The sequence below is a fragment of the Ambystoma mexicanum genome, chromosome 5q (assembly GCF_040938575.1).
Source record: "Ambystoma mexicanum isolate Mex_15411 chromosome 5q, UKY_AmexF1_1, whole genome shotgun sequence".
Taxonomy (NCBI): Eukaryota; Metazoa; Chordata; class Amphibia; order Caudata; family Ambystomatidae; genus Ambystoma; species Ambystoma mexicanum.
The window spans coordinates 671,668,432-672,156,018 of NC_090933.1; the positions used below are offsets into that span (position 1 = coordinate 671,668,432).

General features: G+C 45.0%; 1 protein-coding gene across 1 annotated transcript; it reads left to right on the plus strand.

Annotated features, from left to right (window-relative positions):
* The first annotated feature begins 82,327 nt into the window (after positions 1-82,327).
* Positions 82,328-486,131, plus strand: DNAJC5B (DnaJ heat shock protein family (Hsp40) member C5 beta). The gene is made up of 5 exons (XM_069621124.1): positions 82,328-82,390; positions 259,198-259,328; positions 466,706-466,919; positions 469,108-469,282; positions 484,569-486,131. Exons 2-5 carry the CDS (start codon positions 259,222-259,224, stop codon positions 484,661-484,663), a joined length of 591 nt encoding a protein of 196 aa, XP_069477225.1. The 5' UTR covers positions 82,328-82,390; positions 259,198-259,221; the 3' UTR covers positions 484,664-486,131.
* The last annotated feature ends 1,456 nt before the right edge of the window (positions 486,132-487,587 follow it).

Genomic DNA, 487,587 nt, shown 5'->3' on the forward strand with positions numbered 1-487,587 from the left:
GACAGAGTGCAGGCCCTTCTGAACGACAACCATCACAACTGTCTTTTCCATCTTGCCTTTGCCTTGCCTCGCAGGCCCACTTCATATTCATTGTTAATCAGCTGATCCGCAAGCCTACATTAAACATGGTTTCATAGGGTTTCTGTTTTGGTGAAGCGCATTATTACTAATAAATAAGAGCACGGTATATGCCGATTGAAACGTTTAATTTTTGCAATGAGTATATTGATACAAATATTTTAAAAAATCAAAGTATTAAGTTGCAGAGAAATGGCATCCGGAACATGCACACCCACATCATACTGAATTGCAATTAAAAAAAAAACAATACTCTGTACATTTCTAGCATCAATACTGCTACTTTTAACTTTTCTTTTTCGGAGGGAATTACTTCAACTTTTATCACGGCTTTCTCAATTCATAATGCAGGTAGCTGTACCGAAGGGAAAGCTGCTAATATAACGTTGAACACCAGAGAGTGCTATCCTCACACAGATAAGATCAGTAATCAAAAGGGAACCTTGCTACAGTTCATGTTTCATAAAATCATGAAAGACAGTCAATGTCAAGAGAAAGAACTGACAAAGCCAGTGGGTGAGGCATTTGTGAAGCACATGCACTCACCACATAGGCTTGTACTCACATCGAAAGTACAGAAATGCACCCCATTAAAATGACATATAGTCATCCCACTGCCAAGTAATGCCATCAGTATTGGAATCAAATGCTCAGATAATCATTTCATTTCCTGGTATTGCAATTAAAATTCTATGTTCAGTCACTCCATTGCCATGTTTTGACATCAAATGCTATGGTGCTCACCCCTTTGCCTTGTATTGCCATCAAATGCCAGGCTACTCTAACCATCATTGCCAGGTCTTGTCATCTAAAGTGCTGGTGCCCACCTCGCTGCCAGGTATCCCCCCATGTCCAGGTATTGCCAACAACATTTCAGGTACTCACCCTGTTGCCCGAAATGAAAATGCCAGGCACTCATATCATTGCCATGACATTGGCATAACATGTTCTGGTTGGTAAAACGTATGAAGTGTTTTCATCAACAGTCCAGGTGATAACCCATTGCCAGGTATGGACATCAAAAGCCCAGGTATTCAGCACATTGCTAGGCATTGCCATAAAAGCCACGATGGACCAAGTTGTCAGGGATTGCCATCAAAAGCCCAGGTACTTATCTCATTGTAAGAGATTGACAACATAAAGCCAGATGCTCACCACATTCTCAGATACCTTCATCAAAAGTCAAGGTACTGTACCATAGTCCAGTATCGCCAGAAAAAAGCTGGGACCACAGGCGATGCCAGGCAGTTAGGATCAGGCATTAGCCCCATTAACAGATGTTACCCTCAAGCTCCTGCTGGACATTAGCTGAAGTGTTGTTCTCCTATCCCACACGCAGACACTGCAGAAGTCATTTATTGAACACGTCTTCCCTTCCTGGCCTTCCTCTAGCTTGCCAGACTCCACAGCTTCTCTTCCTTTGCTATTGAGCTGAAATGAGAGAAGGGGAGAACAGGTACCCGACCACCTGTCTTAAGACTGCCCATCTGCGCCACAGACCTGCTAGAAAAGCCAGTGAAATGGTTGGACAGTTCGGACTCTCAATCATGCTTGTCTCCTCCAATCCCACCTGCCTCTCTCCACCTGTTGGCAATGCCAGGCGGCCCATGCAAGTGGCTGGGGCCGGAAGAGAACAAAGCAGTGACCTCGCTCCCTTGTCCCAACACTGCTGTCAAAGGCCGCGAGGCAGAGGAAGTGAGAAAGGTCCCTGGGAACCCTGGGAAGCAGGAGAGGGAGTGGGGGGAAGGGTGTGCTGTTCCTGGCATTTCCCCACACACGGTGTGTTTGCACACATGAGACCTACAGGTGAGTGGCGCATTATAAAAATAAACATAAACAAATAATGAAATAAGCGCAAAACTAAAGAGTGCAAGAGTACAAGTGCAAAAAAGAGGGAAGAGGGAACAGACATGGAGAGGCACCTCTGATTATTGAGTTCCTAAACAGCCGGAATCTGCTAGGGTCTCTGTTTTCATACAAGCAGAGAGAGGGCAGTGACTCAACAGCTAAGCCATTAGAAATGGTCCTCCCATCTCACAGGAGCCGCTTTGCCATTAGTCTGCAGGGTAGACCTGTTCGAAGAGAATGGCTTTTAACAGCTTGCTGAATTTTAGGCGGTTATGGACAGTTTGGATGCCAAAAGGAAGTTTGTTCCAAAGATAAATTCGAGTGAACAAATCTTCATTCGTAAGGTGGTAGAGGAGTCTACTTGGCATAGTGGATTTCAGTCCATAGGGAGAGGAGGCGGTATTCATTGATGCATGGTCTGATATAAAAGGGACTCTGTCTTAGAGATACTTGTGAATTATACAAAGAGCTTTAAGTCAACCTTTCTCTTTCAGGGGCAGCCAGTGTTTCTCCTTCATGGCTGGGGAGATGGGATCCTGCAGTTGTACCTCTAGGATAAGCCATCCTGCCTTATTCTGGATTAGTTGCCAGCTGTGTACAAGGCATTCAGGGGTCCTCAGGTACAGGCACCTGCAGTAACCCAGTTTAGCCGTGCACAGTGCTGTACTTACTCCCAGTGCTTGATGTGAAAAGGGAAGGTGTGCTTAAGTATGTGAAGGTAGAAGTCGCAGGAGTGTGATACCCCTCTGGCCTGTCTGCTGAAGGAGATGTTCTTATCAAGGAAGAAGCCACGGTTCCTGGGGGTGCGGTGGGGATTGTGGTCAGCCAGCTGAAACGAGTATCGTAGGCCTATTAAACCCCACAAACATGACCTTGGAGCCTGGGAAGATTAGACACTGACAAGTTTTTTACTTACCTGCCTCTAAAACACGGATAAGATGCATTGCATTAAAATAAGACAATGAAGGACACAACCTTTTCAATATGGAGTGGTATCAAGCACCACAGAATTAAGCTGTATCGCTCAGTTTCAAATGCCTGACAGTCTCTGAATCCTAAAGGACGCATCAATGAGTTCAGTCATTCAATGGAAATGAGTAGGGCCATAGATGAGAATGAATCGAGATGTCCGCTGCTCTATTTCTCTTTACAGGTAAGATAGATGCAGACTGACCACCACTTAAACATGTACAGATGATAAGAGTGAGTAGAGCAAGCACATAGATAGTGACTCACCTTGGTTGCATGCATATTAGTCACAGGTATGACTTTTCAACATTATTTGCTGTATCATTTATGGTCGCGATTTCAGATTAACTGTGTGCCTCACACATTTTGAATGCTGAAGTCTTCTTAAGGTATAGCTCAGTCCGCAGATGAGTAAATGTGGTTCTTTCAGGAGCATGCTTTATACTGTCCTGATGAAAGCTGTAAAATGTGAGTACAGCTGAAACCTTTCAACATAAAAAGGGTAGACAAACGTCAGTAGAGGTTTTGTGATATAGAGAACAACACTAATTTGAAGTCATGAAATGCTGTCACAAAAAAGCGGACATGAGGTAAATAAAAATATTCGTTCTTTTTTATGCAGAGTTTTTTACTGCCTGTTTCCATTGGTTATTACTGACAAAATTAATCACTAGACCATGCTCCTTTGTTTTAAAATTTGAAAACATTCTTAATTGTTTATCTCCACAGAAGGAGTAGCCTATGAACTGGGGCCATACCATTTGGCAAGTGGATGGAACGGATGAAGTGGATTGAACGGATGGAATGGATGGAACGGAAGAAGTGGATGGAACGGATGAAATGGATGGAACGGATGAAGTGGATGGAACAGATAAATAGAACAGATTGGAGTGTATGGAGTGGATGGAAAAGATAGAGTGGATAAATGACAGAGTGGATAGAGTGGATAGACTGGATGGAAAAGAGGAAATAAGAAGGGAAAAGACGGAAAGGATGGAAACGATGGAATGGTTAGAAAGGATGAATCGGATGCAACAGACGATGGAATGGATAGAACAGATGGAAAGAATGGAGTGGATGGAAAAAAATGTCCTGTCCTGCTCTCGTGCTTGGTTGCAGGCGCTTGACTGATAATCACCATATCACACTACTACGCTTACTATCTCCTATAAACCATCATTCAACTAGAACACAGCTATACTATGACACATTCAGTATATCTTTTCTCATACTAACATGACTCCGTAAACCCATCATCCTAATAAAACACAGCTAGCTGAGCACATTCCGGCTAGCTTTAGGTGTCTCCTGAGGCCTAACGCAGCCAGAACTTAGTCTGGGTGTCCACCCTTCTGACTGAACACATCCAACTGATTTCCTCAGCACCACACCTACCGCTAAGAAGCAGCTATCATGCAACGACCACACCAGCTGCACACATATCCGGTGCGCCCACGCACTATACAACTCTCTCTATACTGACTTGAAATGCGGTTCTTGAGGGCATTCCACCTACCAGCACTTTGAGGTCATACCAATGATACATAAGGCGCTATATAAATGCCAAGTAACATAACAACGTAACATAATATTGGACAAGAAACCTGCGAGGACCAGAAGAAGTGACATATTCATGATACTCTGTTTAAATGTTATTGTTAAAGGATATTTGTACCGTGCACTATCACCACCGCAGTGGTCCCCTGGGACTCTGGCAGCTCTGAAAGGGAAGGTGGGGGGGTGAGTTAGTGGGAATATGCTGGAAAATTGCAAGAGAGCATTGATGTGCTGTTGGCAGCCCTCAACCTGGTTAGCAACGTTCGCTGGGCTTGGGGTGTTTTCCAGTCGGTAGCCGTCATGTGCTGTTGTGTGAGTCTATGTGTGGTTTGTTTTGTTGTTGTGGTGTAGTGAAGTTTGTGTGGTTTGTTGTGCTATATGAATTGTAGGTATAACACTCACCATGAAATGCACACTCACCTAAGTCTTCATATCCTACATTTGAAGCCTATAGCTTTCTCCAAAGTACCAGAAGCCTTAGGCATTATTGACGGGTCGATTTCATGTCGGTTTCATACATAGTGGTTAAGTGGATAGACTTGAGTCATTGACCTTGGTCCCCGTGTGTTTTGTATACATAGGTTAGGTAATAGCTGAACTACAGGAATCCATGCCTGAGTTCCAGCCACAATGCGGCATAAACCATAAATGGTGGGATCCAACAACCACATTATAATTAATACAAAGAGGAAAAACTGGACCGAATGTTTGTCAACTGGGACAAAAAAAAGACTACCTAGCAGAAATTGGAAAGGAATTAAAAGATCTGAACGAATACACTCTTCTAGAAAGAGATCTCATTCTAGATATGAAATCCTTGACTGAGAAGGTATTTCAGACGGAGTGGATCATTTGTGGATTTGGGAGAACATGAGGAGCCTCCTCACAGTGCTTGATCCTTGATTCAGTACCACACAGGTTTTACTCTTTTACGGTTTACCAAAACACTGTAGGGAAATAAACCACAGCTTCCACAAAGCATTGACCAAATGCTTCGGACTACTCAACTCAGCCCGTCATGGGGAATCCAACAGGGAGGGCTGGAGGGAGTTCAAATGAACATCATCTTACGAACGGCAGGCACCGTGGCCCCTTCAAACCCTGCTCCCCTGCTATGAATACAGTATGCGCACTATGGGCCTGATTCACAGACGCCTTTTATAATGGCCCAATCCTATTGAAAAATGCTCTGTGAATCCTGTGTGTTAATGTGAGTAGGAATGTGCATACCAGAAGAAGAAACAGAATTGCATCTGTGTGAGTCTCTATGTCATAGAAATGTGAAATAATAAGCACACTAATTACATAACAGACTGCACCCAGAAACATGTTGGGGGTCAGTCAGTTGACAAGGTTCGCAGTAGCTTTGAATACAGATACCCAAGTTATGTCAATTGCACTAGATAGGCTGTCTACCCTGTGGCCACTGCTGCTACAGAGAGAGACAGGAGCCTGTACGCCCCTTAGCTTGAAAGGATGCCTGTTCCACGCTCGCCTATCCCTCACAGCATCCTGTTGAATAGCGAGGTGCCACCTACTGGCAGAATGAATAACAACATCTCCAAGGGCTGTGTACGGCAGGCATCGAAGATACAGTGGTGCCCAATGTTTGTTGAGATGTGTGGGTGATGTGTGTTTACAAACGTCACTGACAGATATGGATTAATGTCAGTGGTATTGCTAAACACATACCTTTCATTTGAAAACAATAATTATTATTATCGTCAAATATCTGGAAACAATGGGCATTTGATTCAGAGCAGGGTATGCCAGAATTTTCATTAGCAAATCTGTAAGTGAGAGAATATTGCCAAACGAACATCAGATAAGTTGATGATATTTTCATAATTTCGAACAGTGCTCCTTAATCATTTAAAAGCCTTTTTGAATTGATCAAAGACATACATCAAACTATTCAATTCACAAACAAAGGAATGTGCAATGAAGTGCATTTTTCTGACACAGCGGTCTGTGTATCAGACGAGCAATCCAACTTAATAGTGTTACAACTTAATAGTGTACTGTAAACCAGTAGATTCTGAATTCTCCTGCCTGCACCCTGGCACATCTTCTGCGCTGCTTTCCTCAGTCACATCCTCCGTCCATCACTCCACCCGACCCTTTTACACTTTTGTCCCTTCTCATTAGCCTCTTGCCTTGGCTTTTAACTTCTCTTAAAACCAAGCTTAATAAGATGCCAGGCACTAGAAGAAACCTTAGTCCTCCCTTGATCTCTTGGCTCTTTCCGCACTTTATCCTCTCATCACTTATCTCTTGCTCAGGACAAGAAATCGTACTATTAGAACCTTACAATCTGTCCCTCTTGTCACCCCTGCCAGTCATTCACTTTGCTCCGCAATCTTCTGATGCCACATGCCCCCTACCCTACTTCGCACGGTCCTCTGTCTGCCACAGATTTGGCTTCTTTGCTCACTGTAGAAATGGACAGTTCCATGACTTCCTCTCTTGCACCCTCCTTTGTTTCCCTTCATGCCACACTACTTTAATACCTTTTCAACCTTTTCCCCCTTCCTGAGGACAAACCTGAGCTCCTCCTTCAATGTGCTTTGCTTACAGCGGCCCTTATTGATGCTCTTCAGTTTTTGCGCATGCCTTCTATACATCCATCTCTTCGGTCCTATTCCATTACTCTTTTCAATATGTTTTTATGCTCCTGTATCGTCCTGTAGTGCTTTAGCCATGCCACTCTTCTTTCAGTCCTGCAATCACTTCTGCTCCCTTAGCAGAGACTGACATCCTTCCTGGATGGAACTCTTTGACTACTGCTTCTAACACTTAACGTTCCTCTCTTCCTATACTTCTGTCTCTTTCTACTGCTTTTGACATGGATGAACTTTCTATCCTCTTCTCTTTGTATTTCGGGGATTGCCCTGCTCTGATTCATTTGCTATCTTTATACAAGCATCTAATCTGTCTCTTGGGTTGGATCTTTCTTGTTACCTCTCCCAATATGTGTAAGAGTTCCCCAAGGCCCAGTCTATGGTCCTCTTGCCCTGGTATTTCAATGTCTATATGGCCCCCTTGGCCCACCTGGTCTCTACCATTTCCTATAACTTTCAGTGTTTTGCAGATGACACGCAGCTCTCTTTTAGGCTCCTCTGAGCCTCCTCCTCCTCCTCGCTCATCCCTGACTGTCTTTCTGCTATTCAGGAGTGGTGCGCCTCTAATGATCTCTGCCTTAATGCCAGTAAGACAGAGATCCTTCTCATTGGGACCCCTGCTCCCGCTTTTCCCCTTTCACTCTGGCCGACCTCCCTTGGCCCTGTGCCCTCACCCTCTTGTGAGGCAAAAAACCTCACTGTCATCTTTGACTCCACTCTCTCCTCTCCACACATCACGGACATCGCCAAAAAGTCCCATTTCCAACTGCACCTCCTACGAGGTATTCTACCTTTTCTCACCTTCCCCAGATCCTCACTGTCTCCAGAGCCCTGGTTCTTTCTAGGCTTGTCTATTGCAACATCCTCCTTCTCAATCTACCTAACTCTACCCTCCGCCCTCTACAACTCATCCAAAACAGGATCGCAAGACTTACCCTTGGCCTCAAGCCCAGGGACTGTATCTCTCAGTCTCTGAAATCACTCCACTGGCTCCTGGTGTCTGCAAGGATCAAGTTCAAAACCCTCTGCATCATCCACAAGGCTTTCTGGGGCTGAGGCCAATACTGTCTCCAACGCTCTCTTCCTAAGTACCGAGTTCCAGAGCCCTCTGCTCATCTACTTCCAATTCTCTGTGGGTGAGTCGCTTCGCCAAGCAGAGACTGGCTGGTAGATCTCCTTACTCTGCAGGTGCCTCCCGGTGGAATGGCATCCGTGCCACTTTCCGACTTGAGCCAGACTTCTTTAAGTTTTGGAAGCTCCTCAAAACCTTCCTTTTCTCCTATTCCTTCTCGTTGACTCTCCCCTGCTAACCTTTCCCCTCCTCCTTTTCTCGCTTTCTTCCCTCTGCTATCCTTCCCTTCCTCCTGCTCAGTTACGTTGACTGGACGCCTGGTGCTCCTCTGAGTCATATAGGACACCTGCCCCCCCCCCCACCCTGTCCAGTCCTTAACACTTGCCTTTAGCCCCTCCTGCACTGCCACCAAGCATTCCTTGAACTTCCAGGGTTTGTTCCCCTTGGAGGCCCTGCCTTCCTGACTGTACACGTGCACAATCTAAATGATACTAGGCCTAGTAAGATCATTTGTCTTCTTCCCTGCTTTTCCCTCCCTGCCTGGTTGCATCTTGAAACACTTGTGCATAGGCACATTATAAATAACCTATCAACTAATCAAAAAATCAATCAATCAATCTGTTGTTTTCATTCTACACTACAACTTTCTCCTGTTATTTTCTTTCACAGTTTTAATTTCAAAGTTTCCTTTTTGTTCTCATCTAGCTCTGTCTTTCCACCATTGAACGCTGGATTGCCTCACATTCTCACGACCTGAACGAATCCAAATCTGAATTGCATTTCTTTTCAGTTCCTTCACCCTGGCTGTGTCAGCTTTACTACCATTTTCTTCCCTCACCATCTGGGAGATATTTTTGATCCTCTACTGTCTTTTTCTTCTCATATAGTATTTCCTCTGTTGCCCACACTTTCCTTTTCTAACCCTACAATATATGCAGAAAACACCCCGTTCTCACCTTCCAGAATGCTAAAACTCTTTGGTGTTCTCTTGACTTGACCTTTGCCTACCTCTCTTGGTCTTCCAGGGTCTACACTATTTGTCCAGAAACAAATCTTCAACTCTTCCATTTGTCTTTTTCTCAACTTCTTCCCTGTTCTCACATCTCCCCTGTTCTTGTCTACCTTTACTGGCTTGCTTTCCTGCTCATTCTTTATTTTCACTATCACTGTGTCTCCTACAAAAGTGTTCATGGTCGGCCTACCGCGTTTCTATCATCATGTCTTATTTTCTTTTCTCCCACTACACCCTCATTCTTCTTCCCAAATTCTTCTCTATTTGCTGTCCCTCCTGAGCTCACTCACACTTCTGATGCCCTAAATTATGGAATGCTCCTCCTCCTCATTATCCTCTGTTTCCGCCCTTTCACTCTCCACTCTCATCCAAAATTCCGACTGTGACGAATCAACGTCTGGGACACCTCTGGTCCAGGAAGGAATATCAGTTTCTAAACCATCAATCAGCTCCACACCTCTAGTACATCAGAAGGGATCCGAACAGATTGGAAACACAAGTCAATTATAAACCTCCTTGTCCAATTTTAGTAATGTGGACAGAACAGTAAGCTTATATCTGCAAGGTTGTGGATCATTGGTTAGTTGCAACACTGCGAACATACAATTATTACCCAATGATAAAAGACACTGTCCAGTCGAGTGGTACGAAATATCTACTTTATTGTTATCAAAACAGACAGTTCTAGCACACTATGAAATACAACTCACCCTGTAAAGGAATGCAGGAGACAGACACTTTCAAAGAAGGAAAAGTGATGCACTCTGGATACTGACAGTAGGGCAGTCGGTATAGTAATTCATCACAATAGTTCAAGTATACTTGGTTTCAGTGCAAAGGGATCAGTGGGTCGTAAAATGTCACAAGGGGCCTTTGGAGAGGGACCAGGGTGACAGGACCACTATGTACCTTGTGCTTGTAGAGGTTCTTGGTGCTCTACAGTGTAGAGTTGGTTTCCGAGCACTTTGTCGCTTCTGTTGAATAGCGAGGTGCCACCTACTGGCAGAATGAATAACAGCATCTCCAAGGGCTGTGTACGGCAGGCATCGAAGATACAGTGGTGCCAAATGTTTGTTGAGATGTGTGGGTGATGTGTGTTTACAAACGTCACTGACAGATATGGATTAATGTCAATGGTATTGCTAAACACATACCTTTCATTTGAAAACAATTATTATTATTATCGTCAAATATCTGGAAACAATGGGCATTTGATTCAGAGCAGGGTATGCCAGAATTTTCATTAGCAAATCTGTAAGTGAGAGAATATTGCCAAACGAACATCAGATAAGTTGATGATATTTTCATAATTTCGAACAGTGCTCCTTAATCATTTAAAAGCCTTTTTGAATTGATCAAAGACATACATCAAACTATTCAATTCACAAACAAAGGAATGTGCAATGAAGTGCATTTTTCTGACACAGCTGTCTGTGTATCAGACGAGCAATCCAACTTAATAGTGTTACAACTTAATAGTGTACTGTAAACCAGTAGATTCTGAATTTTCCTGCCTGCACCCTGCGACAGAGCTCAGGATGGGAGACAGTTGCGGGTATCAAGCGGGAGGCAGTTTGGCGATTGGGGCTGGAGGGACAGCTGCAGGCTGGCATACATGGCAGCACAGGGTCATGAATCGTTGTCTCAGTGCTGGTCAACAGTTCTGAAGCACTTGGACGGCTTAAGGTGCTGCAGCGTAACAACAGTCAGTGGTACAGTCGGTTGTAGCTCATGGGTCACGACTGGCTTAAAAATGTCCTTTAAGGTGGACGTCGGTGGATGCTTGTCGATTAACTCCTCCTAACTTCTTCACTGGGCTTGTCTCTTCCTTTAAGGTGGATGTCCCAAAGCTGAGGGGAGTGTTGCAGGCAAATGCCTTGTCCTTGGTTTGGTTTAGAGACTCTCTGGCAGTTCCCACCTAGGAAGCTTTTTGCAGAGCCTAGCAGGGCATGCTGTGTGCTGGGTGGGTACCGGTTCTGGAGCTGCTGGAGGGTCTTCTGGATTCAGTATCTCCCTCTGTTCCATTGGAGATGTTTAGGGGCGGGATCTTGCTTCCCTCTTGGATATCCTGGCCTTCCTTCACTGGTAGAAGATGTAAGGCTGACTGTATCTTCAACCAGGGTCCAATGCTGAGTTCTTCTTGTTACTCCTTGCAAAGTCTTCAGATGATCTGCTTAAAAGAGGGGCTCTACCCTTTTTTTTAAACCAAATGGACCCCAGGGATTGGTGTAGGCATGCTTACCTTAGTGGACCAATCTTGGGTCCCCACCAACAGATTCCTGTATGCATGAAGTCACAACCAGGGTGCTTTGCAACAGAAAAGGTAAAGGGGAGAAAACATGTAGTACTAAGTCCCACCTATCTTCTTGTCTGTTGTGGACCAAAGGGTCTCTCCGGTTAAAGGAGCTCTCTGTGCTTCCTGATTAAAGCTGCAGGACTCCCTTGAAGCTGTGGCACGACCAGACTTTCTGGTGCCATCAATCCACATACTCGTACCTTCTGAATGGGGTCTCATTGCGGGATGACTTTTGTAATAAACACAGTCCAGACATGACATTTCACTGGCAAAGCAGTACTGAGGGTGGGAACTGGCTTCAGGTTGACACAGTGCATCTGAAAGGTTATTGGGGTTTCCTGTCTCCTTTGTTAGCCTCTGCAGCTTGGCCCCACGTGAGCCTGTTTGAAGTATACTCTATTAGTGTGTTAATTATGTTACTCATTGCCACCATCAACAGAGCTAAAAGGACGGGATGGATCCATGGAGCCTTTTTTTTTTTTAGATAATTAGACTGCACATGGCAGGAGGAAGGTTTTGCTCTCCCCCTTCTGAGATGACATGGTTTACTCTTGGCTGTCATATCCCAACTAAATATGAGAGGAGGTACTGCACCTGTAGCCTGTGTCCACCCAGTGTACATAGATCTATGAGTATGTCATGCAGTGAGCATAGGGAAATGTGTGCAGATTGGTCCCACATATTTTCCAGAGGTTGATCTACCATCATTCAATTTCATTTAAATTTCTAAAAAGCCCATGAAAGCTCCCACCCACTGTGCAGATGGTCGAATTCCTCACACCAACTTTTTTTTCTCTTTGAAATTGCCTAAGGTAGTTCCCAAGCCAGCCTCATTTCATTGTGAAAGCCTTTTGTTTAACTTTACTTCTTTGGCTTTGCTCGGAACTACAAAGAGAAAAAAAACATCATGGCCTCAATTATTAGCACGCTGGAAGAGGATGCTGGCCAATCATGATGCTTGGAACACACCCTGTGTTGTATGGTACAAGTCCGTGTTCCGAGCAGCCTCAGTGCTTCAAGCAAGCTCTCCGTTCCCTTCCCTGTTCCCTCTCCCCCCTCACATTTTAGCACCTGTGTAGTTTCCTACGCGGAGTCTCAGTGCTTCTAGCAAGCACCCCTTTCCCTTCCCCTCTTCCCCCTCACCTCTTAGCACCTGTGTATTTTCCTATGTTGGTGCTAAGAGTGAGTGTGTTTAAAAAAAAAAAGAAATTTAACTTTGCTGTTCAGTGCCTGGCTGTGCAGTGCTGTCCCCGAAGTCCGTTTTCAATGTTGATGACATCACAGTCATCAACATTGAAAACAGACTTCAGGGACAGCATAACATGATGCTGGATCATGCAGCAAAGGTAAGTTACTTTTTTATTCATTAAAAAGACACCACTAGCACAGTTTCTAATGGTGATATGCTCCTTGCTGGCTTCGCTTGGGCCCTTAAATTGGGCGGCAGGCCACAACCGACAGGGTCGGGCTGCTGCCTCGGGGCATTTCGCCCAATTATGCCCTGACATTGAACAAGCATCAAATATAGCTGTATTCACATTACAGTATGACCCTACAGCTTTACAAATCTAGAAAGTAATTATAAGATGCTTAACTAGCCTATACACAGTGAATTGAAAACAGCTTTTCCCTAAATCTACTTCTGTGACAATGAACAGAATGAAAAATATAAGGGACGTGTGTCATGAACATGTCTTCAAAATGGATATCCTGAAGATTCAAGAGCAGCAACACATTCTACGGATTCAGAGAATTGTTTGCAGTCCACCTACTGCAATAATTATATTAAGGATACGACTATATTATATTCTTCAATGTGACAAACAAATTGCCCATAAGGAATTCACTTCCTGTATGACGGATCATGCCTACAGACCAAAGTGCCATTGGTAATGGTATTGGTATTTGTAATGTTTATTTATATAGCGCCTATACACAGGCAAGTGTTTCAAAGCGCTCAAGGAGGGAAGGAACACAGGGAAAAACAACAGTCACTCAGAGCCCCTGAATTTCTGAGACGATAACGGTCTGCACAGGCAGATTAAGTGAATATGATATATTTAACAGTTTAGATACAGCAAATGGGCCTTCCAGCGATTCTACGTTTTTTTTTAAAGTGCACATTAAGGGGTGGAAGCAAGGGAGAACAGACAGAATGATCATCAGACAGGGTTGTATACAGATCGTGCAAGTACGGGAGGGAAAGGGAGTGGCAGCGGACCAAGTGCGCCCAGTCAGTAGAGACTGGTGAAGTGTGGAGAGAGAAGCTCTCAGGGTTTTCTTACAAGTGCATTGGGGTGTAGGGCCTGGCAGCAAGTGCAGAAGGACTGGCAGGGGTGCCTGCGTCCTGTGAGACTCTGAGGTACACCAGGTGGCCAGTCAATAAGCTGTGTGGAAGGACAGAAAGAAGGAAGAGCAGAGTGCTGGGTTAGCAGGGTAGGGTGAGAGAGAAGGATGAGGAGAAGAGGAAGGTCATGAGGAGTTTGTTGAACTTGAGAATTTCAGGCTCAAGATGGAAGGTGGCAGGGAGGCTGTTCCAGAGGGAGGCACCTGCTGAGCAAAGGGATCTCCCTCCAAATCACTGCTTGGTGAACCGGCTCACTCGTAGAAGGTTGGAGGTAGATAAGCAGAGGGCTCGAGAGGGACAGTATTTAGGAAGGCAACGTTAAAGGTAAGTAGTTCCCCTGAAAGCCTTGTGGACAATGCAGAGGGTCTTGAATTTGATCCTTGTAGCCACAGGGAGCCAGTTAAGATATTTCCGAACCAGAGAGATGCAGTCCCAGGGCTTGAGGCCAAGGATAAGTCTTGCGGTTCTGATCTGGATGAGCTGCAGATGGCACAGGGCGGAAGCAGGGAGGTTGAGGAAGAGGCTGTTGCAGTAGTCCAGCCTGGAGAGAACTAGGGCTCTGGAGACAGTGAGCCACTGAGGGAAAGTGAGAAAATGTAGAGTACCTCTAAGGAGGTGTAATTGATAGACTTTTTTGAAATGTCAGAAATGTGAGAGGAGAAGGAGAGAGTGGAGTCGAAGATGACCCCAAGGTTTTTGGCCTCGCAGGTGGGGGTAGGCGCAGGGCCAAGGGAGGCCGGCCAGAGTGAGAGGGGGAAAGCGGGAGCAGGTGTCCAAATGCGAACAATCTCAGTTTCACTGCCATTTAGGCAAAGGTCATTTGCAGCACACCATGACTGAATAGCGGACATGCAGTCAGGTATGAGTGAGGGGGTGGAGGCAGCTGAGGGTAGCCTGAAGGATTGTTGTGTGTCAGCCGCATAACACTGGAAATTAGAGGTGAAAGGGGCGATCACACGTGCCAGGGCAGCCATGTAGACGTTGATGAACCAGGGGGATAGGTTAGAATCCTGGTGAACACCACAGGTTGAGAGAGTGATAGTCGAGAGAAAGGAACCAAGTTCAACCTGGGATGGGCGATCGGAGAGAAAAGAGTTTAACCACATCAGAGCCTTACATGTGATTCCCAAGGTGTCAAAAAGCCGTGAGATCAGGATGCTGTGGTTAACCATGTCAAAGGCAGAAGAGAGATCAAGGAGAATGAGGACAGAGGGAGTGTTAGTGTCAAGATTTGAGAGCAGGTCTTCACAGGGGTTCAGAAGAGCATTCAGAGACACATGCTGGAGAGACTTCTCGACTCGTGAAAGAAAGAATTGCTGAACAAAAGCCTCATATCAGACTAGGGCATGTAAAGTCGCCTGGCACTGTCATTTAGAGAACCACGCATGTTTTCACAAATGAAAATTAAAAAAAGAATTGAACAAGTTTTTAAACATCCAGACGGAGTAAACGAAAATAAATTATCTCTACACAGCAATTTTCTCTCTCATTATGAACATTTATCGGAAAAGATCTCGGAAATAAATCTTAATTCATTAGTTAATTTTAAATGTTGATGTATTTGCATGAACGTATGATGTTTATGTTCCTTGTGATGGAAACAGGAGTGGGTTCCTGTCTGGTTGCATCATGGAAATGAAGCATAGGACATGTTGACGAATGCAGATTGTGCCCTACAAGGTGCATTCAATCTTGTATAGGCTAAACCAATAGTTCAATAAATATTTTTTAAAATTGAGTACTATTAGGTATGCGAAGTACTAAGGATTTTGTTTCAGTTTTGAGTGTAAACACTGCATAAAGAAGGAAGAAACTCTGAAACGTTGTGTATGTTAAAACAGAAATATGATTGGATGTAGAAAGTATAAGAAAAGGATCTTTCAATAAAAACAGCACAAAATACACATGGTAGTTAATTGCTTGGATTTAGAACGGATGCATGTGTATTTTAAACACACACATTTACTGTGCCTGATTGTCTCACTTTTTATATGATGGCAACAGACACACGTGCATAAGTACATAAGAAACATGATAACCATGCAGAGGACTCAGAACTATGCTGGCTACCTCATCTTTGGCCTTGAGAGAAGTGATCATGTCACTCATGCTATGAGACGCATTCATTAATTTCCAATCAAAGAAGTTCAATGCATGACCACAAAGTGCTCCATCGATAGAATTTTCTCTGTGTTGCAGAAGTGATACCTCTTGACCAGCCAAACTCCTAAGGCCATCTTTTCTAAGCCTACGTTCTTATCTCCAGTGAAATTACATCCCTTTTATGATAGATCTTGCGGCCATCAAATCTCACCTTTCTGGAACAGTCTCCTGCTATTTCTCTCTATCAAAAATGACGGCTTCTAGTGCAGAAAGGTACTTAGAAATTAATGTTGTTATTTCACGAGATATTAAATTAATTTACCATTGCTTGGAAGTCAAATCTTGGATGAGAAGCTGCTGTTTTGACCAGTTTCGTTTAGCGTTCCTCAACACTGCTCTAAAAAAATGTGCATCAGCAACTAACGAGTATTACAAAAATCAATGTAACACTTGATCGGGTCTAATTTCATTTATTAAGTAATTCAACAGTGGAACAGGGGGAAGTGTCGCTTGTGTCCCAAAGCCAGCCTAACAATTTATATGAAAAATGGGTCAACAAAGTGGGCCGTTCTCGGGCTAGAGCTGCGCCGCCAAACAATAGTGAAACATCAGTGCTGCGGGGATGGGGACTGTGAGGCACCTTGGCCCAAAGTCATCAAACAACAACTAACAGCAAAGTGCAGTTGCCTGTTGCTTGCGCTCACTCCGATTTGTACTCAATTAACTTTTTGTTCTGTGTATCCCATGTCATAGATGTCATAGATCTCAATAATCAATAATGTCTCTCCAAATAATACAATATGTATTTTTTCAATGGAATTCCAACAACAGCCTACACGTGTTTCGACCAATGGAGGTCTTCTTCAGGGTGATTAACATATATGATCGCTTGCAGGGGTACATGTTTCTTCATATAGACCTCTATGACAGGTTTGTTAAGCCCTGTTGCCTCAACAGGCTCAATCGACGTTCCGCAACAATTGATATGCCGGGGGAAGCATGACAGAAGAGTTTTCAGCAGCGAATATTTTTGGACCATGTTAGTAGAATGACTCCGTTTTCTGTTTCGTTAATGCTCCCCTCTACCTCACCTCTCCTTCCCTACTATTCATCATGGACTTGATGATTCTAAACTTGTATTGTTTTTAAAATAGAAGCAAGAAAATCCTTGCCCCTGTCATATGGCACATTTTTCCTTATCACCACTGGATCTTTTACTTCATTTTCCTTGTACTTTTCTTTATCTTGTTCGACTACCCAATTAGCTAGTACCTGTGTATCCTTTGTTTCTTTAGCTACCCTATTATTTTTTAACCCTTTATTTGTTTTGGTTGAAAGTCAACCTTTTGAAATACAAACATTTCACACATTATTTCATGATTTACATGACAAAAATTTGTATTTCTTAAAAAAGCTTTTTTTTCTTTTTTTCATGTTGAAATACACCATTCACATTTAGAATGTATCAGTCATCTCCGAGTTCCTTTATCACTGCGCTACTTTGTATTCTTAACAGTGTCGTAAATGCTATGGAATTAGAATACAATACTGCCATAAGGACAATAACATACATTGTGCCTCATTACACGGTAGGTGGTAACCACGGCGCTATTAACGCCATGGTTGCCGCCGGTATTTTACCGTGTCCGCCTTGGTGGATGGCAGAATTACCGCCCTACTCCAAGGTGAGCGGGGGCGGTAATTCCCCATTCACCGAGGCACTTCCCCATTCCCATTTTTGCCCCCATAGGGCATAATGGGAATGGGGAAGGAGCTAATTACGGTACCACAAATTGCGGTACCGTAATTAGCACCAAGGTCCCTTTGCGGCACCCTACTTTAACGGCTGGTAAAACCAGCCATTAAGGTCGGGTCCCGCAAAGGGAACTCGTAGTAAGGCGGTAAGGTTTTACCGGTACCGGTACCCTTACCGGTACCGGTAAACCCTTACCGCCTACCGTGTAATGAGGCCCATTGTCTTATATTCTTAACAGTGTGTTTGATAAAAAATGGTTAAAACAAAATTAATAAGATGAGTCTAAAATCTCATGAAGATCATAAACACAATTAGATCCCACATCGTTTGCTTTCCAATGTTCCCCTTGCATTTGTTAGGATAGAAACACTAGATGTGATTTTCTGTGATGCTAATATGGATTATTACAGCCACACGTTCATGATTTATCGCAGCAAATTTAGGTTCAATGTGGATAAGTCTGGACTCCTATGAAGGTTCATCGGGAAGGTTTAATTTTAGCAGAAATGCTATCGTCGCTATATTCAATGAGATGTGATTTCCATTGAAAATTTGCGACTGCATTTCTTTTGAGCATAATATTCTGAATTCATGGAAGGATTTGTGGAAGAATTCATTTCTCATTATAGCTAGACTCGGGCACTCCACCAAGAGGCGTTCTAGAGTTTCAATTGCTGCAGGAGGGTAACAGTATATACATAATTTAGAGCTAGTCGTTTGTTTGGATCATGCATGTAATACTGCTTTCATTGGCCATAAATCAAATCGCAAGCACATCAGATTGCATCAATAATTTTGGTCTGGAAATTTCAGCAGATATTTCGTCCTTTGCTGTAAAGGTTTAGGCATGAAATTACTGATTTAAAAAATGTTATACTTTTGGCATGTATCCCATAGGAGAGACCACTCCACTTGGTACAATTTTGTTTTCGCATGCTCAGGATTGGAAATGAGTAGATTGGTGTCAATAAAAAGCTGTTTCCATAGTTGCTAAGCAATGGGCTTTCCAAGTTATAAGGGATTTGTCTTTGTTATTTTTTAGTAAAAACCCCAATGGCCGGTAGTAAGGTTAATGTGTGAGTTTGATGCATCAGGCATTTTCTGTAGAGGGCTGGGGTTTGCCAATCTACTATTGTTTGTAGGGAGACTAAGCCTAGTGCAAAGCGTATCATTTCAATAGGCCTACTTTTAGGCAGTCTTTTCCAATACATTGGCCCTCATTACAACACTGGCGCTAAACCATGGCGCTATTAGCACCATGGTTGGTGCCGGTGTTGTAACGGGTCTGCCATGGTTCAATGGGGAATTACCACCCCATTCCAAGGTTGGCGGGGCGGTAATTCTCATTTGAACTCTGGCTCTTCCCCATTCCCATTTTCGCCCCATAGGGCTCTATGGGAATAGGGAAGGCGCTAAGTACGGTACCGATGGTGTAGACCAGCCGTTAAGGTCGAGTCCCGCAAAGGGATCTCGTAGTAAGGCGCTAAGTGTTTAACGGTGCCGCAGCCATTTACGGCGCCGTTAAACACTTAGCGCCAGGGTCGTAATGAGGCCCATTCTCTCGATGTAGTTCCAGTTAGGTTGATTTTCTCAGAGTTTCGTTTGTGCTCCATGAGTAACTACTGGAACTACTATTTGTTTGTAGTAGGTTATTATTGCAGTACAGGTAAAATTCCCACATCTATGATGGATTAATTTTGCAGGGGAGGTTAGATTAATCTTCTTAGATTTAATCTTATTTTTGTATGGCGTGTCTCGCAGTGTATCATTGATATTCTGACCTAAGTAGCAAAACTCATGTATCAATGTTAGTTGTTGTTTACCTATGTACCATTTGTAATTGGGCTGCCATCTTCCCTTGGTAGCTGATATCATTAGGATATTACACGTATTTATATTGATTGTCAATGCATTTTCCGTGGCATGAGATTGTAATGCTGTCAACTTCCTATGTAGACCAATTAGAGTCTGGTCAATGATGACTAGGTAATTGGCGTAAAGAAGCCAGGAGATTCTAGTTTCAGCAATTTTTGGTGGAAACGATCGGGTTGCATCAAGAGCAATGTTTAAATCCTTGATAATCGAGGTCTTTCAAGAGGATGGAATTACATTGGTCTGTATGACTTTACAAAATATCAAATTTAGAATATGATACCACAAATGCGGGTTTGCTTTCAGTGTGGTATTCGCAAGTCTATCTTGAGCACGGGAAGAGCTATATTTTTTAATGGATGTCTTGTTAGTCAATCAATCCACGTTGGGACTTTGAATTGCGCTCAACTTTCCATCATCATCAGGGTTTGCAAATATTTCTGCAAAGTGCTTCGCCCGTGCTTGTGCACTGATGGCATTAAGCAAGCATGATGAGGAAGCATCATTTCTGTCAGATTTCAACATGGTCCATATCTCGGCGCTTGTTGTGCAATCACTGTCAACATACTTTCACTTGCTCTCTGGGATTGCAAGGCTTTATATTGTTTGAGCCTGTTTTCATATTTTGTGCAAATATTCACTCTTTTATCATGCATGTTTATAGGGTTAGCCTGTCTCAATTGAGATATCGCTCTCCTCATGTCAGCTTTCATGGTTTGTACTTCCGGGTCGTAAAGATGTTTATGTTAAAAAGGTTGTTTCACTGCTTGGTGTGCCAGAGAAGAAGTGTAGAGTTTGAGTATATGGTGTCACCTTGTTGCTCTGGGGGGCATCAAGTTCTGTCTGCAATAACTCTCTTAGTATGTTAAGTATTTGTGTATTCCATTTGATTCTGTGTATACCTTCTTTTAATTGTTTGGATGTCTATAGTAAATATGAGGTTTCTGCCAGACTTGCTTCCATGTGACGTCTAAGATATTGTGACCATTCTTCAAGTTCGGGACAACCTTAAAGTATTTTATGCTATCAATGGAATGAGTTGAGATAAAAACGTAATCCAAAATGGCAGTACAGGCATCTCTAGTCCATGTTGGATTTGCGGGAATATCTCCCTCAATAGCACCATTCAACATGGTGAATCCTCTGTCTCTCATGAGGTTCATTCAAGATTGAGCATGTGTGGTTTGTTTCTTGCTCGTCTCACTAACACAAATTCTGTTTAGATCACCTACAATTAGGATGGATTCAATTGTTGCATCTGTAGTTATTAGGTCCAGCATATTAGTCACAAATTCAAGACACACATTATCCTGGATGATTGCCATATTCCAATATAGATTAAGGATTGCTGTGGTGACAAGAGGCCTTAATTCACCTGACGAGGGTAGTTCGGTGAGATGAATACAGAGACGAGGGAATGCCCACGGGTTAAACTGGATTTTAGGGACAATGTTGCCACTGTTAATAGACCTGCATAAGGTCTGCCGTTGGGATGGGGAATAGCAGGAATCCAGCAGACCTCATAGTCCGGCCATGTAGGTTCAAGGAATATCCATGTTTCCTGCAGGGCTACGCTGTCATAATTCGAAAGAGGATTTTTGACAGTCTTACTAATCAGGTGTTTAAAGCCCCTTGCGTTCCACATTGGTTTTGCTAACTAGAAACAATCAGATTCTTTAATATACCTTTGTGGGGTTCTGAATGAAACCTCTCGATGTAAGTGGCCCTGCTGACCTTGACCATTGATATGGAGCAGATTATGTGGATGACGCTCTGGCTTATCAGAACGAGTTCCCACACTAGTTGGTTTATTAGGTTAATATACTAGTTCACTGTTCCTTGCATCCAGGTTGAATCCACTTTGTTTTGATTTGTCCTTTGCATTGCAGATTAGCTCTTTGATGATCTGAGAGTGAATTGTCCGGACCACTGTATCCATCTTCTTGCTGTTAATGAAATTGATGTATTGGATGTCATGGGATCCAATTGCTTTTAGATTATATATAGATCTGAATGCAGCAATGATTGGATAGGGATCATTATCATGCCTATTGGTCATTGACAGGTTAGACATCTTAGTACAGGTTTCCTGTTCTCTGTTAGACACTCTCAGGTCTGTGTCACCCTTGGAGAGGTTTCTTGAGCTTGTCTCTGTCTATAAGATGCTCGTTTATCATCTCCTGTGGATGTGGTGGGATGTAGCTTGAGAACTGTTCTACTTGCACGCTTCAGTTTCTGTTCCAGAGTCAAGAATTCAGTATTGTCATGATTGTCCTTATCTACGATGATAATGGAAGTGTCCTGGATCCTCACCGGGATCGGACAGTCCTCTACGTCCACCTGGGTCTGGCTTGGTCCTGTTGGGGGTAGCAATGACACTGCGTACGTTGAAAGATTCATGAGGTCTTGCTTCTCTGTTGTGAGTAGAGATGTTGACTCTTCGGGCAGATCAATATGGGCATGAATTGCATAGGGGCTGATTAAGGTCGCTGTGGGAGCCTTAGAAAGAATTACGTCAACAAATTGTTTATGAACTTTTTTGATTTACTTGTTAGATGTGCAACATTGTTTTGAAGTTTCTTGTTTTTGTCTTTTTTTTTGGTTAATCATCAGTTTAATTTCTTCTCTTTCTTTTGTAAATGAAACACCTCATATACTGGATCCTCTGGGTCGGCAGGCTCCACCGCCGGCTCTACATAGTCCTGTAAGCCTGCCAGAGGTTCCAAATCGACCCCTTGGGGTTCTGGGGGGAGTATAGTCGTGGGAGCTGGGAATGAACTATGCACGGCTTCTTGGGTTTTCACCTTCCTTCATGTCCAGAGTTTGGGATCCCACTTGAGTGGTGGTGGTGCATTGGAACCTTTCCGCCTGCCTTCCTGTTGATGGTGGTGTTGGCACTATAGTTTGCCGAATATTCTTGTATTCAAAGGCTATCCAATCCGCCTTTGCCAAGGCCAATGATAACACATTATTTTGTGCATTGATCTTCCTATCTAGGGACTCAAACATTTTTGTTAGGTCATAAAGGTCATTATTATTCATCGCATTTAAGGTACTTTCATATAGAGTAATTGGAGGATGTTTTAACAGAAAATGAAGGGCGTGGCGTTGGTTTTGCAAATGACGTTGGTGATGATGTTGAACTATTACAAGTCGAATTAGATGGTTCCGGGTAGAATATCGTCGAGTTGGATAAATTCAAAGGTGTATTAGTAGGTATGTCTTCACATTGTGTTTCACAGATGGTAATATTTGTTTTGAAGTAGGAAAGCGATGTTAAAACTCTTTTGAGAGAGGCACATGGTTCACTTTCAGACAAGTGTGGTGCACTTTGGTGGAACGCTGTATCTTTGGTGACTACTTGGGAGCATAATAGTGGGCGTTGAGCAGTGTCCACAGTATGAACTGTGACTTCCATTACTTTGAGTGCAGTTAAAGAAAGTATGATCGCTTAGTTGGTTGGATTTTTTTTCTGTTCCTACCTGATCTTGGTTTGGCCTCGGATGGTTAGCAGCGGGACATGCAAGAGTTTGCCCGTTATTAATTAGAGGTTGCCTTGTGATGGATAATAACTCAGCATCTGTGACGGGCAATGATTGGGTTGGAAATGTTTGACTAGTTTCACTTACTTCAGCTTCTTTGCCTGACTGTAATCGAACATACATGGTTAATGGAATTGGCTGCATAGTGAAGGCTGGCGTGTTTTGATTAAGTGACGCCCATAGGTGCCTGATATCCAAAGAATGCGATTTAGCTCTTTGTTTTTTGTTTTTTTTAGTACTTTTGTTTTTGTTGGCTTTGTTGGCTTTGTTGGATTCAAGCAGTTGTGTCGTGTCAGACACTGTGATTGTGTCATTAGATCGGAACAAATTAGTAGCATGAGCTGGCATTGTGGTTTTTAAATTATAAATCGACATTGTCAGGAAAGATTAAAGAATGATAATATATAACTACGGAGGAAGGGGGGGAGAGTGGGCTTGTGCATAGTGCTAGCTGCACAGCTAAATAGCTTAACAGCACTCGCCTCAGACTCCCACAATGGCAATTTCAGGCTTCCGGGTTTGAGGGGCATGGCCACGTCTCACTGAAAATACAGAGATTAAGGTATGTAATGATTGCTATATTATGAGAATGAAGGTAAATTGTGTGAGCTGATTGTTATGAGAGCATACCATAGGGCTCAGCTGTAGTCCACACAAAGTTCCACGGATAACAGTTAAGCGCAGGAGCTCTGGCAAGAGGTACAGCCTAACAGCACTCGCCTCACACTCCCACGATGCACACTATGTTATCTGTGTTTTCCCCAGGGGAGGGGTGTCTGCTGAGTGACTGCTAGGATTGCTAGGTATCCTCTACCCCTTATTTACACTCCAAAACCTCCCCTACACCCCTTTATAATTTCTGTGCGTAGCATTCCTTTTTTACCCTGGCATGGTGGGAGGGGAGAAGTCAGGTTTGCAATTTGCTGATCTGACAGAAAGATTTTAGGCTGCACGGAGTTAAATGGTAGAATACATGCAGAATTATATGGCAGAACTGAGGTCAGTAGGTCCCATATTATTTGATATACTTTCTCGGATATACTACATTAAACAGCAGCAGCAATATTGGCTGTCCTGGCATGGATCCCTGCTTATCTATAGCATCATGTGCTCTGCTTAACCTTCCCTTCCTGTCCTGACCCAAAACCTCTGTCAACTCCACAACCTTTCAGCAATCCCCTTCCTTCCTTTCTCACAGCGAAAGTTGCAGCAACCTTTACTGCATTTGCTGTCTATGATCTGCCGTTGCCTCAAGTCATTGGCCCACTTCCCTCGGCTGCATCATTTGAATGTGAATAAGAAGGGGGCAATGGTTGTGGAAATCGCTGGCGTTGTGCCTGTCAGTGTCATTGGTGGAGCCCCTGGGAGGGTCCCTCACAGCCACATCATGGCCAACATTCATACGAAGCTGCCTCAAATGATCTCCTCAAGTAATCCAGGAGGCAGCATGCACTCTGCATCTTCCCCTGCCCCTGCCTCTCCGGTACCACCCTGCCTTATGGGAAAAGGCCATGGATGACAGAAATGCTGTTAGCATAGGAAAACCAATGCAGAGTTGGCATAAAGAATTTCTGGAGAAACTACACTTCCTGACATGTTCGAGTGACAGTCATCTTCGATGGGAGTGACTATGAGAACCAAATGCCCCCATTCACTGTTTGTAGCCGGGAGATCCTGAGGGACAGACAAAGCATTCCAATGGCTCACCTGACACTGACGACATCCCCTGGAAGCACGCTGGACATCCTAGAAATCCACTGCACTCAGTGGAATCATCCGGCGGGCCATGAAAGCACCTTACTACGGCCCTGCCAACGGGCCCGTCCAAATAACCTGTGTATATGGAGCTCACCTACTCACACAGTAGACCTTTAGATAGTGCTACGGGGCAGTTACAGCCACACAAAAACCTTGCTATGTAAATGGAATTGTCTGTGATAGGTAGGAGTGCGCCTGGGAGTATGTATGCATTGGCTTGATATATATCGATCCAACACTTGTCTGCAACAATAGCACTGAGTGCGGCAAAAGCCTGACAACTGGGAACCTACTGCGAAGTGAGTACCACAGAGTTGCAAACCAACCCACATCGCTCCACCCGCGTAGTAAAGAGGGCCTAATAGATCTCCTGCAAGCCTTGCTAGATTCATGTACAGTACTGGCTACATCAATAGCCGATCACATTGTTCTGCAGGGTCACATGCAGTAGATGCCACACGACTCACTCAGTGGCGCGTGTGGAAGACTGTAGCGAAAACTAGTGCACGGATTTCAACCATGCACTCATTTCAGCGAGGCCACTGACTTGAATAGGGGTAATGTGCATCATGCACAAATGATGCTTATGTTGCTGCGCGTGTTGGGTGTGTTACTTAGTTATGATGTGAGACATTGAGGATTAACTAAAGAAGGGGTGATCTGGGATTGAGCTAACAATTAACATGATTAAACACTAACACTACTAATGATTAACCTTAACAAGAGGTTTCTACTAGCAATTATTAGTAATTAGACTGGGGTTACTTAGACCACAATCCACACTGCAGGCCGTGGCTGCTGGGGCAATCACACCACGAATGTGGCTTGGAAATAAAATGCAAACATTGAAAGCGGGACTGTAGTGTGCTTTTGTGGATGTGAGGTTCAGAGTGCAATGAGACAGCAGCATGTATTTTTCCAAAGACAGCTTCTTTGTTCGAGCAGAAAAAAACACAAAGGATGTCAGGGTGCTATGTAGCACATTTCATTCAGGCTGGAGAAGGGTGCTGTACAAGGGTCCCATGTTAAAAAGGTCTAATTGTGAACTAGTTCCGCATACTTTAGCTAGCGAAAATCAGGGAAGTGCCTATTCCTGCACATGATGAGAGTGCTAAAGGAATATTCCCCTGCAAGACTCCTCAGCATGTAGAGCATCACCTGCCTGGTGCCTCCAGTGGAAGTTCATGTGTCTCACAAAACAATCATTCATTTACACACTACTTTATTGATCCAGTGCCAACTCCATATCCTGACCCACCATAAGGCTATCAGGTTGTCTTTGTAGTCTATCCTATGTTTGATTCGGCAGCATGGACATCATCCAAAAGGATGATCAGCTGCCATAAGCATGGGCAGAGTTAAAAGATCATTTTAGTTAGATTTTCAACATGCATACAACCTCATTGGCTATTGATAATGAACGTTCAAACCTAAATCACGTAGTCAGGATCTCAAGTCACCCACATCACTTAGTTCAATAGACTAGTTATTGAGTAAAGGTGCTGGGGAACCGGGAACACAGCAAACCAAATCTTGTAGGGGTTGATAATGTAAGGGCAAGTCTGCACCCAACATAAGCAGAACCTATGACAAGTAGAACTGTTGGAGGGCCTCTTACATCGGAAGAGAAGGGAATGAGGAGAAGACAGAAGTTGTGTCTGTATTGTGTGAAGGTGGCTTATAAAAGAAAAAGTACCTTTGATAAATGACCACACTTGACAGACAAATTACGAAACCCATCAAATATTTTCATTGAGATGGCCTCCGTTTTGTACCATTCGAACTGCAAGGAATAAAGATGGGTGGTCCGTCAGCATTTCAACCATGATCAACTGAGGGGCTACGAGCAACTTTCTGTTGCCTGGAAATGGGCAATCCCGTCTTACCTAAGACGATGCCAGGAATAGGCAAATCAATTGATGGACCCCTCTTGACCTCAGGATATGTTACTTTCCAAAACTTGAGAAGCACACACTGAAATCCTGGTGATAGATTTTATTGGCACTTTCCAGTTGAGGCTGATTGCAGGAACGCCAAAGTACAAAACTCACAACTATGTTAACTGGACGTTACATTTAGAAGCCTTTGATTCAGAGTTTTAGTAGCATATCATGCTGCCGCGTGAGCATCGTTGCCATTTGCTCTGATACCCCCAACCTTGAAGCATGTTGGGCTGATATAATGTACCATATTGCATGGGCTACATTTATGTGTAGACGGTTATCAACCACAGCCCGGAGAGTATAGGGATGTCTGTAGTAAGACGACCACTGAAACCTCAGTGATACATAGAGCTCTGAACTATCACTTAAACTTTGCTGATGGAACTCACCTGCCTTGTACAGTGCTTGGATCAACATTTGTAATATCAGCCAAAACACAACATAGCCTTTGCTTGTCCTGGTCATGGGTGCTAAACGATGTAACAGTCAATCCTTTGGCCTTAAAGTGAGAACATTCAAAGGTGTGTTACCTTTTGAAGAAACCTCATTGGACTTGCACCTGCAAGAAAGAAGGCAACAGCAGTGTCTCAGACAAATGATGGAAGCTTCAGTTTAGCAGATCTCCGGGAACACAATCAATAGGTGCAGTGTTGCGCCTTTACAGAGCAAGATCAGGTGCCATCGCATCATACAGGGCTGAGCTGTGGGAAGGAGAGGATTCAAACTGCTTGCAGGGGGTTGATCGGTCTGACAGTTGTATTTTCGCTTGGGTTGTGGTAGTTAGAGGGGGTGCATCTACTTGAGACTTTGTTACCAACTGAAATTGTTCTCAAAACAATATTGAATCCTTCATCCTCAGCTCTGCCCTTCGCAATTCAGAGTGAACTAAATCAGGTCTTTGGTGTGGATGAACGTCGGACAAGGTCACTCGTACAATCTTAATGGACATGTGTGCTAGGGACTTTGCTATGAATTGGTTGCTTCACCAAGCTCCATCACCACAAAGGCGAAAAAGGAACTAGGAGCGCTCACTCATTTTGGGAGAGAGAGTATGTTGAACTTCAGAAGTAGTCCAATGGAGCTCTTTTTGCATTAACATCTGCATGGAAGATCAAAAGATATTTGTTGTGGACCATGAAACCGCATGCAAGAAAATGGTGGACTCATTTAAGATTTAACATTTGACTAATAGGTTGAATATTAGCACTGTGGTTGCACGCTGATGAAATCATTAATTTGTCTGCAATGCAAGGGATCCATCATCCACTTTTTATTATTGCGCCTAAGCTCTCAAAAAGTCTGGATTGACCCACTGTAGATCGGCCCTTCTGCAGGGTCACCTTATTGCTGATATTGCTACAGTGTGGGCATTGCAATCTTACGTTCAAAGTGGATTCATAACATGCATATAGTACTGTTGTTTCAAATGAAAGCATTCATCTTTGCTGGTGGTCTTTTTTATCTGTGTGCTTTATCCATTTGTGCACATTATTTATGTAATTTTGCTATTGCTCTTTTTTTAATAACTGAAATAAACTTGTATCATGATGGTGGTGAGAGCCTGAAGATTTCTGTGTTGAACTATGATAAAGTCTTTGACAGAGTGGACTGGGCATTTCTGCGCCTCTCCCTTGAAACCTTCCACTTTGGCCCAACTTTCCAAAAGCTGTTGCTAGCTAACTATCAGTCCCCCAAGACTCTTCTGAGAGTCAACGGCCTCCTATCCTTTGACCTGTGGAACCAGGCAGGGATGCCCCCTATCTCCTCTGCGTTTTGCCCTAGCCAAGGAGCCCCTTGCCCAACGTATCCGCCTAAACTCACAAATTAAAGGCCTCCAAGTAGGCCCCTCCCAACACAAGATTGCACTCTATGCCGATGACGTGCTATCGTCTATTACTGACACCTCTGCGTCACTGAAGCCAGCCCTTGCCGAGATTCACAGGTTTGGGAGGGTAGCAGGCTTTACCATTAACTTCGGAAAATCGGTGGCCCTGGGGATTGGGCTGGGACCGGGGGAACGGGAATCCCTAGAAAAGCATTACCCAATACAATGGAGTGATAAGGCCATTCCCTATCTTGGGGTCCAGATTCCTGCCTCGGGAGACATCTATCAGGCAAACTTCCCCCCACTTTTCGAAGAACTGGAGAAAGATCTTAACCGCTGGCTCTCGCAGGAGATTTCACTTCTAGGCCGCATCACTGCTTGCAAAATGAACTTCCTTCCATGGCTCCTTGATGCCTGCTCATCCTTGCCCACCACGATCCCTCTCCCACCGCTGCAGCGCCTGCAAAGGAAAATGTTCAGGTTTATCTGGAGGGGCAAGAAATCGCGAATCCCCCAGAGGACCATGATGGGCAGCTCCAGACTAGGTGGACTCGGGGTCCCCGACCTTCAGAAGTATCAGATAGCAGCACAGCTAGCCCACATTCATACTTGGGTTACTACCTCGGGGCCCCCAAAATGGGTGGAGATGGAACAGTTTTTCCTGCCCCTGACCCTGCGCTTTCTCCCATATGCCCACCACCCCGTGCCAGACCTGGCCGGGAACGCTGTCTTCCACCAAACATACTGTGAAGGCCTGGGATTGGGCCCTGAAACATAAGGGCATCCCATGGGGGCTGGGGCCCTCCTCCCCAATTTTTCATAATCCAGCCTTTTCACCGGGATCCTGCCCTTTGAACTTTCGGAACTGGGTTGCGGGAGGCCTTGAATCCCTAAGAAGGCCACCCGCGCTCCTTTGAACAATGCAAAGCAGTTTTCCGATTAGCATAAACAGACAGGCTCATCTACTCGCAACTCCGACACTGGTGCTCCCCCCATCTACTGACCTGATCAGCAGTGCTACGAGCCCACTGTCCCCTTGAACTCACTGCGAAAGACTTGCCAGAATGAGGGAAAATCTCCTCCCTCTACAAGTTACTGCAAGAAAACCCCCTCCCTGCTAAAACCTCTTATATGTCACAATGGGAGGCAGACATGGGGCACTCTATAGAGGACCAGACCTGGGTAGACATCTGGTCGAGGATGCACTCGTCCTCTTTTTGCATCACCAACCTGGATTATGGCAGTGCCCGGGAAATGCGTATATTATCCATACCCAAAAACCAAATGTGCTGTATGTGCCAATGCCACACATGCCAACCCTCCCGATTTAGGCGGGAGACTCCCGATTTTTCAGCGAAAAATCGGGCTATTTTTCACTGTCTCCCGTCTGAAATAGCTGTAGCCCCAATGCATTCCTATGGGGAAATGTTGGCCTCCCTATTTCCCTTTGGAAATCTCCCTCCCAGCTGTGTCTGAATGTTGGCATGCATGCAATGCGTGTGCCAGTGCTTGTTTTATTGAATTTAGGCATTGCCAAGTACACCCCTTGGCATAAGCATATGTTAAGGTCTTAGTGGGACGCTATTTAAACTCAATTTGCAAGGAAAAGAAAACGGAAAACGAGTAGAAATTGATATGGGTTGAAGGAATAATCTTGTATTCAAAAGAAATGGTACCTGCCTTGCTGAAATTCCCCTCATGTGTCTTGCTCAGTGTAAGCTACTCAATTTTTGAAAAAACAGCTGTATGCTGAAAAAAATACCTTGTCAGCCTGTCATGTTTAGCAAGGGTGAAGTGCAGAGCGCGTGCCTCGGTGCAGGGAGCTTGACGTGATGTAGCAGTTAGGTAGACAGTGAGCGAGTAATGGCTGGGCTACGTCGTGCCAGGACGCAAATGCTGCACCAGAGTCTTCAGTGATGGAGTGGGGAAATAAGGCATGCAATGGACAGGGCCGGCCTGTGATTATCCCGTTAAGTGTCAGGCCCTCGTCTTGGGAGTAGTCAGCACTGCACTTCAAACCCTTCTTTATCAATTCTGTTTCTGTTCTGTAGAGGATAGCCTCTCTGGAGACTGGCACAGGTAACTACGGCGCCCACTTCAGCAATATACTGTAGGGCCAGAGTGAGAGAGAAGCAGGGTTCGACTGGGCCATACAATTGTCTCGGACACCAATGAAAAAGTGGCCCACAGTTGCAAATGGCTATTGATTCCTTTTGTGACACTGTTTCAATAGTAACCAAGGGGGAGCTTTTTGATCAAGCGTTATGCAAAGAGTTCATTTTAAAGAATATTTATTCAGCAACACTGGTCAAAACTACTAGCCGCAGAGTGAATTAACTCATCAAAATGGCCGAAATTGGCCACAAAAAGTGGGCCACTTTGACCAGAAACACTGGCCCACGCCAGCATTTTGTGTTTTTGGTTTGGCCATGGCTCTATTGCCCTATAGACCAGTCCGAGCCTGGAGACAAGTGGTGCTGCCAGGTAGAGCTACATGCATGGAATGTATCTACACCAGCAGGATCTCTCCTGCTGCCACGTGCCGTGGAGTACAATTTACCATGAAAGACAATTCAGGGCTTTACATAACAAAATGCAAGTCCAGCAAATAGAGGAGACCAGTACATTGGTGTTCCTATTTGTATAAGCCATTGACTTATTTCTGTCCACGATTTAGTCTCATTCAAATATAATATAAATGGCATAAAGTACCCCCAACCATACGCCATAGGGATATTGCAAGTCACAGAGGAGTTTCGTGACCAAATAGAGGACTTGGTATGTATGAAGGGGGTATTTTATTCCTCGTAATACATGGCCGCCGCACACTGTCATTCCCTGTAATACCTTGTCTTTTGCATAATGTAAGAGAGGTCATGCTTTTTCCGTCACCTGTTAACACAAATTTGATAACACATTGAATATTTGTATCAATACCTCAATAATACACAGTGATGGTGGTTTGCTATAAAGCGCTGATATGACCATATGTAGATACACTTTGCCCCTTCCCTTATCTTTCCTATTGTATCCTGCTTTATATGTCTCCCCTGTACGCCCTACTTTCACTTTGCAAAATGTAACCTCCATCCTTACGTTCTACATATGTAAACCTGTTCAATCACTATTAATTGTTTAATGCATTATAAAATGTCATGAGATTTTTCTTGTCATATTTGTATTGCACTTTTAACATGTTTAATAAAAATTATTCAACAAACTAAATGGAAGCCACATGACTAGTGGGTTTTGTGTGCAATAATGTTCTTCCTCACAGGTTTGGCAGTAATCCAGTGGGGAATCCGCAGGATTACTGCTAATCCTGCATACCATTACTGCCACTCAATGCCATGGCATAGCAAGTGGTGGCAAAGTGGCGTAAGTCAAGATCCACATTCCTGGAGTCCATAGGACGTCATATTTTGTTTGTGTGGATGTACCGCAAGCGGTAATACTGCACAGAAACTCCGCTGAGTTTTGGTGGTAAGGTGGACGATTTACCTCCAGCTTCTTGTCAAACGTCCACCTTACTGCTAAACCCATAGTATGCTGATGTGGTGATTAGTGTCCGGACATTTCGTCGAAAGTCATTTAGTCGAAAGACATTTGGTCGACGTAATTTGGTCGAAAACCAAATGGTTGAATTTTTTTATTTTATTTATATATATATTTTTTAGGTTGTAGTTTAGGGAAAAAAAGAGTTTTTTTGAAAAAAAAGGGTTGGGGGGTGGGGACCCCCCCGCCCCCCCCCAAAAAAAATAGTGAAAATAAAAATAAAACAAAAATTAGACCATTTGGTTTTCGACCAAATGGTTTCGACCAAATGTCCTGTCGACAAATTTTTTTTCGACGAAATGTCTGGCAACCGTGGTGATTCAGTGATAAAGGGGGTCATTACAAGTTTGCCGGTCCAGGAACTACGGTATCGGTAAGCTTTCTGCTACCGTAAGTCCCAGACCAGCAAACTGCGAGTTCTGTCCGTGGGTGCCATTATGGCCACCAGGTCTGTCCTGGCAGCCGTACCGGCACCCGCAAGCAGAGCATTTTGGATGCACCGGCACCAATATCAATGGTGCCGGTGCATCCGACCTCCCCATTCCCATTGAGCCCTATGGGGCTCAATCGGAATGGGGAGTAATGCATTCTGGGCCGTAATGACCCGGTAATTGCCCATTCGCGGGCGCCTGAAAAAATTGCAAGTTTGGCAGCAGCCTGCCGTTTTTACCGGCAAGGCTACCGCCATACTTGTATTGAGGCCCAAAGTATCAGTAATAGAATTAACACCACTACATGACCATTTAACCATACTGGCACACTTGTAATAAGGTCCAATGTACACACAATTGCACATTATAAGTACCTTTAAGGTCACTGAGGAACACTGCGCTAAATAAAGCACGAGGCAGCAGGCTTTGTGTTTTTTTAAAGGAAAAGAGTCAGAGGTGACTTTTAATGATTTAAATCTACTTGATGGGAGCACATTTTTCTATACAATAGAACAAAAGTACTCTGTTTTGCTTTTTTTTCAATAAATGAGCCATCTAGCATGCTGGGACAGAATGTCATCCAGTGAGAGCAGGATACCCCACGTTTTTCTGATTTTTATATATATAGGATGAGGCAAATAATTCTGTTTCTGAAAGGAATGCCTGCTTATCAGATCCCCCTATTATAATGCTCCATGCTAAAATTAAAGTGCAGCCATGTGCCTTTGCTGAGGCAGTCTCCTGACACACCAGCACCATTTCTGCAGTGGCAGCAAGGCAGGTTCAAAGGCCACATGTGCATTCCTCAAAGCTGCTGTTATGCAACGTTCCAACAGGCAGAGGTTGCGTTTTAATCCTGTGTGCCTCTGATTAAAACTATAATAATTGTGTTTCCTAGACTGGTGAATTGTCAATTATAAGGCCATAACCTTTGATACCATATTGGTGTCACTTGGTGAACAGGGCTGATGTGTATTATCTGTCTGGCCTGGGTGTCTTCACAACAGCAATGCTGGACAATGACAGAAAGCTGCTTTGTTTACCCCGTGAGGAAGGACAACAGCTTCCCCTCAGGGCACAGAAACCCTCCCCGAGATGGCCCTTGGGAACTGGTACTTCAGGGGCATTACTGACATAACAAAGCCACTCTCACACCAACATGCTTATCACTGGAGTCTATTTGAATTCAACAGACATGGGAAGGGGTGCAGTTAGAGTGGCCCCAAGAGGAGTGTATGCCAGAAGACGGGTTCCACCATCTAGGTCTCTTCAAGGGCTCTCTACAACCCCCTCTGCCCATAATTGCCTGCAGACAAAGCACTCTGGTTATGATGTCAGAAGCAGAAGGCAAAGAGCACTTGCTACAGAAGCCTGGATTAGACCCCTGACAACAAGTCTACTTTTGACCAATCCCCTGTATCATTTTGCCTTTATAATGAAAGGAAACTCTTATTTAATTTGATTCACATTTGGGCTCTCAAAAGAAGAAAAAAGATTCACTTGACATCTAAATCTCCCACAGAGAGGAAGACAGAAAGTGTCACAACCTTAAACCCTGGCCACGGAACTCGGGGCCTCTGGCCCTCGCCACAGTATTTCTACAAAGCCCCAAGGGCCCAATCGTGCCCCTCTCGGGTACCCTGGAGCCAGTCCTGGCGCCGTTGGCACCAGGCTCATAGGGCAGGTGAAGTTTCCATTGGGCAATGGATCAACATGGCTGCCTCCACAAGGATCAATGTGGAACTGCAGCATGCAGTCTAGCATCCAGGGCATGGGCCGCCCCTAAGGCACCTGGGATACCTGCTGGCTATTTAAACCACGCCCGAGTTGAGGCACGCGCTTCATGTTATTCTGCTCTTGCAGCGTGATGTTCACCGGGTCCTGCTCAGCATCTTTGGCCTGCATGGCCGAGAGAAGAAGAAGAACCACGTTATTCATCCTTACCTGCTCTGCATCCTGCTCCTCTGTCAATCTGGAATGTTCCCTGGAATTTGTTATCTTCCTCCAGCAACATTCCAGAGAGGAGAGACTAGAAAAGGACAATTAGTAAGAGATCATCCATTGTTAGGCAGAATCCTGTGCAGTTCCCTTAGGGAACACTGCAAAAAGATTAAGACTACAGGAGTAAGCAGTAAACCCAATTGGTAGCAGTCTGCACCACCCAGATTTATTTGGTAGCTGTGGCTGGGCAGTCAGACTTCTCTCAAGAAGAGTAAGGCAGTATGTAGAGTATACACAATAGGGCTAAAAACACAGTAGAGCAAACACACACTGACCAGAGCTTTGTATCAAAAGTAAAGAGTTATTTATTTAAAACACACTTTAGGCAATACACTAGCACTCTAAATCAAAAGCAAGTTAAAACACATTCAGATAAAGTATACCCACCTCCCTTAATAACTATTAGACAAGTCAGGGTTAAAACACCACTATTTGTTAAGACAGATGTGAGCGCTTAACTATGATGGCACTCCAGTAGTTTGGTTAGAGGGAGAGTAAAAGGCAGAGCATAAGAATAATACAGACCCAACACTTTTCAAGAGTCAGAGCAAGGGAATAAAGGCAGAATATACTGTAGAGCCAAAGTTCATAGGCCAGGTCCACTCTAAATGGAGCAAAGCGAAATGTGCCCGGGATCACACAGTTTAAGTTGCACTAACAGTCTTTGCAGAGTGTTCAAAAGAGGTTGGTTCAGTTCAAGAAACAAAGTTAGAAGGTCTGGAGCCAACCCAGTATAGAAAGCCAAGGATTTAAGGGTCACCTTCAGCAATCTGTAGAAAGGGAGGCCAGGTAGGACACAGTACCTTAAGAGAGAGGAAGCTCCAGCGGTGGCAGTTGTTCCTGGCAGTGGTTGCAGTTCATTGTTCCGACCAGGGGAAGAGAGGATCTCGTCGAGGAGGAAACTTGGAGTCGTTGCACTGCCCAGGGATGAAACCAGCCGCGGAATTCCCGATTAAAAGGATTCAAAGTGGTGAAGCTTGGCTATCCGGCTGCCGGGGTGCTTGGCACGGGCGATTCGACCAAGAGACGTCTCTGGAAGGCGAAAGAGGCGAACTGGTTGGTCCCACCAGCTCAGGGGGAGAAGACTCGTCCAGCAGAAGATCTTCTCTTGTCGTTGGGAAAGTGGTGAGTTTGTTGCAGCAGGGCTTCACCGGTGGTGTCGTCGTTGCAGATGGCTCAGCGTCTTCCCTCTTCGGATTCTTAGGTCCTGTGGCGACTTCTGAAGTTCCAGTCCCAAAGGCCCTGCTTTTATGCAGAAAAACCCCCATTCATCAGCCTAGCTGTCAATCACACATGCTAAGTGGTGAGCCGGGCGGCTCACCACTGGGCCAATCAGAGAAGAGTGCGACGGCAACTCAGTCCAGGGTGCCATATCCCCCCTCCACCCCTCCTATGGAACCCAGAGTGGCACCATTTGGAGGGCTTCTGTGGAGAAGCCCGTCAAAATAGTGGAACAAAGGGCTCGACCTTGGTCAGAGTTACAGAGATGGACACAAATGCCATTTTGGAACCGAGTTCTGGCAAAAAGACCCAACCGTGGATTTAATATTAAATAAATAAAGTGGCGGTATCTTTAACATTGCACCAAAAAGTGGTGAATTTAAAATCAATGGGAAAATCCCATAGAGAATATTCCGAAGGAATATTTTGCGTGGTAACCACTGCCACCAGCCAGAAAATCGACAAGGGGGGACTGCACATTGCCCCCTTGGAAACAGACCCAGGGGCAATCGAATTACCCCTACCAGTACTTCCACAATATGATGGTGTGTACTGGTTCTGTTCACAATTTAGGACTAGTAAAGTCAATGGTGACTTTACATGCTCTGGGAGACAGTAGTCAGTCCCAGGCTATGGAGTCTATGTTGGGGAGTCACTATGATACCCCTGTGTTACTGCACTGAGGGTGCTGTGTAACACACATACAAAAACAGATGATGCCCTATGGAGTAGAAAGTGGTTACCCCATAGCCCATGAACACATACTAAGTCAAAAAGCATCTCAAATCATGTCTAAGAGTGGGGGGAAAAGAGTCTCACTCTTAGCAGGAGGAAAAACAAACCTCAAAAATCCAGCAAAGCTGCTGAGGGACTCACGAGGTTTGGGAAATTAGCCTTATAAGAGAATTCTCCTTAACACTCGCCCCCCCAGACTAAGGGACAGGAGGATTGAATCCACTCCTGGATGAATCTTATACCTCTAGTCGGTTACAAACATCCTAGAGAGACCATCAGCATTTTGGTGGTGACACCCTGACCTGTGCTCAATGGTGAAATCAAACCCCTGGAGGCAGATTGACCATCTCAATAGTTTTTGATTTTCCTCTTTCATTTGCATTAACCATCTCAAAGGCTGGTGGTCAGTCAGAATAACAAAAGTAGGACCATACAAGTATGGCCTAAATTTCTCCAGAGCCCACACAATGGCAAAACACTCTCTTTCAATTGTTGCCCATCTTGTTTCAGGATCCTTCAGTTTTCTACTGTTGAATCAAATGGGGTGTTCCCTACCCTTTCCATCCAGTTGATTAAGGACTGCACCTATACCTGCATTAGAAGCATCTGTCTGTACAATGAAAGTTTGGTGGTAGTCAGGAGCTCTTAGCACTGGAGCTTGACAAAGGGCTTTCTTCAGGTTTTCAAAGGCCTGATTGCACTTCTCATTCCATCTGACCTTTTTAGGGAACTTAGGAGAGGAGATCCCATTCAGTGGAGAAGCTATGGTCCCATAGTTCTCTATGAAATTCCTGTAGTACCCAGTGAGGCATAGGAAAGCTCTCACCTAGGTCTGAGTAGTAGGTGTTGTCCAACTTTGCACAGCTTCAATTTTACTGGGCAAAGGCCTTATTTCACCACCTCCTACCTCATGCCCAAGGTAGACCACTTTCCTCTGTCCAATTTGGCATTTACTTGCCTTTATGGTCAGATTGGCCTGCTTTAGAGCCTGCAAAACATGTCCTATGTGGTCAACATGCTCTTCCCAGGAGTGGCTGAACACTGCAATGTCATCCAAGTATGTCATGAAGAAGTCCTCCATCCCAGTCAGACCCTGATTTACCATCCTTTGGAATGTAGCAGGTGCATTCTTCATTCCAAAAGGCATAACCTTAAATTGGTATAGGCCAACTGGGGTAGAAAATGCAGTTTTCTCCTTGGCATGGTCTGTCAGGGATATTTGCCAATAGCCTGACGTTAGGTCAAATGTGCTGCAGAACTTGGCTGCACCAAATCTATCCACTAGCTATTCAGTCCTTGGCAAAGGATGGGCATCAGTCTCGGGGACTGCATTAAGAGCTCTATAGTCCACACAGAATCTCAACTCCTTGGTTCCTGCCTTCGGTACTAACACAACTGGGCTAGACCATGGACTAGTAGAGGGCTCTATTACCCTGTGGTCCAGCATCTTGCTGACCTCTCCTTTGATGTGGGCTCTTACATTTTCTGACATTCTGTACCCTCTGCTTTTGACAGGCAGACAGTCACCAGTGAGGATATCATGCTGGCCCCAAGGGGTCAAGCCTGGTGAAAGTGAGAACAGATAGGCAAACTGATTTAACATAGATTTGCACTCTTCTTGTTGCTCAGGTGTCAGATTTGAAGAGAGATTAACTCCTTCAATATTTTCATCCAAAGGTAGGCCTCTGAGGAGATCAGGGAGAGGTTCACTCTCTTCTTCCTCTTCTGCTGAAGCTAGGAGCAAGGCTCCTACATCAGGTCTGGAGACATAAGTCTTTAGTCTGTTGGTGTGGAAGACTCTGGGAGCCTCCTTGGGATTGCCCAAGTCCACCAGATAGTTCACCTCTCCAAGTTTTCTCACAACCTTGAAGGGTCCCATCCATTTGTCTTGCAAGGCCCTCTGCCTTGTTGGGATCATAACGAGAACTAGCTGGTCTTGAGTGAACTCAACCATGTTAGCCTTTTCAATGCTTGACCAAAGCTTGACCAGCTTTCAGGTTATCACTAGCTTCTGCCATCATGTGTGACATTCTCCTCCGGAGACCTATCACATAGTCAGTCACTCTGACTGGCATGGGGGAAGGAGCACTCTCCAACCCCTACTTAATCAGGGCCAATGAACCTCTGACTGGATGGCCATAAAAAAGTTCAAAGGGACTATAACCTACTCCCTCCTGAGGGACTTCTCTATAAGCAAAGGGAAGGCATGTCAGTAGAAGATCCCACTTTTTCTTAAGGGGTTCTTCTAAAGCACCTATCATGCTCTTCATTGTCCTATAAACCTTTTGACCAACCCATTTGTTTGTGGGTGGTAGGCGGTAGAGAACTTGTAGGTAACTCCACAGTTTTTCCACATGGCTTGCATGTAGTGGGACATAACATTTGACCCCCTGTCAGAGATTACCTCCTTAGGAAACCCAACTCTGGTAAAAATACCAAGGAGGGCCTTAGCCACAGCCTGAGCTGTAACAGTTCTCATAGGAATTGCCTCAGGGTACCTAGTAGCATGGTCTACTACAACAAGGATAAACCTGTTGCCTGAGGAGGTTGGAGGATCAAGGTGACCAACAATGTCAATCCATACTCTCTCAAATGTGACTCCCACTACTGGGAGGGGCACTAAAGGTGCCACATTCTTGGAACCACTTTTACCAGATGTTTGGCAGGTGTGGCAGCTCTTGCAAAACTTATCTACCTCAGCCCCCATCTTTGGCTAATAAAAGTAGAGTGAGAGCCTTTCCTTGGTCTTCTTGAAACTCAAGTGACCAGCCAAAGGAATCTCATGGGCTAGTTGCAAGAACTGGAGTCTGTTCTCTTGAGGGACTACAAGTCGTTTGTAGTCTCCAGGTGTAGACTCAGTTGGTTCACTGTAGAAGAGGCCATCTTCCCAATGCAACCTATACTTCCCAGGCTCTTGCCCATCGGCCTGAGAAGCTGCCTGGTGGCGGAGACCTTCCAGAGTTGGACATTCTCTTTGTCCCTTACGAAAAGCTGATCTGCTGGGACCACCTTCTGTCAGTAAAGAATATAGCTCAGGATGGTCAGCAGGCTCCAGATCTCCAATAAGTTCTTGGCCTCCTACTAGCTCAACCGGGGCAACTACAATTACGGACATTCTTAACCAGACTAGAGACTTACCTCTAGAGTGAAGTTGCAGCCGGTCTGGACTCCCGGGCCATGCCAGTGAAGTAACTAAGCAGATCGGTGCCCAGCTACAACGCGCCCCTGCTCAGCATGGCAGGATGGAGAGCGCACCTTATCGAAACAAAAGATGAGAAACGCTCCACGGGCGATCGCAAGGGGAGCACAGGGAAGGTGGGCTCCGAGAGAAGGTGTTGTAGCTAAAACCAAACTCCTGTCTTCCAGAACAAGCTCTCGGCAGTGCGAGTCCCCGTGGAAGGTGCAGCGGTCTCAGAAGCCTCCCAGACCAGTCGGTTGGCGTCCCTGTGGATACAAGGTGAGCGTTACAGAACGAAAAGCCCAAAGAACATAATAATCCACCTGGGCGCCTAGTATGGAAACCTCAGGGACCGACCAGTTGGCCCAGTTGTTGGGGCAGTTACGGGCGGAGGTACATTCAGCCCGACAAGAAACCAATGCTTTGTGGAGAGAATTAATAGTGGCCAAAGAGCGAACTGATGATCTTGGCAGACAACACCTTCAAACGCAGGCCGGCCAAGCCCTGTTGCCCGGAGCTAACCCATCGATGCAAACGCCCACGAGTAATCCAGTTCAGATTAACCTACCGGGGACAGTGCCACTAGCCCCACCGGATCGTTTCTCGGTGGCCCCCGAAAATATGCGACTTTCATGAATCAGTGTCGCCTCCACTTTTTGTGTCGACCTGGGGCGTTTCCCAATGAACAATCGTGAGTGGCCTTTGTTTTATCCTACCTGAGTGGTAGTGCAGCTGACTGGCTGGTGCCGTTTATCAGCCGGGATGATCTGTTGTTACACGATTTTGGGAGCTTCCAGCAGGAGCTGGAGAAAACTTTTGCCCATTGCTCTCATGGCCAGGCTTTGGACAATGAACTTTTATCCCTCCGACAAGGGAATCAGGATCTGCTGGAATACATAGCCACCTTTAACAGGCTGGTGGTTGAAGCTGAATGGCCAGAGGACAAACGAACCACTTTGTTCCACCGGGGCTTACGAGGGGAGTTAAAAGATGTACTGGCCCAAGTAGTGGATCCACCCAGGGACTGTGCCGAGTTCATCAACCTGGTGGTGCAACTGGACCTGCGGTTGCAGGATCGGAGAATAGACTGAAGCAAACCGGAGTCACATCCCATGTTTGCGCATCCCAAAGACCAAGCCCAGCGGGGATCAGAAAACACCATTAAACCCATACAACTTGAGGGGGTTAGGCCTCCTGTGACCAAAGCCGAATGAGACAAGAGGAGAGAACAGCAGCTATGCCTGTACTGTGGAAAGGCTGGCTACTTCCTTAAGGAATGCCCTGTCAAGCCAACAAGAAGAACCGTTGGAGCTACATACAAGGAGACACCTAGTGAGGAGTCGGAAAACTACCAAGCCCGGCAATTGTAGGGGTCCAATTGTCGAGCAAAGAAATCCAACTACAGACCTCCCATTTTGCTCTACCCGTGATCCTAATTACCCATCAACAGCCATCAAATATGCATTTGTTGGAAGCTTACATTGATAGCGGAACAGTGGGGAATTATATCGACCAGTATCTAGCAGCAAAGATGGGGCTGCCACTCTGTTGTAAGCCTACCACAGAGACTGTAACTACTGTAGATGGCACCGAGATCGCCTCTGGTCCCATGCCCGAATGCACCACAGAACTCACTCTCCTATGTGAAGATGGTCACTGAGAAATCATCACCTTTGACCTTATCAAAGCACCACAGTTCCGACTAATCCTAGGGATGCCGTGGCTGGTTGCGCACAACCCACGGATCAACTGGCGCGCCCGCAAGTTGGTCTTCGCCCAAGACTGCATGAACACCTGCTACCCAAAAGGAAGGAAGGGGAAGCATGTCAGTTCACCCGTTCAAGAAGGTACTATAAGTGTCTTTGGTGTGGTTGCTACCCTACCAACACAATACCAGGACTTTCAAGACGTATTCCAAAAGGAGCAAGCGAACACCTTGCCACCCCACAGGCCCTACGATTGCCAGATCGACCTGATACCTGGAGCCCGAATTCCATGTGGGAGAATTTACACGCTCACTGAACCTGAAAATCAACATCTGAAGATGTACCTGAAGCAATACCTGGCCAGTGGTTTCATCCGTCCTTCAAAGTCATCGGCAGCGGCTCCCTTATTCTTCATACCGAAGAAGGAAGGAGAATTGAGGACTTGCATCGAACCAGGTCACCGTCAAGAACCGCTACCCCCTGCCCCTGATCCCGGAGTTATTACATCAGGTCAAGGAAGCCCAAATCTACACTAGACTGGACCTTAGAGGTGCCTACCATCTGGTGTGCATTAAGGAAAGAGACAAGTGGAAAATGCTGTTCCGTACCAAATACGGCTTATACGAGTATCAAGTGATGCCATTCGGCCTGTGCTATGTCCCAGCTGCATTCCAATACTTCATGAATTACGTTCTAAGAGAGCTGATTGATGTCTGCGCCTTAGTTTACATCGATGACATCCTGGTGTATTCGGTGTCAGAACAAGAACATGTTAGGCATGTGCGGGCTGTTCTTACCAAACTCTGTCAACATCATCTCTACGCCAACCTCGAGAAATGTTCGTTCCACATTACGGAAGTAGAGTTCCTGGGTTTTATCCTTACCCCTAAAGGAATACGGATGGATGTACATAAGGTCGATGCTGTCCTTAATTGGCCAGCTCCGAATTCAATCACGGGAGTCCAGAGCATGCTAGGTTTTGTGAACTTTTACCGCCATTTCATCCCCGGGTTCTCGCAAATAGTACACCCGATCACTTCGCTGTTGAGGAAGTGCAACAAGACGTTTCGTTGGACAGAGGAGGCCGAAAAAGCCTTTCAGGAACTCAAGGCGAAATTTACCACTGCACCAATCTTGCGACATCCACGCCCAGACCTCTCCTATGGGGTGGAGACGGATGCTTCCGGTATGGCAATGGGTGCTGTATTATCGCAAAGGGACCCTCAAACTGGCCAGCTACATCCGGTGGCTTTCTGGTCATGAAAATTCTTGCCACCGCAGCTCAACTATGCCATCATGGATAAGGAACTATTGTCCATTAAGGCCGCTTTCAAGACTTGGCAACACTATCTGTTCGGAGCCAGACACACTATCACCGTGATAAGGGACCACCAAAATCTCCAGTATTTGAAAAATGCAAAGGCTCAATCTTTGCTGCAACTACGCTGGGCCCTTTTTTTTGCGGAGTACGATTATGTGATCACGTACCGGCCTGGTGTTAAAAATGGCAAGGCCGATGCCCTCTCATGCAAGGGCACCGATGAGGTGGTGCATACACCTCCTGACCCCGTGGCCATCATTCCGGGGGACAGACTCTTGGGCACTACAACTACGATGACTCAGGACGAGTTGCTGTATGAAGTTCGGCAAGTGTTAACTCGGGAGCAACTACGAGAGTGGGGTTCAAGAGGAGAACACTATAGTGTTAGGGACCAACTGCCTTACTACAGAAATCGGCTATTTGTGACTGTAAAGAACTTCAAGAACAGGTCATTTCGGAGTATCACAACTCCCTCATGGAAGGCCATCCGGGAATTGCCAAAAACTTGGCTAAGGTGAAACGAGGTTACTGGTGGCCAACGTGGAGTAAAGATGAATATTGAATTCATCACTTCCCCAGGTATCTGTGCCCAGAACAAATTCTCAAAGCAAAGACCTGCAGGACTCCTACAACCTTTGTACATTCCACCGGCTCCGTGGCACATGCTATCACTCGATTTCATTACCGATCTACCCTCCTGTCAAGGTTACAACACCATCCTGGTGATCGTGGACTTGTTTTCCAAGATGGCCAACTTCTTCTCATTCAAAGGCCTACCTAATGCATCTGGTCTCACCAGAACCTTCCTTGAACAGGTGGTACGATTGCACGGGTTCCCATCAGTCTTAATTTCGGATCAAGGTACCCAATTTGTGTATAACTTCTGGAGAAAGTGTTGCTCGTTGGCCCAAATAGACATTCGTTTATCCACTAGCCATCACCCCCAAACAGATGATCAATCTGAGAGGACGAACCAAACACTCGAACAATATTTGCGCTGAATGCTTCACCAAGTGGAAGGGGATTGGAAGGATCTCTTATGGATCGCTGAGTTTGCCTATAACAACTCACTACACAGCAGCACTGGGCAAACTCTGTTCTTTATGGTATTTGGGAGACACCCATGCACCTCTGAATTGGACGTCCCTACAACTCTGGAAATGCTGGCCGTCACGAACCTCCACACGACCATTTTGCAGGCCTTCACGAGAGCCAAAGAACACTTGCATCAGGCCGAGGCTCACCAAAAGAAGTATGCGGACCAGCATCGCACCAAAGCCCCTGACTACCAAATAGGATATATGGTGTGGCTAGCCTCAAAACATGTACCCCTAAAGGGAACTCGGACATTTCGCCCACGGTTTTTAGGGCCATACCCCATCGAGTCCATCATCAATCCAGCCGCGGTAAAGCTGACACTGCCAACCCACATGCGGATACATCCAGTGTTTCATGTATCCCTTCTGAAGCCAGTTCAGCCTGGAACGCGAGTAACTACCCCACCAGGGCCCATAATAATTCATGGGGAACCAGAATTTGAAGTAAAAGACATCCTGGACTCCAAGTATGTGAGAACGAAACTCTACTATCTAGTGGACTGGAAGGGATATGGGCCGCAGGATAGGACATGGGAGCCCAGTGATAACATTCATGCTCCGCGTCTGATTCGGCGTTTCCATCAAGAATACCCCACCAAGCAAGGACCGGACAGAAGAGCCACCTTGAGAGGGGCCTTAGGGGGGAGTGCTGTCATGACCTTAAACCCTGGCCAGGGAACTCGTGGCCTCTGGCCCTCGCCATGGTATTTCTACAAAGCCCCAAGGGCCCAATCGTGCCCCTCTCGGTTACCCTGGAGCCAGTCCTGGCGCCGTTGGTGCCAGGCTCATAGGACAGGTGAAGTTTCCATTGGGCAATGGATCAACATGGCTGCCTCCACAAGGATCAACATGGAACTGCAGCATGCAGTCTAGCATCCAGGGCGTGGCCTGCACCTAAGGCACCTAGGATACCTGCTGGCTATTTAAACCACGCCCGAGTTGAGGCACGCGCTTCGCGTTATTCTGCTCTTGCAGCGTGACGTTCACCGGCTCCTGCTCAGCATCTTTGGCCTTCATGGGCGAGAGAAGAAGAAGAACCACGTTATTCATCCTTACCTGCTCTGCATCCTGCTCCTCTGTCAATCTGGAATCTTCCCTGGAATTCGTTATCTTCCTCCAGCAACATCCTAGAGAGGAGTGACGAGAAAAGGACAATTAGTAAGCGGTCATCAATCTGCTCCATCACCTCCGGACTCCGCTTACTTACCAAGCTCTCTTGGAAGTCTACCACCGTACTGGCCTCTTCCATCCGACACCCTTTCCATCAGACCATATTCTACCAGGAATCTTTCGGCGACCTGCAAGGAAAGACAGCACAGGTTAGCCTTATTCAAGGACGCTCATAGCGCCGCACCCTGCGCTTTCTCATACCTTCTCGAGCTCAGCCCTCGATATCAACTCGATGTCTCCATCACCCCTTCTGCATCAACAAGAGAGAAGGTGAAGGTCAACCGGGGCAACTACAATTACCGACATTCTTAACCAGACTAGAGACTTACCTCAAGAGTGGAGTCGCAGCCGGTCTGGACACCCGGGCCACGCCAGTGAAGTAACTCAGCGGATCGGTGCCCAGGTACGACGCGCCCCTGCTCACCATGGCAGGACGGAGAGCGCACCTTATCGAAACAAAAGGTGAGAAAGGCGCCACGGGGGTTCACAATGGGAGCACAGGGAAGGTGGGCTCCGAGAGAAGGTGTTGTAGCTAAACCAACACTCCTGTCTTCCAGAACAAGCCCTCAGCAGCGCAAGTCCCTGGGGAAGGTGCAGCATTCTCAGAAGCATCCCAGACCAGTCGGGTGGCGTCCCTGTGGATACAAGGTGAGCATTACAGAAAGCTCCAATGCAGAGACAAGCTACCTTGGTGCTCTCCCTCTTGGAGCCCATGCCCACGGAACATTGGGTTGACACTGCTATGGACCAAGGCCTCGCTTTTGCCAGTGCACTGGAACCAGGATCCTTCTCACTGGAGGTGAAGGAACCCTGGCAAGACAAACTTCCTGGAGTCAACAGCCCAGGCAGGTTGGAACCCTGTTTATGCCTTGAGACATCTTCAAGCTCCTACAGGAACTGCACTGCTGTTTTTGGTACTCAAAGCTCTCCAAACCACTTACATGCTTTTTGAGCCATCCAGACACCAGATTGACTAATTGAAGTGGGTCGCTTTCGGTTACCTAATCGCCAGCTCGACTCCGTAGAAGCAACCGACTTAAACACCAACTCAACCTGCTGGAAGCTTCTGACTTAATGCCTCGAATGCTGACTTGACTCAGAAGGAGCATTTTCACCAACAACTCGACCGCTGCCTTGAACCTTTGGAAGCCATCGACTAGACTGTCTCAAACTCTGAATTGACCCAAAGGGAACCCCTGACCCAAACCAACTCAACCCAGACTCACCATTGGGAATCCATGACTCGACGGTCTCCATACCTACACAACTGCAGCAAAGTGCCTAGAAGCCTGGCTGAATTCTGTTGAGCCTGAAAAACAAGAGACAAAAGGTATTTGAAGAGGCCATGTCCAACTGGTCCCCCTTGAAGGACCATAGTGACTTTTAATCCTGATCAACCCAGAGTCACCCTTTATTCTCAAAACCTGCAATCTCTGTGTTTCCTTTACAGGGGTGGGTCTTTGAACGTTTTAATTAGTTGTCTGCATTGCTAATTCTATTTTCATAGAACCTTGATTGAGCATTCTTTGATTTTGGTACCACCATTCTACTGTTCTTTGTGCTTCAACTGTATCACCTCACACCACGTTATGAAAAGAGGGGCTGTGGGGCTGTGGCTTTTTCATCTTTATGATTGGGGTTACTGCTGGTCTAATAGTAGTGTGGTGCTGAGCAGGTATTTTAGATACTATTCATTCCTGTACCCCTCCAGAGCAGTAGTAACTTCTTCAGACATGCACTGCTATTTAATGATTGGCTTTGAAGAAGATGGACTGGTGATAGTGCGGCAGACAATTGTTGGGAAGACCACATTGCAGTTTGATGGAAACTGAAGATAGTTACTGTGGAGATCTGTTAAAGAAAGCCTGCCTTATCTCCTTACTTTATAAATTGTTTTAGAAAAAGGGCTAGACATCAACCTCAACCCCACTTTCTCATGAGAGTATTGCAGGTGTTCAAGGGTTGTTGGCAGCAGTGCATGAGCCAAGGACGGCTGGGACTGGCCTGTGCCAAGTAGATGGCTCGCTTCTAGTTTCATACCACTGGCTGCAGCAAACACAAGCCAATCCCTGCAATCTTGCCCATGAAAATAAATGTTGCCTGCCCTCGGACGATCAACATCTGCCTGATGGTTTGTCCACTCCACTGCACACAGCCTCACTCCTGGGGGCCTACAAAATGTTTGCAGCACTTCAAGTCACCGTGATAATGAATGCAATGCAAATATACCAATTATGCTGATGACACCCAGCTGGTCCTTGAGCTCTTGGGTGATTTTGACATGGATTATACTCTCATTAGTGGCACATACACTGTGATTATGTCAGCAATATCATTGACACTGAACAAGGAAAAAATGGAAGTGATGATTGTTGGCTCTAGTCATAGAATATAAATGTTAGACCCATGGTATAGCCACTACACTACATCTGACGGTGTCATCTCAGTAAGTCCCTTTGATAAAACACTGGGTGTCATTTTAGACTCAGTGCTGACAATGAAGCAACATGTTCGCCATATCAAGACGCCTTGTGCCTATGTTAATAGGCTGCTTAGACCAATCAAACTATACTTATCCTCTGATCACCTTTCTTCTTTGGCTACCACGCTAGTTAACACTCAGCTCGACTATTGTAATCTCCTTGCAGGCACATCTAAACCTAATTTGAAAAGCCTCCAAACAGCCTAGAATGGGGCATTAAGAGCTGTTTGCAATCTGGGTCCACAGGACTATGTCTCAGACTCAATGACAGCAGTGCATTGACTCCCAGTTAGCCAACAATTCTCTCATAAAATACTTACTATTAGGTATAAATGCATGGCGGACAAGGCTGCTCGGTACCTCAAGAACTGGCTTTCTAAGGCAACTACGGGGTGTACTCTTTGCTCCAGTAGGGCCAACAATCGTTTTGTACCCGGATACAACCTGAACAATTTTGGTGGCACTTGTGTATGCCCCAATTCTATGGAACTTCCATCCTCCTCAAATTGGGAACCTCTTTGGCGGCTCGAGCTTTAAGAGAGCATTAAAAACACACCTCTTTAATTCCAATGATTAGTTTCCTCTCTCTGTCTGCTTGTTCCCTGGCTTGATCTCCCTTCTTCTTTTTCACCAGGCTTTGTCTTTCTGTGCACTAAAACCTTAGGGCGTATTACGTAATATAAAGATTAACTAATAATGCAGTCAGGCAAAGCCGGGGCCTTCCAGAACCTTGTGAATAACCTTTTGACACATTTTATTGTGATCAGCTGCCCGTTAAAAAAGAAACTGGTTGATAATGGCAAGCAAGAACAGACAAGTATTAACAGTGGTTAAAACAACTGGATAGGTCATTTGTATCTGAAAGCCATGGTCCTCATTCCCTGAACTCCAGCTAACTCAGTTTCCTCTTCCAGGATCCTTTCGATCTTCTGGTTTGGCAAACACTCAAAAACAGGGTTGGCTGGTTTGTGGAATTTCACATTTTCTTACCATTGTGCAAAATAACATGTTGCATGCACCTGTCCAGCAATCACTACATGCAGGCGACCATGTCCCAAAATTTTGTTTTTATGTTTCTTGTTGTGGGCCTTCAAGTCTTGAAAATACAGTTGCTAAGCCTAAGAATTAAAGAGGTGTGTTTTTAATGCTCTCTGAGCAGGCATATGGCCCAGTGTCCACACTGTAGACTGCGCTCAAATTCTACCTTAATCTCCTAAGTGTGGTCCTGCGTAAATCATTTTACACCATTGTATCATTTCGCCTAGAATTGGGAGAACGGATATTGGTTTCAGGTTTTAGGAGTGGGAGGAGGGAGGAGGGATTCCAGGTATTGGTTTTTATGTTATGGAGGTTGGAAGACAGAATGCCAACTTTGAGCTTTGGGTTGCAGAGTCTAGACATGGAGACATCATGTATGGGCCTTGTGTTGTGGAAATGTGGGATTGCAAGCATACAGTTTGCATTTTAGAGAGGGGGGTCAGACACCATGTATGGGTCTTGTGATGTGGGTGATGAGTGACAGTGCATGTGCTACGGGTCTTGTGTCCTTTGGGGAAGGTCGACAAGGCATCATGTATGCTTGGGTTTGGTTCTGAGAGTGAAGCCAGACCCCTTTGCTAATCTCTGGCTCAGTATTACCCATGATTCTTGGGCTCCTCAACCTACAGTGTTTGGACTGTCCCACCTCTCATCTTTACTTGGAAGGACGCGCATTAGGTCTGTCAAGTGAGTGCTTTAGCTTTCTGCAAGAGTTCTTGGAGGAGTTTACAGAGTGTATAGATTAGCAGTCAGTGATGGAGAAATAGTGCATCCTGACACTGGGGGTCATTCCAAGGTGGGCGGTAAGGGATACCGCGCACCGGTAAGGAGACCGGTGCTGGTAATCCCTTACCGCCCTACTACTAAGTTCCTTAGCGGGTCCCACCAGGAACGGCTGCTCTGACCAGCCGTTCTGGACGGGACCCGTTCAGGTACCAGGGCACTAATAACGGGCTCGCAAGTCACGAGCCTGTTATAAGCGCCCTCCCCATTCCCATTGAGCCCTGTGGGGGCCTAAATGGGAATGGGGAATGGTTTGTTCAATGGGGACTTACCGGTCCCTCCAGGGTCGGAATGGACCGGTAAGTCCCCATTGAACGACGCCAGAGGCGGTACCGGTATGGGAGGCATACCACCATACTCGGAATGAGGGCCACTGTTTTGGTGCCTGGTATTGTGTTGAAGACAATGGATTTGTGTACATTGTCAAATGAGCAGTTCCGTGCTGCGTTTAGAGCATTCTATGGCTCCATGTCACTTGATCGATTTTTCAGTTGTGCACTGCATTATGCTGTGGTGAAAGAACACAAAGACAAACACAATAACGAGGCGCAGAATCCAAAAAACAAGCGGGTGCTCTGCAATGCAACTCATGCCTTTCACTTGGCCATTATGAACAGCATGGAATGATGGAATATGTCTGACAATGTTTTTGCTTACTTCCTTGTCAAGGTTTCTATTCAACTTGGATGTTCCTTATTTCTGACACTTTATAACTGTTGCATGTCATGGGATATTTTACAGAATTAATCACTGCATTGCATACTTGGGGAACATTGTCCCTGCATGCCAGTATTAGGCTATGCCTGGAAGGACGGAGTGAGCTGCCAAGGCGCTCCAGGTTCCCTTGTGGGTCTTGAACTCGTAGAGCAAGAGCTGGCCGCATTGTCTGTGCAGAATGAGATGTTAAGCCAACTTGCATCAGCGTTAGATATGGGTTCCAGAGGAGATAAAAGCAGCAAGCAGAGCTGATTGATTTTACAGAGGAGATGCACAAATATTCCATCTGACCAACAGAGAGAAAAACCTGAACGCAATACGGGTGGACCTCTTTATATGGACCCTTACACCCGCCCACTTGGCTTCAACATGCCCTGGCTCCAGCCTCTCGACAGATGTGTTTCCCCATGCTCCCACCTACTCTGTCCCCCACTGGGGTCACAGTTCCACTGCTTGCTTTGGTACACTTCCACCAGTGAAATCGAGGCGCTTAAAGTAAAGCTTAAAAAGCAGTGCACCCCAGAAAGTTCTGTTTAAAATATGTTTTGTCCATGCATGATATTATTAAAGCAGGGATGGAGTGCCAGAGAACAGGAAGGTCATTTAGATCACCGAAAAAAGGTTAAAACTCAAGAAATAAGTCATGTTCTAGAGAACTGCTGATTTGGAAAGACCTGGTTCCTATCCACAGAGGTGCACTCACCTGGAAGCAAAATGCACATAAGTGCCAAAAGCAATATTATTTACAAACATGGAATCCTAGTCTTCAAATGCGTGATCACGAAAGTCCCAAAACAAGACCTCCTAGGTCTACACACCCTAGAACAACAAGCATACAACAAATTGGGACAACCCATCATACTCAAAACCAACCCAGAACCCTTGCAAAAGCTGAGCAAAAACCTCCTAAGCGTTTACAGCAAAACGATAGATTCCATAACACAATCAATACCTGCATCTATGTTCAGCATCTTCAAGAAAGTCTAAAACACTATCCTACCACCTTTCACCCCTTCCTGTCACCCTCAGAGGATTTCATCATCAACACCATTGGTTGGATGACAGCCTCATCAGCAAACCCATCTGTGTCAAGCAAGCTTCTCATGAAAGCAGATACATAACCTGAGCTCGACTAGTACAAGAAGTGAGAAGAGCAATAAGCACGCTGATTCTTAAGACCTTTAGATCTCAACAAATCTTTGCCCATTTGCCAAATTGCTTTTTGATCACAAGATCTTTGAACAAGCAGTACCACTTCAGATCCAGAAATGCACTGAAGGTCATCTCCTTTCATTTTCTGTCAACAGGCTTTTGACCATCCATGACTACAGACTCTACCCTACATTTTATGAGTAAGAATACGCTCCAAATCTTGGATGTCTGCCAGCCTGACACTCCCATCGTATTCCACCTTCCGGCAGCATGTGACACCGTTGACCACTGTATATGCCTCAATCATCTCTTCCATGAGTTGGGAATAGGCTACAGCCCATCCCATGGTTCAAATCCTTCCCCAAAGAAAGAACATACCAATTTAAAGTCAGTTACTTTCTGCCAGACATTTCACAAACTATTGGTGGGGTTCCCCGGGGTTCAGCTATCTCTCCCAGATCATCAAAACGTATATTAAGCCTTTGGCCTCCATCGTAGAATTGTTACCATTGCCATTCCAATGCTACACAGTTAACATCCAGACTACGATCCAAAGCAGTAACTCAATAACAGCTAGAATCACAATAATTCAGGAATGGCGAGCAGAGAGCAGTTTGTGCCTAAACAGAGATAAAATAGAGGTTGATTTAATTTGAGCATTGCCGTCTGATACCTTTGCTTTTGTACACCTCTCAATACTTCGCTCACCCTCTTCATCACACAACCAGGCCAGAAAACCTGCAGCCATGTTAGACTTGACACTTTCCTTATGCCAAGTCACTTGAATGTCTAAAAAGGTCAACTTTCAAGTGCACAGAGTAAGGAACATTCTGCCTTTCTCCAGATTCCAACAAAAGATAGACCGTGTGAGAACCCTGGTCATCTCATATCATGATGGGTGCTTGGATTACTCAGAAAAGCCATTAATCAGCTACACCTCATCAAGAACCTAGCATAAAAAGATGAGAACATGTCTCACTCGTAATGCCCCTATGTTGGAATCTCTGCATTGGTTCCCTATTGAATTCACATTCCCCTTCAAGGTCCTGTGAATTGTGTACATAGTGGTCTGGTACCATGGCCCCATTTTATTTTTCAACCTGGGCAACATATACATTCCAACAAGAAATCTCATATCGGCAAAGAAGCAACAGATTTTAGCAGCAAATAAAAAAAGAAATGCATCACAAAAAGACTATTTACTATAAACAATGTTGATGCGAATAATTGTTTTGGTTATTAGAAGATTATAGCTACACCTCAATTGACTTGTCGCATTTAAGCATACTTCTGATCCGGTAATCATAACATGAGTCGAAAATGTGTTACAGCATTTTTTAATTGTTATACATGTTAGAGTCCTAAGGAAGCATTATTATGAGTGTAAAACATGCATAGACTTGGAGTTTCAGCATTTAAAATAATTAAAATAAATTGTAGGACAGAGTTAGTACCACTGGTGGTTTTTATTTTGTCAGACTATTCCTGTGCGACTTGATCCTTGTAGTTTCAATTCTGCTAGTTGCTTTCCCCGAGTAAAAACGGATAGAACCCGCTCCGTTATTTTAAAGTTAGTTGTGTGTACTCTTTACTTACCAAAAAAGAGGGTACCATAGCCTTTTTGCTTTTTGCCTCTTAAGGATGCACCAAACAAATTATACATTTAATCCATTCTAAGATTCATTTTGTGTTTCAGCCCTTCTAGGTTGAAACGTGTTTCGGCTTCTGAGCCTTTCTCATATACCAATGATTCGCATAGTTCATATGCAGCAAGTGATAACATTGTGACAAACCAACATTAATATAAAATGTGCAATATGTTAAAGATACAAGACAGAAAATAAGGGTTGGTAATGGGGAGGATTGGTTAGGGTAGGGACAAAAAGGGGAAAAATTGAGAAACAAATAATGCCTTATTAATTGCATTGCGTTATACTTTACATTCATATTCTTTGCCCATTGCTTATTCTCATCTTGTCTGCAGTTTGTCCTCTAACCTACAATTATTAGGAAGGTTCCCTCAGTGTCTTGGCCTCTCTAGGCGAGCTGCTGCCCTTCTCATGATTAGATAGCATTTGCATTGCGCTTACCTCCCATGCGTTGTAGAGTTGGGTCCCCTCTTTCTTGTTTCAGTGTCCCTTGGTGGTCCTGGCATAATCCCTACATGCAACAACACAGTCACATATTATGCACTGGTAACTTTAGCAACGCTGTGCTCATTCTTGTTATGTTTCCCTCTCACAGCACTCGTAATTGTTAGTAACGCACACCTCCCTCGTTTTCCCATGTCGCTTTCAAATGTCATATCATTTCTAAGCCAATATATCTAATGTCTTTCTTATTTTCCAACTGATGGAAAGCCTGCCAGTGGTATGCCAGAGGAAATTTAAGATCCTGACTTCCAATAGTCGCAAAGGTGCTCCCTTATTCTAGTTCTTAATTCCTTTATCGTGCTCTCCATCAGTATCCGATCGCAGATACATATTATTGTGTATACTACACATTTTGATTTACAGTTTATACTGTTTTCAATCTGCATTCTCATACCTTTCCCATCTGTGCATGTTTTAGAGTTCACGTGTGCATATCTGCACATGGTACATACTCCACATTTCTAATAATCTTTTTTGCTTGGTTGTAACCATGTTCGTACTGGCTTAGACAGTACATCTGGTAGCAGCAACGGATTTAAGCTGTTCTTCAGAGTTTTAGCTTTTTTGAAAATCAATCTCGGTTTCTCCTCTAAATGCTCTTGCAGGTGGAGGTCCAACCTGAGTAAATACCAATGTTTCTTCAGAATCTTTCGTAGTTGATAATGGTTGCTATAATATTTTGTCACAAAATTAATTTTGTAGTTGTCCTCCTTCGTGTCTTTCTCCCTTTGTTTCAGTGTTTCACTTCTTGGCAAATCCCTTGCCCTTTCCTGTGCTGCCTTGATGCTCTTCAGTGAGTACCCTCTTTGCCGAAATCGCTCTGTTAGTAGATCACATTCGTTATAAAAGTCTATTAGTTCTTCACAGTTTCAACAAGCTCTTATGTATTCCCCAATGGGGATATTGCTAATTGTTGGTTCATAGTAACAGCTGGTTGCGGAAATAGTTGAATTCACCTCCGTTTCTTTTCTATATGTACGGGTTTAGAGATTCTTCCCTGCTACATATATCGTCAGATCGAGAAAGTTTATTTCAGTTTTGCTGTTCTTTCCAGTAAATAGGATTCCAAATTCGTTCTGGTTTATTCTGTTAATAAATTCATCCAATTCTTTTCTCATCCACTTCCATATTTGCAGGACATCGTCTATATATTGTGACCATGTCACTATTTTTTCCAAAAATGCTTGTTCTGTATAAACGACTGAATATTTGAAAAGTCCCATGAATAGGTGTGCAAGTGCCTGAGCATATTTGGTGCGCATTGCAACCCCTTTCATTTGCTGATAAAATGCGTCATTGAAGATGAATTTGTTGTGCTCCAGAGTAGCTTTTAGCATTTCCTTCAGCATCTCCACGTGTTGATAATGGGAGGCTGAGCTACCTTTGAATTGTAGGATGTTTTGAAATCTTGTTATGATTACTGATTTACAGGTCTGCTTAAAATGTGACACCCGGCTTGATGTGTGGATATACCCTTTTTACGTGAATAATGTTCGGTAAAGAACTGCAGACTCTGCAGCTCAGAAAGTTCCTCCCTGAGGGCCAGAAACCATACAGGCCCCAAACATACTCATGCCTCCCCCTCACCCTAGGATACTGTCACAATCTGTCCTCACTATTGTAAACCTTGTATTTACTTTTGTATAGGACTCCAATTATCTAACTAGACCTGTGGTCTATTAAACCATACGTACATTCTATCCTAATATTATTTCGTGACATTACTGAGTGGAGAAAAGCTGCTCCTCTCTGGCATTGCAAATTCTAATGACAAAGGCAGTGTACGGAGAGTCATGGCTGCTCCATCCACTGTGACCTGTAATTTACTTTTGGTTTTAAGCCATAACTCAAAATTCTGTTAGTCATCGTCACATGGCTAGCTGGTCTAGTTTCCCTACAAAGATTACTGTTCAGTAGCTGTAAGATTATCCGGGCTCTGCGACGACTCATCTGACATTTTCCTTTTTAATCATACAACACTTAGAATGAAAAATGCAGCTGAACTGGAGGTTAGATTAGGGCGTCAACACTCCAGAATAAAAATATTACTGCTGTGACGAAGTCTCCTACCTGACCATAGGTGGTGGATGGTGGGGTAGCTAAGAGGGCCCAGTGTGTGATGGTGAGCTCAAGATCAGTGTGGTGAGGAGCCCCTGACTACCCCAACTATGCCGCAGTCAGGAGGAAGACGATCACCACATTAGGTCAATATGGGATACGGTCCATTTAAGAGACACGGTTGGGGAAACATCATCCCAAAGCCCGCAGGTACCTATAACAGAACTCAGTGATACAAGAAAAGATTCCACTGAGGTGTCATTGTCCGGCTGCTGCCATGCTCCCGGGAAGACTTAGCAGGCTGGCACGGGGGGGGGGGCTTAGATAAACAGACAAATATTGTTTAGAAAGGAGAAGCTGTAGCTGCAGAGCCACATACTTTGATTAACTTCAGCTAGGCTGCCTGAGAATCAGAGATGAGAGGGAGATGTCAGTGCAGCATGGTTTCATGATGCTGGCCTTTCACAGAGCATGTGCGCCACTGAAAGACCAATTAGCAGACCACTGAGAGAGGGGGCAGGGCCAATGAACTAGCAGGAACACCAAGGCAAAATAGCTCATCCCAAAGTGTACCTGATAATCCTGCACACCTGTGGAACATTGAGGATGGAAAGGTCCAGGCAACAATAAGAAGGACCAGGTTGCAGATAAGGTTGTCAGTTGGAGATGGAGCAGGAGCGGTGCGATTGGCAGAAGAGAGCTTGAGGAATTGATGAATCAGTAGGAAGGTGGATGGAAGAAGGTGGTATGGAGGGCAAGAGCGAGGGAAAGAGATAAGCAGAGACATATTTATGGGAGCACAAAAGGGGCACATGCCCTGGGCCCCTATCCTAATGGGGTCCCCACATGACTGCCTGATTGAAAGCAGGCAGTGTCCGTTTGTTTTACAAAACGTTAGTTATATGTGTTATGTCTAAAATACCACATACCAGTATGTTTTATGATGCATTGCTGAGGAGCCAAACCTGTTGTCCAGCTGTTGCTGAAAAGAGCATTCTGCTCAGATCAATTAATGCGATGTTTTTTGTGTTCACTATAGTACACAGTTTGCCCAATCACAATAGCACAACTCCTACAGTATTTTCATCCTTCTGTGGGAAATATAAAGTTGAAATGCATATTGATAAATCTGAGTGCCATGATTGCTCAGAAGACAGTTTATTTTGTTAACCACTCATAGGAGAGATGTGTGTTTATATGCCAGAGCACAGTACCAATTTGCAACAAGGCAGACTCAGCCTTTCCTATGTTTGAGGTGGATAAACTTGCCTGTATGTATATTTTTGTGATAGCTCTAGCTTTAAAAAGTAACACAGCATCAGTCTGGTTCAGGTCTAGAGAATTGTTCCTTCAAATAAGGGTTGTTAACATTGGCATCCAGTCCCCAGTGAGGAGCATACATTGTTAGTAGGGAGAGGTGATTAGGTAGTCATAGATGAGATACTGCAACTAAATTGTTGAGGCTCATTTACTGGCTTTGCCTGCAGATTATACAGTGATCCTGGGCAAATCATCATATGTCACTGTATAGTACTGTGCTGTCTTCCGAGAAAAGGTTTGTTTTCTCACTTTCTGGTGGTGCTGTTTAGCCTATTGCCTGATCGTTCTTTTCATGTAGACCATTTGAGTCGAAGGGGTTCCAGACAGAGGAGATTTGACCATATTTCACCGGTCGCTGTTGACCATATTTTCAGGTCTGCTCATATGGCATAAAACAGTCTGTTTTCTTATAGAATTTCGAAGGTACATCTTCAAGTCATATATAAGAGTCCTCCGTTCTGTGTGTTGGGAGTATATAAAGCTTTACAATACAATCACAAATCCCAGATTAAATCTTTTAAGCTCACATTAATTAATATTGTGTCGATGTATACATGCCTTTATGATAGTGAAAACAAAGCTAGAACCATTGTCCTTTTGCATAAAATGCTTCTCTAAAGGTTTGTTTTGAAATTTTGTCATGTTGGCTTATTATGTGATTTGTGTATTTTCCAAGTCGGTTCTAAAACTATAAGGTAGTATTTTAGTTCATGCAAGTGAAACATTGACAAATAATTGCACCTTGCTTTGTGATAAGAACTGGGAAACAATCTGGTCAAGTGAAGAAATTGCAGATTGGGCTCAAATGTCAGCATCACCTCTTAACCAACAGGTGTAATCCTGGGCAACTCATTTAATCGCGTTTTGACTAACCTGCCAAAAAAACATTGATATATTGCACACCACAGTCATTTGTTTCTTTGCTGACTAATAGCAAACTCACTGGAAAACCATAGCTTCTAATTTATATCCAGAATCTATTCAATTTGTGTATATTTTTGAACACTTTTACATCTACTGAGACTACTTATCTGAGGCTTCTCTCTATCTTGGGACATGTGTGCCTTTTTCATAAGGCTACTTATCTGTGCCCTGCATCTGAACTACATCATTCTCGTGACTGCTATTGTTAAAAAAGTGCCCTGTACCTATGCTTGAACACAAGTACTCTTGTCAGGGATTGATAATGTTGCCCTTCATGCATTTTCGCATTGCTGCAGGACAGAATATCAAGCTGTAGGTTGTGATCTCGAGGATGGACAGGGTCGGGGAAGGCGTCCAGAGATTCTGGATTCTGTAATTTCTTTGGTTCAGAGGGCCCCAAAGGAGTCTGTGTCCCGGGTCCCAAATTTCATTAAGCTGGCCCTGGAGATAAGGAGGAGGTGAGAAGTGATAAGGAGAAAGTGAAGACTGAGGGGAAGGTGGAAGAGAGTGGAGCATAAAAGGAGATGCGTCGAAGAAACTGAAAAGGAGGTAGAGAGAAGAAGTAGGAAGCAGTAGCAGAGATGAAACACTAGGGAACGAAAGTGGAATAACTGCAGAAGTAAGGTGGAGACTGAACATGAAAGCAAAGTTGGCACCTCAGACAGGAGGTGGGAAAACAGGAAAAGTTGAAGTTATTGATACAGATTCATGAAGAAGGAGGAAAGGACAGGTCACAGAATGTGATAGGGAAGGGTGCAAGCCCTTCACTTTAGGGGTGCAAGTGGAAGGGTAGAGGTACAAGCATGTGGTGAAGTGTCAAGGAGGGGGAGAGATTGAGCGTAGAAGTTGAGGTCCCTTTAGATAAAACAAAGGAGGTGATGCCTTGAAGGCTTAGAATTAATCTTAGCCACTACTATCGCTCTGTGCAGCCCCAAAGACCATAGTTTTGGGGGGTTGGTCACATCTCTTCTGCACAGGAACATAATCAACCCAGGAATGTCTCTGCCTCATTGGGCATCATCAGTGAGGAGTAGCTTGAGTCTCTAAGACCAGCAGACACTGGGCCCAAGATGTGGGACTCAAGCCTTATTTGCATATCATCTTTCCCCTTTCTGTAATGGCTTGGCAGGTGAAGAACGATGGTCCGGAGGGGTGCCTAGAGAAATGCCAAAGGTTCAAAACCTTCCAGCCATCACCTCTTTAATTTTGCTTTAGAGCTCCCTTTTAGGTGTCAGACCATCACGAGTCATTGGGGAGGTAGAGAAGCTTAGGTTTGGGGGTATACAAATGAGTGTCCCTATGGTGAGGGACATGGTCAGGCCACCAAGCCTTCCTTCATTTGGACCCAAGTCACCTGAGAGAATCAGGAAAGCACTACTTGAACTTTCTCAAGACTGCCCTTTAGTGGTCTGGTAATAAGCTGAGAAATTGCTGCAAGGGAACACGGTCAGAGGAAATGGCTTCTAAAAGACTGATGGAGCGACATGTTACAGGGTTTCGAGTTAGCCGTTTTCTTCCTATTTTGGAATACCAGGAAGGGTGATCTCAGGATTATTGCTAGTTTTAATCTTTATTTTTCTCCATTTTGTAATAGAATCCAGACATTAACATGGCCATATTGTGTCAAACTGTCCGCAATGAACCAACCTGTTCATTTCAAAGGGTCTTGTGGTTGTGTGTTGAACCTACTCACCTTTGTGACACTGCGGAAGTTAAATCAGCTTGCACAGATGGACAGGTAGACACAAATCAATTATGTTGCTGTTTGAATGCATCCTGGTTGTCCATAAGTCCTCCTATCTGGAACCTATCCATTAGTCAACTTCTCTTGAACTTCTTAGAATAGATTCCATGTGGTCTCTGCTTTTGAGGCACCTCTTGTTTTCTTCGTGATCTGCGATGAAGCGCTTTAAACAGCACGTCGTCACATAACGCCCAAGGGCTCTATTTCAAAGAATGTAGCCACACCCCTGCTCCTTGAATTCCTTCCAAATGTTAGCAATCAGCTTGCATGGTCTCTCCGTCTAAGTCAATATCTAATCAAATGTCTGCAGAATTATAGAACCTACAGAACTACTTAACTACAAAACTGAAGCAGATGGTCTACTGACCATCCTGATAAAACCCATAAAACTACAGCAGAACGTCGACTTACTATCATGATTGAAGCCCACTGAAACACAAGTAAAACTAGCCTTATAGTATGAAACCATGGTTACGGGTATGACAAGGGATCTTCCTGCCATGTGCTGTTGATACGAGCCCCTCCTTTTGTGATCAAAGCTTCTTACTAGAGAAGGATTGCTGTAATTTTTCATTGGCAAGGCAGATTGTCCCATTACTTTCTGTGTGTGTGCCTTAGGAATACATATGTTATACATTCCCTTTCATTCAATGCACCCACCTTAACTATTCCATGTGTACAGATTTGGATGCTGGAGAGACACTAAAGACTCCCCAAAAAATATGCTAAACTATTAATTCGAATTCATGAAAATGTAATTTGGTTGCTTTTATTCATGTGATAAAACTGACAATTCGTTTCTCATCATTTCCAGCCACGTAATCATCCTAAGAGCACAGTTGTGCGCATTTAAACTAGTTACAGAATCGTCCATTAATTTTAATTCACTGGGATGTGTTCGCTTTTATTTCCTAAATGCCTGCTAGCACCCGGTGTTCCTGATTTTAAAATGGAGACGATGCAGCAGACGATTTCCTTAGACATGTATATTTCATATAATCATACAATCAATTTCCTTTTTAAATTGTATTGTTCTTTCGGTTCTATGTTCTTAGATGCCAGGGTTTTTCGCCTTGTTTTTTGCTGAATATTTTTGACCGAAACAACTCATCACATTTTTTCAATTTTGTTTATTTGGGGTCTCCCCAAGTCCCCTTCCCTATTATATAGTCCCTATTGCCCACACTCCCTACCTCTTATATTCCCTTAGGCACCCCCCATATTTCTCGATTCAGATTTGTCGGCCGAAAACTTTCAGAAAAAAAGTCGGGCGATGTAACAACGTCGTACCGTTCTTTCAGCGTGTTGAGTCCCTAAGAACGTGAGGAGGCAAATTGACTGCAGCAAATTGAATCCATATAAATATAGGAGACCCATTTTAAGTGGAACGGTAAGTCTGGCGCCACCTAGAGTGTCCATTAACAGTTGCAATGGATTTTTATGTTTTCTCAGATGGGACCTTAAAAAGTCAGGCGCATATACCAGGGTGTAAAGGACAAAAACAAGGGCACACATATACAAAAACACATCGCCTTCGTAATGCATGGCTGACGAGCATGAGTTATCAACACACAGTTTGCGCCTCATTCGTCTATTATGGGGGCACTGTCCCTCCAAGATTAATATTCAAATGTCACCCCATTCACAGCTCACAGCCATGGCGATTGAATCATATTATTAATCGACAATGTGTGAATTCCACCACTAGCAGCAATAATGTTCACACAATCCACACAAATCAATTTAGCATGAACATAGCAATAAGCATTTGAATCCGCAGAAACAATAACTACAAAATGCAAAGTGTAATCATGCAGTCCATTTGAAAAGTGCCAAATAGTGCAAATAAATTACAATGTACATAATAATGTGCATGACTAGTGGGGAAGTGCAATCTCTAGGATGGCACACCCACCTAGTCAAGGGCCAAAACCAGTTGTATACAGGCCACAAAAAGAAATGCAGGGAAATCCAAGCCGTTCCTGTGCATTTTAATGCTCAATCTAGGGAATGATTGGTAATGATGGCCGCCATGCACGTGCAGTTGTAAAAAGCAGGTGGAAAACCATAGGATGTCTGTACTGTCCACTCACTTCAAAATTTGATACAGTGTCAATCTCCCCTCACAGAGTGGGGAAACACAAAGACCGTATATCCGGCCTCATGCCTTGCTCCTTTCGGGCGTATCCTTTTCAAAATGTCACGGGTCAGGGGAAATTAAACACAGAGAGCTTGCTTTTGTGTGTTTTTTCTCTGGTCCGTTAGATTTTCTACAGTAATTTTGTCTTTGCTTTCCTCATTGAATTGATGCTCATTTGGAAAAGTTTTCAAAATTAGTTTGAGAATCAGAGGAAATTCAGTCCGATTAGGCACCCTTTTAAATCCTGGTTCACAAAGGTTCAAATATATATTGGAACATTTGGACGTGTGTAATTTCTTGTTATGTGCAATCCACATGTTTGTTGAAACATAAAATATTTCCATCGGGCAGTCAAACTTTTCTAAGGTACACTCTAGAGTATCAGTGAGGTCAGGGGCTAATGTGGCATTCCCAGAGGTCCCAGGTCTTGACACAGCCTCTAAGTGGCCTAGTAATTGTTCCAGCTGTTAACGATGTAGCGGCTAGAAATCTCCTTTTGGATGAGAGGAGACTAGCACCGGAGAATCAAAAAGAATGGGACCAGGTCACCATAGAGCTGCGCAAGCTGGCACTCGAAGAGAAGAAGGAGACCCACAGATCCACCTCTAGTGAAGGCAGCAGTAGTGTCTCAAACCAGGGTGCCCGGATAAGCCCCGGTGCCACATCCCCAAAGATTTATTGCAGGCTTATGAAGTGGGGAAGGACATTTTAACTGGTTTTGAGCTTGCTTTTCAGCTACAGGAGGTGGAGGAGGAACTGTGGCTTGCAGCCCTGATGAGTCGCTTACCGACTCAGGGGACTGATGCAATCCTTCGGTTAACTCCTAAGGAAAGGCCTGTTTATGAGAGCATGAAGGTGGCCGTTCTCAGAAAGTTCTGTAAGACCCCAGAACAGTATCTCAAGAGCTTCAGAGAGCTCGGAAAGAAAAGTGGGCAGACATTTGAAGCGTTCACACACTTGTCGTTGACATATCTGAGCAGGTGGGTGTCTGGTAAGAAAGTTGACACATTTAATTCAATGCACAATTTGATCGCATTTGAGCATGTACTGAAGAATTGGGAGGTTGGCTTACACCAGCAACGTGTGGACAAAACTATTACAGACCGTAGGGAGCTTTCAGAGGCTGCTGACAGTTTGTAAATACTCAAGTCCAGAAAAAGGCTCAGGCGAAGTAGTTGGGCCATAGGAAAGGGGATCCTGGTTACAAGAGCTTACCCAAGCAAGCCATAGTGAATGTTGGCCTCATGATTGTAGCATTAGTGGGTTTGACTGAAAACATAGGAGTCCCTTGGCGAGAGTAGAGTTCACCTGGCGAGGTGAAACAACCCAGCTCTGTGTAGCGGTAAAAGACTCCATCCCTGTCCCATGTCTATTGGGTAAAGATCTTCCTGACCCCTGAGTTAGCCGCAGCGGCTACAAGATTGAGGGCCATGGCGACCACCAGATTGAAGGCTCTCAGCACCTTAGGGCCGGACTGCTTCCAAAGAGCTTGTTGGAGGGACCGGCATGACTGGTAGCCCCTGGTCCAGTTCCACAGACTACTCATTTGCCTACTCCTGCGGGGGAGGGGCCAGTAGCCACTGAGGACCCTACTTTGGTAACAGGGGATTCAGTGACTTCAGAGTTGCCTGGCTCAGCACAGGAACCTGAGGTGAAAGACCATGTGAGTTGAGATCTGAAGGGCCGGCCCAAGCTAGAGGAGTTTATATCAGCTGGGGGCCCAGATCAGACTGACTGAGTGTCCCACTATGGCGGGCCAGTGGAAGCAGGTGGAGGTGCAGGCTAAGGTCGAGGACCCTGGACTTTTTAAAGTGTACTGGGATGATGGGCTCCTGTACAGTGAGCCTTAAGACTCTGAGGGTGAGGGCACCAGAAGGTTGGTGATTCCACAGTGCCACTGAAAGTTCCTTTTGGATTTGGCTCACCAAATTACTTTAGTGAGTCACTTGGGCGTGACTAAGATATCAGACAAGTTGTCTGCGCACGTTTACTGTCCCCAGTTTGGCATAAACGTCAAGGAATCTGTCTGGTCCTGCCTGACTTATCAGGCTTCTGGAAAGTCAGGTGGTGCCACAAAGGCCCCCTTAATTCCACTACCCATGGTTGGGTTGCCTTTCCAGAGAATAGGCATGGACATTGTGGGTTCTTTGGATCCCCAAACCAGTGCAGGGAACAGATACATCTTTGTGGTGGTAGACCACACCACCAGGTACCCTGAGGCTGCCCCTCTGAGGAGCATCAAAGCCCCCGTGGTTGGTTGCAAAAGCTCTGATTGGGTTATTCTCCTGTGTTGGTTTCCCCAAGGAATTAGTTTCTGACAGGGTAACAAACTTCATATCAGCGTATATGAAGGCTATGTGGGAAGAGTGTGGAGTCACCTTCCGGTTCTCTACATCCTTCATCCACAAACAAACTGGCTTGTTCAGCAAGACCCTAAAAGGCATGATGGGTGAGTTGGAAGAGCACATGAGGAGAAAATGGGATGTTCTCCCCTTCATGCCTTCTGTTAGCGTACAGAGAGATGCCACAGAACGGAGTAGGATTTAGCCCCTTAGAGCTACTTTTTGGACACCCTGTAAGTTACCAAAATTGGACAAGGAGGTTTATAATTTGCTTGTTATTGCAATCTGTTCAGATACATTCAGGTGTACTAGAGGTGTGGGGCTGATTGATGGATTAGAAACCGATGTTCACCCCTGGACGACTGGTACCCCAGAAGTTGATTTCCTCACATCCAGTAAGAAATACCCTGATTTCCCCTTGGGTCCCCGAGCGCCTCACATACACACATAATCACATTGATTGTTTGCGTCTGTGAGGCACTGTGGGCCGCAGGGGACAGGGATGGTATGTATTTTGTTATTGGACATCTATGATAGATGTTTAGTAAAAGAAATACCATGCCTGCCCTCCTATGGCTCCCCAGCGCCTTGTATACCCTCAATCACATTGATTGTGTGCGTATGTTAGGCGCTGTGGGGCCCAGTGGACAGGGATCTAATTTTTTTACTGGACATTTGTGATAGATGTCTAGTCAAGAATACCATGCCTGCCCCCTGGACCTGCTAATGCCTCGCATACACACACAATCATGTTGATTGTGTGTGTGTGTGTTAGTCTCTGTGGGGCACAAGGGATAGGGATGATATTTCTTTACTGGACATCTATGATAGATATCTAATAAAAAGTATCATGCCTGCCCCATTGACCCCCAGTACCTCACATACACACATAATCACGCTGATTGTCTGCAAGTGTTTGGCGCTCTGGGGCCCAGGGAACAAGGATGGTACTTTTTACTGGACAACATGCCTGCCCTTGGACCAGAGCACCTTGCATACACACATACCCACATTGTTTGTGTGCGTGTGTGAGGAGCTGGGGCTAGGGAGCTGAGATAGCATTTATTTTTTACTGGATATACCCAGTAAAGAATGCCAGCCCAGTCTGCTGGGATTCCTAGCGCCTCACATGCACTGTCATGCCTGACCCCTATGCCCTCCAGCGCCTCACATACACACATAATTGATTGTCTGTGCATGTGAGGTGCTGGAGGGCTCAAGAGGAAGGCATGCAATTTATTAATGGGCCTCTATGATAGATTTCCAACAACAAATGCCATGCCTGGACCCCCAGCACCTCACACGCACACAATTGATTATGTGCTTGCAAGGAGCTTGGGCCCCAGGGGGCAGACATGGTAGTTTTTACTGGGCATCTATGTCCAGTAAAAATTGCCATGGCTGTAACCTGGGACCCCAGTGCCTGACGCATTCCACCCCTGAACCTCTAGTGCCTCACACTCACACATGATCACATTCATAATTAATGTGATTATGTCTGAGTGCGAGATACTGGCGCACTAGGGGGCAGGCATGGCGTTTTTTCCTGGCCATGGTTGATAAAGCAAGCATGATAAGTGGTATAATGTCACTAAACTGGCATTTTAATGCAGACAGTCTAGCCATTTCTTATTGTGGTATGCCATTTTATATTGGGCAGCTTTGATAAAGCGAGCATGATAAGTGTTATTACGAAGCTAGACTGTCATTTTTATGCAACCAGTCAAGCTGTCTTTTACTGTGGCATGACATTTTTTATTGGGCATCTTTAAAAAAGCAAGCATGATAAATGTTATGTAGCTAGAATGGCATTTCAGCGCTGCCAGCCTAGCCATTTCCTATTGTGGTATGACATTTCGTATTGGGTTTATTTGGTAAAGCAAGCATGATGATGGTTATTACGAAGAAAGGCTGTCATTGTTATGCAACCAGTCTAGCAATTTCTTACTGTGCAATGATAGTTTGTATTCTTTGATAAAGCAAGCACGATCAGTGATATTATTCTTACTGTGGCATGACATTTTGTAATGGGCATCTTTAATAAAATAAGAAGGATAAGTGTTTTAATGTAGCCAGACTTCCATACAGTCAGGCTAACCATTTCTTATTGTGGTATGACATTTTGATTTTGGAATTTTTGGTAAAGCAAGCAGGATAAGTGTTATAATGAAGCAAGACTTGCATTTTTATGCAACCAGTCGAGCCATTTCTTTCTGTGGCATGACATTTTGTATTGGGCATCTATGATAAAGCAAGCATGAACAGTGCAGTTATTCTTACTGTGGCATGGCATTTTGCATTGGGCATTTTTGATCAAACGATCATATGATTTATTATGTAGCTTTATTGGCATTTCAATGCAGCCAATCTGGCCATTTATTACTGCTGCATGACATTTTGTATTGGGCATCATCTTTGATGAAGCAAACATTATAGTTTTTATCATGTAGCTAGACTGGCATTTTGGTGCAGTCTGTTTGGACATGTTTTCGTACTGTGGCATGTATTTGTAATGGTAAAGCCAACCGGAGTATGTTCTTAGGTGGGGATACTGACATATATCATCAAAACTAACATGGACATGTTTTCTTATACTACAATTACTGGCATTATGCGCAAAGTAAACATGAGTATGCTTTTATATGCGAATACTAGGGTATAATGGTCCAGTCAGCATGGAAATGCATGGGCAGAACCAGTGTGAACATGTTTTATATAGGCACATATTATGGGCAAAGGTATCATGAAAATGTGTTGTAGAAATGCTCCTGTGCACTGTTGATGACTTGCATCTATTGGATTTTTTCATTAGTTACTCTACAAAACCAATTGCAAACTGTGTGGCTTTTTACCCATTTTATTTTTAAAAGGGTCCTCTAAAATGCACCATTTTAACCCATTATTAAACAATATATCTCAGGGAGTACACCAACCCTATTTCACAGTATTTGTATTTGTATTTATTATGTTTCTATAGCGCTTTACACCAAAGCGCTTTACATTATAACAACAGAATACATAGAAGATGATAACAGTAGAAGCAAATTACAACACAGTACCACACCAATCTTTGGACACAACGTTTTAGAAAGCATACCAATATTGCCACTACATAACTGCTTGAGATGCGGGAAGCATTGAATATTATTTTAATAGGTTTCATTGGATTTTTGTATTTGTACAGCTGGGCGCTGCCAACCTTATCACGGTAGGAGACAAAGTGAGAGGATCGAGTTCAACCAAACAAGGTAATTACAAACAATGCTAATTGCATGCGTGGGACCACTAACGTTAGCACTCGCATACTTTTGGCTCCCCACATGCAATTTATAGCATTTCCAAGGTAGAGTTCAAAGGTGAAGAGCAAAACTGCCTTTACTATTCACTTTTCCTCCCAGGCTTAAACATTTCCTCACAATTATGCTTTGCAAACAGCTTTTACTGATGGATTCCTATGGAGCTGATATCAGGAACCAGAGAGGTTTTACTGGTGGAGCGGGAAGTAGGATGCGGAAACAGAATACCCCTCCCGTCTACCACTCTGCCTAAATTGCCTGAGCCGATGTATAGTTTTTCCAGGTCAAACACATATATTTCTTATCTGATGTGGTTTCAAATGTTTGTACTTTTTTAAGTGATTTCTTGGCACATATTTTGTTTTCCATGATCCTTTCATACCATTTTTGTGTAACCTCTCCAAGTGGTTCACTTGATAAAAAATGACATCTTGATGGGATAAAATAAATGATCAAGTGAAAGAATATTATTGGCTTACAGAACCAACTAAACAAATTAGACGATCAATTCAAATCATTTAACATTGACAACATTAATATCAATGTCTCTAAAGAAGTCAAAACGTTAGGCACCTATCCTGATTCGGCCCTCAGACAAACAAGACAAGTAAATGTGACTGCCTCTGCGACGGCCTACACTTCAAAACTTATCAATGCCTGCAGACCCTTCCTCTCATCAGACAGCTGCATTACCCTGGTGTGATGCTGGAAATGCATCGGAGGGACAGGGCCTCCATATCCTTGTCCTTTACTGTTTTTATCGTGTGTTCTGTCGTGTTTTCTGCACAGGAGTTAATGTGGGACTCCTGGCGATGCAGCTCTCTCTTTTGGTTTGGTGTACAGACCCATGGGATACCCTTATGGCACCCATTGGTAGGGGTACAATCCTGTGGCCCTAGTGCATTTTTTGGCCACCTGTGTGTGGCCCACAGAGCAGGGTATGGGCAGGTGGCAACTCCATGCTGAATTTGACAGGTGCTCTGAGTATCCTCCATTTTGGGATACCCAGGCCTTGCCATTGGAATCAGTTGTTTCCTGTTAGGAAACAAGATCGCCTCTGTGGCCTCTGGCTTTCTATTACCTGTTACCTTGTTTTCCCAAAGTCCTGGGAAACGCTGACTCTGTCCCTTCCCACTGACTGGCTGTTGGGTGGAAGTTCCAAATATGGTGTTGTTGTGAAGTCCAGGCCAGACTGGCTGGAGCCTTCCCAGTGACTGTATGTTGTGGGTACACCCTGTGGGTGGGACCTGTGTGAATGGAGTGTGTGACCAATATGCACTTCTTGTTGTGGATGTCTAGTTTCTGGCGTTTGACACAATGACTTAGACAGCCCTTCCCGAAACTGGTATGAATGCAGCGTGGAGTGTTGAATGGCTGGGTACTTGTCCCAATACACATACCTTGTTGTGAGTGTCTGGAGAGAAGTGAATGGCCTGAATGCACAATGCACCTGATTGGCTACCTGCCTGCATGAATGCCCTTCTGACCGATTGGTTGCCTGAGTTTGACCCAGCAGAATGAATGGGAGATCAACTAGTATATCTGGGGGCCTCTCACTGCTAGAATTCGTGTTCAGAAGCTGAAGTCCACTACGAAGAGTAACTGGAGTAAAACTGAAGCTTAACCTTGAAGCCCTGCTGGAAGAGAAGTCTTGCTGCTTCTCTACCTCGTCGATCTGAAAGCTGCTGTGTCTCCAAGGACTGACCCAGATAGGACCTGGTTAGGCACCCTCTTCCCAAGCTACGAGGGACCATTGTGCACTGCTAATCTTTGCCAGCGATCCCTGGTAGACAGATCTACGAAAGGCTGCCGACTGGAGACGGGGACTGCCACGGAATCACAAGGAGAAGTGCCCGGACACTGTTGTCCATCACCGTCGATGACCGCTGTCGCTGACCGGAGCCGCCGTGCTCCCTTTGCCTAAGTAACATTTGATCCAAGGATTCTCTCGCCTGCACTGTCGACCGCTTTGTCCCGCCGGATGAAGTCGAGGCTGCTGCTGCGGCGAGGAGCATCCGCCGGTGGGTTTCCCGCCAGCTGAAGACTGCAGAGTGGCCAACGACCCGACGCCCTTGCTGGGCCAACGTTGTTCAACTCTTTGCGGTCCTGAACTATCGTCACCGAGGTGCCCCGCATGCCTCCTCCTTGCAGGACGTCTATGCTCCATCATCGACGAGCACCACTAGGAATGAAGCTGCCACCTCACCATCGTCGTTCACCCTTTTTCTCGTGGGATCTCAACGATCCGTGGCTCCTGCCTTAAAGGGAGCCAATCAAGAAGGATCCGTCGACGACCTGACGTTGAACTCTGCTATTCCAGGTACATTGGGGTTGTAGAACTATTATAGAAGGAAATAAAACTCTTGTGAACAATATATGGACTGGGCTTGTGATATATCTTTACTTTACATGTTGCCCAGGTGTGGGGATCTCCACACAGAATTGTGCCTAGTTGGTAGGGGCCAGAATTCTGCCAATTGTTCTAACCAACTGCTTTCCTTCTATTTCTATTGTTGGTTTCCTTTATTGAGTGATGTGTTTGACATTTGAACAGAGTATAGTTGATGCACTTTAATGAGATCTGATAATAATTGTGGTACCACTTAGAACTGTATCTATTTGCCAATATAGATTAACTAAGCACAAAGTGAGTTATTGTGATTGTATATAACCCTGAACTTAATTATATAAAGACTGTGTTTTAACTAATACAGTGTGTGGACATTCCTTTGTGGGGTTTGGGGACTACAATGTACTTAAGAACCAGCCTGCATCACCTCCTGAGAAGCTAAGCCTTGATTGCTCGACCACGATACCAATAATACAGAATCTTGGCTGGGGTCCTCTGTGCCTCTCCTCTACCAAATAGAGAGCAGAAGGACAGACCCTCCCCTCCAGTCTTTACACCTAGCCAGGGCCCTCATACTCTCTAGACTTGACTATTGCAATGCCCTGTATGTGGGAACTAACATTCACAACTTTAAAAAACCCCAGGTATTACAAATAAATGAATTGAGACTGGCTCTTAACATCCCGAAGTCTAACTACATAACAACTGTAAGGCACAATGCTCCCGGTGCAGGATAGGATTGTCATCAAAACATTATCACCAACACACAAGTGCTTCTCGAACGCAGCTCCAAAATATCTAACCAACAAATTCACAAAACATCTAACTCACAGACCTATCCGGTCCACACAGGCACACCTCCTAAACATACCCAGATTCAAACAACAAAAAGCAGGAGGTAACAGTTTCCCGCTATGGCAGCTGTACTCCATGTAATACCTATCATACTATATTTCTATGTTCCACCCCATTGTACTGTAATGTCTCACCCATCTGTATCAAATTTTGGACTCAAGAATGTAATGTCTCTCCTTACTGCAACCAACTGTTTCCTAAGAATGCGCCCAGATACCTTTGGGTTAGGTGCGCTCTACAAATCAATAAATAAATATATGGGTGAGAAATAAAACCTAAAGGGGTGGCAGTGCTTTAAGTGGCATGTGAATTTGAGAGGGCTGTCACAGGGGGCGTGGCCTAAAGGGATCGTGACTTAACAGGCAGCATAGGTAAGTGCCGCCTGTGTCTCTTCTTTTGCTTCTTAATTGTGGCACTGACCTCCCTCCAGGCATCACTTTACAAGTCACCTGTTGTTCAATGGTGTCTGTCCCCAGGCCCCACCTGGCCAACTTGGGGGCGAGGGTGAAGATCCCTGCATCTCTTAGTTAAAAGAATGCCTGGCGGGGTTGTCACCACAATTAGGGAAGAAAAGGAGAGTCAGGTACAAGCCAAGGCTATTTTTCTAAAACCTGTAGTTTGCTTATGCGTAATCAGGCTTCAGAATAAAGGCCTTGGATTCTAGGAGTCTGTTCAGCTGGGGCTAACGGGTGACTTTCGGGAGCCCTGTCAGCACCCCGTCTAAGAAGTACTCTTTGGAGACGCCGGGACTCTGCCCCAGCTAGTCCCGCCCCACGTAAAACCTGATGGGTGGTATGTTAAAAAAGGCTATAGAAATCAGGAAAAGAAAGATTCTTGAAAATTAAACGTATAGAGGTGCTAAATCGGTTATAAAAAGCAGCATGTAGATCATGTATGACATTTTCAGAAATATAAAATAGATATGGGAGAGATGGCAGAAGCAGAAAACAGAATAAAACAGTTTCTATGATCACACAAAGGTCTCTATATACACATTCCTGTTAGAAAAAAATAACACTAAAATGTTATTGTTAGTTCCACGAATCATGGTACATATGTTAGAAATAGTATGTTGCAGATAATACCAATTGTATAATCAGAGAAAGAAGGACATAGAGGGCGGACTTTTATTTGCCGGACGTATTACAGTGCAGAATGAGACTGACATTGTCTGTAGTTGAAATAAAAGAGAGAGGGGGGACGTGAAAAGCTTTACAGAGAAAAGAAAACTGCAGTTGTTTCTGCGGTCAGAATCCAAATGCGTATTAGGTACAGTTCGACTTCAACCTAATTTAGCGAGGTCAGGCAGCACTGGCCTTATGTTTAATCCATCTTGATAAAGGGGCCGAATAATATTTCAGAAGACTGTCATCTAGATTTGAAACGCTCTGTGGTGCAAGAGAGGTGGTGAGGTTCTCAGGTGATAGCATATTTTAGTTGATGCGTTTTAGGCTGCTCTCTGCATCACATGCAATGGTTCAGTATGAATATCGACTGGCCTGTAATGCACTCTTTGACAGGATATGAGACGTTTCTCTAGAGTAGCAGCCTGCAGGAAACGCCTACAGAGAAGGTAGGAGCCCCTCTCTTCTCTCCCTATGTTGTGGCGCTGTACTGCCCATGCGCAAGGTTTCCGCTGGCTAAACCAGGGCTGGCGCAAGCATTAGGCCGGGTAGGTGGCTGCCTTGGGAGCATCACTGGATAGGGTGGATCGCAGGCTTGCAGAAAGAAAGAACTTGTAAATTGATGTATACTGCTTTTGTGTCTCTACGGTGATGCTGTTACATTGCTACACCACTACCAGAAGCCCGTGTTTTAAAACCATATTCTTTGAAAAACTGAACAACTGAACCCAAACTATGCCAAAGAAGAGAATTCTATCAAAATGCCATATAGAGTGCCACACAGTGATTTCATTGTTGAAAAAGACTTGATTTAAAGATATGTTGCTTATTGTGAGTTTAAAAATGTATTTTTTTTTACAAGGAACAATGGATTCTTTCAGCTGAATAGAATATGCTGATTTGGGTGTGCCTGGTCAACAACTGCTCTAGCAGGAAGGCAGGCCATGTGACCATCTGACTCACCCAGCGCCAGGGGGCGGACCAGACTGAGATGTGAATTGGATGGAAAGCAAATATATGTTTTATAAAATTGCGTATAGCAAATTTTACCAAGCTGACTAAAATATGAAACTTTGGGATTCTTAAAATGACAAATTCACTCACAATTTAAGACTGAGCTGGACGCCGGGTGATGTTCTGAGACCAAACCCTGGAATGTATTAATATTGTAGGTACGGTGTTTATGCTATGAACATAAGAACTTACAGTAATATGCCCAGATAGGATCTGCATGCATGTGTACAATTTAGTGCAGAACCAATATTGGAAAACCCACCAAAATTGCGAATAAGTTGTCATTTCTGAACCAAAGCTCCTAGGAAGATCAGAGTTGGACAAGAATGTACCTTAAGTAATCTGTGATGTGTATATGTATAATGAACAGGTTTTGCACCCTGGAAATGTGTTTGTTATGAAAAAGAGATTTTCTCTGTAAAAGCAAAAGGGAGGGATTTCTTTGGGACTATAAACACAGCATCATGATGACACCTCAGGTCACGCTGGTCCTTTCTCCAGTCAGAAGACAGAGAATCCTCTAACCTATCAAATCCTTAGGGGGTTGGCCATAGAGAATCAGCCTAGCCACCCACTTTGGAAACATATAAATAGGAACTGCTGAGACCCAGATAGGACACTCTTTTTTCCACTACTCACCGATTCCTGCGAAGCACTCTGCCGGACCAGATCCAGACAATATCCCGATAGAGACTCCAGATCTAGATCCAGAGACCAGAACTTAAAATCCAGACTCTAGAACCAAGCTCTAGAACCCTGAAGCAAAGGCCTAAACCACAAGCTGAATCCTTCTCAGCAGGCCATCAGAATCTTTTTCAACCTGATTCTAACCCCTAAACTTCCACGGGGCCTAACCAAACCATTCAACAGTGGGGCTGTGTTGTTTGCTTCTAGCTAAGAACCCTGTGCTAGAACCCAGATCCAGACTCAGAGAGAGCAGTGCTGTATCCCGTCCCGTCAGATCCAGTTCAAGAGACCCAGACCGCCATGCAGTGCTGAGAGCAGAACCCAGAGGGCATGAGACCTGTCCGGTGGCGAGAGTGAAGGCAAACCCTTGATTAGATCTTTGACGAGGCCCATTCCATTCCAAAGCCTAGGAGTGAGTATCTAGTCTAGAACTGTCCATAACCAATCTCTTAGGTTAAAGTAATCCTCTTCCATCCATTTCAACTTGTTCATAACTGCATTATAGAATCTTGTGTCCATCCTGTTGATTTTGAATCTGTAAAGCGCAGTCTGTCAATTGAAATCTTGACTTTATTTCTGCAAAATCTACCTTCACAAAAACATCCATAACTTTTGAACCGCACGTCCTTAACTGTCATTTTAAAGCTAAGATCCTAAGCTTTCCAACAAACCCAAAACGACATTCCAATCCATTATAGTTGTTCCGTAATCGCGATTTACGCACGCAAAAAAATTGCCGCGAATTGCAATTTAGCTCCATTTCTCCACTTGTAAAAATAGCTTTCTTGTTTGCAACTGCTGAATTTCGTTTCCAATTTGATAACCATTCATGATTCATTGCTAGTGTTGACCTGAACCAATCTCAAGTAACTGTCACACATCCTGAATCTCTTTTAGTGAATTAAAATCAATTAAGCATAGTTTCACTTTCACTGCAATCCCATTTAAAAGTATTTTTGCCTGTTTTAAAATCATAACTGTTTTCTCTAAGCTTGCTGGGCGGAACTGGGATTGAACTGCATTCTTGATTGTATTCCCCTGTGTGCCCTCATTTCCATCTCTTCATATTGCATAAGGGGTGAGTGAGTAGTCACAGGGGAAAAGTGTCCATATTATCTTTTGATTGAAATCATATCAAGTCTATTTCTGTGTTGCATTCTTTCCCATTATTGCATTTCCTTGAATCACATAAAATATTCTCTGCTACGGTATACTTCATATCCATACTCCATAAGTGATTAAAGAGAGTGTCAATTTTGTAATATTACCCATTGTTGATTACCGTCCATATTCATAAGTGTGCTCTTCAAATATTATTTTATTCATAAAAGTGGGATATATATATATATTGTTTAATTCCTCAAATAAACCTTTTACTTTGCAAAACAAACCTACTTCTTGGCTCAGTGAGGTCAGCGTGATTCAAAGAGAGGGGCGTTATATAAGGGTTCATCATCCAGATTTAAAGAACTTTGACATCAAAATATATCAATAAGGGCTTCCATTGGGCATCCCATACTAAGCATTGACTTAGTTGGATTGCTGGATTGAAGTCACTTACAATTAAGAGGAACACATGCTTGACCACGTTCATTGTGAAGGCTTTGCGACTGCAGCCAGGTTGGTGGCCAAGTCAAACCACCCGCCCTAGTCCTGGGATGCATAACACATCTATTAATCATTGTCAGCAGGTGTGAGTGAGATACAGTGGCGCCAGTTTAGACCAGTGCAGGCACAAACATTTAAGCCGTTTTTCTGCCACCCTTGCAACTAGCTGCTACCCGCTCACTTGGGCAGACCCCTGTAGATCGCATGGAGGCGTGTGCTGGCAGAGTAGTGCATGGCTGGATTCCACAGCCTTGAAGTGCAGCAACAGGTGCAGTTGTGGATGGACTAAAACCGGTGAGTTGCCCTGGAAATATTTTTCAAAGTAGCCCCATGTTCCCATTTCTGGAAAATCCAACCCTTTTCATGTGAGAATATCTGAAAATCAAATAGGTAAACACACAAAAGAGGCCAAAGGTGCAGAGGCCTAACGGGAAATCTCCAGAGTTCCCTATTGGTCAGTCCACCCCTGTGCTTCAGCCCTAGCTGATTGCTGCCTCCTCTGAGTGCTGGGGTGGGAGGGGAGTATGGTAGTGGTACAGTTCTGGTGGGTAGAGATCTGCAGTCTGCTGCAGCTTGTGCTCACTGTAGGAGGTTTTGTCTTATTGGTGTAAATTCAGGATTTGGCTGTATTTTCTTACTGTGATATTTTGGTGGTAAACTGGTGGTAAACTGGCCTTACATTTAGCGATAGTTTAGTACTACTCTATTTTGGTGATAATATGATATTAGCTCGTTTTGGTGGTAATTTTAGTGGTATCTTACTTTGTGGTATTTTCAGAATTACCTTATTTTTGTAGTGGTGAGCATGGTTTTTTATACTACAACCCCATCATAAAACAAACCTTTCCTCTCTATTAGAATGTCTTTCGGTCACTTATAGAGAACCCCCAAACCTACCACACTTCAGAGAACCCAATGAGTGTATTCAGAATGCCTCCAATGGTTTGTGGCTGGTATTACTGGCTTATGTACATCCAGTAATCTATGTGTCTCATCTGACACTGCCTTCTTTTCAGCATGCATAGAAGGAATCACTCACAACACTTACACACACCTTCCTACCTTGCAGGTATTTATTCACTTTTCCTTGCTTGCTATTTTAGCTACAGTGATAAATTGGCAAATTCTTTACCACTCTGGTATAAACATCAAACCCCTGTGATTCCCCTGTATAGAAATGATTCACAGACGCATTAATGACACCAAAATCCCAGCCTTTGTTTTTTTTTTACACTCTGTATTATTATAACAATTATTAACAGAAATACATATTACCCCATCATATCACAGTATCACCTACAAAATATAAAATAGAACAGAAAACAAACAAGCACATTGCAAAAAAATGAATTTGGTGTTTGGCACTTTAAACATAGAGAAATATGAACATGCCGTATTCTTTTTTTTTCTTAACTCCCTGCACTGCCAATAAATTATGTCATCCCATTCATTCCTTTTCCTCACTTGGCACCAACTCACCCAGGCCAGTGAAGTCCAAAACTCTCGTTATCAGGATTTTCTCTGTACAACCTTGCCGCTTTGCAGACCCAGTGCCAAGAACTCCTTCGCATGTGTGGGGAGCTGCCAGCTGTTTAAATTCGTAGTTAGTGCTCAAACCCACATGGTGTCCAGCAGCCTTTATTATGTAGCACCGTCTGTCTCTCTGTCCCAGCACGATCTGAACTCTTCCCCGTAGTTAATCCTCAAGAAAGCTCCTCCTGCCTACCACCCCTAGGTCAGCCCTCTATTGACATGGCCCATCCACCCTCAATTTTTACCAATCAGAATAAAAGAATGTGTCCTGTACCAGTTCTCGTTTTTCAAGACAATGAAGATTTCAGCTCTGCAAAGCAACTGTTTCTGTTTTGCTTCCTTCCTTCCAGTGGCATATTTCTGCTCTCCATGGAAAAAGAAAACGCTCACATGGACTGAGTGTGCATCTCTTCATGGAAAATAAAGTGAATTTTAAACCGTGCATGTAAAAACATAGCATGTATTTCATTGTGCACAAAAACTGCATTAATAATGTTAGAAGGGTTGAAATCAATATATTAGTGATGCAGGTTTATGTTTGTTTATGTTTATTATTTGTAGTGTGTGCCTAACCCAATGGCAGCAGGGCGCAGAAGAAACAAGAGGATTGCAAAGCTTAGGTTACAGGAGCGCAATAGATGGAGTCCAGCTGAGGTTACATTGCTGGACAGCATCAAAAACAGTGAGAGCTAATATGTCAAATTATAATTACAGGAAATATACAATATTTACAGGTTGAATGATATGTCTAAGCATAGACGATCAGTAGATGTACAAGGACATACACAATTTTGCAGTCAGTTAGTATGGCGCGGCGAGGGAAGGCATTAGGTGTCATGTTCCTTGAGCCAGAGGATAGTATTGGATCTGAATTGAGGGTAAGGAAGGTCTTCCCTGATGGATGGTGGTGGGGAGTTCCAGAATTGTGCTGCTTTAACAGGAAAGTTATTCCCTCCAGACATAATGCGTTTGAATCTTGGCACCAGAAGGAGGTTAGCCTTGACCTTTCTAGTAGGGCGGCAGGATGCTGGTCTGGTGAATCTTGTTATCAAGTATTGAGGGGCAGCTTGGTGGAGGCATTTGTGAGTCAGGGAGATAGATTTAAGGAACATTTTGTCTTTCGTTGAGAGCCAATTGACAGATCTTCTAGTCTCTGAGATGTGGGCTTTTTCGGGAGGCTTAGAGCAGCTCTTAAAGCATTATTTTGTAGAATTTTAATTTTGTTTGTGATATATTTGTTGCTACACATAGCACATTACAATAGTCCAACTTAGACAGGATCAGAGCTCTGGCTAAGGTGATGCAGTTAGTGGGTGAGAGGAAAGGTTTGGCTGCTCTAATAAGTTTGCATGTATAAGATGTGGCGGATGCCATAGCATTAACTTGTTTTTTGAAGGTAAGTGTGGAGTCTAAATAGAAGCCGAGGTTTTTGACCTCCTTGGCTACGGAGATGTTGTTGTTGTCAATTACAAAGGCGGAGTAATTTTGGCCTAGTTTATTAAGATTGGATGTGGAGCCTAAGATGAGGAGTTCTGTTTTGTCATCATTCAGGCATAGACCGTGTGAGGCCACCCATGCCGGGATGATGAGGTACAATCTGTTTACAAAGGCCAAATTCTTGTCATAATCCCCCATCAGCAGAATGAGGATCTGAGTATCATCAGCATAATTTGTGTAGGTGATACCCAGACCATCGAGATCATCAAAAAGGTGCTTTGTAAAAATGTTGTACAAGGTGGGGGAGACACAAGAGCCCTGAGGCACGGCACAGGTGATGGGTGTTGGGTGAGCGGCTGCTAGTGGGGGAAAAACTCGCATAGTACGGTTGTTGAGAAAGGATTGGATCCAGTCGGTTGCCTTTTGGGAAAAGTGGGCTGCCGATTGTAAATGATTACAAAGGATCTCATGGTCGACCAAATCGAATACAGCTGAAAGATCAAGAAGTAGCAGTAATGCTGTCTTACCCTCGTCTCTCAGCTCATCTATCTGTGGCTTAAGATCTATGAGAGCAGTCTCAGTTCAGTGCTGGGGTCTGAAGCCTAACTGTCGGACTCCTAGGAGGTGGTAGTGTTCAAGGTAATGTTGAATTTGTTAGTACGCTATTTTATCGAGGATTTTGAGGAGGAACGGCATTGTGATGATGGGACGGTAATTTGTGGGGATGGAGGGATCTAGGTTAGGTTTTTTAAGGAGTGGGAGGACCCAGGATTGTTCAGGTTATTAGGTATGGTGCCTGATGTGAAGGATGCGTTTATTAGTTTGGTGATGAATGGTGCAAGTTCACGAGCTGCATCTTTTATCAATTGTGCAGGGCATAGGTCCACATGGCAATTCGAGGGTTTGAGCGTAAGAATAGCATTTTCAACCTCTTTGGTGGATACTTTATGGAAGTTGAAGTGGGGAATAGGCGCCGGAGGAGGCGTCAGGTTAGATTGTGTCAGCGAGGATCTAGTGATACTAGGTTTGGAGGTGGAGAGACGGGAGTCTTTTTTATAACAATCTTAGATTGCAAGGAGGTAATTTTATTCGCTAGAGCATTTTGTGTACCTGTGCACCAATTTTTATCCTTGATGCAGGAGTCAGGAGTCTGTACAGGGGATTCTACCTCTTTCAGAATTACAAAAAGCTCTTTTGTGTTAGATTTAGCTTGAGAAATTCGAAGGTTATAGGAAATTTGTTTGGCCAGGATAATTTCTTTTTTGTACTGGGAGGCTAGTTTGCTCAGGTTTTTCTTATTGTTTTCTGAAGGATTAGATCTCCAGATTTTTTCACAGCATCGTTTCTCCTGTCTGATAGCCTTAAGATGGGGGAGAGAACCAAGTATTCATATGTTTGCGAGGTTTACTCTTTCTCATCTTCATAGGTGCTATGTCATCAAGGGAGGATAACATTACTTTGTTATACAAGTCGACCATAGTGGAAGGATCTGTGTGGTCTGGAATGGCATTGAGAGTAGGTAGGATCAAGGGGATAAGGTTTTCAGGAGTAATGTTTCTTTTGTTTCTGGTCAGGACAGCTGGAGCTATACTGTCAGGTTGCGGTGGTGCAGCCTCTAAGGAAAACGAGATCAAATAATGGTCAGTCCAGAGCTGTGGCATTATGGATGAGACCAAAATTGGGCAATTATGCACAGCTAACCAATCAAGAGTTAGTAATACAAGGTTAGTAGTTAGTAGTACAAGGTTAATTAGTTATGTATTTCAAATGCAGTTCGCACACATGAAAACATCCAATGTTTAAAAATGTGCACCTCTTCATTTTAAAATGACAGCACACTGTGCTAAAATGTTTTTTTTTTTTTTACTAAATGCTCTGAAAAAATTGCCTGCTGGCTGTTACTGAAAACTGCTGTGCACCTTTTGTGCATCTATTTTGAAATGGCTGCATTTAGATATTGCATACTGCCCACAGACTAATTTCTTTTAAAAATAATGCCTGCAGTTTGAAAAACTGGGCCTGGCTGCATTTCCATATTGCAGACTGGCAGTAAAATCCCCATATATATCCTTACATCACCCCACAACCCACAGTAACTAACACCTTGCCGTTGTAATGACAAGTTGCCCCAAGACTGTGTGGGGCAAGTACTCTTCCTGCACTTCCTGAAGGCCTTCAATATAGCTTTGCCCCCTGCAGGCTAGACCACACTGTCTGGAATGGACATTAGCACCCCGCATGGGAGAACCAGCCAATAAGGTTACTAGAACGCGGGCTGAAACCTACAATCTCAGTCCGCTTTGCAAGCCGCTCGACGGCTTGTTCGCCCAACCTTCATCTTCCCCCTACCCCGTACCCTTATTTTAATTTTTGTTTCCATTTCCAACCCCGTCCCCAACCCCACTTACCTGTTTATTTCAGCGGCCCAGGCGGCCGCTAATCCAAGCTTCTCTGGCCACTATGGAAAGTGAAGAGGGGCACCGTGTTGATCCCCGCCTTCCCTTTCCATATTGGCCACCTTAGCACAGTATTTTCAGTCATTGAACGGGACGCACAAGGCTTTGTTTGGGCCATTAACTTGGGCTGCCGGGCCGTAACCCCCGTTCCAGCCCTTGGACCGTGGGCTTAATGCCACATTAATAACGGGCCTTAGTAAGCTGTCACACAGAGATGAAATCTTAGAGAAAGTGACTAAACGCGTCATAGGCAGATGTCTCCGAAACACCTTACTCTCATGCACTCTCCCAGTCCCTGAATCTGCTTTAGGTGAAACAGAAATTAGAGAGGCCTTTTAAGTTGTCTTTGCAAAAGACATAAGAGTATTTTTGGTAAAGTAACTCTTCTTTTCGGATGCCTTTAACGTATTTATGTAGAAAGAAAGCTCACTGTCTGCTGCTGAGAAGTGTGTGCAACATGGCGGTCACAGGTCTCTCGCCCACAGTACCACTCGCTCTTCACCCCTTCCCGCCCCAAGTCTCTTAATCTTTTTTTTTTGTTGTCAACATGCACTTGTCATGAATCTTGGCCAACAAGGCTTTCCAGGGATTTTGTTGCTGGTTGTAGTTTGTCCTAGTACTGTGTGAGTGGTGCCTTTTTTTGCCAACCAGGGCCATGGGACGAGGCAGTTGTTTAAGCAGTTTTGTGATGGACACGATGGCCGCTGATTTCAAAGCTTGAAATGTAACTTCAAGCACTCCTTCCTTAAACAACTACTACGTGTTCCACTGGAGTTTCTTGTTCCCCAAAATGGCGTGAACCCAGATGCAGCACAACAGGCCAGTGATTACTCTAAAGATTGGATATTTTTTCAACTGATGATTGTATAATTTAATAAGTGTTGGAAACGTATTCCTGGCAGAATGTTTGTCTTATTTTTGTACCTTCATATGTCTCTGGCACCCCATTACCACCATGAGTATCCCAAGGGTGTGGAATTGTGAAGCGACAGGGTACCCATACATCCTGCGTACCACTGCGGACCGGGCAGGATACACTTTGGTAGCCCAGGTGCACTCTCCTGCACACAGCTGCGAAACAAAACTGCGCCTTTTTTGTCAAGATGTTTTACTCAGATATTTACTGAGTCATAAACGCAGGTCGAGGTGGGCGAGTTACTAAAGAGTGCCTCGTTCCTCTACTTTTTGGGGAACATCTGTGATTGTTCCCTTAATTTTTTCTCCCTTACTTTTTCTGACCCGCAGCACCGTGACTGGAGGGCAGCCAAGGAAGGGGCATTCGAGGTTTTGCTTTCCCATGCAGGCACGTTGTGTGCGCGAGTGGGCGATACTGGAAGCAGGTGGTGGCACGTGCTTGGACAGGAGATTAGAGACAAAGAAAGGCAGAAGGAAGTGGTGCGCGGAGATAAGGAGGAGGGGTGAGAATCGGCAGGAGGTGGGAGAGGAAGAAAAAGAGAGGCTTGGTGAACATCAATCAGGAGGAGGGGGCAGTTCCCAGGGAGAAACATAGTACGTTGCATGTGAAATGACTGTCCTGCACCAAGCCCACTCAGGCAACAGGGGGCGTGCGCAAAGGATTGTGCGACCGGCCTCACGGGCTCGCGCAAGCATCAAAAGTTCATAATAAATGATCTGCGCGGCCCGTGATGCGATTGATTTTTTCAGGTGTCTTGTATAGATGCAGCACCCTTTCCCCCCTGTCCAACGGCAATTTCTGAGGGCCTTGAATGTAAAAAAATAACGAATAAAAAAGTAGAAAACAAAACCGGCTGCATGTGGACCAACACATGGCAATATAGATATAATGAACACACATCCCTTTTATATTAGAAAACATTTAGAGACCGCTTGATGAGGCGGCTGCCTTGGGGAGCTTGCAGGGTCCTGGTTGGGTGTGTGTGCGGTGCGGGGGGGCGGGGGGGGTTGAAACACTGTGACACATGCATGCATTGCACACTTTGCTGTCACTGGCCGCCCCGCCTTGGCAACCCCGATGCTTATGAATGTTTCATGGCTGCGTCTTAGGTTTTCAGGACGGGGAGATGATAGGCTGCCGGTGCAACAACACACACGAAAGGGTAACATGACCCTACAGGCCCACTCAAGCCTGCGCGAGGAGGAGGTCAGCCCGCAGCATCCGTCGGTTCTGGTACCAAGCAACAGGTAAGGGCGTGCTCCCTTCTCTTTCCTTATCATCTAGGCGCTAGTCTGCATTCGCATCCTCGGCGTGTGTTCTCACTGGCCGAACATGTCACCTTGGAGAACAGCCGTGTTATTATAATACGCCATAGCCATGTAGAACCACGCACAGTTGTTCGGCAGAATTGTGGACGCGCCTCTTTTAGACAGTGCGCTACAGTTCCGAATATCATACATTGAGGGCAAAGCTCTGGCAATGAAAAGGTTCATGCTGCTGTTTTCGGTCACCTGTTATATTTGTTGATGGAATTCTTGAATAAGCAACTTTCATTCTACGGGCACTAAGAACAAGTTTGGCTTCTCTTCAGAAGTCTGGCGCTATAGGGATAGTGTAAACGCGCGGCCGAAGTTCACATATAAAGGGCGATTCACAAAGGCGGGCACTTGCGGTTTTATTTACACAGTAGGCAGGTTACACCAATGTGTGCTCTGAAAAGATGGCTGGGCATGGCATAGACACAGCGCCAGGTGCAATACGCGAGCAACTTCTCACAGCTCGAAGTATCAGCATTCTGAAGGAAACCCACCAAAGCCCTCACCATGTGAGCTCGTGTCTAGGCGAGACTCTGTCAGAAAATGATGCCTGCTCTACTTCCATGCGTCTTTGTAACTTGCTTTAGCGATCCTGCTTAATGTGTGCGTGTGCAGGTTATGATTCCTTCCAGGCGTATGCCACGCATACCGCCGTACAAGGCTGTGCGAACCAGTCTCCCAATGGCCAGCCTCACTTGCCAAACGTTGCTGTGGCCACGCCTCGGCCCTTTGCCGACTACGCTTTGTTACTAGGCTAGGGTGACTTAGGAGCGCTCAAGGGGCCTTTTATCACTTTCTTGTGAGATGCAATGTTCTGCTTTTTGTATGAACACGTTATAGATTTCCAGTGGAAGTGGGGGAGTGGGGGATACAGTCGAAGTGGGGGAGGAATACAGTGGAAGTGGGAGAGGAATACAGTCGAAGTGGGGGGAATACCGTATAAGTGGGGGAGGAATGTAGTGGAAATAGAGATGAATACAGTGGAAATGGGGAAGAATGCAGTGGCAGCGGGGGAATAATACAGACCAAGTGGGAGAGGAATACAGTGGCAGTGGGGGAGGAATGCAGTGGCAGAGCGCGAGGAATACAGAACAAGTGGGAGAGGAATACAGTGGAAGTGGGGGAGGATTCCTCTGTAAGTGGGGGAGGAATACAGTGGAAGTGGGGGAGGAATACAGTGGAAGTGGGGGAATACAGTGTAAGTGGGAAAGGAATACAGTGGAAGTGGGGGAGGAATACAATGGAAGTGGGGGAGGAAATACACTCTAAGTGGGAGAGGAACACAATGAAAGTGGTAGAGGAATACATTGTAAGTGGGGGAAGAATGCAGTGGACGTGGGGGGATAATGTGTAAGTGGGAGAGGAATACTGTGAAAGTGGGGGAGGAAGACTGTGGAAGTGGGGGAGGAATACAGTGGAAGTGGGGGAATACAGTGGAAGTGGGGGAGGAATACAATGGAAGTGGGGGAGGAAATACACTCTAAGTGGGAGAGGAACACAATGAAAGTGGTAGAGGAATACATTGTAAGTGGGGGAAGAATGCAGTGGACGTGGGGGATAATGTGTAAGTGGGAGAGGAATACTGTGAAAGTGGGGGAGGAAGACTGTGGAAGTGGGGGAGGAATACAGTGGAAGTGGAAAGCTGGTACAAAGTTAGAGGTTAAGGGCAACGAAAGGAAAGATTGCTATAGCACCATCCCTCTTGTAAGATTTCAAGAAGGGATACAATATGTAAGCCTACCCAATATATTTGGAAAGTATTCTTTTCATTCGAAGTAATATTCTTTTCAATTGACAATACCTTCACTTAATGACCAACAAATGTGATGGTAGGACATTATGATTTATTTGTTAATGATTTGTTATTTATATAGCGCTTACGCCTAAGCGGTGTACATAGAACATATTTACATAAATGTATCATCCCAACCGAAATTGGTACTCATTTATCGAGCTCGGAAGGCTGAGTTGGCCTTGCCGGGATTCGAACCTGCGACCTGCAGATCACTCAAGGGAGACATGGTTGTGTGATGACTCTTTGTTGGTGAAATATTTCCCGGTCTATTGTATAACAATTGGTCTGCCTACTCGGGAGGGGGCCGGTCGGTTATGTAAGGGCCTTGCTACTCTGCTATGATGGGGAGTGGGGCCCACATATATTCCCACACATTCAGATCAAATTATGTTGATATCTATAACGCATGGCAACCAGGTGGACTCTAGGCTCCTTATAGGGAAAATCTACCTCCACACAAAGGGTGATTCATAGAATATTTGATCGCCTAACGGATGGCTGGCGGATTTTCTATTATGTGAATGTGAAGAAAAGTTGGCAGACATTCTGGATAATGCACAGCTCGCAAGAGAACATTTTTTGTCACAGTAGAGGTTCCTGTGGCCAATGTATTAGCAAGCGAGAACTTGGTGACCTTTATCTCCGAAAGGTGCAGGTATTCTGGCAACCCCATGTTATCTGATCGATCATGGACGCAGGTAGGGCCATGTAACGATGCTCCATAGTTTGACGTGGAGTGTCGTAGAGCTAGGTTTTCCCTGTGGTTAGCATCTAGAACAAAAAATAGCACAGTAGGGATCAGGTACATGGCTAAGTGCGATTATAAAAAACGAATGAGGTTAAAAATATAACTGATTTGGCATCTCTCGGATTCCGGAATGATATACAGGTCACTGTTTGTCCTATATCGGACCCCGAATGGACCCAGCACTTTAGGGCCATCATGTTTGAAGATGGTATACTTGCTTGCTTTGAAGATGGTATACTTGATTACTTGAAGTTGTGCTTGCTATCCCTGGGACCAAGACTGGCAAGGCACCAGGTCCTGATAGCATTAGACCAGAAGTATATAAGTGGTTCCCAGAATGGTGGTCACCGGTCCGATTAGCACTTTTTAAGAGAGGCCAAGGCCCAATCCGGAGGTAGGGTGGGCTGAGAGGTGGGCGCGGGAGGGGAGCACAGAAAGAGGTCACTGGGAAGCGGGAGGGGAAGAGAGGACCACGATGCAGAGCCCAGAGATCTAATTTGGCTGCAAAGAAAAAGTTCCCAGAATAACATGAGCACGGACCTCAAAGAGTAAACACCTAATCCGGCCAGCTGGAAGGGAACATTGATGAGCCTTTAATTGTTTGACAGCAGAATATTGTCAATCCCAGCAAAGTAGTGTGAGGTTTTCTGACCTAACCTACAATTTTCACACCTATTGCATTTACAAAATGGAAAGGCTCACAGATCCAAGAAGTGTAGACAGAGTGTAAGGTGTAATCTTGCACCGTATGAAGGCTCAGTGGGCTATAAAAGGTGTTTTGAACTTGATTAGCCAGAGCGAAGCATGTCAAACTTGCGTGAAGTGGTCACTGCAGTTAAGGTGCAGAACCTGGCTCGCTGAGCCGTTCTAAAGATGTTGTGGTCTATTTAAAATATTTAAGCTTTTTGCTTAGTCAATTCTCCACAGAATGAGCTCAACATCTGCTGATGTTTAATATTGACCACCAGGGTTTTAGCATACTCCAGCTCTGTCTATAAATAGTGTCAATGAATTATTATTCAAGTATATTGTGGTATTCTGTTTGCATTATTTGAAGTAATGTACTCCAGAAACTTGGTAGTCTTGCACTTTAATAATCAGTTTCTACTCTAAGGACTGCCAAATCCTGACATTATTCCCCCTTAGGGTTATTGTTTCACTCTAGTTTTATCTTGGCCCAGCTGTTTTTATTATTTTATTACATCACCTATTTATTCTTACTTGGGGATGCATTCGTTCCCAACTATCTTCTACATAATGTCCAAATGAAAGGCCACTTCACATATTTGTACCCCGACAAAATCTAGGAAATCCACTTTTAGATCTGGAAATACATCCATCCATATTGACTATCGTCTAATAAATCTCGCAAACTGGGGATTATCAAAAGAACTAGGCATCATTTAAAGGGATGAAAGTGATCAGGACACTGTTGCAACATTGAACATTAGTATTTAGAATGGCAGCAATTTGGCTCCAAGACCAGACATTCGGTCTACATTTAATCAATGTAAATTGAGATGGTCACCATCAAACGCTGAATTCTTATCTTTTGAGCGTCAGTAGAAGATTATTTGAATGTATCAGTCCAGTTATTACCCACCCCTGTCCGAAGTCAGTATCTAAATAAATGCAACTCAATTCAGGCCAAGCATGACAAGGATTACAGGAATGCTAAGTCAGAACTCCTTGCTGCCTTAAAGCTGAACAGAGAAGCAAACCTAAACCTGGTCAAAGATCTAAGAGCTAAATATCAAATAATGATAGCAAGGAAAAGGAATGGAGCAATTACCCAGGTATTGAACAACCAAAGCCAGGTGGTCAATGACCATAATCACTCAGCATTCTGGAAAATAGTCACACACAGGAACGTTAATGTCTCCCTGCGACCATCATCGTTTCTTCACAAAAATGTCTGGTATGAACATTTCAAAAACTTTTATAGTAGTACTCCACATCTGAATAACCCTGACACCACTGACTTTTCACTAGATCTGTCTCAAACTAACCCTTTGTATTGTTCTCAGAAGAAGTCGACCCTGCTCTAAGCTCGCAATGGACAGGCAATGCGCCAGGCTTGGATCGATTGATGATTGACTAATTCAAACAAGAACACACTATATGGATTCCAAAATGTATGGCCATGTTCAATTCAATTGCACTTAAAATAAACCCACCTGTATCATGGAGAAACACAGAGATTATTCCCACCATCAAAAAGGAAGACCATAATGACCCGGGAAGTTATGGTCACATATCCCTCGCGATTGCTTAGGAAAAACATATGCTGAATTCTTGGATAATAGGCTTAGTCAGTGGATTTCCGAAAATAGAATTTTATCCCATGCCCACAAGGGCATTTGAAAAAGGGATGGGAACGATCGAACACTATGTTAGATTGACTCTGGTTATTCAAAATTAGCACCCGACACGGCAGAGGCACCCAATTAGGAGGCAAGGAACACAGGCTTAATCTCCCAATGTTAGCCTGCATTCCAAGCACCTTGCCCCGCCCACTACCTTCCCTCCACTGTCTCTCCACCGTCTCTTCTCTTTTTTCTTTTTCCACCCGCTCTCCACTTACCTGATTGCGGGGGTGGCAGATGCGGCCGCCACAGCTTCTGCTGCTTCAACCCCTGGTCCATTGTGGCTGCCGTGGAAATGGGAGAGGGGCTCTATATGGAGTCCTGTCTTCCAGAACCATGGCAGCCATCTTACTGAAGTATTTTCATTCAATGAACGGGATTCTGCAAGGTGCCCTGTTCAATACAATGCTCTCAGCACCACTGGTTAAACCGGGTGCTAATAGCGTTTAGACCCTCTCCGGCTTGCCGGATCGGGTATTATCAGCCTGGGGATCCTCGTTAAACACCCTTGCTTTGCTCTGGCTTTTAACTTGGGCCTGGGCCGTAAACTCCCGATCCAGCCCACTGGATTGGGTCTTAACACTTAAGTATGTCATGCAGAAACATGTTTATCTCTACCTACTGTTTGCCGATCTCAGGGCAGTGTTTGACAATGTAATTCTTGACACACTGTGGTCAACCTTAGCAAACCAGGGCATTCCCGTGGAATTGTTACATGCCATAAAGTCCTTATACACAGTGAATGTGACATCTGTGCGATGGGGGCCAGCAGGACATATAAACAATAATTTTCCTGTATCTAAAGGTGTGCCCCAAAGCTGTATTATGGCCCCTTTATTATGTTCTCTTTTTATTCATGATATTGCTGTTACACTGTTAAATTCTCCTGTAGATGCCCAACAATAAATAGTGAAAAGCTAAGCATCCTCCTTTTTGCTGACCATGCTGTCATTCTTTCTACTTCGCCTTTTAGTGTAAGGAAAGCTATCAACATATTCTATGAACTCGGTAGATCCAAAGAATTAATACAAAACAAAAATAAAACTAAGGGTATGACCTGTATTTGGAAAAGGGCCCCAGTTATCAACAATAAACTAAACTATGTTTTGCCAGAACAGGTGCCACATCTTGATTATTTGGGGTTGTGTTTCAACAACAAAGGTTCAGGGAGTAACCAGTAAGTTAAATCTGACCTAATATTAAAGAAAAACAAAGGAGTCACACTTAACTTTTCCCAAAGATTTGGAGGCAAAGTTATTGAACCAGCTCTTTAAGTGATCCGCAGCACTTTACGAAGCAGAACTGTGGGGTAATTCGAGCAAAGAAAGTCTGGTTATAAGCGAGAACACATTTTTAAAGAAACCTTTTTCCCTACCATAGGGAACCCCTAATATTGCTAAGCCCCGTATTGATGGTTTCATAGCATTTACTGTAATGGTCTCTCCACTGCAGCAGTGATAATGGTTTCTAACATATATAAACCCACCATAACCTTCTTGTTGTTATATTTATATATGTATATGTATATGTGTTTATATATATATATATATATATATATTACACAGCCACGGTAGTGGATGTGTAGTTATGGTTAAGTTGCTGTTTCCATAGGAAGAGCACTTTTTGGGCGGCTTATAACTTCGCTCCCCCTGGACGAATCCTCACCAAACTTTGCAAAAAAAGTATATGGGCCACTCTGAATCTGCAAAGTTTGGTGAAGTTTGGTTCAGGGAGGGGCAAAGTTATAGGGGGGTCCCAAAATGTCTTTTTTTCCCATTGATTGAATGGGGAAAAAACATTGCTCACGCCTACAGCCCAAACTGCCGGACGGATTTTCACCAAATTTGCGGCAGGAATAGCGGCATGGTTCCGAAAGCGTGTTTTTGTAAATTTGGTGAAAATCCATCCAGTAGTTTTTTTTCAAAAATGACCAAAAAGTAGGTAAAAAAATAATTAGTGATATCTATGTTCAGTCCGCGGACACACTTCCCTGTTTGCTCTGCGGACAGTGTCCTAATTGGCCAATCGACTTGCCTCATGTCCGCGGACATGCAGCGTGTTCGCCGATTGGATGGTGGAGAGCGTGGCGTGTGTCACATTTTTGGAAACGCCCGCCATCTTGTATCCGCGGACGTCCGCGGACAGCGCAGTGACAAATGGTGGGGAAATACAATTTTGGCAAGTGTGTTGGTCTGTAAGACTGTTTGGGGATGGTGGGGGGGAAGAGATGGTTCAAATATTGTATCTATTTAGGTGGTATGCACCGCTGTTGTGTTAGTTGTGTCCGCGGACAGTCGCGCTGTCCTTGATGTCCGCAATCCACCCATATAGGGATGTCCTAAGGACACTATACCTGTCCGTACTGTTCGTAGGCAAGTTGAACTGTTCTAAGAATACACACAGTGTCTGGGATGTCCACAATGAAACGAAAATGGGGGTGTCCTAGGGACACTATACCTGTCTGTATTGTTCGCAGGCAAGTTGAAACTGTTCTAAGAACACACGCGGTGTCTGGGATGTCCGCAAATAAATGAAAATGGAGGTGTCCAGAGGACACTATACCTGTCCGTATTGTTCGCAGGCAAGTTGAAACTGTTCTAAAAACACACGCGGTGTCCGGGATGTCCGCAAATAAATGAAAATGGAGGGGTCCTGAGGACACTATACCTGTCCGTATTGTTCGCAGACATGTAGAAACTGTTCTAAGAAAACATGCGGTTTCCGGGATGTCCGCAAATAAATGAAAATGGGTGTGTCCTGAGGACACTATACCTGTCTGTATTGTTCGCAGGCAAGTAGAAACTGTTCTAAGAACACCCGCGGTGTCCGGGATGTCCGCAAATAAATGAAAATGGAGGTGTCCTGAGGACACTATACCTGTTCGTATTGTTTGCAGGCAAGTAGAAACTGTTCTAAAGACACCAAAGGTGTCCGCGGACATAAAAAAAATGCCATGAGGCCTAGTTAAAAATGTTTGATTCTATGAGTGTTATCATAGTTAAAAATGTTTGATTCTATGGGTGTGATCTAAGGGTGTGATATGCTGAGGTGGTTGCAGCCAGGGCCTAGAGTCTTGGGTGCAAGGCCGAAGGCCATAGGCCATGCACCCAAGACTCTAGGCCCTGGCCGCTACCACGTGAGTTTGAGGACTATAAAGCAAAGTACACTCCCTGAAAAATGGGGTTTTCCCAAACTAGCCGGCCATTCAGCTTGCGGTCACTGTGCTTGTTGCAGTTCTACCTCTAGAAGTACAGAAGTGAATCTGGGACTCAAAACTCCGTGGCGGCAAACACATTTCAGCAATTGTAATTCCATGATGCTCATCTATGCAATTTGGTGTCCGTGTAACCGATTGTATATTGGAAAAACAGAGCGGAAAATCAAAACAAGAATAGGGGAACATAAGAGCTGCATCAGGAATAGGACCCAAAATGCCCCTTTGGTAGACCATTGGGTAGAGTTTATCCATAAAATAGAGGACTTACGGTGGAGTGTCCTTTGGAAAATCAATCCGTCTGGTGATACCAATCGCGATAAATTAAGATTACTACAAAAGGAACAACGCATGATTTTCCTCACAAATAGTTCCCTTACAGGCCTAAATGATAGACTTGATTGGTTAACCTAGGTTGGCTGATAGCATTACGTCTCAATGCAACGACTCAGTGCATGATGTGTCGACATATGTCCGCTTTAGCCTGCCACAGGATACGTTTAAAGGCCCATGTTTACAACATTGGGTAAAGGGTTCAAACCCGTCATTTCCTTGGGACCACCTTGATGAGTTACCCTGCGCCCCTTTGCCAGTATACTTACATTTTGAATTTTTTTAGTTTAAAAGAACAGTGCAATATCATGAATAATCTTGTGCCTTTTCTTTTGGGGCTGTGTGCCTTGTTCGTGGCCGCGTGCCCGTGGTTTTTTGGTGGTTTAAGTTTTTTTCAGTAGAGCAAAGTGTCTGTGAAGGCAATCATGCGTAGTTGTCAGTAAATATTTATAATTCAAGGTAGGACGGCTTTTGGGTTAATACCTGTTTAAACTAATCACAATCTTCAACATACGATTGATTATGTGAGCATTATTGTTTCCATTCGTTTAAGTTGATACAGGGAAGGTTTGATATTTAACGTAACTTAACCTCTAGCGCTAAATTGGGACCACAAGTCCCATCATCCCTCGGAATGAAGACGTCCTTGGGAGCGATAGCCATTACAGCTGCCCATAATTAAGTGAGACTTATCGACACGCCTATTTAAACGAGAGAGCGGAGCACAGATCCTTCGCCTGCCTGAATTTTATAAACGCGACGAGACTCATAAGAAACTGGGCTGCATTTCACCCGATGACACGCCAGTAATTTATTGGCCGCGCTGAAGAGATGTCGACCTCGCAACGGTAATCACTAGAGCAGCTTGTGCTTTGAACCTGACAACTACATCAGTCCCATGGCCTGTCTGTTGATACGTTAGCCAGCCATAACGGGGGAGGGCTGTAAATTGCATGCCCCCCTTTGCTTAGAGGGTGTTTATGTTAGTTACTTGCTAATTTGCCTAAAAGGCTGCTTATGCCTGTGCGAAAGACCTTGCCGATGGCTATACCTTAAGCTGTTTACCACGAGCACGAGTGCTTATTCTCGGTGCTAAAGGCTGCAGTAACCTAGACTCTGTAGCCGCTACCTTGATTCAGATTTGAGCTCGGTACTGATGGTGCCTCTAAAGACAGGACGTAGGTGTCACGACATGCTATATACTACTGATGCTTAATTAATAAGCATGTTAAGTTTCACTGAATTAGATTCGGTCCACACATATTTATTTATCTATATTTTCTTTACCCATGTAGACATACATGATTAAGTGGTGCAACACGGCAACATTTTCGCTATGTGCAGTATCGTATTAGAGCTACACATAACGCCATCAACTTAAGGTAAGGCAGAGTGATTTTTCGAATCCATTACTTTTTAGAGTAGAAACAGATTTCGAGATTTTGTCAACAGCACCTTTCATTTTTTCTTTTTCTTTTCTCTTCCTCTCCCCCAATACACGGTCTAATAGATGACTGGAAGCGCTTTTCAGTGGAACCTGTGTAGAGATTTGATAGAGGGCACTTGAATCCGTTCAGCCATCCACCATATACCTTCTTTTGTTGGAGTATTGCGCTAACTACCGTATGGTGAGCTTTGTGATGATCCGACTGTACCCAACCTGGGAAGAATTGTTTTTCTGGCTACTTCTCTCTTTTTTGTTTTCTGTACTTCCGCCTTTGCACTATCTAGTGCATTTTCCAACATCAAATAATGATGTGTTGGTTTATGAGTAATTTGGCCCTTTAGAGAGGGTGCCCCTCTTTGTGGTTTTTCAATGTAGTTTTTGATATTTCTTAACATAAGGAGTCCGGTCCCAGTTTGATCAGCCCTATAATTTGACAAGGTTGGAGCACTTGTTAGCTCCTGAGACTGCGTAACTTAACAGCCTCAAGAATGAGGGACTATAGTGATTGGTCTTTTCTCTCCTTGTCTCTTCACAGGTGTCATGTGTCCGTTCCTCGCGAGAGGGCAGTCCGAACTCTACCACAACCACAAGAATCTAACTGTTTTTGTATCGGACGCTATAACAGTTAACTTTTGAAATAATTGCAAATTGTTTGGGTCTAGGTGCCTGTGCTAAAGCCAGTGTTCGCGTGGTTCTTAAACACAGTGGTTGGCAGAATAGCTGTGGAACATTAAAAGTTCACTTTGAACTATTCAGGTTGAGAGGCGGTAACTTTAGTTCCGCCGCGTTAAACGACCTATTGAGACATATCGTGCTTTTAAGTATACCCCCCTGATGAATTTCCCTTGACTGTGTGTGTATGAAATGAGTGAGGAATGAAACATGTCGGGTTAAATGGGAGTGAAGTAGTGTGGAAGTTAGTAGTTATTTGAGTTGTGCTATTTTCCTTTAACCCCATTATTGTGGTTAGACTTAGGAGTAATAAGCTGATTTAATTAAATTTTTGTATGTTTATGTTGTAATCCCTGATTTTGTAGTTCCCTAGGATTATATGTGCACTCTTTTTCTCCCGGTGTACTTAAATTGTCACTGATGCGATTTGGTCGTTTCTGTGTTTTTTTGCTTTCTCTTTATTGTCTTTTTTTTCTTCTTTTTATGTACTAAAGTTTTTAAGGATTGTGTTATGATGAATTATGCCATGTTGGCATTTTTATGATGTATATTTACCATTGAAGGTTAAATAAAATTGATAATTGTATAACTGGTCCAATTCCCACTGTGTAGAGCTTAAAATACCAAAGCACTAATGTTTTAGAGATATGTATACTGTGTTTTCTCTACCCCTATTTCTGCCTTCTAATCAGTGAGGTTGGACACGCGACACCGTGATACAATACTGTGGACCATTCTTTAGTTTATATTTTTTATGGTGTTCCTAAAGATAGGGGGTGTTTTGGTCCACATTCTAATCCCCCCACCTCTTTTGTGTACTTTGCTGAACCAGCTTCACCACTGATGTATAGTAGTACAGGTTTGTAATTTTGGCAGGTACATTCTTTATTTTCATGTTGTACACCATGTGAAATTTCTTTTGTTACTTCTTCAAAAATGTTGCGCTGCTCTTTGTTTAGTTTTGATTGTAGTGCAGTTAAGTTTTCTGTATCTTCTTAATAGTGAGACATGGGGCCTCATTACACGGTAGGCGGTGAGCCATGGTGCTATTAGCGCCATGGCTCATGCCGGTAAAAAACCGGCACCGCCTTGGCGGTAAGGGGATTTACCGCCCCATCCCAAGGTTGGAGGGGCGGTAAATCCCCCTTCCGCCATTGCCCTTCCCCATTCCCATTTCTGCCCCATAGGGCTCAATGGGAATGGGGAAGGCGCTAATTACGGCACCGCAATTTAGCGGTGCCGTAATTAGCTCCGAGGTCCCTTAGCGGGTTGGTATTTAAGCGTTAAAACTCCAACCCGCTAAGGGACCTCGTAGTAAGGCGGCAGGGATTTACCGGTACCGGTATTTTACTGGTACCGGTAAATCCCTACCGCCTACCGTGTAATGAGGCCCATGGTGTTTCTACTTCTGTCATAGCTGATTCTGCCTCATTTGCTATTAGTGGCTGTCCCAGTGGTTTTTGGCCTCCTGTTACAGAAGGTTGATTACTGTCGGGAGTGTCCTTATCTAGTTGGGCCTGGTGTTCTTCATGTTGCTGTTCATTTTGCAACATTGTTTTGTACTGCATAAAGTTCATATCGGTGAGAGTGATTTCATTTGCTTTGAAAGCGTCTTCATAGCAGTCATAGTTATCTAGTAACTCTTCTTCTTTTCTCCATGGTTTAAAAAGTTGTAGCAGGGACATGTAATATAGTTCTTTCTGTTGAGGAGTTTATAATGACAATTTGATATGATTAATAAAGCTTTGTTTGGTAAGTTTCACTAAGCTGCCTTCACAATCTGTCACTCTATATCTACCTTTGTTTTCATCAGGTTTTATATTATTTTTGTATGCAAAGTTTTGGGCTATGTGGTATAGACACATGTTTTCCAAAGTGGTACTCCAGTTCGGGTAGTATGTGTCTAGTGAATTGTTTTTCAAAATGTCTTGGCTGTTGGGATCATTTTTGGCTATTGTTTCTATGTCGTCATATGATTTGAGAACTCTTTTTCTGGATTTAGCAGGACCAAGACTTAGCCATACTATATTTTCAGATTTTCCATACAAAGCAGTATCGGTTAAACGATCTGCAGCTTTGTAGGTGCCACATTCTCTATGAGAGAGCATTTCTATGGCTAAGCTGTACAATTTCTGAGATAGTGTTTTGTCTGATGATAGGTCGTTCCAGACGTCTTGAAGCTGTTTTCTCTGCTTTTGTTAAGTAGGCTGTAACATATCGTGCAACTGCAGGGGAATTATCTGCAATGTACTGCACATCTATGTTTGCATTCCATAAGTGGGCAATGATTCGATTGTAATCATTGATATATTTTGATTTTTCTGTTCTTTTTATGTAATATGTGTTCTTAGGTGATATACCTTTAACACTATGTCTAACTGAAGACATGAAGTTATTTACTTCACCTGTTTCTGTAACTGGTCTAGAGAAACCAAAGCGGCATTTGGTGTAGTATTTCCCTTTCTTTTTGTATTTACGACGACAATATTAGCCACATTTGTGTCTTTGAAATTGTACAATCTGTGCATGAATGTCACTATGTGTCGTTTGTGAAGGGATTTCACAAGTGACATATTTTTTGGATGAACTGCAAAACAGTGGCATCATTGTCCTGACCAAATTTAGGAGCATCTTCAATCCATAAAAGCATGTGGATATGTGGTGCTCCTCTGGCTTGGTATTCTTTTCTCCAAAAGAAGTGTTGCACTTCTCCAAGTGGAGGAACAGTTTTATTACAAATAAAGTGTAGCATAGCAATGAAACGATGGTGAAAATATCTTGAAACATTAACAGGATCTAGAGAGAAAAGTTCTCCAGGAGATAGTATATCTATATTTGTTTTTTTTTGTTAGATATGCGTAGCAAATCATGTAAATCCTCCCATGAATATTCTGCACAACTTAATGTAACAAACCAAGTGGGTGGTCCAAGGTTTTTGATCATACAACATACATCTCTGTGATGTCAGAACCAGTATTCTTTTGTACCACGCATGTTTGCAAACAGATTTGTAATACTTGATTGTAAAACCTCATCTTAATCTTGTACTTTTTGCATTAATTGCGTAGCTGACATATTTTGAAAGTGGGTTCCCGATTTCAATATGTGTGCATAGAGTTGCTAGTTCACTTTCAAAGAGTAGGTGGAATATGTATTCCACATTTTGTCTAAATCTGGGATCTTCAGAGTACATTCGTAATGAGCGGTATTCTGATGCTGTTATTTGAGTGGGTCTATCATCGTATCTTCCTCCTTTGCCAGTAGGAAATAGTAGAGGAAAAGCACATGCTTCTATACTTTTTTCCCATATGCTCATTGGTGATCCTTTGGTTTGTCGCATTTGGTACATTTCTAGTGCATCATCTATGCTGTCTTTAGAGTGCAATGGATACATTGTATAATAGTCTAAATATTGGATACTGCAGCTGGATCCAGAAGTTCAAATTGACCAGTTTCTCGTGACTCTTGAATTATTTCAGTTGTTCCCCTTAAGTTTTCTTCAATATTTATTTCTTTGTAGTACTCATTATTGTCTTTTAGATATTGCAAGGCTTGTCTAACTTTATGTAAGTCGATGAGTTGTTGCCAAATATTTTTGTCTTTTGTTGGACACCATTTACTAGGATAATTAAAGATTGTTCTATTGGACGTTGCACTCCTAGAGTGTGCACATTTTCTGTCAGATCTAATGGTAAATAAACTACTTTACCACAAATTCCTTTCACCAATTTAGAGGGAGGTAATTTTGCTGTTTTTGGTTGAAGGCGTATTATTGCTTGAAATGGGTGCGCTGTTTGAATTATGATGCCCTCATTTAATTTGAATTGTTGTAGGGGTTTTGGTAGTGGGAATAATTCCAAGTTATTTGTGATAGCGGCTGAACGAGTTTGGTTGTTGTCAAGTTTTGTAGTGCAGTAACTGCAAAGTATTAAGGGGTCAGTTATTTCGTATTTGTTTTCTGCTATAAGGTAGAGATCTAATTCAAACCATTTAGAATCTTCATTGTCCTCTATTTTGTATGTTATGTCTGTAGTTTTTGTGTTTGTTTTATAAAAAGTTCTGCAGCAACACACACACATGGTTTGGTATTTCAGTGGATGTACTTTTTAATTTTAGTATTTCTTTTTTGTATGTGTGCAGTAGAAGGATGCCATGTGTACACTTGTTGCTAGCTAGTCTGTTGTAAAGGTATTGCATTTTGTAAGTGGCTTTCACTTCCAAAATATTTTTTCTGGATATGGTCGATTTCTTCAAGTAGTTCTTTGGCTGTACCATGTAGAAGATTGTTATTTAAATTGGCTAGTGCTAATGCAGGACTTTTAGCATAGTGGAGTTTATAGACCAGATTTCTTATAGTTGGATGATGTGTTGATATCATTTTGATATGATGGAAGGTGCTTTTGCAAACAGTTCGTGAAATGCAGGCTAATGAATGTCCTTGTAGTCCTGTGTATTTACGCACTGGACAGGTATCCATATTTTGCAGCAGTTTAATTTTGATTTTGTCTATGCCCTTCACATACTGATTGAGGAATTGGCGTAAAGATTTGAAAGATTTTTTGGGAATGTTACACATTGCCGTGCATGGCCATTTGTATACTGGATGTTTTGGTCGAGTCGAATGGAGAGAGTTTTCTGGGGATCTTTTTGGAAGCAGTATTTCTTGTTCCATTATGGTATTATTAAGTTTTCATAACCTTGTCCACTGCTATGTATAGCAATTGTATTTATTTGCCTTTGTTTGTATGCTTCTTCATTAAAATATGGTTCTGTGTTTATGGTGTGACTCCATTCACCTCCACAGATATTTAAGAAGTTATTTTTGTTGATATTTCATTTATTGAGAAGTCTTTTTTGTAATTTAATAATTCGTTTTGTTAGTGGTGTCATTCTGTTTAACACTAAAATAAATAACTTTCTTTTGAGAAGGATTGCACTGTCTATCAAAGCTTCTAACATACATATTTTACGGTAGGTTTTAGGGGTTGTGTATGATTTCTCTCCTGTTTTTATAAGATTCTGAAGGACTCTGTGGCGGAACATTTTTGCTAAAATACTTTTTTCGGTATGCTTACTTTCCATTATATCAAGATTTATAGGAGCAGTTTTAGCAGTAGTGGTAGCTGAATTCTTGATAATCGTTTTCTGTTTCGTTTTACATTTTGATAGAGGAGGCAAAGTTTCTGTATTTGAAGCATGTTTTGTTTTGCTAAGTGACTGTATTAGCTGTTTTGTTTGAACTTTTTGTAAACATTTTGCTAGAGATGGATGCTTATTTTGGATACTTCTTTTTTCATTTGCTCTACTTCTACATTGTTTTCCATGGACTTGCTTTTTGGTAGGAATTCTTTGGGGTCTGTTGAAAAAAATAAAGAAGGTATGGGTTGGGCTGTTCTGCGATGCATGTGTGCTGTGTGCATGAGTGTCTGAGTATGATGGTAGAGATGTATGTGATGTTGTGTGATTGTGCATTGGGCAGCTACAACTAGTTGGGAAGGCTGTTCTTGTATTTGTGTGTTACTATACTGGGGTTCAGATGACAGTAGAAAGTAAGCTGGTGGTGAGGAGAAGCACAAATACTAAATCTAATGGTATAGAATTAAAACAGTTCTTTGTTCTGCAATACTAACATTCTAGAGGCTGAGTTATGTCATTTGTGCGCCAAAAAACGGGGATTTGTGCGGCATTCTGCCTGCAAATCCCTGTTTAACAAATGGGGATTTGTGGGCAGAATGGGGCACTCATATTTTTTTGGTGCACAAATACCATGAATCAACTGCACCGTGTGTTTGAGTAACAGTAAGAATATTATGGTAGTAGTGTACTTACTTTTTTGTGTGGAATGATTAGGTTTCTTCTGAGTTGTTGTTTGTACTTGGATTCTGCTGTTTTTCAGGAGAGTGGTCTTCACTGTAATTGTAAAAGAAAGAAGTTAGTAATTTTGTGTGTATATAGCATGCAGTTTCCTTTGACTATGTGCAGTCTTTATATTTTATTTTAAATATGTTAGTTCAACATGCTTTGCAAATGAGTAGAATAGGAAGTGTATGAAACTCGCTTGGTTTTTTAAGGCTATGTTATTGGATGTTAGGAGACTGAAGAAATAATGATATACTTATTTTGCAATGTTTATGAGGTAAATGGAAGATACTGTATAGAAAAGCATGGAATGTATGCATTTGTGAAGGTGTGGGTAGTAAATCAGAAGGATGTGATTTACAGGCAGTGGTGTTATTGCAGTTGGGAGTTTTTCAATGATAGTGTCTATCTGTGTGAGTGTATGAAAGTGCATGACCTTATCCTGGCTGTGTGTAATTTTATAATACATTACTTAGTGTTTTTCTACAATTATACTGTTGTGTGTAAAAACATGTTTAGAAAGTAGATAGGTTTGGAAGTGATAGTTGATTATAGTAGATGGAAAAAATGACAATAAATTCATTTTATAGGCTATACAGGTTAAGAGGGATTTATTCTGTTTATATTCTTTTACAAGAGTTGTCATGTACTGTGCAGAAAATATGCATACCTGTAGTTTGTATTCATGCATGCGGATATGCATGCAGCTGCAAGTAGAAATCTTGGAGACTTGTACAGTAGTTTTTATAATAGGTGCTTTCCAATGATATGAGACTTGTACTCAGAGTAATCTACAGTACATTTGAAGTGCTGAACTCTGATGAAGCAGTTAGATGTCGAGGTCTTGGATGTAATTGGTGGATGGTTGTGTGACTGTTTAGCTGTTTCCAATGAGGGAATGACACAGAGATTGAAGTGGAAATGGTAGAAGGGCTTTCTAGGTTATGATATGTCTGCGGACATGGCGGTAGTCCGTGGACACCATGTATTACATACAGAGATTTTGGGATGGAGAGGCATGCAAATGAGAATGAGCAGAGCAATTGATTGGTCAGTAAAGTTTGGTGGGTGTGTTGTGTAAGGAGAGAGTTTGTCAGAAGGTCTTTTTCCTGACAGAAGAACAGTTAGCTATGGCTGTGTGTTTCAGAAAACAGATTGTGTGGATTTTGGGAGACTCATGGATACATTGGTTGGAGGTGCATGCACAACGCTGTGGAGTAGCTGCAGATCTGTTATTCCCTCATGTGGAAGTGCACTGGCATGGAATGCGTGGAATGAAGTGGCTAGACTTGCTACTTCTTTGTGCTAGTTTGAAGACAGAGCTTCATCCAGACATAATTATTATTCATTGTGGAGGGAACAGTTTAGGACATGTGTCAGGAATTTGTTTGCAATTTGCGATGAAAGAAGGACTTGGGAAGGTTATGGAAATGTTTCCACATTCTCAAGTAATATTTTCTCGTATTGCGCAGAGACAAAAGTGGCTGCATTCTTCTTCATTTGGTCTGCAAATGGAGAGCAAGGCGGAATGTTAATAAGGCTGTTTGTGCCTTTCTAGGAGATGTTGGCATGTCCTCTTTTCACAATGAAAATATTATGGTTCGTAGCACATACATTTTCGGAGTCTATCTTACTTATGCTGGTAATCACATTTTTTTGAGAAATGTACAAAATGCATTGCGTCCTTTTGTGGAATTTCAGCTACCCATTTTTCAGTAGGTGTTCACTATTTCAAGTTTTTCAAATACAAAAAAATCACCAAAAGGCTCTTTTCAGAGCCACCTCTTCCTCCGAGATAAAAGTGCAATGATTTTGATAGGGCAGCACCCCAAAATTTTAGATGTTTCGCGAACTGTCCGCGGACTTCTAAAAATAAAAATGCACAGGGCCCTGCACCATTTATTTGTCACTTCTATTTTTAGACTGTGAAAGGCGGCTCTGAAAAGAGCCTTTTTTTGGGGGATTTTTGTTGTTTTATGTTTCTTTGGTTTTTTACACACGACACACTAGGAGAGGAGGGGAAAGGAGGGTAAGGGGGGACACCAACCACAGGGATAAGAAACGGTGGGCGGAGAGAGGAAGATGTAGGGTGGGCCTTACTTAGGTAGTGGTCAGGTCTTCTCATGCTCTGAGACCAAAGTCTCAAAAGCACTTCAAAGTCTCTCCCCGCTGCAGAGTACTGCGTCGCAGTACATACACAAAACTGTGACCCTCGAAAGGTAAGGGTCATCAGCATTGTGAATGGCCTATGAGGCAGCTGGAGGGATGCGTTCTCCCACAGGAGTGTCTCTTGTGGTGAGAGGCGTGGAAACAGAGGATGAAGTAGGGGAACTCAACCTACTACGCTCCTCACAAGATGCAACATTGCGAACGGCCACACCGTGGAACGACCTCAGGTGTCGCTTCATAGTAGTCATACCAAAGCTGTACGAACCAAGCTTCTCGTGACTCAGCACCATTTTGCACTGGTTGCAGGTAACTTTGTTCACACGCGCCTTGGATACGTTACCATGAATGTTAAATAACCGCCACACCCAAGACTCACAGCGACTGCTGGTAGTAGGGACTTCCACTACCTCATGCTCATCATCCTCTTCATCCTTCTCTACATCCTTGTGCCTGTTCCCTTCTTCATGCCCCTGGGGAGGTGGTGGTGGTGGAGGGGGTGGGAGTGGTGCTGAGGCAGATGTAGCACCAGGTGGCAGTAGAGGAGCCATGGATGCCATCAGGTTTAAAAAAAAATCTGGAAAATTGGCAGCAAAATACACCGTGTTCTGTAAGGTAGGCAAAAACACAATGAGAATGAGGTCTGGGGTGTGGCCTTTTATAGGGGTGCTGGTGCGCGGTTCGCGGACACCCGTGCTGTCCGCAGACAGAACAAACACCCCAAAAGGGCTAAATAAATTCTAAAAAGTATGTAGAAAGTCAGGTTTATTGTGTGGGACATGTGCTATGGTGCATTTTTAGTATAAAATACTGTGGAGTGCCCGAAAAGGTACTTTTAAAATGTTCAGGGACTGCAATTCAGGACACACACTCAGCGTGGGTGCGGTAACATGATGGCATCACGAACATGTCCGCGCAGGGAAGGGGTGTTTGCAGGGCATCAAATGCACGGGAACGGTTGTGCGCATGCACGCGGGTGTTCTACGGACAGTGTTCGGGTCCTGAAATTAATTAAAAGTGCGACACAAGCGACGCAAACAGTAACGGACAGGCGCGATGTTCGGAGAACTTAAAGTTGTGGTGCGCATGTGCGTAGATGTTCGTTAGGCAGTACAGACAGGTATAGTGTCCTTAGAACACCTAGATTTTGGTTAGTTGGACATCCTGGACACCGAGTATGTTCTTTGAACAATTTCAACTTGCATGCAAACAATACGGACAGGTATAGTGTCCTTAGGACACCTCCATTTTGGTTAATTGCGGACATCCCAGACACTGAGTGTGTTCTTAGAACAGTTTCAACTTACCTGCGAACAGTATGGACAGGTATAGTGTCCTTAGGACACCTCCATTTTGGTTAATTGCGGCCATCCCAGACATAGAGTGTGTTCTTAGAACAGTTTCAACTTGCCTGCGAACAGTACGGACAGGTATAGTGTCCTTAGGATGCCCCCATTTTCGTTTGATTACGGACATCCCGGACACCCGCGCCGTCCGCGGACTCCTCAACTGCCTTTTTAAAAAGAAGCACAAAAAAGAACTGAATTAGGACACATATAATATTTTGCTTTATTACATATAGATGTAAAATTTATGAAAGGGAAGGGGAAGCAGAAACTGAGACAAACACAGGAGAATTGGGGGTTTCAAGAGGATTGATAGGAGGAGATGAAGGGATGGAAGTCTCATCAAAACGTTTTTCTTCGTGGAGAGGGTTTGGGGATAATTGACTGGGATATGGAGAGGGGGGACAGGTACATGTGGGACAATGGTATCTAATTTTTTCTTTTATGTGGTCCTCCACAAAGTTTTTCAAATTGTTGAAATTTGGCATGAACATGTCCATTTTTTCATCCATGCGCTGGAGAGTCTTATCCAATATATCTTTTGGTGTACTATTTTCAATGTTTGTATGGTCTGTAAAAAAAAAATATATATGTTAAGTGTACATAAAGTAATGCTTATTAATTGGCTTATATAGAGAAGTGTCTACCATTAGGCTCACTATCTTCAGACGTTTCCTCACGTGGGAAATTCTCCTCAAGCCACTCCAAAGTACTGGACATTTCTGTGAGAGAAGAAAAATAGATCACTTTTATTGTATCTAAAACAGAAATTTTTGAAATATTTAAGAAAAATGAAGTACACTTACTAGCTTCTGGTAAGTTGTGTTCTTACTGGTTTGTAGCTCTGCTGTTGCTCCTAGTTGTGCAGTTTCTGTGAGGTAATTATGTTGGAAGCCTATCTTTCTTCTTTTGGTATATCCATTTTAGTACATATGGTATTTAAATCGAAGGTTGATGTGTTACATATATAGGTTACACTTCTTATTTGTTACTACATATAATGTGTTTGTGTGCTGGTTTGTGAACTTGTGCAGTGTTCATATGGCATGACATAACAATTTAAGATACCCCCTCAGTTTTTGGGTAGTGTTGCTGTTGTCCGCATCTGTCCGCAGACATACGCAGAGTCCGCGGACATCAACATCACTAGCTGGGGACTCAGTATGTTCTATGTTACATGTATATAAAGTCAGGAATATTATGGTTAAGTTGTTCTACTAAAAACCTATGAAATTCAGTAAAAAAACATTGTTAAAGGGACGTTATGGTTAAGTTGTGCTACCAAAAACCTATGAAATTCAGTAAAAAAACTTTGTTAAAGGGACGTTATGGTTAAGTTGCTCTACTAAAAACCTATGAAATTCAGTAAAAAAAAGTTGTTAAAGGGACGTTATGGTTCCAGGTAAAACTGAAAAACCCCTGAAATTCGCCAGTTATGGTAAGTTAAGCAACCATAACTCGCTCCACCACTGTGCACTGCTAAAACTAACACCCAGGACATCAAAGATGACATCACAAATGTCACTGATGACATCACTGATGACATCACATGTGCATTTACTTTTCATGAAAAGTCTGTACAAGGGATTCTTATTATAATGTTGACAAAAAAGTGTCAAGGATCATTGGAATAAATATCATGATCTAATTAGTGTGTCAAGCAATGCATGGATACAAATAGCATTCTATTATGAAGTTCTATCAAGTATACTAAGCTACTCATGTAGAAACATAGGCATTGTGTGCAGCATACATGATGGAGGTTCAATATTCATAATTTTGCTATATTGAATACTGAAATGATAACTGCTTTCTTATTAGAGTTTTGCGTACTGTGAAACATATAATAAGTAGCTAATAAAACCAACTTACTGCATAATTGCATTATTACAGAAAAACACAGAGACAACAACACATACAAATATGAGTATATACAGGGAAAGTGAAGTAAGCAAAAAAGCAGCAGTAGTAGCAGAAAGTGTTCATAACCTAACGGTTTATCTTTTAAAAGAGAAATTATTGCACTGTTTCAAAACTGCTACTTACCCTATGCATATGTATCACATGATGTGACTGGACCCTAAGGAAAGTAGTGTGAGTACAATGTATACACATATGAGTATATACAGGGAAAGTAGAGTAATAAAAAAAAAACGAACTATCAGAAAGTGCTGATGACCCTACTGATTATCTTCATGCAAAGAAAGGATTTCTGTCTTTCAAGCCTGTGTATTCCCCTATGTATATGTTTTATATGGTTTGACTGGACCCTAAGGGAATTACTGTAAGAACATACTTGAAGGATAAGTCTACAAATATAGTACCTTTTCAATTTTCAGTTTCTGACTGTTACTGAAGAAAACCATGTGGCCTAGATATGTCAGCAAAGGAAAAAAGGGGGAGCCAGACATGTGATGTCATCAGTGCAACTTAACATAACGTCCCGTTAACAAAGTTTTTTTTACTGAATATATATCCACACATACATCTTGAATCAGGCTTACAGGCTACTGACTCAGTAAAAAAGCCAATTGGCCCAGGAAAAATAAACTGAAAATAAAATCAAGGTGTAATCCTCTATTTCAACCAGGTGGCCATATCGAGGCTTTTCAGTATTTAATGATACATGATTTTAGGAAAATAAGGGCAAACATTTGAAGGGTTAAAGGCAATTTAACCAAAAATGAAAAACAGACCCTGAAAGAACGTCAAAATATGCCTACTTGTACCATTAAGCAAGCAGACAAAGGTACTAATATTGTCATCATGGAAAGAATTGATTATATTTGAGAAGCTCATCAACAGTTGTCAGACAGTGAATGCTATGAGAAATTGGTGGTAGATCCCTTGGCTGATATTAAACGGAAACATATGGACGTTCTCTTAAAGTGGGAATAGCTAGACATTTTGGAAAATTATTAATGGAATTATCTGCATCAGAAACATTCCACCATGCCTTGCATATACTTTCTCCCCAAAATCTACAAAAGTCTGAAAATGCCCCCAGGAAGGCCAATTGTCACATTGGATGGGGCTCTTTTGGAAAATACCTCTAAATGTGTGGATGAGGTCGGTCCTTATGCCATTCGTGTCAACTCTCTCTTTGAGCAATACCAAAGACTTCCTTTGCAAAATCAATGGCATTCCCTGGGAAACTGAGTTTATGCTGGCCACATTAGATGTAGTTTAGCTCTATAAATCCATCAAACATGCACATGCAAAAAGGCTTGCCAGTATTTCTTAAATACAAGGTCTCTGAACTGTTTAAAGCACAATGAAATGATCATTGGAATGATCGATTTATGCTTAATAACGAGCATTGCATACAACTTGATGGCACCGCCATGGAAACCATCTTTACTCATTCTTATGAAAATCTCATGATGGGGTGCTGGGAAAAGTGTGTTGTGTTGACAGGAGACAATACCAGGTACACTGACAAAATACTTTTTTGCTTCGTTTTATAGATGATTAATTTGTCATGTGGCAAGGAAATGGATTTAATTTAAAATTCACTGCAACTCATAGCTGTGACGTAATCATCCCCCCACGTTGAAGTGGAGTATTCCTTATGGGGAATTTGTTCGAATTTGATAAAATTGCTCCAAATTTGAATCTTTTGATTGCGAAAGCAGGATAACAGCTCAAAGTTTCAAGAGTAAACAGTATCCAAAGCAAGTAATTGAACGGGATTGTGCTAAAGCATGTAATTTAAATAGACACTCTTTATTATTGTCCACGTTAACTGAAAATAAAATTGAAGCTAATGATGCAGTTTGATTAATTTTGACTTATGGGACTCCTTCACAATACATCAGATACATTTTGCATCGTCACTGGCATGTATTATGGCTTGATGATAATCTGACACCATTGATTGGCGATAGAGTAAACATCACATTTTGTAAGTCAACATCATTAAAGGATTCCTTGGTGTCTAGTCACATGCACATGGAAAAATCAAGTCATGGTGATAACTGGCTCAGTGACTACTCCCCAGACTTCTATAAGTGTTTAAGATTCAAGGTATTCCAATATGCCATAACTCGGTCAAGTTACAAGCATCCAATTCATGGACATGAAATTTGTTCTGATTCGAGAATTTCGTGTAAGTCTGAATTTGTTCTTTCTGTGCTGACTTGCTTGTGCGTTAAATGGTACAATGGCAGCACAATTGCCAAACTAAAACTTGGTATTCTACAACACGTCAGAGCCATACAAAATGAGGATCCAGCCTATCCTATGGCCAAGCACTTTCAGGACATAAATGGAGGCCAACAGAATGCTTTGGCTTTTCGGCATCCACATGATCAAAAAATCACTGGGGTTGAGATCGCAAATTACATCTGTAACAGTTAGAAACAAGGTGCATTCTGGACTTTGAGACAAAAAAACAAAATGGCCATAATTTAGATGAGGAACTGTATACCGTATATTCCGGCGTATAAGACAACCTTTTAACCCGGGAAAATCTTCTCAAAAGTTGGGGGTCTTCTTATACGCCGGGTGCAAAAACTTCCGAGCCGGACTGGAGAATCTGCGATCCCCGCATATAGTGGGGGGAGCTCAAAAAGAGCCCAGGCCGCATCCCCGCCGTATGCGGCAACCGTATGAAAGCAGCCAGGTGCTGAAACTTTCGACCCGGACTGGAGAATCTGTGGTCGCCGCATATGGTGGGGGGGAGCTCAAAAAGGGCCCAGGCCGCATCCCCGCCGTATGCGGCGACCGTATGGAAGCAGCACGGGCGGCGCTGTACAAGTACGCTGGAGTACTCAACAGGATTCTCTGCCTCTCAGATCTCGCTCCTGACAGTCTTGGAGATAGGGAGGGCTGGGCAGGCAGGGAGAGCTGACCAATCCAAGCAGGATTTGTATACAACACCCAGCCAATCGCCGGTACATCGCTTGCCGTGATTGGCTGGTTGTTGTATACTGGGTACCACATGCAGTACTGCACCAGTATCTGTACCTGTTCATACAGTATAGCACCAGTATCTGTACCTGTTCATACAGTACAGCACCAGTACATACAGTACAGTATACAAATGTCCAACAGTCAAAACCCCATCATGGATCCAACAAGAAGAAAGAAATATGAAGCCAGTTTCAAACTTAAAGTTTTGAACTTTGCCATGGAACATAATAACTGCGCTGCTGCAAGACAATATGGAGTAACAGAAAAGATGGTTCTGGACTGGAAAGCAAATGAAAAAGCATTAAAGAGTATGCCAAGGGTAAGTGTGCATTAAGAAGAGGCACCCCACATTGGCCAGAACTCGAAAAGCATGTAGCAGACATGGTGAATGAGCATTGCCAAAATGGTTATGTAGTGACACGAAATCAAATATGTTTGTTTGCACTTCAGTGGGCCAAATCTAACCTAGATCACAGCAACAGATTTAAGGCCACTGTATCCTGGTGTAGTGGATTAATGGAAAGGCATAATATGGTACTGAGGCAAAAGACGAAAATTGACCAATAATTACCTGCAGATCTTGATAGCAAACCTAATAGTTTCCATCGATACATAATACAACAGCGCACTAAACATGGCTATGCGTTAAGTAGTATTGGAAATATGGATGAAACTCCAATGAATTTTGATATGGTTGGAAATAAAACTGTACATCAAAAAGGTGAAAAAACAATTTTAATTAAAACAACAGGACATGAGAAGTCCAGTTTTACAGTGGTACTAGGATGCACAGCTGATGGTGCCAAACTGAGACCAATGATTATTTTTAAAAGAAAAACAATGCCGAAACTCAAGTTCCCTGTTGGTTGTTTTGTACATGTGAATGAAAAAGGCTGGATGGATGAAGAAGGGGTAAGGCTATGGCTTGATAATGTGTGGAGCAGGCGACCAGGTGGACTTATTAAAAAATGTAGTCTACTGGTGTGGGATATGTTCAGGCCTTATTTAACTCCCAGCACCAAACAAAGGCTTGGAAGACTAAACACAGATGCAGCCGTTATTCCTGGAGGATTGACATTGTTGGTACAGCCTCTGGATGTGTCCCTAAACAAGTCATCTGAAGATCGCATTCGAGAACAGTGGAATGAATGGATGGTTAGCGGCGAAAAGTCATTCACAAAAGGAGGAAACATGCGTGCTCCACAGTTGGATGTTTTGTGCAAGTTTGTCATAAAAGCCTGGAATGATATTGATGCAGAAACAGTAATCAAGTCTTTCAAGAAGTGTGGCATATCAAATTCATTAGATGGTATGGAGGACGACTACCTGTGGCAAGATGAAGAGGAAGCCGAAGCTGAGACCACACCATCTGATACGGAATTCGATCCATACAATGACTGCTTTACAAATGTATCACAAGATCTCATTGATCTACTTATGATATCAGATGACGAACAGGAGGATTTTGAAGTCTTTTAAAGGGCAACTGTCACGCCAGCGAAACCTGTAAAAATACTGTAGCTTGCAGTTATGATGGGTGTTGCTAACTCACAAGGGACTTGCTCTCCCTCTCCATTGTTTTTTTATCTTCCTCCTATCATCATCAGTTCCAGTTTGGTTGACAGCTTAGAAAACAAACAGCATGGCAGCACCCATGGGTTTATTGTTTTATCCTTCCTTTCAGCTTTAGAGTGAATTAGGAAAAGTTGAATCCACTTGCACTGTTATAAGCATTTGAATTAAAATTACCATATTGAAATCAAATCTGATGTTTGTTCTATTTTTACCGTACTTGGTGTGCGTTGGAAGAGGGGGTATTCTTATACGGCGAGTATATCCCAAACACTATATTTTAACTGGAAAAGTTGGGGGACGTCTTATACACCCAGTCGCCTTATACGCCGGAATATACGGTACCTTCTTGGGAATATGACTGTTTATCATATGTACTGCTCCAGATCATAGTAGAGCGGTTTTACATTTAATGATTTTTCTAGAAGATGTTTCCTCTTTCAGCAATGCTTGCTTAGTTTAATTTCATTCTGCACAAGTCCTTTTGTCATTTATTGCTGTGATACTGGTTATTTTACCTATTCTTCTTTGCCACACTTTCTCTGTGGTGCTTACCCTCTCTTTTGTGTTCATTCATTTTAGAAGGTCATTCTGCCTCTCTCTAGGAGTTAACATGTACATCAGATTTTGATAGGAATATCATTTTTACTAAAGGAGAAAGTTGACCATTTCCCTTATTGTATTGACATATTTTGGGTGAAGTGTCTTTGTTCGACATGTACATGTACATATGTATATATATATATATATTTCTTCATATATCTCATGCTTTTGAGTGCTGTATACTACTTTTTTGTTTTAAATAATGGCAGTATTACGTGGCAAAGATGGAGTAGGCCTTTTCTGCCAGGTCCATCATTGCAGTATTTGCACTGATATGCACTAAGCACTTTAATTTTACACATAAGCATCTGATAAAAACATGTATACCTTGCATATGGTGTGCTTTAGTCACAAGTCTTTAAAAATTCCCCATTTACCATTCTGAAATGCATAGGCAATGTATTTCTGTGTAGGAGTATTGTTGGCATGTAGCCTTCTGGCATGTGTATCCTTCTGTTTATTTAACAATTTGACAAGTTTATGACAGTATAGAATATTGTTGTGAGTTCATGTTCTGTATAGCATCAGCTGATCCTATTTAGAGATATCGAGTACTTGCATTAGAGTGTTGGTTTTTTCCAAATTTGAATTAGCAAAGGTACTGATGTACTCGTATTTCGAAAAGAAAAATAGACTATATGGGCATTGTGTCCTTGAGAGTTTGGGTCTTCAACTGATGTTTTTATGTACCTTAAAGGATAGTTCCGGGACTTTTTTTTTATTGTCCCTACGGTTCGGCCATGTGTTTTTAAGCATAACTCGGTAGATCGTAGAAAACTTTCCTATGGACCTTACCCGACTTTTCGTCCATTAACACATTCGAAATCAGCCGCCATTTTCTGATAATCCTATCATTTCCCCCCATCGCCCTGGCTCACCTGCTTTTACGCCTCTTTCCTCAATAAGTATAAACACACCGTTTCACAACACACAGCAGCAGATTTTCGATTCCATTACTCTCTCTGTGTTACTTTGAGTATTCTGTGACTCGTTTCTGTGCTCTGGTCAGCTACCTTCGCCGCTTCTAGGCCTTGTGAACACCTGTACCATCTCTGTAAATTATTTTACTTTCTTTACCACACAATGGCTACAATAATGCCGTATATGTACGAGCCCGAGTACACCGAGGAGGAACTACTGGAAAGGCAAGCACGCGAAAACGATGGGGATTCGGACGGCAGTTGGGAGGACCAGTCAACGGATGAAGAGCCTGGACCATGTCGCATGGACGGCGTCTCCACCTGGTGCACGTGCAATCGGTGCGAGCTAATGCTAATGCGAGCTAATGATCTTGACAGTTCCATCTAACTAGATCAACTATGCGTGAATAATTGTCGTTTGAATGTTCTACACAAAGCGTTCATTCGTGTTTTGCTATTGAGATGTACGTGGGTATTGGTCCCCAAGTACATTTTGTGTTTTCGATATTATTATACATACTAATGAAAGTTCTATGTTTCAGGGAGTCGATGGAGCGTCAGTGCGTGATGGATGTGCTTATCATGAAAATATAGTCGTTGCAGCGCAAGAGGAAGTGGAGACATGCACACACGAGTCGGAGCAACAGCGTCCTGATGTTGAAGTTCGAGGCAAGAAAGTTTCAAAGAAAAGAAAGCAAAAGAAGGTTACTGTCCTGGTCACTATATTATGTTGTTTTTCACTGTTAATAGTTCAATACTGTAAGTTGTGTTTAAACTGAACATCCCTTTTCCAATCTGTCCTCTAGTTGCGAGTGGGTGTACGAACTAGATCTACACAGACAGTGAAGCGAACGAGAGATGTTGCTTGTCAAACCTTTTGGCAGGGACTTGAGACTGGAGATGCATCGTGCCAATGGGAAGAATATGAAGTGATTGACAACAGAGCTATACCACATCCAGCCATTGATAGTGAATGTCCTCCTGGTAGTTCGGATGCAGTCGGAGATCAGTTCACAGAATCCACACCCGCAAAAACTAAGACCGCGAGAAAGTTAAAGAAATTGTCTTATTCATCCATCGCCGGAGAAGGAACAGATGTTGCAATGGAAGAGAATGAAGTGGACGACAATGAAACACCATCAATATCACTGAACATAGCGGAAGACGATATCAGAGATTCTACCTTTCATGTGAGTGAGATGTCCTCAACGTTACAGGCCGAACCAGCTGGGATACAGAGTGACAGTATAAGGAAAGAGGCCAAATTCATTGTATTCGATAGTTGTTTGATTGATATTATTATTCGGATGAAATGTGGGCATTCGGTTGGTGGGGAAGTATGTGGGGAGCCATTGATTAATGTGACTCGTGCAATTTGAGGCACTAACCTTAAAATACATGCCACCTGTACAAAATATCATCCTTTCTCATGGTCTGCACAACCCATGCTGGGGCAACTGCCAGCAGGCAATCTACTTTGTGCAGCGGCTGCACTTTTTAGTGGTTCAAGTTTTAAAAAGTTAGAGTCTTTCTTTCAGTTTGTGGGAATCCATTTCATTGCGAAAACTCAGTTCTACAAATACCAAACCGATTATCTATTTCCAGCCATTAGCGAAGCTTGGAGAATGGAAAAAATGTCTATTGATAGTACATTCGCGGGCAAACGGTTCAGGCTAGCCGGTGATGGACAGTGCGACAGCCCAGGATTTTCAGCCAAGTACTGCACCTACCACTTTCAGGACATGGAAAGTAAGAAAATTGTGAGTTCGGTGGTCGTGCAGGTGTCACAAAGTACATCCTCAGTGGCCATGGAGAAAGTTGGCTTTGTAGCATCATTGCAAGAACTACAATCGCGGGGAATGGTGATCGACCTGATAGCCACGGACAGACACGTTTCAATTGCCAAGACAATGAGAGAAGAGTACAAAAATATAAATCACCAATTTGACGTTTGGCATCTTGCAAAAACAATCAATAAAAAAATGTCGGCTGCAGGTAAAAAAAAAGATATGCAAGGTATTTCACAGTGGTCCAAGTCAATCAGCAACCATCTTTGGTGGAGCTCAAAAACATGTGGAGGGTCGTTGGAAATTCTACTGGAAAAATGGCGGTCAGTAATGCTACACTGTACCAACGTTCACCGTTGGAACACAAACCAACATTTCCACAATTGTGAACATGGCCATTTGTCCACAGAGGAGGCACGGAAGAAGAAGTGGTTGATTCCTTCATCACCCACTCACAAAGCCATTGAAAAGATTGTATTTGATAAAACTATAACAAGAGATTTGAGGGGACTCACGGAATTCTGCCACACAGGAGATTTGGAGGTGTTCCACAATATGTGCCTAAAGTACAGGCCAAAACGATTGCATTTTGGCATGGAGGGCATGATAAATCGGACTCTTCTAGCGGTCTTGGCACATAACCATAATGTTGGCCCTCAACAAAGTAGGACGACCGGAACTTTAGGGACGCTTCGCTACAATAAGGCCTTCACTAAAAGAAGTAAACAATGGGTGATCAAACCAGTGTTTGAGGATATGCAATATGAGTTTATTGAGAGACTTATTGTTGACGTCCTAGATAGGCACATAAATGGAGTTGTGAACGAACCTGTGCAGGGGACAACTGCATTGCCACCCAACATTGCCTCTGTTCCATGTCCACCTAAAGAAGAGCTCATTGAGAAATACACATCACGGTTTAAATGATTGTAATTTGATTGTCTGTTCTCTCGAGTCTCCTCATGTCGCAGGCCCATTGAATATGTGTATCTATGTAATGTGTAAATAAAAGTGATTGCTCAGTGTACATGCAATGTGTCTATCCAACCTTGTTCATTTGCGCATTAAATTAAACCAAACAGTAATATAAATCATTTTTCAAAAAATATAGAATGTCTCCGTATTTATGGTTCTCTGGGGCTGCAAAGCACGCAGACAAAATGCAAAGATGGAGTGTAAATTTCAAGTCCTGTGAGATGGCCTTACACTGAATGTAGCTAACTAGGAATGTGTGCTCGTTCAAAGTGAAGGTCAGCTGCTTTGATTTTTTGCTCGGGTGCCGGAATGGCCCACGACTCAGTATAAGGTTCTATTGTTATTTGACCTTGACAGGCCGGGACCATCCCGAAAGACTTCTTTTTGGGGGTGTGGGGCAATAACGTAAGAAACGATAATGAATATAATTTCAGAAACGAAAGCCATTTCATGTTCGTTCATTAGAAGAAATAACGTCGGCATAGAAGGAGTGGTATTTCGGGGCTGCCCTACGCACAGACACAATGGAAAATGCAAATATAATGTAAGTAACTCTTTCGATGAGTTTATACCGCAATTTAATTACTATACAGTAGCTTTAAAGACGGGTTAAGTTGTACTTGTTCGTTCTATGTGGCATATTGTTTTGTACCGCGCACTATCTTGAGGAGAACCATCTCCTTTTACGGAAGCACCTCAAAACCTTCCTCTTTGCTTCTGCTTTCTCTCTCCCTCTCCCCTGCTACAACTGGTCCACTGTCTGCGACCTCGGTCCTGGGCCCTTCCACTCTCCACCTGCACTGCCTCCCTGTCAACCCCTGCACTGGGGGACTGTCTCAGTATCCTACAGCCCCCCCTTGACGTATAATACCCAGTTGCACTGTCCTAGCTATGAAATAATTTCCCGACCTAATATATAAAATGAATAATTTTAATAAAGATCTGATGGTGAGACTAATTTCATTTTTTATGTTTTTCAAACAGGTACATCATCCATTATTGCATGTGTCACGAGTACCAGACACCGGCGGATGGGTTTTTAACCGCCAGTTGCTTCTCCGCATGAACAACGTTACCACCCTGACCATTTTATGGGACGATCGCCAAGTACAAGTATGCCCTTACGCGGTACTAACGGCTAGATGCAACATACAGACCGTTGTGGTGGCCTAGTGCCTCGTTGTTGGAACAGCCATGCGATTATCAGTGCGACCGAAGAGCTTATTTTATCGTAAACCAACACCCTGTATACTGCACACGAACATCGCTTGCCTCAAGACGAACTATTTTGGATCGAGAGCAAATAAAAATGCAAATCGCTGAATATTCTCAAAACATTTGATGTCAAATAAATGTACTTTGCCAAATGTACAATCTTGCCGTTTGCTTTTAAACCACAGTTTCATATTCCGAATTGTGGCGCTGTATTGTGAGATGATCTAAGACCCTGTGTACAGCAAAGGATCATCGCGTGCCTCAAAACAAACTTTTTGGAACGTGAGCAAATAAAAATGCAAATCACTGAATATTCTCAAAACATTTGATGTCAAATAAATGTACTTTACCACATTTACAATCTTGCGGTTTAATTTAAAAGTACAGTTTCATATTCCCAATTGTGGCGCGCTGTGTTGTGTGAGCTCATCTGTGTTGATTTCCTGGTTCTGTGTGGAGTCGCGTAGAAGACGCCTGGGCGCGTTTGCCTACGCAGCTCAGTCACGTCACGGATAGAGGCGGGGAATATGAATGTTTTGATAAAGTCTGTTTCAGGGGCGGGGGATTTGATTTAGTGCCGCAAAAGCAGGTGAGCCAGGGCGATGGGGGGAAATGATAGGATTATCAGAAAATGGCGGCTAATTTCGAGTGCGTTAATGGACGAAAAGTCGGGTAAGGTCCATAGGAAAGTTTTCTACGATCTACCGAGTTATGCTTAAAAACACATGGCCGAACCGTAGGGACAATAAAAAAAAAGTCCCGGAACTATCCTTTAATGTACCGACACTTTGTTTTTGAACCAACCATGTCTGTTCTGTCAGTTGTCACCAGACAGTATTACGATAATCAACAATATGTAATGGTGTTTTCATATTAAAAAGAATTGTTTGGGTTATAGTACTGTAAAGCATTAGCACTTAAGCCTTGAACTAATATTGTTCTTTTAGAACTAGGTGATATATTTTTAACAGTAGTATGTATTTGCTAATTGGTGTTTAATGGCACTGCAATGCACTTGCACTTTATTACATGATTTAATATCGATGTTCACAAGTACTGCAATGCTTTGGCACTTTATTTTTGGATTCAAATGCCCGTATTTGAAATATCGCTGTGAAAAACTCAGGTGACATTTTATGAATATCAGCACTTGTAGATGAACTGCTGTTCAATAATATTGTGATGCACTCACACTTTATTGCAGAAATAATTCACCCTGTGATCTTCCATATGCGCAATGGTCGTTGTGACTAAGACAGTCTAAAATGGCCGACAGTAAAGTGAAATCAGTATGTATGCAGTCTTGTTTGAAATCTAGTAGAAAGGGAAAATGGTCTTATACATTCATAGTGACCATAGAGATATAGGCTGTTTTATTGAGTGGCTCACTTAAGGAAATATTATATCTGATCAAGCAGCCAGAGGGCTACGAAATGCTCTGTACCGTAGCATCTTTTTAACTTGAGGAATGGAATAATGTTTTTTGTACTTAAATTCCTCTGTGCTAAACATTATTTGCCAGTGGAGCTGTGGATTTGAAAGTGTTTCTCTGGAGTGTAGTCCAAGGTCCTTCTTGCACTTGATGACTTTTTTAAATATATATATATATATATATATACATATATATATATATATATATGTATATATATATATATATATGTATATATATATATATATATATATAGCCAGTAATGTTCGGAGGGTCCTAACAGGCAACTATGCAAAATTTGGTGCAGATAGACGAAATGTTGTGGAATTGTATAAGGAACAAAGATTCACCATAAATCCTGCCACAAACACATTTTCACTTTTATATCTATCTATATATATATATATATATATATATATATGAAAATTGAAATGTTCACTTTTGTTTATTACATGGCCTGCGGTAGCCGCCGTGTAGTAATAGTTATGTTGCTCAACCGATAGGAAGAGCACTTATTGGGTGGCTTATAACTTTGTGCCCCCCCCGGATAAATCTTCAAAACGTTGCAGTATATGGACCCGTCAGATTTATTTTGTGAAGTTTGCTGAGGTTTTGTCCAGGGGGGGCAAAGTTATAGAGGGGGGTCCCAAAATGTGTGTTTTTTCCCATAGACACAACAAACATTTTTTTTGCTCACACCTAGAGTCCAAACCGCTGGACGGATTTTCACAAAGTTTGCAGCAGGCGCGGTGGCTTGATCCCGGAAGCGTGTTTTTGTAAATTTGGTTGAAATCCATCCAGTGGTTTATTTTTTAAATGGGCAAAATGTATGTAGGTAAAAAAGAAATGTGTGATATGGTGGGGAGTCATAATGTCGAAAAAAAAATGTCGACAGACAAAAATGTCGACAAAATAATGTCGAAAAAAAAAATGTCGACTTTCGTTTTTTTTAATTATATATTTATTTTAGGGGTTCGGGAGTAAGAAAAAAGGGAAAAATAAAAAAAAAAAAAAAAAAAAAGGGGGGATGGGGGGGGGGAACCCCCCCATTTCGAAAAAAAATGCATTGAAAAAAAAGTCGACTTTTTTTTTTCGACATTTTTTTTTCGACTTTTTGACTGTCGATATTTTTGTTGTCGACATTATGACTATAAGCCGAGTGATATCCTGGTTCGGTCTGCAAACCCAGTTCCCTTTCTGGTCTGTGGACAGTCCTCGATTGGTCCAGGGGGAGGCGTGATGTCCACGGACATCAGACACACCTGCTGATTGGATGGTGAAAAGCATAAGGTGCATCATATTTTTGGGAAATGCACGCCATGCTGGATTCGTCGACAGGCCCATGGTCTGCTGTAAAAACATATAAAAAAACTACATTGCACTTGTCAAACTAATGAAACAATCTCTGGGGAGGTGAGGGGTGATGAGGGTGGTATAATGCCATAAAAAGCCAAAAAACAGCAGTTTTTTTATTCTCTGATGTCTGCAAACAGTTCGGGGACAGCCCTGTGATGTTTGCAAACATTGCAGAGGTTTGGGTGCAACCATACACATTTTTGCATTACAGGGTTGGTGAAAAGCTGTTTTAGATGGCGTATAACTGTATGAAAATGTGTGATATTATTCTAGACGTGACCTTAAATGGTTCTACAAAGATTGGTGTTGTTTTGTCAAGAGGGAACAAAATTAGAGGAGGTCACAAAATATTTGAAAGGTTTATAAATTTGGGGCCGTTTAACGAATCTGGACAAAAGTTTGCAAAATGATTTAATATCCAGATTTTAATGATTTTACAAACTTTGGTGGTATTATGTGAAGAGGGGGCAAATTTAGAGTCAGGGGTTTAACATTTTTAGATGCGTCATAACTTTGTTGCCGTTTGACGAATGTGCACAAACGATTTTACAAAGATTATAGACCCAATTCTGATTTCTTCTACAAAGTCTGAATGGATTCTGTCAACTGGTAGCTAAGTTATATGACTATTTTATGAATGTCCATTTTTACACATTTCAAAAAAATAAAACATGGATGGGTTTGCAGGAAAGTTGTTGCAAGGACTTGAAAGCATGGTTTTGCAAATGTGTCTGTGTCTTATTTTTGGAAAACTGTCATAATGCAGGTGCAAAAAATAGTGATATACCATTGGTGACTGAGGTATTGCTGGTGGCCATGGGCAGTGGTCAGATTGTCCAAGTCATGGTTTGTGATATGATATGATTGGTTATTTATAGCACACTTAATACCCGGAGGCTTCTAAGCGCAGACCCATGGATCGAACCAGTGTTGCTCTGCGTCGTCTTGCTTCCAAGGTGAGCGCGTTGCCCCTGAGCTATCCTTGCGAGAGGCCAAAGGCCATGACTCGGATAATCTGGCTACTGGCCATGACCACAAAAGACTAGCAATGGGGTTAAAGGGGGCATGGCCACCAGGGTCTGGCTACGTGGTGAGGGTTTTGAAAATCGGGATAGGTTTGAATGGGAAAATACAGTCTGCCCGAGTGCACAGGCAGAAGTGCTGGACAGGATTGCATCAACAGATTGCTTTGACTATTGATGTATAGACTCCGGGACAATGCTAATCACCAGATAATTACCAAGCACGCTGAACCAGGTGCCCATGTTGTCACCAGGCCACCCCTTGAAATCATTACCCACCTTTATATGAAACCCTAGTGGGACAAGATATTGGGATTGGATGCTGGTTCTCATTTCCACAACCTTGCAGCAATGACAGACCCACAATCCATATGCCTTAAGAAAGACTCTAGAGAGTCGAATTACGTTTCGGCTGAGTTCTAACTATAAATATAGCATCAAGAATGATTTTGAAGACTGCTTCATTATGACAACAGTTAATTATTGAATAACCCAGCGCTGAAGTGCTGTACTGAATGACAACAAACCTGTACAAGGAGCATCAGCAAGGTCCTGAAATCATGGTTTTGCAAATCTGTTTTGTGTTGAATTTTTCGAAAGTGTCCAAATGTACAGAAAATAGTGATATAAGTTTGGTGCATGGACAATGGGCCGGACCCTCGGCAAGGATGAATGCCTACTTTGATTTACTTATTGGGGCATGCGGCATGGGCGAAGCTATAGGTTTAAATGGGAGAAAAACATTCAGCTTGCGGCTTCAGCCAAGTGTGCTGGACGGGATTGCAGCAAAGTTGTGCGAGGAGAATCAGAAAGGACCTGTAAGGATGCTTTTGGAAATTGGCCCTGTGTTTGACTTTTGTGAAATTGTCAAAACGTAAGTATAAAACATAGTGATATAAATGTTCTGCCATGGGCAGAGGGCCTGACCTTCGGCAAGGAGAAATGTTTACTCTGATTTGTCTATTGGGGTATTCTCTGCTGATAACGACTCACATAAGTATGAGTTGCAAAAAGTATGTTTGTTAAAGGAGGTTTATAGTTCTTTCATATATGTTAAAAGAGGAATTTATAATAACTTATTTACAGTGATGTAACATTATGAAACATTTCACTTATAAAAACCTATTCAATTGACAGAACATTCCCCACCCTTGGAACTCCTCTGCCCCAGCAGTTAGCTAGTGGCCTCCCATCTTGGGATTCTTTGGTACTTCCCTCCTGGGCACCCATGAGCACTTGCCCATCCGTACCACCCCTTTCATTTATGCACTTCTGTCACTGCACAATGCACTCTCTTCAATTAACCTCCCTCCACAATCCACTCTTACGACTGTATGTAACAAGTGTATGTAGTGATGATATGGCATCATGCAAGTACTGTATCTAATGGCTGTAAGTAACCCCCTCTACTATTTACCTGCTGTAATTTATGCACCATGTATGCTATGAAACAAGTAAGCCTACCCTTCAGCGCCACGATGCCCCCGGGCAGATGTGCGCTATACAAATCCAAATAAATAAAAATGTGCATTTATAGGAGCACTACGTACAATTCTTTGGTATATGTATGGGAAATGTAGAGGCAAAAGATGTGTAGAACGTTGTTAAGTGGCAGTTGGTGGGTGGAAGTTTATGCATATGCAGAGTTTTTTAAGTACTTGGTGGATATATGTGTGAATGGTTTAAAGCAGGTAATGATGGAGTGTTACAAACAACAGTAAAACGAGTAGCAGGGCTGTTTTGTGTGATGGTGTGCATGTGCAATCCAGGTTTTCTAATAAGGCATGGGCTAGACAGGGGAATGCCGAAACTGTGGATAGTTATAAACGGCAATGGATTATTGTGTTTATTGTATACATGAGAGAAGAATTTCAGATAGAAATTTGTTTCTTTGCTTTTTTCTTTTTCTCTAGTAAACAATTGACCATTATTTCCATTAGCATAGTAGAACATGCTCATGGGAATTTTGGAGAATCTTATTGAATCTAACTACTTTACTGAAAAATGTAAAGTAGATGGAGTCTTTAAGCTTATATTTTTTGTTCTATTTTTTAACTGTCTCGGGGGTTCCTAAAGGAACCTTTTTTATGTTTTTTTATTTGTTTTTATTCATTTTTTGCAGGAGAGGCCCGAAAGTAAGGTGGGGAAGTTAATGAGGGAAGGGGCACCAACCAAAAATATGGAGGGGCAGGTGGACAGGGGAAGATATTGGCCGTGTGTTAGATCTAAGGTAGAGGGCAGTGTTTCTCATGCTCCTTGATTACAATTTCAAAAGCACATTGAAATTGTTCCCCCCTGAAGAGTGGTGTGTTGCAGTAAATACAGAGTACTGTTGTTTTCAAAAGATATGGATCAACAGCCTCTTTTATTGCTTGCAAGGTAGCTGGTGGGATTTTGTGTCCCACAGAAGTAGGCTGTGTGGTTACAGCATTGGTTGAGGAACAACCTTTCTGAGAGCATTGCAGTGGTTGGATCTGGTGCGGTGCCGAATGGAGGTGGTTCTGTAGGAGTACTGCCCAGGTTGTCCATGACTGATTACAACGCTGCACTCAGTGCATTTCACTTTGGTAGCTGTAGACTTTGGTACATTTCCAACAGTGGTAAAGAACTGCCACACCTTTGATTCTCTCTGGGTGTTAGAGTTAGGCACTCCTACCTCATTTTCCTGGTCTTGTTGATTTTCTTTTGAAGTATTGCACTTCTTTTGTTGTGCAGGTCCTCCAGCTGGTGGTGGTGTTGCCTCTTGGGGAAGAGCGATGGCACTAGCTGATGCAATTTTTAAGATAAATAGCTTTTTTCCTAATATTCTTCCAAGTATGTGCTGCGTGCTAGATTGTTGATGGATAATGAGTAAGAATAGGTGTAGTAGCTGTGCAAAGGTACATTTTGAGTTTCTAAGTTCCTAGATGAGCTGGGAAATGCAGTTCTGAACTGTTGTTCGTGAAGCACAGACCTGTTTGCGAAGTGCAGATGCGTTTGCAAACACGTCATCATGCCACGCACGCACATGATCATGTGACACTGTGCGGAAAGTCTGCGATGACGTCAGATGTTCGTGAACATTGGCGAACACAAAAACAGTGGAAAAAGTTACAAAAAGTGTATAGAAGTGTTACAAATGATTCTACAAGGTGGGGAATGGCAGAGTTCTAAGGTGAAACTTTCTAAATTGGAGGAAAATGTTGCTATATTAGGTTAAGTATGATATTAGTAAATTGTAGCAAATTAGGGTGCACTATTAAGAACCCATGAAATGCACTGAAAAAAACATTGTTAAAGGGATGTCATGGTTAAGTTGCACTAATAAAAAGCTATGAAATTGAATGAAAAAAGTTTTTAAAGGAATGTTATGGTTACAGGAAAAACTGACAATCCCCAGAAATTCACCAGTTATGGTAAGCTAAGCAACCATAACTCACAACCACCGCGCACTGCGAAGACAAACACTCAGTACATGAAAGATGAAATCACAATACCAGAATGCAATTCAGCAAAAGGCAAAAAATTGGCTCTGAATGCAAAACCTTCAAGGTCTGACAGAATCACGGTTTGAAAAAAGTCAATAATTCATATGTGCATTTGGTCACCCATCCATGCAGTAACTGGGACTGACCCTGCTTAGCTTCAAAGCAAGAAAAGGGCTGGCCCTTTCCTCTAAGTGGTATTGTAAGTTTAGCTCATCTATCAGGCAACAAGGCCTGAGAAGGTTGGCCCTTTCCTTGCTTTGAAGCTAAGCAGAGTCTGTCCTAGTTACTGCATGAATGGGGGACCTGGCAGGCAATTGAGTAGTGATTTCTCACCCCCGCTCTCAATATACTTTTAAAAATATCTTTCACATTTAAAAAAATAAATGTAACCGCGGATACAGAACTACACATACCCACGGTTATCTGTAGTCCTTGAATATATGGGCAAAACAGCTGGAACAAAAATAAATGCTTTTTCCTCCCCCCAGGCCATCACCAAGTGCCCCTGTCCTCTGTGCCAGCTCCCCCCTGTCCCCAGACCGACTCCTAACCTCCCCTGCCCACTCCCTTTCCCCCCAGAGCACACACTGCTTCCGTGACGCGGTTTGCTTTCAGATGTCGGCTATAGCCGAGGCTACAGAAAGCTTTGGGCTGCAAACTCGGTCCCTGGACCCGCTCCCAAATTTCATTCAGTGCATTCTAGCCATCCCCCCACCTCTACCCTGATGGGATTTGTATGTTTCTTGATCTGTAAATAGCTTTTTAATGCATTTCATTTTCCCATAACCTTGGCTATAGCCTCGAATATCTTTCACATCGAGTGAAAAACAAGCTGGCGGTCGTTTCATTTCTGAAAACCATGATCCTGCAATGCACCATGGGAGATATAACTATAATTTGTGGAGAAGGTGGCACCACTTTTTTAAATAACCACAGCACTGAATAACCCCAAACCACGCATGGCGTGCAAGTCAACGCTTCATGCCGAAGTTGTTTTGGACCTGGTCCAAATCCATTCAGCGGTTTGGGCTGTGCGCTTTGGTAAAAAATGTACCTTTTTTGTCTATGGGAAAATTAACGGAAAGTAGGCCGCACATTTGTAAAAAAAAAAACTTTTGGGATGCGTAATAGCTTTTTGATTTAGAAACTTTGCAATCTGTAAGGGCCCGCAGACTTTGAATCACTTTAGAAATTTCATCCAAATCCGTTACTCAAATCAAAAGTTATTAACAATAGAAGTTTGAGGGGTTCCTATATGTCTCTGACTCACCTTAACTATAGGGCAGCTATCGTTAATATATAAATATATTTATATATATATTACACGGCCCACAGTAGCGAGCGTGTAGTTATGATTAAGTTGCTATACTCATAGCGGGAGCACTTTTTCGGTGGCTTATAACTTTGCTTCCCGTGAGCGAATCCTCACCAAACTTTGCACAAAAATGTATAAGGCCGGCTCTGAATGTTTTTGCCAAGTTGCGTGAGGTTTTTTGTGGTGGGGGCAAAGTTATAGGGGGGTCCCACACATTTTATTTTCCATAGACTGAATGGGGGAATAGTTTGCGCATGGCTACAGGCCGAACGGCTGGATGGATTTTCACCAAATTTGTGGCAGGAGCAGGGGCTTGGGTCAGAAAGCATGCTTTTGTGTGTGGAAATCCGACCAGTACTTTTATTGCAAAGAACTGAAATGCACATGCCAAAAAATTGGTGATAACTAGGTCCGCTCCACGGTCCCATTTCCCTGTTCGCTCAGTGGACAGAAGTGTCATTGGCTCGCGGTACGGCGTGCTGTCGGAGAAGTTTGAACACGGCCGGTGGTTGGCTGGAGGGAAGCGTGGTGTGCATCAAAAGTTTTAGGGAAAGCCGCCATGGTGTATCGGAGGACAGTGCAGCGGCGGAAGGCTCTGGATGATGTACTGACCGCAATGTGTTCGTGGCAATAAGGGAGGGAACGAGAAGTGGTTCATCTCACATATGTAGGCGACTACTTTGTTTGGTGATTGGAGGCAGCTGTTGTATAGGCCCCATACCTTCTGCCGCTACCTGTTTGCAGCAACCTCTTTCCGTGGTGAGTGGTGGCAGGTCAAGTGCAGAAGGGGAGTGAATTGCACATGACATAGATTGGGTGGTAGCGCGTGTGGCTGGCGCTGCTAATGGAATACAGTAGTTGGGCACATTGTGGCATCCATGGGTGAATGAAGGTGCGGTAGGTCTGTAGAAGGATTACACTATTGGGTGCATGGCCGAAACCTGTAGGCCGTAGGCCGTAGGGTGTAGGGCATGCACTCAAGAGCATAGGGCTGAAACATACCCACCTCAGGAACCCATGTTTGACTGTGCATTCGGTATAGGGTGGTGCTTGCATAGTGTGGTCTGTGCAGATTGGTTGCAGTAGGGCCAGTGTTGTGAACAGAATGTGGGTAGGTTGCCAGTGACACAGTAGTTTGTGAATGGAAGTGGGTAAGCCCATAATATGTTAATGAAAGTGTACAGGGGTTCTGGAGAGAGTGTCCTGGTTCTGCATTATGGTAACTGTTGGAATTTGTTGCTGCATGGCTGCATGGTGGTGCGCAGGTTGGGTAGGAGTGCTGGTGGCAATGGTGTGTGTGTGGATGGTCGTAGTTGGTGACATGGTGACATGCATGGTGGCATTACGTTGCTGTGGGTGTATTCAAGGCCAGATTTGTGGATTCTGGTAATTGCAACCTGTTTTCGTGAATGGGTGTTTTATGGTGTGGGGGAGTTGGGGAGAAATGCTGCTATGTATGTATGTTACATTAGTGCATAATGTTAGCTGCCCACATGGCCGTTATGTTATCTGTTGTAATTTGTTTTTGCATAGTGCCATAGCGGTGTACCAGTTGGGTAGGAGTGCTGGTGGCAGTGGTGTGTATGTGGATTGTCGTAGTTGCTGACATGGTGAGGTGTATGATTGCATTAGGTTGCTGTGGTTGTGTTCACGGCTTAGACTATTGGGTGCATGGCCGATGGCCATAGGCTGTAGGCCATGCACTGAAGAGCCTAGGCCTTGAGGACACCCACAGCAGTAATGCATTTTTCAATGTGCATCAGTTAGAAGGTGGTGCCATGTAACAATCGGTTGTGGAGCACATTTCAGTCGTTATAGGGTAGTGCTGCAAACAGAATGTGGATAGGTTGGCAGTGGCACAATACTTTGTGAATGGAAGTGGGTAAATCCATAGTATGTGATGGAAAGTGCACAGGGATGCAGCACAGAGTGTTTTGTTTGTACATTATGGTAAGTCTTGGAATTTGTTGCTGCATAGGCCATGCACTCAAGAATCTAGGCCTTGAGGACACCCACGGCAGTAATACATTTTTCAATGTGCATCAGTTAGAGGATGGTGACATGTAACAAACGGTTGTGGAGTACATTTCAGCCGTTATAGGGTAGTGTTGCAAACAGAATGTGGGTAGGTTGTCAGTGGCACAATACTTGGTGAATTGAAGTGGGTACGTCCATAGTATGTTGTTTGTACATTATGGTAAGCGTTGGAATTTATAGCTGCATAGCTCCATGGCAGTGCGCTGTGGTTGGAGATGCTGCAGTGAAAAGGCACGTAGCGTAGTCACTGGGTGCACTGTTTTCATACTGTCAGTATGGTAGAGGGTATGGTGGAAGGGCAGTTTATAGGTGCTTGGATAGTGTGGTGTGTGCACAATGGTTGCACTATGGGCAATGTTGTAAACATTTTGTGGTGATGTTGGCAGTGACACAATAGTTTGTGAGTGGAAGTGGGTAAGACAATAGTATGTGAATGCAAGGGGCTAGGGGTGCCAGAGATACTGGAATGTTTATACCTTTTGGTAACTGTTGCATGTAACTCTGTGCATGTCCATTGCGGTGTGGAGGTTGGTTAGAAGTACTGGTGCCAGTGGTACGTATGTGCATAGTGGTAGTTGGTGCCATGCTGACATGCATGGTTGCATTACGGTGCAGGGAATGTGTGAAAGCAGCACTCCCACTGGAGCAATGCAGGTTTGACAGTGCATGAGGCACAGGGTGTTCATCTTTGGAGAATGGGTGAGGAGCACATTGTGGATGTGCTACAGCACCACATGTAAGTTGCAAAGTGTGTACCGCATTCCATGGTTGTGGGGATAGTAGGAACATGCTACAGCATATCGTGTGTGAAAGGAGATGGTGCAGTGAGACGTTGTGTAGTATGGACACAGGGTGCAGTATGTACGTAATGTGAGTATGGAAGTGGGTATGGATGAAGTGCACCTTATATGTGATTGGTTACTCTGCTGTGTGCAGATTTATTGAAGTAGGCCCAATGTTGTGAAGCTGTTGTGCATAGGTTGCCAGTGACACAATACTTTGTGAATGCCAGTGCATAGGGGTGGTGCAGGCTGTGGTATGTTTGTGGATTCTGCTAAGTGTGACACGTTTTCATAAATCAGTGTTTTATGCTGTGGGGGAGTTGGGTAAAAGTGTTGCTACGAATGTTACGCTTGTGCATAATGTTAGGTGCCCAAATGGTGGCTTGCTTGGATGTATAGTGTTGTGGTGAGTGTGGAAAGGGCTGCAATGTTGTGTGCATGGCCAAAGGTGTGCTGGGTGCGTCCTCGGATCTTTGTGGATACTGCAATCATGCATTCTTTAGCAGAAGTTTCTGGTGGAGGGCCTTTGCAATGAAACAAAATGTTTAATGAGAGTGTTTAATGGTAAATATGCAGTGGTGTATAGAAATGACAGCGTGCAATGCAGAGGTTTTGTATGTGATTGATGCGTGCATGTTTGAAAATTTGACAGCACCCAATGGGGGAGTGCTGCAAAAAATGACCGTCCAAAGGGATGAAGTATTGTCTGCCCTTTACTGGGCCATGGACTTCACTGTAGATGGGAAAGCGCACATGCACAGCCTGCCATTGTGAGCAGGGTGGAAAGGGAAATGGAATTGTGGGAAATAGACAATTAGGAGTTTAGGGCGTGATTCACAGGAAGGGGCGGTACCATTTCATCCCAATAGTGTGTCGTGAGGGAGGTAGACATGGAGAAACGCACAGTGCTTTTTGTGGCTGATACCTTTGCGCGCCATCTGCACAGGTGTTGTGTGCAAAGAGGCGTTGCTGGTAATTTTGGGTTGGAAGGAGTGGACGCTTTCTGGGCCTGTAAGGGTGACTGCAATTTTGGTGGGATGGTTCTCCTGTGCAGATAAGTGGCATCCATCACAAACGTCGACTGTGTCGTAGTGCAGTCTGGAAGTCAATATTTGGGTTACATGTTGTGTGGTCAATTACTCAGTCACTTGAAGAGGTTGCTGACCGCAGTGATGTGTATTTTTCCTACTGCGAAGGTCATTTTCTCATGCATAACACCAAGAGGAGTATGGGTCCATGACAGTGTAATTTGTCCCCAGCCAGAGGTTGGAAGGTGTGCTATAAACAGATTTATGCGTGAGTTTATGCAGACTGCTGGCATGTTCTCCACCCACTATGAGATCATGAGGTCACAAAATATGCGATGGTTCCGCAGAAATGGAATTTATTTGAGCGCCATTGGCAATGCCATTTTCTTTTACACTGTCCAAGAAGCATTGACCAGAATGTGGTAAAAATGGGAGGCGAGGCAAACAGAAATGCGTATAAAGAGAAAATACAAACAAAGTTGCTAACATGCACGTGAAAAAAAAGAAGAAAAAGAAAACACCTTTATACATCTACGATGCAAGACTGGATCCACTAACCAGTTTGATATTATTTACCCCCACTCCCCACCACCCCTCACAACCCCAAAAAAGTAGTGGATTACGCTGTACTTTCAGGAGTACACGTGCCACCTCACGGGTGGCTATGTGGATGTATGCAGATGGAGAAATGGTGCACACTTTCATTGAGTGTGCAGTGGACGTGGTTTGGAATGGCACAACATTTGTACTGTAAATGTGTTACGGTACATTTCAACTGTTGTACAGAAGTGACAGTGTTGGATGATGGCAGACTCAATGAGATTGGTGGATGCGTGTGTGCCTATTTACGCGTAATCCAATTAAGTAGAGATTCAGAGAAGATAGTGCAAAGGGAAGAAAGACTGCTCCACCTTTGCAGGGTTGCGGCCCTTGCGCTACTTTGGGAGGCGCACATGCTAAAATCTGACCTTTACACAACCTTGCCCAATTACCATGACAGTATGGGGATTAGCCAATCAGGTAGTGTGAATGTGGTTAACAGGAAGGGGAGGTGAAACTGTTGTACATTATACTGTGTGTAGTGAGGGTGGCTGACATGGCGACCCGCATTTTGTTCACTGTAGGTGATCCCTTTCTCATACATCTGCACAACTATGCCCTGCAAAGACACTTTGACAGCAATTTTGGTTTGGAAGGAGTGGAAGCATCATGGAACACTGTGTATGAGTGCAATTTCGTGGACATGCATGCACTGTGCAAAGACCTCTCCACTTTTCCAGTAGTAGATGTTATCATCATCCATTACGGCGGCATGCATATGGGTTACCTGGCTTCCTTACATTTGTTTCGTAGTCTGAGGACATTGCTGTGTGTCATGTGGACACTTCTGTCCACCGCCAAGGTGCTTTTCTCATCCATAATACCACGAAGAGTATGGCCCAATGCTCATGGACGTTGCTCTGAGCCAGACGCAGGAAGGTGTCTCATCTACACTTATTTGCCCACTCGTGGAATGTTCTTCAACAACAATGACCTTGTTAGTTGTGCAAATGCAGTTTTTTCCCAAAAATTGCATTTTCTTGTCACCCATTGGCAATGCAGTTTTGTTTGCTCCTCTACAGGATGGGGTGAAGAGTTTACTGTGCTAATGTGAGCATAACAAAACACAAAAGCATGTAAAAATAAAATATAAAAAAGGCTCTTTTAAGAGCCACTGCCTACCAGTAACTCCCCCTACCCTGGTTGCAAGTTATTCCCCCATGCCCGCACGCAGCACACAAAAGCCACATCCACAGATTTTGCGAGTGGCGGCCACGAAAATGGAACTATGGGGATTATCCAATCAGATGCGTAGGGTGTGCGGCAATAGGAAGAGGGACTCCTGCTTCACTGGGGGCCATCCCTTAACGTACTTGGGGACCCGCACATGCCACATTCAGCGCTTCTCACCATGCTGGCTTGTGGAAATGGGATTGTTCCGATTGTCCTATCAGGTCGTGCTCAGTGTGTGCGTCACAGGAAAGCGTGCCAATAGGAAGAAGGATTCCTCCTGCTTTACTGGGGCGTAGCCCTTGTAGTACTTGGAGAAAGACACGTGCCATATTCTGCGATTCTCAGCATGCTGGGCAATCAGGTGCTCAGGGTGAACATCACATGAAAGGGTGTATTCACTTTTCCCATTTGAGTACTGCGGCTGGCAAACATGGCAAGACGCACAGTTTTCATCGTGGGTGATGGCTTCATGGAAGATCTGTGTGTGTATGCCCTCCAACAAGACTTGTCTGGCAATTTCGGTTTGGAAGGAGTGGACGCTTTGTGGTGCAGTGTCGAAGCTTGCTGTTTCGGGGGACTGCTTGTAGAATGTCAATGCGTGGCCTCTTTCGGCAACTGTACATGTTGCGACCGTGCACTTTGGAGCCTTCTTTATGGGTTACATGCCTTGTTCCCGTGTGTTCCGTCAACTGAAGATTATGATGGAAGCGATGCAGTGCATTGTTCCTATTGCCAAGGTGCTTTTCTCATGTAAATCCCCGAGAACAGTGTGGAAGGATTCCTATGTTTGCTGTCGCCAGCCAGAGGTCGGAAGGGGTCTCATCAACAGAAGAATGTGTCACTTCTTGAGTGCTGCTGTGATGTTCTCCTGTGGGAATGAGAACCCTGATTTGCGATACATACACCTTTTCAAGGCGAATGGCATGTCTTTTTCGCACAGTTGCAATGAAATGTTATTTCACAATCTACACACTGCAGTGAATACCCTATTTTAAGAATGTGAGCTGACGTTGAAAGCAGATACTTACGTATGGAAACCTCAACAATAGTGTTTCTAGGAAGTACTTTAAAAAACTAAAATAAAAAAAAACAAAGTTTCTTTTAAGAGCCACCACAACTAACAATGTTCGCTCCTCTGGTTCAAAGTTACTCCCCCACTCCTGCACGCGCCCAGCATGAACATTGCGCAAATATTGTTATAGTTGCAGGGTGGCACTTGTTCCATATGCCCCTTTTGTACATGACGGCCATAGAAATGGGCCTGCAGAGGCTACGGGATTGGCCAATAAAGTTTGTGGGTGTGGTGTGTACGGACAGACTGTGCTACATGGTGTATTTGTCGACAGAAATGCAGAGAGTGTGGTTATGGATTTGTGTTTCACGAGGCAAAGCATGCCGATTTTAGGGGATTCCGACATACATTGACTGAAAGTGAATGAAAAACACTGTGCAGTGCCTACTCATTTTGTAATCTATCATGTGCATGTGTAGCATTATGGAGTAGCTACAATGAAGTGCCTGATTTTGGTTTCTCTGTGTGACACTTTGGTGACATGCAATAATGCCGATATTATTGTTGTTCATTTTGCAGAGAAAATTCCACAGCATGTTACACAAGCTTCAGTGCTGTTTGTGATTAAGGGGCCACTTTACCAGTTAATGCGTTTGTTTCCAATCTCTTGCATAAGTTTCTATCGCATTATGCAGCCACCAATGTGGCGGTGTCATTTTCTATTTGGTTCGTGAATGCAGACAGTGCGGTACATTGCAAAGAAGTGTATTTGTGCCTTTGTTCGACATGTGCCAATGGCATACTTCGCCCATGGGAATATGACGTTTCACACCACAAACACTTTTCCCCAGCTATAACGTTCTCCTTACTATGCCAGCCAGCCTGATTTTTGCACACCCCATCTACATTGGCTTGGTGCCCTTCTTGAAAGTAGTGATATTTTTTAGTACGTAGTGTTGCACTGTGACTCTCTTGAAAACGCTCTGCAACACATAAAAAAACTTCTTTGTACAGCTACCCCTTTTGTAACCAATTGAACTGCAGTGTTTACCACACTGCCATGCCTCCCGCCCTGCATGCGTCCATTGGCAATTCCGTTGTTGATCTGTGAAAGGTGCATTCTTCATTTACATTTTTTCGTTTCCCAGTTTATTTTCATTTATTATGGTGTAATCACACACACCACAGAGGGAACGGCAAGAAAGGTCTGGTACACAAGGGGCAGCACCTGGCTGGATGCTATAGGGGATGTGCTGGGTGACGGAACTATTGGGTGGGTCTCACGTAAATAGGTGCCAGGCATTCTAATGCTCCCATAAGGACCGTCCCCACACACTTCCAGCTACCTTCCCTCTGTACAGTAGCGCATTGCAATACATGCACAATACAATGCCCTTTGCTGGGTAAGGGTCTGTAGTGCAGCATATGGTTTGCAAAGGTTGTTTTACAGCTCCACTCCCCTACAGGAGTGCCCCTCTTGTTGGCCGCAGCAGATGTGGGAAATGCTGTACATGAAAGTACCCTTCATAATTGTTGGAAGGGCGGTAGCTTGCCCACTGGTCCCTTGTGCTTTTCATTTCACTTGTCATCACATGCAGTACAAACACTTTACGCTACGCCATTACTGTACTGTAGCATTCACGGATATACATACATTGTGGAATACACAAATGTTAACAACAATGCGAAACACAGCCTCATTACGTGCAGCAGGAAACCATTTATTCTGTGTGACCCATGCAGCTACAGTGCTTTTCCAACCACCAGTAAGGTTGTTTGCGCTCTGCATATTCTGCTGTTTCCTTACTTGCCTTCACATGCACTAGTATGTGCATGAGGAAGGTGCGCCAGCTTTGCCATTTTGCACACTTACTACAAACTGCCCCACCTGCAGTTACATGTCTTGTTGAACTGTACGACCGGCAGACAACCTCTTCATACTTTCTCTCACACTGCTGAGTGCAGATACAATGAATCTGTTTCACGGGTCATGGAAAGGGAAGCAGCAGATAAATCAAAGTATTGCCAGTGGTCGAAGTGGGTGGGAGTGGTCGGGAGCGGTGCTCCTCTACTTCTTTTAATTAAGTTTTACAGTTCCTATACTTTTATTTTAAAAAGAAACCATTCTGGAATGGTTTCACTTTAAAATAAAAGTTTAGGAAGAAGTTGAAACTTTCACTTTCAGAGCACTGCATAGAGCGTTCCCCTAAACAGCAGGTGCATCTGTTTGGGGGTTCGTATTGTAAGTGGGCGGGTGCATGGCGATGGAGTTTGTGAGGAGCGTGCAGGCCAGTAGGGAACATAGTTCCACTACTTTCTTTCGTACACTTCGACTACTGAGTAATGCAACATTTAACCCACCCATGTGACACTGCAGGTTGCTGTTCCTTGTTTACCAGTGGACGTTATACAGTTAGGAGTACTTAAGCCACACATTAGTAGGTTTGCAGAGCCACTCAAGTCAGCAGCAGTACTTTAAATTACGTTAGCCTACTGCATGAATCCGTAGGGCTGGCGACACGGCCGGTGGTACCAGCATACAGTGGATGACTTATGCATGGGTCTAGTTGTGGAACGGAACACGTGCGCTTCCACAACTACTTAAACGTGCATTCGGACATGCAGCCACTAATGGAGTCACATGGATACTTCCAGTGTGATTGCACATAAGCCAAGCAGTTGCAATGTCGCTAGGAAACATCCATATTGCTCATCTGTAGTCATCTCAGCCATTATTGTGCGGTACAGATTTATCATGCACTGTTAACACAAAAAGAGAGCCTACTGACACACTAAACATTTACTATGTACATCTGTAACTGGTACGATACACCAGCACTATGTGGTAAAATAGGGGGTAGCGCAAATGGATACATACACCAGCCAATTTGCCCTTTCCACGCGTTTCTCATGAGGGCAGCCAAGGACTCAGTAACAAACCGTTCTTAATGGGACGTTATGGTTATGTTGCCGTACCAAATACCTACCCTCTTTACAGAAAATGCTATGCTAAAGCAACGTTCTGCTTACAGTGCCCTCCTAAAAACCTAGGAAATTCACTAACAAAAACATTGTTAAAGGGACTTTATGGTTAAATTGCACTAGGAAAAACCTATGAAATTCTATGGAAAAACGTTGTTACAAGGACGTTATGGTTACAGGTAAAATCGAAAACCCCCTGAAATTCGACAGTTATGGTAAGCTAAGCAACCATAACTCATGCCACCAGTGTGCACTGCAAGAACTAACACCCATGACATCAAAGATGCCATCACAAATCTCATTCATGACATCACTGATAACATCAAATGTGCATGTAGTTTAAATAGGAAGCCTCCACAAGGGATTGTTATTGTAATGGTGGCAGAAAACTGTCAAAGATTATTGGGAGAACTATTATTAATGGAGAAGTAGGTCATGGAGGAATGCATTGCTATACACACCATTGTATTGCACACTTCTTCACTGTACATGAAGGAACTGATTTGCAAACGTAGCCATTGTCTGCAGCATGCCTCATGGAAGTGTAACCTTCAAAATCTTTCCATGTTACATAGTGAAATCATCAATGCATTCGTTTTAGAGTGTCGGGTACTATGAAACATGTAAGAAGTAGCTATCATTGCCTTTATAACTACATAATTGCACTACTGCACAGAACCCATAAAGACACCACAAGAATGCATACTACAGGAAATAAAGTGCATAATGCATAGTGCCCATTGTTAATTCACAAAAACAACCAGGGAACATGGTAATTAATGATCTATCACAGACATTGGCTGTGGATATGAAATCATGAACCCAAATACTGCAGGTCACAGGATGTTATACACAGTGCTAACTCATTGGGTCAATGTTCGAATTGTTTTTTAATTGCAGCAAGCAGAACTGAAATATGTATGCCAATACAAAATAAAGTACAAATCACATTCAAATAACATTATGACAAGGTAATCTAAAATGCAAAGTGCAAGAGGTATAATGCATAATACATTGTATTTGTTATAGATATAAAAGTGAACATTTGTTTGTGGTGGGATTTGTGTCAAAGTTTTGTTCCTTATACAATTCCACACCGTCCCACCTATCTGCACCAAATTGTGCATAGTTACCTGTTAGGACCCTGCAGACCTTACTGGCTATGTTCCCCCGTTCCTCGGATTTTAGCACAAATAAAAATGTGCTTCTGGGTTTGTGGACTGTTTCCCCAGTCTGCACCACATTTTGCATAGTTACCTGTTGGGACCCTCCGGACATTACTGGCAACATGACATTTGGACACCCGACCTGTTCTCCGGATTTCAGCACAAGTCAAAATTAGTTTGTCGGTTTGTGACTTGGTGAAGTGTTGTTCCTTATACAATTCCACACCGTTTCACCAATCTGTACCAAAGTTTGAAAAGTTACCTATTAGGACACTGCGGACATTACTAGCTACATGCCATTTGCAACCCCCACCCATTTCCCTGTATTTCAGCACCTTCACACATGAGACGGTTGCCTGAAATTGGCAAAACATCATGTGGTCGTTGAACGACTGGTCCTGACACGAGGAACAAAACTCGAGGTCCAAGCCCCAGGATAAGATTCAGGATATGCTTCCAGGGCCCAGTTACTGAGTACAACTCAATTGATACGGTGGAAGATGCCTACGAATCCATAAACTATCCAACAGAATTCCCCAACTCACCCATCATGCTACTTCGCAATCTCGAGCCACCTAGGCTGTGTAATGGCACAAGGCTATGCATTTAAAATTTTTGATGCCCAACGTTATTGAAGCACCAGTGTTCACATAGAAGGGAAACAACATTTTTTTCTTATAAAGAAGCCTTACAATGAACATGTACTTTAGTAATATTGAACTTTAGGTTGATAGTTGTTGGCACCGTCGGCATCATGCCCCCCATCATAATGCTCAGAAATCTCCATGCTGTTCTCATGTACAAGTTATACATTTCAGAATGACTTTTTAAGAAGAACAATAAATTGTGTTGCGTAGTCTTTATAAGAAAACATTTTTTAAATGAGAAATAATGAAAAAATTTAGTGACATTTTCTTTTCACCTTTCTTATAGAGCCTTTCCAAAAAGCCTAAAGCTACCTTAAGGTTTTTATAACAAATAGTACCTGTAAGAAAATAAAATCCTGGGCAATGCCAGGTATATTAGCTAATATATATATATATATATATATATATATATATATATATATATATGTTATAGGGTGGTGATAGACACCCTATAGTTAAGGGGAGTCGGACTCCCATAGGAACCCCTCAAAATTCTATCATTAATAACCTTTGATTTGAGTAACGGATTTGACCAAAATGTCAAAAGTGATGAAGTACTGCAAAGTTTCATAAAGATTAGTTAAAAAATAAAAGTTATTAAGAAGACAAAAAATATTTTTTTCACATAAGTGCGGCCTAGTCCCCTTTCATTTTCACACAGACAAAGGTCAATTTTTGCCAAAGCGCACAGCCCAAACCGCTGGACGGATTTGGACCAGGTCTGAAACAACTTGGGCATGAAGCGATGACTCGCAATCCATGCATGATTTGGGGTTATGCAGTAGTTATTTAAATATTAGACAGAGAAGGGAGTGTCCCATTCTCAAAAATATGTTTTTCTCTCGATGCAAGAGATATCCTTGGCTATAGTGGAGGATATGGGAAAATGAAAAGCAGGAATAAAGCTATTTGCAGGTCAATAAAAATACAAATGCCATCAGGCTAGAGGTGGGGGGTGGCTAAAGAGCACCAAGTGAAATTTGGGAGTTGGAGGGGGTCTCAGGACTGAGTTTGAAACACAAAGCTTTCTGTAGCCTCGGCTATACCTCCAAATTGCTGACATCTCAAAGCAAACTGCGTCACAGAAACAGCGTGTGGTGTGGGGGAAGGGAGAGAACAGGGGAGGCGAGGAGACCATCTAGGGAGTGCAGGGAGCTGCCACAGATTATGGGGCTGCTTGGTGAGGGCTTCCTGGCCGTCTTGCCGATATTCGCTGCTATATTCGAGGCTAGAAAACACTACCGATAACCATGGATAAGAGTAGTTCTGTGCCCGCGGCTATACATTTTGGAGTGTCAGTGTTTTGTTTCTTTTTGAAAGATATTAGTATAGGTATAGTGATGTTGGGGGTGAAAAATCACTGGCCATGTCCACGTTAGGTATTTGGGAGTTTTATCTGTTGTGGCTGTGTGTTTTTCATACATTTCGTACATGTGAGACTGTGGAGAAAAACAGAAGATAAAGTTTAAAAGAATTAATATAAAAAGGAACCTCCCTAGTCCAGCTTTAGATGCCCAATACACTGTATTTTACTCTGTGTATTTTCACACATGCTGTTATGTCTTGTGAACATAAGTTGTCCTCAGACAACAACACCTGCGCCACACATTGTGTTTGATTTGAAAATACAATTTATTGATTTCGTATTAATTATCTTTGCCCACAATATACATTAATTACTGGGATAATTAAGATTTAAAAATATAGTGTTTAATAAATTGGCTAATGAAATATGACCAATCTACAATAAATACTTGAATGGTTCACAGGGATCGCTGTCATGTTAATTGTTTTGCAAATGAAAAGTGTAAATTAAAACATTTTGTTTGTTTATTTTTTCATATTTCTACAACCTCCCTTGCCATCACCCTCCCCCTTTACCCCTCCTGTTTTCATCTGGCATTTAATTTGATGCAGCGCTAATCAATTGCATAAATTGTCATGTTCTGAACTGAAATAAATTGGTGTGTATATATTTTTTAAATGAACACTGACTTGCGCATTACACCCGCGGGTGTGTTTCTATGTATGTCCATTATCAAATTGGCACTGATTTGAAAAAGACGCATGCAGTGTCGAAACACGTGTCGTCTCACAGAGCAAAGACAATGAATACGAAATCAATACATTGTATTTTAAAATCAAACACAATTTGTGGCGCAGGTTTTGTTGTGTGAGGACAACGTATGTTCACTGTTTCAATATAAGAGGTTGGGGCTTGACTTCTTTTTCCAGTCCTTACATACCCGCAACACCAGAGAAATCCTAATTATACAGGGAGCAGGGCCCAGTTAAGCTGGCACACCCAACAACCCCAACTTCAATTCAGTATTGTTATGTCTTCTGCCTATTAACTGCCTGATTCATGGAATTATTTGCGCTAAAAATGCAGATTTGCGTGCCTTTCTGCCCGAAAATCCCCATACTTCAAACAGAGATTTTCGGCAGAAGGGGCGCATATCTGCGCTTTCAGCGCAAATAATTTAATGAATCAGGCAGTATATGTTTCCCTACCTAGTTTACTGTCATGTATTATTCTCTGCTTTCTTTATCTTCAGCTACCTTACATAACTACATGAGCAGTGATGTACTGTATTCACCTTTTAAGTTCTATTGTATTATAAAACCTGAAGTGAGCTCCCCCCTTTAACTAACAATTTGTAACCACAGTTATAATAAAAGTCAATGAACTGCAGCCACGGGTATAATAAACAAATGATTTTGTTATTATTTTATTGTATCTGTGTATTAATATGTGATAAGTAGTCCTTAAAGGACTGGTTTGGGGTACACTGAGTGTAGTATTTTAGCACATTTGGAGTACTGTTTTGATGTTATGAAGGAACACTGCACTTCCTTCATCAGTTAAGTGTACTCCATCATGTCTATAGACATTGGCCATGTGGAACTGTATATTGTTGTTTGAAATCCATAATTGATTATGGTCTCTCATGAATGCTGAAAATACTTTATTAACATTTCACCATGATTTCTCAATTTTACCATTAAATCTGGTAGTCTATCTCCATTTTTCCTCCGAGTCAAATTGAAAAAGATAAAGATGGTGTCAGGAAATAGTCCTATTAGTTTTCCCATCACTTATTTCATTATTAAAGTAAGGGACACACCTCGTACATTCCCCAAATCATTGCCTCCACAATTAATTAGTATGACCTCTGGCTGCCCTATACTTCTCAGAAGCAACAATTTTTCTAAAACTTGGAACCAACGCATTCCCCGCAATCCAAACCATTTAATTGTAAAATCGCTCAAACCTACGTCCATGTTAATATTTATTTTCTCACAAAAAGCCAGTAATAAAAATAGCCAACACAGTTTCTAAACCAGCCATGATATCTACAGTCTATCACTGTTTCCATGAAAATTATACCTAGTTAGAATTTCAAGTAGTTTGTATGTGCAGGGTATTTATGATGTTTGTGTTTCCGAGTTTGTATTTGGTTGATGGTACTGTTGTAATTATCTGCAGCTATCCAGCATCCACTCAGTGAGCGGCTTTGCTACCCACGGGTAGATGTGCTACCTTGTGCATCCACAGCTATATTGTGGCAAATGGCACGTCGTGTGTTTGTGGATGTGTGGTAGCCGTGGCTATCCAACATTTTGGGTGGAGTTTCATCATAGATGCATTGAGTGTTTTGGGGGATTGGGAGAGACCAGGGGAGTGGAGGAGGTCCATGGGCAGTGGAGGAGGGCTGGCAGGTATGTTAGGGACACTGTTTGGAGTTTGGGGGAGTGGAAATACATATATTTATTTGTAGCTTTTTTTAGCATAGCCGTGGCTAACAGCAAACAGACAAGCAGGGCTTTTCTATAACCGCATCTATTGAAAAGCATGTGCATTGGCATGTCAATGCTTTTTGTCATTTTATTGGATGTACGTATAGGCAAGTTTATATTTAAAGCCACGTCTATAAACTATAAATTGTCTGTGCAATAATCATAAATAATCATATTTTTATGTGGATGACGCAGTAAAGAATTTTATTTGTGTGTGTCATTTTATCTGCCTAGGTGTTCGCTTATATCATTTGAAGGTTTGAAGGCCGATTTAGTTTGGTTTTGGGCTTGCAGAAAAAACATACGTGTAACCGTGGATACAAAACAAGATCGTATTGGTTTTGTAAAGTATAAAAGGCACAATTTTCTGCAGTTTAATTCTTTTGATTGCAGAAGTTTCACTATGAGTGTGGCTGATGTGAAAGTAAGTGTTAATAAATATGTATAGATTTGAAGGTTTATTTGTATTGTTGTGTGTGTTAGTTATATTAACCACAGCTATCAGGTGGTTGTTATGATTTGTGTCTTCTGCTCTGATTGTGTAGTAAGTATTTAATGTATTTTTTTACTTTTACAGATATGGAAATCAGATTTGTCAATCAATGGGATTTATATGCAGGCATTGTGTTAGTGTATTTATGTTAGTGAGGTTGAAGGTTTGTTTGATTGTATTTATTGTAATTTTAATGAACTTTCAGGATAGAGTACTCTTAGGTCTTTTTAGTGTTTTGTGAGGTGGTTGAATTGACGGGGGTTTGCAAGTTCATTTTCGTAATGTTTTTATTTTTTATTTTATGGTAGGTGTATCATTCTCATCATCCCAGTGGACTTTCACTAAATGTTGTACAGTTAACTCCCGTGAAAGGCCAACCCATATTCAAAACATAGTGGTGCTGCCGGAGATGGGAGCAGCACATCTGTAAAAAGCCTCCTTTGTGACCTTTCTAGCATTTCTGATATTTTTTTTAATGGAGAGCTGCAGTGCTGCAGGTGTTTTAACACTCTGCCTGTTGGTGGCAGCACCTTCGATGTGTGGTTGCTGATTTTGTACAACCAACATTCACAGCTGTAGTAAAGAGATAGATGACATGTAAGTCAAAAAGGCTGCAGTCCAGTATGGGGCAGAACATTTAGACACATTTGAAGGCCCACGTCTTAGTGTCTTTTTGGACAAGGATCATTGGACTTATTCCATTTGTTTTTTGCCACAACATCTGTAAAATGATTTTTTTTTTAAGTACTACTGTTTGATTGTTTTCTATTGTATTTTCTCCAAGTTTAATTATCCCACCCTATTCTTTCTTGTTCTTCAAGTTTACTCAACCTACGCAATCTTTTCTGCTTCTGCATGTTTACTTAAAGTACCCTGCTGTCTCTTGTTTTCAAAGTTTACTTAACCTACCCGCTTCACTCTATGGTAATCCCTTAGCATGATGTCCCTTGTTTGTCCTTACCCAATATATATATATGTATGTTTATTGATTGTAGTAACAGTTTTTATACTTTTATTGTATCTTTGTTGTGTTAGTGAATTAGTGATGGCAACGTACATTATGTTTGCAGAGAGTCATTTCTCAATGGACTAGTGTGGCATGTCTTGGGATAAGCAATTGTGGCATAGGCAACACATTACTGTCATAACTGAAACATTGGGAGTAGTAACATTAGATCAGGTGGAATTGACAATGCTGCAGAAACTGAGTGTTCTTTTCCTATTGGCAGCCTTCTACCGAAACTTAATGCTCCCAAGCTTTGTAATAGAGCAATTGAAGGTCCATGTCTTAGTGTGTTTTTGCACAAGGTGCATAAGATTTTCTATATTTTTTTCAAAAACAGTGTTCTTTTATCTTGAAATATCTCAAACTATCTGCAGTGGTCTTGTTGGAGCTTGTTTTTTGTGGGGTGAAAAAGACTGCTAAAAAATTATAGTACTAGTGTTTCTACTTTTGTGATTTTTTTTATTTCTTGTTCTCCAAGTTTACTTATCCCATCTTATTCTCACTTGTTCTCCAAGTTTACTTAATGTTCCCAATCATCTGTCCTGCAACCTCCCAGTATAAGACCCTTTGTTTATTCTCACACAGTTTATATACCCCTGTTTTTTTTTGTAGTGGTAGTTTTTATACTTTTTATATTATTGAATGGTTTTTTTCATCCAAGTTGGATTTTTTTCCCAATCATCCAATTGTTAGTATGTGTAAATAGAACAACAGTGTTGTATGCACTAATGTTCTATCTTATATAGAGTACGTGATGCACTGCATACAAGATATGAGGATCATAATAACTTGTGTAATAAATTGTGTTTCTTAAAGTGTGTGTGTTCTTTAACTGATTATGTTTTCTATTTTTCAGATAGAAGGATATTATAATTTTTCAAAATATAGATGAATAATCGCAACTATGGTGTAGCCCAATGGGTTGTTGAATATTGGAGGTGCGGCTAACCGCAGCAACAACTGCGGAGGGTCATAGCCACAGGTTCGTTTGACCATACCCATTGCTATAGGCCTCAATGTGCAAAAAGTAAGCTGTTTGTATTAGAAAGAGTCCTCTCTAAGAATAATCTATTATGTGTATATTTATAAAAAAATCTATGTGATTTGGCCCCCAAAGTTTCATATTGTAACCGCGGCTTTCAAAGAAAGTCACTGAACTATGGCCACGGCTATAAGTGCTTAGTTATTATATACTTTACATAACTTTTTATGTACTCTTTTTAGGGTCTCTTTTGTTATTCATATTCTATACTAAGTTTCTTTAAAAAAACACAAACAATCCTATAGCCGCCACCACTATAAATGGGGCACCATTAGTACATTCATGATCGCGTCTTGGAGTATCAAGGACTGGGGGTGTTTGTCCGTGGCGATCCCAAACCCACCCCATGTGCTGGGTTGGTATTCATTGTGTAGCCACAGCTATGGAACATTTTTACAAAAATTACATGTGGACGTATTGAGTGTAGTGTTTGTAAACAGTTATTGTAACAGTTGAAATACTTTTTATTCATTAATAATATATAAAAGTGTACATACTTCTTTAGCCCAATTATTTGGATTTTTACTGTCCGTGATTTGTCTTACATCTTGAATGTCCTTTTTCATTGATTGTGCTTCTTTTTGAATATTAATAATAGTTGTTTTAATTCTGTTAATGAATCCATTATTAGTTTTGTGGGTATTTTTGTGGTGCTTCTTCATGATGATACTTGAATGACTTCTTCATCTGTTTGAAAATATTTGAAATATTTTTAAACAATTGAATATATAATGCACTTTAAAAATATTTGTCTTGGTTGTATAGACATTTGACAGTAGGTAGGTAAAGTATATGTGTTTGATGACTGATATTTGCTCCTTAAAATATTATTATATTATTGTTAGTCTCCTTTTACATAAATTTAAAGAATGGACTTACAAAATCCCGAATTCTGGTTCATTTTCTTCAGCGTCTTCTTTTTTAATGTCTTCCTCTCTAGGATAATTGTCCTCAAGCCATTGCATATAATTTTCCATTTTAGTGTGGTAGAAAGAAATACTACTTGTCACTTCAGATATTAGAATTAGCAATGGAGGAAGAGTGCATGAGGAGAGAAGGTGGAATGTTTGTATGTACTTTCTAATTGGTCATTCATTGTCTGTGTGTTGGGTGGCTGCCAATAGGATGTCAAGTACCTCAGATGCAGTTGCATTGTTGAATCTAACAGAGAATGTTTTTTAGTGATGTTTATATATGCCAATAAAACTGTAGATTATATTGTATTACTGTATTAAGGGTTTTTCTATATAGTACATTTGTATTGCTTGAGAATGAGGCACAGTTTTAGGAGAGTGTGCTTGTGTTGGAGTATATATATTTTTTGATTGAATGTTTCAAACATGCAGCCAATTTCAGAAGCAGAGGATTTTCATTGTTCAGAAAACAGTGGGGAATTTGAGAATTTGAGAATTTTGAGAATGGGGTTATTTTGGTTGTATAATATTATTTTAGATGGAGGGTTTGAAATGAGAGGTTTATGCTGCGATTGTGGAAAAATATTTTTGGCAGGGAACAGATTTCTTTCTCTTTGGGAAACGAAAATTAATTAATTATCTAAAGAAAGAGCACAGATACATGTTGCAAGATATTTTGACTTCTAATAAAAGTGAAAAGTATTTCTCTGATTGAAAATGTATTTTTGGCTATTTATTGATGAAAGAACACAACAGCTATTTTAAGAGCTACCTAGAGAACTTTTTAAGTATATTGGAAAACGTGAAATACCTCTGATGCTTTTTTAAAAAATAGCCGCCGTTACGACAGCAGCCAATGAGACGTTGTGCCCTGTCAGATGGATTATAGCCGTGGGTACCACTAAACCAATGGGATATTGTGTACTTTTGGCAGGTGTAGCGCATCTATGACTATCGCCTTAGCCGCGGGTACAGTGATTCCAATTTCTGTGCATTGATCATGTTGTTTCAATGATTTTACAACACACAATTGACATGTGTTCCTGTTTCAATGCCTCATGTCTACCTTTATGTTGTCTGAATTGTTACACCTTGTCAATATGTATTTTTCAATCTGTAAAAATGTTACGGCTAGCCGCGGCTACTGGTGGCTGACCAGATCCATGGCTATGAATGCTTTAATCATGCGTCGTACTTTGTGGCGGGCTTTGGTAGCCGCAAGCATGAACCTGCTCATTGTCCCCGCAGGTATAGATGTTTGCATTTTGGTACAGTTATCATATTATTTTATGGATGTTTTAGCACAGATGTTTACATGTGTTTCTGTTTGGAGGTTTTTACCTCAAGGCATGTGTGATTTAAATTTCAAACCTTTGCAATATGTGTTTTCTACCACATTTGAAAAATGTACATGTACCCACGTCCAAAGAAGGGTGTTTGTCGTGTAACCGGGGTTATAGCCACAGTTATGTAATTTCTCAAATTAAGAAAATAAAATGTTTGATTGTATTTGTACATGTTCTACAAAGTATTCTTTGGATGGATTGTGTTGGGGTTTATTGACTGTTATATGTTGTAATAAAAGTGTGTTGGGCATTTTACTTGTTTGTTTTCTGCAGTCCTTTTGTTGTGCTATTGATTTATGAAAGCTATGTAAGTGCCCTTTTTGTGAACTTTTGACATTCTGATTGCAGAATCCAGAGTGTGCACATGTTCTGTGTTTTGCTATTGTGAAGATCTAATTATTATTTGGAGCAGCTGAATGTGAGTGATTGTGTGTTTTTCTATATTGTATGTATATTATGTATTGTATTTCTAAGATAAATTAAATATGTTTAAGTGTCTGATTTAGTCAAGTCTATAAGTATTGTCTGGAAAGCAGGTTTAGAACAGTTTAAATCAGTGTTTGTATGAGAATGATGAAGCAGTATAACATGTTATGCTATGGTATATATTTGCAATTAAATGTTGTTTCTCACTGACATTGGAAGATGTGACATGAATGGGGGTGCATAAGAAACCCTAGTGTCAACCAAGCAGCATAACTCTACCCTTGACAAATATTTCAGCTATGTATGTGATTTGTATATTGGTGATTTTCCACTGTGTTAGAATTGTGGAAGTGTTTGAATGTGCCTTTAAATTTGAGAAGTTTTGTGAAGCAGTGCACCTGACGAATGCTAACTTGGTTATGATGTTCGACAATGTTCCTTTGCTTATTGATGGCGATTTGTGGATTCTGCTAGCTTACTGGGCAAGTTAATTTGAACCGGTAAGTTTGGAGTAAACATTTCTTCTCTTGAGAGGTGGATTGGGAATTGAACTGTGAAGCTATGGCAATAGTATACTAGGTATTATTAAAGTGTTTTGGGATTTCAGGCCAAATACACCAGGTAAATGGTTTCTGAGAAATGATGAAGCAAAGTGAAGAAGGAGAATTCATGGTGGCTAAGTGGGTAGGGTTATAGTTTGCGTTTAAGCTTTTATGCAGTAATGTATAACATTTGTTTTACTCTTTCTATATAGGTCTGAGCTTGCAAATGTCATGGTTTATGCATATATTTCTCTTAATATGTGCATGTGTTATCAGGAATTGTTATGTTATGAAAAGTATGGGTACTATGGCATGTAAAATTAGCTAACTTTTCATTTAGGCGTATCATTCAAAAAATGTACTGTGCCAACCACAGATATATCACAACCCCACAAACTTAATGCCCACCTAGTGAACCTCTACTTTTCTCATCTTATTTTCGCTATATGAGTTGCTGAATAGCATCCCACATTAATCAAGCACTTAGAGGAGAGGTCTACATGGGGCATTCTTTTATACTGCAGTATTTCGACTCCCATTTAATTGTTGGTAGTAATTTAGCAATAATAATCAGCAACCATATTTGGCAGTTTCGCAAGTTGCTTGGAAATGATGTGCTATGGAGGGGCAGGAACGTATTTGGGTTTCATGCTACACAATGTACTGACATAGGGATATGTAAAATGAATAGGGGTGCATGGTAATTTACATCAGTAAACAAGCAGCATACCTCTACCCTTGAAAAATATTGCTGCTGTGTTTGTGGTTTGAAGTTGGATAGCAAGCTCTTCACTATGATCCCATATTTGTAACTGCCTTTGTGTTAGATTTATGGACGATTTTGAATGTGGCATTAAATATGACAAGTCTCATTATGGAGTGCAGCTGATAAATGCTAACTTGGTTTTGATGTAGGCAAATGTTATTTTTTACATTTGTGGTAATTCATGGATTCTGCCATGTTACAGGGAAAGTAAATTTCAATTGGTAAGTTTCCAGTGAACATTTCTTCTCTTTAGAAGTGGTTTGGGAATTGTACTCTGAAGTTATGTTTACAGTATGTCAGGTATTACTGAAGAAATGTTCAGTGGGATGGGGAAAGTGTATTATTGATGAGGTTCGCTAGGGTAGCTTTCTGGGGCTGCCCAGGGCACTTGGTCATTCAAAACCTAGTGAGAGTGGGGATGGGCAGTGGAGGGAGGACATACATCCTGATATCTTTTGTTAAGTAGCAGCACTAGTGAATCATTTGTGGGTGAAATGCAGAATAGCGGGTCAGGCCATTGGCCCTATGATGCTTGAATAGGTGCAAACAGGTGAGGTGCTTCACTTTGCATGTTCTTTGATGAGGACACCTAAGGAGGACTGATTAAATGGGTTGTGGGAGGAGCAAGGGTGTGGCAGTTCCCAGTTATGAAACCAGCAGTAGACTGGCTGCTGTCTGCCTGGAGTTGACCTTCAGTTCTTCAGTAGAGGCTTCTACGGTGTGAAAACTGTAGCTGGGTGGAGTAACCAAATGGCAGTGCATTATCTTGCAGCTCTCTTCTCTTATCACCTTCCTCATGAATTGAGGACAGACCAGAGATGCCTGAATGGTAGGTTGGTACATCAAAGCAAAGATGTGTAACAGATTATCTTACAACCCTTTATGAATGTGAATTAAGAAATTATGCTAATGTATGCCATGTTGTTTCCAGTGAACATTTCTTCTCTTCAGAATTGGTTTGGGAATTGTACTCTGAAGTTATGGTTACCATATCACAGGTATTACTGAAGAAATGTTCAGTGGGATCAGGGCCTTGGTATTATTGATGAGCATCAATAGGGTAGCTTTCTGGGGTGCACAGGGTACTTGGCCTTTCATACCCTAGTGGGAGTGGGGATGGGCAGTGGAGGGAGGACATGCATGCTGATATATTTTGTTGAGTAGCAGTAGTAGCGATTAGTTTGTAGGTGAAATGCAGGATAGCAGCTCAGGCCATTGGCCATATGATGCTTGAATAGGTGGAAGCAGGTTAGGTGCTTGACTCTGCATGTTCTTTGATGAGGACGCATAAGGAGGACTGATTAAAAGGGTGGTGGGAGAAGCAAGGGTGTGGCAGAGCCCACTGATGTGACCAACAGTATACTCAATGCTGTGTGCCTGGAGTTGGCCTACAGTTCTTAATTGGAGCTTGTAAGGTGTAATAACTGGAGCTGGGTGGAGACATTAAGTGGCAGTGCATTATCTTGCAGCTGGTTTATCACCTTCCTCGTGAATTTAGGACACACCGGAGAATGTGCTTGATTCTTTGTATATAGGTATGAGATTGCAAAATACATGGGGCCTCATTAGGACCCAGGCGGTAAGGGGTTTACGGCGGCGTAAACAGCGCCGACCCTTACCGCCTGATTCCGAGGTCCCTTAGCGCCATGGAGGTTTTAACACCTGCTTTTAGCAGGTGTTAAAATCCATGGCGCTAAGGGACCTTGTTGTTAATTACGCCACCGTAATTTACGGTGGCGTAATTAACGCCTTCCCCACTCCCATTATGCCCTATGGGGCAAAAATGGGAATGGGGAAGGGTAAATGGGTTAATGGGGACTTACCGCCCCACTCACCTCAGAATGGGGCGGTAAGTCCGCCAACCACCATGGCGTAAACGTAGTTTACGCCATGGTGGTAAAGGTACGACCCAGGCGGTAACTTACCGCCTGGGTCGTAATGAGGCCCATGGTTTATGCATATATTTCTCTTAATATGTGCATGCTTTATCATGAATTGTTAAATTATGAAAGAAATGGGTACTGTGGAATATAGGTTTAGCTCTATTTTCATTTAGGCTTATCATTCAAAAAATGTACTGTGCCAATCACAGATATACCACAACTCGACAAACTTAATTCTAACCTAGTGAAAGTCTACTTTTCCCATCTTGCTTACACTTTATGAGCTGCTCAGTAGCATTCTACATTACTCAAGCACTTAGATGAGAGGTCTACATGGGAATTATTTTATATTGCAGCATTTCCTCTCCCATCTAATTGTTGGTAGTCATTTAGCAATAATAATCAGCAACCATATTTGGTAGCTTTACAATTTGCTTGGAAATGGTGTGCTTTGGAAGGGCAGGAGCCTATTTAGGTGTCATGCTATGTAATCTCATATGTTACACAATGCACTGACATAAGGAGCTGTAAAATGAATAGGGGTGTATAGTAATTTGTATCAAACAGTCAGCATACCTCTACCGTTGAACAATATTGCTGCTGTGTTTGTGCTTTGAAGTTGGATAGCAAGCTCTTCACTATGATCCCATATTTCTAACTACTCTTGTGTTAAATTTGTGGACGATTTTGGATGTGGCCTTAAATATGACAAGTCTTATGATGGAGTGCAGCTGATAAATGCTAACTCGGTATTGATGTTGGCAAATGTTATTTTTTTATTTGTGGTAATTCATGGGTTCTGCATTGTTACAGGGAAAGTTAATTTCAATTGGTAAATTTCCAGTAAATATTGTCAGGGTAATTCATAGAATTTCGCAGAAAAGTGTCGCAAGCGGCTGGAGCAGAGTGTCCGCGTGCGATTGTCTGCGCCAGGCACGTGCGCTAAAACCGATTTCCGCGCACAGCGTGTTCATGGATTTTAGGCTCCCAAACCAGCCGTGGCGCAGAGTATCGCAGCGACCCTGCAGCAGCGCCAGTAACGCCCCCAAGAACGCCCTCGCGCAAGGAAAAGCCATCAAAATCGCTAAATCATCGCAAAGGGCTGCGCTAACCCTGAACCAGTTTACAGGGCTGCCAAACAAGGAACGCAAAGCGGGTAACGTTCATATCAGGGGTACGCGGGAAGTTTTACACGCGATTAGCCAGGGTACGTGTATTACAGGGGTACGCGGGAAGTTTAACACGCGATTGGCCAGGGTACGTGTATTACAGGGGTACGCGTGAAGTTTTACACGCGATTAGCCAGGGCACGTGTATTACAGGGGTACGAGGAATTATCACACGCGATTTGGCTGGGTAGGTGTATTACAGGGGTACACGGGAAGTTTTACACGCGATTTGGCTGGGTACGTGTATTACAGGGGTGCGCTGGAATTATCACACGCGATTTGGCCAGGTACGTGTATTACAGGGGTGCGCGGGAATTATCACATGCGATTTGGCTGGGTACGTGTATTACAGGGGTGCGTGGGAAGTTACACACGCGATTAGGCTGGGTGGGTCCTCACAGGTGTTCCCTGTACACCCTCCACGGCCCCTGCAGGCAGCCCACAAAACAGGGGACTACCCTGCACACCTGCTCATGTCCCCCTGCACCCCCACCCCCCAGCCACCAGGGGCACCCTCCACCAGGCCCCCACCCATGTCTACCACCACCCCCACCCCCCATCCACCAGGGGCAGCCTCCACCAGGCCCCCACCCATGTCTACCACCACCCCCGCCCCCCAGCCACCAGGGGCAGCCTCCACCAGGCCCCCACCCATGTCCCCCTGCACCCCCACCCCCCAGCCACCAGGGGCAGCCTCCACCAGGCCCCCACTCATGTCTACCACCACCCCCACCCCCCAGCCAACAGGGGCAGCCTCCACCAGGCCCCCACTCATGTCTCCCACCACCCCCACCCCCCAGCAGTGCAGGGGCACCCTCCACCAGGCCCCCACTCATGTCCCCTATCACCCCACCCCCCAGCAGTGCAGGGGCACCCTCCACCAGGCCCCCACTCATGTCCCCCTGCATCCCCACCCCCCAGCCACCAGGGGCAGCCTCCACCAGGCCCCCACCAGTGTCTCCCACCACCCCCACCCCCCAGCAGTGCAGGGGCAGCCTCCACCAGGCCCCCACTCATGTCCCCTATCACCCCCAACCCCCAGCCACCAGGGGCAGCCTCCACCAGGCCCCCACTCATGTCTCCCACCACCCCCACCCCCCAGCAGTGCAGGGGCAGCCTCCACCAGGCCCCCACTCATGTCCCCTATCACCCCCACCCCCCAGCAGTGCAGGGGCACCCTCCACCAGGCCCCCACTCATGTCTACCACCACCCCCACCCCCCAGCCACCAGGGGCACCCTCCACCAGGCCCCCACCCATGTCTCCCACCACCCCCACCCCCCAGCAGTGCAGGGGCAGCCTCCACCAGGCCCCCACTCATGTCTCCCACCACCCCCACCCCCAGCCACCAGGCGCAGCCTCCACCAGGCCCCCACTCATGTCTCCCACCACCCCCACCCCCCAGCCACCAGGGGCAGCCTCCACCAGGCCCCCACCCATGTCTACCACCACCCCCACCCCCCAGTCACCAGGGGAAGCCTCCACCAGGCCCCCACCCATGTCTACCACCCCTCCCACCCCCCAGCAGTGCAGGGGCACCCTCCACCAGGCCCCCACTCATGTCTACCACCACCCCCACCCCCCAGCCAACAGGGGCAGCCTCCACCAGGCCCCCACTCATGTCTCCCACCACCCCCACCCCCCAGCAGTGCAGGGGCACCCTCCACCAGGCCCCCACTCATGTCCCCTATCACCCCACCCCCCAGCAGTGCAGGGGCACCCTCCACCAGGCCCCCACTCATGTCCCCTATCACCCCCACCCCCCAGTCACCAGGGGCAGCCCCCACCAGGCCCCCACTCATGTCCCCTATCACCCCCACCCCCCCCAGTCACCAGGGGCAGCCTCCACCAGGCCCCCACTCATGTCTCCCACCACCCCACCCCCCAGCCACCAGGGGCAGCCTCCACCAGGCCCCCACTCATGTCTCCCTGCACCCCCATACCCCAGCCACCAGGGGCAGCCTCCACCAGGCCCCCACTCATGTCTCCCACCACCCCCACCCCCCAGCAGTGCAGGGGCACCCTCCACCAGGCCCCCACTCATGTCCCCTATCACCCCACCCCCCAGCAGTGCAGGGGCACCCTCCACCAGGCCCCCACTCATGTCCCCTATCACCCCCACCCCCCCAGTCACCAGGGGCAGCCCCCACCAGGCCCCCACTCATGTCCCCTATCACCCCCACCCCCCCAGTCACCAGGGGCAGCCTCCACCAGGCCCCCACTCATGTCTCCCTGCACCCCCATCCCCCAGCCACCAGGGGCAGCCTCCACCAGGCCCCCACTCATGTCCCCCTGCATCCCCACCCCCAGCCACCAGGGGCAGCCTCCACCAGGCCCCCACCAGTGTCTCCCACCACCCCCACCCCCCAGCAGTGCAGGGGCAGCCTCCACCAGGCCCCCACTCATGTCCCCTATCACCCCCAACCCCCAGCCACCAGGGGCAGCCTCCACCAGGCCCCCACTCATGTCCCCCTGCATCCCCACCCCCCAGCCACCAGGGGCAGCCTCCACCAGGCCCCCACCAGTGTCTCCCACCACCCCCACCCCCCAGCAGTGCAGGGGCAGCCTCCACCAGGCCCCCACTCATGTCCCCTATCACCCCTAACCCCCAGCCACCAGGGGCAGCCTCCACCAGGCCCCCACTCATGTCTCCCACCACCCCCACCCCCCAGCAGTGCAGGGGCAGCCTCCACCAGGCCCCCACTCATGTCCCCTATCACCCCCACCCCCCAGCAGTGCAGGGGCACCCTCCACCAGGCCCCCACTCATGTCTACCACCACCCCCACCCCCCAGCCACCAGGGGCACCCTCCACCAGGCCCCCACCCATGTCTCCCACCACCCCCACCCCCCAGCAGTGCAGGGGCACCCTCCACCAGGCCCCCACTCATGTCCCCTATCACCCCACCCCCCAGCAGTGCAGGGGCACCCTCCACCAGGCCCCCACTCATGTCCCCTATCACCCCCACCCCCCCAGTCACCAGGGGCAGCCCCCACCAGGCCCCCACTCATGTCCCCTATCACCCCCACCCCCCCAGTCACCAGGGGCAGCCTCCACCAGGCCCCCACTCATGTCTCCCACCACCCCACCCCCCAGCCACCAGGGGCAGCCTCCACCAGGCCCCCACTCATGTCTCCCTGCACCCCCATACCCCAGCCACCAGGGGCAGCCTCCACCAGGCCCCCACTCATGTCTCCCACCACCCCCACCCCCCAGCCACCAGGGGCAGCCTCCACCAGGCCCCCACTCATGTCTCCCACCACCCCCACCCCCCAGCAGTGCAGGGGCAGCAGGCAGTCAGGCAGCAGCAGGTGGGAGCGTGCTCGGGCTCTGGGGGGCAGTAGTTCGGCCTTCCGGGCAGGAGCGTGGTATTCCGTGTGCGTACGCGTGGCCAGCTTGGTACGGAGTGATTTTGCACGTGAAAATCCTGCACGTCAGCGTGAAAACTGAGGAAAGGCCCTCAGCGGGTAAGCGCGTCTGTGACGTGACCCGCACAGGTGTTTCCCACACAGCACGTGATGACAGAGCACACGTGGAAAGACTGCATGTCAGAGTGTAATCGTGTGTGATTGGTGGAAATGGCCCTACACGCAGAAGTGACAAAGCGTGTAATTGGTGGAAATGGCCCTACACGCAGAAGTGACAAAGCATGTAATAGGTGGAAATGGCCCTAGCGCGTACACGCCGCGTAAGTGACGCTGGACGTGTGGGCCTGTATAAAAGGTACGTGTAGAACACGTTTTCCTTGTACGTGCTTTTCGTGGAGAGCGAGTGGGTGAATTCTGTACTTCTTGTCGTTTCACACGCGATTTACTTCACGGCGTTTCAAGTTCGTATTCCCTGTTACCTCTGACAGCTTTTTCTCTTTTTCCTCTTTTACTGGTTTACCTGGGCCTGTTCCCTCAAACATTGTTCCCTTCTACTGTTGTCCTGTCTCCTCAGACAGCGGACAAATCTTCTTTTGGCGGGGGTGTTGCCAACCAAACGTGCTCCTTTTACACGCTCGTTTACCAGGCAGACGGTGAGTCACGCACGTATCTAACATCTGTGCTTGCCCCGTGTGTAGCCTACCCCTGCAGAGGTCATTCTAGGCTGCGTGTGACATGCATACGTTCATTCTTGTGTTTCTGGGTGCCACAGCGTAGTGCAGGTTTTTCTTTCTGCACACGTGGTCTAGGAGGGGTTGCGTGCACGTCATCTCCCTTTTTTGGGCCTCCTGTGCGTTGCGTGACCCGTCATCTTTCCCCAGGGGTTACATTCAGCCTTGCTAGAGCACTAGGGTACAATTACCATCTGGTACCCAACCCCTTTGACCCCCAATTGCCCAGGACAATAGTCTACATCCACTCCCATACGCACATTAACATCAGTGCCATGGCTGGGAGGCGAGGATTCCGTAAGGGTGGCAAAGGTGGAAGAGCCACAAGTGGTGGCCGTGGTGGATCCGGTAGGGGACGTGGTCGTAACTTGCAGGGTGAGCCTGTCCCCCCATGTGTGGAGGACCAGTCACGGGCACCCATAATCCCCCCCCCCTCCCCCCCTCCCATTGAGGCTGATGTGGCTGACACCATCCATGCTCAGCCCTTGTTGGACCAGCCCATTGTGGCACCAGACCTGGCTGACTCCATGGCTGACTTCCAGGTCAGCAGGGCTACGACACGTGCGCTGGTGCACGTTGATGCCATCATGCCACGTGGATCTGGGGCAGCAAGGTCATCTGCTGCACCAAGGAGGCAGGGCGGAGAGGCTGCAGGGGCAGCTGCGGCTCCATCCACCCCAGCCCTCACACACCCAGCCAGGACAGTGTCGGTCCTAGTCCATGCTGCTGACATTCCCCCTGACACCATCACACTAGAGCCAATGCCTGCACCAACTCCCATGCTGAGTGTGCAATCCCACACTCCTGATACAGAGTCCACCAGGGCTCCTGCCCCTAGTGTCCAGAGCGGCGCAGGACACTCAGGATCACCACCACCTTCCAAGCGGAAGAGGAAGAGTGCTCGTCCGGCACAGGCTGATGCCCCAGACACGGCTACACAGTCCGGCCCGTCCAGGAAGCCCAGCTTCACGGATGACGAACTGAATGCACTTGTCGAGTATGTGTCCGGACATGACAACGAGATGGTCATTGTTGCAGGATCCAAGACCACACCTGCACAACGCCAGGCACACTGGCAGACCGTTGCGGACATCGTAAGTGCCCTTGGAATCGTGAGGCGCACAGCCAATGATTGCTATAAGCGCTGGAATGACCTAAAGCGCAGGGCAAAGAGTAAGCTGGCCTCAAGTCATGCCGCAACTCTAGTGACTGGAGGTGGGTCTCCAGTAGTAGACATGGAACTCACTCCACATGAGTCAGTCGCTGGGACCTACGTCACGGAGGAACAGATCCAAGGCGTGGGAGATCTGGCTGATTACGAGGCATTGTCCGGTGAGTGCACATGCATGTGTGTGTCATCCATGTGCATGGTGTGTGTGTGAGGGCTTCTGTTCGGGTGCCAGGTGAGAGTGTGTGCGCCTGAGTCGTATGGGTCAGCCATGTGCTTCATGCAATCCTTCCTGCGCAGCTGCATTTGGCCATAGCAGTATCCCTTCTGCCAACAGTAGACATCTAGCCCAACTGCACGCCAGTTGCCCTTGAAGTGTCACCTTGCCACAACATATTTGCTTCTTTTTCACTGTTCATTCAGTCAGTTTGTTTGCATTCCACCACTTTCACTAGGCATGTCGCTGTCCACTAGTCACATGTCTGACATGGGTGTGGTAAAGTGGAGTGACTTTGTTACCTGGATATCATTTGTACACACATGTCCCTGTGCAATTGGACCATTTCAGACTGGCAGCTCCAGGTGAAAAATCTGACCTGTTAGAATTAGAAAAGCAATTACATGCGGGAACTGGACTGAATGAATAGGTGCTGCCCTCCTCTCCATCTTCACTCAATAGCAATGGTACATGCCATCTGTGTGATGGCATGTGTGTTTCACCTGCCAATCACAGGCCAATGTGTGATGCCACTGCCAGGCAGCATGCAGAAAATGTGTTCATCTTCCATCTTGGTGTCATCAGTGTGTGCCATTTGCCTGCACTTCATACGCAGTGAGGGTGCATGCATGGGAGGGTTTTAGTCATGTGGGACATGTGTCAATCAAGTACTGGTTCTCTTGCTTCTCAGCCCTCAATGTGTGCCATGGTGCTAATGCCTGTTTCCATTTCTTTGTTTTCATGTCTTTGCAGGGGAAGACGCACCTGATACTGCTGGGGTTGTGGAGATGGTGCAGACCCAGGAGGGGTCCGAGGGCCGACCAACCACCAGTGAGGGACGTGGTGTGGTGGTGGGGGTGAACCCACAAGTGCTGCAGGTCGTGCTCTCAAGGGGTGTCTCTGGCTGCACCTCCCCAGAGCTGTACTCAGGTGTTGATTCGGATGAGACCTACGTGCCGTCGCAGGTGAGTGTTCCAGGGAGGGATTCTGTTCTGTCTCACCCACCTGCACCAGGGTCAGAACCCTCCATGGGGATGTCAGTGTTGGCAGCTACGCCTTCGGTGGTTACGGATGCAGGGTCACACTCCGCGACATCTGATCCTGTTCCTGGGCCAGCAGATCAGAGGGGGAATGCAGTCCTGCAGCCTCAGGCAGTGCCGGCACAGCAAGGCGCAGTTCGCCTTGCCCCAGACAGGTGTGGTGCCCGCCGACGTGGTGGCCGTACGCCACCCGGCAATACCGCATGGGAGCAATCCATTTACGGTATGGCAACCCAACAGGCTGCATCATCCGAGATGATGGCTCAGGCCATGGATAGGGTGGCCACTTCCATTGTCCCCCCAGAAAGGCTGATGGAGCGACTAGAGCAGGCAACCGACTCCATCTGCCAGTCACACAGGGAGGACATGTTGGGGTCCAACAGGGACAGGCGGGCGGCACTGGCGACTCTGCAGGAGGCCATCTCCATTGAGTCCCAGGGCCACAGGGAAGCCCTGAGGCAGGAGCTCCTTCACCTCAGGACGACTCTTGTTGAGCTTGAGGCTTCAACACACCAAAGGACAGAACAGCAGCTGGAGCGTCTCACCCGTACGCTCTCAGCTGAGATGCAGGCAACGAGGGCGGAGGTCCGGGCATCCCGTGAGTTGTTGCATGGGGACCTCCGCACACTCATCCTCCAGAACCAGACCTACCACACCCGCATGCTTGCAGCCATGGAGGAGCAGACTAGGGCCTTGCGTGGGCTGCCTCCCATAGTGCAACCACCTCCGGATGCAGCTGCACAGGGTGATAATAGCGACAGCAGTGATACTCCCACAATAGGGTAGCCGTGTGGGCCATGAGCCCATGGAGGTGTTTTATCTTCCCAGGATCCACGCAGGTGGGTTCTGGTGTGCATCCTGTCCTCGGACCTCCTGGGTGGCCTCCCCAACCCCCCCGGGCCCATCAATGGCCATTTTTGATTGTTTCTTATTTTTATTTTTATTTTGATTTCTTTTATTCCCAATTTTTTTGGGACGATCTGTTGGCTTCCGTGGTTCCTGTGGGCATACGCTGCATTGTGGCTGGGCACATGCAGGCTTGTAATGTATTTGGTTCAGATGCTTGGGTTTGAGTCACACACACCCCTCCTGCTTCCCGTTTCCATGGGCTTGCAAAGGGTGTGCCCAAGTGACAGTGAATTACACAGTGACGTTGGACTCCCATGAGCTGTGTGGGCAGTCTGTAGTCAATACTGTGTATACATTCCTAGTGCATATTGCTGTTGTGTTGTACACTGCATGTTGCATTGATGTGTAACTCTTCTTCTGTGTCTACCTCCCAATTTGCAGGTCCCTTCCTCATGTCCACACAAGGACCTCTAGTCTGGAGATGGGGTCCATGTTGGCAGCAGTGCACCTACAACTCTACATGGCGACAACACTGCACAGTTGGTAGTGGTGGGAGTGCAGGCATTTCCAGGTGGTGAGACTACTAATATGTAACATTTGTGATGTCATGTTAATGGTACTACGTGCTCAAGTATGTTGTTGGTCCGGCATTGCTGTGAGCATTTCAGGTGTTGCAGGTTTCTAATAGTGCCACTGTACATAGTGAGACTGATGTCATGTTGTGGGGATTACTTTGTTTACCTGCAATTAGCATGACATGGCACGGTGTGTCGTGTGGCGGTGCTGGGGTTGGGTTGGCTGACATGGCACTGTCCTCTTGTTGCATTTTGCAAGTGGGTATTCATTTTAGCTGCTTCAATGTGTAACTTCACAAAACTGCATTGGTGGTGTCTGTGTGGGTAGGGATGCACACATTGTGACACTTCCAGGTGAACAATCTCAGGCTGACATGGTATTCCCGGTTCATTCTCCAGACATTCAGGATCAGTGTCAGGTTGAGTCATCATTGATTGTTAGATGGAATGTGCCAGGGCAGTGTGCACTCCACAGGGGTGTGATTTCTATGTGAAGTAATTAGCCACTAGCTGTGTACGGGCTGCCTCCCCCCGTGCCCTTTCCCCTCCCATGCGCAGCGGCTGTGCATGTGGTTGGGGATGTGGGGCCACCACCATGTCCACGGCCAGGCCCCGGCGTGTTGCAACGTTGTGCAGGACACATGCTGCCACTATGATCCTGCACACTACTGGAGGAGCGTATAACAGCTGCCCGCCAGAACGGTCAAGGGAGCGAAAGCGTGACTTTAGCACTCCGAATGTGCGCTCCACTATGCCCCTGGTTGTAATGTGGGCTGTGTTATATCTTACCTGGGGTGGCGTGGTGGGGTTCCGAATTGGCGTCATCATGTGGGGGCTGAGAGGGTAGGCACTGTCCCCTGTGGAGGTGGTGATTGGTATCATTGGTGGGGTTGTGACCTTGCTCAGTATCCAACATGCATGCATGTGCAGTGGCATACATACTCACCAAGCAGCCATGTATCGCCATGCCGCCCAGCTTCTAGGTCCCGGCTTAGGGTGGACATTCGGTAAATGAAGCTGTCGTGGGTGGAGCAGGGATAGTTGGCATATACTGAGGTGATGATTCCCTTGGCATTACATGCTACCTGCACGTTGATGGAATGCCAGTGCTTGCGGTTCCTATAGATGTGCTCAGATGCACTGGGGGGACGTAGAGCCACATGGGTGCAGTCGATGGCACCTAGCACTTTGGGGAATCGTGCCACAGCGTAAAAATCCAGGGCGGCAGCATGCCTTTCTGCAGGTGTTCTGGGCAGGTATATGTGCCTGCGGACTGATGGGCGTGCAGTGATGATGTTCAAGACCTGGTGTAGGCAGCGTGACTGGGTGGCCTGTGACACCCCACCCACTATGGCACTTGTCCGCTGAAATGATCCAGTGGCTAAGAAGTGCAGTACATTGAGGACCTTCTCCAGGGGGCTGAGTGCTTGGGAGCACAGGGTGGGTGATGTGAGGTCATCCTCCCACTCACTCACCAGGTCCAGTATAATGTGTGGTGGAAACCTGTACCTCCCATACACCTGGTCATCAGGCATCCCGAAAAGGCTGGTTCTGGGTGTGAATATTCTGGCCCTGACTATCCTCCTCCTCCTCCTTTGGTAGCCCACTGCCACTGCTGCTAGGAACGGTATGTTCATCCTGGCGTCTGAGCTTGTTATTGTTAAAGTCCGCAAATTTATGCTTTGCGCGTGTTCTAGGCGAGCGTGTGACCCGCGCACCCCTGGAATCCAGTTCCCAGTCCAATAGCGTGTGGAAATTCACACGCACCACGGGATACAGCGTGTGACCCGCGCACCCCTGGAATCCAGTTCCCAGTCCAATAGCGTGTGGAAATTCACACGCACCACGGGATACAGCGTGTGACCCGCGCACCCCTGGAATCCAGTTCCCAGTCCAATAGCGTGTGGAAATTCACACGCACCACGGGATACAGGTTCGCTGACGTACTTGCGTGTGTAAGTGCCCGCGCACCCATTAAATACACGTACATAGGCCAATCGCGTGTACGCGCACTTTTGTCCAATTACACGCGATGACACTCTGACGTGCAGTATCTCCACGTGTGCCCCGTCATCACGTGCTGAGTGGGGAACACCCGTGCGGGTCACGTCACAGACGCGCTTACACGCTGAGGGACTCTGGTCCAATAGAATCGCGTATGCGTGCTGACGCGCTTACGCGCTAAGGGCCTTTCCTCGGATTTCACGCTGACGTGCAGGATTTTCACGTGCCAAATCACTCCGTATCAAGCTGGCCACGCGAAAACACACGGAAGACCACGCTCCTGCCCAGAAGGCCGAGTTACTGCCCCCCTGTGCCCCGAGCAGCCTCCCACGTGCCATCTGCTGCTGCCTGCCTGCCTGCCTGCCTGCTGCCACCGTGCCCTGCCATTTGGTGCCTGCACATCAGCCATCTGCAGGGGTCCAGTTGCTGTGTCCACCCCTGCTGGAACTGAAGACTCCCGACTGGGATTACATCGCTCCACAGCCCAGCCCCAGGACCCAGTTGCCCACCCACACCTGCCTCTGGGGTTGCCATGTCGGGCACTTCCACATCTGGCACCAGTGGCAACCCCAGGCCAGAGGGGCAGAGGGGCACCAGCTTCTCTGTCACCGAAGTTGGTGTCCTGGTGGAGCATGTCCTGGGGCAGTATGATGCCCTCTTTGGATCGTCCCGCGCCAGCAAGGAAGGACGGCAGAGGATCTGGGCCGACTGTGTGGTTGCCATCAACGCGGAGGGGGTGGCAACCCGCGACGTCCTGAAGATCAAGAAGCGCTGGGAGGACTTGAGGTCCAGGACCCTTGTGAAGGCCCGGCGCCTCGTGGAGGGGGGCCGGGGCCGCATGAGTTCCATCCAGATGAGGGTCCTGGAACGCGTACGCCCAGCGCTCCACGCCCAGATCCTTGAGAGGGAGGCCCGTCTGGAGTTGAGCGGTAAGTGTCCATGCATTACTGTGTGAGACAGGGCATGTTGCGGTGTGCTGGTTCTATGATACTTGCCTGTATGTGTGCCATAGGCCATGTATGCATGTATGTGTGCAGGGACATCATGGTAATGCATGTGCGACCAGTGATGTGTGATGCACATGGTTGTTGCATGTGTTGAAATGCCGCATGGGGAGCCCTATGCAGATTTTGAACATGAGAGCATGCCAGTCTCTGTACCTGGACATGGGTGGGGGTGAGGGATGGGTGCTGATGCCAGGTACATATATGGTAGCCATGTCTGTGTGCCTGACCTGCGTGTCTGTGACTTGTGCATGCCATGGATGCATGACACATGTGTGTGACAATGCACAGATTCAGTAAAGCAGCCAAATTACCCTTGTATCCGCTGTGTTTGGTGTGTTTGGGGCCAGATGGATGTGACTGAGGTGAAGTGTGTGCATGTGATAGGCATGAGCCATGATGCATGTGAGTTACATATCATTGAATGTTTCAAGAGTCCATTGGACATGCATGGAAATGTCCATGGCATGCACCATGCCTGTTACTGTGTGTGTTTTGCCTGGACTGACCCATGTGTTGTGGAGGGACATGATGGAAGTGTACTTTGACAGTGGTGCTCATCTGCTATTGCTTCCTGTCTAGGGGACCATTGTACAGTGCCCTGATGCTTGTGTTCTTTGTCTCCCTCTACGCAGCGGCTAGTGAAGAAGAGGGCGGAGACGGCGCTGTGGAGCAAGGCGGCGGGGATGCCCCCACGGCTGCAGCAGAAGGGGTGGGTGAGCCCCCACAGGGGCCTGCTACGGTGGGAGACGGTGAGGAGCCATCCAGGTTGGTGGTTTGCACAGAGGAGGAGGAGGCCGCCACTGGGGCACACATGGGGCCTGGTGGGGGCATCCCTGCTGGTGCAAGTGGTGCAGTCCAGGGCCAGGGGCAGGAGGCAGCACAGGTCACCGTGGAGGGGCCTGTGCATGTCGCTGTCCCTGACCCTGTGAGTGCACCACCATGCACCAGCAGGGATGCCCCGTCCCAGGCCTGTCCGCAGGTAGAGGGGATGTCCATGTCACCTGACTCCCCTCCACCTGCGGACGTGGGAACCCCTGGCCGTGCGGAGAAGGTCCTGATTGGGGTCGCGATGCGCACGGCTGTGATTTGTGATGCCGTGCGTGCTTCCCGGGAGGAGCACGCACGTCATCACGAAGTGCACCGTGCCGACGTGGCCCAATTGGGATCGGCCATGTTCGGGGGTTTCCTGCATGTGTTGGCCAATGTGGCGGCCCTCTCCTCCTCTGTGCAGGCTATCCACCAGTCGTTCTCCTTGCCGTCTTCCAGCCCAGATGCCACCAGGGCCCCCTGTGGACCTGCCCCGACCAATGCAGCCAGCTCGGTGGGGATCCCATCCCTGCCACAGTCGGGAGTCAGAGATCCAGCAGGGGTGGACACCACAGCAACTGGACCCCAGCAGATGGAGGATGTGACGGCATCATCGGGCAGGGCACGTGCACGACGGCGTCGGTGGTTTCCATCAGCCTGGATGCTGTCGTGCTGGCACAGGCAGTTGCGTCGGAGGCAGCAGCAGGCTCAAGGTGGGAGGCATCATGGCTCGGGGCCATCAACATCAGGGGTGCAGGCATCGGCCGGAGGGCAGGAGAACCCTGGAATGGGAGTGGCTTCCGTGTGGGAGCGGTTGTGCCAGCGGATAGGTGCGGAGCGGCAGCGGGCAGAGGAGGAACGGCTCACGATGGTCAGGGCGGAGGACTCCATGCGGAGGGCGCTGAGGCGGGCTGAGTGCCTCGAGGGTCTTCGCAGGGAGTTTGAGCTTGACACTGCGTTATCCCTGCGGGACCTCGGGGCCAGGGAACATGCCCGCCTCCAAGCCATTGACCAGGAGTTCGATGATGCCCTGGCCCATGACAACAACCAGTGAGCCGTCCGAATAGCCCGTTGCCTTTGTATATAGTTGTATAGTTAGGGTTAGGTTTCCTTTGTTTTTTTGATTTTTTTTTGGTTGCGATTGGACAATGCACCACTTTTTTGTATATAGTTCAGTTTTAGTTAGTAGTCATAGTTAGGTTTAATTTGGTTGGGCTCATGGACCCAGGATGATCTTCTTCATGGTTCTTCATTGGCTTATTTTAATTTTTCAGATTATTTTCTTGGACATTCATCTTGTTTTGTTTGATTTGCTTTGTGTTTTTTCTTATTTCATTTCCATTCTACTTGCTGTTCAATACATATTTTTTTTTATTCTTCAATGTGTCGTATCATCTCATTGCTTTCAGGCATGTCATGTTGGGTGTTTTGTCATTCACTTGCAGCCATTGTGTGTGACAGACATGTGTTCAATTGCATTATTTAAATTGGGGGTGTAACATGTAATTGCCTTTGATATGTGGGTGGGTGTGATAGTTGGTTGGGCCTTTTGGCAGGGGAGGATGGGCATTACGGACATGATTGGGGAATGTTGGGACCCAGGTGCAGGGGGGCATGGATTGGACATGGGTGGGGGCCTGCTGGCAGGTGCCCCACAGTGCTGGGGGGGTGGGGGTGGTGGGAGACATGGGTGGGGGCCTGGTGGAGGGTGACCCTGCACTGCTGGGGTTTGGGGGTGGTGGGAGACATGAGTGGGGGCCTGGTGGAGGGTGCCCCTGGTGGCTGGGGTGTGGGGGTGGTGGGAGACATGAGTGGGGGCCTGGTGGAGGGTGACCCTGGTGGCTGACGGGTGGGGGTGGTGGGAGACATGAGTGGGGGCCTGGTGGAGGGTGACCCTGCACTGCTGGGGGGTGGGGGTGGTGGGAGATATGAGTGGGGGCCTGGTGGAGGGTGCCCCTGGTGGCTGGGGGGTGGGGGTGGTGGGAGACATGAGTGGGGGCCTGGTGGAGGGTGACCCTGCACTGCTGGGGTTTGGGGGTGGTGGGAGACATGAGTGGGGGCCTGGTGGAGGGTGCCCCTGGTGGCTGGGGGGTGGGGTGGTGGGTGACATGAGTGGGGGCCTGGTGGAGGCTGCCCCTGCACTGCTGGGGTTTGGGGGTGGTGGGAGACATGAGTGGGGGCCTGGTGGAGGGTGCCCCTGGTGGCTGGGGGGTGGGGGTGGTGGGAGACATGAGTGGGGGCCTGGTGGAGGGTGACCCTGCACTGCTGGGGTTTGGGGGTGGTGGGAGACATGAGTGGGGGCCTGGTGGAGGGTGCCCCTGGTGGCTGGGGGGTGGGGGTGGTGGGTGACATGAGTGGGGGCCTGGTGGAGGCTGCTCCTGGTGGCTGGGGGGTGGGGGTGGTGGGTGACATGAGTGGGGGCCTGGTGGAGGGTGCCCCTGGTGGCTGGGGGGTGGGGGTGGTGGGTGACATGAGTGGGGGCCTGGTGGAGGCTGCCCCTGCACTGCTGGGGTGTGGGGGTGGTGGGTGACATGAGTGGGGGCCTGGTGGAGGGTGCCCCTGGTGGCTGGGGTGTGGGGGTGGTGGGAGACATGAGTGGGGGCCTGGTGGAGGGTGCCCCTGGTGGCTGGGGGGTGGGGGTGGTGGGAGACATGAGTGGGGGCCTGGTGGAGGGTGACCCTGCACTGCTGGGGTGTGGGGGTGGTGGGAGACATGAGTGGGGGCCTGGTGGAGGGTGCCCCTGGTGGCTGGGGGGTGGGGGTGGTGGGAGACATGAGTGGGGGCCTGGTGGAGGGTGACCCTGCACTGCTGGAGTTTGGGGGTGGTGGGAGACATGAGTGGGGGCCTGGTGGAGGGTGCCCCTGGTGGCTGGGGGGTGGGGGTGGTGGGTGACATGAGTGGGGGCCTGGTGGAGGCTGCCCCTGCACTGCTGGGGTTTGGGGGTGGTGGGAGACATGAGTGGGGGCCTGGTGGAGGGTGCCCCTGGTGGCTGGGGGGTGGGGGTGGTGGGAGACATGAGTGGGGGCCTGGTGGAGGGTGACCCTGGTGGCTGGGGGGTGGGGGTGGTGGGAGACATGAGTTGGACATGGGTGGGGGCCTGCTGGCAGGTGCCCCACAGTGCTGGGGGGTGGGGGTGGTGGGGGACATGAGTTGGACATGGGTGGGGGCCTGCTGGCAGGTGCCCCACAGTGCTGGGGGGTGGGGGTGCAAGGGGACATGAGTTGGTGTTCATTAGTTCAAGGAGACATGTGCCTTTGCTGGGGGGCATGCCCATGGTGGGTGGGCTGCCTGCGGGACATTACCAGGGATGCAGGGTAGTCCCCTGTGGTGTGGGCTGCCTGCAGGGGCCGTGGAGGGTGTACAGGGTACACCTGGGAGGACCCACACTGTCAAATCACATGTGGAACTTCCCGCGCACCCCTGAAATACACGCGCCCAGGCTATTCGCGTGTGGAACTTCCCGCGCACCCCTGAAATACACGCGCCCAGGCTATTCGCGTGTGGAACTTCCCGCGCACCCCTGAAATACACGCGCCCAGGCTATTCGCGTGTGGAACTTCCCGCGCACCCCTGAAATACACGCGCCCAGGCTATTCGCGTGTGGAACTTCCCGCGCACCCCTGAAATACACGCGCCCCCAGGCTATTCGCGTGTGGAACTTCCCGCGCACCCCTGAAATACACGCGCCCAGGCTATTCGCGTGTGGAACTTCCCGCGCACCCCTGAAATACACGCGCCCAGGCTATTCGCGTGTGGAACTTCCCGCGCACCCCTGAAATACACGCGCCCCCAGGCTATTCGCGTGTGGAACTTCCCGCGCACCCCTGAAATACACGCGCCCAGGCTATTCGCGTGTGGAACTTCCCGCGCACCCCTGAAATACACGCGCCCAGGCTATTCGCGTGTGGAACTTCCCGCGCACCCCTGAAATACACGCGCCCAGGCTATTCGCGTGTGGAACTTCCCGCGCACCCCTGAAATACACGCGCCCAGGCTATTCGCGTGTGGAACTTCACGCGCACCCCTGGAATACACGCGCCCCCAGGCTATTCACGTGTGGAACTTCCCGCGCACCCCTGGAATACACGTAGCCCGCTCCCCCAGGCCCGATCGCGTGAGGAACTTCACGCGAACCCCTGTAATACACGTAGCCCGCTACCCCAGGCCCGATCGCGTGAGGAACTTCACGCGAACCCCTGTAATACACGTAGCCCGCTCCCCCAGGCCCGATCGCGTGTGAAACTTCACGCGAACCCCTGAAATACACGTAGCGCGCTCCGCCAGGCCCGATCACGTGAGGAACTTCACGCGAACCCCTGTAATACACGTAGCCCGCTCCCCCAGACCCGATCGCATGTGAAACTTGACGCGAACCCCTGAAATACACGTAGCCCGCTCCCCCAGGCCCGATCGTGTGAATAACTTCACGCAAACCCCTGTGATGCACGTACCCTGCTGAAATCGCGTGTTAGACTTCCCACGCACCCCGGTATACACGCACACGTATTTTTTGTCAGCGGGTGTCCGTGTTTGTGGGTACCCCTTTGCACGTCATTTTTCCTGGAGGGCCACAGTATGGGACATTCATCATGGCAGTATATAGGTGCTATTTGTTGGCGCACCTTTTGGCGCACATTTGTTACAGCCGCAGAGACGCTACCGCCTGCTTTCTTGTGGCGGTCGTGTTTGTGCCTGTGCGCTGGTTTGAGCGTGCGCTTTTTTCCCCTATTCTATTCCATGAATATGTGTTTTAGGCGAGCGTGTGGGCGTTCCGCGCACTTGTGCCCTGTACTTCCCCCGTGACGCCCACGTTTTGGCAAGTTGTTCCCCATTCCGAGTGTTACGCCCGTGTTCCGCCTACTTTTGTTGCGTGCGCCGCGCTATGCGCGAATTTCGCTCTGGCCTGTGCGATTTTCGCTGTGACCTGGCGCACGCTGTTAGATGGCCTGTGCGCCAACGTGCGCCGCGCACTTTTTTATCGCACATCTGCTGGTTTTCTCGCGCACGGCCTTCCATGAATCGATGTGCGCTGCTTTTCGTGCGATTTTCGCAATTGCACTGCGATTTTCGCTATTCCACTGCGATTCGCACGTTTTTGCCCACTTGCGCCGCGCTAATTATTCCATGAATCAGCCTGTGTATCTCTTGAGAAAGGGTCTGGGAAATATACTCTTAAGTTATGGTTGCAGTATGTCAGGAATTACTGAAGAAATGTTTAGTGGGATGGGGCAAGTTTATAATTGATGAGGTTCGCTGGGGTAGCTTTTTGGGGCTGCCCAGGGCACTTGCCATTCAAACCCTAGTAAGAGTGGGGATGGGTAGTGGAGGGAACACATATATGCTGATATCTTTTGTTGAGTAGCAGTAGTAGTGGTTAGTTTGTATGTAAAATGCAGGATAGAGATTCGGGCCATTGGCCTTTTCAGACTTGTACAGGTACAATCAGGTGAGGCCCTTGTCTTTGCTTGTCCTTTGATGAGGTGGACTGATTAAATAGGTGTTGGAAGGAGTAAGTGAGTGGCAGGCTCCGGTCATGGGACCAGCAGCCTACTCAATGCTGTGTGCCTGCAGTTGACCTACAGTCTTTAAGTAGAGGTTTGTAAGGTGTCAAAACTGGAGCTGGGTGGAGCAACTGAGTGGCATTGAATTACCTTCCATTTCTCCTACCTCATCGCCTTCGTCATGAATTGAGGACACACCATAGATTAATGAATGGCAGGTTGCTACATCAAACCAAAATATGTAGCAGATTATTTTACCACACCTTTATGTATGCAAATTAGCAAGTTATGCTAATTTATACCATGTTTATTATGTACAGGACTAAGATGCACACTTTGAATGATCAATTTTATGCTATGAATGAATGTAAAGGGAGAAGACCATGTGCCCTTCCTTCAAATTTCTGGTGAGAGAATGCCTTTTGCCCTAGAGGCAGATATAGCTTTTAGAGATTAGCCATACAGGAATGGAGAAAGCGTGTGAAGGATTACATGTAGTGTAAATAAGATGCGCCAAGTAGAGTTTGAATGGATGGTAACTGAGTTTCTCAGTTTGTGATGCATTTGTGTGTTGGAACAGTACATTTTCATGATGGTAAAACTGCATGAAAGCTGAGGAAATTATATAGATGATCGTGACCATTTGCTTTACAGCCTCAGAAATCAGGATAACGGATGCTCATATGAAATTAAAGCTATGCAACAACTAAGAGAATTGCCAGGTCATATGTATATAAAAAGAAGGAAGGATATTTGATATGGGAAATGTATTTTTATTCATACAAACCATGTACTACTGCTTGAGCCCTCTTCAGAAAACTAAACTAAATTTAAATATGGAAAACCCTACTTTCCAAGTAATACATATAACGTGTATTAAATTACACTGAATACATTTTATATAAAGAACAATTCATATTATGGCCCTCATTACAACCTTGGCGGTAAGTTTTCAACTTTACCGCCAAGGCGCAAATTACGTTAACGCCATGGTGGATGGCGGAATTACCGCCCCATTCCAAGGTGAGTGGGGCGGTAATTCCCCATTCACCATGGCCCCTTCCCCATTCCCATTTTTGCCCCATAGGGCAAAATGGGAGTGGGGAAGGCGCTAATTACGGCACCGTAAATTACGGTGCCGTAATTAGCACCAAGGCACCTTAGCGCCTTGCATTTTAACGCCTGCTAAACCCTTAACGCCTGAGTTGTAATGAGGGCCTATATATTGAAAATATAAAGAAACACGACTAGCCTTCACCAGCCCAATTTTGTATATAATATTTTTAAAAGTAGTAGTCCTAAATCTGTAGAGATAATACAATACCTGTTATCAATAATACTTTTCAAAACCTGCAATTTCAAATAGTGGATGTGCCAACTGAACAAATTGATGGAACTGAGAATGTTTTTAGTGAAAGTAAGAAATGGTGTAAATGATCAAATCTGTTAGTACCTAGTAAAAAATAAAGATTTTTAAAAGAAAAGATAGCAAATGTGCTATCAATTGAATAGAGGAAATGTACCACTCTTGAGTTTTTACAACTCTTTGGAGAAGTGTGAACCCAAAATCTAGATATGCTGTAAAGTGTTTTATTCAAAAGAAAAAAGTAGAAGAAATTCAAAAAGCTTTAATTTGAAAAGAAAATTGTTCATTTCCATATTGAATGTACTTAATACATTATTTGAGGTGACTAAACCATTCTATACAAATATGGAACGAGTTCATGTACCTACATGTAACAACTTTTGTGACGTGTTTGGTGGAGAGTGGAAACATACTTCTCATATAGAAAGATGTTTTAATGAGGAGAGTTACATTCAAGGAAAGAATGTTCCCCTAGCTATTGATGAGAGTGGACGTAGCTATGAAGTCCGAAATGGTGTGATTTCTAAAATAAGAAGAAATCCTAGGGTATGACAATACAGAAATGGAAAGTTTAGGTCAGTCTAAAAAGCATTGTGAGGTATGGATGTGCAATTGTTTGTGCAATATTGATAAGTATTCTTGTAAAGTCTTAAGGAGATTTTTGCAAGTTTTGCACAAACATAATGTTCAAAGACAGATAAAGAGGCTACAGATAATAGATTACTGATGGTCATGAAAAAACAGGACTTCTGGATCATTCTCTAGCTTGCCTTGATACTTTCTAGTTAAATTGCACGAGTGCAAAACAACAAGTATGTCTCATGCATTTTTAAATCAACCACTTCTGATTGGAACTGTAGAAAGTTTAGTTTCTACAGTGTAAATGATAAATATCATGCATTTAAAAGAGTATGTGTATGCAGATGAAACACTTACAGGAAGTGGAAATGATGATCCTATCAGATTTTTTAACACTATAAACAAAGTATGGCAATGTTTGCGTTGTATTCTACTGAAGGACCAGACATTGTTTGAATATCTTGTCGACACACTTTTTTATAAGTCTCAAGTGCAATTAGTGTACATTGAGTAGAAAATTAAACACATTGTAGAAGATGCTTGGAAATTACTTTATCAGTATTTATTTGTAGAAGAACCATTTGACACAAGTGAGACACTTTATGTTTGTAGACACTGTGTTGTATTTTAAAATCAAAGAAGTATTCCTCCTAGAAGTGTCTTGTATGACATGGTAGTGCCTGATATCCCTGTTGTGCTTCAGAAATTGAACATATTTGAAGTGATTGCATTGCAAACTGTACATCCTTTCCAAGGTATTGTTAGATTGCAAACAAAGATGTCAAATCTGCCTAAAAAATAATTAGTGCAAAGGTGTAGAGGCAAGGTTGTGAAGCGTGACAATGCAGATGCTTTGTTTGTTTTAGTAAATGGCATTGCCACAAACGATAAGAGCATTTGGCAACAGTTTATAGATATTGGAAACGTGAAAAACGCATTGACGTTTCCATTAGAGCACAATGATTTATACAAAGGTAGTCTAAGTGTACCAGATGTGCCTATGCTTGATGGGGAGTCAACAAACAAAAGCAGCGAAGGTCAGTTCAAATGTCTATCTGTTGCAGAAGCGAATAGTTTGTTTCAACATTACACTATTCATCCTCTACACTCACATGAAGTCATGGGTGACAGTTTAGAATTGTACCAAATGAAAGCAGCAACATGTACACCAATCAGTGTCTGAGAAAAGATGTTAGAAGCACATTGTTTCCCTATACTTTCTAGTGCCGGTACAGGAAGCAGATGGGACAATCAGAAGGTTTGAATGTCTTCTTCAGAATACTGTTGTACATACATGTATTCTGAAGATTGCCGATTCTGCACTAATGTTGAATATATTTTTCACTTATTGTATGAAGTGAATTTACAACATTATGTCATGCTGTTGCTCATACACTTCAGACCAGAATTAGATTTCTAAATATTTCTGCATGTGAGATGCTGCAACAGGTGAAACAATAATATAAGGTTTTAGAGGGTAAACCTACCAATATTCTTGCTACAATGAGAGGAACCAAGGAAAATTGGTATAGGAGACACTCAGAGGTTAAATGCATGATCAGAAACTTGGGCCCTCCAACTTGGTTTGTGACTTTAAGTTGCACTGAGTATGGTTGGAATGATCTTTCAGAGTGGATTTGTGAAAGTAATCCACAGCAAGAAGACATAAAACACATGACACCAGGAGAATTGCGTTTTATTAACCCTGTAAGTGTATCACAGTTCTTTCATCACAGACTTTTAGCCATGTTACACTTTATATGTAATAAAGAAAATGGTCTGTAAGACACTGCGGAGCATTTCCTTTGGAGGAAAGAGTACCAGGCATGTGGGGCTCCTGATATACATATGCTGTTGTGGATTAAATATGCTCCTCAGTTTGGTAAAGAAAGTGATGGCTGTGTGATGGAGTCCATAGACAAATATGTTACCTGTTCATTCCTGCTCAGCATGTGATCTACGGAAAGTACTGTTAGAGAAAATAAAGAAGTAAAAACAAGTACTACACTCATTGCAGATTTGGCTTTCCAAGGCCTGTGACATCAGTTGGTCAAGTGAATAGTTTGATGTCATCTGTTCGACACCATGTTACATGTAAGTCAACGTGAAATACATATAATTTAACAAAGGAATGGCAATTAATTCATCATTATAATCCTGTCATTGCTCAATTTTGGAATGAAAATTCTGATGCACAGTATATTGCTGATGATACAAAAGCTGTTGGTTGTTATGTTACAGCATACATGACAAAAGCTGAAAAGAGCAATGCAGCAGAGGTATGGGCAAATTTATCAGCAGATAAAAGTCTTAGTCAAAAACTTCTACATTTTGGTCTGAAGATGCTCTCACTTAGAGAGTGTGGTAGCTATACAGCTACAGATCGGCTAACTAGTTTGCCTCTGTATGGACATAGAATTAATGTACTTAAGTTAAGTCTTGGCCCAGCTAGTACTAGAAATCAGGTACTCAAGCCCTTGAGTGAAATTAACCTAGCATTAATGTACTTTGGTTAATTCTTGGACCAGCTAGTACTAGAAATCAGGTACTCAAGCCCTTCAGTGAAATTCAGCAATTAACTGAAGCAGTACCTGACAGTACAGAGATTCTGAAAACCAACTTGATTGATAGATATTATCCAAATCGGTCTGTAGAACTGGAGCATCTTTGTGTATATGAAGTAGCAGAACACTACCTTTATTGAAAAATATTGAAGCAAACAGTGACAGAGGACGGTTTAAAGTACATGGATATACTGGATATACATGGATATACTGTTTGTCTAGTGATACTTGAGAACGCAAGTCTCATAAACCACATGAAACTGTCTTGCCAAAAAAAAGGAATGATTTTATTTTGGTCTTTTGCAGTTGTTCTTCCCATGACGTGCAGTGATTTGCTTGGAAGTTTAGAACATTTGGAAGAATCAATTTTTGCTAATAAAAATATTAATTACATATCCAAAATGTGAGCAGTACTCAGAGTTACTTGAGAAATAACAACAGCAAGAAGTACTTTTGGCAGCTTAATTGTCAAAAGAGACTCCCGAGGGAAGTCAAGATTCTGCAGCAGGAAGTCAAAATGTGCTTGGTGAGCCAATTATTCAAACTGATATTGATCTTGCCATGGAAGAAGTGCAATGCAACAACTAAAGTTGCAGATGAAAATTGTGATGAAATAGTAAAATTTATGTAGAGCAAAAAGAAGTTTATTATAAAATTAAAGATAGGTTCTTACATGGTTTACAGCATGATAAGCATGAATGTTCTTGTGTGCAATACAACACTGTAATATTGTATGTTAGTGAACAAGCAGGAACAGGTACATCTTTTTTAATTCATGCACAAAGAGCTATGAGCCAAAATCTAATGGATTGCTCTTTGTCATATATTGTAACTGCTCCAACAGGTTTAGCAGCATTTAATGTAGGAGGTGTTACTTTACATCGACTCTTGATGCTACCAGTGGAGCATGACAACAAGTAGGAAAAGTTCATAGAAAATGAAATACCTTGATTGGGGAGATGAAGTAAGTATGGTGTCTAATTTGATGTTAGCTTTCATTTACTTGTGAAGGCAAGATATTTTGAAGACTGACAACAATGTTTGGTTTGGAGGTAAACACGTACTTGTTTTTGGAGACTTGTTACAATTAGCCTTTGTGAAAGTTTTCAAAATGCTGCAATCTAAGGATAGTCAAAAAAGTATAGGAAGTATTGGTCATTTCAACCTTTGGAATTGTTTTGAATTCCAGGAACTTACCATTAATAGGAGGCAATCTGCCGACTTAAACTATGCAAAAATGCTTAATGAGATTCGTATAGGTGTTCTTGAGAATGCGAATGCCGTCTTAAAGGGAAGACTGATTTCTAATATGTTTCATGAAGATTGTAGTCCATCTGATGTCATGTTGACTCGTAAGGACAACACATTTCTTGTGTTGCTTTTATGTGCACACTTGCAGAGTTTAAGACATTTAACTCTACAATGCTACATAGAGATACATCGTGTGATGTTTTAGATGATCATGTTATGCCATCAGAGTTGGATAAGAGAGCACAAGTGCGATTATGTCAAGTAGAACATTCAATTTCTAAAACAGCAGGTCTAGAAGCAGTTTTAAAACTGTGCATCAATGCACAAGTAATGTTAAATAGGAACTTGAATGTAGGAATTGTTCTAGTCAATGGAGTGATGGGAAGAGTGATTGCATTTCACACTTTTCCTCACAGTAGAAAAATTGAACATGTTTAAGTAAAAATTGATCGTGTAGAAGGAACTCATTTGATTTCTCAGACCTCTGCACGTTTAATGCTTTTTAAGGATACCTTTGTGAAAAGAGTGCAGTTTCCATTGTGCTCTGCATATGCAATAAATATTCATAAATCACAAGGGTTGACTTTAGAAGCAGCACATATTGACGTTGGTCATGCAGTGTTGAAAGAAGGAATGTTATATGTAGCTTTGTCACATGTGAAAAATTTAGAAGGTTTATTTTGAATAAACTTTGATTAAAGAACACTGACAACTGAAATTTCTTGCATTGAAGAATATAATAGGTTGCATGTAATGTATGCTCCTCACCTGAACCTTATATCTGTACCTGATAAGCACTTAGCCAGGAAACATAAGGAGTCAGTGAAAGTACATTCAAATAAAATTATTCCTTTTAAGACTAAGAAAAAATTGAATCTACCGGAGTTGGAGAATTGTTCAACTATAACACACTCTGATTGCAGATTTGGTAATGAAATAGGAGTTGAATGCTATTGTAATACAGCTTTGTGTATGTTGTTTCAAATGACTCCATTGATGCATGCAGTAGCTTCCACAGCATAGAAGCAGCTATGTGTGGAACTTTCATTTCTTAAAATATCTGTAGATGAAAAACCACACAGTACACATTTGGCAATATCAATCCAAAATGTAGTAGCTGCAACAAGTGGAAATCAACAATTTTTGAAAAAATACACAGGAAAATAGTCAATCATTTTTAATGACTGTCTTCGATTTATTAGTGCAGGAAAGAGTTAGTGTAGATAGGTATGTAGAAATTAGTTATGAGTGGAATAATATGAGTCCACAATGAAAGAAATATTACAGTACTCAGGATCTTTCTAAAAGATTTGAATATGTTCCTATCCCTGATCATTTTTCTGATCTTCTAACTAAAGCATTCCATGACATGCAATACAGTGACTGTGGTTAAAATGTACAACCAACACTGCAAAATCTGGTTTTTAATAAGTATGTATTGATTATGTTTCAAATATACAGTGTACATGATAGGAAATTGAACACACCAGTAATGAATTTTGTAAATAGTAACATTTCTATTAGTAAGAAAACATTTAAGACGTGTTCAATTTTTTTCATGAGGGGGCATCTATTTACTGTGGACATTTCAAAACATGTGTGCATACAGAAGTAGATTGGCTTGTTTGTCATGACTCTGTAGTCACACACCAAGCTAGATTGCCAAAGGGTTTTAATAATGCATACTTAATTTTGTAAGAACCAAAGTTTTCAAATGTATGCTTTGTATTCTTTGTGAATATAAACATGCAAAATAAAAGTTTTAAATGAAAGGATAGGATAATAAGTGTTTTATGTAAGAGGGATTGAAACTAGGATATATTTTAAAAACAGTATGAAATAAATGTAGAGGTATGATTCTGAAGATTACATAAATTAGAAGAGAAAATAAAATACTGCAATCTTCTATTTCTGTTTATTGTGTAAAACAGTATATATTTTAATATGTACAAGTGTTCCCTATAAGTGCTAGGTTACATAAATCGTTCCATGTCCATTATTTTGACTGTTAGGGAGTGTAGAAGGTCATGACTGTTTACATATGAAACAAGTAAACAGTAGGTTGTAGATACAAACACAACAAAGTACAATGTTTGTAAAATAAATGAGATATAACTACTAATAAGAGTTTTAGGGAAGAATTTAGATATACCGTGTTTACTTGTTATGCGTATAGGTGTTGAAAATAAGGACGCACACAATCTTTTAAAAAGCTTTCCAATTCAATAAAAAAATAAAAACAGCTTACTTGAAGTGTTATTTTTTTCAATGTTTAAATATGTTCTATGTGCATTGTGGAAGTTTTCAGAAAAGTCGTAAAATGTATTGAGTCATTAAACCATGGACATTTCTTCTTATTTTTATAGTAGGAATTAGAAAATTGTCATTAGCTTCTTAGGTAAGTAGGTGACCAAAAAAAGGATGCACACCAAATAATAAAAGAAGTATTATGATGGCAATGTAAATATCATTTTTATATTTTAGAATTCATTTTGATATCCTAAAAAAAGTATTTTACACTGCACACAACTATCTGTGCCAATAGAAGTTAAAATAACAATTCCTAGTTTTCAAAAATGTAAATAAAATGGGTACATTTTGAAATATCATTATGAACTTCTCATGTGTGTAGGTGGCCAAACAAAGGACACACACAGATTGTACAAGAAGTATGGAAATGACATTTGTCAAGTTATTGGTGTAGTTTTTGCTGTTAAGTGTTAATATGTTTACACACACAAACATTTTTATTGTGTACCTGTTATTTGAAATATTGGTATGACTATACTTTAAAAAGATGTATCCTCAAAATAATGTTAAACTGTTGGCATGTCTTCATTTATTTATTTGTTAAAGTGAAGACATAGTTAGGTTATATGTCTTGGTTTGCTGGTTAAATTGTATAAATTAATCTGTGAATTTGTCATAATTTAATATGCAATAATGTTTGCATAGTATTTTAACATATCTTCATTTTAGTGAAATGCCTATATAGGTGCACAAACTATTGATATTGTGGGCAATTCTTTTTAGAAACCAAGTTAGTAGTTTCATAAATGGTTTACATAAGTGGTTAGTATTTTTGAGGTAATCATACTGCATTTTTTCCTATACTACACTATAGCAACCTTTTCTTTTTTAAAGTGTTATTTTTTAAGATTTTTTTATGCATTGATTATTTTATAACATTGTTTCCATTTCTTTCACATGTTATATAGATATACTTGTAGAAAGTGAGATTGTGTATAATGTGTATATATATTTATTGTTAAATATTTTAAAGAACTGAATAGAGTTTTTTTTCGCTCAAACAAGAAGCTTTTTCTCTATTGCATGATTAATGAATACAACCTTTTATTAGTTGTGTACTAGGAATTCATTCATTATTCACTTTGTACCATTATAAAAAAAAGGAATATTTTTGGGAGAATAAATGAGGGGGTGGAAAAGGGGAGGAGAACAGATAAGGATGAAACATATAACAAAGGGAATTAAAATAAAAAGAAACCCTTTTTCTGGTAATTTCTTTTTTTTAATTATTCTTTTTTTTAAATGAGAAAATAAAATTGCCATACCATAGTAAGTCCTCCACCTTGTTATTTTACGAACAGTGTTCTTTCACCTTGAAATATCGCCTACTGTCTGTGACGGTCTTCATTCCAGTTGCTTTCTTCCTGGGTGGCAACGGATTGGGGACCCAATTGACATCGTCATCACTGCTGCTATTACCATGGTTGGACATGTTGGAATGTATAATTTGGGGAGGAATATGTAAAACAATACAAATGATAACACCAAAAAGGCAATGCCTCAAAAAATGAAAAGTTGAAAAAATAGACAATGTGAACAAATCACAAGACAAGGAAAATGAGGATTAGGTGAAAAGTGGGTAAAAAGGAAGCATGATTAAAGGGTTTACATTGATTAAAGAGTTAAAGTGCCAAACCTTCTTGCAGTTACTTGTGTTTATTTATTGTAATTAAGTGGCAGAGTCCTTTTTGTGCTGTGTTTCTTTACAGATTTTATTTTTCCCCCACGGTCCTGCATTTCAATATGACTATGAGCAGCAGTTATGATGAGGTGGTGTGGGTGGCTTCAGCTTTACGGCAGTGGAAGAAGCAATGCACCTTAAACAATTTAACTGAGAGTTGGCAATATTTCTGTGTAAATGACCAACACAGCAAAAAGGAGAATGATGAGGTCTTGTGTAATTTTTGCGGTAAGGTTTTGCAGAGGGGACCTTCACACAAGCCATTGCAAAGCTTGGGTACATCGACTTTAATTCAACAATTTGTTTCGTGTTCATTGGGGTGAAGTGGATGAATCCTATAGGAAGGCTTAAGTAAAACATTAAGTTAAAAACACACAGAGCAAGATCAGCACAGCAGTATTTGTCAACTGTGCCACATTCTTCAAACATGATTACTAACTATTTTCCACCATATAACACCCAGCCTCAGTCCATCCTGCCTGCACCTGATCTTTCTGACTTGATTATGATGTGCCAAACCTGTTACAGCTTGATCAAGGTGTGAGGTGGTACCCTTGATGGTTTGAGTAAGTCTCTTTCTAGAACATACGACCAATTGCCAACGTTAGGTATATTTCTAAGTGTCATTTATTGTAACCCTATTCTTTGTTAGTATTTTTCCTTTCCCAGTTCCTACCACTTTTTCATTATTTCCCAAAACTGTCCTTTTCAGGGCCAACTTTTCAAATAGACAATAAAAACACATACAGTAAATATGGATCAAAGATTTCTAATCTATCCTTTCAATAAAGTGTGTGTTTAAAAAAAACAATATACCCTTATGTATTTCATCATAGCCGGGGTTACTGCATATGTGAGCCGCGGGTAGAGTCCACGAGCCGTTGCTGCATTTAGCCGCGCATGCATTTTACTAGCCACGGCCATAAAACTGATTAAAAAAAAGAAATTATATATATATATATACAAATATATATATATACATATATATATGCAGTAGTCTTGTAAAGATTTATTTTAAGATATAATGAGTGTAGTCTTTCTACACAGTTACGGTAACACTACTAGCTTTCTATTAATCAACATTACATATAAATATAAAAACTTTAAGTACATATGCAAACAAAGTTTTTTATGAACAGGTTTACTTGGGGGAATGTGGTTGCACAATTTCTTTTATTTTTACTTTTAAGACATGATATATAGTTTCATTAGCCCAATTGTCTGTATTATGCATGTTAATTATGTATGGAATAACAAAACCCTTGAAATTCAAGGAAAATCTTAAGTTGCAGGAATGTTAAGGTGAGCAATACATTGTAAACAAACCCTTGAAATTCAAGGAAAAACACTTTAGTAGCAGGGACGTTAAGGTGAGAACTTCATGCAACAAAACCTCTCAAATTCAGCTAATGCCACATTAACTTTGCACCCCCTGTTGCGCAGCCTATAGTCACAATGATGAAATCACAGATCACATCACTGATGACATCACTAATTACATTACAGCAGTAACTGGCATTAATGATGACCTTCAGCCATGGCCAGTGTGCATGGCCAAATATATTTTAACACATTTATGTGTACTAATCATGGCCTTCAGTCATGGACACTGGCCACAGTATTCACGCATGTGCACTGTTACTTTAAAACACTATGGGCCCGATTCATGGAATGCCGTGCAGAAGTAGAGCAAGCAACGCACACCGAGAAGGAGCGTGTGTCACACGTGCGCCATCCGTTTTCATGGATATTCCCAGGCATCAGTAGCCGTGGTGCAATGAACACAAAGCAGCACCAGGAACGCCACCAACATGCCCACGTGCACAGGAAAAAGCCATTGAAAGACTTACAATGGCGCAAGGCTCTACGCTATCCAAGGGACAGCACAGAGCCCACCCATCCTAATTGCATGAAAAATCAGAGTGTACCCTAGTCGCAACAGTCATATCACGTGGAAAGGCCCGTGCATTCCCCTCCCGCACCCCAGCGTAATTCCGTACCCCGGTCCCACCAGCCAAATCACGTGGAAAGGCCCCCATCACCCGTGACCATACCCTGCAGGCAGCCCACACCACATGGCTCCCCATCACCCGTGACCATACCCTGCAGTCAGGCCACACCACATGGGACCCCCACCATCACCTGTGAACATACCCTGCAGGCAGCCCACACCAACCGGCCCCCCCACCACCGTGACCATACCCCGCAGGCAGGCCACACCCCATGAGACTCCCACCATCAGCCGTGACCATACCCCGCAGTTAGCACACACCACATGGGACCCCACCATCACCCATGACCATACCCTGCAGGCAGCCCACACCACATGGCCCCCATCACCTGGTACCATACCCCGCAGGCAGACCCCGCCACATGTCCCCATACCCCACCTGTGAAGGCAACCTGCAGGCAGGCCCCGCCTCATGTCCCCACCCCCACCTGTGACGGCAACCTGCAGGTAGGCCCTGCCTCATATCCCCACCCCCACCCGTGATGGCAACCTGCAGGCGGGCCCTGCCTCATGTCCCCCCACCACCTGTGACGCCAACCTGCAGGCAGGCTCCGCCTCATGTCTCCAACCCCCACCTGTGACGGCAACCTGCAGGCAGGCCCCGCCTCATGTCCCCATGCCCCACCTGTGATGGGATCCTGCAGTCAGGCCCCGCCTCATGAGACACCACAACCCACAACAAACTATGGACTGATAGACATAAATGCAGCAGATGTGAAATGAAATGCCACCACACGCTGCACGCTCCAAATGCACCTTAACACCCATCCATTGTTCATGCGCACCACAAAATGCCACATTCCATTGGAAGTCAAACATGACACATGCATGCATGTGTGCACACACATGAAAAACATAGGCCAGCATCATGGACATAGAACACAGTAAACACGAGTGAAACTTGCACTAAACCATCGAGACCAGACACCACTTTGATTTCAAAAGAAAAAATATATATAAAAACAGTATTTAAGTCATACTCAGATAAAACAAATGAATTAAATCAGCATTAAATGAGCCAATAAATAAAATATTGTCAAAAATAAAACAAATTGTAAGTCAAACAAATTAAGATGAAAGCAAAGATGTGCTCCATGTCCATAAAGTAGTTCAAAATGAAAACACAAATTAAAAAAAAAAAACATTACTCCATGGTGAAACTGAAAATGATCAGTGAAAAAGAGAACTATGTACAAAAAAGAAGGGTCCATTGTCCAAAACCATGTCCAATAATGATGAAGAATAAAAACAACAAAGAACTATATCCAAAAGGTGGAGTAAAGTCCAAAAACTCCAAAGAAAGAAAAAACAAAAGGAAACTTACACCTAAAGAACTATGTACAATGGCAGACGTCTTGTCCTTTGACTCACCATTTCCCCCCAAGAGCTCAGCCAGGGCGTCAATTGAACTATACTATTTCCAATAGGAGTGCCTGTGCTCTCCCTTCAAGGGCTTGCAGGGACTCCAACGTGCTCCTCTCAAACTCCCTGCAAGACTCCTCGAGGAACTCGGCCCGCCTCTCTGCCCAACGCAGGGCATTCTCAGCCCTGGCCATAGTGAGTCGTGTCCCCGTGCCCGCTGCCGCTCTGCTCCGATCTGCTTTGGAAAGCTCCACGTGTGCCTCCTGCCTGATGGCCGATACGTGCCTCTCCTCCATTGAAAGCCCTGGGTCCTGTCGCCTCCTACGCTAAGCCTGGTGCCGCCAAAAAGCCTGGTGCCTGTGCCTCCAGGACAGTCTCTGGGATGATGACAACCCCCGGGGATGTCATGCATGTGCCCTGCAGCTTGGTGCCTGCTCTTCCACCATTGCCACATGTCCTGTCGCCGGATGGATCTCTGTGGTGCCCACCTCGGCTGATCCTCCTCCGACTCCTGATCCTGGCAGGGACGTGGTCTCCATCAGACTGGCTGCCAGGGTTAGGACAGGTACACAGGGGGCCCTGGTGGTATCTGGGCCGGAAGATGTCAGGGAGGACAACTGGCGCACAGCGGACGCAGACGAGGAGTGGTCACATAAGTGGCCAGCCCATGAACCCATTGCGATACCAGGAAATGTGCTAGCCAGCTCAGGAGTACCCGATTGGAAGCATGCACATCATCACAAATGGAGTCTGCCCGCCCCATGATAGCGGCAAGCACAGTATCCACCCTGTACCGAATGGTGACTTCGGCATGCATTGGTCTATCCATCTGGGTGGAAACGACCGCCACCTGCGGACGGGTCCGGCCTGGGGCATGCCCACAGGTGCATACTGCTGCAGTCGCAGTACCAGTGACAGGATTAGGCACAGGCACCTCCATGGAGGCCTGTACTGCCTCCGGCTCCTGACCCTGGACTACAGCAGTCACACCTACGTCATCACCACCGCCGGGCTCCCTGAGGGTTGGGCTGATGTGGCCTCCTCCTCCTCTCCCTCCTGCGCCAACCTGGATGCCTCCCCACTTTCTTCTGCAGTGTCTTGCCCTGTGCGCGCTCACCTCTCCCTCCCGCTGCCGAGTAGTCCTCCACCACCTTCGCCCTCTTGGACGTACCCTCAGCAGCTGCTGCTGTTGACTCCGGCGCAGCACCAGTATCCTTGCTCCCGGAAGATGACATTACCAGGGAGGATGACTGGGCCTTGCGTCTACGCCAGGTGGAGGCACCCTACTGCCATGCTCCACAGCGCCTTCTCCACCCTCTTCTTCCATCGTCGCTGTGGATAGGGAAACATAGAACACAAACATCAGGCTACTGAACATATGTGTGTTTGGCACAATGCAAATGTACATCAGTGGCACTGTCAAAGGTCACAACCATCATCACCGTCCACTACACACAGGGAAGTGCTATTCACACACATGCACAATTATGTCTGACATTCACAACAGACATTCACATCCTTGGACAAGGCTCTGATAGAAAATCAAAATTGTGCATTCAGCTCACACGCATCATGGGACATATACATCTCATTCACAATCACCTGACAGTCATGAGGCAGGCCATGGAGCCATCACGTCAGAGTGCACTCGAGGTCAAATTGGCAGCGTGAGGCATTCACACAATCAAAAGCTCAAGTAACATACATCACGGAGTGTTGGCCAGTCACACACTCACTACTCAGACAAATGCACATGTACACCATGCATGTCCATGATGTTGCCAAAAGCACCCATGTGTCACACCTCTGGCATGCACAAATCCAGACACAGGGATGTAAACATGTGCACGATGTTACATGCTTGCACGCATCACGCATTTCAACACAGACACCATTGATGTGGCACGTGCTTCAATGGACTCACATGCAGCAGTGTCTGGGACATCCACACAGACATCTGTAAAGGAGGCATGTCAGACATAAGACCAAGGTGCACACTCAAACCACACGTCAAAATGCACATGCACTATGGTGGACAAGAACACATGGACACTTACCAGTCTACTCCAGATGGAGCACCAACTCCAAGACCTGGGCGTGCAGTGCTGGGTAGAAGCGCTCCAGGACCCGCATCTAGCAGTGGTCAACCGGCCCCCGGCGCCCCCTTCGGTCATCACCAGCCCTGACGAGGTGCCGGGCCTTGTTGAGGGTCCTGGACTTCAAGTCTTCCCAGCACTTATGGACATGTTGGTAGTCACCGGGGGCCAACCCTCTGCATTGATGGCACCCACGACGTCCGCCCAGATCTTCTTCAGTCCTTCATTGCCGACTTGCGATGGTCCGGGAAAGAGGGCATCATGATGCCCCAGGACTTGCTCCACCAGGATGCCAACTTCCCTGGGTGAGAAGCTGACAGCCCTCTGCCTCTCTGCTGGGGGGTTACCACTTGCCTCAGATGGTGTTGTGTCAGACATGGCAACCCCAGAGGCAGGTGTGGATGGGCAAGGTGGCCCTGGGGCTGGGCTTTGGAGCGGTGGTATGGCAGTCAGGAGTCTTCAGGATCAGCAGAGGAAGTCACAATGACAGGATAACTGCCAATGGCTGATGAGCAGGCACAGAAATGCAGGGCACGTGGGCAGCAGGCACACAGCATGGGCAGGCAGCAGCAGAGGCTCGGAGGAGGCAGCTCTGGGCAGTTGTAGGCAGGTAAATTGGCTGGTAGGCAGGAGCATGGGTCTTCCGTGTACTTCGCATGGCCAGTTGGAAATGGAGTGAATCCGCACGTGCGGAAACAGCACGTTAGCTTGGAATCAGAGGAAAGGACCTAAGCGCGTAAGTTACGCGACACACGCTGAACGTTGGGCATTGCCGTTTAGTATCGGGTTAAAGGTATGCATAGGACCACATTACAATGTACGTGCATTTCGTTGTGAATGGACGCATGGACTTGTGAGGATTTTGGGGTCTCACTCGAATTGTTCACTACTGTGAGAGTGTGTACTTCTTTTGTCGGGGGAGTTGCTTCGGCGCAGACACGGGTGTATTTTTTTGAAGAGGCTAACAGTGAGTTGCGTACGCATATTGCATACTGTGGGTGCCCCTGTGAATCGCGTACCTCCATTGTAGGCATCACTGTACCTTACGTGTAATCCGCATTCGCATTTTTTGTGTTGCGGGGTGCCACTGCATATTGCGTAGCATTTTTGTTTTACACATAGGCTACTGAAGGATCGCGTAAATGTTTTTTTGATTTTTGGAGTGCCTGTGCATTGCGCTGCCCATTTATATTCCCCCAGGGGTTGCATAGAGCCTTGCTGGAGCACACTGGTACATTTCACATCACGTACCCTGCCACCTCACTCAAATTGCCCAGCCCAATTGTTAGCTGCACCCCCCATTGCACTAATACATCAGTGTCGTGCCTGGGAGGGCAAAAAGTGTGAAGCAAGGCAAAGGTGGCCGAGGGGACCGAGGTGGCGGAGCTGGCGAGGGTTGCCGAGGGGGCAGAGGTGCCAGAGGTGCCCAGGTCCATGCAGGAAGAGACATGCACCCCACCCAACAGGGTCAGAGTGATGCAGCTGATGCTGACATCCCCATCACCTGGGGTCCAGGATCAGCAGTATCATCTGCTAGCCAGTCCAGGCAGGGTTGGGTAGCTGCAGGGGCAGCTACAGCACTCTCTCCCCAAGTACAGGGTCCCCCAGCCAGGCCAGCTGTGGTCTTGGCCCAGATAGACCAGGACGCAGGGGCAGATGTCTGTGTCTCCAAGGCCAAGAGACCTGTGGACAAAGGTCCATTCACCAGCACCCAGGGACCACGGTCAGCATTGTCATCTGCTGGCCAGTCCAGCCAGGGTCAGGTAGCTGCAGGGGCAGCTGCAGCACCCCCTCCCCAGGCACAGGGTCCCCCATCCAGGCCTGTTGTGGTCTTGGCCCAGGTGCACCGAGACAAAGGGACAGATGTCCGTGTCTCCAAGGCCAAGAGACGTGTGGACAAAGATCCATCCATCAGCACCCAGGTAGAGATGCCTGCAAGGCTACCTCCAGTCCACCAGTGCTCCAGTCCCTACCGACCCAAGTGGTCCCAGCCACTCAGGGTCTGCACAGCCTTCTAAGAAGGGAAAGCGTGCAGTAGGGCATTAGGCTCAGTCCCGAGGCATTGAGAGGTACACAGCTTCTGAGGCAGTGAAGCGTTGGAATGACCTCTGGCACTGAGCCAAAGATAAGCTTGGTGCCAACCGCGCCTCTACTCTGGTGACTGGAGGTGGGTCAGCAGGAGAGGACATACTACTCAGATGGGGTCTGTCTACACCGTGACAGACCCCATCTGCACACATGCTCACTCATTCCATGTCACTCTATATCTGGCCTCTCTTGGCCCTATTCCAGCTCCAACCACTGATAGCGTATATGTGACCATATGCCACTCCACACTTGCCTTCTCTGTGCACATCTCTGACATCTCTGAGAGATCACCCTGCCAGCTGGACCTCCTCAGGGGTTATATTTATTTCCTCACCTTCCACCATCAGCCCATTGTCTCCAGTGTAGTGGTCATAGCTGTGGTGGGGTGCTGCAACGACCTATGCCAAGATCTCTGTGCTTCTACTCTCTTACCCCTGCAAATCATCCAGACCATGAGTGTCCTTTTGTCTTGGGGGCAAGTATTGTTTCTCCCTGGGACTGTGATGATGGCAGTGGCATACAGTGTGTACGACTGTTCATTTACAATCCCATAATTCTTAGAGACTGCATTAGCAATTTAATTGGATTCACCTGAAGTGAAAGGCAACACAGCCTCCCTGAAGAGTGTTGGGATATGAAAGCGCTAGGAGGAGGAGAACAGCAGCCCAAATGCAGCATAAGGGATCCAGCCCTGTGAATATTTGAAGGAGGAGAACAGCAGTACCAATGCAGCATAAGGGATTTAACCCTGTGAATATTTTTCCAACAATTGGGATCTAACCCTGTGAATATTTTTGCAAAAATTGGGATCTAACCCAGTGAATTGGACACTTTGGGATTTAACCCATTTATTCTTTTTCTTTTTTCAGGTAGTATATTGGCCAGGAATTGGAGTGCACGCCTCACCCCTCTTTTTTTACATGTCATTTGTGGAGATCTGGACTCCAGAGGCTGCAGCACCGGGGACATTTTTCCCTACAGTGGAGAATCATAGTTATGGTTTTCCCCCCTCCCCCTGCTAAGGGTAAGATGTGTGCTCCTGGAGGGGAGTCTTTCCTTGGTCACCTGAAATGAACTAATGATTTCACTATAGCTCCCATAATTCTTAGAGACTGCATCAACAATTTAATTGGATTCACCTGAAGTGAAAGGCAACACAGCCTCCCTGAAGAGTGTTGGGATATGAAAGCGCTAGGAGGAGGAGAACAGCAGCCCAAATGCAGCATAAGGGATCCAGCCCTGTGAATATTTGATGGAGGAGAACAGTAGTAACAATGCTGCATTAGGGATTTAACCCTGTGAATATTTCTGCAACAATTGGGATCTAACCCAGTGAATTGGACACTTTGGGATGTAACCCATTTATTCTATTTCTTTTTTCAGGTAGTATTTTGGCCAGGAAGTGTACATTTGGGAAATTCTCTCTCCCATACATTCGTCAGCTTCAACCTATATTTTGCCCCTGAATCTATCATCATCCATATTGGTAGACCATTGAGGTATACAAAGGGCCTCATTACACGGTAGGTGCTTAGGGATTAACGGCACCGGTAAGGTCCCCGGTGCCGGTAATCCCTTAGCGCCCTACTACAAGGTCCCTCAGCGGGTCCCGTCCTTAACACCTGGTCTGACCAAGTGTTAAGGACGGGACCCGCTAAGGGACTTCAGAGCTAATAACGGTCCCGCAAATTGCGGTACCTTTACTAGCTCCTTCCTCATTCCCATTGAGCCCTATGGGGGCTTGAATGGGAATGGGGAATGGTTTTCAGAATGGGGACTTACCGGGTCCTCCAAGGTTGGAATGACCCGGTAAGGCCCCATACCGCCTACCCATACCCGTTATGCGGTAAGGGAGTAGCCATGACACTAATAGCGGCATGGTTACCTCCAACCGTGCAATTAGGCCCAAAGTCTTTAGGAGCCTCTAAATACTCTTCTTCGTCATCCTCCACAGCCCATGCATCTTCTTCAGATTGATCATACCATTCTTCTATCATGTTGATGGTGTCAGGCCCGCAACATTTAGCGAGATGACACTTGCGTTTACACTTTGTGCACTTTCTCTCTCTGCCTGGAAACAATGGGCCTCATTATGACCCTGGCGCTGACGGAATGAAGGGGGCCGGTACGGGACCGGCCCCCTTCATTCCGTCAGGGCCGATTACAAGTTTCCCTTTGTGGGACACGGATCAGACGTCTGGTAAAACCAGATGTCTTTTTCGGGTCCCGCGAGGAGAAGAGGAAGTTAACAACGGGACACTTGCAATGTGCCCGTTGTTACCTCCCTCCCCATTCCCATTGAGCCCTATGGGGGATCAAATAGGAATGGGGAATGGTTCCTGCAAGGAGGATTTACTGGGTCCTCCTATGTTCGAATGACCCGGTAAGTCCCCTTTGCAGGAACCCGGCAATGGAGCCCGGTTTGGAGGCAGCCATGGAGCTAATAGCTCCATGGCTGCCTCCAAACTCGTAATGAGGCCCAATGTATTATTAGCAAGATGTCCAACTCCATTGCATCTGGAGCAGCGTCTCTGAGGGCGTCCTTTCAACTGTTTGTTTAGATTGGTTATGGTTTTCGGTTTTACTGTAGGTTTGTTGCTTGCCACGGCTGCAACATTTTTGCTGGGCTTAAAGAAGTGAACCTAATAAATACTTATGGTTTCACGATACTGTGCCTCTGCGTTCTGCACTTCAATTTGGCGACGAGCGCCCATTGCTGCCAAAGGCACAGGATTAATAAACAGAATAGAAACACATTAATGGATATTGAACAAAATGTATGACGTTATAAGGACGTCCATAATTTACTAATGGGGTGTCGCCAAGATTAATCAAATGTAAATAAGCGCTCAATCAATATCAAAAGCAACACTTCCAACTGAAATTAATTGATGAAGCACATGACATTCTTGCTGTACTCTCTAACCCACAGGAACATCACCATTAAAGGTGTACAACTGTTTAAAAAGGCTCCAATAAGGTCTAGGCATTTTAAGTGCCCCATATGGCAATGTTATATAATGGAAACATGTGCTCTTAAGTATTATATGGTTATAAAAAACATATAATTAAATAACATTTCGCACTCTAATGTTAGCGGGAATTAATAGAGATAAAACACATTTCCATTCTAAAGTGCCTGGTGTATACCAAGTCGAATAGTGATCAAATATTGTACATCCATCAGGATAGCCAAACTGAATTGGGTGTATCAATGAATCAACAAAATATTACAAAGTATGTTACCAAAGTCTCATGTTCAACAAGATGTGAATGTATTCAACCAAGATCCATGACATCTTTCTCTGTGTACAATTGTGTATATGTAACCTGACACTGACATGTTTGAACGGACAGTGAGTCACATTTCTCCTATGTTACCAGACAATCATAGTATTTAACCAAACATCATCAGAATAAATCACATCAAGTATGTAGGACAATAGCAGAAGAGAACCTTATTTGTCCGATTTGGATACACATATTATCTAAACCTGTTTTTATCCTGTGTACATTTTACTGACCGGCAATGGTATTAGCATGAACAACATGTAACAAAGTTCTGAATCGTGGAATAAAGGTTTCATAAAAAGGGCAACAGGTTGAATTTTTCATTAATCCCTATTGGATCCAAATAGTCTAATGAATGTATCCAGAACAATTCTCTACCTGACATTATCTGGGCAACATTGCCCTCACAATCAGTGTTCTAATGAGTTCCGGTACTATAAAACGTAACTGGGCAAGACAGTGCTTGTGTGCTTGGAAGTGACGGAACACAAATTATTTTGGATTGTTTGTTTGAATATTTTATTTATGTTCAGCAATCCTTTCCTCGATTTTTCTCATAGTCTGGCCGACGTAGAATTTGCCACATGGGCAGATCAGTGCATACATAACATTTTTTAATACACGGGTAGCATAAAGCTTGAATACAATCTTACATCCTGCATTTGGCTGATCACCTTTGCAAACGTTGCTACATTGACTACAACTAAGCCAAGGAATTGTGTCATATTTAGGCCTTTGTAAAAACCAGTGTCTGTTATTAGGTTGTCTTTCTGCTTTCACAACTTGTATCTTAGATTTCAGCCACATTTATAGGTCAGCATAGGTGGTTTAGGGAATAAGCAAGATAGTTGGGGATCCAGCTGAATGAGTTTCCAATTTATATTCAGCAAACGAGAGAAATTTGGAAACTTTGGGAAGGGTATTTCATTTGATAAATGAATGGAAAGTTATCAGTTTTGATTTTTGGGGTCATGAAATCATTTCTTGTGTGCTGTTCTGTTCTTGCTGAGGCTGCCATAAGAATTTGGTCAGGATAACTGCGTGAAGCAAAGCGGTCAGTTAAGGTCAAAGACTCAATTTAGGAGATATCTGAGTATGAGATAATTTGCTTGAGCATCAAGAATTGGTTAGTTTTGAATGTTAGTTTTTTTTAAGTGCTGGGTGTGGAAACTCAAGTAATGGAGAACATTATTGACATCTATTGTTTTTTGGAATATCGTATTTGTTAATTTATGATCCTTTCAACTGACTTTTAGATCCTAGAAGTGCTTAGAAGTAGTACTGAATTCCTAAATTAATTGAATATGTGGATTACAAGAATTCAGGAAATCCACACATTCTACTAATTCAATCTGTGAGCCACACCAAATCCCCACAACATTAACAGTTCGTATTTTACAATATATGAGTTTATGTGACCAACTCTCCTGAGACAGAATGTGTTGTCTTTCAAAATTGAACATAAATAGATTTGAATACACTAGGGCCATAGCAGAATCAATGACTGTACCCAAGAATTGTAAATAAAATGTTTTATCAAATCGAAAAAAGCTATTGTATAAAATCAACTTAGTCAATTCCAGTGTGAAAACTCTGTTGGACAGGAATATGTCCTGCTGCAATAGAATACATTCAAGGGCTTCTAGACTCTAATCATGTAAGATTGATGTATGCACATTTTGTACATCAAGTGGGTGATGCTGGAAATGCCTTTTGTCCTACCACTTCTCTCTGCGTGTTTTCTGTATGTTTTCTGCCACGGAGGTCCTGCCTGGACCTCTAGTAGTGCAGCTCTTCATCTTTCCTTTTTATGAACAACACCCATGAGATACCCATATGGCACCCATGGGAGGGGGTACCTTCTTGTACCCATTATGTGTGTTTTTGGGTATATGTGTGTAACCCACAAAGCAGGGTATGGGCTAGTGGCAGCTACATGCTGACTTGGCAGTGGCTCTGAGTATCCTCCATCTTTGAGACACCCAGGCCCTGCTAAAGGAATCAATGGATTGATGAAGAAAGGCAAAATGGCCACTGTAGCCTCTTTGTTTCTATTGCCTTTACTCGTAGTTTCCCTGGGAAGCCATGACTCTGTCCCTCTCTCCCTGACTCACTATTGGGTGGAAAGACCATATATGGCTGTGGGGCTGCCTACTGTCAGACTGCTGGAGTCTTCCCAGGGGCTGTGTGTTGTGTGTACACCCTTGGGGTGGGTCCTGTATGAATGGAGTCTAACGTAAATGCACATTCTGTGTTGTGGATGTCTGGTTTTGATGTGTGTGAAACAATGCCTAGACCAGCCCTGACCGAAACTGAAGTGATTGTTTCGGTCCACATTCTGTATTATAGGTGTGTGGGTGGGGTGAATGGCCTCAATGCCTGTGAGCCTGATTGGCTGCATGAATGAACTTGTGAATGATTGGTTGCTGAGCCTGGCTCAGCCTGAGTGAATTGGGAATAAATGTGTATAACCAGGGACCTCTCACTCACCATTTTCTTCCAAAGCTGAACCTAAAACTTGAAGCTTGAATCCTGTGTTCAGTCAGAGGAAGGAATCTGCAGATGTAATTCTTCAAGGAATCCGAAGACGGCTGAGCTGACCCAAGGATGGAATCAAGAGAGGAACTGGATAGGAGACCTCTCCCTGAGCTACAAGGACCATCATGCACCTGTTACTCTTCATCAGAAGTACCCTGGAAACCAGTCATGTGTGCCTGCCATCCGGAGAAGGGGTCTTTGTGAGTCCAGAAGAGGAGGCTTCGACATCTTGAGTCAAAGAATTCCAGTTCTGTTGCCCAGGGTCGGAGGAGTGTTTGAGACCACTGGAAGCCAGATTGCTGTCTACCGACCAGAAGAGGGGGTACCCTAGCACAGTGCTGCTTGACACCCAGAGCTGTGAAAGTTGCATATTTCTTGCAAATCCTCCAAGGGGCAATCTTGCCCAGACAGCCGACCACTTTTTCCTACCAACGAAGATCCAGGTTCGCTGTGTGCAGAGGAAGTCTGACGGTGGGTTTGCTGCCACCAAAATGCAAAGAAGGAATCCAGATCGTCCAGTCTTGTCAAGGGTCCATAGTACAGTCGAGAGGTTGAGTCCAGGTCACCAGAAACCACCCAGACATCCATGCTGTGGCTGCACCACCGAAGAACCAAAAGTCAGTGAACTGCAAATTCCCGACACCTACTTCTGCCACTGCACCCGTCGTCACTGAAAGGCATCTAAGGTCCCCAAGGGTTTTATTTGCTTCAGCCAGGCCTTTTTGGGGTCCACAGCAAGTGGCACTGCCCTGCGTCCCCCACGACTGGAGTAAAACCCGTCCAACGGAGACCACTGCGAAGACCGAAACTGATGCCTTTCCGAAAGCATTTGGTTTCTCTTTTTCCCTTGGCCTTGGCATCCCAGCAACTCCTTCTTGCAAAGGGGGTCCATCCTTCAGGGGTCCTGTCGCGTAAAGACTAGAAACTCTGCTGCTTCACTTGCCCAGGCACCAAAGGTACTGTGATGAGGAAGACCTTGTTCCAGCCTTTGGAGTTGTCCAGGGGTCCCAGAGTCTTTGTGGATCGTGTTCTCCTGTGGCATCTCAGGTACATTGGGTTGGTAGAACCTGTAAAAAGAAAGCAGAACATTATTGAAAATGTTTGGATTGGGCTGTAAAAGACAAGATAAGGTACTCCCTAACTTTTCCTTTACAGGTTGCCCAGGTGGGGGATCCTCACACACTATTACTATTTGAGTCTGATGAAAGTATACTGCCTATGCTCTGAAACTAACCTGCCTTTCTTCCTTGATCGATGAAAGTACAGCTTACTTAGGAATTCACATGCCTGTTTAAAACTGTCAGCAGTTGGTACATTTTTACTTTTTAGTTAAGTCTAGCGTGGTACCACATAGAGTGTGTATATAGTTGCCAGGGCTTTAAGTGGGGTAAGAGGGGGGGGGCTCATTTGGGGGCGTGGCTTGTGGGAGGGGCGTGGCCTAAAAAGTACGCAAATCGTAAGGTATGCACACAAATATATATATACATGTTATATATTTGTATGTGTATCTTACTATGGTTTGTGTACGATGCAAGCCATCTTTTCTAAACATAGAAATATGTAACATATTTCTATGTTTAGAAAAGATGGCTTGCAAAGTACACAAACCATAGTAAGGTACGCACACAGATATATAACATGTATATATAAATATTTGTGTGCATACCTTACGGTTTGCCTAGTTTTCAGGCCATCTTTTTAAACATTTCGGGTTTATAAAAGATGGCTTTGAAAGTACACAATTCAAGCCATCTTTTATAAAGCTTTGACTATGGACAAAATTGTCCGTCGGCAAAGCTTTATAAAAGATGGCTTGAATTGTGTACTTTTCAAGCCATCTTTTATAAACCTCGAAAAATGTCGAGGTATCCCCAGGTTCGCCGAGGGTTAAAGCCACCTCGGCGACCTGGGGAAACAAAGGGACAGTAACTGTCTCTGGTGACCTCTCGCGCGAGAGGTCACCAGAGGCAGTTACTATGACTGACGGAAGTGGCAGCCAGCCTCAGCGTTGCTGTGGCTGGCTGCCATTTCTGTCAGCTCGCCTGACTTCATGGCAGGCGCATCTCCCGTCGTGGCTGCGGTGGGATAATGCATCCCGGCAATTTTGCGGTGGGACTGGGGGGGCCCCGGCAGGGCCCCGGCGCAGCCCCACTTTTTGGAGACTGCCGGGGCCTCGCCCCGGCAGGCCCCAGCCCACTTAAAGCACTGATAGTTGCCATTATTTTGAATACAACTGCCTGAGTACAAAGTGTTATTATTTATATGTATATATTTTACTGAACCTCATTTTATATAAGGAATCTGTGTTATCACCTTACATAGTGTGTGGACATTCCTTTGTGGGGGCTCGGGGACTCGCTGTACTTAGAAACCAGCCTGCATCACCTTCTGAGAGCTTATGCGTTGGTTGCTTGTACATTGCTACCATATAGAGAACCTTGGCTGGGCTGATCTGTGCCACTACCCCTACCATATAGAGGGCAGAAGTACAGATACCCCCTCCAGTCTTTACAAAGTGTAAACAGAATGGATCCAGGTGTCAAGTTATTAACCTGTTCTTGTTCAGAAGGGAATTCAGAAGGGAATTGCCATAGCATTTCAGTGCTGGACTGCCCATGTGGGCGGCACAAAGACTGATATGCAAATGGATATTTCCCATCTGTGAAAGGTACAGTGAGCTAAAGTGTGGCTGCGGACTCTAGAGTGGGTACCTTCCCATAGAATAGGCCATTTATGCCATGTTTGTTCTCACAGAGGCGCACCCATGACTATTTTTAGATTTTTTCAAGGGCCTTAGGTTTAGTCACTCACCGTAAGTTTCCCAGGGTCATCCAGACGTGGACCCCTTGCTCACTGTGCTCAGAGAGGCACAGCTCCACCTCACTGATGATGCCAAACAAGGCTGAAACACGTGTATGGGGTTGATGTTGGCACTCTTGTTCAGATGGGAGTTGCCATAGCATTTTGGGGCTGGACAGCCCATGTTGGCGGGTCAAAGACTGAGATGCAAATGGACATTTCCCATCTGTGAAAGGTACAGTGAGCTAAAGTGTGGCTGCAGACTCTAGAGTGGGTACCTTCCCATAGAACAGGCTATTTATGCTGTGTTCGTTCTCATAGAGGGGTGCCCATGACTATTTTTTGAAAATGTAAGATAAGGACTGGCATGTAAAGATCAAAAAGAAGCAGAGCAAATATGCATCCCGGTCTTAATCCCCTGTAATTATTAGGTTGTATACTAATTGACCTTTTCACAATTGACCTTGGGAGAATTGACCTCAGGAGAATTGACCTAATTTAGAAGGTCAATTAGGACATATATGTGAGGGGAAACCCCCTGCAATCCCTCACTGAATCCCCTTATATTATTTATAATCCAAAACCAACCCACTACGTGTATAAAATAACTAAAATAATATAAAGGCCAATTGTGTAGAAGGTCAATTAGGATCACTATACTTAGGTCAATTAGGACAAAAGGTCAATTGTAAAAGGTCAATTTGGGTAATACCAATTATTATTGAGTTAGTCAGGGAACCCTTGAGGTCAAATCGAACCTGGACTGTGGTGTTTTGATGAAGAGTGCAAATAACATTAAGGAGCCCTTAATTTCAGCCAGAGTTTGTCTCGATTAACTGTATCAAATGCAGTGCAAACGTCTTTGTATGGCACATAGATAATTTGATTGTGTAGATGCCAAGCAATCTCTATCATGCTGATCCAGGTCATAATATTATCAAGGTTAAAGAATGTTTTCCTAAAGCCCATTTGATTGAATGACAATATATGATTTAAATGTGCCCATTCATTCCGTTCATCTAAGAGCACTCTGGTGAATATTTTCCCTGGTGCATTGAGCTTTACTAGAATGCGATAGCTCTTTGGATCGGAACTAAGTGTCCAAGAAGCTGGAATTCGTCTCGTGGACTAATGGTGAGAATAAACTGGTAAAGAATTTTAGCCTAGAGTAATGGATTCCTTTTCATCAAGGCATTACATGTCCCATCTGGGCCAGGGGCTCTCTAGTCCTTGGAGTGCGTAAAGAAGGAGATATTGGGCCTCACTATGAGGTTGGAGGCAGTCATACCCTTAAAAGGGCATGGCGGCCTCCAAACCCGGGTCCAGGTTCCCAGAATGGGGAAATACCGGGCCATTCCGACCTTGGATGACCTGGCATTTCCCCATTCAGGGAACCCGGACCTGGAAAATCCCCATTCCCATTTGAGCCCTGATAGGGCTCAATGGGAATCGGGAGCATGCTAACAATGTGCCCATTAATGACGGGCCCGTTGTTAGCATGCTGGCCCACTCGCGGGACCTGCTAAGGTGAAACCAGACGTCCAGAGTGGGTCCCGTGAGCGTGCCTCGTTATAGGGCAGTAAGGGGTTAACGGCTCCATCACCTTTACCGGTGCCGTTAACCCCTTACCGCCCACCTCGCAATGAGGCCCATTGTCCCTTAGTTCATGCTTAAGGATCCTTTTATCACAAGAAGCACGGTTAGTAAAGACGTTAGAAGAAATCTTGCTAGTAATAGCTTTAAAATAAGATTCCCAGGATTACTGGGAGGCCCCTAACACCAAGTTGGAATTATGATTTAGAGCATTTGATTAAATGCTAGAACCTCTGCGAGTCATTAGACTTGCTAGTCTGCACTAAATTGGCCCATCGTTCTAACTTGAGCATATATTTACGCTGACGCAGCCAAGAACAATATTCTGCTTTTATATGTTTGCACGGTAGTGCAAGAGACAGCAGATCTACATGGGATTTAGGGCCTGACATAGATTGGACCTCATCTCTCTCTTTTTGTCTCTAATAATTGGGTCAAAACTATGAACGAGAGTGTTATCAAATTTAAGAAGCCTATGCTGCAGAGGAAGGCCAGGAGGAAAGGAATACCTAATCATGTTGAAAATAAGTTCCTCATATTTTGGTAGAGAATCCTCAACCATGCAAAGTGTAACAGCTAAGTCCCCAGAGTAATCCTGTATAGGGCGACGAGATCTGAGATTTTCAGCCATCAGCTCATGTCCACATCTACTAAAGTATGAAACAGCTCTTTATTAGGTCTCCAAATAATATGATTACTTTTATTATGTAAGGTGACAATACCAGTTAAGTCAAATTCCTTAATCATGAAGAGAGAAATACTATCCAATGGATAATGGTCACTTTCTTCTCTATATACAAGGTTTATGCAAGCTGTGCACTGGGTCCTAGAGGCAGGTCCTAATCATCTGAAATCCGTAAGCCTTATTGAGTGCTGTTCCCTTATGATCAGGTGGAGCCAATATCGGTTGTTGTCATAGATAATGTGTGCTTTCACATGTTTCTAGGGTTAATACGGGCCTGCATGTTTTTATAGCCTGGTGGCAGTATACCTTGAGATTTGATTGAGGAAACACATTGTCTAGGCACTAAATTAATCATTCCTGTATTTTGACTCAGTAAACAAAGGCTGTCTGTGATCCCCATGTCAATTGGTGCTGTATTTTACAATTGCCTTTGTAATGGGCAATGTGATGATAGTGTGACAAGTGAGAGAGTTTTCAGCCAAAGTGGGCATGCCTCTGTGCGGTTTCTGTTCTTGAGATGCAGCTCACACCTGCCCCTTAAGGTGCCCCACTTTACCAGATCCCATTCCTGTGTTCCATGTACCAATCTGCCCTGAGCTTGGAACTTTAATCTTCTATAAGATGTAGAACTTTGACCTTCTAGGATCACCGAAGACCCTTCATGTAAGCTTATGGGTGTATCCATGCTTGAGGAGCATGGTATGCCAAAGCCCCTTCATATTGAGTGTAGGTCTGTGGGCTCAACGAAGATTATGTACTGGCAGGTAAACATGGAAGAACTTCTCCTTCATGATCTGGCAATGAGGCTCATGGATTTATGCGGAAGGCTCTTTTTGACAAAAGCGAATGACCACACAGAAAGATAGATACTAGACCTCCCCTCTTGTCTTCGAATCAACTGATCAGCAATAGGATTAGGAGTGTAGTTGCAGCAGCAGCACAGATGGCGCAGCAACGGCTGCAATACATGCCCCTTGCACTTAATTGACAAAAGGATGAGGCAAGGGGGCCCCAAAAGGCAATGAGTACCTGAAGATTTTATCATGGCACAAGCCAACCTCTTGAGTCTCCAGCTCGCAACCGAGATAGTGGAAGCAAGGACGACATGTGGCTGCCTTTTCAGTGCGATTATCACTTGATATTCTTAAATTAGAAATGTTTTACAATTTGATAAAGCTCTTAAAACGTGGCTCTTCTGTTAAATCTTTCAAACCTTTGATGGTTCGGTGCAGCCATCGGTTTTCTAACCGCGTTTGACGCAGTTTAGTCTGCATGCCGTGCCTAATAAATCCTTCCAATCAAATCAAATGCAGGAGTGGGGGGCAGGGGAAATGGAAAATGTCTTTGACCAAATAAAACCGGCTTATAGTCCGAAGCGCATGTTTGAAGCACACACAATTGGTCCTCAACAAGTTTCTCAACACTTGTCAGACATAGACAGGCAATTTAAGCCACACATCTGAAGGGTGGAAATGGGCACGGGGAAAAGAACCGGGTGTCATATCTACTGATGCAATCATCAAGGGACACAAAATGGGCTCCCAGCAGCAATGTGTGCCAGGCACTATAGTCTCATGCCTGGCACACCAAACAGATGTTCAACAGGTTTAGCAACACTTGTTAGAGGTGGAAGGTCATTCGGCCTCATTATAGGTGTGCCAGTCTAGAAGAAATGCTGGAAAAAATGCCAGTAGTTCTGGCTCTGGCATTCTTTCCGGGCCGGCACACTTCAAGTTTGCCGTGGGGGCCACGGATCTCCCGGCAGGCCTGACCTGCGGAAGTTCAGACCCTACCGGCAAATAAATACCTGAATCACTGGTACCGTTAGTAACGGTGTCAGTGATTGAGACAATCCCATTCCATGGAATCCTAAGGTAATCAATGGGAATGGGAAATGACTGCCTCTCCGCTGTCCGTAATATCCCGGGATATCAGGCGGCGAAGATGGTTCGGCAGGTTTGCCAGTAGCCTGCCAGAATTACCTGCAGGATACCAGCAAACCTACAATGAGGGCCTGTGTCTGCTACACCGCAGACACATACTGGGGGTGGAAGACAATGGGCCATGGGGTTTGGCATGGGGGGCCCCGGAACAGTCCTTGTACAAGGCACATATTCAAGACACGCAAAACAGACGATTTCAGTGTGCTCCTCCAGCTGAATGGCAGGGGTTGAAGAAATGGGAAAGGGAAGCCCATTTACACCCACATGGAGGCCACTCAGGGGGGAAAGGGTGTAGGGACACAAAATGGACATCATAGTTAATCCACATTTATGAAGCATGCACCTTGAATACATGACAGCCACAGAGCCCAATGGTGGGGCTGTATGGAGCATGGGACTTGAATTTGAACCCTTTAAAGACTCTTGTTTTTCAAGGCCCATAAACTTGTTTATCAACGTTGATCAACACGCCTGAGTCCTATTTATTTATTGGACTTATGTCACATTCAAAGGATCCCTTCTGAAGGCATCGGAGCCAGTAGCGGGCAGGGACCAGAGAAAACTACTGGCAGGGGAAAGGAGAACAATGATGGGATTTGTAGCAATGATTCATCATCTTGGGGAATTCTTGGTGACGTTTTCAGCGCTACGTGGAGATCCGGTTCACCAACATGGTCATTCAGTCATGGTGGGCATGCATTTAAGTTATTGGCTGTACAGAGAATACCTACTGGGGTCCCAACCCAATGCTGTGGGGAACAGGCATTGGGAATGGCGATGTGCTATTCTGCACTTAGCTGCTTTGCTGTGGGTCGGCCCAAGTGCACTTCACTGTATCGCACAGTAGGTGGTCTTCAGTTGCACTCTCCATTAGCAAGACCTAAACACTGTTGTTTACTGTAATGCACTATTGCATTTGTGAAGGCTGTAGTTTAATAACGTCACGCCCTCACTAATTCTCTATGAACGATTGAACGTAATCGTGTGCATGAACGTCTAAACAGACACAGTATATCACAAGTTTCCAGACCCAACTTTTCCTGTCATATGGCCTTGAAATCATTACATACAGAGCAATGAAAGGTAAAATGTTATGTGACTGTAAACAGAAGACTAGAGTAGAATGTTAGCAGTGCCATGGTTTCCATTCTACTGTACACTATTGGACAGTGCTTTTGACCAAAGTATAGAATAGTTCTGTACAGTATGCTATGCAATATCAACGTGGTCATTGTTGCACAGCAAGTTATGTTGCCTGTAAAAAAAGTGGTGAAAGGAATGGTGGCGAATGTGAGGTGAGGGGGTGGGCGCAACTCTTTCTGCTTATGGTTCTGGACAGGATATTGGGAGATGTGGTCATCGTGGTTGCAGTGGGGCTGGATGGAGGCAATTGGTCTGATGCCTCTGCTGCTCCTTGAACTTATTCTTTTAGGTGGCAGCTAAAAACATGGAAGCAGTGGGGTTGTGCTATGGTGGAGGTGCTGGTAGCTTGAGGGCCAGTCTGGGCTATTGTCAGGGGATCATGATAGCTCTGCTAGAGGGTTGGATGCCTGATGGCGTGATGGAGAGGCATTATGCAAGGTATATGCGGGTTGCGGTTGAGGAGTTAGAAGCCTGGCAATCGAAAGGATGAGGAAATGAGGTATGGCTGGTTTGAATCAGTAGGGGGGGCTTAGTGGGCTAGAACCCTGGGTCTTTTGGTTTTAGCCCCAGATAGAATCTCAGGGTCTACAACCAAAAGGCTAGCTAGCCCAGAGTCCCGACAATCCTGACATTAGTGTAGCCCAGATATTTTCGAGACCTAGCAACACCCCTAGGGACCAACCATGGATTCCACTTTTCCATATGTAAAACCTCTCACCTTTATCTTACACAATCAACTTCACAAACTATGATATCACTACGCTGACGTTCCAGATTTTTAAACAACACATATGGTATTTTGTCTGATCAGTGTATTGATTTCTTAAAATTCAAATTTCAAAACCCAAAACATGTGCTCATAGAGCATTGGAAGAATTGTGTCTTCCAAGAAGCAACTAACAAAGAGGTTGTACCACATTGGTAATGTGTGCTCCACATGAAGTGCCATAGACCTGATGAGCCATCACGTTCCAAACACACCATATCCTAGTGATTAGGTACTTACAAAGACCATGATACAGGCTACTTCCATAGTCTAGTTTTGACATCACAGTCACAAAGAAAAATAATGTATTTTCCCAGAAGATGGAAAATATAGGAAGATGCCATGAATGATGCTAAGATAAGAAACAGGCAAGAGCTAGAAACTGCATCTTCACGAACAGAGTGAGAATGTCATCTTGGATAAACCAAGGTTTCTCACTTGGATTAACCCCCTTTGGGACCGGCCTAAACTAGATTGGCAGAAATGAGGCGACTAGAGATCCCCAACTAAGAGCTTCATCTGTGAAACATTCACAACTGATGAACCAAGACTAGAGGAAGAGGAATGGGAATGTGGTCCTCAAAATCTTCTGAACATGTATCACAGGATCTGTGGACATTATGCACCAATGGATTCAAAAACTCTGCAGGTTTTCTGTCTTTGGAACTGAGACTACTAAGGAATCAGCTACTAAGAACAGGTTTGAGATATGTTTAAAAGCTTGTGGATGGGTGTCTAAAAAGTGGTATACTGCGGCACAAATTGGCTATTGTTATGTTGTGGGATTCCAAAGATGACCATGACATGATGATGGTGTTGTCAGCTAAATTCATTTAAGTAAGTCCATTCTATGGTGTTTGGAGCGGGCATACGGTGTGGTAAGTGTCCTTTCATCTTCCCCCATCCTCTTCCAACTGCCTATTATGGGTCAACCAAATGCCAACACTCCGATTCCGAACACAAACACTCCATTTCCATGACAGTGAAGCAGGAGGACTGAGCAACAGGGTGATGCCACTTGTGCATGGTGGAGGACACACACGTTTGGTGGAGGAGGTCCCACAACCCCTCCATTTTATTTTATGTTAAATGTTAAATGTTTAATGTTAAAGGTATTTGTACCACGCACCGTCACCAACAGTGCTCTGGCGGTTATGTAAACGAGAAGGCTGGATGGGTTAGTAAGGTGAAGAGGGAGAAGGATAGTGAGGAGCGGTATTCTGTTGGCAGCTTCATCTTGGTATACACCGTTTGCTGATATTTGGTGCGAGTATCGGATCGATGTCAGTCCTCGTGTGCTGTTGGTGCTGCTTATATGTTGTTGCGGTGTGGTGAAGTGCGTGCGGCTTGTTGTGGGGGAGATGGTTGTGTGAGTTTTTGAGTGAGTTAAGTATGCAGAAAGTTTGGGCTTTTGGTTAGTGGGTTATATAAAATTTAACATGCTAATATTCACAACTCCATCCAGGTGTGGCACATGGTAATATTCACAATTCCATCCAAGTGTGGCACCCGCTAACCCGCTAACCTTCAAAATCCTATATAGATGCGACGTGGGCCAATGTTCACAACTCCATCTGAGCACATGCCAAAACTCACAAATCTATTCATGTGTGGCACTGGCTAACCTCCTCAAACCTCGATGCATCTAGATGCGACGCAGGCTAATGTTCACAATTCTTTCTTAGTGTGGCACTTGTTAACTTTTCATAATTCCATCTAAGTGTGGCACATGGTAACATTCACAATTCCTTCCAAGTGTGGCACTTGCTAACCTTCATAATTACATCTAAGTGTGGCACATGCTAATATTCATATTTCCATCCAAGTGTGGCACATGCTAACACTAAAAATTCCATCTAAGTGTGGCACATGCTAACATTCACAAATATATTTATATGCGACGCAAGGCAACATTTATAATCCTGTCATGAATAGACTCAGGCTGATGGTCACAAATCTATCTAAGTATGAGTAATGTAAGTCATGTTCGCCTGGCAGTCTATGTTATGGAAAGGTAAGGTAGAGTGGCAGGGCTTTCTGGAGTAGAGTAATTGCTCCCATGCCACACTTACATTTTGTGTTGGTGTCTGTTGATGGCTGGCTTCACTAGCTTCCCCTGCAGACACTTTCTGGAGCTGCTAATGTAGGAGCCACCCTTTGTCTCAGGGCCTTTAGCTGCAGGGGCTGGCGGGCAGAGGGCTGCCCAGTTCAGGTCCAGGATAAGGAGCAAATTGACCAATAAGGGCCCAGGGGAGGTCACAGAAGTCAGAACCAACAAGGGGAAGCAGCCAAAAGGGTTACGAGGCAGTGAGGGTCATCCAGCCCCAAAATTGTGGTATCCAGGGACAGGGGCGTCAGAAAACACCAGCGCTTACCTGGGCCAGGATGGAAATGGCCCAGGAAGCGAAAATGCCCAGGGTTAGGCCCTCGCCGGTAAGCTGCTGGGTATGGCCAATAAGTGCCCAGGCGAGATCGCGGGAGGTGGGACTATCAAGGGGAAGCAGCTGCAAGGGTTACGAGGCAGCGAGGGTCGTCCAGCCCCAACATGGTGGTATCTAGGGACAGGGGCATCAGAAAACACCAGCGCTTACCTGGGCCTCGATGGAAAATAATTCTGTAAAATGTAATGACAACAAAATGATAATGGGAAAAAAATGTTTAAATGACCGACAATATTAGATTTGTGAAGATGTACCTGTGACCAAGTCCCCTGGGGACCTTCATTGGGTGGTCAAAAGAGACTGTGCTGCCACCCAGAGCTTGTGGATGCTGGACCCAGAGGAGGCATGAGGAGGATTCCAGGATCAGTCCAACGGGGTCCCCGTACCAAGACAGGGAGAAGGAACAGGAGCAGTCACAACCTAACTTCCCCCCACCACACACTTAACCACCAAGGGAAAAAGAGGGTGTCAGAATTCCTTAAAGATACCCATTATCATACGATTAAGAACTTAGAAAGCATTCTCAGCTCGTTTGCTAGACCAAAACATGCAGCGTAGGAAATAAATACTTTCCCTTTAAGGAAACAAAGTTGCAACATTTCAAAGTCACTTGTTAGCAGGAAAGAACATTTCTGTCTTTGGCACCAAATCCAAGGGAAACATTTCTAATTATGAGTCATTCTCATGCAGACTGCATAAGCCCTGCGGTACAAAGTTAGGCCCGAGCATTGACAATTGACTTGCATTGGATGCTTGTGGAAAAAAATAAGCCAATACGATTCTTTCACTTCTGTAGAATTGGATGAGTTACAAAGTGCAAGCAACCTGCAACAACAGAATTACAAGTAAAATGAACAGCTTCACATTCTCAGCAGAGCGTGTTCTGATTCTAGATTTCAACACAGGGAGAGTAGAGGGACCCAGGTTAAAGCAGGCAAAACCAGCAGGTGATCAAGGGGAGAGAAGGGAACATGACACATGTCAAGGGCCTCTTTGAAATCCAAGATTGTGGCCTTTATGTGGCTTCATGTGGCTCTAACCTCAGGCCCAACCCATTCTAACCCACATGATGTTCATCACATGGAACAATCCCAAGACAGTACAACCCACAATACATAAGTGTTAGGGAGAATTCTCAGCAACTTTGCTGGATTTTGAGGACTTGATGTTTTAACCTGGAAAGAGTGTGAGCCTTTTTTTCCCACTCGTTCATGTGTTTTGATGTGTGTTTTCTGATTATGGAGTTTTAGATAACTGCATAGGCATCATATTTTCATGTGTGTTACACAGCACCCTCAGTGCAGTGACACAGGGATGTCCTTTTAGACTTCCCAAAGGTTTAAGTACCTTCTCTTGGATAAACTACTGTTTCCCAGAGAATGTAAAGTGAAATTGACTTTACTAGTCTTTCCAAATTCCTAGACCCAGCACACACTATTTTACAATAGAGTGCTGGAGGGGTTACATAGTATCCCCTGTGTCTAAACACTCATGTAGCAGTCAAATGCTACCCTTTCCTATTGAAAAGGCTGGTGGCAGTGGTTTTACAACAAACTACCATGATTTTTCCCGACCACAAACACTGGTAGCTAAAAATCACAGAGCCATGTTTTTCATGATTGCGCCTTAAGCCCCTTTGTTTAAACGGGTCCTCTAGTGTTTGGCTATGCACGTCAAACCAGGTTTGGTCCCTTTGTTCGCGTGCCTTTGGCGGGCTTCAGGGTTGAAGTCCGCCCTTGGCGTCTGAGTGTCTGGGGTAGTCAGGAAGTGAGGGAGGTGCCCAAAACGCCCTGTGCTTAGTCTCCTAGGAGACCCAAATGCACTTTGACGTGATTGGCTGGCTGACTGTCCGGCAAGGACAGCTACCCTGCTGGGTGAGTGACAACTAGGCTGGAATGAAAGGGAAAAAACTGTTTAAAAGGCGAGTCTCGTGGACTGGAGGGCAGAGTCGACCACTGGAACGAAAGAACCGAAGACGAGCTGGAAGAGGACAGCTGCTGCAACCACTGGACTGCTTGTTTGCCTGGTGAAGCCCTGCTGCAGGTCCGAATTGCCAAACTCCATTCGACAGAGAAGCTCCTTCAAAGATGGCTTCTTCCTTTGAGTTGGTGGGACCAATCAACTCATAAGACACCTGGATACCATTCTCAAGGCTGGTTAGGTTTAACCAGGGAGAGGGACACCAGTTGGTGTTCTTGAATCTGCAGCTACTGCAACTGAAGTGACTCCATTTTGTTTGCTTTCTTCAACGATCCTGTGCAGTGCAGGAGTCCCCCGAAGTCCTCCCTCTTGTCCCCACGACTGAGGCTCAGGAACAGCGAGATCTGCAGGAACTGCCTGGAACCACGACTTCAGCAACATTTGTTTTCTTCATACAAAGGTATTGTGAGAACCCGATTGAGAGAACACCACTCTCGCGGAGAAAGTTCGTGAAACTTTCCCAACTTGCAGGCCTAATCAGCGTGTGACCCCACAAATGATTGTTTTTTGCCTAAACTACTTCTGAGAACTTTTGCAAAGACTTTACCGTTTGATACCAGAACTGCTCTTTCCTATCCAGAACAGTAGCCCATTGACTTTGGCCTGGCCTATTGACTTGAATTAAACAATTCTGGTGAACTGAAACTATTTGCACTGCCTAGAAAGTATATATAATCTATTCTACTTACTTGTGTCCTTTTTGCTCACTGCTAAGTAACTGAACTGCCATTTGGCTCCTTTTTCAAGGGAGCTCAAACTGTCTCAAAAACTTGTTTTGTATTGAAGTGTATAGGTCTATAATATTAAGTTGTCTTCATATAGTGAAATGTTTTATAAATGATTGTGCAAATAAATTAACAAGTGTTTTACCAAGGAACCTTGAGTATAAGTGTCTACTTGAACCACTGTGATTGAAAGTCCTTTGTTTAACTACGTGTACTGCTCACATTCACTATTTAGATATGCCTGGCTGCTCAGCTCGCTACCAACAAACTTTGTGGTACAGACTTATACCAAAGGTTGGTCTTGCTTACACCTGTAGTCCTAATTGTGTGTGGTGGTCCCAGAGGGTACTGCATGCAATTCTGCCGAACAAAAAGTGCAATCCTTGTCCCTAAATACCACCATGGATGAAGTAAGACAAAACTATACAGTTTGGCAGTGTGGGGCATTTGAGAAGTAGCTGGAGGAAGGTGTTTGGAGGAGATTGGTGAGAGACAGGTGTTTTGAGAGGAGTGCTGGAGGAGAGAGTTGGAGGTTGAAGGAGAGAGTATTGAGGAGATTAGAGGAGGTGGGGATCAAATCTGGCGGAGACAGTTGGAGGTTGGAGAGAGAGTATTGCAAAGAATGGGAAAGGGAATGATATTGGATGTTGGGAGAATAATGAAGAGATTGCAGGAGGGAGAGATGCCATCTGGATGCAAGTCTTCAAGGTTGGAGGGTAGAGTATTGAGGAGATTGGTGGAGGTGGTGATCCAAGCTGGAGGAGGGAGTTGGAGGTTGGATTGACAGTATTGCAAAGAATTGTTTGAGGGAAAGATATTGGATGTTGGTGGGAGAGTATTGAGGAGATTGCAGGAGGGAGAGACACCATCTGGAGATGAGTGTTTGAGGTTGGAGGGTAAAGTATTGAGGAGATTGGTGGAGGTGATGATCCAATCTGGAGGAGAGAGTTGGAGTTTGGAGTGAGAGTATTGCAAATAAATGGGGAGGGCCCAATCCCAAGACAGTACAACCCACAATACACAAGCGCAATCCTTGTCCCTAAATATCACCGTAGATGAGGTAAGACAAGAGTATGCATTTTGGCAGCATGGGACATTTGTGAAGCAGCTGGAGGAAGGTGTTTGGAAGTGATTGGTGAGAGACAGGTGTTTTGAGAGGGGAGCTGGAGGAGAGAGTTTGAGGTTGAAGGAGAGAGTATTGAGGAGATTGGCGGAGATGGGGATCAAATCTGGAGGTGAGTTTTGTAGGTTGGACAGAGATTATTGCAAAGAATGGGAGAGGGAATGATATTGGATGTTGGTGGGAGAGTATCGAAGAGATTGTAGGAGGGAGAGACATCATCAGGAGGCAGGTCTTCAAGGTTGGAGGGTAGAGTATTGAGGAGATTGGTGGAGGGGGTGATCCAATCTGGAGGAGGGAGTTGGAGGTTGGATTGACAGTATTGCAAAGAATGGGGTGGGGGAATGATATTGGATGTTGGAGGGAGAGTATTAAGGAGATTGAAGGTAGGAGAGACACCCTCTGGACGTGAGTGTTCGAAGTTGGAGGATAGAGTATTGAGGAGATTGGTGGAGGAGGTGATACCACCTAGAAGAGAGAGTTGGAGGTTGGAAGGAGAGCACCGAGGAGGTTGAGAGGAGACTGGAGGAGAGAGTTGGAGATTTAAGGAGATAATATTGAGGAGATTGGAGGAGGTGGTTATCCAATCTGGAGGATAGAGTTGGAGGTTGGAAGGAGAGCACTGAAGAGTAGGAAGGAGAAGGTTCCCCTTGTGTGAAGAAGGTGTGGAGGTTGGAAGAAAATAGAACCAGTACATTTCTGGGGATGTGGGTGTAAAAAAGCTAACAGGGGTGATAAACCCACTCAACCTCAGAAGGCAGGAGGCTCGGTGACCCCAAGGATATTAAGAGCAGAGCAGGACAGTCCAGGGCAAACTTCAGAGGCAGGAGTATGAGACGGTGCAACCTCACCAAGGAATAGGGAGATTATGGAAGGGATAATCAGGAGGGGAATGAGCAGAGACCCAGACCCTTGAACAGAGTGGTGGTCAGGCACGAACATAGCCCCTGAGCCCCATTCCCCAGACCTTCAGAGAGGGAACATCCATGGAAGAAGATCTGACATTATCTCAGACTTGGCAGCATCCTTTAGCCTTTTCCCTCGTTTGGAAGAGTTGGCCTAGCATGAGCTGTAGCCCTGGCACAGAGAAGAGGGGTTGGCAACCCTCAATATCTGCAAGCCAACGACAAGGGTAATTGACTGGACTGTGGATTAAGGCCGGTAAGAGCCCAATCCAAGAACTTTAGAAGACTTCCCTTTCACTTGTTCACCATACTATTCTGGACCCTTCACCTTTTATTTGGAGCCCTTCAAAGCCTTATCACATCCCGATTGGAGTGCTTTTATCAGTGAGTTACTCTCCTATGCCTATGACCGTAGTAGGGGAGTCCTGGATGATGAATGTTGCTGCTTGCTGAATGCAAGCCTACTTAAGTTGTTCATTTCATTCCCATGGCGCTTACAGGCCCTCTTACCATTCACTTCTATCAGAACCACATGTCACTTTTTGTTTTCATTAATTAAAAAAAAAACATTTTCACCTCATAAAACTTGCTATGTGTTGCATACCCACGAGGCACACTCCGTCACATACCATAAAGTACATCCTTTTGTGTGAGCACCACCACACACTCTTTGTTCCACACCTATCACCTTCCAGTCTCACAGCAATTGTCAACTCCTTATTGACTAACTATTGTCATGTATTGACATTAAATAATGGTGCTGGGTGCACATGTATCCCTGTAAAACACCTCGTGAGAACAGCAGAGATTGCACAGAAGAAGTTACTTGGTCACTGCATAGAGCCTAGAAGAGCAGGGAAAGTGCATAGAAGTTAAGGGTTCACTGGAAGTAACAGAACAGCAGGAACAGTATATCGGCGCCTCCATAACACTTAGAAGTAGGGATAACACATACATATGGTTTTACACTGCATGTCAATGTAGGACAGAATAGCACAAAGAAGGGTAGGAGCAGTATGTTAACACCTGAACACAGCTTATAGCAGGGCATATCACTTTAAAGGGCAGTAACTGAGTGAAACATTTGTACAATAAGAACATGCTACATTATTAGCAGAAACAAGCAGTTGTTTGAGACCACGTGATTATCCACAATCCGTAGCCCAGCGCAAAAGCATGCAGGGCAAAAGCTGTACAAACAATTGAGACATAAGACAAAGCAGAATTCTTGTCAAACTAAGACAAATGATTGCTCATTAAACCAGAAAACAAAATAGGCCACACAAGGTAAACTCCAATGGGCGTGCACTCACTGTTAACTTCTGTACAAGCAATCAGAAAGCCACTTCAATGTTCAAGGATGGACATGACAACTCTATCCATGAACCAAGAATGAGGTAGGATTTATGGAGAAACTTTGGAGATCTCAAAGGCTGCCTGCTGAAACGTCATACACTACAGAGTTCAGAGTTTGTGCAAAGAACCCATTTTAAACACACGCTCTGCGACCTCTGCCCAATGGGGCTTTTTAAACTGAACATAGATGAAGGGTCAAACGTGTCTGTTTCCTAAATCAACCGGGCAGTGTGGTTCATGGCAATCAAAGTGTACATTCAAATGTAAGCAAAGCTGTCTGTTCACAAAGGTTTCGGCATATCCAAGACAGGTGTTATAAAATAAGCAAACCCGAGGAATGTGAGACACATACATGTGTGTGACTGGCAAAAGAATATGGCCTATAAGAGAATTGAGTTGTAGGTACCTGACGCTGCATGGAGGGGAAATTGCTGGCCATCCCTGCGGAAGGGGCCACCGCGTCAGAGATGACAAAGCCCCAGAACTGGTATGTTTTTTTTAAAACAGCAGATTATGAAATGCAGTACATGAGCTGTACGATATATTTTCAATTTTGTTTTTTTTTTACCGAGGCAAGGCGTGTTGATTCTGTTTACCATGAGCCTGTAATAATTTGATTTTAGCACTAAGACGTACAGAAGTCTCTGATAGAACATATAAGCTTTAGAGCCAAGAGCAGGAAAGCTTGCATTTTAACAAAAGAAGTTGCAGCAGAATTTCAACTATAATTTGTCTAAAAGAAATTGAAGAATTTATTTATTAATTAAAAATTCTTATATCATCGTGCCATACACCCGTAGGCCTCAGGGCGCGCACAAGAAAGACGCAGACAGACAACCAGGACAGATAGCATTGGAACGATGCGAGGGGGGAAATCCATGCCCGGACTCTAAATAAGAGAGCAAAAGCACCCGAAGGTAATTATGCCTAGTCGGGTGGAAGATTGAACAAAAGCGTCTTCAGCTCCTTTTTAAACTTAACAGTTGTGTCCACAGCTCTGAGCTCAAGCGGAAGCAGATTCCAGAGGTCAGGACCTTGTACACTGTGTGTGGCCGTGTGGCAGTGAGCCAATATATTTCAGAAGCATTTTGTCAGCGAAAGTAGTACTCCACTTGCAAGCTGATAGTGGGTGATACCTATTGTGCCCAACATGATGAATTGATTGAACCTAGATGCAACTCGCATGACATAAATTGGAAACACTATGTCTGAGACACTATCGTTTCTGAAATGCTGAACGTAGAGCGACATTGTGAAGGGTTTGTAATCATTGTTAGGGACAGTAAATCAAAGCATTGATGAATGATTAAATGAAATAGAGTGGGTAAAGATGCTCCCACATGTAGATGCTTAGAGAAAAAGAAATATATTTTAATTTGAAATATTAACATTTCATAACTTTCTGTGCCAGTGACATACTTAATGGGACCACGATGCCCAAGGACTGCTGCATGCTTTATAAATGTTAATACATAAATAAATAAATAAATGACTTTGCATGAATATTGCACAGATAGTGTTTATGGCCATTATTCAAACATGAACTGATTCATCGCACACACATGCATCTGGTTGTCTACATAAGGTTACTGACATGAGTACACATGGTACGTAAGCTTTTGAGTGAAATAGAAGATGGTCACCCTACCCTTTGGCTTGACCAGTTCAAACTTGATTTCTTCCCTTAAAAATGCTGAAACCTCAAGCCATAGCTTCAAAAGAGTCACAAGGAGTGTAATGCTAAATAGATCCAGGTACATTTCACAAACCACATCTTAGTCCCCGGGCAGGGGCTTACCCCACCCAGTGGGGGTCACTACGTCTGAACATTTTGAGAGATCTTTATCAATATGCCTGGTCAATTTGTTTTTCCTCCAATCATCAAGTTAACACACACCTCCTTGACACTGTTCTTGATGTAAACCCCTTTCTTGGCTCTCTCTCCATCCTGTTAGATTATTTCCCTTGTTGGCCGTTGTTCATGTCCACCAAACAGGCCCTACACAACCACATGGGCAGAGGTTAGACCCCTTGTTCACTCTGCTCAGAGAGGCACAGCTCCACCTCACTGATGAGTCCCAACAAGGCTGAAACACGTGTATGGGGTTGCTGTTTGTACTCTTGTTCCAAAGAGAATTGCCATAGCATTTCGGTGCTGGACTGCCCATGTGGGTGGGACAAAGACTGATATGCAGGGATATTTCCCTTCTGTGAAAGGTACAGTGAGCTAAAGTGTGGCTGCGGACTCCTGAGCGGGTACCTTCCCAAAGAACAAGTCATTTAGCCGTGTTCGCTGTCACAGAATGGGCGCCTATGACTATTTGTTCCTCCTACATTAGAACACTCATCCATAACAGCATATATCCAGTCACCTACTGTGCTCTTGGCATATCTCTGCGCACTCAGGGACAGGAGAAGTGCTCGATGATGAATGATTTGAATGTGTCGTCTAGTTTGGCGAGGCGGTCTGGGGAGCTGATGAGCAGTAGCTCTGTTTTTTTGTCATTGAAGCAGAGGCTATGCAGGACCATCCATGTTAGAATGTTTTTGTAAACGGTGTTCATCTTGATCGTATCTTGAGTGTAGTCGCTGGACAAGGGGATGAAAGTGTGTGTCATCGGTGTAGTTTGTATATGATGTGCCAGGGGAGGCAATAAGGTCAAATAAAAGCTTTGTATAGATATTTTAGAGAAATTGGCGAGATCCAGGAGCCTTAGGTAACATCACAGCTGATAGATGTGGGTGCGGCCACTGCATTGCCTGAAAAGACTCTGAAGGTTTTGTCAGATAGGAAGGAAAATCCATTTGGCGGCATCAGTAGAGAAGTGCGCAGAGGTTGTGTGGTGATGGCACAGTGTCTGGTCATTGACAAGGTCGAAAGCCACCAGCAGGTCCAGGAGGAGAAGCAGGTAGAGCTTTCCAGGATTGATTGCGTCATTTAGTTGTTGTTTTGCATTATTTAGTTGTTGTTTTCTGTCCATAAGGGCCATCTCAGTTCCATGTCTGTGGCAGAAGCCTGATTACCGGGTGCCTAGAATGTGTGTGTGGAATTCTAGGAAGTTTTGAATTTGGAGGTAGGCCACTCTGTCAACAATTTTAAAATTTTAAGGAGGAAGGGGACAGTAGTTATAGGACAGTACTTGGTCAGAAGTGTTGGGTCTATGGGTGTTTTTTTCAGCAGCAAGGAGATCCAAGATTCCTTGAGGGCGGTAGGAATGGTGCAGGAAGCAAAGGACGAGTTGGTCATGGCAGCGATTAGAGGGAGTAGTGGTTCAGCACAGTGTTTAACAAGGGATGCTGGGCAGATGTCACCTTTTCATCGGGATGGTTTAAGACTGAGCATATGGCCCTTTCGGAACGTGCATATGTAATGGGTGGGATCACGCCAGAATAAATCTGAGTCCAAATAACAGAACCAACTCAGAAAGATGGCAAAGTACTGTTTTATTAACAATTATCTAAAACAGGGAGGTTACAATGAATATCAACAGACGGATGCTTAGTCTCTCAATGATCTCTAAACAAAATATGGTTTTCATATGACAAATACGTCAGAGTGACATCATACGATGTGGCAATAGTGTAAAAACCTATCAGGGTGGGGATAGGTTAAGGGAGAGATCTAATTATTCTTTTCCATAGGAGCTAGGATTGTTACTGGTAGTTTATTATCAGGTTGACAACTTATGCCTACCTCTAAAAACACATAATTTCAGAAACATTAGATACACAGTTTGTCATTGGTATTCAAACTATCAGGTCCTTTGTTTGATGGACTAATATAATTGGTTGGCATGCTTGTGCCACGTCTGGAACATTTGGTTCATTTAACAGCATGTAATCCAAGGACCAGGTTCAGGGAGGTAGGACGTGAAGCGACCTCACCACCCAATTAGCCGAACATCTCTCATTGCCCATGCCTTCTTCCATGAAATTGTCTTTGTACTTGGCCTTGAAGAATATCCTTGTCTTAGGGAAAGCACAGGAGTGAGGGCACTCACTATCGTGTCTGGGACTTCAGGTTCAAGCTCTATTTCCATTCCTTGACTCACGTGACAGGCGACCACTATTTGGTACATTTTGCAGCTTTTAAATGCTCTAAATGAATTGAAGTTTGGCATAATTTGTGTTCTATCTTGCACATTAATTTGAGAAGGTTCATCCTCTGCATACTCGTTCTTCTTCAGAACAGATAGCTGACTTAAATCTTGATGCCAGGACAGGCAGTGTTGCCCGCATACAAAGAAGAGGGCCAATATATAGCCGCAGTGGTCTGCCCCAGGGGTGACATACCAGTAGGGGGCCAAAGAAACTTCACAACAAAACATGGGTACTGGTACATCAAAAGTTGGCCCATGTGAAATGTAAATGAATTAGAATCATTCACCCGGTCCAAACCCATATAACCACACGGGTTATAAATGATACATGCAATTATGTATATTAAGACACTCCTTCAAAGAAAACATAAAGGATTGTTGAAATTGAAAATCAAACTTTATATCAAAAAGGTCGTGCATATGGTAAAATCCAACATGTAGGAACATATATAATCAATAACATAATTAACACATACAAAAATTGAATATAGAGTCCTTCAAATAATAAAAATAAAGTGCATGAAAGACGAACTTAAACCAAATCTAAATATTAACAAAAACCAGTTATTTATCACTTTGGTGCTCAATTTAAACCAAAAGCAATGAATAGGGTTGAACTGAAAATCAATTACAATAATAATGACAGTGTTCTTGCTAAAAATTCAAAAGTTAAGCAAGTAATCAATGTTCTTTTGCAATTATGATACATTCCCAAAAATCAAGATTATTGTGTGTTGGGATTGGGTCTGCCAGCGCATCCGGGGGAACAGACAAAAAGGGGTTGGAGGAGCTTCGGGATGAAGTATCCTAGCCCATCGGTGGGCGATGCCACACAAAGAAAGAGGTCCTAACCGGTGAAATGTTCTGTGGAGGATCTTGTGTCCCCTCAGAGTAGTAATGCGTTTCTGCGGAACAAGGTCAGTGTAGAAATGCTCTTCGTTTTAGAGGAAAGTACTCCGCCTTCATGAGGGCAGTAGATAGCAGGACCCTGTGTTTGTGAAAGGGGAGAAGAGGATAAATAAAGAGAAAAAGAGAATGAGTGATCAAAAGAGAGTGGAATCAACAAGGAGTGAAGAATAATCTATACATTCGAATCTGCATGTAAGCAAAATGCAATAGTCTGGGTGCAGAACACTGACCATGGTCATATCTGCAATGTATCTCATGGCCAAGTCTAAATATCCATAAAGGTATGGAGTCCTCTGGTGCACTGCCGATGGGCCTCCCCCTATTGGAAAAAAAGATAATGACATTGGGTCCCCTATGGGAAAGCAGCGCATGGGTCCCCGTGCAAAACCAGACAGTCCAAAAAACAGGGGTCAAGGTGGAGAAACAGGGCAGGCTTGGTGGGTAGGTAATCACTTACCGATAACAAGTAATCAAAAACCAAGCCGTTCGGGGCTTGCTGTTATAAATGTGTATGGAGTATATACACAATCCCAAGTGGAGGAGTAAGGAAAAGCTTGAAAAACTCATGTAATCCAGTTCTCATCATCATAGGACAGACCAGCAGTCTGGGACCTGAAACAGAGATGTGACCGTATGTGTATTGGGATAATGAAAAAACCATGTGGGGTGGGATAAACTACCAGTGGGCTGGGGAGTAGGGTGGCATGGAAATTACCTGAAATATGTCCTCTCGTGGAAATATTTGGAGAAGAAAAGTCAAATCTTGTTACAAAGATGGCTTATGTGTCCCCGTAGTGGGAGTTGTAGGCTGTAAGAACATCGAGTTGTTTGTCTCTTCACAGGCGTCCCGATGCGTGGTGCTAAAAGGGAAGCCGACAGAGAAATCGAAGAAGAAATGAAAGTTGGGCCAAAATGCATGCCCGTATATGAAGCGGGTGGTAAGTCTGTACGGCTGTTTACAGTATCAGCCGCATGAGTAACAGGAACTGAGTGGTGTTATCTGTAAGCAAGGAGAATGAAGCTCCGTGGCCGATGGCTACAAATGAGTGTTGCCCTTCAGCTCCATGAGCCTATTATGCTTGCTGTGTCACAGTTTTCTATTCCAGCTTCTTGGGTTCTGGCCTACTAAATTCATGATACCAATGTCCAGTTTCTATACAATGGTGGCTTCACCTGCATTCTATTCTCTATTCATAGTCAGCTTCAATGATGACTTAATCTATCTTGAGTTTCACCAACTGTACATTTATTGAACGGTTGCTTTTTTGCAGCACTTCATGAACGTGTAATCTTCCTTTTCTATCCTGAGAAACTCACTCGATCCTTTACTTTTCCATTAGTTTCTTCAAAATCCATACATCATCTTTAGCCAGTATCTCGAGACGTCATGCACACTTTGTAATTAATTAATTGATCAGCTTCTTATCACACTCCTTAAGGCTTTTCCTCCTGCAAGTTATCATCACGTTGAGGGTACATTCAGTAGGGTTGTCTCAATGGGTATCTTCTTTCGAACACTCGCTGCAGTATTGGTATTATAGCTGGTGTTAGGTACGGCATTATTTCATGCCTCCAATACACCGGAAGTAGGGGGGGGGCAGGTTCTCCTGCAGAGGCACACAGCTGCTCCTCTACATTCCCCGCCATGGTCGAGTCCTAGAACGCCTCCTCAATTCTCTCGGTGTCCTTGTATTTTCTTTTGAAGAAATGTCTCTTTGATATCCATATCTTCGTCACCCCCCTCAGGGTGAACACTGTTTTGATGTGTTCTCCCACACTCCAGGTCATGTAGTTACATTGTCCATTTGGAGTACAGTAGACCCATCATCCCACGTATTTCTTAGGATACTTTGGACACCAGAACTTTGTTCCCTCAGGTGTTACAATGCTGGCCTTTGTGCAATCTCTTACGGCGTCATCAGTCAGCTCCTTTGCTCCTGGTCCATCTTTGGCATCCATCATGATCTTTATTACTACTGCTTTCTTGGCAGTTTTCTTACATTGTGCAATTATTATCCTTATCAAACAGAATCCAGATTTGATTATCACCAATATTACTCCAAGTAACTTGAACAAGTTTGCCATCCAATAAGGAATCCATGGGAACAGGAAGGCAAACCAACTGACATCTTCAATGGCTGATGTCTCGTCCACCATTTTTATGTGCAAATCTGTGCAAATCTGTCAGCATAGATATGGCCTCTGTCAACGTCCCATTCTCTCCATCATGAGATGGTATAAATGTGCAACATGATGGCCCGATCTTGGTGCAAACACCTCCTTCCATAGCTGTGATCATGTTGAGGATGTACCTATTCTGAAGGGTCATTAGCCTTATGGCCCTCAATTCTTCTTTTATCTCATTAAATCCCTTTATGGCAGCATTGATTGTCTGAAGCAGCTCCTTTCTGGTGATTTTAACCACCTGGCATTTACATCAGTCTGAACCTCAGGCATGCACATGGATCTAAATAACACTGCAGCTTTACTGAACAATTTGTGCTCACTGGGAATATCGTCAAAAGCCTTTTTTGATTTTGCTGAGAAGTAATTACATATCTTTCTTTGCCAGAGTTCTATTGATCTTCTTCTCAGGTGATCATCTACTTTTGGGAAATCTTCAATCTTAGGGTCACTCTGTGGGATCACCAACGCTGCAACATGGAAGTAAACGAGAGAGCGCACTCCACCCCAAATCCTGGGTAACTTTATATATGCTCTATATCCGCAGGCCCAATACCGATCCATTAGGACAGCCTTCCCTTTCCTCATTCCTGGAACGTCCATGGTGTTTTTACACCCCTTACTATGTACGTATTTATTTCCCTTGCCTTCAAAACACATAGTCACATTTATTAATGAGCCTACGGATACTGGCTGTGCTTCATCCTCCACCCATGTCAGCAGCTTAGAGTATTTAGACCATGACTTCAAGCACTCATCGTTCATCTTCTGCAGTCCTTGGACAACACCTCATTCCATCTTCCCATCCTTTACCGGTGTGTACTCGCCCATAGATCAACAGCTGTGACCGTTCGGAGCATCCAGGCATTCCAGTCTTCTCTGTCATGTCACAACAGTTCATTCCCATCATTTCTTCAATAATCACCTAGTCCTGACCTGCAGCAGGGTTCACAAGCATCCTGTCTGTCCACCCAGGTTCCTTTTCCATTTGTGTTGTTTTGATATAATCAACTTGGTATGGAAACAATTGTCTTGATGTCCATCGCAATGTCGGCCAGCTCCCAGACATAACAATTCTCATCACATGCTCTTTCCCCTACCTTTTTCATGTGCTGATACCACATATTAATTCCCAGGTGAGCTGCGTTATCAGGGTAAGTAGTTATCCCCACATTATCTTCTTCTGCATTTCTCTTATGTTGTTTAACATGCTCACAGAGATTAACAAAATTATCATCATTTGTATCTACACTGAGAAGGAGAAGATTCATAGACAATCTCTTTTCAACTTCATAAGTAGGAAAATAGATTTTCAGAAATGTGAGATAACGAAAGATAAAGAGAATATGCATGCATGTGTATATTACGCATAAAAGTCTGGAGAACCATTTGTTGTGCCATAATAGCGCACACTGAGCTATTGCTCTATCTATAACCACATTGCCCTTTTCTGGAATCATTTTTACTATAGGTATTCAATTTTGCATCTGCAATTGTACAATGTGCTCTATAATCACTGTCAACTGTCGCCTTATCACTGGACCATTCTTGGGATCATTTGAAAAGGTGTGAATATCAACATCTCTCCTAAAAAGGCTAGGGTAGGATTGAAGTAATAACACAAAAATAGCAACCACAAGACTGTTTTTATTAGTGCCCAAAGGTATCATGTATCTTATTAATTAAAACAGATATCCTCCATGAAATGAATCTGTATATTGAGCTCTTGTCCAATTTCTAATAAAAAACTGACATTTAAGCATAATATTGATGTATTATTAGTTTCCTCAATGTATTTCTAAAAGTGTATTTCAGCCGCTGGAATTCTTCTGTGAGTCTTTGCACTTCCTGCTAAAATATATAAAGAGTATCCATTGAATTCCAGTCCAATAAAAACACGTGCTAATCACTTGCTTCTTTATCGTCCTACTTCTTGGTCATCAATTGAGTTTGCACACGCGGAAATTCTTATTCTTGTCTTGCTTCGGTGTCAGCAACCTTTGGAGGGGGTTTTTGCCTTTATAAGCCTTCACGTCACTCAAATGTAGCCAAGCTCATCTTCCTGATACCTTAACTGCAGAAAAGGAAACTTCCTCAACTATGAAGGGGCCGTTGAACCTAGGTTCGTGCCACCGTCGAGTAAAGTTATTTATTAAAATTAAATCTCCAACATATAACTTTGGGGGTGGCAATAGTTCAGCTGGATTGGTTACTGGCTAGTCCTCTTCCGTGTTCTTAAACGTCTCCCCTCGATGCTTGACTTGACCTGAAATGAAAGAAATAATGTAGTCATACATGTCAAATAATCGTGCATTTCATCACCTAGAGTCTTCGCTACACTCTGGGCATCACTCCTGATCCTAGATGGAGATATAAAAGGAGTACGGGGTGAGGTGGTGGTCAGAATCTGGCTGATTCCAAAGGGCATGTGAGGCTAGGGGTATGCAATATAGCCATCCCTTCTTTAAAGTAAATTTTATCTTGGCAATCACTTCCTTGAGGAGGCATATCCTATTTGCTTGCAGGTGATAAGCAGAAGAAAATGCCCATTATCATATCTTAGTACTTCACACACACCTCATCTTGGGAAAATCTTTGCGCACTAAAAACTTTGCTGCGCAAGTGCCATCAGGGTGTGCACATGGATTGGCTTCGATCTACCTGGAGAAGGGACACACCACCACTAATTACGTTACATGTCTGCAGCATATCGACATAGTCGATATGTAAATGCTGAAGCAGCCCATTCAGTCAAGGTATTACTCCTCTAATTGTTCTTAGTGTATGATATGTTATGATATGTTATTTATAACGTGCTTAATACCCAGAGGTTTCTAAGCGCGGACAAGGGGATCGAACCTATGGTGCTCTGTGTCGTTGTGCTTCCAAGGCAAGTGTGTTGCCCCTGAGCTATCCTCCCAAGACTATGCCCAGCAGTAAACTTTTGACACACCATGCAGTTCACCATGAACTGTGCAACGTGTTCCAACAAACTGGCAACAAAACAGTCTTCTGCAATTGTTGCAGCAAGACTTTCTCTGGGTATATGCACAGGGTAGTGTAGTTGAAAAGTGTGACTTTCAATAATGCTGTCAGCATTACTGGTTTCTCTGTGCTTTCCTTTCGCCATAATGCTTTCATGGGGGATAAAGAACAACCCCTTAATTTCCACAGCTCTTGCTCTTGCTGGGGGGCTTTTCCTTAGATCTCTATTAGTTGTGTAATTGACGGCATATTAAACCCTAACATGGTTCTAGTCAAATCTTCCTTAACATCTCCAGTATCAAAACTTGAAATATCTGGGAATATGTAACCCTTTTGGCTTCTATGTCTGCGGCTTAGTTTCCGCGAGAGATTAAGTCTGTTCGGTTAGAATGGGCTGCACATTTTACATCTGCTATGGCCACTGGGAGTTGTAATACATTTGACACGTCTGTCCAATAAAGATGTATGTTGTACTGGAGAGTCGTCTGTATGGAGATAGCCCCTCCTTTTCCAATCTGACAGCCCGGCGTGTACTTTTGACATCACATAGGCGGAGTCACTATACACCGTCACTTCCTGTGCTTTATGTTTCTTGAGTGCAACAATAGGTGCTACTAATTATGCTGCTTGTGCTGAGAAGTGAGATGGTAGTCTTGTACTCGCCATTACTTGAAATTCATTATTTAATCTGTGTCTTACTACTGCAGAGCCTGAATGCCTTTGCCCAATAGTCTGATACATTTTTGAAGAGCCGTCAATAAAAAGAATCTCCCCTCCCGCCAAAGCATTTTCCTTCACACAGGGTATATCATCATAGAATTCAACATAATTGGCACAATCATGAACAGATCACCTTCTTCTACAGGTTCAGCCACAAACGTATTTGGTTTCGCTATCTTACATCTTACAATTTTAATCGCTGGATTAGTAATCTTTACTCCATAAGCAGAAGCTCTTTGGGATGTTAACGCACCCTAGGGTTTCTCTAAAATGACAAATAAGGCATGCTTCAAGTAAATAGTCATAGAACAGCCCATGACAATGCGTATGGATTTCTCGATTGCAAATGCAGCAGCTGCAAAAGATTGTTCACAAGGGAAATGTCCTCTCATGACTAGGACTAAGATCCCGCTATAATTTGCCAAAGGTTTGAACTCCAATGTTATCCTTTGTGTAAGCACCGCTGTCATGACGGCCCCATTTGTGGGCAAAACAAATTGACAGAATTCCTCAGCATAATTGTGAATCCCTAAAACTAGAGCTGTACAAATTGCTCTTTTCAACTCCTCAAGTCCTTTCTCCATTTCTTCAGTTCATTCTATCCTTTCCTTACCAAATTGTGCTTTCTTTAATGCTTGCAAAAGTGGCTTGGTTTATGTGCTGTAATCAAACACCCAGGCTATGCAGTGATTGCACTGTGTTTGGTTTCAGTGTTTTCATAATTGCCTCAGCCCTGTCAGGTGTCACCCTTCTCCCTTCATGTGAAATCAACTGGCCTATGTACAACACCTCTTCCTGGCAATACTGTAATTTCTCCTTGTCCACCTTATATCCTTTGCCTGCTAGAATAGTCATTAGTTGAACAGAGTCTTGCCTACACTTATCCTCTGTTGTACTGTAAATCAATATGGCATCTATGTACTGTATCACTGCACTTGGAAAAAGATTGATATTGCATAGACACATCTGTTGGACCCTGTTAAAGATCGATGGGGACTCGCACTACCCTTGGGGCAAATGAGTAGGTTTTAGTCTTTTTTGTCTAAACATAAAGGAAGTCAGGTCTTGTGAGTACTTATGCAGCAGGATTGATTATAATGTGTTCTTCATGCAGACTCTGGCAGAAGGTTCTCGAGTAGCAGAGTCCTGTGCTTGCACCTTTACTTTTTGTGCAATTAAAATGTGTTATTTTTTTTTTTTTTTGTAATATTATAGTTTTTATTATCAAACTTTTTATTACACACACCACAACAAAACCAATCAGATGCAGCACAGCAATAATGTCCTCCTAAATAGACCTCAGGATTGCACCCCAGATTTCTCTGGGACCATTCTTTTCGCCATAACCTTTTCACAACGATTCGATGATCAGTAAAGTTTTTTCCAAAAAATGTATCACCGCACAAGTTAGCTGAACATTATTACTGGTTAACATTCTAAACCACCATTCTTCCGAATTTCCATTGAGAGGCGCATATTTTCCTAACATCATTGAGCGCACATTTACTAGTGCTTCACATTCCGTAATTAAGTGTTTCAAAGTTTCATCAGATATTTTGCAAAATCTACAGATGTTATCTACTGTGTTTATGTCATGTCTTGTCCAAAGCACTTCCTTGGTGTGATAGACATTTAAACGTAGTCTCAAGAATTTATTCCGATGGCATCTAGATGGAAATTGCTTTAGATATTTAGGTAACTTATCCAAGCTATTTTCCGCGGTTCCTAGATCTAATGAGGTCTTCATCTTCCCACGGTCAGCTACATTCTGTATCCAACTCCATTGACGTAGTTTTTTTTGGCTAGTTGTGGTGTCGCCATCACCAAATCCCACTTGATATTTGCAGTGTCAACAATGGTTTTAATTTTATCGACCCAACATTTTAGTAAGCCTACATACTGTTGTTGCGTGGTTGCTGACAAAATTCTGTAAGCAGGTGCTGGTTCCTTCAGATGCATTTTCCTTGCCGATGTAATTGACTTCCATAAAACCATTGTATATAAGGAATCAAGGCCAAGTTCATGTCTGATGGCTTTAATTGAGACATATGTGGGAAGCCTTAGTACACGTCTCCAAAACTTTCCCTCAAGAGTGTCCCAACAAAGCGCATTCAGGTTCCACCCAGCTTCTGACCCAAAAGTAATTGCTGGTACGACTTTCTGTTTAAAAAACGTCAACACTGGAGTTAATGTACATTTTCCATAGTCAGCATGTATGCATGCTCCCTGAACTCCAAAGCCGTCCATACGATTTCTTAGGTCACACCACCACTCGCATTCTCTTATAGAGTTATTAAAGAGAATTCCTAAATATCGTATCGATGAAACTATTTCAATATTCTCCTGGGCAATTGTCCACTTGAATAATCGATCTTTTTTGGTTTGCACCTTGCCGACAATCAGAATCTTTGTTTTTTTTTCGTTTATTGTTAACTCGTTGACATCGCAGTATTCTTCGAATTTAACCAGGAGCCTTTGTAGGCCGATTTGTGTGCGGTCCACTAACACAATGTCGTCAGCATAAATTGCCCAACTTAGATGTTGCCCATTCACCTTTGGCGGAAAACATGACACTTCTTTGAGTCCAGTTGCAATATCTGAGATATATAGTTTGAACAATAGAGCCGCCAAAGGGCAGCCCTGTTTCACGCCTCTGTTTGTGGGTATTTTGTTTGATAGCTCCTCTAGAACATTCATGCATACGCGCATTGTAGTGTTTGAATGCAGGTCTATCACTGGATTTAGTAGTGCTAGAGGACAGTTCCACTTAGCTAGCTTATCCCAAAATTTGACTCGATTTATTGAGTCGAAGGCCTGCCGCATATCAATAAATGCCAGATAGAGCTTTGATTTATTCTTCAACATTTCCAGTTTTAACAGATTTAATATTAACAGATTCACCTCCGTACCCACACCTTTGGTAAAACCTGTTTATCTACAGTCTAAAAGCTTCGCGTCGGTGGCCCATCTGGTTAATTTACGCTGTATACACATAGCGAAAATTTTTCCAATGGTGTCCAAAAGGGCAATCGGGCGGTAATTTGAAGGATCGTCCCGACTGCCCTTCTTGAACACCGGGACTACAACAGCTGTCCTCCACGAATCTGGCACTTCTTTCACAATTGCAATCAGATCGAACAAATAGACAATGAAGCAAGACCAACTTTCTTTTTTTTCCTTCAGCATGATGTTTGTTATGCCGGCGGGTCCAGCGGCTCTTGAGTTTTTTAGATGGCCAATTATAGCAATGATGTCTTCTACCTTCTCGGTGACATCCCAAGCACCACTGCAATCGGCAGCTTGTATCAATGTGTCCGTTGATGTTACTCCAAATACTTTGGCAAATTTTTTTTCCCATTTTGACCTCGATATTCCATTTGACTGCGCATATTCTTGAGATAAAGTGCCATTGTTTAGGATCTTCCAAGTTTCTCTTGAGTTATGAGTCAAGATCAACATTAGCATTTGTTCTCCTCTTTCTTGGTCTCTCAGAGAAGCAAAGGACTTCAACCAATTTCTGTATTTTGATTTCCTTTTTTTAATTTCCAAGGAAACATTCGTTCCGTTTTGTCTCCTAAGCTGTCTAAGATCCCTTCGTAGAGATTTTTTTTCGTTATACACTGTACGGCTAAAGACATGCTTCCGCTCCTTAAATTTTGGTCCAGGTTTGTTTTTAAGACGAAATTCTGATAACAATGGAGCAAAATTTATTTTGCTTCTTGGAGATAAGTTTCCCATCCTAATGCCACAGTGGAATTTGGTTAGTTGTTATCTGTAAAGCAATCTCTTGACCTTTTTTCCCTAGTGGGTTGCATTTATTCTGGCGTGAGCGTAGCAAGGCGCGCCTTCAATAATTACACAGGCTGTGGAGACAGGCGAGTTACGATGAGTGGTGCAAAGCCTGAGATTTGTGTTCTGTGTTCCCGTTGTTGGGGGAGTGAATCCAATTTGGCCAGAGAGCAGGTACTAGCTGTCAAATTGTCAAGAAATTCTGGAAGTGGATGCGGAGCAGAGGTAAAGCTGGCAGTGATGCCGGCAGGCCTGGCTTATTCCGGTGCGCTTAAGGCTGAGTCTGGGCCCAAGGGGGACAGCAAGGTATTGGTTGTGCTATGTGGCAGTCTGATGTTTAGTCTTGATGGCCTGGTAAGGTGAAGTGATTTGCTATCAAGAGTTTGCACAGAACATGGTACAGGTGTGGTAGCCATTACTTGTAGATTGGATTGGGGGCCAGAGGAGGTGGGCTGGAGCATCAGGTGCAACTGTGGGTGAGGCAGAATGGCAGAATGGGCTTGAGTCAAGCTCCTGTCTGCTGAGGTGGTGTTGTGATCCTCAATACTGTGACACACAGTAGGTGTGCAGGCAAGGGGTGCTTCCTGGGCAGTAGGCATGTATAGGGATGGTAGTATGTATGCATTGTGCAGAGCAGGGGGAGGAAGGGTCCTTGGGTTTGGTAAGAGGGTGAATTGAGCACAGATGAAGTGAACAGAACAGCAAAGCAGATCTGACAAGGACCGTGGCAATGTAGGGGCACACACAATGTGCACATATGCAGGCTTACTTTTGCCAATCGGGTGAGGAGCAGGAATGTTGGTATGTAATCAACACATTGGCTAGGCTTTACAAAGTAGGGTGGCGCAATGTTCCTCAGTGTTTGGTGGCGAAGGCTTTGTGCAGGCACAGGGTACCATTTGGGTTAAGAATACACATTGTGAAGATGAGTTTGTAGGTTTTGGGCAGAGCAGGAGGACAGAATGTCTTGTGCTTGTGCCAGAAAAGGGAACTTCCCAGGCATAAGGCACACATGGAGATGGAATGTGCATTGGGCAGAGTGGGGGGAGGAAAGTGCTTGGGATCGGTAAAGGAGTGGGTTGGGTAAAGACAGGGCTAGTGATGCCACAACACATATCTAACAAGGCACATGACAATACTGATGCACAGGCAAGATGCAGATGCTCCTGCTTACCTTTACTGATTGTGAATGGAGCAGAGAGGCATCATGCTTATGTTGGAGTTGGCTTGCAGTTTTCATGGAGGAGACCGTCAGAGACCTCCAACAAAGGCCTCACTCATAGGCCCTGTTTGCAGGTCAGCTACGCCTCCCGGCTCAGGGAGGTGAGCTGGGATGGCCTCATCAATGGCCATTCGGGATGCACCATGCCCAGGGAGGGCTGGGAGCACAACAGAGCATCCCCCACTGTGGTGGCCATCTTTACCTGGATAGTAGGGACTCCGAGGACTGTTAATGTGGTTTTCATGTTCCCCACCCTTATTAAAAAACATTCAAGAAAATGTAACAGATCAAAACAAAAATGTAAAAAGTTTTGAAATGTTTTGTGAAACTTTGTTCAATTTCTTTCTTTTAATATTGCCATAATCGGTTCAAAGAAGGGGTTAGAGTCATGGAGGCTGTTTTTCTCCTACTGTAGCCCAAATTCATGTAGAAGTCTCCACATTTTCCATTGTGTTAGGGTCACAAAAGAAACAGCTGTTTTCTCTCAAACCTGACTGTTCGTCACAAGAATCTCCATCCTTTCTTTGGTGCAAAGACTCCCCTGTATGTAGACTTCCGATGAAACAGATGTTTCCTTTCAAGCTTGACTCACAGTTGGAGTAGAAGAGGAGTTGATCCTCCCCCTCTTCAGTGATAGACAGGTGAAAATGTAATTTGTGGAATGTTCCCCGCCTTCCTGTCTAACATTATAAAAGGCAGAATCATTGTTCATTGAGGCAGCCAGTCTGCTATTATTTTCGGCAAGTACATTACAAAATAGGTGACACTGCACACATTTATTTAGGACAACATAAAAACAAAGGAATGCTTGAATTGCACACAACATACACAATTTAGAACACAGCTCCTTCTGACATAACAAAAATCAACCATTCTCAATAGACATTCGAAAAACATATCAGAATAAGGCCCATAATAATAGCAAAGCAATCATTTCCTTTCAAAATACATACCATGGTATGTATTATAGATAGCTACAGGCCTCAAAGGCCCATGAAGATTCAAAGTGTTAAGCAAATAGAAAATATGGTGCTGTGTGCAACTTAGAAAGGGATGCTTGGGCAGAAGCCAATGAGCAGTGATTCAACCGTTTAAATGGTAGGAATATATAGTTTCTAACGGTGGTGTTCAAAGGTTTTTTATAAATATAATTTGCCAAGTAGGCTTAAGCAGATAAGCAAGGCGGGATGGCCTTGGACACAGTGTGCTAAGAAGTCTGTCACACTCAGAACTGCTATTTAGTTAAAACGTTGCAAAAACATGTCTTGTGATTTAGAAAATGTGGAAAACACCTAGTTGTGCTAATTAGCATAATATGAGGCCATTGAATTATTGTGCAATGCTTTACTTTCTATAATAGTGTGCTCAAACTGGATAAGTCCTTGCTGGGCTAACTGACATCTGTGGCATGAGTAACAACTCCCAGCCGGCTGAAGAATAAAGGTTTTGCTGTCTGCTCAATTCCGTTTCTGAAAGGGCCTTCATTGAGTTACATTGAGAAGACACCTCCTTAACAGAGCCGCAAAAAAACCTTCATCCTTTTGATTGTTTCAAGGCTATGATACAGGAAATGTTCCCTAGAAACAACTGCTGCCTTCTAGCTTGACTCCACAAAAAGGCTGCATTTACAATGAGCATTCAGTACTTCAGACGTACAACCCTGCCAAAACCGCTGTTTCCTTTCAAGCTGGACTGCAGTCCACATGAAAGCACATACTCTTACGGATGTGTGACTGTTTCCAAAACAGCTGTTTCCTTTCAAGCTGGACTGCAGTACACATGAAAGCTCATACTCTTACGGATGTGTGACTGTTTCCAAAACAGCTGTTTCTTTTCAAGCTGGACTGCAGTACACATGAAAGCTCATACACTCACGGATGTGTGACTGTTTGCTCAGAGCTACGGCTCACAGGAGTAAGCTCTTGCTAGTTTCACTCTGAGTCAGCTCTGATTGGAAAGAAGCACATGCTTCTTTTTAGGTTCTACTCCCGAGAATGGTCAAGCCCCCCTCCACAGGAGAGTCACACTCCAGTACAGCCCCTACCATCCTTACCAGGTTAGTGCATAACAACTGCCTAAGGCAAAACACCATTAAATGTCAGCGAACAGAGCTACTCACACCCATCTACAGAGCCCCTTGGCTTCACCGATGCACCTGCCAGAGCAACCTTTTGCAGCCCACTAACCCTTTGCTCCTTACCATTCTATGGGCCATGGGACTATTTCAAGGTGTCAGATCTGGAGTCTAAACCCAAGCTGTATCAAGATAAGAGTTACTAGTGTTGAGTGCTTAATTTGTAAACAAATAAGTGCCAGGGTCCAAATATTTTCTAGCACTTCTTTGACACTGCAGATTGGCAGTTTCCCACCACTGCTGCTGCCACCACCCATATCTGTTCCCCACATTGTCAACATATTTGGGGTTACACTACAGCTCGCACCTGCTAATTGTAGTGGATGGATGCACAGACTATCACCACTTCATAATTAAAGTGAATCTGAGAGAATCCGTTCCAGGGCTCAAAAATAAGTGCCAGAGCTGAGCCCTGACAAACACCCCAACAAATTAAGCACTGCTAGTGTCACTCAGGAAGAGAAAGCTCCAGTGCCCCTTATCCAGTGGATTCTCTAGCATGTTTGTGCCACCAGACACAGTGGTATTCAATGTAGCATCACTAGCCACAGCCACCAGCTCACTGTGTTAGTTGTGCTCGTCATGGTGCTACTTGTGGTTGCAGACTGGCATCCATAATGCATGCCTATGTTCAAATGCAGAAGCTGTGGTGCCGTGTTGTGTATTTAACCAAGCACCTGGTGTACATTCAGTGGATAATCTTCTGCAATTGGCCTGCAGAGTTCCAAGCACCCATTAATCATTGGACACTTATTCCCAAGTTTACAAGGTAATACTTGCATAGCTCAGACCACAAAGTCAGTTATCCCAGTCTGAAGCAACAGACAACATTCTGAAATAGTACTACTGTTAGGGTCTTTGTCCAAGTTCATCATTTTAAATACTGAGTTCAACCAAGCCTCAAATTTCAGACCAGTTGGTTGTGTCTAGTGTGAACAATTCTTTGCCCTTACAAGCAGGACTAAATACAATACTATTTTCTTCTGTCCAAGTTCAAGGTTAGCATGATTTAGCAGGATTTCAAATATTACACACTGTCAAAATGTAACTAATCAAGTAAACATCACTCTAATGTATTTAATGTAATTGACTACCAAACAGAGCACAACATTTTGCTTAGTACAGATGACAAGTCAGTTGACATGACTAGGTCCAACGCATTTCGAGTTCATCAACTCTTCTTCAGGGACTTCTGAGTGTTTCATTTTAGGATTTGAATTTGCTCAACGTTTTATAAATGTAAGGAATTCTTCACAAATATTTTCAATTTATTTGAAATTTAAGGGAAGTGTCCAACACGTGTCTACACCAGTCCTTTGGTGTAGCCCTTTATGCTGTTAGGCTCTGCCCATAATGCCAGAAAACATGCTATGCCACAGCAAGAATACATGCCAATGCTGGCTGCACCAATGTAGGCCAGTTTGTCCATGTAAGAAACCCCATCATGTTGGTTTTGCCCATACTGCTAGTACAATTGATGTGCAACTGCATTAACACATATCCATTCTGGCTTCACTAATGTAGCCCTCATGTAAGAACACTCATCATGTTTGCTTTGTCCATAATGCCAGTAACAATTCTATGGCCACTGTATAAAAGGTACTTCCTGCCCCAGTGTAGGAAAGTATCCCTTTGTAAGACAACTTGTGTTGGCTTTGCCCATAATGCCAGTAAAAAGGCTATGCCCACAACGTAAGGAATCATATCCATGCTGCCTGCACAAATGTGACCCCCTACCCTTTACTTAAGAACTTTGCCTGTATTTCCAAAAAAATGCTTTGCCACAATAAGAAAACATGTCCATGTTGGCTGCACTGGCTGCACCAATATAGACTCCACCCCAAAGCAGAAGCGCACTCCCAAGTCTGTAAGCACAACATTTGCACTTTCAAAAATACAACATACATACTGCTTTCTCATTTACATAGTCACTCATACAACATACAGACTGCACTCTTAGGCACAGGAACACCCCAACAGCACATACACTGATTGCACTCTAATACACACACACACACACAAATTCAAGAGACAGAATGGGGAGGTGTCAATCAAACTGCTCTCCATTCCTGGTTTCTGACATACTGTGTGGATACGGAGCACCACCATCTCCCCAGCCTAGGAAGCCTTAATGCAGAGGGAGGCACAGGAGCGCCCCTATATACATTTGGTTTTACAGTGCCATAGCTGGCCTGCCCAATGATCTGTAGAGGAGGTCCCAGACATGGCCTGCACCCCATCCCCTCAGTTCGAGGTACCAGGAGCGTACTCGCCAAGGTATGTGACGTATGAGGAGCAAATGAATCAACAAAGAGCTGCACTGGGACTCTGCCCAGTATACATCAGAAGATCCATACCTGTTGAAGCGCCCATAACCAGACAACCCTGGGCAGCATGGTACCCTATCAGACAGCCGTGCCAGCCGCTGATATGAAACGAAGAGTACCTACAGACGGTCCATGAAGAGACCCAAAGAGCCCTAATGGAAGGCCAGTGGAAATGACACAAGGGCCTGAACAGACTCGTGAATTAACAAAAGCGGCTATCAAAGATAGCACGCCAGTGCGAGTAACTGCGAAAATAAATGTAATGGACACAGAGAAGAGACGATGTTAAAACATGAGGAAACGTTGCTGCGAGACAAGATGGAAGCAACCGACCAGTTAAATGTGTGTAAATATGCTTGGAATGCAAGAAGCTAAAGAAAACGATACTGCTTGCAACGCTTAGTAGAATATTAGAGCGGCAAGCGCCAACCATGTATCTACCTCAATAAGGCACATTATACTAGTGCGACTCCATTTTGTAAAAGCAGAAATGTACTCAGGCTGCCAGAGGCCTGACAGGCCAAGTTTCGTAACCCAGCCAAAGGCAAGAGAAGGAGCGGAATCGAAACTCAACAAAGAGCGGCTCATGCCTAGGAAATCAAAGTCAACCAGAGAAAGGGAGGAGAGCATCAGCTAACAAGACTCAAACTTCAGAGCATACCAGCCTGCCCCATGGAGGGCAAGATAAGGGGGGTGCATGCAGGTGGCAAGGCTTAAACGGAATTAAATGCACTAAAAGCTGGAAACTGAAGCAGATTCATGGGGAACTAACACGTGACCAGCCAGGCGCGAAGAAGTACCACCGCCTGATGTCATCCAGGACCCGAAGATGCCATAACTTTTCCCGATAAGAGGCTACAGTTTCGAGGCCATACCCAGCCAACTAATTGACACATAGCCCTAAGATACTGATTGATGGAAGGGAGGCAGGGTGAAACTTGGGACACCAGGCACATGGGTGTCCATTCTGCATGCCGCTAATTAAAATGGGGATTTATGTCTAGGGGTGTAACCTGCCCAATCACAATGGACCAAGTTATCTGGAGTCCTATAGATAGTAGAACCAATAAGACGTCATACTTGTAGTGAAGACAATCACGTGTGATGTAGTGGGATGGGCGTAGATGCCCACCCGATGAGAGTTATCCAATCCGTATGTCCTATTATCACATACAGATATAGCACCTATACTTAAGTTACCTTTCCTAACCAATTGTATTGCATGTCGAGTTTTTGTAGAATTAGATCATTGATGACGAGTTTTGCCTGTAACTATTGCTGTTCGACTGAAGTTCGAGGAAGTCGGAGCGAGTCCGGTGGTCGCAACAATGCTGATTCCTAACTGCTTCCCTGTTTGATGTACTTGTCATTAAACAGACTTCCCTTCATCAAATTACTGAGTCCTCATTATTGAGTCGTGTTGGAGTAAGTGAATCCTGCACCCCCAGTCCTCACATGGTGCAGCTATCTTGTTTTAAAGTTACTAGAGGGTGCGCACTGATCCATGGGCCCGTCAGTGTTATCCCGCTCCACGGTACAGGTCCAATCAATGCTGGAGAAGCAAAATGTTCGCCGCCTGGCCTGATGAATTGGACATAGGCGTCTGGGGTACTGTACTGTAAAAGGGAAACCAAGTTTCCCAACAGTAGGAAGCCAGCCAAGGCAAGCAGCTGAGGGAGAAGTCCGTTTTTTCACATCTCTGGCTTGCTTTGCTCCCACATAATGGAAGGTGGTTGGCACTCCATCACACATTATGGACGAGCCACCAATGATGACGTCAGAGGCTGGATTCTGTTATGATTGATGTGATTGGTTATTTGCATTCTATAAGTGAGGCCCAACTGAAATAGAGCAAGTACCGTAGGAAGCGCCTGTGAAAGAAATATCTTGGGGCGAGTGGTGTCCATTTGTGTGTTGCTTGTCCTTGTGAGCTTTATGGCATCTGCTCAACAAAATATTTTAAAATAAGGCTGAAGCTTGTTTTATTGCGAAAGTCCCTGCAGGGATATGCATTGCCTACTGGGTCTTCTATTGTGACTGTTACACTTCCAGGTCCTTTTAGGCCCTCATATTAAATATTTGTATTTGTATTATGGTGGAAGGGTTAAAAACATATGGTGTTTCTATGTATTTATTTATTTGTACATTTCTAGCAACGTGCAAAGCCTTAGTGCTTCTAGGCGCTAGTTTCAGTTGCAGGGTAGAAGCATGTTACATAGAAACCAGACAGTTGCAAGTTACATAGATGCAGGATAGTTAATTGAGGTAAAGACGGGGAGATAGTAGACGTATCTGTGAGACATACCCTGCTATTTGTGTTCATGTAAAGCATGGGAGAAGTGCAGGATTGCAGCAAAATATTTAGGTGAGCATTAAAGAATTGGAGGTACGCGCACTCCGGGAAAGCCACGTCTAGCAGGTTTAGGGGCTACATCAGCTGTGCAGGTATAAGAAGGAACAATCAAAGTTATATTGAAGGCACTCTCTGGGAAAGCCACACCCAGTAGGGCTACGGGCTACCTTGGCTGTGCAGGCAAATGTAGCAGTAGTCAAAGGTAGATTGTGGGCACTCTCTGTAGAAGCCCACCCTCCTCCTGGGGCATACATCAGCAGTGACTAAACTGTAAGAAAATGTATGAGAGATACTGTGAGGGGCGTCCAACACAGACAGGCAATCGAGGGTTTCCGGGGTAGCCAGTTCTGCTTTCCAGTGCAATTCTAGGTGGACATGTTCCCTGCACAGGTGCAGGCGGGGAGGAAGGTGGGAAGGCTTGCTAGTAGGGGCATGGTCTACCCGCTGATATTGGGATGGCAGGAGCTCATGAATGCATATCCGTGGTAAGGTTTTGCAATCGGCAGCATGGTGATAGGGAAAAGGAAGGTTTCTGACTCTGTAGGGGTAGCGGCTCAGCTATGCAAGCTGAGGCACAGTGGCAGGCATAACTTTGCGAGGGTGATGTGTGGTGGGAGTGTCCATGGACAGTCTTGCCTTGTGAAGATGAGGGCTGAAGAGAAACTGCCTGGCCAATGGCCTCATAAGGGCATGCAACTTCTCGTCTTCTCCGGCAGAGACCGGCAGAGAACACTACCCCAAGCCTTAGGAGCTTGCCTTGGGGTCTGCTGGCCCGGCTGCACCATCCAGCTTGGTGTGGCAGGCTGGGTATGGTGGGCAAGTGCCCAATCAGGATGCTCAGTGCTCAGAGAAGGTAATAGGTTGTCTCTCCTTGTGAGGAATTCGCCCATCCGCATGGTGGGTGTGCACTCACCTGAGCTTTTTTGAAATGTTTAATTAAATGCAATGGTGGTAGACAAACCTCAGGATAATGTGTGGGGCTAATCCACACACATTGGGCCTCATTACACGGTATGCGTTAAGGGTTTACCGGTACCGGTAAGGGCACCGGTACCGGTAAACCCTTACCACCTTACTACGAGGTCCCTTTGCCAAAGGGACCTTGGTGCTAATTACGGTACCGCAATTTGCGGTACCGTAATTACCTCCTTCCCCATTCCCATTCAGCCCTATGGGGGCAGAAATGGGAATGGGGAAGTGCCTTGGTGAATGGGGAATTACCGGCCCCGCTCACCTTGGAATAGGCAGGTAATTCCGCCATCCACCAAGGCGGACATGGTAAAAAATACCAGCGGCAACCATGGCGCTAATAGCGCCATGGTTACCGCATACCGTGTAATGAGGCCCATTGTAGTGTGCTCACACCACGAGAAACATAGACCTCTGTAATCTTGGTGGGCACAGTTTACAGGCACAATCAGCCCTTTCATATTTAGGTGGGATATGATACCCCGGAGTACACCATGTCATCTCCAGAGAGGGGGAGGGCCAACCTTTCCCCTGCCATGGCCTGCCTGATTAACTAACAAAGGATTCCATGGATCCGCTTTGCTCTTTTGTTGGGCTCTGCAGCTGGTGGTAGTGATTATCATACTAACAGAGTGTACTTCAAACAGGCCCACATGGGGCCTACCTGGAGAGGCTAATAAAGGAGACAGGAAACCCCAACAACTTTTCATATGTAACTGTGTCAACCTGAAGCCAGCTCCCGCCCTCAGTGTCATTAACAGTGAATTGTCATGTCTGAGACTGCATGTTTACAGTAAGCATCCCCCGGTAGGGGGACCCCATTCATCAAGTAGGTGACTGTGGTTTGCAGGAGCCAGAGAGTCTGGTCTCACTGTAGCTTCAAGGAAGCACCTGCTGCTTTAAACAGGCACTACAGAAACTCTTGATCAACAACAGACATTAAGATGGGTGGAGTATCAAACGTTTTCACCCCTTTAACTTTCCTGTTGCAAAGCACTCTGGTTATGATCTCATGCATACAGGAGATTTTTGGTGGGGAACCCAGGATTGGTTCATTAATGTGGGATAGGCCTACACCAATCACTGTGGCCGACTTGGTTTTAAAAGAGGGCTGAGCCGGTCTTTTGGAAGATCATTTTAAGACGTTGCAAGGAGTAGCAAGAAGAACTCATGAATGGACCCTGGCTGAAGGTACAGTCTGTTTTACATATTCTGCCAGTGAAGGAAGGCCAGGATTTCCAAAGAGGGAATCAATATCCCTCCCCTAAACATCTCCCAGGGAACAGAGGTAGATCCCAAATCCAGAGGACACTCTAGCCGCTCCAGAGCTGGTAACCAGCCAGCACACAGCATGCCCTGCTAGGCTCTGCAGAACACTTCCTAGGTAGAAGGTCTCTGAACCAACAACCAAGGACAAGGCAGCTGCCTGCAACACACTCCTCAGCTTTGGACCATCCACCTCAAAGGACGACAAAGACCCATTGAAGAAGGTGAAAGTAGTGCCTCAACGAGCATCTACCGACGTCCACCTTAAAGAACATTTTTGAGTCTGTCGAATTCCTCGAGCTGCAACCGACAGCAACACTGATCATTGTCAAGCTGCACTCCCTTAAAGACATCCGAGATATCTCGACCAGTGCTTCAGAACTGCCGATCAGTACTGAGACAACGATTACTGACCCCAAAGCTGCTGTGTAGGCCACCCTGCAGCTGTTAATCCAGTTTCTCTAGCTGAACTGTCCTGCCGCCTGATTCCTGCAGCTGACTCCTGTCTTGAACTCTGTCCCAGAAGCCTTGAAAGCACACTAAAGCTGACTCAACCCTGTTGAGCATCAAGGACACCTACAGCACAAGGTGGTTCTGTCCCCCTTGTCCTTCCCAGAAGGCCCCTAGAGACATATTAAGATCCATTGCTCCTGTTATGCTGAAGCCAAGAAACCTTATACTGACTACCCTCCTGTCAGTATCCAGAGTACACCCCGTTTTCCTTCTTTGAAACTGTCTGTCTTCTGCATTCCTTTACAGGGTGGGTTGTATTTTGTAGTGTTGCTAGAACTGTCTGTTGTTATATAAATAACGCTGATATTTTGTATACCACCTTGACTGGACAGTCCCTTTTATCATTGGGTAATAATAGTATTTTTCACTGTGTTGCAACTAATCAACGATCCACAACCTTTCGGAGATAAGCCTGCCATTCCATCCACATTACCGAAATTGGACAAGGAAATTCATAATGTGCTTGTTTTCCAATCTGTTCGAATCCCTTCTGATGTATTAGAGGTGTGGGGCTGATTGATGGTTTAGAAACCGATATTCACCCCTGTACCACTGGTACCCTGGAAGTTGATTTGTCACACTCCTACATGAAGTGGCGGCAGCCATCTCATCCAGTTGTTCTGGGCCTTTTGAATGAATGGGGCCTGCAGGAGATGGTGGGCAGGGGGTCTCCAGCAGAAGCTGTGGATGCAGCTCCTCGGCAGAGACCAATACCCTAAGCCTTAGGAGCTGGCCTTGGGGTCTGCTAGCCGGCTGCACCATCCGGCTTGGTGTGGCCTGCTGGGTATGGCCCAATCAGGATACTCGGTGCTCGGAGCAGGTAGTAGGATGTCTCCCCTACCTGAAGTGGTGGTGGGCTTTTTGAATGAATGGAGTCTGCAGGAGAAGGTGGGCAGAAGGGCTCCAGTGGAGGCAGTGGATTCTGCTCCTCTGTGCAGACCACTACCCTAAGCCTTAGGAGCTGGACATTTTTTGCCATAGGGGATATTAAAGTCCTGTATGGATATATATACATCATTTACCCCATGGAGTACTTTCTATGTACCCTATGCTGTAGTTATCACATGCAGTACTACCTAATAATAAGTTGATATCTAACATACAATATTCATGAGGAGGCTCTTTTAGGGTGGGCTATTAGGTATCGCTTGCAACACTTATGAGCTGAAACTATTGCCTTCGAGTACAGATATGGAGAAGTGGCATGTGAGGAGGGGCACACAGCCTTCTGCTTGTTCTTTGGACCATAGTTGGTTGGTATTTCTGACTTTTGCAGTTCAGGAGGATGAGCCGGCGATTGGTAAATTAAATACGGCCTCACCCTCGGATGCCATCTCTCGAAGAATTCTGAAAGAGATTTCTCCACATATTTCTAGATGGTTGACAGAAGCAGACAACGACTCCTGTCAAACTGGATCTATTTCATCAGAGCTGAAACAAGCTGTTGTCATCCTGCTTCTGAAGAAGCACCTCATTAGATCCCTCTTTGCTGGAGAATTTCTGACCCATTTCCTTGCTTCCCTTTTTTATGAAGGTGATAAAATCTCTAGTCTCCCCTCTGCTCACTTCCTTCTTGGAGCATTCATCCTTTTTGAACTTGTTTCAATCGGGGTTCCGGCCGGGCTGAGGGACAGAAACTGTCCTGGTGTCAGTATATGATGATCTGCGTCTGCTGGGTGATTAGGGGGGAACAGTAGCCCTTATTTTATTGGACTTATCTTTAAGGTTTGATACAGTGACCATCAGGTGCTACTGAATCGTTTGGCAGTAACTGGCCTGTAAGGCCAGGTGCTGGCCTGGTTTGCTTCCTTCTTGGCCGATCACAGCCAGACATTGACACTCGCCTCCTTTTTCTCATGCAAAGCGGTTTTGTTGTGCGGGGTCCCCCAGGGCTCGGCCTTGTCCCCGGCCCTGTTCAACATCTATATTCAGCCTCTTGTTTTGTTCATCCTGCTTTCGGCTTCAGGTTTTACTCCTACACTGATGATACGCATATCATCCTCCAGTTGGATTTTACCCAACCGGGCCTCTCATCTCAGTTTAGGAGTTGCCTGTTGGCCGTGAGTGGGTGGTTGGGCAGCAATTGGCTGAAATTGAACGGGGAGATGACCGATGTCATGGTCGTGTACCCCCAACATGGCTCTCGGGCGGTTGGCCCTGCATCTGCGTCGACCTTGTCCTCAGCCTTCTGGCCTATGGAACTTGGCGCATGTCCCTCCCTGGCTTCGGAGGTAAAGAACTTGGGAGTAATCTTTTCTGCTTCTCTGTCAATGGAAGGCCAAGTTGGGGCCATCTGTAAGGCAGGTTTCCTTCAACTTCCAGTGCTTCGCAAGGTGCTACAGTTTGTTCCTGTCTGTCTGAGGCTGCTAGTTATGGCCTCTCTAGTTTTAAGTCGGCTGGATTACTGTAACTCTCTGCTCTTGGCTCAACCATTGTATCTCCTCCATCCTTTGCAGCTCCTCCAAAACTATGCTGCACAAATTTGTACTGGTACCCCATATGGTGCCCATGTCTCTCCCATTCTTTGATCTCTGCACTGGCTCCCGGTCCTCGAGCGGGTTCACTTCAAATCTCTGGTGATAGTACATCGGGCGTTTTATGACTCAGGTGCTGAATATCTCCAGGAATGATTTCAACCTTATGCACCAGTTCGTGAAATGCAGTCTAAAGGCTCTTATCTTCTCATGATTCCTCGCTACCAGTTTGAGTGAGTGGGGGGCCGCTCCTTTTCGGTGGTGGCTGCCAAGTTGTGGAACTCTCTGCTGATTTCACTGAGAGCGACAAAAAATCTCTTGGTCTTTCGTCGGCTGTTAAAAACGTGCCTGTTCTAACTACTCTCTTTACTGTCAGTCTAGCTCTCAATTCCTCCAATTTTCTTTTCCTCCCAAGATGCTTCGGTGAGCATGCGCTCTATAAAAAACAATTAACATAACATAACAGCTTGTAAGTGTTGTTTGGTTATTTGCCCACCCAGTGACTGCCCATGGCAATGTTAATCCCTATGGCCATTCCAACCCAGTTCCTACCCCTCCCCGCCCAAAACACCTCCTCATTGGAGCACTTTGATCTTGCTTTTTTCAAGCATTGCCATCAAAATGTGCACTCGAAGTGCCTATCAGTGTGTTCTCTAAGCAGTCTTCTGAGACTTAATGACTTAATTCGAGTTGTAAACCTGCTGCTGGTGGAATAAAAATGTCTTACCAGGTTGCCTTCAGCCAGTCGATTTATGAGCACTCTGCGTTTCCTTCACTGAAGTCCTTTTAAAAACAAGCATTGGCAAAGCTAACAGTTTTGGCTTGTATATAAGTATTAGGCATTTGCCAGGCACTGCTATTAGATGGCCAGGTACTTGCACCATTTTGAAACTGCTACCATCAATGGCCAGTTAATACCAATACAGCTGGCAAGTGACTTTCCAATGCCTACCCAGACGCCCAAACTGTTGGCATTGCCAATGCATGTTTGCACTGTTTTACATTTTGATGTTTTTTTTTGTAAATAAGAATGGATGGCAACATGAAGAAGAATTCCGTTTGCCCATTGTCTACCGCTACACCCTATAATGAGCTACTACTGTTCAGTTTTTAGTGAAGAGCGAATGAGGTGAAAAGCAGTAGTTAAAATACAGGGCCCCCCTTGAAAGTGCTGCGCCATCGCTGATTAGCTGCCGTTTTAGTTTCTCGTCCCATGTTGTCCCTATATGTACATAAATATTTGATATCGATTTTAAAAGGGATGAACGGCCTCCCTGCATTATGTAACTGAGAAGGACCGCACTGGATCTCATGAATTATCAAAGGACCTGCTCAAGGGATTGAGTTGCCAGTTCATCACGGGAAACACAGAGAAATGTCACTCTGGCGCTTTCTTCCACACCTGGCACGGGGAGACTTTTGTTCTGGCAGCTTCTGGGTTTCAGAATGGTGACGGGCAATTTTGCAGCATTGCTAAACAACTGACATTTGCTGCAGCAAAGCATGGTCACTCGATGCAGATGCAATTTACTTTCCCGGTGGTGATTGGTGCAAGCGTCGCTCCCCTCAGAGCTGGAATGTGCCCAGCACTGGTGCATTTTCTGATTGTGGCCCCGGGTCCATGGGTCGTTTTACTTTACACGGGAATGAAGCAGGGCAGGCGATATTGATGGAGATTTTAAAAAAGTGCACATTTTGATTAGTCCTTGCTTCAGGCAGTCTGTATGAGGCCTCTGCTTCTAATGCAACTTGCAACACAAATGCAGTCTGGTCTTACATGACAGGATGAGCTGGTTGGATTATTTGATGCCGCCTAGATAGCCCTCTGATTAGCTGCCAAACGTACGCCGCCCAAGTCCGAAACAGCCGCCATCTTGAGCAGAAGAGAGTACAATCAAGGGCAGGTTTTACCCTATGATAATTGCAGTGTGTGCAGTGTGGCAGATGGGTCTCTAGTTATTGTATGTGGTGCTGTGATGGTTACAAGACCCCGACACTCAGATATTTGAAACCATTGTTTAACACACTAGCGGTTGGCGGGGTCAATCAGGCAATGCGGTTGTGTAACTCAACACAAAATGTGAATGTTGCTCATTTTGTAGCGAAGTACCTTCCCTGGGCCTGGCTTAGAAGGACATGGTTGCTGAAAAGGATGGAACATCCTTGAGTTGGTTGAGGGATGCAGCCAATGAATATGGATTTGGTTATTAATTGGAAAAGGTGGTTTTAAAGTTTGTTTGTAATCATGTGGTTTTTATTTGTTTGTATGTATGCTAGTGCACATTGCTGACTGTTGCCTAATGATTGTATATCGACTGAAGGCTCACAAATGAAACAAAATAAACGTTGTGCCACCTTGCACCTTGGAGTCATAGTAAAAACAGTAGACCTTGCCTACCCGCCACCCACGTGCCACCTTCTGCCCTTCTTCGTCCCACGGGTGTCTACGCCTCAGGAAGGCCACGTCACCACAGAACTTTTTGTTTCTCCTGATACAGCCCAATCCGTTGACATTCCATCCAGGCAACACATCTAAGATCACATTTAACCAGGGCATGAGCCGGGGTGCCAGGTGAGGCCTCAACACTTGTGCCCACTCGACCCTGGTGCAACACAGTAGGGAAAGGCAGTGCAACACGTGTGCTTGAGCAAACACATGAATCAAACGATCAAACGAACATACAACGAGCCTTACTTCCTGCACACATAATACCACAATAGCATCACAGTTTGAATTGGAGCAACGGGATCTTGCAGACTAGATGCTTTGACAGTAGTTACAAAAACACTCTCCGACCCTCGGGGGTGTGGGGACGAGTGTTTGGGGGGGTCTAAGAAACTTGGAACAACCACCAGCAGCTAGGACCCTGTGCCAAAGTAGCCACTGTCCACCTCCGCTGGGATCAAAAGTTGAACTAGAAGTAAAATTACAAGCCAGGTGCGTGAACAGCGCCACACCCAACTATTTACATGTTAATAAATAACCAGTAACTATCAAGACATTTAGAGTTGACCCAATGGCGCCCAACCCCTCGTATTGCTGATACAAAATACCTGCTAGCTATGAAACGCACCCCCTCCACACAGGCCATGTATAGAATAAGGGAACTGCAGAGCAGCAGGAAGTGCAGGCCAGGCTAGCGACCTTTAGCCCAGTGGTGAGTCTGTGCAAGTCCGAATCTGTGTGGAAATCACATATAAAGGGGCCTCTCATTCGAGAACGTTTTAGATAATCAGGTCCTTACAAAGGGGCTGATTCCGAAACTATACAAAGTAGATAGAAAACGATCAAGCACGTGGGGGAAGAGAGATCACAGTTTCAAACTGTTGCGTAGATGGCACTGCTCCCCCCAGAAGATATCTATGTTGTTTGTAAGCTCACACCCTCTTTGTGAGAGAGGATGCAGGCAGGTGGGAGCCTATTGGCACATGTGGTAGGACTATAAACCTGCACAGACCTTCTGGAGGGAAGCATTGGCATGGATAAAAGAGCTGGAGGGAATTCATAAGGAGACAAGCCCGATCTTGATCTTCTTGGGGGTGTTGGAGGAGGATGAGTTGATAAGACCACTCCTCCAGATGGTCCAACGTCTGCTATTAGCTGCGCGTTAGTCTGGTCATACATTGGAAAAGTCCCCCATCAGCCCAATCAAAGGAAATGGATCCCAAAAGCCAAACATATATTGGTCATGGAATGTTTCAAAGCCCTGCTGCAGGACGCCCCTAAGCATTTACCAATGGAATGGGCAGACTTCCTAGAGCGCTGCGTTGAGGGGGGCTGCAAGGAGGAGGTCACCCTGCTGGTGGGTAGAAGGCGACTCCAATGGTCCTGTTTCTCGTGAAACATCAAGTACCCAAACCAAAAAATAATGTTCTTTTGTTTTTAAATGCTTGTGGGATGGGGGGCTGAGGGGAGATAGAAGGGGGACTTAAGACACAAGTATGTTGTCATTTTTCTTGATTGTATTGTCTTGGGGTGAGAAGATAGAGGGTGGGGAGTTGAGGGTAGTTGTGTGCTGATTGCCCTAAGAAAATTTCGCATGTCTTGGTTGTTATTTTATTTGTTTATTTTTCTCTGTGATGTACGATTAGAAATTTACAAAAAAAGCATTTGGGTGAAAAGGGGCTCCCTTTTATACCACTGGATACTGTTTTTTAAATGTTAATGTTGTGTCCAGTCAGCAAGCACTAGGTTGAAGGATCAACAAAGCCCCCAAAAGACTGTAGGCAGGATAAGTAGGCAGTGGTAGGAGGGCAGGCTGCTCTATATGTCTATAGCCAATGGTAAATGTATGTCATGGAAAGAAAAGCCCAACCATCCCAGACACATCAAAAGATACATGCTAGCATGATCCACTACAATTCTTAACACAAAAGCAGCAGATGCACCCCCATGGCATTCTGGCCCCAAACAGTGTTCTTTTGCACCATGTCTGCAGGTCGATTTGATTCTCCAATGTCTCTTTTCTGCTTGCGTGTCCAGCCACATATGCCTAGGCATGTTGGCCCAATCAAATGCCTTCCAGCCGCAGGGTCCTGTGCCAGCTCCAGTAGTCATCAGTGAATAAGGGCTTTACCATTATGTTATGGTGGGTTCCATGTCATTTTCGATAAACACAATTACTTTGTTGTAAATTACTTCGTGTACAGTACTTTGAATTTGACTTCTGGTTTTTTTGGGGGTGTCCCTCATTCCCCCTTTCCCCTCTCCAGCCCCCTTTTACTCCTTAACCCACATATACCTACACAAATTCTAAGAAATATACACAAAGTAAATTACAACGGGAGACTGGTATGGTGTAGTATCCCCATCCTTGCCAGAAGCCGACTACAGGCCCCACTATCCACACATCTGCTTATTTTATGTAAGCCAGAGCTTATATACTAAGTCCATTCCTGAATGCCCTGACCCTGAGGGGAAACAACGACCTTTTTACTGTTGCTTTCCACCAATAAGTAGGAAGCAGAAGCTATAGGACTGGATTTGGCATCCCTTGGCATCTTGGGGCTGACATCTTGTTCTTGCTGCACTGCATGCCAACAAAGTAGACACAGTCTCCTGACAACATGGGTATGTAAGCGCAAGGCCGCCAGCTTCTGCAATCACTCGTGATGGGCCAGGCCTGGGGTATGTATTTAAGTAATGACAGATGAGCATGCACTAGAAGCTGGCCAACTGTGTCCATCTCCTGCCATTATCTTTGCCCATTGTGCTCGAAGACTGTGTTGTACAATCAATACATGTTAAACCAAGGGGGGAGGGGAAGGGCAGCAACACAATTCAAGTCAGCAAAAGCACAAAAAAGCAACCAAGCAAATCCAAGGCCTGAACACCTCCACAATGAGCATCCCCCATGGGACAAAGGGTAACTTCTCACATCAGTCTGCAGCCAATTTTGGCTTCTCACCCATATTCTTCAGCCCATTGTAGACTGGGTGTCATCTGGGAAATAGATTGTTAAAGTAGCCACCTTAACTAGGGTGACCTTCACATTCTGCTTGTTGGCAGTGTGTTATCGTCCCCAAAAGGATCTTCTCTTCTCCACCATCTCCTTGGGGTAGTCAGTATAGAGGAATATTTGCCTTCCCCTGCTGGTCACTGTCCTTGGGGTAGTCAGTATAAAGGAATATTTGCCTCCCCCTGCTGGTCACTGTCCTTGGGGTAGTAAGTATAGAGGAATATTTGCCTTCCCCTGCTGGTCACTGTCCTTGGGGTAGTCAATATAGAGGAATATTTGCCTTCCCCTGCTGGTCACTGTCCTTGGGGGAGTCAGTATAGAGAAATATTTGCCTTCCTCTGCTGGTCACTGTCCTTGGGGTAGTCAGTATAGAGGAATATTTGCGGTCTCCTGCTGGTCACTGTCCTTGGGGTAGTCAGTATAGAGGAATATTTGCGGTCCCCTGCTGGTCACTGTCCTTGGGGTAGTCAGTATAGAGAAATATTTCCCTTCCCCTGCTGGTCACTGTCCTTGGGATAGTCAGTATAGAGGAATATTTGAGGTCCCCTGCTGGTCACTGTCCTTGGGGTAGTCAGTATAGAGGAATATTTGCGGTCCCCTGCTGGTCACTGTCCTTGGGTTAGTCAGTATAGAGAAATATTTGCCTTCCCCTGCTGGTCACTGTCCTTGGGGTAGTCAGTATAGAGGAATATTTGAGGTCCCCTGCTGGTCACTGTCCTTGGGGTAGTCAGTATCGAGGAATATTTGCGGTCCCCTGCTGGTCATTGTCCTTGGGGTAGTCAGTATAGAGGAATATTTGCGGTCCCCTGCTGGTCACTGTCCTTGGGGTAGTCAGTATAGAGGAATATTTGCCTTCCTCTGCTGGTCACTGTCCTTGGGGTAGTCAGTATAGAGGAATATTTGCGGTCTCCTGCTGGTCACTGTCCTTGGGGTAGTCAGTATAGAGGAATATTTGCGGTCCCCTGCTGGTCACTGTCCTTGGGGTAGTCAGTATAGAGAAATATTTCCCTTCCCCTGCTGGTCACTGTCCTTGGGATAGTCAGTATAGAGGAATATTTGAGGTCCCCTGCTGGTCACTGTCCTTGGGGTAGTCAGTATAGAGGAATATTTGCGGTCCCCTGCTGGTCACTGTCCTTGGGTTAGTCAGTATAGAGAAATATTTGCCTTCCCCTGCTGGTCACTGTCCTTGGGGTAGTCAGTATAGAGAAATATTTCCCTTCCCCTGCTGGTCACTGTCCTTGGGATAGTCAGTATAGAGGAATATTTGAGGTCCCCTGCTGGTCACTGTCCTTGGGGTAGTCAGTATAGAGGAATATTTGCGGTCCCCTGCTGGTCACTGTCCTTGGGGTAGTCAGTATAGAGAAATATTTGCCTTCCCCTGCTGGTCACTGTCCTTGGGGTAGTCAGTATAGAGGAATATTTGAGGTCCCCTGCTGGTCACTGTCCTTGGGGTAGTCAGTATCGAGGAATATTTGCAGTCCCCTGCTGGTCATTGTCCTTGGAGTAGTCAGTATAGAGGAATATTTGCGGTCCCCTGCTGGTCACTGTCCTTGGGGTAGTCAGTATAGAGGAATATTTGCCTTCCCCTGCTGGTCACTGTGCCCTTTTCCCTGGATTCAAGCATGATGTTTGTTTTGGTGGACAGCTTGGTGAGGGCCCCAATATCATGCCTCTACTGGCCAGAGGAGCAGTATGCAGATATGGAAGGCGACAGCCATATGATTGACATGCTGGTAGTTCTGGTGCCAGTATCATGGCTGCAAAACGCAAAGGACAGGAAACAACGCCGTTTTCAAAGAGAAAGGACAAATGGACAGTCAGACTTGTCACCGAGTCATACAGAAAGTGACTATTCAAACAGAATAAACGTACGTATTCACACGGGACATGGACATTGTAAAAACACGGTCTATGTGTTCCCCTTACGATATTGGAAGATATTTCTCTGGCGCCAAATCATTCCAATATATAATTTGAGTCGTAAATTCCATCAGTGTAACCTGTTCTCCTTTGGCTAGAGAGAGATATTACAGGCAGTATATGAATGTTACACTTATACTCCAAACATGGCAATCTTCTTTGCTAAACCTAATATATGTTTGTTAGCATCCGCTGCTGAGTCTCTTGGTTCTTATGAAGAAGCCTCGCTTCTACTGGCCTTCCTTTGCAACTATGGAGGCAAATGGCTGCCCTCTTGCTACATGCACCCTCTCCATACACCTCTCAAATTCTAACCAAACACAACCACAAACTTACAACTCAGCAATCCGCACAGACTTCACCACACTGCAACAACAAACAAAACACACATAGACCCGCTCAACAGCACACAATGGCCCTCATTAGGACCTTGGCGGAGAACCATGGTGCTATTAGCACCATGGTCCATGGCGCTAAGTTGCCAACTCCGCCATGGTGGTTGGCGGACTTACCGCCCCATTACGACCTTGGCGGGGCGGTAAGTCCCCAATCCCCATTTACCCTTCCCCATTCCCATTTTTGCCCCATAGGGCATAATGGGAGTGGGGAAGGCGTTAATTACGCCACCGTAAATTATGGTGGCGTAATTAACAACAAGGTCCCTTAGCGCCATGGATTTTAACGCCTGCAAAAAGCAGGCGTTAAAATCACCATGGCGCTACGGGAACTCGTACTCAGGCGGTAAGGGTCGGCGAAGTTTACGCCGGCGTAAACCCCTTACCGCCTGGGTCGTAATGAGGGCCAATGTCTTCCAACAGTATACCTCCCTAAACCCAGCCGACAGAATTCCGGGCTGAGGCCGCCAACAGCACTTCACTGCTCTCTTGCACTTCTCCCGCTCATCCCCATTAACCCCCTCAATCCCCTTTCTTTCAGAACCGCCAGAGCACCAGGGGACCACTCCGGTGGTGATAGTGCGCTGTACAAATATCCTTTAACATTAACATTGGTTTATAGTGATATTTTCGAATGCCATAGTTTCGAATGGCAAAGTTTTGAATTAAAATGCATCAAAAAAATTCATTACAAAAAAAAAATTAATGGGGGGTTCCCCCCGAACCTCTGTTTTTTTACCCCTTAAAATCCATTTTAGTACTGCTTATTACGTCTAAACAGGAGACAATGTTGTATATGTCTCCATCTATTGCATTTGCGTGTTGATGTCCATTCATAACTATCTCACGTTAAATACATCATTAAATACATCATTGCTTTTTTTAGTTAAGGGGGTGTCATCTTTTCCAGTTATTATAGGCCACATGTATACATGATCCCTCACCTACTTGCTAAACCTGCAAATGTGATGGAGAGGTTGGCAGGGGTCAAATATGAAAAAATACGCCAAATTGCAGTACCTAGTGTGAACTCTGTTTTTGATGCTGCATGTATCCTGCATTTCTTACTGCGCCCTCTCCGACTCATTTACAAAGCCTTTTTGCATGCCCCCCCCCCAAAAACCCCAAAATGTGAGTGCCTCAAAGTTCCAATAGCCAGGAAACGTATTACAACGATACACCTGTCCATACAGCAATCCAGTGGTCGAAGTGTATGAAAAGAAGTAGTGGAACTATGTTCCCTGCTGGCCTGCCCCACCCCCACAAACCCCATCACCACACTCCCTCCCATGCGCAATCCAAGCCCCCCAAACAAAGGCACCTGCGGTTTAAAGGAACTTTCTTGCACGGAAGTGCAAGTTTCAAATTCTTCCAACTCTTTTATTTTAAAACGCAGTCATTCTGGAATGGTTTCTTTTTAAAATAAAAGTATAGGAACGGTAAAACCTAATTTAAAAAGTAGATGAGCATCACTGCCGACCACTTCGACCACTGCAGCAATCTGATTTACACACAAAGAGGAAAGCGGCTCGTTTGCTAAATTGCCAGTATTGCAACATGGCGTAAGTCAGATCTGGAACATGGGCCAACCTGGTTTCCCTTTTGCGTTAAAAGTAATGTCCATGAATTTGTTCACTTTCATGAATGTTTGTCGCAAATTTCCTGGAAGAATATTCATTTTTCTTTTTTCACTTTTCATTTGCTAGTGTATTGTTTCACTTCTATGGATTTGTGGCAGCAGATTTATGTATTTTTTAAACATCAGAGATGATACCAGTAGGATGGCTTTAAAGATCACATTTGATTAGCCCCAAGGGCCACATGCTATTGAAGATTTAAATTTCTTTATTTTAATCCTAATGTCTTCTGGTGCATAGTGGCCCTCCCAATTAGGGAGTGAATACAAATGGATAACTTAACTGTTTTCTTATCTGAACCTAATAAAGTACCAAAATGTGCAATTTAATGGGGTTCCGAAATAGCATTTACTTAAGAGGAGACACATTTCCCATTAAGAGTGTCCAAACATTTCTCTGAAACCCCCAGTTTTCTTGTTACTAATAAGAGTTATCATAATTGACTATCTTGCAGCATAAGATATTTTCTTTCACATTTCAGTCAATTCCTATAAATTTGATGTATTTTACATTTTAATGTGGTTCATCTTGCCAACGATAGAGAAGGATTTGATCCCAGATTTTGAATAACTGCACATTTTTCTGTTGTTTTTCAGAGCAATTTCCTTATCATATGAATGTGAGTGTTCAGCTGCAGTAGAATCTAATTGCATTTTATGTGGAAAACACTTTTGATAGACTTGTTCTAAGAGGTTGGTATATAATCAGTTGGGCTCAAATACTTGGTATATTGAAAACTACTATCGGGGTAACTCTTTCATTAAATCTGATTACATTTACTAATATTAAATGATGACATCATTAATCGACCGAGAGCTTGGCAATGCCCCCCATCACAATGCAACTTACGTAGACTGCAATAGAGCCAAATGACAAGACAGGAGTGGTCACTCAACTCAGATGGAATTATCCTCGGCTCTATACAGTGGTTACATATTTCTAATGATTCAAATATAATGTCAACAGTATATGAATAGTTACCATATCTCCATGTGACTTGGCCCAGTCTATCACCTTTCATTTCATCATTCAGTTTATAAATATGCCATGCAGCCCAACATTCTACCCAATGGTAATGTCTAGGATTATATTTAATTCTGGAAGTGGTAGTCCGACTATTGCTGGTTCTATTTTTGTGAAAATTCAATGTGTCTATAACTGTCAGGACAATAGCGGTTACGACCCCCTGCTAGTTCAACACAGTCAGAACTGGTTTGGCCAGACCAAAGTGAGAACAAATTATCCAAGGTTTTCATAACTTCCTTTTTATTTGTTTTCTTTGTATGCCAACAGATGTTTTCCAGTAACAAATCTTTCGTTTCACAATCAGGCTCTGAGCTCAAAGTAACAGCTAATATTCTCTCAGAAGACAAATCCCTTTTATGGAATTTAGCACTTGGAGCATTTTTTAAGAGCAGGAAGGAGGCCATCTGATGGGCGACCCATTAAACCTTTAGTCGCTTCTTTCAGAAAATAATCATCTAGACATGGAGCTTCCTGGATTCACACCTCTTGTACACATATTAAATTACAATTACTTTAAACTGGAAACAAATTGTAATTTCTAATGGCCTGTGAATTCCATGAGATCATATTGATCTCTGTATTGTAGATGGTACACGTCCCTCACATTTCCCTTTGATTTGGCAGTGAACCAGGAAGCCAGGACCATTCCTTTTCTGGATTATCAACAGGACCAGACGTATTGTCTATGGTGCATTCTAAACTTTGTATTCTGTCCCCCTCATTGGGTATTATTGGCACAAACTCGTAAGTCCACATTTGCTTTTGGGTACTGCACCAACGTCACATAACTAAAAACAGCAAAGCCTAAAGATAAAGACTTCCAATGCAGCTAAAATCATACTTTATAAACAAAACGATCCATAAACATTTCCATTGCAAATTCTGTTCAATGTCATTACATTCCAACTCCTGCAGAGAAGGAATCCTATGAAATACTAAATAAATAGACCAGAACGATTTAAAATGATATCATCAGAGTACTTAGACAAGATATTACCTTGAAGTCAAGCCAATCGATATTACACAACTTTTGCTATAAAGTACATTTGTTTTAATTTGCCACAGTGACCATGAATGAGGATTTATGAAGTTCGAAGTGTGCTGGTCTGCAATAGAGGGAAATTGATTCGACAAAATAGTAGGCCGTACGCCATTTTCTTTCTCAGTAATCTGATGCTAGGCAGCAGAATTCTCTAAACTTGATTCATCTTCAGGACCCAAAATATCTTTCTCCAAATGACCCAGAGCAGTTGAAATTGGTTGGTTGTCCAATGAGGAATCCTGATCAATAGAAGGATTTCACATCAGATAAGGCATAATTCCATTATTGGTACGCGAGGGTTAAGTCTCTATTGAATTCCACTTAGCACTCTTGGGCTTTTGTACTTTTCCTTTTTTATAATTTTTTTTTTTTTTAGTTTTCCAGGAAGAACCATAATTGAGTTTGACTCCACATTCAAGGAACGTTAACATTTCGTGGTGCTCTTGGATTTTTTCTTGCCTTGCGGCTTTGACATGTTTTAATTCCCTGGAGTATGCAGTTTTACCTTCACCTCGGCCCAATGGCAAAGAAAATACAGAATTATCAGTCTCTCTATAGGAAATAAAAAGTGTATTACCATCAGTATAATCTGTTTTGGATGGCGGATGGATTATCAAGCAAGAGGGATCCTTATCAAGCTCATGTACCCCCATGGATGTCATGGTCTGTCAACATACACAGTGATTTTAGCCTGTTGTGACTATTAGAATCCATCACAGTACCCTTTTGCTCGATTCTGATCACAGAATTGTGAATTCTTTCCAAGAGCCCTAAATGAGATTTCTCTTCCATGGCTGTCATGTACCATAGGCAAAGAGGGAGGCCTACCGGACTGAAAACCCATAGTATAAACTGGCATATCACACTACAATAGTGAAAACTGAACACTCCATGATTGTAAAGTCTACCCTATTGTTTTCAGCTTCCTAGGGCATCTCCATATCTTTTTGAAAAACTCAGCAAAAGCAAAACAAATTCAAAAACCAAATGCATTATTCACACCAGCACAACATTACAAAAATTAGTATAGAAAAACTAAAATAATTTTCAAAAATACATGTAATTTATTTGCATACATTTCGTTATTCTATTTACATGTTACCTACACTTTGAAATAATAAAAGTATCACACATAAACAAGAGAACAAACCAACTCAACCAAAACACATACATGTTTATACATGATCTATCAACTAGTATAGCAATTGTGCACATTTCATCACTCAAAAATGTTTTGGAATAATAATTGACACATATAATGTATTAAGTCCCTCTCTGTTGTTGTCTCAGCTTCTAAGGGAAAGTAGTTATTTACGCAGCTGTTAACATTAATAGAACAGCAAAGCTCCATCGTACGAGATTATTCCAGATGATTTGTTGTGTTATTCCCTGATGAAAATCCAATACATTGAGCGCTGTTAAAAGGACAGAAACATGTGCATGTTTTGGGTTTTGGTGTGATGAAAAGTGCACAATCAACTGAATTGCTATTTTAGATGATCGTTCAAGTATACAAATTATATAGAGTTTTTATATGTGTTTTTCCAAATGTTGTGTTGGTTTGTTCTCTTGTTTGTGTGTGATGCTATGCATTTGATGGTTTATCGAGGGGTGCAAACGGTTATTTTTTTTCCCGGGATATTGGCTGTGCAAGCAACGCCAATCTTCTGAGGAAAAGGGAAAAAAAAGAAAAAAAAGATGGCCATTGCCATAGGGAAAACAGACAGAGGCCCTTTTCAATTTCTATGGCTGCGGCAGGGAGCAGCGCCAGGACCGGAGCATACATTTCCGGTCCAGCAGGTAATTGCGGACGGTGGGAGCAGGTGGGGTAGGGTTTGGGTTTGTTATAGAGGGGTGGGGAAGGAACAGGGAGAAGCTCCCTGTTGCCTCCCCACATTCAGAGAAAAAAAAGATGTCACCACTCGGGGAAGGGCCTCGGGTGGCTGGAACAGCATGCATAAAATGCATATTCTAGCCCATATTTCCAGCCACCCGATTGGCTAATGGCACTTCCCCGATTGCAAATATATTATCATGTAACCTGACTAGAGATTGTGGAACCAGGTTTATTTCTGCCAGAGATGCTGAACCCAGAGGGCCCATGTTATCAAAAGTAAGGGAATTACTCTCTTTTTTGACACATTTTAGGTGTTGTTCATGAGACACTACAAATGAGCTGATCTGGTAATCTAGGCTCTGTTGAAAGAGGGCTGAGGTTAGAGAGAGCTGAAGAGGAGAAAACACTGACAAGTCAAGAGACCGCTGAGGTGCTCATCCCTAGTTGGGCTTCTTTCTCAAGCCTGATGCAGAGGCATAGGAAGGAAAGCTCCACCTCAGGTACTGTAGCAGGCAATGGTAGTATTCGCTGCACAGTGGGCTCAACATTTTGGCCAAATTAATAGAAAATACACTTTGATTTTGGGAATCGTGTGCTGTTTTTTCTTTTCCTATCTTTGGGAAGTGATGAGTTATTTAGCATGCACCCGTAACACCGGCCTCACTGCTCTTTTCGGCATCATTACTTGCCGATGTAGTTAAATTATCAGAATTGGAATGACCGCGGGTTGGATTGTAGTGGAAGCCCTTCATTATGGCTCACCAACATATACAAATTCGAAACTTGTCTTCAGCCAACGGCTTCAGGAGCACAACACACCAAAGCCTATTGCGGTGTCCCCACAGACCTGCACACCTGTGCGAACTGAACAATCTGTAGACTTGGCTGAGCACTTTGTGCAAACTCTAAGTGCTCTTGGGCAGCTTATAAAACAATACCACATGGGAGAGGGAGAAAGAGAGGAAATGCGCCTCTTCTAAGATTAGGCCTATGCCTATAGTAAATGTCCCTCAGTCACTTGCATCTGTCACAACAGACAAGAGACATAGCATAGTAACTGCTAGTGTGGTGGTTGCCTGGGACTCCTGCCAACCATTTACCTTATCATTGGCTAATAAGCCAGGTCGTAACTCAAGTACAGCCACGGGCCACAGTCCCACAGGACCCAACACCTCTCCATAGTTGTACAAGAGAATCAGGCACTGGGAGAGCACTAGCGCCTCACACAAGAACATAAGCCGTGGCTCCTACAAGGGTTTCGAGGAAAGGACCATCTTGTGTTGTGTCGCACCGCCAACATGAGGCCACTTCCGACAGGCTTTCAAATTCCTCATTTGATTGACAATGGGGTAAAAATAATATCTATCAGACTTCGCAAGATAGCATTCACAATAGCCATTACTAAAAAGATTTGAATGTAAGATTTCACTTAAAAAGGTGATACTGAGCCCAAATTTTCCGATACAGTCCGAGGGAACTGGGTGTATTCTTTTCCATATCTTTACTAAACAAAAAAGATAAAAAATAAAAACTCCCTAAGGTTACTCTGATACAACCAATGCTCCCTCCATAGTTTCCATACCTGCAGAAATAAGGATATGCTTTAAAAAATTTTAAAAAACAGGGCCGGTTCCATGACAAAGTAAAACTGGCCCGCTCCATCGAGCGGCACCAGGAGGGGAGCACCTGATTTCCCATGTAAAAACCCATTGCCAAGGTCCAGAAATACTGAAGCTGAATCATAGTAATGCCATGCTCTATCACAAAAGGAAATGCAATGCATCCCTGATGCTTCCGCAGGAATAGACAGGCCACATGCTCAATTATTTACAAGAGTAACTCAAGACTAGCAGGCAGCCTCATTTCAAGCTCTGTCTGCCTCCGCGTGGAACCTCTCTGTTTTTGCTATCAGTACACTATGCTAAGAGGGCTGCTCTGGCATTTTCCTCTTCAACTTTTTCCAAAATTATAACTACTAAATTGTTAAAATGCCCTTTATTGTTAACATGCCCAATCTGTTATGCCAAACTGCTTGGATCCAATTAGCAAACACTTTTAAAATGGAATTACAGGCGTGTTTCTTTCAGATGGAGTCATTTGATCTCATGTGTTGCAGCACCCCTCCACCCCAACCATCACCCAGATATCTCCTCAAAGAACAGTTCTCTAAGTTGCACTTGTGGTCTTTTTTTACATGCTTTATTTAGCATTAGGTTAGGGAGACATGGGGTAGGGTGAGTGCGGGTAGAGAGAATTAGGTAGGGGAAGCGAGAGTGGGGGTAGGGTGTGTGGGTGGTTTTAGAGAGAGTGGAGCTTGGGTGGGTGGGGCTAGAGTGTTGGGATTGGGTGGGTGGGGCTATAGAGAGTGGGGGTAGGGTGGGTGGGGCCAGAGAGAGTGGAGGTAGGGTGGGTGGGAGTAGGATGGGTGGGTGGGGCTAGAGAGAGTGGGATGTAGGGTTTCTGGGGATATGGAGAGGGGGTGTCGGGTAGGGGAGTGGAGGTAGAGAGAGTGGGGGTAGGGTAGGTGAGGCTAGAGAGTTGAGATTGGGTGGGTGGGGCTATAGAGAGCGGACGTAGGGTGGGTGGGGCTAGAGAGAGTGGACGTAGGGTGGGTGGGTCTTAAGAGATTGAAGGTAGGGTGGGTGGCAGTAGGATGGGTGGGGCTAGAGAGAGTAGGATGTAGGGCGGGTGGGGCTAGATAGAGTGGAGGTAGGGTGGGCGTGGCTAGAGAGAGTGGAGGTAAGGTGGTGGGTGGGGCTAAAGCGAGTGGAGATAGGGTGGGTGGGAGTACGATGGGTGGGTGGGGCTAGAGAGAGTGGCATGTAGTGGTGTGGGGGTATGGAGAGGGGTGTGAGGTAGGGAGAGTGTAGGTAGGGAGAGTGGGGGTAGGGTGGGTGAGGTCTGTTATCTTTCCCCAGATAGTCCGCTTTACAAGGACGCCACTTATCCAGCCCTGTGCATTATTCTTGCTAATCTTAAGTAGGTCGTGCTAAAGACAAGTTTGTTAAATTGTCAAAATGTCAACTCAGTGAATGCGTTCCCTTAAGTGGAGGAAATCATACTCTGGCAACATGGTGTCAAGAAGACAGCCATACCAGACGCTGTTGCTCCCTACTCACAACACCTCCTTCACCCATGCAGGAGTAGACTAGAGGAGACTGCCCCATAAATTCTACCAACCCCTACAGACACTCGAATCTTCTGGTCAACACAAATATGTAAAACCTCTTGATGAAAAGTGAAACCTGGGGGCCGGGGGTGTCAAAATGACAAGGTGCACAGCAGTGTCTCTTGCTTGCTCTGTTTTCTGTTCCCCGGGACTCCCTCTCCACTCCTTCATTCAGGTGCAGCAGTGATAGAAAATACATGTGAGGGAGTCGATGGCCTCCCCGGGAGGTAAGGTGTCGCAGGGGTGCTCTACTGAAGCACCGAAAGCATACCCTCCATGGCAGCCGTCGTGCTGGATTGACACTTCAAGGTGGCATTGTGGTGAATTTTCATATACCTGTCGCCTATACTGCTCGGAACAGTTCTTTCACCATGAGCGGTCCTTTGCCCCCTCACCCCACAGTGTAGAACATTGAGCGCGTACATAGCCCATGAAAGCACAAGCAGGGAAAAAGCTGAAGCACTCTGCTGGGCCTACAGAATCACACAGGCTCCAGAAGGTAGAGGCTGAAATGCATGTCAGCACAGAGATTCTGGAGGGGGTTGTAGAGGCGAATTCTTTGGTATATTAGCCACTAGATAAAGACATTGGTTCAGATGGAATTGTACCATAATGCCGCCACGATTGTGTCGACATTAATAAAACTGCACGTGAGCATGGTACATAAAGTCAGGCCATTACTGTGTCCAAGCAGAGCAGGGGTTGTGGGAGTTTTCCCCACTCTCCTTGGGTGCAGTAACGGGGGTTAGGGGTTGTGGGGGTGTCCCCCACTTACCATTACGGTAAGCAGGGGATACGATTAAAAAAAAGAAAGCACAAAAAAGAACCCTTCTGTGTCAGCACTGCCCCATGTAAGTGGGTGAAGCTGACGCCGCAGGGGTACAAGGATGTCGGCGCCACGGTGCACACAGGAGTGAGCCACAGTAAACGTAAGTGTGGAATGAGGTATTCGGGATTGCGGCTGGGGCACGTGGGCAAAAGTGATCTATTAACACCTCCGTACGATTCTGTCCGCCCGCGTCCGCGGACAGAATCGTTCGGAGTGTTAAGGTGTGAGTCACGAGAATGTTGCGTACCTGTATGTTTGGTTGATCTCGACGGAGCAGCCACACTGACAAGAAGAATTGGTGACACGGGGGACCAGCCTCTCCTCCACCCAGAATGGGTACTGGGTAAAAGATGGACCGATTCCCAACGTCACGAGCAGCTCTCTCCTGATTACCGTGACGTCAGGACTGTGCAAGCACAGGCAGGAGAGGCTGAAGGAAGCAAGTTCTTGAAACGATGGAGCTCCAAGGTCCAAGGAGGACCGAGACGTGCTGTGGTGCTCAAGAGTCCAAAAATGGCCAAGGCCTACACCAGGGGAAGGTGCTGGATGCTGTGGTTCTCAAGAGTCTGAGGATGGCCGATGTGTACACCAGGAGAAGACACCGGATGCTGTGGTGCTCAAGAGTCCAAAAATGGCCGAGGCGTACACCAGGGGAGGACACAGGAAGGATGACCACAGTACACAGGCTGGCGTGGAGCAGGAGAAAAGGATAATCAAGGCAGAGCTGACCAGCCAGGCAGGAGTCTGCAAGACCCGGGATAGGAGCGAAGCTGGCGTGGCCCAGGCAAGGAGAGGAGTCCAGAAAAGCAGAAAACCCCTGCAATCCCAGAAGGGAGGAAAAAGGGGAATTTCAGAGGGACCGCGGGACAGGACAGGGAGCTGACAAGAGGAGGACCAAGGAGAAACAGGAGAGGGGAAAACCCCAGGTAAGGCAGGAACCAAGGGAAACTGGCACTGGAAGATTGAAGCGAGCGAGCAAACACGATCAGGAACAGAACGCATTGAGACACGATCTGTTCCCGATCCTCGCTCTCCTTTTATGGGCCGCCGGCGCCCGCGAGGCCTGGAACGCAAGCCGATCGTCGCTGGGCGCCGGCGGACCCAGAGCGAGGCTTGGGAAGAAAGCCCCTCCAATCACGGGCACCCAATCCACGGCGCATGCGGGGAACCGTGATCGCGGTCTCCAGCGCATGTGCCGAGGAGCTGCAGCCTGGGCCCCCGAAGCTCTCCCTCCGGCGCCTCTCCAAGTGCGGAAGCGCGGATAGAGGCGCCAGGAAGGGAAAGCGCGCGCAACGAACCCCGGTCTCCCGGTAAGCGTGACACAGAGGTGTTAATACGGGACTGCAGAGGCTGGGATTGATCCCGTGAATCTTTTTGTTAAGTTGAAAAGCAACGTTCCAAATTAAGCAACTTATAATATTGGCCCTGATTTGAAAAAGACGGCGTGGTCCATTAAGCACGTGTCATCACAAAGGGCACTTACCCTCACCAATACAGAAATGTATTTCTATATTCCAATTGAGTGGAGTTTTCTTTGCCTAAGTTGGCGCATGAAAGAGAGAGTGCAACTACCTTTTTCTTTTTTGATTTATAAAGCGGAGTAGAGGAACCACATTTTCTCCGCTGTTGTGCAACTCATGCAACACAAAATATCTCTGCAATAGATCATAAGGCGCTGAGGTCCATTTTGATAAGTGTCCCTTGGAGAAAGGTTCCTCATCAGGATTTACTTTTTAATCATTGAGGTCACATCAAGCGGCTCACCAATAAGCAATATGCTGAAGATTTGGTGGATTGTTTTAATTCATTTCTCGACATTGCATTTCTAGAGATCCTCCAGCAGCAGCAGCAGCAAAGTGATAGCCCACCTGCAGGCAGGTGGTTAGAACTAGGAATAGACAATGGGTGCTTTTTCAAGCCACTGGAATTCGAGCCAATGAAGGAGAGAGTGGAGGCAAAGCAGGCCTGTATTAAGAAAATCTCTGGTGTCAGAAAATGGGTGCAGGACAGTCCGGTGTGTGTGTGTGTGTGCAGGAGACTGGGCCAAGATCAGGTTATCTGATGCTCGTTGTGCTACAGATCCAAATATGTTTTCAGATCCCAACCAAGTGAGAGAGATAAATGCAAGAACAGTGGTGGTGAGAGCTGGGTGCAGGTGGAATGTGGAAAGGATTGTGTGTTTTAATCGGTGTCTCAAGAGATATTCTTCACGTTCATGAATTTAAACCTAGTCATTTCCCATGCCTGTACAATCCTTTTAGTGTTATTCTCCCATCATAAACACAGCAATATGAGTTCCAGATGCATAGTGATGTGAGACAAAAAGTCAGGAATGAGTGACCATTACACAGGTGACATGAGCAAGACTGATATCTCTGAAAACTGTCCTCTGTGTTCTACGATTGTCATTTCAAGACTTAAAGAAACACAACAAAAGAAACTGTTAGAGGTCACCTGCTTATAGGCATTGATTGACGACGCATCTAGGTTATGGTCTTGCTCGATATGATGACATCAATTCTCATACAAGGATAAGGAGCTTGTGGAGCAGTTCAGCAAAGTATCATACAGGAACGCCGTCCTGACATGACTGACTTTTAGACCGAGAGGGTTTTCCTGAAAACTAAACCTTGGGCATAATGACATATTTCTTAATAGAGTCCCAGTATTCATCCTTAAAATACTTAGGTGGAGGCACTGCAGATTATAATATTATATATGCGGTATGCAAGCAATTGTGGGGGTGGACCTTTAATCACTTTAACCCAAAACAGGCCCTCCACTTCAGAAGTAAGTACACGATTGTACATAAAGTATGTTTATTGTACCCAAACTCTGGGGAGCGGTTAGATGGCGTTGCAGGACCAAACTCACGCAAGTCTCAACAATACAACATCAGTTGGCAGTTTATATACTTTTTGCAACAATTTAAAGATAACTGTATTACACTCCACCCACCAAATATGATTGGACAAAACCTCTTCTAAGAAATCCCATCTTTCCTCAATTCTTCCATTTTCATTGGTCAGGCTTACCTTCATTGTTATCTTCAGATCATATTCAAAACACACCTCTTCTGGGGATTCGTTCCAATAGGTCCTGACATTGGTGCATAGTTTAAAACTTAGTATTAAAAACATAACTCATTGCTAGCAATAACTGGCCTAAAACATGTAACTAAGTATGATTGCACATGGTCTTGCTGATGTATTTTTCCTTGAACCATAGATTACGATCTCCTTTCCATAGACTCCTTTCAACTCTAAAAGACCTTCTAAGCTATGTGTCTACATACAGCCTCTGATGACCTAGAAAAATACTCAACCAAACAAAATGGCTAACCCCCACCAAAGAATGTAATACCAAGGGCAAGATAACAACTGTTTCCTTGCAACTTCCCAATCAACAAGGCTCCCATGTTATCGCACAATTAAAACTCCTAAATAGCTTTAAGCACTTAGCTTATCCCATGTTTTACTACTGAACAGAATAAACAACAAAACTATTTGGGTTATTTCTTCTATCTATGAGACTTATCAGACCATAAACTCAAGGATATTTCTGCAGATGTTGACCGCAAAGGTTGAGTTAATTCATTTACTTGCCTGTTTAGAAGTCAAAGTGTGGTTTGCAAGAGAGCCCTAACCACTATGTTCTGATTCATTGTGAAAAGGGCATTCATTTTGAGATTCTCACATTTCCCACATTTGATAGATTGGATACAAACCTTCTGTGCGCTCGCAAGCTCATAGTGTATCAGTTCTGAACAAAAAGTAAACTGCACTCAGTTCGCCGCACCCCCAGACATCAATATGGCGCTTGCAACATGAATCCCTCGTTATTGATGGGACCCTTCCTGGCCACCCCAAACAATAACGGGCAGTAATGTTTCTCAGGTAGTTGCTTCGCGAGTGAAATAACACATCCTTCTTTCCTGTGGTGACACGAATTGTTGTTGATGATTTTATTCTGTATTTTGTCGATCTTATCAGTGTTTGCATAGCTGAATGAATGTGTTTTACACATGATATGAACTGATTGAATTGAAATGTACTTTCCTTAAATATTCAATGTAGAGGTAAAGGCAAGTGTTATTAAACATAGCACCTAGTTTTACAATAAAAATGGAGTAGGATAAGAAGTGTTTTAGGGTGAAGGAAAGCAATAAATACATGGTGTTCTGAAGACACCACTGGAATGGAAATGGATCAGAAGGGTGTTTGGTGGATATACCATAGGCAAATGACATCCTTGACTTGCCCAAGTTATTATGCACTATTGTATTTATTTTTGTATTTATTAAGCGCTTTATGCCGAATTGCTGTACAAATCATCACAACACAGTACAACCAATATTAAAAATGGTGACAGGGTAACCAAAAGAAAACTAAAGAAGATGAGATTTAATAGCAGTGCAGAAGAGAGCATGAAGAGATAGAATGAAGAGTTAGCACATGTAGATCGTTAGAAGCCTATAAGAATGTTTAGAGTGCAGGCAGTACCTGCTAGTTTTGACTGCGCTCTGAACATTCTTTGACGACAATTTGGCCTTATCAAGGGTTGGGGGGAGCAGTAAAAATGAAGCAGTAATGCTATTAATGTCACATTACCGCTCCGCCCAATCCCGAGTTCGGGGAGGAGTCGGAGCACTCACCCTAGCTGTGTGCTGGGGGTTAATGTGTCGACATTCCGCCCATTTACGGCACAATTACTGCAGTGCAAATTGCACCATGGTAATTGCACTGAAAATGCCTCATAGAGTCTGATGGACTTGAAATAAATGGAGATTTACTGCAGTACCACAACTTGGGATCAGGCACTAATAGCGCCGGACCAAGTTGCGTTAACACTTATTGCGTTGGGCGGTATTAGAGCAGATTTACCGCAGGGGTATTGCCCAACTCGTGATGACGCCCAATGTCCTTTTGCATAGCCTTCCTGTTCTCAAACATAACTTGGCTCAGTGACTATACCGGCTTTCGTTCTCGACAATCACCCATAGTCAAGAAATGGCAATGGTGTTCAAGCATTGATATTGTTCTACCTATTGGCTGCTTTTGATACCATTGACCATCCTTTCTCCTTAAATGCCCATGCATTACTGATATAAAATTGTCTTTTCTCTGAATCTACTTTTTCTGAGATTTTGTTCTTATCCAGTGGCCATCCCAATGTTCGAACTACCAGGAAGTGCCTGTGGCCCTCTACTTATTAATATTTTTGACATCACTACACTAATTTAGTTTCTAAAGGAGTCTTTTGGATTCACTTTGCATGTAATTACACCCGGTCATTACGATGGTTGTTTGGGGTCTCGGACCTTCTCTATGTCTGAGACTGTCTTTTAACTGTTACCTCACGAATGCTCTTTAATAAATAGAATCTAAACCAAGATTGTTTTGCTCCAGTCATTTGCTTTGGCTGCAGTTTATTTGCGCTTGCAGGGACAGGAGCATTACTCTAGTCAAATGGATCAGGTTATCACATTTGAAGTTAAAATGCATTATATTAAGCTCCTGATTTCACAATTTAGCTTCGTCTTTTAGGCCTGCTTCTTCCAGGTGAGGTAACTACTGTACTTGAGAGCGGACATATCACCTTTTTCTCTCACTGGAAATGTTTGTCCTGACAATAAAAAGAGCAGGATAAATTCTTAATTAATATTGAGACCTTGGCCGACATTGTACTGCAAATATGATGAGCCACTCATCAAGGTGGCAGCCATCCAAATGCCGCACCTGGAGCCATCAGAAAAGAATGGTTTGACCGGAGTGATGTAAACCTGACCATCTTTGTCCAGCTCTTCACTAAACATATTGGCCCTCCTTATAGGCTTGCCGGTATCCCGCCGGTAATTCCTGCGCGACACCAGCAAATGGACCTTCTGTTACTGGCACCTGATAGCCTGAATTTTCCTGGTTATTACAGGTGCTGACAACAGTAGGGCACTCCATGGGGAGATTGCCAGTATTACCGGCACTGGCATAATGGTGCCTGTGATACTGGCTGCTTTTTGCCAGCGGGGGCCTGATTTACACCCATCACTTGGCTGGAGGTAAATTAGTCAACCCCCACTGGCAAACCTGCAGTTTGGCAGTGTGGGAAAAGTGACAGTAACAGAATTACTGCCACTTTTTTCCTACACCGCCAAACCTGTAACTAGGGCCATTTTATTGGATCCCTGTGCACAGGTGGGTCATCTTTAAGACTACATGCACAGTGCTCTTTATGCAAAATATGCCTATTGCTTAACTAAGAAATTGCTCCCATATGTTCCTTTCAGCTCTCTTTATACATCCACCCAGTGAAGATTTGTGACGCAATTTCTCTGATCCCCCAAGCTAGGCAGTCCATTTACCTCTAAAAATGCTCTCTGCAGCAGGCACACTGGCATCCCAACTGTGGAACAACCTTATGAAATCCTTGCTTTCTGAAAACAGTCTTCTCCACTATAGGAAGCATTGTATGGATTCAGTCTTCCCGACTGTAATCTGCAGGCTACACCCACATGCTTAATGACAGTGCCACATTTCCCAGCTGGGTTGATAGCTGTGCTGTGTAACACATTGTATACATCAGAGGTTTCAGTGTTCATCTGTAACTGATTGTAAATGGGCTCTAACTCTGTTTTGCAAGGTCTGTAGGACATGCTTTTTCCAACATTTGGGGACATTTGTATAAATATACAGGCTGAGCTTGATTGTCATGTTTTTTAAAAAAAATGTTCTACTGATGTAAATGTCCCTCTTATCCCTAAAATAAATACGCAAGTCCCACCTGTGCACGCCTTCTCTTGCTCTTCTATGTTATCCTACAGAACCCCAATTGTAGGAAAACTGATAAACGGAGCATGTGTTCTTGCCCCTGCCCCATATGTAGCCCCCCCCCCCCCGATTTCTTTTGTTAATTCTCTATGACCTCAGTGCTCTCGACAGAGTGCAGCCTGCAGCAATGTTTTTGTAATGTGTAATGGCGTGTGGCCTCTCGTTATTGGGAAGCAGTATATTTTTTACTTAGTTATTTTTTTTTTACTTAATGTGGACCCTGCTCAATATTCGTTGTCAAATAAATGTTTTGTTTTTGGTGAGAAAGATTTTATGTAAGTATTATCTTGCGGGGAGTCATGTTCACAAAATTATTGGTGTCCAGTAGATGAAGGGGATCCAACCAATCAGGTTGCTCTAATCGTGAGCTGAATCACACAATTCAAGTAAGCGTTCTGAGCATCCTGAAGGCTGGGCCCCGCCCTGCCATCTTACCCCCACCTGCTGGTCCCTGTTTTCTTCCCTACCCCACTTACCTGATTTAATTCGCCATTCAAGCCTCTCCACCCACCATGGAAATGGAAGAGGGGCTATGTTTGGAGCCCCGGGTTCCAGCTCCACGGCAGCCATCTTAGGTACTTATTTTGTTTGACTGAATGGGACGCCTTTAGGCACCCGGGTTGTGTCATCCCTGGTTTAAGGATTCAAAACCTGAGGTGCTAATAGCAATAATACCTGTTGTGCTCAGGCCTATAACATGGGCCCTGGGACGTTACGACCTGATCCGGCCCACCAGTTTGGGCATTATTGCTATATTATTACTCAATTTAGAAGTACTTTGTTTATCGACCTGGAAAGGCTTGAGTGCTTAGTTGGCCTTCTCAGGATTTAAACATGTGCCTTCTAGACTGAACACAAATATATGTGGTGTTCACTGAATTCACTGAGCTATCTAGTCATGGGGTGAAGATATTCAATCCCAAAGGGTCATAGCAAAGGGAGTCAATAGTTACCTTGCCTTTCTCATCTGGTAAATGTGGTCATGTGAGTGACCACCTTGCACTGAATTGGAAACTAGAGCGGGACACGATCCACCAGCTCTTCATGGAACAGGAGAAACTGCATCTCAAAAGGCTGCCTGAAGCACACATGCTGTGAACTGTACCTTAGTTATCATGTTGAATATTTAGAGCTTAATTCTCAAAGACCTTTACATGCAAAACCTGTCGTTTTGAAAATGCGGGGTCAGAAAATGTGGAGTGTGTAAAATGTTTCACTGGATAACATTCATACAAATAAGTTATATATGTACATACAAGTGAGCACCCAAAACAGGGAGAATATTTCATCTCAATGGGATGAACTACTAAAGCTTACTTTTCGAATAGTTTTTTTGTGCTAGTTATACACTTGCTCACCCTTTTTCTTTTAAACTGAAAATAATTCGAATTAAATAACTTTTTTCTAGTTGCTTGAATCATGACACCAATCATTAATGATGTTTTCCTGCTTTCATTTAGAAGTCTTGGTAATGCATTGAGAATATGGCTGATAAAAGGGAACGCTCTCTGTCCACATCGGGAGAAGCACTTTATCAAATTCTGAATCTACAGAAGGGGGCAACGCATGAAGAAATCAAGAAATCCTACAGGTGCAGTGTGTGTGAACTGTGTAGAACTATCCGATATCGCAAGAGTCATGCTATATGATAAAATGACACCAAAAGAAAGATATTAACAATGGGAAGAGACTGCTAGAGCGTCTTCCCATCCTCTACAACAAGGCTATCGAGCTCTAGGACTCGAGGGAGGGTCGGAAACATGTTGGATTTGCATGATGCCCCTCATTAATATTCATGAGATACATTTGAATACAATGTTTCTAGATGTATGCACATTTTTTCTCATGAATACCTGTCAGCATTACGGCCCTCGAGGCCTGGTGATGGACAACTCTGCTCTACACTGTTACGTGTCAACATATACTCCTGAAAAGCTCAAATCCATTCTGAAAGTGAATGTTCAAGGTAGCCTCAGTACAACATCATTAATAATGATGTGCATACACTTCACTTCACTCTGGCGGCATGTCTTCTATGATTGATTAGATCAGCAGACACAGGTTCTTGTTCCATGTTCAGTGGTTGGTTTCTTATACACAACTCATGCACCAGCATTGCTTTATCTTCCGACTTTCAGCATCTAAAGCGCAACTGCTTTACATAATCAGGAGGCCTGTAATTTAGAATTGTCTTATCTCAGCTCATTGGCCTTACCTCTTGAGTGGCAACCCTGTTTCAGAGTGTTTGTTGCTTCCAATTCCATTCAATTGCATGGTCAGCGGATATTGAAAAACACTAGCACATGGAGAGATCTTTGCAGGTGTTGGGATATTACTCATTCAAAAACTATTCACATGTTTATGAGTTCTTAGAGATTATTGGCCAACCTTGTAAGATATCCAGCTTCTTTGTTAGATGTTACATTTTTGGAGCGAATGGTCCAATGGAAAAGATAGATAAAGAATCTTCACTGTTCCTCAAAAAGATGTCCTCAATAACATTATACTAAGAAACTCCTGTTGAGAAATCTGGCAAATGTAGCGTCACGTTTCTAAATAATCATATGGCTGTTGACTGACTGAGTTCCACTAAGATGTTAGCCAGAGAACCCAGTGAGTCAAGTACTCACTGCTCAGACTGGTGCTCACACTCAACACTTGAAGGGCCTGACTTCGTCTTTCATCTTTAAGGGGTAGATGAACTGACTGCCATTAATTTGATTAATAATTGTAACATACTGTGCTGCAAGATGTCAGCAAGTGCATTAGCAAGCCTTACATAAAACAATATCATGATGTTTATGGTTTTGATATATGTGTAAAACATTGAGCTATATTATGTCCAAATAGAACAATCTCCTAATATATACTTTTATACATGACCTTTCAATTTTTCTGTCTTGAATGATTTCCAATCATTGTGAGGTTCATTATTCAAAAATAGATTAGTAGAATATTGAATATCTATGTAGGTCATGCTTCTGCTTGGGTCTCCACCATCAATCGACAATTTTAGGTTTTCATGTTTTGTTTGTTTTTGTAACCCTATCAAAGTATACCTCAGAATCTTCATCACCATTGTAAGTGCTGTATATTCATGAAAATAGGTCCAACATTTTTCTGTTGACAAACAAATGTTTATCAATTTATTTAGAAGCATCTATCTTGAGGCAGAGCGATTTTTTAATTTTACTATTTTATGTTTTAGCTTGTCAAATTTAGTTTTTGTAGTGTTGAGGTGTTTCTCTCCCTATCTTCTTATGAATCAAAGAATATTAACACATGAAAATCGTTATTGACAGCCTCTCAGCCAATCAGAATGTGTAGATTGCAGTCCATAACTAATGGTATTGACTGCATTCTGAACATTTTGTCTTCAGATGCAGACAGGGAATCAACAATGTAATTTCCAGCCAAGATTCTGGTTTAACAAGACACTGCTACAAGCTATTTAACACACGAAAGATGAATATAGAAATAATAGAAAATGCTTTTATTTTCTTATAGATTAAGCATTTACTTTTATATGACACCTAATGCATGTTCATGTTAAACAGTTCAACCAAGTTTCAATTACAATGCTTAAAGTATGAAGACAACCATGTTATTTATTATGCAAGTCTATGCAAAAAGGATGAGCATACTCGTCCTTGGCACTTAAGGGGTTAAACACTTCAAAATAAAACCACATTTAATTTACTTACTCATTGTGTCTATTTACTTTACTGACTCGTAAAGCACCATGTTTTACTTCACCAAAAACACTCCAAATCATGCATTGTTACTACCACGTGCTAATTGCCTTGTAGACCTCGGGAGGGTCATTATTACTTGAGTTAATGACCCTTCGCCACCTTATTTCCCTCGGCTTTGCCTCAGGCCATAACTTGGAGGCGTGTCATTATCCAGAGATAACGACCCTTCCCTCAGTCTATAAGGGTATATTATCAAAACTTTTAACTTATGATCAAACACTTTAACAAGTGATGATTGCAGGGTTAATTGATTGAGTTGAGTGAGTCAGAGCACAATACAAACACCTGCCAGTTCCAGACTCTGCTGGCGCCCAGAGTGGTCTATAAAAAGTGTCCAAGAAAATCAAGCAAATCTCTGTGAGGACCTTTAGCCCTCTTACCAGCAATCTTAGATAGCTTCCTACTCACCATTATTACTTGATATATGGTGTGCACTAAATGTTACTCTCCACAAAAGGAGCCATCGGGGCGCTTTGAAAAATTAAAAATACAGAAACTAAATTTAAATACATTCTAACATTTAAGGTGTGGATGGAATTATATAGAAGGGTGCCTGATAATAACATATTTATCACTTAATATTTAATGGAGGAGATTTGTTAAGGACCACATCTCACAAAGCCAGTTAAAAAGGGTATGCAGAGCCTAAGTGGTGTTGTTGAAAATCCTGAGCTTTGGTGTTCACCACAGAAGCAACACATTCTACGACAAGCACCACTCTTGTGCCTGCTTGTTTGTAAGAAAAACAGCTTGGTGGGCAAGTGGCAGTAGTAGGCTAAGAAACAAGTGCTTCAAATGCAAGCTTCTACCACACACCCGTGTCCTTCCTCAGCAGACCAGGTCTGTGGCTCCATGGTATGAAGAAAAGAAGGCAGAGGAAACAATGGCAACCACACATAGCCACCATGAAAACATGAAGAAAGGTGATCCTTTTCAGTGTTCATGAAGCCATAAGGAACAGAGGAAGCCAGCCGTCCATAGGGAGTGCAGCCCGGACAAGCCAGTCAGGGGCCGGTTTGTGGAACGAGGCAGAGCGAGTACATGCATGGGGGATCCACAGGATCTTAGCTAGAAGCAGTGTGGCAGCGGTGGGGGCATGCAGCTCTCAGGCTGCACCAAACGCAGGTCTTATATCACTGAATACATCTCATCTTCTGATCAGTATGATTGGCTGAATACCCCCACAAGGGTGCACATTGTTGATATAAGCTTGTTATTATGGAAGGTATGCTCCAATCACACCTAAATTAGCATCACTTGAGAATGTTGACAGTTTACCTCATTGCAGAGTGTGACGCGGAATGGTAGGTTCCCTCCCTGAGAGCGTGCACAGAGCAGTATTCCACACCAGCTGACTGAGGATCCGGTCCTTCATCTTGTTGGTGAATCTTACCCTGCGCCTGCTGAAATTGCACAATTAGTGTAAACTGTATTCATACGCTATCAGAAAAGGATATATGTGAAACTTGGGTTTTATTTATTAGAGATAGATTTTACTTTTACACCATATATACTTTTTATTTTCACTTTAGAACAGTTGCAAAACGCACAAGGTTCAGATAGGCCTACTTTATAATTTATTCTTTTTCCAGCGTGTTTAAGAAACAATCCAATCTAACTGAGACTATATAGGGCCTCATTGGGATATGGCCGATTCCGGAAATACGGTGTCAGTAACAACGTATACCAGCAACTTTCCGGACCAGCCAACTCCAAGTCTGCCGGTAGGGGCTCTGATCTATCAGCAGGCCTTACCCGCCAGTAGATCAGGCCCCTAACGGCAGATTAATGCCTGAATCACCGGCACCATTACGAACGGTGGTGGTGATTCGGGGCAAACTCATCCCATGGTGTCCTATTGGACTCCATGGAATGGAGAGTTACTGGCGTCTCTGCCGCACATAATATCCTGGTAATACCGGCATATCGGGCAGCGGAGACGGTACGGTAGTTCCCGGGTATCCCGCCAGAATTACCGGCAGGATACGGGGAAACTCATAATGAGCCCCTATCACTGATAAAACCATGAAATTGGGCAGAAGTGGCAGCACAAGCAATTTGGTAAAATAAATTAAGTGAACTGCACTTCACAAGTAATGTACCTTTGGTACAGAATTCTCAACCCGAGTTAACTCAATAGCTTGCTAGTCAAGGTAGTATGGGCATCTTCTGTGCAAAGTTCAGAGCATTTAAGCTGCCCTCTTGGAAGCCTTCCTTCCACCCATCATGCTGCCTTACTACTTGTGCTCCGCAGAAGTCTAACAGACTATGAGCATGTTATTACATCCCCACATGACCAATTGATTATGCACTTACTCACCTTAATACGGAAACTAAGCACGATGCATGCACAGTTATGCACGGCATTAGCACTAATGCACAAATTACCCCAGTGTGAAAAAAAGTTCATTTTAAAGTCATTTTTTCATAAGACTTGCCCTAATTTGAATACGGAATTGTATTAGCAGTAGGTCAAATTTTACGATGGTCCAAAAAAACATTCAGAAAATATGTATTTGCACCAAGGCAAACTTTCAATGTTCTGTAATTCTGCTTTAGACAAAGTGCGCGGCCTAACTCTGGGGATATTTAGTAGTTGACAAAAGGATCCAGGTATCTCCCTGCGTTAAAGGGCGAGGGGTCTGGAGGAGGAATGTAGAGGATCCCCTTGTCACTCTCACTCCCCTCCCTAAGGAACTGGGTTAGCGATACATTGTATGCAGCATTCTACTCCTACTAGAAGAGGCTCTCGGACAACCAGTCTGTCGCCTTTGGAGACTTAGGGGTAGCCGGCCCATACTGCCAGAAAATTTGACTCAGCGACATCAAAGATAAACTCTGTCTGAGTTTAAGATATACATAAATGCACCACTTCCGTCGACATCGATCTCAATCCATGCACTCTAGAATGCAGCTATGTCTATGACAAATTCAGTCTAGCTGGTCACACACATTTTCGCACTGAAGCCCCAGACTAGCCATTAGCATACCGCGACAACCTATGACAAATGCGGTCTAACCGAGTACACAACCGGAAATACTGGGCCCTCCAAGGTCGGAATGGCCCAGTATTTCCCCATTCAGGGAACCCAGACCCAGAACCGAGTTTGAGGGTAGCCATGCCCTTATTAAGGGCATGGCTACCACCAAACTCGTAATGAGGCCCATAGTCTATTGGCCTCTCTGGAGCCTTCGGGGCTGCCCTTTGCTTATACCTGCTGAGCCTCCACCAGGCTGCTGTCTCAGGGCTATGTCCCCCCTATGGCTCACCTTTATCTTCTGGTTCCGCCCCCTCAGATCCTTCTGGTTGCTCCTCGGGATTTCCACTCGCTGCCGCTTCTCTCTCACCGCAATGACTTGAAGCATGTGGTGGCAGCTCTGCCTCCACCAGGAACTGTCTTCTCCATCAGTCCACATTCACTGGGTAACCATATTGAACCAGGAAGCATTCCTGGCGATCGTCTGTTGTCCTCGTGCCGTTTTCACCAAAGTTCCTTCTGTTCAGGTCACTGTCCAGGGTGCTCAGTCATAACATGTTTCCAGATTGGACTTTGTAGGGTTTCCGGGTTTCGCAATACCAATTTGTGATCCCCGACTTTGTGTCTTGACCTTCTTGCATGTCTCCTGTCGCTCATGTATTCGTTTGCTGCAACTCTCCTTGGTTGGGTGTGGTCACTGTCAAAAGGGTCTACTCCTCTGCTCGGGTGGTGTGGTATGGTTGAGTTTACCAAAGTCCCGTACATGAGGTCTGCCAGGGTTATGTTGGTGGAGCTGTGGGGTGTCACCCGGTAACTCTGTAGGAATATGCATAGATCTACTCTCCATGGGCTGCTTTGAGCCCTGGATATGCGTAACACTTTGTTGATTGTTCGCATGAATCTTTCCACATCACCATTCGCTGGTGGCCACCGGTGCGTGATATGGTCATGTTTCATGTGCAAATCATCCAGGTATTTTCTGAGCTCCGTCCCCTGGAATGGTGGTCCATTGTCACTCCTGACACGTCTTGGCAGGCCATGTGTTGCGAACATCTTCTCGAGTGCAGATTTTACGGTCTCTGCTGCTGTCAAGGATATGATCTCCACATCTGGGTATCGTGAGTGATCGTCAATGGCCAAACAATACAAAACCATACATTGCCACATGGTAGCCCTATTATGCACTCCTCGGGGGACATCTAGTCCTGAATGCAATAAAGTGGTCCATAATGTGGGTAACCCAGGTTGGGAAAGCCCACATCTAGACACAAAAGTTCAACAGTGATCAGCAATTTCGTTAGGATAGTGTATTCATATTTGATAAAAACAAAGGTCTTGAAAAACTATTCAAAGTCCGTAAATCGTCTGACACAACAGACTCATTTGTAAAGAAAAGTAACTCAACAAATGTTGAAGTAGACAAAAGGTCAAAACTTTATCGCATCAAAATTAGAAAGATACCCATATACAACACAATGGGATTACAAAAAGAATGGATAGAACCATAATGTTAATAACACAGTTTTTCAAATGTACATCAAGTCATGTTAAAACAAATTAGATTAAATATAGACCAAAGCGAGTTACAACATGTAACAACTTGTGTTAAACGTTCACACAAATTGTGTGTTTATGCACAATTGATTAACACATAAATCCAAAATACCTCCTTTCAGGTTAGTATGTTGCCAACGCGTTTCGGATTCCTAACATTCCATCTTCAGGGCAAGCGAGCTATATGTTCCTATTGCTCACAGTATTTCACTTATAGACACCTTAGGCATTACAGATAAGGTCATTTAGTATGAACACTGAAATAAGTAGTACAACTGCTAAATTGCATGTATCTAGCTCTATATGAATTTCACTAACCTTCCGGCCCATAAAATGGTCGTGCAGGAAGGGTTACACCTGTTAAATAAGGATAAGTTTCATGTAAATCATACTGGAAATATCTCCATATTGTTGTATCCATATATATAGATCATTAATTTGTGAAAAATTGAACAAAACTGGACTCACCCAGCTGTAAAGGCAAACACTACAGCAGCCGGGAGTGTGTAGCAGGCGGTCTTTGAGGTACTGCATTCAGATATGGAGTAACAGGGGAAACAAATATGTAGAAACCAAAATCAGACAGATATGGGTACTCGTAGCCGAGTGTAACTAGAGGGTTGTATAATGATGTGTGCTTTCTGCATCACAAATATTTAGGAGATGTCAGTAACCACAACCATGTCATAGAAGATCTCTAGCGTGATAGGAGCTGGAGGGCGACATCCATATGCAGCCTAACACTGCGGGCATAGATTAACTTGTGTGTCTGCGGGGAAATGAACTCCTCATGGAACATACCGCCAATCTAGACAAGCCCTGAGTCTGGGAAGCAGAAGTAGTAGAAGTATTTATGTGTCATGTTAACTTGCGTGTGATATTTACTAAATAGAATGTATGCGAATACAGTGCATCCCACGCCAGCAGTGTAACGCACTTACCAACAGGGTACCAAGGAAAAATGCAGCTGACCGGCAAAAAGACGCGCAGCTTAATCCCTATTGTTATGGCATCGTCATGGTACCCGCGTGCATGCACGCTGGTGCTACGCCGACTCCCCACCATCTTGGTGTGGGAACATGTTGTTATTTGTTGCCACGGTGACCAGTAATGCGGTAAACCCTCTGGACAGTCTCTAATATCTCTACACAAAAACAGAAGTGTATTTAGTGTGTAATCCATACCGGTAGTAGAGACTCACTATGGAATAAAACACACTGTACCCAAGCACTCAATGGGTTTAAGCGTTAGAGTAACAGGCCGTGTAAGGGGTGTGTCAGTTCCTTCAGATAACCAAAATGATGAGTAAAGGGGTTAATATCCGACGGAATTGTGGTGATAAGCTTACAATACTCAATTTTAAGGACTAGGAAGGAAAGATCATGTTCTTTCAAGCTAATGAGTGCACCATGTGGTCCGAATAGAGGCCACTGATAGTTTGTGTAAATAACCAGCGGGCACCAGGGGAGAAACACAGATCTAAATCTGATGGGGCCCTTTTACCAGCTGAATTCTAGTCGCCAAGGAATGGGGCCAAGTGTGTGGAAAGGATCCGCAGAATGCCCAACCGCCTTGAGGTGAGATGATATGTAATGTATAGCGGTGTTGGACACAGGACACAAGAGTAATGGACACAAGGGTCATAGTGACAAACAGATAACACAGGTTCAGAACTGGAAGGTCTACCCCTGGAGGTTAGGGCATGTAGTTCTAGCATTGCTCTCTGGACCATTCACGCTCACAGTCTTATTGGACCAATCGTCAAAAAGCACCAGTAGATGTCAGCAGTTAATGATTGGACACCGTACAACATTCTCACATTCATCTAAATTAAAACACATTGAATCTAAAGTATTGTAATGTTTTATCAATGTGGAGATATGAAGATCCTGCCAATCTTTGAGCATAAGATCACCCATGAGGTGTGATCAGTCCATGCCATACCCAAAGAACATTTCAAACAAAACACATCGAGTCGAAATCACAATTCATGCCTCTCGGGTTGAGTGAGTCTGAAAAGTCAACCCATAGGATTTTCCTTTGTAGTAGTTTCCTCTGGATACCCCCCCATTACTTCCAAGCTTGATTTGCTCAAGAATTACACATTTCAGTTGAGCCACAGTATGTCCTGCCTCGGAAAATTGCATGGCTACAGGGCATTTCAGATTTTTGGTATGGATATTGGATTTATGTAGCGTCCATCTTCTCTAGTGCAGGTTTTACGGTCTCTGCTGCTGTCAAGGATATGATCTCCACTTCTGGGTATCGTGAGTGATCGTCAATGACCACCAGCAGATATGTTCCTTCCTGCACTGTGCAGAAGTCGATGCTGATGGCGTCCCACCTTCATGATCCACGCTATGCTGACTGTATTGGCTCAGGGTTTGGAGGTGCTCCTGTGATTTGGCAAGGGTGGCAGGATGTAATGACCTGCTCTACCTTGGTCTCATTGTGAGGAAACCACACCCAGTGTCGTATTCTGGCCTTTGTCCTGACCATTTACTGGTTACCTTTGTGTGCCAGCACCATGATTCTGTCGTGCAAGCTGCTGGGGATCACTATGCGGGTTCCCCTCAGGATCACCCCTTCAATGGTGACAGACAATTCCTGTCCTACTGGGAATATACCAGTAAGGAAGTCTCTGGCCGCTGGCGTGCGGTTATGTACGTGGCAGTGAAATGATTTCCAATCACCGGATATGATAGTGTTCTTCAGTATGTCGCAGAAAGGGTCATTGTGCGTGGCCTCCACGATGTCTTCGATGCCAACCACTTTGGGCATCATTGTGTGTATGATTTGACATATGTGCTCCTCTGTTTCCTATGCTTCACTCACTTGCCCCAGGGTCGCAGCCCTTGGGAGCCTGAATAGGAAATCCGCCGGATTGTTTGTGCCTGCTTGGTAGCCAACTCAAACTCATACTGCTGAAGGTGGAGCAGCCACCTCCCAATTCTAGCCGCAGGGTGCGCTGATGACCCTGTGAAAATTGGGATGAGTGTTCTGTGATCTGTGTAGGCCCTGAATTTCCGTCCATAGAGGTAGATGTGGAAATGGCGGCAGCCCCCGAGCACTGCTATAGCTTCCTTTTGAATGTGCGAGTATTGCTGTTCGGTGGGCGTGAGGGTTTGGGAGGAACATGCAATGGGCTTTGTTTCGCCTATCTGTGTTTGTTGGACCAGGATGGCCCCAAGGCCAAGAAGGGCTAGCATCGACATATAGTTCAGCCATCCACATCGGGTTGTAATAATCCATTGTTGTTTTCGATGACAGAGATGCCTTGATTCACTCAAATGCTTCCTGGCATTCAGAGCTCAGTTCAATTTAGTGTTCGACCTGGTGAGCTCCCTGAGCAGCTCAGACATGGTTGCCAGGTTGGGGATGAACCTAACGCAATAAGTTGCCATCCCCAAGAAACTGCGTACTTCCGTGGGTGTTGTCTGGGGGAGGCCTCCTTTATGTCTGCCACCTTTTGTGGGTCGGCTGATACCCCCCTCACTGTTGAAAACGTACCTGAAGAATATTATCTCTTCTTTCAGGAGCTAGCATTTGTCCCAGTGGATGGTTAGGCCTACGGTCACCATCTCGGGCGGTGCATGTGCTCCTGCCTGTCACTGGCATGGATGAGGATGTTGTCACTGACATTGAGCACTCCTGGGATCCCATGGATTACTTCCTGGATGGCTTGCTGGAACACCTTCCCCGCTGAGGAGATGGCGAAACTCAGTCTCCTGTACCAGCGGAGACCCAGGTGGGTGGATAAAGTCCTGATATACTGTGAGTCACGGTGTAGTTTCAACTGGTGGTATCCAGCATTGAGGTCGATTCTTGAGAAAACTTCCGACCCTGTGAGGTCCGTAATGATCTCATCTAATGTGGGAGTGATGTGTCGCTCCCTTTTGATTGCTGTTCTATAAGGCCAGCCTTTGCGACCAGGCCTCTCATATGAAATGGAGTTCTCCTGTGGCATACCGCCCGGGGCTGTACCGTATGGTCGATTTGATGTTTTATAAGCTTGCCTTTTAACCATCGGTTGCCGTTGAGTGTGCCCGGGTGCTTCTCTCGGAGGTTGGTGATGTCTTCTGAGTCTGTGACATCGCAGATGAACCGGATCAGTCCTAGGTCTTTCGCTGCAGCTCTACTAAGCAGGCATTCGATTTCAGCATTGACGACATATATCTTTGATTTAATGACTGTCTGGCCTCTGCTTAGTTCCGTTCTGAAACGTCCATCCACTGGTAGTGGCATCTTGCTTCCGTAGGCGAACAGGAGTGTTTCAGTTGACTTGAGGTCAGGTCAAGGACGTAGTGTCCGAAACATTGTCGATTGCATGGCAATTACTGATGCTACGGTGTGTATCGTCATGAGTGTCTCTTGGCCCTGTATGTAAACAAGGCATTTGTGTCTTCTCTGTTTCTTCCTCATCACTGTGCTTCTGTGATTAAGTGCTGAGATCAGATGGACCTTGCTCCTCCTCCTCGTTCTCCGAGTCCCCACATCCGTCTCTGAGTCACCATTGTCATCTCCAGACTCGTCTGTCGATGAGTTTTTGTTGGCTGCTGTGTTACATGTATCTGCTTGCTTCTTTTTCTTTGAAAAGGATTTAACTGATTGTGGTTGTGGGTGTTGAAGCTTCCATGAGGATCTGCAGACATGTGCGTAGTGATCCTTCCGGCCAAATGTCCCACAGGTGGTTCCCTGCGCTGGACAGTTACTTCTTCCCTGGCGTACTCCACTACACCATCCGCACTCGATAGGCCCCGGGATTCTCGGTTGCCACCGCAGTGAATTGTTTGCCTCATTTTAGTCTTTCCTTGGTGCTTGGCGGTTGGAAATCTCTGCTATCACCGTTGTCATTGCCGCCAGTTGGAGCTTCTGTATCATGGTGCCCATGTGTGCCGCCCTTGCGTGCGACAGCTCTCTTTGGCATCCAATTTCAAGGATCCTGGCTAGGGTGTCGGCTTTGTCGCCCAAAACCATTCTGCGCAGTTTCTTCGAGTGCATGCCGTTGATGATCTGGCGCCTCATTTCCTTTTCAACTTTGTCGAATTCACAGGAGAGTGCTAGTTTCCTAAGCCTTGTGTGGTAAGCATCCAGTGTTTCATCCTCCATCTGTACTGTGGTGTAGAAATTGAAGGTTTCATAGTCCGGATTCAACTGTGGCATGAAATGTACTGTAAGGGCATCTTTGGTCAGTTGGCATATGTCTGCACCATCATCAATGAGCAGCATATTGAAAATGCGCAGGACGTCATCACCCACGTTGAGCAGAAGGTGTGACCCCATCTTCCTGGGTGTTGTAATGTTCTTACAGTCCATTGCCATCCTGAACTTTTGAATTCACAGCATCGAGTGGGGCCCACTGATAATAGATCGGTGTAGGGGTCGAATGGCCCTAATGCAGCCGTGGCACCTCCATGAGGTTGGGGGAACGGTGCTGGTGACGTCAGTGATGCGGCTATCCTTGCCGGTGTGGAATCCTCCACGGTCTGGGCATGGAAAGGCCAATTGCCATGCTGCCCTGATGCTGTGTTCAGCCCTGTGTATTTGTGGGCAGCGAGGGATTCCCCCTCACCTTTGTTTGCCAGTCTGTTGGTGTGGCACTGAGGACTTGCCAGTTCGTAGGTGTTTCCTTGGGTGGTGCAGAAGCCACCCCTTTGCTGCTCTATAATGATTGAATAGGAAGAAAACAAATGTTTTTTTTTTCACAGTGTCATCCACTGTGTTTCTGGGTTCATTTTGTAGATGCTTGGATTTGAAAGGAAAAAAAAACAATGTATTTTTTTTAAATTTTGGGTGGAGAATGGTACCCCCACTGTGTTTTCCAAAAATGTGCCCGTGCTGTCGGCGTGTGGGCTGATTTATGTCCTGGAATCAGGTGAGCGCGCATTCCGCTCCCTCATCTCATCGCCAGTGTGAAGTTCCCATCTGCCAGCGCAGCCGGCGGAGAGAGGCACGAGCAGTGTCTGCATTGGTGGCCCAGCTGAGGAACGTGGGAGGCGACAAAGGACACGACACGTATGTGCTCTCTCGTGCCCGGAACTGCCTGCCTTTCGGCAGGGCGGGCCCCTTATTTGTAGTGCACCTCACGTCACCGCACATGCGGGACGTGAGTCGGATCCAACAATTTCCATTAAGATTCAGTCTCATTCCGAAACTGCATGAGCTCCAGAATACAAGAAGGGCAGAGTCAATAGAATGAGCGTGAAATCCAAAATAACAGCATCCCCTATATAAGTTTCACTCAGCCTTATAGATCCACCAGTGTGGGTGTTTAGAATCCGCACTTGAGTGGAGCTGGAGTAACCCAGAGTTCTGAGCAGGTTGGAGCAGGAGGAGAACAGATATTTGATCTGGTTGCAGGAGAACAACAGAGACTGGAGGTGATTGGAGGAAAATAGAGATTGGTTGTAGTTGGAGAAGACTAAGATAACAAATCTGTCTTAAACAACTTCCACTGTGGTGACCATAGCAGCACATTTTGACACATCATTTCAAAACATACTATGAAGTGCAACATAATTACTTATATAGGCACTACATGCCTAGTTATTTTTAAAGGCCCAAAAAATGTTCAAGATATTTTTACAAACAAAACCACTCTCATAGAAATAGTAAGAAGACTTCAGTTCTGTCTGGGGGACACAGTCTCTTTTGATATGGCTACTAGCAATGGTATGTGATCAAACATATTGGGGGTCATTGCAACCCTGGTGGTAGGGGGTTAACGGGGCCGGTAGAGCTGCCGGCCCAGCTAGCCCCCTACCGCCACATTACGAGGTCCGCTTGTGGGACCCGCTAAGGACGCTAGTAAAACCAGTCGTCCTTAGCGGGTCCCGCGAGCGGTCCAGCATGCTAACAATGGGCCTGTCATTAACGGGCCCGTTGTTAGCATGCTCCCCATTCCCATTGAGCCCTATGGGGGCTCGAATGGGAATGGCGTTGCACAGGGTCTGGATTCCCTGAATGGGGAAATACCGGGTCCTCGAAGGTCGGAATGGCCAGGTATTTCCCCATTCAGGGAACCCGGAACCGGAACCCGGTATGGGAGTAGCCATTGCGCTAAAACCAGCATGGCTACCTCCATACTCGGAATAACCTCCATTGTGTCACAACAGAAAAACAAACACACAATTCAATGCAGCACCATAGCGGAAAATTATTTAATGAACAAAGCAGCTTGGAAAAAAGCCCTTCAAATCAACATACAGCAAATCTCTCACAACATAAACAGCTCCACTCCCTAATGCAAAATGGCAGCTGCTCTAACAGTACTTTCTCCACGATGCCTGTGATATGCATAATGAAGCAGGTGAGTAGCAGTAGGGGCCACTCTAAAATATATCTTCATGAGTTCTGGCAGTGAGCAAGGTTGGCTCAAGCAACACCTAAAGTAGGAGAGGGGAGTCAGTTACTTTATGTGGCAAGAATGAACTTGGGAGATAATTTAATGTGCCAACAATACACATATTCAAAGGATTCACAATTGACAGCAGCAGTAAAAGCTGGTTGAGAGCAGGATACCAGAAATTAATGATGCCATCTCATGGAAGAGGAAGCAGAAGAGAAGCGAATTGAGGACATTTTGTGGAAAGAAGGGCACAGAAGAATTAATTTAAAAGAGAAATCTGGGACTGCTGCAACGGGAGACGTGCTAGAGGCTTAAAACATGACAGCCTAGCCCTGCACTATTTCCATTGATTCGTAGACAGAAGCAAGTAAAACCTCCTTAAAATACCCTTTTTCCTATGAAAAGTAGAGCAGGCTGAGCTCAAGAGCTTAAACGCTACACATGTGTTACAAATGTCAGTGTCATTAGTTTTCAAAGGAACACAGTCAAGAGCTAAAGAGCTTAATATCTATAGCTAGGGTTGTATAAAATAATATAAATCTTTCAAATAGTTACCAATAACAATCATTAAAAATGAAGGGAAAATTGAGGAAAATAGATTCAACCATTCATCATTAAATCAAGGGGGACACTTGTTATACGATAAATCTATAGGCATATTATCACAATTTGAGTCTATGGAGTCACAGCTATGTCTTTAGAAATTAGGTATTTTTTGAAAAAGCTTCTAATTTCCATTGACTGTTTTGGCTTTACCAGGTCCCCAAGTTACTCTGAACTGGGAGTGAACTAGGACAGTCAGAACTAGGCGTTAGAGTCCAGTTGGAGAAACTACCTTCACTTTTAGTCATCAATCCGCAGGTCAATACAGGCTGTTCAAAATCCATGTCTGAGGTGGGATTCACAGCCTCAGAGAGGCTCAGTAATAGCCGGCGGCCAAAGACACCGTCGGGGCAAGGATGTAGAGTCTGAACCATGATCCACAGGGGCCGGATACATGAGGTGGCTTTAACCAATCATGTCTCCAGTAGATCCAGATCCCAGGATTCCTTTGCAGGCACTGCCGATGGATCCTTCCAGTGTGAGCTCTACACTCCTGCATTAAGCTCAAAACAGCACACAGGAAAGAGATGTGTGTAATGATTCTTGCCAGAACTGGGAAACCCTGGGCAGTTGATGCCTCCTTCACATAGGACAAAACCTGTCATAAGGTAGACTCCCAATTTTTTAAAGGGGGATCAATTTCTCAGAAGGAAGGAATATATAGGTATACTATAGAGGTGAGAAAAGATTACCCCTCTCAATACCGGTCAGGGTAGGGTTGGTGGTGTTTTTACAAAGGCAACATATTAAATCAACAGCATATCAAACCGATATTCAGGAACCAACATACAACTAAGTTAACTATAAAAGGATTTCAATTTATTAATAATTCATTACAACCACAAAATCAAAAAACAAAGAACAAATCGGAGCAAAAAAATCAATGTATCAATTAAACATATATAGTTCATACAGGGGTCAGTATAACTAAATTCACAAAGATTCTTAACAAATAGAGATCTTTTCAGATTGTCAACATGTTTCAGCCATTACAAATGCATTAGAAACTATCTCTAGTGTCACTTCACACATTACTATTTCAGGCCTTCTTCAGGACGAACTGATTTCTTCGACTCTGTACTAATACTGTCTCGTACCCAAGAGCTATTTTGAAGGTTCTAAACACATAATTAAAACAGTAACAGTTACATACAAGTATGATGATTCCTATGTAGTTCTCTAGTTTTTAATTTATATGATATACTTCATCTTTAGTCTAACTCTCAACGTTTAGCACCTCGATGTGCTATTGCTTTATAAGAGAGATCTTTGCCTATCTAATGTCAGAGAAAAGTTTAGATACTTCTGTGACACGTATTAGTTCAAATAAGCACAACCAGCCCTTTACTTACTTCCACAACTGTTGTGAGTGATTTTGCCCATAGAGCTTTAATTATCCAGGGAAAATAAACTTGTGATTTTCAGAAGGTAAGGACGTATTATTCTTTCCTACAACACAAAAGAAAGTCATCTATTTATTAGATGTGCCTACTCATATTTATATTAGAAATTCCTGTATCTAATCTGGAATTTCTTCTCTACAGATTTGTAGCTATTGTCTCTTCGTAACGACACATAATTGTAAAACTATCTGAACAGCTCCTTCATAATAAATAGTACGAGAGGTGAAACATCTACATAGCCACTTACTTATCGAAGAAAGGAAGACGGCTGAGTATGCCTCAATGTTGATTCATATTTGGTATTGTGACAGTGGGATGGCTCTTTTTCAAAGCATACACCAGGAATGGTATCTGAATTATGATGCTCTGCATGGGTGATAACAAGGTTATGCAATTATTCTTGTATCTATAATTCCTTTGCAGCCCCTATGACTGTTAGTGTCTCCCATCTTTATGCCATTTAAGCTAACTCATGCTTACTTCTTCGGTTTCAAAAGCCCATGCTTCTTAGCAATCGGTGCATGACACACCCATCTGTCGCTCACCGGCCACTGATGCAGTATTCTTAGTTACCATTGTGTAGGTCCTCAAGTCCCTATCGTATTGGGATCTGTACAAAATAGAGGATAATCTAATCAGGCGTTAATATTCAGAAAACCGCCATATATTAGAAAGAGGTAGCCAAATGCCACCTAACCTAATAGGAGCAGGGTCATTCTAGCTTACAAACGGGCTCATCACAAAACAAAATTATTGGCGTTAAACAGTGGCCCCCGTGCCTTACTGGGCACGGATGTCTGCATTTAACAAGGCTGCCTAGTTTGCATATTAACCGCAGTGTCAGAGTGCAAAGGCAGAGGAGCGCTTACCTCAATTCTAGTGCACGCAAGTCTCCACACTGCTCCTCCGAATAAGGCGATCGCGAGATTGATGAAGTCTTGTTTCTATTTATGTTGATCCTACGTGAGGCACGTCTGTTTACGGCTGGCTATAACCAATCACATGACTTTAGGTTATTTGTTTCTTGCTTCAATTTAAAGGGGCTGAGGCCTTATGTTTGCAACATAAGTGTCATAGGCCACCATTCTTTCATGTATATATTCCTCAATGTTCAAGTTTCGGAATGGCTTCATGTGAATAATTATGGGCTACACTGAAATGCATGCTGGTATTGCATGTACCAGTCCAGGTGAAATTTTCAATTTTTCTTTTCAAGAAATCCTTTCAAAAAATTAAAGTTCTCTCACTTCTATAGAGTGATATTTCAAGATCTGTTTTGTAAAAAAAGGGAGGGGAGACAGTACAATGAATCTTTGTAGGATTACCGTCTAGAGACCTCATTTAGGTCAAGAAGGTGTTCCATTCAACCAAAGAGTTTAACCCTTCTTTGGTTGTGTTGAGATTGTAAATCCAACGCTGGTCGCATTTGCTTGACATAGTTTCTTTGTTGCCACCTCTTGCTGTGGGGGAGATGATTTGGATCACGAACCAAAAAAATATTGTTGTATTTATGATTTTGCTCTTCATAATGCGATACTAATGGTTTGTTATCTACTTTATTCTTCAGGCATGACCTATGTTCGCAGATGTGCTGTTTCACACACCTTTTGGCCTTCCATATATACAATAAATTGCAAGGGCATTTAATGCCATAAATGACCCATGCGGAAGAGCAATAGGAAAAAGAGCGTAATTCCCAGGTTTTGCCATTAAGGTCAATAGATTTTAAATTTTGTGTCAAGGGACACACTGAACACTGGCCACATTTGAAGTGGCCCATGACAGGTGGCAAATGCCATAGTGTAGTTTGTCCGGTAATTTCTTGTTTTTTGGGATATGTATGGACTAGCATGTCCCTGCAGCTTCTTTGGCGTTTAAAGGCAAAACGAGGTTGGGCTGGATTGAAATCTTCGGTGACTAGTATGTGCCAGTTTTTCTTTACACTTGTTCTTAATTTATTGCTTATAGGACTGAAAGTCGTAACGCAAGTAATGTTCTCTTTTTGATTTTTTGGTTCAGGATGCAAACATCTCTCTCGATTAGCGTGTTGAGCCCTTTTAAAATCTTTTAAAAGGCACAATTTTCCTCGGATAACATCGGGCCTTTAAGGTCTTTTTCTTCCCTGATATAGTCAGTCATGTTGGAACCGTTCCTTCTGATTCACAAAAATTGACAGATCGGTAGATTATCCCTGAGTGCTAAGGGATGAAAGCTGTTATATTTGAGCAATGTATTTTTATCGGTTGGTTATCGATAGAGTTTTGTAAAAAATCAGGCCGGTCTCTGCCTTGCAGATAAGAAGGTCTAAGAAAGGGACTTGTTTGGCATCGTATGTCATGGTGAATTTGATATATTCATTCTGGTTGTTTAACCAGACTAAAAAGCTTTCTAGGGTAGTAATGTCCCCTTTCCATACCAGTGTTCCCTGGCTAGCCTTTGAGGCTGCCCCGCCCGTACTCGCACTAGCTGGCCCCTAGCCCTGGTTCCCCCTGCACTTGCTCTCCTGGGCACCCATTAGCACTTGCCCAGCCTCTTAGGACCCCTCCCTCCTGCGGTTCTCCCTCTCCCTACCCTATCCCTTCGCCCTGATCTACCCCCTCCCCTGCACTTCTTGATGCTGCACTTGCACGATCCGAATTTCACAAGGCCTAGTAGTACCTCTTTTTGTCTTGTGGTGCCTGGAAACACTTTTGCTGTATAGGGCCATACAAATGTTCAATAAATAAAATAAATCTTCCAACCATACACTCGAAGCACATTACTATAATCTGTTGAAACTGCCTCACATAGATGATTGGTTTCAAACTAAACCTAAGTACCTATATATTGGGGCCTATATATTTTACCTTCTCCGTCACTGACACACGGTCCACCTAATTGATCCACATGCATCCATATGATTTCAATGGCTCTCCTTATGGTCTGTCATTCATCACCTACTTTATGATCCTCTTATTTTGCCACGTTCTTCCTTTCACTTCCACGGTGTGGATAACCGCAGAAAGGGCACACATTTCATCATTTTTCTACGTGCTCTGAGACTACTTCGGTGGTGATTTGACACAGTATAAAGCCCCTTAACGTTTAACTTAAGATAACATAACATAACATCTCCCTTTAAATGTATCATATGATTTTAATTAATTAATTTATCACAATTTGATGTTTACAATAAATTATTAGTTCTTATATCATCCATTGAATTACACATAAATTCCTTTGAAATGTCAGAAAGAAGTGTATTTGCTGTCTGATTACTTGTGTGGCTAAGAATTGTTTGAAAGCCCATGTAGGTAAAAAATAACAAGGATTATAATTATATTTTGCCATGATTTTAGAAACTTAAAATTCACAAAATTCCCTTCATTCAGTTTATTAGATGCACTAAGACTACACTCTCTGCATCAATAATTAACATTGAAAACATTAATCAGCGTCTCATTATGATTCTTATTATCAGAGAAACTACTTTTCAACATTAATTACATCATGATCGAGTCTCCTAAGAGCATGTTCCTCGCCACAAGTACTCAATAAGAATTTTCTTCTCATTCAAGCACCTACAAAAACACATTATTTAATGCCCACATTATTTCCAGTCACAGCCATGCTGCCCAGTCAAAGGATACATTTGTTTTGCCCTCTCTTCAATAGAAGCTATTTGTTTCCTTTTTTGTGAAGTAATTCATTATTCAAACACACAATTTCAACTGAGACAAGTGTGACAGCGTTGTGACTAACTCACGTGATAGTATCAGTACGTTTTGAGATCTCATCAAGATAAAGCCTACAACTAAAAGAGCAATAGGGACTGCAAGACTAGGGGTTATCCATATATGCGTACCCTAAACCTTGAAGGGGCTTACATGATACGTTATAAGTAATTTATAACATGCCTGTACACGTATATTTCTAGGACCGACAAGACAAGGGAGGGTGCAGAGGGAGGACAAGACAAACTATCTTTCTAGGCATTGTGTCATTCAGATATTGCAAGTGCAGATCTCCCTAACCCGGGCTACCTACTCCCAAAAGAAATAACACAGTATGGGTTCACTGTAGACAGAGTATGCCTACTGTCTAAGTTGCCCTACACTGTTGAAGTCTAACTGCCATAGCCGTATCTCTCTCTCCCTCTCTCTCCCTCTCTCTCTCTCTTTCTCTCTCTCTTTCTCCCCTGGAGATTTTAGATGACCTAAACTGGGGTAATCTCATCCTCTTGTCGTACCCTTTCTCTCTGCAACAGTCTTTAAGTTCTTATTCTGATTCTTCACACCACTCTGCCTCAGGGTCTCACTCTTTCCCTCCTTGTTGCCACTCTTTGCCTGATCTTAATACTCCTCTCACTTCACTCCCACTGTGTTTACTCTCTACCTCCTTCCTGATCGTACGCCTCTTCTCTCTCTGCATCCCTCTGTTCCTCTCTGCTCTCTCACTTACTCACACACACCAAATATTAATATCACTCATCCCCAACATCTAACATTGACTCTCTCCAACCATACCAGTACTGGTTGAATGTATCAGCACAGCAAGGAAATTCCACTGTGAAATGTTTGTAAAAGTCTGGATGCTGCTAGTACTCATCTTCAACTCCTTCTCCACCTACTGATTTCTCCTCTCTGGTCAGTTGGCCTTCCTGCACCTCCTCTGACCTCACCTGAATATCTCTCCCTGAAGAATGACTCTCCTGGGTTAATAAGTATAGACCTTTCCCTAGTGTCTGTAAAGTTTCCTAAGCTTCCATGGGGCACTTGGGTCAGCTATTTCTCTGGGCGAATCTCTGCCTTCTGTACCCCAAACTCCTACTACTTCCCTTGGTGGGCTGGCATTTTCCTTGGTAGTGTTCGTAAGGGCATTCTACCCCTACCCTCTTTTCAGACACATTTTCTTTCAGCCACCTATGCAGCCACTGGCATTGTTTATCCTCTGCTTCCCTCCTATTTCAAGTACGTCACTGTCTAAAGGGATATTGGGGAGTGTTCCGTGGTCTCCCCTACTGATGTGCAGCTACCAACTCACTCCATTGCTCCCTGATAGAATGTCCTGGGACCTTGTGGCAGGTGTTGGCTAGCTCATTTGGTTACTAGGTGGGCGAGGAAAATCCATTTTCATCTGGGCAACTCTTTCTCTCCTTCTGATCTGGTCCGGGTTTTAGCTTTTATACCCAGGTGTATTGCGGAACTTATAGTCCTTGCTGTTGGTCTCTGGATGGTGTGAGGAGTGTGGTCCATGTTGATAACTGTAGTTTCAGGGTCTTGCATTAATATATGATACAGCTCTGCTCCCCATGGCTGAGGGGTAGTACTGCAAGGTTAGAAATAGTGATGCAGTAATGATTTGAATATATGAACTGAACTAAAAAAAGATAATTAAAAAAGGATGAGATTGTGGAGTAGTGACTCCTTTCCTATGAATGGTATGTTTGAGGATCCTCCAACTTGGAGGCCACTGAACAAGAAATCTTTTTCCATAGGGTTATGACACTCTGAAACCAATAGCAGGAAATTGGTGATACCATTTATTTTAGGTTCAGTCTCCGAATAAAAGACAATATTTTAAACATTCTTCAAAACCCCTGCTCTGGGAAAAGTTACACAAATTCAGATTTTGTCATTTGAAGTTTTATCCAGGTATTTGTTGTCAGGATCGTGGAATTTTTGTCCCAAAATGGATTTACTATCCCTTAGAGAGTAGTATGCAATGGTCTGGTCAAAATATTTAGAAGGCCCCTTCCTCTGTGGAGGTCAAAAGAAGAGTGCGGAAAAAAGAAACTAATGAACTTTGGGTAGTGCAGATGGCGTTCTGCAGAATGAACAAATAACCCAAAAATAACAGTGAAACAGTAGGCAGCCCTAGAAAAGGCTATTCAACACTCACTTGCAATTACAGAAGGTTTCCCCATCTACATCAGAGGAAGAGTCAGAAGTTAACCCGCGTAAGTGGCCTGTATTTATAGATCAATGTTTTGACATAGCTAATAATGAAAGAGCCCCCTTCAGCTGTGAGTACATTTGCAAAGTCCAGAAAGTCACAGAGAGTTATCCTAAAGGACTATGAATGAGGAACATGGGCAGCTACTAGGCCAGGATCTTCATAGGATGGGCATTGGTAATTGCAGGGGTTCGATCCCGCGGTTCTATGTTGTTTGATCGTCAGTTTCTTTTTCTCCCTACCCCTTATATCGCCTTAACCACCCCCCAATATTTCTCAATTCGTTTTTTTGGCCGAAAATGTTCAGCAAAAAACTCTGCGAAAAAAAGCCTGGCGATGTAACAACGTCGTACCAGATCTCGCAAAGGCAAATGATTCAAACAATTTTATATATGTTTACTTTCTGATTTCCTCTAAGTGCTTTATGCAAATATTGGTGTTTCCTCACAGTAGTCGTGGACTAATTCCCGGCCACCTCTTGTGGAGGAGCTGACACCAGAGCTTGCTGCCCAAACATCACAGCAGCAGAGGCTGCTCTGAAGCTAAACAGCTTGGTGTTCTGTGGGCGGACACATCCTGCAGAAGCCCATGTGTGCTCATGCATGCTCATTTCTTGCGAGGCCCTAATAGGCATGCGCAATATGTATCTATTGATGGAAACATTGATATATGGATCCAATGGGTCGTGCATGGCATCACGTGTGCTCCGGACTAACTGGCAGTGCATTGTCAAGACTGTACATGTTCATGCTGTGACAGTCAAGGGAGATAATAGCATGCACCCGATAGAGCGCCCGGAAGGTAGAATCCGGGGAATGAGTGATTAGCAACGTCTTCCCGTGATTTCTGTTTCTTGGCATTCCAATTAATGATCACCAGTCAGGAAAGAGAAGGGATTGTATTACAATGTGGGTCTGTGTGGGTGAATCTGATGACACAAAGGGCTATGTGGTGCAATTCGGAGTAACGTCAACATTGAAAAGGTTTTCTGGTGACCGGAAAGGGGCAATGTTGGGGTACTGTGAAACTGGGAAGGCAATATTTGAGGGAATGTGAACATGGCAGGGGCTAATTTTCTGGGGGGATGTGAAAGCAGCATGGAAACATTTTCGAGTGCTCTGTGAAACTGGCATGGGGTCATTTATTAGAGCACCATGAAAGAGTAGTTCTTTAGGGGCAACTTTAGCCCGCATGCCCAAGTCTATCTGCAATGATGTGGGCTGTATATCTGTTGAACTGTTGCAATGTGAAACTGGCATTGTATTGTCTGAACTGGTCTATCATTTTTCTGGAGGCAATCTGGAAATGACATTGAGACAATATGACACTTCCATTTAAATTTCTTTGGGCCACATGGAGCTAGCATAGTAATTTTCTATCGACAAAGTGAAACTGGAATGTCCATTTTCATGGGGAAATGATGCGGCATGACCGGGTGCTTAAAGTAATAGTTTCAGACCAATGTGAAACTATCAATGTCATTGCATGGGACAAGATGACATGGGCCTCATTACACGGACGGCGGTAAGGGTTAACGGTCACCGTTAATGGCAACGGTGACCGTTAACCCTTACCGCCGTACTACGAGGTCCCTTTGCGGGTTGGAGGAATTAACGCCTGCTTCTTGCAGGCGTTAAGTACCAACCCGCTAAGGGACCTCGGAGCTAATTACGGCACCGCAAAATTGCGGTGCCGTAATTAGCGCCTTCCCCATTCCCATAGAGCCCTATGGGGCAGAAATGGGAATGGGGAAGGGCAATGGCGGAAAGGGGATTTACCGCCCCTCCAACCTTGGAATGGGGCGGTAAATCCCCTTTCCGCCAAGGCGGTGCCGGTAATTTACCGGCATGGTCCAGGGTGCTAATAGCACCCTGGATTACCGCCTTCCGTGTAATGAGGCCCATTGTCATTGCCCCTATAATTCATGCAAGTATACTGAACTCAGGCACTGTGAAATCAGCATTTCATCGTTCAGACTGCCATGCAACATGAACATGGCATGAGGAAATGTTGTGGTGGCAATACAAACCCGAATGTGTATTTTCGTGTAGCCAATATGAAACTGGTGTGTTTATTTTCTGGAATCAGTGACATAGCATGACAATCGCTAAACTGGGACAATGGGAAACTGTCATAACACAGTTGTACCTGGCATCACAAACATGTAAAGCCTATGTAAAAGTACTGCATGGTAATTTGAAGGGGGGAAATGAAACTGACCGTAATTATTTGTGGAAAAAGAAAACAGTCATGCTGATTTATTGTGAGCAATCCTGTGGCATGAACATGTTCTCAACTGGGAGAATGTGGAGTGGTCATGTAACTCTTTTGGCTAGCAGTAAACAATTTGTGGGGCCATTAAAAAACTAACCAGGAACACATTTCTGTGGGTATAGTGAAACTAACATTGTGTTGTTCTGGATGCAATGTGAAAGTAGCATGGTCACTTTACAGGCGGCTGCTAAAGTGCTTAGCTGAGGCAACATGAAATTGGAATGCCAATGTGGAAGCATGCAGGCTTCTATGTTAAGCTAAACCACGGCATATTTGAGGGCTTTGCAGCATATATGGGATGCAACACATGCAGGCCATTACATTGAGCAGTAAATCGTTAGTAGTGAAAGAACAAAGAAATATCAAGGCTGAGTACCACAAAGGAAATACACCAATCACTGGCTAAAAAGATTCACAGATCTTTCATTACTGTACAGCTTACAAAGCAAAACAGATAGCTATCTGGCTCCCAACACCTCGCAATGTGTACCAGCCGACAAGGAGAGGTGAGAGAGTGCTGAACATCTAAACATTCGTGCTTTTATACAATTCGTCTAATATTGTTCAGCCTCTCTTCACGTTAATAATTTGTGGTCTAGAGTTTGTGCCTAGTTCACATACAGATTGTACAATATTATGCAAAGGATTACATAGTTTTGCATATCCATGAAGACACAATAGCGATATATGTTCTCGGATTCCACGGTAAGCCTTATACTAAGGTTCTTCACAATGTAGTTCAGCTAAAGCATACGCTCAAGGTTTGTTCTTCATTGTCCTAATGTTTATACAAGGATGAGACTTGCGAGCGCAGACAACAATTAAATGACAGTTCATATGAAGCACAAGGGCTCTTTGCTCAGTCTAAACAGTCGGCTCTCGGACAACCTAAACATTAACAGAACTCAAAAGTCGGAATGCTTGGCTGGAAATCAAAAACATAGTCCACCATTTTAGAACATAGAACACATGATTAGAAATCAAAATGGCGGATGAATCTTAAAATGGCGGCAAAGTTAACCCAAAAATTGGAACTTTGCGATGCTTTTTTCCATTTAGCGCAAATAGGCTTAGGCCAATATAAATACTAAGGAGGAACTATATAATTACCATTTAGCAAACCCTCCTTTTGGCCAAGCCAAGAGCCTTAGTAAAAATATTTGCTTTACTTGTAACTCCACGTTTCAATGTCCGTACATCCTGAATCACATTAATCAGATATATCGATTGTCATCAAATCTTTGACAGTAATATCCTCCATTATGAAAACATGAGTCATCTTTTCAGGTGTGTGTATTTTCGGTCCTAATGTTCCTACAGTTTGTGCACAACATCCCCCTAACATCGAACATATGACAGGAAGACATTGGCCCTCATTACGACCCTGGCGGAATTCGGAAAACGATGGCGGAAATGCAATACCGCCATTGATTAGCGCTCGGTGCGACTATGACCCGTCACCGCAAAGTACGAAGCCATTAGCGACACCGTAGTGAACGCCAACGCTAACTGCACCAAGCACGCGCGCGCGCGCCATGCCAAACCGTAAACACCACCATGGCGCAAGGGTACGCTAATTCCGACCCTAGCGGACATGTACCTAACGCCATCAAGCATGGCGGACTGTACCATTCCGCCATGGTGAGAAGTACGTCATCGCGAATCAACCGTAAACGGCCCCACTGAGTGCCTGTACACCGCTCCCTGCCCACAAAGTACAACTCCCCGTAGGTGCAATGAAGTCACAATGCAACCATTGAAATGTACAAGTCACCCATGCATGCCAACGAACAAATGAAACACAAGAGGGGCCAATGGGAGCTGCAGGGCACAGATGGCACGAATACAGAAGCCATCCCAATGGACATGACCACAGTCCCCCACCAAGAAACGCATGCAAACACAGGCACCTGTGACCAGCAATATTCCGAAAATCACATCATTCCACCAGTCCACCTGGCTGACCGGCATCTGTTACACAAAACCCAATCCCCCGCCCCTGAGCATGACAACATTCAAACAGTCATATTGGCAGCCCCCATCCCTGACCTCACGGGCTTCGCAGGCAAACGCGCCCAGTACAGTACCACGCAACTAAACTCCGAAGCTGGAACCCAATGCAGATCTCCTCACAATGCATCGCTCCCCAAATAGGAATATGCCACATCACTTGCAAAGAAGAACGCTACACGGGCCAAATCAGAATAGAAATTTAATGCACAACAAAATCACCAAGCCCATACAGCCATCAGGCCATGAACTCCAAAACACATTTCACCATTGTGGGCTGCATCCGCAAGAAATGACCAGCCACTACTTGTGTGACGCCCTGTTCCATCATGGTACACAGAGCCACATTCACGTACGAAAAGGCAACATGGAAGCGCACAGAACCGCAGGGCCGTCCCAATGGGGAGGTACTAGTCCAGCTGAAAGGCCGAAATGTTGCTCCGAGCCACTAGTACTGCGTAAGGGCATGTGGCCCATTGGCGATCGTCCCATAAGATCGTAATGCTGCTCCACTGATTAACACGAAGCAGCAGGTGTCGGGAGTAAAAGCCATCTGCAGGAGTGGCATACAGATGGCAGTGGCAAAAGGGGAGGAGATACCTGTCAACCAAAAGAAAAGAAAAAGAACAGAATGGCCATCAGAACTACATCCGAACAACTCACTTCAATGATCACACTGAATCCACAGCCATATGCATGCTAGCCCACTCCAAAGGATCATCACCACCCCAAAACCACTTGCGACTCATAACCATCTATATCGAGGTGTAAACACCATCACAAACGAGTGTACCTGTGCATGCGTCTGTGAAAACAGAATCCATCTGATGGGATTGTCAACGTGCATGGACACAAGTGTCTGAAGGCGCGTCGAGAAAGGGAGGGCTCAACAAGGCCAGATAGACGATGGTCCCACTATGGCAGCCCTGCATCACATAGTGCAGGGGAGGCGGATAGATTCCAAGAAGCCCTGAACATGGCAAACTCTGTATCAAATCATCTGCCCATGCATCCATTCATCATTCCCTCATCCCGGTATAAAAACGCCTGAACATTTACTCACATAACATTAGAAATATCCATTGAGTCTGTGCGTTATGCAGCCTGCAAAATCCACAGTGCCCCAGCCCGTAATTCCAGTGTTGTGAAGTAACATGTATTTGGGAACGTCCGGCCTCATTGCCCACGTCGCTATTGCGCATCCCAAACTATTCATATCAATCATTGCTCCCTCGCCATGGCCCCTGTCTCAAGGACATTGAACAATAGAACGTTATATTTGCAGTCAGACCTGTGGGCATCTCCCCGCCGCGAGCTGAAAACCGAAAGCGCCGCCCTTCGAATTCCTCATTTGCAACATCACGTCGAAAAGGCATCTGTGGCCGTTTGAAATCACAAATTAATCCATCTAGTGCGGCTGTGTGTGAAAATGGCAACTGCCTTCACCCACAAATGGGACGCCCCGCCCGTCGGTGCAACTCGGTACAGTGATGCATGAGGGCCCACCGTTACTCGAGTACTACGTTCCACTGACCCTTCACAAGTCTGTTCGCGACGGCAAAGATTGTATGTGAAACAATGGGACCATAGCCAAATGTACATATCAACAAATGTTACACGGCCATCGGGTACAAATACATGATTGCAATAGCAAGATGCCATTACCGAATTGCAGCGTTGTGTGCGGGACGTGCTCGGCCAAAGGGGAGAGCAGCTTGCACAGGTGGAATGAATCACCACAGGTGGAGGCCATACAGCCTGAAAACACATAAATTGCACACCCAGTCTCCTCCCACAACCACACCCACTCCGAAATGCTACCGGCAGGACTCGCGATGTTGGCCCTGGGGGACCTGATAGCACTGCAAGTACTCCAACTCCAAGAAGAAGACGAACACCAACTACAACCGGCCGCACGGAGGAGACGCAGGAGGAGGAGGAGGGCAAGGCAGGGCCAGCAAGGGCCGCCAGCACAGCCACTACCACCACGCAGGCAGGCCGCAATCCCACGCCTCCGAGCACATCCGTTCAACCTCACTGATCAGCAGATCCACACCCTCTACCGTTTGGACCGGGACACCATAGCCGCCATTGTGGACATGACACAGGCTGACCTTGTCAGCATGATAGATAGCCCAACCGCCATCCCACCCCTACTGAAGGTGGTGTCTGTACTTCACTTCCTGGCCACAGGCACCTACCAGCACACAGTCGGACAGTTGCATGGCATTTCTCAGCCACTGTTCTCACGGACACTATTGCAAGTGCTCGATGCCCTCCTGCAGCACGCAGACGACTACATCTCCCTACCACGCTCGGAGCAGGAAATTACAAACACGAAAGTGGGATTCCATGCACTTGGCGGCATACCGGGTTGCATTGGTGCCATCGACTGCACCCATGTTGAATTGGTCGTCCCACATGCCATGGAGGCCCAGTACCGCAACCGAAAACAATTTCATTCCCTGAATGTACAAATGGTGTGTGACTCCAACAGGATCATTACACATTGTTGTGCCCGATTCCCTGGATCAACCCATGATTCTATGGTCTTGAGGAACTCTACAATACCACGCTACATGGAGCGACACGCAGGGAACAGATCCTGGCTACTCGGTGAGTCTCATTACATGCATGATAATGTGGGGTATGTGATTCGGCAATGACCTGGCAGGAAGGGGGGGGAGGGGTGGTGTGCGTACGTAGCAATGGCATTCCACATAATCCGTTTATCGTCCACATACAGGTGATGCTGGATATCCACTGAAGAGATGGCTCCTCACACCAGTCCGGAACCCACGGGACCAGCATGAGGAGGACTACAACCATGCCCACTCACGTACCCGTGTAGTCATTGAACAGGCATTCGGCCTACTGAAGACTCGTTTCCGCTGCCTCAGCAGGTCTGGCGGGGCACTCCTGTACCGCCATGAGAAGGTTGCAAAGATGGTGATGGCATGTGTCATGCTCCACAACATGTGCGTTCGTAGAAATGTGCCCATGCCCCCTGACGCAGAACTGCAAGCACCTGATGATGGTCATGATGAGGGTGGGGATGTGGCAGCACCTCAAGGAGTCTGCGAGGCACCGGAGGGCCGTGACATTCGTCAGCATCTCATTGATGCATGCTTCTAGCACTCACGCCTGGTGGCTGATACATGGACACGGTACTCGTGGCACTGTGTGTGTCTGGTACATGCACAATATGGACTGTACGCCTATGATGGCCTAGTACACAATGATCATTGTCCACACATCACATTGGTTGATCGTGCACTGTTTATGGCATATGTGATATCATATTGAACACCCTATCGACCCGCCACCCAAGTGAGCCCAACACACCCCCTCCACCCTCCTACCTCCCCCCCGAACACCAGTGTCCAAAGATGCTCATTGTCAGTGGGCTGTCGCTATTGCAAGCCCCCTCTGCGGGTATCAGGGGCACCCCTGCCTGTGGAGCGCAGGTTCCTCCCAGATCTACGTTGGGGGCTGCCCTGGACGGAACTTGCAACGGATGATGTCTCTGCCTGCTCACGTCCATGCATGTCCCTAAGGGTTTGTGAGAGCTCAGTGAGCACACGGCGCACTGCGGCAAGTTCGGCACATACGTCTGTGGACGTCGCATGCAGTTCCCCCCTCAGGCTCTCAGTGCTTCTCTCCATTTGGACTCTCAGGCTCTCGGTGCCACTCTCCATTTGGACTCTCAGGCTCTCGGTGCTAGTCTCCATTTGTGCCCTTAGTGTCTCTGTACTTGTCACCATTTCTGCCCTAAGTGTCTCAGTTGATGTTTCTATGTCTGCCTTAGTGCCCCCACATTCATCGGCATGGTCCTTGAGGAGCGTGGCCAGTTGCTGCTGTTGCACGATTAACTGGTCGAGGGACTGTTGCCTCTGCTGGGCCATGGCCATTTGCGGGGGTGTCACAGAGGGGCTGTTGACCTCATGTTGCCTTGCCACAGGGCTTGTGGGGGATGGCCAGTCGTCGTCTTGTGGGTGCCCCTGCGTGGTATCCTCATGTTGTACGGGATGGGACAGACAGGGGGATTGGGACAGGTCATGGATGGATCTGACTTCGACATCCCCGTCTTCTGTGTCGGAGCATGCTGCCATCAATGGGGTGTCACCTATGGTGCTGCTGCCACCAGAGGCAGTGCCTTCTGTGGCATCCGTTGGGGGGACCTGTGGTGGTGGTGTTGTGGGCATGCTGGCTGCTGGGGTGCCTGTTGATGTTCCCTCCTCTGTGCTGCCACCTGATTTGTGCTGCTGCCGTGTCTTGATGCGTGCAGCTGAGGTGGAGGGTCTTTGGCCGTTGGTCTTGGCCCTCTTTGCAGGTGTGCTGGTAGGGGTGTCCTGATGCTCGTCGTTTGGATCGGACCCTGTGGTGGAGTAAAGGAGGGCGAGGGTTATTAATGGGTCTGTGGGTATTGGAATGGCATTGTATCACATGCATTGGGGTGGTACCTGAGGGTGATTTGGGTCGGGGCCTTGGAGGTGCTTTCATTTGTGTGTGGAGTGAGGGTGCAGTTGTTTGGCAGCCTGCAGTAAGGGTGTGCCTGCTGCACGTGTAGTGGGTGTTTTAGGGGTTTTTAATTATTCATGTATTTATTGTGAGTTTTAAAGTGCGCTATCAGGCCGATGTGTGTGGACGTTCTCCTGGACATGTGTTTCTGTTGCACTATGTGGACACATGGTACTTCACATGATTGGACATTGTGGATTTAGCATTGTTTTATTTGGCCCACCTACCTGAATCTTCGGATGTCTGCACTCCTTTCTCCATCCCTCCGACTCCCTCTATGCTCTCCATTCCGATGGTGGAGGCACAGATTTCTTCCCAGGGGGTCAACTTGATGGGTGATTCAGGACCTCCCCCGGTGGCTGTGGCAATGTTGCGGTTGGCAGAGAGTATGCTGCGGACGCGTATCCGGAGGTCGTCCCATCGCTTTCGGCATTGCTGTGGGGTGCGGGGTGCGGTCCCCACCGCACTTACCCGCTGTGCCACCAGAGCCCATATGGCCTTCTTGTTTGCAAGTGCCGTCCTGGTCATTTGTGTGCAGAAGACGATGGCAGCATTCTCCTGGAGGGTCTCTGTTAGCACGGTGAGTTCCTCACGGGAGAAGTGGACCTGCCGCTTGCGGTCGCACGCTTTCTTCGCTACTTTTCCCATTATTCTTGGTTTCGCTAGGGTGGATGACGGGTTGGGGTGTGTCTCAGGGTAGTGTTTTTAGTGGTTGTGTGGTTTTAGTGGTTTTATAGGTGTACGGCGGGATGTTTCCCGTTCCGGGCCCATGTTTTTACTTCCGTTTCCGTATATTTCCGGTCACCGTACTTTCCGGTAGGCGCACACTGCGGTGTCCGCTGTGATGGGTGGCGGTATTGCACCTAGGGCGCCGTACGGCGGCGGTGTGGGCCGTTTTGGGGTCATTTCCGCCATCGCGGACTTTGCACTTCCGCCATGCCGTGGTGCTCGTGCCCGATGGGTCGGAATGGGCCGCACTTTGCTCCTTCGTGCAATGGCGGAAACGCTATTTACGCTGTGGCTGTCCGGTCAGTCACTTTCCGCCAGGGTCGTAATGAGGGCCATTGTATGCAACAACAACAGAACAACAAAATACCAAGGACTACCATTAAAACTGAAAAGAGTTTCCATCCCCAAGACCGTAAAAAGCCCCAGAACCAGATCCCAGTTTCCCTCGGGAACATGTACTTCTGTACTTAGGACGTGCAGATTTTGTATTGCCTTGAATATGGTAGGCGAGGTGTCAGGTACGAAAACACAACACGCAGATCCCTCCAATTTACATATTCCACCACTCTCAGCCCGGATGATGTCTTACACCATCCGGTTCTGTAGAGCCACTAATCTAATTACTTTCTGTTCTAATGTCATGTTGTAGAGTATATCGGTGGTCCGGTTGATGGTTCTCTCCAATACTCTTGCTAGTCTCTTAATATCCTCGGAATTCATGATCTGTCCCCAAAATGGCACAAAGGATTTTGCTACACCACCCATGACTTGTGAAGGAGTATCACCATTCTCGTCTCACCTTGGACGAGCCCTAGAAACCTCAGAGGTACTAGCTACATATACCCCTGGTAGCAAGATACACAAATAACAAGTACCCTACCAATCTCTAGGTAGCCAAGGATAAGCTTCATCTCCACAAATGAAATAAACAGGATCGCCTACATACAAGGTTCTGTCCTCACTAGTCAAGTTCACAATATTGGTACAACCCTCAAAAGTACCCATTGACTGAGAAAAATTCCTTTGCATGCAGAAGGAAACAGAGTTGGGGCTGTGAATGATAGTATAGGAAGGAGGCATAGCATCCCAGTTGCCTACGGGAGCCATCTTGAAAGAAATTAGCGATTGGAAAGGTCTAGAAAGTCTATCGGAAGGCCTAATAGAAGCAACATTTGTCACAGTGCTTGCCCCCAGACATCGGGAGCAGACCAGCCTGTCCCAGTTACTGGCACCTATGGGGACCTTAAAGGCCCCAAAGAATTGCCTAAGGGCTTCATGGACTCAGTCCTGGCGCCGTTGGCGCCTGGCTCATACTGCCCTCTCAAGCAAGACAGTTAGCAGGGGAAGAGGAATCACGTGCAGCCCAGTCTGAGGCATGCTGGAGGCACTACTTTACCTGGGACTACTTTGATATGGTGTGGTTGGAGGGACTACTTCACCTTGGGACTACTTCTTGAGGCTATATAAACCACACCCTCAGAACAGAACACGCTTTGCGTTATTCTGCACTCCTGCAGCGTAACGCTCAACGTGTCTGCTAGCTTCAGCCCGGTCTTCAGCCAGGCCCGTTTTGGTCTTCATGAACCGCTGCCTGTAAGGAAGGAAAGGAAGAAAGAGGAGAAAACAGAACAAGGCTCTTACCTGACGCTCCATCTCGATAGCTCTGGAGCCTCTGCATCTGCCGAACAGAAAAGGAAAAACCAGGTTAGCCACGCAGTGCAAAGGACCATGGTAAAGACATTCCAACACTGCGCAGCGCTAATACTCACCAGAAGGTTGCTCACTCTTGCGATCCATCGAAGCACCATCACGCATCGCCGCTCCTGTGCTGCTGCACCTGTCGAACAGAAAAGAAAGGATCATGTTAGCTGCGCAAAGGGAAAAGGCCTCATTAAAGACATTTCAATCTTACACAGCGCTAATACTCACCTGAAGGCTGCACTCTCTTGCGGTCCCTCGAGGCACCATCACACAATCGCCACTCCGGAGGCACCGCACCTGCAGAATAGAAAAAGAACAGCAGGTTAGTTGCTCAGAAGAACAATACCGTATGTTAAGACATTATCACATCGCGCTAGCGTGGAAACTCACCTTGGAATTCTGCTCACCATTTTCAGAGAGGAGTCACTCTTCATAGGGTGCACCAAAGGGGAACCTGCAAAAAAAAAGGCACAGGAGTGAACTTTTGGCAACCTGAACTCTAAAGCAATCCATAACAAGGAGTATTGGCATAAAGACTTACCCACTGAGTCATAGTTGTCTGGAACTCTTCATAATCTGCAGGATCAGTGAAGTAACTAGATACTTGAACTGCTATGCACCCCTGCATACAGTTGCAGGATGGAGAGTCCGCCATTCATAACACTAAGGTGAGACATAGTAGAGCGGTGCTTAAGGAGGTCACGGGAGGTGGGAGTCGGTCCTCCTCCTTACGGCTAGTTAACATCTCATTTCAACATTTTAGGCAAATCTTCTTTCGTGATGGAAGGGCAAAACAGAGAGGGCATGTGGAGCCATTCATCACTCCGCTACGTGTGACGCTGGTGGAGACTGTTACCGTCCAGCTTCGTTCGGTGCCGCTGTGAAGACCAGGTGAGCGTAACACATTAAGCTTGCTCCTATTTGCGAAAAGGGAGCATCCCAGAGGCATCAGGACTCGCCTTTCAAATTCATTCAAATTAGTCCCGTCAAAGTTCCCTGAGATGCTATCATTCCAACGACCAAAGAATAATGCCCTTAGAGAGGCATAGCATGCAGTAGTTAGAGGCAAAGGATGAATATACCAGCCCAAACCTTTTTCCTTACGGCTAGACAACATCTCATTTCAACATTTTAGGCAAATCTTCTTTTGTGATGGAAGGACAAAACAGAGAGGGCACGTGGAGCCATTCATCACTCCGCTACGTGTGACGCTGGTGGAGACAGTTACCATCCAGCTTCGTTCGGCGCCGCTGTGAAGACCAGGTGAGCGTAACACATTAAGCTTGCTCCTATTTGCTTAAAGGGAGCATCCCAGAGGCATCAGGACTCGCCTTTCAAATTAATTCAAATTAGTCCTGTCAAAGTTCCCTGAGATGCTATCATTCCAACGACCAAATAATAATGCCCTTAGAGAGGCATAGCATGCAGTAGTTACACGCAAAGGATGAATATACAAGCCCAACCCTTTTTCCCCGTGTTGTGGTAAATGCGAACAGATCCAGCAATTAGTTCTGTTTAAGATCACATGATTCGCATTCATAATTAACAAGAGCGTATTGTTGTGATAACGCTGTCTGTGTTGGGAATCCCTAGGAGATAGAGTGTGCAGATGCACGAAAGGAGGAGACGTAGTGGGAACACTCTCAGTGGGTATAAATGTTTCAAGTGGACGCACCCCTTCAATGTACCAAAACCCAAGAGCAATTACTACTGTCAGACCAGTTAACATAATTACAAGAAAACAATACGTCCTCAAGGACCATGTATTTTTCTGTCCAATGTCTCTGTTAGCCACACAATCGATCGGTTGCTCTGTACGAGTAGAGATAGCAGCAGGCATTGTTCCTTGAAGCTTTTCCCAAAATGTTTTGGCGATAGACACCATAGTTCGCTTGCTGGTGATCTCCTGACCACATGATCTTGATTGAAGATAGCTTTTGCCGGTCCCAGCCACTTACTTATGTTTCAGCGCAAAGGTGGCAAGGGACGAGCTCAACAGTCATTTCCTGTGGGCACAGACATGCTGTGCTGTAAGTCTAGTGCAGCGGACACAGATCGTAACTTAAGACTCCAGGCACTGCATGATCTGCGAACAGTGTGTCGTTGCTTCCTCATGGAAGTGGTGAAACAGAGACAAGGTTGTTCAAGGGTGCAGAAAGATCCAAAGAAGAATTCAGAGACAAAGCAGCAGTCTCCCCAGGCCCCACGGGCTCAGGAAGAGTCTCCAAAATACCCTTGATGCCGTTCAAGACCGGTTCATCACCAGAAGCAGAGCAAGTAGTTTCCTTCTTCTCTTCTCCGTCGTGGCAAAGGGAAAGCTATCCTCTTGATGTGTGTAGCGTGTATCCAGTGTCGTCGGCCAGCTACTCGTACAGCAGTCTGTGTGGCTAATAGGACCTGAAACGGTCCTCTCCAGCGCAGTGCGAGACTGGATGCTCTCTCAAATGACTTTGTGAGCACCCAGTCACCGGGTCGAATTCTGTGACCTGGCCCCTCGTATTTAACTGGGAGGGCTTCTCGCACCTGTTGATAAATCAAATACAAGTTTTGAGTTAACTGGTCACAGTATTCAGCAAGAAGCAAATGCTCTACATCTTTTAATGCTTTGGGCCTCGGCAGGTTCCAAATGTTAGCTGGCCTCCCCATTATATTCTTATAGGGGGAGAGTCCAGTTCTAGTCTGTGGGGTTGTCCGCATGGACAGTATCACTATAGGTAAGGCGTCTGGCCATTTCAAATTACTACTAGCACAGACCATGGCAATTTTGTTCTTCAAGATACCATTATGGCATTCTACAAGTCCAGCACTTTGAGCGTGTCTAGCCGAATGGAACTGTTTATCGAACTGTAATCCCGCGCATACTTGCAGAATAACAGCAGCGATAAAATGTGGAACATTATCCAACCAGATGACCCTCGGCAAACCAAACCTAGGAAAACCTTCCTTAAGCATTGTTTTTGCCATTGTCATTGCTGTAGCATCTTTCACAGGGAAGGCTTCAACCCATTTTCTGAAGGCAGAAATTACTACCAAGACGTATTTGTAGTTATTACAGCACTCCATCGCGATGAAGTCGAAATGAATCACTTCAAAAGGCACAGAGTGGGGACCAAAACTACCCCTCGGCATACAATTCTGGACAAAACGCTCAGCAGTTTTTGAGCTGTTGACATTCACCCAGACAGATTCTAGCATTTTACAGATTTTCCTAGCACATATGGGAGTGAGACCATGAGCCATTGTGATCATGCCGATGACATATGCATCGGGTAACATCCATCTTCCTTTTGAATTGTCTACCCAACACCCTTCCTCATCAAACCTTGCCACACCCTCAGCCCAGTGTTTATGTTCCTCTGAAGTGGCATCAGCTTAAATATTCTTGATTGAGTCAATACCTTCATCTACTGTACAGGTGTTTGTGGCTTCCTTTGTAAAATACATTTCTGAGTATAAATCAGTAGCAGTCTGTTTAGCTATCCTGTCAGCAAAAGCGTTCCCTTTCCCTACATCATCTACTACTTTCTGATGTGCCGCGCACTTCATGATTGCTAGCTGAGTTGGAAGCGCAAGTGCTGAGACTAGCTGAACTATCAAGGTGCCATGTTGGATTTTCGTCCCATGTGAGGTCAAGAAACCTTGTTCTGCCCATAATCTACCAAAGTTGTGGACCACCCCAAAGGCATACTGGCTATCAGTATATATATTTAATCTAAGCCCTTCGGAAAGTTCACAAGCTTGAGTCAGTGCAATAATCTCTGCGGCCTGCGCGGAGTTATTCGAAATTCTATTGGTTTCCACGATCGTGCTTAATGTAGTGATGGCATAAGTAGCACTGGATGTACCATCCGGAAGTTTGAAGCAGGAGCCATTGCAAAACAGCTCCCCTTGTGGATCATTCAGAAGTGTATCTTTTAAATCAATCCTGCCTTTAGTTTTGTGCTTTGTAGTATAAAGGCAGTCATGTAACTTTTGTCATTGCAAGCAATATCTTGCGGAAGAGGTAACAATTCAGCCGGATTCATTACGCAACACCTTTTAATTTGGATATGCAGTGCAAATAGGATCAGTTCATATCTTGTTAATCGTGCGGAAGTAAGGTGTTGCGTTCTATTTAATAGATTGTCTATAGAGTGAGGTGCCATCACGGTCAAAGTATGGCCTAGGACCATACCCTCACTTTGTTTTACAGAAGCAGCAGCAGCAGCGACAGCTCTCAAACATCTCGGCAAAGCGCATGCAACAGGATCAAGTGTGGAGGAAAAATAACCGCACGGTATATTCTTCCCCCCATGTTCCTGCGTTAACACAGCCAAAGCACATCCATCACATTCATGCACATAGAACTCAAAGGCCTTATCATAATTTGGTGTGCCCAAAACCGGTGCTGAACACAGCGCAGTCTTGAGCAGATCAAAAGCTTTCTGGTGTTCCAAGTTCCACGGTAGTGGCAAAGAAATGCCCTTCTTTGTCAATGCCAACATTGGTTTGATCACTAGTTAGGGATCCACTGTCTACACCAAGAAGCCATTCCTATCAAGGCTCTGACTTCCTTCTGTGTATTTGGGACAGACATGCTAGAAATGCTCTTAATTCGTTCAGGTGTCAATCTTCTTCCCTCCTTTGACAGGAGATAGCCTAAATAGGCGACCTTCTGTCGACAATACTGAAACTTTTTCATTGAAGCTTTATGCCCATGCTTTTCTAGATGAATAAGCAATAACATAGTGCCTTCCTTGCAAGCACTTTCTGAGTCTGCAGCTAAGAGAAGGTCATCAACATACTGTAACAATGTGCATGTAGAAGGCAACTCAAGTGTCAAAGCCCTACTATAAATGCTCGGACTCTGCGTGTACCCTTGTGGTGCACGGGTGAATGTAAACGAGCGTTCCCCCAGGGTGAACGCAAACAAATATCTACTATCCATGTGTATGGGAATGCTAAAGAAGGCATTCTTAAAATCCCCCACACTGAAATGAGTAGCAGAAGCTGGAATCATTGTTAGTATCATCGTTACATCAGGCACAATTGGAAATTGTGGAGCAACAATCTTATTGATAGCGCACAAATCGATAATGAAACGGAGCGGAATTGCATTATCCCCTTTCTTATACACCAGTAGAATCGGACTATTGCACAAGCTTCCTGCAATTTCTTTGATTTCTCCACAATGTACAAAATCGGAAACTATACACTTCAAGGCTTGCTCACCATCAACTGAAATCTTATATTGTGGGATTTGTGGCAACTTAACTCCTAGTTTCAAAACAATTTTAACAGGCTCAATTTGTAAAATACCACCGTCATTATCATCAATCGCCCATAAACACGCTGGAACTTCACTAAATTCTGGCAGCAAAGGTCCAGTCAGAAACTGTGAGGCAGAAGATTGCTGAGGTGAAATCGTCAAACGCACTCCATCCGAAGAACAATGAATTACGGCATTTAATTCCTTCAACAGATTCAACCGCAACAAATTCTCTCCACAGTTCGTCGTCAGAAGAAATGGACAGTGATCCGTGAATGGCCCCAGTGAAATCAGTACCGGCAGAGAAACCGGACTAACCACTGGCATACCAGAAAACCCTACAGAAACGTTATTCTGCCCTGACAGTGGAATGTCTGGAACCCGTGAATGATCAATGGAACACTTCTGTGCCCCTGTGTCTATCAAAAATAGATGCTTCCTATTCCCCACCGTCATCTCAACGTAGGGACCTTTCTGATTAATGGGAATGGGCGTTGGTTGCAGATCTTGCTTCGGGCTGTCCTAACGAAACAATATATCGTCGAAGACAAGATCTTCAGAAAGATAGGCAATTGAAGGATTATCAAAAATATTTTTGCTATCTACACTAGGTTGCTGATTATCTTGCGAAAAAGACTGAGAATTTTGAGCGCACTGGCTTCTACCAGGACCCCTACCCCAGGGCGACCTCTGGATCGTCTACCCATGACACCATATGTGTTATTCGACCTTTGTTGGAGTATCGGGCATTGTGCTTGCCAATGACCCTCTTGTCTGCAATAAGCACATTGGTTCATGTGTACAGGACCCAACAGCGCATTACTTTGTGGAACAAATTGACCTTGAAACTGTGTACTTCCACCTCTAGGCCCTCTGACCACCTGTTGCAATAATACCTTGGTTTTTAAATCCCCCCTTTTCTTTTCAATCCTTTCTTTTTCATTATTGACTCTATTCCCGTAATACTGAGCCATATGCAATACTTTGGACTGTGATTTAGCTTACCAAGCACTCTCAGAAGTCATAATTTGTGACTGGATATCAGGCAACAATCCACACACAAATGTATTCACAAACAATCTTTTCCCTGACTCTGTCTGCTAAAATCTGAGAATACTTGTTCGAACCGATTAAAGAATTCGGTAGCACCTTCCGATTTTCCTTGGGTACAAGCAGTGAGTTTGTCCCAAACAATCCTTCTCTCGGAAATTAAAGTCTTTAACTTTGTTACTATTCTATCTGGCAAAGTCAGTATCACTTGCGGTGGTCTTTCACCAGCTGTCCTTTCTCCATCTAACCTAACCAAGTTTACCCATGAGTCACCTAACCCTGTTGAATCATCTACAGTCCTAATCTGTTTCCATAAATTAGCAGGTAGGAGCACAGGAAACAAAAAATCTATATCACCCAAAGTGAACACTGACGAATGCAAGACAGATTCTATTTCTTTACAAAACCCGGTTGGATTTTTCCTTATGTCCGGAATCGACTGTCTAATAGTATTCACTTCCTGTCTTGAGAACGGGACGTGAACATACTGCGATACATAGTGAGCTTCAATATCAATGGCTGCTGCACCCGTTGCAAAATTAGCCGGAATCTCAACTTTAGGAACAAATGTCGGAGGAACCTCTCTCATAGGTAGCTGAGAAGTAGGCAACTCTGAATGTTTACTAAGCAACAGAGCTAAATCGAGCGCTAAAGTGGTGAGAGCAGTATCAGATGCAAAAGCTCTCTTATAAATATTTAATAATTCTGCGGGACAACAAACCTTTTTCTTCATACATTCATCCTGCAGGTATTCTACCATTCCCTGTAACACTTTCCTCTGCATTTCTGGAGTATACTGACTATACGTATCATATACTTCTACGGGAGATATCAACATATCTGAAATCCATCTAAGTGCATCCCTTGTGCAAATTCACGTTTCTTCACTCATTGACATACAAGGAGGAAGGAACCGTGTCTATATGTAAAAAGCGTCCAAACTATCACCATCTATTTCATCATTCTGTAATCGTTCTAACTCCCTTCTAAACTCAAAAACCCTCTCGACATGCTCATGTACTTTCTCTGCAGTATCCCTTGAATAAGCTAAAACATTCAAATCCCTCAACCCTTGTGGGACATCTATGTCCGTCAATCTATTTCACCTTACAGCCAAATGTATCCCTATCCCCTCAATAAAGACATTCTGATCGGGAATACTTTCTTGATTAAGGAGTGTAACTAAAACCGTAGATTGTTCACCTTTCTCTATACATTGCTCAGCGCATGCATTCAAATTTCTCCTCTTCTCTTTGGAAACTGTGTTCTGCGTTACAATTTTTGATTCAGCACTCCCCCCTTTATCAGCTACGAGCGGAGCAGAACCGCTCAGGAAAGAGAGAGTAGACAAATCCTGTACAACCAGAAGTGGAGATACTACCGCTGGTACCAAAGACGGATCTATTGGAACAGTAGCAGTTGGTAAAGGTGGGGGTACAGGCGGAGGAACAACAACAGGAAGAGTAGCAATAACTGGTGGCGGAGGAGCAACAGGAAGAACAGGAATTGCTACGGCAGGAGGAACAACAGCAGGAAGAGGTTAGACAACGGGAAGAGGTACATAAGGAGGTGGTGCAGTGGCACCAGGCCTACGTTCATTTAAGAGTTTATCAATTAGCTCATCTGAGGCATGAAAATCTTTAGACGGATATATTTTCTGTATACCAAGTTATAAAGCTCTATCCATGTTTCTAACAGACTCTCACTGTTTTTGTTGATCGTACAATAAGCCTTTTCTGATTTTGGCATGTGACGACGTGCATGCTTCTCTTTACTCTTAAGTTGCTGCATAGCTTCCTTTTTCCAATTTTGTATCACATCAAATGTTGCAGGTCTAGCTTTTTTCTTTAACAACATGGATTCTAAATACTCTATTCGAGCAATCTCAAAACTACCATTGACTGGCCACTGAAGTTCGGGAGCCTGTTTAGTTTGTCTGTGCCAAATATCGTTGAACACTATCCTACCAATGCCGTACTTACAGTAGATGGTACATGCCGGCGACCCCTCCTGCGGTGCCGGACGGCCAAATTCCAAAGATTGTCTGTCGCTGTGGAATAACGCCCTGAAACAGGCAGACAATTTCCCAGGCATGTCAGATTACCGGTGTTAGCGGGCGTCGATTGTGCTCGCGAGTACAATACTACAATCAAATATCAGGATACTTAGGAATTGGGGCACGACTCACCTGATTCAAAGGACAGAGGGAGGTCTGATCGATTACAAAGGACAAAGGACCCTCATGGTTGGTGACTTCGGCAAAACTGCCCGCCTCGATATGTGGACCCTCGCCAAGATGCCATCTCGGACCACGTGCTCACCGTACAGGGATCAGATTGTGCAGTACTGTTGAGGTGTCGCATCTCATCCAAAAGGGGCCCCCTTTTTCTCACTGTCCGATCCCGGTCCGATAGCCGTGTCAACTCTTTAATGAGGTGGCATCAATCTTGAGCGTCCCTATTCGGGCGCCATCTGAAAGAACAAGGAAATATCGAGGCTGAGTACCACAAAGGAAATACACCAATCACGGGCTAAAAAGATTCACAGATCTTTTATTACTGTACAGTTTACAAAGCAAAACAGATAGCTCTCTGGCTCCCAACACCTTGCAATGTGTACCAGACGAGAAGGAGAGGTGAGAGACTGCTGAACATCTAAACATGTGTGCTTTTATACAATTTGTATAATATTGTTCAGCCTCTCTTCACGTTAATAATTTGTGGTCTAGAGTTTGTGCCTAGTTCACATACTGACAATACAATATTATGCAAAGGATTACATAGGTTTGCATTTCCATGAAGACACAATAGCGATATATGTTCTCGGATTCCACGGTAAGCCTTATACTAAGTTTCTTCACAATGTAGTTCAGCTAAAGCATACGCTCGAGATTTGTTCTTCATTGTCCAAATGTTTATATAAGGATGAGACTTGTGAGAGCAGACAACACTTAAATGAAAGTTCACATGAAGCACAAGGTCTCTTTGCTCAGTCTAAACAGTCGGCTCTCGGACAACCTAAACATTAACAGAACTCAAAGGTTAGAAGGCCTGGCTGTAAGTTGAAAACATAGACCACCATTTTAGAACTTAGAACACACGAGTAGAAATCAAAATGGCGGATGAATCTTAAAATGGCAGTGAATTTAACCCAAAAATCGGAACTTTGCAACGTGGTTTTCTCTGTAGCGCGAATAGGCTTAGGCCAATATAAATACTAGGGAGGCACTATATAATTACCGTTTAACAGTAGCACAATATAATATGTGAGCAACAATCACACACTTATATTGAAAGTAACCAGGTATGCAATGGCAGAACGCTGGCATATAAAAACAGTCTGTACAAAAGCAAATTGTATTTTATTTTCTCAGCTAATATTTTTCTTGTATTAACCAGCAGAGTAACAATGAGGTGTGTTATCTTGGCTGTATTACCGGTGTAATTATATTTCCCTGCACAACATTAAGAACTGCTGAAATTTCTAACAGCCTACCCATTCTCAGAGGGAGAGTGGCATACTGTACTGGGCATTGCGTCGGGAATCTATCTATTATGCACATCATTTTCTGAGGGACACATATATCTGATTGGCTGCTGTGAGAAATGCTGCTTTGTACTCTGGCATAAAAGGCTTTTTAAGTATCGGAATATCTCATGTGTTCTCCTCCGAAATTGAGTTTGTATCTAATGGCTAGTTATATCATTTCTCTGGGAAATTGGGCTGTGCACTATGCCACTGTGGCCCACAATTTGCAAACATTTCTCTAGGACCATCCAAAGCCCATCTTGTGCTGGTGGCCTTCAATGACTACGCCTACGGTTTTGCATGTTTCTACCCACTTCTTTTTTAAAGTAGGTGTTTTGGTCATGCACTTTTGTTCGACCAGAATTCGACCATTCTTCTTTATTCTGGGTTCTCCCTTTTCCCTTCGCACACCCTCACCTCTCAACCCCCCGTACTTCCCTACTCCTACATAGACATATACCTTTAAAAAAACGGGTCTGATTCTGGTCTAACAAGAAGTCAGTAAAACCCTGCTCATGTAATATATATTTATCTATTTAAAAGTGCATTTGCTGATGCCGCTTGAACATTTGCAGCATGAATGGCTGGAAATGGCTGGTACATAAACGGGTTTGGAGGGTGGTCTGAAGAAGTGACATGTTACGAAGATGGCATTCAGGTTTCTCCATCACTGATACCTACCATAGCCCTAGTGACGCCTTCCCTTTGAAGAGCCTGGGCAACCCTCCTTCTTTTATGATTGATAATTTCAGTAGACAGGTGGTAGTATTATTTTTTTTCTTCTGGTTGAATAATTCAGTGCCATTTCTTACTGACTTCCCAATATCAGTTTATCCAGTTTTAAAATGGATTTACTGTGCTGTGCAAGTAACCTTCATCCGATGTTCATCCGATGTTCTGGACCATTTATCTATTTATAAATTGAATTTTTAACTGGTCATACTTGTCATGCATCCTTCTTCGGTACTATATCTAGACTCCAGTTGATGTCCCAAGGCCTGCTAAACCTCATCACTGAGCCCTATTACAGCACCCTGAGCAGGAACATCTTTTCAGGTTGAGCGCCCTGTGTATATTAGTGAATAAAAATGACTTCAAGCATAGTACGAGGGAACGGGATAGGTAAATTACTGCGCCAGAGAATTCATCCAATTCAATTTCATAGAATTGTTTTCAACACATGTTGCCGCAAATATATGTGGGTGTGGGTTTGGGGTAATAAATAATGTGGGGGCATATAATTGAGGCAAAATGTACCACACAAAAAAAATTAGATGAAATCGAATTCGATTAAATAATTCTTACCAAATCACATAGAACCTGAGAGAGCACGCACTATAGTCGTATAGACCAAAGAAGGGATTTTCCCAGGGCCATACGTTGGCAATGGGCCATTTTACCCAAGTGTTATTGACCCTTTCGAGGTCTACAAGGCATCTAGCGCATAGTGGGAATAGCAATATAGGTTTTAAAGTTGTGGTGGTGAAGTAGAAACGCTACTTTAATAGTGATTGAAGTGAATGGACACAATGCTTTAGTAATGTGGTTTTATTTTGTAGCGATTGAATAGCACGGTTGCCTTTATAATTCATACATTTTAATTGTAAGTTTGTTTCAACAGGAATGGTTTTAGCTTAAAACTACACCGCTTCTCTACGGGTTTAAGTTGGATGTTGTGTGATGTTCAGGTGCAGGGGAAAGAAGTGGAAAACAGATAATCTCAGAGATGAAGTGATCGTGCTTGGAGATAAATAGTAATGCTGTTTCTTAAATGCAGAGAAATGCTTCCTTCTGTTTCCCCGCTAGCTTCTGAGATCACATTGCATTTCGAGCATTGAGAGAGGCTGGGAGGAAGACAGTAGTGACCCTTGGCCCATGTGGCCTATGATGATTGACCCCTCCCCAGACCTACAAGGGTCATTATCACTTGCAATAATGATTTCCATGCCCTAATTGGCTAAGATGTAGGCGTAATGTTCACTGATGGAGCCCGTGTCAGGATATTGGCTCGTGGCTAAATAATGACTATCAATGAAGCCTTGTTCTGTGGTGTTAGCTCTGGTCTCCTTGCTTTACCCATCACCTATCAGCGTGTACTTTCATGTTTTGACCAGCTTCTTGCAAGGGAAGGGGGACTTCTGTTTCTAGCCAATAATACCAGGTCACGCCCCTTGACGTTATGAGCAGCAGAAAGAACCTCACTTGGCCCAGCGGAATTATCACCAGATCGCGGTATGGCTGTGTAGCTTCCCAATATTCTGAGATCATAGGAATCTATGGGGATTTGATTTCGGTTTATTGTTAAGGCCACGTTAAGGCCAACCATGTATTTTTGGCCTTAATATGGAGGACGTAGCTCCAGCATGTTTCAGGAGGTAAACCCTCCACTTCAAGGTGGAACTCAGGATTCGACGGCGGGGTAAAGGTCGTAGGAATTCCATTACCATGAAAAAAAGGGGCAGTGAAGGAAGTATTGCCACTTTTTCACTGCACCGCTAGATTTGTAATGAGGTCCTTTCTGTGCATGTGCCTCTGCTCTGCGGATGCATCTAACACAGACATTACAGCTGGTGCAGAAAGCTATTCCTCAAATGCTGTGCAGGGTTTCGTGCTTCAACGATATTTTCCCTATCTTGCTCATTCTGATCTAGCTTCTGATCGAGCTTCTGGTTGATTTCCCAGCCTTGCAGATTACTGCGACATTTCATGTGTGATCTTGTGTAGGGTGTCAAAGGAACAACCCAAAGCCCGCAACTACCAAGCGTTTGCCCCACTATGCTGGGAGCTTGCGACCTCTTGTGTTTGGCACGAGAGGCACGCAATCCTCTGCCACCAGATGCCAACGCTAGAGGTTCTTGTCACATATCCCTTTTGGGACTCATTTCCTCTGTGAGGCTTTCCCTTATTAATGCCATTTGCCATTGTTCTGTTGTCGCATGAAGTGGGGGCGTTTGTACACCAAGCCAAGTTTCGATTTCCTGAATAATGCTTCACAGCCGATAAGGGCTTTGGGGCCCTCGTTGTGCCCATTTCCTGGCCTACTCTATGCCTATACCCATGCATACAGTGTATCACTGCTCATTATGCCAAGCAGGCTACATGTGATTGGCAGCTTGGTATCACTCATTCCGAGCATGAACTTCTTCGTGATGGTATTTTTGATGGTACTCCTCAGCCGCTACCTGCGGCCTCCAGTCTTGGTTTATGATCTCCAGACCCAGCAGAACTCTTGCACTAACGAGCTGTGCCTTGTGTGCTATGGAGCATTTTCTCCTGGAATGTTATTAGGATCTAATTCATATACAATTGGACTCCCCTTTTATCTTGTGCGTCTTCTCGGGGCTAGGCCATCAATGCCTGCCTTAGCATTGGGGTGCAGCTTCACAGATCTTCTAGCCTTACTAAATCAAGCCTTCCTTACACTCTTCACTCCAGTGTAAACCCAGTCATTAAGCTAACAGTTACCATCGGGTGGCCATCCCTTCCCTACCTGCTCATCTGCAATGCCAATTATGAATGCATTGACAAGCATTGGATCAGGGTTCAATCCTTGTCACAATCGAAGTTTCACTCCCTTTTTCTCAGAATTAACTTAATCAACTAGGCCTTCTCTGCCATCTGTCACGCATCAGCTTCTAAAACACTTTCCACATTCTGTGCCATTCACCTAGCTTTAAAACGTGTATTCAAATCATTTGTGTCCTGGGAGTATAGCTCTGGCAAGTGCTCGCCTTGGAAACAAGACGATACGAAGCAACACAGGTTTGATCCCCAGGTCTGTGCTTAGAAACCTCTGGGTATTAAGCGCGTTATAAATACGCAACTAAAACATATCCCGTAACAGCACCTCGATGCACCTGGGCTGTGTGAGCTCTTTAAAAAAAATGCAAATACAATATCGGATGCTGTACTGTAATCTAAGCAGATCACATTGTTCGAAGTAGCATGCCTTTTCTCTGTTGCTCGTTAGAGCACAATTAGATGCACCTGTTATGGCTTTCTCCATGTGAAACTCTGGTGATGTCCTGGTTACTACAATTGGCTCATCTCTATGTATTTGACTATTTCTAGGACCCAAGCATGTATTTAGAAACATCAACATACTCTGGAAGGTACATACCTTCTTAGAAAAAAAGTCTCCCAAGAACTATAACTCTTGCTGGAATTCTCCCACAAATTCAACAACAGAACCACACAAGTTTAATCAAAGCATTAACCATTTCGCATATAAAATATGACACTGCCTATTTTCCGGCCGGCCTGAAAACCAACTAGAGTTTCCAAACAGTGCATCATGATTGATCTATGTCTAGGATATCATCATTTTATGTCAATACAAAATTGTTTTCAGCTGGTGAAAGTGGATGTAGGTCACGTGACTTTGTCCTCACCCACCTGCTAATTACTGCTAACATTATGGTGTCTTTTTTGGCTCTCTTTTTCTTAGCAATTCCCCTTACTTTCCATAATTAAGCTCCATTCCACCCGATTTTCTTTTGCCGTTGGTCTGCCAGTGCAAGTGGATCAAGGTCATTAGCCCATTGGCTCATTAGCATTTCAATTCTTTTCCTGCTCAGATAAGGAATTGTAAATCCATCTCCACCAGGCCATGTTTGGGTCTGGGCTGCTTTGACCACATGATTACTGCTCCTTCCCCTCCTACCTGATCGTTGGCTTGTTAAGTCTTCAGTTTTTTTCCCACCAAGCTTGGGCATTCAAAAGCCAGATCCACCAGGCCACGATTGAGTCCAAGTTGCTTTGATCTCCTAATCACTGCTCCATTCCTTTCAGCCTGCCTATTGGCTGTCTGTAGCTTCTGTATTTTTCCCACCCATCATGGACATTCTGAAGCCAGCTCAACAAGGCCCTGATTTATTCTGGGCTTCTTTGGTCATGATCAATGCTCCTTAGTCTCCTGCCGATAGGCTTGTTAAGGCTTCAGGGTTTTTCCACCAAGCACAGGCACTGAAAAGGCATCTTCACCAGGCCACAGTTGAGTCAGTGATGCTGCTTTGTTCACTGCTCCAAACCCCACTGCCTGATTACTAGTGTGTTAGGATTTCAATTTGTTCTCATCCAGCTTGGGGGTTGAAAATCCAGCTTCACCAGGACAGGTTAGTCAGGGGTGCTTTGGTCACATGATCATTGCCCCCACCCTTCCCGCCTACTAATTGGCTCACTAGGGATTACGTTTTTTCCTGTCCAATTTAGGCATTAAAAAAGCCAGCTCCACCAGAATTCAGTTAAGTCCGGGGCTGCTCTAGGCATTTGAGGACTGCTTTTCCCCCTCCCGTTCGGAGGTGTAGCCAGGATTGTCTAACAAGTGGGGCCTAAAGCTAATGTAGTTGGGCCCACCACAGTGACATTAACATCTGTAAATGCCCATCCAGCGCTGCTGAGTGGGCATTTACAGATTTTGGGTTGGCCATGCCTGCTCAGGCCCTCCCCTGTGTATGCCTATGCTCCCGTTTGCCCATTCGTTTGTAAGGGCTTCAGCTTGTTCCCACCCAGCTCCGGTGGTCAAAAGCCAACTTTACCAAGTTACGGTTGTTTCTGGGTTGCTTTGGTCACATGATGACTGCTCCCCCTTCCTGCTTCAAGAAACCTGTTTCATCAGCACTACCTAGGTGTTCTCATTGCTGGCATCTCCAGCCAAGGATGGACAAAGAGAAGGATTTCAACTGCTTGTGCCTCGTTCCACAGAAGCCACTAAAACATCACCATGTGTCTCCTAAACCACAAACCATCCCTATGCTCACTAGGGTTTGTTCCCACCGAAAAGCTTGTCAGCATAGAACTTACAACCTCACAAACTTCATCCAAGTTCCTCTAATTACCACCCCTCCAAACACCACACTCTGCCTGTGTACTTTGATACTTATTAATCCTCACTCGACCTTCGCATACACAGCTGATCACTGATCTCATCACCACTCACAAGCCAGAAGCCATTCTCATTTGCTAAACCTAGCTTTCCAACATCACCTGCAATGTCTTTCACATCCTTGTCCCACCCGGATACAGCATCCAACATGCCGTCCAGTCAGAGATAAATGGGGTGGTGTGGTGGTCATCCATTGAATCGAATGACGTTGCACGGTACACAGCTAAACAGCAGTAGACTATATGAAGCTATTTCCATGTCAATTCTTACTATCACATAAGAAGTCAGCCACATTTTACCTCCTATACCGACCACGTCGTAGGTGTGGTACCTTTGTGAACAAAATCACCCACCTTCTCTCGTCTACTTCTGTCACCCGCTCTACCAACATATTCTTCTGGGACTTTAACCTAGCTGGAACCCAGGCAAATAACAGAGCTACTCCCCTTAAACAAGCAGACTCCCGGCTCATGACACATCATGTACAATCTCCAACTGATATTAGGGGAAGCATACTTGCCTTTGTTCTCCCCCCAATGAAATGCTTCAACCCCATCACACCTGACTGGAAAGGCCATGCTGTAACCCCTTTCAGTTTTTCACACAAACTCCCTTCCCATCAAGGACATGGCAAATCTACCAAGGCAGAACATCGCTCCTTCAAAAACATTGATGGGGTATTGTTCTCCTTGCCAGACTCCCCGGAGCACTCCTGGCTCCCCTCAAAGCAATTAATCAGAGAGTGGCCTGCCTTACCACCAGTTCAATGAAATTCAACCACAGCCCCTCCATACTGTGCGGCATTCACTGGTTCCTGGCTGTATCCTTTTCAAAATGACCTGTTTCACTTACAGGTCGCTAATGCCAAGGGCCACATAACCTCCACACATAACCCTACCTGAGACTGGTGGGTTATGTTCCCACTGCCCCCTCCCCTGGCTGCATTTAGAACTTTGCTGCCAGATTTCCCCCCTGCTCCCCTATGTATCTGTTTCCCACACTATGCTTTACCCTGATGAGTTGTAAACTGCTGCGTTGCTTCTTGAATCTAGGGCCACAGTCACTATCCTAATAATAATAATAATTATAATAATGATATAATATCAATATAAAGGCAACAACAGCCTGGTTGCTCCACTACCTTGCAGATAATCTTACCACCTCTGGTAGTGCACACTCTGCTAGGGGCCAGACAATTGCTAGGCTGGAACCTAAACTAGCCCATGGGATAGAAAACCAGGAAACAGTCCTCCTCGTCTGTGAGCTCGCATTCTGGAACACCATGCAGTGGGCAGTCGGAACTGCTCCAACACACCTGCAGTTCTCTAAAAAACAGACAACCCGGTCTTCAGGGAATTCCTGGGCACGACCTTGGTAACTCCCCGAAGTTCTACCACCACTTCGGACCCATTGTAAACCACCCGCCTGTTCCTTGAACTCGCGTAAAGCATACTGTTGCTCTTCAACTAGGTTTGGGCTATATAAAACACAAATAAAAATACAAATGCACACACAGACACACACATCAGCAGTCTTCACTAGAACACAGCGTTTGCCAAGAATGCCACGACAATGGTGTGTCTGCTTTACAAAATTCCACTCCACCCATTCATTGGGATACTGCACCATGAAAAAAGTGAGTGCAACCTGAAAGTCACAGGTCCACATTTGAGAGCAGCCTACTCAGAGGGTCATATTTTCTATGTCAATAAAATGAGTACTATTTATTCGATAATAATATCACAAGTTACTGAAACATACATTTAAATTAGTACTTCAATTTCTTTAATAAAATGCTTTAATCTGATGTGTAACATTTATTTATAAAAAAAAAAAAGTAACTATTCATCTCACTATTTGGTTTCGGCACAATATTCGGCCGAATACTTGCCCAACATTTCGGTATTCAATTGGGCCGAATAATAAATATGCTATTTGGTACACCCCTAATTTCTTCTTCACATATAGTTCTCCTGTCTGAGAACAAAGGAGCTCTCTGCATATGTAACTAAAAACACGTCTGGAAATTTGCTTCAAAATCAGATGGATTTCTTGTGCATTTAGATATGAATAAATACTAGCTGTACCAGGTGCATCATCCACCAATCTCTCTTAATCTTTCTCTCTCTCTCTATGCATGTTTTCTTTCTCTTGCTCTCTCTCTCTCTCTTTCTCTTCCTCACTTTCCCTCAGTCTCACACAATGCCTCTGTCGCTATGTATGTCAAAGTCACGCTGCCAGATGCTCACTTTCTAGAGCCACTGCAACCCTTGCTGACAGCAGAACAACCAGATGGAAAACATAGGTATCTTGAGTGGGCTAGGACAGCTGTGTTTTTTTTCTCTCCATATGCAGCTATAAAAAATGTTAAAATAAATGATTTAATTGTACTAACATGTAAACTGGCTCTTTTTACAATTGTACACTATTAATGTCTACTGTCCACTTCCATTATTTATTTTAGACATCACAAAAACATTACCATTCCCTTACTGATAAGCACACATTATAAAATCCTAGAATAACCATACAAGTTGATTCTGACAGTAGCCTATCATTTCAAGCTGGTAGGTCTGGTGCACTACTATTGTACTCTTTTGAAATACAGCGATGAGAAAGTGGAAGGAGACAAATAGCACTAGCGTGGGTTCCAGCCTGCTTTGCATGAACTCAAAGAGCATTTCAGGAACATGAGAATGACTACTGATCTTTATATTTGACAAATACATCAGTGTTAAAAGGTTTATATAATTGAAAACAGAAAGCACACTAGGCTTGGTGGTCATTTTTTCACAATTACCTTAGCAATAAAACGTTTTTTATCATTGACCAAATATACTGATATGGAATGGCTCAGCGTTGGATATGAGGAAAAAATGGTGGCAACAGTCACTCCACTGGCCTCCAACGGCTATCTGGAGATCATGTTTCCTTTTGTGTGCACAATTTTTGTCATCTCTCTTGGTAAGTATAGATGTGCTCATGCTCAGTTCCCAAGTCACAGACATCCTAAGACAACAACAAATATATAGTCTAATTAGCACCCAGATCGGATGCATGGACCAATCAGTGTGCTCCAAATGCAGGCTGAAACTTCTGATGTAAGCCCACGTTTGGAGCAAGCTAAGTGCTTCTCACACCTGCCCACCTGAAAACACCCCAGTTCTTACTCCATTCCCTGCTCAATCTCCTCCCCCATTTAACCCCTCATTAGCAGACATCCCAGGACTCCCCCTTCCTGCAAACCACTTATTAGCCTATTTTCCTCACTCGCCACTGCTCCTTCCCCTAGAGGAAATGGAGACTGAACAACAGGTAGGCCCCTTCTCCTTTTTTCTCCCGTGGCTATTTCTTTGGTAGTAGTTCTTCTTTTTTACTTGTGTAACAGCTACCATGCAGTTGGAAAAAAAAAGCTATTATCGGCCTGTGGCGCAGGGTGCTCAGTTCCAAGGGTTGTTCTGTATGGTAAAGGCCGAGTATCCTTGTCAAAGTCCTTACTCAATCTTCTCAGATCTATCATTTTGTCCCCTTGGTCAATAACATGTAGTTCCCTTGGAACCATGAATTACTGCTTGATTAGCATATGTGTTCCATTATAGACATCCTCTCAGCCAATCAGAATGCTAGGAATGCAGTCTATAACCTTTGTTATCAACCTCAGTACAGACATTCTGACTTGAGCAGCAGGCTGACAAGCAGAGCAGAAACAATTGTGTTCAGCTGCTTAAAGGTCGAAAGGAGTGTTACGCTCACCTGGTATCCACAGGGACGCCACCCAGCCGGGTTACTGCTGGTATGCTTCTCAGCTTTGCCCTGATGTGGTCTGCGGGGAAGGTTCTGCCTGAAAATACAGGAGGACTGTGTTCAAGACTGACCGACTGGGGTAAGTATACTCCATCCACCCCCGTATGATTTCAGTCCCTCTGACGCCCTCTCCTCACCTTGTGGTAGAATTAGGCGTGCTCTCCGTCCTGTGTTCTTTGCAGGGGCGCGTTGTCTTTCATGGGCGAGTGCGGTCCAGTTACTTCACTGACGCCGGCCCGTTTGATATTGTTCAGGTATGACTTATTGCTTTACTTTAGTTTTGTTGCTATCCTGCATGCCTTTCTTTGTTTAAAATGTCTCTTTTTTCTTCCTTAGGTATGCAGAGCTTCAGCGTGGCGAACTGGCTTGGTTGAACCCCACTGGTAAATGATGGCGCATTAAGAGCGCTATGATGCGGTAAGTAAGCGATATGTGCAGCGCTGCAAAGTCTTGCCTTTGCTAACCTGTTTTTTCCTTCCTTGTAGGTCGCGGTGTTCATCAGCGCGAGTGGAATGTCCGGAGTGGTGCCAGCCGAGAGGCGACCAGCAGTTCCTAATTTGTAAATGTCTCTACTGCTTTCTTTAATGTTGCCTCTATCTTCCTCTTTCAGGTCGTTCTGTCCGGGAGGCGTGCAGATTCGAGGAAGCTGTTCTCAGTAGCTGCAAGTGTTTAAAGATGAAGACTGCAGGTTAGATGTTGCTGCTAATGATGTTCCTTTTGTCTCCTTGCAGGTTCTGCTTCTCCTAGGTTCGAGGGAATAGCTGGACACGGTGAGCGTCACGTTGCAAGCTGCAAAGTAACGCGAAGCGTGTTGTCTTGCTCGGGTGTGGTTTAAATAGCCCCAACAAAATAGTTCAGGTAAAGCAGTCCCTAGGCTACCACACCCAAAACACTATGTTGGCTAACAATACAATAAAGTAGTTCCCAAGCACATTGTTTTTCATGGTGTATGATCCTGGTGCCATAGGCGCCAGGACTGGCCCCATGAGGGCTTTTGAAGAGGATGCCAGGCTCTAGAGGCCCGAGTCCTGACTCCACCTGGCCAATGGGTTTGCCAGAGGGGGTTTTGGGCGAGGGTTGTGACAAGGAGTAAGTGAACTTCGGAACTGGATAGTCCAGCTCCTTTGATGAGCAGCAATTACCCTCGAGATGGATGGGGATGCAGATCTTAATCATACATCAAATAATAGATCCGACTCAGGAAGTTGACAAAAGGAAGACTGTTTTATTATCAATTATCTAAAACAGGGAGCATAACCAACATCAACGCAAACGCTCGATCTTCAAACTCAAAGCATTTAAGAAAAAACAGTACTTATATAAGCAAAATGTGTCATCAATGAAGTTGACCAATGTCACTACTAATGTCATCCTATGTGGAAAACTGCAAAAACGTATAAGCATGGGTGATTGGCCCTGAGTAAGCATCCAAGTATATGATCCATACTAGTCTAAAAAAGTGTAACTATGTGATTGGTTACTTAACATCAGGTGGGGCGACTAAGCCCTCCTCTAAAAATGACCACTATGAACGTCACTAAATACACAACGTCCCATTGGTTTACACACTATAGGACCCTTGAATATGCAGGTTCTCTACAATTGGTTGGCAGTTTATCCATCTTCAGTACTTTTCCACCTATGTTAGTGTTAGGGAGAATTCTCTGTTTAGGCTGAATTTCCTAACCTAGTGAGTCCCCCAGCAGCTTTGCTGGATTTCTGGAGGTTGTTTTTTTCATCCTGCCAAGAGTGAGACTCTTTTTCTCCCACTCTTGGACATGAAGGTGTGTAATTCCTTTGAATGTTAATGTGTTCTATGGGCTATGGGGTCTTTTACTCCATAGGGTCTCATATGTTTTTCTATGTGTGTTACACCGCACCCTACGTGCCGTAACACTGGGGCGTCCTAGCGGACCTCCGTCATAGACTCCATACCCAGGGACTGACTACTGTCTCCCCGGGCATGTAAAGTCACCATTGGCTTTACTAGACCTAAATTTACTAACATAACTAGTACAAACCATCCTATTGTGGACGTACTAGTAGGGGTAATTCGATTACTCCTGGATCTGTTATTCGAGGGGGCACTGTCCCGTCCCCCCTCGTCGAGTTTTGGCTGGTGGCAGTGGAAACTACTTGTTATGTTCGACCCCGAATATATAACCCTATGGGATTCTTCCCATTGTTAGAGATTGATACTGTTTCTCATTAATCTCTAACATACCTCTGGTCTACTTATCTTAAATAAGTCTATCGGATGGTATTTTCTGCCAGAACTCGGCTTTTTAAAATGGCGTTTGTGTTCGTCTCTGTGAGTCCTAAACCAAAGGTCGAGCCCTTTGTTCCACTTTTGACGGGCTTCTGTACAGAGACCCTCCAAAGTGGTGCCATTCTGTCTGGGTTACCACAGGGGTGTGGGAGGGGGTTTAGGCACCCTGGAGCGAGTTGCTGTGCCAACTCCGGTCGCACTCTGGTGTGATTGGCCCAAGTGGTGAGCCTCCCCGCTCACCACTTAGCATGTGTTGATTGACAGCTAGGCTGAATGAATGGGGGTTTTCTGCATAAAAGCAGGGCTTTTGGGACTGGATCTTCAGAAGTCGCCACAGGACCTAAGAATCCAACGAGGGTAAAGCTGAGCCGACCTGCAACGACGACACCTCCGGTGGAGCCCTGCTGAACCGACTCACCACTTTTCGACGACAGAGGAGATCTCCCTGCCGGAGAGTGTCTTCCCCTGACTGGTGGGAACAACCAGTCCCCTTTGCTTTTTCTTCACCTCAGGACGCAGTGGTCGAATTGCCCGTGCAGAGCACCTCGGCAACCGGATAGCCACTACCCCTGTACCGCGACCAAAAGGTGGTGTCTTGTGACGGAGCACTCCGCGGCTGGTCTCTTCCCTGGTGGTGCACCGGACTTCACTTTTTCTTCGACGACGAGATCTTCTCTACTCTTAGCAAAGACCCGACGTGCATCCAACACCAGGAACAACTGCCCCCGCCGGAGCTGTCTCTCCACAATCAAGGTACTGTGTCCGCCTGGCTTCCCTTGTGCCGGATAGAGTGAGGTGTGTTAATCCTCGCCTCTCCATAGGGTCGCCTCCAAGCTTTCTCTAGCGTGTTGTTCTGAACTGGTTCAATCTGCCGATAACAATTTGCTACAAGGACTCGAACACATTTCCACTAAGATACTTTTGGGACATATCGCCCCGCCCCTCTTCGAGTGGGCCTGGCCTCTGAACTTTATGATCTACTGTGGTTCTTGCCTTGCATTTTTCCGTGAAGTATTGAACTGTGTTGATTTCGTAACCTACTAATTTTTCTCTCCCGTCCTAACGAATACTAGAGTGCCATCTAGGTTGAGGCATACACCTCTGTCTGCAAATAAGTGATGCTGGTATAACCTAGACTTGTCGAACTATTGTTAGGGGGATTGAATTGCTTTCTTCGTAGAGTAATTGTAATTGAATTGTTTGCCGTAATAGTGCCAGAGTGTTTTCCATAGATGTGTCGTCATAAATAAATGCCTTTATATCTGTACACTGAAGCCTTGTACGTGTTTGCTTGTCTTACTGTGAAAAATTGCCCTATGTTGTATACTCCACATACTGCCTAACTCTTCTTGAGGGAAGTCTGACTGCTCAGCCATAGCTACCAAGTGAATCTGTGTGGTACAGACTGCTACCAAGTGGGTTTACTGCCAAACACCTGTAGTCCTAAATCTTTTGCAGTGGTCCCAGAGGGAACTGCACAGGTTTCCGCCTAACAGTTAGCAGCCTGCAGGTACGTTAGCAGCCTGCAGGCTGGCCCTCCAGATGCTAGTGAGGTTGCCTTAACTTTAGCTTCCCACCAATTAGCATATCAATCCATCATCACTACTGTCAATTAGGCCTTTGAACTTCGTCCTTGAGAGTGTTCTTAGCTCTGAGAAAATTAGGGAGTGAGAAGCACAGTCTGCCTTCATGCGTGGGTGTGACCATCTCGTTCATCGAACTTCATGCTTACATTTGACTTGACTTGTGTATTTAATATTGTATTCCACTAGACCTCTGATGTCTTCCTTGTTACATTCATTCCTTTTGAATCAGTTTACTCCAGTTTGATAAGACCTTGGCTCCTTGGGGCTCATCCAACCTCGCCTTTCTGGGTTCCACTTCTGTAATTCAATGTCTGCTTTTTCAACTGTGACATACTGAATGGAGGCCTTTTTGCTAATGTCCAACCTGCTTTAATATGTTCAGTGGAAACATCCATAATTCTCTCCTTCCTATGTATGTTTAAGTTGGCGCTTGTCACAATCTATTTACCATACGCTTAGAGCTAGCTTCACGATTACTTTGCTGCTTGCGTTTATTCTGCATCTGTACATGTGTAAAATGATTTAATATCGTCATCTGTTTCTATGGCATAGGTTTCTCCACCTTGAGCCCAAGATGTCACTTATCCTTATTGCTTTCTTGATGCCTTATAGAATATCCGCATTCTCTGGTCACTGCATCCTTTTATGTACTGACAGGCCGATTCATGGAATAATTAGCGTGGCGCAAGTGGGCAAAAACGTGCGAATCGCAGTGGAATAGCGAAAATCGCAGTGCAAGTGCGAAAATCGCACGAAAAGCAGCGCACGTCGATTCATGGAAGTCCGTGCGCGAGAAAACCAGCGGATGTGCGATAAAAAAGTGTGCGGCACACGTTGGCGCACAGGCCATCTAACAGGTCACAGCGAAAATCGCACAGGCCACAGCGAAATTCGCACATAGCGCGGCGCACGCAACAAAAGTAGGCGGAACACGGGCGTAACACTCGGAATGGGGAACAACTTGCCAAAACGTGGGCGTCACGGGGGAAGTACAGGGCACAAGTGCGCGGAACGCCCACACGCTCGCCTACAACACGTATTCATGGAATAGAATAGGGCAAAAAAGCGCACGCTCAAACCAGCGCACAGGCACAAACACGACCGCCACAAGAAAGCAGGCGGTAGCGTCTCTGCGGCTGTAAGAAATGTGCGCCAAAAGGTGCGCCAACAAATAGCACCTATATACTGCCATGATGAATGTCCTATACTGTGGCCCTCCAGGACAAATGACCTGCAAAGGGGTACCCACAAACACGGACACCCGCTGACAAAAAATACGTGTGCGTGTATACCGGGGTGCGCGGGAAGTCTCACACGCGATTTGGCCGGGTATGTGGATTTCAGGGGTGCGTGGGAAGTTCCACACGTGATTCCAGCAGGGTACGTGTATTTCAGGGGTGCGCGGGAAGTTCCACACGCGATTGGCCCAGTGCGAGCAGGGTACGTGTATTTCAGGGGTGCGCGGGAATTTCCACACACGATTTCAGCAGGGTACGTGTATTTCAGGGGTGCGCGGGAAGTTCCACACGCAATTTCAGCAGGGTACGTGTATTTCCGGGGTGCGCGGGAAGTTCCACACGCGATTTCAGCAGGGTACGTGTATTTCAGGGGTGCGCGGGAAGTTCCACACGCGATTGGCCCAGTGCGAGCAGGGTACGTGTATTTCAGGGGTGCGCGGGAATTTCCACACACGATTTCAGCAGGGTACGTGTATTTCAGGGGTGCGCGGGAAGTTCCACACGCGATTTCAGCAGGGTACGTGTATTTCCGGGGTGCGCGGGAAGTTCCACACGCGATTTCAGCAGGGTACGTGTATTTCAGGGGTGCGCGGGAAGTTCCACACGCGATTGGCCCAGTGCGAGCAGGGTACGTGTATTTAAGGGGTGCGCGGGAATTTCCACACGCGATTTCAGCAGGGTACGTGTATTTCAGGGGTACGCGGGAAGTTCCACACGCGATTTCATCAGGGTACGTGTATTTCAGGGGTGCGCGGGAAGTTCCACACGCGATTGGCCCAGTGCGAGCAGGGTACGTGTATTTCAGGGGTGCGCAGGAATTTCCACACGCGATTTCAGCAGGGTACGTGTATATCAGGGGTGTGCGGGAAGTTCCACACACGATTTCAGCAGGTTACGTGTATTTCAGGGGTGCGCGGGAAGTTCCACACGCGATTTCAGCAGGGTACGTGTATTTCAGGGGTGCGCGGGAAGTTCCACATGCGATTTCAGCAGGGTACATGTATTTCAGGGGTTCTGGGGAGTACCACACGTGAATTGGCCGTGTGGGCCATCCCAGGTGTACGCTCCACAACCTCCATGGACCCTGCAGGCAGCCCACACCACGGGGGACTACCCTGCGCCCATGCTCATGTCCCGCAGGCAGCCCATCCACCATGGGCATGCCCCCCAGCCAACCCACATGTCACCTTGCACTACTGATCAACAATGCATGTCTCCCACCACCCCCACCCCCCTGCCACCAGGGGCACCCTCCACCAGGCCCCCACCCATGTCTCCCACCACCCCCACCCCCCAGCCACCAGGGGCACCCTCCACCAGGCCCCCACTCATGTCTCCCACCACCCCCACCCCCCAGCAGTGCAGGGGCAGCCTCCACCAGGCCCCCACTCATGTCTCCCACCACCCCCACCCCCCAGCAGTGCAGGGGCACCCTCCACCAGGCCCCCACTCATGTCCCCTATCACCCCCACCCCCCAGCAGTGCAGGGGCAGCCTCCACCAGGCCCCCACCCATGTCTCCCACCACCCCCACCCCCCAGCAGTGCAGGGGCACCCTCCACCAGGCCCCCACTCATGTCTCCCACCACCCCCACCCCCCAGCCACCAGGGGCACCCTCCACCAGGCCCCCACTCATGTCTCCCACCACCCCCACCCCCCAGCAGTGCAGGGGCAGCCCCCACCAGGCCCCCACTTATGTCTCCCACCACCCCCATCCCCCAGGCACCATGGGCACCCTCCATCAGGCCCCCACTCATGTCTCTCACCACCCCCACCCCCCAGCAGTGCAGGGGCAGCCCCCACCAGGTCCTCACAATCCCCAATTATGTGCGTAATGGACAGCCTCGCCAGCCAAAAATCCCTACCAAGTAACCCATTCACCCACATGGAAATGGAAATCACATGTTACACCCCCAATGTTCATTAAGCTAATGAACCCATGTCCGTCACACACAATGGTTGCAATTGAATGGGAAAACACACAACATGACATGCATGAAACCAATGAGATTATACCACACAGTGAAGTATGGAAACAAAATTGTATTGAAAAAAATAAAGAATGCTAAAGAAAGAAAACAAACTACAATGTGAATGAGAAAAAAAAGCTGCATGTCCGTATAAAAACACAAAACTGAAAATCAGAATCCAAAAAATATTTGCCCAAAGTTAAAAAATCTCCATGCAATAAAGAACTATGTAAAAAACTACCAAGGGTCCATGAGCCCAACTGAACAAAGGAAACCTACTAAAAAACCTACCTAAAAATCAACTATATACAAAAAGTGGAGCAGTGTCCGTCGACTCCAAATCATAATAAGAAAGAAAGGAAACCTAAAACTAAAGAACTATATACAAAGGCGGCGGGCAAGTCCAGCGGCTCACTCCGTGGTGTCCCGGGCCAGGGCATCATCGAACTCCTGTTCGATGTCCCGGAGGCGGTCCAGTTCCATGGCCCCGAGGGTCCGCAGGGACGACGCCGTGTCCTCCTCAAACCCCCTGCGCATTGCCTCGAGGCACTCGGCCCGCCTCAGGGCCCTCCGCATGGAGTTCTCCGCCCTGACCATTGTGAGCCGCGCCTCTTCCGCCCGCCGCCGCACCGCACCTAAGGCGTGGCCCAACCGCTGCCACACGGAAGACACTCTCTGTCCTGGGTCCCCCTGCCCTCCGGCCGATGCCTGCCCCTCCGATGTCGAAAGCCCCGAGCCTTCATGTCTCCCACCATGTTGCTGCTGCTGCTGCTCTGCCTCTGCCCGTGCACTGCCTCCTGCTGCCTGCACATTCTCCGCCGGCTGGGGTGCAGTTGTTGATGTGGCCACCCCTGCTGGACCTCTGACTCCCGACTGGGGCAGGGATGCCTCCTCCACCAGCCTGGCCGCACCGTCAGAGGCAGCTCCACAGGGCACCCAGGTGACTGATGGGTGGGAAGATGGCACAGAGGACGACTGGCGCGTAGGGGGTCCAGTTGAGGAGGGGGTCGGAGCAAGCCCCATCAGATGGAGGAATCCGGCCTGGGTGACCTGTCCCAGCGGGCTGACGTGGTCAACGAGCCATTCGAGATGACGTGCAGTCTCTCCATGAAAAGACTGCAGGTCACCTCGCATGGCCCGTTGATGCAACGCCACACCAGCCAGGACAGGCTCAACCCGGACCTGGATGGCCACGTCCGCAGGCAGAGGAAGGCCAGTTGACGTCAGCTCATCCCCTGCCTGAAAATGGGTCTGGACGTAGGCCTCCCTGCTGGTGCAAGATGATGCAGGGACAGGATCGGGGACAGGATTGCACACAGGCACCTCCGCGGCCGCCTGTGCTGCCTCCTGTCCCTGGTCCTGCACTGCACCACTAGCACCAGTGGGATCCCCACCTCCAGACCCCGTCTCTGGTGCTTGCACGGCCCCCTCCTCCACCAAACCCCCCACCAACCTGGATGACTCCGTGCCATCTTCCCCTGTTGGGCCCTGTGGGGTCCCAGCTGCCCCTTCTGCTGCCGAGGAGTCCAACTGCAACCTCCGCCTCTTGGACCTCCTCCCGGCAGCTGCGGCCTGGGACGCGGCACCGGACTCCTCACTCCCCGACGAGATGACAACACGGGAGGGGAGCCGGGCCTTGCGTCTCCGGCTCGCGGTCGGATCCCCGGCGCTGTGCTCCACAGCACCTTCTCCGCCCTCTTCATCAGTTGACGCTGCAGACAGGGAGAAACAAAACACAGGCATCAGGGCACTGTACAATGGACACATACACGCATGACAGTTGCACATGAGTGGCATTGGCAAACCTCAGACATGTCATCACAATCCCCAACACACATGTCATTGCAACTCACACACATGAGCCATACCACAGCCATATCGCAACTGCCACCACCATCCCTACACATACAACAGCATCAGCAGCCAAAGGGGAGCCAGACATCACATGCAACACAGGAAGTGCACCACACATGTACACACAGCACCACACTTGCATGCATGTCTACACCTCTGCCAAGTGTTGCACTGTTCAGACGGGCATCCATGTCACATCTGCCAATCAGGCTTCCACATACCGCTGTCACATGCATCCATGTTGCATCACTGTTGCACCCTTGACAAATACACACACATGCACATGTACACAGTGCTCATACATGCAGCCGAAAACAACATACATGCCTGACATCACGGACATGTCTACTTACATACACATTCATCCAAACATGTGTGCACGCACAACTGCATTTGCCATGCAAGCTCACACACACAAGCACCATCCATGTCTCACACATTACAGCCCTCGCATGTGTCACGGCCCTGTACACCCCCACCCATACTCGACCCCATACAAACAGATGTGCAACCTGCACAATGCCGAATAATCACCACACGCACTGCTCACAATCAGGATGCATGTACACTCACCGCTCGACTCCAGACGGGTCTGCTTCTCTAGGACCTGGACGTGGAGGGCTGGGGATATGCGTTCCAGGACCCCCATCTGTTCTTCCGACAAGTAGCCCCGGCGCCCCTTGGCATCCGCTGCCTTCAAGAGGCGCCGGGCCTTGTTCAGGGTCCTGGACCTGAAGTCCTCCCAGCGCTTCCTGACATGTTGTAAGTCCCGGACTGCCACCCCCTCCGCGTTGATGGCAGTCACGATGTCAGTCCAGATCCGAGTCCGTCCTTCCTTGTCGCCGCGGGAACTTCCGAAGAGGGCATCATACTGCCCCAGGACTTGCTCCACCAGGACACCAACTTCGGTGGCACTGAAGCTGGTGCCCCTCTGCCTCTCTGGCCGGGGGTTGTCAGTGGTCACAGATGGTGTTTGCCCCGACATGACAACCCCAGAGGCAGGAGTGGGTGGGCAACTGGGTCCTGGGGCTGGGCTGTGGAGCGATGGAATTCCAGTCGGGAGTCTTCGGTTCCAGCAGGGGTGGTCACAGCAACAGCACCCCTGGCTGATGTGCAGGCAGCAAATGGCAGTGCACGTGGGCAGCAGGCAGTCAGGCAGCAGCAGATGGCAGGTGGGAGCGTGCTCGGGGCTCTGGGGGGCAGTAGTCCGGCCTTCTGGGCAGGAGCGTGGTCTTCCGTGTGCTTACGCGTGGCCAGCTTGGTACGGAGTGATTTGGCACGTGAAAATCCTGCACGTCAGCGTGAAAACCGAGGAAAGGCCCTTAGCGCGTAAGTGCGTCAGCACGCATACGCGAATCTATTGGACCAAAGGCCCTCAGCGCGTAAGCGCGTCTGTGACGTGACCCGCACGGGTGTTTCCCACACAGCACATGATGACAGAGCACACGTGGAAAGACTGCACGTCAGAGTGTCATCGCGTGTAATTGGACAGCACGGCAGAGTCTCATTGCGTGTAATTGGACAGCACGTCAGGGTGTCATCGCGTGTAATTGGACAAAAGTGCCCGTACACACGATTGTCCTATGTACGTGTATATCAGGTGTGCGCGGACACTTACACACGCAAGTACGTCAGCGCACCTGTATCCCGGTGTGCGCGGGAATTTCCACACGCTATTGGACTGGGTACTGGATTTCAGGGGTGCGCGGGTCACACGCTCGCCTACTACACGCGCGACGCATTAATTTGCGCGCTAAAAAAATAACAAGCTCAGACCCAGGATGAACATACCGTTCCTAGCAGCAGTGGGCGTGGCCTACCAAAGGAGGAGGAGGAGGAGGATAGTCAGGGCCAGAATATTCACACCCAGAACCAGCCTTTTCGGGATGCCTGATGACCAGGTGCATGGGAGGTACAGGTTTCCACCACACATCATACTGGACCTGGTGAGTGAGTGGGAGGATGACCTCACATCACCCACCCTGTGCTCCCAAGCACTCAGCCGTCTGGAGAAGGTCCTAAATGTACTGCACTTCTTAGCCACTGGATCATTTCAGCGGACAAGTGCCATTGTGGGTGGTGTATCACAGGCCACCCAGTCACGCTGCCCACACCAGGTCTTGAACATCATCACTGCACGCCCATCAGTCCGCAGGCACATATACCTGCCCAGAACCCCTGCAGAAAGGCATGCTGCCGCCCTGGATTTCTATACTGTGGCACGATTCCCCAAAGTGCTAGGTGCCATCGACTGCACCCATGTGGCTCTACGTCCCCCCAGGGCATCTGAGCACATCTATAGGAACCGCAACCACTGGCATTCCATCAACGTGCAGGTAGTATGTAATGCCAAGGGAATCATCACCTCAGTATATGCCAACTATCCCGGGTCCACCCACGACAGCTTCATTTACCGAATGTCCACCTTAAGCCGGGACCTAGAAGCTGGGCGGCATGGCGATACATGGCTGCTTGGTGAGTATGAATGCCACTGCACATGCATGCATGTCAGATACTGAGCAAGGTCACAACCCCACCAATGATACCAATCACCACCTCCACAGGGGACAGTGCCTACCCTCTCAGCCCCCACATGATGACGCCAATTGGGAACCCCACCACGCCACCCCAGGTAAGATATAACGCAGGCCACATTACAACCCGGGGCATAGTGGAGCGCACATTCGGAGTGCTGAAGTCACGCTTTTGCTCCCTTGACCGTTCTGGCGGGCAGCTGTTGTACGCTCCCCCAGTAGTGTGCAGGATCATAGTGGCAGCATGTGTCCTGCACAACGTTGCAACACGCCGGGGCCTGGCCGTGGACATGGTGGTGCCCCCCCATCCCCAACCACATGCACAGCCGCTGCGCATGGGAGGGGAAAGGGCACGGGGGGAGGCAGCCCGTACACAGCTAGTGGCTAATTACTTCACATAGAAATCACACCCCTGTGGAGTGCACACTGCCCTGCCACATTCCATCTGACAATCAATGATGACTCAACCTGACACTGACCCTGAATGTCTGGAGAAAGAACCGTGAAAACCATATCAGCCTGAGATTGTTCACCTGGAAGTGTCACAATGTGTGCATCCCTACCCACACAGACACCACCAATGCAGTTTTGTGAAGTTGCACATTCAAGCAGCTAAAATGAATACCCACTTGAAAAATGCAACAAGAGGACAGTGCCATGTCAGCCAACCCAACCCCAGCACCGCCACACCACACACCGTGCCATGTCATGCTATTTGCAGGTAAACAAAGTAATCCACACAACATGACACTAGTGTCACAATGTACAGTGTCCCTATTAGATACTTGCAACACCTGAAATGCTCACAGTAATGCCGGACCAACAACAAACTTGAGCACGTACTACCATTAACATGACATCACTAATGTTAAATATTAGTAGTCTCACCACCTGGAAATGCCTGCACTTCCACCACTACCAACTGTGCAGTGTTGGCGCCATGTAGAGTTGTAGGTGCACTGCTGCCAACATGGACCACATCTCCAGACTAGAGGTCCTTGTGTAGACATGAGGAAGGGACCTGCAAATTGGGAGGTAGACACAGAAGATGAGTTACACATCAATGCAACATGCAGTGTACAACACAACAGCAATATGCACTAGGAATGTATACACAGTATTGACTACAGACTGCCCACACAGCTCATGGGAGTCCAACGTCACTGTGTAATTCACTGTCACTTGGGCACACCCTTTGCAAGCCCATGGAAACGGGAAGCAGGAGGGGTGTGTGTGACTCAAACCCAAGCATCTGAACCAAATACATTACAAGCCTGCATGTGCCCAGCCACAATGCAGCGTATGCCCACAGGAACCACGGAAGCCAACAAATCGTCCCAAAAAAATAGGGAATAAAATAAATAAAAATAAAAATAAAAAAAAATAAAAAATGGCCATTGAAGGGCCCGGAGGGGTTGGGGAGGCCACCCACGAGGTCCGAGGACAGGATGCACACCAGAACCCACCTGCGTGGATCCTGGGAAAAAAAAAACACCTCCATGGGCTCATGGCCCACACTGCTATCCTATTGTGGGAGTATCACTGCTGTCGCTATTATCACCCTGTGCAGCTGCATCCGGAGGTGGTTGCACTATGGGAGGCAGCCCACGCAAGGCCCTAGTCTGCTCCTCCATGGCTGCAAGCATGCGGGTGTGGTAGGTCTGGTTCTGGAGGATGAGTGTGCGGAGGTCCCCATGCAACAACTCACGGGATGCCCGGACCTCCGCCCTCGTTGCCTGCATCTCAGCTGAGAGCGTACGGGTGAGACGCTCCAGCTGCTGTTCTGTCCTTTGGTGTGTTGAAGCCTCAAGCTCAACAAGAGTCGTCCTGAGGTGAAGGAGCTCCTGCCTCAGGGCTTCCCTGTGGCCCTGGGACTCAATGGAGATGGCCTCCTGCAGAGTCGCCAGTGCCGCCCGCCTGTCCCTGTTGGACCCCAACATGTCCTCCCTGTGTGACTGGCAGATGGAGTCGGTTGCCTGCTCTAGTCGCTCCATCAGCCTTTCAGGGGGGACAATGGAAGTGGCCACCCTATCCATGGCCTGAGCCACCATCTCGGATGATGCTGCCTGTTGGGTTGCCATACCATAAATGGATTGCTCCCATGCGGTATTGCCAGGTGGCGTACGGCCACCACGTCGGCGGGCACCACACCAGTCTGGGCCAAGGCGAACTGCGCCTTGCTGTGCCGGCACTGCCTGAGGCTGCAGGACTGCATTCCCCCTCTGATCTGCTGGCCCAGGAACAGGATCAGATGTCGCGGAGTGTGACCCTACATCCGTAACCACCAAAGGCGTAGCTGCCAACACTGACATCCCCATTGAGGGTTCTGACCCTGGTGCAGGTGGGTGAGACAGAACAGAATCCCTCCCTGGAACACTCACCTGCGACGGCACGTAGGTCTCATCCGAATCAACACCTGAGTACAGCTCGGGGGAGGTGCAGCCAGAGACACCCCTTGAGAGCAGGACCTGCAGCACTTGTGGGTTCTCACCCACCACCACACCACGTCCCTCACTGGTGGTTGGTTGGCCCTCGGACCCCTCCTGGGTCTGCACCATCTCCACAACCTCAGCAGTATCAGGTGCGTCTTCCCCTGCAAAGACATTAAAACAAAGAAATGGAAACAGGCATTAGCACCATGGCACACAATGAGGGCTGAGAAGCAAGAGAACCAGTACTTGTTTGACACATGTCGCACATGACTAAAACCCTCCCATGCATGCACCCTCACTGCGTATAAAGGGCAGACAAATGGCACACACTGATGACACCAAGATGGAAGATGAACACATTTTCTGCATGCTGCCTGGCAGTGGCATCACACATTGGCCTGTGATTGGCAGGTGAAACACACATGCCATCACACAGATGGCATGTACCATTGCTATTGAGTGAAGATGGAGAGGAGGGAAGCACCTATTCATTCAGTCCAGTTCCCGCATGTAATAGCTTTTCTAATTCAAACAGGTCAGATTCTTCACCTGGAGCTGCCAGTCCGAAATGGTGCAATTGCATAGGGACATGTTTGTACAAATGATATCCAGGTAACAAAGTCACTCCACTTTACCATAGCCATGTCAGACATGTGACTAGAGGACTGCGACATGCCTAGTAGTAGTGGTGGAATGCAAACAATCTGACTAAATGAACAGTGAAAAATCAAGCAACAATGTTGTGGCAAGGTGACACTTCAAGGGCAACTGGCGTGCAGTTGGGCTAGATGTCTACTGTTGGTAGAAGGGATACTGCTATGGCCAAATGCAGCTGCGCAGGATGTATTGCATGAAGCACATGGCTGACCCATACGACTCAGGCGCACACACTCTCACCTGTCACACAAACAGAAGCCCTCACACACACCATGCACATGGATGACACACACATGCATGTGCACTCACCGGACAATGCCTCGTAATCAGCCAGATCTCCCACGCCTTGGATCTGTTCCTCCGTGACTTAGGTCCCAGCGACTGACTCATGTGGAGTGAGTTCCATGTCTACTACTGGAGACCCACCTCCAGTCACTAGAGTTGCGGCATGACTTGAGGCCAGCTTACTCTTTGCCCTGCGCTTTAGGTCATTCCAGCGCTTATAGCAATCATTGGCTGTGCGCCTCACGATTCCAAGGGCACTTAGGATGTCCGCAACGGCCTGCCAGTGTGCCTGGCGTTGTGCAGGTGTGGTCTTGGATCCTGCAACAATGACCATCTCGTTGTCATGTGCGGACACATACTCGACAAGTGCATTCAGTTCGTCATCCGTGAAGCTGGGCTTCCTGGATGGGCCGGACTGTGTAGCCGTGTCTGGGGCCACGAGCACTCTTCCTCTTCCGCTTGGAAGGTGGTGGTGATCCTGAGTGTCCTGCGCCGCTCTGGACACTAGGGGCAGGAGCCCTGGTGGACTCTGTATCAGGAGTGTGGGATTGCACACTCAGCATGGGAGTTGGTGCAGGCATTGGCTCTAGTGTGATGGTGTCAGGGGGAATGTCAGCAGCATGGACTAGGACCGACACTGTCTGGGCTGGGTGTGTGAGGGCTGAGGTGGATGGAGCCGCAGCTGCCCCTGCAGCCTCTCCGCCCTGCCTACTTGGTGCAGCAGATGACCTTGCTGCCCCAGATGCACGTGGCATGGTGACATCAACGTGCACCAGCGCACGTGTCATAGGCCTGCTGACCTGGAAGTCAGCCATGGAGTCAGCCAGGTCTGGTGCCACAATGGGCTGGTCCAACAAGGGCTGAGCATGGATGGTGTCAGCCACATCAGCCTCAACAGGAGAGGAGGGGGGGGATTATGGGTGCCCTTGACTGGTCCTCCACACATGGGGGGACAGGCTCACCCTGCAAGTAACGACCACGTCCCCTACCGGATCCACCACGGCCACCACTTGTGGCTCTTCCACCTTTGCCACCCTTACGGAATCCTCGCCTCCCAGCCATGGCACTGATGTTAATGTGCGTATGGGAGTGGCTGTAAAATATTGTCCTGGGCAATTGGGGGTCAAAGGGGTTGGGTACCAGATGGTAATTGTACCCTAGTGCTCTTGCAAGGCTGATTGTAACCCCTGGGGAAAGATGACGAGTCACGCTACGCACAGGAGCCCCAAAAAAGGGAGATGACGTGCATGCAACCCCTCCTAGACCACGTGTGCAGAAAGAAAAACCTGCACTACGCTGTGGCACCCAGTAACACAAGAATGAACGTATTCGTGTCACACGCAGCCTAGAATGACCTCTGAAGGGGTAGGCTACACACGGGGCAAGCACAGATGTTAGATACGTGCGTGACTGACCGTCTGCCAGGTAAAAGAGCGTGAAAAAGGAGCGCGTTTGGTTGGCAACACCCCCGCCAAAAGAAGATTTGTACGCTGTCTGAGGAGACAGGACAACAGTAGAAGGGAACACTGTTTGAGGGAACAGGCCCAGGTAAACCAGTAAAAGAGAAAAAAGAGAAAAAGCTGTCAGAGGTAACAGGGAATACGAACTTGAAATGCCGTGAAGTAAATCGCGTGTGAAACGACAAGAAGTACAGAATTCACCCACTCGCTCTCCACGAAAAGCACGTACAAGGAAATGGTGTTCTATGCGTACCTTTTATACAGGCCCACACGTCCAGCGTCACTTACGCGGCGTGTACGCGCTAGGGCCATTTCCACCAATTACACGCTTTGTCACTTCTGCGTGTAGGGCCATTTCCACCAATCACACGCAATGACACTCTGACGTGCAGTCTTTCCACGTGTGCTCTGTCATCACGTGCTGTGTGGGAAACACCCGTGCGGTTCACGTCACAGACGCGCTTACGCGCTGAGGGCCTTTGGTCCAATAGAATCGCGTATGCGTGCTGACGCGCTTATGCGCTAAGGGCCTTTCCTCGGTTTTCACGCTGACGTGCAGGATTTTCACGTGCCAAATCACTCCGTACCAAGCTGGCCACGCGTAAGCACACGGAATACCACGCTCCTGCCCGGAAGGCCGAACTACTGCCCCCCAGAGCCCCGAGCACGCTCCCACCTGCCATCTGCTGCTGCCTGACTGCCTGCTGCCCCTGCACTGCTGGGGGGTGGGGGTGGTGGTAGACATGAGTGGGGGCCTGGTGGAGGGTGCCCCTGCACTGCTGGGGGGTGGGGGCGGTGGTAGACATGAGTGGGGGCCTGGTGGAGGCTGCCCCTGCACTGCTGGCGGGTGGGGGTGGTGGGAGACATGAGTGGGGGCCTGGTGGAGGGTGCCCCTGGTGGCTGGGGGGTGGGGGTGGTGGTAGACATGAGTGGGGGCCTGGTGGAGGCTGCCCCTGCACTGCTGGGGGGTGGGGGTGGTGGGAGACATGAGTGGGGGCCTGGTGGAGGGTGCCCCTGGTGGCTGGGGGGTGGGGGTGGTGGGAGACATGGGTGGGGGCCTGGTGGAGGCTGCCCCTGCACTGCTGGGGGGTGGGGGTGCAGGGGGACATGAGCAGGTGTGCAGGGTAGTCCCCTGTTTTATGGGCTGCCTGCAGGGGCCGTCGAGGGTGTACAGGGAACACCTGTGAGGACCCACCCAGCCTAATCGCGTGTGGAACTTCCCGCGCACCCCTGAAATACACGCGCCCAGGCTATTCGCGTGTGGAACTTCCCGCGCACCCCTGAAATACACGCGCCCAGGCTATTTGCGTGTGGAACTTCCCGCGCACCCCTGAAATACACGCGCCCCGGCTATTCGCGTGTGGAACTTCCCGTGCACCCCTGAAATACACGCGCCCAGGCTATTCGCGTGTGGAACTTCCCGCGCACCCCTGAAATACACGCGCCCAGGCTATTCGCGTGTGGAACTTCCCGCGCACCCCTGAAATACACGTACCCTGCTGAAATCGCGTGTAAAACTTCCCGCGCACCCCTGAAATACACGCGCCCCGGCTATTCGCGTGTGGAACTTCCCGCGCACCCCTGAAATACACGTACCCTGCTGAAATCGCGTATAAAAATTCCCGCGCACCCCTGAAATACACGCGCCCAGGCTATTTGCGTGTGGAACTTCCCGCGCACCCCTGAAATACACGCGCCCAGGCTATTCGCGTGTGGAACTTCCCGCGCACCCCTGAAATACACGCGCCCCGGCTATTCACGTGTGGAACTTCCCGCGCACCCCTGAAATACACGTACCCTGCTGAAATCGCGTGTAAAACTTCCCGCGCACCCCTGAAATACACGCGCCCAGGCTATTCGCGTGTGGAACTTCCCGCGCACCCCTGAAATACACGCGCCCAGGCTATTCGCGTGTGGAACTTCCCGCACACCCCTGAAATACACGTACCCTGCTGAAATCGCGTGTAAAACTTCCCGCGCACCCCTGAAATACACGCGCCCCGGCTATTCGCGTGTGGAACTTCCCGCACACCCCTGAAATACACGTACCCTGCTGAAATTGCGTGTAAAACTTCCCGCGCACCCCTGAAATACACGCGCCCAGGCTATTCGCGTGTGGAACTTCCCGCGCACCCCTGAAATACACGTAGCACGCTGGGAGACATGAGTGGGGGCCTGGTGGAGGGTGCCCCTGGATGGTGGGGGGTGGGGGTGGTGGGAGACATGGGTGGGGGCCTGGTGGAGGGTGCCCCTGCACTGCTGGGGGGTGGGGGTGGTGGGAGACATGAGTGGGGGCCTGGTGGAGAGTGCCCCTGGATGCTGGGGGGTGGGGGTGGTGGGAGACATGAGTGGGGGCCTGGTGGAGGGTGCCCCTGCACTGCTGGGGGTGGGGGTGGTGGGAGACATGGGTGGGGGCCTGGTGGAGGCTGCCCCTGCACTGCTGGGGGGTGGGGGTGCAGGGGGACATGAGCAGGTGTGCAGGGTAGTCCCCTGTTTTGTGGGCTGCCTGCAGGGGCCGTCGAGGGTGTACAGGGAACACCTGTGAGGACCCACCCAGCCTAATCGCGTGTGGAACTTCCCGTGCACCCCTGAAATACACGTACCCTGCTGAAATCGCGTGTAAAAATTCCAGCGCACCCCTGAAATACACGCGCCCAGGCTATTCGCGTGTGGAACTTCCTGCGCACCCCTGAAATACACGTACCATGCTGAAATCACGTGTAAAACTTCCCGCGCACCCCTGAAATACACGCGCCCAGGCTATTCGCGTGTGGAACTTCCCGCGCACCCCTGAAATACACGTACCCTGGCTAATCGCGTGTATAACTTCACGCGTACCCCTGATATGCACGTTACCCGCTTTGCGTTCCTTGTTTGGCAGCCCTGTAAACTGGTCCAGGGTTAGCGCAGCCCTTTGCGATGATTTAGCGATTTTGATGGCTTTTCCTTGCGCGAGGGCGTTCTTGGGGGCGTTACTGGCGCTGCTGCAGGGTCGCTGCGATACTCTGCGCCACGGCTGGTTTGGGAGCCTAAAATCCATGAATACGCTGTGCGCGGAAATCGGTTTTAGCGCACGTGCCTGGCGCAGACAATCGCACGCGGACACTCTGCGCCAGCCGCTTGCGACACTTTTTTGCGAAATTCTATGAATTACCCTGTTTATGTTCAGCTCCACGTAACATATACTTGACAATGGATAGTAATACTACCATTCATCCTTGCTGTTTATTGGTTTTGCTTCTTCAGGGATTTCATTCAGATGGCCATCATATTTCTTTGTACGCAGATAAGGTTTCCTAAATGGGTACCTTGGCTCCCAGATTCTCTTAGATACTGGCCCTTTCACTGGCACTGGACTAAATCCATATTCTGCTCTTTGTCGATTCAACTGTTCTGTATACGTCACATACTCTGGTTTCCAGCATACAGGTAAAAGGGGCGGTTCGATTGAGGTCGGGGTACTTGGCTCCTTCTCTACACTTCCAATCCTCAAACTAACAAATCGCAATGAAACGCATGTTTTATTGCAAAATGTATTGTTGCTATTTTCAGGCCCATTAAATTAACATTGCAGGTTATATCTATGTGATTCCTTTTCCCCCACAATAAAAACACTTTCCTTTTTAGCTACCAATAGCCTTATAGACCTCAGGAGGAGCACTCGGAACATATAGGTAGAAGAAACAAAGTGCTGGTGGTCTAAATTGTGTAGTATGTGGATGACGGCTTGAAGGTCTACTGTGTCGAGGTCTTCAGAGAGATAGAGGTGTCCTGGAGGCAGAGATGTCTCTTGTGAAGCGTGCAGAGTGCATAGCCTGTCACTTGGCTGATAGCTGTCTTCATGTTGCATCTGGTCTTGAGCCTGATTGAAAGGTTTTAAGAAGCAGTTTCATCCATGTGTGCTAGAAGCTAAGTGTCTATGATCACGGATCTTGCCTAGGAAAAGAAGGTGTGCCATGGGTGTGGTAGTATTTGAGGTCATCAGGGTCTAGTGTTGGCTTGTTGGGCAAGGTGTGTCCCCTTTTCAAGCTGGAAGGGTAGGTGTCCTGAGTGAGGAATGCATTGATAATTGCCAGTATAGAGTAGAGGGCTTGCGTGGAGATTGTGCTGAGGTTGGAGTCTGACAAGATGTCTTCTAACCAGGATGTTGCATTGAGGGATGTTAGGGTTTCTGTCAGGTCTTCTGTGCACAGTGTTTTGCAAGTAGGCCATATTGTTGGTTTGTGTGGTGGGATGGACAGGTTATTGCCTGCATTGGTGTTAGAATTATTATGGTAAACCTTTCTGATTTTGTCAATGAGAAATTTGTTGAAGAGGATGGATTTTTCAATGGAGTGTGCTGAGGGGGGACAGAGGTGAGTTGATGTACTGTTTGACTACGTTGAATAGAACCTTGCTTTCATTGTTAGCATTGGATATGATGATCTAGTATAGGAGGCTTTTGCTATGGTGATGATTTGTCCTCAGGAAGTCTAGAGCTGTTTAAGTAATATCAAGTTAGAGACGGTTTTGGACTTGTGCCAGGTTTTCTCTTTTTCCCTGAGTTTGTGCGTGTATCAGGGAGCAGATTATTTGAAACTGATGCTTCCTTGTATATGGGGCATGCATGTTGATGTTTACCTTAAGGGTGTTGTTGAGTGCTTCTAATAGAGGGCTGAAATCTGTGGTATTGGGACTTGATACAATGGTGGAGAGGTTGATCTGGTCTTCTGTGGATCATTCTAAATGGAAATTAAACTTTGGGATGTCAACTAGATAGGCTGGGATTTGGTCTGGTTGGTCGGGGTGACGTGGTGGATGGTGAACTGCACGGTAAATTGATATGAACAGTCAAGAAGCAGTCATGTATTGAATGATTAGTAAGACAGCAATGAGAAGTCAATGTTGCTACCTTTGTTGTGAGTTGGGTTGGTTTTGAGCTGCACAAGGTTCAGTGTGAAATTGACTTCCCAGACATGCCTGAAAAGTCTTTAATGAAGGATGTGTTAGGCTTAGGTGGTCTGTGGAGGAGGTTGAGATCACTGATTTGAATGCTCTATCCATTGGGTGTGAAGATGTCATGAATTATGAGTGTGGCTAGAGCTGGGTGTCAGTGATGTACATTTAGGTCATAGGTGGTGATGATATCTTTGATGCCCGCTGTGTATAAGATTGCTGAGTGAGCACCGAAAGAGCAGTAATGGGTTCTTGAAATCAATGATGTGTGGGATGATGTGAATGAGGTTGCTTCGGTGTGGTATCCATGTTACTGCCGCTGGTGTGTGATGTAAGCATTGTCTGGTGATGGTGGAAATGGACTGTGGAGAGAGTGGGGTGAGACACATGGAATGCAGTTTACCTGATGTGTGAGTTATAAGGGTCCTGGCCCTTTCCATATCCTAACGGGAACAAGCCAGAATTGTCCTTGTCTTTGACTGGACTTCACTTTGGATGCCTGGGAAAGAGATGGTGTGGGAGCTAAGAGTTAAGAGGTAAAGCGAGGGGGTTGGGCAGGCAAAAAAGTGGGAAAAGACTGACAGTGATCGGCTGGTTGGAGGGGAATAGGTCACTTGACCTTGAAGCACTTGCACCAGCTGACCAATTGGGTTTTACCATGTTGGAGTCACTGCCTTGGTCAAAGTGGCCACTATAAATTGACCACCTCAGTTGGCTGAGCGCAGCATGGCCTGCAGCTATCGCCCCTGGCCACATCATTTTGCTGGTGTGGGGGTGATCAAACACAACACCCATGCAAAGGGTTCTTTGGGATCAGGCCCTGCCCATGGGGTTCATTGGTTGTGTTGTAGGTTCCTGGGACATGGCTGAAGGCAATGTCCCAGGCAAAGTGTCCACTTGACAAGGTTACATGCAATGCCTATTGGGTGCTGTAAGTATAATAGCGAATATAATTTAGCAACCCTAAAAATTGAAATACTTAAAAATACAGTGAACATATTTTGGTTAAAGGGATACTGTGGCTAAGTTTATCTCATAAAATAATAAAATTCACTGGCACTTATGTGCTTTCTGTGCTTATGCATCACTACAGTAAGGTCCCGATTATTTGCGCGAAAAATACCAGATTTGTGTAACAAAATGTATGCAGAATACTGTCCGTCGATTAATGGAATCAAGTGTGTAGGATATTTTGCCGACTTGCGTGGATTACCAGCATGCGCTGCGCATCTCTGCGAGCGACCGAGTGCCTTGCACGAGAGTCCACGCAGGGCGTGGGCGAGGCCTACGCTGAGGGTGGATTTGTGGCCGGAACATGGAAAATGGGGAACAACATGCCAAAAAGTGGGCGTTATGAGGGATGGCACGCAAACAGTCCATGGCACACCCACAAGTGCGTACGACAAAGCGTATTCATGGATGTTACTGTGCAATCTCTCTCCTGCAAAATGCCCATGCAAAGCCCTCGATCTCTATGCCACCCGAAAGCAGGCATACAGACTTGAGCAGAGGATTTGCAACTTTGGAGGTGAGTCCGCATGTTGGATTTAGGGGTGCGTGCATGCAGACGGGGTCCCGATTGTAGTTAGGGCTGCAGGTATGCAGCGTAGTGGGGTACAGAAATGGTTTACAGGGGTTTGCATGCATATTTTCTTGAGTGGAAACTGAGTTACGATAAATCTTACGCATGTTGTCGGTGTGCTGGTGACAATCGCGGGGGACCCTGCAAAGGATCCCTGAGGTACAGGCCTGATTGCAGGGGAACCCACGCACTGTTTACAGGTGCATGTCTGGGGAGCACGCAAATGTAGCTGTTTCTGGCTGTTTTGACTTTACGTGGTGACGTTTCGGGAGCGTTCCGGCTGCGACTTGCAAATACAGTCAATTTGCGTGAGGGATTCCATGAATACGCGGAGTGCGTCGTGTATCTTCTGTATGCCCGCTCGCACAGGGTCATTCTCGGCACGCAGGGATTGCAGGATAAATGTGTGCTTTTCCATATATCCGGCCCTAAGTGTTTTTGTGAAACAGTTTGAATTTTAAATACATTGCACGCTTCACCAGTCGACTTGCACCCACTAGGGTTGCTACGAATGCCATAACCCATTGTTATGATGGGATATGGTGTACCCCAACATTGCAGAAGTGGCACAGACCCTTTGACTAGGTGACTTTTGCACTAACCTAAAATAAATGCAAAGTCTGAATATTACATAATCAAAGGTTGCCCGGATATCGCATCAGTAAAAAGCCATAGCCTCATCAGCTGGACATTGGGCCTCATTACAAGTTTGCCAGTCTGGTAACTACGGTACCGGTAAGCTTGCTGGTACCGTAGTTACCGGACTGGCAAACTACAAGGTCTGCCCATGGGTGCCTGTCAGCCCGGCAGGTCCGACCTGCCGGGCGGAACGGCACCCGCAAGCAGACCTACCCATTAGCGTTATTACCGGTGCCGGCGGTACTGGCCTCCCCATTCCCATTGAGCCCTATGGGCGGGGACGGAATGCCCTAGTAATTGCCCATTGCCGATTGCTGGTAAAAAACGGACTCTGGCGGCAGCAGTGCCAGTATTTACCGGCACGGCTACCGCTAACCCTATAATAAGGCCCAATTAATTGCTCCTACTTCCAGTTAGCTCACAACCCATCAATGTCCCGTTTAGAAACCCCTTCACTAAATTAAACATTACTATCATGAACGCTATTTTGTGGAGAAGGGTGGCCCAATTGGTCTTTCATCGCATACCAGATGAATTTCGAGCCAAATTATAGTATCTAGACACTATGGCTTACTGGCTCTCAGAATGACTTACTAACCGACCAACTTACTGACTGACTGATTGACATCACTGAAAGACAGACTCACGCATTCCCTCACTCGCTCCTTATTCCGAAATCTCTCTTTTGTCTTGAAACCTTTGTCCATAACTGTGTTGTTTATTAGTTGTTTCATGCATTGTATATCTTCTAACATTAGAGCCTTTGAAGTTTGCTAGGAGTGATAGACTAAAAAAACAACTGAGTTTCGTTAGCTGGGTCCCTCCTAATCACGCATGGAATGGGTCAGCATTTATCATGACATTTTCTCTTGAGATATTTTGTCAGGTCAAGTTGCTGCGGCACATTTTTTTTGCTTCGTCACAGTCACCATTTTGTACCAAAATGGAAATAAAATATAAACAGAAGATTTAAATGGCTCTGGCGCATCTACTCAAGTGGGCGGAATTATGTTTCTGGCTCCAGGGAGCAGACACTCACAAGTTCGCTCATCTTTTTTGAAGCAATGTATTCACTCCACGCTCCCCCTCCCCCTCATCTCCAACTCCTAGTGCTGTGTTAATTGTGTTTCTTATTGCAAGAAAGGCTCTCTGCAAATGGCTTGTTTGTGACATGTAGCTGCTGCCATTCTTGTGCGGGCCCTGCAAAATACCCGTCTCCAGCTTCATGCAGACTGCTGACTGAAATGCAGCTGTACCAGAGAATTGTCTCGCCAGTCTCCAGATGTGATGAAGTGAAAGGAACATGGGTGTGATAGACTTATCTGCATCGTGTCCGTTTCATGTTGACTCCCAGACCCCCCAACCTTCTTGTCAGCAAGCCCTCCATCCCATGGCCGCAAGGAGAAGGCCAAAGGAAAAGGCCTCAGCTGTTCTCTGCAGCTCAGCGTTCGTACATCAGAAGAATCAGCTGATTGGGAATCACGGGATCATCACAGCGTTCTATGGCATCCCCTTTGTGTGCATCGTGGAGCGCGGCATACAGCAGCCATAAAATGGCCGCTACGGTTACCAAGACAACCTGCCCAAACATCCTTGCCCCAGAGAACAACACTGCCGCAGGCCCAAGTGTCGATTGGCCTCTCCAGCCTGCCTGCTCCTCCCCTCCTGCCTTAAAGGGAGAGGGAGGAGACAGACAGGCGATGCTGCATGGAACAGGCCAAAGGAAAAGGCCCCAGCTTCTCTCTGCAGCTCTCTGCTGCTTGAGGATGCCGTGTGCCACCACTCACCTCATCACACCATCCCGACAAGGTAAGGGTCATACAGCATTTAATAAAACGTTCCGACCCATAATCGTGCTATTTCTGAGGGCCCTGCCCTTACCCTGCGATATCCCATGACGGCCATAATAGCTGTTAGGAGCACACGCCTCTGTGCGCGTACCTTTCCCCGCGCCACTAATCTTTCTTCAGCCACCTCCTCACATAAGGAATGTGCGGCTAGGGGTGAGATTTACACTCCACCCTGTGAGCCTTCACAAAACGACAATTGCAATCCCGCGCACGCTAAACCCTCCGCACTTGAGACATTGTCGCATGAAACCCTGTCGGGTTCTAATTTTTCACAACCGGATGACTTTTCAGTACTAAACACTTCCCGCTTAACGCACCTGGTCACCCCCATCCTGCCTCAGACTGCTTCATCGAACTGTGCCATTGATGCCACGATAAAGCGATGTATGCTACCATCTACCTTCCAGGCCTCATGGTATGCCTGACTAGCACTACATATTGCCAACTCTTCACTGCCAATGCCAACTACTATTCATTTTGTACTGCCTGTGCCAAATAGTGATGGTACAGTACTACCTGTGCCAAATACTGTTGTTTCAGTACTGCTTGTGCCAAATAATTTTGTTTCAGTACTGCCTGTGCTGAATAGTGTTGACACAAACTGTGCCAAACTGCATTGTTTCAGTACCACCAGTGCCAAACAGTGTTTCAGTAATGCCTGTGCAAAATAGTGCTGATTCAGCACTGCCCTTGCCAAATATGGCCGATACTTGAGCTCTCAATGTATCTGTCCCAACATCCATAGCCAACAACACCCTGAAGGCCCCATCGAATACTTCCCTTGGCTCTGCCCTGATCAGCACCCGCTCTCTCCTAGCCCAAGCCCTGGACGTTCAGGACCTAATCATCAGCTGTAACCTTGATCTCCTGATAATTAGTGAAACTTGGCTTAACGAAGTCTCCGGCCCTGCCCTGGCCCTTGCCATCCCATCAGGTTACACTATCTTTAGGCAAGACCGCTCACTCCAGAAAGGTGGAGGAGTAGCTCTCATAGCAAAAAAGACCATCCCAATCAGGATGGAGGGGGAACTAGGCTATAATAGTGATTATCTACTCCTTAAAGTTAACCCCTCTGCTAACTGTACCATTGCCATCCATGTTGTCTATTCACCACCAGACCCAGTTGCTGACTTCCCTTATTCATACCCTCTCTGATAACCTTAAAAATTCCACCAAATCTATCCTCCTGGGAGATCTCAACCAAGGCCTTAACAACCCTAATGACTCCTAAGCAGCCTCCCTCAATGAAGCCCTATCTATCCTAGGGTTCATACAAGCCATCACAGAGCCTACTCACATTAAAGGACGCAGCCTTGACTGGGTTGACCACCATAACTACTCTCTCAATGTCATGGACATCTCCCTTATCCCTGGTCTGATCCCCACTCCATTCGATTTGACCTCATCACAACTAAGAGGTCCCCCACGCAAGAGACTCCCCTGCCCCTGGCACTCACCAGAAGCTCTTGTCAGCTCACGAAGGAAAAGCTCACATGCTACCTTTTGGTGCCTGCCCTTCAGTCTCCCTTCTTCAGCAACTCAGAAACTCTTGCTAGTGTTTTCAAAGCCATCATCTCCCAAGCGGTTGACGCCATCGCCCTACTCACCCTAAGGAAAGCTAAGTGCACCAAGCACTCAAATGCTTGGTTCTCCCAAGAGCTTCTTGAGCTACGTTCCAGGAAAAGGGCGGCACTCTACTATTGGAAAACTAACCCGAATGACTCCTCAAAGCTAGCTTTTAAGATTATCTCCAAGGAATATAAAACCGCCATAGTCAAAGGTAAATCCACCTTGTTCAACACTAGGATAGCAAATGCAAAATTAGGGACCAAAGAAATGTTTGCTATCTTCAAAGAGTTCGAAACACCCACCCCCCCTCCGCCGGCCCTCCTTAAAGACGAAGACTGGTGTAATAGTATCCAATCTGCTATGTTTGACAAACTCAACAGTCTTCAAAATAAAATCTTTACCCATCAGCAGGTACTCAGCCATCAAATATCTAACCTCCATAGAAGCACTTCAGGTGACTCCCACCCACTTTGTCTTCTAGAAAATGAGCGAACAAGAAGTCATTGCCCTCCTCAAATCCATCAAACCAACCCACTCGAAAGGGGACACCTGCCCTGCTCATCTCATCAAAGATTGTGCCCCCACCCTTGCCCCTTTCCTTACAGCCTTCATCAATGCCTCCTTCACAACAGACCATGTCCCAACTGGCCTCAAGGAAGCATGGGTATGCCCTCTCCTTAAGAAATCTACACTTGACCAAACTGTCCCAGGGATCTACAGACCCATCACCACAGCCCCCTTTCTATTAAAAATCCTCGACAAGGCAGCTTATCTGCAAATCCAAAAATTCCTTGAGGCTATCAACCTTCTCAGACTCTGGCAGTCCGGCTTCTGTCCTGGACATGGGACCGAAACGGCACTTTTAGACCTCAAAAACCAAATGGACGACTTCAGAGATGCCGGAAAACCAGCTCTACTTCTGCTCCTTGACCTGTCCACAGCTTTTGATTTGGTGGACCACAATACCCTCTGCCACCATCTCTCTTCCGCTGCCAATTTCTCCCTTGAGGCCATAGCTTGGATCACCTTGTTTCTTCAGGAAAGAGTCATGAAAGTTTTCTCTGACTCAGCCTGTGCCCACCCAAGCAAGATACAATGCAGATTCCCACAGGTCTCCTGCATCTCACCAACACTTTACAACATATTCACGAGGCCATTGTTCAACATGCTGGATGCGCTGGGCATCATATATACCAATTATGCTGATGACACACAGGTCCTCATCCCCCTCGCTGGCAACTATGAGACCAACATGAAAACCCTCAACTCCATCTACTCCACCATTCAAACCTGGATGGCAGAAAACTGGCTATACCTTAACGGTGTAAAAAACGAACTTCTGGTAATTTGACCACCTGCAGCCATTAAAAAACTGGACAATCAATACAGCTCCTTCAAGATTGATAACATGCCAATCTCTGCATTTCATGCTGTCAAGACCTTGGGTGTCTACCTGGATTCTAACCTCTCATTGAGCAGGGAGGTCAACGCCATTGCATCCACAGCAGCCTACCATTCAAAACTGCTTAATGCAGCTAGATCTTTTTTGTCAGAACAGAACTGCCTCACTATAGCGAGGGCAATAATTGGGTCTCAGCTGGATTTTTGCAATGCCCTCTTTGCAGGGACATCCGCCAACAACATCAGTAAACTACAAACTGTCCAGAATAATGCCCTCAGGACTGCCACAGGCATTTCTGAGAGGGACGATATCTCTGAGACCAGGAAGCAGGTTCACTGGCTCCCCATCATGGAACGGATCATCTTTAAAACTCTCGCCCTTACGCACAAATGCATCCATAAAATGGCCCCCCTTTACCTATCTCAAAGAATAACCAAACCTATCACAACTAGACCCACAAGAACAGCTTACACCAGCCGAATCTACACTACTAAGACCCGGAGGGTTCAGGCAGGAGGTGCCAGCTTCCCTCTCATAGCTGTTACCCACTGGAACACATTACCACCTCACATTAGAAGCATTGAGTCACATTTAGCCTTCCGTAAAGCAATAAAAACAATGTTGTCCATATAAACCTAGCCCTATTGGGCCCAGTGCTTCCACCTAGGCTGCATGCTTCTCCCATCTATGTGATGTAATCTTCATTGCTCTGTATGATTTACTAAACCTGTAGCCACCTATGTATGTAACCTTATAAACTCGCACTGTCATGCTACACGCTCACTGTAACCATGAGCAAAGTATTCTTCATGTAACTAAGACACTCTCTTGCAACAGCGCCGCGATGCCCATGGGCTGTTAGTGTGCTTTACAAATCCAAAAAACTAAAATAAAATAAATATGGCTCTCTTGCTTTACACAACAGAGACTTTTCAGGTTTTTCTCTTTCCAGGGAACCCTTTGGGTTTCCAAGTACAGGCCTAGTTTCAAGAGACCCGAGTCTGCTGAAGGAGACAACATCCTTACCCCTCCCCTGTTACCTCTTTGGTCTGGCCATGACCTTGCAACACTGCCTAAGATTGCAGGTGCCTCAGTGCAGATGATTTGGGCATGCAGTTTACATGGTTAATCTAGATTATGAAATGTCATTACATACACAGAATACACAGAAGTCTTCCTCTTTTGCAGATCCTAGAGCCCACATCCAAGCCTGCATTTCCGCGGCATCTAACAACTCGGCCAAGCTCTTTAAAATCTGCAAGGAGCTGGCCAATCCTGCTGCAGTCTCAACCTCTCTTTTCCCTTCCCAGGCCCTCTGCATGGCCCTGGCTTCTCATTTCATCGCTAAAACTCAGGACATCCTGTCCTCTCCCTCTTCCTCTACCCCTCCTCCCTCTACTCAATGCTCTTCCTCTGGCCCTTCTTCGGCCACCTCTCCTCCCTCCTTCTCTGCCTTTCCCTTGTTCTCCTCAGACGAGGTTTCTAGACAAGTCCGGTCTATGAAAGTATCATCAAAACAGGTACACCCCTGTTCCTCCAAAACCATCAAGGACCACATTGACACCCTGGCTCCTGCTCTGGCTGATATCTGCAACCACTCCTTCACCACTGGAGTCTTCCCCTCTCCCGTGAAGCACTCCCTTGCGCACCCTCTTCTTAAGAAGCCCTCTGCCGACACTTCCTGCCCGGCTAACTATCGTCCAATCTCCATCACTCCTTTCCTGGGCAAACTCCTTGAAAAGCTGACCATCTCCCAGCTTAATCTTCACTCTGAATCTGCTGGTTTTCTCCATGACCATCAGCCTGGCTTCAGAGCTAAAGGAGATCAGATCAACTACCCCTCTCTCAATCCGCTGACTTCCGAAGTTCAGATGTGGTACTTTTATCAATTTCATATAAATCACAAAAACGATATGACAGACATGGCTGTAATAATATAAAATGATACAAATTGTATTCAATCGCAAATCTAAAATGTTAAGAACAACACCGAAAAGCCTATATCAGTATTTGGCATTTCAATTTTATGCCTATATTTTTGCATGCAAGCTACCCTTGATGCCCTCTCTGCAAAATACCCCTTTTGCTATCCGTTATTGATATCCCCTACTACCACAGTCTTCACCTTCCCAATTTGCCATTAACTATCATGAGGATGGTAGTATATTCCAAGATGGCCACCAGACGTCTTGCTTTGGCCTCCCAAGCCTAACTAGGCCTAGCCCACACTGCCTGGGATCCGATTGGCTACAGTGCCAAACATCACCACCGATCGAACGCCGGCAGGCGTAAGCCGGCCCACCTACACCAAGGGCCAGAGAAACAAGGCCAACACCTGTCCTGAGCCTGAGAAGCAGATCTTGCAGCCTCTCGACAGAGCAGGAGCTCCTTCTGACCCTGCAGGAGCAATGGTCAGCCAAGAAGAAGTCGCCCCTGCTCACCCTCAATTGCGGTAAGCACACAGGCAATTGCGCATGAAAAAACGAAATTCACTTTTATGCCCGTTTTTTTGCATGCAAGCTACCCTTGATGCCCGCTCTGCAAAATACCCCTTTTGCCATCCGTTATTGATATCCAGATACACCGTGTCTACTCCAACGATCTTCACCTTCCCAATTCGCCATTAACTACCATGATGATGGCAGAATATTCCAAGATGGCCGCCCAACGTCTTGCTTCGGCCTCCCAAGCCTAACTAGGCCCAGCCCACACTGCCTGGGATCCGATTGGCTACAGTGCCAAACATCACCTATCGAATGCCGGCAGGCGTAAGCCGGCCCATTTACACCAAGGCCCAGGGAAACAAGGCCAACACCTGTCCCGAGCCTGTCATAAGCCGTCTACGCCGTTAGCCAGAACCCCTGGTTAAGTTGGACCAGCATCCGCTACACAAAGCCAAGGTAACCGTTCACAGTCACGCACTTGACTACTGACTCTTGCCTCCACCGGTAACCCGAACTGCCTTAACGCACTAACCTGATTGTGCACCTGTCGATCGTTGTATTACGTACACAAGCCTGTTACTGTGTCATGCCCAATCCGTCTACGTATCCCGACCTGCACTACCTGTGAATCAACTCAAGCTATTATTACTTTACCCAGTACAAATCCCATTTCTAAACTGCTCTCGCCTTATCATGCCACCTGCCCAACCACCAGATGATGTCTCCACCCTACTGCGCCCCACTTTACTGTGATCTGATATGGTGCACTTGCATGTATTTTGACCCATGCACCCATACCATGTGTATTGATGCCAGTTTGCCAATTGTTTAATCTGCTTTAGCAATATGCACACGGCACCGCTTTAACTAACCTGAGTATGTCTAACTTGCCTGATAACGTACCTTATACAATAACTACTGTGATTAGTCTATGACTATGTATCTGCATATCTATTCTAGCTTAATCCTTAGCCAGTTCCCACCTCTATCTCCAGTCTCATCTTTATTGATCATTGCTCCATGATTTACTGAACGTGTGCTTACTGTATTCAGTAAATCAAGCCTTGTGCAACCATCTTAGGCCCACTGCCTGCATGTGCGTGCTGATTTAGCGCCTTTTACATGTACGCATGAGTACCTAACTTATTGCCTAATTTACTGCCCTATTTACGACTTCCTTCTGTGTGTCTTACCTCCACCTCATATTGGCTACATTTACCGCTCTCCGCGCCCTGGAAACTCTTGCCTTGCACTGCCTCCTTCATTACACCCAAAGCCTTAGCTGCGCAAGACGTTAAGCCTAATTATTACATATTGTATAATGGCTGCCACTACACTCCTTGATATTAGTAGTCAGGAATGCTACATTGGGCTCCCCCCACCAGAGACAGAATTAATCCTACCTAATCTGCCAGATACAGTTATAAATAACTTTGGCACCATCCGCCCAAATTACCTTCACGATTTAGGGCTAGAAGCCTATGCCTCCCGGCCATGTACCATGAATGAACTCTAAACCCCATGCTAGACTTACTAAACTGCACAAGCCACCCAGAAGATCTCTTCCACTAACAAACCTGAAAATAAACTGCCAACATAGTACTAACCATACCAACGGCCGTCCTCCCTATTAGCCTCCACCACTAAGACCCTCCAAATTCCAAGACACAAGTCCAATCCTATTGCTATAAACATATACATTCCCAACCAGATCAAAGCTGAAACGGAGGCACATTCCTTTAAAAGAGCACTCCTTAATGCAAGATCGGTAGTTGCCCATGCCCTAGACATAGCCGACCTAATCACTGAAGGTAATTTGGACTTCCTCGCAATAACAGAGACCTGGCTACATAATGCTGCAGGACCGTCGCTTATGTTAGCTATCCCAGACAGCTACACAATATCTAGGCAAGACCGAGATGGCACCTGAGGCCGTGGAATTGCCATTATATCTAAAATGAGCTTATCGCTAAGACTAGCCCCTATTCAAATTTTGCAATGATGTGAAATCTTTACTACCAAACTCCCGATAAACAACTCCCAATCACTTACTATTCATCTAATATACAGACGACATAGTCCTCTTGGGACCTTTGAGGAGGACCTGCACAGTTTATTAACCAACAACGTCAAAACAACCTCACAACTACTGCTACTAGGTGACTTTAACCTAGGCTTTAACGATCCAGCGGATAAGCATGCCTTGGACATAGCCAATACCTTTAACTCGTTAGGATTGTCTCAAACAGTCAACAATCCCACCCATATGAAGTGGAGAATATTAGATTGGGTTGCCGATTATAACTGTACAGCTGACATTTCCTCCATCTCTCCACAACTCTGGGCAGACCATTCATTGGTGTCCTTTAATCTACTAAACACCAGACCATCTCCCACAGCCTCGCTAACGCCGCCACCATGCCTAACTAGAAACAAAAAGAATATGACAGTGGACACAATTATCCCTGTTATCCTCCCAATACTAAATGCACTGCCAGACAACTTAGACCCTAGTGCATTCGTCCATGAGAACAACAAAATCATGCTCGCTCCTATGCACAATATTGCCCCACTTAAACTTAGAAAAAGCAAACCCAAAGCTCATCTAAATAAATGGTTCATGCCTAAACTAAAGGCCTTACGCCTTACAATGAGAAAATGTGAAACCGTCTGGAGACTATGCCCATCCAACGAGAACAAATCAAATTTAACCTCTCTCTCTCTGCATTATAAAAACAAAGTTTGCCTGGCAACACGGAACTCCTACGACGAACACATTGCCAAATCTAACTCTAGCATGAAGGAACTTTTCTCCATACTGAAAGAACTAGAGTCACCCATTGCCACACCGGATACATGTACCAAGGATCAGACCTGGTGCGCAGACATGCAACACGCACTAGCAAATAAAATAAATACACTCCAAAATAAAATACAGCTAAAAAAAGATTCTCTGAACTTACAGCACCTGTCCAATATCCCGCCGGCCAATGATACACCCAGTACCCAGACCAACACATTTTACTTTACTAAAACTTCCACCCTAGAGGTAGAGAAAATTATCCTATCTCTCAAACCTTCCAACTGCAAAGACGATATCTGCCCAGCACAGATTATAAAATACACTGCCAGAGACCTATCATCATTAATTTCTAAATTGATAAATGCTTCTTTCTCTACAGGCAGTATTCCTGCCAATTTAAAACAATCTTGGGTGCTCCCACTCCTTAAGAAGCAGACATTAGATCCTCTCACCCCCACTAATTACCGCCCCATTACTACAGTACCATTTTTACTTAAAATACTGGATAAAGTTGCATATACCCAGATTCAAAAATACCTTGAACTGCATAAACTCCTAGGAGCTAGACATTCTGGCTTCCGTCCACTACATGGGACTGAAACTGCGCTAATTGATTTAAAGACCCACATTGACGAGCTGAGAGATAAAGTGAAGACAGCACTTCTCCTCCTACTTGATCTCTAAGGTCCTCTGCAGACACTTGGATTCAGCAGCTCACTTTTCAACTGAGGTTGTCAGATGGATAGAATCATTTCTGAGCGAGAGTACTATGAGAGTGTTCTCCCCCTCGGCAGTGGCAGACCCCACATCTATCTTGTGCGGTGTCCCACAGGGTTCATTTGTCTCCCCAACTCTATAAAACATTTTCACCAAACCCATGATCTGGACCATCTGGGTATCACCTACACTAACTATGCTAATGATACACAGATTCTCCTCCCACTTTCTGTGGATCATAGCAAGGACCTGGAGTTGGTGAATAGGGTATATCTTATCATCCAGGCCTGGATGGCAACACATGGTCTATGCCCGAATGATGATAAAACAGAGTTGATAATCCTAGGCACGCACTCTAACATTAATAAACTAGGCCAGGAATATTCTTCATTCAATATAGACGGAAATATCATCAAGGTATCTAAGGAAGTAAAAACTCTTGGTTTTTACCTTGATTCCACCATGTCTTTAACTAAACAAGTTAATTCCCTGGCCTCGACCACTGCCTACACTTGTAAGCTGATAAGAGCTGGCTATCCTTTCCTACCTAATGACAGTTGCATGATTCTGACTAGAGCTTTAATACTCTCCAGACTTGATTATGCAATGCCCTTTACATACAAAGCCATTATTCAAAGGCTACAAATCAAATTCTACAAAATAATGACTTAAGAGCTGCGCTCGGCATAAACAAAAGAGTACACATCTCATCCACTAGACGCCAACACAAATGGCTCCCCACCGACAACAAAATACAGTTAAAAATGATCTACTTAACCCTTAAAACTTCAAACAATGCTGCCCCTAGCTACCTTATGGATAAACTAAACAGAAAATCATCTATCAGACAGACTAGAGCTGCCAACACCAACTGCCTTGTAGTACCAAGATTCAGACTATCCAGGATTGGTGGCAAAATCGTTCCTGTAAAGACTGCTAAACTCTGGAACTCCATGCCACATAACTTGAGAGCAGACCAACCCTACCTACACCTTAGAAGGAACGATATTAAATATATCAATTCCAAATACCACTAGTCACCCTGTCGTCCTCCAACTGAGCTGCCTCAGCTCAACAGTCCCTTCTAACTGCATTGTATATAACCTGTATTCTTAGAACCTTAGTTGAACAATGTTAAATGCCTTGCAATGATATTTGTAAATTATTGTTTCTGTACATTATTATGCTATTTGTACAAATCTGTAACTATGTAGTATGCACAAATCTGTAACTATGTAAGCCTTGAATCTTCTTACTGCTGCGCCCTGTTACCTCTGAGTTTGGTGCGCATTAAAAATAAAATAAACAAACAAACAAACAATTTCATTTTATACAAGCAACTAATGCTAAATGTGAGGTTAGTATGTGACAGAAAAAACTGCTCTTAATCAACAGATGTTTTTCTAGTTTATATGTTCATTACAATATAAACTTTTCCAGATGTGTCACGCAAGTATCACACCTGAACTTCGGAAGTAAGCGGAATTGAGAAAGGGGTAGTTGATCTGATCTCATTTAGTATATGTTATATTGTCCCTATATCAGATCAACACCCCGTGAACAAAAAAGAACTTCCCCATATATTGTTACCTGGCCTCAGAGCTGCCAGAAGCACGGAAACCGCTTTCCTGTACATACGTGAAGACCTGCTCTCTAACCTTGACTCCAACACCCCCTGTGTCCTCATCTTACTTGATCTCTCTTCTGCCTTTGATATGGTCAACCATGCCATCCAGCTCAACCATCTCCGTGATAACCTGGGTATCACCAATCAGGCCCTGGCTTGGCTGACCTCCTTCCTCTCCGATCGACCCTCCCAGGTCCAACTTGTGTCCTTCCTCTCCTCTATCTCTATCTCTACCTGTGGTGTTCCCCAGGGGTCTAACCTCTCCCCCTGACTGTTCAAACAATACCTGGCACTTCTTGCCCACTGCATTGCCGCTCTCTGCCCCAACTTTCAGTGCTATGTGGATGACACTCAACTCATTTTCAGGCTCCATTCTGCCACCTCTTCTCCTTCTCTCATCTCTGACTGGCTGTCCGCCATCCAGGAGTGGTGTGTCTTAATTATGTCTGCCTTAATGCCAGTAAGACCGAGATTCTCCTCATCAGGGCACACCTGCTCCCTCCTTTCCTGTCAATCTTTGCCTGGCCTATCTTGGCCCTCTTCCTGCTCCCAGCTGTGAGGCTGAAAACCCTGGGGTCATCTTCGACTCCACACTTTCCTTCTCTCCTCAGATCTCTGATGTCTCTAAGAAGTCACACTACCAGCTGCACCTCCTCAGAGGTATTCTTCCCTTCCTCTACTTCCCCCAGAAGCTCACTGTCTCCAGAGCTCTGGTTCTCTCTAGGTTGGACTACCTACTGCAACAGCCTCTTTCTATAACTGCCTGCCTCTACTCTCCACCCTCTGCAACTAATCCAAAACAGGACTGCAAGAGACTTGTCCTTGGCCTCAAGCCCAGGGATCGTATCTATCCAAGACTGAAATCTCTGCACTGGCTCCCAGTGGCGGTGAGGATTTCGTTCAAAACCCTCTGCATTGTCCACAAGGCCTTCTGGGGCCTGGGACCTCAATACCTTCAACTCTCTCTTCCTAAATATCTTCCTTCTCGAGCTCCTTGCTCATCCGCCTCCAACTCCCTCAGGGTTAGTCGCTTCTCCAAGCAGCGAGTTGCTGGTAGATCTCTTTCTTCTGCTGGGGCCTCCCTCTGGAACAGCCTCCCTGCCTCTCTAAAACTTGGGGAAGACCATCTCCGTTTCCAGAAGCACATCAAGACCTTCCTCTTTGTTTCTGCTTTTTCTCCTCCTCTCCCCTGGTGATCTCCTAGCAGAATCCGACATTGCAATGGTTACCTGGCTAACCTCTGATCTCGGGCCCAGGTCCATCCCCACCAGTTGCACATCTGCACTGCCCCCCTGGCAACCCTTGCACTCAGGATGGCTGTTTCTGTATCCCTACAGCCGCCTACCAGCGACTACCAGCAACTGACACCTGATGTCTGCACTTACACTTGCACTTGCCACCAGCTGGTCGCACTTTTATTTATTTAATGTCTTTATTGATTTTACTGTTATCCTATGTACTGCACTTCCTCCTCCCCTTTCCCCCTGCAGTTGTCCCCTTTCCCCTCCCCTGCACTTTCGCAATCTCAATGTCACCTGACCGAGTAGGATCGTTGTCTCTGTCTTCCATCTGTTTCCCCTCCCTTGCCTCATCGCACCTTGAAACACTTGTGTATAGGCGCGTTATAAATACCATATCAAATCATAGCATATCAATCAGCTGCATTGGGATAATGAGATGCAATATGAATTGAGCACACACGCATTATCCTTACATGCAGCATCATTAGATTGACTGAGTGGGTGATGCTAATTGCGGACTCCTCCCCGATATGATGCTGTGTGCTGCTTGACTGTGCAATGCAGTGACGGTTCAGGCTGCCTCAGTGATTCAAGGCCATACCGGAGATGGTACAACCCTTTACACATGCCATGTGACGTACATCTCTCCTCCTGCACTAGATGGGGCCTCATTCCGGACTCAATCTTAAAACAGTCTCTTTTTGTATTTTTACCATCAGTTTTTAATGCTGTTTGGGTTTATGCATGTGCCTACTGCCCAATCCCCAGTTCTCGTGCTGCCAACCTGGGGTCAGATTACAGAAATTGCGCGCTGGTCCAAGTGCAGAGTTGCACGGTATTATCCCTAGGGCTAAGTTTGCCCTATTTTAAAAAACACATTGCTACATTAGAAAACCATTGCACCATGGCAAATGCAATTGGGCATGGTATAAGCAACAGGGCAAAAATTGCTTTAGTGCATTTTCGATGCAGTGAAAATATGTCTTTTTTGGGCTCCATGTGAAGTTAACGAAAAATGTCACAATGAAAACCTTTTTACTGACACTTAAATACTGAACAGAAATACAGTTTTTTAAATGTTTTTGTAATTTGGGGGGGTCCCACTCCCAAATCCCCCCATTTTGCAATAATTATAACCCCACCCTAACCGGCTCTCCACCCTTTTTAATCCCTTATCCCACCACCCATATATTTATTTAATTAAAACATTCTGTGATTTTTGTTACTCAAGTGTCATTAAAAATGTTATTCGTTATTTTCTTTTTGTTAACATCACTGGATACCCTTTTTTGCACATACCTGCCAATCTGCACTTCAGGGTCAGTCCCAATATTTAACCCTCATGTGATACTAATAATTGATAATGTGATCATTCAATATCGGTGGTATGCTTTATGTGAAAACGTTTTTGACAAAAAGTGCATGCTTGGTGTTGTAGTCTTTGTTGACTTCAATTGATCCATTAGGACTAACACCTGAAGGAGACCCAAGCACAGCGAACAGCAGGGATGTCATTAAGGGGTCGCCAGGGGTTGCAACTGCGACCCCTGAGGTCTCCCTTGCAACCCCTGTGCTCTCCCTTGTCACCCCTAAAATATATATATATGCATATATATATATATATATATATATATATTTTAATGCAAGGTTCTGGGTTGTGGCCAGTGCCATATGACTCTTTGCTTCTGGAGCGGCTGGCTTACTTGTTCAGGCCTCGTAAAAAATAAAATATTTAAAGAATGAACAGGGGTTCCACAAGTCTAACACTTTCAGCAGTGACCCTTATTAAGGAACAATAGGAATATCAAATAATTTGTCTTTCTGGAATTCTATACAATAATTGCTAGACTCATTAAAGGCTTATTTCCAGCACACTTCAGGCGTTCTTAAACAGCTCAACTGAGCCTTTCATCCTTGTGAGGTCGATTAATGACTACCAACACAGGTTGGGTGATAGTGTGTGTATATGTTTTCTATATAAAGCACTTAAGCATATGTGCTATATAATAACACATCATTATCATTTGGCCATGGACGTCTGCTTAAATTCACAGTAATTTGGTAATATGGGCCTATGCACACTGATAACTATGGCGATCCATTCTTGCATGAAATGTATATCACATTATACTGATATTGTAACCATATTTTTGGTAGTGTACGTACGAGCAATGCTATGTGATGCCACTTCCTGTTTTGTCAAGGGGTGAAAAGCCGTGTTCCATCGCTTCCCATGATATTACTTTGGGGTGGGGTCCCAAGGGTCGTGTGATGTCACTTCCGCTACCCCAGGCATTTTGGTGAAATGGCGTCCCTGGGGAACAGTGTTAAGAGCTTTGATATTAGGTCCCTCGCATGAGCGCGAACAACACCTCCACCCTGGCCAGGTCCCACACAGCCCACAAAATCCTCCAATGTGCCCTGCAAGGTCATGGAAAGGGAGCAGCACGCCTCTTGGCAGAACCATCCCGTAAGACAGATAGTAAGGCCCTCCTGCCCCCAATGATCCCCGCATGAGAAATACAGCTCTGCAATGCTTTTATCCGGAGACCCCCGCAGACCACAGTATAATCCAAACCCAGACCACCGACCATACACTTTTACACCCCTCGATTGATCACTAAAATCAGAAGGCAAGGCTATTGCGTCTTCAGAAATGGGTCATGTGATTTGTGCAGAGAGGTGCAGGGTAGCAACTAAATTGTAGCCAAAAACTAAGGTGGAGGACCTTTGAAGTTGCTCGGAATGAGTTAAGCATGTGAGGTAGTGTGACCTTGGCTCTTCTCCTGCCCATTGATATATCTGCCAGGTGTTCGCAACTATGATAAGGTAACATTGCATAACAGAGTAGCCAATTTATTGTTTGATCAACCTCACCGTGGATGACGAGGCCAGCAGCACCCATGTGGACGGAGATGAAAAGATGAAGATGGACCAATGGACTGGCATCCCATATGGAGCAGGCCCCACATGTGTAGTGCCCATCCAATTGGGACGGTAGAATTGTGCTATATATTATGACGTCATGGGTCACGCTGTGTGTGTTTATAAGGTACTGCACGTGCCCCCGGACCTCAGAATGTTTTCGTGCAGCAAAGTCTTTTAATGATACTCTTTCTGTTTTGTGAAAATAAATACTTGTTACCTTTGCAAGCACATCTTGGCCCTTTCTCCCAAGCGGGTTGTATTTTTTCAGGTGTGAGTGTACAGGGGCATGCCTTCAAACCAGATATCATTGATTTGTAAAAATGTAAGAATGAAAGTGGCAGATGTTTAGATTTTTGGTGACCCCATTTGTGCAGTGACAACCCGCCGTATCTTTGACATCCTTCATGTTTCTCCAACTTTCTACCTGTCTCTCTTCCACGCTCTCTTCCAGCCATGGCCAGATGAAGATGTGTTGGGACCTTGGGGGCCCATTTCAATATGATGTTTGTGTGGTACTCTTGCCCACAGCAGGGAAAACCATTCTGATGCATAGGTAGCTTGATGAGAGCTGAAGAACAAAATGTTCACTGACAAGCTATTCAACTATCTTTGTGGGCAAGGTGTTAATGTAGCCAACACTGGAGTAAAAAGGCAACAAGGAGATAAGAATGCTGCTGCATACTTCAAGGCCTGAGGGAGGTGACAGCCTGACGGTGCCAGCAAAGGCAGCCTATTAAATGTGCCCTGCAAAGCAGCCTTTAAATGTACTAAATTAAAGTTCTTTGTTTTGTAACAAGACTTCCAGCATGGCAGCAGCTGCTCAGGGCCCCCATGAGGCTCGAAGCCCATTTCAACTGAAAACGTTGAAAGGCCCATGGTGCTGTCGCTGCTCCAAGCCTCGTTCTCTCTCTCCCTCTCCTTTTCACTCTCCCACTTTGTCTCTTTGTTTCACATGCTATTTCTGTTTTTGTCAGTATGATTTTAATTGTCTTTAGGCAAAACCATACAAAAAACATGAGATAACATCACATGCAAAATGTAATTAGATACGTACCAGATTCCCCAACCTCTTCTTCTATAGTTTTCAAATCTAAGTGTTGTTGATCATCATAGGATTAACAAGGCTACCTCCTTGATCAAATGAACAATCCCCTCAAGGGTTTCTATGTGAAAAGTAGTCAATAGAGTGACTCCACTAACCTTTGTAGCTAGTAGGATGTCATTGTCGAGATAGTACTCTTAAGGAGCGACCACTATCAGAATTTCTTAGGAAGGTTATGATTTGAAACCCTAGCATAGGTTCAATGTCTGTGGTACCAATTAACAAGAAAACCTTCTAATGAAACAATTATAATAAACTCAGAGCAACAAATATTACCAGGTTACATTTCTTTGACTGTAAAAGTACATGTGCCAATATACCCACTACCGAAGTATAATAGGACTGGGGCCTTACCGCCCCGAAGGAAGCCATAATATTTTACATTGAGCGGGTTATCACTGTGGATTGTTTCATGTGACTGCAGCTAACATCTCCCTTATTACCTTTCTCTTGGCTGGGACCATACTATTGAATACGTTGTCCAGCTCTCAGGAGATTTCAGATTGACCCTTGGTTTTCGCCTTGTGATAACATTGGCGCCTGGTTTCGAGGGATAACACTAAACTACTACACCACTAGAGTCCATTGCGGGCGCTCTTTTATAACTTTCATAAGCGTAGCATTAAAATTAAATTCTAAAGACACGCCAGTCTTCTGAAACGTATAACACCACAGTTGGTCTTTAGAGATCAATGCATTGACAACAGTAAAAAAAAGCCTGTGCCCGCTCTACCTAAAGAGGGCCTGCAAGCAGGCTGAAGGGAGCTGGTGTTTGATTATTGGCACCAGGGCACTAACTCAAACAAGCATATAGACATAATACAAAATGGATGCCTGCAAGATTTAAAAACAGCACATTAGGTTGCTTATTCTGATTTCATTAAGTACTTGCAACATTCGGCCTCATTAAAATTAAGGTATGTTTTCCTGTGTTCAAATTACCCCAAGCAGTAGCGTACCAAGCAGGCGGCCAGACTGGGACATTTGTCACTGGGACGCCACTCCTGGTTGGCACCTCAAAGAGGGTGCCCAAAGGGAAAGGTGTCCCACTGGCAGGACAATGTGTGGCAAGCAATTCCTGCTCAGCACGCTTATTTTCCTGGCAGCAGGACATCTTACCCTTTCTGAACGGTAGAGGTGTCCCACTGCCAGGACAATGTCTCAAGGAGCTCCGGGAAGCAGAGGGTCCTCACGTTGCTCTGTTATCAACATAGCATTACACTGTGAGCCATTAGACACTGATGGTCCATGCACCAACAGGGTTTAAACTGTGCCTAGACTTTGCTGGTTCAAAACATATCACCTGTCCCTCCTCCATCATGTCTCCAATGTGTTCCTTTTCCTGTGCATATCATTGTGCAGTAGCACCTGAAGCATTCCAAGTGCCGAATGGGTTTACCAAATAAATTATCTCAGGCCCATATAACCAGAAAGGCTCAAAGAATATGGCAAAATACTACTTTATTATCAGTTCAATAAAGTAGGGAACCTGGCAACCAAAGATTGTAGGTCATACACTCTCAACGCATTACAATTGCGCAAAAGGCTTTATACTTCAATATACATTTGCTATGACATCATCCTACACTGCAAACAGTAGGGCAGAGGGTTTGCTTAAGGGAACATAAATACCTATAGTCATATAAGTGTTAGTATCATCATTGGCTGCCCCTCATCTGGTAGGCATGCCTTAATCAACCTCTAACTACATAAAATACAGATAATAATTTAATAGCAGTGCAGAGGCCTGTGCAACAATGTATGGTCTGCCATTACACAGGCCCTCGTGATTGGTTGGCAGCCTCCTTCAACCATGGACAATTGGCTCATACACAGCACGTAAGACCCAGATGCAAGGGAAAAACGTCAGACAATTGCCCTCCTTAACTAATTAGACTACTATCTCTGATCAGTTAGGCCCTAAACCAAGTCTTCTTCTCTTTAGTTGACCTTGCTGACTGTTCTCTTCCTTTGAACTTTAAAGGGAATGATGGTACATTACTAGATTCATCTCGGGCTTTATGAATAGGCCTCGTCTTCTGGTATTGTACCACGTGTGGGGAGACCATGATTTTGTACATTCTGTCCCTTTATTTAGTACTATTTAATTCAATTATACTAGGTGCTATTACTCTCCTCGGCCTCGGGAGACATTTTTGTTCCGCCTTGCATATGTTTCCTGTATCTTTGATTGTTCAGTACTTGACACTCACAATTATTCGCTCCTTTACTTAATCTAAGAGAAATATGTCTTGCATATCTAGCTTATACTCTTCGACTCCTTTCATGCCTTTGCAGTTGCTACTTGCCGCAGCATCCTTGATTCTGAACCAAGCAAATATCATGTGTTCTTGCAAGAATCTGTATTCCAGCGCCTGTCAGCTCTGCAACCTTGGTCTTTCTCCTCTCAATGCTTCTCACTTACTATTATACAATGCTGACGTCCATTTTATCAACATGTCTGCTTTACTTGCGTTATATTTCCTACTTTAGTTAGCTTCTACATTGCCTTGTCTACCTTGCGTTTCAGTGCATATACATCTACTGCATCTCTTGCTACTTATCTTCTTAATGCATATGATTTTCTTCATATTCGCATATATGTTTACTTTGTCACTTCAGTCACATCTTCATTCCCTAGATATTCATACATCAGGTTTAGTGCGCCCACGTGTCTTCTTTTCTTCATCATGTCACTTAAGACCTGTCAAACTTTACCTATAGTTCTTCTATGGCTAGTGGAGTCTCCAGTTCGAGGGTCCATTGGAAACGGTTGTAATGTCTCTCAAACATTCGATGGTGTCATGCACAATGTTCTCTTGCTGTTCTTCCAGATTGGCAGAGGCCAGGGGGTGGGCTCTATAGATGACATGTTCATCTGCCTCTCTACATCATCCTTCCCAGAATACCATTGTCTTTGCTATCCGCACTGGCCTCTTGTATGATACGGGGACCTCTAGGTGCCACTAGTTATCTACTTTAAGTAACATATGATCCTATTCCCAAGTGGGTATGTTAGTTTACAAAATGGGGAGCACTTTACTTGCTTTGCCATTGCCAAATATCACTGCTCTGCCCTCTTTCTGCCCTAAATCTTGCTCAGGTGAGCCTCCTGTTTCCCAAATATGCAGCTTTTTGTGAGATTTGTTGGACAAGGTAGTATAATTTCACGCAAGGGAGTCTAAGTCTAAGACCACCTCCTGATGTTGGCAGAAATAGATTCTCAAGCTTTAGTCTCGGCTGCAAGCTACCCCAGATAAAATGTTTTATTCCCTTAGAGATCTTCCTGATGAGAGTGGTCGGTACCTTCAGAGGCGGCACACTTACTATGCAATTCAGTCTCATTATCACTAGCATTGTGATAAATTGGGATTGTCCCCAGATTTATATGTTAAGTGAAGCCCACGTATTTCATTGTTGCTGTGTGTTAGTCTACACTATGTATTGTTATATTTTTCAGTATTGACCAGTCTCTGGTTTAAATAAACGTGGAGATATTCTCAGATGTGTGACTTGCTGTGACCCAGCAAAACTGTGCTTCTCCAATACAATGTACGTGGGTATCCTGTTCATGAGTAAGGCCTCACACACACAGTTATCTTTTCACATTTCAAAGATGGATAAGGTTTGAACCACCTTCATTAATTCTCTGACAACGGAGTCACGTTAGGCAAGGGTATATGGTAACATAATGTCCTCAGCATAAAATAGAGCCTTCATATCTCCTATTGGTGCTTTGGCACCACGTATTTTTATGGTTTGTCTGCTGGCAATAGGGAGCAGCTCCAGAGCCAGAGTGAAAAGTAGGGCCGACATGCGCTAACCCTGCCTTGTTCCTCTTTTAATGTAAAAAGAATTGATACAAATCCACCATGTTCGAGCTAGCAGTGGTTGGGTATAAAATGAGCTTCACTTCTCTTAGAAACCCCATCTCTAGGCAACATTCTTTCGAACGCCTTCTCTGCCCTTAGAGGAAGTGAACATTTAGGGTGCTTTACCTCTTTCTTTTGCCACAATACATGCAGAAGCAGTTATACATTGTCTTCTCCTGCCCTCTCCGCCGTAAACCTCACTTATGTTCCATGCACCACATTTGAAATAATTATTTACCTGTGTGGCTAAAGGTTTTTAATGTCTGTGTTAATCAGAATGTCCACTACTTTCGGTGCCCACTGCTTTCTAAAACTCCACCTGCAGGACACCTTCGTATGGTGATTACTTAGTCCCCATCTCGCCAGTTAACAGTTCAAGGTTGCCTGCCAAGCATGGCTGGACAACTGGCAACACGTTTGTAAGTGAAACTTATCATTTGAAAGGCTATTTTATATGCGTGAACACTCTAATGAAAGGCATTTTGTTTTCTCATATCCAAGTAACTTGTATCGCATAATGTAATTGTCTGAACAGCTTCGAATTTTAACATTATATAAAAACTAAGAGGTTTGAAAACAAACTGGTTGTGCTCTTATTATGTGACTGCAATTTTATTAGCACATACACTGAGGTCCAACAGGTGATAGGCATATTTTACCATAGGCGGTAATTCATATTGCCACGTGTGGAAAAATCTGAAATAGATTGTTTTTTAATAAGTGAGTTTTAGGAGTGAAAGACGTGCGTGTGTATACAATTATTTGTTTATGATATAAGCTATATGTGTTACATTTTGACCATCAGGGCATACAGCGGCATTGTTCATAAAATGCTGTGAGTTGTAAGCACTGATCACCCCACTCAGTATACCAAGTCCAGTATCGAGTAACCCTGGTAAAATGGACAGTGTTATGATATATTCTGAATTGAGTCTTACCACTGTAAAAGGGAATTTAGCAACAAATTATCACAAGAGATATTATATCACAATAAAATACCACTCTTTACCAGCATAATGAAATACTACAGAATTAGATGTAACTCCAGACTATATCCAACAATTTCTCTGTTTGACTGTTTAATCTGCCTAGGAAACTCCTTCTGCAGGAATCTTCTTTTCCAGCATCAGCATCTTTGGAGGGGTTTCAAATCTGCCTCTGGCATCCGTCTGTCACCACTTTGGTCTCAAACCTTGCTGTTGCACCCTTTTGCCAGTTCTGCCCACCTGTTGTTGCTGTGTTGCATCCATTGCTTGTACATCTAGATCCTGTAAGAATTCCCACACATCTTCCAGGCCTGTGAATTCTCTTTGTATTTGATTCTTTGTGATCAACATCCTGGCAAATTCAAGCAAGCCATAGTGGATATCCCATTTCTGCAGCATTAGTCTCAATCCCGAAATCTTTGCCTGATGTCCATAGTTCCCTAGAGAAATCAGCTGAGATGTAGATTTTGTGGCCTTCCCATAATATCAGGTTCTCCTGTCAAGCAACTGTGAAGATTTTCTGCACGTGTTGATGCCTGAAAAACATGCAATAAATGGTCATGGGTGTCTTAGAACCTGTATTAGCTTTTTTCTGTACAATATGGGCTCTCTGGATTTCAAGCTGGCATGTAAATTCCATTTTCAATGTGATTCGGATACATTTTTCCAGAAAGGTTGCTGCATCTCCTCCTTTTACTTTTACTTTTTCCAGAAACCCAAAGAAACATATACACCATCTCCTACTTCGATCCTCTAATTAATTTTGTGCTGCTCTCAATTCACCCACCTGTAATGACAGGCCATACACATTTGCACACACATCCATGATAATACCTGGTGCATTACGTTTTGAGAATTGTAACAACCCCAGAGGCTTCATTTAAAGTTGGCACCTCTGTTCCCCAAACTACATCATTTTGATGAATTGCCATCCTGTTGACAGTGCAGTCTTTAGGCATAAGCCATGCCTGAGTTTGTGGTGTTGTGGATAGTATTTCATATAACTGTTAAATCCACATCTGATCTGTATTATACATGTGTCAACACTGTGAGCTCAGGCTGGCCATGGATTGGCTGTGTGTATTCTGGCAAGACTGGCTGACTCTGCTGCACCCAGCAGAACCATAGCTCGAGGGTGCTGCCTCTCTTTGATCTTTTGTGAGCTCAGGTAACACCTCCCTCCAGCAATAGAGCCCTTCAGTAGGGCACACCCTACACTAAAGGACAAAAGGGTGTTACACACCAAGGGGCCTTTGTTGCTAAGGGTCTGGGAAGGGTGACAAGGTTAGGGTAGTCGGGGAGTGCTCAGCACTGTTGAGGAGCATCTTGTTTATCTTGTATCTCTTCATCCTTCCTGCCCCCTAAACTTTCCTTAGCAAAAAAACACTTTGGCTATGATGCAAGAAGGTAAGGACCTCTTGTCACAAGGACAGGGATTGGACCTCTTGAAGCAGTCTTGCTTTTATCCAATCACCTGTGGACCTTTGCCTAAAAAGGGGATTCTCCCCGGCTTCATTAACTCACTTTTGGACCATTCAGGACACAAGAAATAATTAATTTGGACCTCTTTTGGGAGAGTTGCCTTTTCAAAGCCATCACCCATTGTGGGGAAGAACAAGTGTGCCAAGGCAGAGGAAAGTTCTGATCCCTGCCCATTCACAGGGCACATTGGGGGTGACTCTTGGTGAGGGCCCGGACCTGCCCCTCTGCTTGAAAAACCCCTCTAAGGTGGATGAGCGGAACCTAAAAGAACTTCCCCTGTCCTAGATCTCCCTGCAGTGGGCTTTGCCGCATTCTGAGAGCCAGGAGCCCTGTTTTTGCCATCAAACATTTCAATCTACCTGTGAGACATGTTTGATGCCATTGACCCAACATCAACCCAACCTTCAGTGCTGTCTTTGGCACTTGACTTCAAAATCACTTTGCTTGCATGATTGAACCAGCTCAATGTCTTATCTCTCATAACCTGTCTGACTTACGCACCAGCCCACCATTTTGTATTGTATTTGTATTTTATTGAATTTATACAGCCCTTTAATACAAAGTGCTTTACATGAGAACAAGTAACATACAGAAAGCATAAGATGACAATTGAATCACAACTCAAAAACAGTATAAAGAACAATGTACAATATTGCAGAGCGTGCAAGGGAATAGTAGATGTTAGTGGAGGTATGAGCGTGAATAAGAGGGAATGCAAGCATATGTGAGGAAGAAGAGTGGAAAAAGTAAGACTAGATGAGAGCAGGGGGTAGGGAGGAAGGAGGTAGTGTACAGGAGGGTGCGGAGTCCTCTGACGGGCCCATAGGTCAGAGCACACCCTCTAGTACCTGTAAAACAAGATAGCTGCACCTTGAGGAGGTTGGGGTGCAGGATTCACATACTCCAACACAATTTAATAAGGACCACTCAATGGATCAGCACAGAGACTGTTAAGTTCATAAGGGTTTATTTCATGTCATAGCTGACACAGAGCACACCTATCCACGGTAGTCAAGTTCCCTCACTCAACTCCCACCCCAGCATTACACTGAGCTCATTTTATAGCAAAATGTGAGGGAGCAAATCTGCCCCCACCTTTTCCTCCACAGTCTTAGACAACTTCATCCTTAAACATTAGCTCATTGGGCAATTAATTTTAATTGGACTAACCCTTCAGAATGAAATACGCTCTAGCATGCATTCCTGACTCTTCTTCGGTGCACTGTTCAATTATAATTTGTGCAGCTGGATTCTTTAGATACGGGTTTCGACCAGGCCCAATTTAAATGTCTGGTTTCTGCCCATTAGTCAAGTTTCTGACGGCATGGTGTCCTCGAACGTATCAACTTTAAAATGATCTCATCATTACACACTTTGAGCACTACACATTTTCAGTACATACATTTTCATTAAAGGCATTTTTTCCAGAGTGATTTTCTATCTTATTGTCCATTCTGTGCCTCACCACCTTATTACATCAAGGTAATGTCATTTTCAACATTATAAACACAATGCCTTTTGAATACTAATATATTGTAACCTTACAAATATCATTTTCACATAATTGCAACACCACATAAGTCCCTTCGAATTTCTCTGCCTAGGTTTAAGTCGGGGGGGTCCTCCACTTCATTCAGCTGTTGATTTAATATATATTTAATTTGGGTCCTTCATTACACTCCCCCGTCTTGAAAGTTCAGTTGTTTGTAAAACAACAACTTTAAACATATTCGATGTCTATTTCTCCTTAATATGTATCTAAACGCATCTTAACACAATCTTATAATTTAGCACATATAACGTATCGTCATTCTTAGAACAAACATGTGTGTCATCTCCTTCCATGTAAGCCCTACTTCCTGTAATTGTGTGCCTTTAATCTAACTGTATGCCTTGGATGATTCACAGCCATTGTGAGACTCGAGAGGTTTGGTCAAGCTTTGAGGTAACCCATTAGTCCCTTGTCTCTTTGTATGCCACACCTTGTCTGCATCTCCCACCCCAACAAAGTACAATCTCTCCCTGATCATCTTCTCCTGCCCATGCATATTGTTTTCACTTTGTCCGTCCCTCTTTTCCACATTCTTTCTTTTTCTGTATCTTCCGTTTTAGTTGTCATGAGTTGTCATGAGTTTGGCGTTAGTGGACCATCTGTGTCCTGTCGCCTTTTCCTTTCCAGTTTGCAGTTTTCACAGTTGGTCTCCCAGCTTCTTTTTATGCTTAGACCAGAAGTCCATTGTTTTTCTTTTCACATGACGTTCACTTTTTCCAGTGTGTTTCTCTTTCAAAGGGGTTTATTGTTCAATAGGTCTACAAAGGGGGTCGGTTCAGCATGGGGATGCAGGGTTGGGGGAGTCTTCTTTTGCAGACGCAATTCAGCCTCTGGCTTTCACTGGGTTCCTCTACAACCTTCCTCTCTCCTCACGCGGTTCAACGTCAATTTTCCAAGGCATACAGGTCCCTCGGCGTATACCTGTAATATAAAACGGAATGAGTTTCTTTTGTAAAATAAACAAGTCTCTACTTATTTAACACATTTCCTACAACCCATTTCCTTAAAACCTCTTTTCGCATTTGCTCTTTACCGTATTCCCTAGAAATCGAGACATTCCCTCTTATTTGACACCTCTGCCTCCTAGACAAGCTACAAAACATTTCCTTTAAACATTCCGCTTTGTGGGTCATTTTCACACCATAACTAAAATACCCCCCACTCCTAGCTCTGTGTCAGCTGGCTTAGAAAATGATTTTTGTTTTCAATACCACTCAATACATCACGTCCTTCATGGGATACATTTTCCCCTTCCGGGTGCCACATGCAACCCTAAGGAGACAAAACAATTAAAGAAGGATTTCTTCTTCTTTCCTGGTCTTCTAGGCACGTCCACAGTAGATGACAGAAACGTCATTGGGGATCCCCGTCATCTGTAGAAAGTCAAAATAAAGGCAAAAGTCATTCGGGCATTTGCAAGGGGTCAGGTTTTCTTCCCGATTTTAACCCCCTTCCTCCTTTTCCCTCAATAAATACTCTCTGGGTCATTCTCCCTTATTCATTGGTGCACATAAACAACTATTTCCTAACCATCCCGCGGGGATACTTAGTTTCAGCTGGGTTCTTTGCTCAGCTTAGCTGTATTCTTCCAGGTTAGCAGTACATTCTTGCTGGTTAGCTGCACATACTTCTTCAGCTTAGCAGTAAATTCTTGCTGGTTAGCTGCACATACTTCTTCAGTTTAGCAATCATTCTTCCTATTCTTTTTTTTTTCTAATTGGACCATGGTCTATGTTTGTGCTTTGTGTTCATCCTAGGGAGATAAAACAGAGGCGTTTCGCTGCACACCGTCCCTTTCTAACTTGATCTAGCCTACCCCTGTCTTCTAACACTATGGCACCAATTCTTACTACGTGCCTCCACCTTTATTGTTCCCATTAATGTTTGCCTATTCTAATGCTTGTATATCGCGATCATATCAATCCTTTTGACATTATGAACACGAAAAATGATTACTCACCTTCAATTTTACTTCTGTTTTCTGTGGTTTTCTGGAATGGCCATATTGACATCTATCTCTCTACTCTATCCACACCTGATTATACCTATCTTGGGAAAAACAGCTAACTTTTGAAGATCCTCTTACCTTTAGTGTTGATCAATTGCGTGTCCACGCCCTTTTGGCGTGAACTACTACTTACCTTTTCCTTCTTCTCCCTAGTTTAAGGCCATGTAGACACTTTCTTGTGCTTTCACGCAAGAGATCCATAGCTTGTCTGTAAAATAAATCAAAATTGTTACTGGCATTCACAAGTTGATTTGCTTTACTTCACCATATTTACTTAAAATGGCTTGTGCGAGTTTCCTTCGTTTAATTGACCCAATTTTATCAGGCATACTCCTTCTCTTGGTCTTCATGGTCTCCTGATGTTTTTTATTGCCCAACGCTCCTTTTTTTCTGTTAGCCAGGAAACCTCATAAGTGCTGTTTGTTTTCCACTTTATTTTTCTTTTGAGTGTATCCCTTATCCTTTTATTCATTTGCCCAATTGTTCCCATTTCTCAATTTTCCCTTTATTCATTTTTTATTGAAGACAACCACTCATTTTCAGTATTTCCCGATTTATTTATTTATTCATTCCTGTGACCAATCCTTTTGCACTTCCTCGCCTCTTCTCTGACCCTACCTTCTTCTTTTCCCTTTATTCTGTTCATCTTTCGTTTGAACTTTCTCATCCCTTCTTTCTCGTACCTTTTGCTTTCTTCCAACCTCTGCAGTTTTTGTCTATCTCGTTCATAGGCTGTTCTCTGGCTTGCGATCTTGCTGCTTCTCTTGCTCATCGCGATAAAACTGTTCTCGCCTTAGCCTAACTTTCCTTCTTATCCTTCTGTCCCTTAGCTCCTTCTCTTTCTTCTTTCTCTGTGCCTTATCTAACTTTTCTTTAGGCCTCCCATCATCAGTTCCTTTCCCATCGAGTTTCAATGAGATTTGTCCTCCCATCCATTCGTCTTTTGTAAATTCTATCTCATCAGTTCTGTCTTCACTTTCTTTCCTCTTCTTACCCTCTCTCCCCTTATCGAGAGATGCACTTGTCTGGGTCTGATCCCTTCTTTTATTAAAGCATCATTGCGTCTCCCCTTGACCCTTGGCTAGGGATGCGAGATTCTTGTCCTTATCCTCCCCTTGATTTTTGTTACTACTGTAAGAAGGCGACTCATAAGGTTGCTATACCCTGTGGCTGCTTTTAGCTCTTCTTTAATGGGTAGAGTCCCTCAGGCTTACTTCCCTCGGTTCCTGTTTCAGGCGGGGCAGGCGTCGCTGCAGGTGTCTCACCCTCCTCATTGCATGATGTTAGCACCCAATCTGCTGGAGGCTCTTCCTCCTGTCCTTGTTCTTATATTTTTCACAATTTGAGAACAGCATAGTGTTTTCTAACTTTTTTGCTTGTATAAGCGGCATGCAAGTAAGTTGCCATGCGTTTTTAAGATGGCTTTAGATGAAGACTCAATTTGTGGCCGCGGCATAAACATCTTGTGGGCGGTACCTTTAACCCACTCCTCCAATTGGAGCAATGTTTTCCGGGCTTAATTCTGTTTCTAGCGATAAACTTATGTGAGCCCACCACTCCCATTACTATGAGCGGGCACCAAATACTGCAACCTCCAATCCAGTCTCTTACCGCCAATTTATTTATACCACCAATTTACTCAAGAACATCAATCTGTCTGGGATTCCCTCTCAACTATGGGATCGCATAAAACCCTTGCTTGATTTCGACCAACAAGGAGACAAAATTCCTTACGTATGACATACAACAGGACATATATAACAGACGCTTGACAGACTAGACAAACACCAGCTGGACACACATATACCTGCCTTCTAACCAATACCCCGACATGGGGTGTAAACGAATCCCATTTATGCCATCTTTAATTGTCACCGTAGCCTAGTCGTCCCCTATTATGTGGGCTCTGGGTTTACGTTTCTTCTGACCACTCTTTAAAGCGCAGGAACAAGGCGAATCCTTACATTTTTGTCTCAAGTGCCCCCTGGTAATCCCTACGTTTTGTCTCAGGTGCCCACTGGTAATCCTTACGTTTTGTCTCAGGTGCCCCCCTGGTAATCTTTACGTTTTGTCTCAGGTGCCCCCGCTGGTAATCCTTTCTTGAACCACTACTGTCCTTCATGATTCTTATTTCATTCTGCTTGCTCTTTTATTTATTTGCCATATTTCACTATTTTATGGCTGCCTTTATTTTCCTTAAGGCCATCTGTTTCTACCATGTGCCTGCAAATGTTCATAATTCACAGCCTGCGCCTGAATTTCTAAAATCCTTCATCTCTTTGTTATTTCTTTACGAGGTTATACAGCTAGCTGTACCTTACCATGCTGCCATGATAATGAGATCTTTTAGTTTTCACTCAAACATTCTCATGGGCCTTCTATCGTTTTCATGCCTCAAAATCGTGCTTATCCTGAAATGGGGCATGTTCTATATACAGCATGCTTTCCTTGGCAAATTATATGCTATCATCATGCTTTCACGTATTTTCATTCAAACCTTTCTTCATTTATCAAAATCCTATAATACCTGAATTGCAACTTCTCATCTTAAATCACAAAAAGGGTTTTCCCTATTTAATAAAACTGTTCTTCACTCTGGCCGACAAGGCCTCAATATTGTAAATTAACACCCCTGGTATGACTCCATGCAAACTGTCCTACCACTCTCAGTGGAGCTCCTAGAAAAAATAAGCCTTTAGGAGCACCCCAAAAATCCCCCTATCTACTTGTGTGCTATCCCCAAAAATTCCCCAAAAGCAGGTCACAGATGACCCAGTAACCTCCTTCACTTTAAGGGGGCATTCTAAGTCAAAAATGATAGAAAACATGAATGGCAGTGCACCCTTCAGCTACAGGGCAATGCCTGCTCCTGCCTGCACGTTAATCTAAAACCCCATGTAAAATCACTTGCTCCTCATCTCATGACGTTTACCACTACCTCTTTTAATTCTAACACTACTTCTGTAGCTGTAAAATAACCCTTGCTCGTGCCATGCCAGGTTACATGCTACACTCTCTTGCACTTTATCGTTAGAGTGCCATTTCAGGGACGTCATTTGGGGATCGCCAGGGGTCGTGGCTGCACCCCCGGAGCTATCCCTTGTTGCCCCGCGGTCCCCTTTGCTACCCTGAAAATTAAAAAATTCCTACGGATATGTCATCAGAGGTCATGGGTCATGAGATGTCACTTCCGCTACCTCTATCCTTTTGGTGGGACGACGTCCCTGTGTCATTACTTCCCTTTCAATATCATATATGCTAATGCCTCCGGCCCTTTCCTTTCCCCGCCATACTTAAGGAAACCCTGCTCATTCATTTCTTGTGTCCTTATCAGTGTTAAATTGTATTACTGCACTGCCATCCTTGCAGGCATCTCACAAAAATCCTCACAGGCTCTAAAAATGCAGAGTGTCGCAGTATGCAACTCTCAGTATTCTTTGAAAGAATACACATGACTTTGCGCCAGATGAGCTGCTCACTGGCTATCCATGGAGGAAAGGCTACTTTTTTAAAGACACAAATGTAAGTCTTACACAGCGCTGGCATATTTAACTGATGCTGCTGCTAGGGTCAGTTCAGCCCAGCGGGGGCTGGTGACTTTGGAAGTTGGTGAGGCGTACACATCTTGGTGGGAATTTGGGAGCGAGCTAGGCCACCTCACACCAACCAGTGTGCCGGTGGCTTCTCCCTATGCAAGGCATTTTGGAAAATGGCTTCCAAGATGTGCAATTTACTGTCCAAGCCCACAGAAATATGACATCACAAATCCTGGCCTAATTATGAGTCTAAACAGCCTGGAATCCACTGAAATGTCTGGAATGTTTTTGTTTTTTTTCCCAGCTCACGGACATCTGGACTGGACTAATGTGAAGGCATTAACAAAAAATGCATACGAATACAATTTTCTAAAATAAAGCACATATCAACACCCCCAAAGGCAGTTCACAAAAACTGGGAACACTGTGCCTCTGCCATACAACGCACACACACAATAGACTTAACTAAAAGTCTACATATCAGAAATACAAAGCAATATCTGAGCCAAGGTGTCTGCAAACAAAGGGTATGAAAGCCACATGTCCAAACAGCACAACATTGATTGACATGTATGAGGCTGGTGGCATTCACAGAAATGCACAGACACAGACTCTGCCCTTTAAAGGATCTCTGCTAGCCCAGAAAGGGGTTGAGAGCGAGGAGACAGCTAAATTAGACTATAACCTCAATTTTCTAGCTCCTTTAGAGCCATGCATGCTATAGAAAGCAACATTCATACACTGAATACAATATTCCATTTGCCTAAGTTGCTGGCAGTCCTGCATGTATGTGCCCCTGGGACTGCTGGCGCACTGACCCAGCCAATATCTCCTGTGATGCTCAGCCAGGGTCAGGTTGCCTACCTGCACCAGGCTGCTTGCCACCCCACAATATAAAAAGAAATAGAAATGGAGCTAAGACCTGTTTCATTGTCATCACTGGTTCCCTATTGGGTGTGCAGGATGGTCATACACTGCCTTGAATTCCCCTCCCCATGCACGGATTAAAATCCCAGTTTAACAAGTCTATTAGGCGCGCTCACCCTGCAACCTTAGTGTTAAAATTCACCACTACTGCTAGCATTCTGTTTCCAAACAGCACTTAACAATACATAAACACATGCATTAGCGTCGCAGCAGGGCCTACCTAGGTGAGAAGCTTTTCCGACATGCAATGCGAGAGGCAAGCATATCTTGAATCCTAAGCTACCACCCAGTGCTCGTGCCCATGGACTCCTTGTCACCAGCTGCTGTCCCCATTCACCAAAGGAGTAAACGCCGCAGGGCTAAGCTCCCCCATCTTGTCTCCAAATCATGGAATGCTTTTTCTAGTGAACTTGGCACAGAACCATCCCTCCTCATTTCTCGCAAAATTCTCAACCCTGCTTTGGTTACCTGCCTCTGTCAGTTCCCCCTTTTGCTAAATGAACCATTATGCTGTGTTTTACTTAATGTACTCTATCCAGTGTGAGCTTAACATGCAGCTCATTCATATTAACTACAATATATCTATTTGTCCTATAACCACAAGCGATGCATGCTTCATCCCGCAGCCCCTAGTGTATGCCTTTTACTGTAATCTACAAGCCCCTTCCTGTTAATAGCACCACAATGCCTACGGGCTTCTGCATGCTCCATGCTACTCGGAATCGCTTATTCCTTGCCACACGACAGTAGACCTCAGAGCCGTTTTTATTGGAGAGCTCATGGGGTGGCTGCTCAAGACCCCCCACAATGCTGCCTGGTCTAAAGCAAGATTCCAGTTTACATTAAGCTTAAATAGCACATGCCAGGAAAGTTTGATTGCATACTGCTGAGGCTCCAAACCCATTGCCTGTCGATTTTGACAAGTACTTTCTGCCTTGTTCAATTAAAACATGCAATGCCTTTCGTTTTCATTGTGGAATACATAGTTTGGGCAACACGACCTTTGTAGCGTTGCTTCCCCTCTGTGGGAATGTTGCTGATCGTGTGCATTAGCTAAAGTTGAAATCCATATTCATCCACAGAGGTTCAGAAGTTGCCTCAGTGTGTTAAGCACTTATCGTAGGGATATGTGTTCAGTTGAAGGTCAGAAGGGCACATCCCAGTGAGGCTTGCTGAACCGTTTTTAAATCGGAAGTTCACAAATATACCTGCACAATTACTTGGGTTTGCAGCACAAGCGGCGTGATTAGCAGCACTGTTCCTGCACCAGATAGGGGTTAAAATTAGTTTGCTCATCTGGGCATTCTTAAAACCTAAGCAATCCCTTAACATATCTGTCCAAGCGGCAAACAAGTATGCAAATTCGAGACTGCAGCAAAAGTGTTCATGCTTGTATCCTGGCTATGCCAGCAGACGGCACAGTGATCCTGGTCAAATCATATACGATCCCTTGCATTACTGTGCTGTTTTCTGTGAGGTTTTACCTACTTGTACGCGGGAACTTCCCTTGATAATTGAGAACTGATGCTAAAAGTCATTCCTATGTTGTGCAGCCCCCGTCTGTAATATTTTGGGTTTTAGAATTGTCAGGTTTGGAAATACGGGTTGTGTACTTTTGCAAGTCAGTTTTATAACATTAGATTGTTTTAGTTCATGTTGAGAGCTGGAAGAGAAAGTGCTCAACTGCTTGGAATTGCAATATTGGCACAAATCCCAGATTCTACCCTTAAACGCTGTGTGATCATAGGCATTTCATTTAATCTTCTATACATTTTAAATTCTTGTCTTAAATGCTGCACGGCCGCATACTATGTCTCACAGTGAGTAAGGCCTCTAGGCAATACTGAATGTTCCCACACAGATGCCTCTCATAAGCCGGGTGCGATGTGCACAGGCTATCAGAAAACTAATGCATTTCTTTGCCAAAACTCATTGACAGCACGCAAAGATGTCTTTTTGCCCACGCATGTTCATACTTATCAGAATGCATCACTCTTGTTGGCCCTACGAACCATTTTTGTCATTCCCATATATATATGCCTTTAACAATCACAACTGGGCTGATTTACCATGGAACACACTCATTTTGCATGTAAAACACCTTATTTAAAAAGAAAAATACATGCAATGTATAAGACACATTCAAGCATTTCCTAGATCACTGAAATAGCCTAACAATTACATTGGCTGTTAGCCTGTCTCTTTTTCCATACAGCTTTGCAAGGCCCGGTCATTTGCCGGGCAGTGTTTTATCTCAAAACTGTCTTTGCACAGTCCTTTCTTGACAAATCAGTGCTCACTTTCATGGGCCATAAAGCAAGCATGTTTTTATTTCTCTTGTCGCGCTCTTAAAGCACGAGGACAGCACTTCCCTAAATCACTACAGCTCAGCCAATTTAATGCGAAAATCTATCGTTCTTAGCATGATTTATCGGTTATCTTGCCTGCTACAAGGAAATTACAAATTTAACTCCATAGCTGCTGGTTTGAAACAAAATATGTTTGCTTAAAGTGTACCAGCTTTTTGCACTTCCAACAGGCTTGTCTAACTCTTTTTGGGCTGCAATCACCACGAATTTGTGTGCTTAAACTATAATATCTGAACACCTATTTTAATCCAATTCTTTGCAATTTCAAAACCTTGGCTTGACGCTAATTTTTATTCAGCTTAAAATATCATTTTTATACTAGATCCAATGCTTTTACTGTGCATGCAGACTGTTATGCCATGAAGCGAGCCACATGAACAGCCACAACATACAAATTTAGACACATACATAGCGTGACATATAACAAGTCAGACACAAACCCCGACCACCTGCATGCATGTCCCTCATTAATATTTTACTCTTGTTATTGATTTTTAAATGTAATTAATGTTTTTGGTTTGTTTCCAAATCTTGACTGCCATTATTCCTTTTCCCCATTTCCCTGTCTCTATCGGCTAGGGCAGTTTTCACTCACCTTTTGTTCTCCCGACCCTCTCGATCACTGCCTTCTTCAGGTTTTCATCTGGTCCGCCGCCCGTAGAGATGGGAAGGGATATGCCGGGTCCTTCAGGCCCGGACTGCAGTCATTGTCTACGGGGAGCTTCACAGTCTACTCAGCCCAAAATGGCAAAGGACTCATGATATTGCCGAAGACCTAGAGTTACTTTGTGTCAACTGCCATTAGGTGACTTATTTTAATCAATAGTTGATGGTCAAAACCATCCTCTGCTACCAAATGTACAGGAGGGTGCGGGGTCCTCTGATGGGCCCATAGGTCAGAGCACACCCCCTAGTACCTGTAAAACAAGATAGCTGCACCTTGAGGAGGTTGGGGTGCAGGATTCACACACTCCAACACAATTCAATAAGGACCACTCAATGGATCAGCACAGAGACTGTTAAATTCATAAGGGTTTATTTCATGTCACAGCTAACACAGAGCACACCTACCATGGTAGTCAAGTTCCCTCACTCAACTCCCACCCCAGCATTGCACAGGCTCATTTTATAGCAAAATGTGAGGGAGCAAATCTGCCCTCACCTTTTCCTGCACAGTCTTAGACAACTTCATCAATAAACATTAGCTCATTGGGCAATTAATTTTAATTGGACTAACCTTCAGCATTAAATACACTCTAGCATGCATTCCTGACTCTTCTTTGGTGCACTGCTGAATTATAATTTGTGCAGCTGGATTCTTTAGATACGGGGTTTCGACCAGGCCCAATTTAATGTCTGGTTTCTGCCCATTAGTCAAGTTTCTGAAGGCATGGTGTCCTCGAACATCTCAACTTTAAAATGATCTCATCATTACATACTTTGAGCACTACTCAGTTTCTTCTTGTTTTAGCCACATTTTCAGTACATACCGAACATTTTTTTATCTGTTTACAAAACATCTTATTGTCCATTCTGTTCCTCGCCACCTTATTACATCAAGGTAATGACATTTTTGACATTATAAAAACAATGCCTTTTGAATACTAATATATTGTAACCTTATAAATACCATTTTCACATAATTGCAACACCACATGAGTCCCTTCGAATTGGGGGGGGCTCCACTTCATTCAGCTGTTGATTTCATATATATTTAATTTGGGTCCTTCATTACAGTAGCTAGGATGGAGAGGGTAAGGAAGAGCAGGAGAAAGAGGTGAGAAGAGAGGGGTAGGGAGAAGAAGGAGAGGAAACGTAGGGTTTTAGGGAGGTGAGTGAAAGAGATAAGATTTTAGAGACGAGCGAAAGGAAGGGTCGGAGGGAGAAGAGCGGATGTGAAGTGGAGGCGGTTCCAGTGGAAGGGAGCAAGGAGTTGGAAAGAGCGGGATGGGGCGCAGGGTGGTGGAGGAGGAGAGAGTAGGAAAAGATTAGCAGAGCGAAGAGAACGAGAAGGGGTATAGAAAGTAAGAAGGGAGGAGAGGTAGGGGGGACAAGACCATAGAGGGATTTGAAGACAAGACAAAGGAACTGGAATTTGAGCTGGGAGTGAAAAGAGAGCCAACCTAGAGAGGTGAGAGAAGAGGAGATGGAATCAAGAGGGAAGAGAAGGCATAGGGAGCAGATGGCAGAGCGGTAGCTAGACTTGAGATGGGAGAGATGAGAGGAGGGGAGTACAAAGAGAAGGGAGGAACAGTAGAAGAGTCTGGAGAAGATGAGGGAGGTAATTAAAAGTTTAGTAGCGTGAAAGGTAAGGAGGGGCCGATTTTTACGAATGTTGTAGAGGTGAATACACTCGACTTCGAATTGCTGCATGGAACCAGGTGTTGAACCACCAGGACTTTCCATCACAGCTTGACTTGAACCGCCAGATCACCATGCCATTTATCGATCCAGACCAGAAGTGCTCATCATCTCTAAACATGCAAAATCAAAGGACCAGTCCTGGTGATCCATTCAACCTGCTTTGCTCACCATGGTCTTGAAACCCCCTCGAAGCACCCACTCAGACCCAACTCGACACCGACTCATTGCCTTGATCAACATGACTTAATGCCTTCTAACATGATTTGACCCACACACACAACTGCTTGAAGACCGCCTCAACACTGTTGAACCACTTAAACTTGGAATAAGATACTATGAACTGACCCTGTCACCTTGGTCTAACTTTTGGGGCCCAAGAGACTGGCTTTCCCACTAAGAACATATCCTTTTTGATTTCCTTGTTGCATTTTCTGCCTCTTTTGTCCCTTCCTGCTAAGTACCCAGAGTGCAGCATCATGATATTCTGCATTTCTCTGTCTTTCCTTTACAGGGGTTGGGTTTTGATAGTGGGTTTGATAGTTGAGTGTAAAATGTGTTTATGCAATTAATTAAATTATATATGTTTATAAAACCATGATTAGACAATCATTTATTTTGGAACTGTTTGGATTGCTACTGCATCGGATTCAAACCCCATCTGGGAGTATAGCCTTCCCTCGGCCAACGTTACCACAAAAGGCAAAGGGAGTATAGTTCTTAGCTGTGCCAGTTTTACCTTTATGATTGGAATGTTGTAGAATAGTGTGGGTTGAGTAGGTAGATTATCCACTACTTATCCTTATCCTCCTACAGTGCAGAAATCATTTTGTTACAGTCCCACAGTGGGCTACTGTGATTAGTCCCTGAGCTGGTATGTGAAAAGAGCAAGAGTGGCCAGGGGATCGTCCCCAAATAGAAGCCATAAACCCATCATTCACTGGCTCGTGGGGGCACTTGGCCAAGGTACCCGCCACCCTGAGTCTCCCCGTTGGTTGTCCCCATTATCAGGCATGGGCCGTCATCACAGTAAAATGCAGGCATTTTAGAATTTAAACGTGCATTTTATCCATCTATTAAGATCAAGGGCTTTGCATTAACTATAGTGAGAATCAGTTGAGGATTACATTAGAGTTAATGTTCTATCCTTAATAAGCATGTGCAACCGCTTGCATATGTATCAATGACGTGAAATATCACAATGCTTAGGAGTGCCTTGCATGCTATTAATGCCTTTTTTTGTTTTTTTTAAGAGCTTGCCTTGTCCACTGTGTGGTTTAAGGCCTTTTAGTCTCATGGCTCAATTCTAAAGCATGCCATTTAGGTAACTATAAAGAAAGCCATAACAGCCCCATTGTCTTCGGAAAAGTGTAAAACACACCTTTGTTTCATAAACTCACTCCTTCTTTTAATGTCAAAAGTGGTATGTCTGCAGCAAGGCAAAAGTGGCAAAATACATTTGTTTCAGCAGTCTATGCTGTGAAAGCTAATTCACTGAGTCACTTCCTCACTAATTTGATTCCTGATTCTGATTCTTGAAACTACTAGAAATACTCCATGCCACACCAATCAGATTCCCATATTGATTGCCTTCTGGTTCCAGACATGCCAGAGGCACCAAAGGCCATGATCATCAAGCAGGTTGTGATCTCAGGTCTTGTTCGAACCCATAGCGCCCTGAACCAGGAAAATGAAACATTCTCGCTTCTTTCTTTCCCTTTTCAAGTTAAGGGAATCCTCCCACGTGGCTCATTTTACTACTGGGTTATCGGGATGGGTGGAGTGGCGTGTCACTCAATATCCTTGAGTACTCCAGAGCGGTTAGCACCATAGAACATTGGCATGCAAATTCTAGACTGCCTTCTCCAGTTGCCCCTTATGACCCATTCCTTGAGGTAGAATCACTGTACACCTGTGATCCAGTACCTGGATATGAGTACAGTCAATCCCTGTGCCCCCTTTACCTGAGTGGGGTGAAAGTGAGCTACTCACAGAGCGTCGTGGAAAGTTGTTCTAGATGTCTCAATGATACAAGACTTTCCTTCTGTGGATTTGCAGTTCTACTTCTACCATACCCCCACCTCCCCCCCTTACATCTGCACTTAAGCTAGCTGCTGTGCATCACTTAGTTCCCCACTCCCTTTACGCAGTCCCACCTTTCCAGTTTTAGGAAGCAATTCGTGTGTGAGGTAGCCATTGATGCATGAAGTAACTTGCATTATGATATGAACTGTTAGGGTGAACACAGAACATTTTTGTGACATTTTTTATTTTTTGTTTATTCTTTTTATTTTATTTATCAGCCCTGTGCGAACCTAACTCTCCAAGGAGCACCAGAGTGACACACAGCATAATATCAAAAATACCTGAATTGTTCCTTAGCTACAAATCAATAATTCTAAATGTTTTAAATAGCAGAAATAAAAATACAAATCATCATGCATAACCAAGAGCGGCAGTAGAGAAAACATTGCCATCTAGCAATTAATTTCTCTACTTATTCTCTACACTGAAGCCACTTACGCCCCCCAATTACTATGTTGACAACAGTGCCTTCATTTGCCCTTGAAAGTTTAATACGGAGGTTCTTAAACACGGAGAGGGAGCAAGGAATTACACAACTAGTGGTGTTGCTAGGTCTGGAAAAGATCCGAGCCTAGACTAATGACAAGACTGTCGGGACTCGGTTTTGGTTGTAGCCCCTGAGCTTCTATTCGACGCAACAACCAATAGATCTGGGGTGATATCCCCCTCAGCCCCCTTCTAGCATCGCCTCTGTCCACAACACTGGGGAAATTCTAGCAATGATTCCTGAGTGTTCTTTCTCTATTCACCCATGGTGTTTCTAACCCTAAAACCTCATTATCTCAGGCAACCCGTGAACCCCCTGAAAAGTGTAGCTGCTCACTCACGTGTGCAGGTCTTCATTGCCTCAATGACTTAAAAATGAAGCATTCCTTTTAACAGAAAATTGCGCTTGTGGAGGCACCCCAAGCAGGGCTGCCATTTTATGTGTGTGTCGTTACGCCGTGAGGAAATCCCACTGCCCTGTGTCTCGCAAGAAAGACCAGGAAAGTTGGCCATCTCCCCACACTGAAAGAAAACAAAATCTTATCCAACGAATAATGGCTTTCTGTTGTGGGATAACCAAACAGTTGATTTTATAGAAAATGTCCTTACAGGTCCTGTGTTCCATGAAACCAGAAAATATGGAAATGTCAAGGATGGGTAGCTTCATGGCGCAGCTTCTTTATAACAACGGGTTTGAACTGTTTCAAAAAGCGAAAAAGGATTGTCCAGAGGGATACATTGGAGTATAATCTCGATTCAACCATGCCTAAAATTGACATTTACTTTTTTATGACCCATACGATTGATGGCAAAAACCACACTGCCGGCCACTGTTCAAGTGGACGCGTACGGTTGGGAGAAGTGCTCCACTACATTTTTTACTTACGTTTTTACAGTTCCTATAATTTTATTTTTTTAAATTAACCGTTCCAGAATGGTTTCGTTTTAAAATAAAAGTGTAGGAAAAAGTTGAAACGTGCACTAAATTCCCCTTAAACAGCAGGTGCATTTACCTTACTGGGGATTGGGACCTGCTGGATACTAAAACAGCTGGTTTGCTGTTATTATTCCAGTGGTTGCCTTGGGACAAAGCCCATTACAAGCCCCATCATAGCCGGCCTCCCACGTAATCAGGGGTTTCCTTTTGCCTTTAAGCAACTTAACGTGAAAATACTGCAGGCTCAGTTGTACGTGCAGTTAATGGGTAGGTGGGAGGGGTGGCATTCATCTAGTATGCACCATAAGAGGTGAGAATGGTGGGTGATTAGAAAGGGGAGGTTGCATAATGCAGCATGCTGTTGAGGATAACGAATAATGGTAATGGGGGCTGTTTAAAATGTATTTCACATTTTCTTTCACCGGGTTTCTTTCAGCCATTACACAGTTGTGGGGCTGGAAAGAAGGCAAGGTGGGACACAGGTACGGGGTTTGTATTGCTTGTGGCAGGGGTGGGTGGCAATGGGGTTTGGGGGCAGTGAGGACGCGCCAGCAGGGGAAATAGTTCCACTACTTCTTTTTGTGCACTTTGACCACTGCACTGCCCAGTTCTTCCATGACAAGTAAAGGAGTTACAGTGGCTTCCATAGATGACATGACTTTTATAATGCGACAAATAGTACATGATCCAGAATGCACCTAGATAAAACATGTTATTCTAGGAAAAAAGGCGACATGGCAGGCACGGATCAGATACCTTTGTGATGCAGCATACTGTATCCATTCGAAGGTTCAGTCATCGGTCCAGGTTACTCTATATGATGTACAAATACAAGAGTAATGCACATGTTTCTGAAAATGACATGGACTAGGAACAGAGAAGCCTACGTGCCAATTTGACATTCGTGTTCTAAAATGGCTGCTACAAAACACAAAACTGCCTGACACCGACCGATGACTACTCATACTTTCTGGGGAGCATGTTTGAAGTGTGTTGACAGCCCTTGTATACCAACATGTCCACACATCTTCTATCAGTACCACACATGGGTGCACACAATGCTATGATGTCGAACCCAGATCAAGGGTCAATTGCCAGCATGCATATTGTCGGTATGGATAATCGGTATGACACATAGTTCTAGCGCACGTGTAAACACAGAGGCATCTTCAAAAACGTTCTTGTCATGGAAGCGTTGGCCGCGTCGGCCCTGCATTTCCCGGAATTAGACAATGGGCCTCGTTACGACCCAGGCGGAGGACCATGGTGCTATTAGCACCATGGTCCATGCCGGTGTCCGCCATGGTGGAATGGGGAATTACCACCCCATTCCGAGGTTGGCGGGGCGGTAATTCCCCATGCCGCCATGGCCCTTCCCCATTCCCATTTTTGCCCCATAGGGCTCAATGGGAATGAGGAAGGCGCTAATTATGGCACCGTAAATTACGGTGCCGTAATTAGCTCCTAGGTCCCTTTGCAGGTTGGTTTTTTAACGCCTGCTAAAAGCAGGCGTTAAAGTGCCACCCGCAAAGGGACCTCGTAATCAGGCGTTAAGGGTTTAACGGCGCCAACACCTTTTACGGCGCCGTTAACCCCTGAACGCCTGGGTCGTAATGAGGCCCAATATAATTCACTCAATTGAATGATCAGTCATTACAGAGAAATTCAGCCCAGAAAACAAATGTGTAATCGCAAAATATCTCAATATCAGTGCAGCGAAAGAGCAGAAGAGGTTAGCAAGAGTTGTGGGCACATCAACGAGCATTGGAAAAGTCAATCGTGTTGGCTGATGTTTTGGCATTGTATAGGTATTGGCATAATGTCTATGTGCATTTATTGCACCTCTGGGTTGCCATGTCTTACAAACATGATGTACATAGGAGACAATACAGATAATGATGCAGCCTTGTGCAGGCTACCTCTACAATAGGGGTAGATATCTAATTGAGCCTAAGACAAGGTAATGCAGGGGTGATATACATTAACATAGAACGAGGATAAGGACCGAAGAAAAGTCATGAGTAAGATGTAATTTAAGAGCCTAGAGCCTTAACACGTATATATCTTTTGCATTTTATATAATGCTAAATGCAACGTATAATAATAAAGTAATGACCAGCTCGCTTTTTATGTGTAATACCAATGTATACAGTGTCGCTCTTTAAGCGTGGCGGCATAATATTGCACTATTGCTTGAGCAACCCTCTGTTTAGCACCAGATGTATCCGTTAACCACGCGTGGTTACCTCTACATGCAAATTTTCCTTGGTTACATCTCAAATATACATATGTAAATTATAATTAAACAAATGTGCTTTTATTCAGAGGGGTAAACTAGCGTCAGTTAATGGTTAGTAGTGAGAGGGGTGGGAGGCTACTGATGGGATGGCTTTAATTTTAGAGGAGGCCATTCCAGTTGAGAGGGGCAAGTAGCGAGAAGGGGGAGAAGGTTCATAAGCAGGAAAGTCGGTTGATAGAGACACCAAGGCAAATTTGAGTTTCGCTCCTTTAATGATCTCGAGCTATCCGGTCAGTCCACCGATCGCGGGACAGCAGGTTGGTGATGTGAGTGGCCAGAAACACTGGGACACAACCACGGCAACCCGACAACCGCCTATTTGGGAACAATGGGTGGGGCTAAAGAGGTATTTTAAAAGCATGGAACTCAGTGATCCGATCCTGTATTCGTATTTGTATATTGTTTATTTGTAGTGCACACCGTGCCCAGGGGCATCTGGGCGCATGTTTAGATAGGCAGTTACATGTTACAGTAAAAGGTACATATTAAATTATATACATATTTACAACATGAATAAGAACATTGCACGGAAGGGCAAAGCAGCCTTCATATACAGTATATACAATGTGGGTAACAGCTGCATGGGTTACAGTGAGGTGGCCAGGGCATCCTGTTCGTCAAGCCACAGTTTGGTTTTATTTTTGAAGGATTGGATGAATGGAACATTTCCAAGAGCATTGGGTAATGAGTTCCAGAGCTTAGCCGCAAGGACTTGGAAGCTCGAGCCTTTGGCTGTCTGAAGCTTGAAACTGGGAATAGTTAGTGTGTGCGCCTTTGCAGATCTCAGAGGTCTGGATGCTGTACGTTGTGTGAAGCGCGTGGACAAGTAGGTAGGTGCTGCATTGTTCTGGGCCTTGTGAGTTAGAACACGTGCTTTGAGGGATATGCGATGTGTGATGGGTAGCCAGGGTAAAAGGAAGCAAGCATTTGGTCCAAGAGATTATGTGCAGGCAGGAACCAATGGGAAAGGGGTAGAAGCAGACATAAATGAATGTCTGGGTGTTAAATATCTGCACGACCAGGGTTTGATGAAGGTGGTGGACCAAAAGACCAGACGGAGGGCAGAACTTGGAGCAGAGTGCTGAGGACGTTTTGGAGGCTGCGGAATATAGTGCAGTTGAGGTACTGTTTGTGAGAGATAATGGTACCAAATGTGAAAGAGTGGAGTGACTGTTGTGGGAGTGCGTGCTGGAACTGGTGTGAGAGAGAGAGAGAAAGAGAGAGAAAGAGAGAGACAGAGAGAGAGAGAGAGAGAGAGAGAGAGAGAGAGAGAGAGAGAGAGAGAGAGGAAATAGGAGAGAGTCAGTGTAGACTAGAAGGAGAGATTGGACCAGAGAGAGAGAAAGAGGGAATGAAAAGAACAGTGAGTAGAAGCAAGGATGAAAGAGAGAGGAGACAAGTGTGGAGGGGGAGAAGTTGGAGAATAGGAGATAGTAGTAGGATGAGTAGAGGGAGCAGGGAGGAGAGAGAGAACTGAAGAATAGGTGGACTTAGGAAAGAGGGAGAAGGCAAGATGAGAAGGGAGAGAGAGAGAGGGCAGAAGAGTGGTGAGGCTAGGATTAAAGGGGAGGCAGGAGAGAGGAAGAATGGAAGGAAGTATGAGAAGGCAAGAGAGAAAGTGAGAAAGCGAGAGGGAGAATAGAGTAGGAAGGGCGGGAGAGTGAGAGAATGGGGCAGGTGAAGAGAGGAGACTGGAGACAGAGAACATACGTGATTGTGTAGGAGATATGATATGATATGGTATTTATAACTCGCCAATATACAAGTGTTTCAAGGCGCGAGGAGGCAAGGGAGGGGGAACAGAAGGAAGTCAGAGACAACAATCTTACTAGGCCAGGTGACATTTAGATTGCGCAAGTGCAGGGAAGGGGGAGGGGGAAAAGTGAGAGGTGAGAGGAGGAGGGGGCAGTGCAGCACTGGGGATAAACAGTAAAATAAATAAACAAATAAAAACAATAAATGAAAAGTGTGGCCAGCTGGTGGCAAGTGCAAGGGTAAGTGCAGATATCAATTGTCAAGTGCTGGTAGGGGACTGTAGGTGTGCAACTGGCGGGGAGGGGACCTTGGCCCGAGATCAGAGGGTAGCCAGGTGACCAGTGCAGTTTCAGCCAGGAGTTCAGCAGGGGAGAGGAAGAGAGAAAGCAGAAGCAAAGAGGAAGGTTTTGAGGTGCTTGCAGACCCAGAGATGGTTCTCCTCAAGTTACAAAGAGGCAGGGAGGGTGTTCCAGAGGGAGGCCCCAGCCGAGGAAAGAGATCTACCACCAACTCATTGCTTGGAGAAGCGACTGACCCTGAGGCAGTTGGAGGCAGATGAGTGAAGAGCTTGAGAAGGAAGATATTTACGAAGAGAGAGTGGAATGTATTTAGGCACCAGGCTCCAGAAGGCCTTGTGGACAATGCAGAGGGTTTTGAACTTAATCCTCACCGCCACTGGGGGCCAGTAAAGAGACTTTAGTCCTGGAGAGATACGATCTGTGGACTTGAGGCTAAGGACAAGTCTCGCAGTCCTGGTTTGGATGAGTTGCAGATGGCGGAAAGTAGAGGCAGGCAGATTTAGAAAGAGGCTGTTGCAGTAGTCCAGCCTAGAGAGAACCAGAGCTCTGGGGGAAGGAGTGGAAAGGAAGAATACCACTGAGGAGGTGCAGTTGGTAGTGCGACTTCTTAGAGATGTCAGAGATGTGAGGAGAGAAGGAGAGTGTGGAGTCTAAGATGACCCCGATGTTTTTAGCCTCACAGGTGGGAGCAGGAAGAGGGCCAAGAGAGGCTGGTCAGGGGGTGACAGGAAAGGAGGGAGCAGGTGTGCCGATGAGGAGAATCATAGTTTTACTGGCATTAAGGCAAAGATCATTCACGGCCCACCACTCCTCGATAGCAAACAGACAGTCAGAAATGAGAGGAGAAGAGGTGGCAGAAGGGAGCTTGAAAATGAGCTGAGTGTCATCCGCATAGCACTGAAAGTTACAGTAGAGAGCGGCAATGCGGTGGGCAAGAAGTGTCAGGTATTGGTTGAACAGCCAGGGAGAGAGGTTAGACCCCTGGGGACACCACAGTAAGAGATAGAGGAAACGAAGGACCCAAGTTGGACCTGGGAGGGTTGATCGGAGAGGAAAGAGGTCAGCCAAGCCAGGGCCTGATCGGTGATACCGATGATCGGTTATCACAGAGACGTTTGAGCAGGATGGCATGGTTGACTGTGTCAGAGGCAGAAGAGAGATCAAGTAAGATGAGGACACAGGGGGTATTGGAGTTGAGGTTGGAAAGCAGGTCTTCATGGATGTTCAGAAGAGCAGTTTCTGTGCTTCTGGCAGCTCTGAAGCCAGACTGATGGTCATGGAGACAACCAACAGATTCAGTGTGGAGATTAAGCTGGGAGATGGCCAGCATTTCCAGGAGTTTGCCCAGGAAAGGAGTGATAGAGATCGGACGATAGTTAGCTGGGTAGGAGGGTTGACTTAGGGTTTCTTAAGAAGGGGGTGCACAACGGAGTGCTTCAGGGGGGAAGGGAAGACTCCAATGGCGAAGGAGTGGTTGCAGAAGTCAGCCAGCGCAAGAGCCAGGATGTCAATGCCTTGATGGTTTTGGAGGAACAGGGGAGAACCTGTTTTGACGAGACTTTCATAGATCAGACTTGTCTAGAAACCTCATCTGGGTTTTACAGGGGAAAGGCAGAGAAGGAAGGAGGAGAGGTGGCCAGTAAGGGGCCAGAGGAAGAGAGGGGAGTAGAGGGAGGAGGGGGAAGGGAAGAGAAAGAGGACTAGATGTCCTGAGTTTTAGAGATGAAATGAGAAGCCAGGGCCATGCAGAGGGCCTGGGAGGGGACAGGAGAGGTAGAGACTGCAGCAGGATTGGCCAGCTCCTTGCAGATTTTAAAGAGTTCGGCAGAGTTGTTGGATGCCGCAGATATGCGGGTTTGGATGTGGGCTCTCTTCTTGATGCAAACAGAGAGCCGGTATTGCCTTTGGAGCAGGTGGCAGAGGATGGCAGAGGATGTAACAGAAGCACGCCATTTCCTCTCAGCCACCCTGCACTTGCGTTTAAGGGTGACAAGGTCTGAGTCATACTAGGATTTGCACTTGGCTTTGGGCTTCAAGGGATCCTCATGACAGGGGCAAGACCATGAAGAGTGTCAGATATAGCAGAGTGGAGCATGGAAAGGGATGTGTCAGGGTGTGAGTCAGCCAAAGTGTGGTGGGGTGAGAAAGTGGGAATGAAAGCCTCAACTGACACACGCTTCATGGGTTGGATGACCGAGAAGGTGGATGGCAGTGCTGGAGTTGGCTTTGCCTGACGGGTAGAGAGGGTGAGATGGGAGAAAGGAGAAAGTGATCACTCCAGGAGAGAGGAGTGGTGAGAGGGACAGAAAGGGGAAGAGATCGGAACATCCAGAGTGTTCCCTGCAGAGTGAGTTGGGCCAGAGGTGAGGATGGAGAGTGAGAGAGAGTCACAGAGGTCGCAAAAGAGTCCAGAGGAAGGACAGGAAGCATCCAGGTGGATGTTAAAGTTTTCAAGAAGGAGGAATTAAGTAGTTAAGACCAGAGAGGCGGAGGAGAGGTCTGCCCTATCTGGAGAGGAAGGAGGAGATCTGATCCACAAAACTGTGGACATCTGCTGTTCTCAAACAGGTGGCCGATAGATGGTAGCCACAGTAAGGGAATGGCCAGGAGAGAGAGAGCCTGCAGACAAAGCATTCAAAAGAGGAGTAGGCCTACGTAGGAATGACAGAGGCAGGGATCCACTCTGGGAAGTTCAGGGCTACACCCCCCAGAACAGTTGGATCTGGACATGGAGAGGATCTTGTAGCCATCAGGGAGGAGAGTGTCAAAGCTTGTTACAGAGCTGGCCGTGAACCATGTCTGGTGAGACCAAGGACATCGAGGTCAAGTTTTTCCAGGAGGCGGCAGATGTCAGAGGAGTGTTTGACAGCTGAGCGAGAGTTGAGAGTGGCAATATGGAGAAGGTTGCCATCCTTGAAAGACTTCCAGGGAGGGGCACAGATCAGAGGTACGCCCTGCGCAGGTGTGGAAGAAGCCTGAGGGGGTGAAGAAGAGGAAGGAGGAAGGGCAAGGTAGCCAAGGAGGAGACAGCGGGGGGAGGCAAGGAAGCCGTGGAGGGAAGAGAGTGAACAGCAGGAGAAGAAAGCAAATTGATGAGGCGCAGGAAGCGTCTATCAAAGAGGAGAAAGTTGGCATGAGGGCCTTGGACCAAGACGGTACCATTCAGGTAAACATTAATGATGACCTTAGAAGAGTGGAAGGGGACCAGGAGGGCCTCCCACCGGGAGCCACCATTAATGGGATAAGAAGAGAAAGGAGAAAGTACAGAGACCATATTAAGAGTCCATAGGTCTGGCGAGGGAACGACAAAAAGGATGTCGGTGAGGGTTTGCCTGGAGGAGGCACTGGTATAGGTGTCAGCGATAGGGAGCCCTTGTTTGGAGACCAGGATGTCTTTTTTAAGCTTCTTCCTACCAGATTTAGTGAGGAGAGCTGGATAGTCAATAGAGAAGCAGTTAGAAAAGATAGGAGAAACAGAGAGCACTATAGAGTAGGTAGGGAGAGGAGAGAAGAAGAAATGGGGAGGGAGGGTTTTGGGGAGACACTAGGGAAGGACACAAGGAGAGATGCAAGCAGACGAGACAAAGAGGGATGAGACAATAGAAGACAATTGACCAAAACAACAAGAGCTCACACAATGGTAGAACAATGGTAGACAATGGTAGAACAGTTTGCTGGAGGAAGGAAGGAAGTGTGCAACAGAATACATAGCAGTACGAGGCGACTACAAAAACTACAAAAAAAACAAAGGAGAAATCAGCGAAATCAGACCTAGATGAGGGAGGAATATGAGGAGGAAGTCAGGTAGTGAAGCAAAACAAGGCAGTCAGTGAGGATAAAACAACAGCAGAGAAGAATGATGACCAAGTAGGCAAAGATATGGCAGAAAACAGGACAGTAGGACAAACAGTGATCAGTGCAGTTCAGGCAGAACAGGGGGCATGTGGGAGCAGGGGGGGTGAGGAAGGGGGCGTGACGTAGAGCGCGGAACACACGGTTGTGGAACGCGAAGCAGTAGCGACACACGCGGTTGGGGAGTTGCAAGAAAACACTCAGTCAAGGATTGCAAGGGACTATGCGGGCAGTGTGAGGCAATGCGCGGGGCATGTGGTCAGGGAACGCGAGGAAGTTGCGAGTACACACGATAAGGGAACCACGCAGTCAAGGATTGCGAGGGACCACGTGGGCAAGCGCGAGGCAGGGAGACATGAGGAAGATGCAAGGACACGCTATAAGGGAGTTGGGAGGAACCACGCAATGAAGGATTGCGAAGGGACCACATGGGCTAGGGCGCAAGGCAAGTATGGGGCACGCGGTAGAGAACAAAAATAGGGAGAGTATAGTGTAAGAGAGTGAAGGAGAGTGTAGAAAGTAGAGAGAAAAGAAGGCACATCTTGATGATCATTATCTTTGAGGTACACTATAGCAGGTGCCATTAGAAGTTTCCAGAGGGAGTTAGACAGAGAAGGCTGCTGCCTTTAGGCCATCATTAATAGATGAGATTAGTAACTGACTGTAGAGATTACCCTTCTCTAGTCCTACCATACCTCCATCTGGGGAATAGGGAAGAATGGGCTGGAGTGAAATGAACCCACAGAGGGCTGAGGATTAGGATTAGACTAGGAAATCTCCTTAGTTTGGCCCTCCTGCAATCCAGCTTTGAATTTGTTGCTAAAAATTGACAAAACATTCTTGAACTTATCTAAGTGAATTTTGGAATTATTGAGGCCATCTGTGACACTTGGATGACAGTGACTCAATCATGAGAGGGCCTGGTGACTTCAAAGACATCCCTACAATTCCAATTGCCACTTCTCACAAGGGTGCTGATTACTGTGGACCTTTCAATGCAGGCAGACATAGCAATGAGCAGAGTTAGAATAGCCCATGGGAGATCTTAAGTCAAACAACAGGTCTGCCAATATTGGATCTTTCTAGGATAATTGTTACAGAGGCCTGGAATGTACCTTAACCACAGGCTTTTTCTGGACCAATCCGCTGTAGCCTTTTGCCTATATGAGGAGGATGATATGATAGGTTATTTATAACGTGCTTAATAACCAGAGGTTTCTAAGCGTGGACACAGGGATCGAACCTGTGTTGCTCCGTGTCATCTTGCTTCCAACACGAGACCGTTGCCACTGAGCTATCCTCCCGAGGCAAGGATAACCCTTGTCTAACCCTCTACTAAGGCAAGGATAACCCTTGCTTTAGTAGATTCACCTTTAAACAGTGCTTGAACAAGGATTCCTTGGAACCTGATTTGGAGTACAGTCATCTCCAGAGTCTTCCACCAGAGAGATGAAGACCAGGAGCTCCAATGAAGAAATCTCTTCTCTCAACGATTCAAATGGCCTATTTGGGATGACCAGCTGGCTGGACAAGTCTTGTAGGCTTGCACCCAGGACCCTGCTCACTGGTGGAACCCTGCAAGTGCTCTCTGCAGAACCTCCAGGTTGGTAAGGGCAGAGGAAAGGGCTCACCTACCTTGCCCCTGAGACTGTAGACATTGTCTCCCAGTAACCAAAGACCAAAAGAAGTAACCCCTGGCTCTCCCTGCATCTCTGGACCATTTTGATGCTGGTTGGGGCACCTTTAATGATGCTGTCCAAGTTGCTGCAAAAGAACTGTAGAAGTCTTCCTCAACCTTGACACTACTGTGAGATTCAGTTGACACCGACTCTTCACTGTCTTCATATCGGAGTCCTGCAGAGCCTTATAGTCTCCACAACATGACACTGCCTGCCTGGTAACCAGCCACTTGGCGAACAAGGTATTCTGTCGGGCTGTGTCTGTGCCACATGTATGATGGGTTCACTGCTGGCTTAGTAGTAGTGGGGGGCTGAGTGAGTACTTTTGCCACTACTCATGCCTGTAGTCCTGCAGAGCAGTAGTCATTTCATCACAGTTTCAAATCATTGTCTTCATATAATAAATGTGCTTTTTGTAGTGGCTTTTATTGATAGAAAAACTCAAGTACATGCTATGTGGAACCCTTCTGTCACTATCACTGATTCATTTCTGATTATTTCTCAACTGGAAAATCATTCCACTTCCTGGTCTTTCTTCTGAGTAAATCAATCATGTGTGAGATGCATTGGTGTCCATAAGAAGGCAGCTTTGAATCACATAGTGTCTGCTGATAAATATGTTGGCAAACGGTAAAGCCGCCATGTATAATGGGCATCTAATTGAGCATTAATAAAGATTCAAGGAACCTTTGGTGGTCTATTGATCCACAGACATGTGTCTTAAGTGTAAAGGACATAACAAAGACTCCCTGATCAACCAAAGTGATGCTGAACACATAGAAGGTCTTGTGTGTGAAACTCACACATATCAGATAAACTTTATTGTCTTTAAAACAAAAAAAACATTACAAAAGATAATACTTTTGGAATAAATGCAGGCACACTTCCTACGCGTTCACAGAGCTTTAATACCCATGTATGTGCTGTCTCTTGCCTGCAGAGGAGTGCAATGTGTGCATTGGAAAGAGTCTGCATGTTTATTGGATATACATCTCAGGGAAGAAGCAAGGTGAATGAGACACAATTCTAGTGCAAACATTCTCAGTGACAGAGTAAATAGAGGCTTTTCAATGAGAGCCTCAGGATTGGGAGTCAACAAATGAAAGTACTCTCTTTTTTTCAATTTCTATCGTTGGAACAACACCAATATAATGTGTTGTCCTGTCAAGTTTTTGCTAGGATCTGTGTTCACTTCTCTCTGTCACTGAATTGAGTCTCTTTGTTTTCATTCCCTCGAAAGTAGAAAAAAAACATGTCTCTATGAATATAGACACTTTGATATTTTGCCACCTGTGAAAAAATGAGGGTGGCCATTTTGTAAGGGTCAGAGTGGCAAATGGAGTCATGAGAACGAGGTGTAATGCTTTTACACCTCCATTTCCCACTCCAGCCCATTTTCGTCTGCACGCACGGGAGAGAAGGGACATGGAGCAGAGTTCCCATCCCTGCTGCGCTTTGCACCTCCGTCTTGTGAGTACAACTAATTTTACGTTTGCATGAGATTTTCATGCAAGACGAAAACTAATGGATCCTTACAGAATCCGCCTTGATTTAGTACCTGCTTATGGGCAGGTGGATTCCATTGTAATACGTTTGTAAAGGGTCGTTTGAAGTCAGTCAGGGACGTCATTTAGGTGTCGCAGGGGTCACACTTGCGACCCCTGAGGTCTCCCTTGCTACCCCTAAAAAAATGTTTTTTTTCTTTTTGGTTTTTTTTACAAATTGAAGCTCCTCTTTGTTTCTGGAGTGGCGTGTAACACTTTGAGCAGTGACCCTAAATAAGAAAGAATATGAATAATACATAATTTGTCTTTCTGGAATTCTATACAATAATTGCTAAACTCATTAAAGGTTTATTTCAGGCACACTTCCGGGGGGAAATCGCTGATTTAGTCTGTTCTTAAACACATCAAATTCACAATGCAGACACAATCCTCAAAAAAGCATTTAGAGTAGAATAAGCATCCATTTCAGACTATGTATTTTGCTTTTCGCAAGTTGCAGATATAGCATGTTTTTTTCTGCCGATACATATGGTGATCCATTCTTGCATGAAATGTATATCACGTTACAGTAATATTGTAACCATATTTTTCATAGTGTACTTAGAAACAAAGCTATGTGATGTCACTTCCTGTTTTGTCAAGGGGTAAATAAACAGTTGTGTTCCATCGCTTTTCGTGATGTCACTTTGGGGTGGGGTCAAATGACATCACTGCCTGTGATGTCATCAGAGTTCAAGGGTCATGTAATGTCACTTCCGCTACCCCTGGCATTTTGATGAAATGACGTCCCTGAAGTCAGCATTTAAAGACAGATAAACTGAAGCGCAAAGGTGATTTCGCCTGGTTTTACTCTTCACGTTTCCACTCCACCTTTCGAATTGCATGCAGGGAACCATGGATGTCATTTAGGGGTCACCAGGGGTCGCAACAGCGACCCCTGAGGTCTCCCTTGCTACCCCTCTGGTCTCCCTTGCTATCCCTAAAAAAAAATGTTTAAAAAAATAACTTTTTTTTATATTGAAGCACATGGGCTGTGGCCAGCAGCATGCGGCTCTTTGTTTCTGGAGTGGTTGGTTTTATCATAGCTATAACCAGTTAAATAGCTCAGTGGGTTGAGCGCTGGCTGCTGCAATATGTGTGTGATCTGCAGGTTGGAGGTTCGACTCCCAGCAATGTCAAATCAGCCTTTCATCCTGCTGAGGTTGATAAATGAGTACCAAAACAGTCTGGGTGATATTGCATGTATATTTGTTTTATATGAAGCGCTTATAACACATCATTATCATTTGGTCTTGGGCGTCTGCTTGCATTCACAGTCATTTGGCAATATGGGCCTATATGCACTGATATTAACGATGCATATGGTGATACATTCCTGTATGAAATGTATATCACTTCACAGTGGTATCTTAACCATATTTTTCGGAGTGTACTCAGAAACAATGTTATGTGATGCCACTTCTTGTTTTGTCAAAGGGGTGAAAGGTCGTGTTCTATCGCTTCCCGTGATGTCACTTAGGGTGGGGTCAAATGACATCACTTCGTGTGATGTCATCAGAGGTCAAGGTTCATGTGATGTCACGTCCGCTACCCCTGCCATTTTGGTGAAATGATGCCCCTGCAGGGAACACAACAGCTCAAAAGTGCAGAAGTTGGCGATCCCGTGCAGCAGTATGTATTTTCATTTATAAAAATAGCCCTTATGTGTGTCACTCACTCACAGTGAATTCCCTCTCTCTCATGAAGGACATGTGTGTGACATTCACTTTGAATAAGGTCACTGTGATTCTATGTTTCTATAGGGAACACATATGCCAACATGGACCCTACTCCTCTGACTGTCTTTACATCAGCAAATGAGATGTGTGACACAGTCAGTCACTTATGCTATCTGACATCCCACAACCATTTATGTTTAGCATTTGTGTCACCCTTCATCAGCAAAGTTTGACTAACTAAGTATTTGTTTTGTAATTCTAATTATTGTTTTATATTTATTTGGTAGCAGGGTTGGCAATTCTACCAATAGTGTCGTCCGTTCTTTCTATCAACAGCTTTCATAGAGAGTCCCACTTTAAAGGCTTTTTCAAAGTAGCAATTATTGTATGAGTGGTCATAAGCACGGGTTCTGAGGGGGTGGTGGGTGGAGAGGTAGGTAGAGGGTAAAGGTACTAACATAACAGCATACATCAATATTCTGTACATTTAGACATTAGACCAAGGTTTGGTTGTTGCAGCTTAACAAATTTACATTAGGTCATGAGTGGTGAAGAGAAGGTTGGAGGGGAATTTAGGGTGGTTGGTGGAGGGGCAACGCTTACTGGCAACAAGACGGGGCTCCAGCTTGATCTTAGAGAAGTTTGCTGACTGGACTGTTTTGATATCTGCCGGACTAGCATTCCAATGGTGACTGGCCAGGACATGACATGGGTGGAATCAGGAGGCAGCAGAAGAGATACACGGACAGAGACTTAGCGAAGGGCAAGTAAGACGATTTCCCAGACTACGAGGACCGTACATTGGCACTTATGATTACACCTGGGACTCATTTTCCTGGGTGCAGTAGGACAGTAGTACAGGGGAACTACACCTGCTAGCCCAGTTTGATGTCTCTCGATGGATCCTGAAGTAAGGTAAGGCCAGAATAGCTAATGGTGACAAGCAACTAGAGGCAGTCTTCGACTGGCTTGTAGGGCAATAGGTCAATGCCTGAGGGGCGGGTATACCTAGCAAGTGTGGGCCACCGTTCTGGAAAAATGTAGGCCACTTATCTGAGACAATGAGGGCCACTTTGTTGAGCTAATGCACTATGCAGCTTGTAGTACTGACCAATTTTATTGACACAATAGGCAATAAAAGGTACTAGTTGCTATACATGTTACTGAGGAAGATCCTATAGGTACTACACAAATATTTTGTGGCATAGTAATCAAAAGTGATTTCAACTGTGGGACACTTTTTGATTGTTTCCCGGGGCTTTTTTCTGTCCCAGTCTAACCCTGAATAGAGGGCATCATATCAGAAAGCCCCAAGCCCCCGTCCTCGCTTGGTTCGGCTCGCCAGTCGAGGTGGTAAGCTAGTTGAATCGGGAGGGGATTTGTGGGATGCACTGAGAAGACCTGGTAGGGTTTCATGATACTCATGCAGCATGTGGGAGAGCTGAGATTAAAGCTCTATTTTAATTAAAAGAAGATGATCATAAACTGTATAAATCAGAGGCAACAAAGCAAAACAAATGGTCATTGGGCCTGATTTCAGAACTTTTTCCCAGTTGGCGTGCACCATATTTGCACACAAGTGGTTAAATATATGCATTTTGCATTTGGTCCACTTGAATGAAATTCTTGCTCACATACACAATCCCTGTCGAGTGCATACTATATTCAGAGTGAGGTGTAATGCTTGATGAAATGTGTGTAAAGAGTGATAGTGACTGAATGTTCGGTCATTAATGCTTTGATAATTGATCTTTTTATTTGTTACTGGCTCTCACTTTGCTTTGGACTGAGAACTTTGAAATAGTTCAATAACAAATGTTATGGTCCAGACATGCAGCCAATAACTCTGAGTTAAGCCAGCAGGAAAATAATAAATAATACGCTTAATAGTGCAACTGCAGTGATCTATCCACGCAGAAGTGTGCGCTATTGCAGATGACTTAATTGAAACAGAATGGAAGGATATTACTTTTCACATGCCATCCCTCTTGACATCTCTCTCTAAAGTCCTCATTGCCTTTTGCATTCATTGCCTTTTGCATTCGGCTTCATACGTTATTACTGAATAGTAGAAGGACACTCCCAGATTGAGAGCAGGTCACCCCCTCTCATTGATGGATAATAAACCCTCAACTTGTATGACATTTAGTCCTGGTGTCACTGGGACCGTTTCTGCAAATGTTTTCAGCTCTTTGCACCCTTTGTCTTGATTGAAGTACCGAAGGTTGGCAGAATTAGCATAATATGAATATATTTTTGACGCAGCATAATACATTTTGCTTCCTGCCTTCAGCTAGCAGTGCCTTGCATATGAAAACTCACTTTATTGTATTGATTTCCTTTACGCCTCACATGCCTGCAAAATAGCCCTGGGTCCCAGAAGATGCGCGCTGTCACGGACCACATGCAAAAAAAAATCCAAGTTGTCATTTCCAATCCGTGATGACTAAAGAGCATTAACATAGCAGTCCCTGTTAAAACTAGCTGGGATGTTTCACCCATCATTATTACCAATTACAGATGAAAACATACACCACTTATGAATACAAATCGAAATGTCTAAGGGATTCACATTAAACAGATTAGTTGTAAATATTTGCAAGACAAAGTATGATTAATTCTCTTTGATTAATGTTAATTAATCTTTTAGCATATGATCATTTGGATCTACATCTCTAAAAGCCTATGATGAGGGCAATCTCGGGTGCTGTGTGAAATACGATGAGAATGCAGCATCCGTGACTCTGCATGAAGCGTTCACCCAGGAGCATTTTCATTCTTTCATTTACTTCCAAGTTACAAAATGGGGATGACATTATAAGGTTAGACTTGGCTGTTGAAGCTTGGTAACGTTTAATGATGCAAATCTATAAGGAACTCATATTGATCACGTACCTCTATATACCAGGAGAATGAGTCTAGTGCCTGGGGAAGGAAAGCCGGACCGTGTTCTAAGGAAATCTTATTCCCTCCTATAGATCTTGTCGGGAAAGAGGTTTCTCCTTCTTAAGACCCACTGAATTGGTGGCTAAAATCTGTGCAAAAACTCTTGCGGCTAGAGTGGAATTAACTAATTTGACAAAGGCTCTAACACCTGGCCGACGTTGTTGAGAATTGCTTGACAATTGATGTCTTTAAATAGGTGTGGTGATCTTTGTACTATAAAGCATTAAGACAATTGTCTGTGCTATTTGCTCCCTGTATTCAGTGTAATGGTTTAAAAAGATTGGCATAACACCACATAACCGCAAGGGACGTAGCTGTGCTAGTTGACTTCCAGATCATTACCTCTTGGTGGTTGAACTTGAGTCAAAAGGTGAAGCACCCTTTTTGAATATATGGCTTTCAATTTGTAGATGTCTTAATACATTGTATAATGCTCCACAATCTTGTGCATTAGATGCACACCCCTTTAAAGCCCAAACCAATCTACTCAGATAGGTTCGGCCATCCGAAATCAGAACTTCTCCTAGTGGCCCAAATGATGAATCAAAACCATTTCAATTTTCTTGAGGCCACACTGAGCTTGGATTTTCTGACTTTAATCGAATCTCCAGTCAAGTGATTACTAAAATTCCCATGTAAGTTAGAAATGAAAACGAAATCTAGCATACTTAATAGTTTGTTCCCAGTCATGTTCATGCTAGTAATTTGCTGCATGCTGTGTCAAGGCCTGCGATTGAAGAAAAGAAGTAAAAAACACACATGTGTACAATATTGTGGCTCATGTCTGCATTGTGGAACTATTATAGAACGAAGGCAAAGGCTGTCGACCTGGCAAGTATATGAAGGGTTGGCAAGTATATTTGAGGAAGGGGCAGGGGCGTCATTTCACCAAAATGCCAGGAGTAGCGGAAGTGACATCACACTACCCTTGACCACTGAAGACATAACCAGAGGTGATGTCATTTGACTCCGCCCCCAAGTGACATAATTGAGTGTGGTGGCACAAAACCTTTCACCCCATCACACAACAGGAAGTGGCATCACATAGCATTGTTCCACAGTACACTAAGACACATATGGTTATGATATCACTGTAATATGATATACATTTCATACAAGACTGGATCATCATATGTAGCATTACTATCAGTGTATTTAGGCCCATATTACCAAATTGCTGTGAATGTAAGCAGACGTCCAACAAAACAACCTGGACTATCGTAAATCACTCGGGCTAAACTGTAAACAGACAGAGCCCCTCGAAGAGGCCTAAACCCCAAAGTGCAGACATCCATTGCCTGCTAACTGTCTGGCCACAAACTGGAAACAGCAACTGACCAACATACGTCCAACCAGAAGAACAATGGTCTGGATGTGCAAGTGGTTATGAATTATTTGTAACCTTCCATCCATCATCTTTCTGTTATGCTTATTTGGTAAGTAACCCACAGTTTTTTGTTAGATGAGAGAAAGAGGGGAAGTATGTGTTGGAGTTCAGAGTAATTGCAGTGTTTTTATTTTAAAATGTAAGCTGGAGCAGCAGCTCCATGACATCACCCCTAGAAAAGGCCCATTTTATTGTTGTCTTTTGTCCTCTTTATCTTTCTTAACACCAGGCTCCTCAAGCTTCTCTGCACTGGAACAGTAACTGAACCCATGTTGCACTGCATCTTCTTGTTCCCACAGCAAGTGTGTTGCCCCTGAGCTATCCTTCCAAATATATATTGTTTTTGCTTGAGGAAGCAACAGATGGTTTACATCAAAGGAGGAGGGAAACTTCATGTAAATTAATGATCTCACCTTTCATCTATCTACAGTGTGCCTGTGATGCAGGCCTGGCAGATCTGGATCAGGTCACACAGTGCCCAGGCAGTATTGGTGGCAAAATCCACTGGGAAACACCCCTCTCACCACAGGCCAAGTGACTCACTAGATGTGCAAAGCAGACAGCGATAAACACTGAGATTTGCATTCAGGCTGTGTTGTCACTGAGTACTGCAGGCTGCTCTTTCCCATTCCCAGCTAGCCACAGAGAGCTCCCATTCCCCTCCTGTTGCTACAGTACTGGGTATGATCTGTACAGACAGCCCCGCTATTCAGGCATTCTTCTGTAATGGACTGGCAACCTGTGAGTGATGGCAGCATCATGGTTTTTCCTTCATTCCTGTTATTTCTCCAGCTAACGAGATCTAGATTCCAGGTGAAAAAGCAGTGGCACATTTAGCTGCATTTACAACATCCTTTTTCACATGCAACACAGATATCGGCTCTTGGCACTGCCTCTTTGTCCAGTGGCCCTGGGGTCACAAGGACAGGTCTAGGAGTAGCAGGGCGTACCCAGGGATAGCCGATGCTACCCCTGGGAAGGGGAAAGGTGTGTGTGTGTGTGAATACAATGAGCAATTAGTGTGATTTAGGATATCATCTCATATTAGTAAATGTGTGTTTAACCCTGCAACCAGCATTGCAGAATATCTCTGAACGACAAAGACTGTGAACAAGGAAGAAATCCCTTTATTTTCCATTTTGAGTGTGTGTTTTGAGCCTCAGATCATTTTTATGCCAGCCTTATCTTGACCATCCTGCTCAACATGTGTTCCACCACTTCACGTGCCTAGGTGGTTGAGGGGAACAGCATGCCCTCTCCTTCCCTCACCCATACCCCTGCTGAACTCCACTCCATAGATCAGTCACTGCAAGGATACCTGCAAAGACAAAAGTGAAAACAAACTCTGCAATGTAAATTAACACAGTGTGACTATGGAGGCAAGTGCAGCCCATCTCCTTCTTTCATACACTTGTGCCCCCTACTGAGTCCACCACAGGCGGAAGCCTAGTTGACCTAGTGGTAGAACCGGCCCTGAATGCAGCTAAAGAGATGCACAAAGCCTAACCTGATCCAAAAAACTTTGCAGTCCAATTGCAACCATCTTGGTCACCATACATGATTATAAGTCACATCCTTTTGCGATTACCTCCAGGCCCCTCTTCCCTATCCCAGTTCCAACTTTGGAGGTGTTTTGCCCACCCCTTCTCCCTTCTTGGAGGCAAATAATGCCTCATCTATCCCTCAAACCTTAGTCTTTTTATTTCATACCTCCAGACAGAGACCAGCACCGGCAGTTTGCTGCCTGATGCATTTCTCCAGTTCATGGTTTTGGAACCAGCATTGTTCAGAATTGTTCACCACTTCTTTCCTGGCCAAGCCCCTGCAGGGCTCGTTCCTGCTAGTAGAGCAGAGGCCATTCTATGAACTTCCTGGGTGAGCTATGTGAAAAAGGCCTGGCGGATCATCGACAGGCTGCACCACAGAGCTGCAGGCTTGTGGAGGCCTCGTCCCAGCAGTTTAAATGTGACCTTAATTTGTATGTGGAGCCTGCGTGGGGTGCAGTGCAGGAATTGGCTCACTGTGCTCCAACATTTAACCAGCAGCATTCTGGATGGGGCCTGTTAGCAGCTGCGTAGATGACCCACCAGGAAACATGTCATGGGGTGAAGCGTGTATGCTCGGCAAAGTTGCGGGCAGCCAATGAGTAGGTATCAGCCTGGCTACCTGTCAATGACCATGAGAGCAACCTATGCAAGTAACTATGCACAATATGATTGCCATGCTGTCCCTGCTGAGTGACAGCTGGTGGCTATCTTACTTTGGGATACGGTGGGTCTCTAGGTGCATGAATGTCCCAGGCAAGATACACAAGTGTTACTTGTGATAAGGTTTAAGATAGGCTCCACAGTGCAGAAAGCTTCCAAATGGGAGAACATTAGCATACACTCTGATAGTTCTTCCTTCATAGTCAGAATCCTCTTCTTCTCTATGGAAAGCAAGATAAAAGGAGAAAAAGCACAACAAATCTGTACCCTCCTCTGCTGAGCTTAAGACCATTTTTAAACAAACCCTAAGAATAGAGAAAGGGAAGAAAAACAGGAGGCATGTTAACATCTCCTCAACTTCTTCTTCGTCGTGTCTTCTTCATCCTGATTGTTCTCACCCCCCAGCAAGCCTGAGTCTTGTATAGAAGGTGACCAGAAAGGGAAGTACTGGTCTAGAATAGCAGTGGTGTAGGTAGTGGAGGAAGTGGCAGAGCGCATGGATTTCCTCTCATTTAATTCCTCTGACCGGGATCCCGAGATTTTAAACAGTCAAAAGAAAAGGATATTTACCAGTTATCTCAGACATCAAAAGTAATATTCTCAGATAGTAGAAGCAGCCAGATGGATTTCCATGCCACTGTTCTTGTCAAAGCTTTACCCCTTCCTGGGAGATGAGAAGTCCATGGCACAAAATGTGCAGGCTAATGTGATTCTGCCTAACCTCACCGGATGCTCGTCTATGAATGATGAGCCCCCATTTAGGATCAGGTATACGAGAAGGCGATTAATTCCTCATATCCAACCCCTATGTTTTCTATACTTCCAAGTCAGTTCTCAGAGGATTCCAGGACTACCAGGCTATTACTCATTGGACAGATGATGCAATATCTTGGGGGCCATGAAAAATCAGATGGAATTCTTATTGGACCTTTACTTTGATGGTATGAAGGCAGTGGCCATGACCAATAGGCAATGATTTCAGGATGAAATGTGTGACACCGGAGAAAGTCCAGGTAAAGTCCCGCTTTGCCGCTATACGCTGCTCCTGTTCTTGTGGATTCAACTTTATTGCGGCGCTTTTTGAATTCTCTGTGGACAATACTACAGCTACCAGAAGGTGAACCTGTGCACAAGCAACAACGTTTACATACTACGCTTACAACGAGTATGTACGGACTTATTTTAACATTATTTTCCTTTCTTCTGTGAGAAGTGTGGGCGGTACTATAAAACTGTGAACGCGCGCGCACCGGAGAAAGTCCCGGTAAAGTCCCACTTTGGGAGAGCATTTTATTGAGCAATTGTGACTGGGGGCTAGCATTGTTCTCTGCCTTAATTATCAAGAAAGGAATATTTATGCGCTTTTGCCCTTATACTCTAAAAACCAACATGCCCGCTGCTCTGAGCGCTTCGCTCATCACCTCCTTAACAACTTCTAAACAAAAGAAACTATCCCGTATTTCAAAGAAATCAATCACTTTGACTGCGATTCTAAGAACCCCCCTGGCTAACAAAGACATTCGTACCTTCTGCGCTAAACGCAAGGAATGTATGCCAGGTGAATCTTCCAACATGCCACAGATCTCTGACCCAACAATGCCTATTTCTGTCAGTACAGGTTCAGGAAATTCGAGCTGCCTTCCCATTGTATCGGATGTCACTATTTTGGCTAATGCTGAATCTGATTCTGTGTGTCAGGAAGTAAGAATTGTCTTGCCTAATGTACGTTCTCCAGTTACAGTGATTGAAGATTCTGCTCAGGTGTTTGATGTGTCTGATGTTTCTAATATTTCTATGCATGCAAGTGATGGGAACTTAAGTAGATCTCATGAGGATCATCCGTGTGAAGAAGCAATTCAAAGTATCATGGGTTCTACCATCCGCTCCTTTCATGATTCCTTCTTATTACCTACACCTCGGCGTTGTTTGCCGATTGACACCTCTGCAAACCCAAAGGAAAACCTGGCTCTAATTGAAATTACTTTAGCAGCCGTAAATACAACTCTATCCAGCTTATATAAATTATTTGAGTCTCTTGATCAAAAAATATCATTACAAGCTTCCCAAATAAAACAATTGGCTGAAGGGTTTGTGAGGTTGCCTGACACCTTCTTGAGTATACAGAAGTCCATTTGTAAGGTAGACGTTGCGGTGGGCTCTGACCACCCTATTATTGAAATACATGGGGGCAAGGACACGCTCATTTCAAACCCAGCATTATCTGCTTTTTCTAACATTATTCGTCCTGTTATGTCCCCCCTTCTTGATGTCATGACTATCAATGATTCTTGGATTAATCTAGATAGCAGCCCAAAAAAAAGTACTCATGCTGCCAGACAGTCTATTATTACTATTACTGACCAGCAAAGAGCATCAAAAGTTTGGGGTGCAAGAGTGATCAAATCAAAGGCTAAAATTGTGCCCAGAAAGAAGGTTGGTGTAGCACGCCAACCGCAGGTGGCACTGCTAATTCCAGCACCATCGTGCCCCCCTCTCATTCCAACAAGTATGTCTCTATCCTCCTCAGTAAGAATTCCACTCAATCCCCCCACTATTCCTATTGATAGGCCGATCTCATCTAGGAGCTTAGCTCCATCTAGCCATCCAATCGAGTATGCCCCTTTAACGGAGATCATAGATTTAATTGATGGGCCTATGCTTAGGAATCATTCTTTTCCTCAAATTCCTCAGATCACTGCGACTACTGTAACGGATATCAGACATGACAAGTCGCGTTGGGGTGTCCGGTGTCGGGGCCTTCTTCAAACGAACTTGACTTTCAAGAGCGACTTATTTCTATAAAGGCGGCTGTAGATGCCTATTTAACTGAGAGTGCTGCATCTTGCCCTACTGCCAATGTTCTAAGTGGGTCAAATTCTAGCTCTCAGGGAAACACGCCTTCAGTTTTTACTAACATTAACAAAATGGGGCCTAATCATAATTCATCAAATGAGCTGCCTAGTGCTTGGAAGAAAGTCAGTTTTGCCCCTGAATTGAAAAAAGACAACCAATCATCAACAGCTGCAGTTAAAAAGATGGGTGTACGAAATCGCAAACCGACATGTAGCAACTCCTTTGCTAATTGTCACTCTCTGATCCTCAAATGTAGAGATGCCCCCTATGAACAATATGATCTATGTAGGGCAAGTATTTTAAACATTTTTGGGGATGTTAGCAATTTGCAGGATATTGCTTCAAGTGATATCGAACAAGTCGAATTTATGTGTGACCAAAACCTTGCAATTGTTCGTTTGTGGATCAAATCTGGGCTAGTCTTGAACTCGATTTGGAAGGAGAAAATGGAACTATTTAAAATGGGTTTCTTGATTGCCCAGGATCCCGAACATCTAATAGCGGAGGCTAAAGTGTGTGACGTATCTCATCTCTCAAGCCCTGTTCCTCAAGGCCCTGCAGTGTGTATATGTTCTTACTGTGGGCCAGTAATAATTCCCTCCAAGTCCACATCTGGCACTCCCCAAGCATAAACATTAACAGAGTGTCCTCAAGAAACGTATTCTTTGGTTTCTTGGAACACTAGAGGCCACTCTCATCTCCAATGGCCCTCACCCTCAAATATTAACAAGTATGATATTGTAGCCCTGCAGGAAACTTGGTTTGTCTAAACTCCAGTATGGGATGACCATGACATCATCCTGGTCCCGGCTTTAAAAGCCTCTAGAGGGAGACCAACATCTGGACTATTGGTGGCCGTAAGAACCAGTAAAGGACTAAGCATCACTAAATGGGCCTCACCTAACAATTTTATTCAACTAGTCAAAATCACTAGCTCCACTCAATCCCTTGCACTAATAAATCTATATCGGAATCCGTTGGGGTTGACCGATGACACATTTTATAAAGATCTAACTATGATATTAGAACTGATATCTTGTGATCAGTGTATCAATGCCACAATCATGGTTGGTGTCTTAAATCTCAATTGTATTAGACCTAAAACAATCTGCCAAAAGCGTGAGAGTGTGAGATGGCTAAATTTTGTTAAAGATTAAAATTTACACATGACTAATGGGGCAATTGTAGGTGACATCCCCGCGAAGGTGACATGGAAAAGAGGCAATTCCGACTCAATCAATGATTACGTGTTTGTCTCGGATAGCCTCTTTCATAGGGCCATCAAATTGAAAGTCCTGACTCAATCTATCAGTGATCACCACATGCTGGTCTTTGAATGGGAGGGATGTCATGATCACACACTGTTAAAACAACGCTGGTCCAAGCAGGTTCTAAGTCTGAATGCTGCTAGAATGCGTTTTAAATGGACTGATGCCTCTTTACACGCTCTCAATCTCACCACTCAAGGGTTATTCCTTTCGCAGCGTGATTTTTATGCTGACATCCTTCCGTCTTTTGGCTCCTTATATATTGGTAGATCTCTCAATGCACTGACCCATAAGCACCAATATGATCAGACACTGCAACAAGTAAGAAGCACCTACAGGAAAGATATAAGAGCTACACTTAAACTTCCTTTAAGTATACGAGAATGTAGTCGTCGAACAATTAAATGTAAATATCGAAATTGGTGTCGAGCGAGAAAGGCCATTCTCTACCAGCAGGATGATGAAGCCTTTTTAGCTGCTGCAAGCAATACAAATTCTGCTCAGATATGGTCATTACTTAACAGCGTAACGACTCAAGCCCAACTTAACCAGCAATTGTGTGGTGTTACTGAATCACAGTGGCTTGAACATTTTCTGAAGTTATATGCAGATACTAAATATGCTGATTTTGTGTATGCTCCTGTGTCTCTAGACCAGCGGAGCTTTGAATGCTCACCCAGCATAGTTGAAAATCTCATAAAGAAATCTTCTTCTTATCACGCAGCAGGGCCTGATGTTTTAAACAATCTAATGTGCAAACAGAATCCATCTGAATGGGCGATGATATTGAATATTCTATTCCATCAGGTTATTCGATTCAAAGAAATTCCTACCTCATGGCAGTCCTCATTACTTGTTCCAATTTTTAAAAAGGGTGACAGGGAATCCCCTGCAAGCTATCGTCCAATTGCTTTGCTCGACGCGCCAGGGAAGATCTTTGCTCGATTAGTGTTACGAGATTTCTCCTGGTGGACTGAGAGAAATAAACAGCGGGATCCATGCCAAACGGGTTGTGTGGCCGGGTTGGGCACTTCCATCAATGTATTGACCCTTAATGCTTTAAAGGCCCAAGCCCAATCAACTAGACAACCACTTTATTTTGCCTTTGTTGATCTACAAACAGCCTTCGATTCTGTTTCTAGAATCAAATTGATGGAAAAACTACATTTGGAAAATTGTCCTGCAACCCTTTGTGATATTATACATGCCCTGTATTCGTCAACTACTATAATGGTCCGGTTATCTGTTTCAGGTTTATTGTCTGCGGCAATACCCACATTTAGGGGGTTGAAACAAGGCTGTGTGCTGGCATCTGCCATCTTCAACTTTTTCATTCATGATGTAAATCAGACCCTTCTGGATGTAGTCTCAGACTCTCCAAAAATAAATGGTGCCCTCATCAAAGCCCTATGGTATGAGGATGATTTGGTGCTGGTCTCGAAAACACTGATAGGCCTCCAGAACTTACTTTCTGCGCTACATGATTATCTGGAAGTCAATGAGCTAGTAATTAATCTAAGCAAAACACAAGTTGTTATTTATGCTCCCAAGCCTTCGAGAAGATCGCAATTTGACTGGAAAATAGATAACAGGATTGTGGAAGTGGTTCCAACGTATCTTTATTTCGGAATTTTGTTTGATGGCTCACCCACCACTGATTCGCACTCTAGGTCCTTAGACCATAAGATCATGTCTGCCAGTTCTCAGATAAAATTAATTTTGTACAAATTTGGGAAGTTCACCATCAGGCCAGCTATAGCCTATTGGAGACAAAAAGTATTACCATCCATATTATATGGTCTGGAGACCAAAAGAATTGTCTGCCCAAGCATATTGCAAAAGCTAGAAGCGAAATACTGGCGAGGTGTATTACAACTTCCTCAATGTGTCCCCGCCCCCTGGCTAAGACTTGAACTAGGTCTGACATCCTTGAGTGCAGAATATCACTGGAGGCTTTGGGCCTTGTTTCGTAAGTGCCTCATTCATGTAAAGCCTGATAACATTTTGACTATACTATCCTCTTACATACTGACCTCTGATCACTCATTTGTTAAAAATTGGACTTCACAGATTCATAACATTCTAGCGAGAGCTGATCTGTCTCTGGAAGCTCTTATTGTTAATCCGACTAAAGCAAAGGAGAAACTGTTCAGATCAGATTGGATTAATACGAGAATGGTGTGTCTGTCATACAAAGATTTTGGGGCTCTGACCTTTGAACATAAAAGTCTTGGAGGTTGACTCCATACCTAAATCAATCTCCTTCTCCATAAGTAAGAACTACCATCTTACGTCTGCGATTTAAATTGTTTTCAACTCGCGACGTTTTGGTTAGAAGGAAGTTGTTGCCGGCAAACGAGAATCATTGTACCTTTTGCATGGTTTTGGCGGTTAAAGAAACCCTCAAACACATTATCACCGAGTGCCCAGCGCTAACTGAATTGAGAAGGAAACATTTTGAATCCCACATGTCTTATTTCAGTGCACTAACCCCTGAAACCCGGTGGTCGGTGCTACTTTCTACCAACTCAATAAGTATTCGCATTGCCACCAATAACTTTTTGATGGCCATTATGTTGAAATTTAATATTGTGCCTTCCCTGGAATAGAATTATAAGGGTTTATAGGCCTGGTGTAGTGCAAAAATATAGGAACAGTTAAAATCTGGACGGGCCTGACCACGATTCAGGATAAATTATCATCACTAAATAATGATGAGTCTTATATTATGTAATGAGGTTTAAATGGTATCATGAGTCTAATTTCATGCTTTTTAATATTGTATATGAACGACCATATTTTTCTTTTTAGCCAAGTCTCTCACAAGTCTGACCCTTCCTAATGATTTCAACACTTTTAAACATTTTATTCTTGTATGCTTTCTTTTTTCTTTGTTGTTTCAGTTTCATTTTGTTTCATAATGTATTTGAATTTTACTTGACTTTTGTTGTATTTAATATGTAAATGAATTCTGTTTGAATATTGAAAAAGCTGATTTATTCAGCTATATTCAATAAAGAATAAAACAATTATAATAATGGTTCTCCAACTGGAGGGCATCCTGACCTCACCTCAACAACTGGGTGATCAGAGTCCCCTCTCTCTACATATTCCAGATGTCTTGGAATTGTAAGGCTGTGCAATCTCTGGCGTTTGAGATCAACCATCAGAAAACTCACCTCAACTAATCACAAGATCAGCAGTGCATTGGTTCCCATTTCCGAAGAGTTGAAGCAAAGTGTTTCTTTCATGTAACATGGCAGAAAGACTCAGTTTAGTTGTACTTATTATTAAATTTCATATTACCAACTTTCATTTCCATTGCAACATTGGACTCACTATTCAGTCTATCAGCAGCATTTTGAGTTCTATACCATAGCATTCAATTATATGAGGACTAGGCTCCCGATTGGCGGCTCTGGCCTGTATCAAATTACTCTCATCAGTTTGCAGTGCCACCAGCAGAACTTAGACAATAAAGAGGGCAGATCCATGGGGCTTTTGATATTTTAATTAGGCTGGCCATGGCCGGAGGAAGGTGTTGCCTTCCCCCTTCCTGAGATGCTTTGATGTACCCGTGGCTGTCACATTCCAGATAAATGTGACTTGGGAGGACTGTGCCTGCAGGCTGTGTCCCCCAAGGGTACACTTGACTATGTGTTTGTTATGCAGTGAGCAGATGAAAATGTGTGCGGATAAGCCTCACACATTTTCTGAGGTTGATCTCCCATCATTCATTTTCATCACAAAACTTCAGAAAAGCCGAGGCAAGAGCACACTCCCCGTGTGGATGGTCGGACTCCAAACACTACCCTACTGAGGGTCCTGTTCGTCATCAAGGTGAAAGTACCGGCTGAGGCCATCTGCATTTCCATGCTGAGAGCCTGGCTTTTGCTGGATGTCCATATATAATCCCTGTAGGGAAATGGACCAACATAAAAGCTTAGGGTTCTACCCTTGCATGGCCATTAACCATCGCAGAGGCCGGTGGTCTGTATGGATCATAAAGTGAGACCCAAAGATGTAGGGTTTCAGCTTCTTTATGGCCCACATGACCCTGTATGCCTCTTTTTCGACAACAGCCCAGTTCTTTTCCCTTTTTGTCAACTGCCTGATAATGTAGGCGACAAGTTGCTCTACCCATTCAGAGTTCAGCTGCACTAACAGTGCTCCTATCACAAAATCACAGATGTCTGTCTGGATAATGAACTCCTGACAATAGTTTGGCACTTTCAGAACTGGGGCCCTGCACAATCCATCCTTTCAATCTTGAAAGGAGGTTTGACAGGCGGGGGTCCAAGTAACCTTCTTTTGCATCTTCTTGACAGTTATATCATTCGGGGCATGGCAATGGTACTATACCCTCTGATGAATGACCTGTAGTACCCGGTGAGACCTAGAAAGGCTCTCACCTGCGTCTGTGTAGTGGGGATGTCCCAATCCTTCACAAATGCGTACCTTTGCTTCGAGAGGTTGTTTCTTACCTTCATCAGCCAGGTGGCCTAGGTAAGTCACTGTGTCCTGCGCTATACGGCACTTTGTGGCCTTGATAGTCAGACCTACATTCTGCAGTACCTCAAGCACTTGTTTCAGGTGGGATAAGTGATTCCCCAGGTGTGGCTGAAGACAGCAATGTCATCTAAATAGGAGAATCTCAAGTTTTCCAGACCTGACAAATCCTGGTTACCATCCACTGAAAAGTGACAGTGACTTCTCTTTCGCTCCATCTCTCAAGTCGACCTGCCAATACCCCGCTGTGAGGTCAAAGGTTATCATGTACTTGGCAGCACAGAGCTTGTCAATGAGCTCATCTGCCTGAGGAATGGGGTGAGCATCTGCCTTTCTGACAGAATTGAGCCCTCTGTAGTCCACACAAAGTGAACTTCAGTCTTCCCACTACTGGTCTTTTTAGGGACCAGTACCATTGGGCTAGCCCAGGGGCTGTGGGATGGCTCTATCACTCCAAGGGACAGCATCTTGGAAACTTCCTCCTTGATGGCATCCTTGACCTTATCGGACATCCAGTGAATCCTACTCCTCACCAGATTACTGTTTCCAGTGTCCACATCATGGGTGCACCAATCTGCGTGAGCGGGAGTCAGAGAAACAAAACGGCAAACTGTCCCAGTAAATGGCGACAGTCTGTCAGTTGCTGTTCTAAAGGGTCTGTTGCAAGGCTAAAACCTTTAACTGACCCATCTGTGGCTTCAGTGTGCAAGAGGTCTGGGAGGGGATTGGTCTCCTACTCAGTCTCTCTGTCAGTCACTGATGCCATGACCAAGTCATCCTGGCTATAATGGGGTTTTAGCCAGTTGACGTGAAAAACCCTGCACATCTGTTTAGGTCCTTTCACTTCAATGAAATAATTCACCTCAATGATCTTTTCTAGCACACAGTAAGGCCCAGTCCACTTGTCCTGAAGCTCCATAATCAACACCCACTGGCCTGGAGAATAGACTTTTACTGTGGCCTTCTGGTCGTGCCAGTGTTTCATCAGCGCCTGACTGGCCTTTAGGTTCTTTGATGACTGTTCCATGTACTTTACCATTCTAGACCGAAGGCCGAGTGCATAGTCCACGACATTCATTGTTGGAGATGAGGGTTTGCTTTCCAATCCCTCTTTCACTAGACTGAGGGGACCTCATACAGGGTGTCCAAACAGAAGTTCAAAGGGGCTAAACCCTACTCCATTCTGTGGCACCTCCCTGTAGGCGAACAGAAGGCATGGCAGGAGAATATCCCATTTTCTCCTCAGGTGCTCTTCCAACCCACCTATCATGCCTTTCATGGTCTTGTTGAACTGCTCAACAAGTCCATTTGTTGGTGGATGGAAGGATATAGAGAACCTGTAGGTGACTCTACACTCTTCCCACATGGCCTTCATATACGCTGATATGAAGTTTGATCCCCTGTCAGATATGACTTCCTTGAGGAATCCAACACAGGAGAATATCCCAATCAGAGCCTTTGCAACCACGGAGGCTTTGATGCTCCTCATAGGGACAGTCTCGGGTATCTTGTGGCATGGTCTACTACCATCAAAATGTATCTGTTCCCTGAGCTGGTTTTCCTGAGCTGGAAAATTGTAAATAAAATACTGATCGTTGGCCCAGATCAACAAATTACCATGTTTGCCATAAAAGAGCAAACACTCAAGTCAGATTTTGGAACCTAAGATGACTAGTAGGTCACCTTCTCTACCGATCATGCTCTGTGTGCAAATGTACTGAAAAAATGAACTCGTTCACAGTATGCGAATCATCTTGGGAGATCAAGAACATGACTAACTGTAAAACTAGATGCCCCTGTAGGCTTAGGTATGATATGATATGGTATGTATAATGCGCCTGTACACAAGTGTTTCTAAGCGCGACAAGACAAGGAGGGGGAAAGAAAGGGAGGACAAAACAACGATCTTACTAGGCCTTGTGCCATTCAGATCGCACAAGCACAGGGAAGGTGGGAGAGAAGAAGTGCAAAAGGCAGGGGAGAGGGAGGAGTGAAGCTGATGGGTGGCTAAGTGCCGGTAATCAGAAAGGTACATAGGTCAAACTATGAGAGCGGCACAGGTCAGCATCTCAGAACATCGATCGCATATTCGATGTAAAAACATATCAGCACCACTTGTTATCCACTACCAGGAGTTACAGCACACACCAGATTACCTTCTTTGATGGATTGCAGATGTGGCAAAACCTGGCAACAATATGGAATGTCTACTTCTCCAAAACGAGGCCAGATGGATACATAAAATGCACACGCATATTACAGGTCTTAATTACTGTTTTTTTTTACCTGTGATCTAGCACTGTGGAGAATCCTGCAGATCCCCCATTAAAACCATGCCTAAAGTCTCCTCCCAGGTGGCCAGGAGAGGGCAGATGCTTTCTGACCCCAATCCTGGGGGTGGTGTAATGCAGGAGGATCACCTGGGTGGAGAAAAGGCACAGGGATGTGGGGGAATTCCTTAGGAGGAGACACAGTACTTTTCATGGGGGAGGAATTCCTTTATCCCAAACGTAGAGGAGGAATTGACTTATTGCCATTTTAATACATCTCAGCCGTCTACTAGGGTATACAGGTAAAATCTAGAGAGGTACTTCCACCGAGTACTGAACCTAAAGAACCTTTCTTTTGTACCCCTAAAATTCTTGGTCCTGTCCTTACAAACCCTGTTTGGCTGTGGCAGCATTGGAAAAGATTGAAGGAATCAGGCAGTCTTTCCAGGTGCGCCTAAGTGCTGTGACTGTCGAGCTGAAGTCGTGAATCCACCCAAGCCTGTGTGCAGAAGCAAGCCGAGTGAAACTGGAGAGTAGAAGTCTCTCCTTTGATGAGGCCGGATGAGGCCGGATCGGAGACACTCATGCAGTTGGGGGGTGTTGGTCCCAAGAGTGTCTGCAGCAGTAGGAGTTGAAGAAACCAAGCCGTGAAGCAGAAGCAGCCCACACTTCCAGTGAGTGTGGAGATTGGAAAGTGAAGCTGTGCATTCCAAATAAACTAAATTACCTTTCCGGTAACAGTAGTCAGTTTTCTTAACACTAGCCTGCAGATTGAAGTGAGATAAACATCTTCATAGAAGTGGGAAGTCCTATTAGAACCGGAAATTTAACATGCAATGAAATATCAAAGCTGAAACACCCCCGTGTTATCAAAGCCTTTTTTGTTTCCCTTTGTTAAGCACAACTTGATACCGAGTGGTTGTTAACATTGAGAACGCTGCTGGTAAAGCTAAAGAATCTTAATTGAATCTCCTGAAGTGTTACAATCCATTTTTCGCATATTAAGAAGTTGTGTGTGAAACATTGTACCTTGGAGGCTAAGAAGCTGACCAAAAGGTGGAAACACGTACCTTTGAAGTGGCAGTTCAAAGGTAAAACAAAATCGTGCAAGCCTAATTTCATTTTTGTTAGAAAACTGATAACTTGAAGCATCACAAACAATAAAACAGAAGTTATCAAAGCAGTAGAAGCTGAGCAGAGAATAAGTACAGCCAAAGCCAATAGCCCAAACCCTATTACAGCATATCCAACTGATCAAAGAGATAAGCACTATTTTTTAAGAGTTGTTGAAGCTGCCTTACTTCAGAGATTTCCAACACTAGCGGGGACAAAGGTTATGCAAGGTTGGAAAAAGTGGCACTATAGCCTTGGGATAGCCACTGAAGACACAGTGTCCTTGAAGCTGGGGAAGGGAAGGGAGCTTGGTACTTGTTGAACATAATTGAAGTTGGTAACTAAGAGGCGGAAGGAAAGGCAAAGAGGCTGCCCTTTCTTGTGACACAAGAGAGAAGAGTGCCTTGCCAACCTGTAGAAGTCGAAGAAGTCCTGTTGAAGTTTCCTAAATATTTTAAAGTTCAAGTAACAGAGCAGTAGCAGTATAATTGTGGTTGTTAGCTACAAGGCGGAGGAAAGGCAAAGAGGCTGCCCTCTCTTACCACATGAGGTCGAAAATACAATTTTCAGTACTGTAGTTGTTGAATGTAGCAGAAGCCAAACAGTCAACTGTGGGTAAGGAAGCCTGCACTCACAGTTGTATCAAGGGAAATCGTACCATTACTGCGACTACACTATGTCGCCTGGTATGAGCCCTGCGCCTTTGCGCAATAAAAAAATGCTGACCCCCCATTACTGCGACTTAGAGAAGCAGAGGTTGCGGGTCTGTCCCCTGCTCCTCTTGTGGTAAAGGGGGTCGGCGATTGCAGGGTTGCCCCCCGCTTCTGTTAAATGGAGAGCAGGGGACAAGAAAGTTTAGAGATAAAAAAAGAAAGAGAAAAATGGATGCTGGATGCTGCTGCACCAGCACTGACCCATGTTAGTGGGTGGTAACTGATGCTGCAGTGATCGATAGTAGTTGGCGGCACTCGTCCATGCATGCTGCTGTTAAGGTAAGTGGCCATGGGGGGCATGGGGTAGGCGTATGCGGACCAGAGTGAACTAGCTGATCACTGCGCTGCACCGTAATGGTTGTCGACATTTTCGTCGGTAGAATTTCAGGCGGTGCAGTGATCACATAAATTCCATCAAGGGAGTTGCTGAAGAAAGAGATACTTTGAAGCAGAAGCATACTGACACAACTGTATATAGCAGACGACACAGAAGAGTTGCTAATTAGAAGTGGTACATTTGTCTTCTACTTTGTTCATCTTTTCCTGTAGAGATATTATCCAGGAATACCTTTGGTAATGTTGCTTTCTTTTTAGACTTACAGAAGCCCTACAACTCTGCTCTATAAAGGGTGGCTGCCAGTGCCTGGATCCTATTCAGGTGCCCTGGAAAGCTTGTTAAGCATGACTGGTGGATGAAGATAAATGAAGGAACGTGTCCCATGGAAGAAAAGGGCCAACCCCAACTAGAATAAAACAAGAAGAGCACAATAAGGAAAGAAAGAGTAATCGAGTGAAAGAGATGGTTGAAACCTTGATGAACCCAGTATCAGAACTGTGTGATTTAATAAAAGTAGTTAACCAGAACTACCTAAGGATATATAATTGAACTGAATTTGGTGAAGTACCAGCTGACAGGACAAGGGAGTAATTCTCCTGTGCTTTTGTTGTTCCAATAGTGGTTAGGATAGGTTTGTTTGAAAAGTGGACTGATCTTGATTTGGACTCTCACTGATGACTGATGAGCACCTTAGTTTGTTTTGTTGGGTAGGGAACACCCTCATCTTTGGGAAGATAGGAGATGGAAAATCAGAGTTTGTGTTCTACTTCTAACCTGCCACAGCTACCAAGTAGTACACTTCCAAGTCAAGTATACCCAGTCCACTCTTAACCAATGGTTGAAGGAGTGTTTCCCATTTCACCCTAGGCTGAGCTCTGCCCCACACCAATTTCCCTAATTATTGCCAGAGTTTCTTTAAAAAAAAGGTGACAGTAGTTAAACTGGTATATTCATGAATAGATATAGCTATGTATGCAGGGTCACCATTCGAATTATAGACATTGTCCCCAACATTGATAATGACCTAATGGACCTTCTATCTGTCTCTTGTTCAATGTGGTTTGGCAACTTTGTATGATTAAGTTCTATCTAGCGATCCTGTGTTAGTGCCCATATTTTGGGGCGCCACAGCATTAGCTCAGTAATGTCATCAGAATCTGTAAGCGTGAACACCTCAGATTTTGAAGGGTTCACCCTTAAGCCAGATACTCCACTTAAGGGTTCAACCTCTGTAAATATGGGATCCAGATTTTCAACAGGGTTTTTAACATGCAGCATAAGGTCATAGACATATAAGGATGCCAGTAAGCGTACCACATGGAGGTTCAGCCCCCTATACATGATATTTCTATGCAGGCATAAAAAAAAATGGATTCCATTTTACAACGCTGCCTGCAAGGCAAATTAGTAGCTAGTGTTTTGTATTTCTCAAAGCGAAGAGTAAAGGTGATTTTGCCTAATTTTACCCTTTAGTTGTACTCTCCTCTTTGAGAGTGAGGTCCCCTGCATGCAATTTCTGATTTTTACAAAATGACCCCCACTGTCATCTCTCGCTGATACACTGAACATCAAGGTTAAGGACTGGGAAATCCATATGTTTGTTTCTGTCAAGATTAATCAAGGCGACCTGCTTAGTCAATAGTGGAAGTGAAGTAACATCTAGTGCATCTATAGTAATGTGGTGAGGGGCATAACAAAGGAAAGGGTGAGAAAAGGCTGAGATGTTCTCCATTTTTGTTTTGTTTTTGCATGTGATTGGCTAAACCCAAAGCTCTTGTGTGTGCTGCGTATATCTGTGTGCGATCTTTAGGTCACAGGTTTGAATCCAGGCAGGGGTGGCAATGCCTTACTTCTTTAACAAGTACAATTACTTGATGAAATAACAACTATTTGGTTAAGCACTAAAGAAAGCAATAGCTTATTATGTTTATTGTGCTCTACAATTGCCCATTATTTCTTGCCATGCTATGTTGAATGATACTCTCTAAATGCCACACGGGCAAGAGGACTGGAAGAATAAAGAAGCACATTTCTGCAACATATTGGTCTTAAACATGACTGAACTGTTGCTCTTAATATAAATTGAAAAATATACATCCTCTCATGTCCACATTAATCATCCTCTCAGGACCCAAAACTGTTATCCATATTTTGGCACGTAAGCAAAGCTTGTGCTGTACTGCTACAGCCTTGTTCAGCCATCTGAGATCTACAACATTTCAGCCTGGTTTATCTGTATCTATTATAGTCTATTGATGTGTACTGCGCGTACACAGTGCAGACTCAATTGCTTCTATGCGCTGTAATCCCAAAAGTGCAGAAATGGGAGAGACATGCAGATAGTGGAGATGACAAAGTAGGGGATGAGAGTGAGTTTTTCCACCAAGGAGAAATAGGGAAGAAGGAGAGGAATCGAAAGGAAAGGGTAAGGTGGTGGCATGACAGCAAGAATTAGGAAATAGAAAATAAGAAGTTATAGTTGAGCAACACATTAAAGTGAGAGGAAGTGATTCATACGGATCCATCAAGAGATGTTCCCAGAGTTTTCTGCAGAGAACTGAGAATCGTTTGTCCCGCAGAACTTGCATTTTGCAAAAAGGAGGACGAGGAGATTGGAGACTTGAGTTCTGAAACAGCGTGTCAGACAATTTTGCATTGAAGATATTTTGGGGCGGTTCCATTCAGATGCTTAAAACTGATTCAAGGAACTTTGAACTGAATCCTAGAGAGCACCGGGAGCTAGTCCAAGTGTCTGCATTGGGAACCACAGACTGTGTTAAGGTACATTATAAGCTTATATTATGACAAGCTCTAAAGTACAAGCCAGGCCACATAGCCTGCAGCCATAAAATATTCCTACTCACTTTTGCAGGGATGCATTTCACTATGTGAATTCCAACTATTGACTTCAACAGCCCTTTTGAGCACAATTGGAAATATATACAGAACATTACTGAACCTTTCAGAATTAATTATGGGACTGATGTGTTCATTGGAAACCAAAAGGTAATGGTGCATTCCAAAAATTATTTGACTTCTTATTTTTTGGATGACACAAGATAAGAAATGTTGTTGCTCAGAGCGCCTGGAGACCTTTAACATTAACATCTTATAACCTTGCCGTCCCATTTGCAAATTGTTTTCTAAAATAAATAACCAGTCTGCGTTGTTCTAATTAGCGTGCAGCAATGTGCTTGCATAAGGATGAAAACATAGCAGCAGAGAGCCCAACAATTGCAAACAAGCACAGATGTTTTGTTAAACTAGACAATTACTTTGACAATATTTAATTGCAAACTGCAGAACATGGGTTGCAAACACATCGGGTATTTATATAAACAAAAAATACACAAGTATAGGATAATATAGATAAAATGCTTTCCAAATTTGAATGCTTAATTAGAACACTGTGAAGCACAGATGTTTTGTTAAACTAGACCATTACTTTGAAAATATTTAATTGCAAACTGCAGAACATGGGTTGCAAACATATCAGGTATTTATATAAACAAAAAAAGACACAAGTACAGGATAATATAGATAAAATACTTACCAAATTTGAATGCTTAATTAGGACACTGTGAAGGCAACATGAAGCAGGACACAGACAACAGATTCAGAATTAAAATAAAGCACTTTATTAACTTAAAGGTCAGGTTGGAAAAAGGCCTAACTTGTCCTATGATAAGGTGGGCTTTCCCTACCTAAATGAAACTAAGGAAAGTCTGAGTCAAAGAGTTCCACTTAAGAATCTGTCTGTGTCCAAAACCTTTACATGCCATCACAACTAAATCTGTACAATGTGCAGGGATGTCAGCAACCAAAAGATAACAGTGTTCAACACAAGGGCCTGGGCTTCTTCCAGTTTGCAGCTTCTTTTCAACTCCCTTTCCCAAGTGTAAAGCAGTTCCACAAAAAGTCTTAAGGTTACCATAAGATATGTTCTTACCCAGTACTTGGGGTTCCCTTCCCCAAGTTCCAAGCAACACAGTTAAAACAGTTAAAACACAAGGGAACCTTGAGACTGTCCTCACATCAGGAAATGTCTCCCTTCTCAAGGCTTCCCTTCCCCAAGATGCAGTTTTGTTAAACAGCAGAGTTCAAAAGAAAATATCCTTGTCTTCCTCATTTTAATTTTCAAAGATTAGTTATTTCTGCTTTTAAATATCTGCTCCTGCAGTTGATAGCTTTCACACCAATTAGTATCAACATTCCTCTCTGTTGTTTAATTGTAAAGTAAATCAAACGTATCTTTTGCTTCGCTTGTTCGTTAAAGCTACGTTCACTTCAGTATTCAGCGCACAGTGACTTGCTCACTCTTTAGAATTATATTTATTTCAGATCCCAACATATAATGGTTTGCTTGAATCTGAGGTCTCATTCCCTCTTTAGCTTCCTTGAAGTTACATTGATTCCAGAATACAGCATACAGTAGCTTGCTTACTCCTATTCATTTCAGAACACAGCATATAGCGGTTTGCTTGTTATGGATTCAAAATGTCTGTTTGTTCACAAAGGTTTGATTCAATTCAGTATTCAATAATAATGGGTTCCGCTCTTAGCTCATTTTCACTTTATCTGTTACTCAAGGTTCGTTTGTTTTGCTTTAAATGCATTGCCAACTGTTCTGAGACCATCAAAAACGTGTTTCCTGCCACAAGCCACCACTCCAATTAAAAGTATTCCTGACAGTTCGGTGATTGACAATCATAAAGATCGGGGACTTTCAAAAGCATGGTTGTTTGAGACACGCGACCAATCCGATACAAAGCATTCCAGAATAGTAAAGTTCATATGCTCGCACACCGGGTTTCGCATTCACCTGAAACTCATTGGTTGCTTTAACAGTTTTTGCTGCAGCGTGGATCACACAGCCTTCTGCTTTTGTGGACATGGTTCCACCTTCTGCCCCTCAGGCACTCCTCTGTTAGCCTCTCAACACAAGGTAATGAGCCTCTTGAGCATAAAGAAAAGGGGCAGCCTTCCTACACGGCTCCCCTTCACCTCGTTCTATCTGCTTCATGGAGCTCCAGCTCCCACGCCAAGCTTGGACCTCCTCTCTCTGCAGTGCCCAGCGTCTCGGCATTCTGCTCAAATAAATTTCACTGCTGCTTGCAACAGCCTCCTTGTAGCTGCTCATGTCGCTCTCTACCCTGCTGGGTTGGCCTCCTTTTCTGCACCAAACTCACAAAATCACACTCTCTTTGCATTTAGCACATATTTTGTGCTATGGTCCAATTCCACAAGTGAGATCTAGTTCCAATTATTGTTTCAAACTCATTTCTTCATAAATGTATTCATACATAAAAATACATCCTTACTAAAAACATTTCATCTATATTGTACACATAGCCACAATTAATTGATAAAATGTAGATCCAAAAACACAATCAAAACAAACCACTCATTCTCACACCACTTCATTCATACTGTGCTAAATTTAAACATTTTAGGAAGTTCGATAAATTCGACTAAATTGCAGGGAGCTATCAAAGATGTTAATTCACCATTATTTTCTTTATGGCATGTATCTTTCCAATTTTCAGTACCAAAATAAGCCCTTTTCAATTTGAAAAACGGTCACACATTTGAGTCCAATAGCGATTTCAAACTCGTCGACTAAAGTTTCGGCTGGGTAATCTGTCTGCATTACATAAACCAGCCATCTTCAGGGCATTGCAAATTTGGTCTGCAGGTATGTGTCCCAATCTTTGAAACAAAAAACAAACATTTCACCTTAAAATCTGTATGTAACTGTTTTGCTTATAGAGTCAGTCAAAATGTATCCATTTTACATTGCAAGATTAATTCCATGTGGAAGACCAACTTCCAAATTCAGTACCCTCTCGTTTACACATCCAATTTCTCACAAGCTGCACGTTATCATGAGTGCCATATTGCAGCCCACGCCATACATTGGGAGGTCCAGTGGAAATTAATAACTAATATTCCTGTGACTAGAACATAGTCTGAAAAAGGTGCACCAATGTTCATACCTTGTTCATTCTCAAAAGCGGTCAATAAATTCTATATGCAAGATCAGGTGTCACTCAGTATTGGAATGCCGCATTCCCTCTGGGTTATTGCAATTGTAGCCACCCGGTTCTGGACCAATCCTGCAACCAAACACAGCTGAATTACTCAATTGGTCATATCTAGATGAGTCACTGGGAATGTGACTCCCAATAAATGCCTCCTCTAAAGCTTCTTTTCTTGCGCTCGGTAAAGTAATATAATGCCTCACACAAAAAGATCAAAAGGATCTCACTCACCGGCGGTCTGACACCCACTATGCTCTCCCGACGGACTGTGAAGCACTCAGTGAATTGAGCCGCAGTATGAAAGCCCAATTCTTTTACCATTTTAGATTACCTCTCTCCGCTCCAGCGGGACCTGCCATCTAAGTCGAGCCACGTCTGATCCATGTAGCTTCTCCTTGTTTGCTGTTTCCCTTAACTCTATACTGTGTGTTGACCACGCTGCTCACCTAGCGCTAGACTAGACCACATTCTAGTGCCATTATTTTCACGGCTGCAACCCACATGTTGCAGAATTCTACTGTTTACTTTATATACCACTTACCTTGACATGCAGTGGTTTTATTGCCATGTTGGACATTATTTAACCTGTTTCGCAGATATTATAGGCTGGTATATTCTTAATGAAATCTATATTCCTACATGATGTTCTCCCTCATATATAGCAATGGGGCCAACAACCTCTTGCTTATTTATGTAAGGAGGACCGACCATTGTTGTTCCTCATTGAGGCTTGAGACGTGCGTGTGAGGACAATGTATCCATGGTTGTTCTAATTTCAATAGCCTGTTCAACATTGAGCAGTTGCCGACATCTTGCCTCAGTTGATCTATTATAATCCACTGCCTATCATTTTCTATGTGGTTAACTTTCACATAGTGCTGCACCAATGGTGCTGTCAGAGTCTTGGTACAAATCCGTGATCTATGTTCATTAATCCGTGTGAGAGCCTTTCTGGTAGTCATATCAATATAGACCAGGTCACACAGACATTTAATGGCATATATGACATTAGTTGATTGACAATTGGTAAACTGCTGCAGTTGCCAGGTGAAACTTTCATGGACAAACACTTGCATCCTTACTATAAAGTGACAAATGCTGCAATTGCTGCATGCGTAGTGCTCCACCACTTCATGGTTCCAAGCAGCACGTAAAGTATTTTGTGCACAATTTGATGGAGGGATCTGCAGTCTTGAGTGGACCAGACTGTCTCTGATATATTATCCTCATTCAAACGCAAATAGCGGGGGCCCACTGTGCACCCTATGTTAGCGACAAGATTCCAATGTTGTCTAATCACCTTTTTCAATTTTACAGTCTTTTTTGAGACAGTGGTAACACAGACAATACGGTCTGATTCTCTCTTGTTTTCTCATGGACTAAGAAGATATTCCCTATTAGTCAAAAATGCCCTCTTTGCAGATCTTTTGATCAATTTATGTGGATACCCTCTCTCCAAGAATTTTTCTCCAAGAGCTAGTGCATGATGTTCAAAATTGCTACTCTTACGCCTCATTCGTAAGAATTGTCTGTATGATATGATATGATAGGTTATTTATAACGCGCTCAATACCCTAAGGTTTCTAAGCGCAGACCCGGGGATCAAACCTGTGTTGTTCTGTGTCATCTTGCTTCCAAGATGAGCACGTTGCCGCTGAGCTATCCTCCCGAGACCGTAGAGTAAATGATCTCTCTGTGAACAGGGGTGCTGACTGTAATACAAGAATAAAGTATACCGGTCAGTTTCCTTGCGATATAAGGTAGTGTACAGATATTCATTTTGATGGCAGATACACAGATCCCAAAATGACAACGTCCCCTTGTCACAGTGGCAAGTGAAAAACAAATTGTTATTGCATTGATTGAGCCAGATTATGATATCATCCAAAGTTTCTTTACTGCCATGCCAGATGAAAAATATGTCGTCTATATATCTTTTCCAATGACATGCTGCAGGTGTGAATGTCCAATTAGCCCTGCCTGACCACAATCAAAGGGACATGCCTGACCCTTGCAGCTCTTAACAGGCATGTTCCTCGTCCCAGTACCAGAATGGTAAAAGAGCATAGTCTAAATTGCTCTTAGCTGCTTCTTCTTCATCCCATTACTGTCAATTGTCATATGTGGGGAGCCAAGGGGAGCTGATTTACATTAGCAAATAAAGGTTGGGGAAGGGTTGGGTTGGTTGTTAAAAGGAAAAGGGGACTACATGTCTCGCCTAAGGGCACCCCACTCCCAGTCTCCAAGGTCCCTCTACCCAGGTTATCCTCCCTCACTTCTCCGCGCCCAGAGTTGGGATCCAAAAGCAATGGCCTTTCCCTGGCCACTTGCGCAGAGGATCCAAGGGGTTTAGGAGTGAGAATACCCTCAGGTTTCTCACAACACACTGATAGCGGATAACAATAGGATTAGCTACATTTCAAATGTAAACAAACATGTTTTTTCTACTGTTCTACTGATTACGTGAATGCCATAATTATCTGTTAGAAATTGATTGGTTAATAGGGAAATAGGTGTGACTAAGCCCTTATAAACCAGCTGATTCAGAAGCTGGGAAGGAGTTCCTGAAATTTCACTGAAGGCTACAACACTCTGATTCCTAAGTGAACAAGAGGCTGGAGGACACTGCTGACACACATGATCTTGATATGTCTATGTAAGGAAGCCAGCAGAAACTTTGATGACTAGACCAAGACTGTAATTCTAGTTGTTGTGCCTAAAAATGGGCACTTTGTCAATATTTCAAAATCTGATTTTTAATGCTTGCTTAAATCATTAGATGGAATGGTGTTTGGACTGCGCATTGAAGCAATGACTTAAGCTTTTCCTGAGTATTCAAGCTTTCAATTAATTGGATCAAATGCATTACTACACAGCAAGTCTTCACTTTGGGAAACGTACAGTTAATTTCTGCAGCCTAATACTTTTTGCAAGGCCTCCACATAAATTGAGGTTCGTACAGGTTACGCCGCTCACGGCTGGTATATATAGCACTTGCAGGCAAAGGATGCCTTCTTATCTAAGCAGACTTCACTAACACACCTATACAAGAAAACCCACAAGACAATCATTTTTGGGTCCTCCACAATATTTAGAAAAACATTTCTTTCTAAACAGTCAAGGTATCTTGCAGTCATTGGAACACAAAACTGGGGAAGAGGATGACTCCCACTCCCTAGTGGGTGTTAACCTTCAAAAACCCCAGTCCTAGTGGAGCGAGCAGAGTGTGGCAGTGTGTTTTTGTGTTTCTGTGGGTCGTGGGAGTGATCTACGATACACACTTTACTCACACTGGACTCACTTGGGATAAGCCTTCCCTTCAACATCCTGTTCTAAGAAGTAACTTGAATAAGCCAGACTGGACTATTAACTAATACTTTTTAAGTATATGTACAAGTGAATTGGAGACCCCTTCCTAAACATTTTGAGCTTAATGGGGTGTTTTTTTTGCTCTATTTGAGTAATATGGGAGCGGTCTTGCCCCCCAAAAAGGGAAAAAAAAAAAAAAAAAACAATACAGATACTGAGCGTGAGCACGTTGTGCGTAGAACAGCAAGGGTACCTACCTATTTGCGGGGAGCTCTGTCTGTGCTGCTGCGTGGCGGCGCGCGGTGGGTGAGTGGCCTTCTTGGGGATTTCTCTGTCTTGGATTGCTTGTCCTTGGGGGGTCGGGTCCGCGGGCTCGCTGTTTTCTTGTTTTGTCTTGTGGCTGGCTGTCCGTTTGCACTCTTCATGCCCGTTCCCGTTGCCATTCTTGAGCGGCGGTGCAGCGGCCCTGACTGTGGTGCTCAAGCGTTTTTTGGGGTGGCTTGATTCCCTCGTGCCAACTAGTGATATTTCTCTGTGGTTGTTGGTAGGGGTGTGGGCTTTAGTTTTTTTTTTTTTCGCTCAGTGCACAGGCAGTGTTGCAGGGGCTTGTGGGGCTGCCTATTGCACATTCAAGTGCATTGGAGCCGCGGCAGCACTGTGGGAGATCGCCTGAGTTCTGGAAATCGGCTATCGGCTACTTCAGTCTTCTGTCTAGTCGGAACCTGGGGCAGTTTCCGGTTACACAAAACGGCGTCACATTTGGAAGTAGCAGCATTGAGCACGCTCTCGAAGTAAGAGCACAAGCCTTAGTATATATTTGTATTCTAATGCTGCTGCATTATTCAGCTAGACAGTATAATTATCATGGTAGTCCTCTTGAGAATTTTGATAAAAATTACATTCTTTTTGCTGAAGTTTATAGTTAACCATTGCTGATCACTGAACGTTCTATTGGGGCTATTGTGAATTGTTCTTGTACCAGACTATGAGTTATTATACTGCCTTTTACTCTATTTTACTCCCATATGGAAGCCTTTAAATGCCCTGTGGCATTATTTTGAAGGTTTGATTCTGTGAATTGACGTCAAAGTTAGCTATTTGGAGGTTGGGGTGACTTTTGAGTATTGCCATCTTACACTGCACTTTTAAGGAAGTGGAGGGGAGGTTTTTTCTTACATAACTTCTCCTCTTCTCTGGGTACATTCTCGCTTTTGGTGAGGGATGGCGGGTCCCCTTAGGAGTGAGAAAATGAGGCCCTCCACGCTGAACAAAAAAAGAGCTGGAAAAAAATGAGGCTGAAGATCTGCCCTTAGAAAGCTATTTAGATAATTCTGGGGATAGCTCCTTGGATAATGAGGATAGGGAAAGGGCTTCAGACCCAATCCTGCCTCATAAGGAAGAGGTGATAACGAATAGAGATCTTAACATTCTTGAGGGTGGGATGGCGGGAAAAACTGGGCCCCCGATGGAAGGTCACCCTCAAACCACCATGGATGGGCCGCCTACTCCGTCCCAAGCAGGGATCCCTAACGTTTTCCCTCTTGTTGTAGTTCTGGATCCAGAATTATGGGTCCAACATAGCTTCCTTAGCATCCGGGATTTTCCGGATAGCCAGTTATTCAATAAAGGAAGTGACTATACTAAGCCTTCTCTGGATAACTCAATGATGGCCCCGGTAGTAACTGCAGAACTCGACAGATGGGTCGGCCTTTCACTGGGGCCCTCTACTCCCATTCAGCCACGGGGAGGAGGGATTGACAGGGTACATTTCCATAAAATGGATTACGATAGCACTTACGTCCCCAGATTCGACCCTCCTTATCCTGCGCATAATGTCTCTCTTTTAGAGAATCTGATTGGCGGGCAGGAGGACAAAAAAGAAAAATATAAAAATCAAACAAAAATAAATAATAATCTTCTTTCCTTTTCTGATCCTGAAGTCCATTTACATCGGAATAAAAAACAATCCTGTTCAAGTCCAAGATCAATTTCCCCTCCTCCCTTTCCAACTTCCCTTCCAAGTGTAGTTAATAAAATCAATGCCTCATTTCTTCAAGATCAGTAGTAAGCAGATCTCACGTTTCCAGTACTGACCAGGATCTTGAATCTCTTAGACAAAGGTCACGAGCGTACCCACTATGAAATTAGGGATTTGAATATTAAATTGGCTGAAATCCTCACCATAGTAAATAAATTGGAGGGACTTAACTTTACTCAGGAAATTTTAAAGAAGTTGAAGGAAATCCCTCCATCCCTTTCTCTTCCAGCATGTCGCTCTAAAGCCACACAGGTAAAAGATTTTTTTTACAAAAGATGCTTCAGTTCAAACGGACTCTCTAATGGAGTCTAGGGAACAAAATACTTTAGATGCCGGCCAACTTTCTGAGTTGAATTTATCCTCTGGGAAATTGGTGGAAATAGACTTCATGACAAAGCTGATTACTCAGAATTCTGACCAGGCTCTCAAATTGTCCATTATTCAGAAACATCTGGAGGACCTGATGCTACAAAGATATCAGCATGAATCCCCTAAATCAGTAGAACTGTTAATTGAAGGAAAATTGGACAGTCCATCGATGCTTACAGATATTCTTGAGAAGGAAGCAAGAGAGTCGGCGTTGGACTCACTAGCATCTACGGTTAGTGATGGGAAGATGGAAGAAAGTAACTTCAGATTTTTTGTTTCTCATAAAGAGAAAAAACGGTATATGCAGGGTGTAAAATGTTCAGCCCAGAAAGACCCGATCCATGGACAAAAAGAAATAGAGTTAGCCAAAGGTAAAAAAAAAAAGGGCAAAAGTTCCACCAATAACAACTTCATACCCTATAGTAGATCGGGAAGAAGGTGCCCTGAATCTGAGTCAATTAAATGATGCCAGTAAAAAAGCATTAGAATTGAATGATAATCGGCCGTCTTTGTGTCCTAGCACAATAATGGAGGCAACAAAATTAAAGAATGACGGAAGGGATATCCCTATTTCTAAAAAGGGAGGCGGAGCCTTGGCGAGTGACACCTTATCCTCAGCTTTGAAGGCAAAGTCCCACTCTAAGAACTTTAAGTGGAAACAAAAGATACTAGTGGGGGAACAGATCTCGGTTTCCTTTAAAAAAAAGTGTGCTTAATTTTTTTTTTAAAACAAATAGCTCTCCGTGAGTGGTGTTCCAACGGCTAGATGATCTCCCTACAAAAAATGAGATATAGCTTGTTAGAGAAGGGTGCCGTATTCCAACTGCGGGCGCTATCTCCTTTCTTTTACCAGCAAAGAGGGCATCCTACTCCCCTCCGGGGCAGAATTTAGCCTCAATTATATCGAAAAACCAATTTGTGACCCTGGAGAATGTGACTACAAGGAATGTAGATAATTGTTCCCTTAACCAGACAGAGTAGTCTGGGGCAGGTTCTGCCATGGATCCACAAGAGACAGATCCATTAGATTCTGGGATAAAGGAGGAAATTAGGGCATCTAACCATACGTTCCGCTTATATGAAACAGCAGGAATGGCTGCCTCAGTAGAGGGGGCTTGGCACTCTCCTCTTTTTCTAAAAATGGGAGAGTGCCTACAGTTACCAGCCCAACCACCAAAATTAAACGGTAAAGAGGATGACTTCAAAGATGTGAATGCTTTAATACAGGGACTTCTGAGTCAGGCAAGACAGAAAGACTTACTTCCCCCGCAGAAAAGCTCTCTGGAAAAGCGTGGAGGAAGTGAGCTCGAAATAAGCAATCTCTGTTTAGATGGAAGGTGTGAATTGGGTCAGAATGGAAATGGGGTGTCTAAGGTCTTGCCAGACTTAACAGATTCTGGAAAAAAAGGCGCTCTGAGACTGTTGGTTAAAACACTTCTGCATGAGCACACAAATGCAGAAATAACAAAGGTATATCCTCCGCAAAAGGCACCCGAGATAAATCAGGACTCAGCTGGCCTTGAGGCCGAGAAACATCCTCACCCAATCCAAAAACAGCGACCTTCACAGAGAGAGGTAACTTGGGGTGATTCTAGGGAAGGTAGGGATTCCCAATACATCAAAAGGTTAGAGGAAACACAATCTGATAAGTTTGAGGGTTTAGTTTCTCCTCCTAGAGTCCATTGCAATTCATGGTCATCCTGTAATTTTGAAGAGACTAGATGGAGAAAGGCTAGTTTTCCAGACTATCCTAGTGTAATTTTGTACTACTTATTCGATCAAGATCGTAAAATCTCATTAACTAGGGGGAGAATCTTAGCCATGTGCAATGAAATTGAAACACTTAGGACAGTTTCCTCAGCGGACATTAAAATGGTAGACTTCATTCACCCAGACTGCTATGACTGTGTTCGTATAGTGTTTTACACAAAGTCATTGCCGGAGGCATTTCTTAATGCCACAGAGGACTTAATAGAATGGGGTATGATATTCTCCCTCCTCCTAAGGAGGGTAGATCTGTGAGCGGGGCGAAACCAGACCCAAAAAAGAATAGTGGCGCTGGTTCTAATGTAGGATTTGAAAAGTCAACGGCTGTGCCAGAAGAGGAATCAAGTTGGAGATGGCTAGCCCTGTCACTGATTGACTCCATTACACAGTTGAAGGAAATGAAGGTGTCTCTTTAATGTGAATGAATTCTCAGTTCTATCATGGAACTCAAGTGGTTATTGCCATTTGTTGAATTCTATAGAAGTATGTGGAAAATTAACCCAATATTCGGTAGTATGTTTGCAAGAAATTTGGATGACAGGGTTGGTTGTGATGGATGGATATTCATCCTACCAGGAATTGGCCACCCAGGGCCCTTTGGGTCGCCCTTCGGGGGACCTAATAACGGCAGTATCCATTAAGGGATCTTTGAAAGTTTGTAATTATAAAAGGATTGCAATAGGATTTCTATCAGTGCTTCTTGAGGTGACAGCGCAGATGGGGAAAGTACTAATTTTAATTATTAACATCTATTGGTCAGTAAAAGGCGACTTGGAAGAAGCTTTGGTAATTCTCAACGACTATGTTTCAACAGAAATTTCTCCGTATCCGGGACTCCAAATTATGATTTTGGGTGACCTAAATGCTAATATTTCTGATGATACATTAGCTGGGAGTGAAATGGAATCCTTTAAATACATTGAGACGAACATCTTAGGTAACACTGGCCGAAAATTAAGATCTGAGAAACTGTGGTATACTTTTTTTCGGGAATGGGGACTGTCATCAGTATGTGTTAATCAAGATAAGGAAAGTTTGATTCCTACATGGTCTAATGCTGCCTATTTTTCAACAATACATTACATTCATGTGTCACAATTTTTACTAGAATTGGCGACAAAGTTCGAGATTACCAAGTCCTCTTATAGTGACCATAGTTTTCTTACAGTCTCATTTTCGCCACAGGGGCTTCAATCGCCGGGGCTAATTTATCCGATTAATGTCCAATTAAATCCTTCCAAAAATAGATTAAGATGGCATGAGGGCAATATTAAGAAGGCCAACATACTCTTTTTGAAAACGTTTGAGGAATTGAGGATAGATTAGAAGACCGTCCTCTATTCCCATAATAAATTCACTACATTGGTAAACTCTACACTTGACTCTCTTTCTGTGAAGAAGCGGGTCCTTAGGTGTGGGGCTAAACATTCCCATACTTATGATGGGAAAGTTAGAGCAAAGAAATCAGCCCTTCAGAAGGAAATAAGACACCTTAGGAAATTCACCCTTGATGTGGACATATTGAATTATAACATCAGAAAGCTTAAGCAATCCTATAAAAATTGGCTTATTGGCTTCAGGCATTCTCTTTATCAGGGAGACAACGAGCAGATGCTATCCTTATTGAGGGTTGGTTCATCCAGACAATTTTGGTTATTTCTTAATAATCTGGAATCCTGTCAAGTTACATCTCAAACTAATCTGATATCGGAACAGGTGTGGTTGGGCCATTTTGATCAAGTTTACAGAAAAGAAACACCTGCGGGAAACTGGAGTGAGATTTTATCCTTACCATGGTCTGTTAAATACTCTGTAACGGATATAGAAGATCAAATAAAATCATCAAGTTCCTCAAGAGCGGGAGGTCCTAATGGCCTTTCAAATGCTACATTTAAAGGGGACACGGGAGATTGGGCTAAGATTCTTTATTTTTTGTTCAAAGATGTCATCAGAACAAAAATGATACCGATTTCCTGGCATCTTTCATATATCTTCCCAATTTTTAAAAAGGGAAATAGGAGTTCCCTGAAGAGTTATCGCCCCATTGCCATTCTCGACGCAGATTCAAAGATCTTTGAGGGATTGATATTAAAGGAAATTAACCAATGGATGAAACAAGAATCTATCCTTTCACCCTTGCAATATGGGTTTTGAAAGGGGATAGGCACAGAAGTGGACAGACTTCTTTTAACCACTCTGCAATCTAAGGCTTGGAAAATAGACGCACCCCCTATTTACCTGACAGCCATAGCTCTTAGGGCCTCATTACCCGGTAGGCGGTGAGCCATGGCGCTATTAGCGCCATGGCTCATGCCGGTAAAATACCGGCACCGCCTTGGCGGAAAGGGGATTTACCGCCCCATTCCAAGGTTGGAGGGGCGGTAAATCCCCCTTCCGCCATTGCCCTTCCCCATTCCCATTTCTGCCCCATAGGGCTCTATGGGAATGGGGAAGGCGCTAATTACGGCACCGCAACTTTGCGGTGCCGTAATTAGCTCCGAGGTCCCTTAGCTGGTTGGATTTTAACACCTGCAAAAAGCGTTAAATCCCCAACCCGCAAAGGGACCTCGTAGTAAGGCGGTAGGGATTTACCGGTACCGGTATTTTACTGGTACCGGTAAATCCCTACCACCATCCGTGTAATGAGGCCCTTAGTATGGCATTTGACAGCGTGGATAGAGATATACTCTTGGGGAAATTGAAAATCCTGGGGATGCCCCTAAGTTTGCTATCCATTTTAATTCACCTTCAATTTTAATTCACCTTCATCGTCACTCTCGGGTACCGATTAGGTTGAACATGGATGGCCTTCTTTCGGGCCCTTTGGAAATTGTTAAAGGACTAAAACAGGGATGTCTTTTTGGCCCGACATTGTTTAACCTATATGTTTCGGAAGTGGGAGTCTGTTTGGAGAAAAGTTCTTTTATTCCTCCCAAAATTGGCACCATCCCCATTCCCTGGGTAGCATATGCAGATGACTTCCTTCTCATGGATCAGTCCCCTAAAGGTTTACAACGTATGATTACTGCTTTTTATGAATACACTGCAGTAAATGATCTTAAAATAAATCCAAGTAAAACGATTATTGTCACTCTTTCTTACAAGAACCCAAAGAAAAGTGGGAAGGTTCACTCCTGGTGGTTGAATAATGAAAAACTGAAGGTCCACTCGGCAATGACGTACCTTGGTTTTCCAATCCTGAGTACAAATAATCAAGGGTTGTACCAAGAGCATCTGCGATCTAAAGGTAATCCCTTGATAGCACAACTAAAAAAATAGATTCAAAATTTGGCAAATTTTCCATCTTGCCATTGCTTCGTTACATGTATTGGCTACCGAAAGCCATCCCTGTGGAAGTCCTACACTATGAGCTGGGACTCCTTACTTGGAATTTTTGGATAAAGTGGCGTAGGCTATCTCTTTATAGAAGATTAGTGTACGATTCAGGCGATAATCTATACAGAATTCTGGGCCAAGGACTTAATGCCGGGACATGTGGACTTGACAGATTGATTAAATTAAAAATCTCAAGTAAGGAAACCCTTTCGAATTTGGGGCTGGATACCGATACCCTGGTTAAAAATCCTGTCTATGTGAAAAAACTGCTTAAATGTGTAGACTGGTCTAATACCATCTACAAGGTGGCAAATTCTAAACTATATTATCATCTAATAACCCACCAGAAAGCTTTGGGGGAGGTGGAGCCGTATCTCTAAAAATAAATAGGCCATGCTTTCCGTAATGAGATTATGCGTTTTTGATTTAATGTTTGTAATATAGGCGAAGTTATGGAGATTCAGACTAGAAATACACATAGAGAGACAACTAACATCGAATTTCTTTGCAGGTACTGTCATGTCCCTGGTGAGAAAGAAACTCTATATCATCTCCTCTTAGAATGTAAGCCGTTAATGGCAGCACGAATCAAATATTTTGCTAAATTTGTAAATTCAATAGACCGAGTGCTAACTGAAACTCTATGGTGGGAAATGATGCATGGCTCTGGTATACCTTTGAAGATAGCAGTTGTTTGATTTTTGAAAGATGTTTGTAAAATTCTTTAATTCCATCTGAATATGCAATTGAAAATTTTGACGCCACCATTAGTCCCTAGAGGACAATGTTTGTGTTATATTGTTGTTATCTTTTTACATGCTTTTAGATGTCAAAATTCTCTTTTTATTATCTTCTAGATTTTATCTTGAATTTTAATAATTGTTTTAAGTTTTGTAAAGGTTTAATTAAACCATATACAAATTACATTTTTTTTTAAAAATTAATAAATTGGAAGCAGAGCTAAATTACAAAGCTGAACTGCTTTGGAAACAATCAGCAGACAGCTTTCAGATGCCTTCACTTTGAGACAGTAAACTGCTCATGGGGCTGAAATTAGCTGTTTCCACCCATTTGTTCAACGTATATGTTTGATCATTCATGGCTTTATGAACAAAGAGACCCTACTTACTCTGCACTAGTAAAGTGACCAGTTTCTACTGCCAGACTCACCGGAGTTTCAAACTCATATAACCCCTTCATTTTAGAATCAATATATCAAAATGACCCTATCGAAAGGCTATTATTCGTAAACAATGTTTATTGACATATAATGTTAATTAAAACAAGTATAACAAAATATATATAAATATATATACTCTTTATCACAATACAAAAGAAAATTGTTAGAAAGTGACTAGTGCAAACAACAAAAATGACAAGTGCAGTGTTCTTTAGACAAGTAAATACATAACCTTACTAGTGCAGAGAAAGTAGGGTCTCTTTGTTCATAAAGTGTGTTCAATTCCAGGCTGACCCTTCCTTACTTTTTCCCCTGGTGTCTCACCTTGGTATCGTATTGCTAGCACAGCAGTTTGCCGCAAGAGTAAATTCAATCAATTAAATACCTTTGCATACTCTTTGATAAAACCATTATAATCTCACTATCATGGCAGTTGACAAAGTCAAAAGCTATGATTATCGATATGTGAATGAGTTACAGGTCAGGTCCTCTGTCTTTGCCATAGAGGTTGATGGTTCACTTATTTCAAATGTAAGTACTGGGATGAACGCCTACAATTGAAAAAACTGTTAATAAGAACTGAACTGCACGGCTCCATTATGATGGAGTAGCTCCATAATGGCACCCTACCGCAAGGACTAATAGTCTGAAACAAACCAAGATTATTCCTAGATAACAAAAATGTTGTGATCCAATGGAACTATATTGCAAACAAATGTGGCCATGATTGGGTGAGATTGATCATCGACACGGCCAAAGAAATGTTTCAAATAATCATCACAGACTTAACATCTATGGAAAAAGAAATTAAAAAATGAGTTCCATTGGACACATTTAAAAAAAAAATAGGTGAGATACATTTGCAGAATTCAAGGAATTTTCCATGCAAGAACGTATAAGGCGCATGAAAAAAAAGACCTTACCAACTTCTCACATCTAAAATGTAGTCACTTTACTAGTGCAAAGTAAGTAGGGTCATAAAGTTTGTTTAATTCAAGGCTGACCCTTCCTTACTGTTTCTCCTGGTGCCTCTCCTTGGTATCGTATGATCATCCATTGCTATAGATTGCTGTTGGATTTTCTTAATTAACTGCCAATAGAAGCCATACATTATTTGACAACGTTTTGAACCCTTTCCACCCAATGGGTTATTCAGACATTGGTCTGTATAACCTCATCTGTCCTCTGGATTACCAGGGTATGATTTAAGGTTTTACTGGGCCACAATGGCTACATACACATTTTTGAGTGGTAGCAGGTAGTTAGAACGTATTAGAGGTGAATTTTAGAGTAGGATGCTGGGTGTCCACTCAACTACTTTATTTCTAATGTTAGGAACTGTATGTTGTTTGACTATGCTGTTTTCCATTCTTATATATTTTCTGTACGAGTGAATGCATATACATAAATGCAAACAAGAGAGTGAGTGCATTATTAATGTGTTTATATTTATGAGTACTAAATACACTATATAGCAAGTGCAGCACTTTGATATATAGATACACCCAGAAGGGGGACACAGAGAAATATTGCTGCCCAGTGATAAGCCTGCCAGGTGCTCAGGGATAGTAATTTCTCTTGAACCTAAGTGCAGAGATCCACATTTCTACAGAGCTGTGCTTCAGGTACAGCACTATTCTCTGCCACAAAACCTGTCACAGCTCATGTGGCATTTAGACCACCTTTAAGGTGGAGGTTAGGCTCCGGCATGCAGGGTACGATGTAAATCATTTATAGTAAACAAACCCTTCTGGACTGCTTGTATAGGTAGACTCAAAACACTACAGACCAAACATGTAACTTCATAAATTGCAATTATTTTAACAATATAGTATTCAATCAGTAAAATCCTGATCACCCTTCACTTAAAACAAGAAGGTATTCTCACATATAAACAAGACAACAATAAATACATATATAAGCCTCTAAGCTAGCATCCAAATGAACCACATAGGTTGAACACCATGCCTAAGTATCTCCAAAAGTACCCTAGCGATACTGTCGCAATCCATTTTTACACCTAAGGTTTAACTTGTATCAGACCAAAGAGGTTATGTTCAGAAGAAAGCAAAAGGACTGCTATGACAATCGATGCCGGTTCTGTAAACACACCTCCAATACTGAATCAGTTAAACATCTGTTAACTGTGTGTCCTGGAGTAAAGGTACAGAGAACAACATATCTAGGAAAATACATTAATGATGCAAGTTCACTATCGCCAGCCGAATAGTGGTGTCTATTTCTGCTTGGTTAAAAATCATCCTGTGTCTGTGCTGGCATAAACCTTCTTGATAAAATATTAGAAAATCCCTAAGCGGCCGATGTACTTTTGTCCAGTGAGCTGAACCAAAATGAAAACCATGAAGTAATGCGGGATGCGAGGCTAATAAAACTACGGCACTAGAGATGATGAAACACAAGAAATATTGTGAATGGATGTGTAAAGTTGAGAAAACAAACAAGGACATTTTAGACAATGTATTTCTCTGATTTTCTTCCTTTTAAGTGTGTAAAACAGTTTATAATAAACTACAACACAATAAAAAAATAAACATATATTAAAGTGTAATGTGCCAAAGTGACCATGCTAAGTGCTACCAATTCTGTGCACCTCTATTTGTGAAATTATTGCAACTAATCTAAAGATCCTGTGAAAGATCTAATAACCCTTACATTGCCCAACATGTTTCATTCCTGTTTAATCAGACCCAATCTGTGGAACTTCTTCAGGAGCTTTCTTCACACTTCTATAAGGTTTCTAATACCTAAGGTGATCTGTGACCATCCTGCCTTTTTCTTTCAAGCAGGTAGTCACAGCAGGTAGTCACAGCTCTATGCTGCTGAGAGCCGTACAATCTTTTCAATTCACCTTTTCTAGAAGTCTGGATTGGGTAGTTTGACTCATATCATGTACATCCTCAGAGTACACCAGTTGTAAGCTTTTGTCTAGCTTGTTTTCTCTTAGTCAGCCTGCCATGATTTACAGATTAACTTTGTAGACTGTTTTAGAAGGTCCTGCATTACTGCATGGCATCCAGACTTTTGCTGCTTGCAGTTCGTGACTCTCTGTGGGCAAATCATGTGCTAAATGAATTAGCTACTGCTTTACTATTTCAGCAACACGACTATTCTATTTCATGTAGTCATATTTATTGTCTTCTCACATTTTTCATCTTTGGCGAGGACAAAGATTTTTTCTCTGTATCTGTACCCATCTAAATACAAATAAAGACTAGTTGGAGGCTATGTGTCTCTAATGTATGGCTTCAGAGTTTCATAATAGCAGAACCCACAATACTCTACATTTAGCCCAATAAATACTTGTGGGTAAGGTGATTTGCGTCTTCTGCTATGAAGAGCGGCTCCTCCCGTGTTTTCCCTTCCTTTATGTAAAGGGGTGAAATTATGTTTACCGGAGGCTGTTTCAAATCCCCAAAAACGTTTACTGCACATTCAGTAACAGTCCATAGTACTTGGCTCTATTGTGTTGTTGCTTCTACCTGTCTTCCAGTCTCTGCTCGGCTTATACTGCATACTGCAGGAGACAAGTTTATGTCTGATTAATGGTTTAAGTAAAGTGCACACATTCTGTATATAAATTATATTCAAAGAGCAGTACCTATCGGGATATGCGTACCGGCTCATCTGCGGGGCTTTAACTGTAAAGTGGGCCACTTTGTATCGATCGTGTGTGTCTCTTTTTCTCTGCCATGTGAACGCCACCAGCAGTTTATGCTGGTTACTACTATGTGCGACACGATTACGTGATGTACATTAAACCTCGGTTTTGCATAGTTTTAAATGCGGGCGCCATCTTGTAGAAGCTTTTTACTTCAGATCTGGCTACTATTTAATGAATCCATATTCCCTAGGGGCTACTTAATAGCCATTTTCACATTTCTTTTCCACCTGCAGTTTCGCTGATCAATATTGGTTATACTTACAACACTTATTAAATGTATTTTCTAAATTCCTCATAGCGCAGCTCTATGGGTTCGTATATCTATATAAAGCCAAAGTTAGTGTTTCTGAATTTTGGTGGGCTAGGTATTACTCTAATAGCAGAGCTGGCAGGGTTCTATCATGTCAAATCCATAGTGTTCCTCTTTGCCATTACCATGGCACCTAATTGCTCTTCCTCTCCACTCTTTGTGCTTTACGCTGTTCATATTGTAACCTTAACCAACCTGGTCCGCTGATGTTAGGCCTCACTATGCACGATGTATACATAACCTGGACCATGGAGGTGTGCCTAGAGCCATTTCTTGTTGTCTCACTTCCATCTTCTTACTGTTCCTAGCAGATATGCCTCTATTTACAGGCTGTCTAAACATCTTTTCTTGGGCTCTTGTTGTAGTATATATACTCTCAACTCTATCTAGGTTTTTTGCATCCATCTGATATAACTAATCAGTGCTGCTGAGATGCGGGAACATCTATATTTTGTAAATGTTACTTTCTCAGATTACAGGACTGGAAGTGTTCTCAATTCTAAAGGCAAGGTGGTCTTCCTCTACATTTGCATAGCGCCTGCTGTGTCAAAGCCTCACTACTCATGTTACAAGTGTCATACATTGATTATTTTGTAAACCGAATACATCATTATGGCATACCAGTCTCATAGTATTTTACAACAGTCGTACATGAATACAAGCAGCTCGTTATCAATTCTAAACATTTACACTTATCTGAAGCAGTCAATTTGAGTAGTACACTCTTTCCACCTGTGTTTGATTTCATGCCATTTTTAGGTCAAGCCATATAACTCTGTTCATAGAAATTAAAAGGGGACCAATGTATTCAGGTTACTAGGAGGATCTGTATTCTATTAATATTTTATTCTTATTCCACTCAATTTAAATCATCTCAAGACTTGTGGTGCTTTTTAAGCCATTAATAATACAAACAGAAGCATTCTGAACGATTTGAATTTTGGTTGAAATGAAACACCTGTTGCCTACACCCTTTAGTATCTTGACTAATTAGATCCACTTTGGCTTGTTCGCTGTGTTGCTGAGCTGGTCCACCTAGATTTAGTGATTGCAGGACCCCTAGGTATCTGAATAGTCATAGACGGGACCAGTGTTTAAGACCCCATTGTTGACACTTGAACCCCAGAAACAAGCTAATGCCCAACCTTGCCTTTTAGGAATGTTTTGTAAAAAAAATGATGCTGTCAAGTAAGATTGTAGAGGCATAATTAATTTGACCTACTCTGGGCGACACGGTTTAAAGAGTACCAATGATTTCCTGGCCAATTTAGCAAAGCATTTCTTCTGTTCATTGCAGGTCTTGTCTAGCAGTTGTTTGATAGAAATGGCATGGTGCACTTATCCAAAATGCGCTTCAGGCATCATTGGTGCCAAACATTGATGTTCGCTACAGTGCCAGACATCCCCACAATCAGTAAAGCGAGGGATCCTATCCATCCCCAGGTCGAAACAACACAGTTGGCGCCACATTTTGCATCCAGAATTGGAAATAAGCCATAGAAGTTACAGGGTGGTCTAAAAATATACAATCTCAGCAACAGTCACCTAACCTGCTGAACTTTCTTTGCAGCATACGGGTTTAGAATTCCTCCCTCAACATCCAAGCGGATCCCTGAAACTGCTAAAATCACTGCATTATAAAGTACACCCCTTAAAAGCCAAATAGCGTTTCATTTACGGTAATCTTGATTGACACTGCACAGTCTATTTTAGGATGGATATTTGCAAATCGAAAACTGTTAATATCTCTATGGGGCAAAGTGGGGTCAATGCCCCATTGATAAATAATTAAGGGGGCAATTGCCCTCGCTGTCCCTGTGCTCTCTGCACCTATGATTCTGGTGGTTCCATCTGACCTGCTGAGACAAATTGGCAACGGGCACCACTCAGCAGGTAGGTGGCCTATTTAGACACAGCAAGCTCACTTCCTCTCCCGTGCCCCCCAAACAGCTTTGGTCAGTTTTCCCCGACAATCAAGGCACATGTCGTCCATTGAGGAGGTGGCATTTCATCACTTCACCAAGCCTGAGCCCAGCAGGAGAGGAGCCCTGCCACAGCCAGTGATATAGGATAGCGCAGCACTCAATCCGTTTCTTTTTAGTTTCATTTTTGGTCGCCCCATACACATTATTGCAGAATCTCCATGAGAACAAAATGGCACCGCTGCCCCCATTGTTCAAATAGAATTGGGACAATAGCCCCTCTGCCCCACATACTTGGTGCCTATGTCAGGAGTGAAGAGTCTTCCTCGATCAGCGAAGCAGCATGCAGTACTTGACCTTCATACTTTGGGCCTCATTACGACCCTGGCGGTAACTTCCGTAAATTACCGCCATGGCGTAAATTACGTTAACGCCGAGTAGCGAAGACGTAAATAGCACCTAATTCCGACCCATCGGGCACGTGCTTTACGCCATGGCGGTAATGTAAAGTACGCCATGGCGCTAATGGGCCAAAAACGGCCCTTACCGCCATCGCACACCGTCCATGGAGCACTACCGCCACGCACACCATAGCGGTCACCGTACTTAGCGGTCACCGCAGTTAGCGGTCACCGTAAATAGGCGGAAGCGGAAATAGCGCCATCGCGCAGGAACGGGAAATGGCATGGCGGCCATCTTTAAAAACACAATCCATCGCCATCCTCCACTACCATACCTCATCCGGCCCCCATAACCATCCACACCCATCACCCACCCCAAAACCACATCCAACATGCCCAAAGTTGCAAAAAAGGCATGTGACAGGCAGCGCCAAGACCGCTTCACCAAGGAGGAACTTAACATGCTGGCAGAGACCCTGCAAGAGAATGCGGAAGTCGTATTCTCGACACAGATGACAAGGGCGGCTATCATGAAGAAGAAGGCAATATGGGCCCTAGTGGCACAGCGAGTGAGTGCAGTGGGGGCCGCACCCCGCACAGCCCAGCAGTGCCGGAAGCGCTGGGACGATCTGAGGCTCCGTGTCCGTAGCATCATTTCGGCTAACCGCAACCTAGCCATGTCAACTGGCGGAGGCTCAGAATCACCTATCAAGCTCCAGGCGTGGGAGGAAATATGCGCATCCACCATAGGGATGGAGAGCATTGAAGGTGTCGGAGCCATGGAGAGAGGAGTGCCGACCCCAGGAGACGCAGGTAGGTGGCCAGAGCTATGCATGCCACACTCAACAAAGCCCCACTGTGCGAAGTACCCAGTCGCCCCATAGTGCACATGCAACACATCGACAGGTGAACGTGCACAGACACATCCCAACACCACCCTGCAAACAAGCAGCATGCACACCCTAACTGCTGGAACACACATAGCACCATGCTACCTCCACACAAAAGCCACCAAACCTGTATGAAATGCGCTGCATGCACCGACTGTATAGATGTCATCCCCTAATGCACGTCCAATGTCCGCGGACCCATCAATAACACATCCCTCCTTTGCCCCACCACAGATTCCGACACAGAGCCCCAGGAAGAGGGCAACACCGCATCCTGTTCCTCCAGAATGGCCAGCCTGCAGGCATCCACCCCAGCCGTCCGGAAGGGAACCCACCGGCAGCCGCCAACCCTGCCTGGGGTAGAGGACAGGCAAGTGCCAGCCCCCACTACTGCTGACACAGACACAGCAGCAGCAGCAGACATGCCACTAGTTGTGGCCACTGAGGGGACAGCCTCTGCCGCAAGCAGCACCCTTGGGGAGAGTGCAGCCATAGCGGCAGACTCTGACAGCGGGCCAGGCAGCATTGAGGACATTGATGTTGAAGGGCCCACTGCCCATCCACATTCCCCCGCAATTTCCCTAAGCCCCCTGCAGGCGGATGCCACACAGGGGCAGTCCGACTCCGACGAATGGCCAGCCTCCCCATCCCCCCAGTCTGAGGTGGGCATCGCACCGGAGATGCAAATGGCACTGGCCATAGGCCAGCAGAACCAGCAGGCACTACAGGACATTGCAACACGGCAGCAACAACTAACTGACCTCCTCAATGCACATGTGGCACAGTGTGGTGGGCCAAGGGATGCCATGGAGCGGTCAGCTGACCGTGTCACAGCTGCCATAGAGAACTCCACAAGGAGTGTATGCACTGAGCTAGCGGCTGTGCGCAATGAACTCAGTGAACTTGTGCACACCATCAGGGACAAGCGACCGGATGTGGGGCGTGGAGCCTCATCAACCACCAGCTCAGCACAGAGCAGCCCCGTCCGTAGATCTGGGCGCACTCTCCGCAGCACGGCCAGGGGTGCCCCAGGGGCCATGGGAGGGGATATACATCCTTGACTTGCCTGTTCAGCAGGACTACTCCGCACCTTGTAGCACGGACACTACTGCACCATTGTTGGGGTGTTCAGGGGGGAGGTGGGAGGGGGTTGGGGGGGTGTTGGGGTGTTCAGGGGGGAGGTGGGAGGGGGTTGGGGGGGTGTTGGGGTGTTCAGGGGGGAGGTGGGAGGGGGTTGGGGGGGTGTTGGGGTGTTCAGGGGGGAGGTGGGAGGGGGTTGGGGGGGTGTTGGGGTGTGCAGGGGGGAGGTGGGAGGGGGGAGGGGGTGTGTCACAAGATTTCACTGTTGCAATACACATTTATCATTACCACAAACCAAATGTGTTGACATCTTTATTGCGTCCATGTGCTACATTGTTGTAGAGTCCACAGTGTGCATGTCCCACACACACACAGTGCGCCGAGTGCCGTCTCCATGTGACACGCATACGCTGTGTGTGCTAGAAGCATTGGTCAATGAGAGTCTGACGCATGACACGCCCCTCCTGTGCATCGCTGCCTCCTTGAGGTGGTGCCCCATCCCCACCCTCATCATCCTCATCGTCAGGTGGTAGCAATTCTACGTCAGGGGGCAGGGGCACATTTCTTCTGACGCACATATTGTGTAGCATGACACATGCCATGACGACCATTGCAACCTTCTCATGCCGGTACAGGAGTGCCCCGCCAGACCTGCTGATGCAGCGGAAACGTGCCTTCAGTAGGCCAAAAGCTTGCTCGATCACTACACGCGTACGGGAATGGGCACGGTTGAAGTCCTCCTCATGCTGGTTCTGTGGGTTTCGGACTGGTGTAAGGAGCCACCTCTTCAGGGGATAGCCTGCATCACCTGTATGTGGGCAAGAATGTATGCGTCAGGGATGAGCTTGAGTGATGTACATGAAATGCCACCATGATTTGCATTGAACATTGATTTTGCAGCAGTTTCTTCTGTGCTACTGGTTTCACACCGTGCAACCGCTATATTGTTATTGTTATTGTTATTTTGCACTTATATAGCGCCTTATATACCATTGGTATGGTCTGAAGGCGCTGGTAGGTTGAACGTCCTTGGGAACCGAAGTTCAGATCAGTAGAGAGAGTAGGGAGAGTCAAAAGGTGCGTGTGAGCACCGGGTATGTGTGCAGCTCGTGCGGTACTTGTGCAATAGCTGCTTCTTAGCGGCAGATGTGGTGGTTGAGAGATCAGGATAATGTGTTCGTTCTGGCAGGATTTATCCAGGACGGATGTGGCTGCGTTAGGCCTGAGGAAAAGGCCTGGCTGGGGGTGTGAAACCAGCAGTGTTTACATAGATTGATGTGGAGTAAGCGGTGTTAGTATGGGAACAGTTATACCGAATGGTGTCATAGTATCTCTGTGTTCTAGTTGAGTGGTGATGTAAAGGAGAGAGTAAGCGTGGTGGTGTGATTTGATGGGTTATATGCTCTTTCAATGTGCACATTTATTAATGCAACTTTTCCCAGAGAGGGTACCGGGCAAACTACAAAATTCATTTTCCCACGAGAGGCTAATGGGCGGTTTTCTAAATACTATTTTCCATAGAGAGGCTATTGGGCACACTTCTAAATTCAGTTGTCTAGAGGCTATTGGGTACATTTCTAGGTGCAACTTTATGGAGCGTCTATTGGATATACCTCTATAATCGACTTTCACAGAGTGTGCCACATGTCTCACATGTGCCGCTTTTGAATTCCAAGGCACGAGGTATGCAGGAGTGACATGTGCCTTGTGAGTGCCGATCCACTGTGTCCGTTCAGGCTGTTTCTGTAGGTGACCTGGCACGTGTCCCGTGAGGGTTGCATTCACATGATAGCGGGAATGCAGTCTGGCTCATCATTACCCCAGTGAACAAGACTGTTGCCCATGGGGACAGTCTGTGGGCCTTGCTGTCTGTGTTTTGGTGCATTGTTGTTCCAGTCCATCATGTGCCTCCTTTGGGCACAGTCATGGGGAACAGGCCTTTCAGTAGGAGCTGTTGGTGACGTGCATGGACGTACATTTCTTTGGAGTGTATGTGGTCACGGTATGGTCAATGCACTTGTAGGTGGTTGTGTCAGGGTTGGGTGACACCTTCATTGACATGTCAGGTCTTCTTAGGTCAGGCCTCATGTATGCAGGTGTCAGGTGACGTGAGTGCTGCCTCAGGGTGTGTTGTGGCTAATGCTAGTCGCAGCCAGATGGAGCATGCATCATTCCCCCCCCCCCCTTCCCGCCAGTTGGAGTATGCATCATTCCCCCCCCTGCATTGGTATGTCAATTACACACCCACTTCACATTTCAATGCCCATGACATTGGACTCACCGAGTAGCCAGGTTCCGGGCCCTGCCTGTTGCTCCATGTAGCGTGGTAATGTTGAGTTCCTCAGGACCAATGAATCATGGGTTGATCCGGGGAATCGGGCACAACAATGTGTGAAGATACTGTTGGAGTCACAGACCATTTGCACGTTGATTGAGTGAAATTGTTTGCGGTTCCAGTACGGTACCTCCTGGGCACGTGGGACCGTCAATTCCACATGGGTGCAGTCGATGGCACCGATGCAACCAGGTATGCCAGCTAGTGCATGGAAACCCACTTTGGTGTTGGCAATCTCCTGGGCAGTCCGTGGTAGTGAGATGTGGTCATCTGTGTGCTTGAGGAGTGCATCCAGCACTTGCGTCAGTGTACGCGAAAACGATGGTTGTGATATGCCATGCAAGTGCCCTACTGTGTGCTGGTAGGTGCCTGTGGCCAGGAAGTGGAGCACGGACACTACCTTCAGTAGGGGGGGGGGGTGGCGGTGGGTGTTTCAATCATGCTGGCGATGTCGTTGTGTATCATGTCCACGATGGTGGTGATGGTGTCCCGGTCCAGTCGATACAGGGTGTGGATCTGCTCAGCGGTGAGGTTGAATGGGTTGGGTCTGACGCGTGGGATTGGGGGCTGCCTGCGTGGTAGCACTGGCTGTGCTGGTGGGGCATGCTGGGCCTGCCTTGCCCTCCTTCTCCTCCTGCGTCTCCTCTGTGCAGCCTGTTGTTGTTGTTGTAGTTGTTGTTGTTGTTGTTGTAGTTGTTGTTGTTGTTGTTGTAGTTGCTGTTGTAGCACTCGCATTGCTATCAGGTCCTCCAGCCCCAACATTGCTAGTCCTATCGGTAGCATTGTGGTGTGTGACTGGGTGTGGGCAGGGGTGGGGTGTGCTCTTTTTGTGCTTCCTGTGTCTGTATTGCCTTCACCTGTGCTGTTTCTGTGCACCTGTGGCAGCTGCATTCACTTAACTTGTCCCTTTGCGGTTGATTCGCGATGGCGTTGTTAGCGCCATGGCGGTAAGGTACTTTACGGGCTGGGTGATGGCGTAAGGTGCATGTCCGCTTGGGTCGGCATTCGCGTACCTTACCGCCATGGCGCTAGTTACGGTGTGGGAGGTCGCGTGCACGCGCCCTTGGCGCAGTTAGCGGCAGCGTTGTCTACGATGCCGCTAATGGCATCGTAGTTAACGGTCAGGGGTCGTAATCGGCCCTAGCGGAAAACGATGGCGGTAATCGTTTACCGCCATCGTTTTACGCTTAGCGCCAGGGTCGTAATGAGGCCCTTTGTCTATGGAGCACTCTTTTTGCTCTAAACCAGTGACAGGAAATTGCATAAGCATAAATTACTTCTGTATATCAATATATTTTACTATATACACTGGGACACAAGGTAAGCCCTGAACCCCTCTTTGATGACCTCTGTACCTAATATGCACCTAACTTCCATACTACTACTGCTCTTGGTTTAAGAGAAAGGCCTCTTTGTCTCGGACAGGAAAGCTTCATTGGATTATTCACACAGACATAGCCAGGCTGTAGGGCTTGGCGCCAGGGATATTGCTAGTTTTATAAAAGATCTGGTGCTACGCTAATGTCGGGACTGTCGGGACTAGCTAGCCTTTTGGTTGTAGCACTTGAGCTTCTACCCGGGCTAGCCCCCCAGCACCTCCTAGCGACGTCTCTGCTTGGCACAAGGAAGTCGATGTTCTCTGATGTGTTGGAGGGACAGTATTGGTTATCCTATTCTGGGCCTAAACATAACTATTCGAATTAATATAAGATGTTGGTTCTAAAAAGCAATACAAGCATGCAAAAATTAGTATTGTATGTATCACACCAGTAAATGGGATGACATTCATTTAGTGATAAAGTGAAATAGTATGGCTGATTACCTCATCCATGCTTAATCACATCCATTTGTATTTCTATTAACAAACCCATTTACATTTTTAAATAAGTCCCTGTTTACTTCTTGCTTATTTGTGGGCTGTGTCTGACTGTCAAGGACTGGGCAGAACAGGCTCAGACATTGGTGGTTTTGGATGAGTTTTGGAAATTTGTGGAGAGGTTTGAAGGCGCTTATTACCAAAGGTGTTTGCAGTGCTTCTGGTGTTTACTTTTTTTTCAAACCCATTTGCTTGGTACTGATTCCACAAGGATAACAGAATTCCCCCTTTAAATATACAGTCTTCTCTACTTCTGACTATTTTTTTTTCTCCGCCACCCTCCGTTACCTTTCCCTTGCTTGTTCTAATGCCTACAAGACATTTGCCAAAGTAAAGAGTTTGTTGTTTTACTCACCGATCGCATCTTTTCCTCTCTGGAGCTTCAGGATCACAGCCCCTTCCTCTTCAGCCTATTGCGGTTTTTCGTCCGATTGCCTGCCCGTGGGAATGAGAAGGGTTATGCTTGGAAAGGCGGGTTCCTTCAGACCCAATACAGATTTGTATGGACTTACTCTATCATTGTCCACGGGAAGCTTCTCAGCCTACTCAGCCTGAATGGCGAAAGGACTCGTGATATTGCTGAAGGTCTAGAGTTACTTTGTGCTGTCGGTCTATAGATGTCTTATAACTATATTAATCAATAATCCATAATCGATGGCCAAAACCATCCTCTGCTACCAAGTGTATAGGTGGGCGAGATGACCACCAACGGGCCCATAGGTCGGTGCTCACCCTCTAGTACTTGTAAGACAAGATAGCTGCACCACTTGAGGGATGGGGGTGCAGGATTCACTTACTCCAACATGACTCAATAATGAGTAGTTTGGCAAAGGGAAGTCCGTTTAATGACAAGTACATCAAACAGGGAAGCAGTTAGGAATCAGCATTGTTGTGACCACCCGTCTCGCTCTGACTTCCTCGAACTTCAGTTGAACAGCAACCTTTATGGATAAAACACGTCACCATTGACGTCTAATTCTACAAAAAACTTGACATGTAATATATTTGGTTAGGAAAGGTAACTTAAGTATATGTGCTATATCTGCATATGGTAACAGAGCATGCGGATTGGATAACTCTTATCGAGTGGGCGTCTACACCCCTCCCTCTACATCACACGTGATAGACGTCACTGCAAGTACGACATCTCATTGGTTCTACAATATATAGGACCCCAGATAACTTGGTCCATTGTGATTGGGCAGGTTACACCCCTAGACATAAATTTCCACTTTTAATTAGCAGCATGCAGAATGGACACCCAGGTGCCTGGTGTCCCAAGTTTCACCCTGCCTCCCTTCCATCAATTAGTATCTTGGGCTATGTGTCAATTAGTTGGGTATGGCCTCGAAACTGTAGCCTCCTATCAGGAAAAGTTATGGCATCTTCAGGTTCTGAGTGACATCAGGTGGTGGTACCTCTTCGCGCAGTGCTGATCACGTGATAGTTCACCATGAATCTGCTTCAGTTTCCAGCTTTTAGTGTATTTAATTCTGTTTCGGCCTCGCCACCTATATCGGCCCCCCTTATCTTGACCTTCATGGGGCAGGCTGGTACACTCTGAAGTTTGAGTCTTGTTAGCTGACGCTCTCCTCCCTTTCTCTAGATGACCTCGATTTCCTAGGCATGAGCCGCTCTTTGTTGAGTTTCGATTCCTCTCCTTCTCTTGCCTCTGGCTGGATTACAAAACTTGGCCTGTCAGGCCTCTGGCTGCCTGGGTACATTTCTGCTTTTACAAAATGGAGTTGCACGTTTATAATGTGTCTTATTGAGGTAGATATATAGTTGGCACTTGCCGCTCTAATCTTCTACTAAGCATTGCAAGCAGCATCGTTTTCTTTAGCCTCTTGCGTTCCAAGCCTATCTACACACGTTTAATTGGTCGGTTGCTTCCATCTTGTCTTGTACAACGTTTCCTTACGTTTTAACATTGTCTCTTCTCTGTGTCCATTACATTTATTTTCGTAGTTACTCGCACTGGCGTGCTTGTCTTCGATAGCCACTTTTGTTCATTCACGAGTCTGTTCAGGCCCTTGTGTCATTTCCACTGGCCTTCCATTAGGGCTCTTTGGGTCTCTTCATGGACCGTCTGTAGGTACTCTTCGTTTCGTATCAGCGGCTGGTACGGCTGTCTGATAGGGTACCGTTCTGCCCAGGGTTGTCTGGTTATGGGTGCTTTAACAGGTATGGATCTTTTGATGTAAACTGGGCAGAGTCCCAGTGCAGCACTTTGTTGGTTCATTTGCTCCTCATACGTCACATACCTTGGCGAGTACGCTCCTGGTACCTCAAAATGAGGGGATGGAGTGCAGGCCATGTCTGGGACCTCCTCTACACTCCCCACTCTGGTCAGTTGATCGACCACTTCTGCAACCTCTTTTGCATTTATTTCTTTTGATTCTTCGGTGTCATGTTCATCGTCTTCAGGGTTTGTACATGATGGTGTGAATGTGTGAGTCTTTGGAGTCCATATTTTTATCAATCCTTTCAAACTCCCTGCTGTTTTCACATGTTCGTCTTTGTTCCATGTCATTAGCTGACATTGTCCATTTGGACTGCAGTAGATCCATTTTCCTTCATATCTTCTTCGTTTCTTTGGATATGTGAACTTTGTTCCTTCTGTTGCAAATTTGCTGGCCTTCACAAAGTTTCTTATTTCTTCATCAGTCAGGTCTCTGGGCTTCCACCCTTGTTCGACATCAACCATTATTTTCATCCCTATGGCTTTCTTCGCAGTTTTCTGGCACTGTGTAATGATTATCTTGACAACACAGGATCCTAGCAATACCATTGCTAGTAGGGCTCCCAGAAACTTGAATATATCTGCCATCCATTGTGGGACCCACGAGAATAGGTCTCCAAACCAGCTGTCATCGTCCACTTCATCACTTTATAATAATAATAATAATAATAATAATAATAATTATAATAATAATAATTAGGCTTTTATATAGCGCTACGAACCCTCAGGTATCTGAGCGCTGCTTATTATTACCCACGGTGTGTGGTGCTCATTTATCGACCTCGGAAGGATGAAAGGCTGAGTTTGGCCCTGCCGGGATTCGAACCTGCGTTAACAGGCTCTGCACGGGTGTCAAAGCGAGCGCTCTACTCGCAGTGCCACTTGACCGGCTACTTTCATCGATTATCTGTTTTTTTAAGTTTGTCAACATACTTATGGCCTCTGTTAGGGTTCCGCTTTCTTCATCGTACGATGGTACAAATGTGCAACATGATTCTCTGATTTTTGCACAAACACCTCCATCTATCGCTTTGATCATGTCAAGCACATATCTGTTCTAGAGGGTCATCAGTCTGATTGCTCTCAGTTCTTCTTTGATCGCGTTAAATCCTTTTATAGTGATATTGATGGTCTGCAATAACTCCCATCTGGTTATCGGTAACCATTTCGTATTTGCCCCAACTTGGATGTGGGGCAGGAGTAGTGTTGTTAATACTGTTGCGGTGAAGCTAAACAGTCTGTGCTCATAAGGGATTGCATGGAATGCTTCTTCTGATTTGGTAGAAAAGTAATTCTCTCTCTTTATCCTGGATACTAGTTCCACAGATCTCCTTTTTCTTAGATGAGCATCTGTCCTCGGGAAACTGTCAATACACAGGTCATTCTTAGGGATCACTAGCACGGGAACATGGACGTTCACCAGTGTGCATATGCCTCCCCAGTTCTTCGGCAGCCTTATGTATGCCTTGGATCCACACGCCCAGTAATGGTCCATAATAACTGCGGTTCCTTGTGTCATTCCTGGGGCTTCAAAGATTCGCCCGCAGTTTACATTCTCTCCCGACTTCCTCATGCCATTACTTCTGAAGCATAGTTTTGGGCTTTCCAGTGGTACTATCTTTGACCCATGTTAGCAGCTTTACCAGTTTTGGCCATAGAGGTTTGCACAACCTCTGCGAATTCTCTATTGCTTCTCGGCAGGCTCCAAAGACCATCCAAGCTCGGCAGATTACTACTCCGTCCCATCCACCTGGAGAGACCACTGTTCCCCAAATCTGCATTTGGCCTCTGTTGTTCCTGGTCTGCGCCTCTTCTGCAGTTTTATCCTTGATAGTTCAATCTTGGGTTTATTACCCAACGTGTTCCTGATCCTTTGACGCCTGGATTCTCGTATCTGATCACGTGATTCCTTGTGTGCTCCCTGTTTCTAGTCTTAATGTCCTGGACGTAGCCATCTTCATCCGGGTAATCCTTTTCGTTGGCCCATACCAACGAGGCGTCTCTTCCCATAAATTGTCCTCTGATGTTGCACATTGCTACATGTGATATACAGTGTGCTGTGAGTACATCAATTTCTATAGCCACGAAGATCTTTGATTTTCCCATATTGTATGGTAGGAGTGCACAGACAAAGCATTCTCCTTCTGACTGCCTTTGTCCTACTCCCTTCATGTGCTTGTACCATATGTTGTTTCCGAGGTGGGCTGTGCTGTCCAGGTAATCATTGAGTTCATTGTTGTCTTCATGTGGGTTTCTCTTAATCCTCAATGTCCTTTTGTAGTTAGCTATAACCACATCTCTAAATGCGTCTACATGACTCTTTCTTGTTGGAGGATTTTTGGGCATGTTTGTTAATATAGCGGGTTTCATTACCTGTATCGCTGTGGTAGGAGAAGGTTTTGGTTTCTTTTCCTTTCCTTTTGTAATTTTTCGTCGATGTTCTCTAACCACCATTGGCTCACCAACTCCCCAATGCTTGGCTGTGTTGTACGTCTGGTGCTTGTTCCTTGCGTCTGAGCTGGCGTGCTTACTGTTCCTGTCTCTGTAGTTCTATTTTTCAGCTCCTCGTGCAGTTTCCTTGCTTTGACTAAGAATGGTAACAAATAGTCTATCAGTGTTTGTGTTTACTCTGTGGGTTCCTTTGTGGCTACTTCTGTTCTTTTGAGGGATTTTGCTATGCCCTCTTTCATTGGTTTCTCACTTGGTTCTCCTCGGTTGCTTCTGCTATTTTCTGGAACTGATTCTTCAGCAGGCAGTCTTCCCTTCTCTGCTGCCTTCGTTAGAGGCCCTGTAGCCATGGACACTTGCCCTTGTCTGTGTGTATTCTGTGTGTGGGTGGGTGCAGTGGTCAGTGCTGCGTTTTCATTCATTCCGTGCTGACCCTGTCTCCAGCTTTTCTCATCATTCGTTACCACAAGTGTGTCTGAATCACTGCTAATTATATTTAATTTTAGTTTGTTGACTTCACCATCAGGTTTTCTTGGGAATGGGATAACTATATAAGGTCTGGGTGCTTTCGAAGGGCCCAAGACGTTCATTATGTGTTGGGTGTACTGAGATTGGGACACTTTGTGCACCAATAAAGAAAGCACTTCTGATTGTTACTGACAGAAAAACAATAATAGTTACTATACTTATGCACATTATCATTCGGAAAGACAATTTGCAACATTTTCTTCCAGGGAAGTGGGGGCACCCGTCTGCTGGGGGTAAAACTAAGTTACTGTTCTGGGCCCCCATTTCTAACGAGTTCATAGTCAGTTATTTATTCCTTCTCTTGCTCTGATCTCGTAGTTCAAGAGTTCATTACTATTAAAGTGACGAGTGCTTTACAAATGTCCCCCCTCTTGTGGGTGCTGTCGGTGATCTCTGGGTATGCAGTACAGTTCCTTTTGCTAGACTATGGAAAAGGGTTAGGCTATCAACTTTGATACATCACATTCATAATGCATATCTATAGTAGGTAAGGTCCCAGTGCACTCCTCGAATTTGCTTTCGTCCTTAGGACATGCTGGAACCTGTTCAATGCGAAGGAGTGAAAAGATGGAACTGCTAAAAATCACACAAAAATAAAATGTTGTAAAAATAAAAATGAAAATAAAAATGAAAGTGAACATGAACAATAAAAATAAAAATAAAAAATAAGGAAAAGTAGAGGAAAAAGTACAAAGAAAAAAGGATGGTGGAGTTCTTGTCTTTGCTCTCCTCGATCTGTCCTGCGGCTGAATAGTTGAAGAACTGTGTCTCTGTCCTCGATCTGTCCCACAGCGAAAAGATATAGTACTGTCTCTTTTTTTCCATGATCTGTCCCACGGCAGAAAGTCTTACTGGAATCTCCTAAGGTACTCTCGCTGGAAGTTAGATAGCTCCACCTGGAGCATTATGCCATGGAGGAGTGTACCCATGTGTGGGACGTTGGCCGGATCTCTAAGGAAGGTGATGATATCAATATCTGCAGGGCTCCCCACCATTTCCGGATAGTCTGTGACTAGTCTAAGCAGGACGTTGTGCGCCAGCCGGGTGTCTTCGGGTGATAGGGCCATTTGTCCTGTTTTGCTGGGTTCTGGTCATTAGCTTTTCTTTTGATTCGCACAGTCTCTGCACCTTCCTGTTGCGTGGACTACTACGAAGTGATTTAGTTTAGTCCACAGCTGGTTCAACTGAGCTAGGTTTCTTGGGTCGCTGATGAAAGTGCGTGTGTCAGTTCTTCTCCCGACAAGTCCTGGGCATTTCTCGATTATTTGAAAGAACAAATTAAATGTGAGTTCATCAATGTCTACTGGCGGTGGAAGCATTTGTGTCCACTTTGCTGTGCTGGGTAGCTCGGCGAAGGCTTCCGTGATGACAGTCAGCAGTTGCCAAATTACCTTCTTGTTTGCAGGATCTTGAATAAAGTCTGTGACACTGGTCTCTCTCCCTATGAGTGATGGGTATGACAGCACCACCAATTGAAAATACGTAAGCACATCCCACTTGAGTCTTCTGCTAGGAGATACCATGAGTTCTGTGAACAAAGTCTTAACAGTGGTTGCTGCAGGATACTGTGTACACTCTCAGAAAATATTTTATTTGCAGTCTTGATTCTTTGTACTACTTGGGCATGACGTGCTTTCAAATGTTCGTTTTATCAATGTTGTTGTGGCTTTGGATGTGCTTCTCTTTACCCTGCAACTAGGATGCACAGTGTTCGTTTTATGTCCTTTATTATCTTTCACTGGTTTGAGAAAATATCTTGTTTAAAAGCCAAAATTTAAAACTGAGTTCTGTTCGCCTTTATTTTGCTACTCATGCGTCCTTCTTCCTCGTCATGGATCTTGTCTGCACGTGCTGAGGTTCTTCCCTGTTTTCTGTGGTTTCTTCGTGGTTAGATGTAGCTTGGGGGCTCTCTCCTATTTAAGGTTTAATGTCATTCAGGAAGAGCCATGCCCTTCTGCCCTGGACTTTGACGGCTGAAGGAGTGCAGTCCTCTAGGATGAAAGGGCCATTGAATCGTGGCTCATCCCCCTTCTTCCTTGTAAAGTTCCTTATGAGAACTACATCACCAGGGAAGACGGGTGGCGCACATAGATCTTGCGTGGATGGTAGACAGTGCAACCATCCCTTTTTTAATGTGAGCTTCAACTTGGCTATCTTCTCCTTTAACATGCCATTGAGCTGCTCACATATCCCATTCCCCTCCGGATGCTACGCCGACGAGAACTTGTGCTTTATACCGAGCAACAACCTGATCTGCTCGAAAACTGCATTAACAAAGTGAGCTCCGTTGTCTGATCTCATTACCTCGCACACCCCCCATCTAGGGAACACTTCCCTCACTAGAAATTTGGCAGCACAGGTAGCGTCTGGGTGTGTACAGGGACCTGCTTCTATCCATCTAGAGAATGGACACACCACCACAATTAAATACCTGTACCAATTGCACACTTAAATCATGTTGACGTAGTCGATATGCAAGTGCTGGAATGGGCCATTTGGTCGGGGGATAACTCCTCCTATTACTTTTACTGTGTGCCTAGCGGTGAACTGCTGGCAGATTATGCAGTTCACCATGAAGAACGCAACATGCTCCGCTAAATTCGGTGTAAACCAGTCTTCTGCGAGCGTTGCAGCAATATTTTCTTTAGACATGTGTATAGGGTAGTGTAGTTGTTCCAATGCTACCTTCAGTAGGGCGACAGGCATTACTGGTTTACCAGTGCTGTCTTGGCTCCACAACCTGTCAGAGGGGTTTAAGGAACACCCTTGACACTTCCATAAATTTTTCTCTTCCTGAGGTGCCTCCCCTGGAGTTCCATTAGCTGAGTCTGCCCCATGTTACTATAGGCCTCAGGTGTGGCTTGTGCTACCATCATCCTCTCATGGGTACGTGCCACCTCCACGTCCATGATTGTTTCATTTTTGGACGCCATGTGCTTGGCTTCCGTGTCTGCTTCATGTTTTCCACGTGTCACGAAATCTGTCCCCTTTGTGTGGGCGGCGCATTTCACGACCGCTATGCCCACTGGGAGCTGTAGTGCTTTTATCAACCTGTCCAACAAGGCTGCGTGTTGCACTGGCATGCCGTCCGCTCTGAGGTAGCCCCTCCTTTTCCAGCGCGCTAGACCTGCATGTACTGTGGATGTCACATAGGCGGAGTCACTGTACACAGTTACTTCCTGGTCTGCATGATTCTCAATGGCGAGTATCAGCGCCAATAGTTCTGCATCTTGCGCACAATAGTTAGAGGGTATTCGCGCACTGACGAGTACTTGGAACTCTCCATTCGCTAGGTGTTTTACCACGGCCACGCCTGTATATCTTTGTCCGTCTTCTTGATCAATTCTCGAAGAACCGTCAATGAACACGATTTCGCCACCTGCCAGGGCATTTTCCTTTACCCTGGGGATTTCATCATAGAATTCCTCATAATTCGCAGTCATGTATTGATTCTCCCTCTGTGACTGGCTCAGCTATGTATGTAGCTGGGTTTACTGTTTTACATCGAACAATTTTGATCAATGGGTTAGAGATAATTACTTCATTTGCGGATGTTTTCAGAGATTTCAGCGAGCCCTTTGGCTTCTCTAGTATGACAAATAACGAATGCTCGACGTACAATGGCCCTCATTACGACCCTGGCGGTAAGTATGCGACATTACCGCCATGGCGTAATCATCATTTACGCCATGGACCTATGGCGTAAAGAGCGCCATATTCCGACCCATCGCGCACGAGCATTACGCCATGGCGGTAATGTAAATTACACCATGGCGTAAACAGGCCTTACCGGCATCGAACGCTGCGCAGGGTGACCTACCGCCACCCATCATTGCGCCGACCGTAATCAGCGGGCCCCGTAATCAGCGGGCCCCGTAATCAGTGGGCCTCATAATCAGCGGGCCCCGTAATTAGCGGGCACAGTAAATAAGCGGAACCGGAAGTAGTGTCATTGCGGCGGAACGGGAAAGAGCACAGCGGCCATCTTTAAAAACACAATCCATTGCCATCCTACCCAACCACACTACATTCGACCCTGAAACCTGTGAATCCCATTACCCACCCATTTCCTCACCTAACCATGCCAAAAGTTGTTAAAAAAGCCTGCGACAGGCAGCGGCAGGACCGCTTCAGTCACAAAGAACTAACTATGCTTGCAGAAACGCTGCAGGAAAAGGCAGACATCGTCTTCTCATCAGAGATGACGAGACCAGCCATAGCCTGGAAAAAAGCAGTATGGGAACTCGTGGCACAACGCGTCAGTGCCGTAGGTACCACCCCACGCACCGCCAGACAGTGCCGCAAAAGGTGGGATGACCTCCGGCTCCGAGTAAGGGGCATACTGTCAGCAAACCGCAACCTGGGACTGGCAACTGGCGGTGGAGCAGACTCCCCCCTGAAGATGCAGCCATGGGAGGAGACATGTGCCTCATTGATCGGCATAGAGTGCATTGAGGGCGTCGGCGGAATGGAGAGAGGAGCCCCGACATCAGGAGACACAGGTAGGTGCCTCCAATTCAGCCTTGCAAAACACCCTGAATCACACTTACATGGGAATCACAATGTTGCCCCATATGGCAAACGCAACACATCAGCAGAAGACCCACACCCTGAACACATGCAGCATGTACACTCTACAGCAGGCACACACATTCCTGCATGCTCAACCCACCCAAAAGGGAGACAACCTGTATGTCACGGCCTACAAAGTCCACCATCTATCCATCTAAACCATGGCACTCATCACAATGCCTGCTCAATGTCCGCTGAACCATCAATAACTCTTTCCCTCCTCTGCTCCACCACAGGCTCACACTCGGACACCGGCAGGGACGAGAGTGGCACCACCCCAGCCAAGAAGCCCAGGACAGAGGGAAGAGGCCACCAACCATCCACCTCTGCTGGACCCATGGCCAACCCACAGCAGGCCAAAATTCCTGTTGCCAAACAGCCCAGGGCAGCAATTCCCCCCGAGGAAACATTACCCACTTCACCACGGGCACTGGCACTCCTTTGCAGGGATTTCTGGGGGGAGGGTGAGGGGGGATTGGGTGTGTTGGGGTGTTCAGGGGGGAGCGGGAGGGGGGATTGGGTGTGTCATAACTTTTCAGAAGCACAATACACTTTTTCGTTTATCACAAACCAAATGTGTGGACATTGCTCATTGTGTATGTGTGCTTTATTGTTGTACAGTCTACAGTGTGCATATACCAGACACACACAATGCCCCAAGTGCCGTCCACATGTTACACGCACATGCTGTGTGTGCTAGAAGTATTGGTCAATGAGATTCTGACGCATTTCACGCCCCTCCTGTGCATCGCTGCCTCCTTGAGGTGCTGCCCCATCCCCACCCTCATCATCCTCATCATCAGGTGGTTGCAGTTCTGCGTCAGGGGGCAGAGGCACGTTACGTCTGACGCACATATTGTGTAGCATGACACATGCCATGGCGATCTTCGCAACCTTCTCATGGCGGTACAGGAGTGCCCCGCCAGACCTGCTGAGGCAGCGGAAACGTGCCTTCAGTAAGCCAAAGGCCTGCTCTATCACCACACGGGTACGTGCATGAAGTCCTCCTCATGCTGGTTCTGTGGGTTCCGGACTGGTGTAAGGAGCCACCTCTTCAGGGGATAGCCTGCATCACCTGTAAATGGGCAACAATGTATGTGTCAGGAATGAGATTGCTTTCTGAACATGACGTGCCACCATGCCTTGCATTCAACTGTTACTTTGCACCAAATTTAGTTGTGCTAATGGATTCACACTATGCAACCGGTATATGTTCATGGCTCTCATGTACTGTTTTGCATGCCAAGACACAATGCAGGGGGGACAATTGCCTCGTGAGTGCCCATCCACTGTGTCCGTTCAGGCCGTTATTTTATGTGACCTGGCACGTGTCCTGTGAGGTCAAAGCTCACATGATTGCAACATTGCTGTCTGGCTCATTATGACCCCAGGGAACAATACTGGTGTCAATGGGGACAGTTTGTGGGTCTTGCTGTCTGTGTAGTTGTGCATTGATGTTCCTGTCCGACATGTGCCTCCTTTGTGCGCAGTTATGGGGGACAGGCCTTTCAGTTGATGGTGTTTGGTGACGTGCATGTAGGTGCGTTCCTTTGGAGTCAATGTGGTCACATTTCGTACAATGCACTTGCAGATGGTTGTGTCATGGTTGGGGTACACTTTCATTCACATGTTACGGCTGATTAGATCAGGCATCATGTATACAATTGTCAGATGACGTGAGTGCTGCCTCAGGGTATGATCTGGCTACTGCTAGTCGCAGCCATGTGATGTATGGATCATCCCCCCCCTTTCTGCCAGGTGAAATATGCATTGGTACGTCGATCACCTACACACTTCGCATTTCCATGCTCATGACATTAGACTCACCGACTAGGCAGGATCTTGGGCCTGCATGTCGCTCCATGTGGCGTGGTATTGTGGAGTTCCGAAGGACCATTGAATCATGGGTTGATCCGGGGAATCGGGCACAACAATGTGTGAAGATCCTGTTGGAGTCGCAGACCATTTGCACGTTGATTGAGTGAAATAGTTTACGGTTGCGGTATGGTACCTCCATGGCATGTGGGACCACCAATTCAACATGGGTGCAGTCGATGGCACCAATGCAACCAGGTATGCCAGCTAGTGCATGGAAACCCACTTTGGTGTTGGCAATCTCCTGGGCAGAACGTGGCAATGAGATGTGGTCGTCTGTGTGCTTGAGGAGGGCATCGAGCACTTGGATCAGTGTACGTGAGAATAATGGTTGGGATATGCCATGCAAGTGGCCCACTGTGTGGTGGTAGGTGCCTGTGGCCAGGAAGTGGAGCACGGACACTACCTTCAGTAGGGGCGGGATGGCGGTGGGTGTTTCTATCATGCTGACAATGTCGTTGTGTATCATGTGCACAATGTTGGTGATGGTGTCCCGGTACAGTCGGTACAGGGTGTGGATCTGCTCTGCGGTGAGGTTGAATGGACTGGCTCTGATGCGTGGGATTGGGGGCTGCCTGCGTGGTGCCACTGGCTGTGCTGGTGGGGCTTGCTGGCCCTGCCTTGCCCTCCTTCTCCTCCTGCGTCTCCTCTGTGCAGCCTGTTGTTGTTGTTGTTGTTGTTGTTGTTGCAGTTGTAGCACTCGCATTGCTATCAGGTCCTCCAGCCCCAACATTGCTAGTCCTATTGGTATCATTGTGGAGTGTGACTGGGGCTGGTAGGGGTGGGGTGTGCTCTTTTTGCACTGGGAGAGTCTGTATTGCCTCCACCTGTGCTGATTCTGTGCACCTGTGGCAGCTGGGAACACTGCACATGGCCATTTACGGTTGGTTCGCGATGGCGGAATTAGCGCCATGGCGGTAAGGTACTTAACGGCATTGGCGATGGCGTTAGGGGCATGTCCGCTTGGTTTGTGATCTGCGTAGCTTTGCACCATGCCGGTATTTACGGCATGGTGGGTCGCGCGCGCGTGACCTTGGTGCTGTTTGCGGCACCGTAAACTACGATGTCGCTAATTGCACTTTCGCGGGTCATAATCGGACCTAGCGGAAAACGATGCCGGTATTCATTTACCGGCATCGTTTTCCGCTTACCGCCTGGGTCGTAATGAGGGCCAATATGTCATGGAGCACCCCATCACAATGGATGATGCCTTTTCAATGGCGCACGCGGCAGCAGCTAGATTTTGTTTGCATGGGAAGTGGCCCTTCATGACCAGTGCAAACTCCCGCTGTAATACGCTAGGGGCTTGTACCCCAGTGAGGTTCGATGAGCGAGTACTGCCGTCATACAATTGCCATCGGTATGTGAGAACAGGTAGAATTCCTCTGCATAATTAGGAATCCTGAGAACTGGGGCCTTACAAATTGCCCCTTTAAGTTCTGCAAACCCCTTCTCCATTGCCTCAGTTCATGAAATTTCTCCTTTTGTTGCCTGGGCTTTCTTCAAAGCCTGAAGCAAGGGCTTGGTATACGAGCTGTAGTCGAAGATCCATGCTCTGACATAATTGCACAGGCCTAAGAAGCTTTACATTTGTTTTATCGTGAGTGCTTTAGCTGTGTTCATGATAGCTTCAGCCCTTTCTGGGGTTACCTTTTTCCCTTTGTGTGGGATTAGCTGGCCTATGTACAGCACCTCTCGCTGACAGTATTGTAACTTTTCCTTATCAACTTTATATCCTTTCTCAGCCAGGATAGTCAGTAGCTGGACAGAGTCGTGCCTGCATTGTTCCTCAGTGATGCTGCAGATCAGAATGTCATCCACATACTGCAAAACAACACTGTCTACTGCAACATTGCTTAGGTCCATTTGCAGGACTCTGTTGAAAATGGATGGAGACTCACAGTGCCCCTGTGGCACCTCGTGCTTTTCAGGCGCATTTGTCTGAAAGTAAATGACGTCAGGTCTTGTGAGTCACAGTGCAACGGGATTGAGAAAAACGCATTTTCAAGTCAATCACCGTGAAATATTTTTCCTCCGTGGGTATGTTGCATAGAATTGTGGATGGATTAGGGACTAGAGGGAATTTGGCTTCAACTATATCGTTTAATGCTCTTAAATCTTGGATTAAATGCCAAGACCCTCCCTTTGATTTCTTGACAGGGTAAATCACCTTGTTGCAAGATGATTCTGACGTCAATAGGATGCCCTGCTCCATCATGACAGAAATTGTCTCCGCGATTCCTTCATCTGCCTCTCTGGACATAGGATATTGTCGTGCTCTTGGTAAAATTGCTCCTGGTTTTAGTTTAATTTTCACTTCACCTGCTCCCTTCAGGAGGTCTACATCATAGGCCCCTGTAGTCCATACTGTGACAGGCACTTGGGCCATGTCATCTTCGAAGTATTCTGGATGTATCAGTGCCAGCATCATCCTCTGTGGCACCTCCCGTTTGATCATTTTGACCCAAAATACAAGACTCACTTCTATCCTTGTCTCTTCTAGGTCAGGGTGTTCTTCAAACAAATCGTCATCGGTGACGTCAGCCACTCGATACCCTTCTTCGATGGCGATTATCACACACCATTGTCTGCCTTCGTCGTCATATCCTTCGACCAATACCACTTTCCCTCGAACTGTGGCAGATTGTATCATTAAGGGAAATACTTGTCCCTCTTCTTCATGCATAGGTATTGTTGGTCTGACTAGAAACTCATCAGGTGTCCTCATAGTTCTATCAGTGAGGCCTGGCAATCCTGCCATGAGCACCCACACACCATATGCAAAGACTTCTGGCTCTAACGGTATAGCTCTCCTGGCTACGCGTCCTGAGTATGCTCTGATCATTTTGCACACATTCGAATAATGCATTCCTGGAGTGGAGCACACTATACCGTTCTCGGTAAATGAGATTGTCATATTCAACTTAGTCATTAAGTCCCGACCCAGAATGTTTACTGGGGTCTGATGTGAATACAATAAGGGTACATTCATTTTGCGCTCTCCCACAGAGACTGGGAGTGCGTCTGTAAAAGGAACTCTACTGTGAGCTCCAGTGAAACTCTGTGTATCTATAGCATCGCCAGACAAGGAAAACTTGCCTTCTCGTATGCACGAGAGCGTCGCATCCGTGTCAACTAAGAAGGAATATTCTTTACCCCCTATGACGACATTCACCCTAGGTTCCCTATTAGGGTCTGGTGTCACTGATAGGATAGAGCACATCAGAGTCCCCCGTGAGCTGTCCTATTTCAAATATAGGTTCGGCCCACTGTATACTTGCTGATTTCCCCCATTTCCAGGGTTGACTCCCTCTCCGGAGCTGATGCCCTGGGACATTTGCGGTGGTGCCTGCTGGGATTGTCCCTGCGGTACGTTCCCCATGTGCGAGGGTTGAACCACTTGCTGCGCACCTTGCTGCACTGTGTGATTTTGGGTACTGCCCTGGTATGAGATGGCAGGCTGATTCACCATGCCTGTTCCAATTCCTTGGCCGTTTTTGCCACATGCCTTGGCTTCCGCACATGCGCGCCACATGTCCTGTCATTCCACACAGCCAACACACTGGCGGTGGTCGGGCCATCTGTCCATCTGGCGTAGCTGGACTGCCAGCTGGACAGTAGCTGAAAGCCACCTTGATTATTCTGAAAGCCTCCCTGGTTACCTCGAAACCCACCCTGATTACTCTGCCATCCTCTTCCTCCAAAACCCCTTCCCCTCGGGTAAAATCCCGCACTACCCTGATTATTCAGCGATGGGTTAGTCGCTTGCTGTGCGTGTGGTTCAGCTGGGCTTGTCAGCATGGCTCCCTTGAGAGCATACTTTGAGAGTTTCTTTTGCACCAGCTTCGCCTCCTCACCCTTACGAGTTGCTTCCTTTTTCCGATTCTTTTCTTGAAACAATCTACAGTAATGTGCAATTGTCAACTGTATTTCAGCCCATGGTTTAGCTTCTATTCCAACCAATTTCTTGAGCTATTTTTGCACTGGCTCGGGCAACCCCTGGCATAATATATGGTAGAATACAGGGATAGATTTCGTCCAAGACTCATGCGTTTCGAGCACCCACGTGTCTTGGAAATTCTGGATATAAATCAACGGATCCTCTGACTCTTTCATTTTCCGAGTCATTATAGCCCCCATATCAGAAGTGTCTGGATATAGCGTTCGCAGCGCTTTCCACACTGCTACTCTACAATTATTAAATGGCGCTCTGTCATGGGAGGTGTCAATTATGGTTACCCGAGGGTAGCCTGCCCGTTTCCATACATCGTCCGCTCTTTCACCAAGTATGGTGATTAGGAGGCCCTTAATATCCCCTATAGCTAAGGTGACACCCCCAGTCATTTTCTCTAACTCATGCATCCACTTCCCGGCTCCCGATGTCAGCATTGGAAGCTTTTTTTTTTTTTAGGTTTTCTCGGTCCATGTGTGGCCATGGAATATATTGCGGTCTTGCTCCCCCCTTTTCTAGCAGCGGGAATTGGAATGCGCAGTCTTCCTTTTCTTTCCCCATAGCTCTTCATAGTCTATAGCAGGGGTGGCATTTCCACCTTGCCATCTCCCTGGCAATGCCCTTAATCTATCTGCATAGGCAGGTGCTCATGCCCCCCTCTGACCATGGGGTGTTTCTTCATGTCGGCCGGACTGCGTGGCAGACTTCGGTGTCCTACTTGCGGACTCAGTAGCGTCTGATCATCGTATCCCTCGGTCCCCTGGGAGCTGTTTTTCGCACTGTCTCTCTTCCTTGTGTGCCTCATACTCCGTTTCCCCACACAACTCCTCGCATCTTATTTGTCCTGCCCAATCTCCAGTCTATCTAGGGACAGTCCCCTGTTCCCACTACTTCGGGTGACATCCTCTGTGTCATATAGCTGAGTGCTCTCCAGGCGCTCATCTTCCCTTCCCCCATGGGATCTCTGTTCTAGCCCCATCTCATCGTATATCTTATCAATCGTTTCTCCGATGCTTCTGGTGTCGAGTCATCCTCAATATTTGTCCCACTCGTACCTGGTACCGAGTCATTTGCAGGAAAGAATTCTTCTATGTCCTCCCACTCTACAACAGGTTGGGTTTTTTGACTTTACGCTCCAAATATTCCAGATCCCGTGCTCTCTGTCTGCGCTTACGTTCTGCTTCCTCATTTATTTCTTTGCGCTTCTTCGCTTCTTCTCTAGCCTTATCTATTTCCCTCATCCTTTCGTCTCTACGTTCATTTGCCCTTCTAATTTCCTCATCTTCTCTTCTCTTCACTTTCTTCTCACATACCCTTTGCTCTTCTTCCAACCTTTGCTTATTCTGTCTGCACTGGTCGTAGGCTGCCTTCTGTTTGCGATCAAGCTGTTTCTCTTGGTGTTCGCGATATAGTTGTTCTCGCTTCAGCCTATCCTTCCCTCTTGTCCTTTTATCATCACTTCCTTTTCCATCTAGTTTCAGCAATATCTGCCCTCCCATCCATTCGTCTTTTGCGAATGTTATCTCATCAGTTCTACCTTCATTTTCCTTTTGTTTCCTTCCCTCTCTCTCCCTAACGAAAGATGCACAACTCTGTGCCTGATCCTTTCCTTCGTCATTGCGTCTCTCCTTGTCCCTCGGGACTGCAGAGGCAATATTAGTTTCCTGGTCCTTTTCTTTATTGTCGTTGCTACTATACGTAGGCGACTCATATGCGGGGTTGCTATACCCCGTGGCTGCCTTTAGTTCTCTTAGCGGGTAGAGCCCCTCTGTCTTACTACCCTCGATGGCTGGTTCAGGCGGGGCCGGTGGCGTGGTAGGCGTCTCGCCCCCCTCCGTACATACGTTTAATATCCAGTCTGCAGGAGGCTCTTCCTCCTTCGTCTGCTCAAACATCTTCCATAGTTCTAGAACAGCAAGACATTTCTCTAGCTTCTTTCCTGTATATGTGGCATGTAGATAAGTCGTCATGTGCTGTAAGACGGCTTTTGATATGGACCCATTCTGTGGCCAAGGCATAAACATCTTGTGGGCGGTACCTTAACCCACTCTGTGCTATACTTTTTTAATTTAGGTGCATGCTTAGGTAGTTGCTTGCATAGATGCGCAAGTGGGGTGACCTCCTCGATACCAATTCCGTTACCAATAATGTTTATACAGTTTGTTATCCTTCTACTAGTATGAGCAAGCACCAGATACGCAAGCTCCAATCCAATCTGTTCCCGCCAAAATGTATACTATCAATTAACTCAAAACCATCAATTCATTGGCTATTCCCTCTTCTTCACAGAATCGTGTAAAATCAAATTTCACCTCACACAATCAACAATACAGTTCTCTTACATTTAGCACACAACAGAACACATAGGACAGCCACTTGACAGACTAGACGGACACCAGCTGGTCATATATATACCTGCCTTCTAATCAATACCCCGTCATGGATTTTAAGCGAACTCCTTTAATGTGTCTTTAAATGTCATCATAGTCTAATTGTCCCTTATTATATAGGCTCTGAGTTCACGTTTCTTCTGACCGCTGTATTAAAGCGCAGGAACAAGGCAAATCCTTACGTTTTTCTCTCGGGTGCCCCCCCAGTAACCTTACATTTTTTCTCTCGGGTGCCCCTCTGGTATCTTTACGTTTCTCTCTCGGGTGCCCCCCCCCGGTATCCTTATGTTTTTCTCTTGGGTGCCCCCCGGTATCCGTACATTTTTCTCTCGGGTGCCCCTCCCGGTATCTTTACGTTTTTCTCTGTTATACTCGAGTTATTAACCCCTTATATATATATATATATATATATATATATATATATATATATATATATATATATATATACAGTCTTCTCTACTTCTGACTATTTTATTTTATTTTTTTCTCTGCCACCCTCTGTTACCTTTCCCTTGCTTGTTCTAATGCCTACAAGACATTTGCCAAAGTAACAAGTTTTTTGTTTTACTCACCGATCGCATCTTTTCCTCTCTGGAGCTTCGGGATCACCGCCCCTTCCTCTTCAGCCTCTTGCGGTTTTTCGTCCGATTGGCTGCCCGTGGGAATGAGAAGGGTTATGCTTGGAAAGGCGGGTTCCTTCAGACCCACTGCAGATTTTTATGGACTTACTCTATCATTGTCCACGGGAAGCTTCTCAGCCTACTCAGCCGGAATGGCGAAAGGACTTGTGATATTGCCGAAGGCCTAGAGTTACTTCATGCCATCGGTCTATAGGCGTCTTATTACTATATTAATCAATAATCCATAATCGATTGGCGAAACCATCCTCTGCTACCAATTGTACAGGAGGGTGAGATGACCACCAACGGGCCCATAAGTCGGTGCTCACCCTCTAGTACTTGTAAGACAAGATAGCTGCACAACGTGAGGGATGGGGGTGCAGGATTCACTTACTCCAACACGACTCAATAATGAGGACTCAGTAGTTTGGCAAAGGGAAGTCTGTTAAATGACAAGTACATCAAACAGGGAAGCAGTTAGGAATCAGCATTGTTGCAACCACCCGTCTCGCTCCGACTTCCTTGAACTTCAGTTGAACAGCAACCTTTATGCATAAAACACGTCACCATTGACGTCTAATTCTACAAAAACTCGACATGCAATATAATTGGTTAGGAAAGGTAACTTAAATATAGGTGCTATATCTGTATATTGTAACAGAGCATGCAGATCGGATGACTCTTATCGGGTGGGCGTCTACACCCCTCCCTCTACATCACACGTGATAGACGTCACTGCAAGTACGACGTCTCGTTGGTTCTACAATATATAGGACCCCAGATAACTTGGTCCATTGTGATTGGGCAGATTACACCCCTAGACATACATTTCCACCTTTAATTAGCAGCATGCAGAATGGACACCCAGGTGCCTGGTGTCCCAAGTTTCACCCTGCCTCCCTTCCATCAATCAGTATCTTGGGCTACGTGTCAATTAGTTGTCTGGGTATGGCCTCGAAACTGTAGCCTCCTATCAGGAAAAGTTATGGCATACTCGGTTTCTGGGTGACATCAGGCGGTGGTACCTCTTGACGCCTGGCTGATCACGTGCTAGTGCACCATGAATCTGCTTCAGTTTCCAGTTTTAATGTATTTAATTCTGTTTCGGCCTTGCCACCTGCATGGGCCCCCCTTATCTTGACCTTCATGGGGCAGGCTGGTAAGCTCTGAAGTTTGAGTCTTGTTAGCTGATGCTCTCCTCCCTTTCTCTGGATGACCTCGATTTCCTAGGCATGAGCCGCTCTTTGTTGAGTTTCGATTCCACTCCTTCTCTTGCCTCTGGCTGGGTTACAAAACTTGGTCTGTCAGGCCTCTGGCAGCCTGGGTACATTTCTGCTTTTACAAAATGGAGTCGCACTTGTATAATGTGTTTTATTGAGGTAGATATATAGTTGGCGCTTGCCGCTCTAATCTGCTACGTAGCATTGCAAGCAGCATCGATTTCTTTAGCCTCTTGCGTTCCAAGCCTATTTACACACGTTTAACCGTTTAACTGGTCGTTTGCTTCCATCTTGCCTCGTAGCAACGTTTCCTTACGTTTTAACATTGTCTCTTCTCTGTGTCCATTACATTTATTTTCGTAGTTACTCGCACTGGCGTGCTTGTCTTCGATAGCCACTTTTGTTCATTCATGAGTCTGTTCAGGCCGTTGTGTTATTTCCATTGGCCTTCCATTAGGGCTCTTTGGGTCTCTTCATGGACCGTCTGTAGGTACTCTTCGTTTCGTATCAGCAGCTTGTACAGCTGTCTGATAGGGTACCGTGTTGCCCAGGGTTGTCTGGTTATGGGCGCTTCAAAAGGTATGGATCTTCTGATGTACACTGGGCAGAGTCCCAGTGCAGCTCTTTGTTTGTTCATTTGCTCCTCATACGTCACATACCTTGGCGAGTACGCTCCTGGTACCTTGAAATGAGGGGATGGGGTGCAGGCCATGTCTGGGACCTCCTCTACACAATGACCCAGGAGTCTCAGCCTAGTGATGGAGGATAAACATGGCTAGATGTGGCTACTTGTAGTGAATCCTGTAATAAGGCTAACTCTTCTGACCTGGGTCAAAGAAACATGAGCCAACATGATCCAGGTGAAGGTTCATCTGAGATATAGTGAACCCCTACCTGATTAGGTTGGCGCAACCCCCGTCCATCTGGATCAGATGTTCATTGGGAAGCTACCTCTGTCTGAACAATTCATGTGTGCCGACAACTGCTTTGGTGCACTTCACAGTCAGCAAGGTTCACGTGTGCCTCAGGCTGCTTTGACACGTTCCCTGCCTACAAAATTGACATTTGCCTAACACTACTTTGGCACACGGCCCACCTACAAAATTGACATGCACCTAACATTACCTTAGAGCACTTCCCTCAATGCAAAATTCACATTTGCGTAGGACTGTGTTGGTGTATGTACCCAGCCTACAAAATGCATGTGTGCCTAAGACTGCATTAGAACGCTCCCATGCCTACAAAATTCAGGTGTGACTAGGACTGCTTCGGCATATTCCTCTGCCTACAAAATTCACATGTGACTTATGCTGCTTTGGCACCACCCGACCTGCAAAATTCACATTTACTTAAGACTGTTCTGGCATACTCCCCACCTACAAATTTCACTTATTCACAGGACTGCTTTGGTGCAGTTCTCCGACTGAAACTGTGTTGGCATACTCCTGAGCAGCTATTAAAGAAGCAGAATATTTAATTTTAATTTTAAACTAGCTCTTTTTTATATTTTACAATCTTAATGGTCACTTCCAGTGCACATTTTAATAAGAAGATTTTTACACTTCTCTTAATGAGCAAAATAAATTATCAAAACCTAGAAAAACCATTTGAATTTTTTCGGACGGAAGGTTATCATTCCAAGCTGGACAGTCTCTTACACTCCTATAGTATTTTTCCAAAATACCTCTATGAGAAAGGGAACAGGGACAGATAGCACCAGTGAGGGGTTCAGCCTATTTTGCTTCTACTAAAGTCTTCTTTCTCAAAAGACAGTGGGGGTCATTCCGAGTTGGGCGGTAGCCATGGTGCTATTGGCACCATGGCTGCCTCCCAAACCAGGTCCGGGTCCGGTCTGGCAGAATGGGGACTTACCGGATCATTCCGACCCTGGCGGACCCGGTAAGTCCCCATTCTGTAGACCATTCCCCATTCCCATTTGAGCCCCCATAGGGCTCAATGGGGAAGGCGCTTAAAACGGTAACGCAAATTGCGGTACTGTTATTAGCTCCAAGGTCCCTTAACGGGAACCGCAGAGAACGTGTGGTCAGACCACACGTCCTTTGCGATTCCCACTAAGGGACCTTGGAATTGGGTGGTAAGGGTTTTCCGGCACCGGCATCATTACCGGTGACCTTTAACCCTTAACGCCCAAGTCGGAATGAGGCCCAGTGACTGATGAACACTGGATAGGGATCATCGTCAGCATTCATCCCGATTAATTACCTGTAATTGTTTTATATTGCACTGGCATCTTCTAGGGCTCTGAAGGGCAAGGTGAAGAAGCTAGAGTGGCTCATCCAAAATGGTTTCCCTTTGGTAGTACAATATCCCAGCTGCACATGCCCAGTGGCCATGAAAAGCAAGGGGTGTTATGCTTCCCCAGCATTGCATGATCAATTTGGCCTGCAGGCTGGAGTTGTTCAGGGCCAAATGGATGTAGAGGTGCCCCTGTGCATCACTGTGAATGGAACCGTCCTGGGGCAGCAAGATGGAGGTGATCCCACTCCACTGTGCATGTCAGGGACCAGGAAACTCTACCTGTTTCCTGGTTCCTGTTTACATGATGTCCAAGAGTCAGAGGGACATGCTGGCAGTGTGTTTGGCAGCATCTGGAGTTGGAGCAGTATATGTATGTGTGTATGTATGTTTGTACATTTGTATGTGCATGAAAGGGTTTCTGTCGTGTTAAGTGTGCATGTATATGTGTGTGCATGCAAATGAGAGTGGAGTCAATGTGTATGTGTGAGCATGTGAATGATTTAGCAGTGTGTATATTGTATGGGTGTGCGTTTGAATGTGTCAGTGTGTATGATGAATGGGTCACTGTGTGATTGAGATAGTGTATATAGTGTGTGGGTGCGTGCATAAATGTGTGTACATGAAGGAAAGGGAGCAAGTCTCTGCTTGATGGGTTGACATTGGTGCAGACATATTTTCTTAGATTAGCATATGATTTTACTGATGCTATGGGCCAAGCCAACATAATGGGCCTCATTACGAGGCAGGCGGTAAGGGATTACCGGCACTGGTAAGGGCACCGGTGCTGGTAATCCCTTACCACCCTACTACGAGTTCCCTTTGTGGGTCCTCCCTTAACGCTTGGTTTTTCCAGGCGTTAAGGACGGGACCCGCAAAGGGACTCTGGAGCTAATAACGGTACCGCAATTTGCGGTATAGTTATTAGCGCCTTCCCCATTCACATTGAGCCCTATGGGGGCTCAAATGGGAATGGAGAAGGGCCCTGGTGAATGGGGAATTACCGGTCCCGGCAACCTTGGAATGGACCGATAATTGCTCCATTCACCAGGGCGGAGTCGGTAGGGTTTTGGGGGCAGCCATGGAGCTAATAGCTCCATGGCTGCCTCCAACCTCGTAATATGGCCCAATGAGTGTTCTTACATGGAGGTTTGAGGTGGCTAAATGAGTGCAGTGGCCATGAACATGTTTTCTTACAGTGGTCATAGTCTTTCTAATGACATTATAGGATAAAATAACATTATGAATCTTCTTGTGCGGAGCTGCAGCGGAACATTGGGGAAGGCAGCATGAACATGTTTTTTTTAAAGTATGACCTTAGCATTTTTACTGGCATAGTGGGCAAAGCAAACATGATGAGTGTTCCTAGGTGGGTGTGGTCCACATTGCTGCAGCCAGTGTGGACATGTTTTCTTACAGTGGCATATCATTTTTACTTGCATTTTGGGCAGATCTAGCATGGTGCAATTTCTTAAGTGCAGATGAGAATGTTACATTGGTGCAACCAGGCCACATGCACGAGTTTTGTTTACAGTGTGGGCACTGCATTTCACACTAATGGCTTGACCGCAATATCTCAGAATAGCAAGGGAGACCGAATTACATGGTAACTAGCATTGGCCGGAGAGTCAATGAAACTCTTAATAGATGCATTGTCTTAGCATCTTGGGAATGACAGTTGGATACTTTCTCGGTGGACAACTTTGAATGTTTTGTGGTGGACACAATTGAGGCTAGCCTACTGGGAAAAAGCAAGAGTGGGTCGGGTCCCAGGAAACACTGCCATGCATACTCTAAAGATCTTTTACTTAGGAAAAGAGAGCGGAGATGGTTCATCAGGAACATTCAAAGTGATAGGTTCCTGACCACCTCAGAGAAAAGTGATTACCTAAGACAAACGTGTCAATCTTATAAGAACTGGCTGCGTGCTTCGCTCTCACGAAGGTATCAGTTGGATGCTGAGGCTATACTGGTAGTCCTTTCCAACAATAAATCTGGAGCATTTTGGTCTTTGATTAACGACAGAGACATCCACCAAATTGGTAGGATGGTCAACGCGGTAACAAAGTCCGACTGGGTATGTCACTTTGAATCTCTTTATGCTCTCCCTAAGCGGTCCTTGCCTGCGGACCGTTTTTTTTCCCCACCACGCACCACAACATATAACGCCAATGCTGGTTTAGAGGTGGTAATTGGAGTGATCAAAGGCATTAATCCATCCCTGGCTACAGGGCCAAACAGGCTGTTTAATTATCTATTCAAATCAGACCTGACGACCCGGGCGGGGGTACTGTCGATTTTGTTTAGTCATGTGCTGCTGACAGAGCATTTCACCCTTCTTGGTCACAGGCCCATGTAATTCCCATTTATAAGAAGGGTGCAAGAACGAATCCATGTAACTATAGGCCCATTGTGATTCTGGATGCTGTCAGCTAAGTGTTTGCTTGCATTTTGCTCCAGCATCTAGAGATCTGGGCCGGGGAATTTGGAAGAATCTCAAAGTGGCAGATAGGTTTTAGGAAAAATATGGGGGCCTCACTTAATGGTCTAATGATTAAATGCCTTCAACATTCAGCCTGGGCAAAGGGAAGTGATCCAGTTTACTTTGCTCTGTGGACCTCACAACAGCTTTCGACGCTGTTGATCAAGATCTTCTGTGGCGTAAATTATAGAAGTGGGGGATACCGTCTACACTGCTGAGGTTGATAGTGGGCCTCTACGAACATTCGACTACCCAAATTTGTTTAAACCATCAAGGACAGTTGTCTCATCCAATTTCTTCCTCTAGGGGCGTTAGGCAGGGGTGCGTGTTGGCCCCCTGCCTATTTTACTTGTATATGGCTGATATAGATGAATATTTACAACCAAACAACCTGGTAACCAAAAAACTCCATAAGTTAAGATCATTATAGCTAGGCTATGCTGATGACTTTTTGATTTTTGATAGCACTCCAATAAGTCTGCAGTACCTCCTTGACGGATTGTTTACCTTCGATGAGGCCCACTCTTTATCCATCAACCCCTCCAAGACCAAAGTGATGCAATTAACATCTTCCTCTAAAAAACAGTGCCCTTGGTGGATGCAGGCCGAGCGAGTGGAGACCATTGATTCCCTTCTCTATCTGGGCTTCGTGATTACTTCAAAAAACAATTAAAAAAGTACTTCAGTCTTGGCTTCTTGCACGTGTAACCAAATTATCAAATCAGCTGTGCAGAGTCGACTCTAGATACGGCATATTTTCCCTTTTACCAGTTATTCGGTTTTACGAAGGGAACATTTTCCCGAAGATCCTTTATGGGATCGAAGTTTATGCTCTGTCAACAGTCGACTATTTACCTTTCTTGGAAGCCTTGATTTGGAGGTAAGCGCTATGTCTCCCCTGCTCAGTTCCTCACTCTGTCATACAATATAATTTGGTCCTAATTTCCCTGAAAACCAGTGCTTACTGGCGATACCTCTCACTATACAGGAAAATCCTGGTACCTAGTGAAAAAACACTAGTTGAGGATTTACGATATGGGCAGGTTAACAAAGTGGACCGGGATAGTTGACCCAGCCCTTTAAGACGAGGTAGCAATACTTTGAGATGAATGGGGATGCAGAAGATACTCAAACATCAATAATCAAAACGACTCAGGAAGTTGGCAAAGTTGACTGTTTTAATATCAATTATCTAAAACAAGGAGGACACCGGACAACAGCGGACGTCTCATAGCGTGGCCTCTCAATGCATTTCATAAAAAACATTCTTTTTATAACAAAAACTTGTCATTGATGACGTTCACCTATGTATTTGCTGATGTCATCCTACGTGGCAAACTACAAAAACCTAGTGGCAAATGTGATAGGCTCAAGGGGAACATCTAGGTAAATGTTCCATACTAGTGTAAAAAGTGATAGGCTCTTTAACATCAGCTGGGACTACTAAGCCCGTCCCGCAAACAAATCACCATGAATGTCACTAATTACACAATGTCCGATTGGCTACACAAACTATAGGGCCCTTAATTACGTGGGCCCCCATAAGTGGTTGGCACTCTTACATCCGTCAGTACTTTTCCACCCATGTTAGCAGCACGAAGGCTGGACTTTCAGGTGCTGGTGAGCTGGTCATAACCATAGCTTCCCACCAATTAGCATATCATCTATCATCACCTCAGTGGTCTGCATGTCAAATTAAGCTTTTGAAATTGGCCTTGGAAATGTTCCTTGCTCTGGAGAATTCAGGGGAGTAGAGGCATGCTCTGCCTCTCTGCGTAGGTGGGGTTTGTCATGTTTGTCCAGTTTCATCCCTCCACGTGACTGAAGACCACACATTTTAGCCCTGGTACATTTAAAATACTATTATTTAATGAACCTCTGACGTCTTCCTTGTTTTCGTCCATGTCTTCTGAACAGGAGTTTCATTCTTTCACACGATTGTAACTAATGTCTGCTCACCCGTCTGATGAGACCTTGGCTTCTTGGGGCTGATCCAGCCTTGTCTTCCTGAGATTCACTTCTATTATTCAATTGTTTTTTCAACTGCAACACACTGGAAAAGGCCTTCCTTCTCTGGTCCAGCTCTGCTATAACACGTAGTGGAAAAATCCATTCTTTACTTGTTCCTATATATGTATACGTTGGCGCTTGCCGCAATCTATTCACTACATAGCTAGCCTCAAGAATACTTTGTCTGCTTGCGTTTCTTTGCATCAGTACACATGTAGAATGACTTGAAATCTTCATAATTTCTGTAGCATAAGCCTTTTCATCTCGAGCCTGAGATGTCACTTATCTTTGCAACTTCACTTTCGTGTCACTGCATCTCTTCTAGGTGCGTCAGTTTTACTTCGTGTGACGTCACCAATCTACTCTCTCGCTCTTTTTTTCATGCTTCCTTTGGGATTACCTAGTGCATTACCAGTGAAAATACCGATACCAAGGAGAATCCTGAGAAAGCCCTACATGCATACAAGACAGTATGAAATCCCAGAGGAAGCATGAAAAAAAGAGCGAGAGAGTTCCCAACATATATGCTTGAGGTGGGGGTACATAGCTCCTTCTCCACAGAAGAGTTACTTTTTTGTAGGTTTTGTCAAGACAGGGAACAGAGGGAATCAATAAAACATGTATTACCCCATTGCTGTGTGGTCCAAGGCCTTAGAGAGAATGCATTTAGAAAGCATGTCCACAGGTTCAATGTTAGAGGCTCTGAGGCTATGTGGAATTATTGTTTATCGGGATCTTCTACCTCCGTTGTTGAAGCAGTTGTGTCATTCTTTAGAGCTTTGGATACGGACAGGAATTCTGATGGTTAATTTTTCTCTTCTTTTTATTCTAATTCTTAGTTACTATTGTTATATGTCATAACCTTGTTGTGAAAAAAAATGTTGTGAATATTTTTTTTAATTTGTTTGTTTTCTTATTTTACTCATGATTTTCCTTTTTATTGTTTCACTTTTTATTTATTTATGGTGTTAAAGGTTCATTGTTTGTTTTAACCAATAAAACATGATAAAAAAAAATAAAAAAAATCGAAGGCATTATTGTGATTCTCTCTCTCTCCTTCTCTTATATGCCAATTTAGGAAGCTTGCCTTAAAACATCACCCAGATAAGAACCCAGACAATCCAGATGCTTCGGATACATTCAAAGAGATCAACAATGCACATGCAATACTGAACGATGCATCGAAGAGAAACATATATGACAAGTATGGATCGTTAGGACTATATGTCGCAGAACAGTTTGGAGAAGAAAATGTTAATACCTATTTCATGCTGTCAAGCTGGTGGGCAAAGGTGAGTTATACTTAAACATCTGTTTATCCTGCATGCAAGAAACATGTTCTTTTATATAACACGAAACACTGCCCAGTTCCAATGAGAGTGGCTCTTACAGCGGCACAAACACACATGAAGTCAGTATACTTTATGTGAACACCCACACCACAGATTTAGATGAAAATATTGAAGACAGCAATAATAAATGGTTCACGTTGTAAATGAAATATATTTGCAGCCACATTCATTTGCGTTTAATACAGATATATACATTACATACAGGTGTCTATATTATTTTGATTGTAAACAATACATGTAATTCTTTCTGTCTAGTGACTGCAATTATTACAATAATTATCCCAATGTGGGCCTAGTTGTTGTCTTTGGCCTGGATATTTTTAACTCTCATATACCAACTCAGTTGTGGTTTAACTATTCACTCACCATGCTACATACACAAAAGTATTGTCTCCAGCCACCATCACCCATTTACAGATGTGAGTTTTGCCAGGCATCCCATTGGTACTGCTTTTCTTACATCCTGATATTTAATTTCTGTACTCTAGCACCACGGGGTTTCTTGGACTCACCAGGACCTATGATTAGTCCTTTCTTTATTTCATTATGGCTCCTGATAAAACCGCTTCGAGGCATTCACCCAGTAGACGTGTTGGCAGAGCTGCCCATTCAAGTTCGACTGTGCATGAACATTCCAAGTACACACACATGGCCCACACCTCCCACCACCTGACCTCCGGGCATTTTAAGTACTCCTTAGTCCTCCATTCTTTCTGATAACTTGTTTTGCTGTCCCTCCTTAATCACACCATCTACAGACTAGAGAATGCATAGCAGCCTCTGCTAATAAAAGACCATTACCCTGCAGTCAGCCAAATCCTTCTACTTGATCCTTGATCGCACTTCCCCTTTCCTGTCCTACTGGCCTCCCTATTAATGCTTAATCAATGGTTCAACAGACATGTGAGCTGTTTGACCTTATGTCTTTCTATAGTTATATTATTTTGATCTTGAAAAGCGATGCTTGAGGCCCCTGCCCTTATCTGGTTCACAACGTCCTACAAGTTATACCAGCCAGCATGCCAGTTGCTCTACTTCTCCTGCAGGTTGTTTTCCATCTTTTATTGCCACTCATGCTCATCTGTTACTCGACCCCAAGCCCTCTCTCAGCTGAATGGTTTCTGTTCAAATTGATCCATTCCCGAGTCCACCATGGCCGTTCTGCTAATTTGTAGGCCTTCCCACATACGTCATAACCCAGTCTTTGTTCCCTTATAACCCGGCCCAAGGGAGGTCAGATCCGTTTAGCTTATTAAACATGCCCAAGCCTTTAAACAAATTAGAAAAATGCCTTTGTTGAAGACCTTCCTTGAAATTGACCAATCCAGAAATCATTTTCTCCATTTCTTCATAACATTTTCTATCAAGAGTCATTGGTGTGCAGTCACTAGACAGTATCGACCACTTTAAAGAGTGTTCAGTTTTTTTGGACCCCTAGAAAGCTGGATTGCACTGCACCAGTGGCTACTGAATAAATGTCTCCCTTGATGTTGGATAGTCTCTGACATGACATTGATGGCAACAGTGGTTGAGCAATGTTCCTGCTAGATGATAGATCTCTCACTGGTGTATGCGGATACTGTAATTCAGTTTAACAGAACATCTACCTTCTCTTGTTGCTGGTGGTCTTTCTTCTCTCTCTATTCCTGATTTTGCATGCTTCCCTACATTCTTTCTTACCCAATCGTATTCCTATCACCCCTGTTAAACTGACCACCCCTCACAACTACCCTTCAGCTCCTGTGACTTAATTCTTATTATTATGCTTCAGGCTTCTGATGAATAACTAATACACCAGCCCCCTGTCTGGATTCTGACTTTTTTTTAACTTACTTTCACTCTCCGCTACGACTAAACGCAGGTTTCACTTGCTACAGTGTGCCACTCTAAGGTGTGCCTGCTCATTCGTTCTGCCTATTTGTTCTACCCTTAGCCTATTTATTTTTTCACCCAACACCACTTTAATACAATTAAAGTCAATGTGTTTAACTATTCGAGGGTTAACAATGAGTATTGAGTCACATATAGTTAGTGATGCCAGCTGGCTATTCAAAAAGGTGAGTGTTGCTGCAACAACCTGTAGAGTTTGTCAATACCTTCATTTGATTGTAGGCATTTCCTCCCCCAGGGCTTGTTTGCACTCTGTGGGCTGCTGACAGGCTGCTACTTCTGCTGCTGTTTGTGCTGCTGCTTCAATTGCTGCTGCGGAAAATGCAAACCCAAATCACCCGGGGGCGAAGACTATGAGTATTATGTGTCGCCTGAAGACCTGGAAGAGCAGATCAAGACAGACATGGAGAGAGGTGATGTTCAGTGAATGTGTACTTTGGGAAACACTTAAAGAATGAAATGGTTGAACACTACCTAAACACGGAAAAAGTGGTCACCAAGGACCAGCTCACCTGCACTATTTTCGCTGGTGCTATTTTTTAATCTACTGGTACATTTCAAGTGGTGAAATATTTACACCATACCACAAAACATTTATGTTGCACAGCTCTTATTTTTCAGATTACATTTTACAGAGAAAGCTGGGTGGTAACAAGCTTCCACTCACCCCACCGCTGAGACACAGGTGGCAGAGGGGCTTCCGAGGTCACACTGTGGTCTTAAAACCTTGCGGAAGGAAGGAAGGAAGGAAGGAAGGAAGGAAGGAAGGAAGGAAGGAAGGAAGGAAGGAAGGAAGGAAGGAAGGAAGGAAGGAAGGAAGGAAGGAAGGAAGGAAGGAAGGAAGGAAGGAAGGAAGGAAGGAAGGAAGGAAGGAAGGAAGGAAGGAAGGAAGGAAGGAAGGAAGGAAGGAAGGAAGGAAGGGAGGGAGGGAGGGAGGGAGGGAGGGAGGGAGGGAGGGAGGGAGGGAGAGGGAAGGCAATAGGAAGGAAAACTAAGGATACAAAGGGAGGAAGGGAGATGGGAAGGAAAGAAACAAAAGAAGGAAGGAAGAAAGAATGACGGAAAGAGGAAGGAAAGAAGGAAAGAAGGGGAGAGAGGGAGGGAGGGAGAGAGGGAGGGAGGGAGATGGGAAGGAAAGAAAAAACAAGGGAGGAAGCAAGAAAGGAATTAATTAATTTTCAAAGCTTTTTACATCAAAAGGAAAAATTATAAAAGAACAATTATAATAGATGTAAGGTATGTATAATACTAAATGCATTATTCTGGTCACTTAATTTTCGTTAAAAAGAATTCTTTTAGGATAAATGGTAAGACCATATTGATTTTGAACTAGTGGACATCACTATATCGACTTTCATGCTTCTCTGTCATTAACTACGAGAGACATATGGGCAGGGCCAGACTTCCGCCACTCCAGCTTGGAGGAGCCTTTCAACAGCTCCTTTGTGCTGGCGCATCAGCGGCCGTGGCTCCCCACGTGCTGGTGCTGGCGCTACAGTGATGCCCAATGTAAGTGAAACGCTCCTCCCCTATGGCAGGAGCTTTTCACTGACTTTGGGTGTCACTTCCACGCCAGCATGGCTGAGAAGCTTTGATATTACAAAGGGCGCTGCTGCCACACCAGCTCAGAGGAGTCTTTCAAGGGCTTCCCCAAGCTGGCGCGGTGGCGACGCCCTATTAAAGTGAAAAGACCCCCGCTCCCATGCTGGATCGGGAAGCTTTTCACTTTAAATTATTTATTTATTTTATTTTATTTATAGATTCATAAGGCGCCGCAGCCCGCAGGCATCGGGGCACCAAAATTAAGACAGGACAACATAAAAATTAGACGGGACAACCAGGAATTCGGAAGGCACAACGAATCTGTGACCTGGAGATTACTTAAATAGGGAGGTCTTCAAGACTCAACAGAACTTTATGTTTATTTTTTTTTAAAGTCTTATTGCCATCGGGAGAGCATTCCAGAGCTTAGTGGATCTAGCCGGGAAGGATCTGCCCAATCCATTTGACAGTTTGAAGTCTATACAGTTGATCTGACCCTGGTTTCCTGAGCGCAGGCACCTACTGGGAGTATATGGAGAGACCTGTGACTATAGGTAGAGAGGAGCAGCTTCAAAAAGGCATCGGTGTACTAGTGTGCCAGACTTGAAAGTGATCTGGTCTTTCACCGCCAGCCAATGAAGGCCTCTTCCATTGGCCGAGATATTCTCACCTCTTGGTATTTTTTTTATAATGCGCACAGCATTATTCTGAATTGTCTGGCATTTTGCCAGACAAGCAATGTTAGCCCCTTTTAATAACACATTGCCATAATCTGGCCTCAAGAGAATGGTGGCACGGGCAATGGTAGCACAGTTCTTTCGTTTAACAGGGGCCTGATGTGTCTAAGCAGGAAGCGGTAATACTGGCAGTTCTTGCTCATGTGATTTACGGGAGCTTCTGCGCTCAGCAATGATTCTAGTGTGATACCTAGAGTTTTTACCTTGCCTTGGACCAGGATTGCGCTGCTCTTGATGTTAAAGCTTTTTTATGAAGTCCACACTCAGCTTGGCCCGGGCCCGCCAGGAACCGAAGATGAGGAGTTTGGTTTTACTGCCATTTAGGCACATCCAGTTCCTGGTCATTCAAGCCTCGATGATATCATAGGCACCTGAAATATTGATGGAGTCTTGTGCATGGTTGCCGCTCAGCTCTGTAACCAGCTGAGTATCATCGGCGTAATTTGTGAAGAACACGCCAGTGTTTTCCAGCAGGGAGCATAGAGGTCAGAGATACAAATTGAAAATCAGAGGCGACAAACTGGCACCCTGCGGTACTCCACAGCTGATGGAGGCCAGCGGTGAAAATGCTTTACCCCAGTGAACTTTGGATATGTGATTGGAGAGGAAGGAGTGAATCCAATCGACTGCCCCCTTTGAGCAGTTACCTGCATGTTCAAGTGATCGCAATAACGGGTCATGGTCCAGTAGGTCGAATGTTGCAGACAGATCGAGCAGGACCAGCGCTCAGGCTTTCCCCTGATCCATTATCTTCAGCATGTGGGTCTGCAGGTCAATAAGTGCTGTCTCCATGCTGTGTGCTTGCCTGAAACCTGATTGTTGTTTATGTAAGATGTTCTTACCTTCGACAAAGCGTTGGAGTTGCCTCGTTGCACATTTGTCGAGGATTTTCAACACAATGTGACTATTGGTTATCGGTCTAAGATTACTTCTGTCTTTTGGGTCTAAGCCAGGGTTCTTTAACAGGGGTGTGACCATCACGACTTTAATGGCTTCAGTGATGTAACTGTCTCTGAAAGAGGCGTTGACCATGGGAGTGAAAAAAGGAATGAACAGCTGTTGATGTTCCAGCATAATCCTAGGAGGGAGAATGTTTTTCATGCAGGAAGTGGGTCGCATGGTGGTCAACAGTGTTCCCATATCAGAGGTTGTGACTGGGGTAAAGCGACATTTGTCCAGTTGTGATAACATAATATGGCTGGTAAAAGATCCTGAAGTCGAATAGGGTTTGGATAATGCATGCCTAATTTTCTCCCTGGCTGTGGAAATATTGGCTTCGAATGCGCATTGCTCATCCACACAGTCCATCGCTGTGGGCTGGACTGTAATAACCAGGGCTTTAGGCTACTCAAGGGATCGAAGAATCTCAAAGAGTTTCCTGGTGGAATTAGGTGCACTGCTTATGTGGGCATTATAGAAGTCTTTCTTATCATTCAGGATGTTAAGTTTGTAGAGTTTGTCTGCTGCCTTCCATTTATTCTTATTTTCTAATGAGGCACATTTTAGCCAAATGTCCTCCAGCTTCCTTTTTTCTTTCTTAAGAGTTTTAAATAAAGGTGTGAACCATTTTTGGTGGCCAGTGTTCGCAACTGACCAGTTTTGACTGGATAGCGGCTATTCTATCCACCAATTCCTGGAAGGTAGATGTGAGAGTGGACACCAAACATTCGCATGAGTCCTTATCCATCGTCTGGGCCATGAGACTCTGGGTACTAGTTGCAATATCTGCAGGAACGATCTTATTGAAATTCCTACTTAGAACTTTTTGTGTGTTTTTTTAGCGGTTCGGGGTAACGGGCCCTGTAACAGAATGAGAAAGTCAATGCGGTAGTGGTCGAACCATACACAGGGCAGACTCTTGTCAATTATAGTCTCCAGATTTCGGCACACCACCCAGTCAAGTACCTTATTTTTCTCCGAAGTGGGTTAATTATTACAGACAGCGTAGTTGAGATTGTTAAGAGACCTTTCCAAGTCCAAAGCTTCTTTGCCCGAGGGATTACCCCTCCAGCGGTTCAACACCCCAAAAAGAGGGTAGAGCAATTTGGTCCACTGAAACCACTCAACGATTGGGCTATTTCCTCATTGAATCCTGGCATCAGCGACGTTGGCCGGTAGATCAGGATGAGGTTAACGTAACTGTGGTTGGTGGGAGTTATTTTGATGTGCAGAATTTCACACCCCTGGCAAGAACATGGGGACTGGACAAATTTAAACTTGTTCTTAACAAAGAACTCCACTCCCCCAGCCGTTCCCATGATCCCTGTTTCCACTAAATATGGAATATCCCTTTGGGATGGCTATCTCAATCATGTGACCACTAGAGTCCCTAATCCAAGTTTCCATAAGACACATTATATCAATGTCTCTGTCCCGAATGAGATCATGGATACTATGTGCATGTTTATTCAATGACCTTGTATTAAGGAGCCTCATTTAAATTTCTTTGGAGCTCCCTGGCAAGAAGATGATTTTGTTAACTGATACCTTCTGGATTCTGCCTGGGAGAGGCTATCCAGATCCGACTGTTGGGAGCTAAATTTGGGAGAGGCAGTAAGCCGGTGGAGAGTGGGGGGTGAAGGTTCATGAATTGGGCCATCTCCTGAGATGGTGGTTGAAAGTAGGCCTGTACTAGTGGCGACCCTGCATCTGCCTCAAGGTGGACTTGGTCCAGCTACGATGTTTGGCGCCTGCTGTGCGCCACACGACCGAGACACCGATTGTGGGGTGTTGAAAGATGAGTGCAAGGGGCAGAGTACAATACCATGCTTCCTAAGTATGGTTTTGCTGTCATCAAGTTTTGCCTGTATGTATTTATCAACAATCACCTTCCTACGAGCACCTTGGAGCTCCAACAATAAATTAAGCTGCTCCAAGTAACCCACGCTTTTGTAGTTTGGCTTTGTTGCATGTGCAACCAAAAGAACAGATGGTGAGGACACCCGCACTTGATACTAATCTAGCGTGGTTGACCCAAAATGAGATGGTCAAAAGCCGGCACACGCAATTAGATATGAAACTAGCGGCACAGACTTCCGCGGTATAAGTACTCGATCATGCGTATTACAGCGATCGTAGTGAACTCTGCAAATAACGATTCAGCCAGACAGAGGTGTAATCAGAGGTGACACACCGAAATAGTAACAATAATAAGATCCGAGGGTTCGCTGAAAGGTGGTCGGTAACCATTAACCAGAGAACACTACTGTTGTTACCTGTAGGCTAAATTGCCAGGTGGCGAGACGCCGAGCATGTCAATGACCGGCGAAGACCGGCATGTTCCTGTTGCACTGGCGGTGGTGCACCTGGTCGCAGGATAAGTAGGCATTTAGGGCAGATGGGAAGCGTAGCTTTCCCAGCCAAGAGCCTCTTAACAATGCATAATGCAGCAGTTAAGGCAATGGAAATGCTGAGCTTTTGCAAAGCAACGTGTCTCTGGTACACACTTCAGTCAAACTTTACACAATACAAGTAAGATGTTAAATCACAGTTTCACAGTTTCTGATTCGCGAGTTTTACTTTCAAATCTAGCTAGCGTTACAAAACTAAACAATGTTAAATCACAGTTTCAGGCTAGCAGGTTTTACTTTCAAATCTAGGTAGCGTTATAAAACTAAACGTAAGTCCCCGACTCAAAGTTTCAAAAGGCAACAAGAAATGACAGTGAGCCTAGCAAGATAATATGTGTTAATAGGCTGCCGCTGCCACGCCAGCACAAGGCAGCCATTGAAAGGCTTCCCTGAACTGGTGTGGTGGGCGGAGCCCTAGTAAAGTGAAAGCTCCTTGGAAGCTTTCACTTATAACCCTGGCATTTGTCCAATTGTATCCCATATGTACATGGCTCATTACCTTTTCCCCCCAGAAAAGTGTCACATGAGACCTGTTTGTTTTTTGGCATAAAAGAGCCGCAGATTTATTCCACAATAACATAAACCAAAACCACACTGCACACATTGTGGAAAACATAACTCCTAAGATGCGGCGATTGCTCCGTGTCCAAAAGTAAATTGCTTCCCCCTTTCTTCCCCAAGCGAATAGGCCCAACTCTCCCAACCTTGGCGTCCGAGCCTCTCCTGCCCCTGCAGGTGCTCCTGGGCGGGGAGAGTGCCGTTTCCATGGGGGAAGCTGACCCTTAGATGCTCCTCCCAGACGCCCCTGCCGCTTAGGCTCCCAAGGGGTGCTGGGTCTGAGAAGAGCGATGACCCTTCTCGCTTTCCCCTGGCTCATCCGGAGTCTGCCTCAAGTGTTTGTCCGGGCAAACACCGCCACACCGCCTGCCGTCCTGCGACGCCGACGACCAGGCCCTTCTGCTTTCCTTACCCATAGGGTTGGTGGGTGGGAAAACGAAAAGCTCCTTAAAGTCCGTGCGGGGTTCTCCTGCGAAGCTGGCTGCTGATTTCCCTGGAGTTCCCGTTTGTTTATAAAGTAGAAGCCCCTCCCCTTTCTTTTGTCACCCGTCGCGGGCTTTCCTAAGATTTGCCGCGCTTCCTTGCCTTTTCGCGGGCTTCTGTTGTATTTGCCGCGCTGGGCTTGGCTCCTCCCCTTTCATCCGTGAAGGGGAGGTAGGAGAGGGGACACTGCCCGAGTTATCGGGGTGCCTCCTCCATTTTGTGTTGCCTTCGTCGACACCTGTATAACCCTGGCATTTGTCCAATTGTATCCCATATGTACATGGCTCATTACCTTTTCCCCCCAGAAAAGTGTCACATGAGACCTGTTTGTTTTTTGGCATAAAAGAGCCGCAGATTTATTCCACAATAACATAAACCAAAACCACACTGCACACATTGTGAAAACATAACTCCTAAGATGCGGCGATTGCTCCGTGTCCAAAAGTAAACTGCTTCCCCCTTTCTTCCCCGAGCGAATAGGCCCAACTCTCCCAACCTTGGCGTCCGAGCCTCTCCTGCCCCTGCAGGTGCTCCTGGGCGGGGAGAGTGCTGTTTCCATGGGGGAAGCTGAGCCTTAGATGTTCCTCCCAGACGCCCCTGCCGCTTAGGCTCCCAAGGGGTGCTGGGTCTGAGAAGAGCGACGACCCTTCTCGCTTTCCCCTGGCTCATCCGGAGTCTGTCTCAAGTGTTTGTCCGGGCAAACACCGCCACGCCTTGTGTGGGTTTACCGTCCACCGAGGCTCCCCCTTCCTTCTTACATTTCCAGGATTTTAGTGCAAACATTCCAGAAGAATAGATCCATGCCCAGCGGGGTCAAGTGAACCCCGTCCTTGCAAAAGTATTCTGGTGATTTCAGGTTAATCAGCCCGTGTCTGATCTGGCCAAAACCCCTGCCCTTACAGAATTTTGCCATAGCACAGTTTAATTTCCTCCTGGATTTCTCCACTGCTGCGTGCTTGTCCGCACCTCTCCATTCCTGTCTCGGGATGATTTCCGAGCAAATAATTTATGTTTCTCCCAGCTGTCCTGCTAATTCCTGCAGAGAAAACATCATTTCGCGCACCAGCGCCCCCCTCCCCAAGCTTGTGAGGTCGTTACCCCCTAAGTGGATAACCAGTATGTCTGGCTTTCGCCTGTTCTCCCCCAACCTAAGAACCTGTTCCTGCAGTTGGGCCCATCTCATCCCCGGCACCCCGTGCCACTCTATTGAGAACTTGCCCGCCGTCAGGTTTTTCCTGTTCTGCCGACCAGCTTGCCCTTGCCCTAGATACAAAAGAATGCCCTACCACCCAAACTGTTATCTTCCTTCTTTGGGCAGCTGCTGGAGAAAAAAGGGGGGAAACATGTAACTTTACATTTTCTCGGGTCTAATGTACCGTTTGTAGCAACCTGATTTCCATCTCCCAATCTGCTTGATTGCCACTTCCCCCATGCCCACTGCTGCTGCCGAAGTCGCCGCCCCTATACGAAAAGAGTGTGTACCAAAAACCCCTTCCGTTTCCCCTATGGCTTGTAAAGCCAGCTCCATCACCCTTTTAAACTGAAAGCGACTTAGCGATGAACCATCCTGATGGATGAGCAGCGGGGCTTCCTTTACTGACGGTGGCCTCAAGCCGAGGTACCTTGTAACTGCACTGACTGGGCATATCGGGCTCCCTGCGATGAGCTGTAATGACACCGTGCAGCCTTTGCCATCCTGGTCTGTTTTAGACCTTTTTAACCATAACATTACTTGTTGCTCTGAACATTGTACATCCTGAATTTGCAAAAACTTAAGCCCTTTTGCGCCTTTGTTCTCAGGTTCTAATTCACTTACCCTGAATGCCCCGAAAAATGCCAGGGTAAAAGCTGCTTTGAACAATGCTGTTTCGTAGGCCCCGTGGCATATCCCCCCGAGACAACATACCACTTTTTGCAACTTGTCTACATCAATGGGCCTCCTTGCGTCCTTCTCCACTGTTATCTGTCTAGCCCACCCCTTCATTGCCATTCTGATATAGTGTTCCTTAGTTGGATCAGTCTCCCCCTCCAGTTTGCTGAAATGAGTGATAGCTGCTAGATGGTGTGCCATCCAAGATCTTGACCTCCCCGCACGCCACCCCCCTCCCATGAAGGCCCTTACTGGCAAACCTTGATGGTTTACCCCTAGTACCTCCCGCTTGAAAGTCTGGTAGCGTTCCCAGCCAGCTTTATACCTCCTTGTCGTGCCTGGTGCCAGAGCCGTCTGGATGAGGGCATTCAGATTACCCCAATCATGTCCCACCACTGAGCTTGGAACGGGGACATCACCTTCTCTGCTCCCGGGCAGTTCTCCTGAAATTTCCCCCACTGTAAACGAGAGAGAGCATCAGCTGCCACGTTCCGCACCCCAGGAATGTGTCTCGCTTGCACTTCAATATTTCCAGCCAACATGCATTTCTGTAACTCTCTTAGCAGCTGCAACACTCTTCTGCCACTGGCAGCCCCTTGGTTAATGACTTGGACCACTGCTAAGTTGTCCGACCAGAGTATGACTCTGCTGTTCGCCAGCTGTTCCCCCCACAGTTTGAATGCTACCACAATGGGGAAGAGTTCCAGCAGAGTGATGTCCTTTGTGACCCCTTTGCGCTGCCATTCTTGGGGCCATGCCTTCCCACACCATTTGTTACCAAAATTGCACCAAACCCCTTTGCTCCTGATGCGTCTGTGACCAACTTATGCCTGCCCTTGCGACCATCTTGGCTGCGCCAGATCAACACCCCATTAAAGTTGTCCAAAAAGTTGTCCCACATTTCTAGGTCATCCCGCAACTCCGCCCCTAGCCTGACGTGTTGATTTGCATGTTGTAGGCCGACCATTTTTAGTTCCACATTCCTTGCAAATGCTCTGCCTACTGGGATGACTTTCCCTGCAAAATTAAGGTAACCGGCCAGTACCTGCAGTTCCCTGAGTGTCACCTTCTTCTTCCCTCTCAACCCCCCGATAACCCCCTTCAATTTTGCTACTTTGTCCTGGGGCAGCCTGCATTCCCCCTTCACAGAATCAATCTCAATCCCCAAGAAGGTAAGACATGCCACTGGGCCCAGCGTTTTCTCTCTGGCCAACGGTACCCCCATGACCTCCATCAGCCTCTCAAACGTGGCCATGAGGTTCTCGCATTCCCTAGACCCTTCACTCCCAATGAACAAAAAATCGTCCAGGTAATGGACTACAGCCCCTTCGTGGCATTCTTGCTTCACCGCGAACTCCAAAAAGCTGCTAAATGCTTCAAAATAGGCACAAGAAATGGCACACCCCATCGGAAAACATTTGTCATAGTAATACAGATTTTGCACCTTAAAGCCCAACAAGTGCTGGCTTTCTTCGTGAATGGGTAGCAACCGGAATGCTGACTCTATGTCTGATTTTCCCATAAGGGCTCCCTTCCCGGCAGCCTTCACCACCTCCACGGCGTCCTCAAAAGATGTATCATGTACCCTGGCCCTATCCTCGCTAATCCCATCATTGACTGACTCCCCTTCTGGGAAAGAGAGGTGATGGATCAACCGAAATTGCCCTGCTTCCTTCTTGGGCACCAGCCCCAGTCGAGATACCACTAAGTTTGGCATTGGAGGATGCTCAAATGGGCCAGCCACTCTGCCTAGCGCCACCTCTTTGGCCACTTTCTTGGCCACCACTTCCGGCAAGCCCAGCGCTGACCGCAGGTTGGCTGCCTCTTTGCCCTTTTTTCTCACTATACTCGGGATCTTGAAGCCCCACCTGAAACCTTCCCACAACATTCTGGCATCTTGATAATTATGATAAATATTTAACCATGGAGTCATTGCCTGTAGCTTAACCGGGGTTGGCAACCCCATTTTAATCATACCAATACATTTCTCATTCTGGATCATTTTTGACATTGTGTTACCCGCATTAATCTTTTTTGACCTTGTCTCTACCCTTTGGGCTACTCCTGCGCCTCCCCTCGCTGGAAGCGGTGTTGCGTTCCTTGCTGTTGGCTCCACGAGGGTGCCTAAACCGGCACGCTTTACCAAAGGGGCAACCCTCTTCTGAATTGACCCTCCAGCATTCTGCTTGCTCCCCCTGGAAGCTGGATCTATTGTTCCAGGAGGAGTGCCCGTGAAAAGACGCCCTCGCCCGCCGGGTGAAACCCCCCTGCCTCTCCAAAACTGAGGTTTCTCAACTGCAGATTTCTCACTTCCCTCTCCCGTAAGCACCAATTTATCCAAAACCCTGCCCACATCCATTTCATCCCAGGATAAGGCTGGCCATACTTGCATTTTTAAACGGAACGCTCTATCATATTGCAGCCATCCTTCACCCCCTCTTTTCAAATAAATACTTTGAATGTAATGACCATAAGCCAGCATTGACAAAGCGTCCTGCGGGTATTTCTCCACCATTATTGACGTATACACAAAAAATGCCTGCAACCAATTATGCATAGTAGCTTCTGTCTTAGGTGATTCCTTCTCTCTTTTTTCTTTTTCTTTCTCTGACAATTCCTTCAACCCGTTACCCAAAGGCTCCATCCCAATGAGCTCTAGAATGTCTATGAACTCCTTCCTCCATACTTTCTCTTTAATTGATAATGGTATATGCCAAGACAGAGAATTAACCGCTACCCTCACCGGCGCGAAGCCCGGCATTGTTCTCCCATATTGCGTCATAGTACCCCACACTCCGTCCTGGTTGACAAAGGAACTAGGCCCCGGGGGTAAACCTGTATTCGCTACGCCCTGCCCCCACCATGAGGGGGGTTGCGTTGCCACTCCTCCCCTTGCTAAATCTTGCTGGTTCCCTGAGGCAACCCCAATTATTGCACCAGTGCTTGTCGCCGGCATGGATTGCTGACTTTGCAGGGTTTGGCCCGCAGCGATACCCCCATTGTCGCCACTAACCCCCGCCCCTGCACCTTGCTGGAGTGGCTGTTGTGCCGCTCCGCCTCTGTCTTGGGTGATTGGTTGCTGTGTTCCCATATTTGGAGTTGGCATTGTGGACCAGCCCCCCAGCCCTTGGCCCCCTGACCCTGCCACCCCCCGGTGGCTTGGCCTGCTGATGCTGCCCATATACCCAGGTTCCCTGCCCCCGAGCTCCCCATGGCATGCTGATAACCCCCGGAGCCCACTACCCCGGAGCCTGGTGCCACCCTGCATTGTTGCAATACAGCCGCCCCATTACCCAAATGGTTAAACGCATTTATGTTCCCGCTCAACATTTGACCACTCACACCATTCCCCCAAGCTTGCATACATTGCATCACCATACCTTTAACTGTTTCCAAGGATGTGGGGCCTTCGTCCCTCGCAGCCACCGGTCTGGTTGCAGGCGTGCTGGGTGCTCCCTGTCTCCTCGGTGTCCCCACAGGCTCGGGCGCCGGTACGGCCACAGCCTCCTGTGTCTTCCCCTTGCTACTTGTCCCGGTAGCTCTAGCTTTCTTGTTTCTGGCCGCCTGCTCTCTGCTTGCCAAAGCCCTTTGTGTCATGACTCTTTTCCTTTTTCCGGTTGGCTCCTCTTCCTCACGTCCCTCTTCCTCCTGTTCCAGCACGTCCTCCTCATTTGGAAACATCAAGGGGGAAACCGGGCCCTCGCTTGACCCTGGTTGATCATCCTCTGCTTGAGAAGCCAGTGCCTCCATCCATCTGCTGCCGTGTTTAGCCACCACCAGCTTGGCCATGGAGATAAAAGCCTCCATATCCATGCTTGGCGCTTTCTGCTGCCTGGTGCACCGATGCCCTGCTGCCCCCGTGTCCACCTTTTTGCAGGGCACAATGCAGTGTGTTTCCCCTTGCTGCAACCCCTGATGCCTGCAGCAAGTCGTATTGGGGGCCCGCTGTCGCCTTGTGTGCTCAATAACACGTGTCCCAGTTTACTCGCACACCCCCACTTCACGTGTGCCTGCCGGGTTATCTGTCCTCAGGCCCCTGCCTGTTGCCAGTTCTTTTGGGACCGCAGGCCCCTCTGCCGCCGCCGGTCTCCACGTGCCTCGGAATGCTCTCGCACCCCTACCTCACCACTGCTGTATGGCCACCGGACGATGCCCGCCTAACGTTCCTTTAGAGGACCGTTGGCTCCTTCTGCGACGATAAGGCCTTAGCTCGGCCACGTTGTTCCTTCGCTGTGTGCCGGGCGTTGCTCGCTCTCTCCCGGTCACGCTTTCCGCGGCTTCCTGGTTTCGGTGCTTCCTCCGGCTGACGCGCTCACCTTCCTCACAGCTGGGCTGGCGCTTCGATGCACGCCGCGGCTCCTCGGCTGCTCCTGGCTTCCGTGCCTCCCTTCTTTCTCCTGTGCTCGCTCGCGCTCTCACTGGGCGGGGGCTCCTCCGGTGTTCCTCTCATCCAGCACACGCCACGAATCACTCAGCTGCTCCTAAAACAAAACGAAAAGCTCCTTAAAGTCCGTGCGGGGTTCTCCTGCGAAGCTGGCTGCTGATTTCCCTGGAGTTCCCGTTTGTTTATAAAGTAGAAGCCCCTCCCCTTTCTTTTGTCACCCTTCGCGGGCTTTCCTAAGATTTGCTGCGCATCCTCGCCTTTTCGCGGGCTTCTGTTGTATTTGCAGCGCTGGGCTTGGCTCCTCCCCTTTCATCCGTGAAGGGGAGGTAGGAGAGGGGACACTGCCCAAGTTATCGGGGTGCCTCCTCCATTTTGTGTTGCCTTCGTCGACACCTGTAAATAGGGTGCCGCGGCTCAAAAGAAAATACTCTGGGCTCCCCTCCTCCTTGGGGAAGGAGTAGGGTGGAGCCAAGGTTTCTGCAACAGAGCTAGCCTGACATCTTTTAATGCAAAATGTATGTTTCAAATTTAAACTTGTGGGCATTCGTAATGCCCACAATTTTACATCTGAGGCATGTATATAATAGTTCTTCAGCAAAAAATTATTTTGAGTGAGTAATGGAAGCTGGGCTCTGCTGTTTTCATTGGTCACAATACCCACCCAAACAAAACAAGTCTTAACATTGCAACACATATATACCAGTTTGACATCTTTAGAACAGTATGCAAGGCTGGCTGTTTCTGGATTCCCTCTCGTGCCAAATCTTCTGAAGCTGGGCTTGGCAACAGATCTGGGAGTTTCCTGGGTTAGTCCTGGTCCTCGGGATAGAAAAGCTTCCTGTGCTGGCACTACATGTCTTCTGCCGGTCTCTATTGTTGATGTGCACAAATGCCATGTCTCTCAGTACTAATTAATTTCCCTATGGTCATATAACCATGCATCATCCTAAAAAATGGTTATTGAAAATGTGCAGCAAAAGAGAAAAACACAAATAATTAACTGACGTGTGGTAAATATTGTTAAATAGCAAGGATCAAAGCAACCTCAAAGTAAACAGAGTACATTGGGAATGCCAAATTGATTGGTGATTGCAGCTACCATACCGGCTCATTGGCATATCCAACAGTCAATGTATGACAACCACTTTGCCAAGCAGTTGAATCGATATTAGTAAAGTATCCAATCCTATCCTATAACACTACATGCACAGACATCCTTATCTCGAGACCCAGCTTCACCTCTCAGCCCTTCCTCTTCTAAAATTCTGCTAGACTACCAAATTCAGTGAGTAACATTATCTCTGGAAATCAGAATCAGCTATTTTATCATCACATCCCAATCCTGAGGCTGTTCAAATGAATATAAATAGATAATTGTTAAATGTCTTTATTGTTAGGGTGAGTGTTGTGAAAATATATATGAACACCAAGCCCAGTGTGCATTATGTACTAGTGATATAAGCATAACACATGTTGTATCACAGGTATATTTGTAAGATATAAAGATCTTTAGTTATTATGTTCTGAGAATGATCTTTGATTTTGTACAAAACAGCCAGGGACCCTGATTGGTGCTTTTTGTCCACGCCCCTTTCCAATAAGGATATTTCAAAAGAGTAGAATACGAGTTTACCAGACTGTTCATCTTAGAATGATAACCTTCTTTCAGAGAATAATGCATATGGTTATTCTAGGTTTTGATTATGGCTTTGCTCAGTAAGATAAGTGTGGCATTATTAATATGAGTGCAAAATATAATCGATGTAATCATTAGAACATACAGCTGCAAAATATTTAAAAAAGAGCCAGTTTACAATGGTAGTACATTTAAACCAGTTTTCTTTTTAAATAGCTCATTTTGCAGAGAATACACACCATTTTGTTGAGAACCGAAGCAATGTTACTTTTTTCTTGCTGGCCACTGATTGGTTAGTAGTGCTGCTGAACAAATGGATTTGTTACAATATGCACAAACACTGGTAAATCAGAACAATTGGAAAATAAATGTAATTTTGGACCTGGCAGTCTGAACCTCTGGTACCTTACAAGGTGTGCCAGAACTCCCCTTCCATGCAGAGCCAATTTGCATCCTTCTCACCTCCCCTTGTATGAACAATGGGCCCTCCATGTGAATGAAGCATTCCTACAGGACACATGTGATGGCAATGTAAGCATCCAAATACCAGTCTGGGACCCACCTCAAGGGCTGCCTCAGTGGCTGCTGTCCATATTCCACTTTAACCATCGAAGATACAGCAGCTCCCCCTTCCAGGCTTCCTGTGCTGTTTTCTTTGTTCAAGCTGATGTCAGCAATTGTTCAGGTGGGTCTAGCATATGAGCATCTGGCAATGTTACTCTCACCCAGAGAGAGAGAGAGAGAAATAGAGTGAGACAGTAAGACAGAGAGAGAGATTGACGGATATAGGGAAATAGACAAAAGGAGAAAAGAAGGACAGAGAAAGAGAGTTGTTCAGTGAGAGACAGAGAGTGCTAGATTGGTGAATAATACACCAGGTCCAGCTAATGTACAATGTTTCACTCTAAATAAAGATTTTACTTGCCTATTAGCGTCTAATATTGCACTGAATCCGCTGCATATTTCATTTAAACTAAGGATGAGCAGAGTCTTCCCAGATTGTGCTTGTTTGAGATACCCGTGCCAGATATCCTTCATTTGCAGGCATGTCGAAATCATTGCAAATGGCGTCTCTCAAATTCACATTTGGAACTGAAGCTCAATGAATCTAATGAATTGTATGTTTTTGTTTACTCTAGATGGAGATACACCAATTGTACTTCAGCCGACAAATGCAAATGAGAAGACCCAGTTGATCGGAGACGGTCACCGTGGCTACCAAACCGACTCATAGGGATAAGCGACGGACAATAGATAATGACCACTCTGCCCGGCTCGTCCCCACATTCCCCCACATGTTTCGCAGTGGTTTTCAGAGTACCCTTACGTCACTTTCAATAAAGATAACACCTGCTTGCTTTACATGTTGCAACATTCTTGTATTCATTTGTCTGGCTGTAACTCTTTCGGTGGGTTTTTTGAAACTCTGCCATCCTTTCGATGAACACACATTTTTGCCCTTCATTTCTGCTGCTCCGCTCCTCCTCACTTCGTGCTCCTTCCTGTACTGTTTCTGGCCCATTGAAAATACTCAAAATAACAATATTTATAATCGGAAGTAGATGAACTTGAATGCGCTATTTTACTTTATTCATCCTCTCCTCCAATTAACAAGCAGGACACCTTTTATAATTGAAATATGTACAGGCGGTCTTGAACGCCAGAACATACCAGTGCGACTTCCTGGCGGCTTCAATTACGTTGCACCCATAAATGCTTCCAATTGGATGGCATTATGAATTTGCTCACAAGCATAACAAGCCATTGTTAAACTTGCAGAAAAACGTCAAATGCACGTCAGATTGCAGCTTTGATAAAGGTACATGAATGTAATCAATAATGTACTCAAATTATCAGTGCTTGTAAATCTTTGTATTTTATTCAAATTGTATGCCTGCTACTGCATAGCTTTAATGCACATATGATCTGACATTTTGTGACTTACAAAGGCTTTGATTACTTTTGTTGAGAATTGCAGAATCATTGGAACATGGCACCAACCAAGAAAGTGCCTAGCATTCCTCGAGTCCACATAAACCTGCACAATAAAAACACGTTATTTACTGGATGATGATTAGTTCATGCCTGTTTTGAAACATTCACAATATCCTTGTAGAGATGTACAAAGCAATGAAGTAAAACCCTTACACATATGCAGGAAATTAAGGCAGATCACAACCAGAGGACTAGAGCTGATACAACATCAGTGTAGCTAGAAATCGCTTTGTTTGCCTTGCCTGCATGGGCAAAAGCCTGTGTGTGTGTGCGTCATGTAGAGACAAACCTGTCGACTTCCAGTTAAACATTCAGTCAAGATATGTTTATAGAGCGAGCAATGAAATTAAATACAGTTAGAAATCAATTGCAGCAATGCCTAGATAAAACCAAATGTTAACATGTGTTACGTACTTACAGCACTTCACCAGGACCGACTAATTTGTTTATAGTCCTTTCAACCCTATATTGCTCATCTTGCGGGGCAAGGATACCCTGACGAAAATGAACCCTTACCAAAGATGATTTGTTGTGATCCCCTAGAAAACTGCGACTTAATTCTCATTTATCATGTAATGTCTTCAACCTGGTAAATCATGTAGAGCGGTGTCTGTTGAGTTATGTAAATCATGTACAGCACTTTGATGCTTTCTTTGGTCTTGTTTCTGCTATATAAAACGACTCAAATAAATATTAATGAATAAAATGAATAACAGCCATTGAAAATGTTTATTAGTGCTTTTCAGGTTCACAATATGAGACACATTTTATATTTCAGAAGCCCTCCACCATTTTGTTTCTGACTGCAAAAAGGCCATTTTGCTGTGTGTTCTGCAGAAGTGGCCACAGTCAAAATTTAAAGGTGTAAACAATGATTGTGTTTTGGAAAATGTGCATATAATGAAGTTTCATGGAGGTTATTTTCACATCTTTTGGTCATTCTGAAAATCTGGTAGGATTTAACTTCTGAGCGAATCGATGAGCCCAGCAGTAGCGGTGCAGTGATGTTTGCTTCGGTGGCAGCAGGCACCAGTGGGGTTCATTCAACTGAATTCGATGCTTGTCTGGTAGCAGGCATCAGCCGATGAATAGAAAGAAACATGCTTTAAAAGGGAAAGGTAAACATAATGAACTGAAGTGAAATCATAGAGACATGGAAGCACTCAAAAATATAGGGCCACGTGTTAAAAAATGAATACAGAAAAGGGCAGAAGATGTTTTTTTACCTTGGGGCATATTCCCCAAAACAAAAAAGCGAGCAATTCCTAGATAGGCAAGAAATGTGCAACAAATAAATGTGCATGATTTTCACACGTGTGAATCTCAGCGATGCTATAATGCAAAAAAGACGCATAAATGGAGTGCAAAAGATGCTCAAAGTGGGGAAAACCATGTAAAGCAGCCAAATTACACGTGCAAGAGGGAGTGATGAGCACACGTAGGCAAAGATGCTCAGAAAATCCAATTCACAAAAGTTAAAACAAAAGATTTTCTTTTAAAATCCCCATTTCCTTTTGGTCCAAATAAAAGTGGAACAAGTGGGCCCGGAAAGGGTGCAAGTCAAGAGGCAACAAAATCAAGTGGCACATATCACATACATTTACCTATTTAATTCAGCAGAGACAGCAGTCAAACACACATGCACAGAATGGCCGTACCAGGGAGCATCCTTCTGGCGTGCCAACTCAGAGGTTTGAGATAGAGGATGTAGAGTAAAAGAACATACAGGAGGAGGTTGATCACCTTTTCATTTGCAGATGAGAATGACATGCTTAGTTACTACACCCCCCCACCCCCGAGATTGCAGCATACATCAAAACATGGTGCTACTCATCATTGGGCAAACCTTTTTGACTTATCCACGTGAACTCCTGACCCCTTGCGAGGCATGCCTGACTGAAATGAGACTGTACACAGTTTGACTTGAAAAATATGTCTTAACATCAGACCAGTATAGAAAAATATGAATAGCAACACACCAGGACCCAAAGTAAGTGAATACCGAGGTGGAGCAGGAAGACTTTTAACCAATCAATTAAAAAATTTGCCAGTTGAGCCCAGAAGTGGGGTGTGCTCCATTGAGGAAGAGAGGAGCACCCTGGATCCCAGAAGAGAAGTGTGTTCCAGTGAGCGGAAGAAGAGCCCCCTGAACCCTCGAAGAGT

What these genes read in the sequence shown, in the direction of transcription:
- DNAJC5B (XM_069621124.1), top strand. Translation starts at nt 259,222, where the DNA reads ATGGCTGATAAAAGGGAACGCTCTCTGTCCACATCGGGAGAAGCACTT. An exon ending in GAAATCAAGAAATCCTACAG is followed by an intron (nt 259,329 to 466,705) that starts GTGCAGTGTGTG and finishes ATGCCAATTTAG; the next exon opens with GAAGCTTGCCTTAAAACATC. An exon ending in TGTCAAGCTGGTGGGCAAAG is followed by an intron (nt 466,920 to 469,107) that starts GTGAGTTATACT and finishes TTCCTCCCCCAG; the next exon opens with GGCTTGTTTGCACTCTGTGG.